At 45.8% G+C, this 555,109-nt stretch overlaps 8 protein-coding genes and 1 long non-coding RNA gene across 39 annotated transcripts in view; 5 read left to right on the top strand and 4 right to left on the bottom strand.

The window, feature by feature from the left end:
• The first annotated feature begins 46,730 nt into the window (after nucleotides 1-46,730).
• Nucleotides 46,731-131,689, top strand: dmtn (dematin actin binding protein). Of its 13 annotated transcripts, XM_059967489.1 has the most exons (17): nucleotides 71,816-71,965; nucleotides 80,283-80,367; nucleotides 80,586-80,622; nucleotides 82,241-82,318; nucleotides 86,036-86,191; nucleotides 87,504-87,548; nucleotides 90,224-90,350; nucleotides 92,582-92,629; nucleotides 98,794-98,943; nucleotides 102,187-102,305; nucleotides 103,582-103,687; nucleotides 105,553-105,617; nucleotides 106,454-106,508; nucleotides 112,433-112,440; nucleotides 115,312-115,377; nucleotides 117,425-117,505; nucleotides 129,280-131,689. In XM_059967489.1, exons 3-17 carry the CDS (start codon nucleotides 80,614-80,616, stop codon nucleotides 129,391-129,393), a joined length of 1,227 nt encoding a protein of 408 aa, XP_059823472.1. In that variant the 5' UTR covers nucleotides 71,816-71,965; nucleotides 80,283-80,367; nucleotides 80,586-80,613; the 3' UTR covers nucleotides 129,394-131,689. The 13 variants fall into 13 exon arrangements, with proteins under 13 accessions (XP_059823403.1, XP_059823407.1, XP_059823419.1 ...); XM_059967429.1 differs by lacking the exons at nucleotides 71,816-71,965; nucleotides 117,425-117,505; nucleotides 129,280-131,689 and adding exons at nucleotides 46,967-47,064; nucleotides 48,583-48,712 and having other exon boundaries at nucleotides 112,433-115,356; XM_059967412.1 differs by lacking the exons at nucleotides 71,816-71,965; nucleotides 117,425-117,505; nucleotides 129,280-131,689 and adding exons at nucleotides 47,126-47,233; nucleotides 48,583-48,712 and having other exon boundaries at nucleotides 112,433-115,356.
• Nucleotides 131,690-142,980: 11,291 nt separating this feature from the next.
• On the top strand, nucleotides 142,981-269,274 carry LOC132392917 (actin filament-associated protein 1-like 2). 2 transcript variants are annotated; one of them, XM_059967513.1, is made up of 17 exons: nucleotides 142,981-143,205; nucleotides 190,340-190,489; nucleotides 195,158-195,241; nucleotides 195,507-195,595; nucleotides 211,525-211,630; nucleotides 216,175-216,371; nucleotides 217,461-217,640; nucleotides 220,304-220,399; nucleotides 237,498-237,582; nucleotides 242,816-243,027; nucleotides 246,039-246,181; nucleotides 250,854-250,941; nucleotides 251,347-251,458; nucleotides 253,297-253,422; nucleotides 256,894-257,081; nucleotides 266,348-266,458; nucleotides 268,139-269,274. In XM_059967513.1, exons 1-17 carry the CDS (start codon nucleotides 143,010-143,012, stop codon nucleotides 268,163-268,165), a joined length of 2,190 nt encoding a protein of 729 aa, XP_059823496.1. In that variant the 5' UTR covers nucleotides 142,981-143,009; the 3' UTR covers nucleotides 268,166-269,274. The 2 variants fall into 2 exon arrangements, with proteins under 2 accessions (XP_059823496.1, XP_059823489.1); XM_059967506.1 differs by having other exon boundaries at nucleotides 142,995-143,205; nucleotides 250,836-250,941.
• A 20,258-nt stretch (nucleotides 269,275-289,532) lies between these two features.
• On the top strand, nucleotides 289,533-358,490 carry LOC132392931 (FHF complex subunit HOOK interacting protein 2A-like). Of its 4 annotated transcripts, XM_059967531.1 has the most exons (18): nucleotides 289,533-289,897; nucleotides 298,178-298,399; nucleotides 300,377-300,455; nucleotides 303,542-303,711; nucleotides 304,097-304,201; nucleotides 314,643-314,765; nucleotides 318,186-318,428; nucleotides 321,768-321,964; nucleotides 324,671-324,788; nucleotides 325,979-326,055; nucleotides 329,845-330,037; nucleotides 330,723-330,886; nucleotides 340,857-340,997; nucleotides 346,410-346,500; nucleotides 348,444-348,584; nucleotides 350,528-350,668; nucleotides 351,271-351,371; nucleotides 356,369-358,490. In XM_059967531.1, exons 4-18 carry the CDS (start codon nucleotides 303,592-303,594, stop codon nucleotides 356,469-356,471), a joined length of 2,058 nt encoding a protein of 685 aa, XP_059823514.1. In that variant the 5' UTR covers nucleotides 289,533-289,897; nucleotides 298,178-298,399; nucleotides 300,377-300,455; nucleotides 303,542-303,591; the 3' UTR covers nucleotides 356,472-358,490. The 4 variants fall into 4 exon arrangements, with proteins under 4 accessions (XP_059823514.1, XP_059823507.1, XP_059823523.1 ...); XM_059967524.1 differs by lacking the exon at nucleotides 298,178-298,399; XM_059967540.1 differs by lacking the exons at nucleotides 289,533-289,897; nucleotides 298,178-298,399 and adding an exon at nucleotides 293,082-293,296.
• LOC132392949 (transcription factor IIIB 50 kDa subunit-like) lies at nucleotides 343,366-392,349 on the bottom strand. 7 transcript variants are annotated; one of them, XM_059967615.1, is made up of 5 exons: nucleotides 381,476-381,707; nucleotides 379,912-380,072; nucleotides 378,814-378,873; nucleotides 369,203-369,524; nucleotides 343,366-346,182 (listed from the first exon to the last, which is right to left on the bottom strand). In XM_059967615.1, exons 1-5 carry the CDS (start codon nucleotides 381,565-381,567, stop codon nucleotides 345,591-345,593), a joined length of 1,227 nt encoding a protein of 408 aa, XP_059823598.1. In that variant the 5' UTR covers nucleotides 381,568-381,707; the 3' UTR covers nucleotides 343,366-345,590. The 7 variants fall into 7 exon arrangements, with proteins under 7 accessions (XP_059823598.1, XP_059823583.1, XP_059823565.1 ...); XM_059967600.1 differs by lacking the exons at nucleotides 343,366-346,182; nucleotides 381,476-381,707 and adding exons at nucleotides 358,630-360,357; nucleotides 392,168-392,349; XM_059967582.1 differs by lacking the exon at nucleotides 343,366-346,182 and adding an exon at nucleotides 358,630-360,357 and having other exon boundaries at nucleotides 381,408-381,524.
• Nucleotides 392,350-392,539: 190 nt separating this feature from the next.
• Nucleotides 392,540-424,894, top strand: LOC132392977 (RNA/RNP complex-1-interacting phosphatase-like). Its single transcript, XM_059967624.1, has 9 exons — nucleotides 392,540-392,804; nucleotides 393,140-393,215; nucleotides 393,317-393,448; nucleotides 394,591-394,714; nucleotides 402,486-402,546; nucleotides 404,326-404,372; nucleotides 404,461-404,536; nucleotides 406,918-407,001; nucleotides 421,251-424,894. Exons 1-9 carry the CDS (start codon nucleotides 392,563-392,565, stop codon nucleotides 421,618-421,620), a joined length of 1,212 nt encoding a protein of 403 aa, XP_059823607.1. The 5' UTR covers nucleotides 392,540-392,562; the 3' UTR covers nucleotides 421,621-424,894.
• A 1,528-nt stretch (nucleotides 424,895-426,422) lies between these two features.
• On the bottom strand, nucleotides 426,423-430,785 carry LOC132392998 (uncharacterized). 2 transcript variants are annotated; one of them, XR_009511711.1, is made up of 2 exons: nucleotides 430,423-430,785; nucleotides 426,423-428,129 (listed from the first exon to the last, which is right to left on the bottom strand). It is a non-coding gene; the product is annotated as an uncharacterized LOC132392998 (long non-coding RNA). The 2 variants fall into 2 exon arrangements; XR_009511709.1 differs by having other exon boundaries at nucleotides 430,407-430,785.
• Nucleotides 430,786-430,904: 119 nt separating this feature from the next.
• LOC132392983 (STAM-binding protein-like) lies at nucleotides 430,905-483,445 on the top strand. Of its 4 annotated transcripts, XR_009511705.1 has the most exons (11): nucleotides 430,905-431,045; nucleotides 433,869-434,086; nucleotides 442,343-442,418; nucleotides 449,922-450,017; nucleotides 456,659-457,007; nucleotides 460,997-461,121; nucleotides 469,554-469,691; nucleotides 470,377-470,489; nucleotides 476,414-476,513; nucleotides 480,779-480,903; nucleotides 481,199-483,445. XR_009511705.1 is itself a non-coding variant. In XM_059967637.1 (10 exons), the coding sequence occupies exons 2-10, from the start codon at nucleotides 433,884-433,886 to the stop codon at nucleotides 480,833-480,835; spliced, it is 1,257 nt and encodes a 418-aa protein (XP_059823620.1). In that variant the 5' UTR covers nucleotides 430,905-431,045; nucleotides 433,869-433,883; the 3' UTR covers nucleotides 480,836-481,150. The 4 variants fall into 4 exon arrangements, 3 of the variants coding, with proteins under 3 accessions (XP_059823620.1, XP_059823630.1, XP_059823641.1); XM_059967637.1 differs by lacking the exon at nucleotides 481,199-483,445 and having other exon boundaries at nucleotides 480,779-481,150; XM_059967647.1 differs by lacking the exon at nucleotides 481,199-483,445 and having other exon boundaries at nucleotides 430,938-431,045; nucleotides 433,866-434,086; nucleotides 480,779-481,150.
• A 24,951-nt stretch (nucleotides 483,446-508,396) lies between these two features.
• ikbkb (inhibitor of nuclear factor kappa B kinase subunit beta) overlaps nucleotides 508,397-555,109 on the bottom strand; it is a 146,028-nt gene continuing 99,315 nt past the window's right edge. For 4 of the 5 annotated variants that reach the window (XM_059967681.1, XM_059967690.1, XM_059967699.1 and 1 more), the window contains 16 exons: nucleotides 550,107-550,196; nucleotides 548,626-548,750; nucleotides 540,702-540,809; nucleotides 539,859-539,988; nucleotides 537,901-538,095; nucleotides 537,126-537,243; nucleotides 534,631-534,754; nucleotides 533,822-533,973; nucleotides 528,395-528,456; nucleotides 526,639-526,748; nucleotides 524,928-524,977; nucleotides 523,955-524,054; nucleotides 519,026-519,173; nucleotides 517,499-517,620; nucleotides 512,022-512,121; nucleotides 508,397-509,687 (listed from right to left, as the gene is read on the bottom strand). In XM_059967681.1, coding sequence (XP_059823664.1) covers nucleotides 509,655-509,687; nucleotides 512,022-512,121; nucleotides 517,499-517,620; nucleotides 519,026-519,173; nucleotides 523,955-524,054; nucleotides 524,928-524,977; nucleotides 526,639-526,748; nucleotides 528,395-528,456; nucleotides 533,822-533,973; nucleotides 534,631-534,754; nucleotides 537,126-537,243; nucleotides 537,901-538,095; nucleotides 539,859-539,988; nucleotides 540,702-540,809; nucleotides 548,626-548,750; nucleotides 550,107-550,196 — 1,767 coding nt within the window. In that variant the 3' untranslated portion in view covers nucleotides 508,397-509,654. The remainder of the gene's footprint in view (nucleotides 509,688-512,021; nucleotides 512,122-517,498; nucleotides 517,621-519,025; nucleotides 519,174-523,954; nucleotides 524,055-524,927; nucleotides 524,978-526,638; nucleotides 526,749-528,394; nucleotides 528,457-533,821; nucleotides 533,974-534,630; nucleotides 534,755-537,125; nucleotides 537,244-537,900; nucleotides 538,096-539,858; nucleotides 539,989-540,701; nucleotides 540,810-548,625; nucleotides 548,751-550,106; nucleotides 550,197-555,109) is intronic. The other variant, XM_059967707.1, reaches the window with a different exon arrangement.
• On the bottom strand, nucleotides 543,703-548,273 carry LOC132395510 (uncharacterized; the record flags this gene model as incomplete). The annotated part of the gene is made up of 3 exons (XM_059976053.1): nucleotides 548,186-548,273; nucleotides 545,616-546,158; nucleotides 543,703-544,241 (listed from the first exon to the last, which is right to left on the bottom strand). Coding segments are annotated over exons 1-3 (1,170 nt in total), but the record flags the coding sequence as incomplete, so codon positions are not given.

A 555,109-nucleotide genomic window follows, 5' to 3' on the forward strand; every position in this document is an offset into this window, starting at 1 on the left:
CCTCTCACAGTGGGTGACCACTGACGGTGGGTGACCTCTGACGGTGGGTGACCTCTGACAGTGGGTGACCTCTCACAGTGGGTGACCACTGACGGTGGGTGACCTCTGACAGTGAGTGACCTCTCACAGTGGGTGACCACTGACGGTGGGTGACCACTGACAGTGAGTGACCTCTGACAGTGGGTGACCTCTCACAGTGGGTGACCACTGACAGTGGGTGACCACTGACGGTGGGTGACCTCTGACGGTGGGTGACCTCTGACAGTGAGTGACCTCTGACAGTGGGTGACCTCTCACAGTGGGTGACCACTGACAGTGGGTGACCTCTGACGGTGGGTGACCTCTGACGGTGGGTGACCACTGACGGTGGGTGACCTCTGACAGTGAGTGACCACTGACGGTGGGTGACCACTGACGGTGGGTGACCTCTGACAGTGAGTGACCTCTCACAGTGGGTGACCACTGACGGTGGGTGACCTCTGACAGTGGGTGACCTCTGACAGTGGGTGACCTCTGACAGTGAGTGACCTCTCACAGTGGGTGACCTCTGACAGTGGGTGACCTCTGACAGTGGGTGACCTCTGACAGTGAGTGACCTCTCACAGTGGGTGACCTCTCAACCTACATAATAGGCAGCAGATGCCATTTCTCACAATGTGCCCAATGGGCCTAGCTTAGGTGGGCACCAGTTGGGTCTCGGCCCGAAACATCGACTGTAGTTTACGGATGCTGCCTGGCCTGCTGAGCTCCTCCGGCATTTTGTGCGAGTTGCTTTGATTTCCAGCATCTGCAGATTTTCTCTCGTTTCTATGTTGCATCATTCTAGGACATTCACTACATTGAAAACAAGGTTCTACCAATATGAATTCATTCATAAAGTTATCAGATGCACAGAGGTCTTTTTCCACAAGAGTCTCGGCGTTCAGTACTGGATCCATTTCTATTTGTCATCTATATCAATGATTAGAATGAAAATGCTCAAGGTATGTTAGTAATTTTGTAGATGACAGTTACACGTGTGGTGTGGTTGATAAGTTTATAAGACAAACCAGGTAGGACTTTCAGAGTGAATGGTAGAGCCGTGGGGAGTGTTGTAGAACAGTGACCAAGGAGTTTGAGTACATGACTGCATGAAAGCGGCATTGCAGGTCAACAGGGTGTATTGAGGCCCTCACCTCCCATCGCATTCATATTACAAAAAGAACAGAAGTATCTACCTTTAACACAGTGTACAAACAACACATACACATCCTCATTACTAAAGAAATGGAATATTCCACCAATGCATGGTGGGAAGGGCACCATAAAGCCAACCCAAATGCATCAGCTCAGCTTAGGGCCCACTATGAGAACGCACATTGAATTGCATACACTCGGAGCAGTGAGGCAGAGTGACAGGGCAGTGTTTGTGAGTGTGTAAATGCATTCCCCATCACAGGCATCAAATACAAGAGGGCATGGGTTCAGGTTGCAAGGATGGAGTTTAAAAGGGGATTTGAGGGGCAAGTTTTTTATTGACACAGGACGGGTGCTGGATATCTGGACTGAAGAATCTCAGGAATAATATTCCTCTCCATAGATGCCGCCTGACTTGCTAAGTTCCTCCAGTGTTGCCCAATGAAGGAACGTCCTATGACCAGATCTGAGAGCCACAAAGATTCTGAGAACCAACCCGAGGTCCTGACGGAAAGTCACCACCCAGAAATGTTAAGTTAAATAAAACGGAAAATGCTGGAACTGCTCTGCACCTGTGAAAAGAGAAGCAGATTTCACATTTCTGCACTCTGCTTTTGAACTAAAGTATTTTGCACCTGTGATTACAATTACAATTTCTATTCTAACAAATTTGAACCAAGTTAGCTGTTAGGAAACAGCTTCTACCCCCAGGCCATGAGACTACTGAACACCCTGCCACCACCCAGTCTCATCATGTATGAAGCACCAGTACTATTTACTTTTTAACTTGCGTCATAAATGCACTTCATTATTTAAGTTGTTTGTGGTAATATTACTTTATGTGTTGTTATATGTACTGTGCTGGGTACCTTTGTCCAGAGAAACGTTCTGTTTGGTGGTGAATATGGTTGATTGATAATAAACTTGAACTTGTTTATACAGGAAATGTTGCAGTTAGTTTGAACAAAGATCGTTCTTGCAAATAGGAACTAGTTGAGAGGAAAATATTGGTAGAGGAAAAGAAGAAAAAGTTAATCTAGTTTTTGATGCATTGGAGCACTGCTGGCCCAAGGAGAACCTGGAGAAGAGGTACCTGTCCTTTAACCGATCCGAAAACTCCTTCCGACAGAAACCGGGTAGTCCACCATTGAAAAGGAGTGTCTGGCCATTAAGTACTGCCTCTGGTACTGCCTCCTTGGCAGGGAGTTTGACCTTTCCACAGAGCATTGACGTTGATGGAGTACTGTCCTATAATGCCAGAGTGTCATGGTGGGACCTGGAACTCCAACCCTTCAAATCCTGTGTCCATCATAAAGCAGGGAAAGGAGACATTACTGCAGACTACCTGCCTCGTCTGCCAAGCATCATTGCCACAGGAGAGGACGGTGGTCATGTGAAGGAGACTGCTCGGAAAACACACACACACACAAACATTGCCCTGTCACTGCGCTGAGTGCACACACTTCAATGTCTTTTGTACCTATCAAGTGCATTGATGGAGCCGATGGGGGCTTTGACATGGTCGGATGTGGACTCCGGTCCAAAAACTAAGATGGGGTCCAAGGCAAACAGGCAAATTAAGTTGGATTAACATTTCTGGCTGAAGGCTTTCCATCAGGACCTCCGGTTGGTTCTCAGATTGCTGATGGGAAACAGAAGGTGACAGTGGTAGGTTGTAAGTGGGAGCCTGTGACTATTAGTGTACCATGGGTTCGGTGGTGGGACCTGGCTGTTTATCATTTTTACTAATGATTTGGATAGAACTGTAAGATATTTGATGAGTAAGTTTACAGATGTGAAAACTCAAGGTGATGAGGGAGAATTCAACTCAAGATGAAAATGATGGGATTTAATTTAATTATGATTCATGTGAGGTGTTGCATTCAGGGAATACTAATAAGGACACGTCCAAGGGAGTGGCAGGGAATCTTGGTGTACAAGTCCACGGAACCTGGATGTGTGCTGTTCCTGTTCTTGTCTGCTTTATCTACACGAGTACTTCATTTTCTTCTCTCTGCTATCTTGCCTTCACTAGCTGGATCATAGAAAGTAAGATCAGGAAGGCTGTGGTGCAGTTTTGTTAACTCTGGTTTGGCCACAACTGGAGTACTGTACGGCTCGACATAGTGTTAGTCTCAACAGCAAAGGATGGAAGTTGGAGAGGGTTGAGGGGAGATTCACCAGGACGTTGCCTGGGAGGGAGTGTTTCAGTTACGAGGAGAGACTGCTTAGGTTGGATTTGCCTTCTTTGGATTGGAAGCAGCTGAGGAGTGACTTAATTAAGACATACAAAAAAGGAATGTAATTGTCTGAGAGGGAAGACTCTTGCAATATTTAAGATGTATCTAGACAAGTATTTGACTCAAAGTGCATCATGCTATGGGCTACATTTTACAAATAGATAATTAGTAAAGAAGCTTTTGACATATACAATAGTTATGGGTGCTGCAGGACCCTACTCCCTCCCCCTTCTCATTACTACCAACAGGGAGGAAGTACGGGAACTTGAAGACCTCAGAATAAAAGGCTTCTTCTCCAACATCAGGTTTCTAAACGGCGTATGAACACTACCTTGGTTTTTCTGCCATACTTACTTATTTTGTAATTTATAGTAATTATATATTTGCACTGTACTGCCGTCAAAAAAAAACAAGAAATGTCATGACAGGAGAGATGGCCTCTCCTCTCTTGCTAAGATGGCGACAATAAACCTGATTCTGATTCTATGCTGTCTGGCTTTGTGATGATTCTATGTCTGGGAAAACCTGTTTGGTGCTTGTACACTGACAATTGGAATGTCCATGTTCCAAATAAAGAAAATCCCACTTTTAAAATAACACTGACATATAAGATAAAATTCAACACTTATGTGTAATGACTGTCATTGAAGCATCAATTCATCATATGGTGATGACCTGGTGCATCACCTGGTGCAAGGATCAAGGATGTCTCTGAGTGGCTGCAGGACATTCTGGAATGGGAGGGTGAACAGCCAGTGGTTGTGGTGCACATAGGTACCAACGATATAGGTAAAAAACCGGATGAGGTCCTGCAAGGTGAATTTAGGGAGTTAGGAGATAAACTAAAAAGTAGGATCACAAAGGTAATAATCTCTGGATTACTGCCAGTGCCACGTGCTAGTCAGAGTAGAAACAGGAGGATATTTCAGATGAATACGTGGCCTGAAAAATGGTGCAAGGGGGAGGGATTCAAATTTCTGGGGCATTGGAATCAGTTCTGGGGGAGGTGGGACCGGTATAAACAGAACGGTCTGCACCTGGGCTGGACTGGAACCAATGTCCTAGGGGGAGCATTTGCTACTGCTGTTCAGGAGGCTTTAAACTAATGTGGCAGGGGGATGGGAACAAGTGCAGAGAGACAGAGGGGTGTAAAATGAGGGTAGAAGCAAAAAGTAGTAAGGTGAAAAGTAAAAGTGGCAGGCAGGCAAATCCAGGGCAAAAAGCAAAAAGAGCCACTTTTCAACATAATTGTATAAGGGCTAAGAGTGTTGTAAAAACAAACCTGAAGGCTTTGTGCGTCAATGCGAGGAGCATTCGTAACAAGGTGGATGAATTGAATGTGCAGATAGTTATTAATGAATATGAGATAGTTGCGATCACAGAGACATGGCTCCAGGGTGACCAAGGATGGGAGCTCAACATCCAGGGATATTCAATATTCAGGAGGGATAGACAGGAAAGAAAAGGACGTGGGGTAGCATTGTTGGTTAGAGAGGAGATTAACGCAATAGAAAGGAAGGATATTAGACTGGAGTATGTGGAATCGATATGGGTAGAGCTGCATAACACTAAGGGACAGAAAACTCTGGTGGGAGTTGTGTACAGGCCACCTAACAGTAGTAGTGAGGATGGGGATGGCATTAAACAGGAAATTAGAAATGCGTGCAATAAAGGAACAATAGTTATAATGGGTGACTTCAATCTATATAGATTGGGTGAACCAAATTGGTAAGGGTGCTGAGGAAGAGGATTTCTTGGAATGTATGCGAGATGGTTTTCTGAACCAACATGTCGAGGAACCAACTAGAGAGCAGGCCATTCTAGACTGGGTTCTGAGCAATGAGGAAGGGTTAGTTAGCAATCTTGTCATGCGAGGCCCCTTGGGTAAGAGTGACCATAATATGGTGGAATTCTTCATTAAGATGGAGAGTGACATAGTTAATTCAGAAACAAAGGTTCTGAACTTAAAGAAGGGTAACTTTGAAGGTATGAGACATGAATTAGCTAAGATAGACTGGCAAATGATACTTAAAGGGTTGACAGTGAATATGCAATGGCAAGCATTTAAAGGTTGCATGGATGAACTACAACAATTGTTCATCCCAGTTTGGCAAAAGAATAAACCAGGGAAGGTAGTGCACCCATGGCTGACAAGGGAAATTAGGGATAGTATTAAGTCCAAAGAAGAAACATATAAATCAGCAAAAAAAAAGCGGCACACCTGAGGACTGGGAGAAATTCAGAGACCAGCAGAGGAGGACAAAGGGCTTAATTAGGAAAGGGAAAAAAGATTATGAGAGAAAGCTGGCAGGGAACATAAAAACTGACAGTAAAAGCTTTTGTAGACACGTGAAAAGAAAAAGATTGGTCCAGACAAATGTAGGTCCTTTACAGTCAGAAACAGGTGAATTGATCATAGGGAACAAAGACATGGCAGACCAATTGAATAACTACTTTGGTTCTGTCTTCACTAAGGAGGACATAAATAATCTTCCGGAAATAGTAAGGGACCGAGGGTCTAGTCAGATGGAGGAACTGAGGGAAATACATGTTAGTAGGGAAGTGGTGTTAGGTAAATTGAAGGGATTAAAGGCAGATAAATCCCCAGGGCCAGATGGTCTGCATCCCAGAGTGCTTAAGGAAGTATCCCAAGAAACAGTGGATGTATTAGTGATAATTTTTCAAAACTCCTTAGATTCTGGATTAGTTTCTGGGATTGGAGGGTGGCTAATGTAACCCCACTTTTTAAAAAAGGAGGGAGAGAGAAACCGGGGAATTATAGACCGGTTAGTCTGACATCGGTGGTGGGGAAAATGCTAGAGTCGGTTATCAAAGATATGATAACAGCACATTTGGAAAGAGGTGAAATCATCGGACAAAGTCAGCATGGATTTGTGAAAGGAAAATCATGTCTGAAGAATCTAATAGAATTTTTTGAAGATGTAACTAGTAGAGTGGATAGGGGAGAGCCAGTGGATGTGGTATATTTAGATTTTCAAAAGGCTTTTGACAAGATCCCACACAGGAAATTAGTGTGCAAACTTAAAGCACACGGTATTGGGGGTATGGTATTGATGTGGATAGAGAATTGGTTGGCAGACAGGAAGCAAAGAGTGGGAGTAAACGGGACCTTTTCAGAGTGGCAGGGTATTGGGGTACCGCAAGGCTCAGTGCTTACCCCAGTTGTTTACAAAATATATTAATGATTTAGATGAGGGAATTAAATGCAGCATCTCCAAGTTTGCGGATGACATGAAGCTGGGCGGCAGTGTTAGCTGTGAGGAGGATGCTAAGAGGATGCAGGGTGATTTGGATAGGTTAGGTGAGTGGGCAAATTCATGGCAGATGCAATTTAATGTGGATAAATGTGAGGTTATCCACTTTGGCTGCAAGAACAGGAAAACAGATTATTATCTGAACGGTGGCTGATTAGGAAAAGGGGAGATGCAACAAGACCTGGGTGTCATTGTACACCAGTCATTGAAGGTGGGCATGCAGGTACAGCAGGCAGTGAAAAAGGTAAATGGTATGTTGGCATTCATAGCAAAAGGATTTGAGTACAGGAGCAGGGAGGTTCTACTGCAGTTATATAAGGCCTTGGTGAGACTGCAGCCTAGAATATCGTGTGCAGTTTTGGTCCCCTAATCTGAGGAAAGATATTCTTGCCATAAAGGGAGTACAGAGAAGGTTCACCAGATTGATTCCTGGGATGGCAGGACTTTCATATGAAGAAAGACTGGATCGACTAGGCTTATACTCACTGGAATTTAGAAGATTGAGGGGGTATCTTATTGAAACATATAAAATTCTAAAGGGATTGGACAGGCTAGATGCAGGAAGATTGTTTCCGATGTTGGGGAAGTCCGGAATGAGGGGGTCACAGTTTAAGGAAAAAGGGGAAGCCTTTTAGGATCGAGATGAGGAAAAACTTCTTCACACAGAGAGTGGTGAATCTGTGGAATTCTCTGCCACAGGAAGCAGTTGAGGCCGGTTCATTGGCTATATTTAAGAGGAAGTTAGATATGGCCCTTGTGGCTAAAGGGATCAGTGGGTATGGAGAGGAAGCAGGTACAGGGTTCTGAGTTGGATGATCAGCCATGATCATACTGAATGGCGGTGCAGGCTCGAAGGACTGAATGGCCTACTCCTGCACCTATTTTCTATGTTTCTATATTACTTGCTTGGTGTACAAACTGCCAAAAGTGTAAATGAGCCATTTGTTCTCAGATGACTATGGATACTACTGCACATTAAAACTGGCCGAAGTCTGTTCGTTGTTCACACATTCCCTGGTGAATTACAGTGACGTCGAAACAAAATGGCAGCTCCCTTACCCAGACTGCCCTGCGGCAGTGAATCTCCCCTACTCAGTCGCCCTTTACAGCGCATGCATATTTCCTGCCTGGACAGATCCCCGAGCAGGGGGAAGGAAACTGTTAAACCAGTCGGTTACCAGAGGAGTCGTTTACTGACTGGGAACTGTTACTGGGGGCTCGGTTTGACCGCCTGACGCGGTCGCGATGACAACAGGTCACGTGGGAGAGCTTGGTTACTTCCGGAAATGTGCGTCATAGGCAAGTGCTGTCACTCACGGCCAGCGTGATGCTCAAGCCAGGCCTGGGAGTCACGTCCGAGCTGTCACTGACCCGGGGGCAGTGTGTACCTGCAGACATGTTTATGGTCACTGTGGCTCTCCTCTGGGTTGTGTGGCCTCTGTGAGCAGGAACTGTAACGCAGAGTACAACACGGCCCTCTAATCCTTGCCAAACAGAAAAGGTAATTATAGAATTGGATAGAATCAGCATGAATTTGTGAAATTAAAACTATAATAGGGGCCTGCTCTGTTGAGCACCTCCACTCCATCCAGCAAAAGTGGAATTTTCCAGTGGCCAGCCATTTAAAGTCCTATCCCCATTCCCATTCCAACATGTCCTCCACGGCCTCCTCTTTTGCCATGACAAGGTCATTCTCAGGGTGCAGGAGTAATGCCTCATATTCCTTCTGGGTAGCCTCTAACCCAACAGCATGAACATCAATTTCTCCTTTCCAGTTATTTTCCCCTCCCCCTTCTTATATTCCTCACTCTAGCCTCTTCTCCTCACCTGCCTATCGCTACCCCCTGGTGCCCCTCCTTCTAACCTTCCTCTCCTCTCTTATCAGATTCCTTCTTCTCTAGTCCATTCCCACCCACCTGGCTTCACCCATCACCTAGCTAGTTCCCCTTCCCCACCGCCACATTTTCATTCTGCCATCTTCACCCTTCCCGAAGAAGTGTCTCAGCCCAGAACGATGACTGTTTATTCATTTCCATAGATGCTGCCTGACCTGTTGAATTCATCCACTATTTTGTGTGTGTGGCTCCGGATTTCCAGCATCTACAGAATCTCTTTGTTATATTGGAAAAAAATCAGTTCTTGATGTTTGAAGTTGTGGCAAGCAGAACAAACTAGGGTGGTATGTTTGGAGTTCTGGAAGAGTTTTGATGAGTAATTAGGAAGGTTGACTTTTCTTGCAAGGTGATGAAAGTTGGGGAGTTTTGATGAAAATTTAAATGGCCTCGGTGACACCACTCCTCCCTGTGTCCATACACAAGGCAGAATGTTTTTGCACAGGGATGGTTCCCTAAACTGAACGAGCTGACATATCAGGAAAAGTTGATTTGTTTGGATCTATATTTGCTAGAGAGGACTTACAGGAGAATGAGAGGTGCTCATGTGGAAACATAACATTCTAAAGGGCAACAAACAATAAGGCCATTCAGCCCTTCGAGTCCACTCCGCTATTTCATCATTGCTGATCCTGGATCCGACTCAACCCCATACACCTTTCCTCTCACCATGTCCTTCGATACCCTGACCAATCAGGAATCTATCAGCTTCCGCTTTGAACATACCCACGGACTTGGCCTCCACCGCAGTCTGTGGCAGAGCTTTCCACAGATTCCCCACTCTTTGGTTAAAAAAATTCCTCCTTACTTTTGTTCTAAAAGGTTGACCCTCAATTCTGAGGCTGTGCCCTCTAGTTCTGGATACCCCCACCCGAAGAAACATCCTCTCCCAACCACCTTATCTGATCCTATCAACGTTTGGTAGGTTTCAACAAGATCCCCACATATTCTTCTAAATTCCAGTGAGTACAGCCTCCTCATATGTTAACCCCTTCATTCCCAGAATCATGAACCTCCTCTGTACTGTCTCCAATGACAACGCATCCTTTCCAAGCTACGGGGCCCAAAACTGTTGACAATACTCCACACGCAGCCTGACTGGTGGCTTACAAAGGCTCAGCATTATCTCCTTGCTTTAATATTCTAATCCCTTGAAATAAATACCAATATTGCATTTGCCTCTTTACCTCAGACTCAACCTGTGAATTAATCTTCTGGGAGTCTCGCATGAGGACTCCCAAATCTCTTTGCACCTCTGATGTGTGAATTTTTCTCCGCTTTTAGATAATATTCCACACTATTGCTCCTTTTACCAAAATGCATTATCATACATTTCCCAACACTGTAGTCCATCTGCCACTTTTTTGCCCATTCTATCAATTTGTCTAAGCCCTGTTGCAATCACATTGCTTCCTCAGCACCACCTACCCCCCACCTATCTTCATATCACCTGCAAACTTTGCCACAAAGACATCAATTCCATTATCTAAATCATTGACAAACAATGTGAAAATAGCAGTCCCAATACTGACCCCTGAGGAACACCACTAGTCACTGACAGCCAATCAGAAAAGGCCTCTTTTATTCCCACCACTCCTGCTTGTCAGCTAATCCGCTATCGATGACAGTATATTTCCTGTAACACCATAGGATTGTATCTTGTTAAGCAGCCTCATGTGAGGCACCTTATCAAGCACTTTCTGGAAATCTAAGCAAAAAACATCCACTGTCTCTCCTTTGTCCATCCTGCTTGTTAATTCCTCGAAGAATTCTAACGGATTTGTCAGGCAAGATTTCCCTTTGCAGAAACCGTGCTGACTTTGATTTGTTTCTATATTAGTCCCCAAGTACCCTGAAACCTTGTCCTTAATAATGGAGTAACACTTTCCCAACAAGTGAGTTTAGGCTATCTGTCCTATAATTTCCTCTCTTTTGTCTTCCTTCTCTCTTAAAGAGTAGAGTGCCATTTGCAATTTTCCAGTACTCCGGGACCATGCCAGAATCAAGTGATTCTTGAAAGATCATGACTAATGCACCCATTATCTCTTCAGCAACCTCTTTCAGGACTCTGGGATGTAGTCCATCTGGTAAAGGTGACATTCACCTTAAGACCTTTCAGTTTGCCTACCGTTTTTCCCCTTTGTAATAGCAATGGCACTCACACCTGCTCCCTGACACTCATGGACCTCCAGAATACAGATGGAAGCAAAGTACTTATTAAGTTCATCTGCCATTTCTTTGTCCCCTATTACTACCTCACCAGCATCACTTTCCAATATCAACACTCGCCTCCCTTTTACTCTTTATATAACTGAAAAAGCTTTTTGTATCCTGCTTTATATTATTGGCAAGTTTGCCCTCATATTTCATCTTTTCCCTTCTTATAACTTTCTTAGTTGCCTTTTGTTGGATTTTAAAAACTTCCTAATCATCCAACCTCCCACGCATTTTTGCTACCTTATATGCCCTGTCCTTGGCTTTTATGCAGTCTTTAACTTCCCTTGTCAGCCACGGTTGCCTCACCCTGCCATTTGAGAACAACTTCTTCTGTGGGACATATCTATCCTGCAGCTTGAAGCCACTCCCAGAAACTTCAGCTGCCTCTGCTCTGCTGTCATCCCTGCTAGTATTTTCCTCCAATCCACCTGGGCAAGTTCTTTTCTCCTGCCTCTGTAATTCCCTTTATTCCGTTGTGATACTGATACATGTGACTTGTGCTTCTCCCTCTCAAGTTGCAGTATGAATACAATCATATTATGATTACTTCCTCCTAAGGGTTCCTTTACATTAAGCTCCCTAATAAGATCTTGGTTATTACACAACACTCTATCAAAGATAGCCTTTCCCTAGTAGGCTCAAACACAAGCTGCTCTAAAAAGTCATCTCGTAGGCATTGAACAAATTCTCTCTCTTGCGATCTGACACCAACCTGTTTTTCCCAATTCCCTTGCATATTGAAGTCCCGCTTTACCATCGTGACATTACCCTTACTTTGCTCCCTTTGCAATCTCAACCCCACATCTTGGCTTCTATTTGGAGGCCTATAGATATGTTTCCCATAATGGTTTTTTCTCCCTTGCATTTTCTTAACTCCACCCACAAAGTTTCGACATTCTTTGACCCTACGTAACCTCTTTCTAAAGATGTAATTCCATCTCTTACCAACAGAGCAACACAACCGCCTATGGCTTCCTGCCTGTCCTTTCTGTACAAAGTATATCCTTTGATGTTAAGCTCCCAACTACAGCCTCTTTTCACCATGACTCAGTGATGCCCACAACGACAGACCAGCCAATTTCCAATTGTGCCACAAGTTCGTCCACCTTATTCTGAATGCTGCGTGCATTTAAATTCAGCACCTTCAGTCCTGCATTCTTCACCCTTATGAATTTTGCCTCTGTGGTACAACTTAACTCTTTGCTCTGTCTGCAGTTGTATCCAATCATTGGCTTGTGCTTCCTTACATTCATGTTGCACCTACTTGTAAACCTGCTGGCTCATCCTCAGCTCTTTCATACTATTTCCCACTCCCCTACCAATAAACCACTCCCAACAGCTCTGGCAAACCTGCCCGCAAGGTTATCGGTCCCCCTCGGATTCAAGTGCAACCCGTCCCTTTTATACAGGTCACACCTGCCCCAGAAGGGGTCCCAACGATCCAGAAATCTGAAACCCTGACCTCTGCTCCAATTCTTCAGCCTTGTAATTATCTGCCGCCTCATTCTATTCCTCTCCTTGCTGTTGCATGGCATAGATAGTAATCCCAAGATTACCACCCTTGAGGTCCTGCTTCTCAGCTTCCTTCCTAACCCCCTGTAGTCTGTTTTCAGGACCCCCTCCCTTTTTCTACCTATGCCATTGGTACATACCGCTGCAGAAACAAACCGCCGGACAAACTCAGTGTGTCAGGCAGCATTGATAGAGGGAAATGGATAGTCGGTGTTACAGTTCGAGACTCTTCATTTGGACTGAGAACATTGCTTAATGAACAGGAAGCACAAGTTAGGTACACAAATCTGGTATGAATGCGTCCTGATGTTTATCAGAGATATAGAAGAAAAGTTGGGAAAATAATTAGGAGGACAAAAGATGACCTTGGGAAGTTGAGAAAGGAGGATCTTGAATAAGTGTATGAGAAGAAAAGGTGGTAAAGGAAGAACCAGAGGTGTAATTTCTACCTGGAACCAGGGAATATATGAGATTCCAAATGAGTATTTCTCATTGCCACATTAGAATTAAGGAATGGATATGTTGATATTCCAGAGCACATCTACTTCAGGAAGGGGAAATGCAAGAAATATTGGAGCATATCTGGTTGGGTAAATCCCTGGGTCAGAGGAAACCTATCCCAGGGTGCTAAGGGAAGCCACTGAGGGGGATTCAGGGCGCCGGACAGAAATTGCTGGATCTTCATTAGCCATGGGTGAGGTGCCAGAAGGCTGATGGTAGCTTTCTAGAGGGCAGTAGAGATAAGCCCAGAACCTGCAGGCTTGTGAGCCGGACCCCAGTGGTTGGGGAGTTGTTGAGTCATAGAGTCACACCGGCTCTTTAGCTCAGCCGGTGGGTATGCCGACCAAGATCCCTACCTAAGCTCGTCTTACTTGCCCACATTTGGCATAAATCCCTCTAAACCATGGACCAATACCAAGGAGTCTGTGGACCCCAGGTTATGAATACTTGCTCTAAACCTTACCTGTCAAAGCTTTTGGGAGGCAATTCTGAGGGACAGGATTTATGTTCACTTAGACAGGTGGGACTGATTAGAAATCAGCATAGTTTTGTGCATGGGAGACCACGTCTCATAAATCTTACTGAATCCTTGGAGAGGCAATAAATTAATTATGACAGTGGCTAGGCTTTTTTACAAGGTCCTGCATGGTAGACTGGCCCAGATAGGAGCACTGATGTTGAGAGACCTTGGGATACAAGCCTATAGCTCCCTGAAAATGGTGACACATGTGGATTGAGTAATGAAAAATGGAATTTGGTATGCTTGCCTTCCTAAGCTGAGGTACTGAGCTTAGGAGTTGGGGAGTCATGTTGCAGTTGTCTAAGATGTTGGCTAGACCACACACTTGGAGAATCCTGTACAGTCTGGTTCCCACACTGCAGGAAGGAGATGCCAGGGCAGAAGGGGTTCACCGGGATGTTGCCCGGACCGGGAGGGCTGCAATTGTAATAAGAGATTGGGTTTATTCTCACTGGAACGCAGGAGGCATGATGAGCAATGACTTTATGGCATGCTATAAAGATAGGGTAGTGTAGATAGGATAGAGAGTCTGGAGAGAGGAGTCTGAAACTACAGAGCATGGGTTTAAGGTGAGAGGAGAAAGATTTAAAAGGGATTTGAGGGACAATATTTTTCACACCAGAGGGTGGTGGGTGTATGGAACAAGCTGCCAGAGGAAGTGGCTGATGTGAGTACAATTACAACATTTAAAAGACACGTAGACACGAACTAGGATAGGAAAGGTCTAGAGGGCAAATGTGGGCAAATGGGACTTCCTCGGGTAGGCACTGTGGTCCGTGATGTATAAATCATTGAATCTAACCATTATCTTGCAGAGTCTTTCAATGCAGTCTTCACTTGAGACTGTTATGTTTTGTAACTCCAAAACATAAAGCTAATTAGAAGAAAAACAGGGAAGTTTGAAATGCGAGTCTAAATTAAGTCATTTTTACTTTAAGCGCATGTGGTGGCATGATGACATATACCATTCATATACTTTGTATATATAGCCATAATGATTTATATAAACAACAAAGTGTAGTGGTGTGCTACACGCAGCGCTAAAATAACAACACGGAGTCGGTAAACCGCAGTTAAAGAAGATTTTATTCAAACTTCACAGCCTTGCTTTAAAGCCTCCCTGATCCCACCCTCCCCGGGCGCGGATGCTGTAGGGGGCACGTACTCACAATCCCCCGCAGGCTTTTCCCTTTGCTGGTGAAGCAGACCTGGCACCCTTTTGGGACTGGCGCTGGCTATTTGTGAGCCGGTTCGAGTGCGCTAGGAAGTGGGTCGCCACATAACCCCCCCCCCCACAGGACCGGCGATACACCCCCAATGTCCACAGTCTGGGCCGGACCCTGTTTGGGAGGTCGGCCTCTGCGCCGCGGTGCCAGAAACTCGACCGGTCGCGCCAAGTCCACATGTGCCGGTTTGAGTCGGTCCACCGTGAAAACCTCCTCTCTCCCCCCAAAGTCCAGCATGAACATGGACCCATTGTTCCTGAGCACCGTGAACAGCCCCTCGTAGGGCCGTTGCAGCGGTGGCCGATGCCCGCCCCTTTGTACAAACACAAACTTACAGTTCTGCAGGTCTCGGGGTACGCAGGTCGGGTTCTGCCCATGCTGCGAAGTGGGTATGGGGGCCAGGTCACCGAGCCTCTCGCGTAGTCTGCTCAGGACTGCTGCGGGTTCTTCCTCTTGCCCCCTTGGGGCTGGTATGAACTCCCCGGAAACGACCAGGGGTGCGCCGTACACCACCTCGGCCGACGAGGCGTGCAGATCGTCTTTGGGCACCATGCGGATGCCGAGTAGGACCCAGGGAAGCTCGTCCACCCAGTTAGCTCCTCGCAGGCGGGCCATGAGAGCCGACTTTAGGTGACGGTGGAAACGCTCCACCAGGCCGTTTGACTGTGGGTGGTAGGCAGTGGTGTGGTGCAGCTGTGTCCCCAAAAGGCTGGCCATAGCTGACCACAGGCTGGAGGTGAACTGGGCGCCTCTGTCGGAAAACCATAGGTGAGGTCGCAGCATCCAGAAGCTTGGCAGTTTCAACGAAACCACATGAACAGATGCGGCGTCGTTCATCTCCGTTCCAAAAATCATTTGGACCGTCGGGGTCACCAATTGTAGCGGTGTGCTACACGCAGCGTTGAAATAACAACACGGAGTTGGTAAACTGCAGTTAAAGAAAGATTTTATTCAAACTTCACAGCCTTGCTTTAAAGCCTCCCTGATCCCGCCCTCCCCGGGCGCGGATGCTGTAGGGGGCACGTACTCACAATCCCCCGCGGGCTTTTCCCTTTGCTGGTGAAGCAGACCTGGCGCCCTTTTGGGTCTGGCCTTTGTGCCGGCGCGCTGGCTATTTGTGAGCCGGTTCGAGTGTGCTAGGAAGTGGGTCGCCACAAAAGAATGCTTAATTGAACAACGTACTTACAAGATTACTCAAATATTAAATACACAACATTAAATATAATGTTAAATATATTAAATACACAACACTCCTCTCTGCTTAGCTGTAAACTCCCCTCAGTGGAGAATGCACCTCAACTGTATGCACTGTATATCATATATATAGACATCTACAGCACAGTAAATGTTATGTTGTCCCATTCAGGTCTAAAAATTTAATTGCTGTGGAGGCTTTCTTACTCTTGTAGGTTTATGTCTTTCCCGTTAAGCGGTTCATTCTGCTGGGCAGATGAGGCTTGTAGCTGTGAAAGGTGCAGGATAGATATATCCCACAGAAGATACTGTTCTCAGATGGCGGGGTGAGGCAACCATGGCTGACAAGCAAAGTTAAGTTAAGGAAATTAAGAATAAAGGCGAGGGGAGTGTTGATATTGGACTACTGAAAAATTATGTTGGTGAGGTAGTAATGGAGGATGAAGAAATGGCAGATGAATTTAGTAAGCACTGTACTTTGCTTCAGTAAGGTGCTGTACTACTTTACTGTGGAAGCTACTAGCTATATGCCAGAGGTTGTGAGTGTCAGGGAGTAGGAATGAGTGTGACTGCTGTGGTGAACTACATATACCTGTCTGGACACCCCCCCCCCCCCCCGGCTGACTGCTCTTGTGGCTCCTCCCACAGACCGTGGCTCCTCCCACGGACCCCGGTATAAAGGCGATTGGAGACACCGCCCCGGCTCAGTCTCCAGGATGCAGTGTGGTGGTCAGTTGCTGCTTGTTCTTTCTTCCAGCCAATAAAAGCCTGCATCTCGCCTCACGTCTCCGAGAGTTATTGATGGTGCATCAGCTGCTACTACAAAGGAAAAAGTGCTACTCAAACTGAAAGTCCTTAAGGTGGGTAAGTCACCTGGGCCAGATGGACTATATCTTTCAGAGTCCTGAAAGAGGACACTGAAGAGATAATGAATGCATTGGTCATGATCTTTCAAGAATCACTTGATTCTGGCATTGTTCGGGAGGACAAGAAAATTGCAAATGTCACTCCACTCTTTAGGAAGGGAAGAAGACAAAGGAGAGGAAATTGTGGGCCGGTTAGCCTAATCTCAATGGATGGGAAAGTGTTGGAGTCCATTATGAAGGATAAGTCAAACTCTTCATGGTTTCTGTCAAGGGGAATCTTGCCTGACAATTTTGTTCACGCTCACTTCCATTCCTGACTGCAACTCCATTGTGTCTCTGTTTGTATTTCCATCGATATGGCAATTTCAACTCCTCTTTTAAATGTTAGTTTGCTTCTGTTAGGAGGTATTTTTCAATGCTTTCATGTAAATTTCACAAGCTAAACAGTCTCTCAGTGCATCATTAAGCCCATTAATGAACAGACAATGCTCAGACAACTTCTTCAATTTGGCTGTGGATGCTGAAATGGACTCCCCTTCCTTTTGATCTTACTTATGAAACCTAAACTCTACTGCAATCAACAATAGTGTTGGTTCTAAATGTTCCTACATTACTTTCATGACAGCAACAAGGGTCATTTTTGCTGGTTTGGTTGGAGCAGTCAAACTCCTAGGCAAACTGTATGCTTTTACACACAAAGCACTCAGCAGAATTGGTACTTGTTTCTCACTGGCTATTTTATTTGCTTTAACATACTCCTCAATCCATTCAGTATACAACATTCAGTTATCCGTTGTGTAATCAAACTTGTCAGTCTTTCCGAAGTAGCCTGCCATTTCTTTCCAGTGCTCGCTGTTTATGAACCTGTGAATTCTTCTGTTTTCTGCTTTTAAAAAAATACAATCATCTTTCCTTTTGCGAAGCAAACGTGCTGTATTTTTTTTTAACTTGACCATTGCTAGCTGCACTTGTTAAAAAACTAGAATGTCTTGCTGTACATCAACAGATAGGTAGTTGCTCGGCTTCATTTAAAACTTACTCGTTGCCACCGTTATGTTTTGTAATTCTAAAACATAAGAAAAACTAATTGGAAAAAAAAGGGAGTCTGAAATGCGAGTCCAACTTAGTTTGATTTTATTTTAAGCAAGATGCTCATGGTGGCATGATGACATACTTGATACATATAACCATAATGAATTTTATAAACAACAAAGAATGCTTAAATAAGATTATGCAAATATTTTGGAAATATTAAATGCATAACGGGGATTTTGGGATCTCTCGCTGTTCACTTTTGGTTTGCACAGAACTCACAAGGAAAGTGTCCACATGATCCGCTGTCACCCTTGGCTCCATGTTCTTTCTCAGTTGTCATCGCTGGAATGGAAGGTGACTGCATTTCCGTGGTATTTCCTGGCCTTAGAAACAATGGTCTGTATGCTGCTGAGGTCAAAGCATTTCTTCTGACCCCACAAGGAAACCATCTGAGGCATTGTTTTATTTCACAGAACAGGAAAACTTTGTGACCTGTGTAAATGGCGAAATGACTTCCATAATTGTTCTTGCGTGGTGGTTGCTTCCCAGAACTGACAGAGAGTGTTTTCCCCCGGCTGCTGTTAGTGTTAGAGTGTCTCAGCCTTTCAGAAAACCCTTCCACCTGGTGGGCCAACACACCCTATGGTTACACATCACAAGACAGCACTAACTGCAGTGCACAAGCACATCAAGGGCCTGCAGAATCTGGGTACAGGTCAATGGGACTAGGCAAAATAACAGTTTAGTGTGGACTAAATGGGCCGGAGGGCCCATTTCTGTGCTATGGAGTTCTATAATGTTGAAAGGCATGGACAGAGTGGATGTGGCAAAGTTGTTTCCCATAGTGGGGAGTCTAGTACGAGAGGACATGTCTTGAGGATTGCAGGGCACCCATTCAGAACAGAGATGCAAAAAATTTTTTTAGCCAGAGGGTGGTGAATCTATGGAATTTGTTGCCACAGGAGGCAGTGGAGGTCAAGCCATTGGGTGTATTTAAAGCAGAGATTGATAGGTATCTGAGTAGTCAGGGCATCAAAGGTTATGGCGAGAAGGCAGGGTAATGGGACTAGAGGGGAGATTGGATCAGCTCATCATGCAGTGGAGGAGCAGACTCAATGGGCCGATTGGCCAACTTCTGCTCCTTTGTCTTCTGGTCTTATGGTCTAAGAGAGGAGGTTGCTAGGCTTTAATCAAGATTTTTGTATCCTATTTAGCCTTGGGTAAGTTACAGGAGTAACTTTGTTCCCTTTCCCAAGCTTTACCCCAGCTCCACTTCACATCTTTTTGTAGAACATGAAAGCACAGCCCAGGAGCAGGCACTTGGGCCCAACATGTCTGTACTAGCCATGATGGCAAAGTGAACTAATGCCATTTGACTGCATATGATCTATATCCACCCCCCCCAGTCCTCCCCATTCCCTGTCAGCACATGTGTCTGCTGGTGTTGCTATTCTCTGCAAAGCCTCCACATCCCTCCTGTAATGTAACCAGAATTGCACACAGTACCCCAAATATGGTCTAACCAAATTCTACAGAGCAGCAACATGACTTCTCAATGACCTGATCAATAAAGGCAGATTCACCTTATTTATCTTATCACCTTGCTTGATTACATTCAGGAAACTATGGACCTGCATCTCATGGTCCTTCTGCATATCAACACTCCTATGGGTTATTGTTTACTTTCCAATTGAGCTTGGTGCCACCCCCCCGCACCAAAAAGTGGAAAACTTTATCCTTGTCCAGATTAAACTCCACCTGAAAATGCTCTGCCTATATTTCCAACGGCTTTACATCCTTTGATAACCTTCCTCAAAAACAACAGAGGTCATGACACTCTTGTCTGGTCACAAACCTCTAATCAGAATATTAGCCCCCGCCACTACTCTCCGACTTCCATGACCAAGTCAACTTTCGATCCAATCTATCAACTCACATGGATCCCATGAGCCTTGATTTTCTCATCAGCCTACCAAAGGAGGGCTTGTTGAAAGCTTTATTAAATTCCACTGCCCTACCCTCATCAATCACCTTCATCATCTTCTCAAAATTCTCAGTCAGGTTCGTAAGATGTGACCTGCCCCACACAAAGTCTTATTGACTATTCCCAGTAGGCCCATGCTTTTCTTTCTTTTTTTTTATTAGTTTTTTAAATACATTTTACAGATTAAAAAACCCCAAATCACAATGAGGAACATTAATACAGTGCAAAATTAAGCATACAATGACAATATGATACAGAGAAAGAGAATTTTTTAAAAAAAGCACCTAAATTGAAGACAAGTAAACTTAGTGTCCTCCCCAAGCCCCACAACACAAGAAAAAACAACAGCAACTCCAGACCAACCACAACACAATATAGAGAATATAAATCAGGACAATCAAACCCCCAGACTGTGAATACACTTAGCAACAGAGGATAGTGATGCCTACTACCAGAGAAAAAAAAAGGAGCTGAAAGCAAGGGACCGAAAAGAAAAAAAAACCCTAGTCAAGAGGAAGGTTATGAAAGTACTCGATAAAAGGTCCCCAGACCTTATGGAACTTTAGGTCTGAATTAAGAACTGAATAATGAATTTTTTCAAGGTCCAAGCAGGCCATAATGTCGTTAAGCCATTGAGCATGAGTGGGCGGGGCAACATCTCTCCATCTGAGGAGGATCAAGCGTCTAGCCAGGAGAGAGGCAAAGGATAATATTCGGCACTTGGTCGGACTCAGACGTAAATCTGTCTCGCCCCAGAAACCGAACAAAGCAATTAAGGGGTTTGGATCTAGGTGCTGATTCAGAATATACGATAACATAGTGAAGACATCTTTCCAAAATTTCTCCAAGCTAGGACAGAACCAGTACATATGGATGAGAGAGGCCTCGCCCCTCTTGCATTTATCACAGAGCGGACTAATGTCAGGGTAGAATCGAGATAGTTTAGATTTAGACATATGGGCTCTATGAACAATCTTAAACTGTAAAAGACAATGGCGAGCACAGAAAGGTTGAGTTAACCGATTTGAGAATCGAGTCCCAGCTCTCATCAGATAAGGAGGTATTTAAATCATGCTCCCAGGCCATTTTAATTTTATCCACAGGGGCCCGTCGTAAGGCTGCTAATTTATCTTGGATAATTGATATTAAACCTTTACCTAGTGGATTAATGGAAAGGAATAGGTCCATAGCATTTTTCTCAGGCATTTCATGAAAGTTAGGAGTTAAAGGAGCAATAAAGTGTCTAATTTGGAGATATCTAAAAAAAATGAGCATTGGGCAGATTGAACTTAACAGAGAGCTGCTGAAAAGAAGCGAAGCGATTATCAATGAAGAGATCTTCAAAACGTCTAATGCCCTTCCTATACCAAACCTGGAATGCTGAATCGTACATGGTAGGTAAAAAAAGGTGATTATGTACGACAGGGCTGGAAATGGAAAAACCATGGAAACCATAGCATTTCCTAAACTGAGCCCATATACGCAAAGTGTGTCTAACAAGAGGATTAGCTATTAATCTGGACAGACTGCTAGGGAGTGCAGAGCCAAGAAGTGCAGAGATAGATAATTCTTTAGTGGAGCTCAACTCCATTGCCACCCAATTAGAACACTTGGGTTGGCCATGGAAGAAAGACCAAAAGGTAGCACAACATATATTAGCTGCCCAATAATATAGACAAAAGTTAGGTAAAGCCATGCCACCCTCTTTTTTAGATTTTTGGAGATGGATTTTATTAATTCTAGAGCGCTTATTCTTCCACAGATATGACAAAATAATAGAGTCTAAGGAATCAAAAAAAGATTTAGGAATAAAAATTGGGATAGATTGAAATAAGTATAAAAATTTGGGGAGAACATACATTTTAACAACATTAATACGACCTACCAAAGACATAGACAGAGGTGACCATTGTGCCAGACTGTTTTATAGTATATGAAAGATTGGCAAAGTTTTCACGAAAGAGATCTTTAAACTTCCTTGTGACTGTAATTCCAAGATAAGTAAATTGATTATGGACTACTTTAAAAGGGAGATCACAAAATGTTAATTCTTGTGCTTCTTTATTAATTGGGAAAAGTTCACTCTTATGTAAATTAAGTTTATAGCCAGAGATCTGGCTAAACTGGTCAAGAAGTGAAAACATTGGAGGTAAGGATGTAGATGGATTTGAGAGAAAGAGTAATAAGTCATCTGCATAAAGAGAAACTTTATGCTCAACACAGCCTCTCCAAATCCCGGTCAATTCAGGACAATTTCAAAATGCTATCGCCAAAGGTTCTATAGCCAAATCAAAGAGAAAGGGACTTAAGGGGCATCCCTGACGGGTGCCACGTTTGAGATTAAATACCTGGGATTTCTGAAAATTAGTTAAAACAGAAGCAGTAGGACACAGGTACAGCAATTTGATCCAAGAGATGAAACTTTGACCGAGGTCAAATTTTTCTAAGACTGCAAAAAGGTAGTTCCACTCTATACGATCAAATGCTTTCTCCGCATCGAGGGAAATAACACATTCAGGAATCCTAGTTGGAGGTGAGTATAAGATATTAAATAAACGCTGAATGTTAAAAAAAGGGAGACGGTTTTTAATAAAACCTGATTGGTCATCAGAGATAATGGAGGGAATAACGGTTTCTAATCTATGAGCCAAAACTTTAGCTAAGATCTTTACATCAACATTGAGCAAAGAAATCGGCCTATATGAGGAACACTCTGTTGGGTCTTTGCCCTTTTTTAATAGAAGAATAATAGATGCCTCATTGAAAGAGGGTGGCAATTTGCCGTAATTAAACAAATCAGATAATACTGAAAGTAACTGAGGAGAAAGAAGTGAAGAGAATGATTTATAAAATTCTACAGGGAACCCATCAGGTCCAGGAGATTTCCCTGAGGACAGTGCAGAAATTGCGAAAGATATTTCTTCTGATGATATAGGCGCATTAAGTTTGGCTTTAGAATCAGATGAAAGTGAGGGAATATTCAGATTCTTTAAAAATTGATCAGCAGAGATATTGTCATTCGAAGATTCAGAGGAATAAAGCCGAGAATAAAAATTTTTAAATGCGTCATTAATTTCTAAATGTTCCGATGTAAAGTCTCCATTCTCCTTCCGGATCTTTGTAATATATTGTTTGGCTTTGGAACACCTCAGCTGATTGGCTAGAAATTTACCAGACTTATCCCCATGAATGTAAAAGCGACTCTTGCTTTTGAGAAGTTGGCGTTCGACAGGTTGAGTAGACAGAAGATTAAATTTAGTTTGGAGTTCAACACGCTTCTTGTATAGTTCAGGGTTCTTAGTTTGAGCATATAGTTGATCCAATTCTTTAATCTGGTTAATGAGGTCTAATCGATCTGCACAGGATCTTCTGTTGAGATTTGCTGTGTAAGAGACTATTTGACCCCTCAGATATGCTTTCATGGCATCCCAGACAATCTGGGATGACACTTCAGGTGATGTATTAGTGTTAAAATAAAAGGTTATCTGATCCTTAATAAATTTTTAAAAATCATCATCCGATAATAAAGTTGAATCAAACCGCTAGTGTTTATTCCTCTGAGGGAAACCAGGAAAGTTCAGCGAGAGAGTAATTGGGGCATGGTCAGAAATCAGTATACTCTGATAGTCACAAGAGTAGGCCAATGGAATAAGTTGGTTATCGAGTAAGAAATAGTCAATTCTAGTGAAGGTATGGTGAACATGTGAAAAAAAAGAATAATCTCTCTCAGTAGGATGAAGGAAACGCCATATATCAGAGATACCAAAATTAGAGAGAAACGATTGGATAGCTAAGGCAGATTTAGTAGGTGATCTGGTAACAGAGGATGATCGATCCAGATTAGGATCTAACCAACAGTTGAAGTCACCACCCAGTATAAGAGAGTATGAGTTTAAGTCTGGTAGTGAGAAAAAAAAACGTTCAAAAAAGTTAACATCATCAAAGTTGGGGACATACAGGTTTGCTAGTACAACTTTAGTGTTGTATAGTTTACCAGAAACAATAATAAAACGGCCATTTGTATCAGATATTTTATTATGGAGTTCAAAAGGAATATTTGAGTTAATAAGAATGGAGACTCCCCTAGCTTTAGCGGCAAAGGATGAATGAAAATGCTGACCTGCCCACTTTGACAGAAGCCGGGAATTATTAAAACAACGAATATGAGTTTCTTGAAGGAAAGCAATGTCAGCTTTGAGTTGTTTAATATGTGAAAATACCTTCTTCCTTTTAACAGGGTGATTCAATCCCTTTACATTCCAGCTCACGAATTTAAGTGCACTAGCCATTATCAATTACTAATGCATAAAAGGCAGCAGGCATATAAAAAGTCAAGCAATACAATAACAGTCTGGGAGTAGAAATGTAAACATAGATTTGTGAAATCAAAACATAAACATCTCCTGAGCAATAAAGACAAACAATAAATACAGTGAGTGATGTTGGAACTGGAAAACGCACCCCACCCACACAACCCAAAACTAGACGGCTACCAAAAAAAAGCAGCTAGCTCTACCAAAAAATTAACCCAAATATAACTTCCAGATCTGTGTCATTAACAGCAGTTCCGTATAAATACTATAGCAAATAGTAACTAGTTTATGCACTAGAAAACATAACTACAGATTGGAACATCTTCTGCAGAAATATAAAACTTAATACAGAGAAAATCGGAAGGAAACCAAAACTAACCTACCCGCGAAAAATTATAGAAGAATAAAGTAAGAGAAAGGGGAAAAAAAAGGGAGGAAGGGGAAAATTATAGATTCAAGAAGAGTACTTATCAACCATTTACAGAGAGGAAAAAAAATCAAAGATTAAAAGAAAAGGTGAAAAAAAATAAAAAATAAAAAAATAAAAAATAATCAGCAGTTAAACTGTGAACCAACAAACAGGGAGGCCTTCAATAAAGACTTCAAACTTCCAAAACAAGTTAGAGTCAATTGTAGAACTCTATAGATAAAGTTATACAAGAATAAAATAGATTACACAAGTACTATTTAAACGTCCATAGGGAAACATTAAGCACAGAATGTCTATTTAAAAAAGATACACCAAATCCAGGGAGAGATTGTCAACAGCCCTTAGAGTTTCAATAAATAGTGTCTGAGTGATTCAAGTAAAGTCTGAGTCCGGGAAAAGTAATTTTACTACGAGAAGTACTTATCCACCACTTTAGGAGGTCCGATCGGGTTCCGAAGATGGCTGGATAGCCGGAAGACTTGCAACAAATGCCCCAGCCTCCTTCACTGACTTAAACCACTTATATTTTCCAGTATTAAGCGTGATTCATAAATCGGCAGGAGTGCGAAGAGAGGGTTTAAAACCACAATCAAAAAGCACTTTCATTACGCCTTTAAACTCAGCACGCATCTTTAAGGTCTGGGGTGCAAAATCTTCCACAAAGCGAATGATTGTATTTTAGAAAGTAAAAGTACCTCTGCAATGTGCCTCTATAATCAGACGGTGTTTTACCTGGTATTGATGGAAGCACAAAATTACCGGTCGCGGGCGGGAGCCCAGAATTCCGGGGGGAATGTAGACCCGGTGTGCCCTTTCGAGCTCGGGCAGATTCGGAAGCAAATCTTTCCCAAATATCTCACAGAGAAACTCGGCGAAAAACTTCACGTTGATCCCTGTACGGTGGCCTCTGGCAACCCAAGAATTCGAAGGTTACAACGTCTGCTCCGATTTTCGAGATCGACCATTTTAGAAAGGAGTTTATTATTTTTTTCTTCTAGGCTGGAACAGAGAGTCTCCAAGTATCGAACACGACTTTCTAAATTTTCAGAAGTCGAATCGATGCGAGATAAGTGTTCAGCATGTTCGTCCACTCTATCGTTGATCCGATCCAGTTTGGCTTCCAGCTGTTTGAAAGTGGTTCTAAATTCCTTTAAAATATCGTCTCGATGCTGTTCCAGCGCAGCGAGGGTCTCAGAACGCAGAGCTGGAACTTCCTTTCTCCCGGTTTTAGAACTCTTGCTAGACATTGTAAGGTAGATGTGTTCACAGGCAAGTAAAAGAAACCAAATAAAGTTCCTAATTAAGGTTTAAAAAATGGAGACATTTAGTGCAAAGATAGCGACAGTAACGGAACAAAAGTTCGGAGCAGCTAAGCAATCGCCATCTTACCGGAAGTCCGGCCCATGCTTTTCTAAGTACAAGTAAATCTGATGTCCAAAAAGCTTCTTCAGTAAATTTTCCTTAACACTAATGTAAGACTCACTGGCCTAAGAATTATTGGATTTATCCCTGTCATTCTTGGCTATTCCTCACTCTTCTGTTACTCCCATAACTTACCCGAGGCTAAAGAGGATACAAAGATCTTGGTTAAGGCCTCAGCAACCTCCTCTCTTAGAGTTATACAACTCAATAGTCCAAGGCAAACTGTTATTTTGCCTAGTCCCATCGACCTGCACTCAGATCATGGCCCTCCATACCCCTCCTGTTCACATACTTATCCAAACTTCTCTTAAGTATTGCAAATGAACCCACATCCACCACTTCCACAGGCAACTCGTTCCACACTTGCACCACTTTCTGAGTGAAAGACTTACCCCTCAGGCTCCCCTTAAATATTTAAAGTTTCACCCTTAACATATGACCTCTAGTAGTCTCACCCAGCCTCAGTGGAAAAAGCCTGTTTGCATTTACCCTAACTATACCCCTCATAATTTTGTATATCTCTATCAAATCTCCTCTCATTCTCCTACGCTCGAGGGAATAAAGTGCTAACCTATTCAACCTTTCCCTGTAACTCAGGTCCTCAAGTCCCAGCAAAATCCTTATAATTTTCAGTCTTATTGACTCTTCTCCTGTAGGTAGGTGACTGGAACAGCACACTGCACACTATGCTCCAAATTTGGCATCACCAATGACACATACAACTTCAGCATAACATCCCAACTCCTGTGGTCAATCCTCTGATTTATGAAGGTCAATGTGTGATGCACCATCAATAACTCTTGGAGACGGGAGGTGAACGATAGGCTTTTATTAGCAGCAAAAGGGAGCACAACATCTTGGAGACTGAGGGAGGAGCAGTGCCTCCAATCGCCTTTATACCGAGGTCTGTGGGAGGAGCCACAGGAGCAGTCAGCAGAGGGGCGTGTCCAGACAGGTATATGTAGTTCTCCACATTCACCACCTCTTTATTTTAAAAGAGAGTCCCCATGGGGCGAAGTTTCTTACAAGTATATTTACAGGTCAAGTCGATCAGGCGGTCGAGTCTGTCGCTGCGATTTACGTAGCACCGGTGGTGATTGCACCGGAGACGGTGGTTGTGCTGGCTCCAGTCTGACTTGAGGTGTCAGCCCATTAGGTGTCAGTAATCCCTCATGCGTGTGCGTGGCGCCCGGTATGGGAGTGTCATGAGGAGTCTGTGTAGGGCTTGGTGTGCGCAGTGTCTCATGGGTATATACATCGGTGGGTACGGGGTTCAGAGTCACCGTGGAGTGTTCAGGGTAGTGGTCTGCTGCTCCTGCGGGCGCCAGGTCACGGACAGAGACCGTGTCCTCCCGCCCATCAGGTAAGACCACGTAGACATACTGGGGGTTTGCATGAAGTAGGTGAACCCTCTCGACCATCAGGGAGTATTTATTGCTCCTCGCATGTTTCCGGAGTAGCACTGGCCCTGGGGACGTCAGCCAAGCCGGTAGGGTGGTCCCAGTGGCAGACTTCCTGGGAAAAGAAAAGAGTCACTCATGAGGGGTGGCATTGGTGGACGTACATAACAGGGAGTGGATGGAGTGGAGCGCCTCGGGGAGAACCTCCTGCCAGCGAGAGACCGGCAATCCCTTTGACCTAAGGGCTAAAAGAGTGGCCTTCCACACAGTGGCATTCTCCCTCTCCACCTGTCCATTTCCCCGGGGATTATAACTCGTGGTCCTACTAGTAACAATACCCCTAGCTAGCAGGCACTGGCACAGCTCATCACTCATAGACGAGGACCCTCTATCACCGTGGATATCCAAACAGAGTGAAGAGCTGGCGCAGGGCTTTTATGACGGACATGGCAGTGGTATTGGGGCAGGGGATGGCAAAGGGGAATCGCGAGTACTCGTCGATTATGTTGAGAAAGTAGACATTGCGGTTGGTGGAGGGAAGGGGGCCCTTAAAGTCGACACTCAGTCGCTCAAAGGGGCGGGTGGCCTTGACAAGTTGCGCCTTTTCAGGATGGTAGAAGTGCGGTTTGCACTCAGCGCAGACTTGACAGTCCCTGGTCATCATCCTGATTTTCTCAAGGGAGGAAGGCAGGTACCGGGCTTTCACAAAATGGTAAAGTCGGGTGACCCCAGGGTGGCAAAGATCTGCATGGAGGGCGTATAGCTGGTCGAGCTGCGCGCTGGCACACACTCCCCGGGATAGGGCATCAGGGGGCTCATTGAGCCTTCCAGGCCGGTACAGGATGTCATAGTTGTAGTTGGAGAGTTCTATTCTCCTCCTCAAAATTTTATCATTTTTGATTTTGCCCCGATGTTGGTTGCTGAACATGAACGCAGCTGAGCGCTGGTTGGTCAGCAAAGTGAACCTTTTGCCGGCGAGATAGTGCCTCCAGTGCCTAATAGCTTTCACTATGGCCTGGGCTTCTTTCTCCACCGCGGAGTGCCGAATTTCAGGGTCTTGAAGGGTGCGAGAGAAGAATGCTACCGGCCTTCCTGCCTGATTGAGGGTAGCAGCCAGCGTGAAGTCGGAGGCGTCACTCTCTACTTGGAAGGGAATGGTCTCGTCCACCGCATGCATTGTTGCTTTGGCAATGTCCCCTTTAATGCGGCTGAAGGCCGCACGGGCCTCGGCTGAGAGGGGAAATGTGGTGGACTTGACCAGGGGGTGGGCCTTGTCTGCGTAATGAGGGACCCATTGGGCGTAATAGGAAAAGAAGCCCAGGCACCGTCTGAGGGCTCTGAGGGTGGTGGGAGGAGGGAGTTCCAACAGGGGGCAACAGGGGACCTGGACAGGGTCAGTGGTGCTGTGAGGATTATATTCCTGGACTTCTCTAGTGCCTTTAACACCATCCAGCCCAGGATCTTAAGGCACAAACTAACGGAGATGGGAGTAGACTCACACATGGTGTCTTGGATAACAGACTACTTGACAGACAGACCTCAGTATGTACGGTTGGGAGACTGTAGGTCTGACACGGTAGTCAGCGACACGGTGGTCAGCAGCACAGGAGCGCCGCAGGGGACCGTGCTCTCTCCGGTCCTGTTCACCCTGTACACATCAGACTTCCAATATAACTCGGAGTCCTGCCATGTGCAGAAGTTTGCTGATGACACGGCCATAGTGGGGTGTGTCAGGAATGGTCAGGAGGAAGAGTATAGGAAACTGATACAGGACTTTGTGATATGGTGCAACTCAAACTACCTGCGTCTCAATATCACCAAGACCAAGGAGATGGTGGTGGACTTTAGGAGACCTCGGCCTCATATGGAGCCAGTGATCATTAATGGAGAATGTGTGGAGCAGGTTAAGACCTACAAGTATCTGGGAGTGCAGTTAGACGAGAAGCTAGACTGGACTGCCAACACAGATGCCCTATGCAGGAAAGCACAGATGCGACTGTACTTCCTCAGAAGGCTGGCGTCATTCAATGTTTGTAGTGAGATGCTGAAGATGTTCTATCGGTCAGTTGTGGAGAGCGCCCTCTTCTTTGTGGTGGCGTGCTGGGGAGGCAGCATTAAGAAGAGGGACGCCTCACGTCTTAATAAGCTGGTAAGGAAGGCGGGCTCTGTCGTGGGCACAGAACTGGAGAGTATGACATTGGTGGCAGAGCGGAGGGCGCTGAGTAGGCTACGGTCAATCACGGAAAACCCTGAACATCCTCTGCACAGCACCATCCAGAGACAGAGAAGCAGCTTCAGCGGCAGGTTGCTGTCAATGCAATGCTCCTCAGACAGGATGAAGAGATCATTACTCCCCAACGCCATTCGGCTCTACAATTCAACCACCAGGGGCAAGACATGTTAAAGTGCCGGGTTAGGACTGAGCTTAAGTTACCACTCAATGTACTTTTGTAAACTATTTAAGAACTTTTTAAAAGCTATTTATTAATGCTTTTTGGGAGGGTGATTTTAGATGCATATCATATTTATACTGAGTTAAATACTGTATGTAATTAGTTTTGCTACAATAAGTGTATGGGACACTGGAAAAATGTTGAATTTCCCCTTGGAGATGAATAAAGTATCTATCTATCTATCTATCATACGGTCGGGGTCAGGGCCAATGATCCCGTTCTCCACGACATACCCAAGGATAGCGAGTCGGTTGGTTCCGAACACACACTTGTCCCTGTTATAGGTGAGGTTAAGAGCTTTGGCCGTTTGGAAAAGTCATTGGAGGTTGGCTTTGTGATCCTGCCAGTCATGACCGCAGATGGTGATGTTATCCAGATATGGGAATGTGGTCTTCAGTTGGCACTGGTCCACCATCCGGTCCATTTCCCTCTGGAAGACAGAGACACCATTCGTGACACCAAAGGGGACGCGCAGGAAGTGATAGAGCCTGCCGCCCGCCTCGAAGGCGGTGTAGGGGCGGTCCTCCGGGTGGATGGGGAGCTGGTGATAAGCGGATTTCAGATCTATGGTTGGGTACACCTTGTACTGAGCTATCTGATTGACCATATCCGTGATGCGGGGTAGAGGATACGCGCCAAGCTGCGTGAACCTATTGATGGTCTGGCTATAGTCCACAACCATGTTATTTTTCTGCCCTGTCCGAACAACGACCACCTGGGCCCTCCAAGGACTTGTGCTTGGCTCAATGATCCCCTCCCTGAGCAGCTGCTGCACCTCTGACTGAATGAAGGCCCTGTCCCCCGTGCTGTACCTCCTGCTTTTAGTTGCCACAGGTTTACAGTCGGGGGTCAGGTTGGCGAACAGCGGTGGGGGAGGGATCTTGAGGGTGGAGAGGCTGCAAGTGGTGTCAGTAGCGTGGCTGTTGGCATGGTGCTGGGTTGGATGTGCGGGTCGGTGTGTGTGTGTGTGGTCAGTAGTGGGGTATATGATGAAGTCCCACAAAACTGAGGATTCCTGACAGTGAGTGGTGGGAGGGGCCCGTCATATGCCATAGTCACACTTTCGAGATGGCTCTGGAAGTCTAGCCCCAATAGCACAGGGGCACACAGTTGAGGCATGACTAGTAACGCAAAGTTCATATTCTGTGCCCTGCACCACCAATGTCGCTTCACAACCCACCCGGATGTCTGTGGAATGTGACCCAGAAGCCATGGTGACCCTCTGGCTTACCGGCCATGTCACGAGTCCACAGCGTTGCACCATGTCTGGGTGAATAAAACTCTCAGTGCTGCCCGTGTCAAACAGGCAGCTAGTCCTGTGCCCCTCCACCAGGATGTCCATCATTAACCTTGTAAGCCGGTGTGGAGTGCTTTGGTCAAGGGTCACAGAGGCCAGAGCTGAATCGCCATCTTGGTGCCCAGTAAGCACCCATGGGTCGGAGGCGGGGCGAGGTGGCGCCAACAAAGATGGTGACCCCCATGCCTCGCACGAGGCGGGCAGACAAGATGGCAGCGACCAAGATGGTGACCCCCATGCCTCGCACACGGCGCTGCTTGACCCCGCTCGTGGTTTGGAATTACAGGCCTTGGCGAAGTGGCCCTTCTTTCCGCAGCTGGAGCAGCTAGCTTCTCGGGCCGGGCAGCATTTTCGGGGGTGCTTTTCGAGTCCGCAGAAGTAACACTGCACGGACTTGTGACTGGCAGCAGCTGAGGTTGATTCGCCAGCGGATTGCGGGGTCCTCATGGACTCGCGACTGGCAGCAGCCGAGGTCAATTCGCTGGCGGGTTGTGGGGTCTGCAGCGTCCATGGGGCTGGTGGGAGATCGCGTGCCTGGACAGCATCAGCGTTGTGCAGAGCGGCCTCTAGCATATCGGCCAGCTCGATTGCTGAATGTAAGGTAAGATTGGCGTGTTCCAGCAGCCGCTGGTGCATGTACACTGACTCCGCATGTTGTTCCGCTGTCAGTCCCCTGCAGTCGCAGGCCCGCACAAGTGTCTGTAGGGCCCGGACAAACTCACTGCTCAAATCTCTGGCCCACAGCCGCCTTGTCGCTAAGCGATGTCTTGCATAGACGGTGTTCACCGGCCGCTGGTATTGTCTTTTGAAGGCATCCATCGCACCCTGGTAGTCCGTTTGGTCCCTGATCATGGAGTAGACCCTTGCACTGACTCTGGAGAGGAGAACCCTGCGCATCGTGGCAGGATCGGTCACATGAATCTCCTCCAGGAACGATTCGAAGCATGCTAGCCAGAGTTCGAAAGCATTGCCGGCTTCCTGGGATTGAGGGTCGAGATCCAACCTGTCGGGTCGTAAAATGCTCTCCATGTTTTAAAATTGCTGCTAATAAAATTGATGCACCATCAATAACTCTCGGAGACGGGAGGTGAACGATAGGCTTTTATTAGCAGCAAAAGGGACATCCTGGAGACTGAGGGAGGAGCAGTGCCTCCAATCGCCTTTATACAGGGGTCTGTGGGAGGAGCCACAGGAGCAGTCAGCTGGAGGGCATATCCAGACAGGTATACATAATTTACCACAATGTGTCAAAAGTTCCCTGCGCATCTTCACATCCCTTTGCCTCTCTCAGTATCTGGGATATATCCCAACAGGCCTGGGGAGTTAACCACCTTAATGCTCTTCAATATCCTTCTTGATATCAACATGCCTTGAAAATCAGTCTACCACTCCTTGATCCTTCCATCCTCCATGTTCTTCTTGGTGAATACTGATGCAAAATACTCATCTAGGTCCTCACCCCATTCCTCTGGCTCCAAGTTTAAATTCCTTCCTTTATCCTTGAAAGGTCCTACCCTCACTCTAACCACTCTCTTGTCCCTAATATATGTATGAATTTTCTTAGGAATCTTGTTAATCCTGCTTGTCAAGGACATTTCACTACAATTTTACACTTCCTAATTTCCTGTTTAACATCTCTCCTAGTTCTCAGATATTCTCAGAGGGCCCTGTCTGATTTCAGCTTCCTATACCTTACATATGCTTCCTGTTGCTTTTTGACCAAACTAGCAACATCTCTCATCATTTGGAATTCAACACCATCATCCCTTAAATACTAATCAACAAGCTTGGGCCTTATGCAACTTGACTTCCTTATCGGGAAACCACGGTCAATATGGATTGGTAATAACAAATCAAGGATGCATGCTTGACCTACTGTGCTCTACTCTTTACATTCACAATTGTGTGGCTAGGCACAGCTCAAATACCAGCTATAAATTTGCCGAACAACAACACACACAAAACGCTGGTGGAACACAGCAGGCCAGGCAGCATCTATAAGGAGAAGCACTGTCGACGTTTCGGGCCGAGACCCTTCGTCAGGAAATTGCCGATGTCGGTTGGCAGAACTTCAGACGGTGATGAGGAGGCAAACGGGAATGAGATAGGTCAGCTGGTTGAAGTGTGTTGTAACAAAGTCAATGTAAGCAACATCGAGGAATTGATTGTGGAAGTTGGGAGAACACACGCTAGTCCTCATTGAGTGGTCAGGAGTGGAAAAGGCAGCTCCAAGTCCCTTGGCATCAGCATCGCAGAAAATCCATCCTGAGCCAACACGTTAATGTAATCACAAAGCAGGCACACCAACAGTTCTACTTCATTAGGAGCTTGAGAAGATTTGGTATCCCACCAAAGACCCTTGCAAATTTCTGACTGGTTGTATCACAGCCTGGTATGGAGCCTCAACTGTGGAGGACAGCGGAGGCTTGTAGAATCAGTCAGCTGCATCAGAGGCACAACCCCCCCCCCCCCACCGACACTGAGGGCATCTTCAAGAGCTGGTGCCTCGAGAAAGAAACACCCATCATTAAAGACTCTCTCCATCTGGGACATGCCCTCTTCATGTTACTATCACTGGGGAGGAGGTACAGGAGCCCGAAGGTTCACACCCAATGTTTTAAAAAAAGCTTCTTCTCCTCCACCAGCAAATTTCTGAATGGTCCACGAAACTTAATACTCACCTTGTATACCATTTATTTATTTTTGTAATGTATAGTAATTTTATGTCTTTCCTATACTGTTGCCACAAAACAGCAAATTTCATGATGTATGTCAGTGATAGTAAATCTGATTCTGATTCGAGTTTCTCAAACCTTGCTATTCTCGTCACTGGAACAGGTTTGACCTAATTCTGACCAGTCGGGCCTTTAAACACCTCTTGCATATCAGATGAACTTACCCAATAACAACTTCTCCAAATCTACTCTCCTCAGCTACTGACTAATTTGTTGGAATTACCCTCACCCAGCTGAGCACTTCCCCCAAGGACCAGTCTTACCCTTATCCATAAGAATATTAAAACTTCCCATTAAAACTTCAGATGATGCAAAGGAGCTTAGAAATTGCCAGGTTTCACAAGAATTTCTTACAAAATTTCAGCAATCCAAGATTTGCCTTCAATCCATTTACATTCATTAGCTCGGGAGCATCAGTAGTGGATTGCCCTTCTTTCATAGTGGGTATGGTTTCCAGTGTCCAGCGGTGTCCCTGTACTGTACTGCAATCTTCTTAAAGGTGTGCATGTCTTTCCCCCTCTGCTCCAGCCTTTCCCAGACTCCAGGGGTTTTTGCTTTTGGAGTTTCCTGTAACTTGGTTGTAGGACAAATTGACCTTGGGTGCATCCTACAGAAATCCCTCCACCCCTCTCTGAAAGACAGCAAGTGCAGACCAAATTCCCAAGGACGTTGTGATGAGCACATCAACAGGTCCTCCCTTGCTACCTGTTACCATCACAAACCCAACGGTGAACAACTGTGCTCCAGGCCAATTGCAAATGAGTCTTCCATGAATGGGTTAATGTTCTAGGGAAAAGATTCTTGAGGGCAGAACAGCAACGGCCTGAGTTTCTGGGAGGAATTCTGAAGGTGCAGAATCACAAAGAAGCAACATTCTAAAGGGAGGGTGAGGCAACTGTGGCTGACAAGGGAAATCAAAGACAGCATAAAAGCAAAAGAGAGGGCATATAATATAGCAAAAATTAGTGGGAAGGCAGAATGCAGTGAAGCACTCAAAACCAACAAAAAGGCAACTAAAAATGTAATAAGGAGAGAAAAGCTGGAATATGAAGGTAAGCGAACCAATTGTATCACAGAGGATAGCAACAATTCTTTCAGATATATAAAGAGTAAAAGAGGGGCAAGACTGGATATTGGACTGGTGGAAAATGACACTGGAGAAGTAACGACTAAAGACTAATTTCTAAAGGACTAAGAAATGACAGACAGACAATAAATATTTTGCAACAGTTTTCTCTGTGGAAGACAGCAGGAGTATGCTCGACATTTGAGAGTGTCGGTGGGGGGAAGTGAGTGTAGTTGCTGTTACTAAGGAGGAGGTGCCTGGGAAGCTGGAAGATCTGAAGGTAGATCAGTCAGATGGACTACACGCCAGGGTTCTTGAGGAGGTAGCTGAAGACATTTGTGGAGACTAGATTCTTCCCTTCACCCCACCCACTCTCCCAGTTTCATCTATCACCCACCACCTTGTACTTCTTTCACCTCTCCCCCCACATTCTTGTTCTGACTTCTCATCCCTTTTTCTAGTCCTGATGAAGGGTCTCAGCCAGAAACGTCGACTGTTTACACTTATCCATAGATACTGCCCGGCCTCCTGAGTTCCTCCAGCATTTTGTGTGTGTTGCTAGCATGGATAGAAGACTGGCTGACTGGCAGGGGGCAAAGGCCGGGGAAAAGGGGGAGCTTTTCTGGTTGGCTGCTGGTAACTAGTGGTTCTGTAGGGGTAGGTATTGGGACTGCTTCTTTTTACATTATATGTCAATGATTTGTGTGATGGAATTGATGGCTTTGTGGCCAAGTTTGTAGATGATAAAAAGATAGGTGAAGGTCATGTAGTGTCGAGGAAGTAGGGGGTCTACAGAAGGACTAGCAGGATGGGCAAAGAAGTGGCAGATAGAATATAATGTTGGAAAGTGTAAGGTCATGCACTTTGGTGGAAGAAATAAACGGGCAGACTATTATTTAGATGGGGAGAGAATTCAAAATGCAGAGCTACAAAGGGACTTGGGAGACCTTGTACAAGATACCCTAAAGATTAACCTCCAGGTGGAATCAGTTGTGAAGCAGGTGAATGCAGTGTTGGCATTCATTTCTAGAGATATAGAATATAAGAGCAGGGATGTGACGTTGAGGCTCTATAAGGCACTCGTGAAACCACACGGAGTATTGTGTGCAGTTTTGGGCTCCTTATTTTAGAAAGGATATACTGACATTGGAGAGGGTTCAGAGAAGATTCACAAGAATGATTCCAGGAATGAAAGGGTTACCCTATAAGGAACATCTTGGGCTATATTCCCTGGAGTTCAGGAGAATGAGGCGGGATCTCATAGAAACATTCATAATGTTAAAAAGTCTGAACAGATTAGATATGGCAAAGTTATTTCACATGGTAGGGGAGTCTAGGACAAGAGGGCACAACTTCAGGTTTGAAGGACGTCCTTTTAGAACTGAGATGTGGAGAAATTACTTTAATCACACAGTGGTAGATCTGTGGAATCTGTTGCCACGAGCAGCTGTGGAAGCCAAGTCTTTGGGTGTATTTAAGGCAGAGATAGATAGGTTCTTGATTAGTCAGGGTATCAAAGGGTATGGGGTGAAGGCAGGGGAGTGGGAATGACTGGAAGAATTGAATCAGCCCATGATTGAATGGCAGAGCAGACTTGATGGGCTGAATGGCCTACTTCTGCTCCTATATCTTATGGTCTTATAATGTCGGGAAGTGTATGGTCATGCACTGGAATAAAAGCATAGACTATTTCATAAATGGGGAAAAATGTGAGGTGCAAAGGGACTCTCGGCCAGGATTCCTTAACTTGCAGGTTGAGTTGGTGGTAAGGAAGGCAAATGCAATATTAGCACTCATTTTGAGAGGAGTGGAGAATATTTATGTAACGCTGAGGCTTTATAAGGCTTTGGTCAGACTACACCTGAAGTATTGTGAATAGTTTTAGGACCTTATCTAAGAAAGAATGTGCTGTCATTGGAGACGGTCCAGATTAGTTTCAGAAAGTTTCCGTGAACGAAAGGATTTACATATGAGGGGTGTTTGATAGCTCTGGGCCTGTACCCGTTGGAGTTTAGAAGAATAAGGGGGGAATCTTATTAAAACCTGTTGACTATTTAAGGGTCTAGAGAAAGTGAATGTGGAGAGGGTACGTCCAATATTCGGAGAGTCTAGGCCCAGAGGGTACAACCTCAGAATTTTAAGGGCATTCCCTTAGAACAGAGATGAGGAGGAATTTCTTTAGCCTGAATCTGTGGAATTCATTGCCACAGACGGCTGTGGAGGCTAAGTCACTGGGAATATTTAAAGAGAAGTTCATTAGTTTCTTGATTAGTAAGGGTGTCAAAAGTTATGGGGAGAAGGCAGGATAATGGGATTATGAGGGAAAATAAACAAGCCAACATGGAATGATGGACCAGACTCGAGTGGCTGAATGGCATAATTCTGCTCCTAAGTCTTATGGTCTCACTGATAGCCAGCTTACTGTCTCTACAAACCCTGATGAACCCACCAGCACTGTGGATAGTAACACTACAGGTTCACTTATTTCCCCTCTGAGATGTAGGTTGTTTGCAGAAAGCAACACAAAGAAAACTTTGTCTTGAAGGTACGTCAGTCAGAAGTTTGGCCTGGATCAAGGATCCTTCAATGTGCCATCACTTCGATGGCTCTGGGCTGGTACCCGTTGGAATTTAGAAGAGTAAGGGGGGATCTTATTGAAACCTATTGAACATTGAAAGGCCTAGAGAGAGTGAATGTGGAGAGGATATGTCCAATATTTGGGGAGTCTAGGACCAGACGTTGCAACCTCAGATAAGTTCATCACTTTCCCCGGTGATTTCTATAATATTCCACCCTCGTCATCTTAGCATAATAGATATCCCTCCAATGCAGGTTGATCTCCTCCAGCCAGCCAGTAACCCCAACTGCTCTGGGGCTGTCACTCGGTGGGTTTGTCAGACTTAGCTGTGCTGTTCTGAGACTTCTCATCCAGCCGCGTTCAATCTGACTGGTTGGTGTACTGCTCATCCCCGTCGCACTCTGAGCTGACAGGGGTCAGTAGTTCTATGTTAATGCAGCACTCTATCATCGGTATTACAGCAGGCACTTCCACTTCAACGAGCAAAGAGTGGAAACTCTTAAGAGTTTTTGTTTATTTATTTTCTTGTGTTGAACTATATGGCTTATTTCATTAGCTATGCTGATGTGACCTTTAAAACCACTTTCTGTCTGAACCAACACCAGATAATACATAGAATATTACAGCACAGTAGAGCCCTTCAGCCCATGATATTGTGCCAGCCCTTTAACCTACTCTGATCAATCTAATCCTTCCCTCCCACATATCCCTCCTTTTTTCTATCATCCATGTGTCTATCTCAGTCTCTTAAATGTTCTGAATGTATCTGTCTCTGCCACCACCCCAGCAGTGTGTTCCTTCCTCTGTGTAAAAAAACTTACCTCTGACATCCCTCAATCACTCTAAAATTATGCCCCCCTCATATTAAACATTTTTTGCCTTGGGGGAAAAAAAGTCCCTTGCTGTCAACTCGATCTACTCCTTGTTAACTTTTGCATCTCTATCAAATCAGATCTCATTCTCCATGTCTCCAAAGAGAAAAGTCCTAATTCAGTCAACCTATCCTCATAAGACATGCTCTCCAATCCAGGCAGCATCCTGGTAAACCTCCTCTGAACCCTCTCTAACGCATGCACATCCTCCCTATAATGAGGCGACCAGAACTAGACACAATATTCCATAGACCTTCAACATTACCTCGCAGCTCTTGAACTCAATCCTCAAGCCAATACAACATATGCCTTTTTAACAACCCTATTAACTTGCACGTTAACTTTGAGTGATCTTTGAATGTGTACTCTGTTCCTCTCTGTTAAGAATCTGTCATTAACTCTGTATCCCGGCTTCACATTCGACCACCCAAAGCGAATCACTTCACTCTTTTCTGGATTGAACTCCATTTACCACTTCACAGCCCAGCTCTGAATCCTGTCAATGTTACGTTATAATCTATGACAATTTCCTACACTATCCACAACATCGTCAACCTTCATGTCTTCTGCGCCTTTGTGTCATATTTTCTGAAGTAAATGACCCGGTGCGTCAGACCTAGAGATCCATAGTCAGAGGGAGGGTGAGACCCAGGTTCAGAGAGAGGGAGGGATCACAGGAGGCTTCAGATTCTGCAATCAGGCACACAAGATGCTGGAGGAACTCAGCAGGTCAGGCAGCATCAGAAAGGGAAAATGGACAGTCAAGGTTTTGCATTATGACTCTCCATCTGGACTTCTGTGGAAGTGGGTATCTCATGTCACAGACTACACAGGAACCCAACCCTGAGGGCTGTCAGAGGGAGGGCGGGATATAGAGTGCTGGGGCTCAGCACCCAATGAGGTGAGCCATCCAGGATTTCTAAAACATCAGAGAGCAAATTCTTGGAGATTTACTATACATGTCATCACAGACTGTGAGCATGTCGAATTTCTGGTTGAACAAGTAGTCTTTGGGGTACTGCAAGTCTGTGTCTTTATTGATGCTTTGCTGCATGCTTGAGTGCTCGGTGGAGGGCACCGAGGTTTTTCCATTGGTGGGGCCGGGGTTGGGGTCGTTGGCTTGCTGCCACTTGTGCGTGGGAGGGGGGAGCTGGGGAGGAGTCTTTGGGGTTCTAATGTTTAACTGTCATTCATTCTTTGGGACAGTCCTCTGTATTTGTGGATGTTTGCGAAGAAAAAGAATTTCAGGATGTACATTGTATATATTCCTCTGACATTAAATGCACCCATTGAAACACTGGAAGCAGGAGCAAAAGGAGTTGATGTAATGGAAATAGAGTATTACAGCAGAGTACAAGCCCTTTGGCCCAACATGTTGTGTTGACCAATATAAACATTCTCTGTGATCAATCTAAGCATTCCCTCCTACACAGCCCAAAACCCTCCATTTTCCTTATCTCCATCTGCCTATTTAAGAGTCTCTAAAATGTCCCTATTGTATCAACCCTATCAGCATCCCCAGCAATGCATTTCACCCAGCACTCTCTGTGTAAAGATCAACCTCTGTCATCTCCCCTACATTTTCCTCCACTCATCTTAAACAGATATTTTCTGATACTGGCCTCTGCAGCCCTGGGGAAAGGGTGCTGGCTGTCCATTCTATCTATGCCTCTCGTAATCTTTTCCACTTCTATCAAGTCGCTTCTCATCCTCCATCGCTCCAGAATGAAAAGCCCTGGCTCACTCACCCTTTCCTCGTAAAACTAGGAATGCAAGAGAATAACTTTGGAGGGTGACAGGTAAACTGGGAAGGAGGAATGGGACTGAAGGAATTTCTCTGTTGGCAACAACCAGTGAAAACATTCAATCTTTGAAAATATTTTGTATATTCATGAACTCATTCTTCTTCTTCTTGTTTTATGGCAGTTTGCACCCAGCTTAATAGTTTATTACTGTAACCTTCTGCTCTGGAGAGCGGATCAGGCGATAGCGTTACATTCTTTCTTTCTTTTTCAATCTTTTTATTGAATTTTTCAAGAACAGATACATAACAGTCATAATAGTACAAAGAGAGTGAGATTACATTGTTGGCAATTAACACACGAGTAAAAACTATAGGTAGCAGCATATAATAGACTGCCCAAACCCTTGACATAAACAAGATACAAAAAAAAGTGAAAAAAAACCCAAATTTAAAATCAAAAACAAAATAAACCAAACACAATTAAACCTAAACTATAAAAAAAGCAAGCAAGCTGGGTTATTCTATTACATCAAAAAATATTAGTGTCGTCAACTCCACTCCTCTACTCAAATTAATGAATGATATAAAGGAATCAGAAAAGGTCAAATTACATTCTGTGAAAGTATTGAATAAAAGGTCTTCAAGTTTCTTCAAATTTAACTGAGGGATCAAAGGTACCACTTCTAATTTTTTCTAATTTAAACAGGATATGGTTTGAGAAAACCATTGAGATGTTGTTGGAGGATTTATCTCTTTCCAATTCAATAAAATAGATCTTCCAGCCATTAAAGTATCAAATTCAATCATCCGCTGAGCTGCAGTGGGCAGATCAATCATCGGTAAGCCAAAAATTGCAGTGATAGGGTGAGGTTGTAAATCAATGTGCAAAACTGTAGAAAACATATCAAAAATATTTTTCCAAAATATTCCAAAAGACCAAAACATATCTGTCAGAGAGGCTACCTCAGAGTGACATCTATCACAAATCAGATTAATATGTGAGTAAAAACCAGCTAATTTATCTTTAGACATATGAGCCCTATGTCCTACTTTAAATTGTGTCAATGTATGTCTAGAACACATAGAAGAAAAATTAACTAATTGTAAAATGTTTTCCCATTTCTCTAAGTCTAAGAGAAATAGACTTACATTCTAAATCCTTTCAGCCCTTCACACACACACACCCTAATCTAGACTTTATCCTTCCATCTTTGGCCATCCTTGTACCCTCTTCCTGCTTATCCATCGTATCCTATAAAAAACTCCTGTATCCCTTAATCCCTAAAGCTAAAAGCACCCTGATCAATGCTCTGTCACCCATGCCCAGTAACCCTTTTAATGTGAATTCCTGCACCCCCAATACCCTTAGATTAATTCTCATCTCTCTCTGTATCCCATACTTCCTGCAACTCAGAATTACATGTTCTACTGACTCCTCTTCCTGACATTCCTCACACAAACCTGTCTGGTGTTTCCCTATCATTTTCATGAACTCTGTCAGCATTGAAACAGGCCATTTGGCCCACCATGTCTTTACTATCCCATGGACACCCACCTACACTAACCCCATCCCCCAGCACTTGGTCTTCAGTGCCTGGGTGATTCAAGTGCTCAAATTCTGTCAGTAATTCTACTTCCACCACTCTCTCGGGCAGTGTGTGTCAGATTCCCACCAGCCACTTGGCGAAAAGCTTTCTCTCAGATCCTTTCTAGATAGTTTTCCCTTCCCCTTAGTTGGGCAGGAGATTACATCTATTTAAAATGTCTCCTGTCTGATAGAGTCACACAGCACCGAATCAGGCTCTGTGACTCATTGTGTCCATGACGATGGCCTTCTCTTTTGTTGATCCTGCATTGGTCCCCACCTCTACAACAGATTTCAGTTCCTGGGGGGAAGCAGTCGGTGTTCCCCATGCATTATCCGGTGGGAATGTCGTGCAAGTGTGGGGACTGGGTGAGAACATGGCAGTCCAGGACTAAAAAATCGTTTTTGCTGGGAAGATTTCAGGCAAGGACATTGGCCAACAGGAGACGAGGTTTTGTAGGAGATGTAACTGGGACATGAGAGGTAAGTTTTTGTACACAGAGAGTGGTTCATATCTGGAACACGCTGCCAAATTAGGAGGTAGAATTAGATTTAAGTCCATGTTTAAGGAACAATCAGGTGGACAGTTAAACAGACAAGGCAGAGAATGTTTCAATTCCAAAATTGGGATTAGTGCAGATGGACAAAAAAGGTTGTGATGGGCCAAAGGGCTAATTTCTGTGTTAACTCGTACTCAGTCTATGACATAGATTTTGAAATCCTCAGTGGCCTGCATTAGGGATGTCCTCCAATTTATAAAAAAAAAGTCTTGTTTTGCCCCTCAGTTTATGAGCTACATTGGGATTTTTCTCCCAATTACATATTCCTGAGATGGGTGCAACAGCCCTAGTCTGGGAAAGGTCCATTGAATCATCTGAACTACAGAAAGACAGGCTATATTCTGGAGCTTGCACAGTGGGAGTTATTAAGAAGTCAGATTTTAATCTGTGCTATTTGCTCTAAAACAAAGGAGTACTTTGAATTATATATTACTACCTAGAGTAAACGCAGGATTGATTAATTGAGCAAAAATGCTGTTACTCCCAGGTCATTTAGTTGAAGCAGTGACGAAGACTGTTCTCTGTCATCATCTAGCCAACAGATGCATTTACACACACTGTACCCCATTTAACAACAATCCCGCCTCTATTCCTGAATGCCATGTGGAACTGCAGAGAGACTGAAATGGAAATGTCATGTCCTGCCTTCTGGGTCTCCCATTGGTTTCAAGCCTCAATATTAGTGGAAGGTCAGTGTGTTGAAATAGTAAATTGAAATTCCATTCCAGCAACCTCATTGCTCTCCGTCCTGACCTGTATAATGATGCACAAAAACAGTCCTATTCACACAGACTGTCACTCCTTGTCGAACAGAAACCAGCCCCTATCTCTTCCTCCAGATGTTGACAGTCGACATATGCTTATCCTCCCAATAGTCCCAGGCTCCATAACCAGTGCAAGTAGTAAGCTTATGTAAGAAACTTGTCAATTATTCCGGAATCTTCAAAGTTCTGGGGAACATGTTGCTACTACACGAGAACTCTTGTTTTATAATTTAACCCTGGATTCAGTTATCATTCTGATTTACAATGTCTTCCATCCCCTCCAGTGCCAGGCTATTCTTCCAAGGTTTGGTGCCCAGAACTTGTCCCACTGGGCCAAGATTTTGTACAGCTGTGGCATAAAATATATCCATATATGCCAGTCTCCAAGCAACTAAGGCCATCACCATATTAATCAACTTGGTAATTTTTTTTTAGTACACAGACTGCCTAGTTTCTGGTTTCTATTCATATTCTCACTGTTTAGGAAGTGCGTTGTTATGCGCCGGTAACTAAGAGAGGAATCCAAAGTGGATTTGTCTCACATTTGCTGACCTTCAGTGAACAGACCTTTAGATTTCCATCTATTAATATCTTACTGCGACCCCAAGCTTCATCTCACGTCACCTTTTTGTTGTCAAAAAATTAGCAGATGTGTCCATCACTATCGAACATTTTGAATGGTGCCAGCCCCTCTACAGGATCCATGAGGGATGTGGTATCAGTGTAAATCCGTGGCCATCATTATTCCTCCTCCTCACCACCATGTCAATCATTGGCTCCTTGTGTTTTAAATTCAGCTAAAAGTTTCTCAGGACCATCAGAAACATTACCCTGAAACCCAGTAGATTTACTCAATAGACAGTGTGGGGAAGAGACTGAGAGGGGTAGGGACAGGAAGTTCAGACTGAGGAGTGAGGGATGAGGAACAGGGAAAGGGAACTGAGGGGTGAGAGGGTAGGGACAGTGAGTTCAGTGAGGGAGGAGGAACAGGGAAAGGGGACTGAGGGGTGAGGGGTAAGGACAGTGAGTTCAGTGAGGTGTGAGGGAGGAGGAACAGGGAAAGGGAACTGAGGGGTGAGAGGGGTAGGGACAGAGAGTTCAGTGAGGTGTGAGGGAGGAGGAACAGGGAAAGGGGACTGAGGGGTGAGAGGGGTAGGGACAGAGAGTTCAGACTGAGGAGTGAGGGAGGAGGAACAGGGAAAGGGAACTGAGGGGTGAAAGGGGTAAGGACAGTGAGTTCAGTGAGGTGTGAGGGAGGAGGAACAGGGAAAGGGAACTGAGGGGTGAGAGGGGTAGGGACAGAGAGTTCAGACTGAGGAGTGAGGGATGAGGAACAGGGAAAGGGAACTGAGGGGTGAGAGGGTAGGGACAGGGAGTTCAGACTGAGGTGTGAGGGAGGAGGAACAGGGAAAGGGAACTGAGGGGTGAGAGGGGTTAGGGACAGTGAGTTCAGTGAGGTGTGAGGGAGGAGGAACAGGGAAAGGGAACTGAGGGGTGAGAGGGGTAGGGACAGGGAGTTCAGACTGAGGAGTGAGGGATGAGGAACAGGGAAAGGGAACTGAGGGGTGAGGGGGTAGGGACAGTAAGTTCAGTGAGGGAGGAGGAACAGGGAAAGGGGACTGAGGGGTGAGAGGGGTAGGGACAGAGAGTTCAGACTGAGGAGTGAGGGATGAGGAACAGGGAAAGGGAACTGAGGGGTGAGAGGGTAGGGACAGGGAGTTCAGACTGAGGTGTGAGGGAGGAGGAACAGGGAAAGGGAACTGAGGGGTGTGAGGGGTAGGGACAGGGAGTTCAGTGAGGTGTGAGGGATGAGGAACAGGGAAAGGGAACTGAGGGGTGAGAGGGGTAGGGACAGAGAGTTCAGTGAGGTGTGAGGGAGGAGGAACAGGGAAAGGGAACTGAGGGGTGAGAGGGGTAGGGACAGTGAGTTCAGTGAGGGAGGAGGAACAGGGAAAGGGGACTGAGGGGTGAGAGGGGTAGGGACAGTGAGTTCAGTGAGGGAGGAGGAACAGGGAAAGGGAACTGAGGGGTGAGAGGGGTAGGGACAGAGAGTTCAGTGAGGTGTGAGGGAGGAGGAACAGGGAAAGGGAACTGAGGGGTGTGAGGGGTAGGGACAGAGAGTTCAGACTGAGGAGTGAGGGATGAGGAACAAGGAAAGGGAACTGAGGGGTGAGAGGGGTAGGGACAGTGAGTTCAGTGAGGTGTGAGGGATGAGGAACAAGGAAAGGGAACTGAGGGGTGTGAGGGGGTAGGGACAGTGAGTTCAGTGAGGGAGGAGGAACAGGGAAAGGGGACTGAGGGGTGAGAGGGTAGGGACAGTAAGTTCAGTGAGGGAGGAGGAACAGGGAAAGGGAACTGAGGGGTGAGAGGGGTAGGGACAGTGAGTTCAGTGAGGTGTGAGGGAGGAGGAACAGGGAAAGGGGACTGAGGGGTGAGAGGGGTAGGGACAGAGAGTTCAGACTGAGGAGTGAGGGATGAGGAACAGGGAAAGGGGACTGAGGGATGAGGGGGTAGGGACAGAGAGTTCAGACTGAGGAGTGAGGGATGAGGAACAGGGAAAGGGAACTGAGGGGTGAGGGGGTAGGGACAGTAAGTTCAGTGAGGGAGGAGGTACAGGGAAAGGGAACTGAGGGGTGAGGGGGTAGGGACAGTGTTCAGTGAGGGAGGAGGAACAGGGAAAGGGAACTGAGGGGTGTGAGGGGTAGGGACAGGGAGTTCAGACTGAGGAGTGAGGGATGAGGAACAGGGAAAGGGAACTGAGGGGTGAGAGGGGTAGGGACAGTGAGTTCAGTGAGGGAGGAGGAACAGGGAAAGGGGACTGAGGGGTGAGGGGTAAGGACAGTGAGTTCAGTGAGGTGTGAGGGAGGAGGAACAGGGAAAGGGAACTGAGGGGTGAGAGGGGTAGGGACAGGGAGTTCAGTGAGGTGTGAGGGAGGAGGAACAGGGAAAGGGAACTGAGGGGTGAGAGGGGTAGGGACAGTGAGTTCAGTGAGGTGTGAGGAGGAGGAACAGGGAAAGGGGACTGAGGGGTGAGAGGGTAGGGACAGGGAGTTCAGTGAGGTGTGAGGGAGGAGGAACAGGGAAAGGGAACTGAGGGGTGAGAGGGTAGGGACAGGGAGTTCAGTGAGGTGTGAGGGATGAGGAACAGGGAAAGGGAACTGAGGGGTGAGAGGGGTAGGGACAGTGAGTTCAGTGAGGTGTGAGGGAGGAGGAACAGGGAAAGGGGACTGAGGGGTGAGAGGGGTAGGGAAAGGGGACTGAGGGGTGAGAGGGGTAGGGAAAGGGGACTGAGGGGTGAGAGGGGTAGGGAAAGGGGACTGAGGGGTGAGAGCGGTAGGGAAAGGGGACTGAGGGGTGAGAGGGGTAGGGACAGGGAGTTCAGACTGAGGAGTGAGGGGTGAGGACAATGAAAGGGTGGTGAAGGGTAAGGAACAGTGAACTTCCGCTGCATTCTGTTTCACGGCAGCTTGCTGTTTCGTGAGGACACACAGATTGACCCCCTTGCGCAGAGTTTCCCGGGCAGGAAATGGAGGCTGTCCCCGTGGTGATCCGGAGATGTTGGGAGGCTCTTTCCCCATCGGGCAGGAGCACGAACACCCGACCCGAATATTAACCCTTGATCTGCCGGCCGTGGCTTTTGCACTTCGTTTAAGTGAACTGCCTTTCCTCTAAACGGCAACGCAATATGTTGTGCTTTGTTTTATTTTAACTACCTTACGTATCGAATGTGGCAAAGGGCTAATTCAGTACAGGTGCCAATTTTAAACCAACATCAATTGGGGCGGAAGAAAACCCCTTTCCCCCCTGCAAATTTACCTCAATCCGCTACTCTTTCCCTAAAGAGAGTTAACTGTGTTGCTTTCAGTAGCCCTGGGTGAGGTGACACAGAAATGCCTTAAGGTTTGCCAAGACTGGGGTGGTCGCCATAGCAACAGGTTGTGCCGGGGTGGCCCTCACCACGGACCCGGGCCCGGTGGTCTCCTCGCCCGGGTTCCACCCACTGGGGTACGCCGGGGAGGGGAGGGGAGGAGGGGTGTACCCTGGCCGGGCGCTCTGCCGCAGATGCTCCGTCACGTTGGCGGCCACAGCCTCCCGCCGGCCCGGTAGGTGCGGCTGCAAGGAGCCATCCACAGAGCCGGCAGCGAGCTGGGGCTGCAGCCCGCCCACCCGCTCTCGTTCTCTCTCTCCTTGACGGTTCCCAGCCACCGTGAGTCTCCGACCGTCGCCACACTTACCTCTGCGCCAGACCGGGGTGGGGTGGGGTGGGCTGGGGGGCACAAAAGGATGTGTCCGCTGCTTTACTCAACTCTCAAAGCTGCTGATAACGAACCGCTTAGGCGCTGACGGGCAGGCGGAGGCTGTGCAGCGGACGGTAGGTGAGTGGAAGCGAGCCGGAGCCGGAGCCGGAGCTAGGGGCAGCCCGTTGTGTAGCAGAGCGGCGTGGGTCTGCGGTCCCGGCAGGGTGAGGCTTCTCCCTTACTCCTCCAGAAAGGAATACAGCCGGATCAGTACCCCGCTCCCCCACCCCCACCCCCACACACCTATGCACCAAGAGCCACCACCCGGACACAGCTAGATCCGTTTCTATCTCCCTCCCCGGACAAATCCGGATCACTCTTCCCTCCCCTCACACCCCAAACACAGGCTCACCTCGATACATATGGAGACGTTTCTGCTCTTCCCCCCCCCCCCCCCCCCCCGGTCGTCAGGCACTTCTCTCCTCCCCAGACTCGCCTAGATCCATTCCCCACCTCACCCCCTCCACATGCACCTGGATTTACAGCCACACGGAGAGTAAGGGACTTGTGGCACTGATTTGTGAATGAAGAAGACAGCATTCCAGCTGATCAGGGCTGGTTCTCAGTTGATTTTTGCCAGTTTCTGCAGAGTGGTTGGAGGCCTTGTGAGCCCATGGCAGAGATGGGGGTTAATTAGTGAAGGGAGAGACCACAGAGCTGTCTGAGAAGCTGCTAGGCCAGTGGATCTGTGGGGATTGGAAGGGAGAGGGACCTTGTGAGATTTAGTTGGACATTGTCTTCAATGGAAGCACTGTAGGACTGAGGGCCAGTTCCTGTGAGGCACTATTGTAGGTAGTGTGGAGATTGGACAGTATTGTCCATTGCCCGGACCATGGGGAGATACAGAAGGGTGGGGGGTGGTGGGGGAGGAAAGGTTGCTGCCCAGCTACAGCATAGTTGCTGTGACTGATGCAGGCAAGTGATTCCACTGAGCTTCTGTCTGCAACCCTGGGCCCGAAACGTCAACTGTTTCCATAGGTGCTGCCTGATTGCTGAGTTCCTGCAGCATGTGTGAGTTGCATCTGTGAGTGTTCAGGAGCACTGAAATTATTCCTGCTCTTTAGAAAAGAACAGGGAGAGAAAACAAGGCAGAGCAGGTGGGGGGAATAGTGGAGCGAAGGATATAATAAAATGTCATGAAGAATCATTGAACTGAGTGGAGTCAGCTGAGATCTGTGAAATCTTATTTGACTAACTTATTCAGGTTTTTTAGAGGGCCATGGGAGAAGTTAAGTCAGAAGAGAACTCAAGGAATGAATTAGAGTCAAGAGGGGCCATGAAATGTCCTTGGCAAGTGGGATTAAAGAGAATCTATACATAAGGAAATAACTAGGAAGAGGGTAGGACCTCAGGATAAAGGAGGGAACATGTTAAAGTAAATATTGAACTATGTGCAGTTATGTTATATCAGATTCATTTTCTTGCAGGCATTTACAGGAAAATAAAGAAATACAATTGAATTGAAGAAAACTGTACATAAACAAAGACTGACAAACAAGCAAAGTGCCAAAGAAGATAAATTCTGTAAAAAAAAACATGGTTGTAGAGACCTTGAAAGTGAGTCTGTAGATTGTGGAATCAGTTCAGAGTTGAGTTTGGTGAAGTTAACCATGTTGGTTCAAGAGCCTCATGGTTCTGAGCTGAATTGACTTTATTTCTTAGATCCTTCACATACATGAGGAGTAAAAATCTTTACATTACGTCTCCGTCTAAATGTGCAATGTGCAATCATAGTAATTTATAATAAATAGAACAGTCAATGTAATATGGAGTATACTCAAATCAGCATGAGTACATCAGTCTGATGGCCTGGTGGAAGAAGCTGCCCCAGAGCCTGTTGATCCTGGCTTTTATACTGTGGTACCGTTTCCCGGATGGTAGCAGCTGGAATAGATTGTGGCTGGGATGACTTGGGACCCCAATGATCCTTTGGGCCCTTTTTACATTCCTGTCCTTGGAAATATCCTGAATCATGGGAAGTTCACAATTACAGATATACTGGGTTGTCCGCTTCATTCTCCAGAGTCCTACAATTAAGGGAGGTACAGTTCCCATACCAGGCAGTGATGCAGCCAGTCAGGATGCTCAGTTATGCCCCTGTAGAAAGTTCTTAGGATTTGGGGGCCCATACCAAACTTCCTCATCCATCTGAGGTGAAAGAGGCGCTGTTGTGCTTTTTTCACCACACAATTGGTGTGTGCAGACCACGAGGTCCTCGGTGAAGTGGATGCCAAAGAACTTGAAAGCTGTTTACCCTCTCAAACCCAGATCCATTGATGTCAGTAGGGGTTAGCCTGTCTCCATTCCTCCTGTAATCCACAACCAGCTCCTTTGTTTTTACGACATTGAGGGAGAGGTTGTTTTCTTGACATAAGTGTGTCAGAGAGATGACTTCCTCCCTGTAGGCCACCTCGTTACTGTTTGAGATAAGGCCAATTAATGGAGTGTTTTCGGCAAATTTAATTAGCGGATTGGAGCTATGGGTGGCGATACAGTCATGGGTGTACAGGGAGTAAAGGAGGGGACAGTACACAGCCCTGAGGGGCTCCTGTGTTGAGAATCTGAAGGGTGGAGGAGAGGGAGCCCACTCTTACCACCTGCTGGCGATCTGACAGGAAGTCCAGGATCCAGCTGCACAAGGCAGGGTCAAGGCTGAGGTCTCTGAGGTAATAAATGTTCCTGAAACTGATGGTGTGAGGCCCAAGGCTCCTGAACCTCCTGCCTGATGGTAGTTTCAAGAAGGTTGCATGGCCTGGTTGGTGGGGGTACTTGTCAATGGATGTTGCTTTCTTGATTGTTGTAAAGGTACTCAATGGTGGGCTTTGCCTACGATGGACTGGGCTGTATCCACCAGTTTCTATTCCTGGGCATTGGTGTTTCCATATCAGGCTGTGATGCCACCATTTGGGATACTATCTGTCTACAAAAATTTGACAAAGTTTTAAATGACATGCCAAATCTACACTAACTTTTAAGAAAATAGAGCTGTTATCATTCTTTTGTGATGGTACTTGTGTGCTGGTCCCAGGACAGATCCTCTGATTTGATAACACAGAGGAATTTGACATTACTGACCCTCTCCACACCTCATCTCCTAATGAGGACCTCCAGTTTCCTACTCCTGTAGTCAGCTCTATGGTTTTGCTGATGTTGAGTGAGAGATTGTTGTGGCACCATTCAACTATTTTTTCCAAGCCTCCTATATGCCAGTGGTCTCTACCAAAAAGCCAGAAACAAGTCGTGTCATCAGCTAGCTTAAATATGGCAAAGAAGCTGTAATTAGCCACACAATCAGAGGCATAAAGTGAGTAGAACAGGGGATTAAGCACACAGCCTTGTGGTACATCTGTACTCATAGTGATTGTGGAGGAGGTGTTGTTGCCATTCCATACTGACTGGAGTCTGCAAGTGAGGAAATCGTGGATTCAGATGAACAGAGAGGTATTGAGGCCTAGGTCTTGGAGCTTGGTTAGTTTTGAGGGGATGATAGTGTTGAATGCTGAGCTGTGGTCATCTGTATCTTAATTGTCCCGATGTTGTAGAGCTGAGTGAAGGTGTAATGAAATGGCATCTGATGTTGACCTGCCATGATGGTAAGCAGATTGGTGTGGCTCCAGGTCACTCCTCAGGCAGAGGTTGATGTGCTTCATGACCAGCTTCTCAAAGCACTTCATCAGAATGGATGTAAGTGCTACTGGACGATAGTCATTGAGTCAGGGCTACCACGTTCTTCTTGAGTGCCGGTACGATTGAAGCCTGCTTGAAGGAAATGGGTACCTCAGACAGCCGAAGAACGAGGTTGAAGCTGTCCACACATACTCCAGACAGTTCTTCAATATGCCATCTGTGGATTTACTGTCGTGGAGGATACTCTCGAGTGGGCTTCAGAGACTGAAGCCACAGGGTCGTTGGGGGCCATGGGGTTCATGAAGGCGCCTCTGTTTTCTGTTGGTGAAAGTGGGCTTAAAAGGCATTAAGCTCATCTGGGAGCGAAACCTTGTTGTTTATATTGCTGGGGTTAAAGGATAGGGGTGAGATTATAAATGAGTAGTTTGTATTGAAAAGAGTAAGGTGGTGTTGGCGCTCCTAAAGGAACGGTAAGGTGGATAAGTCCCCAGAGTCAGATGGAATCAGACCCCAGCCTGCTGACGGAGGCAAAAGATGAGATTACTGAGGACTTGATCAAGATTTTTATTTCCACTGTAGCCACAAGTGAGTCCCGGAGGATTGGTGAGCAGCTAATATTATTCCTTTCTTCAAGAACAGGCCCTTTGGCCCTTCATACTTGTGTCATATTGTGGCACGATGCCAAATTAAACTAATCCTGCCTGCCTGCATTCTCTGAGCATTTTCTCTGCACCATGGGTGCCATGCATCTTAATCCTCTGGATAAGCCCCCATGAAAGACCTTGTCAGCTGCCTTAATAAAATCCATGTCGACAACATCCACAGCTTTACCTTCATTACCTCTGTCACCTCCTCCAAAAAATTCAGTCAAGTTAGCAAGCCATGACATGCCCCACAGAAAGCCGTGCTGACTGTCCCAAGTAAAGCTGTGGCACTCCAAATGCTCATAAGTCCAATCCTGAAGAATTCTTTCCCATGGCTTCATTACCACTGACTTAAGACTCAGTGGTATACAATTTCCAGGACTATCCCTTGTTCGCTCTTGAACAAAGGAACAACATTAGCTACTTGCCAGTCCTCTGGAACCTCCCCTGTGGCTAGTGAGGACATGAAGTTCTTGTTCAATCCCCCAGCAATCCAAGATTTGTCTTTCTCAGTAACCAGTGAAATATTAAATCAGACCCCGGGGACATCCACTTTAATGTTCTTCAAGCAACCTAACACTATCTTTTTTTTAATATCATGCTCCACATTGATCCCATTAACATCCATGCCCTTGGTGAATACCAACACAAAGTATTCATTTAAGACCTCGCCCATGCCTTTGGCCTCTTAGCAGATGTTCCTTGCTTTATTCTTGAGAGGTCTACCCTCGCCCTTGTTATCCTCTTGATATTGATGTATGTATAGAATGCCTTGGGATTCTCTTTAATTCTGCTTGCCAAAGACATTTCATGGCCTTTCTTGGCTCTCCTAATTCTTTTCTTTTTTGTTCTGGTTTCTTTATAATCCTCAAGGGCTCTGTATAACTTTGGCTGTCTAAACCTTACATGCTCTTCCTTTTAAATCTTGACTAAATTCACAATATTTCTCGTCACCCAAGGTTTCCTTACCTTACCGTGCCTGCCCTTCCTTCTTACCGTACTCCGTGCAGTTGGTCTTTAAACACCCTCTACATGTGGACTTGGTCAAAAACAGCTGTTCCCGATTAACTCTCCCTAATCCCTGCCTAATATTCTCATAATTTGCTCTCCTGTATTTTAATACTTTCCCACAAGGTTATTCTCATTGATAGCTGTCTTAAACGTAGAAAGTTGTAGAAAGCAGGTAAAGGGCCACCTGACAAGTTCCCAGACACCAGTAGGTGGCTAATGTTGTTCCATTGCTTAAGAAGGGTAGCAAGGAACTACAGGGCTAACATGAGTGGTGGGAAGTTAATGAAAGGGATTTTGAGGGACAGCATTTAGATGGAGTGTCTTTAGAACACAATAATACAGTGGAGTACAGGCCCTTCAGCCCACAGGGGTGTGCTGACCTTTTACACAACTCTAAGATCAATCTAACTCTTCCCTCTGACATGGGAGGAGTCAGCGTGGTTTTGTCAGTGTGAAGTCTTGCTTTATAAACCTTAGAGAGTTTTTGAAGAGGTAACCAAATGGTTAGATGAGTGTAGGGCAGTGAATGTTGACTGTTTGGACACTAGCAAGGCTTTTGACAAGGTCCTGCATGGTAGGCTGGTCTGGAAGGTTAGTTCCAGTCAAATCCAGGGAGAGCTTGTTGGGTGGATTCAAAATTGGCTCTGGGGTAGGAAGCAGAAGGTGGTGATTGGAGATTGGAGCTCCATCCTGAAGAAGGCCCAGCAGCTGATGTACTTCCTGCGGCTCTTGTGGAAATATGGTCTGCCTCAGGAATTGCTGCTGCAGTTCTATACTGCAGTCATTGAGTCTGTCCTTTGCACCTCCATCACTGTGTGGTTTGGAGCTGCCACCAAGCAGGATAGAACCAGACTACAGCGCACAGTGAGGACTGCCGAGCGCATTATTGGAGCCTCCCTGCCCTCTATTGTGGACCTTTACTCTTCCAGGTTGAGGAAGAGGGCGGGGAACGTCATAAAGGACTCCTTCCATCCTGCGCACGGACTGTTTGAACTGCTTCCGTCTGGTAGGTGCTTCAGATCCCTCCAGACTAAGACTAATAGGCACTGGAGAAGTTTTTTCCCTACTGCGGTCACTTTGCTGAACAGTTAACTACCGGTTAACTGTTGGCTTACTATTACTTGGATTGCACTACTTGTATGTATAATCTATATTTTCATTTATATTTATCATTATTATTGTTATGAGCAGAGAGACAACATCTGCCGGAAGTAAATTCCTTGTATGTGCACAGGTACTTGGCGATTAAAGTCTGATTCTGATTCTTGGAATGGAGATGGTGTCTGATGGCGTGTCACAGGGATGGGTGTTGGGACCCTTGTTTGTTATTCAGATGTGAATGCACAAGGCTTGATCAGTAAGTTTGTGGATGGCACACAAGTAGGAGATTTTGTTGATGATGAAGAAGTTTATCGTAGATTACAGGGGGATCTTGATCAGTTAGAGAAATGGGCTGAGGAGTAGCAAATGGATTTCAATACAGATAAATGTGAGGTGAAATATTTTGGAAAAGCAAACCAGCATAGGATCGAAATGAAGGAGACTGGGGAGTGACTTGAGAGGTCAGGGCACCATGGTCACGTAGTGGTCAGCACAACACTATTACAGCTTGGGCCGTCAGAGTTCGGAGTTGAATCTCTGGGTCCTCTGTAAGGAGTCTTTGTACGTCCTCTCTGTGGAATGAAAAGGCTTCCTTCAGGTGCTCCGGTTTCCTGCCACAGTCCAAAGCCATACTGGGTAGGTTAATTGGTCATTGTAAATTGTCTTGTGATTATGTTAGGATTCAATCGGGGCAGTGCGGCTCGAAGAGCCAAGTGAGCCTATGTTGCACCATATCTCTGGATAAAATAAAATTAAAATAAAATTAATAAATTATTGAGGAATATAGATAAGGTAGATAGTCTTCACATGTATAAAACGAGAAGAGCATAGGTTTAAGCTGAGAGGAGAAAGATTTAAAGGGAACCTGAGGGGTAAGTTTGTCCACACAACGTGTGTTATGTGGATAAAGTGGCCAGAGGAAGTGGTAGAGGTGGGTACAGTTACAGTATTTTAAGAAAAAATGTTGGACAGGAAGGTGAATAGGGAAAGTCTTAGAAGGATACAGGCCAAATGCAAGCAAATGGGACTGATCAGGGATCATTTGGTCAGCATCGATGAGTTGGGCCAAAGGGCTTGTTGCTGTGCAGTATGATTAATGTTAGAAGGCAGTGGAGTTGTATGTGGTGTCTAAAAGGTGAATGAGGTGTTGGGGGAGTAGTGGGGGGACGATGGTGAGAAGGGTCTTGAGTATTCATTAAGAAATGTTTATTGTCTATGACCTGACAGGTGAAGAACTTCAATTCCTTGAACTTCGGCAAATCATTGAAAAATGTTTCAGTTTAAATATTTCCACCTTGCGCAACGCTAAGGCTTTTGTATGTGTGTTTGTGAACCTTGTTGTTGATTATTTTCTCCATTTGTGTCTGTTTTGTACATTGTCCTGGCTTTGGCAGTGTACAGCAGGAGTTTGTGCAATGTGGAGTTCTTCACATGTTGAAGTCAATATTAAATCTCAGAAAATCTCAGAAATTCCCACCTCTCAAAGGGCAGCTCTGGTAGTCATACACAACAACAGAAGAAATTGGAAGATGCAAACAACAGCTGCTCCACTATTCAGCCAGACTGTGTTCGCCCCTCCTTCTTTCCCTTTTGACTCTCCTGTGATGCAGGGATCTGCTTGTCTCATTGACTCATCATCTCCATTGACTCTGCCTCGAATGTTCTCTGAAACAAAGAATTCCAAATGACCTTCTGAGAGAGGAGCTTCCTCCTCCTTTCCACCTTATTCGGGGATAATGCCTCCTAGTGCAAGATTCCCGGAGGAACTCATCCTCTTCGTGTCCATATTGTTAGTACCCCTCGGAACCTGATGTTCCAATAAGGTCACTCCTCATTTTCCTGAACTCCATCCTGCCAATCCTTCTTCCAAAGTTCTCTCCACCTTTCCAGGAACTAACTTTGGAAACTTTCTCTACACTGCATTAAGTGTCAATTGGGATCAACTAGAATTTCAGAACTAGTTTACTTAGTGAACCAATTATTTTCCTATTCTCCATTTCATCTTTCAGTAAAGCTCCTGCGGATGTACTTGAAATATGGAAACCAGTATTTAGAGGCACCTTTATTCTGAGTTTTCATGCTAATGTCTTCACCCACTTTCTCCTAGCAGAGATCCTGATGCAACAGTCACTAAATTGGGAACAAAGTCACAGCACAGAGGCAGATACTGATTAAACCCACCCTGATATCAGTCACCACCAAGTCATCCGGACCATTGGAAATGGAGATAGCAGGACCTACAGATCCTTGCACTGCAGTTCTGTGGAGTTCAAACCTGATACACCCCAATCCTCTGGAACCGAAGAGTGTGCCAGAAATGTCAAGGGCTCAGAAAAGATCATCTCCTCAAAGTCACAGCCTCAGTATCCTCATCAATCAAAATACCCGCTCCCTCCATCGCTGGTCCTCACGGCTGAGTGTTCACAATCTGCAGGATGCACCGTCATTATCTGCTCAGCCCAGGCTATTATAAAACCATAATACATAAGAGCAGAATTAGGCCATTCAGCCCATTGAGTCTGCTCCGCCATTCTATTATGGCTGATTCCAGATCCCACTCAACTCCATACACCTGCCTTCACACCGTATACTTTGATGCCCTGACCAATCAACTTCTGCCTTAAATATACCCACAGACTTGGCCTCCACTGCAGACTGTGACAGAGCATTCCACAGATTCACTACTCTCTGGCTGAAAAAACTCCTCCTTACCTCTGTCCTAAAGGGTTGCCCCTCAATTTTGGGGCTGTGCTCTTTAGTTCTGGATACCCCCACCAGAGGAAACATCCTTGCCACATTCACCCTATCTAGTCCTTTCAACATTTGGTAGGTTTCAATGAGATCCCCACACTTTTTTCAAAATTCCAGTGAATACAGGCCCAAAGTTGCCAACTGCTCCTAATATGTTAACCCCTTCATTCCCAGAATCATCCTCGTGAACTTTGTCTGGACTCTTTCCAATGACAACACATCCTTTCTGAGATATGGGGCCCAAAACTGTTGAAAATACTCCCAAGTACAGCCTGACCAGTGTCTTATAAAGCCGCAGAATTATCTGTTCTATTCTCCTTGAAACAAATTGCATTTGCCTTCTTTACCACAGACTCAATCTATAAATTAACCTGGGACTCTTGCATGAGGACTCCCAAGTCCCTTTGCACCTCTGATGTTTGTAGGTTCTCCTCATTTAGATAATAGTCCGCACTGTTGTTCCTTTTACCAAAATGCATTATGACAGCATCCCCCAAACTCAACCTGTCTGACCTAGCAGGGCAGGGGCAGCTGGTAGTGCGAACACCTCGGTCTGCTGGGTTCTTGTCCTGAATTGGAATTACAGGTTGAAACGCAGCACATCCATGGGACCTGATGATGCAGGGAACAGAGACTACAGGAAATCAGGACCTCGATCATCTTCCTCTGGGCAGGAGAATTATTCTTTTCAAGCACAGTCACTGCCCAGGTCACGTAAAGGTTCAGAGAACCATTGGTAGACGGACCTTTCCACAAGTCGGAAACAGTGTTGGGTGCGATCATAAAAATATGCACTAGCAGGTTAATCAGCTACAGATGAATAAGGATTATAGATCTTAGAATTAGTTAATAAGTACAGATTTTACTATATATTTAAAACCACAGGAGTCAACAACCAGGACCTCAGACTGTCTAATTGTTACTGCTGAGTCGAAATCCTGGAGCTCTTTAACCAACAGTGCTACAAGAGCAATGACATCAGAATGACTGCAACCATAAAAGCTGATAGCTCACCCCACCTTCTCATTGCAGCCTGATCAGCAACGAATAAAAAATGCGGGCCTGCGGGAATATGTGCAGGGGACGGTCATTTGGAGTGGAGCAGTTCAGGTTGAACTGGAGCTACCGTGGTCCAGTCGTGCAGGACCAGCATTGACCTGGATGTTGAGAGTCACCTAGGAAGCAGGAGATTTGAGGGTAGGAAAGGGAAGAGTGTCAATATTGTTCAAGCATGACCTAAATGCACATGAAGCAGCAAAATATGCCCAAACCCCAGCATAAGGGCAGTTCTAGCAAAAGTGTTCAAAATCATGAATGGTTCTAGTAGAGGAAGGAAAAATGGCTTCAAGTGGAAACTGTTAGGATCCATTGAAGACAATCTTATATAAGTTTTGGGTTAGGTTATACTTCGAGTATTTTGTGTGTGTGTCTAATGGGACAACCAGAACAGAAAGGATGTTGAGGCTTTGGAGAGGGTGCAGAGGAGGTTCACCAGGAGGCTGGCTGGATCTGAGGGTATGAGGTATTAACAGAGGCCTCAGAGGCTCAGGGGAGACCTCATAGGTGTTTATAGAATTATAAAAATGTAGATAGGGTAGTCTGTCATAATCTTTAAACCAGGATAGAAATATTACATTTGAGAAGATAGGATTTGAGGTGAGAGGGGAAACATTTGAAGGAGATGTACAGGGCAAGTTTGTTTTATAACATGGAGAGTGGTAAGTGTCTGAAACATGCTGCCAGTTGGCAGAATCAGAATGACCATTACTGACGTATAGGATGTGAAAATCACATTATCATGGTGGCATTTAAGAGGCTGTTTGATAAACACACAAATATACACGAACAAGGGAAAATCTGCAGATGCTGGAAACCTAAGCAACACACACAAAATGCTGGAGGAACTCAGAAGGCCAGGCAGTATCTATGGAAAAAAGTACAGTCGACACTACAGTTGTGCCCCATATATGTGTCCCTTGACAGGACGTGTATATGGGGCACAACTGTAGTGTAGCGGTTAGCACAATGCTATTACAGCTCAGGATATCAGAATTTGGAGTTTAATTCCAGTGTCATCTGTAAGGAATTCCTATGTTCTCCCCATGACCAGGAGGGTTTCCTCCCATGGTCCAAAAACATACTGGTTAGTAGGTTAATTGGTCATGGGGGGTCTTTGATTGGGGATCCTTGATTAGGCTAGGACTAAACTGGGTTGCTGGGAGCTTGGCTCATTGAGCTGGAAGGGCCTGTTTAGTGCTGTATCTCTACATACAGCAAATAAATAAATAATGCAGAGAATGAAGGAATATGGGTCATGTACAGGCAAAAGCGAACTAATTAGGCATTGTGTTTGGTGCAGATGTTTTGGGCTGTGCTGTTCTGAGATCTGTGTCTAAGGAATTGTATAGCACAGAACACACCCTTCAGCTCACCTTGTCCACACCAACCATGATGCCTGTCCAACGCTAATCTCATTTGCCTATCCCTCCACAGCTTTCCTACCCAAGCCCTTGCAAAAAGCACCTTTTAAAAAAACTTGTACAGGTATCTGTCTTTACCACCTCCTCTGGAAGCTCATTCCAGATATTCACTACCCTCTGTGTGCAAAAACTAACACCTCAGACCTCCTTTAAGTTTTTCTCCTCTTACCTTAAACCTGTGCCCCCAAGTTCTGCTCCAGGAAACGGACTCTGACTACTTATCCTATCTATGCTCCTCATAGTTTTAGAAACTTCTAAGATCACCCCTCAGTCACCTACATTCCCAACCTATCCAAAAACCTACATTCCCATGAAAATAAACACAACCTATCCGATCGCCTACATTCCCATGGGGATAAAACCAATCTGTCCAATCACCTGCATTCTCATGAGGATAAACACACCTATCCAATCACCTGCATTCTCATGAGGATAAACACACCTACATCCCCATGAGGATAAACACACCTATCCAATCACCTGCATTCTCATGAGGATAAACACAACCTATCCAATCACCCACATTCCCATGAGGATAAACACAACCTATCCAATCACCCACACTCCCATGAGGATAAACGCAACCTATCCGATTGTCCACATTCCCATGGGGATAAAACCAATCTGTCCAATCACCCACATTCCCATGAGGATAAATACACCTATCCAATCACCCACATTCTCATGAGGATAAACCCAATCTGTCCGATGAACCTACATTCCCATGAGGATTAACACAACTTATCCAATCACCCACATTCCCATGAGGATAAACACAACCTATCCGATCGCCCACATTCCCATGAGGATAAACCCAGCCTATCTAATATTTCCTTAAACTCTATTCCCAGTGACATCCTGCTGAGATTCTGCACTCTCTCTCATCCTCCCCATAATGTGACAACAAGAACTGTACATAGTACTCCATGTGTGCTATACAGCTGCAGCACGATTCTTGTATTGAATACCCCAGCCTATGAAGGCCAGCATTCCAAGTGCTGCCCTCGCCACCATATCCACCTGAGCCTTCATTTCCAGAAAGGAAAGATAGGCACCCCAGTGGCGCCTGTACCTTCTTAACGTGGCTGAGAAGAATCAGATTGCTCACGAGAATTCCTCAAACTTCTACTGTGGCAGACTTGTCATTTCCTCCCTCACTTTGTTGTTTAGTGCTGTTTATCATTGTATTTTTATGACCATGTGCACTGTTTACTCTGTGAGTGTCACATGAATTTCATTGCACCCTAGTGTATACGACAATAAATTAATTTGAATCTCTGTATGTCACACCCTGACGTTCCCTGCCATTTACTCTGTATCCTGCCAGAATTTGATGTCCCAAAGTGCATTACCTCACACTTGGTTGGATTGAAATCCATCTGCCAAATTTTTCAGCTGATCTGTGTCCCAATGTATCCAAAGGCAATTTCTTCAATGTTTATGAGTCAATTTTTGTGTTGTCTGCAAACTTGATTATTAGACTACTAAATTCTCATCCAAATCTGAATATATTGTACAGTATGTTCAGTATATTGTAAAGAACAGTGGTCTCAGTACTGATCCCTGTAGTATACCACTGGTTACAAATTTCCAATTGCAGAAACACCCTATCCACACCAATACCCTCTGTCTCCTATTACAAAACCAATATTGGATTCAGTTTGCCAATGTTCCTTGGATCCCGTGTACTTTTACCTTCTGATCAACCTACCATGTGGGACTTGATAAGAAGCCTCACTCAAGTCCAAGGAAGCCATGTCTACCACACCACCTTCTTTGTAGAGTCATTGAACACTACTGTACTGAAATAGGCAGTTTGGCCCATCTAGTCCCATTGACTTGCATTCAAAGGATAGTCCTCATACCTCTCTCATCCAAATTCCTCTTAAATGTTGATATCAAACCTGTATCCGCCACTTCTGTTGGCAGCCGGTTCCAGACCCTCACCTTCCTGTGAATGAAGAAATCCCCCCCATGTTTCCCTCAAGCATTTCATCTTTCATCATTAACCCATGACCTCTATTTCTTGTCTCACCCAGCCTCAGTGGAAAAAGCCTGCTTGTATCTACTCTGTACTCCTCCTAATTTTGTATTCTTCTATCAAATTTCCTCTCATTCTCCTACACTCTAGGGAATAAAGTCCTAACCTATTTAACCTTTCCCTATAACTCAAGTCCTCAAGTCCCTGCAACATCTTTGTATATTTTTTCTGCACTCTTTTAATCTTATTGCCATATTTTCTGTAGATAGGTGACCATAACTGCACACACTACTCCAAATTAGGCTTCACCAATGCCTTATACAACTTCAACATAACATCGCAATTCCTGCACACAGTAATTGATGGATGAAGGCCAATGTGCCGAAAGGTCTTCTTTATGACCCCCTCTACCGCTTATGAGGAATTATGGATCTGTATTCCTGGATCCTTCTGTTCTACTTCATTCCCCAATGGCCTACTGCTCACTGTGCAAGTCCTACCCTGGTTGGTCCTCCCAAAGTGTAACACCTCACACTTGTCTGTAATAAATTCCATCTGCCCATTTTCAACTCATTTTCCCAGCTAGTCCAGACCCTTCTACAAGCTTAGATAGCCTTCCTCACTGTCCACTGCACCTGAAATCTTGGTGTCATCCACAGATTTGCTGATCCAGATCATTGATGTAGGTGACAAACAACAATGGATCCAGCACCGATCCCTGTGGCACTCCACTAGTCATAGGCCTCCAGTCAACAGTCTACTGCCACTCTAGCTTCTCCTGCAAAGCCAATATCTAATCCGATATACCATCTCATCCTGAATGATAAGTGGCGGAAACCTCTTGACCAACCTCCCATGTCACCTCCCTTGTTAAAGGCCTTGCTAAAGTCCATGTAGACATCAATCCACTGCCTTTCCTTCATCAACTTTTCTGGTAACTTACTCAAAAAATTTTATAAGATTGGTGAGATGTGACCTACCAGACATGTTCACTAATGCTATCAGCTCCTGTCTGTCTAAAGACTTGTATATTTAGCCCCTTAGAATACTTTACAATAACTTATGTCGGACTCCCCGGCCTATAATTTCTTGGCTTATTCTTAGAGACTACGTTAAACAATGGAACATCATCAGCTATTCTCCAATTCTGCGGTGCTCACACATGGCTAAGGACATTTTAAATATCTCTGCTGGCTACCCTGCCATTTCTGCGCTAGCCTCCCACAAAGTCCGAGTCCCTGGGGATTTATCCACTCTAATTTGCCTCAAGTCAGGAGCTTTTCTCTTTAAAACAAACCTATCTGATCTATGAGACATGATCTCAAAACCATGCTGACTCCTAGTGAGACCTTACCTTTCTAAGTGAACATAGGTTCTTACATGAGAAACTCATCCAGAAGATTAAGATGCATGGGGTCTACAGTGACTTGACAGTTTGGATTCAGAATTAGCACCCTCATGGATGACAGAGGGTAATGAAGAAGAGTCTCAGCCCAAAACGGCAATTATTTATTTCCATAGATGCTGTCTGACCTGCTGAGTTCCTCAAGCATTCTGTGTGCATTGCAGAGGTAATGATTGATAGGACTTGTTCTGGCAGGAGATCACACCAGTGCTATTCTTCAGGGATCTATCGAGAACCTCTGTGTGTGTATATGTATTAAAAACTGATGGAAATGTATGTGAATAGATCATTAATTATGCAGATAATACAAAGACGGCACTGTTGATGAATATGAGTGGAGAAAAATGGCAGATGGACTTTAATTTGGCCAAATGTGAGGTGTTGCCCTTTGGGAGATAAAACTTAAATGGAAAATACACAATTAATGATAGGACCCTTACAGAATTAGGACACTCAGCCCATAGAGTCTGCTCCACTATTCTATCATTGCTGATTTATTATTCTCTCAACCCCATTCTCCTGCCTTCTCCCCATAAGCTATGATGCCCTGATTAATCAAGAACCTATAAACCCCCACTTTAAATATATCCAATAACTTGGCCTCCTTATCTCTTTTCTAAATGGATGTCCCTCTATTCTGATGCTGCGGCCTCTGGTCCTAGACTCACCCACTGGAGGATACATCCACTCTGTCGTCCTTTCAATATTTGATGAGATCCACCCTTCCATTCTTCAAAACTCCAGCGAGTACAGGCTCAGAGCCAGCTCCTCAAATGCTTACCCTTTCATTTCAAGAGTAATTCTCATGAACCTCCTCTAGACCCTTTCCAATGCCAGCACCTTTTCTTAGAGCTGGGGTCCAAAACTGCTCACAGTACTCTAATTGCCATCTGACCGGTGCCTTGTACAGCTTCAGCTTTACATCCTGCTTTTATATTCTAGTTTTCTTGAAATGAATGCTAATATTGCATTTGCCTTTCTTACCACCAACTCTGCTTGCAAGTTAACCTTTAGGCAATCTTGCAAAAGGTCTCCCAAGTCCATTTGCATCTCTGTTTTTTGAATTTTCTCCCCATTTAGAAAATAGCCTAAACATTTATTCTTTCTATGGAAGTGCATGACCATACACCTCCTTACCACTTCGCCCATTCTCCCAATCTGTCTAAGTCCTTCTGAAGACTTCCTGCCTTCTCAGCATACCTGCCCCTCCGCCTATCTTCTTTTATCTGCCTCATACCTGGCCACAAAGCTATCAATTCCATCATTCAAACCTTTGACATATAAAGTGAAAAAAAAGTGGTCCCAACACCAACCTTTGCAGAACACCACGTCACTAGCAGCCAACCAGAATAGGCCACCTTTATTTACACTCTTTGCCTCTTGCCAGTCAGCCAATCTTCCATCCATTCTATTATTGTTCCTGTAACACCACGGGCTCTGCTCTTATTTAGAAGCCTCATGTATGGCACCTTGTCAAAGGCATCTGACAATCCAGATTTACAACATCTACTGACTCTCTTTTGTCTATCCTGCTTGTTATTTCCTCAAAGAATTCTAACAGATATGTCAGACAAAATTTCCCCTTAAGGAAACCATGCTGACTTTGGACTATTGCCTCCAAGTACCCCGAAACTACATTCTTAACAATCAACTCCGACAGCTTCCCAATCACTGAGAACAGACTAACAGGCCTATAGTTTCCTTTCTTCTGCCTCCCTCGCTTCTTAAAGAGTGGAGTGACATTTGGATTTTTCCGGTCCTCTAGACTCATTCCAGAATCTGGTGATTCTTGAAAGATCATTCACAATCCACAATCTTTTCAGCTACCTGTTTCAGAACTCTGGGCTGTAGTCCATCTGGTGAATGTGACTTATCCACCTTCAGACCTTTCAGCTTCCCAAGCACCTTCTCTTTAGTAATAGCAACTTCACTCATTTCTGTCCCCCTGACACTCTTGAATTTCTGCTAGTATCTCCCACAGTGAAGACTGATGCAAAATACTTTTTATATTCATCTGCCATTTCTTTGTGCCCCATTACTACTTTTCCAGCGGTCCATTATCCACTCTTGCCCCTATATAGAGGATAGGAAAAAAGTTTTGATATCTTCTTTTATATTATTGGCTAGCTTAGCTTCGCATTTCATCTTTACTCTCCTTATGGCTTTTTAGTTGCCTTCTGTTGTTTTTTAAAAGCTTAACAATTCTCTAACTTACCACAAATTTTTTGCCCTCTCTTTTGCTTTTATGCTGTCTTTGACTTCCCTCGTCAGCCACAGTTGCTTCATCCTCTCTTTAGACTGTTTCTTCATCTCTGGGACGTATCTATCCTGCATCTTTTGAATTGCTCCCAGAAACTCTAACCATTGAAGGTGTCTGCATAAGGTGATGGGTCACTCTATTACAGGAAGGATGTGGAAGCTTTGGAGAGGGTGCAGGTGGTTTACCAAGATGCTGCCATAAGGGAAGGTTAGACAAACTTGAGTTTGAGTTTGACTACGCTCTGTCTGCCAGAGAAAGCAGGATCTCCCAGTGGCCACACATTTTAATTCCACGTCCCATTCCCATTCTGATATGTCTATCCATGGCCTCCTTTACTGTCAAGATGAAGCCACACTCAGGTTGGAGGAACAACACCTTATATACCGGCTGGGTAGCCTCCAACCTGATGGCATGAACATTGACTTCTCTAACTTCCGTTAATGCCCCTCCTCCCCTTCTTACCCCATCCCTGATATATTTAGTTATTTTCCACCCTCCTTTTTTTTTCTCTCTTTCTGCCCATCACTCTGTCTGTTCTCCATCTCCCTCTGGTGCTCACCCCTCCCCCTTTCTTTCTCCAGAGGCCTCCCGTCCCATGATCCTTTCCCTTCTCCAGCTCTGTATCCCTTTTGCCTATCACCTTTCTGGCTCTCAGCTTCACCCCACCCCCTCCGGTCTTCTCCTATCATTTCGCATTTCCCCTCCCCCTCCTACTTTCAAATCTCTTGTTACCTCTCCTTTCAGTTAATCCTGATGAAGCATCTTGGCCCGAAACGTCGATAGTGTTTCGCCCTAAGGATGCTGCCTGGCCTGCTGTGTTCCACCAGCTTTTTGTGTGTGTTGCTTGAGTTCTCTTGAGTAGCAGAGGCCTTTGGGAGACCCAACAGGTTTATAGAATTATGAGGGGCATGGATACGGTTGAGAGCTGGTATCTTTTGCCCAGGGTCAAATTGCCTGATATTAGAGGGCATGCATGTGACATGAGAGAGGGAAAATTGAAAGGATATGTATAGGCCAAGTTTCTTTGCAAGAGAATGACGGGTTCCTGGAATTCGCTGCCGGGGATGGTGGTGGAGACAGACACAAAGGAAGCATTTTAAAAGCTCTGAGGCAGGTGCATGCTTGTGCAGAGAATGGAGGAATATGGACCATCTGCAGGCAGAAGTGCTGAGGTGTCAATAGTGTTACTAGTTTGGCATAATGTGGGTTGAACAGTCTGTTCCTGTTCTATATTGATTGGAAGCAGTTTGTAGAAGCATTGTTTAGAGGTGCCTGCCATAGGCTACCCAGCCCCTAAAGCACACGGGTGTGACTGCCAACTGGTAGACAGTAAATGTGGTGTTTGAGATTTTGGTCTTTTACTATGGCCTATTACTATGAGATGGGTACTTTATCATCAATATCTACTTCTGCTGGGAGCTGGCTTCCTAGAAATGGAAAATGATCACTGTCGATGTGTGTCAGTGTGAAGCTTGATTGTTATATTATGGGGTTGTCATTGGGGGCTGGTTTGCTGTAAGGCACAACAGGCACTACACCACAGAGAAGCAGTCAGCAGGAGTGAGTGAGTGTGCGTGTGTGTGTGGAGTCCACTGTAATTCAGTGACTGAGAATGGGGTGATCTTGACTCTGCAAAACTGTTGACAAAAGATGAGCATGTTACTGCTTCTCCTCTGCGTTATTCCTTTCAACTGGAAGCTTATGGGTGTGAAATTCCATTTTGCAGAAGAGAAGATGCCGCTGCCTTTCTTAATCCTATCTGTACGGGGTCTGGATTTCCAGTGTGCCCGTTGGTTACGTCTATCAATAATGTGCAATGTTCCATCTAATTTGTAATGACTAGCATGCGCAAAAATCTTGTGCTGTGCAACTTTTTGCTCAATGATGACAGCATTTGCACACTGAATAACTTCTTCAATAAAAATAGTATAAATAAGACAGCTGTAAAATCTGCAGACAAATCATCACAAACTCCGCGTTGTCAACACCGTTCGCATCAGAAACCGGAAAAGGAATCAGTCCTCAGTACAATCATGAAATATACTTTACGTGCCAATGACGTAGAGGATGACAAACTCCTGTGCATAGTTTAAATTCCTTTGTGTGCTAGTAGCAAAAGATGTGCATGTGCCAATACCTTAGAGGGTACATTGGTAATGTGTCAATGAGTACATTTGAAGGAGAAGCTCCACGGTCAGCTGATAAGTCAGTTTTGTGAGTCGACGAGGCTGTTGCTGAGGGTGGAGTTGCTGAGCTACCACGGAGATTTGTTGTGCTGTGAAGGTCATATCCACTTGGTCTTCAGTGCACAACAATTCCTTGGACAATGAGAAGAGGGCAACAACCCTCTCAGTGGCAGACTGCAGGGAGGTCCCTCTCATAGTTGAGCCTTTCTAGAAGACATTCCCAATTACAGTGTTCCTGAGCTGCCCTGAGATCACGAATCTGTCAGAGAAGTACTGTCCCACCATGTTTTAGCATTTCATAGAGATTTCAGCATCAAAGAGATGTGGAAGCAAATTCAAAATATTTTCAAAACTAGTTGGATAAATATGTGCAAAGGAAAAATAATTACCAAGGGAAGAATGGGCCATTGTCTGAATGGACATAGTTAGAGTGGTGATCTTGAGGCATTAGCTCTTCGAGGCTTCACTCAGAGAGAGCAAAGGAAAGAAAAGCTCAAGTTTGTTCCTTCTGTTCTTTATATCTGCTCATCTAGGTAGAGGTGACAAGCGGGATAGTGCAATACTCCTCTTGTGGGATGTGGGAAGGCAGGGAGGCCTCCAGCATCCCTGACAACGACAGCCGGTTGTAGCTTCTAATACTCCACATTAAGGACTTGGAGCTGGAACTGGATGAACTCTGGATCATTTAGGAGGCTGAAGAGATAGGACATAGAGAGAGGTAGTTACACCCACGGTGCAGTTCAAAGGAAACTGGGTGACAGTCAAGAAGGGGAACGGTGTTAAGGAACTAGTGCAGAGTACCCCTATGGCTATCCCCCTCAACAGCAGGTAACAGCACTTTGGATACTGTCAGGGTTGAAGGAGGTTGACCTATCAAAGGAAAGTCACAGTGGTCAGTTCTCTGGCACTGGGTCTGCCTCTGTGACTCAGAAGCGATGGGTGAAGAAGAGGCACGCTGTGGTAATGGGATTCATTAGTTAGGGGTATTCTGTGGGCGAGAATAAGATTCCCGGATGGTATGTTGCCTTTCAGGTGCCAGGGTCCGAGACATCATTCTTAAGTGGGAGGGTGAACAGCCAGAGTTCATGGTCCATGTAGGTACCAATGACATGGGTAGGATGAGTGACGAGGTTCTGCAGAGGCAGTTCAGGGAGGTAGATGCTAAGTTAAAGGGCAGGACCTCTAGGGTTGTGATCTTGGGTTTGCTGTGCTAGTGAGGCCAGAAATAGGAAGATTATACAGTTTAATACATGGCTAAGGAGTTGGTGTAGGAGGGAGGGTGGGCATGAGATTTTTGGATCATTAGGCTCTCTTCCAGGGAAGGTGGGACCTGTACAGAAGGGATAGTTGAACTTGAACTGAGGGAGACTAGTATCCTAGTGGGAAGATTTGTTAATGCTGCATGGTGGGGCTCCAACTGGAGCTGCAGGGGGATGGGAACCAGAGTGCCAGAACAATTAGTGGAGAGGCTGTGGAGGCAGATGTTGGTAAGACACCAGACAAAGTTAGGAATCAAAAGGTTGAGCGACAAAATCAAAAAGGTGAATACAGGACTGAAATTGTTGTATCTGAATGGGCACGGTGCACAGAATAAGGTAGATTATCTTCAACACAGTTGCAGATTGGCAGGTATGATGTCGTGGGCATCACTGAATCATGGCTGGGACCTTAATGTCCAATGATATACTTGTATTGAAAGGACAGGCAGGAAGGCGGGGGGGGGGGCACTGCTCTGTTGGTTAAAAAATGAAATCAAATCATTAGAAAGAAGTGACACAGGGTCAGAAGGTGTTGAATCATTGTGGATAGAGCGAAGGAACTACAGGGTAAAAAGAAAAACCTGATGGGAGTTGTAAACAGACCCCCAAACAGTAATAAGAACGTGGCCTACAGAGATAGAACAGGAGATAGAAAATGCATGCCAAAAAGGCAATGTTACAATAGTCATGAGGGACTTCAATATGCAGGTAGATTGGAAAAATCGGGTTGGTGCTGGATTCCAGGAGGGGGAATTTTTAGAGTGTCTATGAGGTGGCTTTTTAGAGCAGCTCATGGTTGAGCCCACTAGGAGATCAGCTATTCTGGATTTGGTGTTGTGCAGTGAACCAGAATTGATTAGAGAGCTGAAGGTTAAAGAACCCTCAGGGGAAAGTGATCATAATAGGATCGAATTCACCCTGAAATGTGAGAAGGAGAAACTAAGGTCAGATAGATCAGTATTACAGTGGAGTGAAGGGAATTACAGATGCATGAGAGAGGAGTTGGCCAGAATTGATTGGAAAAGTACACTGGCAGGGGTGATGGCAGAACAGCAATAGCTGGAATTTCTGGAAGCAATTCAGAAGGCACAAGATATAAACATCCCAAAGAGGAAGAAGTATTCAAAAGCAGTGGTCCCCAACCACTGGGCCGCGGACTGGTGGTTGGGGACCACTGTTCTAAAGGAAAGCTGGATGCAACCATGACTAACAAGAGAAGTGAAGGTCAAAATAAAAGCCAAAGAGAGGGTGTATAATAGAGCAAAGATTAGTGGGAAGTTAGAGGATTGGGAAGCTTTTAAAAACAAAAAGAAAGCAACTAAAGTCATTAAGATGGTAAAGATGGAATACGAAAGTAAGGTAGCCAATGATATTAAAGAGGAAACCAAAAGTTTCTTTCGATCCTAAAATGTAATAGAGAGGTAGGACTGGATATCAGACTGCTGGAAAATGATGCTGGAGAGGTAGTAATGAGGGACAACAAAACAGCAGGTAAATTGAATATGGTAAGTAGGCTGGGAATAAGTATCAAGGGAAAATATGCCTGACAAATCTATTGGAATTCTTTGAAGTAGTAACAAGCAGGATAGACAACGGAGAATTGGTAGATGTTGTGTACTTTGATTTTACGGAGGCCTTTGACAAGGTGCCATACATGAGGAGACTTAACAAGCTACGAGCCCATGGTATTACAGGAAAGATTCTAGCATGGATAGAGTAGTGGCTGATTGGCAAGAGGCAAAGAGTGGGAATAAAGAGAGCCTTTTCTATCTGGCTGCCAGTGACTAGTGGTGTTCCACAGGGATCCGTGTGGGACTGATTCTTTTTGCATTATATGTCAATGATTTCAATGATGGAATTGATTACTTTGTTTCAAAGTTTGCAGATGATAATGGGTGGAGGGACAAGTAGTTTTGAGTAAGTAGGGGCTACAGAAGGATTTAGACTAGAAGAATGGGCAAAGAAATAGGATGTGGAATACAGTACTGGGAAGTTTATGGTCATGAACTTTGTTAGAAGAAATGAAAGGGTTGACTGTTTTCTAAATGGAGAGGAAGTACCAAAAAAACTGAAGTGCAAAGGGACTTGAGAGTCCTTGTGTAGGATTCCTTGAAGGTTAATTTAAAGGTTGAGTCTGTGGTGAAATGGCAATGTTAACATTCATTTCAAGAGGACTAAAATATAAAAGCAAGAATGTAACAGTGAAGCTTTTTAAAGCACTATTGAGGCCTCACTTGGAGTACTTTGAGCAGTTTTGGGCCTTTTATCTTAGAAAGGATGTGCTGACATTGGAGAGGATTCAAAGGAGGTTCACGAGAATGATTCCAGCATTGAATGGCTTGTCATATGAACAGCGTTTGATGGCTCTGGGCCTGTATTCACTAGAATTCAGAAGAATGAGGGGTCATCCCATTGAAACCTATCAAATGGTGAAAGGTCTTGATAGAGTGGATGTGAAGAGGATATTTCCTATGGTGGGAATGTCAAAGACCAGAGGACACAGCCTCAGAATGGAGGGGCATCCTTTTGGAATGGAGATGGGGAGGAATTTCTTTTGCCACAGGCAGCTGGGGAGGCCAAGCCTTTATGTACATTTAAGGTAGAAGTTGGTAGATTCTTGATTGGTCAGGACAGGAAGGGATATGGGGTGAAGGCAGCAGATTGGGGCTGAGAGGAAACCTGCATCAGCCATGGTGAAATGGCGGAGCAAACTCGACAGGCTCATTCTGCCCCTATATCTTACGGTCTGATGGAATGTTGGGTAAGACCCCCCCACCCCCAAGAGCCTCGTCTGTTTGGATCAAATATTATTGTTTTGTGCCTTCTGACTCAGTGTTGGACAACCTGCTGCCCCATATAACCTGTGCCTATCTGTCTACATTATCTCTTGGGTAACTGATCTGCACTGTGTCCTGAGTAAATCCCCATCACTGGGAAATTTCCTCCAGTTCTGCAAACATTCAAGACCCCAGATTTAATTGCTGCAAAGGTACCAATGCCCTACAATTCTGATCTTTGATCCTTTAAAAGAAATGCCTTTGAATGAGCATTTTGACATTCACCCCTGGTAACTTCCTTTTCACCTTTCCATAGAAGGATATGGAAATTTGTGCTGGGACATCTTATGCAGCAATTAAAGATCAGCCAGACCACAGAGGCTGTCAGTGGGTTCTCAAATCACTTAAGATGCTGCTTTAAACAAATTAATAAATTAATAATGAAGTGATTGAATTTAAATTCCACAGCTACAGTGGAGAAGTTTGAATCTGCACCTCGGCCTAGAGCAGATCTTGGAATTAATCTTCCAGTTATGTGACCGCTGTAGGCTGGGAAGTGTTAACTGACTGGCTTGTAGATTTTGTCATCAAGCTGCTAACAAAAGCACGCTCCACCTGTCAGCACTGGAGATCAAAACTGAAAGTGCTGGAGGCTTTGAGCTGCCAGGAATGCACAGCTGTTTCAGTGCACGCCTAGGGAGGCCTCCAGCCATCCCACCTTGCTCCGTCGGGCACTGCGCACTTGCAGTTCGAGGCAGCTGAAGTAGAAACCAGCCAGTTGCAGCAGACAGCTGTGTCTGGATGGGGGAAAAGTGGTCCCGCTAGCCTGTGCCGCTGGATGTGAGGTTTGGTCACAGCTCCTGGGATGCACGCAGTGATACAGGTTCTGATTGACGCTGTTTTGTCTGTTTAGCAATCACACATGCTTTCAGCTGATTTGGGTGAACTGTTTGTGGCGAGAGGAGAGGTTCCTACTGATTGCAGGTCCCTCAGGAAGCTGCAGGCTGTGAGCGAGATCCTCGTGCAGATGCAGGTCTCTGAGAGTGCTGTTGCTATGGTGATGGGAGCAGCAGGCCCAGGGTGGAGGCAGACTTGTTTTTCTCAGATAAGGCCCTTCATAAGGGTGGGGATTCCTCGTACAAGTTACTAACAGAATAATTTTAATGCAGTAACCTTTTTTTTTCCCATGGATTGACGTCTGTAACATACGTGACTTCTCAATGTCACTTATTTGCGTATTTGAGATGACGAGCCAGTATTGCAAGGAGGTCAGTACTGTTGGTGTATAAAGTTAGCAACAAATCAATCTAAAGAAGGGGACGTAAACTGTAAGTATCTGTAAACTATGCATGTTTCTGATTATTGAATGGTTATTAAAAACTGTCTAGGAACCCCATGTTTGGCTGTCCTGCTGACCTCGAGACTGGGCCTCAGAATGATCACAGCCATTTACAGCACAGTTCTTTGAAAGAGTAGGCTAATTAATACCATTCCCATCCCTGTTTTTTCTCTTCAGCATCATTTGGTCAGTTGTGGTTTAGACAGACCCAAAAGGGAAAGAATTTACAGTTCCTTTTCCTTAGTCCATACCTCCCTGCATGGTAAAGAAGGGGTATAGAGTGCTTGCCAATGCAGCTATATAAAACTGGGAGTACTATATGCAGTTACATTACAGGTAAGATGTGGGGGCTAAGGAGAGAATACTGCCTGGTTTAGAGAGCATGTGCTGTAAATGGGTTGTTTTCTCTGGAGACTGAAAGGAGACCCTAATAAAAGTTTAAATGATTATGAGATGCATAGATAGAGTAAACATCCAATATTTTCCTCCCAGGGGTTGAATACCAGAGGGCATTAAGGTGAGAAGGGGAAAGTTTATGCAGGAGTGGGGTGAGTTTTTAACACAGAAAGTGGTAGGTGTCTGAAATTTGCTGCCTGGGGCGATAATGGAAGCACTCCAGATTGTGATGTCCAAGATGCTTTTATTTAGGGGCACGAATATGAAGGGGATGGAGGAATATGGATTCTGCGTGTTTGAGAAATGCGAGGTGACTTTGAGTGATTTGACAGAGTTGCTGGAGCTGTAATTTGACATTCTAAGTGAAGATATTTCTGCTCAGAATTTTGCTCAGACTCAAATTTCAGTCCCGAATGACTGGCCCTTATTCTCAAACTGTGACCTCTGGTTATAGACTGCTTAGTCAAGAGAAACATCCTGACTGGAGGCTGTACGAATTTTGTGTTGACGAGGTTCCTAAGCTTCAAAGAGCAGAGACCCAGCTGACTGAATCTTGCCCCACTTTGCCGCTTACTCTACCATGCCCTCATTCACTCCCTCCTTTGCATGAATATCATTTAGTTAGGGAGACAAGTTTTGCATATGATGATGCAGGACTAATCTTGCCAAGGCCTTGTGTTATTGCAGTAAAACATATTTACTCACAGTCGGGCAGATGAAGTGCTGAAATGGACCCTTCAACTAACTGAGTCTCCACTGACCATCGGGCCACCATTTTTACACCAAACTTATTCCTAATCCATTTTTTCTCCTCGTGCACCCATTAACTCTGCTGGATTCCACCACCTGTCTGCACACTAGTGACAACTAGTAGCCATTTAATGTACCAATTCACACTTCCATGGGCTGTTTGAGGAAGCCATAGTCCCTTGAGAAAACACCATGTGGTCACCATGAGGAACCCCCCCCCCCCCACAAACACACACTTGAGCACCTGAGGTCAGGACTGAACCCAAGTCATTGAGTTGTCCACCCATTGCATTCCTCCACTATGATCCTCAATGCAAGAATGCCTGATGGTTACACTTTGTGCTGCAAAGCCATTGACCCGTTTGGGAATGTGCCTTCAAAGGTGGCTAAGAAGGCATATGTGTCTTGGCCTTTGTTAGACAGGGGATTGAGTTCAAGAGCCATGACGTAATGCTGCAGCTCTGTAAAACCCTGGTTAGACGACACTTGTGTTGCATTCTGGTTGCCTCAGGTTGCAGAAGCTTCGTAGAAGGTACAGAGGAGATTCACCGGGATGCTGCCTGTTCAGAGATCACGTCTTATGAGGATAGGTTGAGCGATCTAGGGCTTTTCTCTCTGGAGCAAAGGAGGTGACTTGATACAGGTGTACAGTTCGATAAGAAGCATAGGTCAGAGATTTTATTTCCCCAGAGTGGAAATGGCTAGTATGAAGGGGCATCATTTGAAGGAGATTGGAAGGAAGTATAGGGGAGATGTCCGCGGTACATTTCTTACGCAGAGAGTGGTATGTGTGGAATGCACTGTCATGGGCTGGTGGCAGATGCATTAGGAGACACAGGAGTCTTGGATAGGCACATGGGTGATAGGAGAAAGGAGGGAAGGGTTAGATTCATCTTAGGTCAGCGAGTGTTGGAGGGCCTGTACTGTGCTGTAGTTTTCTATGTTCTGTGTTCTAAGTCATGAAGATACGTTTTGTTATACTGACTACTGAGCCACACCCCTGTGTGTGGGAATTCTCTGCACTGAAAGAGCTGGAATGTAGTTGCAGAGATACTTCAATTTCAAAGTTTCACTGAGCAACTATTTTCCAGGAAAACCCCTCCGTCATAAATCAAGCAATGATTGCACTCAAATCCTCTGGTAATAGAGACAATTTACAGTTTAGCTTCCTGAACTTGTGCACCTGCATGTTCTGTGAGTTGTGACCAAGGTCTCGCTGAACATTGGAATTCCTGAATCTGTCATCATTTAAGAATTAACCTGCAATACCATCTTGTTTACCATTGTAGGCGACCTCACATTCTTCCACATATTGACTTGCCCACTCATTTAGATTTTCCATATCCCCTTTTTCCATTCTCCTTCCCGTAATCCCACCTAGTTTTGTATCGACAGTATTGGTGCCCTCAGATCATTGATATAGAGTGGGGATCAAGCTGACTGAGGACTTCCTTGAGTGGCGACTCATGTGGCAGCATTAAGCTTGTTGACTAATCTGTGTAGATTCATGTCAAAAGCCTTTTCTAAACACATCCCATCCACTGGTTCCCTTTGTTTACCTTCCAGTCACTCTTGGGTTTGTTGACTGCAGTTGAACAGGATTTTCCTTCCATCACTGCATGCTCGGCCTTTGTTCTGTATTCTAGGTGTTTAATAACAATAAATTATTGTTCCCTAACATTCTGCAACGCTGGTTTTGAACTGTTGAGATGTGGAAAGAAAGTATTTCTACTGGTTTAGGTTGAGAATTAACGAGAGAGCGTGTCAGCAAAAATTAACTGATGTCAGCAAAATACCCCCAGCCAAAGAGAGGGACGAACAATGGGCTATCAAACCCTGTGTTAGAGTCCAGTCAGTCAGCACAATACAGTGTGACTGGCACACACAACTGGGGGCCCCAGGCTGCTGTTTTCTAAGTGTGTTTAATAATTAAAGCGTGTTGCAAAGCTATAACCAAAGGGCAGTATTTATCTGTCACGTGAATCATTCCCAAAGCAGCTCTCGGCATAGTGAGGTACTTTCAGACAGGTTAGTTCTCAATACAGAGGCCCCTCACTCCAGGCTCTTTGGCCGTGCTCCATATTGATGGTTGTGCAGGATGGCTTTACCTTCAGCTCTCCTTTCCCCGCCTCTGTGTCTCCCCTTTGTCCGGCCTCATCTAGCGCTTCAGCTACTTCTGTTTCTTCCGGCAGAGCACCACGTCTCGGTCATGGCTGGCAGCTGCTGAGTTAGCTAGTGGTCTTTACCTACTCGTAAGTGGGATGCGTCCATCACCTCTGTGACTTTGCGATTTGAACCCCACAGCACCGAGGTGTGGCCGGGCGACTGTCACGGCTGATGAGTGTGAGAGGTCACCGCACAGGTTGTGAGGACACGCAGTAAAGAAACAATCCATCAGAGACCATCAGCTGCCCACCTGTCTACTCATCCCATCTCCTGGCACGTGGTCTGTAGCCCTGTCTATCACGGCCATTCATATACTCAACGAGATGCTTCCTATTTAATGTGAGAGTCTTCAGGCAGTGTGTTCCAGATTGTAACCCAAAAAAAAATCTGTCAGATCCTCTCTAAACCTTTCTCTTCCCCCTAAACCTATGTTCTCAAGTATTAGATACCTCTGCCATAGGAAAAAGGTCTCTCATAACTTTCTGTTCCTCTGTCAGATCCCACTCAGCCTTTCCAGTCCCAGGCAACATCCTGGTGAATCACATTGTTCTTATTAACTCCATCAGTACCACCCCTCCCACGGTGTGATGCTCCCTCAGACCCAGCCCTCCCTTAGTGCGACTCTCCCTCACTGCCACCCCTCCCACAGTGTGACACTCTCTGTACTGCCCCCCCACAGTGCAATGCTCCCTCAGTATCTTCCCTCCCACAGTGTGAGGCTCCCTCAGAACTATTCCTCCCACTGTGACTCTCCCTCAATAAAACCACTGCCCCAGTGCGGCACTTCCTCAATATCACCCATCCCTCAGTCTGGCTCAGTGCAAAGCTCCCTCAACACAGGCCAACCCACTGCACGACACAGCCCTCCCTCAGTACTGGCCCTCCCCCAGTGCAACGTTCCCTCAGTACCGCCCCTCCCTCGATACTGCCCCTCCCGTAATGTAACACTCTCTGTCCGGACTAGCTGGTGCTTCTGGTGTAGTAGCGGCTCCTTACCTGGGTGTGATTGCTGCCTCTGGGTCGTGATTGACAACTCAAGGTATTTTTGTCATTTGTATAAGATACAGTGAAAGTCTTGCACCTTGTTCAGTTCGTTACACGGTGTATTGAACAAGGTAAAACAATTTACCAATGCTGAATCAAGTGTAAAAGCCACTGGAAAAAGTGCAGTGCAGGGAGATTGATATAGTGGAAGGTGAGAATGTAGATTGTGAGGCCAGGAGTCCATCTTATTGTACAACGAGTCCAGTCAAGTGTTGGATAATAGTGGGATAGAAGTTGTCCTTGAGCCTGGCTTTTTTATCTTCTGCCTAATGGGAGAGGGGAGAAGACAAGGTCCCCAGAGTGGGTGGGGGGGGGGGGTCTTTGATTGTGCTGGTTACGTTAACGAGGAAGTGAGAAGTATAGGTAGAGTCCCTAAAGTGGGGGCTGATGCCTGCAATCTGCTGAGCTGCGTCCACAATTCGTCGTTTCTTGTGGTCACATGCAGAGCGGTTGCCATACCAAGTAGTTAAGCATTCAGTTAGGATGCTTTCTGTGGTGAATTGGTAAGGATTGATGGGGACATGCCACATACCTTTAGTCAGCTGAGGAAGAAGAGATGTTAGTGAGCTTTCTTGACCACAGCATCCGATGTAGGTGTCTTTACTGGCCAGATGCTCCAGAGATGAATGCAGGGCCAGGGAGATGGTGTCCACTGTAGACCTATTTTGGAAAAAGGCGAATTGGAGTGTGTTGTGGTTGTCTGGAAGGCTAGAATTAAAGTGCGTCATGATCAAAGCACTTCATGATAGTACATGTCAGAGCCACTGGGCGGTAGTCATTAAAGCACGTTATCTGATTTTTCTCGGGTACCGAGTTAATAATGATCTTTTTAAAGCAAGAGGGAAATGAAACCTGAAATAAGGAGGCTAGCAAATTGGATTAGTATAAAAAATAGAGAAATACAAAGTTATGATAGGTAGGATAGATAGGAATAATCCTTTTGCTGCAGAGTGGGTGTCTTGGACAAGAGGGCAGAGGTTGAAGGTGTAAGGTTGAGAGTGTTTGGACTGGGATGCCTTGGGTGGTGAAGGCAGCGTGGATGGAGTGTCTGTACAAATAACTCATTTGCCAAGGCAGAGGAGGCTAAGCATCTAATGGTGGGCAGGTGGGCTGAAGGGCCTGTTTCTCTGCCTAAGACAAAATGACCTTCCACAGCCCTTTGGCCCATCCGCTCCATACTGACTGAGCTAGTCCCATTAGCCTGTATATGGCCCATATACCTCTAAACCTTTCCCATCTATAATTCCTCTCTCCTCTCCTTAAGCCCATCACTCCTACTGGGGTGTAGGCCACCGACAGCTGACCAGCCCTGTGACTTCCATTATTACCACCTGACCTCACACGTTTTCTAGGAGAAGATCCTTCCTCTTTGGACCCTCTGCTAGTATTCCTGTAACACTCAGTTTCTATGAGATGGGGTAACTAGCACCATGCCCGACCCTCCCCCTTTTGCAGCTGGGCTTGGGGCTGTCCATGTGCAGTTTTTCCCATTCGTGAACATGATTAAAGATGTTGTTCTTGTATGTGGCTGTATGTGCCTCTGGTAGCTCAGTCCTTCTGTCCTCTTTGTCAAAAACTTACCCCCTAGGTCCCTTTTAAATCTTTCCCTTCTCATGTTAAACCTATGCCCTCGGGTCTTGTACGCTGCCACGCTGGGAAAAAGACTATTACTATCTACTATGTCCACCATAATTTTAGAAACTCAGTTAGTCACCCCTCAGCCTCCTAAACTCCAGTGAGAATAAACCCAGTGAGAATAAACATTTTTGTGAGTCCTCTATAACTCAACGTCATCCTACTGTAGGACGACCAGACATCCTGTACAGCTGTAACATGGTGTCCCAACACAACATGCCGAATGCTTTCTTTGAAAGTTCAAAGTACATTTATTAACGAAGTGGGTATGCAGCGTACAACCCAGAGATTTGTCTTCCCACAGACAGACAAGGAACAAAGAACCATGGAACCAACCCGATCAAAGAAAAACATCAACCAACCCCCACATGCGTTTAAAAAAAATCCATGCAAACGGCAACAAAAAAAAATCAAAAACACAGAATCTAAAACCCAAAAGGCATATTTCAGTACAGTTCAGCTCAGTGTTCATTACCTGCGGGCCACCTGACTCAAAAATTGCCCCCCAGTAGTAGTAACAATAAAAGAGCAAACAGAACTGGAACTAGAAATAGAACACATCGTCACATCTAGAAATCACACCACCCTGTCGCCAATTTCAAGGAATTATATACCTTTATGCTCAAGTCTTTCTGTTCTACAACACTCCCCAGGTCCACCATTCACTGCGCTTGTCCTCCCCTACTTTATCTTTCACACTTGTCTGAGTTGAATTCCATCTGCTATCACTTTTCCCACTTTCCCTATTCATCTAGATCTTGTTGTGGCCTCAGACAACATTCTTTGCTGCCCACCACACCATTTTTGGTGTCATCCACAAACTTACTAAACATGCCAAGTAATTTTTATCCAAATCCTTTAAATAGATGACACACAGCAGGGTCCTCAACAGTGATCCCTGAGGTACATCATTGGTCACAGGCCTCCAATCTGAAAAAAACTCTCTTCTCCCATCATCCTCTGACTCCATCCACCAAACCAATTGAACGAAATATAAATATTTATATTTACTTAGCAAGCTCACCCTAGAATGTGACCTCACCTTCTAGACCAGTCCAGCATGTGGGATCTCGTTAAAGAGCTTGCACAAGTCCATGTAGACAACAGCTACCATCCTGCCCTCATCAATTCTTTTGGTCACCTCTTCAAAAAAACTCTTGAGATTCAATGTGAGAAATATTCCTGAGACACTAATTCCCGTTGACAAAGTCATTGGCTATCCTGCTAGCCTTCCCAAATACAGGTGGACCCTGTCTCTTAGAATCTTTCCCATTACTGATGTTACGCTCACTGGCCTGTAGTTCCTTGGCAAAACTTCTTAAATAAAGGCACAACATTAGCAACCCCCCCCCCCCCACAGTCTTCTGATATCTCACCCATGGCCAAGGAAGATACAAAAACCTCTCACAGGGAGGCAGCCATTTCTTTCTTTGCACCCTACAGTGTCCTAGGATACACTTGGGTCAGACCTTGGGGATTTATCCACCTGAGTACTGCCAATGTCACCAGTTTCATAAAGTTGATGAGTTTAAGGACACCCCTGCTCTCTGCCCTGAGTCCCCTAGCTTCCATGACTTTCTCCATGGTAAGTACAGACAAGAAGTATTCACTTAAGACCCTGCCCACTTCATTTGGCTGCACACCTAAATGCCCAAACTGTTCCTTAAGAGGATAATTCTCCTCTTATTTACCCTTTTGCTCTTAATAGACTTATAGAAACTCATAATTTTCCTTTACCTTATCTGCAAACAAGGCTGCTTCTAGTTTGTAATGACTAGTGTGTGCAAAAAATCTTGCGCTGCACCATTTTTTGCCCAGTGACAACAACGTGTGTGCACTGCGTAGTTTCTTCAATAAAGACAGTATAAAAAAGCTAGTTCTAAAATCTGCAGACAATTCATTGCAAACTCCACATTGTAAAGGAAATGAGATTATGTATGATCATGAAATATACTTAACATGCCAACGAAGCAGAGGGTGACAACCTTTTGTGCATGGTTTAAATTCTTTTGTGCGATAGTAGATGTGTGTGCACAAGCATACTTTAGGGGGAACGTTGCCAGCAATATTCCAATATTCTCTTTTTGGCCTCCTGATTTCCTTCTAAAATGCACTTCATCCCTTCTACTCCCCGAGGGATTGTCTTGGTCCCGGCTGCCTGTACCTGATCCTTTTCTCTTCCCTTACCCTGAGGATCAATAGTCATCATCCAAGGCACCCTACTCCTGCCAGCATCACCCTTAGAAGAGCACGTGGGTGAATGTGGTCAGATATTGACAAGAAAGTGGAGGTTAAAGCTGTGTTTGCACCCACAGGGAGGAAGGAATTGTTGAGCGCAGAATGAAGCAGGAAGATGGGGCTATGAGAATGCACTGATTTTGATCATCTAACCTGACACTGGTATGTGCAGAATTTTCAATGTTAATACTTTCTCCCTTGACACTGACACTGGCAACAGCTTTTTTCAATATTTTAATTTTATCTTTAAGTCACAATAATTCTGGTGGTTTGAAAAGGAGTGGCAGAGCCCAGTGCAGAGAGGTGACTCAGCAGACACAAGCGGATGTGTCATAATCTGTGAAAGTATCATTCCTGATTATCCCATTCTCTCTCTGCAGGCTCGACAGACAACCTGTTACAGGCAACATGCAAAAGGTATGTTTCTGCAAACCTTGTGGGCTTGCGGTTGTGAAATACTCAGGACAGGGAGTTTAGATTCTTCTGCCTTGTTTTACTCTGTGCTTTTGTGAAACCTCGGCTGAGGAGGTAGGCTCTTTTCATCCAACCATCCTCACACAGCTCAGTATCTCCAGAAGCAATTTGTTACTCGGCTGGTTGAAACCCACTGAGTACGTAAGTGACAGTTTAACACTGTGCTGGGGTGTCGTCCTTTGAAGGGGGTAGGCCCAGTGTAAATGCAGATGCATGCCAGGGACCCACATGAAACAGTGCACGCACTGGGGGAGACCTGTGTAAACACAGGAATATCCCATGGGGACCTGTGTAAATACTGACACACCAGCGGGAAACTGTGTAACCAGATGCACACTGACTGGGACCTGAATTTTTTTTAAAAACTAACAGATACTAGCCTGGACCCGTATGAACAAGGACACGTGTCAGGAGGGACCCATGTGAAAACTAACGCACACCAGCCTAGATCCATTGAACATGGACATTTGTTGGCAGGGATACATGTCTGGAGTGACCCATGTTAAAACTAACACACATCAGCCTGGACCTGTATGAACATGGACACAAGCCAGCAGGGGCACACACCTACAGGGACCCACGTTAAAACTAATACATGCTGGTCTGGGTCCATGTAAACATAGCCGCCCACCAGCAGGGTCTATTTAAACACTGAGACACTTGCATGAATCGCAAAGTCAAGTTCATTGTCATATGCACAAGTGCTTGCACGCACAGGTGCAATGAAAAGCTTACTTGCTGCAGTTTTGCAGGCACGTTGCATCATGTAAGCAGCATTTATAAAGAAAACAAAAAGTAAACAAAAATCATACACTTTCTTCATCCCAAAAAAAACTTTTTTAAAAAAAAGGAAGTCCATTTTAGTATAAAATGATCGAAGTGCTGTGAAATTGCAGTGATTAGGATTGTGCCAGTTGGTTAAAGAGCTGAACGGTTAAAGGGATGCTTGAATTTCCAGCAACTGCAGATTTCCTCATGTTTGCGGTTAAAGGAAAGTTCCTTTATGAATGTTCATCATATCAGGGACCCAGGCTGATATAATGTTTATCACTTCTCTGTCTAGTCATCAGTAGGTGCTGGTTTTGACAATACTTATTGGAAGGGTAGGGTCCTGGTCAAAGGGCATAGGTTTGGCATGGACTAGATGGGCCAAAGGGCCTGTTTCTGTGGTGTACTTTTCTATGACTCTATCTCCATCAATACCAAACAGTGGGACTTGGCAAGAGGGGTAAGGGACACAGAGGACCTGTTAACTGCAGTTCATGCTCTTTCTTTGTCCTTTCCCTATGTTACGGTCAGTGGGATAAGGACTACGTTGCTCAGGGTCCTGGGGACTGCTAATTAAGTTTTCTGGTCCTGGGCCCACAATGATACTGCGTATAGGCTGATACTCAGCGGCAAAGCAGAATAAATCTGTAAAAAAACCTAAATGAGGAGAAGTACATCTCGTCTGTTTTTAAAAAGGCTAAAAGTAAGGTCAGTTCAGTTTTGTTGGAATACTGACTGTGTGCTGCTGCCTCACTCTGTCCTCACAATGCTCTCCCTGCACTCACACCCACAGCAGCTCCAGGCTTCGATGGGGACCGTCTCCTCCAAGCAGACAGGCAGTGCTCCAGGATCACCGGCTTCGGCCATCCGTGTGAGTACTGAGAGCATTCCTGGGACCTTTCCCATAAATGCAGGTAGAATTGTAACAGCAGGTGGGCCTCGGGTCAGCTGCTGTCTCCCATTGTTTCTGATGTCTCAGCACCTGCTATCCTCCTGTGTCGACTCAGGCAGCTTCTGAGCATTTGTCTTGATCCCTGGTGCTCAGCATCTCACGTATTCTGCACTCAGGGTGCATCCCATGCACGTGCAGCGGGGCCGACCGCAGCATCGGGGCAGGGAGACTGGTAGTGTGGGGTCAGTGAGCGGGGTGAAGTCCGTGAGGGGGTGCGGAAGCAATAGTGAGGGGAGTGGGTTGGGGCAGTGAGGTGTGCAGGAGAGGCAGAGTGATTTAAAGTGGAAAAGCATAACTTACTTTGAGAATTGAGGCATGTATGGAAGATGGAGGGAAGCTGCCCCTGTTGGTGTTCGACCATGGTAGTTAATGTGTGAAGATGACACTGTCAGGAAGACTTGACCTTGGCTCTCCCACCAGATGAAGGAGAGCTTGTGCCCACTCAGGTTGTGTGGGTTCTGAGGCCAGTATGGGAGCTGTAGACATGGCAGGAGGTGAAGGATAGGTGGTTGGAGTGGGGGTGGAGTTAGTGAGCTGGTTCAGCCCCTGAAACATTTCCATCTCAACACCATTCTGGTCTGATCTGTGGTGGATCAGTGGGCTGAGGTGAGACTGCTCCTGGATATTGTATATGGAACTGTTCACCCTGACTGGTGAAGAGTGTGGGGTCAGTAGGGGTAAAGAGAATTACAGGGGCATGAGAAAGGAGCCTGCCAAAATTGATTGGAAAGGAACACTAGTAGGGATAACGGCAGAGCAGCAATTTCTGGAAGCAATTCGGAAGGTGCAGATACATACGTCCCAAAGAGGAAGAAGTATTCTAAAGGCAGAATGTTACAGCTTTAGCTGACACTAGAAGCCAGCATAAAAGTCAAAGAGAATGAAAATTAGTGGGAAGTTAGAGGATTGGGAAGCTTTTCAAAATGAACTGAAGGCAACTAAAAATGTAATAAAGAAGGAAAAGATGGAAGACAAACGTAAGAGAGGTGAGAGTAGATATTGGACCACTGGAAAGTGATGCTGGAGAGTTCATAATGGGGGACAAGGAGATGGAGGATGAACTGAATAAGTATTTTGCATCAGACTTCACCTTGGAAGACACTAGCATTATGCCAGAAGTTCAATAATGTCAGGGTGCAGAAGTGAATGCAGTTGCTATTACGAGGGAGAAGGTTCTTGGGAAAATGTAAGGTCTGAAGGTAGGTAAGTCACCTGGACCAGATGGTCTACACCCCTGGATTCTGAAAGAGGTGGCTGAAGAGGTTGTGGAAGCATTAGTAATGATCTTTTTGGAATCAATTGCTTCTGGCATTGTACCGGAGGACTGGAAAATTGCAAATGTCACTGCACTCTTCAAGAGGGGAGAGAGGCAGAAGAAAGGAAATTATAGGCCAGTTAGTCTGACCTCAGTGGCTGGGAAGATGTTGGAGTCAATTGTTAAGGATGTAGTTTGGGGTACTTGGAGGCTCAGGATAAAATAGGCCAAAGTAAGTATGGTTTCCATAAGGGAAAATTTTGCCTGATGTATCTGTTGAAATCCTTTGAAGAAATAACAAGCAGGAGAGACAAAGGAGAATCAGTTGATGTTGTGTACTTGAATTTGCAGAAGGCCTTTGAGAAGGTGCCACACATGAGGCTGCTTAACAAGTTAAGATCCCATGGTATTAAAAGAAAGATACTAGCATGGATAAAGCAGTAGGCAAAGAGTGGGAATAAAGGGAGCCTTTTCTGATTGGCTGTCGGCAACTAGTGGTGTTCCTCAGGGCACTGTGTTGGGATAACTTCTTTTTACATTTCATGTCAATGATTTAGATGATGGAAGAGATGGCTTTAGGCCAAATTTGCGGACGATACAAAGGTAGGTGGAGGGGCAGGTAGTTTTGAGGAAGTGGAGAGGGTACAAAAGTACTTAGACAGATTAGAAGAATGAGTGACAGATGAAATGCAATGTTGGGACGTGCATGGCCATACGCTTTGGTAGAAGAAATATAAGCACAGAGTATTTTCTAAACAGGGAGAAAATTCAAAAATCTCTGGTGCAAAGGGAATTGGGAATCCCTGTGCCGGATTCCTTAAAGGTTCATTTTGCAAGTTGAATCTGTGGTGAGGAAGGCAAATGTGATGTCAAGATTAATTTCTAGAGAACTAGAATATTAAAGCAAGGATGTGCTGTTGAGGCTTTATAAAGCACTGGTGAGGCCTCACTTGGAGTATTGTGAGCAGTTTTTGGACTCCTTATCTAAGAAGGGATGTGCTGACATTGGAAAGGGTTTGAAGGAGATTCACGAAAATGATTTTGTGATTGAAAGGCTTGTCATATGAAGAATATTTGATGGCTCTGGGCTTCTACTTGAATTCGGAAGAAAGAGGGGTGACTCATTGAAATCTATCCAATTTTGAAAGGCCCCAATAGAGTGGATGTAGAGAGGATGTTTCCTCTGATGGGGGAGTCTAAGACCAGAGGACACAACCTCAGAATAGAGGGGTGTCCTTTTAGAATGGTGAGGAGGAATTTCAGTCGCCAGAGAGTGGTGAATCTGTGGAATTCATTGTCACAGGCAGCTGTGGGGGCCGCAGGCAGAGGTTGATAGATTCTTGATTAGTCAGGGCCTGAAGGGATACGGGGAGAAGGCAGGAGAATAGGGCTGAGAGGGAAAATGGATCAGCCATGATGAAATGGCAGAGCGGATTTGATGGGCAAATGACCTAATTCTGGTCCTATATCTTATAGTCTTACGGTATTTCAGGGAAGGCTTACCAGCCTGATCCCAGAGAAAGCTGGTTTCTCACAGGAGAAGAGGTTCAGCAGACTCGACCTGTTCTCTCTGGTTTAGAAGGATCAGAGGCGAACTCATTGAGACATCAAAGATAAGGTAGTGAAGGAGACCCGTTGGATACTTGCCTCCACCTTTTGAGACACAGAATCAAAGAGCAGGAATTTAGTCCAACCTTGGTTCACAGTACTGAGTGCATTTCTGATCAGTGCACTATAAGAAGGGCCTGCTTCTGTGCTGTGCTTCTCTATGACTCTGTAATGTGATTACAGTGGAGAGGGTGCAGTGTCTTAGTTGTGAGGAGAGACTGGAGTGGTAGAGACCGAAGGCAGACTTGACAGCGGTGAATATCACCGTGATGAATCGATATCAACAAAACTTTCTCCGTGATAGGGTTATCTAACACTGGAATTCATAAACTTAGGGTGAAGGGTGAGAAGTTTAGAAGGGGTCTAAGGAAGGACCTTTTGACTTGGGAGAGGGGAGGATTGTTGGAATCTGAAAGGCACTACTTGAGGGAGAGATGGAGGCAGGCACCCTTACAACACTTAAGAAATATCTGAATAAGCACTTGGGTCACTAAGGTGTGGAAGGCTAGAGACCGCTTGCTGGTAAATGGAATTGGTATAGATGGGTACAATAGTCTGCATGGCCTTAGTGGTCTGGAGGGTCTGTTTCAGTGTTGTATAAGTGGATGACATTACTTCCTTGCCGTCCTCCTGGTCCGTTATCCTGTGGATACAGCTGGGAGCGAGTGGTGGTGAGGAACCTGAAGGCATGCGCTGAGCGGCCGAAGGACGACGTAATTTCAGTTAAACCAGCTGGAGAAGTGCTGTAATTGTCATGTCCTTTTGATCTTCAGGCTAAATTGGACAAGCAGGCGCTGCCCTACAAGGAGCTGGCTGCAATTCCCAAAGACAAGGCGATTCTGGAGATTGAGCGCCCAGATCTGATGATCTTTGAGCCGCATTACAGCTACATGTATGCAGACAGGCCAGAAGTCCAGGGCTCTGCGGAGGTACTCCTTCAACCTCTCTATTTGGTAGAGCAGAATGAACTGGTTATTAGTTCCCCTGCTGTGTGAAGCTCAGGTTATTGGACTGGGGGTGGGGGGGGTCTGGTTCATGAGTCATTCTGTCCTAACACCAACAACAGCATGTGTTCCACCAGCCTCAAGCACAGGAAATTCTCAGAGCAGGAGTTCATTAATGAGTGGGATTACAGGTGGGAGAGACAAGTGTATGGGGGTTCTCACAAACAAATAGCAGGGAAAAATGAAACAGCGTATTGAAGTTGTGTAAGATATTGGTGAGGTCTAATTTGGAGTATTGTGTGCAGTTTTGGTCACCTACCTACAGGAAAGATGTTAACAAGGTTGAAAGAGTGCAGAGAAAGTTTACAAGGATGTTGCCGGGTCTGGAGGACCTGAGTTATAAGGAAAGATTGAATAGGTTAGGATTTTATCCCTTGGAATGCAGACAATTGAGAGGAGATTTGATGAAGGTATACAAAATTATGAGGGGTATAGTTACGGTAAATGCAAGCAGACTTTTTCCACTGAGGTTGGGTGGGACTACAACTAAAGATCATGGGTTAATGGTGAAAGGTGAAAAGTTTAAGGGGAACACGAGGGGAAACTTCTTCACTCGGGGTTGTGGGAGTGTGGAATGAGCTGCCAACACAAGTGGTGCATGCAAGCTTGATTTTGACATTTAAGAGAAGTTTGGATAGGTACATGGATGGTAGAGGTATGGAGGGCTATGGGCCCGGTGCAGGTCAATGGGAGTAGGCAGTTTAAATGGCTTGGCACGGACTAGATGGGCCGAAGGGTGTGTTTCTGTGCTGTTCTTTTCTATAAACAGCATAAATGTAAGCCGACACATAGAAGGTGTGAAGCAGAGGCCATTTGGCCCACAATATTGCGCTGATCTTGATGCCAATTTTTACTAAGTGTCCTTCTCCATATCCCTCCATTCATGTGTCTGTCTAGGAGCCTCTTAAACTCAACTAAACTGCCTGGTCCCATTACCATCCTAGTAACCCTTTAGGACTAATTCCTGATGTGAGACAGTGCTTCTGGCTTCAGACTTCCAGCCAGGGAAGCGTCCTCCTTGCATCCAGCCCGGCGAGCCAGTCGGAGAAGCGTAAAGGTAGAGTTAAGTCTCCAGGGGACAAGTGACTGGGGTCATCATTGCAAAAATTATATAATGTAGCCGCCTTTGAAACATCACTTTGCCCCATTCAAGTGTTAGTAGTGATTTAGGGCCTTTGTTCCATGTGAGTTGTTTTATTTGTATGCATCTTAATATTTTAATCATTTCTTTTGGCAGCGCCAACATTCTCCGCGACCAATGTCACCTCTCACCTACCCTGAGGTAAGATGATGAGTAGAGCGATTGACTGTGATGGAACTAATCAGCTTTCACAAGCATGAGGGATGGAATCTAGATTACATCATTGCTCCCTTGAACCAGAGCCACAGGCCTTTAACGGTCATTGTCTTAACCGTTGGTGAGGCTACTTTGGAGTGTCGTGTGCAGTTCTGGCGACTTGCCTACAGGAAAGATATTAGTTAGTTTGAAAGAGTGCAGAGAAAATTTCTAAGTGTGTTGCCGGGGCTTGAGGGCCTGAGTTATATGCCACCATATGACTCATTTTCTTGCGGGCATTCACAGAAAATACAAGGGAATGCAACAGATAAACTGCACGCAACAAAGACGAACAACCAATGTGCAAAAGGCAACAATCTGTGCAAATATGAAAAAGTTAATAAATAATATTGAGAACATGAGTTGTAGAGTCCTTGAAAGTGAGTCCATGTTGGGGTGAGTGGGGTTATCTGCTCTGGTTCAAGAACTTGATGGTTGAGGGGTAATAACTATAGACAGAGTGGTGAGGGGATTTTTGGCACACTGGCCTTCATCAGTCAGGGCATTGAGTGTAGAAGTTGGGATGTTGAGTTGCCATTGTACAAGATATTGGTGAGTTTGCGTTTGGAATATTGTCTTCAGTTTTGGTCTTCCTGCTGTAGGAAAGGAATGTGGAGGAGACTTACAAGGATGTTGCTGGGGCAGAGTTATGGAGAGAAGTTGAACAGATTGAGACTGTTCTCATTGGGGCATCAGAGAATGAGGGGTGACCTTATATGGTATGCAAAATCAAGAGGGTGAAGATGGGGTGAATGCACACAAGTCTGTTTCTCAGGGTTATGGGAATCAGGCATAGTTGTAAGTTGAGAGACTGGAGAGATTTAATAGGAAACTTATTCAGAAAGGGAGTGGTCTGTGTTTGGAATGAGCTACCAGTGGAAATTGTTGGGAATGAGTTGCCAGTGGAATTGTTGGGAACGAGCTGCCGGTGGAGTTGTTGGGAACGAGGTGCCGGTGGAATCGTTGGGAACGAGCTGCCGGTGGAGTTGTTGGGAACGAGTTGCTGGTGGAATTGTTGGGAACGAGCTGCCGGTGGAGTTGTTGGGAACGAGTTGCCAGTGGAATTGTTGGGAACGAGCTGCTGGTGGAGTTGTTGGGAACGAGCTGCTGGTGGAGTTGTTGGGAACGAGCTGCTGGTGGAGTTGTTGGGAACGAGCTGCCGGTGGAATTGTTGGGAACGAGTTGCCGGTGGAAATTGTTGGGAACGAGTTGCCAGTGGAGTTGTTGGGAATGAGCTGCTGGTGGAGTTGTTGGGAACGAGCTGCTGGTGGAGTTGTTGGGAACGAGCTGCTGGTGGAGTTGTTGGGAATGAGGTGCCGGTGGAGTTGTTGGGAACGAGTTGCCGGTGGAGTTGTTGGGAACGAGTTGCCAGTGGAAATTGTTGGGAACGAGCTGCCGGTGGAGTTGTTGGGAATGAGTTGCCAGTGGAATTGTTGGGAACGAGCTGCCGGTGGAAATTGTTGGGAACGAGCTGCTGGTGGAGTTGTTGGGAACGAGCTGCTGGTGGAGTTGTTGGGAACGAGCTGCTGGTGGAGTTGTTGGGAACGAGCTGCTGGTGGAGTTGTTGGGAACGAGGTGCCGGTGGAGTTGTTGGGAACGAGGTGCCGGTGGAGTTGTTGGGAACGAGCTGCCGGTGGAGTTGTTGGGAACGAGCTGCTGGTGGAGTTGTTGGGAATGAGCTGCTGGTGGAAATTGTTGGGAACGAGCTGCTGGTGGAAATTGTTGGGAACGAGCTGCTGGTGGAGTTGTTGGGAACGAGCTGCTGGTGGAGTTGTTGGGAACGAGCTGCCGGTGGAGTTGTTGGGAACGAGGTGCCGGTGGAGTTGTTGGGAACGAGCTGCCGGTGGAGTTGTTGGGAACGAGCTGCCGGTGGAGTTGTTGGGAACGAGCTGCCGGTGGAGTTGTTGGGAACGAGTTGCCGGTGGAATTGTTGGGAACGAGCTGCTGGTGGAATTGTTGGGAAAGAGTTGCTGGTGAAATTGTTGGGAATGAGCTGCTGGTGAAATTGTTGGGAATGAGCTGCTGGTGGAGTTGTTGGGAACGAGCTGCTGGTGGAGTTGTTGGGAATGAGCTGCCGGTGGAAGTGTTTGAGCCAGGTACATTAACAGCGTTTTATTCATTTAGAGATGCAGTGTGGAACAGGCCATTCAGTCGCAATGAGCCGCACCACCAGCAACCCACTAGTATTTAACGCTAGCCTAATCACAGGACAATATACAATAATTAATTAACCTAGTTACTGGTACATCTCTGAACTGTGGGAGGAAACGAGGGCACCCGGAAGAAATCCACATGGTCATGGGGAGAACATAAAAATGAGCTCCAACATCCTAAGCTGTAATAGTATTGCACTACCTGCTAATCTCTCCTGGCGCCCTTAAAGGTACTTGGGCAGGTAAGTGGATAGAAAAGGTTTTGGGGGTGGGATATGAGGTAAGTGCAGACACGTGGGCATCTTGGTTGGCATGGATCAGTTTTACCATTTCTGTACTGTCTTACTCTGTGACTCTGTGGTCAGTTGCCATGGATTGACCTGCAGTGTGTCCACCGGCACAGCTTTATCTCCAACAGTGCAGCAGAAAGTAAAGGTGCCCCTCTAACTCCACTCTCTTACCTTTCAGTATGCGATGTACAAGGAGTGTCGAGACTGGGCAGACTTCTCATCTCCGGCGTCTTCGATGGGATCAGCATGCAGTCGCCGCAGTTACACGTCCACTGGGAGCCTACCACATCACTTCCACAGACCTGGTAGGGTCCTCACATTATCCACACCCTCATCTCACTACTTCATCATCAGCTTTTTACTGAGCTGTTGGGTTATATTTATCAATAAATCCAATGTACTTGATTTGCAATAAGTAAAGAATAATCAAGTATTGGAAAAAAGTATGTTACTGTGAGCTACAGTCTGGAAATCTGCTCCAATGAGGATTTTTTCTGTGTGTTTTTCGCTTTCCCACTCTTCTTCTGTTTTCCTCTCTTCAGTATTTTGTACTTTATTTAGAGGAGCCCTGGTGTTTCAGAAGTATATCTGACGTACAGTGGACAATGAGGAGGAGAAGGTTAAACAACTCAGTGCTCCAGCTTGCATTCCACAGCATATTTTCAAGCTGAGGAATGAATACTCATAGAAGGACATCAAGTGCATTGTGACTTTCATATTTTTGGCAAAGACACAAAACACTGCGTAACAATGACTTGTATCTCTATAGCACCATCACAGTCTCAGTACAATCTGATGTGCTTTAGCATTCAGTGAAAAGCTATACCTCACCAGTATCGTTTCCTGATTTAAGAGAAGATCTTCTCACACAAGAAAGCACCGCAAAGAGTCGCCAAACTCATTCGTGGGTTGGTAATGTAACAGTGAACACATGGGAACAGGCCATTCAGCCCATACTGTCTGTTCTGTGATGCTGAATGAGGAGAGATTGAGCAGACTGATGCTCTACCCAGCATGGATGGAAAGCACGCAAAGAACCGGCCGGATTCGAACCCGGTAACACTCGCCTCGAAGCGTGGTGCAGACGCCACTACAGCACCGGCTGGCAAACTTAGAATTAGTCCCATCATATTTTCTGCAGAGTAAAGTAATACTCTGGCCCATTATCCAAGTATTTGGAAATCCAGATGTTTCTGCATCTGGCTCTGCTGTAAGAGAGGAATGAAATAAAAGTTGTAGCTGCCCAGAATGATGCATTCTAAAAGACTCACTCCACTGATTGTGGCTGATATCCCTGAGTTCATCATCCACTTAGTGTGGACCTGGTTCCCGTGCTTCCTTTAAACTAAGAATTCACTGAAAAGGTTAATAACATACTGTGCAACTCTTAAAGAAAAAAAAATTAAATATATGATAGGTCATTCATGGAATTCCATCCAATACTTCAGAATATCTAATAATCCATCACCAAATTCCCAAATGCATTTTACCATGCTTGTCTCATTTGCAATTGTTGGCATTCATTACCATTCCTTCAATTGGCCAAGAGATGGTGATGGTGAGCTGATGCAGTTGGCACTCCTGTGAAGACCAGAAGACTCTGGAGCAGATTTGGGCCATTTGGCCCATCAAGTCTGCTCCATCATTCAATCATGACTGATTAATTTTTGCTCCCAATCCCATTTTCTTGTCTTCTCCCTGTAACTTTTGACACCCTTTTTAATCAAGAACCTAGCAACGTCTGTATTAAATAAACCCAATGACTTAGCCATCACACCACTCTATGCAGTGAATTCCACAGAGTCACCATGTCATATACTATCTTGAGATTCAATGGCTTGCAGGCATATACAGGGAAAAAAAGAAATACAACAGAATTTTACAGAAATCTGTATGTAAACAAAGACTAAGAAGCAACTGTGCAAAAGACAAACTTTGCAAATAAAAACAACACTGAGAATGAATTGAAGCAATTCCTTGAAATTGAGTCTGTGGGTTGTAGAGTTAGCTCGGAGTTGTGGTGAGTAAAATCATCCACGCTGGTTCAGGAGCCTGATGCTTGTAGGGTAAAACTGTTGCTGAACCTGATGGTGTGAAATCTAAGGCTTCTGTGCCTTCTACCCATGGGCATGGCATGGCCAGTGGGGGTCCTTGGTGATGGATGGATGGTGCTTTCCATGTCAATGTACTCAATGGCAGTGAGGGCTTTGCCGGTGATGGACTGGATGATCACTTCCTGTGGTCTTTTCCATTCCTGACCATCGGTGTTTCCATTCCATGCTAGTTGGGATACTCTCCACTGTGCCTCTATAGAAGTTTGTCAGAGATTTTGGTGGCATGCCAAAGCTATGCAAAACTTCTAAAAAAAAAAGTAGTTTGCCTTTTTCACCGTTATCCTCATCAGTTGTGCTGAAGATTCCTGCGCGATTTATATAACTAGGGGAACTGATGGAATGTGTGACTGAGCAGAGGGAGCGAACGAGCTTCTAGCAGCAAGTTTGATGCCTTCACTTGTGTTTGCTCTGATTTGTTCCAGATATCGGCACCAACATGTACAGAAAGCGGCCGATCTACAAACAGAACGGTAATCTCCCTTTTGTTTCACACCAACTTCTCATTTGCTGTTTGTGTTGCTATTGTGCCCCATGTCCTCACCATCCAGTGCAACCACGTCGAACTCTCCCCCTTGCTGGAGCCTTACTACCCAGAGCTCTCGGCAAGGCTGGGCTGCAAAGCTGCAGTGAACTGGGTTCGAAATCACGTCAGGTTGGCGCCCACAATCCTCCTCCACAGGTTTACCGTAACTGCCTTCGCTCTGGGACACTGGGTCCAGAGCTACAACACATTTTTTCCCCACTCTAGCACCATCAAATCACAGTCTGTCCCTTTGACCCAGAGAAATCTCCAGACAACCTGTCTTATGACAGCATGTATATGAATTGTTCAAAACCCAGTTAGTCTTGTACTTGGAATATTGGCTCTTGCTGTCAGTGCTGAACACCTTGCACATATTTTCTACCAGAGCATCCCTTTGTGTCCTCTTTGGTGCAATGACATGGGTAATTGTGGTGGGTTCCACATGGCATCAAGTGTATCATCAGAGGAACCTTGAGAGAGAGAGAGTGAGATCCTGAACGTATCTGATCAGTTCAGGAGGTGAGGGTTTCAATCCCTTGAGCCTGTTGCCACCTGCCGTGTGGTCGTGGCTGATCCGTGTCTCATTTATACACAAGCACCCTTCACACCTTTCAGTAAACCTAATTTAAATTAAGTACCACACCCAACCTCAACTTAGTGAGTTAAAACATTCCCTACCCCCCTTTTCCTGATACAATTGTTTTGAAACCTTACTGTAAAATGCCTTTCATGGTCATTTCCCCCTATTTCTGAGACCTCCCAAATTCAGCCAACAAAGACAATTTCTCTCTGCCATCCCAGTGTGCTCTGTTTATATCATTGGGCTTTTTAGTTAAGTGATGTTCTAAGCTTACCAGACTTAGAACCATAGAACCATAGAAAATAGGTGCAGGAGTAGGCCATTCAGTCCTTTGAGCCTGCACCGTCATTCAGTATGATTATGGCTGATCATCCAACTCAAGACCCTGTACCTGCTTTCTCTCCATACCCCCGATCCCTTTAGCCAGAAGGGCCATATCTAACTTCCTCTTAAATATAGCCAATGAACCGGCCTCAACTGTTTCCTGTGGCAGAGAATTCCACAGATTCACCACTCTCTGTGTGAAGAATTTTTTCCTCATCTCGGTCCTAAAAGGCTTCCCCTTTATCCTTAAACTGTGATCCCTCGTTCCGGACTTCTCCAACATCGGAAACAATCTTCCTGCATCTAGCCTGTCCAATCCCTTTAGAATTTTATACATTTCAATAAGATCCCCCCTCAATCTTCTAAGTTCCAGTGAGTAATTTCACTTGTTACCTCTCTCCCTCAATGAGCCCAGATGTTATTCCAGTCAGTAAGTACCATAACCTTTCCAAGATTTAAGGTCTTGTATCAGAGGCGCAGTGTCCAGAAGTGAGCACAACAATCCACATGTGGACTAACCAGACTCTGATCATGTGTGTGGACACATGCACATGGATCCCTCACTGAATGGCCATTTCCCATGGATCTGACCCTCTAACCATAATCTGTTTGTATCTGTGGAAATTTATCTAACAAGTTTCAGTGGCTCACCATTGTCATTCATCGCCTCTTGGCTCGGAGATTGCATGTGCTTCATTTTTAACCAAACATCTCCCACAAGGGGCATTATCAAATGTTTGTGGAAGTGTACATTATTATATCTGTTCACTGGATTGATCATGTTGTCCTTCTTCCGTGGAGACCACACAGTCATAGAGTGATTACAGCATGGGAGTAGGCCATTTGGCCCATCAAGACTGTACCAGATTTGTGCAAGTCAATCCAGCTAGTTCCATTGCCCTGAAAATTCTTTTCTTCCAATGATGTTCCAGTGTATCTGCCTCCACCACTACTCTTGGCAGAAATTTAAATCCCATCTCCTTAAGGAATCCAGTAAATTGGCCAAATATAACCTTCCCTTAACAAATATATACATGCAGATCCTTAATCTGTTCCTTACTAAATTATGTTCTCTTGGAAAGGATTCAAGGTATTGGCTTATCATCGTCATGTAACGAACCAGCTAGTAATTAATTTGTATGTCCCTGCCTTCCATTTTACACACGGTGACACATTACCCAGTCCTCTTATCCTCTGACATTCAAAAACTGGGCAGAGCTTCTCCAATTTTTTCCCCTAGATCCCAGATGTATTTTATCTAGTCTGATGATATGAATATTGATTTCTCTTACTTGCAAAAAAAATTCTTCCCCTTCTTCTGTTTCCCACACTGGCCTCTTACCTCTTCTCTCCTGTCCTTGGGTCCTGTCCTCCCACCCTTTCTCCACTCTCCTCCCCTTCCAGATTCCTTCCTCTCCGGCCCTTTACTTTTTCTACCCACCCTGTTCCACCTAACAACTTCCAGCTCATTCCCCCTTCCCCTCCCCCCACCTCTTTATTCTGGGATCTTCCCAGTCCTGAACAAAGGCCCGAAACGTGGACTGCTTATTCATTTCCATAGGTGCTGCCTAACCTGCTGGATTTCTCCAGCATGTTGTATGTGTTGCTGGGGATTTATTCTTTATTTTTCTCTGAAGTTCATAAACCAAAGATCATTGCTTTAATCTGCTGCCTTTACTGCCACGGCTTCTTTTACGAAAACTCACAGAACTTCATTTGGAACGTCTGCACACCTCACCATTCTGTCCCTGTTAGCCCCAGCTCCTCTGTTGCCCTTTTTGTACATAAAACATTTTTGGATTTTTAAAACATTTTCTTTGCTAATATCTTTTCATACCCTCATTGTTTTCCTAATTTTTCTATTTCTATACTGAGATCTCTGCTGTATGTGGTCTGATGTGTGATTCTGTTTTTTTTTCCCTTGCCTCCTATACACTTGCAATCCAGGGCTCCATATTTGGCAGTTTTACCCCTTTACTTTGAGGAAACTCCTCGAATCTCCTTGTAGAATTGCCTGGTGTAACCTACTCCACAACGACGCATATTGCAATAGATCAAGTTGTTTACTCACTCCTTAATACCATAAGGTAAAACAGCAGTATAAGGCGACTTAATTCAATCATAGGTGATATTTTTAAACCTCATTCCCTCACCTCTTCCATGTAACCTGCTTATCAGTCAAGAACCTATTAATCTATACCTTTAATGCACCCAATAGCTTAGCTCCCACAACATTCTGTGGCAACAGATTCCACAGATTCACCAGCCTGTGACTGAAGAAATTCCTCCTCAGCTCAGTTCTATAGGGGCATCCCTTTATTCTGAGGCTGTGCCCTTTGATTCTAGACTGTCCTACTGTTGGAAGTTCTGTCCTTAACAATTAATTCTCATTTAACAAGAAATTCTTACCAAGTAAGCTATTATTCCTTGTATTCCTTCTTTCCCTTTTCTTAATTTGCAGTTACTTTTAATGTTTCACTTGAAAGGAACCTTTCCTGAATTAGGTTGCCTTCATAAAGGCCAATAGGGCATTTGCAATAATTGCTTGAACACCTGGGCTGGAAACAGTTTGGTCCTCTGAGGGTCTCTTTCCTGGATGTTAAATTATTGAGGATGAACAAGAAATTCTGCAGGTGCTGGAAATCTTGAGCAACACACACACACACACACACACACACACATTCACACTCACACTCACACACACACAAACACTCTCACACACACACACACACAGACAAACACACACAAACACACACACACATTCACACTCACACTCACACACACACACTCTCACACACACATTCACACTCACACACACACAAACACTCTCACACACACACACAAACACACACAAACACACACTTACACACACTTACACACACTCACACTCACACACACACACACACTCACACACACACACACACTCACACACACACACACACACACACTCACACACACACACACACACTCACACACACACACACTCACACACACACACACACACTCACACACACACTCACACACACACAGTCACACACACACACACACACACACTCACACATACACACACACACTCACACACACTCACACACACACACACACACACACACACTCACACACACTCACACACTCTCACACACACACACACACAGACACACTCACACTCTCTGCTAGCGGAGCTCAGCAGGTTGGGTAGCACCTCTGGAGGGGAAGTGAGCATTTTTGGGCTGAGACCCTTCATCAGCGCTGGAAAGTAATGGGGGCAAAATCCATAGTAAAAAGGTGGAGGTAGGGGATAAACCATTCCTGTTCAAAAATATGTTTAATTGGCTTAACCAGTCAGCTGTCCTTTCTCCGCACTGTAACCAGAGGTGCAAAGTAATGATTTAAAAGACCCATTTTTCCCCTCAATTCCTTTTGTACTGTAATTTTATTTTGTGTCTGTCTACATGGAAGAACCCGCTAGGTCTAGAGTGAAAGTGGAGCTAAAACAATTTGCATTCGGTGAATGACAGTATTGGAGGAGTTAATGTTCCTGACAGGTGAAGACTTGGCGAACTTTATCCCAAGGCCTTGAATGAGCTGCAGGTGAAGATGGTGGATTCACCTTCCAGAGTTCTGCAGGATGGAAGGTGACTAGCATAGCCCATGCCAGTAAGCCTCTGATGACATATTTCAGACATTGACATTGTTCAGAAATCCCAATCGCTCAGGGTCAAGTATTGGTAAAAATGGTTAGCATGGGTGGGTGTGCTGAGCTGAAGGGCCCGTTTCTCTCCAGTGTGGAATGGTGTGGAACTATCAGTTTGGTAGAAAATAAAAGAAGCGAAGTCATTTTCTAACTGGTGAGTAATCAGAAATATTTGGTACTCAGAGGCGTCTGGGTGGCCTTGTATAGGCTCAACAGGAAGATAGAGCAAACAACCAGGACTTCACTGTCTGAGGTTTTGTATTGCCCCGGTGATACTGCATCAGGAGTATCATGTACAGTTCTGGTCCACCAGGATAGTTAATGAGGGATCAGGTTGTACCTCATTTGAAAATTGATAATGAGGCAGTTAAATGGCCACAGATAAATGACCACCTACCTGGGTGGTAGTGATCATAGGAAGGTGGAATTCTGAGTTGATTTTGAGAGAGAGAAATTTGGTTCAAAAACTCTGTGTTTATCTTAAATAAAGGGAATTGCAATGTAATGAGGAAAGAGTGGGTGGGGCAGACAGATTAGAGGGAGTGGCAATTGGCAAGCAGTGACAGACTTTGGAGGTACTTAACCACACAGCATGATGGGCGTGAGTGGAGGAAACCTTCTTTGGGGGTTGGATATGAGGGGTGGGATGAGGCAACCATGACTGACCAAGGAACTCACTTGAAAGGAACAGGAGTCAGCATTGGAGCCAAAGTTTGGGGTCGCTTCGGAATCCAGTGACGGAGGACAAAAGGGAGGAAGTAAGCTCGGGGGCAAGCTATCACAAACATAAAAGCAGACATTTAGAATTCCTGTTAAGTATATGAAAACGAAGGTTGAGGTCTAAGTGAACATAGACCAGTAGGAGATGAACTGAGGGGATAGTTCTGGGGAAGGATGGGCAAGAGAAATGATGGAGGGGTTACACTGAGGATAGACAACAAACAGCCCTTTAATACTGAGAATGCCGCTGAAGAATTACAGTAAGTACTGTGGCTGGCGTGGACTGGTTGAGCTGAAGGGCTTGTGTCCCTGCTGTCTTGCTCTCTGACTCTCACACCAGGTGCCACCACCACTGCTAGAGCTACGGATACCAGTGCAGCCAACGTTGATAAGTCCTCCTGCTCAGATAGCTTTCAGCCTAGAATTCTACTGAGATGGTGGATGCGTTGAGTACGATGTAGGACTTTGTGACATGCGAGAGCCACGGCCCTTCCATTACGACGTAAATGCGTCACATCATCCCTTAAATTGAACACACCAATTCAATGACTGTGTTTGTGAATTATGTAGAACAATTTCTACTGTGAACAATGTGTGTCATCTGTCACCCATTACAATAACCTTTCAAAAGTAACACAAAGTTCCTTTCACTTTCCTTCACCCACCTTCATTCCGTTTGGGAGTTCACTGGAGTCTTATCCGATACCTCTCTCCTCCTGTTGTCAGCGGCCTGTTCCACCAGTGTAGTGCGTGCTGTAGGACTCATTCCATCGGCTGTTTTGTTCTCTTCTTGCAGAGCCGTTAACTGCACTTCCACAGAGCAAATATATTGAGGACATCATCATTGAATCGTCGAAGTTCCCAGCAGCTCAGCCTCCTGATCCCAACGCTCCAGCCAAGATCGAGACAGAGTACTGGCCGTGCCCTCCGTCGCTCGCTGTCGTGGGTAAGGCCGTCACTGCACTCACCAGTCTCCTTCACTGAGCTTCCACTTCGGCCTCCCCACAGCCCCTGCCGACGGCGTTCTGCGCAGATGCTGCTACGGAGGCAGATTTCATCCCGGCATCTTTGCGAGGGGTTTCTCACGTTTCTGTCACACGCAGGCACACCCCAGCACATACACATGCACGCACACCTGCACACTCATACAGCAGTCGTTGGTGTTTTATGAGGAAATTTCCTCCCATCTTGTCCACCCCACATCTTGTACACCCTCAGTTACTGAAACCAAGTGTAGTCTTTCACTTAGGGATGGTCCTCACTGCCCTATTGCTTCTCTCAGTCATTTTACTATGAGGTTGTTCAGGCAGGTTACTCCTTCTGCCTAGGTCAGAGAGAGGGGTACTACCCTTATCTCTCCACCAACTATTAAGGTGGAGTTTCCATGGATACAATCAAAGGCCAAAGAAAGATGCCACCTCCCCTCCCCCCAGCACACAGAGCTAGACCAGGAGCTGGATGGCTGAACATTACCAGAATGGTCAAGGAGTTAGATGCACTCAGGAACATTTGGGAGGCTGAAGATATTATAGACGAGACTTTTGAAGAGGTGGTCATGACCAGGAGAGGCAAGTACGGGTTCCCTTGTGACCTTACCCCTCAGCAACAATTATACCCCTTTGGACAGTCCAACGAGAGGAGGATTTAGTCAAGAAGGAAAGGGAAAAGTATTTAAAGCTTCAGAAGTCAGGATCAAACAAAGCACATGAGGAGGATAAAGAAATTAGAAAAGACCTAAAGAAGGGAATTAGCAAAACCAAGAAGTGCCATGAAAAGTCCTTGGCAGATAAGATTAAGCTGAATTCCAAGGCATTCTACACATACATCAAAAGCAAGAGGATAACCGGGAGAGGGTAGGACCACTCAGGGATAAGGGGGGGAACACTTGCTTGGATGCAGAGAACATGAGTGAGGTACATAATGAGTACTTTGCTTCATTATTTACCAAGGAAAGGACATGGAGGACCAGGGATCAGTGCTGAGTGTGTAGGGCATTTAGAGGACAAGGAGGAGAAAGTGTTGGATTCCTAAGGAGTATTAAGGTGGATGTCACCAGGGCTCGAGGGATTTTACTCCAGATTATCGAAGGAGGCAAGAGTCCAGATTGCTGGGCCCTTGACCAGTACCTTTGTGTCCTCCCTAGCCACAAGCATGGTCCCGGAGGACTGACAGAGTGACTAATGCTGTACCTCTGTTTAAGAAGGGAACAAGGAATAATCTTAGGAACTATAGACTGGGTGAGTCTCACATCAGTTGTAGGAAAGTTGTTGGAGAAAATCCTTAGGGATAGGATAGATGAGCATTTGGAAACCCATGGCCTGTTGGGGAGAGCCAGTGTGGCTTTGTGCGTGGCAAGAGGTGCCTTATAAGGTTGATTGAGTTTTTTGACAAGGTGACGAGAGATTGATGAGGGTAGGGCAGTGGATGTTGTCTGTATGGATTTTAGTAAGGTGTTTGACAAAGTCCCTCATTGGAGGCTAATCTAGAAGATTAAGATGCACGGGATCCATGGCAAATTGGATGTTTGGATTCAGAGCTGGCTTGTGTGCAGAAGACAGGGTAGTGGTTGAAGGGACTTATTCGAGCTGGAGGACTGTAACTAGTGGAGTTCCGCGCCGATCTCTGCTGTGGCCCCTGCTGTTTGTAATGTATATAAATGACCTGGATGAAAATGTAGATGGGTGGGTTAGAAAGTTTGCAGATGATACCAAGATTGGTGGAGTTGTGGACAGTGTAGAAGACTGGCAAAGAATACAGCACGATATAGTTCATTTATAGATGTGGGCAGAAGAATGACAGATGGAGTTTAACCCAGATAAATATGAGGTGTTGCACCTCGGTAGGGCAAATGCAAGGAGACAATACACTGTTAAGGGCAAGATCCTTAGCAGTGTTGCTGAGCTGAGGGAGCCAAGTTCATATCTCCTTGAAAGTGGCTACACAGGTCGATAAGGTGGTCAAGAAGTCAGGAGGTGATGTTGCAACTTTATAAAACTCTGGTCAGACCACATCTGGAGTATTGCATATAGTTCTGGTCTGCAGTTCAACTCTTTGAGTGATTATGCAGAAAGTTTGACGTTAATAACTCATCTCCTTCTACCTTAGGCCACAAACTTATCAATCACCCGGATGAGTTATTAATGTCAAACTTTATGCATAATCACTCAAAGAGTTGAATTGCATGTGCATGTAATGAGAGCTTTATAACTCATCTCCTTCTACCCTAGGCCACAAACTTATCAATGACCCCTGCTGTAGACACTTTCTGGAAGTCCAAGATCCTTACTCTCCACAACCGTTGGACTAAGTGTGTGTAAACATAGGAGGGGACTATGTTAAAAACTAAATCTGCTAAGTTTTCTAAAAATTGACTCCTTCTACCTTAGGCCACAAACTTATCAATCACCCCTTGTGCAAGAAAGGCTTTTGAGTCGTTTGGATAGGCACGTTGAAGTGAATTGACTTTATTACTTATATATTTCACATACACAAAGAGTAAAAAATCTTTACGTTACATCTCCGTCGAAATGTGCAATTTATAGTAATTTGATTAGCACGTGGATGTAAGGGAGGATCTGGCCTGGAGGGATATGGACACTGTATAGATAGGAAGGATTAGTGTTTGGGTGTTTTTGATTTGCTTTTTAGCTGGTTCAGCACAACATTGTGGGCCGAATGGCCTGTTCCTGTGCTGCACTGTTCTAGTTCAAACTTCCATTAGTGTTCATGAGGAATCTGTTAGAGGGCTGTGGAGCATTGTAACCGCAAAGAAAGCAAATGCCCTTCTCTCTCAGAGCTCTAGTACAGACCTGTCAATATGGGCAGAATGTACTTCCTAGGCTCCTTACCTAGGACAGAAGTTCACACATTCAGACCTTGTACTAAGTGATAGACCTGCATTTCATTCCTCTCCCCCCTACCCTTGTAAGAACCTTCCTGCAGACAACTTCCACACAGAAGTAACTGTAATCCCACGGTCAGCATGCATATTCCTCATGCCCATAATTTCAAACAAAATAGAAACAGAAACTGATGGAAATGCTCAATGAGTCAATTAGCAGCCGTGGAGCAACGTTCGGGGTTGATCATAAGTTTCAGAGAAGGCAGTTGAGTGGGGAACCGGGGAGCTGTGTGAGGCGTCTGACTGAGGACTCCAGATAGTTAGTGGCATCGATGTCATTCCTTCCAGAGAAAGAATGGAGGAGAAGGATTGCGTCAAAAGCTGATGAAGAGGATGACGAGGAGGAAGATGATGAAACTGATGAAATGAAAAAACTGCGGGAGATTCAGAGGAAGGAGCTGAACAAGGTGAGCAAGTGTTTGGAACCAGCCAGTGTTACACGTTTAAGAAGAATGTTCTTTAGAATCAAAGTAAGTGTCTGATAAAGAGGGAGGCCTTTTTTTCAGCTCGTCATGGCTTGCTGGGGGGAAAAGACCTTCTCACTCGAGCTCTGGTATTGGGGTTCACAAGGAAAACCAGGGTTAGAGAATGCCTCTCGGCCCTCAAGGCTGCCACACTATTCCATTTGTTAGTGGCTGAACTGCCCCAGCCCTTGTCTCCACTCTGTGCCATTTTCGATAGCAGTCAATCCCCTGAGATCTCAAGTAGTTATCTCCTCTACTCTGAGTACCTTCAATGATCCAACTCCACCACCTTGCAGAGTAAAATGTTCCACAGCTTCACTACCTTCCGTGAGAAGAGATTCTTACATGATTCAGTTGTCACTGATTTCTCCTTGTAAATGTGACTCCACATTCAATACTCGCTATCTTATGGAAACATCTTAACATCTCCCCATCATTCCTGCTTCATGGTTCATTACCATTGATCTTTCAAGCTCTTAGGGAGACAGATGGAACATTTTTAGCTTTCTGTTGTAGGATAGTCCTCTAACCTGTACTGCCTCTCTTCAGTTCTTAAATCAGGGATCCAAAACTGTACACCATACTCCAAAGTACTAAAGCTGCTCAATGTCAAAGTCGTTTTTTATTTCTTAATTCCCAACTCTCTTGCAGCAAAGGCCAATGTGCTGTCTGCTTTCCCAGTGAATTGCTGCCCCTGCCTTCTAACTTGCTGTTTCATCCCAGAAAATCCTGCCACCACACTGTACTCAGCTCATTTGCAGTTCTTCATTTTGATTTGCCTTTTGATTGCTTTGATTAAATTCCATCTGCCGTTTCTGTGCCCAGAGCTGTCACTAATCTGTATCCAGCTGTATAATTTGACAAACTTCTTCACTCTCCACAACTTCAGCAAATTTTGTTAAGTTACAAACAAGACCAACTTCCAACTTGCATATCGGTGTCTGTTTTGAATGCAGAGCTGAGGACCGACTGAGCAGTCAGAAGCAGCTGAGAACACATACATACGGCTATATTAAAACACTTATTCCCATGCAACACACCCAAATTCATGCATCTAACATACAGCTCTACACACTCACTCACTCACTCAGCACCTCACATGTGCAAACCCCATGCATAAATATCCCTTGACGATGGCTGTTAATGAACAGACACACCCTTTAAACTCCTGCTTGTTGAAGCGTCTGTGCACTGAGCCGCCGTATTGACTATGTTCTAGATCCAGTCTGGCCTTGGGAAGTTGATACTGAAAGAGGAGCTGGAGAAGTCAAAGCCCCGGGGAAGGAAATCTCGATCATTACCAGACAGAACCACCAGGAGTTTCTGTAAGTCTCCAAACTCAAAACGCTGTTTAATTTGCCTTTGTGGTTTCTCGGGATTTGGGAACAAAAATGCTGCTGGGTGTAGCATGAGTCACCGCTGTGCTGTGCAGTCCAGGACAGCATCTGCAGCCTGCAGTGGGTGGGATATCCCTTCGGACACGGTGCACAGCTGGGAAACTGGTAAGCAGGGAAAGCAGAACTGTTGGAGGTGCAGGGGGGGCCTCCAGTGGAAGGGGCTGAAAGGGAATGGAAATTCAGTCCCACCAGAGCACACTGATAGGTTGTGTCTCCAATGAGAGATGGTTCATCGAAGGATGATCTCTGTTGTTAGACAGCATCAGCTTTGCCTAATGGTAATGAGTACATGCCAACTTTTGAATAACATTTTAAAAAGTCAATACGTGGCACGGAACAGTACCTCTAAATGTTTCTAAAGATGCGGCAGTAAACCAGTGTTGTGCGTGACCTCTAAGAGAATGGCTGAGTGGTGTCGTGGTAGCATAGCAGTTAGCATGATGTTTATTGAGGAGTGGGGTATCAGCCTTATGATGAACTTATTTATGGTAATAGTTTGGATTATGTGCTGTGTGTGATATATGTTTTGCAGGTGCAGCGTGGTCTGGGGGAAATGCTGGTTTGTTTGTTTGTTAGTGTATATGTACAGCCAGATGCCAATAAACTTGAATTTGAGCTCAGAGTTCAGTTCCGACTCCCTCTGTAAGCAAGTTCCTTCCTGTGTGTGTGAGTTTCCTCCGAGTGCCCCAGTTTCCTCCCACAATCCAAAGACGTACCAGTTAGTAGATTAATTGGTTGTTGTAAATTGTCCCTTGATTAGGTTAGGGTTAAGTTGCTGGGTTGCTGAACGGCTCGGCTCAAAGGGACAGGAGGGCCTCTTTTGCGCTGTATCTCTAAAGTTAGGGGGACACCTGTCTTTCCCTTTATTAGGAGAGAGATCCTGAGGCATGTCGAATTGTCGGGTGAACAAATAGTTTCTGTTGGACTGCAGGTCCTGGCCTTTCTTGGGGACTTTGCTGTTGCTCGTTTGGTGGGTGGAGGGTGCTTTCGTTTTTGTAGAAGTGGGTGGGGAAGGGTCGGTACTTTGCTGCTTGTGAGTGGGCAGGAGGAGTGGGGGGCTTTGGGGTGTTAACGTTTTTACTGTCACTCATTCTTTGGGGTACTGTTCTGTTTTTATGGATGTCTGTGAAGAACAAGAATATTGGGATGTATATCGTATACATTTCTCTGATATTAAATGCAACTATTGAAATGAAATAAAAATAAAATTCCCAAGCCTGTGGTTCTGCAGCAGAAAGGAGTCAGGCTTCGTCAGTCTGGTAGCCCTCAGGGTGAGGAAGGAGATTTCAAGGTAATGATGCAGTTTGTTATTTCGGAAACAATTTACATCCTACAAACTAGCCCTGAGAGCAGTGAGGTAATGATCACATGATCCGGATTTGATCTTGTGACCAGTTTCCAAAGGAATATCCCAGCACAAACTGTGCTCACTTCAAGCTCAAACCAAGCCTTAATTTTAAATCAAAGGTTTCTAATGACACCTCCACATTCTTGCCCCCCCCACCCCAAGCTCTACCCCAGGTGAATGAGAGTGAGAATTCCAGGGGTGGATGGGACAAGGCAAGAGAATGCCAACCTTGGATAAGGGTTGGGTTGAAAGATCCTGTTCCTATCCTGTATGTTTGCCTGCCTTGGGTTAGCCACTGAGGTATTATAATAAAATGTTTGCAAGAAGTGATGAATGAAGTGTTTAGATATGTTTCCGTACTGAGAGGCAGAAACTTTATCCACCTTAATCTGTCATTTTCACTAAATCATATGAATTACAGATCTAATGTTTTTTGTTTCCACAGCCCCACAGGAATCAGCTCCCAAGTCGCCCTCACTTCCCACCCATGGCAGGAACGGGCTCAACAGGGTGAGCAATGCTCTATCTCTAAATAATGTACAAATGAAGTTTTACCGCCCTGTTGTTTCAGGCCTGCATCAGGTCAAAGCATTGTGCAGGGGGTCAGTTGAATGTTCCAGACTGCAGAATTGATCAGGCTGAGTGTTGACATGAAGTTTGGACTGAAGCTAGTGTTGGAATTGCTCAGGTTGTTGAAATTGCCTCCAACATTCTGCAGAGTTTGACATCTTTTCAGAGGAGATTGGTGTCAAAAGAGAGAGGTAGAAGCCAGGGAAGTGATCTGTAGTGGAATATGCTTGTGAGCTTCAGGCAAAACTTAAATTCTAAGAAAACTGGGGGGGGGGGGGGGGGGTCGAGTAATAGGAAGAGGATATTCCCTGATGAACTGGTATCGTCCTGAGCCACTGTTGGCACACCAGCTGATGGGCTTGAGAAGTGGCTAAGAATAAACTGGTTCAGATACAACTAGCGCCAGTAATCGAGTTTAGTGCCACTGACACAGTACCCGTTTGCTCAACCCCGATTCCTACTACGTATTTCATTGTAGAGGGTTCTCCAACTCCTCAGTGTCTTCAGTTGCTCTCAGGTTTTGGAATTGCCCTCCAGATCTCTCTGCCTCTTTCCCTGGAGAGATGCTCCCTAAACCCACCTCTTTGAAGAAGAAACTCAGCTGTCTTAATATTGTATATTTCAGACTCTATCTGAAACCACTCCTGTGGTTGTCAGGTCTCAGCATGGGGGCTCGGTAATGTGGCGCCCTCTAAAAGCCGTGTGTGGTACTGCTGTAATTGCTGCAATAATTTCTAGAAGTTGGTGAATATTGATGGAAGTGTTCTCCCTTGTAGCTGCAGTCTGCGGAATTTGCCACGCCTCATCGACCATACAAGAGGAGCAGTGCAGGTAAGAAGCATCACTAATGTGGGCAGAACAGAACCCATTTCACAACCCAACAACCCAAGGACTGGTGTCTGTGCACGCTGCCCTTTCCCCATTTGCTTTCTACTCAGTACCACATGGGTGTCAGTCAGGAAAACTGCAGACAAATCACCGCAGTTCTTTGCCTGATAGTTTCATCGGTGGCTGAAACACTTTATACTTGAGACGCTTAACGTTTTTACTTGTGAAGGCTGATATACTGGACACTCTTTCCTGCAGGGTGGAGGAGGGAGGTCTCCTGGTGTGCATTTGGACAGAATAAATAGTAGACCGGGGATCTCAACAATGCTGGAATTTGGGGAGGCGTTTGGTCAAGAAAGGGTTGTTGATATTATGTAAGAGGTTTAAGCACAAAATGATCAGCAGTAGAAGCAGAGATCACTCTCTGAGCTACAGGCAGAATGAGGAACAGCTACATCCCAACAGAATATTGTTTGCTCCCAGAGGTTTGTAGTACCCCCAACTCGACGTCACCACCACCCCCCTCCCCTCCCAGCTATGTCACCACCTCCCACCCTCCCCACCCAACTCTACATCACCACCATCACACTTCCCACCCAGCTCAACATCTATCCCTCTGCCACTCCATATTTGTCCAATCTCTCGTTATATCTCATGTACTCTCATCCAGTTAACATCCTGGTAAACACAATCTGCACCCTCTCCAAAGCCTCTTCCGTCCTTCCTATAATGTGGCGGCCAGCAGTTTGTACAGTTCTTCAGGTGCACCCTAAGCCGAGTTTTATAAAGCTGCAACATAACTTCCTTTCTTTTGATCTCAATGTCTCGACTAATAAGGGCAAGCATATGCCATATGCCTTCTAAATCACCCTATCAGCCTGCTTAGCCACTTTCAGGGCGTTATAAATTTGGACTCCATTTCCTCTGCACACCCACACTGTTAACGGTCTTGCCCTTAACTGTGTACGGTGTCTTTACGTTTAACCTATCAAGGTGTAACCCTTCATATTTGGCAGTTTTAAATTCCATCTGCCGTTCCTTCGCCTATATCTGCAACTGATCTGTAACCCGTTATAATCTTTGCCACTCTTCTGTGCTATCCACTGTATAACCAATTTCATTTCCTCTACATTTTCATCCAGGTCATTGATATACACCACAGACTGCAGAGGTCTCAGTATAGGTCCCTGCGGAACACCACTATTTGCAGACCTCCAGCTAAATAAGTCCCTTCGACTGCGACCTTCTGTTTTCCATGGGCATGCCAGCTTTGAATCGAAGCGACCTAGTCATGGATCCCATATATCTTAATTTTCTTGATGAGCCTTCCGTGAGCGAGCTTGTCAAGCACCTTACTGAAATCCACGTAGACACAGCTCTGCCTATGTCAATCACCCTTGTCACCTCATTAAAAACTCAATCAATTTAGTAAGACATAACTTGCTCTTCATGCTGGTTTCCTCCTAATTAGGTTTTCCAAATGCTCATATATCCTATCCCTAAGAATTCTCTCCAGTAACTTTCCTCCACTGACATGAGGTTTACTAGTCTATCATTTCCAGAATTATTCCTGGTTCCCTCCGTGAATAATGGAACAACATTAGCTACTCGCCAGTCCTCTGGAACATTGCCTGTGGCTAAGGAGGAGATGAGGAGATTGGTCAAGTCCCCAGCCATCTCTTGTCTTTCTCAATTAGCTGGAGTACATTGCATTTGGCCCTGAAATCCACCCAACACTAGCTCCTCCTTTTCCTCAAAATGCTGATCCCCCTCTCCTCCATATCTTTCTCCTTTGTAAATACTGATGTAAAGTATTCATTAAAGACCTCACCCACATCCTCCACATCCAAGCAAACGTTTCCTCCTTATCCTTGAGTGGTCCTACCCTTTCTCTAGTTCTCCTCTTGCTCTTGATGTATGTATAGAATTCCTTGGGTTTCTCTTTAATCCTACTTGCCAAGGACTTCTCATGGCTCCTCCTGATTTTCCTAATTCCTTTCCTGAATTCTTTTCAGGTTTTGTTATAATCCTCAATGACTCTGTTTGATTCTAATTTCCTAAGCTTTGGGAGGTTCCAGTTTACACTAGGAAAGTCCCCCATGGCAAAGACCCTATTGTTTTTACACCTTTTCTTAATCTGCCTGCATATCTGTTCCTCAATGTCCCGGTGACTGTTGGGGGTCTGTAGTACAATAACATCAGAGTGATTGTACCTTCCTATTGTGAGTTCTACCCATGTAGACTCGGTGAAAGAGCCTTTCATTATGTTTCATCAAAGTGCAGCTGTGATATTGCCCTTGATTAGCAGAGCAACCCCCCCACCTCTTTTAACTCCCGCTCTATGTGAAAATTCCAGGTGATTATCAGTTTCTGAGATACTCAAACCACCCCATCTGGCACCAGCAATCATTCCACAATTAAAGCCACTTGGATCACATTCCTTCCACATTCTGATGTTTGGCCTGAACAACAACTGAACCCTTTGACCATGTCTTTATGCATTGAGTTGCTGTCACATGCTTGGCTAATTAGATATTTGCATTAACAAGCAGATGTACCTACTAGAGTGGCAACTGCATGTATTCTGCCTTATCACAGACACCTTTCCGATACTTCCTCTTCCCTACAACTTAAAATATGTTAAATTTATGATTAAAGGCTATTAACTGTTTCTCTCTCCACAGTGGCTGCATGAATTTTATTCATAGTTTAATCATCCTGCTTTCATGTAATAAGGCCTTTAGTTCTGAAATTCACTAAAAAAGAATTTTGCCCGTTGTTCTTCCTTTAAGCTGTTACCAATATTCCCTCTAATTTGTAATGACCAATGTGCACAAAAATCTTGCGCTGTTCAATTTATTTGCCCAATTACAACAACATGTACACACTGAATAATTTCTTCAATTAAAAACAATATAAATAAGCCAGTTCTAAAACCTACAGGCAACTCATCGCAAACTCCACGTTGTCAGCACCATCCGCATCAGAAACTGAAAAAGGAAATGAGATTGTGTACAATTGTGAAATATACATAAAATATCAACAGGGTAGGGGGTGACAACCTTCTGTACAGAGGCTAAATTCCTTTGCACCATAGATGTGTGTGTGCACATATGCACAATCTTAGAGGGAACATGACTTAAAACCTCCCTCTATGACCATCTCCTCTGATGTTGTCAAATTTCTCTCTGTTTTCTGTGTTTGATTGAAAATGTTTCTGCAGGATGCCTTAGAGCATTGCATGGTGCATAAGACGATGTGATTTTATTGAAAACATTTGCAGTAAAGTTATTCATTCCACTGAGTGGATAAGTATTGTACAATAGCAAGTTCTTCCATTTGTTAAAAATGTACAGTGAATACTGCACCTGGGTTTATCTTCCCTTTATCCTTAAGTTTAACCTTTTAATAGTTAGCTAATTTTCTAACCACATTAATTGCCTTCCTTTCTTACTGAATTTAGCTAGAAAGTTTATCACAATTTTCTAAGAGGTCATACAAGTAACATTGCCGGCACTTTAGCGCCCTCTACCAGCTTGTCAGCAAAACTTCAACTTTATTAAGTTCATGCTGGTTCCTTCTGAACGGAGCAAAGTGGTGAATTGTTCAGTCACTGTTACAGAGTCTTGTAATTCCCCAACAGCATTAGGCTAACTGTCCTATAACTGCTTGCTTTCTTCTCTCATCTTTCTTAAATAACAGGCAAGTGCAAATTTGTGATCTAAGGAAACAGCTCTCAAATTAAAAGGACTTCGGAAAGCTACAGCTAACTTGTCTATAATGTCATCTTAGTTCTTTTAAAACATTGGGTTTGAAGGTTTGAAGTTCTGGCAGAATACCTCTCTATCATACCAGTATTTTAATTACTACTGATACATACATTAATATGGGGCACCATGATAGCTTATCGGTTAGCACAATGCTATTACAAATTGGAATTTGGAAATCAGTTCTGGGGTATTGTCCGTAAGGACGTTATCTCTGTGACCATGTGGGTTTCCTCCGGTGCTGTGGTTTCCTCCCACAGTCCAAAGACATAAGGGTCAGTAGGTTAATTGGTCATTGTAAATTGACCTGCGACTAGGCTAGGGTAATATTCGGAGGGTTGCTGGGCGGTGAGACTCACTGGGCTGGAAGGGCCTGTTCAACGCCCTATCTCTAAATAAATAGAAACATGTAAATATTGCAGTCACTGTGTCACATAGCACTAAAACAGGCCCAGTGCCACCACCCCACGTCCAAACCAACCATTGCACGTCCATCAGCACTGAACCCATTTCCCTGCACTTGCTGCATGACTTCCTCTGCTTTTGCAATTCAAGTACTCCTACAGATACTTCCCTAAACGTTATAGATTCACAGAGTTGTGCAGCGTAGAGACAAGCCCTCCAACTCACTATATCTATACCTTTTTGCCTGTCTACACCAATCAGAGGTGCCTCCACTAGGTATCCTTCTATGCATTACATATTTAACAGCCTGTCTAAATGCTTCTTAAATGTAGTAATCGTATCTGATTCACTATGCCTCTGGCACTGTGCTCCACTCTTTAAATAAAATAAACTTTCTCCTTCCTATTACTCTGAATGTTTCCCTCTTAACAGGGTAATAATGAAGCCATGATGGAATGGCAGAGGAGATTCAGTGGGCCAAATTACCTAATTCTGCTCCTATCCCTTTTTGTCTCTTGTTTTTGATAGCCTTATCATTGGTGAAGATTCTGGTCCTCTTCCCCACCCCCCCCCAATCTATGCTTTTTATAATCTCATACACTTCTCTCAGGTCACCCCTCAGCAACCTTCACTCCAGGGAAGCCAAGCCTAGATAATCCAGTCTCAACATAAGACATAGGAGCAGAATTAGGTCATTTGGCCCATCGAGTCTGTTCCGCCATTTCATCATGGCTGATCCAGTTTTCCTCTTGGCCCCAATCTCTTGCCTTCTCCCCGTATCCCTTTCATGCCCTGACCAATCAAGAATAAATCTCTGCCTTAAATATACATAAAGACTTGGCCTCCACAGCCACCTGTGGCAAAGAATTCCACAGATTCACCACTCTCCAGCTAAAGAAATTTATCCTCATCTCCATTCTAAAAGGACACAACTCTATTCTGAGGCTGTGTCCTCTGGTCTTAGACTCTCCCACCATAGGAAACATCTTCTCCACATCCACTCTATCAAGGCCTTTCACCGTTCGATAGGTTTCAATGAGGTATCCTCTCATTCTTCTGAATTCAAGTGAATACAGACACAGAACCATCAAACGTTCTTCATATGACAAGCCATTCAATCCTAGAATCATTTTTGTGAACCTCCTTTGAACCCTCTCCAGTTTCAGCACATCCTTTCTCAGATACGGGGCCCAGAACTGCTGACAATAATGCATAATCAACATTCTCCAACCTCTTCTGCACTTCCTCCAGTGCACCACTTAATATCACTCTGACATGGGAAAGTTTCCTACTATTTACTCTATCAATGGTCCTTAATTTTAAATACTGCTATTAGGTCCCTCTATTAGCCTCCTCCACTGCAAGGAAAACTAACATGTACTTTGGACAAATTATTGCTTCCATTTCTTGGTATTGGTTCCAACGTAAGCAATGATATACTGGTGGAAAAGTGAACTTTTGCTCATTTGTGGCTATAAAGGCCAAAGTTTTGGCATAACCAGATCTGGATAATTTGGGTTCGTTCAAGATCCTTCCACCCTTCAAAGGTTCAATTCTCAGATTGTCTAGTCTTTTCTCTTCTTCTTCTTCATGAACAAATTCAATGAAGTGTCTTTTCTGTAACATGCACATTTGTCTCTCAAATTTTGGCCTCCTGCAGAGAGGGTGATTTTTATTGGGAATGTTCAGACTGAGAATAAAATCTCAGTATTTTTGAAACCACCTGTTCTTATCATTCTTCTCCTGTTCTTACAGATATTCAGGTAAGTGCTCGATACATGCTCTGGAATGTGTCCTGTACAAGAGGTGAGAATTAACATTTAATGTCCAATGTCAAAGGTAGGAACTCTGCTGGAAGCAAAGAAGGTGATAGAAATACACAGCATATAGGTGCCCAAGCACTGTATTTGTCAATGTGGAGCGGAGAGCAAGTTTGTAAATCTGGCAGGAGCAAAGGATGTTGGGAATGGCAAGGGTCGAGCACCGTGGGAGGGGTGTGAGACAGGTAGGTGGCAGAGGAGGATTGGTTGGCAGGGGCAGGGCAGTTGGCATGGGTGCAGGCACACCCAGCCCTGAGACACCAGTCAAGGTCATTTGATTCCAAACAATTGGTTTATTGGTTATTACAGAACATCTCCCTGGTGCTTCCTGCATTCTCCCTTCCCCAACCATGATTCACTTCTTCCTGACCCCTTCCCACACTTGGTCCACAATAGAGACCCATATCAGAAACAGGTTTTCATCACTCACATATGGCTTGAAATTGTTTTTTTCTTGTGCTAGCAGTGCAGTACATAAAGTAACGATGGTACTATGCAAAAGTCGTAGGCACTCCAGTATATATACGTGCCTAAGACTTCTGCACAGTACTGTGTCTTGCACCTTGAGCCCCAAGGAACACTGTTTTGTTTAGCTGTATACATGGGTATAGTTGATCGATAATAAACGGAACATGAACTGGAAATTAAGAGAGTTGATGACAGAGAGTAAAAATCCGGGGTGATGCCCACGGATTTATTTTCAGCACTTCTTGTCATTACTCTGAAACGTGGCTTACATATAGCAAAGCACTTGGTGCAAGACAGTCTTAATTAATATCATTGTGAAGACAGGTGATAGGGCAATATTGCAGTCAGTGGGATGAGTAGCAGTGGAAAAGGGGGACAAAACTGAAAAGGATGACAAATATAGGCTGGAGGTGTTATACTTGAATGCATGCAATATACAAAATGAGGTCGATGATCTTGTAGCGCAGTTAGAGATTGGCAGACATGACGTTCTGGGTATCACAGAATTATGGCTGAAAGACGATTGTAGTTGGGAGCTTAATATCCAAGGATGCGCAATCTGTCGAAGGAACAGGCAGGTGGGCAGAAAAGGAGGAGTGGCTCTGCTGGTAAAAAATGAAACAAAATCTTTAGCTAGAGTGACGTAGGATCGGAAGATGTAGAATCCTTGTGGGTAGAGTTAAGAAACTGCAATGATAAGAGGACCCTGATGGGAGTTATTTACAGGCCTTCAAACGTTAGCTAGCATGTGGTTTACAATTTACAGCAGGAGATTGAAAAAAATCATTTCAAAAAGGTGTTGTTATATTAGTCATGGGGGACTTCAATATCCAGATAGATTGAGAAATCAAATTAATGCTGGATCACAAAAAAGAAAATTTCCAGAATGCATCCAAGATGGATTTATGGAGCAGCTTGATGTTGAGCCCACTAGGGGATTGGCAATTCTGGACTGGGTGTTGTGTATTGAACTGATATGATTATGGAGCTTAAGGTAAAGGAACCCTTAGGAGACAGTGATCATAATACGATAGAATTCACCTTGTAACTTGAGAGGATGAAACTAAAGTCAGATGTAGTGGCATTACAGTGGAGTAAATGGAATTACAGAGGCATGAGAGAGGAGCTGGCCAGAGTTCAATGGAAGGGGACAGTAGTGTGGATGACAGCAGTGCAGACATGACTGGAGTTTCTGGGAGCAATTCAGGAGGTGCAGGATAGATTCATCCCAAAGTATTCTAAAGAAAAGACAACACTATTCCAGCTGCTACCATCCGGGAAGCGGTACTGCAGCATAAAAGCCAGGACCAACAGACTTTTCCACCAGGCCATCAGACTGATTAATTACACTGATTTGAGTGTATTTCTATGTTACATTGACTGTTCTATTTATTATAAATTACTATGATTGCACACGGCACATTTAGACGGAGACGTAACATAAAGATTTTTACTCCTCATGTATGTGAAGGATGTGAGTAATAAAGTCGATTCAATTCAAAATTCACAACCGTGGCTGACAAGGGAAGACAAAGCCAATATAAAAGCAAAAGAGAGCGTGTGTAATAGAGCAAAGCTTATCGGGTCATTAGAGGATTGGAAAACTTTTAAAAACAACAGAAGGCAATTTTAAAAACCATAAGGAGGGGGAGCTGTAATATGAAGGTAATCTAGTGCCCTGAGCGTTCCAAGCTCGCTCCCAGAGCTTTGGAACTACACTTGTATCAATTCATCCCCCAAGCTCAGCTCGCCAGCTTCACTGTTTACATGGGTAATTTACCTCAGGAAAGGTATTTTTTAGGAATGTTTTTACTCGGATGACACCAGGAGCTGTCACACACGTTTGGTAGTCCCATTTTAACAGGACCGGAGAATGAGTGGATGCAGACTACCCACAGCTAGAGCACCTGGCACTGATCACCACACTGCGTGATGGACAGTGACTGTTCTCTTCACTCCCTGGTATCACCCCACATCCCCCTGTCCAAAATTCCTGGGAGTTGCCCATCCCTTCGGTGTCTTTAGTGTGTCCTTTGTGTAGTGGGTAAGGGGAGTTGGGGTATAAGTGGTAGTAAGGAGGGTAGTTGGGTAAGAGGTTTAGGAGGTATAAGGGGTGTAGCGGGTGTGGGGTCCGTGGTGGTGTAAGGTGGATGCGGGTGCGCGGCGCTGGGGCAGAAGGTGGGTGCAGTGGCGTGGTGGTGTAAGGTATGGGGACAAGAGCATTGGGGGCGGGTTTAGGTGGGTAAGGGGTGAGGCCTGTCTCCGTGGGGCCGAGCTGCTTACACCAGTGATGTTGGGACCCTGTGCTGCAGTGTGGATTTGTTGCCTCTGAATTTATCGTTACAGAATGGGGTGACCCTGACGGCCAGGATGGACCGAGGTTCCTCCCTACCCACTATGTTGGAACAGAAGGTCAGACTTTGCCTTGCGCCTTGGGGTTCGGCTCCTTGGAGTCATTACAGTCACAGAGTGGAAAGGCAGAGAAACACGCCCTTTGGCCCATCTCCTTCATGCTGCTAAATTTGCCCGTCTGCACTAATCCCAGTAGGATCATATCCTTTTGTGCTTTGCTCATTCAAGTGTCTGAGCAAATGCCTCTGAAACGTACTGACTGTTTCCAATCCCCTCACCTTTTCTGGCAACACATTCCGAATATCAGACCCTCTTCATGCATAATTATTTCCCCAAAAGTCCCATTTATAATTCCTTACTTTCACTTTGCACATATTTCGTACTATTTTTGCTATCACCTAACCATTGGGAAAAGATTCATCCTATATTCATCCTTCTCATAATTTTATATATCTTTATTAAGTTGTCCCTCAGCCTCCTTCATTCCAGGGAAAGCAAGCCTATCCAGTGTCTCCCCCATAACTGCAGTCCAGACAACATCCTGGCGAATATCCTCTGCACTCTCTCTAGTGTAATCACACCCTTCTCACAGTCTGGCGACCAAAACTACCCAAAGTGCTCCCAAGGGGCTGTCCAACAGGCATTTTATAAATTGGGTCATAATATTCCAACCCTTGTGTTCTATTCCCCAACCTATGAATTGTGAATGCCTTCTACACTACTTCATGCCTTTGTTACTACGGTCCTGAAGCGATAGAATCAGGCCAATGGTTCGTTCTGTTTGGTGACCTTTCTTAGTGCCTTACCAGTCTACTTGACTTCCTGAAGTGTGTTGCCTCACACTTCTTGCATTCAATTCCATCTGCCAAAGCCCTGCCCATCCTCCCATCTGACCCTCCTCACTATCCAGAGCACCACCAGCATTCCTGTCATCCACAAACACACTTCTACGTTCACATTTAAATTGACATATAGCACAGCCAGCAAGGGTCCCTGGGACGCCAGTAGTCACAGACTTCCAATCGTAAAGATATCCCTCCACCATTGCCCTCTGCTTCCTAGCCAATTCTGCATCCAATTAGCCAGCTTGCTTTGGATCCCATGTTCTGTGATTTTCTACCATGCAAGACCTTTTTAAAGTCCACGTAGACTTACCTGAAGACCTTGTCTTCATCACTCTCCCTGGTTACCTCCTCAAAAGAATTGTATCAACTTTGTGAGGCAGGATTACCTGTATAGAAAGCCACACGGACATTTCCTGAGCAGACCCTGCCTTTCCAAGTGTACATAGATCCTATCTGTGTTGGCGTGTGGCCAAGTGGTTCAGGCGTTCGCCTAGTGATCTGAAGGTCGCTAGTTCGAGCCTCAGCTGAGGCAGCGGGTTGTGTCCTTGAGCGAGGCATCTAACCACACGTTTCTCTGCAACGACACTGGTGGGTCCTAATGCCCCTCCCTTGGACAACATCGGCGGTGTGGAGAGGGGAGACTCGCAGCTTGGGCAACTGCCTGTCTTCCATTAAAAAAAAACCCCGTCCAGGCTTGCACCCTGGAAACTTTCTGAGGCGCAAATCCATAGTCTATCGAGACTAACGGAGGCCTGCACTACACATCCTATCTCTTTAGATTTTCTCCTATGATTTCCCACCACTGTCATTTTTGATTGAGCTGCTTCTCAAAATAAATCATGTTTCACAAGTACGTTCCTGCTTGCTAGTGTTTACTTTGAGGATGTAGGTTTTTCCTCCTGCAAAGAGGAGAGTTAATGGGAGTGAGTCGTGGGCTTGGCTTCTGTTTCCCTGCACTGTCCCCCCACAGTAGGTGGTTCTGGAGTTCACCGATCGGGCTGCTGTTTGTACTGTCCTGTCGCAAACAGGTAGTACTGGAGTTAATTGAACAGGCTGCAAGGGAGCAGGCAGAGGGACAACCCAGCCTCTGCAGTCTTTACAGCAGGGAAAGGACAGGCTCTGCCCCTTGACCTGGAGGGGTGGGGAGGGTAAAGTTCATTGTGGCAGAGAATGCCTGTCTTGTTAGTAGAGAGTGCACCAGTGTAAGTCAGGAGTGGATACTTGAATTGCAATGAATTTTGTTCCATGCACTACCTACACAGATTTACCCCTATGAGTTACTGAAGGCTTGCAGCAGCAGGAGCATCAACCTGCCTCAGGGGATGGACAGGCCACGGCTGGAGGTAAGGATGAACTGCGCTCAGTAAGACCACCAAAGTACTGGGATTAAGGAGCAGTGGCCCAAAGACAGGAGGTTCTGGGTTTTAATGAAGAGAGCTGTCCAGAACTGACAGGAGATGTGTGACAGGTGTTTACTGTCTAACAATGATGTTACATAAAGCAGCAGTTCAAGTTGCAGTCCGTTTGAAGGGTCTCAGCCCGAAACTTTGACTCTTTACTCAGAGGTTGACAGATTCTTGATTGGCCAGGGCATGGAGGGACACGGGGAGAAGGCAGGAGATTGGGGCTGAGAGGAAAATTGGATCAGCCATGGTGAACTGTCAGAGGAAACGCTGTGAACCAAATGGCTTAATTCTGCTCCTAGATCTTCCAGTCTTATGGTCTTTTCCATAGATGCTGCCTGGCCTGCTGAGTTCCTCCAGCACTTTGAGTGTGTTGCTTGGATTTCCAGCATTTGCAGACTTTCTGTTGTTTGGAGTTCAGTTTACAAAACAAATGGGGAATGGTAGGAAGGAGACTGAGAGTAATGGGTGGCTGACAGTAGTGCTGATTCCCTTTGGTAGCAAGGTTAAGAAAAAATAACATAAACTTAATTTTAAAAAAGAATGTAGGAAGAGTTACTTAATATAAGACTGTAAAGGTGGCTGACAAGTGGAGAAGGCTGTTAAAGTAGAATCCTTGCTTAATAGATGAGTATTGAATAAACAAGTGTGGAAGTTGTTCTTTTTCAATCATTGGTTTGGCCTTGAGTGTGGAACAGTGTGTTTGTCTCTGGCTGTAAGTGTGTTAGTGGCTTGGGAAGGTCAGGAGGAGAAGGGACAAGGAGCAAGGGAGCAGTTATATGAAGGACAACACAAGCTATGGTGTTCTCCTTTGGGCAGAGAAGATTTAGCCATGTTTGACGAGGCCTTAGTTATCAGGGAGAAACTGCCCAGTGGCAGAAGCGCTGACCATCAGTGGACTAAGGATGTTGGAGGAATCCAGTGGGTCAAACAGCGTCTAGGGAGACAAATGGGCAGTTAATGTTTTGGATTGAGATACTTCAGCGAGAGGTGGACCCTACATCTGGGACAAATTAAGATGGCTGATGAAAAACCTAGAAGTGATGTGTAGTAACTAGTGAGTTTGTGGCCTACAGTGCTCAGCCACCTAAAAATGGAAATCAGATTCAACATTAACTTTCAACGGTGAATTGTGAAATGTAAATTTTAAGAGCATGGGAAGGCTGTCTGAATTTTTCCAAATGAAATCTCTCATCTTAAGGATGATGATGTAGATTTAAATACTGCTACATATGCAATTCTCAGTGAAAACAATGGTGCCTGCTGGTCCAGCCATGCTGATGCCATGATCAAGAAAGCTCACTAGTGCCTCTACTTCCTCAGGAGGCTACAGAAATTTGGCATGTCCCCAATGACTCATACCGATTTTTATCACAGTACCACTAAACACGTCCTATCTGGACACACCTTTGCTTGGCATGGCAACTGCTCTGCCCGTGACCGCAAGAAGCTGCAGAGATTTGTGGACACAGCTCAGCACGTTATGGAAACCAGACTCTCCTCTATAACCTCCTTTCATTTCTTGCTGCCTCAGTTTAGCAGCCAGAATAATCCTCCCCGCCCACTTCGGACATCCTCTCTCTCCCCTCTTCCATTAGGCAGAAGATACAAAAGCCTGAAAGCACTCATCCCTTGGCTCAAAATCAGCTTCTATCTCACTGTTATAAGACTATTGAATGGTTCTTTAGTACGACAAAATGAATTCTTGACCCCACACTCTGCTGTACCTTGCTATGATCTTTCCACCCATATGTTTTCTGCTGTTGCCTGCAATCTGCTGTTGTCTTATCTTGTTCTGCCCCAATACACTGTGTAATGAATTGATATCAATTTGTCAATCCTTGTGTGTAGTTTTTCATTGGTTCTCGTTATATTTCTTTGTTTTGCTGTGAATGGTTACAAGAAAATGAATCTTAAGGTAGCATATGGAGACATAAATTTAATTTGTACTTTGAATGTAGGAACAGTGTGCAAGATGAGCTTCCCACTGTACCCCAATACATGTCACAATAATAACTAATTCCAATTCCAAACCTCAAACAAAACTGCTTTCAGATAAACTCAGCAGGTCAGCTCGTAATTGTGGAAAGAGAATCTTTGTAAGTCTGTGCCTCTTTACCAAAATTGGGAAAGCAAGAGATAGAAGCAGGCACTTCAGCCAACTGGTCCATGGCAACCAAGCATTCAACCCATATTCCTCTAAACCTTTCCTATTCTATTCTCAACCTGTAAGTGTCCTTTAGATGTGGTTAATGTATCCGCCTCAACCATACATGGACCGCCCTCTGGGTGAAGAAGTTGTCCGTCGGGTTCCTATTATACCTCTTCCCTCTCACTTTGAAACGATGCCTTCCAGTTCTTGATTCTCTAAACCTGGGAAAAGGACCATGCACATTGACCCTGTCGATGTCCCTCAAGATATAATGCACTTCTGAATGACCACCCCATATTCTCGTATACTCCACTGAATCAAGAACCAACCTGCTGAACTTTGAGAACTGGCAATAGCTTTGTAAAGCTCCTCTGCACTCTACCCAGCTCAATGGCATTTTCCAATAACAGTGACCAAACTAATACAATATTCAAAGTGCAGCCTCTTCAAACTCTTGTACGACTGCAACATAACATCCCAACTTCTATATTCAGTGTCCTATATTCAGCCAGCATTCCAAAAGCCTTCTTCACCACACATGTACAAGGAGCCGTGTACCTGTAATCCTAGGTACCTCTGTTCTACAACATTCCCCAGGACCCTACATTTTACTCTGATTGTCTTATCCCTGTATGTCTTCCCAAAGTCAACACCTCACACTTTTCTGAATTTATCTTCATTTTTCCAATCCTTAGGCCCACTTACCCAGCTGGCCAAGGGCTCTCTGTAAATCTTGATAACCATTTTCATCGTCTATGACTAGAAAGTTTGCAGATGAAACCAAATAAGATCTAGTTTGGTATAATCCGCAAACTTTCCCATCCAAATCATTGATTCAGATGGCAAATAGCAATGGGCTCAGTACTGATTCCCAAGGAACACCATTAGTTAAGGGCCTCCACTTTAAAAAAGAACAACCTTCCACCATTGTCCCCTGCTTCCTACCATCAAGACAATTAGTTCTTCATGGATTCCATGTGATCTAACCTTCCATGGCAGCCTAACATATGGAACCTTATTAAAGGTCTTACTGAAGTCCATCTTCACTATGTCTACTACTCTGACCTCACTGACCTTCCTGGTTATTTCTTCAAAATCTCAATCTAATCCTCATATCCATTTGCGGCATAGCAGTGGAAACCATGAGCAATTTCTAACTCCTGGGATGACACAACCTCTCATGGTCCCAGAACACATACAATCAAGAAAGCTCACGAACGCTCTACTTTCTGAGGAGGCTAAAGAAAGCTTGACTATGCACATCAATATACATGACCTTCTACAGAGGACATCCTCCAAGCATACTAGCTTCACTACATAGTATGGAAAGTTCACTGTGGCGGGCAGAAAGATACAAAGGGCAGTCGAAATTGCCCAACGCATCACTTGCACCAGCCTACCCACCAATATATACAGAAAGGTGCTGAAAAAGGCCATCAATATCATGAAGGATCCCACCCACCCTGCTCATGGACTGCTTGTCCCACTCCCGTCAGAGAGGAGGCTACGTAGCATCCACATCAGGACCACCAGACTCAAAAATAGTTACTTTCCCCAAGCAGTAAGGCTGTTCGAAACTTCCACTACTACTTTCTCATTTCCTGCCTCTCATCTTATGTACAGACTTCCTGGACCTAGCATCACTTTATGTATATACAATCAAGCTATGCATATAAGCTAACCCATGTATTTATATTTATAGTTTTTTTATTAGTGTAGCGTTCTCGCTTGGGTGTAACTGAAACGCCGAATTAAACGCCGAGATAAACCGTAGTCAATGAGAACAAGGTCGCAGTAAGATTAACCATTTACTGTTCACTCTTCACATTAACATTTGGTGAAAACTGTTGATAAAACAATACAAGATTGATACAGTATTTGTTCCCTTCTTGATATCACATTTCTATTGTAAATACTTGCAAAAGTGACTATAACTACATTGCGTTAAGGTGCAGTATACGGGCAGAATTTACCTACGCCATTGACTACTTTAAATACACTTCAATGCAAACTATCCGCAACTCTTTAACTAACGAAAACATAAACATTATCGACTGTCGTTACTTTTAACAGGATCGGCGTTAACATCTTAGTTCAACATATTGATTATCTATTAACTTACAGCGTTGCTCTCACTGTGATTTCTAATGCTTGCAAAACAACTTCTGCTCGGGTCTGCCTCGTGGTGAGCCCCCACCCTCGTGTTGATCTCAAACCGGTATTTTCCCCACAAATCGCTGCGAAACCGGATGTGACGTCAACGCATGCCGATATATTTTACAGGCAATGAATATACTTTAAACACTTCTAATTCTAACTAGAAAATACTAACAAATGAATTACTAAGCGAAAATATTATAAACTAAATAACTGCCATAAGGGCAACACACTCCCCGCTTGACCTTCATAAGGTCACAATGAACAGAATACAAAACTTAGTCTCTTAATCAGTCATTAGGTAGAAGTAGAATAACTTCTGTAACTGGCCTTTGGTAAATTTTCACATCGCCTTGGTCGGTAGTCTTCAACTCGATCTTCCTGACATGTCCATCCCCACTAGGGAATGTAGTAGTGATTCTGGCCATTGGCCAGCTGTTGCGGGCGATTCGCTTGTCCCTGAGCAGGACTAAGTCTCCAACTTGAAGATTCCTGCGGGGTTCTGTCCACTTTTGTCTCTGTTGCAACAAAGGTAGATATTCATGTCTCCAGCAAGACCAGAACCGATTTGTCAGAGCTTGGACTTGTCTCCATTGCTTTGTGTACAAATCCTTGTCTGAGAAGTCTCCTGGTGGAGGGGGAGCTCCTACCTTCTGCATAAGGAGCATTGATGGCGAGAGTATGAAGGGGTTTTCCGGGTCAGAAGACACGGGTAGGAGTGGTCGTGCGTTTATAATGGCTGTGACCTCTGTCATTAGGGTGCACAGTACCTCATGGGTCAATCGGGTGCGTTGCTGCATCTTAGGTTTCCTTTTCAGGGTTTTTGGTAAGGACGTGAACCGCTTGACTACCTGCTCTTTGTTATTTGGCAAGCACTGGCATGGTTCTCTGAAAGGCAGTGGGGCGACCCCATTATTTGCTTCATCTCTGAAGACCTTGGTGTCCTTTGTTTTTAAGAAAATGGCATCTTGAGCTAATTGAGCAAGTTTATTACCGTGCTCAGTTTGAACGAAGACCGACTGGCCCAGCGTCTCGTCGGTTACCTTGCGCTTGTTAACGTCTTGTTGTGCTTCCTTAATGCACGGGACACTTGTGCAGGGTTGAAAAATTGAATGGCGGCCACTCTCTAGCACATTGGTCTTGAGTGTGCTAACCGTTGGTTTGTGTTCATTGCCAGGGCACACCTCTCCTATCATCACCCAGCCTAGATCCAGGCGTTGCGCAAAGGGGGCGTTGTGTGGTCCATTGACCTGCTGCCTAACCTTGTGCACCCGGATAACATCTCTTCCTAATAGCAGGAGTATTTCCGCTTTTGGGTCCAGTTCTGGGATGTGTTTTGCGATGTGGTGGAGATGTGGCTGGTGTAGCACCACACTTGGCGTTGGAATCTCAGTGCGGTTATTCATGATTTCATTGCACTCTAAGAGCGGAGGGAGACAGATGACGACTTTACCATCCAGGGACTCGATCTGGACTCCTTCTGCCTTCCTTCCTTGGGTTTCCATGTTGCCTGAGCAAGTTCTAAGGTAGTATGGGAACTGCTCACTCTCAATGTTGAACAATTTAAAGAACTCTGGACTGACTAGTGAGCGATTGCTCTGATCATCCAGAATCACATAGGCATTGATGGCCTTGTCTTTGGCTCCTTTAGGGTACACCTTAGTGAGGCAGATCTTTGAACAAGAACGGCTTGACTGAGCTTGACCGCAAACTTCTGTACGGCTCGAGCTGACAACTGTTGTCCCGGAGTGAGCCTCTCCCTCCCCGCCGTCCTGTTGTGGGGGTGAAGGAGCGTTGTCGGTTTGCAGTGACAGGCCGGGATGCATGGCCCCAACGTGATTAGTGCTATCACATTCCGGACACTTCATGGCGATAGTACACTCTCTGGCGAGGTGAGAGGTTGAGGAACAGCATTTAAAACATATTCTTTTCTCCTTGAGAAGGGCCATCCTCTCTTCAAGGGGTTTTTCCCTAAACGTTCTGCATCCCTTGAGGGGGTGAAGTTTGTTATGCAATGGACAATACTTGCTAGGGTCGTTGTTAGTTGTAAAGACTTCAGTCTTGAGCACTGAGACGGGTTTATCAATGTTGAAAGTATTCGAAGAGGATCTACCTGGCTTGGTGTAAATCGTACTGCTTCCTGGACCCGTGAGGCTAGGGTCGTTTCGTTTCTTCACCTCCTTGCACACAAACCTAGTGAGGTGCCTAAAGAGAGGAAATCGACCATCGTGGTCTTCCTTGTACTCTGAGGCAACAGACAGCCACCTGTCCTGCAGCCCAAATGGAAGTTTGTCCATGATTTCTCTAATCCCAGATGGAGTATCTAGGTATACTAGACCAGCTGAATAGCCATCTTCTTTGGCACCTTGGATCTCCATGAGTAAATCTCTGAGTTCTCTTAACTTAATGTGATCTTTGGCTGACACCTTAGGAAAGTTTTCCAGACGTCGATATAGCGCCGCTTCAATAATTTCAGGGGCCCCATAGCCCTCCCGAAGTCTCTCCCATGCTTTGCTTAAGGCTAGCTCGGGTTCGTTGATGTACACTGAACATATGCGTCTCACCTGTTCGCATGATTCTTTTCCCAGCCATTTCGCCATAAGATCCAACTCTTCGGTTGCTCTGAGCTGGACTCCGTCGATAGCGTTGGTGAATGTGGAGTACCATGCACGGTAATTTTCAGGTTTATCATCAAACCGGTACAGTCCCGAAGTGACGAGATCCCGTCGTGCTAAATACTGCATCGTGGGATCAACTGTAAGTGGCATGCAGGCTGGGGAAATATGTTGATGCGTATATGACTGAGGGCGTACATTTCTTATGGAATTTGCTGTCCTGAATTCGACCTCTGCATCTCATCTTCCCAAATCTTGTAAGTTTGGTGTCGAGAAGTATTGGTTGTCAGCTCTTTCATTCTCGACTTCATCACGGAGTTGCAAGGGTAAATTGTCTTCCTCGTATGGATGTGATGAAATTGGGCCTCCCTGAGGTTCCTCATGACATGGGATATTATCGAATACGTATGGAGGGGAAGGACAAGCCTGCCTGTCTATTTGAGATCGGAAATAGTCGATTGTGTGTTCCAATCTGGTCCTTTCTGAAGTAGATCTTACTTCGGCCAGATCATGCGTTCCTTCAGCTTCTTCTATGTACTCTGCTTCTGCCTTGGCAGCTTCTTCTTCTCCTTCTAGCTGCAGCACTTGCAACTTTGTCGATATCCTTGCCATTTCCAACTGGATTTCGGCTTCTCTGGTGGCCGCTTCCATTTCTCTGGCAGCCTTTCCCTTCTGGATTTCGGCTTCTTTGTCTGGCGTAGCGCAGTCGCACCCTGGCGGCTTCTGCCTTGGCTCTTGCATGGGTGGACTTACATGATGTCGCTCTACTGCCCTTGTCGCTGGGCAGCATCGACTTGATGCTGGATCGAGATGACATTGCAGCACTTGAAACACCTGATAATGCCGGTTTTTCACTTTAGCGTTCTCGCTCGGGTGTAACTGAAACGCTGAATTAAACGCCGAGATAAACCATAGTCAATGAGAACAAGATCGCAGTAAGATTAACCATTTACTGTTCACTCTTCACATTAACATTTGGTGAAAACTGTTGATAAAACAATACAAGATTGATACAGTATTTGTTGATATCACATTTCTATTGTAAATACTTGCAAAAGTGACTATAACTACATTACGTTAAGGTGCAGTATACAGGCAGAATTTACCTACACCATTGACTAAATACACTTCAATGCAAACAATTCGCAACTCTTTAACTAACGAAAACATAAACATTATCGACCGTCGTTACTTTTAACAGGATCGGCGTTAACATCTTAGTTCAATATATCGATTATCTATTAACTTACAGCGTTGCTCTCACTGTGATTTCTAATGCTTGCAAAATAACTTCTGCTCGGGTCTGCCTCGTGGTGAGCCCCCGCCCTCATGTTGATCTCAAACCGGTATTTTCCCACAAGACGCGGCGAAACCGGATGTGACATCATCACATGCCGATATATTTTACAGGCAATGAATATACTTTAAACACTTCTAATTCTAACTAGAAAATACTAACAAATGATTTACTAAGCAAAAATATTATAAACTAAATAACTGCCATAAGGGCAACACAATTAGTGTGTTCTTCATCTTATTGTAATTTTCTGTGCTGCATAAGATCTGGTGTAACATTATATACTGGAAATTACATTAAACAATTTTGAATCTTGAATCAAATTCATGAGACATTATCTCCCATGCACAAAGTTCTGACAATTCCTAATCAACCTCTCCTTGCAAATTTGTTTTTCTGGTTCTCTTTGGCTATGAGAGGGCCTATAGTAGAAACCCATCAAGGTGACCATCCTTTGCAAGAGGGCTTTCAGTAAAGTGAGGGGGTGGTTGTACAGAATAGATGTGTTTGAACAGTTGAGCTGTACCTTCCACCCTGTGGTTTGTATAATGCTCAGTACTTGGCCTTGGGTTGCCTTGTCAATAGTGATGTCAGACTGATGTTTATTGACTGCAGCTCAGTGTTCAACACAATCAAACCCTCAGTTCTAGTCAAAAAGCTCCAAAGCCTGGGTCACTGTACCTCCCTCTGCAACTGGATCCTTGGCTTCCCCAGCTTGAGTCGGCAGTCTGAGCGGATCGGAAATAACACCTCCTCGCTGACGACTAATACTGGTGCACCTCAAGGATGCATGTTTAGCCCACTGCTCAACTCTCTACACTCATGACTGTGAGGCCTGGCACAGCCCAAACGCTATTGATAAACTTGCTGACGACACCACTATTGTTGGTAGAATTTCATGGTGATGAAGTTTACAGGAGTGAGAGATCAGCTGATTGAGCGATGTTGCGGCAACAACTTTGCACAATATCAGTAAGACTCAGGCATTGATTGTGGACTTCAGCAAGGGGAAATTGAGAGAACACACACCAGTCCTCAACAAGAGATCAGAAGTGGAAGGGTGAGCACTTTCAAGTTCCTGGGTGTTAACATCTCTGAGGATCTCTTCTGGGCCCAACATGTTGATGCAACTACAAAGAAGGCTCAACAGCAACTGCATTTCATTAGAAGTTTGAGGAGAACTGATATGTCACCAAAGACACTTGCGAGTTTCTACAGATGTACCGTGGAGAGCATTCTAACTGGTTGCATCACCGTCTGGTATGGAGGGGCCACCGCACAGGATTGGAAAAACCTTCGGGGAGTTGTAAACTCAGCCAGCCCATCATGAGCACTAGCCCCCCCCCCCAGCATCCAGGCCAACCTCAAAAGGCAATGCCTCAAAAACGTGGCATTCATCATTAAGGACCCCAGTCACCCAAGACGTGCCCTTTTCTAATTGATACCATCAGAGAGAAGAAACAGGAACCTCAAATGTTTCAGAAACAGCTTCTTCCTCTCTGTCATCTGATTTCTGAATGGACAATGGACCCACAAACAGTTCCTCAGTATTTTCCCCTCCTTCTTGCACTACTTATTTATCTTTTATACTTACTGTAATTTATAGTTTTTATTGTCCTGTGTTACAATGTATTGCTGCCGTAAAACAACAAATTCCACAACATCAGCTGGCTATCTTAGTTCTGATTGTGAGGTGAAGAACCTTTGCCAGCACTGAGAGAGAGAGAAGTGTAGCAGTGAAATGTGAATGAAAACAGGAAATTTCCATGGAGAATGAAGACATGGCTGGTAGTATAAGATTACTGTTATATATTAATAAGATTGTTGTGTTGACTCCAGCAAACACAGCCTTGCCCAGCCAGGTTGATTGTACATAGAGACGCACAGAGAAAGGATGACAGGCAGAACTTGTTCCATTTTGTCTCTTCCATCCACACTGCTCTCCATTTCTTTCTTCCCACCCACCCTGCCACAACTTATCCTCTCCCCCCCCCCCCCCCATCCCTTCAGCAAGTGGTTTATCTTCTCTAGGCCCTCCTTGAGTGGTGGGGAGAGCAGTGACAATATGTGGACATGAAGAGGGAGAGGAATGGTATATGCATGGTTCTTGCTCCCATGTGCGAAGCAGGAGATGGCTGAGGTAGAAGAAGGTAAAGTAATAAAATAAAGTGTGAAAATTACAGAGACAATGTAGTTCAGGTAGATAATAAAGTGCAGGGTAGATAGTGAGGTCAAGAGTCCATCTTGTTGTGCAAGAGACCTGTCCAAGGGTCTGATTACTGTTGGACAGAAGCTGTCCTTGAGCCTGTTGGTGTAAGCTTTCACGCTTTTGTATCTTCTGGCTAATACGAGAAGAAAGAAGAGAGAACGCCTGAGATGGGTGAGGTCTTTGATCGTGCTAGCTGCTTTGCTGAGGCAGCGAGAAGTGTAGGCATAGTTCTTGGAGGATGGTTTCTGTTATGTGTTGAGCTGCATCCACAAGTCTGTGTAGTTTCTTGCAGTCATACAGTATGTAAAGAAATTACCATACCAATATCCTGCACTCAATCTCAGTAAGACCAAATGGTTGATTACGGACTTCAGGAAGGGGTGTCAAGAGAACACCAATTCCCATCGAGAGGTCAGCAGTGGAAAGGGTGAGTGGTTTAAAATTCCTGCATGTCAAGATCTCTGAAATCTGTCTTGAGCCAGACGTATTGATGCAATTACAAAGAAGGCATGCCAGTGGATATATTTCATTAGGGATTTGAGATGATTGATACGTCACCAAGGACTTTAGCGAAAGTCTACAGGTATAGAGAACATTCAAATTTGTTGCATCACCATCTGGTATGGTGGGGGGAAGCACAGAGGGGTTGTAAACTCGGTCAGCTCCATCATGGGCACTAGCTTGCCCAACATCGTGGGCATCCTGAGAAGGCGATGCCTCAAGATGACAACATCCATCGTTAAGAACCCCAACTACCCAGGACAATACCCTTTTTTCATTACCTCCATCAGGGAGGAGGTGCAGGAGCCTGAAGACACATGCTCAGTGTTTTAGAGGGAAAGAAGCTATTCCTGTCAGCAGACTTCTGAGCGGTCCATTAACATACCTCACTATTTTCTCTCTTTTTCCACTACATATTTATTTCTTATTGTAACTTATATTTTATGTATTGCACTGTACTGCTGCCACAAAACAAGAAGATTCACGCCTACGCCGGTGATAATTAACCTGGTGTGACTCTGACTCCAAGCCGTGGTGCATCTGGGTAGAATGCTTTCCATGGTGTGTTGATAAAAATTGGTAAAGGTCAATGGGGACATGTCAAGTTTCTTTATCCTCCTGAGGAAGTAAAAGTGTTGTGAGCTTCTTTGGCCATGAGGAGCTCCTTGAAATGAAACAGAGAAATAAGCCAACTGCTTGGGGTAAATCAGTTGGGGCATTGACCTGATGATGGATTTGTTATTTCCGGAGCTTGATCAGTGTTTATTCCTTTTTTTTTAACAGAGGCATCTGTCTCCCGAGGAGTTCCAAGAGGTTTTTGGGATGACGATAAAGGAATTTGATAAGCTACCCCAGTGGAGGAGGACTGAGCTCAAGAAAAAGGCTTGCCTCTTTTAATGTGAGAGGGGAATCCTTCCAGGAACTCTCCTGATGAGACGCTTTCTCTTTACAGGTGGCTGACTTCCTCTCTGCTGGATGTCATTCCTACAACGTATCATTAGTGTCAGTGATTGCCTAACTTTTAATTTTTTTCCCTTCTGTTTTATGAAATCCATTCTTTATACCCTGGAGTGGAACACAGGTGATCTTATGGTTTAAGCTGAGTGTGCTCACTGCTCCCACCGAATCACAGGCAGAAACACTGCCACTTCAACAGCTGACAGGCCTGCTTGTAGTTCTGGAGCCTCTTCATACATAGACAATGCCAAATAGTTTATTATCCCAGATGTTGCTCTGTGGTTGCAGAGTAGTTTCATATGTGATCAGCACAGCATTCTTTGTGGCCTTTCTGGTGAGGCCAGCTAAATAATCAGCTTTTGTTCCAATGCTTTGTCAGTAGCATTTTCCCTTAATAAAAAAGAACAGGGCATGAGATCCCACTGGGTGCCCTGCACATTCCCTTGGCTTACCATCCACCATTCGTCCACAGATCTAGAATAAATCCGTTTCTTCTTCCTGAGAACGTTCTCTGTATTCTTCATTAAAATTTCTGGGATAAGATTGCTTAAAAAAACATTAAACCTGAGGCAACAATCTTTCAATGCAGTGGCTAACACAAAACAATAAGGCACCGTGCTGAGTGACTACTGGTAGATGCAAGTTGGCCCAAGTCCTGACCTAATCTATATTCTCTGTGCTGTCAGAACCCGGCATGCAGTTAGCTGTATGTAAATGGAAGAGCGCGGTATATACTCTGTACAGGGTGACTGAAATCTCTCTGTTACTGGCACTGGAAGGCAAAATAATATGTATTCTGCAAACACTAAGAAGGCAGATGCTAGACTGGAGTGAAAAGATGCTAGAGGAACTCAGTAAGTTAGGCAACGAAGTGAAATGAACGTTGACATTTCGAGCCGAGACTCTTCATCAGGACTGGAAAGGAAGAGGGCAGAATCCAAGGGTGGGGGTGTGGGGAACTAGTGGGTGATAAGTGAGGAGGAGAAAGTGGGTAGGTAGGTGTAGGGTTGGGTGGGAGAGGAGGGGTGAGAGAGAGGGGAAGAAGCAGTAATGATGTGGGAAGAGGATAAGTGGAGGAGGCAATGGACTGAAAAAGATGAGTCCAATAGGAGAGGACATAGACCATGGAATAAAGGGAAAAAGGTGGGGTACCCGAAGGGGGAAGGTGTGGGTCATGGGCACGTTGTGAAGGTGTTGGAGTGGGAAGAGAAAGGATCATTGGACCCGAGGGATAAGGGAAAACAAAGTGGGGGGAGGCAGAGGGCAGTGGTTATCGGACATTAGGGAAATCAATGCTGACACTGTCAGGTTGGAGACTACCAAGACAGAATATGGGGTGTTGCTTCTTTAATCTGTGTCTGGCCTCAATGTGGCAGGAGAAGAGACGATGTCACTGTGGCAATACAAAGTTTAATTAAACTGGGCTGCCTCTGAGAGGTCCTGGTAGTTACAACGGAAAGAACAAAGATACTCAATGAAGTTGCCCCCCCTCAATCTGCATCTGATTCATCAATGTGGAGGGGGCAGCACCAGAGACAATAAATAACACTGGTGGATTCACCTGTGAAGTACTGTTTACGGCCCTGAGTGATGTTGAGGGTAGGGCAGGGCTTACATTTGGGATGGTTGCAAGATGGGGATGGATGAGTGGACAGTCTCATTTTCACAGTAAGACTTCACAGCAAGGGCCAGATCTTAAAGTTCCTGCCCCGCTTTCCTCTGCAGTTCCACTGGCACCGAGTGCTGCCTGATCAACCTTCTTGTGATTCTCTGACAATTTTGTATTTGGTGCTACACCAAACAATCGGTTGTATGTAAAAGTCTGCTTCAGATTCCACAGCTTGTTGGGCTCCATTGCTCTAGTTGAAGAACTAGTTCTCAAGATAATGGTGTTTGAGCTCAAAGAAGCTTATGGATGACCTAAGGAACAGACGGATTAAAACCAACCATGGGCGTTCCTGCCTCCTACATCCACACAAATGATAACGTTACTTTGCTATCGTTCCAGTGAGCATCCGTTATATTTTTGTCCATAGAATAAACCAATGCTTTACAATATGGCTTCTTTCACATCTGGCATTGATCGGAGACATTCTGATCTGCTGGTGTCCAGTCCTCTGGAATTTGGTTCTGTGGGGCTGCAATAAGTGTTTTGCCATTAGGTCGGAATTCAGAGGTTTATTAAAAACTGAGGTGGGAATATTGGAATCTGTACTGAAGAATAAATACTAGTGCTGTGAAATTATTCTATGAAAATGTATTTCTTTGCGTTATATTAATTATATATATATATATTGCTCTAGATCAGGGGCCCCCAACCTTTTTTTAGGCCATGGATCCCTAGCATTAACCGAGGGGTCCGTGGACCCCAGGCTGGGAACCCCTGCACAGTGATGTTCAAACCTGAAATAAGGTTTTCAGCAACCACAAGCTGATCAGCTCCACGCCACCGGATGTGAGGGCTGTGGCATCTGAACGGGCTAACACAACACAGAGTAAATCTACCTGCTGTAAGCGACCCTGTCCTTATTGTGCCAGCCAGTTACCATGGTAACAGTACAGTGACTGCACAAACATGTAATCCAGGGATTTAATCGACTAGCTGCTGGAATTTGTAGATGTGTTATTAATTTATAGCGAAGCAAAACTCCCAAAGGGAAATGAATCTTGGTTTAACCTACATCTAAGTGTGAAATAGAGATGTGGAGAGGAGATCTATCCATGGGGTCATCACCTATTCTCTGGCTTTGGATTGAGCTTCCTCCAACCCCACTTTCCCTCTCTCTCTCTCTCATTCCTCTCGCCTCTCTCTGTCTAATGCTCTCCCTTTCTCAGCTCACCTCTCATCCTCTCTTCAATGTCCCTCTTTCTGTCATTCTCTCATTCTCTTTCACTTTGTTTACTGTCCTTCTTGCCCGATGTTTTTGTTTAATTTTATTTATTGAGCTACAGCATGGAGAAGCCCCTTACAGCCCTTCGACCCGCATATCCCCTGATTTAATCCTAGCCTAATCACACAACCATTTACAATCACCACCAGCCAGTATATCTTTGGACTGTGGGAGGAAACCAGAGCACCCAGAGGAAAGCCACACAGTTGTGGGGAGAACGTACAAACTCCTTACAAACAGTGACAGGAATTGAACCCAGGTCACCTGCACTGTAAAGCTTTGTGCTAACCATTACACTACTGTGCCAGCCCAACGTTCTGTTACTCCATTCATACTCCCCCATTCTCCAAATCAATCAATCTCTCTCTCTCTCTCTCTCTCTCTCTCTCTCTCTCTCTCTCTCTCTCTCTCTCATTCTCTCTCTCTCCCCCATCTCTCTCCCTCCCTCCTCTATCCCTTCTCCCTCTCTCTCCTCTCTCTCTCTTAACCCCTCCCTCTCCTCTCTCTGGCCCATTCTCCCAGTCCCTCTCTCATTTCATCTTTAACCCTCCCATCTCCTCTCCATTGACATCTTTCCTTTTCCTCATGTTCACTCTGTCTCTATCTAATTCTTGTAATTTTTCTCATGTTATAACAGTTCAGAGAATCTGGTGTAGGGTAAATCGGGCCACCCTGAAAGTTGTGTGTAAGCACCACATCCTCTGCTCATCCTCCTCCTGTCTCTGTAGCTTCTGTCCCATCATGGCCTCTGTCCTGTGCCGACAGTCCAGCAGGCTGAGTTTTTGTTTGATGTATTTTTTTGTCCTTAGGAGTTTTCAGATTTCTTTTAGCCCATTCTGTTGTGCAGATCAACAAACTGAAAGGAGTTAAACACAGGAGATGGGTTTAGTGCTTTTGGGTGTGTTTCTGTGTTAATGGGTGAACTTGGTGAACTGTCATCCTTAAGCAATTTTACACCTTTAACGTTCTAGTGTGCAAAGCCCCTAACGTTGATAAGGCTAAATTAGGAGACTATGATCAACTAAACATATGGCCCAGTAACCTAGGACCTTTGGCCCACAATGTTGTCCCAAACTAACTAATCTAGTAGTTGAATGCCTAACCAAACTAATTCCTTCTGTTGACGCAATATCCATATCCCCCCATTCTCTACACATTCATGTGCCTGTCTAAGAGTCCTTTAAATGCCCCTGTTCTGTTTGCCTCCACCACTGCCTCTGGCAATTCATTCTGTAAAACATCTCCTTTGAGCTTACCCCCTCTCACAATAAATGCATGCCCTAAACGTATTAGACATTTTGAGGCTGGGGAAAATATAATAACTCTGCACTCTCCCTGTGCTACTCAACATCCACAAACCTCTCCTCAGCCTCTTCTGCTCCAGACTCAATAACCCAAGTTTGGCCAATCACTCTTCATAACACATGCTCTCTAATCCATTCTGGTCGCCCACTTCTGCGTCCTTTCCAAAGCCTCCACATCCTTCCTCTAATGGGGTGACCAAAACTAAATACAATGCAGCCTGATGTTTTAATGCAGGTTGGGTAATCAGATCAAGTTCAACAGAGTCATAGAATAGCACAGCACAGAAATGGGCCCTTTGGCCCAGTTGTCCATTCTGAACCATTTAAACTACCTACTCCCAGCAGCCTACACCGGGACCATAGCCCTCCATACCTCTATCATCCGTGTACCTATCCAAACTTCTCTTAAATATTGAAATTGAGCTCGCATGCACCACTTGAGCTGGGAGCTCAGTCCACACTCTCATGACCCTCTGAGTGAAGAAGTTTCCCCTCATGTTCCCCTTAAACTTTTCACCTTTCACCCTTAACCAATGGCCTTTGGTTGTAGTCCCACCCAACCTCAGTGGAAAAAGTCAGCTTGCATTTACCCTAACTGTACCACTCATAATTTTGTATATCTCTATCAAATCTCCCCTAAATCAAGGAATAAAGTCCTAACCTATTCAACCTTTCCCTATAACTCAGGTCCTATAGACCTGGCAACATTCTTGTAGATTTTCTCTGGACTCTTTCAACCTTACTTACATCTTTCCTGTAGGTAGGTGACCAAAACTGCACACAACACTCCAAATTAGGCCTCACCAGTGTCTTATACAACTTCAACGTGACATCCCATCTCCTGTACTCAATATTTTGATTTATGAAGGCCAATGTGCCAGAAGCTTTCTTTATGACCCTATCAACCAGGGATGCCACTCTCAATGAATTATGAACCTGCATACCCAGCTCCCTTGGTTCTACCACTCTTTGACCCCGGGTGCTCCTACCAAAGTGCAACACCTCACACTTGTCTGCATTAACTTTCATCTGCTATTTTTCAGCTGATCTAGATCGCACTGCAAACCATGATAGCCTTCCTCGCCGTCCACTACACCCCAAATCTTGATGTCATCCACAAATTTGCTGATTCAGTTAGCCACATTGTTATCCAGATCACTGATACAGATGGCCAAAAAAAAAACAAAGGACCCAGCACCGATCCCTATGGCACTCCAATAGTCTCAGGCCACCAGTCAGAGAGGCAACCATATACTACCACTCACTGGCTTCTCTCACAAAGCCAATGTCTAATCCAATTTCCTACCTCATCTTGAATGCCGAGCGACTGAACCTTCTTGACCAGTCTCCCATGCAAAGTCAGTCCACGTAGACAACATCCAATGCCTTGCCTTCATCCACTTTCCTGGTAACTTCCTTGGAAAAACTCTATAAGATTGGTTAAACACGACCATCCATGCATGAGTCCAAGCTGACTATCGTCAATCAGTCCATGTCTATCCAAACACTTACATATCTGGCCGCTTAGAAATACCTTCCCACTACTGACATCGTGCTCACCAGCCTATAATTTCCTGCAGCATCTACTGCCTGGTCTGCTGTGTTCCACCAGCATTTTGTGTGTGTTGTTTGAATTTCCAACATCTGCAGATTTCCACGAATTTGCTCTATAATTTCCTGGTTTGTTTTTAGAACCTTTCTTAAACAGTGGAACAACATTGGCTCTCCTCCAATTCTCCGGTACCTCATCTTTCCCTGAGGATGATTTAAATACTTCAGCTAGGACCCGACAATTCCTGCAGGATCTGAGGGAGCACTTTGCCAGGCCCTGGGGATTTATCCACCCTGATTTGCCTCATGACAAAAACACCTCCTCCTCTGTAATCTGTACAGGGTCCACGAAGGGACCGTGAAGGGTCTTGGCCCGAAACGTTGGTTACTCTTTTCTCACGGATGCTGCCTGACCTGCTGTGTTCTTCCAGCGTTGTGTATGTACTCCACGAAGTTGATGCTGCTTTGCCTCACTTCTATTGCATCTGTATTTACACAGAGTTTAAAAAATCATTTAAGATCTTCCCCCATCTCTTTTGGCTCCACACGTGGATTACCATTCTGATCTTCCCAAAGACCAATTTTGCTCTTAATGTATCTGTAGAACCCCTTAGGATTCTCCTTCATCTCATCTGCCAGGGCAACCTCATGCTTTCTTTTAGCCCTCCTGATTTCTTTCTTAAGTGTTCTCCCGTATTTCTTATACTCCATAGACACCTCTTTTGTTCCTACTTGCCTAAATTTGCTATGTTCTTCCTTTTTTCTCTTAATCAGGGCCTCAATATCTCTTGAACACCAAGGTTCCCTGCACCTGTTATCCTTTAGACATAGAAATCTATAGCCCACAATATCGCGCCAACCATGTAACCAACTCCAGAAATTGCCTAGAATTTCCCTAGCGCATTGCCCTCTATTTTTCTGAACTCCATGTACCTATCTAAGAGTCTCTTAAAAGGCCCTATTGTATCTGCCTCCACCACCGTCGCTGGCAGTGCATTCCATGCACCCACCACTTAAAACTATGTCCCCTTGTGTTAGCCATCTCAGCCCTGGGGAAAGCCTCTGACTATCCACATGATCAATGCCCCTCATCATCTTATACACCTCTATCAGGTCACCTGTCATCCTCCATAGCTCCAGGGAGAAAAAGCCGAGTTCACTCAACCTATTCTCATAAGACATGCTCCCCAATCCAGGCAACATCCCTGTAAATCTCCTCTGCACTCTCTCTCTGTAGTATCCACATCCTTCCTGAGGTGACCGGAATTGAACACAGTACTCCACCTGGGGTCTAACTAAGGTCTTACCTCATGACTCTTGAACTCAGTCCCATGGTTGATGAATGCCAACATGCCATACGCCTTCTTAACAACATTGTCAACCTGTGCAGCAGCTCTGAATATCCTCTGGACACCGACCCCAAGATCTCGCCAGTCCTCCACACTGCCAAGAATCTTTCAATTAATATTATATTCTGTCTTCAAGTTCGACCTACTGAATCGAACCACCTCACACTTACCTGGGTTGAACTCCATCTGCTACTTCTCAGCCCAGTTCTGCATCCTATCAATGTCCCACTGTAACCTCTGACAACCCTCCACACTTTCCACAACACTCCCAACTTTTGTGTTGTCAGCAGACTTACTAACCCACTCTTCTACTTCCTCATCCAGGTCATTTATAAAAATCACAAAGAGGAGGCGTCCCAGAATAGATCCCTGTGGAACACCACTGGTCACTGACCTCCATACAGAATGCGAACCATCCACAACCACCCTTGGCATTCTGTGGGCAAGCCAATTCTGGATCCACAAAGCAAGGTCACCTTGGATCCCATGCTTCATTACTTTCTGAATGAGCCTCGCATGGGGAACCTTATCAAATGCCTTACTGAAATCCATATAAACTACATCCACTGCTCTACCTTCCTCAATGTGTTTTGTTACAACCTCAAAAAATTCAATCAGGCTCATAAGGTGTGACCTACTCTTGACAAAGCCATGCTGGCTATCCCTAATCAGATTATAAATGCTCATAAATCCTGTCTCTCAGGATCTTCCCCAACAACTTGCCCACCAATGAAGTAAGACTCAGTGGTCTATAATTTCCTGGGTTATCTCTACTCCCTTTCTTGAACAAGGGAACAACATTTGCAACCCTCCAATCCTCTGGTACTTCTCCCGTTCCTATTGATGATGCAAAGGTCATCGGCAGAGGCTCAGAAATCTCCCCCCTCTCTTCCCACAGTAGCCTGGAGTATAGTTCATCCAGTCCCGGCAACTTATCTAACTTAATATCTTTCAAAAGTTCCAGCACATCCTCTTTCTTAATGTCTATAACTCAAGCGTTGCAGTTCACTGTAAGTCATTCCCACAATTGCCAAGGTCTTTTTCGTTAGTGAATACTGAAGCAAAGTATTCATTGAGTACCTCTGCCACCTCGTTTAGCTCCTTGCATACGTTTCCACTCTCGCTCCTGATTGGTCCTGTTCTCACACGGCTTATCCTCTTGCTCTTCACATAATTATAGAATGCCTTGGGGTTTTCCTTAATCCTGCTCACCAAGGCCTTCTCATGGCCCCTTCTAGCTTTCCTAATTTCATTAAGTTCCTTCCTAGCACCCTTGTAATTTTCTAGAGCTCTAACAGCATGTTATGGACTCCTCATTCCAGTTATTTCCTTCTCCCCCTGTTCAGTTGGGCACCTGATCTTCATTTCAAACCGGCAGCATAAAAGACTCCAGGTTACAGCTACTCGGTGCTGGACTGTCACCGATAACCAGTCACCGGAAGCCAGTCATCTCAGCAAGGCAGCTATGCTTGTCTCGGGGCCGTCGGGAATCGTGGACTCTAGTTGCTTCAGTGCCGTGGCCGCTTAGTGAATTCAGTACTTTCCGTGACCAGCTGGGTTGCCGGCCGTTTTGCCGCTACTCCAAGTAAGATCCGAATCCTGTCACTTTCATGGCCAGATTAGACTGGGTCGAGTCGAGAGCTTGCTGTCCTAATCCTCCCAGCTGAGTAGGTCCGGTCGTTGGCTGCTACTCCAAATTGGGTAATCTGTCTCCTTGTTGTCCTTGTCCTTCAAGTCCAAGCTCCAAGCTGTGTTCCAGTTCCAGGCTCTGAGTCCAGGCTGAGTCCCAGTTAAGTTCCGAGTCCATGTCAAGATCCAAGTTCTGGGTCCGAGTCCAAGTCCTTGTCCAGGTTTTACCAGTTTGTTATCCAACGTTTACGTCCATGTTGACGTTTTTGTCCTCGCTCCCTGGCCTTCCTAGTAACTATCAATAAACTGTGATCAGTTTATACTACCCTGTGTCTGTGTCTTGCAATTGGGTCTGCTCCCAATGCCCCCAGTGTAACACTGTACCTAGTTTTTTGAACCTTTCATAAGCTTTTCTTCTTAATTAGATTTTCTACATCCTTTGTACATCATGGTTCTTTTACCCTACATCAATGTTGAATCAAAATTCAATCAGGCTCGTAAGGCACGACTTACCTTTGACAAAGCCATGCTGACTATTCCTAATCATATTATGCCTCTCCAAAAGTTCATAAATCCTGCCTCTCAGGAACTTCTCCATCAACTTACTAACCACTGAATTAAGACTCACTGGTTTATAATTTCCTGGGCAATCTCTACTCCCTTTCTTGAATAAGGGAACAACATCTGCAACCTTCCAATCCTCCAGAACCTCCTCTGTCCCTACTGATGATGCTAAGATCATTGCCAGAGGCTCAGCAATCTCCTCCCTTGCTTCCCACAGTAGCCTGGGGTATATCTTGTCCAGTCCCAGCGACCTATCCAACTTGATGCTTTCCAAAAGCTCCAGCACATCCTCTTTCTTAATGTCTATTTGCTCAAGCTTTTCAGTCTGTTGTAAGTCATCGCCAAGGTCCTTTTTCATAGTGAATACTGAAGCAAAGTATTCATTAAGTACCCCTGCTATTTCCTGCAGTTCCATACACATTTTTCCACTGTCACATTTGATTGGTCATATTCTTGCATGTCTTATCCTCTTGTTCTTCATGTACTTGTAAAATGCCTTGGGGTTTCCCTTAATCCTGTTCACCAAGCCCTTCTCATGGCCCCTTCTGGCTCTCCTAATTTCATTCTTAAACTCCTTCCTGCTAGCCTCAATTTTCTAGATCTCTATCATTACCTAGTTTTTTGAACCTTTTGTAAGCTTTTCTTTTCTTCTTGACTAGATTTTCAACTGCCTTTGTACACACTGTTCCTGTACCCTCCCATCCTTTCCCTGTCTCATTGGAACGTACCTGTGCAGAACACCACACAAATATCTCCTGAACATTTGCCACATTTTTGCTGTATGTTTCCCTGAGAACATCTGCTCCCGATTTATGCTTTCAAGTTCCTGCCTGGTAGCTACATATTTTCCCTTACTCCTGTTAAACACTTTCCCAACTTGTCTGTTCCTATCCCTCTCCAATGCCATGGTAAAGGAGATAGAATTGTGATCACTATCTCCAAAATGCACTCCCACTGAGAGACCTGACACCTGACCAGTTTAATTTCCCAATACCAGATCAAGTACAGCCTCTCCTCTTGTAGGCTTATCTACATATTGTGTCACCTTCCTGTACACAACAAACTCCACCCCATCTAAACCCTTTTCTCTAGGGAGATGCCAATAAATATTGGGGAAATTAAAATCCCCCATCATGACAACCCTGTTATTACTGCACCATTCCAGAATCTGACTCTCTATCTGCTCCTTGATGTCTCTGTTACTATTGGGTGGTCAATAAAAAACATCCAGTTGAGTTTTGACCCCTTCCTGTTTCTAACTTTCACCCACAGAGACACCACCTCCTTTTCAGCAGCCGTGACACTATCTCTGATCAGCTGTGCCATGCCCCCACCTCTTTTGCCTCCCTCCCTGTCCTTTCTGAAACATCTAAAGCCTGGCAGTCTCAGTAGCCATTCCTGTCTCTGAGCCATCCAAGTGTCTGTAATGGCCACAACATCATAGCTCCAAGTACTGATCCATGCTCTAAGCTCATCTGCTTTGTTCATGACGCTTCTTACATTAAAATAGACTCATCTGAAACTATCGGTCTGAGTGTATCCCTTCTCTATCTCCTGCCTATCCTCCCTCTCACACTGCCTACAAGCTTCCTCTATTTGTGAGCCAACCACCCTTTCCTCCATCTCTTCAGTTCGGTTCCCATTTCTAGTTTTAACTCTCCGCAATAGCCTTAGCAAACCTCCCTGCCAGGATATTGATTCCCCTCGGATTCAAGTGAGTCCTTTCTGTACAGATCACAACTGGTCCCAATGATCCAGAAATCTAAATTTCTGCCCCCTGCTCCAATCCTTCACCCATGCATTTATCCTCCACCTCACTCTATTCCTATACTCTCTGTCGCATCCCGAGATTACTACCTTCGAGGTCCTGCTTCTCAGCTTCTTTTCTAACTCCCTGTAATCTGTTTTCAGGACCTCCTCCCTTTCCTTACCTATGTTGTTGTTACCAATATGTACCATGACCTCTGGCTGTAGGGTTAATCAATAGGATTTGTCCTGCAAGCGCTTGAGAGAGAGTGTGGGAAAAAGAACAGGGAGCCATTTTTTTAAGGAGAGGCTGGGATCGAAGAAGGAGAATTGAAACAGACAATGAACATAATGTGGTGAAAGGCTCACAGAGCCCACCTAGAAGGACAGATAACCGCAGTCAGAAAATCCACATGCAGACAATGGTATCACGGAAAATGTGCAGATTACCCTTAGTTAGCTAGCTAGCACACAGCATTGGAGAAAGTTCGACGCCTCTTTCCTTGGACGTGGCTTGATTGTTTATGTTTCACTTGGACTGGGTTTTCAGGCAAAGCCGTTTCAGTACTGTGAGTAAATGGAGTGAGGCAAACTGGATTGATTATGCAACAATGAGCTCCAGTGATTATGGTTGTGTTTATACACACACACACACACACACACACACACACACACACACACACACACACGGCTATATATATATATATATATATATATATATGTGTGTGTGTGTGTGTATAAACACAACCATAAAAGTTTGAATGAACCTTCTAAAGGAAAACAAAAGGAATTACTTGTATGAATACTGACACACCCATGTAAATTTACCGTTCGCATCAACTTATATTTGTGTATAAACCTCATATAAAATGGGCTTTTTCTTTATTTTGTATTATATAGTATTATTATGTTTCTTATAGTTTAGAATATTTTGCCAATACATTTTCCATCTAAGTTTATACGGGTGTGAGTTAAGTTGACGCTTCCGGTGAACGGTAAATTTACATGGGTGTGTCAGTGTTCATACAAGTAATTCCTTTTGTTTTCCTTTAGAAGGTTCATTCAAACTTTTATGGTTGTGTTTACCCGAATCATATTTACCCTGGACATGTTTATTTAATAAAAAATAACCCCTCTCTTTCACTATTTTATCATTACATTTATTCTTTGTAATTTTCTAAAAATTTAATAAATAAATAAAAATAAAAATAAAAATGACCTTATTCCTGAGCACTGTTGAGGTACCCTGCTGTTAGCAGTGATCATTAACTCTTTATGTGCCTATGGTGAGAGGGTTAAGTGAATAATGTCTCAGAGAATCTCCTTCCATGGGTTATGAAGAGCAAGAAGGCAGTGGTCAAGGTGAGCTGAGATTCTGTTGGGATTGTACAGAGCCATTGAGAGAGAGGGAAACTGGGTTTTGATGCTCCAGTGAACGACAACGTCAGTCTCTTTATGATCTCGCAGAGTTGTGCCTTCTGCAAGCTGACAGATCAGCGTTCCGACATTCCCCTCCACATTGCTGATATACGCCACAAACAGTACTGACCCATCTCTGTGGTACAAGCATCCAATCTCCCAGCGGGAACATTAGCTCTGTTCCTCTTCCTACGGAGGCAGCCCGTGGTATTGCCAGCGGTTTCTGCTTGTATCCCGCGAGCCGCCTCCTTCTTTGTGAGTCCGAATTTGGCAGGCTAGGCTGGGCTGAATGGCCTGTTCGTGTCAAAAACTTCCTAACGTTCTATCACCCAGCCAATGAACCGGTGCCTCAACCTCTGGGGCAACCTAACCTGCGGCTCAAATGTCTCACTGAAGTTCACCGAGACGATGTCGACAGCCCAGCCACTGGATCTGGGCTGCGCCAAGGGTGACGGTTACCAAGATTTAGACCCAGTGGTTACATGGAGTGCCAGAGGTTAAGTCTCCAGGTGCCTCCCTGGCAACGAAGGCTGAGGATTTGGGAGGCTCTGGCAGTGTACAATATGTTCTGATGATTGGTGTTTAATTTATTCATTGACCTGGCTGGTTATTTGTCAAGGTGGGTCAGCAACAAGGGTGACGGTGCTCTGCTCTGGTTAGGGTCTGGGACCCAGACTCAGTCCTGAGCAGATTGATCATCCAGTCTGCCTGCCAACAGTTTTAATGACACTTTAACCTCTTTTGAGAGAAACAGAAAATTACTGGAAATACTCAGCAGGTCGGGCAGCTTCTGCCCAACCCACTGAGTTTCTAGCATCCTTGTTTTTATCTCAGGTTTGGGGCATCTGCCTTAGTTGCTTTAGTTCTGTGAATCGTTATTTCGTTTAGCTGAAACGCACCAATCACTCTGTTGACATCTCTCCACGTGTTTTACCCGTCCTGCGTGTTCTTTTCTCATCTTTGGGAAAGCTTCCCCGAGTTTGTGTTTTTTTTCCCCCCGAGAGAATACTCCACTTGCATTGTCGGCGAGAAAGACGGTGAAAACTGGACGACTCCTGCCCCTGACCAGCGCCGAGACCAGTGACAGCCTCCCAGGGCAGTAGATGGTGCTCTGTTGGGAGTTGGACCGCGGCCGAATCCTTGTTTCCTTTAATAACCGCTGTAGCTGCTGGAGACAGAAGACCGGGATTGTATCTGAGCAGAGGAGCGGCTCGGCGCCGAGACAAAGGGATCGGTGGCAGCGATGGGAGGCTGCTTACGCCGGTAACATCCGATCGCCCGCGATGGACCTGGACAAAGGTAAAAGATGCTTTTTCGCTGCCACCTCCCCCTTTAAGTCGCCGCACAATGTTTACAGTGTTTTCAGCGGGATGCAAACTTTGCTAAAACTTTTTAAATGAGATTGCAGTCATTGGGGCTGGCAGTTCTCTTTCGCACTGCCCCAACCACAGAGAGTATCGTCACTTTGTCCCGTTTTAGCCAGTCGGAAGTAATTCAGAAACCGTGGAAAATTCGGACACTGAGAAATAATAATAATAATAATAATAATAATAAAAATCACTACACCCCCTCCTTCCTTCACCCCAGGCTTCCTTCGTCAGAGCAGTTGACGAAACCAATGTTGCGGACGATGATGGACAACACTTGGAATCAGGAACATGTTACCGGCGGTCTGGTTATTCTGCAGGCTGCCGGTGTTCTGGTGAATTAGGGTGAAGAGGCAGAAAGCTGGAAACACCCGGCTGGTCGGGCAGCGTCTGCGGGGGTGGGGGTTACAGACGGAGATGGGCAATGTTTCAGGCCGGAGACTCCTCGCCTCTCAGAGCGGGACGCAGGTTTGCAGCGCCAACCTTTCCCATTTCAGTCCCTGTCCACCGGCGCCTCGCAGCGCGGGGGGAGTGAGGGAGTGACTGAGGGGGGTAGAGAGATCGCAGGTCAGACGAGGTTCCACTTACTCGCGATGAACGTTGTATTCGTTGTGGGGCCACGGCAGTTGGCCTTGAGTTTGGTCCCTGAGTGTGTGGGGGTGGGCGGTGCCTCAGGGTTTAGTTTGAATTGCCTTTATACGATCTGGCTAATTACCCCTGGAAACTGAGAGGCTTGCAAGGCCATTTCACAGGGCGTTTATGAGTCAATCACAGTGGGGTTTCGGAGTCACTAGACTAATGAGGACTGATTCCTTCCCTCAGTGAAAGAGATGGGTTACTGGGTGTTCTTCTAATTTCCTGGTCATCTGTACAGATTATCGGATGTTGCAATTCCAGATGAGCGATCTGAATTTGGTGACGAGATTTTAATGACCACAGTATTATTATCTCAAGCTTCAGAGTGACTCCAGCCAACCCAACTGTTGCCAGCACCATCATATCGGTGTGTGTGTGCCTGTCACTGTGTCTGTCTGTCTGTCACTCTGTGTGTGTGTGTGTGTGTGTGTGTGTGTGTGTGTGTGTCTGTCACTGTGTGAGTGTGTGTGTGTGCGTGTGTGCCTGTCACTGTGTCTGTCTGTCTGTCACTCTGTGTGTGTGTGTGTGTCTGTCACTGTGTGAGTGTGTGTGTGTGTGTGTGTGTCTGTCACTGTGTGAGTGTGTGTGTGTGTGTGTGTGTGTGTGTCTGTCACTCTGTGTGTGTGTGTGTGTGTGTGTGTGTGTCTGTCACTGTGTGTGTGTGTGTCTGTCTGTCTGTCACTGTGTGTGTGTGTGTGTGTGTGTGTGTGTGTGCGTGTGCCTGTCACTGTATGAGTGTGTATGTCTGTTTGTCTGTCACTGTGTGAGTGTGTGTGTGTGTGTGTGTGTGTGTGTGTGTGTGTGTGAGTGTGTGTGTGTGTGTGTGTGTGTGTGTGTGTGTGTGTGTGTGTGTGTGTGTGCGCGCGCATGTGTGACTAGGTGTCTGAGGGGAAAGGGGAAAGAGGCTGTGTTTAACTCTACTCATCCTCTTCCCCCTCCCTTTCTTTTGTTTCTTCCCCTCCTACTCCCCCTCCCTCTCACTCGGCCTCCCTTCCCCACGCTGTGTCCCTGCTGATCCTCCTAACTCCCCCTCCCTCACCTCACCCTGGACAGTACATAATGGTTCAGTGGTCGGAAATGTTGTGCCATCTCCCATTCCCCGGGGAGCGGTGCAGTCTGTTTATTGAAGATCTGAGGAATGAATAGCCTGATAACGATCTCTGAAACACCCAGAGCTGGAACTGGAGAGGAATAAATTACTTTTAGTGACCCAAAACCCCATGGTCTGGGCCTCTCCCCCCTCACAATCTGTAGCAATGAAGCTGAGACCCTCTATTAGTCACTGCAGTCAGCACGCCCCGGTGTAACGCTGAGAGAGCTACAGAGCCATGGGTTATTTTAACAATATTTCCCCAGCACTACTGAACAGCTAGATTAGCAAATCGAGAGTTCACTACACAGTTCAGAGCAGCTGGGAAACCCAGGAGACTGCAGATGCAGAAATCCGGAGCAATCGAGAGGTCAGACAGCAGCACGTGTCGGTTTGTTAGGCCGTGGAGCCAAATGTTCGAATGGAAGTGCAAGTCTGAAGGAGCACTTTAAAAGACAAGGGAGCAGTAATGGGGTGGTAGGGTAAGAACATGCGGCATAGGAGCAGCAGTCGGCCATCCGGCCCGTCAAGCCGGTCAGTAAGATCATGGCTGATCTGGCCATAGACTCATCTCCACCTACCTTCCTGTTCTCCATAACCCTCAATCGTGGGAGTGAGGGAATTCATCCCACAGCCGGGGCCTTCTCTGTTAACTGCCACTGGTTGAGCAACTACAGTGGGGAGTGGAGGCTGACAGGGAGTAACAGACGGAGACTGTGGGATGTTTGATGCTGGTGTTGGCAGAGCCCGGACAAAGACAAACCAGGTAATAGTAGCAATCCCAGGGTCTCATTTCCCTTCATTCACTGATCGGCAGAGCCATTCCGGAAACTAACTGCAGCAAATAATGGAAAACTGAAATTAAACCACGCGCCCCCCTCCCAGAACACCTTACAGTGGGCGTTCCTGCATCACCCAGTCAGGAGCCAGTACCGGCGCACTTCCACATCAGCATGGACTGCGTGAGAGCGGAGGGCGAGGGTCCGCGTGGGAGAGTGGAGAGTAAGGGTCCGCGTGAGAGGAGAGAGCGAGGGTCCGCGCGGAAGGAGGGAGCGAGGGTCCGCGTGAGAGGAGAGAGCAGGCAGCGAGGGTCCGCGTGGGAGAGCAGAGAGCGAGGGTCCGCGTGGGAGAGCAGAGAGCGAGGGTCCACGTGAGAGGAGAGCGCGAGGGTCCGCGTGGGAGAGCAGAGAGCGAGGGTCCGCGTGGGAGAGCAGAGAGCGAGGGTCCACGTGAGAGGAGAGAGCGAGGGTCCGCGTGGGAGAGCAGAGAGAGAGGGTCCGCGCGGAAGGAGAGAGCGAGTGTCCGCGTCGGAGAGCAGGCAGCGAGGGTCCGCGCGGGAGAGCAGGCAGCGAGGGTCCGCGCGGGAGAGCAGGCAGCGAGGGTCCGCGCGGGAGAGCAGAGAGCGAGGGTCCGCGCGGGAGAGCAGAGAGCGAGGGTCCGCGCGGGAGAGCAGAGAGCGAGGGTCCGCGCGGGAGAGCAGAAAGCGAGGGTCCGCGTGGAAGGAGAGAGCAAGGGTCCGCGTCGGAGAGCAGGTAGCGATGGTCCGCGTGGGAGAGCAGAGAGCGAGGGTCCGCGTGGGAGAGCAGAGAGCGAGGGTCCACGTGAGAGGAGAGCGCGAGGGTCCGCGTGGGAGAGCAGAGAGCGAGGGTCCGCGTGGGAGAGCAGAGAGCGAGGGTCCACGTGAGAGGAGAGAGCGAGGGTCCGCGTGGGAGAGCAGAGAGAGAGGGTCCGCGCGGAAGGAGAGAGCGAGTGTCCGCGTCGGAGAGCAGGCAGCGAGGGTCCGCGCGGGAGAGCAGGCAGCGAGGGTCCGCGCGGGAGAGCAGAGAGCGAGGGTCCGCGCGGGAGAGCAGAGAGCGAGGGTCCGCGCGGGAGAGCAGAAAGCGAGGGTCCGCGTGGAAGGAGAGAGCAAGGGTCCGCGTCGGAGAGCAGGTAGCGAGGGTCCGCGTGGGAGAGCAGAGAGCGAGGGTCCGCGTGGGAGAGCAGAGAGCGAGGGTCCGCGTGGGAGAGCAGAGAGCGAGGGTCCGCACGAGAGCAGGCAGCGAGGGTCCAAGTGGGAGAGCAGAGAGCGAGTGTCCGCGTGGGAGAGCAGGCAGCAAGGGTCCACGTGGGAGAGCAGAAAGCGGGGGTCCGCGTCGGAGAGCAGGCAGCGAGGGTCCGCGTGGGAGAGCAGAGAGCGAGGGTCCGCGTGGGAGAGCAGAAAGCGGGGGTCCGCGTCGGAGAGCAGGCAGCGAGGGTCCGAGTGGGAGAGCAGGCAGCGAGGGTCCGCGTCGGAGAGCAGAGAGCGAGGGTCCGCACGAGAGCAGGCAGCGAGGGTCCGTGTGGGAGAGCAGGCAGCGAGGGTCCGCGTCGGAGAGCAGGCAGCGAGGGTCCGCGTGGGACAGCAGAGAGCGAAGGTCCGCGTGGGAGAGCAGAAAGCGAGGGTCCGCGCGGAAGGAGAGAGCGAGGGTCCGCGTCGGAGAGCAGGCAGCGAGGGTCCGCGTGGGAGAGCAGAGAGCGAGGGTCCGCGTGGGAGAGCAGAGAGCGAGGGTCCGCACGAGAGCAGGCAGCGAGGGTCCGCGTGGGAGAGCAGAGAGCGAGGGTCCGCGTGGGAGAGCAGAAAGCGGGGGTCCGCGTCGGAGAGCAGGCAGCGAGGGTCCGTGTGGAAGGAGAGCAGGCAGTGATACTGTGGGTGGGGTTTCAGTAACAGTATGAATCGGGTTTCAGTAACTGTGGATGGGATCTTTAGTGAATATGTGGACAGGGATTCAGAGAAACTATGGGTGGTGGCAGGGTTTGTGTGAATAGGTGAAAGAGTTTTAACTGGGCAGGGACGTGGTTTCAGTAACAGTGAGGATGGGGTGCAGTATCACTGCAAATTTGGTTCATTAACAGTGAGGATAGGGTTCAGTATCTCTGAAGGTGGGGTTCAGTATCAGTGAGGAAGGTGTTCAGTAACAGTGAGGATGGGTTTCATTATCAGTGAGGAAGGTGTTCAGTAACAGTGAGGATGGGGTTCAGTAACAGTGAGGATGGGGTTCAGTAACAGTGAGGATGAGGTTCAGTAACAGTGAGGAAGGGGTTCAGTAACAATGAGGATAGGGTTCAGTAACAGTGAGGATGGGGTTCAGCAACAGTGAGGATGGGGTTCAGTAACAGTCAGGATGGGGTTCAGTAACAGTGAGGATGGGGTTCATTAACAGTAAGGATGGGGTTCATTAACAGTGAGGATGGGGTTCAGTATCAGTGAGGATGAGGTTCAGTAACAGTGAGGATGGGGTTCAGTATCAGTGAGGATGGGGTTCATTAACAGTGAGGATGGGGTTCAGTATCAGTGAGGATGGGGTTCAGTAACAGTGAGGATGGGGTTCAGTAACAGTGAGGATGGGGTTCAGTATCAGTGAGGAAGGTGTTCAGTAACAGTGAGGAAGCTGTTCAGTATCAGTGAGGGTGGGGTACAGCAACAGTGAGGATGGGGTTCAGTAACAGTGAGGATGGGGTTCAGTAACAGTGAGGATGGGGTTCAGTAACAGTGAGGATGAGGTTCAGTAACAGTGAGGAAGGGGTTCAGTAACAATGAGGATAGGGTTCAGTAACAGTGAGGATGGGGTTCAGCAACAGTGAGGATGGGGTTCAGTAACAGTCAGGATGGGGTTCAGTAACAGTGAGGATGGGGTTCATTAACAGTAAGGATGGGGTTCATTAACAGTGAGGATGGGGTTCAGTATCAGTGAGGATGAGGTTCAGTAACAGTGAGGATGGGGTTCAGTATCAGTGAGGATGGGGTTCATTAACAGTGAGGATGGGGTTCAGTATCAGTGAGGATGGGGTTCAGTAACAGTGAGGATGGGGTTCAGTAACAGTGAGGATGGGGTTCAGTATCAGTGAGGAAGGTGTTCAGTAACAGTGAGGAAGCTGTTCAGTATCAGTGAGGGTGGGGTACAGCAACAGTGAGGATGGGGTTCAGTAACAGTGATGATGGGGTTCAGTAACAATGAGGATAGGGTTCAGTAATAGTGAGGATGGGGTTCAGTAACAGTGAGGATGGGGTTCAGTAACAGTGAGGATGGGGTTCAGTATCAGTGAGGATGGGGTTCAGTAACAGTGAGGATGAGGTTCAGTAACAGTGAGGATGGGGTTCAGTAACAATGAGGATGGGGTTCAGTATCAGTGATGATGGGGTTCAGTAACAGTGAGGATGGGGTTCAGTAACAGTGAGGATGGGGTTCAGTATCAGTGAGGATGGGATTCAGTATCAGTGATGATGGGGTTCAGTATCAGTGAGGATAGGGTTCAGTAACAGTGAGGATGGGGTTCAGTATCAGTGTGGATGGGGTTCAGTAACAGTGAAGATGGGGTTCAGTATCAGTGAGGATGGGGTTCAGTAATAGTGAGGATGGGGTTCAGTATCAGTGAGGATGGGGTTCAGTATCAGTGTGGATGGGGTTCAGTATCAGTGAGGATGGGGTCAGTAACGGTGAGGATGGTTTCAGTATCAGTGAGGATGGGGTTCAGTATCAGTGTGGATGGGGTATAGTATCAGTGAGGATGGGGTTCAGTAATAGTGAGGATGGGGTTCAGTATCAGTGAGGATGGTTTCAGTATCAGTGTGGATGGGGTTCAGTAACAGTGAGGATGGGGTTCAGTATCAGTGAGGATGGGGTCAGTAACGGTGAGGATGGTTTCAGTATCAGTGAGGATGGGGTTCAGTATCAGTGTGGATGGGGTATAGTATCAGTGAGGATGGGGTTCAGTAATAGTGAGGATGGGGTTCAGTATCAGTGTGGATGGGGTTCAGTATCAGTGAGGATGGGGTTCAGTAACAGTGAGGATGGGGTTCAGTATCAGTGAGGATGGGGTTCAGTATCAGTGAGGATGGGGTTCAGTAACAGTGAGGATGGGGTTCAGTAACAGTGAGGATAGGGTTCAGTAACAGTGAGGATGGGGTTCAGTAACAGTGAGGATGGGGTTCAGTATCTGTGAGGATGGGGTTCAGTAACAGTGAGGATGGGGTTCAGTAACAGTGAGGGTGGGGTTCAGTAACAGTGAGGATAGGGTTCATTAACAGTAAGGATGGGGTTCAGGAACAGTGAGGGTGGGGTTCAGTAATAGTGAGGATGGGGTTCAGTATCCCTGAAGGTGGGGTTCAGTAACAGTGAGGATGAGGTTCAGTAACAGTGAGGATGCGGTCCAGTAACAGTGTGGATGGGGTTCAGTATCAGTAAGGATGGGGTTCATTAACAGTGAGGATGGGGTTCAGTAACAGTGAGGATGGGGTTCAGTATCAGTAAGGATGGGGTTCAGTAATAGTGAGGATGGGGTTCAGTATCAGTGAGGATAGGGTTCAGTAACAGTGAGGATGGGGTTCATTAACAGTGAGGATGGGGTTCAGTAACAGTGTGGATGGGGTTCAGTATCAGTGAGGATGAGGTTCAGTAACAGTGAGGATGGGGTTCACTATAAGTGAGGATGGGGTTCAGTAACAGTGAGGATGGGGTTCAGTATCAGTGAGGATGGGGTTCAGTAACAGTGAGGATGGGGTTCAGTATCAGTGTGGATGGGGTTCAGTAACAGTGAGGATGGGGTTCAGTAACAGTGAGGATTGGGTTCAGTATCAGTGTGGATTGGGGTTCAGTATCAGTGAGGATGGGGTTCAGTAATAGTAAGGATGGGGTTCAGTAACAGTGAGGATGAGGTTCAGTAATAGTAAGGATGGGGTTCGGTATCAGTGAGGATGGGGTTCAGTAACTGAGGATGGGGTTCAGTAATAGTGAGGATGGGGTTCAGTAACAGTGAGGATGGGGTTCAGTATCAGTGAGGATAGGGTTCAGTAACAGTGAGGATGGGGTTCAGTAATAGTGAGGATGGGGTTCAGTAACAGTGAGGATGGGGTTCAGTATCAGTGAGGATAGGGTTCAGTAACAGTGAGGTTGGGGTTCAGTAATAGTGAGGATGGGGTTCAGTAACAGTGAGGATGGGGTTCAGTAACTGTGAGGATGGGGTTCAGTAATAGTGAGGATTGGGTTCAGTATCAGTGTGGATTGGGGTTCAGTATCAGTGTGGATGGGGTTCAGTAACAGTGAGGATGGGGTTCAGTATCAGTGAGGATGGGGTTCAGTGATAGTGAGGATGGGGTTCAGTATCAGTGAGGATGGGGTTCAGTAACAGTGAGGATGGTTTCAGTATCAGTGAGGATGGGGTTCAGTAACAGTGAGGATGGTTTCAGTATCAGTGAGGATGGGGTTCAGTATCAGTGAGGATGGGGTTCAGTAACAGTGAGGATGGGGTTCAGTATCAGTGAGGATGGGGTTCAGTAATAGTGAGGATGGGGTTCAGTAATAGTGAGGATAGGGTTCAGTAACAGTGAGGATGGGGTTCAATAATAGTGAGGATGGGGTCCAGTATCAGTGAGGATGGGGTTCAGTAATAGTGAGGATAGGGCAGTAACAGTGAGGATGGGGTTCATTAACAGTAAGGATGGGGTTCAGTAACAGTGAGGATAGGGTTCAGTAACAGTAAGGATGGGGTTCAGTAACAGTGAGGATAGGGTTCAGTAACAGTGAGGATGGGGTTCAGTGACAGTGAGGATAGGCTTCATTAACAGTAAGGATGGGGTTCAGTAACAGTGAGGGTGGGGTTCAGTAACAGTGAGGATAGGGTTCATTAACAGTAAGGATGGGGTTCAGGAACAGTGAGGGTGGGGTTCAGTAATAGTGAGGATGGGGTTCAGCATCCCTGAAGGTGGGGTTCAGTAACAGTGAGGATGCGGTCCAGTAACAGTGTGGATGGGGTTCAGTATCAGTGTGGATTGGGGTTCAGTATCAGTGTGGATGGGGTTCAGTAACAGTGAGGATGGGGTTCAGTATCAGTGAGGATGGAGTTCAGTAATAGTGAGGATGGGGTTCAGTATCAGTGAGGATGGGGTTCAGTAACAGTGAGGATGGTTTCAGTATCAGTGAGGATGGGGTTCAGTAACAGTGAGGATGGTTTCAGTATCAGTGAGGATGGGGTTCAGTATCAGTGAGGATGGGGTTCAGTAACAGTGAGGATGGGGTTCAGTATCAGTGAGGATGGGGTTCAGTAATAGTGAGGATGGGGTTCAGTAATAGTGAGGATAGGGTTCAGTAACAGTGAGGATGGGGTTCAATAATAGTGAGGATGGGGTCCAGTATCAGTGAGGATGGGGTTCAGTAATAGTGAGGATAGGGCAGTAACAGTGAGGATGGGGTTCATTAACAGTAAGGATGGGGTTCAGTAACAGTGAGGATAGGGTTCAGTAACAGTAAGGATGGGGTTCAGTAACAGTGAGGATAGGGTTCAGTAACAGTGAGGATGGGGTTCAGTGACAGTGAGGATAGGCTTCATTAACAGTAAGGATGGGGTTCAGTAACAGTGAGGGTGGGGTTCAGTATCAGTGAGGATGGGGTTCAATATGAGTGAGGGTAGGGTTCAGTAACAGTGTGGATGGGGTTCAGTATCAGTGAGGATGAGGTTCAGTAACAGTGAGGATGGGGTTCAGTATCAGTGAGGATGGGGTTCAGTAACAGTGAGGGTGGGTTTCAGTAACAGTGAGGGTGGGGTTCAGTATCATTGCAGTTGGGCATTGAGTGAAGGCACTTTCAGGGATTCAGTAGTAGTAATGGCAGGGTTTTCAAAACTCTGTTGATCAGGTTTCTGTGAAGTTCTCGCAGGTTTCATTGATGGTTTGGATGTTGTATCGGTAACTGTGCGCATGCTTTCTTTACACTAGGGTGGGTTTCAGTGAAGTTGTGGCTGGTAAATCGATGTTACATTGTGGGAGGGGTCTCAGTGGAGGTATGGTCAAGGTTTTAGTGGAGATGTGGCCGGGGTTTCAGTGATGGTGTGGGTGGGGTTTCAGTGACGGTGTGGGTGTGGCTTCAGTGATGGTGTTGGAGGGGTCTCTGTGACAATGTGGCTGGGGTCTCATTGTGGGAAGGGTCTGTGGAGGTGTGGGCAGGGTTTTAGTAACAGTGTGGGAGGAGATTTGTGTGAATATCGGGACAGGGTTTCAATGGTGTGCGTGGGCGGGGTTTCAGCAATAGTGTAATTGGGGTTTCTGTGATGGTATGAGCAGGGTTTCAGTGAAATGGTAGTCGTGGGTGTACTTTCATTACGTCAATAAGAAATAGCAGTTGAATTAGGACTATTCCCCCTCTCAGTCCCATTCTTGTGCCGGCCCCCCTTACCCTTTCATGCCCTGACTAATCAAAAACCCGTCGACCTCCGCCTTAAGTACACAGAGCCCCCACAGAGCCTATGGCAACAAATTTCATATTCCTCCCCATCACCATTCTAAATGAATGTCCCTCTATTCTGAGGCTTTGTCCTCTGGTCCTAGACTCCCCCACTATAGGAAACATAATCTCCACATCCACTCTATCTGTGTCCTCTGGTCCTAGACTCCCCCACTATAGGAAACATCATCTCCTCATCCACTCTATCTGTGTCCTCTGGTCCTAGACTCCCCCACTATAGGAAACATCATCTCCACATCCACTCTATCTGTGTCCTCTGGTCCTAGACTCCCCCACTATAGGAAACATCATTTCCACATGCACTCTATCTGTGTCCTCTGGGCCTAGACCCCCACTATAGGAAACATCCTCTCCACATCCACTCTATCTGTGTCCTCTGGTCCTAGTCTCCCCCACTACAGGAAACATCCTCTTCACATCCACTCTATCTGAGTCCTCTGGTCCTAGACTCCCCCACTACAGGAAACATCCTCTCTACATCCACTCTATCTGTGTCCTCTGGTCCTAGACTCCACCACTACAGGAAACATCCTCTCTACATCCACTCTATCTGTGTCCTCTGGTCCTAGACTCCCACACGATAGGAAACACCCTCTCCACATCCACTCTATCGGGGCCTTTCAACACTCAATAGGTTTCTTTTTTGTAATTTATTTTTTATTGAAGTTCATCATCAAACAAACATTTCCGTAAGATGTATTTCAGATATTGCAAGTATATATCATATAATCATATATATCTCACAAATCTCCACAAAGTATTTATCTGAGGTATACACTTATAGAAAAGAGTGGGGAAAAAAACAAGCAAAAGGAAAGAACTATGTACAAGTAGGGAGTGATCTTTTTTTTACAACAGGTTCATTGATTTGTGAGAATAAAATCAGGCCTATGAGGCATTATGTAGTTAAACCATTTTTCCCAGTATGAATCAAATTGTTCCAGCTTATGGTTAACAGATGCTGTTATCTTCTCCATTTTGTAAATGTCCATTGTAATTTCCATCCATGTATTTAAAGTTGGGCTCTCCTGTGATAACCATTTCCTAGTAAGAGTCTTTTTACCAGCCACCAACAGTATATTCATTAAATATTTAGCTCTTTTCAACCATTCTTGAGGTATATATCCAAAATATATGGTCTTACTCTCCAAGGGTATTTCACATTTAAAGATGTCGTGTAGGGCATTGTGTATCCCCCTCCAATAGTTTTTGATAACAAAAAATATGATAATAATTTGCATTTTGATTTCCACAATTTCTCCAGCAAACAGGGAGGTTACTATCATAATGGGATTTCTGAGAAGGTGTAATAAAATATCTTACCAAGTTTTTCCATCCAAACTCCCTCCATTTCTGTGAACTGGTACACTTCCATTGATATCTCCATATTGTTGTCCATTCTTCCTCAGATATAATTATCCCTCCTTCCTTCTCCCATTTTGTTTTAATCTATGAAGTCGAATATGTTTTAAGATTTGACAACCCCTTATCCATGCTTGAAATGATTCTACTACCATTATCAGAATTATATGCTTTTCTAAATAGCTCTATCAAGCATGTACTTGCCTTGGTTACATTTTTAAGTGTCTTATTAACATATTGTTGCATCTGTAAATACCGATAAAAATCTTGTTTTTCTATTAAGTGTTTCTCTTTAAGCATTTCAAAACTGAACAGTGTTCCTTCTTTCATTATGTTGCAAAGAACTGTTATTCCTTTAGCTGTCCAGTCCTTAAATCTAGCATCAAATTTATTTGGTGTAAAATCTGAGTCATATGCACACTATTTAAGAATTGCAATATCTTCCTCTAGATTATATTCTTTTATAGTAGTTTTCCATATTTTAAGAGACAATTTCACCCATGGGTTATCAATAGTATTTATGGACCTTTGCAGGATGTTATCAAAATTGCTTGTATGGGGATGGGGAGTACCCGCTCCTCAATGTTTTTCCCATTGAGCGTCATATGATATGACCAACATATCACAGCTCTCAACTGTGCTGCAAAATAATAATCTCTGAGAAGGTAGGCCCCATCCCCCCTTTTCCTTTGCTAATTGCAAAGTTTTGAGACAAACTCTAGGCCTTTTACCCTGCCAAATATATCTTGATAGCATCTTGTTCCATTCATTGAATTGATTTTGATTCATCTCTATTGGTAGGGTCTGAAAGAGATATAACAGTCTGGGCAGTATATTCATTTTAATAGACTCAATCCTTGAACTGAGACTGAAAAAAGGAATCAGGTTCCATCTTGCTATATTTTCCTTAATTTTTATATATAAAGACTGATAATTACATTCTGATAATTTTGCCAAATCTTTTGGCATAATGATGCTCAAATTACATTAGGAAGGAAACGGTGATGAGTAGACTGATGGGACTGAAGGCTGACAAATCCCCAGGTCCACATGGTCTGCACCCTAGGGTACTAAAGGAGGTGGCCCTGGAAATTGCGGATGCATTGGTAATCATTTTCCAATGTTCCTTAGATTCAGGATCAGTTCTTGAGGATTGGAGAAGGGCTAATGTTATCCCAATTTTTAAGAAAGGAGGGAGGGAGAAAACAGAGAACTATTGACTTGTCAGCCTGACATCAGTGGTGGGGAAGATGCTAGAGTCCATTATTAAGGATGAAATAGTGGCATATCTAGACAACAGTGATAGGATTGGGCCAAGCCAGCATGGATTTACCAAGGATAAATCATGCTTGACTAATCTGCTGGAGTTTTTCGAGAATGTAACCAGGAAGTTAAACGGGGGAGATCCAATGGATGCAGTGTACCTCGATTTTCAGAAGGCATTTGATAAGGTCCCACATAGGAGATTGCTGGGTAAAATCAAAGCTCAGGGCATCGGGGGGAAGATATTGACATGGATAGAAAACTGGTTGGCAGATAGAAAGCAAAGGGTAGCGGTGAATGGGTGTTTCTCGGAATGGCAGGTGGTGACTAGTGGGGTGCCACAGGGCTCGGTATTGGGACCACAGCTGTTTACCATTTACATTAACGATTTAGATGAAGGCATTGATAATAACATCAGCAAATTTGCTGATGATATTAAGCTGGCAGTGTGACATATGATGAGGATGTTAGGAGAATTCAGGGTGACTTGGCTAGGCTGGGTGAGTGGGCAGATACTTGGCAGATGACGTTTAATGTGAATAAGTGTGAGGTTATCCACTTTGGAAGTAAGAACAGGAAGGCAGATTATTATCTGAACGGTGTGGAGCTAGGTAAGGGAGAAATACAAAAGAGATCTAGGAGTCCTTGTTCATCAGTCACCGAAGGTGAATGAGCAAGTGCAGCAGGCAGTGAAGAAGGCTAATGGAATGTTGGCCTTTATTACAAAGGGAATTGAGTACAAGAGCAAGGAAATCCTTTTGCATTTGTACAGAGCCCTGGTGAGACCACACCTGGAGTATTGTGTACAGTTTTGGTCTCCAGGGTTAAGGAAGGACATCCTGGCTGTAGAGGAAGTGCAGCGTAGATTCACGAGGTTAATTCCTGGGATGTCCGGACTGTCTTACGCAGAGACATTAGAGAGACTGGGCTTGTACACGCTGGAATTAAGGAGATTGAGAAGGGATCTGATTGAAACATATAAGATTATTAAGGGATTGGACAAGATAGAAGCAGGAAATATGTTCCAGATGCTGGGAGAGTCCAGTACCAGAGGGCATGGTTTGAGAATAAGGGGTAGGTCATTTAGGACAGAGTTAAGGAAAAGCTTCTTCTCCCAGAGAGTTGTGGGGGTCTGGAATGCACTGCCTCGGAAGGTAGTGGAGGCCAATTCTCTGGATGCTTTCAAGAAGGAGCTAGATAGGTATCTTATGGATATGGGGACAAGGCAGGAACTGGGTATTGATAGTAGATGATCAGCCATGATCTCAGAATGGTGGTGCAGGCTCGAAGGGCCGAATGGTCTACTTTTGCACCTACTGTCTATTGTCTATTTGAAAGACTCTGTGTGCCATGCCCAGGGGTATCGAATTTCTCTGGGTGGGCTATAGTAATATGAAAGTAATTGGGTTTTATCTATGTTGATGTTGTATCCTGATAATTGACCATATTGTTCAAAGGATTGCATCAATTTAGGTAAAGAGTATGTTGGTTGCCCTAGATAGATCAAAATGTCATCCGCATAACAAGACAATTTATGCTCCCTTTAGTAGTAATTCCCCTGATATCTTCATTTTGTCTGATGTATTGAGCTAATGGTTCCAGATATAATACGAAGAGTAGTGGTGACCATGCACAACCCTGTCTCGTGCCCCTTTCTAGGGTGAGACTATTTGATAAATATCCATTGATTTTAATCCTGGCAGTAGGATTGTCATATAATGTCTATATGGTTTTAATAATTGAGTCTTAGAAACCAAATCTATGTAAGACTCTGTAAAGAAAATTTCAATTAACCGAATCAAATGCCTGTTCAGCATCCAAGCTTATCACTATTGCTTAAATTTTATTTTTTTGTATATGATCCATAATGTGAAGTGTCCTTCGTATATTGTCTTGTGTCTGGCGTTATCGTATAAAACCTGTCTGATCGTTACATATCAGTATGGGTAGAAACTCCTCTAATTGTTTGGCCATGATGGAGATAAATAATCTATCATCTACATTAAGAGCGGATATTGGTCTAAATGACCCACATTCCATTTTATCCTTGCCTTCTTTCGGTATAGCTGAAATTATCGCTTCCTTCCAACTGGGTGGCATTTGCGCCTTTTTTAGAGCCCAGTTCAGTGTGGGGAGTAAAACAGGAATTAACTCACTTTTAATTTCTGTGTACCAGTCTGCTGTATACCCATCTGATCCTGGTGACTTGCTTAATTTAAGCCTACTAATTGCAGCTTTTAGTTCAATGTCAGTTATGTCAGCAGTCATCATTCTATTTCATTCTTCCCTTAAAGTGGGTAACTCCAGAGAATTCAAGAAGGTGTCAATTTGGGTTATGCTTCCCCCTGGAACTTTGGAATATAGAGTTTTGTAAAACACTTCAAAAACTTCATGAATTTCACTTAGCTTATTTTTTTATCATTTTCGTTCTTGGGCCCCTAATTCTATGAATTATATTTTCTGCTATCTTTTTTTTTCAGTGTCCATGCCAGTATTTTCATAGATTTTGATCCACTTTCATAATGTCTCTGTTTCAGAAACATTAAGTTTTTCCTGATTTCTTGCATAGCCAAACTATTAATTTCATTCCTAATTCTTTTAATTTCCCCTAATGTATCCTGTGCCAAATTCAATTTGTGTTTTTTCTGTAGTTCCTTCAGCCTATTTTGTAATTCCTCTAATGTTTTATTCCTTATTTTTTTCTTATATGAAGATATCGCTATAAATTTCCCTCTTAAGACCGCCTTCAGAGCATCCCATAAAATGGGAGGTGAAATTTCTCCATTATCATTAAATTCTAAGTAGAGACCAATTTCTTTTTAAATCCTTAAATTACGGACCATTGAGTAAACTTGAATTTAGTTTCCAAATAGTATTCTTTGGTTGTAGGTCAAAATCAACAGATAAATATATAGGTGCATGGTCACTTACATCTATTATCCCAATTCCACAGGTGTTTATTTTGTCTTTGTCTTTTCAAATGTTATGAAATAGTCTATTCTTGTATATACAGAATGGGGAGCAGAATAATGAGTGTAATCCCTTCTGTCGGGGAAAAGGTCCCTCCATATACCAATTAAACCAACATCCTCAAAAAGTGTATTAACTTTCTTATGTAAAGATTTTGTTTCATAGGTTTTTCTATTGGAAGAGTCTAAGTTTGGTTGTAATTGTAAATTTAAGTCTCTCCCACATATCAGGAGGCCTTCTGTTTCCGTTACCATAATATCAGTAATTTTCTGAAAGAAACCATTATCACTCCCCAGGGGTGCGTATATATTCAATAGAGTAACTGAATTGCTGTCTATATTCCCCCTTACCAGAATATATCTCCCCTCTTTATCTCCCACTTAGAATACTTTTTCAAAATTTAGCTTACTTGAGATAAGAATAGCAACTCCTCTCCTATGTCCTGGTTTATATGAGGAGAAAAACAGATTAGTGGAGCCCATTCACTTTAGTTTTTTTATGCTCATTATCACTTAAATGAGTTTCCTGTAAATATACTACATGGGCTTGTTCTTTTTTCATTTTGGATAAAATTCTATTACTTTGATTTGATTTAATAGCCCATTGACATTAAAAGAAATGAATTTTACGTTGTCCTTAGCCATCTGTATTTATCTGTCAATGTATCATTGAAATTAGAGTAAAACTTAATCGATCTACTCCCTGAACAAATAAGAACCAAGAAACGCAAATAATAACAAAAATGGCAACGAACGTGTGATCCCAAGGCTGAGGTCTCTAGTAGATGACCCTGCGTTGAGCTAGAGGAAATGTCTAGCTGTGGGAGATAACCCCTCCTCCTCGTGAGTTGAGGGCACCCATTGCAGTATTCATAAAAGTCAGTGAACAATTCCATTACACAGAAAAGATTTCCCTGACACCCACACACATATATATACACACACACATTACACACATACACATATATGCACATATATATATATTCCTATTTTGGTGGGGAAAAAGGAGTAAGTGAGCAAATAAAGAATAACAGCTAAGTAATATAAAATCCATATTATAATAAGTATTTCTCGAGATAGGTATATCACCGTCTACTTTTGCTTCCGTTTAGCTTCTCAACATTTTTAAAGTTAGCCAAACCTTATGGCTGTTCTGGAGGGGGTGAGGACTGTCTGGAAAACTCCTGGTCTCTTTCTGATATACTTCTCTCGACCTCCTCCTGTCTCCTGCCTTCTCGATTTTCGCACTATTTCCCAAGCCGAGTGGGATAATTCCTCTGCCAGGCTTTCCCTCGGTTTGATCACGCTGATGGGCAACCCTCTGGCCTTCATGTCTGTAGTCGCCTCTTCCACTGTCTGGTACAACCGTGTCCCGTCTTCATAAAACGCTCGAAGTTTAGCAGGGTATGGAGTTTGAAATGTAATCCTTTCTTGCTTTAATATTCACTTTACTTCAGAGTATTCTTTACATTTCTGCAGGACCGCAGGGGGGTAATCTTGGTCGAAATATATTAATTTATCGCCTAAAAACACCCTCTTCTTACACCAGGCCCTTCGTAGAATCTCCGCCTTGGTACTGTACCGAAGGAATTTAATTATTATTGAGCGTGGCTTATCTCGGGTAGGCTTCGGGATGAGCGCGCGATGCGTTCTCTCGATTTCCAGTTCCATATTTGAGGGAAGCACCAGCATCTCCCGCAGCAACGTTCCGACAAACTCCGTCACAGACAAGCCCTCCAATCCTTCGGGAACGTTGTAGGTTCTGATATTTTTACGCCGTGATCTTCCCTCCAAGTCAAGCAGTTTACCTTCTTGGTGATTTAATATTTTTATCGTCTTACTCAGTATTCGTTCCACATTTTGAACGCGATCTTCCACCTTCTCAATTCGAGTCTCTGCCACCGCTATTTTTTGATTGACGTTGGCGAGCTCTGACTTAATATCATGTAGCTGCTGCTTTATATCTTTGAAGAACTCCCTTATCTCTTTCAGAATTTCGATCATATTCGCCGCTTCGCCTGAATGACCTCGCTAGCACGCGGTCGGGTAGGAGAGCCACTTGCTGCACTCCTCTCGGCCGCAGGCTCTGCAGAGTTGCTTTTTTATATTTCCATTCCTTTTCCCCATTCTTGCCCCTCTTTTCAGTTCAAATATTTTTCAAAAAATACTGTATTTGATGGGTTAACGGTTAATACTATATTTGATGCGTTTTTCCGGAGGAGCTAGCGACTTAAGCTGCCATTCTCGACGATGACATCACTGGAAACCTCAACACTCAATAGGTTTCAATGAGATTCCCCTCCCCATTCTTCGTAATTCCAGCGAGTACAGGCCCGGAGCCTCACTTGATAACCCTTCCTCTGAACTCTCTCCAATTCTCACATTTCTTCTTTGATAAGGAGCTCAGAATTACTTGCAATACTCCAAATGAGGCCTCACCAGTTCTTTATAAAGCCTCAACATTACATCCTTGCTTTTATATGCCAGTCCCCTCAAACCAAATGCCAACATTGCATTTGCCTTCCTTATCACTGACTCAACTCACAAGTTAACCTTCAGGGAATCCTGCATGAGGACTCCCAAGGCCCTTTGTACTTCAGAGTTTTGAATCTTTCTACCTGTTTAGAAAATAGTCTGTGATTTTGTTTCTTCCACTAAAATGTGTGATCGTACACTTCCTGACATTTTATTTCATCTGTCTCTTCTTTGCCCATTCTGCTAATCCGTCTAAATCTTTCTGCAGCCCATCTCTGCCAGCCCTAGGGATTCCCCCCTCCCCCCGGGGATCGCCCTTCTCCCCGGACACTCCCTTCCCTCCCCTCCTCGTGGGCTGCACATCTCTCTCCGAAGTTGCTATATCCCTGCCAAGGGGGCCTTGTTGTGCCCAGATCCCGTGAATTCCCCTGGAGTCTGGTGAAGTCACCACCGCTCTGGGCCTGTGAATGGACAGCACTCTGCTGAGACAGTTCTCTGGGTGGGGACTCCTTCGGTAGGAGGACCCTTGCTGCACTGTAGATTGAGAGGACAAGAGTCTGTACTGAGGAATCACTCCGTAGTCAGTGAGGTCGAAGCAGCTGATTTCTTGCATCGGGCTGAAGATACAACAGCCCGAAATCAGCACATCCACCAAGCTCAAAGGCTCTCAATGATCCTTCAGGCTCTTCTTACACAGAAGTCTTTGTAAATGTAAATGTCTTGAGTAGTGGGAGGTTCACAACTACAGATATGCTGGGTTGTTACGTCTCCGTCTAAATGTGCAATGTACACTTTATAGTCATTTGCAATAAATAATATACACAGTAAGATATGAACAGTCAATATAGTTTAGAAATCAATGGCATCAGCATTAATCAATCAGTCTGATGGCCTGGTGGAAGAAGCTGTCCCGAAGACTGTTGGTCCTGGCTTTAATGATGTGGTACTGTCTCCTGGAAGGTAGCAGTTGGAACAGTTTGTGGTTGGGGTGACTCGGGTCCCCAATGATCCTGTCTTTGTAAATACACCTGTCTTTGTAAATGCCCTGAATAGTGGGAAGTTCACATCTACAGATGCACTGGGCTGTCCACACCACACCACTCTCTGCAGAGCCCTGTGATTGAGGGAGGTACAGTTCCCATACCAGGCAGTGATGCAGCCAGTCAGGATGCTCTCAATTGTGCCCCTGCAGAAAGTCGTTAGGATCTGGGGGCCCGTACCAAACTTCCTCAACCGACTGAGTTGAAAGAGGTGCTGTTGTGCCTTTTTCACCACACAGCTGGTGTGTACAGACTACATGAGGTCCTCGGTGATGTTTATGCTGAGGAAATTAAAGCTGTTCACCCTCTCAACCCCAGATCCATTGATCTCAATAGGGGTTAGCCTGTCTCCGTTCCTCCTGTAATCCACAACCAGCTCCTTTGTTTTTGTGACATTGAGGGAGAGGTTGTTTTCTTGACACCACTGTGTCAGGGTGACGACTTCCTCCCTGTAGGTCACCTCGTTATTGTTCAATGTAGTGTCATCGGCAAATTTAATTAGCAGATTGGCGACTCAGTTGTGTGTATACAGGGACTAAAGGAGGGGACTTAGTACACAGCCCCGAGGGGCTCCTGTGTTGAGACTCAGAGGGCTGGAGAACTCTGGCAGTTTGTCTTGTCCATAAGAAGCAGGCCATGTCCAACCAACCCTGTTCTACATCAGCAGCAAAGTGGTGGATGAGTTCATCTCAGCTCCTGACTTTACCATGGGCCAAGTGCTAACCTCCAGGGATGAAGTAAACACCAAGGCTGCATTTGGTGGAGCCTGGACCCTGAGGTGGGTGAGGGAGAGGACACTCTGCTGGATGGAGTTATACCTCGCAGAATGGGAGATGTATGCAGTGTCCCTGGCCGAGCCATGAGAAACAAAAGAGCATATTTTCATTTAAACGGTAAAAAAGATTGCAGCATGCAGCTGTGCAGAGGGACTTGGGAGTGCTCGTGCATGAATCACAAAAGGTCGGTTTGCAGGTGCAGCAGGCTGTCAAGAAGGCAAATGGAATGTTGGCTTTCATTGCTAGAGGGATTGAGTTTAAGAGCAGGGAGGTTATGATGAAACCATACAGGGTATCGGTGAGGCCGCACCTGGAGTACTGTGTGCAGTTATGCTCTCCAGACTTGAGGAAGGATATACTGGCTTTGGAGGCGGTGCAGAGGAGGTTCACCAGGTTGATTCCAGAGATGAGGGGGTGAGGCTATGAGGAGAGATTGAGTCACCTGGGATTGTACTCACTGGAATTCAGAAGGATGAGAGGAGATCTTATAGAAACATAAAATTATGAAACGGATGGATAAGATAGAGGCAGGAAAGTTGTTTATGCTGGTAGGGGAGGCTAGAACTAGGGGACATAGCCTCAAGATTTGGGGGAGTAGATTTAGGATGAAGTTGAGGAGGAACTGATTGTCCCAGAGGGTGGTAAATCTGTGGAATTCTCTGCCCAATGAAGCAGTGGAGGCTACCTCAGTAAATATATTTAAGACAAGGTTGGATAGATTTTTGCATAGTAGGGCAATTAAAGGGTTATTGGGAAAAGGCGGAGATGAGTAGGTGGAGATGAGTCCATGGCCAGATCAGCCATGATCTTATTGACTGGCGGAGCAGGCTCGAAGGGCCACGTGGCCGACTCCTGCTCCTAGTTCTTAGGTTCTTATGAGCCATCCTCAGCTGTTTCATCATTCCACTGTAGGTCAGGAGTGGGGATGTTTGCTGCTGACTGCACAACCTTCAGCACTGTTCGTGAAAAACAAGTGCTGGACAAATGCAGCAAGTTCTGGGCAGTATCCAGGCCTGGGCTGGCATGTGACAGGTAACCCTGGCACTGCACAAATGCCAGGCAACGCCAACGTCCAACAAGAGAGAATCCAGCTGCCAGCCCCTGGCATTCGGCACTACCGTGGCCTGGCACTGGAGCTGCCACGTGCACAAGTGTGGCCACAAGGATAGGTTAGTGGCTGGACACCCTGCAGCTAGTAACCATGTACACCGTCCACAACTCAGGAGAAACGTGTGGGTATTACCCCATGCAAGTTGACTTCTGAGCTGTACACCACGAGACCATAACACATAGGAGCAGAATTAGGCCTTTCCCCCATTGATTCAGCTCCATATTATCCCTCTCAACCCCATTCTCCTGCCTTTTCCCCATACCCCTTGTCACCCTGACAAATCAAGAAACTAGTAATCTCCGTTTTAAACGTACTCAGTGATTAGGGTTCCTCAGCCGTCTGGGGCAATGAATTCCACGGGTTCTCCACCCGCTGGCTAAAAAACTTCAATCGCATTTCTATTCAAAATTGAGGTTCCTCTATTCTGAGTCTGTGCCCTCTGGTCCTAGCCTCACCCACTATAGGAAACACCCACTCTTTCTAGACTTTTTAACATTCGATGAGATCCCAACCACCCCCAACCCCAATCTTCTAAACTCCAACAAGTTCAGGCCCAAAGCCATCAAACACCACTCATAGTTAACCCTTTCGTTCCTGGGATCATTCTTGCAAACCTCTTCTGGACTCTCTCCAATGCCAGCACATCTTTTGATAAGGGGCCCAAAACTGCCACAATACTCCACGTGTGGGCTGACCAATGCCTTATAAAGCCTCAGTATTATGTGTTTGCTTTTATATTCTAGTCCTCTCGAAATGAATGCCAACGTTGTATTTGCCTGATTCAACCTGCAAGTTAATCTTTAGAGAATTCTGCACAAGGACTCCTAAATCCCCCTGTACCTTTGATTTTGAATTTTCTCCCCACTTAGAAAATCGTCTATGCTTTTATTCTTTCTACTGAAGTGCACGACTGTACACTCCCCGACACTATATATTCCATCTGTCACTTCTCCACCCATTCTTCTACTCTATCTAAGTCCTTCCGCAGACTCTGTGCTTCATCAACACACCTACCCCTCCACCTATCTTTGTATCGTCCACAAACTTGGCCACAAGGCCATCACTGCTGTCATCCAGATCATTGATGTATAACAGGGAAACAGTTGGTCTGAATACAGACCCCCAGTGAAACAGCACTAGTCACCGGCAGCCAACCAGAATATGCCCCCTTTATTCCCACTCTTTGCCTCCATGCTAGTATCTTTCCTGTAATACCATGGGCTTCTATCTTGTTAAGCAGCCTCATGTGCAGAACCTTCTGAAAAACCAAGTCAACAACTTCCATTGCCTCGCTTTTGTCTATCCTGCTAGTTATTTCCTCACAGAATTCCAACAGATCTGTCACGCAAGATTTCCCCTTAAGGAAACCCATGCCTTTGTGAAATCACAAAGGAGAGCAGGCCTTTATCACCTGCTTCCAGATGCCCCAAAACTTCATACTTAATAATGAACTTCAATATTTTTCCAGGTACTGAGGTCTAATTTCCTTTCTCCTGACTTCCTCCCTTTTTAAAGAGTGCAGTGACATTTGCAATTTTCCAGTCCTCCAGAACCATTCCAGAATCTAATGATTCTTGAAGCATCATAACTAATGCCTCCACAATCTCTTCAGCTACCTCTTTCGGAATCCTGTGGTATAACTGGTGCTAGAAAAATTGTGAACCATGTAGAATTTTCTCTATCTGCATAAATTGGCCTAAAATGTGATTAGGTCTTCACGTAAATCCTAAAGCTAGATAAAGAGAACCCAATTAAATAAATAACACAAAGAAGTTATAATTTGCTCACTTATTTATTGAGAAAAATGATCCAACATTACATGTATTTGTTGGAAAAAGTTTGTGAACCTCTGGGGTAATGCCTTCTACAAAAGCTATTTGAGTCAGGAATTCCAATTAATGAAATGAGATGGGAGGTGTGGGTGGTTGAGGTGCCTTGCCCTATAAAAAAGACACACAAAGTCCTGAAGAAGGTCCTCGGCTCGAAACGTTGACTGCTTGTTTCAACGGATGCTGCCCGACCTGCTGAGTTTGTACGTGTTGATTTGACCATATCATCTGCAGTGTACTTTGTGTTTACACAAAGTCAGGTTACTGACAGAGCCAGCTCTTCTCAAAAAAGATCTGTTAATGTGCATCATGACTTGATCAAAATAACTTTCAGAGGTACTTAGAAGAAGAATTGTAGAGATGCATGAAGATGGAAAAGGCTACAAAACACTTGTAGATACCTGAGTGTTCATCAGTCCACAGTAAGAGAAATTGTCCACAAATGGAGGAAACTCAGTTCACTTGCTACTCACCCTAGGAATGGGCATTCTGCATTAATCACACTAAGAGTACAACTTGGTGTGAAGGAGATGATAAAAAATCCAAAGGTAACAGCAAAAGACCTGCAGAAGTCTCTAGAATGTGCTGAAGTCTCTGTTCATGCATCCACTATAAGAAAAACACTGATCAAGAATGATGTTCATGGAAGGACACTACAGAGGAAACCACTGCTCTCCAAAAAGAACACACATTGCTGCACATCTGAAGTTTGCAAAAGATCACCAGGATGTTCCACAACACCTCTGGGACAATGTTCTGCGAACAGATGAGGCAGAAGTTGAACTTTTTGGTAGAAATGCTTATTGCTATATTGGGAGTTAAAAGGGCACTGCATGCTAACACCAAGACCTCACCCCAATTGTGAAGCATGGTTTGGGGCTGTTTTGATGCCTCAGGGCTGGGATAGCTTGCAATCGTTGAGGGAACAATGAATTCATAATTTTATCAAGACGTTTTACAGGAGAATGTCAGGGTCACAGTCTGTCACCTGAAACTGAATAGAAGTTGGATAATGCAATGAGACAATGATCTGAAGCACAAGAGTGAGTGAATCAACGGAATGGTTTAAAAAGAAGAAAATAAGTGTTAATGGAATGGCCAAGTCAAAGTCCTGACCTTATTCCTATAGAAATGTTGTGGAAGGACCTGAAGCAAGGATGCAAGGAATCCCACCAACATCCCAGAATTGAAGCAGTTTTGTAAGGAGGAATGGTCTAAAATTCCTCCAAGCTGGTGTTCAGGACTGATCAACAGTTACCGGAAATGTTTGATTGAAGTTATTGCTGCACAAAGAGTCACACCAGTTACTGAAAGCAAAGATTCGCATACTTTTTCCAACAAGTACATGTAACATTAGATCATTTTCTCAATAAATAAATGAACGAGTATAACATTTTTTGTGTTATTATTTAATTGGGTTCTCTTTATCTAGTTTTAGGACTTATGTGAAGAGCTGATCACATTTTAGGTCATATATATGCAGACATGGAGAAAATTCTACAGGGTTCACAAACTTTCTAGCTCCACTGTATTTCATCTGCCCTAGGTGACTTATCTACCTTCAGACCCTTCATCTTTCCAAACACCTTCTCCTTCGTTATAGCACCTATACTCACTTCTGCCCCCTGACACTCTGGCAGACTGTCTTTCACAGTGAATACTGATGCAAGTTCCTATTAAGTTTGTCTGCCATTTGTTAATCTCCCATTATTACCTCTTCAGCATCATTTTCTAACAGTCCAATATCCACTCTCTTTTAACTCTATGTATCTGGGGAAAAAGTACTTTTGGTACCCTCTTTTATATTATTGTCTACCTTACCTTCATATTTCATCTTTTCTCTTCTTACTGCTTTTTTAGTTGCCTCCTGTTGGTTATGAAAAGCTTCCCAGTTCACTAACTTCCCACTAAGTTTTGCTATACTGTATGCCTCCTCTTTGCTTTTATTCTCTTGTCAGTCAGTGTTGCATCATCCTCCCTTTACAATGCTTTCTCATCTTTCCTGCACTTTCTGAATTCCCCCAGAAACTCCAACTGTTCCTGTTATCCCTGCTAGTGTAGTGACCCCTTCCAACCAACTTTGGCCAGCATCTCCCTCGTGCCCCTGTAATTCCCTTTCTTCGACCGTAATCTGACTTTACCTGCTCCCTCTCAAACCACAAGGTGAGTTCTATCATATTATGATCACTGTCTTCTAAAAGGGCTCCTTTACCTTAAGCTCCCTAATCAAATCTAGTTCATTGCACAACACCCTTGGTGGGCTCAAACACAAGCCATCTCGTAGGCATTCTACAAATTCCCTCTCTTGGGATCCAGCAGCAATGCGATTTTCCTAATCAAACGGCATATTGAGATCCCCCATGACTATCGTAACATTGCCCTTATTACTTGCCTTTTCTATTTCCCGTTGTAATTTATGTCCCACATCCTGTCTACTGTTCGGAGGCCCTTGCAATTTATTAACTCTGCCCACTAAAATTCTACATCTTCTGATACTTCATCTCTTCTTCAGGATTTGATTTCATTTTTTAACCAACAGAGCCACCCCATCCCCTCTGCCTACCTGCCTATGCTTTTGATACAATGTGTGCCCTTGGTTAAGCTCCCCAATATAATCTTTCAGCCACGACTCTGATGCCCATGACATCATACCGGCCAATTTCTAACAGCGCTACAAGATAATCTATTTTATTCCACCTTCTCCAGGGCAACCAGGGGCAGACAACAAGATACTGATTCATTCAAATATAACATCTTCATTCCTGAATCCATCACCCTTTTCCACAAGTTACACCCCAACTCATCCCACTGACTGCAATGTTGCCCGGTCCTCTGCCTGTCCTTCCTCCCAGTCTCGCTACACAATGCATCGGCTCATAAACCAGCTGCCCCATCCTCAGCCCTATCAGTCCGATTCCCATTGCCCCTGCCAAATTAGTTTAAACCCTTCTCAAAAACTCTAACAAACCTGCCTGCAAGGATATTGGTCCCTCTGAGGTACATGTTTAACCCAGGACATTCCTTCCTTGGAATGTCTGGGTCCCGATGATCCAGAAATCTGAAACCCTGCCCCCTGCACCAATCCCTCTGCCACTGGTTCCTGCCCTGACTAGCACGCGGTAGTGGGAGTAATCCAGGGATTGGTGTCCTGCTCCTCAGCCTCTTCCAGAACTACCTAGGACCTCTCCTCCCTTTGTCATTGATGCCAATGGACATCGCGCCCTCTGGCAGAGGATCTTGCTGCGGGCGCTCTGGGACGCCCTGGACCCGAACGTTCGGGAGGCAACACACCATCCTGTTGTCTGTTTCAGGGCCACGGAATCTCCTGTCTGTTCCTCCAACTATCGAGTCTCCTATCACGATCGCTCTGCCTGACTCAGAAGCCCTGGCACCGGCCTGGCCCTGCTGCACCCATCACCGCCAGCGGTATCCAGACGGGTATGTTTGTTGCTGAGGGCAAAGGCCGCAGCAGAACCCTGGACTGACTGCTGACTCCTTTTACTTCTGAATTCTATCACTGTCACTGGGCCACAATCCTGGACAGCAGTAGCTCCAGCTCACCTTCTCCAGGGCAACCAGGGACAGACAACAAAATACCGGCTCAGCCAACACCCCTTCAGTGAATATAAAATGCTGGCAGATTCGGGCTGGGCAAGGAGAGGAGCTCACAGCAGGAACAGGGTCACTGCCGAGGAGGTCTGAAACGCTCCATCCGGTGGGTTCTGATCAGAGTCATTTAACGGTACAGCTCAGGAAGAGGCCGGGGTCCTGGGTCAGGATGGTACAGCGCAGGAACAGGCCCCTCAGTTCAGCAATTAAACCAGTAATTCAACTAATTCCTTCTGCCTACACAATGTCTAAATCCCTCCATTCTCTGACATCCATGTGTCTAGCTAAGAGTCTCTTAAATACAGCTTCTGTAAATGCTTCCACCACCATTGCTGGCTCTATATTCCAGGCAAAAGCTTGCCTGCACCTCTCCTTTGAACCCTGGGACACACAAAGGGTGTGTGTGTGTGTGTGTGTGTGTGTGTGTGTGTGAGTGTGTGTGTTTGTGTGTGCGCGTGTGTGGGTGTGGGTGTATGTGTGTGTGTGTGTGAGTGTGTGTGAGTGAGTATGCGTGTGTGAGAGTGTATGTGTGGTGTGAGTGTGTGTGTTTGTGTGTGCGCGTGTGTGGGTGTGGGTGTATGTGTGTGTGTGTGAGTGTGTGTGAGTGAGTATGTGTGTGTGAGAGTGTATGTGTGGTGTGAGTGTGTGTGTTTGTGTGTGCGCGTGTGAGTGTGTGTGTTTGTGTGTGCGCGTGTGTGGGTGTGGGTGGGTGTGTGTGTGTGAGTGAGAGTGTGTGTTTGTGTGTGGGTGTGTGAGTGTGTGTGTGTGTGTGTGTGTGTGTGTGTGAGTGTGTGTGTGGCCTCTGCCTCCCGCACCCACACTCTGCCCTCCAGCTCCCAAGGTTTTCTGCAGCTGTTCACCCCCTCAGAGACACGAGACGGGCCAGTTATTCAGGGGCAGTGACCCGGGGCCATAGGTAGGGCAGAGTGTGGGGGAGAATGTGGCTAAATCCCTGATGTGTGAGGGGGTAGAGGGTTACCTAGACCAGAGTGAGGACTACCTGCCTCATGGTCTGCTGTCTGCCTCCACCACAGAAATAACCAACACCTTCCCCCGATAAAAGATCTTTTACTCTTTAAAAATACAGAAAAATTACGTGTATGAATAGACAGTAATTACCAGCAAAGTCTGTATACTTTCCTATGTTGATTAGACTCAGCAGCTTCTCACTTAGGTGTCAAAATCTGACATGAAACTCAACTGTTGACTGAGCTCCCAGGGTTTATTATTTACGTTTTTTGTAAATTTGAACATTTTTAATTGTTTAAGTTGGTGCCTCATCAGTCCCTCACACTTCCTTTCACTGAGCTGCCAATAGATTTGCTGCCGTTTGAGAGCGCAGCTCCCATCATCACACACTGGGCCACTGACAGACAAACGTCTCACCCTCCCCCCTCTGACTGTAAATCAGTCCCCGTATCAGCAAGGTGAAAGGCTTCACGTTTGCAGTCCTGGGAAAGATTTATTCATTTTTGAACCACAGAAGATTCAGTTTCGGGACTGTTCTTGGGAAGGGAACCAGAGATCTCCCTGTCCTGTCCACCTGCGTGCTCCTACAGCGGTCAAAATGCTGAACCAGCCCTCCCTGTCTTCCATTACTCAGTAACTGCGGTCGGTACTGTCCAGCACACCATACACTTTGCTAAGAAGACTGCACGATGTTCTGCACCATTCGTGACTCCTCAGATAGTGAAGCTGTTCATACCCAAATGCAGCAGGACCTGGAGAATATTCAGGCTGGGGCTGACAAGTGGCCAGTAACATTCGAGCCAGGCGAGTGCCAGGCAATGACCATCTCCAACAAGAGAGGCTCTAACCATCATCCCTTGACATTCAGCGGTATCACCATCACTGAATCCCTGGGGGTTACCATTGACAGGAAACTGAACTGGTCGAGCCATATAAACACTACGGCTCCTACAGCAGGTCAAAGGCTGGGAATCCTGTGGTGTGTAACTCACCTCCTGACTCCTGTCCACCATTGACAAGGCCCAGGTCAGGAGTGTGATGGAATGCTCGCCACTCTCCTGGATGAATGCAGCTCCATCAACACTCAAGAAGTTTGACAGCATCCAGTACGAGGCAGCCCACTTGACTCGTGCCCCTTCCCCAAGCATCCAATCCCTCCACCATCGGCGAACGGTTACAACAGTGTGTACTACCTACACTGCAACAACACACCAAAGTTCCTAAGGCAGCACCTTCCAGACCCACGACCACTACCATCTAGAAGGACAAGAACAGCAGATACCTGGCAACACTCCCACTTGGAAATCCCCCCCAATTCAGTCACTATCCTGACTTGGAGACATATCACTGTGCCTTCATTGTCTCTGGGTCAAAATCATGGAATTCCCTCCCTAACAGCCCTGCGGGTGAACCTACAGCTCAGGGACTGCAGCGGTTCAAGGAGGCAGCTCATCACCACCTTCTCGAGGGCAACTAGGGCAACTAAATGCTGGCTTCGCTGGCGATGCCGCAGCTGAATTTGAAAAGAGCTGCTCAACAGCACCTTCCGGATTGGTGAAGTGTCACCAAGGGCAGTAAGCGCAAAGGGCAGGGTCCACCTGCAGCTTCTCTGACTTGGACCGACATCACTGGGGCTCTCTCCAAGTCAGAGATGTCAAAATGATGTTGCTTCTCCGCCTTTGTCACTGGGCCTAAATCCTGGAACCACCTTCGCAGCAGCGTCTTCACCACATCGACTACAGTAGTTAAAGGGCAGCTCACCCCCTGCCTAGGGGCAGTAAAATATGGTCTTGTTGGCCAATCCTGAAAGGCAGGGTAAAATCTCCCCACCCCATTGTTTCCAGCCCACTCTATTCCCTCCCTCCAGTTCCCATCTCCATACCTCTCCTACTCCCAACTCTACTCTTCCAGCCCTTTCACCTCCTGTCCCCAACCCTAACTCCTGCCCCTCCCTCCATCATCACTACTGCTGACTTCCACTGCCCACACCTCTCTATCGACTCCTTCACAATCATTCCTCCACCACCCTCAGTCCCCTCCCCGTGGCTATGTCTGTGCTCATCCCCACCCCATCACATTCTTCTCCCTCCCCTCTCTCCACTGCCCCCCCAGTTCCTCTGTTACCTGTTCTTCCTCTCCACCTTCCCTCCTCTCCCTGCCTGTCTGAAGAATGCAAATTGGAATTGATTCGATGAAGAGCGATCGCAATGATTAGCTCTATTTGTCACATGGAAATGTATGGTGAACTGTATCGACCGTATCCACGACCGACGCAGTACGAGTATGTGTGTGCTGGGGGGGGGGGGGGGGAAGCCCTCCATTGTAACTGTGCTTCTGCCCACAACCCACGACCCTCACCCTGTACGTCTGTGGAAAGCAGACTCATATGGTCATAGGAGAAGCATGCAAACTCCTTCTAGACAGCGGCAGGAACTGTCTATGTCCACCATGTCACTGCTGGCCATTGTGCCTGGCCCATAGCCCTCCAATCAGTGCAGCAGAGGGGCCAGTGAGAGACGGACAGACCAGCTAACCAATTGGGGGGCTGGCAGAGGGAGCAGGCTGACCAATGGAGAGCTGACCGAGGGAACCTCATGGCAAAATGCTGGAGGAACCAGCAGGTCGAGCAGCATCTGTGGAGGGGAATAAACAGTCGACATTTCAGGCCGGGGCCCTTCATCAGCTCCTGACCTGCAGAGTTCTGCCGGCATTTTGTGCATTGCTCTGCTTTCCAGCATCTGCAAAGTCTTTGTGTTTACGACAGACAGAGCAGGCTGACCAACTGGGGAAGACAAATAACTTCATTCACAAAAGTAGAAAGATTATAAACAATGACCATGCATTTAACAGCATTAGAGGCTTTGTGGACTGGAGTTAGTGATGAAGTGAGAGCTTTTCTGAGCTGTGATTGATGACTCGCTCTGCTTGCCTTATGGGAAGGAGTTGTCGAAGTTCAGTCCAGAACTGATGCTTCACAACTTGAGCTCTTCAGTGTCGCTCTCTCGACATGGAGTTGGGAGTGGGTCTGGGGCCAGTGATGAACTCCGTCGAAGGGGTTCTGAACCACAGCGGCAAACGATGGAGGCCTCCCGTGCCCAGTAGTGTTGTACCGGTGTTACGTACTGAAAACTTGCACAGATTTAACCCGTCGCGTTCCAGAAACCAGAACAGAGACCATTGACCAGGCTCAATACTGAAGTTCAAGTTCAGTTTATTGTCGTTCGACTGTACACGTTTATAGTGCCAACAAAGCAATGTTCCTCCGGACCAAGGTGCACAACACAGTACATATAACTCACACACAACACATAAAGTATACCGTCAAACGAAACAATGTTCCTCCGGACCAAGGTGCACAACACAGTACATATAACTCACACACACACAACACATAAAGTATACTGTCAAACGGAACAACGTTCCTCCGGACCAAGGTGCACAACACAGTACCTGTAACTCACACACAACACATGAAGTAATATTACCAGAAATAAATTAGCAGAATACAAACCACACCACAAATAAAAAGGTAAAGAGTATTACGCTACTGGCAGACGGGATGAGACCTGGGTGGTGGGAGAGAGTTCAGTAGTGTTACGGCCTGCGGGGGGGGAGGGGGTAAAAGCTGTATCCCTTCCTCTGTTAGGGTGAGATACAGCTCTGATTACTGACGAAGGGTCTCGGCCCGAAACGTCGACAGCGCTTCTCCCTGGAGATGCTGCCTGGCCTGCTGTGTTCCATCAGCATTTTGTGTGTGTTGTCTGATAACTGTTATATTGGCCTCATGCTCTGGGACCTCCCGCCTGATGGTAGGGGGTCAGGGAGATTGTGGGATGGGTGAGGAGGATCAGAGTTCCTGGTAAGTATCTCTGATGGGTGGAAGACCCCGACAACCCTCTCAGTCGTCCTCGCAATCCTTTGTCGGCCAGATGACCTGTGATGCTTGACGTCAGTACAGACGGCTGAAGCCCTAAGGACTTTCTACAGAGGCACAATTGAGAGCATCCTGCCTGGTGCGGGAACTGTACCTCCCTCAGTCGCAGGACTCTGCAGAGAGTGGTGCCGACAGCCCAGCGCATCTGTAGATGTGAACTTCCCACTATTCAGGACGTTTACAGGTGTGTAAAAAGGGCGGGAAGGATCATTGGGGACCCGAGTCACCCCAACCACAAACTGTTCCAGCTGCTACCTTCTGGGAAACGGTACCACATTATTAAAGCCAGGACCAACAGGCTCCGGGACAGCTTCTTCCACCAGGCCATCAGACTGATTGATTAATGCTGATGCCATTGATTTCTAAACTATATTGACTGTTCCGTTGTATATCTTACAGTGAATACTATTTCTTGCAAATGACCATAATGTGTACATTGCACATTTAGATGGAGACATAACACAGATTTTTATTCCTTGTGTATGTGAAGGATGTAAGAAATAAAGTCAATTCGATATAAGTGGAGGAGAGTGGCATAAACCATAATGAACTCAAGAGATTCTGCAGATGCTGGAAATCTTGAGCAACACACACACACACAACATGCTGCAGGGACTCGGCAGATCAGGCAGCATCTATGGAGGGAGTGCTGAATCGTAAGTGGTGTAACCTGCGCTCATGGAGTTAAATGATGGCTTTGTTACTGACTATCCGGAGGCTGCGTCTCCCTGAAGTGATGCCCACACTGGCACAGCAAGGAGATCCAGCAAAGGGAGTGTGTGGGGTCAATACCGGGGGCCGGCTGTAGTTTTACTCTCTTTACTTCCTTGAATATTTTGTGTGACTGCTTTGAGTTTCTGCCTCTTGGTTCCCGCAGCGCTCAGCAGAAACCCTCCGCCCACTTCGCCACTTCATAGCCCCGGTAAAACCTGGCTTCGCTTCCCGCTGTGCTCCCACGGGCGCAGGTGGGCATCTGTGTTTGAAGCAGCTGGTACAAGCAAAGGAGTGGGAACACCTTGACCGTAGTGTTCCCTGGACTGCGAACAGCCCCCTACCCGCCCCTGTGCGGCTGTGGAGCGGGGGGGTGGCCGAGATTCCAGGAGGGAAGACTCTGCCCCACACCTCCCCTCCCCGCGTGGGTGCCTCATGCTTACACCCCCACCCTCTCTCCACCCTCCCCTACCACCAGAGTTTTCAGAAGGACCCCCCCCCAACCTTCACCAATCTCTCCCCGTGAGAGGTCCCTTCCTAACCCCACCAGCTCCCCACCATCCCACCCCGCACCCTTGTGACTACCCTTGACACGATGACTCCCCCTCACGACCCATCCCTCATACCCACACTCGGAGGAACATCCTCTGCCATGGGCATCGTCCCTCCGCCACCCACACACTGTGACACCACTTCCCCTCCCACCAGCTCTTCCTGCCCTACCCACGCTGACCTTGCATTCGCTTCAGACTGACGGCCGGTATTTGTGTGTGGGTTGAGAAGAGGCCGAGCGCAAACCGTCGCGAGCTTTCGGGGACGACCGCCAGGTTGGGTTGAGCTCACTGCCGGTGCATTGTAGACAGCAAGATCATTCAGAGTCTGGGAATTTTATTCTCTTCCCATCAGACTTGAAAGGCGTAAGAACAAACATTTGGGGGGAAGGGGGCTGTATGGATAGAATGCCAGTCAAGAGGCTGCCGTGTGCACAATGGTGTCAACCTTCACGTGAGTTATTGCCTCTGCCCCACCCTCCCCGAGGCGCACTGCGATTATTCTGCCATACTGCGGAGGTGTCAGGAGGGGAGTCACTCACCACAGCAACATGACCACTTGGCCTGGGTCAAGGAGGCACTCTGGTCCGGCAGACCAGAGTGGGCCTTCCTCACCGCTAAAACGCCAGTAGCCTGCATTTATTGGTCTGAGCCTCTGGTTGGTAGTGAGGGTGAAGGTCGTACCTCGAGTGTACGTCGAGGGTCAGCGGACCCCAGTTAGAGGTGGGGACTGTTGTAGCTCTGTTGTTCTTTGCTATTTCCTAGTCTGGGTCTGAAACTGCTTCAGAACACTGCCAACACTACTACAGTACAATAAAACTGAGTATTAGGCTACGTCCACACTAGACCGGATAATTTTGAAAACGCCGGTTTTGCGTAAGAACAATAGGCGTCCACACTATGTGTTTTTGAAAATATCTCTGTCCACACTGAAACAGAGATTTCGGTGAATCTCCTCTACTGCGCATGCACAGGACACATCTACTGAAAACAAGCGACATGTTTGGTGTTGAATCTCACTGTGAAAGATGGTGCGTATTTGTTCAGTTACAGACTAGAAAAGCTTAAAACAATGGGCAGCTTAAAACAATTGGCTGTCACGTAGGAGGATTTAAAAGTTAAAAATAACAAATACTGGAGTGTATGGAGGCAACCGACAGGGAGTTCACGGACAGATTGACCCAGCTGACGACGAATGTTGAAAAACTGACTAACGCTGTTGCATTAATAAAGCCCCTTGTTAAATGTATAAAACATGTCTGCATCAGTGTTATCTTGTGTTTCCATACAATGTTACATTAGGCTGTTACACATCTTGCATAAATAGGTAAACCACCTTCTTATGAGCAAGGGCAGAAAGCAGGGCAAAGTGAGTATACTTATTTATTCAGTAAGCTAAGGGTCAAAGTATTTGGTGAGTACATTTCTAACTCTTCTGGCTTCAGTCTCGTTGCCGTCTGTTCTGAAATTGTTAGGTTGCGTTCAGGAAAACAATGAAATGGCGCGCTGCCATCTGACAGCGTTTTCAGAAGTCTCTGGTTACCCCGTCCACACTGATCTGCCCAAGCGACATTTTCAAAAATACCCACCCTGGAAAGTGTTTCTGAAAAGCTCTGGTTTTGGGGGACAAAAACGCCGTTTCATTGTGGACGGAGGGTAAAAACGAAGAGAAAAAGCTTCGGTACAGATGTATCTGGTGTAGTGTGGATGTAGCCTTAGTTCCTAGTAGTTATCAGCAGAGGAATTCCTCCAGTGTATGCTGCTGTGCGCTCTTGATTGCCAGTAAATGAACAGAATCGTTGCGGATAATGGACTGCCTTCATATAATAAACACGAGGAAATCTGCAGATACAGGAACTCCAAAGCAACACACACAGAATGCTGGAGGAACTCAGCAGGCCAGGCAGCAGCCATGGAAGTGAGTAGACAGTCAATGTTTCAGGCCGAGAGCCTTCTTCGTATAATAATGTTTGACGATTGCATCCTCTAAATCATCGTTTTCATTGTAGCATCGAAAATCATTGTTGATACCTTCAAATTCTTCATAGTTTCCAATTGCTGGAGTAGTGAAATTGTTTCATTTTCACTCCTGGCTGTTTCTGGCACCTGCAAGTTAAATGCTTGAAACCACAATGAGCAAAACAGTTCTGAATCGTCTTACTGCTTACTATCAGTGGCAATAATCGCTGCTTTTTAAAGACAAACACATGCAACTGACACTATTTAAAAACCATTTGCTCTCAACACAGAGTAATGTCTTAACGACCACGCGAGTGCACACGATCAGTGCTGGTTAGAAACTGTCTGGCAGTAGTCTCTTGTCCCAGTTAAGCGGCATAGTGTCCCAAATAAACAAGGGGAGTCTCAGCTATTTTCTCGATGAGCTTATGTTCTTTAAAACTTGCCCCAAATAAGCGGGACCAATGGCCTAATTAACTGGAACCACTGTACGTGTAAATGTGTTTGGGGAATAAAGTTGATATCTGACCATTTAAGGTGGGAGGGGAGAGATTTAAGAGGGAACCTGAGGGATGTCCTTCGCCCAGAGGATGGTCTGAGTACGGAATGAGCTGCCAGGCTGAAGCAGGCACATTAACATTTAAAAGATGTTTGGACAGGTGGATAGAAAAGATTTAGAGGGGTGGGGGCTACATGAGCAAATGGGACTAGCTCGGATGGAATGTTTTTGCTGGCATGGACTAGATGGGCTGAAGGATCTGCTTCTGTGGTGTGTGTCTCTATAGTTTAAATTTACTGTCACGATGAGATTGACTGAGATTCTCGGCCCACATGCGCCATTGCAGTGCAGCCAGCCCTGGTCAGTAGGGGGAGTGACCGAGTTAGAGAACGAGGAGGCAAATCCGGCCTGTAAGTGGGGGAGGAAATGTGGAGGATGGGGATGTTTAAAGAGAAAAGCGTTTCAGAGCACAGGGGATTGAGGCGCCTTGTACAGAGGGCATGCTGGGGGCAGGCTCACGCAAGTTAACCTGCAGGGTACCCTGCACGAAGACTCCTAAGTCATTTTGCACGTCTGATTTCTGAATTGTCTCCCCATTTAGAAGATAGTCTACACCTTTATTCCTTCTGCCAAAGCGCATGACCATAGACTTCCCTGCACTGTATCCATCTGCCACCTCTTTGTCCATTCTCCTAATCTGTCCAAGTCCTGCAGACTCCCAGCTTCCTCAACACTACCTAACCCTCCACCTATATTTGTATCATCCGCAAACTTGGCCATAAGTCTTTTGAAGGAGTGCTGGGAGAATGGGAACTTTCAGAGGGATAACTTCAGTTGGGTAGGGAATGATAATTGCTAAAGAATGTGGAGAGTTTGATCCAAGGATAAGTCCTTCAGTAGTTTATCCGGTTGTAGCTCCGTGGCAGATTGTATGGCCTGACATAGAGGTATAGAGGTAAAAAGGAAAGGAAAATATAAAACTGACTTGGTTACTGTCATGTGATGGAAAAGTATAGTGATTACACTCAGATTTATACGGATGGTGCTAAGGAACCTGAAACAGGAGTGACAGGGTTTGGAGTGGCTACACCAGCAAAAGCAATTGCAATCAGCAGAAGAACATCTGATGAGTGAGGAGTGTATACAGTGGAGATGGTGGCAGTGTTGGTTGCGTTGCGATGGGTGGAGAAAGCTAGACTAGTCAAAGTGTTGATTTGCTCAGATTCGTCCTCATTTCTAGCAAGTTTAAGGTCTTTTCACTCGAACAGCCGGCAAATGTGCTTTATGAAGTCGGCCACAAAGCCATCAATTCTGTCATCCAGATCGTCGGTATGTAATGCAAAAAGAAGCAGTTCCAATCTCGACCCCCGCTTAACACAACTAGTCCCCAGCAACCAACCAGAAAGGTGATCCCCGCCCCACCTTTCCCCTCCCACTCTTTGCCTCCTGTCAATCTCCTTTTATTTATGTGTGTGTTTTTTGAGCCACAGCATGGCACGGGTTCTTCGAGCTGTACCACCCAGCTGCCCCCGGTTTAACCCTGGCCTCATCACAGGGCAGGTTATAATGACCACTAAATCTACCAACTACGTTCTTTGGTCTGTGGGAGGAAACTGGAGCACCTGGAGGAAACCCACGAGGTCATGGCACAAAAACACTAATTTCTTACAGACAGCAGCGGGAATTGAACCCGGGTCGCTGGTACTGCAAGGAGTTGTGCTAACCATGACATGACTGCTGCCCTGCCCATACTAGTATCTTTCCTGTGATACCTGGGGCTCTTATCTTGATTAGCAGCCTCATGTGCATCACCTTGTCAAGGGCCTTCTGAAAATCCAAGTACACAACATCCACTGACTCTGTTATTCACAATATCCTGCCTGTTATTTCCTCAAAGAACTCCAACAGATTTGTCAAGCAAGATTTCCCCTGAAGGAAACCAAAGCCTGTTTTAGCCTTTCAGCCTGTGCATTAAAGTCCTCTGGTGGAACCAGTCATTCTTGAAAGATCACTAATAATGCCTTAAAGTCAAGTCAGGTCACTTTTATTGTCATTTCCACCATAACTGCTGGTACTGTGCATAGTAAATATGATTCAACGTTTTTCGGGACCATGGTGTTACATGACGCAGTACAAAAACTAGACTGAACTACGTAAAAAAATAAACACAGAGAAAGCTACATAAGACTACAGACCTACACTGGACTGTATAAAGTGCACAAAAACAGTGCAGGCATTACAATAAATAATAAACAGGACAGTAGGGCAAGGTGTCAGTCCAGGCTTCGGGTATTGAGGAGTCTGATAGCTTGGGGGAAGAAACTGTTACATAGTCTGGTCGTGAGAGCCTGAATGCTTCGGAGCCTTTTCCCAGACGGCAGGAGGGAGAAGAGATTGTATGAGGGGTGTGTGGGGTCCTTCATAATGCTGTTTCCTTTGCGGATGCAGCGTGTGGTGTAAATGTCCGTGATGGCAGGAAGAGAGACCCCGATGATCTTCTCAGCTGACCTCACTATCCGCTGCAGGGTCTTGCGATCCGAGATGGTGCAATTTCCAAACCAGGCAGTAATGCAGCTGCTCAGGATGCTCTCAATACAACCCCTGTAGAATGTGATAAGGATGGGGGGTGGGAGATGGACTTTCCTCGGCTAATCTCTTCAGCTACCGCTTACTCTGGGGTGTAATCCGTCTGGTCCAGGTGACTTATCTGCCTTCAGACCTACCAGCTTCCTGCACACCTTCTCCTTAGTAATAGTGATTATACTCACTTCTGTCCCTGACACTCTCAAATTTCTGGCATTCTGCTGGTTGTCTTACACAGTGATGATAGATACTCATTGAGTTCATCTGCTGTTATTTTTTGACCCCAGCACTACCTCTCCACAATCATTTTCCAGCAGTCTGATATCTCCTCTCGTCTTTCATTTACTGTTTATGTATCTGAAAAAAAACTTATGGTATCCATTTTTCTGTCATTGGCTAGCTTACTTTCATATTTCATCTTTTCTCTCCTTATTACTTTTCTAGTTGCCTTCTGTTGGTTTTTAAAAGCTGCCCAATCCTCTAACTTCCTACTATTTTTGCTATATTGTATGCCTCCTCTTTTGCTTTTATGCTGTTTTGATTTCCCTTGTCCACCACGGTTTTCCCATTCTCCCTTTAGGATGCTTGTTCTTATTTGGGATTAAATGATCCTGTGTCTTCTAAATTACTCCCAGAAATTCCAGACCTCGCTGTTCTGCTGTCACCCCTGCTCGTGTCGCCTTGCAATCAATTTCGGCCAGCTCCTCTCTCGTGTCTTTGTAATTGCCTTTACTCCACAGATACATCTCATTTTAGTTTCAACCTCTCGAACTGCAGAAGCAGAGCAAATTGTGACCACTGCCAGTGACCAGTGGATGTGGTGTATTTGGACTTCCAAAAGGCATTTGACAAGGTGCCACACCAAAGATTATTACTTAAAGTAAAAAATCATGGGATTGGGGATAATATTCTGGCGTGGGTGGAGGATTGGCTTTCTAACAGAAAACAGAGAGTTGGGATAAATGGTTTATTCTTAGACTGGCAGTTGGTAACTAGTGGTGTTCCGCAGGGGTCGGTGTTGGGATCCCAACTCTTTACAATCTATATTAATGATTTGGAGAAAGGGACTAAGTGCAACGTATCGAAGTTTGCTGATGACACAAAGATGGGAGGGAGTGTAATGAGTGCGGAGGACATTGAAACCCTGCAGGGGGACATAGATAGGCTGAGTGATTGGGCAGACATTTGGCAGATGAAATATAATACTGACAAGTGTGAGGTCTTGCACTTTGGCAGGAAAAATAATAGAGCAAGTTATTATCTAAATGGAGAGAAACTGGAAAGTGCTTCTGTGCAAAGGGATCTGGGGGTCCTGGTGCAGGAAACACAAAAAGTTAGTATGCAAGTGCAGCAGGTGGTCAAGAAGGCCAATGGAATGCTGGCTTTTATTGCTAGGGAGATGGAGTATAAGAACAGGGAGGTCTTACTGCAGTTGTACCGGGTATTGGTGAGACCACACCTGGGGTACTGCATGCAGTTCTGGTGTCCAAATTTAAGAAAGGACATACTGGCTCTCGAGGCAGTGCAGAGAAGGTTCACTAGGTTAATTCCGGGGATGGGTGGGTTGATGTATGATGAGAGGTTGAGTAGATTGGGACTCTACTCATTGGAGTTGCGAAGAATGAGAGGCGATCTTATTGAAACATATAAGATTGTGAAGGGGCTTGATCGGGTGGATGCGGGGAGTATGTTCCCAATGATGGGTGAAACTAGGACTGGGGGCATAATCTTAAAATAAGGGGATGCCGTTCCAGGACTGAGATGAGGAGAAATTTCTTCACTCAGAGGGTAGTGGGGCTGTGGAATTTACTGCCCCAGAGAGCTGTGGAAGCTACTACACTCAATAAATTCAAAACGGAGATAGACATTTTCCTGGATAAAAATGGCATTAGGGGATACGGTGAGCGAGCAGGTAAGTGGACATGAGGCTAGGTTTAGATCAGCCATGTGATCCCCTGGGCCAGTTTTCGATAGCCTGGTTGGGTCGGAGAGGAATTTTCCAGATTTTTTCTCCTCAACTGGCAAATCGTTTTTTTTTTCCCTGGGTGATCACATGGGTTTGAGCGGGATGAATAATAAAATAAAATGGGCGGCATGGTGCCCTGTTGGTTGGCACTGTTGCCTTGTGGGATTCGGTGAAAACTAGAGTTAAGATTGGACCAGCCATGATCTTGTTGAATGACGGAGCAGGCTTGAGGGGCCGATTGGCCTACTCCTGCTCCTATCTCTTATGTTCTTATGTTATGTTCTTATGCCTCCGAAGGGTTCCTTTACCTTAAGCTCCCTAAGCAAATCTGGTTCATTACACAGCACCCAATCCGGAATTTCCTTTCCAGCTCTAAAAAGCCATCTCACAGGCATTCCTTAAATTCCTTCTCTTGAGATCCAGCACCAACCTAATTTTCCCAATCTACCTCGATATTGAAATCCCCCATGATTATCGTAACTCTGCCCGTTTTACTTGTCTTTCGTATCTCCCATTGTAATTTGCATCCCACATCTTGACTACTACTTAGAAGACTGTATATAACTCCCAACAGGGTATTTTTACCCCTAACTCTACCAACAAGGGTTCTTTTAACCATATGCTACCGCTTTCTAAGGATTTGATACTGTTCTTCACCAATAGAGACACCACAACCCTTCGGCCACCTGCTTGACACGGTGGGTATCCTTGGATGTTAAACTCCCAACTGTGATCTTCTTTCAGCCACGACTCAGTGATGCCCTCATCATATGTATCAAATTCTCTCTTTTTAAATATTTTTATTAATTTCTTGCATAAAAGAATACAGGGTACAGTAAGATATATAATATATATTGATTAAAATATATTGAAATCACAGATGAAGTGTAATTACCCCATATCCATACAGATTAAATTTAAACATAAAATTGGAAAGAAATAAAAGAAATAAATCTGGTAGTGGGTTTAGATTTTTGTATAATAAAATTATGTATCAATTTCTAATAGCATTACAAAATCATTTACCTTCTTGCATATACATTCAAGTATAACATATTCAGTCCTATTTTCTTCATACTTTTCAGTTTTGTCTCCATGTTAACAGAAATTAAATTCTTATCTCTTTCTAATTTTTTGTCTGAAACTCTGGAGACCTTTGCGCTCTCCTTCCCTTTTACTTTATCCTCATTATTTCAACCTGTTAACCCCCCCCCCCTTCCCACCACCACTATTTAGCTTAAAGCCCTATCCACAGCCCTAGTTACGGGATTTGCCAGGACTTTGGCCCCATTGGAATATCCTCCAAGATTGGAGCTGGTTTACTTGGTCCCTGTGACACTGCAGGCCCCCCCCCACCCCCGGCCCTGAAGCAGGAGGTTAGCGGCCAGTCAGGTGTTTGGATTTGATCAGAAAGTCTTTCCTTGTTTTTTTGGTTTTCACTCTCAGTTTGAGCTGCCCAGTTCTTTTACTTTTTTTGTTTTTTTTTGTGTTTGGGGTTTTTTTTCTTTCTGTTTATGTCAATTATAAAAGATTCTTTATCTTTCTTTTCTTTTTATGGATAAGAGGAGAATCAATTATCCTTCTCTTTATTATATACTATTAGATTAATCTTGATAATGTTATTTTTCCTTTTATTCGAACTGTTATTGATGTGGATATTTGTGATAATTCTCTTCTTGTTTATATATGTACTTTTTTATTTAACTAATAAAAAGGTTGATAAAGAAGATGTTTGGGTGGGACTTTCTGGGGTGGGGGGGAGCGGGTTATGTCCCTCAGCAGGCTTGTTGTGGTGAGGGAGGGAGGATCTCCCTCCGACACAGGAGCTTCTGCTCAGTGGAGAGAGACAGTCAGAGGCTCACACACACACTCACACACAGTCACACACACACACACTCACACACACACACACACACTCACACACAAACACTCACACACACACACACTCACACACACACACTCACACACACTCACACATACACACACTCACACACACTCTCACACACACACTCACACTCACACACACACACTCACACTCACACACTCACACACACACACACAAACACACACACACTCACACACAAACACACACACACTCACTCACACACACTCACACACACTCACTCACACACTCACTCACACACACGCTCACTCACACACACACTCACTCACACACACACTCACTCACACACACAAACACTCACACACACACACACTCACTCACACACACACTCACACACACCCATCCCTTGGGGACAAGGTAGGAGATCCAGTTGCCTGTGGATAGTCAGTGACTGACCATCAAAGCAAAGATGAGGCTGGCATTCAGGGTCGGGATTCGCCATCAGGACTGTGAAGGACGACAAAGGCTTGCTCAGGGAGCTCACAGACTGCAATCTGAAAAATACCTGTTGCAAAGGGCTCCCTCAGTGAATTTGCCATCCCCAACCCCCCCAGGTGCCGAGCATTGCCTTGACTCCTACTGAAAGGTCACACTCGGAGTGAGTAGGTCTGCCTATGCTTTAGTTCTGATGTATATTTGGGGAGGCCTGCTGTTGTCTGGCAAAGAAATATTATCTTCTTCAAACACAGTGCCTCAGGCAGGACGGGAGGGAGCATAATGTTTACAGAATTTAGTGGCAGAAGTTGTGAAATGTGCAAGTGATTCCAGCTGGTAGCCGGACGTCAACTTGGCTTGATTGTACAACCTAGCCGTGGTTTTCAAGTACCAGCGGAAACTATTGCTACAGATTAGCTGGAGCAGTAGTTTCAGATGAGGAATGTGTGGGAATGAGATCTTTGAACGATTGGACAGGGCAGCTGAGGAAATGTGGTGTCCCCTGCAAGCGGAGGAATCACTCCGGCGAGAAGCGTCCCTTTCGGTGACGGTGGAGTGTCACTGGCTGTCACGGAGGGGTCATGGCGCAGGATCGCAAAACGCTGCAGCAAGTTACCAACTCAGCCAGCTCGATCGTAGGCACCAGCCTCCCCAGCATCAAGGACGTCCTCGAAAGGAGATGCCTCAAAAAAGGCAGCATCGTTGTTAAGGACCTCCATAGTCCCGTATATTCCCTCTCTGCTTTACTGCCATCGAGGAGGAGGACGTACAAGAGCCTGAAGACCCACACACAGCGTTTTAGGAACAGCTTCTTCCTCTGCACCACCATGGCCCACAGTCCCACAAACACCTCAGCTCCTCTGTTGTACCCCATCTATTTCTTCTTGTAACTTATTAGCATTTTTTACACATTGCATTGTATGGCTGCTGTAGAATATCAAATTACATGTTAATGATAATAATCCTGGTTCTGAACTCACTTTGATAAAAAGCTGCAAATTCAACACAAGCAGGAGAGACTCACAACCTCGTGACATCCCAGTAACACCGACAACGCTCAAAGTTCAAAGTTGATGTGCTGTTTGTCTTGACCTTGGAAACCTGAAGCCAGTTGTGCAGAGCAGGTTCTCACAGTCAGTGACCAGAGCATCAGGTCTGTCACGTTGTTTGAATGTGAAGGGGATGTCCTTTCCTGGGACCTGTTCCACTCAGCTGACGGGGTCTGACATTGTACTGGACTTCTGCCAGGTCACCCAGTACTGCCCCTCCAACAGTCTGGTATTCCATCCACACTGTCCACCCCACCCTCATCCCACACACTCACACTCACTCACTGTCACACAGACACACACTCACGCTCACTCACACACACAGACACACACTCACTCACTCTCACACACACACACACTCACGCTCATTCACACACACTCACTCACACACTCACGCTCACTCACACACACACACACACACACACTCACGCTCACTCACACACACAGACACACACACACTCACTCACACACTCATGCTCACTCACACACACACACACTCACGCTCATTCACACACACACACTCACACACACTCACAATCACTCACACACACAGACACACACTCACTCACTCTCACACACACACACGCTCATTCACACACACTCACTCACACACTCACGCTCACTCACACAAACACACACACACACACACACACACACACACTCACGCTCATTCACACACACACACTCCCCTCTCCCTTTCCCATCCTTCAGTACTGCATTCCAGCTCAACCCTATACTTTATGTTTAAAATAACTTGACTGTTTTACAAACTAATTAGTCCACTGTGCGGATGGAGAAAGCCAGCTGCACGTCTTTCCCAAAAGTGACCCTTCGAAAGTTTAACCTCTGTTCATGCCAGCACTTTGCTTCGGAGAACCCAGTGGGAAGTTTTGCAGCATATTTGTTGAATTTATCATCAGGTCTCTCCTTAATGGAAGTAACCTCTACCGTTACAAAACCCGGAAAACAAAGCTGGAAAGGCTGCATGAGAAAGCCTTGCAGGTTGGATTAAGGGAAACTCCAAGGCGTTCTACATGTTCATGAGGAACAGCTAGAGTGAGGGTAGGACCAATCAGAGATGGTAGAGGAAACTTGCCTGGAGTTGGAGGCGGTAGGGAGGGTCCTCAGTGATTGCTTTGCTTCAGTATTCGCCAGTGAAAGGGACCTTGACATTCATGAGGACATGCTAGATTTTGACGTTAATGCGGACTTGTTGGGACTCTTGAAAAACATTGTGACAGGTGAGTGTGGGGGTTGGAAGGGATATGCTGCAGGTTCCTACAGGAAGCAAGGGCAGAGATTGCTGTGCCTTTGGCGAAGATCTTTGTAAACTCACTGACCAGTACCAGATAATTGGAGGGTGACAGCTGCGATTTCTTTGTTCAAGAAGGGAGTAGGGAGGTAGGGAGCTGGACTGAGAAGAGGCAGGTGGAGCTCGTCGTGAAAAAAGCGTAAAGTGACCCATTTTGTAAGGCAAAATATAGGGTTAATGGCAGGATTCTTAACAGTGTGGAGCATCAGAGGGACTCAGGTTCCTCATACTTCCCTCAAAGTTGTAGTGCAAGTTGATAAAGCTGTTAGGGATCCATACGTTATATTGACCTTCATTAGATAGGGGCTTGAGTTCAGGAGCTGTGAGGGAATGTTGCAGCTCGATGAAGCCCTGGTTAGACCACACTTGTTCAGTTCTGGCCGCCGCATTATAGAAGCTTGAGAGGAGATCTACCAGGACACTACCTGGATTAGAGGGCAAGACTTATGCAGGTAGGTTGAGCTGGGGCTTTTCTCTTGGAGTGAAGGAGGATAGAAGTGTACAAGATGGCAAGAGGGGTAGCTCGAGTGGACAGGCTGAGACTTTCTCCCAGGACGGAAGTGGCTAATGTGAGGGGAGCATAACTTTAAGGTGATTGGAGGAAAGTGTAGGGGAGGTCAGAGGTAAGGCCTTTACCCTGAGAGTGGTAGGTGTGTGGAGTGCCCTGCCAGCAGAATTGGTAGAGGGGGACACATTAGGGGCTTTTAAGGAACTCTCAGAGTAGAAAAAGGTGGAGGGCTACGAGGGAAGGGTTAGATTGATCTCAGAGTAGTTTAAAAGGTTGGCACAACATCGTGACCCGAGGGGTCCGTACTGCGCTGTTATGTTCTGTGAAAATAGGGAGTGATGTCCCCGAACACAGGGAGATTCAGATCTGGTGGATAGTAACAAGGAGCAGCTTTGTGACAGGCACCAAGAGATAAAGTGTTTATAGACTGCTTCATTCAGCCAGAGGCTGTGCTCTGAACCGACCATTCAGTCTCGCAGCAAGCAAAGCACATTCACTTTCACAACATAGCCATCTCTTCGGGCTGTGAATGAATGGGACAAGACCCTCACTGTGATGTGCCACAATCGGGGGATCTCACATGCCTCGTCAGAAGGACAGTGCTCTTGTGTGCAGATCCACCTGCACGTTGCTCCTATCCTGTGACTTGTTTTCCTTCCTCCTGATGTCTCCCCCCCCCCCCCGAGCTGGGGAACTCTAGCAGTTCCACTCAGAGTAATTTTGCACCGTGACTCTTGCAAGAATTATTCTCTTCAACCTGCCCCCTGCCTCACGCTCGAGACCTGGGTTCGATCTCAGCCTTGCCCAATATCTACATGGAGTTTGCACAGTTTCCCCGTGACTGCGTGAACCCCTCGGCAATGTTCCCTCTAATTTGTAATGACCAGTGTGTGCAAACATCTTGCGCTGTGCAATTTTTTTGCCCAGTGACAACAACATGTGCGCACTGAATTTCATAGTGATGCTCATTATAACAGCTCCCAAAACCCTGCCAATAAGAACTTTGTTCTCCGCCAGGTTTGATCGTTCTCGCTCTCGTTCGTCTGCACTCTCGCAAAACGTACGTAGCGGGTGATGGAGGCTTTTGCACACTGACCATATGTGATTTGTTTGCTAAATGATGTTTTAAAAAGTCAAGTTTCTGAATATCACTCCATCTCTTCCCACTTGCAAGTTCTCCAGCAGCCCTTGCATCGTGACAGTACACACAGCTAACACCAGTTTCTGTATCATACATAAATATCTCTCATAGCTGCATGCTCCTGGCCTCATGAGCTTTCCGTGTAGCGATCTCTACTGTTTAATTAAGCCTTTCTGCTTTAAATGAACGGGCAGTTCTTTTGTGCTTCACCACCCTTTGCTTCTTTGGAATTCCACATCGTGAATCAATAATTTCTTCAGTAAAATCAGTATAAATAAGTCATTTCTAAAATCTGCAGATAAATCATCGCAAAGTCCACGTTGTCAACAGCGGCCACGTCAAAAATCAGAATAGGAGACGTGGTTATGTACGATCGTGAACTATACTTAGCATGCCAATGAGGTAGGGAGTGACAATCTTTCGTGCGCGGTTTAAATTCCTTCGTGCAAGGATGTGTGCGTGTACCTTAGGGGGAACATTGTCCCTCAGGTGCTCTCGATTCCTCCCGCGTCCCAGGTACGTGCATGTTGGTGAGTTAATTAACCAGATGCGTAGGTGAGGGGATGGCTGGAGAGAGCTGACGAGAACAGGCGGGAAATCAGAAGGAGATGAGACTGATGTAAGATCGGCACAGAGACTGAATGGAGGCCTGTTTCCATCCTCTATATTCCTAACTCCAGATTACACCGAGCTGCTCAACAGCATGTGTCAAGGTGGCACCTGAACGGATTTTAGCATCCGTGGCCGATGTGGTAAATCTGAAGCAGGAGAGAGGGGTGGGGAAGTTTAGGTGAGGCTTCTGAAGCTCGGTAAGGCCCACCATCATTAGGGGTTTGACGTATCGAAGAGAAGGTACCGCTGATAGCTGAAAGGTAAGGCAGGTGGCAGACTGTTACGATGAAGATCAGGCAGTTGCTTCAGGGATCTGGTCCATAGGGCAATAAAGAATGAAAGGTTTGAGGAGGATTGTGCCCTGTAGGGCCCCATTATGGTCTGTAATTGTACTTTGAAATGAATGAGTGCTTGAGGACTTTTATGTCCTTCCCAACACAACTCCAGTAAAGCAGTAACTCTACCAAGTGATGAAGAGTTCGATCTCTCTCTCTCTCTCTCTCTCTCTCTCTCTCTCCACAGATCTGTCCCGGCTTTTCTCAGAGCTGCACTCGTTCCTCAAAGTGCTGGAGACGGAAAGCCTGAGTTGTGTCGCGGAGTCGAAGAAGGAGGCTGTGGCTGAGTTGCTCCAGGAGCTGAACAGAAGTCCGTGCACAGAACACTCCAGCTCCGGTGAGTGTTGTCCCTGGGTGATTGAGTGGTCAGGAGACTCCAGCTCCTGGTCCCTTTGTTTTCATGGTATTCCGGGGGCCTCGGGTCTGAGTTGGTTCTGGGTGGGACTTTGGTTTAGCACGTTAACCGCCGAATGGTGGGACCCTGCAGGTGGAGTGTGCTCGCTGGGGTCCTGACCTCAGTGCAGGAGCTGCAGTTACGCAAAGAGACATTACAAATGAACCAGGAGCCCCCATATTTGCTGCTAACACCTTCATAAAACTCCAGATCCCCCCCCCAACCCAATTGGCGGAACAACACACATTCAAAGTATGTCCGGGCCTTCCAGTTTGCCCTGACTGCTCCAGCCTTCAAATGAGCTGTCATCTCCGCCCCATTCCCTTACTCCATTAATTCTCAAAATAACCTCTGTGTAAACTGTCTGGGGTTGGTGATCCCAAAACCCAGGTCCTCTATGTGAGTTCGTTTCTTCTCACCTCAGCCCTGATTGGCTGGCCCCTCACCTCTGAACTTTGACCCCAGCCAGTGGAAATGACAGTCTCATATATATACTGCTAAACTCTTAAAGAATTTTTAAAAAGCCTGATGCTGGAAGTGGAAATGACAGTCTCATATATATACTGCTAAACTCTTAAAGAATTTTTAAAAAGCCTGATGCTGGAAATATAAAATATTAGGGAAAAAATGCTGCAAATGTCAGGCAGTATCTGTGGAGAGAGGAAGATAATTAAAGTTTCAGGTCAAAGACTTGATCATCGGTCTTGAGGACTTCAGTAAGTCAAACAGAATCATCCCTCATTTTCTCCAGACTGCAGGGTGTCTCAGCCTAGTCGGATTAATGTCCCATCTTTGGCACGTTCCCAGTCCTCGGAATTGATCTGTATTGAGAGAATTGCATAAGCGGGGCCTGAGCTGTTCACAACCCCCATCGTGTTCTGGAAGCCACCAGGCGGTAAAACAGTTGAAGCGGAATTTGTGAGCAGGGGAGATGGAGAGCCACAGGGATAGGAGAGAGGGGAATGGGAATGAATGGGATTTCCCCATGCACTGATGGGCTGAATGACTTCTGGTATCGGGATAAGTAAGCTGCCACACTCGGGGTGTGATGTCCCCAGGGCCCTTCGCAATAATGGTAAAGGTGCTCATCTTGTACGATAGTACTTCATTTTTAGGCAATTTCTCCATTTACCTTCTAACCACAGACATTCAGTGCTTCACATCCGGAACTCAGGCCTCACCCAGCACCGGTATATCCTTGGCATTAAAAAAAATTCCGACTCTGCTTTTGACATTGAAGCGGACGGTCTGGCGTTTCTTCCCGCGTTACTGCCCATCCTCCTGCAGTGAACACCAGTGCGCTGTGAAAAGCATCCTGCCCATGCTCACAGGAAACGGCAGGGCAGATCTCAGCAGCCAATCTGCTTTTCTATTGCAGTGCCTCAGTGAAGCCGCCAACGTAACCAAAGACCGCAACCACCCCCAGACCACCCGACTGCTCTCCTCCCCCACTGCGCTGAAGACCACAAGCCTGAAAGCATCTATCACAAAGCTCAAGGACAATTTCTATGCCACTGCTACCAGACTCTTGAACGGCTTTCTTGTACAATAAAATGGACTCTTAACCTCACAATCTACCTCGTTATGATCTTCCATGTTATCATTTATCTGCATTGCACTTTTTAGGTAGTTGTACACTTTATTCAGCATTGTTATTAAGGATGTAGAACAGTACAGCACAGTCAACCCTCAATCTTTTTCCAACCATCTAACCTACTCTAAGATCACTCTAACCCTTCTTACCTACATAACCCTCCAATTTTTTATCATCTATGTGCTTATCTAACAGTTTCTAAATGTCCCTAATGCAATATATCAGCATCTATCACCCCTCGTGGCCGGGCATTCTATGCATCACACTCTCTGTGTATAAAAACTCACCTCTGACATCCTCTCCCCACCCCCCCCACCCCATACTTTCCTCTAGTCATCTTAAAATTATACCACCTGATATTAGCCACTTAGAATCATAGAATTATTGAAAATTACAGCTCAGAAACAGGCCCTTTGGCCCATCTAGTATGTGCTGAGCTATTTAAGTTGCCTACTCCCATTGACCATAATCCTCCATGTCCCTATCCAAATTTCTCTTAAACATTGAAATCGAGCTTGCATGTAGCCCCTGTGCTGGCAGCTCATTCCACCCTCTCACGGCCCTCTGAGTTACCCCTTGAAGTTACCCCTTGTCCTGGAAAAATATCTCTGGCTATACAGTCGATCTACGCCTCTTTACACCTTGTACACCTCCATCAAGTCGCTTCTTATCTTCCACCGCTCCGCAGAAAAAACGCCCCAGCTCACTCAACCTGTCCTCATAAGGCCCACTCTCTAATCCTCGTAAATCTCCTCTTCACCCTCACTAAAACATCTACATCCTTTAATGAGGCGACCAAGATGGAATACACTACCTGAAGCTGAAAGGACAGGTTCTACCCCTCCGTTCAGACTCTCGAGTGGACCTCCTGTACAGTAAGATTGATTCTTAACCTTGGTATTGATATAGAACTGCAACATTACCTCACAGCTCTTGAATTCAATTCCCAGACATACCATACACCTTCTAACCACTCTGACATATTACATGGCAGCTTTTGGGGATGTGTCGATATAGACCCCAAGACCCCTCTGTTCCACCACGCTGTTAAGGATCATGCCACCGACCCTGTATTACTCTTTCAAATTCAGCCTTCCAAAGTGGATCGCTTGTGACCTCTCCGGGCTGGACTCCATCTGAAACTCACTCTGCGTCCTGTCGCTGTCCTGTTGTTATCTACAACGAACACCTACACTGCCCACCTCTCCACCAACTTTCATGTCATCTGCCAACTTACTAACCCACCCTTCCATTTCCTCATTCGAGTCATTTATAAAATTCACAAAGAGCAGGGCTCCCAGGACAGATTCCTGTGGGACATCGCTGGTCGCCAACCTCCAGGCTGAATGTGCTCCATCTGCTGCCAATCCTAAAACCACGCAGCCAGGTTTCCCTAGATCCCACACCTCTTGACTTTCTGAATGAACCTATCATGGGAAACCTAATGGAATGCTTTAGTAAAATTCATATTCACGACATCCACTGTTCTACCTTCATCTATGTGCTTTGTGGTATCCTCAAAGAATTCAGTCAGGCTTATGAGGCATAACTTTGCATAACAAAGCCCTAATCAGATTACGATTCTCCAAATGCTTAGATCCTATGACTAAGAATCCTCTCCAATAATTTGCCCACCACTGAAGTAAGATACACTGATCTGTAATTCCCAGGATTATCCCTACTCCCTTTCTTCAACAAAGGAATAACGTTTGCCACCTTCCAATCATCTTGTACTACCGTAGCGAGCGAGGACGCAAAAGTCATCGCCAAAGGCACAGAAATGGCTTCCTGCAGTAACCTGGGGTGTATCCTGAGGACTTATCAATCTCAAGCAGCAGGCACAAAATGCTGGAGGAACTCCATGGAAACGGACCAAGGGTCTCGACTCAAAACGTCGACTGTCTGTTCCTCTCTGTAGATGCTGCCTGACCTGCTGAGTTCCTCCAGCATTTTGTGTGTATTGCTTTAGAAAGCTTTGGGATTTTCCTTAATCATCCTTGCTAAGGCCTTCTCATGCCCTCTTCTGGCACGTGCTGTTGTTTTACTGTTTTCTGTCTCAGTACACTGTGTAATGATTTGATGTGTATGAACAATGTTCAGGGCGCTTGACTAACAAACTGCACGTAATGAAATTGTCGATGTAGAAAGTAAGCTCTGGGCTGAGAACCAGCTCCAGCACACCCTCACAGACCGAAAATGGTCCTTTCTTCCCCACTCTGTCTGCTCTCCAGTCAGCAACTGAACTTGATTAATAACCTCTCATGTTGGCTTTCTAGAAGTCCAAATACACCACTTTAATTTATTCTTCCTTAATTTTGTGCTAGTACCGCCCTCAAAACTCTTAACAGAATCGTCAAACTTTTCTTCCACAAGCCATTACTGACTGCCCAATCCCACGGTGGTCGGCTCAGCCTACGTCAGTATTTCTCTGCGGGCAAATCCTCACGCCAGCCGTCGACTGGACTGTGATTCCCTGTAGCCTGTCTCCCTCCTGGTCCGAACGTGTTTCCCCTCTACTCTAGGATCTGTGAAATTTTGGAAGTTACCAACAGTGCATCTGGCATCTCCAGGGCCACCTCCTCCCACCCCCGGGGTGGTCATCATGGGTCCTGTCAGAGCCTTCGAGAGGCTGGAGGAGCCCACCTGCATCATGTACAGCCACTAATTCCAAACTTTTAGAACATAGAGTGGCACAGGACCAGGCCTTTTGTCTCCCTTCGTGCTAACCATGATGTGAAATTAATCTAATCCCGTCTGCATGCGATCTGTATCCCTGTCTAAATGCCCCTCAGACACCACCACTGTGTCTGTCTCCACTCCCGCCTCGGCAACGTCTTCTAGGCACCACCACTCTCTGTATGAAATAAAGCCGCCTATTAAATCTCCCCTCCCGCCTTAGAAGCGATGCCCTCTGAGGTACTTGGAAGGGGAAACTTTGAGGAGGAGGTTGTTTACGAGTGCCCCTTAAAAAGCCGCCCAACCGCGAAAACAGACTAACGAGACCTGTGCCAATTTAGTTGCAGCTGAGGATGCCGACTACATGTTCATGAGCTGTGTCACACCGACTGAGAATCACTGGGAAACGCAGCTTCAGGAGAATGGTGAGTGATATTCCCATTCAGTAGAGACTGTTCGTTAAACCCGCTGAGACCCAGGGTTGGTCCCACGAGACAGTGAGCAGTCCTTGGCCCCTGACGATGCATGTTGTGTTTCAAAAGCAGGAAGCCTGCCCTGCTCTCAAGTAGGAATGAGTTACTTCCTCGCCCCCTTCCGATCTGTCCCCGCAACCCCCTCATTCGCCCTCCCCCACGTTTGGTGGTGTTGGTTAGGCCCTCGATGGTCCTTAACGATCCTGTCGTCCCACAGCAAAGGTCCGGAACGTGTTGGAAATCATCGAGGATCTGGAAGAAGTCCCGTCCAGCTACCTGGCGACGGATGAGTTTCAGATGAAAGTGGTAAGGTCAAAGTCCAGTGTGAGATTTGATTGCAGGCTGGGCATGAGGGCCGAGTCGCTGAATCCCGCGCAGACAAGAGGTGGGCTGCGAGCGAGGGAGGGAGGGGAAGCAGAAAATGTACCATGAGAGGTCCATCTCCTCGGTGTGGGGGGGCGTCTGCCGAGAAAGGCAGAAGCTTCGAAGCGGGTTTCTTCGGCACTGAAAGGGATGGTGTATTACGAGTCGGCCCTGATACCTGGCGTCTCGTGCATAGGCTGGGGAGCTGCAAGCCCCAGGCCCGGTGACCAACCCTTCTCTGAACTCATTGTGTGACGGGGTTCTGCTTGGGTATGCGGAGGTCTGACTCCTTGCTCTTCCCGGCCGGTGGGGGGGGTTGCCTTTGCCCTGCCCCAAGGGTCACCTCTGGCGAGGAACCGTGGACATGTCCAGCAGCGAGGACAGGTCTTCTCCTTCTCCGTCGGCTGGACGAAGCACCAAGAAGGTACTAGCTTCTTCCAGCTGGCATTTCTGGAGGAGGAAGTCGCCCTGAATTCAACAACAGGGGAAGATCGAAATCTGCAGCTGCTGGGACCCCGGGCTACAGACAGAGACTATAAAGATCGAGCAGCCTGGCCTGATGCCCTGGGGTACTCCTGGTGGGGGCGCCTGCTGATGACCATGAAGGGTGTCAGCACTTCTGAGGGCTACAGATGAGAAGAATACAAACAGGCTTTGCCCCTCAGGTTGGGTGAGGCTAGGACATAGCTTAAGGGTGAAAGATGAAAGATTTAAGCGGAACCTGAAGGGGACGTCTTCACTCTGAGGGTGGAATGAGCCGCCAGAGGAAGTAGTAGATGCAGGTACATGGATGGGGGGGGGGATGGGGCTAGGCCGAAGATCAGGTCAGCATGGACTAGATGGGCCAAAGGGCCTGTTTCTATGTTGTTACACAACTTTCAGCTCTGCGGCTCCTCACCAAGTGTAACAGCTCGTGACTGGACATTCACAGCACCAAAGGGCCAGGCAACGGCCATCTCCAGCAAGAGACAAGCTGAGCCCCTCACCAAATCCTCCACCATCAACACCACCACCGGCCAAAAAAACCAAACGCACCCGGCGCAAAGCACATGGAGTCCTGTGTTAAGGAGCTCAACTCCTGACTCGCAGGGGCCTTTCTCCAGAGGAGGGCAGCGGTCACTATCCCGAAGCTGCACCTGACTCAGCCACTGTTCTCTCTGACTCCCAAGAGCTGGCATGCAGTCAGAGAGTCAACCTATTTCCTTCTGCGTCAGATAGGTAACGGATAAAAGTAACATCTTCAGTAATACGGCTTGGGTGTTGCCTGCTTGCAGTGGCTATGGAACCGGGAAGCACCCTGGCGGTAACTGAAGAACTGCGCTCCAGACCCAGCCAAGCTGACGAAGGGTCTCGGCCCGAAACGTTGACTGCTCGTTTCCACGGATGCTGCCCGACCTGCTGAGTTCCTCCAGCGTGTTGCTTTGACCTCAGCATCTGCAGTGTACTTTGCGTTTACCAGCCGAGCTGGTTGTGTCCTCTTGTACAATATCCATTCTCTGACTGGCCAGTTGACGGGAGGTGTCACCAGCAGCACTGATTCTTCGAACAATTCGGGATTGGCAGGATTTAATGTGCTGCTGATCTGCTGAAGGCCTGGTGCAGAGCCGAGTGAGAGAAACTATCCGGCTGTGACTGAGCCTGCAATCAAACACCCAGGCCTTTAGTTTCCGCACACTGACTGTCTGGTAGGAGCTCATCTCCAGATAGAACGTCGACCACAGAACGATACAGCACGAGATCAGGCCCTCCAGCCAGAAATGTCTGTACTGACCATGGTAGCAGTTTAAACTATTTTCTTCTGCCTGCGCATGATCCATATCCCTCCAGGCCCCAGGGGCACAAGGGAGTACAGATGCCACAATCTGGAGCAACAAAGCAATTTGCTGGAGGAGCTCAGTGGGTCAAGCAGGGGGTTTGCTAGCTGGGAAGGAACTGGACAGGGGGATACAGGGTATGATGCGAAAGCAGGTGAAATCAATAGGTCCACCTGTTTGTGGATCGAGGTGAGAAATAGAAGTGAGAAGTGTGGCATTGGGGGTGCTGTCTAGTTGATGCTGTGGAGGGGAGGTCTCCTGGTGTTCTGAGATCTGGGGAGGGTGGCCTGCTCTTCACTGGAAGGGCCAGGGTCTGGGGGTGGTAGGAGGAAGTGCTGAGAGAGTTTTAGCCTGCCCTCTGCAAGGTAGAGGTTAGTCTGCCAGACTACAGCGATAATCCTTGTCTGATAACCTGCCCTTTCAAAATTCATATATGTTCTCTTTCTATTATATATGGAGATACCGTTAGATAGCTTATAGAATTATGCCCTCATATATAAAGTCATAGAAAAGTACAGCACAGAAACAGCCCATCTACCCTATGTGGAACCATTTAAACTGCCGACTCCCATTGACCTGCACTGGGACCCACAGCCCCTCCACACCCCTACTATCCATGTACATATCCAAACTCCCCTTACATGTTGAAATTGAACTCACATGTACCACTTGTGCTGACAGCTCGTTCTACACTCTTATGACCATCTGAGTGGAGAAGTTTCCCCTCATGTTCCCTTAAACTTTTAGCCTTTCACCCTTAACTCATGACCTCTGGTTGTAATCCCACCCAATCTCAGTGGAAAATGCCTGCTTGCATTTACCCTGTCTATACCCCTCATAATTTTGTATACCTAAGTCAAATCTCCTCTCAATCTTATACGTTCTAAGGAATAAAGTCCTAACATTTTCAACCTTTCCTTATAACTCGGATCTTGCAGTCTCGGCAACAGCCTTGTAAATTTTCTCTGCACTCTTTCAACCTTGTTTACATCTTTCCTGTAGGTTGGTAACCAAAGCAGCACACTATACTCCAAATTAGGCCTCACCAATGTCTTATACAACTTCAACATAACATCCCATCTCCTGTACTCAGTACATTGATTTATGAAGGCCAATGTGTCAAAAACTTTTCTTACAACCTTATCAACCTGCGACACCAACTTCAGTTAATGATGGGCCTGTATTCCCAGATGCCTTTGTTCTGCCACACTCCTCAGTGCCCTACCGTTCACTGTGTAAGACCAACCCCGGTTGGTCTACCAAAGTCCAACTCCTTGCATTTGTCTACAGTAAATTTCATCTGCTATTTTTCATCCCATTTTTCCAGCTGGTCCAGATCCCACTGCAAGTCCTGATACCCTCCTCACTGCCCACTACTCTCCCAATCTTGGTGTCAACTGCAAATTTACTGATCCAGTTAACCACATTATCATCCAGATCTTTGATATAGACGACAAACAGCAACGGACCCAGCACTGATCCCTGTGGCTTTCCACTAGTCACAGGCCTCCAGTTAGAGAGACATCCTTCAATTACCATCTCTGGCTTCTCCCGCAAAGCCAATGACTAATGCATTTTCCAACCTTATATTGAATGCCAAGTGAATGAATCTTCTTGACCAACTTCCAAGTGTGGGAACTTAGCCTTACTAAAGTCCATGTAGACAACATCCATTGCCTTGCCTTCATCCACCCTCCTGGCAACTTCCTTGAAAAGCTCTAAAAGACTAGTTAGACATGACCTACCACGCACAAAGCTATGCTGACTATCCAAATACTCATATATCCGGTCTCTCAGAATACCTACCAGTATCTTTCCCACTGCGATGTTAGGCTCACCGGTCTATAACTTCCTGATTTATTTATTTTTATTTATTGGGATTAAATGCAGAGTGGGTCCTTCTAACCCTTCGAGCCCTGCTGCCCAGCAAACCCCCGATTCAATACCAGCCTAAACACTGGACAAGTTCACAATTACCGATTAGCCTACCAACCGACACATCTTTGGAGTCTGGGAGGAAACTGGAGGAGCCAGAGCAGCCCCGCACGGTCACGGAGAGAATGCGCGAATAGGCGGCGGTGGGAAATGAACCCGACCGCTGTACTGACCACTGTGCTGCCCCGCAGCAGAACAGCATCAGCAATCCTCCGTACCTCTCCGGTCGCCTCGGATGATTTAAATATCTCTGGCAATTTCTGCCTCTCACAGTGTCCAAGGGAACACCTTGTCAGGTGCTGGGATTTATTCACCCTGAATCAACACCTCCTCCTGTCTAGGGTCCATGAAGTTGATGCCGCTTTGCCTCACCTTTATAGACTCTGTGTCCATCTCCCGAGTAAATACCAATGTAAAAAAATTATTTAAGATCTCTCCCATCTGCTTTGGTTCTACACATGAATTATCATTCTGATCTTCCAAAGGACCAACTTTGTCCCTTGCAATCCTTTTGCTCTGAACACATCTGCAGAATCCCTTAGGATTCTCCTTCACCCTGTCTTCCAGAGCAACCTCCTTTTAGCCCTCCTGATTTCTCTTTTAAGTATTCTCTTGGATTTCTTGTACTCCATTAGTACCCCATTTGTTCATACATGCCTATACTTGAAAAGCAATTTCTCTCTATTTTAATTTCTCATATCTCTTGAAAACCAAAAGTCCCAAATCCTGTTATCTTTACCTTTTATTCTGACAGCTACATACAAGCTTGGTATTCTCAAAATTTTATTTTGAGAGTTATAGATACATCTAATGTATATCTATAACTATCTACCTGTCTATCTTTGTATGAATATATATGAAATTCCAACAAGATTTATTTATATATAAAGCTTGTGTATTTTATTTATATATACTATACAGTACATTAGTGGTCACCAACCTTTTTAAGCCCAAGATCCCCTACCTCGGCCTTAGTGAGAGGCGAGATCGACCCCAGATCGATTAGTTACGTGCATGGACACCGGGACAGAAAAGACCGGAAGTAAAACCCCGCAACCCGGAAGTAGAAATAATGTATAAACACCAGGAGTACCCACCCTCTTTTGCACCGCGGACCGGCTGACGGGGGAGAGGGGTGTTAAACATGACAGGAATACAGCGATACTCGAAGTAATTTCGTTTTTGCGGCTTTCGGCATTTAGCTGCTGTCCCGCGCTGCTCACATTTTTCCGCTGAAAAACTCAGCCGGTTCGTCTTTAAGTGCAGGGTGCGTGGACTCAGGGTACTGAAGCAGTTTTCAGGGTTTCATTGCCTCATTAGACAGCCTCCCGGCCCAAACTCCAGCCTCTGCCCGCCTGCCACCAGACGCCTTGGCCAGGTGCGGCTGGTCGTGGGTGGGGTGAGAGGACAAGGTCAGGGCCGGAGGTCCCCGTGCTGGGGCCGCGGCGGTCGCAGTCCAGAGAGAGTGACAGGCCCACACCCACCCCTCTTGTAGGATCTATCGGCCAACAAAAGTTTGTTTCAGTAGATCGCAGCGAGGTAGCTGCTCTGCTACTTACGAAACCCTCAGCCCAAATTAGGTCGTCTGCGAATATTTTAGCCCTTGGTTCCCCACGAACATTCGGTGTGGAGAACAGGTTTAGAGGCGGCGCCCATCTGTCTGCGCTCCAGGCCAGTACCAACTGCACTTCCCGCCGGCCGCACTCCGGGCCAGTAACATCAGCGGTTCCCGCCGGCCGCACTCCGGGCCAGTAACATCGGCGGTTCCCGCCGGCCGCACTCCGGGCCAGTAACATCGGCGGTTCCCGCCGGCCGCACTCCGGGCCAGTAACATCGGCACTTCCCGCCGGCCGCACTCCGGGCCAGTAACATCGGTGGTTCCCGCCGGCCGCACTCCGGGCCAGTAACATCGGTGGTTCCCGCCGGCCGCACTCCGAGCCAGTAACATCGGCACTTCCCGCCGGCCGCACTCCGGGCCAGTAACATCGGTGGTTCTCGCCGGCCGCACTCCGGGCCAGTAACATCGGTGGTTCTCGCCGGCTGCACTCCGGGCCAGTAACATCGGCGGTTCTCGCCGGCCGCACTCCGGGCCAGTAACATCGGTGGTTCCCTCCGGCCGCACTCCGGGCCAGTAACATCGGCGGTTCTCGCCGGCCGCACTCCGGGCCAGTAACATCGGTGGTTCTCTCCGGCCGCACTACGGGCCAGTAACATCGGTGGTTCCCGCCGGCCGCACTCCGGGCCAGTAACATCGGTGGTTCTCGCCGGCTGCACTCCGGGCCAGTAACATCGATGGTTCCTGCCGGCCGCACTCCGGGCCAGTAACATCGGTGGTTCCCGCCAGCCGCACTCCGGGCCAGTAACATCGGTGGTTCCCGCCGGCTGCACTCCGGGCCAGTAGCATCGGTGGTTCCCGCCGGCCGCACTCCGGGCCAGTAACATCGGCGGTTCTCGCCGGCCGCACTCCGGGCCAGTAACATCGGTGGTTCCCGCCGGCCGCACTCCGGGCCAGTAACATCAGCGGTTCCCGCCGGCCGCACTCCGGGCCAGTATCATTGGTGGTTCCCGCCGGCCGCACTCCGGGCCAGTAACATCGGCGGTTCCCGCCGGCCGCACTCCGGGCCAGTAACATCAGCGGTTCCCGCCGGCCGCACTCCGGGCCAGTATCATTGGTGGTTCCCGCCGGCCGCACTCCGGGCCAGTATCATTGGTGGTTCCCGCCGGCCGCACTCCGGGCCAGTATCATTGGTGGTTCTCGCCGGCCGCACTCCGGGCCAGTAACATCAGCGGTTCCCGCCGGCCGCACTCCGGGCCAGTATCATTGGTGGTTCCCGCCGGCCGCACTCCGGGCCAGTATCATTGGTGGTTCTCGCCGGCCGCACTCCGGGCCAGTAACATCAGCGGTTCCCGCCGGCCGCACTCCGGGCCAGTATCATTGGTGGTTCTCGCCGGCCGCACTACGGGCCAGTAACATCGGTGGTTCTCGCCGGCCGCACTCCGGGCCAGTAACATCGGTGGTTCTCGCCGGCCGCACTCCGGGCCAGTAACATCGGTGGTTCTCGCCGGCCGCACTCCGGGCCAGTAACATCGGTGGTTCTCGCCGGCCGCACTCCGGGCCAGTAACATCGGCGGTTCTCGCCGGCCGCACTCCGGGCCAGTAACATCGGCGGTTCCCGCCGGCCGCACTCCGGGCCAGTAACGTTGGCGGTTCTCGCCGGCCGCACTCCGGGCCAGTAGCATCGGTGGTTCCCGCCGGCCGCACTCCAGGCCAGTAACGTTGGCGGTTCTCGCCGGCCGCGCGAGGTGAACTCTGGCGCGAGGGTGTTACTGCGTTTAGGCGATTGATGACCTTGTGTAGGTTCAAGTTCAACAGTGGGCGTGACAGGGAATAAGGGAAGGTGCAGCTGACTCCTATCGTTTCCTTGCGGCCCGGTGGTTGGGGACCACTGAAGTACACTGTGTAGTGTGTGACGAGGGAGCTACACACATGCGCACTGAGCAGAAAGAACGGAACTAAGACCCCGCAACCCGGAAACAATCTCTCAAAATTATTTGTGTATTTATTTTTCTTTTTTTTTTCGGGATCTACTGGGAAAGTCTCAAAGATCAACCAGTTGATTGCGATCGACGGGTTGGCAATCATTACAGTACATGCTTGAATATTATATGTGAACATGCAAACAATTGCAAAATAAATTTTCATTAAAGGAAACTGTTGACCAGGTGATGCATCAGCATTGGCTGCATTCTGGTTCAAGGACAGTCTACAGTCTTTATATGTTCACGTATTGGCCCTTCTCCATTTCTCTTTTCCCCTTTCCCCTCTCCCCTCTCCTCTCTCCCCCTCGTCTCTCTGCTCTCTCCCTCCCCTTTTTCCCTCTTTCCTTTTCCCCGCTTCCCACTTCCCCTCTTCCCTTTCCCCCGTTCCCTGTCCCCCTCCCATTCCCCTTCCCCTGCGGGTGCAGTAGAAAGCCCCTGTGGTTCTGGCCCGGACCGATGATGGAGCTGATGCAGAAACTCAGCTTTCTGTCTGTATCCCACGGGGCCACTGCATCCAACAACCAGCGAGTAGAGTAGGTCACAGCCTGTGCCGCCCTGTTCAAATCCACTCCACTCTGTGTCCTCTCCAATGAGGCTTTGGGAGGGTGTAAACATGTGTTTCTGTTATCAGCCTTTGTGTGTTGGAATTACGGCAGGGATGATGAACTCAGTCTGCAGATTATTGAAACACAGAAACACAGTGCCCTTCTATCTTTCTGTGTCAATGAAGCCTTTCTGTCATTAAACACAGAGGAGACCTTTGTTTATCTGGGAGGATGAGGTCCCCATTCAGGAAGGATGAGGTCACTGCAACTCATTTCCCAGTCTCATTTGTTAAACGGCGCAGAAACAGGCCATTTGGCCCACCTCCTCCATGCTAACCTACTGCACTCATCTTCCTTATCAAACACTGGGTCTGAAGCTTCCTGTGCCTTGATGATTCCCAGTAGCCAGCTGGCTGCAGAGCCTTTCCGAGAATCAAAATGTCGCGTTGAAGCCGAGACGAACCTCTACATCTGAAATCCCAGTGAGATTTCAAGGCCTATGGGGTAACCAGGCATTCAAAAGTTATCCAAATTAGCACCGTCTTATATGATGTGAAAGTTTTTGTTTAGTGGCAGCGGTACAGTGCACAGACGTATAAATTACTGTCAATTACTGAGTAAATAAATAGTCTGATAATGAACGGGTAATGAGGTAGTGTTTGCGGATCTGTTGGGTGGAGGGGAAGAAGCACAGGCTGCGCATGTGTATTCTCTCTCTCTCACTCACACTCAAACACACACACGCAGAGTCACAATAACCTCACGCCCAGCGCACACACCACACTGCACACGCAGACCCCGCGTGCAAACTGTGCACATACACATTGCAAGCCTACACACCACAACTATGTACAGTATATGCACACACATGCATGCTAAATGTTCAGAGGAGATGTGTGGGGCAAGCTTTTTATACGGAGAGTGGAGTGGGCCTGGATATGCTGTCGAGGGGGGTATTGGAGGCAGATAAGATAGGGATGATGAAGATTTTTTTAGGCACGTGAATGTGTAGGGAATGGAGGGGATACAGATATTGTGTCAGCAGAAGGGATTCACTTAGTTGGGCATTTAATTGATAATTACCGTTCATAGTTCAGCACCACATCGTGGCCCAAAGGGCTTGTCCCTGTACTGTTCTCGTCTGCGTTCTACGTTGAGAAGGCAATCATTTTGTGAAAGGTTCTGTGACCCGTGAACTGAAGGGCTGCCGCTCAAAAGCACAGCTCAAAAAATTTTGGAAAGATAGCTTTATAGTGAATTTTATAAAGAAATTTGATTAGAGATGGTTTCCATTGGGGATCAGCCAAAGTTAGGGGTCTAATTTTGATGTAATTAATCCAATAGATACGTGTTTTAACCATGATCTGCTCAGGATGTGAAGCTGCCTTCTACCTCATGGAATATTTGAAGTAAACAGAAAATGCTTAAGGGAAAAAATTGTAATTGGGTGGTGTCGATGTGAGAAGAAATATTACTCCTAGGTTTCTCATCTAAGCAGGAAACCCTTGTTAGTTTTTTTATAACCTTGAATGTTCTAAATTGTATAGGTCTTCATTCCCAAGCATAGTGCCATGTTACTATCATTTCAAAGCCTTGATAATAAAGTCTATTGAGTGTTTATTAAATTTTTTTTTCAAGCACAGCTCAAAATGGGCCGAGGAGCCTCAGCGGATGATCCGTGTGGTTCCCTATCCAAAGTGCGGCATTCCCAAAGGAAGTGCCTTCCAGCAGTCCTTGGGATGCCACCTTTCTGAACGCTGAGCCGTACTGTCTATCGTGACCACAGACGTACACACGTAGCTGGAAACCTTCCTCTATAAAGAGGCTTCTGAAAATTGGGAAGCATAGGTTTCGGGGAGGGGGCTTGGAGGCGGGACCGCAGAGGAATTCTTTCATCCAGATCACACTGCCTGTGGCGGCACTTACTCTCATAACAGTTAGGGAGTGTCCAGATGTGTATTTGAATTGTCCGTGGAATTGGAATTGGTTTATCACATGATACAGTGGCTCTTTGACCAGCTATGTTGCAACCAGACTAATTAAACTAGTAACTAAATGCCTAACTAAACGAATTCCTTCTGCCTATACTATATCAGTATCTCTCCATTTGTTGCTCATTCATGTGCCCGTACAAGAGCCTCTTGAACGCAGCTATTGTGTTTGCCTCCACTTCCACCCCAGGCAGCACGTTCCAGATACCCACATGCCCCACAAATCTCATTTGAACTTACCCCCACCTTCACCTTAAATGTATTCCCTCTGGAATAAGACATTTCGACCCTGGTAGAAAGATACCGACTGTCTATTCTGTGGCCTTCCGTCATCTTATAAACTTTTATCAGAACTCCTTCAGCCTCTGTCGCTCCAGGGGAAACAACTCAAGTTTGTTCAACCTCTCCTTAATCCAGGCGGCACCCTGGTAACCCTCTCTGTACCCTCTCCGATAATGGGGCAACCATATTTCAATGCTGCGCTTCAGGTGAAACTTACAAGCTGCAACTCTTGAACTAAGTGCCTCAACAAATAAAAGCAAGCATGCTATACACATTATTATTACCATGTCAGGCTGCTCCCCCCGTGCAGTCGGGAGAGTTACATCGATGGCGAAGGAAGCTGCAGCCTGAGCAGTGATCGGTAACCCTGAGGAGCTGTTGCTGAAAGCTCTACTGTCTCTAACCAGTTGTCAACCACAGTATTTGCTTTTCCAGATGAAAGCGTTTAATCTTCAAAAGGGGCTCGGAAACTCTCAAGAGAAGGCGAACGCCCTGTTTATAAACACTGCCTGCTTCCTCAGCCTGGGTTCTGATGCTGCACTGATGCTATCAGGCGCAGGAAATCAATAATACTTAATGTCTGGACAACTTGCAGCCAAACAAGGAACACCCACATAAACAGAGAACATATCAAAGGCCATTAGAGCCACCAAACGTTAATCACTCTGACCCCGTAATGACTAGAAGCTTCGCATTCCACATCCCGACTGCTCTGTGATAGGGGGCAGATTGTTGGTGATAAAGGTTCAAAAGACTGAGAGAACATCCCAGCAACTGGCTGGTCCACTGGAGGTCTATCACACTGTCCCAGGCATCGCACTGGGTGACCCTGCACTGTCCCAGGCATCGCACTGGGTGACCCTGCACTGTCCCAGGGATCGCACTGGGTGACCCAGCACTGTCCCAGGCATCGCACTGGGTGACCCAGCACTGTCCCAGGCATCGCACTGGGTGACCCAGCACTGTCCCAGGCATCGCACTGGGTGACCCAGCACTGTCCCAGGCATCGCACTGGGTGACCCTGCACTGTCCCAGGCATCGCACTGGGTGACCCTGCACTGTCCCAGGGATCGCACTGGGTGACCCTGCACTGTCCCAGGGATCGCACTGGGTGACCCTGCACTGTCCCAGGGATCGCACTGGGTGACCCTGCACTGTCCCAGGCATCGCACTGGGTGACCCAGCACTGTCCCAGGCATCGCACTGGGGGGCTCTACCCTGCCCCAGGGATCGCACTGGGTGACCCAGCACTGTCCCAGGCATCGCACTGGGTGACCCTGCACTGTCCCAGGCATCGCACTGGGTGACCCTGCACTGTCCCAGGGATCGCACTGGGTGACCCTGCACTGTCCCAGGGATCGCACTGGGTGACCCTGCACTGTCCCAGGGATCGCACTGGGTGACCCTGCACTGTCCCAGGCATCGCACTGGGTGACCCTGCACTGTCCCAGGGATTGCACTGGGTGATCCTGCACTGTCCCAGGCATCGCACTAGGTGACCCTGCACTGTCCCAGGCATCGCACTGGGTGACCCAGCACTGTCCCAGGCATCGCACTGGGGGGCTCTACCCTGCCCCAGGGATCGCACTGGGTGACCCAGCACTGTCCCAGGGATCGCACTGGGGGGCTCTACCCTGCCCCAGGGATCGCACTGGGTGATCCTGCACTGTCCCAGGCATCGCACTGGGTGACCCTGCACTGTCCCAGGGATCGCACTGGGTGACCCTGCACTGTCCCAGGCATCGCACTGGGTGACCCAGCACTGTCCCAGGCATCGCACTGGGTGACCCAGCACTGTCCCAGGCATCGCACTGGGTGACCCAGCACTGTCCCAGGCCTGCCCCAGGGATCGCACTGGGTGACCCTGCACTGTCCCAAGCATGGCACTGGGTGACCCTGCACTGTCCCAGGGATCGCACTGGGTGACCCTGCACTGTCCCAGGCATCGCACTGGGTGACCCAGCACTGTCCCAGGCCTGCCCCAGGGATCGCACTGGGTGACCCTGCACTGTCCCAGGCATGGCACTGGGTGACCCTGCACTGTCCCAGGGATCGCACTGGGGGGCTCTACCCTGCCCCAGGATTTGCATTGACGGCCCGACATCTCGGAGGGAGGCAGTGAGGGACGGTTGTAGAAGTTCGGGGGTTGTAGTACTGAGGCCGGGCCACAGTGTCGGCGGTGCTGGGGGGGGTGGTGGGCACAGTTGTTGAGGTGGGGGAGGTACTGAGTGAGGAGCAAAGCCAGGGCTGTGTGACTGAGACGTAAAGAACTGCATCGTACCACGCACACAAGTTTACGAGTACTCTTATCAGCCACCTCTCCAGGACTTCTTCATGGCCCAACATCACTATCTGAACTTGCTGCTGCTGTGTTTCCCAGTAGCTTCGGAATAAACAAACCCTCACTTCATTTAGTTCCAGGGGAACATTAGTCAGCTTCTTCCCCCGATAATTCTCTCACCTGAGCACACTATTACTTCAGCCTTGGCGTATGATCTTCCCACAAGTTCTTTATCTGTAGAATGCTACAAACTGAAGTAATGGGAATTGAATTGACTTATTACTTACATCCTTCATAAACACGAGGAGTAAAAATCTCTACGTCTCTGTCTAAGTGTGCAATGTACAATTTATAGTAATTTACAGCATGTACAACAGGACAGCCAATGTAACATAGAGATAGCAGCGTGAGTGAGTCACTCTGCTGTCCCGGTGCCCGTTGGTCCTGGCTGTTAAGCTGCGGTACCGTTCCCCGGACGGCAGCAGCTGGAATCTCCGGTTGCCTGAGTCTGATCGCATTATTTCCTGAGCAATAATGGAGGGACTCAGCAAGTCAGACCGCGTCCATAAACAGGCATGAAGCCGTGCGAGGCTCCCCAACCCCGCGCGAACAACTTCCTGCAGGAGAACTGAGACTGTCCTGTCTGACTCCATCAGTGTGTGGTCCGGAAGCTGCAAGGGATCAGATCACGAGACCCCAGAGAGGACAGTGAAAACCGCCCAGAGCATCGCCGGAGTCTCCCCCACCCCCCAGCTATTTGTGACGCTTAGAGCAGGAAGATAGGCAGGTGGGGGAGTGAAACGTCTTGGCCTGAAAGATGGACCGTTCATTCCACTCCATGGACGCTACCTGACTCACTGACTTCCTTCAGCATTTTACGTGGGTTGCTCAAGATCTCTTGCATCTGCAGAATCTGCTTTGTTTATAGTTTCCACTTCTTATTAAACTATATTTTAGAGATACAGCACGGTGACAGGCCCTTTTGATCCAAGCCCACGCCGTCCAGTCTTAGCCAGATAACTTGCTAACCATACATCTTTAGAAACTAGAGCACCCAGAGGAAACGCAGGCAGATATCGGGAGTATGCATAAACTCCGTACAGACAACAGTGGCATTGAGCCCGAGTCACACTACCAGTGCCGCCATTATTTCCTTTAGTTTGCTCATTTCTGAGGAACTGGCCCCACGAGCTGCATTACCCCCCCAGGTGCTGAGTTTTTCTGCTGAGCTGGAGGGAGCATGTGCTCTCACCTCTGGCCTTGTGACAGCTCGTCTCCGGTTGGAGCAGTTCTGCGGAGTTTGCTGGTCACTTGATGCTGCCGGGCAGGCCACAGAAAGACGAAGTCTGTGGAGTTATACAGCAGGAAAACAGGCCCTTCGGCCCATTGACTCTGTGCTGGCCATCATCCACCCCATTGGCACTAATCCAGCATTAATCCCATTTCACTCCCCACAGATTCTAGCCCTTGCCCACGCACCAGAGACCAGGTCTGACACCCACCTCGTCTGGGATGTGGGAGGAAACCGAAGCAGGCAGGGTGACCTACACGGTCACAGGGAGGGCGTGCAAATTCCACACAAACCAGAGGTCAGGATTGTACCTGGCTCACTGAGACCGTGCTGTGCTGGTTTCGTGAGAGTGAAGGTGTTGATCTGAGGAGGGTTTTGAGACGCAGACCACACTTAGTGGTGCTCCCTCTATAACCTTTCCGCTGCTGTCAGTGGCTCCCAGACACGTTACCTTTGGCTTTGGTGTAACTCTCTTCATTCTCCGAATTTTACCGACCAAATATCGATAGAATGGACGGGAGAAGATGTTTGCAATAGTGAGAGTCTAGACCAGAGGGCACACCCTCAGAATAGAAGGATGGAGAATTTCTTTAGCCAAAAGGTATATTTAAACCAGAGCTGTACTGATTAAATGGGACACATCAGGACAAGTTCATTTGGACTAATTAAGCAGCTGCCCCATTTAGCTGAAGTTTCATGGAAACAATTAAAAAGCTATAATAAAAACTAACTACCATTTAACTGAGTAACCAATTATGTACAGTGGATTCTGGTTAATTGGGCCAGCCACTTATTTGGGACAAGTCTTAAAGAACAAAATCAAATTGTGAAAATTGCCGGGATTCTCTCTGTTTATTCGGGACACTCTGCTGCTTAATTGGGGCAGGAGGCTTGCCAAACGGGCTCTAACTAGCTTCAGTCGTGTGCACTTGTGTGGCTGTTAGTTGCTGCACCGTGCTTACAGCAAGCAGTTCTTAAGTAGTTACACACATGTTTGTATTGAAAAAGCAGTGATTTTTGCCACTGATCGTTAGCGAGGAAATAAGTAGTAAGACAATTCAAAACCTCTTTGCTCACTGTGGTCCTAAGCATTCAGGCTTGGAGGTGCCAGAAACGGTTTCATTACTTCAACAGGTTAGGAACTATGAAGAATTTGAAGGGATCGACAGTTGTCTTGAATGTTATCTTTGGTCCTCATCAGATACTCAGCTCTCACCTGTGGCTTCAGTAGGTTTCAACAGGTATGTTTAATGTCAGAGAAATGCATACAATATACGTCCTGAAATTCTTTTTCTTCAGTAACTCTTTGATGTGACACCAATTAACTGGAATCTACTGTATTTAAATGAAATACAGAACAACTTAGAACACTACCAACGCTATTACAGTACTATAAATCTGTGTATTAATTCCTAATAGTTATCAACAGAGGATTCGTCCAGTGCTTGCTACTGTGTTCTTTTGATTGAGTGAAAATGAACAAAACCAGCCTTGACCCCTTGTGCAGATAATGGACTGCCTTCCACACAGTGATTTTAGCGATCGCATCCTACGAATCTTTGTTCCCATTGCAACATTCAAGATGACTGTTGATACTTCAAATTCTCCACAATTCGTTCGTTGGTGAAGTAATGAAACCGTTTCATTTTCACTCCCGGCCATTTCTGGCGTCTGCAAGCCTGAACGTTTAGAACTGGAGTGGGCAAGACAGTTCTGAACTGTCTAACTGCTAATTTCTCACTAACTATCCGTGACAAAAATCACTGCTTTTTAAACAGAAACACACGCAACTGACACCTACTGAAAAACTTTGCTCCAAGCACTCAGTGTCTAACAGCCATCTAAGTATATGCGACTGAAAATAGTTAGAAATTGCTCGGCAACAGTCTCCTGTCTCAGTTAAGCAACATGGGGTCTCAAATAAACAAAGGGAATCACGGCTATTTTCTTTATTGATTTTTTGTTTTTTTTTTAAGAGTTTTGTCCCAAATAAACAACTGTCTCAATTAACCAATGGCCCAATTTACCAGAATCCACTCAATTTAAAGTGGAGGTTGATAGGTCCTTGATTAGAAAGTATATCAAAGGTTACGGGGAGAATGGGGTTGAGAGGGGAAGTTGATTCCATGCTCGATGAGCCAATGGCCTAAATCTGCTCTTTTGTCTTATGGTCTCATGGTCTTCTCCTCACAGGGCCTGGCTGCCACTCCTTCCATTCCGGCTCATCTGCACCAGGTCCACGCTGACGACTCGTACGAGGAAACAGACCCACTCTGCTTCGTTGCCCACTGCCCAACAGGTGCGTTGGCAGGAGAGGGAAGCCTCTTCTGGAGGCGTGGATGATATCCGTCCTCTGAATCTTGGGGGTAATCCAGAAAATGGCTGGTAAATTGCTGAGCTGTTGCGGAAGACCTGGTCTTTCTGCGTGTCCGTGAGCCTCTGTTGTCAGTGGAGGTCTTGCAGTAAGTTGGTGTAGGGAGAAAGTCTTGAATTACAGCTCTTCAGCTGTAATCGGCTCTGCTCCATCCAACAATCTCTTCTCCCAAGACCTCAAACTTTTCCCCAACACGTATTGGTCCAGTTCCCTGCTGAAGGTGATAATGGAGTCTGCCTCCATCACATCTACACACTGAGTGCCCCAGGTTCCAACTAGATGGTACATGACAAGTTTAATTCATTCCCTTTTGACACCCGTGACCTTAAGTTTTCAGTCCTCCTCACAAGGGAACAGACTTAATACATATTTTATCAAAGCTCCCCTCAGCCATCTCCTCCAGAGAACAGACTCCGTAATCTTCGCAAGCAGCCAGATCCCTCATCCCGAGAACCATCCTTGTTCCCGGATCCCTGCCCTTTTCCGCCCTGTCTCCATTGGTAAACCCCAGAATGGTCTTTGCCTTTCAAAGCTGCTTTCTCCTGCCCTGCCACTTCACCACTAGTGGCCCCAGTCCAACAATCCAAACTGATTTGATAGCTTTGTGGCCAGGTCTGCAGATGATCCAAAGGCAGGCAGAGGGACAGGAGAGACTGCAGGAGGTCTTGGACAGATTGGGAGAATGGGCAAAGTGGCAGGTGCAAGATAGCGTAAGGATGGTCATATAACAGGATAATGCTGGAGCAGAGGGCTCATTCTCAGAGTAGAATGATGTACATTTAAGGTTGAAAGGTTCTTGATTAGTAAGAACATCAAAGATTACAGGGAGAAGAAAGGAAAATGGGGTTGAGAGGGAAAATAACTCAGGTGTGATTGAATGGCAGAGCAGACTCGATGGGCTAAATGGCCTCATTCTGCTTCTATGTCTTATGGTCCTACAGAGTGTGTTGGTATTTTCAGGGGGTCCCTGGGGCTGTGTCAATATTTACAGGGGTTCTCAGGGAGGACACCAGTATTTGTGGAGGGGGAGGTTCCAGGGAGTGTGTTGGTATTTAAAGAGTGGCCCGGGTGTGGGTGGGGGTTTGGGGTTCCCTGGGGAGTGTGTCAGTATTTACACGGGGATTCAATTCCTGGCAGTAGGTCTGTTTGTACAGAGCCGGGAGGTGCCTCAAATGGATGAATTTACATGGACCATCCAGTGATGTTCCACTATTTCATAGGGGTATTGTTTTTGGAAGTCCCCAGGGGAGGTGGGGGGTGACCTCGTTTACCAGGTATCTTTGGTAATGTTTAAGTATTGACTGGATTCTTCCAGTATTTACAAGGTTCCTTTGGTATTGTGGTTTATTAGAATCAGGTGACATAGGGTTGAATCGTTGTGGGTAGAGCTAAGGAACTACAACGGTAAAAAGATATAGACCCCGTTATATATAGACTCCGCCACTAAACATTAATAAGGATGTGGTTTACAAATTACAAAGGGAAATAGGAAACGCAAGCCATAAGGCCATGTTACAATAGTCGTGGGGGCTTTCAATGTGCAGGTAGGTTGGGAAAATCACGTTATTGCTGGATCCCAAGAGGGGAAATACTTAGAATGCCTATGAGACAGCTTTTTAGAGCAGCTCATGGTTCAACCCACTAGGGAATCAGCTATTCTGGATTGTGTTTTGTGCAAAGAACTGGAATGGATTAGAGAGCTTAAAGTGAAGGAACCCTTCAGAACAAGTGATCATAATATGATAGTATTCACCCTGCAATTTGAGAAGGAGAAGCCAAAGCTCGATGTATCAGTGGAGTAAAGGGAATTACTGAGTGCTGAGAGAGGAGCTGGGCATATAGATTGGAAAAGAACACTGGCAGGGATGACGGCAGAGCAGCAATGGCTGGAATTTCTAGAAGCAATTCAGAAGGCATTGGATATATACATCCCAAAGGGGAAGATGCATTCTAAAGGCAGGATGTCACAACCATAGCTAACAACAAAAGTCAAAGCCAACATAAAAGCCAAAGAGAGGGCACAAAACAGAGCAAAAATTAGTGGGAAGTGAGAGGATTGGGAAGCTTTTAAAAACCAACAGAAAACAACTGAAAGTCATAAAGAAGGAAAAGTTGTAAGATAAAGGTAAGCTCGTCAATAATATTAAAGAGGATGCCGAAGGTTTCTTCAGATACATGAAGTGTAAAAGGCAGGCGAGAGTAGATATTGATAAGATGGAAAATGATGCTGAAGCATTAGTAATGGGGGACAAGGAAATAGTGGATGAACTGAATAAGTATTTTGACTCACTGTGGAAGACACAAGCAGTGTGCCATCAGGGGGCAGAAGTGTGGAAAGTTGCCATTACTAGGGAGAAGGTTCTTGGGAAAATGAAAGGTCTGAATGTGGATAAGTCACCTGGACCAGATGGATTACACCAAGGTTCTGAAGGAGGTGGCTGAAGAGATTGTGGAGGCATTAGTAATGACCTTTCAGGAATCAAATGACTTTGAAATAGTTCCAGAGGAATGTTAAATTTCAAATGTCACTCCACTCCAAGAAGGGAGAGAGGCAGAAGGAAGGAAACTATAGGCCAATTAGTCTGACCTCAGTGGTTGGGAAGATGTTGAAGTCAATTGTTAAGGATGTGGTTTCGGGGTACTTGGAGGCATATGATAAAATAAGCCTTAGTCAGAGTGAATGGGAAAATCTTGCCTGACAAATCTGTTGGAATTCTTTAAAGAAATAATGAGCAGGATAGACAAAGCTGAATCAGTGGATGTTGTGTACTTGGATTTTCAGAAGGCTTTTGATGAGGTGCAACACATGAGGCTGCTTCACAAGCTAAGAGCCTGTTAATACAGGAAAGATACTAGCATGGATAAAGCAGTGGCTGAACAGCAGGAGGCAAAGAGTGGGAATAAACGGAGCCTTTGCTGGCTGGTTGCCAGTGGCTAGTGGTGTTCCACAGGGTCTGTGTTGAGACCATTTTTTACATTATATGTCAATGACAGAATTGATGGGTTTGTGGCCAAGTTTGCAGATGATACAAAAGCAGGTGGGGGGCAGGTAGTTTGAGGAAGTAGAGAAGCTACAGAAGGACTTGGACAGATTAGGAGAATGGTCAAAGAAGTTGCAAATGGAATATAGTGTATGGTCATGAACTTTGGTAGAAGATATAAAAAGGTCGACTATTTTCTAAATGGAGAGAAAATTCAAAACTCTAAGTTGCAAGGGGACTTGGGAGTCCTTGTACAGAATTCCCTAAAAGTTCATTTCCAGGTTGAGTCAGTGGTGAGGAAGGCAAATGCAATGTTAGCATTCATTTCAAGAGAGCTAGAATAAAAGAGCAAGGATGTAATGTTGAGGCTTTATAAAGCACTGCTGAGGCCTAATTGGAGTATTGTGAATAGTTCTGGGCCCCTTATCTAAGAAAGGATGTGTTAACGTTGGAGAGTGTTCAAAGGAGGTTCACAGAAATGATTTTGGGATTGAAAGGTTTGTCATATGTCATAAGGCTCTGGGCTTCTTCTCACCGGGTTTCAGAAGATGAGGGGTGATGTTGAATGTTGAAAGGCCTTGATAGAATGGATGTGGAGAGGATGTTTTCTATGGTGGGAGAGTCTAAGACCAGAGGACACAGCCTCATAATAGAGGGGTGTCCTTTTGGATTGGAGATTAGGAGGAATTTCTTTAGCTAAAGTGTGGTGAATCTGTGGAATTCATTGCCACAGGTGGCTGTGGAGGCAAAGTCATTGGGTATGTTTAAGGCAGAGGTTGATAGGTTCTTGATTGGTCAGGGCATGAAGGGAATTGAGGAGAAGGCAGGAGATTGGGGCTGAGAGGGAAAATGGATCAGCCTAAACGAAATGGCAGAACAGACTCGATGGGTTGTGGCCTAATTCTGCTCCTATATCTTATGGTCTTTTTATTGTCACATGTACCAAGATATATCAAATACTTACCTACATACTATTCATATCATTAAACAGCGTTTTGAAGTAGAACAAGGTAAAACAATAATAACCCAGCCTGGGTACAGCCAATCTGAGTCCAGCGTTGTAAAATTTGTTAAAAACTTTACAGTTTTTAAATTGTAAAAGCTACGGAGGAAGTGCAGATAAACAATAAATTGCAAGATCACAGTGAGGTGGATTTTGAGATCGAGAGTGCATTTTATTGTTCGATGGTCTTATAATAGTGGGATGGAGGCTGTTTTTGAGCCTGGAGATAGGTGCTTTCAGGCATGATGGGAGAGACGAGAAGCAACAATGTCCAGGGCAGGTGAAGTCTTTCATTACATAGGCTCCTTTACTGAGGCAGTGAGAAGAACAGACAGACTCTAAAGAGAGGAACTAGTTCTGTGATGGAGTGAGCTGAGTCCACAACTCCCTTGTGGTCACGTGTGGGCCGCGGGAGACTGCCCCTTGCTCTGTGCCTTTTCCCCGAGTTGGTTTACTGACAGCATGTCGTTGCCCTGTGATTTCAGACGGTGTGGATTCAGACAGCAGCCACTACGAATCTTACGGGGAAGAGGATCTGTGCGGCACCAAGTGTGCAGCCTCCCTGCAGAGGATTCCCAAGCACTCTCTGAGCGGCACCCGGATTTGCGGCCTGCTGTGGCGGAAGCAGTGGCTGGGCCGATGGACCAAGCAGCTGTTCCTCATCAAAGATCAAGTTCTAATGGTTCGTCTCTGCACACCGACAGGTCGAGAATCCTGCTGCCCCTTCTCCGAACCGGTGAACGTCCTCCATCCAACCCTGACCCAGTCTGTGATAACCATTCGCCCTACATTCCCAGCATCTCCCCTCGGATTGTGACCCTCACCCCGAGGTGAGGGTCAACATACAGCAGCCAACTCACTCCTCTTTGGCGGAGAGAAGGCAGGGCTTCAGTGCCCTGAGATAGTGCCAGCTGGATTTGGGCACATGCCCCCTCGCACGCTGTGGTGTTCAGACTGGGCTCGGTTATCTGGGATGGGATTTAACCGGCCACAGCCCACCCAAACCCAACCTGACCCAGCCAATCTGAGCTCAGCATAGTCATGGTCAATTGGAGACACTCCCTGGCTGCAGCCAATCCGAACCCAACCTGACACAGCCAATCTGAATCCAGCTTGGCTACAACCAATCTGTGTCCAGCATAGTCATGGTCAATTGGGGACACTTCCTGGCTGCAGCCAATCCGAACCCAACCTGACCCAGCCAATCTGAGTCCAGCTTGGCTACAACCAGTCAGAATCCAGCGTAGTCATGGTCAATTGGAGACACACCCTGGCCACAGCCAATCTGAGCCCTACCCAAAAATGGAATTGTTTTTGCAATCTGGAAATTTGAACCTAAAGCAGAAAAGTGCTGGAATTTTCTGAGGTTCCAGCCATGAGCCGCATCGCCTGAGCAGGGGAAATGGAGCCAGGGTTTCAGGTCGGAGGCGAAGTCAGGCAGATCCTGTCTCCACAGGCACCGCCTGACCTGCTGAGTGTTTCCTTGACTCTGGCGCACAGAAGGATCCCACAACTCCAGTTACCATCTATGTTTCCAACTCTTACAAGAGGGCAGATGATGGGTTTTGCAGGCAGGTGTAAGGGGCACTCGGTGGCAGGGGTAAGGGGCAAGTAGTGAAGTCTGCAGTCCACGGAAAGGGATAAAGGGCAGGCGGTGTGGTATAAGGGTATACGCAGCTGACCCTGCCAGGAATGGGAGGAGCTGTGATGAGACCTGGGGGCACCTCCTGTCCACAGTTGGGTAACCGCGCCCGGTTCCTCTTTCCCGCAGTGTTACAAATGCATGAAGGACCAGCAGCCGCTGATGGAGCTCAGCCTCCACGGATCCCGCGTAACGTACAAGTTCAAGCGCAGTAAGAAGGTTCAGCACGAGCTGAAGGTGACGACGGCGAGTAATGAGACGGTGGTGCTGGGGCTGGAGAGCCGTGAGCAGACTGAGGACTGGCGGAAGGTTTGGAGGTGTTAGCACCAGAAACTTTCACTTAGCTAGCCAGCAGCGGTTAACCAGTCTAACAACTTTGCATGAATGGCTTACCAGCAGGTTAAATTTGATTATGGGTGATTAATTAATATGACTTGTTATAGAGGATTGACAATTGGTATCAATTGACAAAGATAATTGGTGTGAATAACTAATACATGGTGAACCCTTTATTGTGAGGGATTAATCAACAGCCTAGCCGTCTAGAATGAAGGTTGTCCAGAGAATATTAACAGCATGGAAACAGACCTTTCAATCCAATTGGTGCATGCTGACTACAGCATCCTCTCTGCTAATCGCAGTTACCCACGTTCAGCCCATTGCCCTCCAAGCCCCTCTCCCCCACATACCTATCAAACTGCTTCTGAACTATTGAATTGCACCCGCCTTGACCACTTCCTCTAGCAGCTCATTCCAGATATTCAATGCCCTTTGCGTAAAGAAGTTGCCTCTCAATCTGCTCTTTTGTCTTGTAACTTCCCCTCTAGTTTTGGACTCCCTGCCCCTGAGGAATAGACTTTGAACATCCACCTTAGCCATTCCCCTCATGATGTTATTAACTTAAACTCCCTGCACGGTCACCTGTCATTCTGAGTTAAATGTTATTGTGGCCACCCCTCCCTATAGGTCAGGCCCTCCAGTCCAGGCACCATTCTTGTAAATCTCTCCTGCACCCTCTTCAGCTGTACAGCAGCTCTGTGTGAGGGCTAATTTCCAAAGTTACCAGGCTGACATGCGACTGTCTGCTACTGCGGACCCTTAATCCTTGTTATCGTGGATCTAACATGTTGCCTCCAGTTTGGCCACAGAATATTGCTGAAAAGCCCGTTTAGCTCATGACTAGGATATACATCCTTATCTTCAGTGAATCAGAGGTCAGTCAAATCTACGTGCAGGAGCCGATACACAATGAGGGGTTAATTCCATTAATCCAAAGAGCAGCAATGACAATTTCTGAAGGAGTCTTCCCTTTCGGGTCCAGTCTGTGATACCAGGCTCCATCGTTCGAGGTGTTTCCTTATCAACAAGGTCACTCGATCCTTTCCAATCACGATGATACCAGGGAGTCAGCCCAACACTCTTTGGCTCAAGGTGGGAACCTCAGAGTTTGGGCTGGATGTCTCCGGGCCGAGAGCCACATGTCTGTGCACTGCCTTCTCCAGCAAGTCCTAGGGAGGGCGACTGTCTTGACCGCACTTTGCTGGGCTCTACCCTCGCCGTCCGGTGTATATCGGGATGGGGCGACCCATGGTGTGTTCTTCAGAGCCGAAGCATCATTTCAGCATTTCACCTGCTGTGGCTGGAGGAGAGGTTTCATAGAGGGAGAGAGTTATTTATCATCCATCTTTAGGGCCTGTGGGTCATCTGTCCCCAGGTTCCAGTAAAAGCTGGTCCTGGAGGGCTTTTTCCATAGGGCTTGGGACATCTTCAGGTTGTTGACTCGAGCGCCCAGGGCAATTGCTGGGAGGGTGTGAGAGCCCTGGGTCTTTGCTTCTGCTGTGGGAGCAGGGAGAGGGAGTGAGAAGATCCTGGTGGCTGGTCTGGAGCAGAGCGGGGCCGGGTCCTTGTCAGAGAGGCTGGGGTAAGTGAGGAGTGACCAAGATGGGGGACAGCTTGGAAGAATGGGGAGCTGTGTAGCGCCATGTTGCAGAAGGGTTTGTGAGGCGAGTGAGGGAATGGGTGTGTCGTGGAGGATTGTGCTCGGAGGGTTTGTATGCAGAGTATGGGGAGAGACCGTGGGCAATATTGGGGGGGATGAAAGGGGAAGCCAGAAAGAGGTGGGATTATAGTTGGGTGATGAGGTAGGAACAAGGATGGAGGATGTGGGGGAGGCGGGGTTTGACTTGGGCCCCGTTTCCTGCTCCTGTCATGTATGTGGCAAGCAAGATGAGTACGGGAATCTCTCTGGACAAGGGTAAAGGGGCCCTGGAGCATCCCGTTGTCCCGATGGGACTGTCCTTTACATTGGCTGTCCAATCTGTGTGTCACCTTGAGTCTGGTGTGCACATGAGGCCGTAGACCATGAGCAGAAGAAGCCTGCGCCTTACTCATCCTTCATAAACAGGGCCCTTGGAGCTCAAGGTTAACACAGCATGGAAACAGGCCCTGGAGCCTTGCTGGTCCTTACTTCAGAGCCAGGAGACAGGAAACAGGGTTCAGTGGACCCCACTGACTTGTCCTTGACGTTTTTCCCACCATTCCTAAAATGGTGTTGCCAAGATTGATTTGTGGAGTCATAGACTCACTCAGCATGGAAACAAGCCCCATAGGACCCTTTATAATCTCTCACCGCTCACCTTAAACCTGCGCCCTCAAGTTTTTAGTTCCTTTCCCTTGAGAAAAAAACGACCTTGTCTATGCCCCTCAGGATTTTTTTCAACCTCAGTATCCTATGTTCCAAGGAATACAGACCTAGCCTGCTCATCCTCTCCCTATAACTCATGCCCTCAAGTCCTAGTGACATTTTCATACACCTTCTCTGCTCTCCCTCCAGTTTAATGATGGCTTGGCTGAGGTATTGAAGGGCTTCTGTGAACTGACTGGGCCGGGGCAGGGAAAGACAGTGAATATGTCAAGCTAGTGATAACGGGGTTTGTATTGTGACTATTCTGTTTTGAATGCGCTGCCTTTAGATCATTGAAGAGGTGAGCAGCTCCGTACACTACAGATCTACACCCTGGGATTCACCAAAGGTGGCAGGCAGGAACCAAAAATCTGCCAGCCACAAGGTAAGTCCATATCTGAATAACTCGCCCCCTCCTCGGTGAAAGCTCCCCACAACGCTAATTCCTTCATCCTTCAGGTATTTGCCTCCACCTCGAATAAATTCGCTGGTCTGGCTTCGACCACCCACTGAGGCAGACAATTCCAGAGGTTCACCACACTCTGAGAGAAGATATTGCTAAGAACTTCTATTTTGTAATTAGGTCCTGCTAATGTACAACTATAGCCAAATCTCCCTACTCTTTAATTCCGATCCTGTATGATCAAGGCCTACATGTCAGTAGCCTTTTCGACTACTTGTTGTGATTGTGGCTGCACTGGAACACAGAACTCCCTCTGAATTTTGCTCATTTTTAGTCCCTTCATTCAGAGAATAATCTGCCCTCTTACCAAAGTGCATGATCTCACATTTCCCCATAATAAACTGGTTTTGCCTCATTTTCACCCAGTAGCTCAATCTATCAGTATCTGGTTGCAGAGTCACTATGTCCTCAGCACAACAGACCTTTCCACTTATCTTGACCTGGAAACCTTGCACTTTGTTCCTTCTATAAGACCATAAGAAGAAACAGGTGCAGAGTTAGACTATCTGGCCTACGGGGTCTGCTCCACAATTTCATCACGGCTGGTCCATTCTCCCTCTCAGCCCTGATCTCCTGCCTTCTCTTCATGCCCAGACTATCAACCTCTGCCTTTAATATACTCAGTGACTTGGCCTCCACAGCTATCTGGGGCAATGAATTCCCTCAGAATTTTGCTCATTTTTTTGTCTCTTCATTCTGAGAATAATCTGCCCTCTTACCAAAGTGAGTAATCTCACACTTGCCCACAATAAACTGAACAATCCTCGTAGAGGCATCTGAAGCATTTCAGGTTCCTGGGTGTCAAGATCTTTGAGGATCGAACCTGGTCCCAACATATCAATGCAGCTATAAAGAAGGCAAGACAGTGGCTATAATTCATCAGGACTTTGAAAAGATTTGGTTTGTCAACTAAAACACTCAAACTTCTGTAGATGTACCTCGGAGAGCACTCTGACAGGCTGCATCACTGTCTGGTGTGGGTGGGGGCGGGGGGGCTACTGCACAAGACCAAAAGAAGGTGCGGAATTCGTAAAATTAGTCAGCTCTATCTTGTGTACTAGCCTCTGTAGTACCCAAGACATCTTCAAAGACTGATGCCTCAGAAAGGCGATGTCCATTATTAAGGACCCCCATCACCCAGGACATGTCCTCTTCTCATTGCTACCACCAGGGAGGAGGGACAGAAGCCTGAAGACACACACTCAGCGATTCAGGAACAGCTTCTTCCCCTCTGCCATCCGATTCCTAAATGGACATTGAACTCTTGGACACTACCTCACTTTTTTAAAGTATATATTACTTTTGTTTTTTGCACTATTTTTAATCTATTCAATATATTTACTGTAATTGATTTAATTATTTTTTTAATCCATCTTTTTATTCCTTCTTTCTATATTATCACGTTTTCACTAAACCGCTACTGCTAAGTTAACAAATTTCACAATTCATGCCGGCAATAATAAACCTCATTCTGATTCTGATTTCACAGATTCACCACTCTTTGGCTGAAGAAATCCCTCCTCATCTCCATTCTAAAAACATCCCCCTCTATTCTGAGGCAGTGTCCTCTGGTCTTAGACTCCCCCACCATAGGAAACATCTTCTCCACATCCACTATCAAAGCCTTTCAACGTTCGATAGGTTTTGAAGAGGTCACCCCTCAGTTTTCTGAATTCCAGTGAGTAGAGGCCCAGAGCCATCAAACGTACTTCAAATGACCAGCCTTTTCACCTTGGGATCATTTTTGTGGACCTGCGTTGAATGCTGTCCAATGTCAGCACATCCTTTCTTTGATAAGGGGCCCAAAGCTGCTCACAATACCCCAAGTGAGGCCTCTCCAGTGCTTAATAAAGCCTCAACATTTCATCCTTGCTTTTATGCTCTAGTTCTCTTGAAATGAATGCTAACATTGCATTTGCCTTCCTCAGCACTGACTCAACCTGAAAATGAAACTTTAGGGAATCCTGTACGAGGACTCCCAAGTCCCTTTGCTCCTCAGATTTTTGAATTTTGTCTCCATTTAGAAAATGGAGTCTACCCTTTTATTCCTGACACTATATTCTATCTCTCACTTCCTTGCCCATTCTTCTGATCTGTCCAAGTCCTTCTGTAGCCTCTCTACTTCCTCAGCATTATCTGCCCCTCCACCTGTCTTCATATTGTTTGCAAATTTGACCACAAAACCATCAATTCTGTTAATCAAGTCATTGACATATAACATAAAAGGAAGTAGTCTCAACACAGATACTTGTGGAGCACCGTTAGTTGCCGGCCAGTCAATCAGTAAAAGTTCCCTTTATTCCCACTCTTTGCTTCTTGCCAATCAGCCAATGCTTTGTCCATGCTAGTAGCTTTTCTGGAATGCGATGGGCTGTTAATTTGTTAAGCAATCTCATGTGTGGCATCTTGTCAAAGGCCTTCTGAAAATCCAAGTACATAACGTCCACTGATTCTCCTTTGTTTATTCTGCTTGTTGTTTCTTCAACAAATCCCAACAGATTTATCAGGCACAGTTTTCCCTTAAGGAAACCATGCTGACTACAGTCCATTGTATCAGCCACACTATCAGTGTCTTCATCCAAGTGTGAAAAATATTATCAGTGATGCAATCAGCAATATAATTAATATTTTGATCCCTGTAGCACAGCCCCCTCATTACAACTTAGCAACTAGTAACCCACTGATGCCCACTCTCTTGTTTCCTGGTTGTCAGCAAATCTTCTATCCGTGCTGTGAAATTCTGGGAGGTACTTTACCAAAGCCTTTTAGAAATTCCTTATCATGGAAGGAAGGAATCACAGTGGTAGAGGGAATGAGGAAAAAAGCTGAAAAGCAGAATTTATGAATTACTCCAGGTGCCACATGCTAGTCTTTTCAGAAATAGAAAGATAGAACAGATCATTGTATGGCTGAGGAATTGGCATAAGAGCATGGTTTCAGGTTTTTGGATCATTGGAACCTCTTCTGGGACAAGGGCAATCTGTACAAGAGGGATAGATTGCACCTTAACTTGAGGAGAATCAGTGTCCTGGTGGGGAAGTTTGTTACCTGGGAGGATTTAAGCTCATTTGTCAGGGGGATGAGAACCAAATCACCAGGTTCGTTTCCTGTGGAGAGACTGAGAGAATACAGGACCGGTACGTCCAGTAAGAAGGAAGGACAAGGATGTCACAAGAGTTGCAAATTTAGTTACGAAGGAATAATCAGTGAAATGTAAGGTGTAGGAAGTTAAAACTGATCAGTCTCCTTGAAGCCTGAGGGATAAAAAACCTCAGGAATGGAATTAGGAGAACCAGAAAGAGCCTTTGGCAAGTAGGAGTAAGGGAGTCCCAAGGTATTTTATAAATCACGAGGGTAACAAGGAGGAGGGTAGGACCACTCAAGGGTAAAAGTTAGAGAACATGGGCGAGGTACTAAATGAGTCGGTGCTTACCGACATGAAGGGCATGCAGGTTTTTGCGGATTGTGTGCTGAGATAATGAAAGGACAGGGAACGGTACAGCACAGGGAACAAGCTCTTCAGCCTACAATGTCGTTCTGAACTAGTTAAATTAGAAATTATATGGCCAACTCAACTAACCCATTCTGCCTACACAATGTCCATATCCCTCCATTTCCTGCACATTAAGAGACTCTTAAATGTCTTTATCATACTGTCCTCCCAGGCAGTACATTCAAGGTACCCACCACTGTGTATGAGGCACTTTTCCTGCATGTCTCCACTGACCGTAACCCCTCTCACCTTAACTGCATGCTTTCTGTTATCAGACATTTCAAACCTTGGATAAATATACCAGTTATCAGAATTAGATCGAACGTCACTGGCATATGTCATGAAATTTGTTCACTTTGCCGCAGCAGGACGATACATAATAATAGAGGAAAAAATATTGAATGACAGTGAATGTAAGTGCTACTGGACGGTAGGCTTAAGGCAGCTCACCCTGCTGTTCCTGGGCACTGGTGTGATTGTTGCCCTTTTGAAGCAGGTGGGAACTTCCAGCGGAGAGATTGAAAATGTCTTTGGGCATCCCTGCCATTTGGTTGGCACAGGTTTCCAGAGCTTTACCGGGTATTCCATCGGAACCTGTCACCTGTGAGGGTTCGCCCTCTTCAAAGACAGCCCGACCTCGGCCTCCAAGATCCTGGGTGCTGCAGGGATCGTCCTAGCTGTGGTCTTATTCTCCCTTTCAAAGCGAGCATGAAAGGAGCTGAGCTCGTCTGGGAGAAAAGCATCCCTGCCATTCCACGGTGGAGTAAAGAATGGCCTGCAAACCCTGCCAGAGTTGGCGTGCATCCAGTTTCATCTGCAGCCTCATTTGGAATTGTCCCTTAGCTCTTGAAGTAGCTCTCTGCCAGTCATACCTGGTTTTCCTGTACAGACCCGGCTATGTCTCTCGTAATCTCATAAACCTCTGTCAGATTTATGAAAACTACCCTCCTTATAGCACATGGCTTCTAATTCAGACAGCATCGTGATAAACATTTCTTCACCCTCTCCCAAGCCTCCGGATCAGTCCTATAATGAGGTGACCAAAAATGACGGCAATACTCCAGCTATGAACCAGATGGGGATTGGAACCACAGCAGCAGGCCAGATAATGGAGGGGTTGTAGAGAAAGATGTGGTGGAGCCCGAGAGAAGACCTGATGGAATTATGAGAGGCATAGGAAGAGTAGATGGCTGGTATCATTTCCCAGGGTTGAAATGGCTAATATTGGAGGGCATGCATTTAAGGTAGGAGGGGAAAGTTCGAAGAAGGTGTGTGGGGCAGCTTTTTTACGGGGAGAGTAGTGGGTTGTGTTGTCAGTGTTGGTTTGGGAGGCAGATGGGTTAGAGGTGGTGATAAGGCTCTTAGAAAGGAACATGAAGGTGCTGAGGGTGGGGGAGTTCCCACTCTGTACAGCTCCATTTTAAATGATGGGGTTACATTAACCACCCTCCGATCTGTGGGAATTACTACATGATCTGGTGTATTTTGCAAATCGATAACCTATTTTCCAAGCTACTGTATTTGTTTAATTGCTCTTGTCATTTTCTTGTTCGAAGAGGGACAAACACTTTGGCCCTTTTTTGGTAAAGCGTAAACTCTCTTGATAATTTTACTGCCAACTTTACTGCACTGCTCTGTGGATCTAACATTGTCTGGAACTTCGTTAGCAGTGCTTGGAGAAACTTCCCTTCAGTGATTTTCTTCAACTTGTTGGCCAAGAAAACCACCCCATGTGCAGTATGCCTTGCGAATTTCGCCTCAGACCTCTATTACAGCTAATTTATCTTCTCTATTTCCTTTGATTTCTGTGTTCCCTGTGATCACCTCCAGTTTCTCACAACTTTTCCTTCTACAGGTGCTGCCTGACCCATTGAGTCTCCCAGCATTTTTTTTTGTTTTACTATTTGGTAATCTATCAGTATCCCTAACAGTGCAGTAACACCACTCTACCACACTTTCATTTTAATCCAGCTCCCAGATTGCTAAATAGAAACAGACTCATTTTCCATAAACAAGAGCGATATTTACTCCTACCTACTTCTATCTGTTGTAGATAGGAATAAATATCCTTTACTGCTTCACTGCTACCTTTACTGTTCCTGATCTACCTCATTGCAAATGCAACAAATATTCATAAGAACATAAAATATAGGAGCAGAATCAGGCCATTTGGCCCATTGAGTCTGTTCTGCCATTTCACCATGGCTGATCCAATTTTCCTCTCAGCCCCAATCTCCTGCCTTCCCCCATATCCATTCATGCCCCAACCAACCAAGAATCCATCAACCTCTGCCTTAAATATACATAAAGTCTTGGCCTCCACAGCTGCCTGTGGTAACAAATTCCACAGATTCACCATTCTCTGGCTAAAGAAATTCCTCGTCATCTCTGTTCTAAAAGGATGCCCCTCTATCCTGAGACTGTGTTCTGGTACTAGACTCCCCCACCATAGGAAACGTTCTCTCCACTTCCACTCTATCAAGGCCTTCAACCATTCAATAGGTTTCAATGAGGTCACCCCTCTTTCGTTTGAACTCCAGTGAATACAGGCCCAGAGCCAGCAAACAATCTTCATATGACAAGCCATTCAATCCTGGAATCGTTTTCGTGAATCTCCTTTGAACCCTCTCCAGTTTCAGCACGACCTTTCTAAGATAAGGGGCCCAAAACTGTTCATAATACTCCAAGTGAGGCCTCACCAGTGATTTATAAAGTCTCAACATTACATCCTCGCTTTTATATTCTAGTCCTCTCGAATGAATGCTAACGTTGCATTTGCCTTCCTCACCACAGATTCAACCTGCAAATTAACCCTTAAGGAATCCCTTTACACCTAAATTCTTTATATTTTGTCTTAGTTACACCTATCACACAGTGGGTGTTGGGTGTATGGAATGAGCTGCCAGCTGAGGTGGTGGAGGCGGGTACAATTTCAGTGTTTGAAAAGTCGTTTGGACAGGAATGTGGATAGACAAGGTTGAGAGGGATGTGGGCCAAATGCAGGCAAGCAGGGTAAGCTTAAATGTCTGTCTTGGCCAGCATGAAGCAGTTGGGCCAAAGGGCTCTAAATTTGTCATTTTAAATTTTGTTCCAATTTTAAAACTATCTACTGTACTGCCTACCATTGTTTCTCTTCTGCCTTTTCTAATCCACTTACAGTTCAGTTTCTCTCCTTGCTGAATCTTATTTGAGGTTCCCAACATCCCGTGTCTCCTGGGGCTGGGATGAATCTTGGGAAAAAGTATCTGTCCTTCTTTGGACAAGAAAATGGCCCAGTAATTAAACAAATACTTTGCTTCTGTTTTCACAGGAAAAAAAAGCACAAAAATAACTTGGCAGAACTGCTGGGGGCCAAAGGTCTATGAGAAATAGGAATTCAAAGAAATTTGTATCATTTTAACAAGTAATATTGGAGAAATTGATGAAATGTGTCTGGGAATAAGTTGTCAGAATTGCAGGCTGTGGTAAGACTTAGCGTGGAAATAGTGCATATATTGATTAATGATTTGCAAAATACTCCAGATCATAGAGTGATCCCCACAAATCGGAGAGTAGCTAATGTAACCTCATCATTTAAAATGGAATTATACGGAGTGGCAGGAAGACTGCTGGGACCAATTATACAATGTAGGAGATTATAACACAGGAACAGATCCTTCAGTCACAATATTGTGCCAAACTAATCCCTTCTGCCTGCAAGTAGAGTCATAGGATGCTACAGCACAGAAGTTGGCCCTTCAGCCCATCTAGTGCATGCCAAAATATTCTGCTTAGTCCATTCTCTGCACATTCATGTAGCTAGCTAAGAGCCTCTTAAACATCTTTATAGTATCTCCCTCCTCTGGCAGTACATGGCAGCACACACCACTCTCTGTGTAAATAATTTACCTCCCACATCTCCTTTGAAGTTACCCTCTTAACTAATAAAGGCAAACGTGCCATACTCTTTCTTTACCCCCCTTAGCCACTTGTGCATGGACTTTTGGGCGGGGGGGTGGGGTGTGATTCTAACCAGGCACAGGAAGTGTCGATAGGATTAGACAAAGGAAGCAAAGATTTCTGAAAGGTTTAGTCCTGCTGGAGAGGATGAGGATGAAGCTGGTCAAGTAAATGAGGGAGATCCAATGATGTGTTCGAAGTCAAAGCGGTGCAGCAAAGTGGTCACTTTTACTGGTTTACCTGTACGATGCGGTAGCAGGCCCCTGTGGCGCAGTGAGCCCACGCCACGCACTTACGCCAATGTGCCCAACTGACCTACTCATCCTGTCCATCTTTGGAAGGCAGCAGGAAATCAGAGCACCCAAAGAAAACCCACATGGCCACGGGGAGAACGTAGGAACTCCTTACAGACAGCGGCGGTAATGAACCCGGATCACTGGTGCTGTGACAGTGCTATGCGGTGCACAGGTTTCCTGCCTCTTTGCTCCAGCAACCCAATTCCAGTTCCCTGTCAGTGTGGAGCTTGCGTGCTGTCCTGTGAGTACGTGGGTTTCCCTGGTTCCCAAAGACTCGACTGGTTGGTGACTTACTTGGCTATTGTAAATAGGTGTGTGTGTGTGTGTGTGTGTGTGTGTGTGTGTGTGTGTGTGTGTGTGTGTGAGAGTGTGTGTGTGTGAGAGTGTGTGTGTGTGAGAGTGTGTGTGTGTGTGTGAGTGTGTGTGAGAGTGTGTGTGTGTGTGTGTGAGTGTGTGTGTGTGAGTGAGTGTGTGTGTGAGTGAGTGAGTGTGTGTGTGTGTGTGTGAGTGTGTGTGTGTGAGTGAGTGTGTGTGTGTGAGTGAGTGAGTGTGTGTGTGAGTGAGTGAGAGTGTGTGTGTGTGAGTGTGAGTGAGTGAGTGTGTGTGAGTGTGTGTGGTGGTGGCAGCAGACTCCATGGGCCAGGTAACTTCTGTGCTGTGCACTGACGGAAGTTTAGTCCAGGGGTCACCAACCTTTTTTGCACCATGGACCGGTTTAATATTGACAATATTCTTGCGGACCGGCCAATGGGGTGGGGGGAGATGGAGGTGTTAATCGCGACGGGAATACAGCGATACTCGAAGGGGTCGTCCTTACGTCCCGTCTATTCCGCAATCTAGTTTTCGTGGCTCTCAGTGCTTAGCTTCTGTCCCGCTTGCTCACGGTTTTTTCACTCAGAAAACTCAGCGGGTTTGTCTTTAGGTGCAGGGTGCTTGGACTCAGGGTGCCGAAGCAGTTTTGAAGGCTTCATTGTCTCATTAGACAGCCTCTGGGTCTGAACTCCAGCTTCCTGCCCGCCTGCCACCAGACGCCATTGGCCAGGTGTGGCTGGTCGTGGGTGGGGTGAGAGGACAAGGTCAGGGCCGGAGGTCCCCGTACCGGGGCCGCGGCGGTTGCAGTCCGGAGAGAGCGAGCGACTGAGCGAGGAGTGCGACAGGGCGCCCACCCCCCCTCCCCCCCGTAGGATCTATCGGCCGACAAAAGTTTGGCTCGGGGGATGACTTTCAGTACATCGCAGCGAGGTAGCTGCTCTGCTACTTACAAAACCGAGCCCAAATTAGGTCATCTGCGAATATTTTAGCACCGGGTTCCCCACGAACATTCGGTGTGGTGAACAGGTTTAGAGGCGGCGCCCATCTGTCCGCACTCCGGGCCGGTAGCATCGGCAGTTCTCACCGGCCGCACGAGGCCAAGCACTGATCCCTGGCACGAGGGTATCACTGCGATTAGGCGATTGATGACTTCACGTGCGTTCAGTTCAACAGTGGGCTGGAGAGGAACGTTTCATATCACTAAATCATATCGTTTCCTCGCGGCCCGGTAGCACATGCTTTGCGGCCACCGGTTTAGTCAACCAAAAGAAATAGCATTAGGAGTGAACGGATGTTTTTCAGGGTGGCAAGTGCTGGGTGCTGGGTCCTAGCCCATCAGTGCCTGGGCACGTCTCTTCACAATACACATCAGTGAAGCCAACTGCTCCCAGCTTGGTGGAATTGTGAGTACTTGCAATGACGTCAAGAGGCTTCAAAGTGATTTCGGAAAGTTGAGTGAGAGTGTGACAGGTACGAGCAACTTGGATCTTCAGCAACTCACCAAGGAACTAAACCGGCCAAGTAGTGTCTGTGGCGGGAAATAGAGGGTTAATATTTCAGATCGAGGCGCTTTCTCTGGACTGGAGCTTAGGTGGAGAAACAGAAAGGCTGCATTTTATATTTTCTGTGTGTCGAACGTGACAGTGCAGCAAGCAGGTCAGGAGACAAGGAGAGACTGAAGAGGGTGGCGCAGGGGGGCTGGGAGGCCCCTTGTAGAGCTTTATGAAATCGCGAGTGGTGGGGGAGGTATATGTAAAGGAGACCTCAGGCGAAGGTTTTTCACACAGGAGGGTGGTGGGTTCATGAAACAAGTTGTCAGTGATGGAGGGGGTTACAATTACTATGTTTAAAATGCATTTGGACAGGTACGTTGTGGGGAAAAGTCTATGGAATACGGGCCGAACACGTACAAAAGTGATTCATGCTTCTCAGAGGGGGCAAAGGGCCATTTTTTCTGGTGTAGGATTCTAAATAAAATGTTGGGCCTTTGTGTAAAAGGCTTTGAGTCCAGGGAAAAAGGGGCTTGGAATGGGCCAATTGTACAGGGTGTGCTGTCACTACTCCTGAACAACAAGTGGCATTTTGGTCCCGTTAGTGGTTTGGCATAACCCCTGCTTTAGAGTCATAGCACAGAAACCAACCCTTCAGCCTATCTAGTCCATGCAGCCTGGTCTTCTACCTAACCCTTTCTACCTGCACCCAAACCATATCCCTCCAAGCCTCTCTCACCCATGTACCTATCCAAATTTCTCTTAAGTGTTACAATTGAACCTGCATCCACATTCCTGCTGGCAGTTAGTTCCACACTCACACCACCTTCTGAGTGAAGAAGATCTCCCCTCAGGTAGGTGAATAGAACTTCATACAATACTCCACATTTAACCTCATACAACTTCAGCCCAGCATCGCCCCAAGTCCTGTACTCAGTGCCCTGGTTTATTTAGGACAATGTGCCAATATTTCTCTTTAAGACCCTATGGCCTGTGATGCTACTTTCAAGGAATTATCAAGTCAAGTCAAGTCACTTTTATTGTAATTTCGACCATAACTGCTGGTAGAGTACATAGTAAAAATGCGTCAACTTTTTCTCAGGACCATGGCGTTACATGACACAGCACAAAAACTGGACTGAACTACGTAAAAAACAACACAGAAAAAAAAAACTACACTAGACTACAGACCAACCCAGGACTGCATAAAGAGCACAAAACAGTGCAGGTATTGCATTAAATAATAAACAAGACAAGGTGTCAGTCCAGGCTCTGGGTATTGAGGAGTCTGATAGCTTGGGGGAAGAAACTGTTACATAGTCTGGTCGTGAGAGCCCGAATGCCTCGGAGCCTTTTCCCAGACGGCAGGAGGAAGAAGAGATTGTATGAGGGGTGCATGGGGTCCTTCATAATGCTGTTTGCTTTGCGGATGCAGCGTGTAGTGTAAATGTCCGTGATGGCGGGAAGAGAGACCCTGATGATCTCAGCTGACCTCACTATCCGCTGCAGGGTCTTGATCTGTATTCCCAGATCCCTTTGTTCTACTGCACACAGTGCTCAACCATTTACTTTGTAAATTCTACCTTGGTTTGTCCTCCCAAAGTGCAACACCTCACGCTCGTCTGCATTACATTCCCTCTGTCATTTTAAAGCGCGCTTTCCCAGTTGGCACAGGCTTTGATAGCCTTCCTTGCTGACCCCAGTCCTGGTGTCGTCAGAAAATTTGAAGATCTGAATCATTAACACTGATAAACAACAGCGGACCTAGCACAGGGGAGAGGACCAACCTTCCACGCGGCAGTGGTTCACCAGGGCGATTCCCGGGAAGTAGGAGAGGTTACCTCGACGAGGCCTGCACTCGTGAGAGAAAGTTTGGAGGGGGGTTGATAGGCTGGATGCAGGGAGATGCAGGAAACTGCTGGAGGGGCTCAGTGGGTCGGGCAGTATCTGTGGCAGTGGAGGAAGCGATACAGGGAGGAGTCTACCTTAGTTGGGAAGGGATCTAGAAATATAAAGTCATGGAGTGCAGAAACAGGCCCTTCAGCCCATCTAGCCCATACTGAACTATTATTCTGCCTGCACTGGGACCATAGCCCTCCACACCCTTCCCATCTATGTTCTCTGAAATGTTTACGAACAATCAGTCTGAGGATGTGGGGTAAGACTGAGATAAAACAGAGTAATGTAGCACAGTCCAGGCCCCTGTTGTCCCATCTTTTTACTGACTCTAATCTAATTCTGTCCTACATAGCTCTCCGTTTTTCTAGCATCCATGTGTGTACCCAAGATATCCTTCAATGCCCTTAATGTGTCTGCCTCTACTCCCAACTCTAGCAGGGCATTCCACGCACCCATCACTCTCTGTGTAAAGAACTTACCTCAATACTTTTCTGCAATCACCTTAAAATTACGCCCCCTTGTATTAGCTATTTCCACCCTGGGGAAAGGTCTCTGGTGTTCCAGTCTGTCTACGCTTTTACCTCTTGTATTCCTCTATCAAGTCACCTCTCATCTTCCTTTGCTCCAAAGAGAAAAGCCCTGACTTGCTCAACCTATCTTCATAAGTCGTGCCATCTGGTAAAACACAAGATCTTGGTAGATCTCTGCATCCTCTCTAAAGCTTCCACATCCTTCCTATAATGAGGCGGCCAGAAATGAACACAATATTCCAAGTGAGATTTTACCAGGGTATAATAGTTAGAAAGGGTGTATATCAGGGTGAAATACAATGTTGTAAAGTGCATGGTCATGTACTTTGGAAGCAGAAATAAACATGTGAACTAACTTCTAAACAGGGAGAAAATCCAGGATTCTGAGATGCAGAGGGACTTGGGAGTTAACTTGCAGGTTGAGTTGGTGGTGAGGGAGGCAAATGCTGTGTTAGCATTCATTTCTAGAGGTCTAGAATATAACAGCAAGGATGTGATGCTGAGGCTTTATAAGGCACTGGTGAGGCCTCACCTTGAGTATTGTGAAAGGTTTTGGGCCCCTCATCTTAGAAAAGATGTGCTGGCATTGGAGAGGGTCCAGAGGAGGTTCACAAAGATGATTCCAGGAATGAAAGGGTTATCATACGAGGAATGTTTGAGGCTTTGGGTCAGTACTCTCTGGAATACAGAAGAATGAGGGGGGATATCAAATGTTGAAAGGCCTGGAGAGTAGATGTGGAAAGTTTTTTTCCATGGTGGGAGAGTCTAGGACAAGAGGACACAGCCTCAGGTTAGAGGGGCGCCCTTTCAAAACAGATGTGGAGAAACTTCTTTAGCCAAAAGGTAGTGAAATTGTGGAATTTGTTGCCACATGCAGCTGTGGAGGCCAAGTTATGGCATACTTAAAGGCAGAGATTGATAGGTTCTTGATTGGACATGGCATCAAAGGTTACAGGGAGAAGGCCGGGGAGCGGGGTTGAGGAGAAGGTAGGAGAAAAGGATCAGCCATGATCGAATGGCAGAGCAGACTCAATGGCCTAATTCTGCTCCCATGTCTTATGGTCTAATGCAACATTTTCTCCTGGCTCTTGAACTCAATTCCCTGACTAATGAAGGGCTACATACGACACACATTTATAGCCTCCCCTTTCACCTTGTGTGGCAAATTTGAGGGATCTATGAACTTGGACCCGGTGATCCCTTTGTTCCTCCACTCTGCCAAAACCCTTGCCAATATCCCTGCCTTCTGCCTTCAAATTCAACCTTCCAATATAAATCACTTTGCTGAGTTGTGCTGTCTGCCACTTCTCTGCCCAGCTCTGCATCCCCCCACTGCAACCTAAAACAACCCTCCAGATGACCCACAGCTCCACCAACCTTCTGTAGTGGCCGTACCATCGTAGTCCCATGCACTGCTGACCCACGCCACTAGCTAATCATCCTTACAGCGGATTGGTCCCAACTTCACGGCCAAGGTCAGCGAGAAGAAGGACAAAGGGTCCTGCACCAGGTGACGTGGCCTCCACCAAGCCTGATCTCAACATCATCAGGTCTGTCTGGGATTACCTGGAGAGACAGAAGCAAGCGAGTTGGTCAAAGTCTGCTGAAGGATTGTGGCAGATTCTTGGAACAACCTACCAGCTGATTTTCTTACAAAACTGCACAGCTGAGTAAGAGAATTGATGCAGTTTTAAAGGCTAAGGGTGGTCACACCAAATATCGTTTTAGCTTTTTACTGTTTACTGCTCTTTATAATAATTATTTTAATATTTATATGCTTCTCATTTCTTTACATAGAGCTTAGAAGTATAGAGGGCTAGGCCCTAGGTCATTTCTAAAGTAAGTACATGTTCGGTACGGCATTGTGACCAAAGGGCCTGGATTGTGCTGTAGGTTTTCAATGTTTATTCCTGATACTACCTGCATTAAAGTAGACACACTTCAACCCATCCCACTTTGCCCTATCCTTTCCCATTGACTCCCTACACACTGCATCGATCGGCACACCCATCTACCGTCCCCCGCCAAACTAGTTTCAACCCATCCCACATCTCCAGCAAACCGCCCCACAAGGATATTTCAAGGCCAAGTTCAGGTGGAACTCATTATTTCTGTACATCATACTTTCTCCACAAAAAGTCCCCATTGAAGTGCAAATCTGAAACCGTGACAACTCGTCCCATTCTTACCCTCACTGACACGTGCGATTACTACCCTTGAGATTTTTCAGCTTCCCACCTAGCTCCCTATATTAGCTCTTCAGAACCTCATCTCTTTTCCTGCCCACATCGTCGGCTCCAATATGTGCCACGACTTCTGGCTGCTCACCCTTCTCCTTTGGAATGCTTTGGATCTGATCCGAGACATCCCAGACCCTGGCACCTGCGAGGCAACACTTCATCCTGCGTCTCTTTCACATCCACAGCATCTCACGTCTGCTCCCCTAGCTGTTGGTGGGGGGAGATTTCTTCATCCAGATGTTACTCCTGAGGTGCCCAGTCACTGAAGGTGAGGAACCAGGAGCATGAGTGAACTCCCCAGCACCTTAAACTGTCCTACCATCCATTATGATCACACAGGCCTCAACACTTCTATGCCAGTTCCACACAACCCTCACTTCACTGATTTTTCATCAATTTATCCACCACTTAAAATCTATAAGAACATGAGATGGGGATTGGGCCATTCAGCCCAGTGAGTCTGACCCACTATTCCATCATGGTTGACCCATTTCCCTCTCAATTCTCCCATTCTCCTGCCTTTTTCCATAAGGTTTCATGCTCTGACTAATCAAGAACCTGTCAATGCTCACCTTAAATAAGTCAATGACCTCTACAGCCGCCACTGACAATGAAATTCCACAGATCCACCACCCTCAGGCTGAAGAAATCCCTCCTCATCTCTGTTCTGGGCGGACATCCCTCTATTCTCAGGCTGTGCCCCCTCGTCCTAGACTCCACCACCATAGGAAACATCCACTCCACCTAGGCCTTTCAACATTGGATAGGATTCAATGAGATTCCCCCCACCACCGCCCCTCGTCCCAGTGGGTACAGGGCCTGAGCCATCGGAGCTTTTCATTCCTGGAATCGTTCTCACGAACCTCCTCTGAAATGTCAGCACATCCTTTCTTAAATAAGTGGCCCAAAACGCCTCAGAATGCTTTAAGTGAGGGCTCACCAGTGCCTTATAAAGCCTCAGCATTACATCCTTACTTTTATATTCTAGTCCTCTTGAAATGAATACTAACGTTGCATTTGCCTTCCTCGCCGACTCAACCTGCAAATTAACCTTCAGGGGATCCTGCACGAGAACTCCGAAGTCCTTTTGCACCTTGCTTACTTTGATTTTTCTCCCGGATTAGAAAATAATCTTTGCTTTTATGCCTTCTACCAAAGTGCACGACCACACACTTCCTGATGCACCATCAATAACTCACACTGAGACGTAAGGCGAGATATCGGCTTTTATTGACTGGAAGAAGGAACCAGGAGTGAGTGTCCATCATACTATGACCTGGAGACTGAGGCCGAGCGTCAGGCCTCAGATCGCCTTTATACAGGGGCCTGTGGGAGGAGCCACAGGAGCAGTCAGCAGGGGACGTGTCCCGACAGGCACATAGTTCACCACAATTCCATCTGCCACTTTGCTCATTCTCCTGATCTAAGTCCTCCTGCAGACTCCCTGCTTCTTCAACATTACCTCCCTCTCCACCTGTCTTTGTATCGTCTGAAGACTTAGCCACAAAGCCATCGATTCCATCATCCAAATCACTGACACAACATAAAAAGAAACTGTCCCAACACCGACCCCTGTGGAACACCCCTGGTCACTGGCAGCCAATCAGAAATGCTCCCTTTATTTTCTCTTTGCATTTTCTCTTTGCCTCCTGCCAATCAGAAAATGCTCTATCCATGCTAGTGTCTTACCTGGAATACCATGGGCTCATAACTTGTTAAGCAGCTTCATGTGTGGCATATTGTCAAGACCTTCTAAAAATCCAAGTATACAATATCCACCAATTCTCCTTTTCTATGCTGCTTGTTGTTTCTTCAAAGAATACCAACAGATTTGTCAGGGAGGATTTCCCCATCTGACTTTGGCCTATTTTATCATGTGCCCCAAGTACCCTGAAACCACATCCTTAACTGGTCTATAATTTCCTTTCTTTTGCCTCCCTCCTTTTTTGAAGAGTGGAGGGACATTTCAAATTTTCCAGTCCTCCGGAACCATTCCAGAATCTAGTGATTCTTGAAAGATCATTACTAATTCCTCCACAATCTCTTCAGCCACCTCTTTCAGAACCCTGGGGTGTAGACTATCTGGTCCAGGTGACTTATCCACCTTCAGACCTTTCAGTTTCCACAATCACAACCCTGCAGGGCAGCTCTGTGAGAAGAAATCAACACGTATCTCAGTATTAATTGACTACCCTATACTTTGAAACTAAGTCCCAGCGAAATTCTTCCACTGGTGGAAACATCTCAACATCTGTGCTGTCGTGTCCTATGAGGATCTATTGTGCTTCCATTAGCCCATGGTCTCAACTCCTTTGAATACAGATCCAACTTTTCTCGCATCTATGTTAGGACAACCCAGGAATCGAGCCGGTGAACAAAATCAAACGCCTGGAGGAACTCAGTGGGTCTGGATATGAACAGATCGATGATGTTTTAAGAATCTTGATGGAAGTTCTCAACCCTAAATATTGACCATTTTTCTCCCACCACAGAGTTGTCAACAGATTGGTTGTGGCTCCATCTTACTTCACTTGCAGTCTCTTGTGCCACCAGTTAACTTTTTGAGTTGCCTCTATTACAGTATAGCCTTCCCTAAATAAGATGATCTAAACCATGCCCAGAACTCTGGGGGTGTCTCGTTAACATCCTGTGCATCTCCCTGTTTGTACACTTCAGACACCTTGTGGTAAAAGGCCAAGATGCTACTTGCCTTGCTAACCACCTGATGCACTAACTTTGGGAATAGTTATCACTATCATTTTCTTCAGCTCCTCCTTCTTATCCAAGCCCTAACTGACATATGTGCTATATTTCTCTGCAGATACCGCTGAGGGCTACGCAAAGCTTGGAGTCAGACAGATTTACGGGTGAGATGGTGACTGTAAGGGCAGCGACCCACAACACAGGTGAGGCCCGCGCTACTTCAAAGGTTCGATTCAATGTCAGGGAAATGTATACAATATACATCCTGAAGTGCTTTTTCTTTGTAAAACATCCACGAAAACAGAGAAGTGCCCCAAAGAACGAACGACAGTTAAACATGAGAATCCCAAAGACCCCCTCCCGCGTGTGAGTGGCGACGAGCAACAATCCCCCCTTCCCCACCGGCAAAACAAAAAGCGCACCCGCTACTGAGCGCAAGCGTGAGCTAAGTGATAGCAAAGACACAGACCTTGCAGTCACCCCAAAGACCCCATTTCATCCGGCATTCAGCAACCCACAGGTTTTCTCTCTCTCCCTAATAAGGGAGAGGGAGGGGCCCCCCATTTACACAGCGAGCAGGAGGCATAACAACCCACTGGTTTACGATATTAAAAAGTCCGTTTGGTTGCTTTTTACGAGCTCTGTGCCCAAAGATCACGAAGATCTCGGGTCTTCGTGCCCACAGCAAAAGATTTTCCGGCCTCCCCAACGACACACAAGTTTCCTGCCCTGACACCGACCCCGATCCGCCCGTCTCCAGAGCCCTGAGATCTTAGGCTTCCGAACACTAGGCCACCCCTCGAGCCTACCCCTTGGGGTAGAACAACAGCCAGTCCTGAAACCCCGAGAGCGGGTCCCATTCCCACAAAGAACCGTAGTCAGCGTGTAATTCCAGGTCAGGGTCTTCAAAAGAACCCTGAAAGGGAAAAATAGAGATACAAGAAATAAGATTACACTTCAGCGTTCAAAGATGTGTCTGTCTACCAGCATTCGACAATGAAACTCTGCACGCCGGCTCTCTAAATGTGATGCCCTGTCCTCTGGCAAAAAGAAGTGGCTCTTTGTCACCATGTACAACAGTACAGGAACACAATCCCAGTCTCACTTGAGGATTCACTGGATCACCTTAAGGTGCTGAAGGTTCTAAAGGTGACCACCAAAACACACTTCACTGATGTCGTGGTAGTTAATAATGTTATTCTTCGGCTACTCAGTTAGCCACACCCACACAGAAGGAGTTCACATACTATACAAGCAGGGTTATCAATAAAGTTGAATTGGAATCCCTGCATGCTGGCGTGCTCTGCCCCATCCCTCAATGACAAACACAACATCTGCGGGTTGCGGGAACTTGCAATTGTGGTTTTTCTGTTCTGATAATATCCTGGCATGATTCTTTGGCGGTAGGGCGCCCTAACAAGACGGAAGGCATTCTTTGTCACAGAGTCACACAGCTTGGAAACAGGTCCTTCAGTCCATCTCATCCCTGCTGACCAAAATGTCTAGTGGAGCAACTCTGATTGTCCTGCATTTGACTCATATCCCTCTAAACCTTTCCTATCCGTCAACTTGGCCAAATGTCTTATAAACATAATTGTACCCACATCTAGAGCTTCCCCTGCCAGCTCATTCCATGTACCTGCCACCCTCTGAGTGAAAAACTTGGCCCTCAGGTCCTTTTCACTCATTCCCCTCTCACCTGAATTCTACATAGAAGAAATGATTGTCACCTTTATCTGTACCACTCATGATTTTGCAAACCTTTAAATCACCCTTCAGCTTCCTACACTCCAGCCTCACAGCCTCTCCTCGTCCCAATTCTGGTAACACTTTCTTTCCGGCACCATTTCCAGCTCAAGAACACCCTTCCTACAACCAGGGAAGCCAAGCTGCACACAATAGGCCTCACTAACTCTTGTACTCAGTGCCCTGATAGATGAAGGCCAGGTGTGTCACCACTCTAATTACCCGTGTCTCCACTTTCAGAGAAAAATGCACATTTACCCACAGGTCTGTCTGTAATATAGGGCCCTAACCATTTCCTAACCAGTCCTGCCCTAGTTTAATTGCCCAAGGTACTACACCTTATTCTTATCCAATTTCAATTCTATCCATCACACTTTGGCCCACTTCCCTGTTTGACTGAGATCCTGTTATAATCTTGAATAATCATCTTTTCAGGTCCACTGTATCACCAATCTTCTTGTCACACACAGGCTCAATAATTATGCTAACTACTATGTACAAGTGTAGGCCAAACTACTTATAAAAAAAGTAACTTTGATCATTTAATGGGCATCAATGAAGTTGGAGGTCATTGTAAGCAGCCCCAGCACACTCTTGTAGGACAACCACAAAACACATCTTTTACTCCCCCATCTCCCCCTCCACCCTGCCCCCGCTTTCTGCGGGAATCACTTTCTCTGTGACTACACGCACACAGCAGCCCTGCCTCCATGCAACACCACCTATATGATATTCAGATGGGGGCTGATAAACATCATTCTCACCGCAGCAATCACCTCCTACTGCTGCCAAGTCCACATCAACAATAACCCAGGGGCCACCGCTGAGAGAACACAAGGACAGGCAGAGGCTGTGTTCCTGTAGGGAGCAGCTCAGCTCCTAATGCTGTAATCTGTCCAACGTCTGCAAGGCATTAATCAGACATGTGATGGAATGTCTGCATCTACGGGCTATTCCCGGATAATGAATGGGTTCCATGCTCACAGATGTCTGTTAGTTAATTCTGTCCATATGTTGGAAAGTACATAATAATGCCATTTTACGGCATTCTAGTGAAGTGGCTTCAGGAGAGAGAGAGAGAGAGAGAGAGGGAACTAGTGCTGCTTTTCATGACAACACATGCACATACGTTGAACTTCAGAGTTTGATAATATTTTGTTTCCACAAGTTGGGTCGAGGTGTCTGTAAATGAAATGTTTGTAACCCTGGACGGCCTGTGCCAAAATTAGAAACAAGAGAAGATCTGCAGGTGCTGGAAATCCAAGCAGCGCACACACACCCACACACACACACAAACACACACTCACACACTCACACACACACACACTCACACTCTCTCTCACACACACACACACACACTCACACACACACTCACACTCACACAAACACACTCACACACGCACTCTCTCACACACACTCACACTCACACACGCACTCTCACACTCACACACGCACTCTCTCACACACACTCACACACACACACACTCACTCTCTCACACACACACTCTCTCACACATACACTCTCACACACACACACACTCACACACGCACTCTCACACACACACACACTCTCACACGCACTCTCTCACACACACACACTCACACACGCACTCTCTCACACACACACACTCACACACGCACTCACACACACACTCTCACACGCACTCTCTCACACACACACACTCTCACACGCACTCTCTCACACACACACACTCTCACACGCACTCTCTCACACACACACACTCACACACGCACTCACACACACACACTCTCACACGCACTCTCTCACACACACACACTCTCACACACACACACACTCACACACGCACTCTCACACACACACACACTCTCACACGCACTCTCTCACACACACACACTCACACACGCACTCACACACACACACTCTCACACGCACTCTCTCACACACACACACTCTCACACGCACTCTCTCACACACACACACTCACACACGCACTCTCACACACACACTCTCACACACACACACTCACACACGCACTCTCTCACACACACACACTCACACACGCACTCTCTCACACACACACACTCTCACACGCACTCTCTCACACACACACACTCTCACACGCACTCTCTCACACGCACACACTCACACACGCACTCACACACACACACTCTCACACGCACTCTCTCACACACACACACTCTCACACGCACTCTCTCACACACACACACTCACACACGCACTCTCACACACACACTCTCACACACACACACTCACACACGCACTCTCTCACACACACACACTCACACACGCACTCTCTCACACACACACACTCTCACACGCACTCTCTCACACACACACACTCACACACGCACTCTCACACACACACTCTCTCACACACACACACACTCACACTCACACACACACATACACACACTCACACTCTCACACACACACTCACACTCTCTCACACACTCACACTCTCACACACACACACACACACACACACACACACACACACACACACACACACACACACACACACACACACACACACACACACACACCTGGAGGAACTCAGCAGGCCAGGCAGCATCTATGGAAAAAAAAAGTCCAGTTGACGTTTTGGGCCGAGACCCTTCGGCAGGACATACGGTAGACGTCTCAGCCCGAAAATTCAACTGTATGTTTTTCCGTAGATGCCGCCAGGCTTGCTGAGTTCCTCCAGCACTTTTGTGTGTGCCAAAATTAGTGCAGCTCCAGGAACTCTAAAACACTTTTACAGCAAAGTGGCTTTGGCAGTTATGTAAAGATCAACTCAAGAAAACTAGCTTTCACTCAAGCAGTGTCATTAACTCACCAATTTTAAATTGCCAGGCTATCGTAGTAGGATAAGGACATACTTCCATAATGCATGTGGGATGTCCTGCTCCCTTAATGTAACCCCAACACTGTAGGCAGTGCCTCTAATCAGCTCATTGTCACATACTCTCGGCTGTAATGAAATCCCTTGCTTAAGCGAATTTCACAGAGTGAACGTACACCTGGTAATAATAAACACAACAGTAAATAGTCGCTAAAGAGGCAATAATGAGCGAGGAAGGGGAGTTCAGAGTCTGAGAATGTAGAATAGAGAAGGGGAAGTTAGAATCAGAATCAGGTTTGTTATCACTCAGCAGCAGCTGTTCAATGCAATGCATAATACAGAGAAAAAGACAAAATTAAATAATAATAACAATAAATAGGTAAAAAGAGACTGGTACAGGAGTCTGGTAGCAGTGGGGGAGAAGCTGATCTAAGTCTGGAGAGAAAAGGGGGTGGTAGAGCGTTGAGGTGTCAGTTTTGAGTTTTTCCTTCAAGTAGCTGGAACGCCAACCTCAAACTGAAGAAGAAGTCTGGTCCAACAGAGTAACAGTTCACCTTTTGGTCGATACCTTGACTAATGCCATTGCACAAGGGCTACTAAATTTCCTGACGAAGGGTCTCGGCCCGAAACGTTGGCTACTCTTTGCTCACGGATGCTGCCTGACCTGCTGAGTTCTTCCAGCGTCGTGTACATATTCTTTGATCCACAGCATCTGCAGTTGTATTTTTGTGTTTAAGTTTCCTCCTTGTGTGTTTGATTTTTGTTTAGTATGTTTGAGTGAGGGGACTGGAGTGGTGTGTGGAGGTGGGCCTGCTTGTTGATGTTGCTCTGTCTGGCGTGCCAGGTTATCTGAAGGTGCTGGTGAAGGACCGCTGGCAGACTCTCTGGTGTTGCGTCCGGGACCAGGTGCTCTTCATGTACAAGGACAGCAGCATGGCTGGCAAGTTGCACTTCTCCATGGATCTGCAGGGCTGTGAAGTTAGAGCACAGGCAGACAAGACTCACAGTCGCAGACTTACCATTTCCCATCAGAACAAGGATCTGGCAGTGCTGCAGGTAGGATCTGTAATCGAACTGTGTTTGGCCACCGAGGTTTAACCCCTCTCCGGTGTGAGGCTCACGATTGAAGGGTTTACCCCATAGATCCATGAGTACCCTCCCCACCGCACCCCCAGAGACACCCCCCGATACACAGCCATTAATGAGACTGGAGATGAAAGATGCACAACGAGGCAGCGTATAGTGTAGGAGGGGGTGTGTACTGTGTACAACGAGACAGTGTATGGGTGGGGGTTGTGTGTACTGTGTACAACGAGACAGTGTATGGGTGGGGGTTGTGTGTACTGTGTACAACGAGACAGTGTATGGGTGGGGGTTGTGTGTACTGTGTACAACGGGGCAGTGTATGGGTGGGGGTTGTGTGTACTGTGTACAACGAGGCAGTGTATGGTGTAGGAGGGGGTGTGTACTGTGTACAACGAGACAGTGTATGGGTGGGGGTTGTGTGTACTGTGTACAACGAGGCAGTGTATGGGTGGGGGTTGTGTGTACTGTGTACAACGAGGCAGTGTATGGTGTAGGAGGGGGTGTGTACTGTGTACAACGAGACAGTGTATGGGTGGGGGTTGTGTGTACTGTGTACAACGAGGCAGTGTATGGGTGGGGGTTGTGTGTACTGTGTACAACGAGGCAGTGTATGGTGTAGGAGGGGGTGTGTACTGTGTACAACGAGGCAGTGTATGGGTGGGGGTTGTGTGTACTGTGTACAATGGGGCAGTGTATGGGTGGGGGTTGTGTGTACTGTGTACAATGAAGCAGCGTATGGTGTAAGAGGGGGGTGTACTGTGTACAATGAGGCAGTGTATGGTGTAGGAGGGGGTGTGTACTGTGTACAACGAGGCAGTGTATGGTGTAGGAGGGGGTGTGTACTGTGTACAACGAGGCAGTGTATGGGTGGGGGTTGTGTGTACTGTGTACAACGAGGCAGTGTATGGTGTAGGAGGGGGTGTGTACTGTGTACAACGAGGCAGTGTATGGTGTAGGAGGGGGTGTGTATTGTGTACAACGAGGCAGTGTATGGGTGGGGGTTGTGTGTACTGTGTACAATGGGGCAGTGTATGGGTGGGGGTTGTGTGTACTGTGTACAACGAGGCAGTGTATGGTGTAGGAGGGGGTGTGTACTGTGTACAACGAGGCAGTGTATGGGTGGGGGTTGTGTGTACTGTGTACAACGAGGCAGTGTATGGTGTAGGAGGGGGTGTGTACTGTGTACAACGAGGCAGTGTATGGTGTAGGAGGGGGTGTGTATTGTGTACAACGAGGCAGTGTATGGTGTAGGAGGGGGTGTGTACTGTGTACAACGAGGCAGTGTATGGTGTAGGAGGGGGTGTGTACTGTGTACAACGAGGCAGTGTATGGTGTAGGAGGGGGTGTGTACTGTGTACAACGAGGCAGTATATGATGTAGGAGGGGGTGTGTACTGTGTACAATGAGGCAGTGTATGGGTGGGGGTTGTGTGTATTGTGTACAACGAAGCAGTGTATGGGTGGGGGTTGTGTGTACTGTGTACAATGAGGCAGCGTATGGTGTAAGAGGGGGGTGTACTGTGTACAACGAGGCAGTATATGATGTAGGAAGGGGTGTGTACTGTGTACAATGAGGCAGTGTATGATATGGGTGTGTACTGTGTACAATGAGGCAGCGTATGGTGTAAGAGGGGGGTGTGTACTGTGTACAACGAGGCAGTATATGATGTAGGAGGGGGTGTGTACTGTGTACAATGAGGCAGTGTATGGGTGGGGGTTGTGTGTACTGTGTACAATGAGGCAGCGTATGGTGTAAGAGGGGGGTGTGTACTGTGTACAACGAGGCAGTATATGATGTAGGAGGGGGGGTGTACTGTGTATAATGGGGAATGTACCTCAGGATGAAATTGCCTGCAGTTTGTAATAGGTTTGTATAGAGTGTATAACAAGGCAAATACTGAACAACTGGTGGTGAACACTGGGAGTAGGGTGGGGATAGAAACATGGAATCACTGAGATCCCACTGCACACAGTCCCATCACACACTCTACACAGTCCTGTTACATACCGTACTCCGCCCCATTATACACCGTACACAGCCCTATCCTAAACTGTACACTGCCCCATTACAAACTGCGCACTCTCAGACGTTGTAGCCGGCTCTGTTCTGTGCTGTGCAGAGCCCCTTCCCCATAACCTGCAGCTTGTCGAACTGGCCACCACAACACAAACCAGAAAGAGAAGACGGTGAAAACACTCTACGGCACCTGGTGCACTTGCCTTCATGGGCGAGGACGTTGAATATAAAAGTTGGGATATCATGTGCAGAGCTTTGTTAGACCCCACTTGGAATACTGTGTAGAGTTCTGGAAGAGATTCACCAGGGTGTTGCCCAGGTTGGAGGGCAGAAGTTACAAGGAAATATTGGAGAGGCTGGGATTGTTCACGTTGGAATGTCGGAAGCTGGGGGGTGACCTTAAAGAGGTTTATAAAATCATGAGGGGCATAGGTAGGGTAGAGAGTCTTATTCCCAGGGCAGGGGAGTCTAAACCAGTTCAAGTTGAGAGTGGAGAAACTCAAAGGAGTAGTTTTCATCCAGAGGGTGATGGTTATCTGCTCTGGGGTGGTAGAGGCAGATATAATTGCGATGTTTAAAAGTTGTTTGGATGTGTACAGACAGGAAAGGTGGAGAGGGAGAGGGGCCTAACGTGGGCAAATGGGATCATAGATAGGCTTCACAGTAAGGTGGGGGTAGGTACCTGTGTGTGTGCTGTACCATTCTCTGATTCCATAAGGCGTTAGTGTTTCCCTCTCCACAGGCGCTGCCTGAGGGGCTGAGTGTTTCCAGCATACTTCAAACTTTCTGTATCAGTAGGGAAGAAAGATGCCTGCCCATCAGTCCCGTCTCCCCTCCCCGCCCGGGCTCGGAACACTGGCGTCACCGGTCAATGCCTGCCTGACCGGTGGGCGGGGATCTGGGTGGGTTAGGACTGGGATCTTGTTTTGGACTGGATTATGCAGCCCACACTGTGTTGCCAACAGACCAGCTCGTTGGAGGAGAAGGACCGGTGGCTCAGCCTTCTGCAGACAGTGTGTGAGGCAGATTCACAGTCAACTCATCTATACGAAGAGGCTCCACCAGCAACCAGAGCACAGAACACTCTGAGCAACGGGAACCTTATCAGGTCAGAGAGAGCTCACTACCCTCTGTGGTAATGCCCACAATGGTATTATTCTTGAGATTGGTCCAGAAATTCCAGCTGGCTTTGTCTGGAGACCAGACGATGGAGTGACAGAGAATGAACTGTCTGACTTGCTCCATCTCACTGACGTACTGCCTATGGTACAACAGCAATCAGATAGCCAAAGGTTGTCAAAGATTAAAATATTTGCATCTCTCTCTTTTGGAAGTAGTGATCTGATTGGGTCTGCCTCTGCCTTGGAGTGAGAGGCCTTCCTGCTTTTTGTGTTCTGTTGGCCCCAGTGCTCTCTGCAGTGTCTGATAGTGCGTGGATAAGGTGCTGAGATTAAATAGGTTGGTTACTAAGCAGTGGGGTGGGGGAATCTAGTATCGAATAGAATAGAATAGGCATCCGTTAGTCTCGTGAGACCATGGATTTGCGCCTTGGAAGGTTTCTAGGGCACAGGCCTGGGCAGGGAGACCAGCAGTTGCCCATGCTGCAAATCTCCCCTCTCCACGCCACCGATGTTGTCCAAGGGAAGGGCACTAGAACCCAAGCAGCTTGGCACCGGTGTCGTCGCAGAGCAATGTGTTGTTAAGCGCCTCGCTCAAGGACACAACACGCAGCCTCAGCTGAGGCTCGAACCAGTGACCTTCAGATCACTAGACCGAAGCCTTATCCACTAGGCCATGCGCCAACACATAATCCAGTATTGGACCGCTCATCATTCAACAGCAGTTTGAGGAATGAGAACAGAAAATGCTGTGGGTTCTCTGCAAGTTGGGCCATGTTGGTGGACAGGAAGACAGAGTTAATATTCCAGGTCGGAGAGCTGTCCTTGTGACAAAGTTGCTTCAACCCTGATTTACCTTCCACACCTCTGCCCAGCCTGAAGAGAGTCTCCTGAACTCTCTTCCAGCATCTGCAGATTTTTCTTGACTTTCATTTACTGAGGATGTTGGTAGTTAGTTTAGTTAGCTGGTTCCTTGTGGCACATCGGGGGGGCAACCTTGCCATTTCTTTAGCATTTGGTCTGTCTTTTTATGAGGCCGAGTTGCTTGCTCGACATTCCGCCCAGCACAGATGGAAAGCGTGCCAGGAGCCAGCAGGGTTCGAACCCAGGGCCACTCGTCTCGAAGTCTGGTGCAGATGCCACTACACCACCAGCCAGTATTACTCCATGCCCGTGCTGTCCTGTACTGAGCTCTGGGATCGGGGATGTAGATCACCAGAGGGTAGCAATGTCAAATAGTAGAGGGCACAGCTTCAAGGTGTACACAGAAAGCGGTGAGTACAGTCGGCCCTCCTTATCCACGAGGGTTTGTTTCTGGGACCCCTCGCGGATACCAAAATTCGCGGATGCTCAAGTCCCTTATTCAACCTGTCTCAATGCGGTGGACATTAGGACCCAGGGGCAGAGATCTGAATCCGCAGTGTTTCTGTTCACGAAAGTAATCATGATCACGATTGAAAATAAAGTGGAAATAATAAAGCAATTGGAAAGAGGGGAAACGCCATCGGTCATTGGAAAAGTGTTAGGCTACGTCAGTCAACGATCAGAACGATTTTAAAGGATAAAGTGAGAAAGGCCCTGACCCGATGAAAGCTACAATTATTACGAAGCAACGCAGTGGTTTAATTATTGGGTTTTGGGATTTTGGGTTTTTGATCCTCCACATCAACCCGGCACGGTGGAGAGCGCGCAGGAGCGATCTGCCACTAGATTGAACTCGGGAACTTCCCGAGCCCGGCGCTGAAACATACGTTCTAAAGTGTTTTATATGCATAGAAAGGTAAAATATATACTATATATGAATGCAAACATTTGACTAACTGACACCAAATAATACCAGATGTACCTGGTCCGACTTACTTAGTAAGAGAACATCCAATTTTTTTCGATCCCAATCCACGATAAGCTACACACATCCTCCCTTATACTTTAAATCATCTCTTGATTACTTGTAATACCTAATACAATGTAAGTGCTATGTAAAATAGTTGTTATACTGCATTGTTTAGGGAATAATGATAAGAAAAAAAGACTGTACTTGCTCGAACAACAAGTGCTGGGAGAGCACTTCCGGGTTTTCGCGATTCGCGGTTGGTGGAATTCGCGGATGCGGAGGGCCGACTGTATCTGGAATGTACTGTTCGGAGTGGAGTGGAGGAAGCAAACACAATAGGGGCATTTAGACAGAGGCGTGAACATTGCAGAGATACAGACCACATACAGGGAGATGGGATTAGTTTCATTTGGCATCATGGTCAGCACAAATCCTGTGGGCTGAAGGGCCTGTCCCTGCGTGGTATGGTCTACCCCTTGGGTTAGAGCTAAACACTCCAAAAGTTCAAAGTAATTGTCAATGTACACCATATACAACCCTGAGATTCATTTCATTGTGAGCATGCTCAGTAAATCCAAGAAACACGATAGAATCAATAAAAGACCACACCCATCAGGACAAACAACCAAAAATAAAAGAAATAATAAATAAATAAATAACTAGATAAATAAATAATATCAAGGATATTAGATGATGGCTTCTTGAAAGTGAATCCATAGGTGTGGGGACAGCTCAGTGATAGAAAATAGACAATTTTACCCACCAATCTCCTATGTGGGACCTTATCCTATGGGGCAATTGCAGTGAAGATGGTACCTTCTTCCTCATGGAGCAGTGAGAAGAGAGCATGGCCTGGGTGGTGGGGGTCCCTGATGATGGACGCTGCTTTCCTGCGACAACGCTCCATGTGGATGTGCTCAGTGGTGGGGAGGGCTTTACCCACGGTGGTCTGGGCCGTATCCACTGGTGTTTGTAGGATTTTCCATTCAAAGGTGTTGGTGTTTCCATACCAGGCTATGATGCAATCAGTCAGTATATAATGCACCATACATCTATGGAAGTTTGTCAAAGTTTTAGATATGCCGAATCTTTGTAAACTTCTAAGAAAGTAGAGGTGTTGCTGTGCTTCCTTTGTAATTGCACTTATGTGCTGGGCCCGGGACAGATCCTCTGAAATGATTACACTGAGGAATTTAATGTTGCTGGTCTTCTCCACCTCTGGTTTCGTCTTCCTGAAGTCAATAAAAAATTAATATCATGCTGATATTGAGTGAGAGGTTGTTGTTATGACACCATTCAACCAGATTTTCAGTTTCCCTCTTACTAGCTGATCAGTGATGTCATCAGAAAACTTGAATATGGTATTGGAACTGTGCTTAGCCACACAGTCATAAGTGTAAAGCAAGTAGAGCAGGTGCTAGGCACACAGGCTTGTGATGCACCAGTGCTGATGGAGATCGTGGAGGAGATGCTGTTGCCAATCCCAACTGACTGGGGTCTGACTGAGGAAACTGACTGACTGAGGGAATTGAGGGTCCAATTGCACAAGGAGGTATTGAGACTAAGGTCTTGTAGCTCATTGATTAGTTTTGAGGGGGTGATGGTAGTGAATACTCTGCAGCGCTTGTTACTGAAATCGAGTGTGGGAGTAGCACACTGCTGATGAAGCAGGTAGATGCAGAGGAGGCTGAATTGTGACAGAAATGAGGCGCCCAAGGCATAGAGTGGGGCTGAAACAGCAAGGAACTGTTCCCACATATATGCTAAACCTCTTGGTTAATCATCTTGCAGTCACCAAAAAAGTCAGAATATTAATTTTTTAATTAGAAGTCAAACACAACACTGACCTTCATCAAGTATGTCTTTGAATACAAGTCCAGGGAGTTTACTCTCTAACTTTACGAAACATTGACCAGGCCTCAGTTGGAGTACTACATGTAGTTCTGGTCAGTGCACTCTGGGAAGGATGTGAGTGCTTGAGAGAGTGCAGGGGGAATTCGCCAGGATGGAGTATTTCAGTTGTGAGGAGAGACTGAAGGGGCTGGGTCTGTTCTCCCTGAAGCAGGGCGGGTTAAAAGGGGACAGTGCTGAGGTGTATAAACTTTGGGTCGACAGGAAACTGTTCCCCATATCAGAGGCAAGTAAAACTAGAGGACGCAGGTTTATGGGAAGGAGGAAGAAATCTAGAGAGTTTCTGAGGGACCCTTTTCACCCAGTCATGGTGAGTACAGAGAACATACTGCCTGAAAGTGGCGTGGAAGCCGAGTCAGTGACAGCACTGAAGAAGTATCCAGGTGAAGACTTGTATCTTTAGTTATAGAAGGCCACGTGGCCAAGTGGTTAAGGCATTGGTCTAGTGATCGGAAGGTTGCTAGTTCGAGCCTTAGCTGAGGCAGCGTGTTTGTGTCCTTGAGCAAGGCACTTAACTACACATTGCCCTGCGATGACACCGATGCCAAGTTCTATGGGTCCTAATGCCCTTCCCTTGGACAACATTAGTGCCGTGCAGACGGGAGACTTGCAGCATGGGCAACTGCCGGTCTCCCCTACAACTGTGCCCAGGCCTCAGTCAACATTGAAATCAATGGACAGCCGAAGAGAGATATAGAAGGCCGGGGACCAAGTACTGGGAGATGGGGTCACTACTGGTCAGCTTGAAGCTATTTTCTGACTAACATTCCGCTGTAGTGCATGGTTAAAAAGTGGAGATGCATGGCTCCCCTTGCCCTTCCCTCTGTCCTGGCTCCCTGTGGGCCTGCCCTGTTGACGTCCGCTACCTTTTCTCGAGATGAAATGTTGACTGTTTCCAGTGGCCTGCTGCTGCGAAGAGTTACAACTCCCAACGCGTACATGGATGACCCGTTCGGCCAAGTGTCCGCCCCAGAGGACAGCGAGAGCGTCTTGTCACACCAACTGGTAGGTCAGGAGAGAACTTTGAAGCTTTTTAAAGAGGACTCTTAAATATCATAAAAACAATTTTGCTGACTCAAGGACAAGTAACAGTGTCAAATAATTGTTGACCTCACTAGCGATCTTCATGTCCTGAATATGTTAAAAAATAAATGGGAAGTTTGTGACATTGATCTGTGACTAAGGTGCCTGAATGTCTTCACTTGTTATGAAGACATAAAATCCCGAACGGTGTTGTGGTTTTGCAGAATGCGTAAAGGACAAATAATTTCTCAGAATGTTTCACAGTTGCTCTGACTGCCCTGAGTTTCAGGGGGTGGAGATCTCACCTCTCCTTGGCCCGTGGTGGTCAGTTGGCTACAAGCACTCAGTGAAGTCCATGACACACTCCCTGTCCTTTGTTTCCCACAGAGAGTCAGTCCACCAAGCCAGGAGCCAGGAAACAGAGGAGGTGCAGGGTTTGCAGAGAATTACCAAAGCAGTAAAAAGACCAACACAACAAGATACAACACCCTGCCGAGTGGTAAGTGTTGTTCAGACCTGCTGCTCAAACCTAAAACTCCTTCTTTCCTTTCTTCACCTTTAAACGAACGCTGCTACCCAGGACAATCATGAACGGTCCATTAAATTCCAAGGAGACCCTTTACATAGGAAGTGACTATTCCTTGATGTGGACTACAGGATGGGAGCCCCAGTGCGGGTCTGCACTGGTTCAGATCCAGATTCAGAATTAAACATCCAGTGGAATCTGTCATTTGCGTTAACAACTAACACCCCAAGGTTGTGCTGCCAGGGGTGCCGCGCATTCCAGGGCCAACATTGCATGACCACAGCAAAACAAACAAAAACAGCAACAACAATAATAACAGTACAAATCTAGACAACACCAGCAAAACGAGTCCCTTTCCCAGCCTCCCACCTACCCACCCAGTTACACACAGACAGGCCACCCTCGGGCCTCTAGTCCATGACCCCGTACTCTCATTTTGGCGGACATTGGACTCCAACTTTGGATTTGACCTCAGGACTTAGTGGGTTTGACCTTAAGGCCTCGACCCTAGGACTCGTCAATTACAGGTTTGACTTTCGGGCCTCGACTTCTGGACTCGCGTAGACCCCTGACTCCAGTGACCCGGGCCCTCGTGACGCCTTCCAGTCTTTGATATTCCCGCTTCGACCTGAGTTTCACCATGCCCCGGACATTTTACACTCTCAAATGGTGGAACCCGACAAATGCAGGGACTGAAGGGAAGATAGGGAAAGGCAGAATCTGGATAACTCCGTGAAGGCTTTTCATCGCAGAAAATGCCAGAAATACTCAAGCAGGTCAGGCAGCAGCTGTGAGGAGAAAAACAGAACTAGTATCTCAAGTCAATGCTAGTTCTGAACTGATCAGTGAGCAGAGTCTTTGAGCTGCACTGGACAGTCTTCAGAGGGGATTGGAAGAGAGGAGCTGCAAAGCTCTGGATGGAATTCTCTGCTGAATGAAGCAGTGGAGGCTACCTCAGTAAATATATTTCAGACAAGATTGGATAGATTTTTGCCTAATAGGAGAATTAAGGGTTATGGGGAAAACCAGGTAGGTGGAGATGAGTCCATGGCCAGATCAGCCACGATCTTATTGACCGGCAGAGTCGGCTCGACGGACCAGGTGGCCGACTGCTGCTCCTATTTCTTATGTTCTTATGGTCCAAGTAAAGTTTATTGTGATTTACACTAGTGCATGTATGGACAGGTGCAATGAATAACTTACTTTCAGCAGCCTCACAAGCATATGTCACATAACATGCCCAAGAAAGCAGATCAAGTATATTGTACAAAATTACACGAGCACGAACATTACTAGGAGAAAGGAAACAAAGTCCGTTGTCGTGAAAAGTGATCATGGTGTTTCTGTAGGTTAGGGTTAGGGTTCAAGGGCAATTTGGTTGGAAGGTAGTAGCTCTTCATGTTCCTGCGATGTGTTGGGTTGAGTCCGCCGGTCTCTGCAGCTTTTTATGTTGCTGAGTGTTCGAGTGGTTAGACCAGACCACGATGCAACCAGTCAGGGTAATTTCAACGCTACGTCTATAGAAGTTTGTTAAGGAGTTTGGTGAGACTGCCAAACCTCCTTAACCTTTTGGCGTAGGTTGATCGTGGGAATTAGGCTAGCAAACACTTTATTAACTCAGATTATGGGATCTATAGCTTTTCTTGCATTGTAAATTTTTGGTGATTAGCTATTATGTTTCCACAGTTTGCTGACTGACCTGTTAAGATTTTTAACTTTGTATCATTAGTATCCATTCTGTCAGTAATATTTTGCATTTTTATTTAGTACTTTTAATTGATGCATTACTTTCCCAACTGCATTTCCTGAAGCCAGATTTTTAAAAACTTGGAGTGAATTTGACATTAGAATGCCCGGAGATGAGAAGGAACCTGTCAGGAACCAGTCAACTCAGACAGACAAGAAAGATTTCAAAGAAGCAATGGATTCCTTGCCTGGTAAGCACGTGTTTCACAGCAACGTTGTCAAACAAAATTTAACACCTGATACCACATAACAACATAAAACAGTACAGCACTGGACAGGACATGTGGTCCTCAATGTTGTGCTGATCTCGAGGCCAATTCATACTAAATTCCACCCTCATCCACATCCCTTCATTGCCTTCATATTCACACCTCTGTCTAAAAACTGCTTAAACTCCATCCAACTCCCTGATTCTCTGGTAATCTATGCCAGGCACAACCCTCTGTCTAACAACACTTGCCCCTCATATTACCTTTAAACTTCTCCCCTCTAACCCCAAAAGCATGTCCTCTAGCCTTTGACATTTCTACCTTGGGGAAAAGAATTGCCTCTCATAATTTTAAAAATATCTATCAAGTGTCCCGTTAGCCTCCAACGCTCTAAGGAGAGGAACCCAAGTTTAAACAAACTTTCCTTACAGCTCCTTCCCTCTAATCCGGGCTCCATTCTGTATACGTCTTGTGCACCCTTTCCAGAGTGTCCACATCCTTCCTATAATGGGACGACACGATGCTCCAGTCCGGTCTGACTGAAGTTTTATGTAGCTGCATCATGATTTTCTCACTCTTATACTCAACCCTACCAATGAAGGCAAGCATCCCATACACCTTCTTCACCAAGTCAGTGGACGATGGACCTGGACCCCAAGTTTCCTCCATGCCTCAATACTATTAAGGGGGCTACCATTAATTGTATACTATCTCTTTTCATTTGATACCCTCAAAAATAAATGCTATACCTCAAACTTGTCTGGATTAAACTCTATTTGCCACTTCTCTGCCCACACTTACAACTGACTTGCATCCCACTGTATTCTCTGATACTCCTTTAAACTGCCTACAAAACCACCAATCTAGGTGTCACCTGCAAATTTGCTAATCCGCCCAGCTAAATCATTGATATACACCCAGTGGCTACTTTATTTGGTATACCTGTACACCTGCTGGTTTATGGAATTATCTAAATTGTGGCAAGGCATAATGCAATCTGCTCTCTGTCTTATGGGGTTGACTGGGATCTGGGATCAGCCATGATGGAAAAGCAGAGAAGACTTGGTGGGCTGAATGGCCTCATTCTGCTTCAATGTCTTATGGTTTTATGGACCAGTGCATAAAAGCATTCAGATTGTCCAGAAGTCCATTGGTTGTTCAGACCAGACATGAATGGGGAAGAAAGGGGATCTAAGTAATGATTGTTGGTGCCAGACAGGGTGGTTTGAGTATCTCAGAAGCTGTTGATCTCCTGGGATTTTCACGCACAACAGTCTCTAGGGTTTGCAAGAGGATGGTGTGAAAAACAATAAAACAACCAATGAGCGGCATTTCAGTGGGCAAAAATGCCTTGTTAGTGAGAGAGGTCAGAGGAGATTGGCAAGACGGGTTCAAGGTGACAGAAAGGCAGTAGTAACTCAAATAACCGCGCGTTATAACAGTGGTGTGCAGAAGAGCATCTTGTTGAACCTTGAAGTGGAAGGGCTACTGCAGCAGAAGATCATAACAACTTTATCAGGTACAGGAGGCTCTTAATAAAGTGGCCACTGAGCACAAATGACACAGGTTTCAGCACAGATCCTTTGGCCTCCAGCCAAAATAACAGTCTTCTACCCCTCTCCTCTGCCTATAGTGGCAAGCCTGGTGTAAATGCCAATTTGCAATTCACGCTGCATCCTTATCTTCTGAGTCATCCTGCCTTATCAAAGGCCTTACTAAAGTCCATGTAGATAACATCCACTGCTTTACCCTCATCAAGCTCCATCATCACCCCCGCAAAAACTCAATTAAGACTACATCCACACTAAAACGGTGTTTTTGTCCCCCGAAACCAGAGCTTTTCAGAAACGCTTTCCAGGGTGGGTATTTTTGAAAACGCTGCTCGGGCAAATCAGTGTGGACAGGGTAACCGGAAACTTCTGAAAACGCTGTCAGATGGCAGCACGCCATTTCATTGCTTTCTTGAACGCAACCTAACAATTTCAGAACAGACGGCAACGAGACTGAAGCCAGAAGAGTTAGAAATGTACTCTCCAAATACTTTGACCCATAACTTACTGAATACAGTAAATAAGTATACTGTATTCACTTGGCTGTTTTCTGTCCTTGCTCGTATGAAGGTGGTTTACCTATTTATGCAAGTACGTCTCTGACAATAGATGTGTAACAGCCTAATGTAACATTGTATGGAAATACAAGATAACACTGATGCAGACATGTTTTATACATTTAACAAGGTACTTTATTAATGCAACAGAGTTGGTCAGTTTTTCAATGTTCGTCGTCAGCCGGGTCAATCTGTTGCTGTCGGTTGCCTTCGTACGCTTCAGTATCTGTTTCTTTTATAGTTTTAAGTTCTCCTGCGCAAGAGCCAACAGCTGTCTGTCGTTTTAAGTTTTTCTAGTCTGTAACTACACAAACGCACACTTTTACCGCGAGATTCGACACCAAACATGTCGCTTGTTTTTGGTAGATGTGTCCTGCGCATGCGCAGCAGGAGGAGATTCGACAAGATCTCTGTTTCAATGTGGACAGAAATATTTTTTAAAATGGGAAAAGGGAAGAAGGGAATTTTTAAAAAAGGGAAGACACTCCCCTTCATCCTGTTCAAACCCCTGCCTAGCTCCCCCATCTCTGTAAACCCTGCACTCCCCGTACTCCCATTCAAACCCCAACCCCATCACTGTAACCCCTACGCTCCCCATCCTCCTGTTCAGCCCCCTCCCTCGGGAACAACTGCCGATCTGAAGGAGCACATAGCAACAGTGCCTTGATTGCTTGAAGGATTTATAAACAGGGATGGACATTTTGAAACTAAAATGTAGCCTGTTTGGAAGTTAGTGAGAATTCAGTGTAACGCAGAGTGTGGTGTGTGAACAGGAGCTGGTCCCGATGAAAGTATGGACAGCAGCGTCTTGGGCCAGTCCAAATTCAAGGACAGTGGAAGCTAGCTACCTAGGCAGCCATTACATGTTGTCAGGGTCAAATCCAGAAGTAGCATGATTGAAAGTGGAGCCACGGCAGAGTGGGACCTAGTTAAGGAGCTAAGAGAATTGGTGGGATATTATAATCAGTGAATAATCACTACTGACCTGTGTTCTCTGTCACTTCTTTGACATTTTGCTCTTCTGGGTGTTACAGAAGTTACAGAGTTGGTATCAACAGGTTTTCACCTGATTTGATCTGCCATATTGTGAATGTTGCTTCAAGTTAAACTTGCATCCAATTATCATAGGAAGCATTTGTCACACTTCAGTTCAAAGTTCAAAGTATGTATACATTATACAGCCAAATCTCAAGGTGATATAATGTATGCAATGTATACAATTCAATGGTTTCTTTTTAAGACAGTCTCTTCTGTAGCAGCTTTGCTCCCTTGCATTGTCCAAGTGCTTAGGACCAAGGTAGTTTGTCTAGCTCAGTAATTCATGCTCTGTTTCTTCCTGGCTGCAGAAAAGAAGACCTTGCCAAGGCTGGAAGAGAAGATCCGCCGGCTGGAACAGGCTGTGTACCGGGCGAAGGAAAGGGTGAAGTCAGGCTCCGAGCTCAACCTGCTGTCTCTCAGCAAGACCTTCAAACGAGCCTCCTGTGGACACACGCTTGCACTGTTTTCATCAAGCTCGGAGACTACAAATTCTGAGGTTCGTCTGAGCCGTGCAGAGCGAGCTGCGGGTCCTGTCAGTCCAGTCTGCTGCGCGTTCTGCCACACTGGAGCACCAGTCCCAAGTGCCTGTTGGCCTTGCATACTGCCTCGGTGCCACTTCCCTGAGCTTCCTTGATAGTCACCTCCATGCAATCTTGAATATGCTCAGTGCTGAACCTACTCACCTCATTGGGGTGGGCAATTCCAAAGTTTCACCGTGCTGCTGGTGAAGAAATATTTTCCTCGTCTCTAAGCTGAATCACGAGTCCCTTATTTTCTGTCCATAAATCATGGGAAATATCAGCTTCGTGTTTACCCCAGGCAGTGCTTTAAGAATTTTATTTGCTTCAGCAAGGACTCTTCTTGGTCTTCTCAATTCATCACACTGGTGAACCTTCTGTGCCTGGAACCAATCTGCTGAATTATTGCTGCACTTTCTTTATTGCAAGTATTTTATTTTGCACGGGGTAGAGATCGCACGTTCAGAGACAATATTCCAAGTGTGGTCTCAACAGGATTCTATATACTTGATATAAGGCTCAAACCCTCTTGCCATACAGGCTGATGTGTCACTTGCCCTCCTAATTGCCAGTGTACATATAGGAACAGCCAGGTCCCTCTGGACATTTCAGTCTCTTACGATCCCTCTTCAGGTGGATGACCCCGCGCTTTTCCATTCTGAATTTCATCTGCCAACTTCTAGTCATCTCCTCAGTCTGTCTGCACCCCTTCCAGTAGCCTCACAGCCCGCATAGTAACCAGACTGGCGTCATCAGCAAGATAGATATACGCCACCAGATCAGTTCATCCTGATCATTGCCGCAGACCGTGAAGAGCTGGGAGGTTCAACTCTGATCCCTGTGGCCCATCCTGAACATGGTCTGTCTATTACTGATCCTTTTTCCCTTCCCCAATCCATCGCTCGCGATATCACGTGCTAGAACTTCATTTAGTATCTCCGATATGGCTCTCTTTATCATTTAATCGTGTAATGGGTAAAAGCATCAGGGCCTTGAACAGAGGGGATGAGAGCTTCATTCAGCCTCACACGTCCCAACACCAAACAGTTCCCATAACCTGCAGTATCACTTTCAAGGACTCCTCATCTCATATTCTCCATATTTATTGTTTATTCATGATATGATGGTTATTATTTAGTTCCTTTGTACTTACTGTGAATGCCCACAAGAAAATGAATCCCAGGGTTGTATATGCAGACACATATGTACGTTGAAGATACACTTACTTTGAACTTTGAATGCACTGTGAAGGGTGACCTAAGCTAGGATCTTAATATCCAGGAAAATTCAGGCAACAAAGAAAAGAGATGGGAAGGTGTTGATAGTCAAGGAGGAAATCTGAGCAATATTGGGAGAGCTATAGACTTGGTAAATTGGGAGGTGAAGCAACATTGTTTAAAGCTGAAAATCATCAAGGAGCAGGAAACATTGATGGGAGCTGACTACAGGCCTTAAATTAGGTTCCCAATGTTTTTTAAAATTTTCATTTACAGTAACATCCTGATGCTCACGGATATGTGCCATGTGAAAAGATCACTAGGAAGAGCTGGCTGAGACAAACGTCTTTCATTTTGAGCTTTGTCGTCTGGGATGCTGATTACGGTCACTGATAGCTTAGCCCAGCTGCTTACAACCACTTTTGGAGTCTTGGACCAAACGACAAGACCTGGTCTTGGCTCCTGTCAGGGACCATGTAACAGACCATCTGTGGCTCGAAACATTAGTTCTGATTCTGTCCCCACAGAGGCTGTCCAACATACTGAATGTTTTCAGTCATTTCTGTTTTCAGATTTCCAGTTATCTGCAGTGCTTTTTCATCATCTGTTCATCTTAGATTGGGTAGCGTGCAGTTAGAATAGATTAATACCTCATTGTGCAGGGTGCTTTGGTGAATAGTATTTAGAAAGAGGTTGTCTTGAGGTCAAAGTGCAGGTCGTGGTGAATGTGGGGTTTCAGTGACTAGAGTAAGAATAGGGTAACATGTCACTGTGATGTGCCTAAACAAGCAACTTAACTACCTAAGCATGGAAGGCAATGGGTCAAATGCTGAGAAACGAGTTTAATACAGAAGGGTGCTATTAGTCAGTGTAGAGGAGATGGGCCAAATGAGATTTTATGACTCATTCTCAAAGGAAGATGAAAAGTGAAGTTATTCAATCTAAAGCCAAGATAGTAAATCTAAATGAAGAAAACTGAAAATATTAGGAGTCAGCTGATAGGTTAATGCAAGGAACTTTGTGGAAGAGTGATGGTGGATAGGCGAAAGGCGACATTTAAGGAATGAGTGGAGGAACTACAATTGTCATCCACTCATTTTTTGGTATAAAAACACAAAGGAAAGATTGAACAAGCTGGAGCTTTTGTCTTTGGAGTGAAGGAGGATGGGAGAGGTTGACGGAGGAGTTCAAGATGAACAGGGGCATAGATGGAGAGCACAGCCAGTGCCTTTTTCTTGGGGTGGAAACAGTTAATACAAGAGTGTTAAGTGTTAAGCTGTGTAACTTAGAAACATTACACTAACTTGAAGACAAGAGAGTCTAAAATGCAGGTGTAACTTTGACATTACTTTTAGCGAGGCATGCGTGTGTCACTTGGTAGCATCATGCAATTAATGCAATTTTACATCAGAACCAGGATCAGGTCTGTTTTCACCAGCAAGTGTTGTGAAATTTGTTAACTCCGCAGCAGCAGTTCAATGCAATATATAATAAACAAGAAGAAAAATAATAGTAATAATAAATAGGTGAATCAATTATATATATTGAATAGATTAAAAATCTGCAAAAAACAGAAATAATATATATTTAAAGAGTGAGGTATTGTTCAAAGGTTCAATGTCCATTTAGGAATTGGATGGTAGAGGGGAAGAACCCGTATAACTCGTAATTAAATATTTAAAGGAAGAAGGATGCTTAATCAGACAATGTATATATTAAATACACAACGCTCTTCCCTGATTTGCTATAAACTCCAACTCAACCAGATACACAACTTCTACATACAGATATCCACAGCATAGTAAAATTTAAATTGTCCCATTCCTGCCTAAAGATTTAATCATTGTGGAGGATTTCCTTCTCTTGTGGGATAATGTCTTTTCCTGACCAGGGGGATCACACTGCTTGGCCGGTGAGACTTGTGGCTGTGAAACAATCTCAGGTTCTGGGGCCTGGCGCATGGTGGTGCTAGGAGCTTGCAGGAAGCCACATTTCTTCTTCTTCCTCTAGTGCATCGTCTTCATGGGAAGGTACATTTAGTTCACTGGAGTATTCTCTTATTAATCCTTCCATTGCTCCCTTTACGATCTGATCTCTCCTCTTAGTGTTCCTAGCCACAACATTATCTGATGAATCCTCTGTTTTTATATCTCCTTTCCTTTTTGGCCTTCCATTCAACCAGCTGGGCTTTGGTCTTCGCATCTCCTTTTACAAGCAGCTTCTTGTCTCCCACTTGAAGTTCATGCAATAACCTTAATGCACGCAGATTCTTTAGACTCAAAATCTTGCAACTTTCCTGAAGCTCCTTGAGCTCTCTTCCTGCTAAAAAGCTAGCCACGTTTCACAAGTAACTGCCCAATTAACTTATCAGAAGCTTTCTCCGATATGTTGCCTACAAAACAACTGTTATAGTTGGACGACTGTTTTCATCACATTCCTCTGAGCGGAATGGTTCTTTTTTGGCCCAATATCCTTTCCAACCGGAGTCAAAGAGTTTGGTATCAGCACCTGTTTGTCCTCTGTTGGGGGACAGTTCTTGGTGTTGGACATGGAGACAGTTGTGGCATCATCCAGTACCTTTCTTAATTTGCTTCATTACAGGGGACGTGGCATGCAAATGGTGGATGGATCTCCAATCAAGTTGGAGTTGTCTCAGGTCCCCACAATGCTAGTCCTACTGATGTTACCACATACAAACCCAATGTGGCTTGTTGGTTGTTGTATTTCACTGTCATAGATGTCATTCCCATAGGAGTTATCTTTTCTCCGGTACAAGTTCTTGGACTGGATACCTGCAGGCTTCAGTTTAGTATGTTTAAAATGTATTTTGTGCAATGACTGAAACTGCTGAGCCAGTATCCAGCTCCGTTGTTATTAATTAGCCTTTCTCGTCTGACGTAAGCCAAAATGCTTGTCTGTTAAGTTTCGTACTGTAAATCTCAAGGGCCCTTCGGCCCATCTAATCCATGCTGAGCCATTAACTTGCTTGGCCCATTGACCGGCACACGGACCACAACCTTTCAGGTTCCTCTGTCCATGTACCTATCCAAATTTCTCTTAACTGATGAAATCAAACCTGCAACCAACACTTGCGCTGGCAGCTCGTTCCACACTCTCACCACCCTCTAGGTGAAGGAGTCCCCCCTCAAGTTGCCCTTCAATATTTCACCTTTCACCTCACCTCAGCCCATGACCTCTAGCAGTAGTCTCACCCAACCTCAGTGCAAAAAAACCCTGTTTGCATTTACCCTGTCTATACCCCTCATAATTTTGTATACCTCTATCAAATCTCCTCTCAGTCTTCTATGTTCTAGGTAATAAAGTCCCAACCTATTCAACCTTACCTTATAACTCAGGTCTTCAAGTCCGGGCAACATCCTTGTAAATTTTCTCTGCACTCTTTTAATATTACTTATATCTTTCGTGTAGGTAGGTGAGTGAAATTGCAGACGATACTCCACCATTGGGCCTCACAACATCTTATACAATTTAAGAGTATAAGAAACAGGAGGAGGAGGTAGGCCATCTGGCCCATCGAGCCTGTTCTGCCAATCAATACGATAATGGCTGATCTGATCTCCAACTACCTGCCTTTTCCCCATAACCCGTAATTCCCCTACTATGCCTTCATCAAATTTCCTGGTAACTTCCTTGAAAAACTGTATAAGATTGGTTAAACATGACTTACCATGCACAAAGCCATGCTGACTATCCTTAATCAGTCCCTGTCTATCCAAATACTTGTATATACAGTCTATTAGAATACCTTCCAATAACTTTCCCACTACTGATGTCAGGCTCAGTGGCTCTAATTTCCTGGCTTATTATTAGAGCCTTTCTTAAATAATGGAAGAACATAAACCATCCTCCAATATTCCAGCACCTTACCCATGGATAAGGATGATTATGATCCCTGCCAGAGCCCCTGCAATATCTGCACTTGCCTCCCTCGAGGGAACACCTTGCCTGACCCGATTTATCCACCCTAATTTGCCTCAGGATAGCACACACCTCCTCTGTAATCTGTACAGGGTCCATTCCATCGTGGCTGCATTGCCTCACATCTATGGACTCTGTGTCTGTCTCCAAGACCAGATGCAAAAGAATCCTCTTATGATCTCCTGCATCTCTTTGACTCCACAAATAGATCACCACTCTAATCTTCCAGGAGACCAATTTTGTCCCTTGCTATCCTTTTGCTCTTAATATATCTGAAGAAGTCCTTAGGATTCTTCTTTACCTTGTCTGCTATGTCATGTCTTCTTTCAGCCCTCTTGTATTTTCTTATATTCCTCAAGTACCTCATTTGTTCCTACCTGCTTTGTACCTCCTTTTTCATAACCAGGCACTCAATGTCTCTCAAAAATTAAGGTTCCCTCAATCTGTTATCCTTGCCTTTTATTCTGACAGGAACATACAAACTCTGTACTCTCAAAATTTCACTCTTGAAGGCCTCCCACCTACCAAGAACACCTTTGCCAGCAAACAACGTGTCCCAATCCTTAATGATGCCATCAAAATTAGAAACATAGAGACATAGAAAATCTACAGCACAATACAGGCCCTTCAGCCCACAATGCTGTGCCGAACATGTCCTTACTTTAGAAATTACCTAAGGTTACCCATAGCCCTCTATTTTTCTAAGTTCCATGTACCTATCCAGGAGTCTCTTAAAAGACCCTATCGTATCTGTGTCCACCACTGTCACTGGCAGCCCATTCCACACACTCATCACTCTCTACGTAAAAAACTTACCCCTGACATCGCCTCTTTACCTACTTCCAAGCACCTTAAAACTGCCCTCTCATGCTAGCCATTCCAGACCTGGGAAAAAGCTTCTGACTATCCACATGATCAGTGCCTCTCATCCTCCATCACTCCAAGGAGAAAAGGGCGAGTTAATTTAACCTATTCTTATAGGCATACTCTCCAATCTAGTCAACATCCTTGTAAATTTCCTCTGCACCCTTTCTATAGTTTCCACATCCTTCTTCTATTGAGGCGACCAGAACTGAGCACAGTACTCCAAGTGGGGTCTGACCAGGGTCCAATATCACTGCAACATTACCTCTCGGCTCTTAAACTCAATCCCATGGTTGATGAAGGCCAATGCACCATATGCCTTCCTAACCACAGAGTCAACCTGCGCAGTAGCTTTGAGTGTCCTATGGACTCGGACCCCAAGATCCCTCTGATCCTCCACACTGCCAAGAGTCTTACCATTAATACTATATTCTGCCATCCTATTGGCCCTTCTCCACTTTAGAATCTCAACCCAAGGACCAGACTTATCTTTTTCCATAATTACCTTGAAATTATTGGCATTATGATCAATAGATACAAAGTATTCGCCTATACAAAGTTCTGTCACCTGTCCTGTCTCATTTCCTAATAGATCTTGTATCACACTCTCTCTAGTTTGGACTTCTCTGTACTGATTAAGGAAACTTTCCTGAACACACTTGACAAACTCTTTCCCATCCAGCCCTTTTACAGTATGGGAATCCCAGTCAGTATGTGGAAAGTTAAAATCACCTACCGTCACAACCTTATGTTTCTCGCAACAGTCTGCGATCTCTCTACAAACTTCATCCTCTAAATCCCATGAACTGTTGGGTGGTCTATTATATAATCTCTTTGACATGGTCATATCTTTCTTATGCCTCAGTTCCACAAATAAAGCTTCACTCAACAAGCTCTCCAGTCTGTCTTGACTGAGCCATGACATTTTCCCTGACTAGTAATTGCACCCATCCCGTTCTATCATGTCTAAAACAATGGAAACCTGGAACATTGAGCCACCAGTCCTGCCCCTCCTGCAATTATCTCACTAATGGATACAATGTCGTAATTCCATGTGCTGATCCATACCTTGAGCTCATCCACCTTTCCTACATTACCCTTTGCAGTAAACAATAAACTATGTACGTTCATCCTGCAATGCTGCACTTTTTGATTCCTGACTTTGTATGTAGGCTTAACAACATCTTTCAGCACAACCACGCTACTATCTGTTCTGGCACTGGTTCCCATCCCCTGCAACTCCAGTTTAAACCCAACCACCTCCCCCTACCATCTCCCGCTCCCATGCAACACGAGCAGACCTTCCCGCTAGGATATTAGTCCCGCTCCAGTTCAGGGGCAAGCAGTCCTATCTGTACAAGTCCCATTTTCCTTGGAAAAGGGTCCAATGATCTAAAAACCTGAAGCCCTCCCTCCTGCATCATCTCCTTAGTCACGTGTTAAACTGTTATGATCTTCCTGTTTCTGGCCTCACTAGCATGTGGCATGGGTGGTAATCCTGAGATCACAACCCTAGAGGTCGTGGCCTTTAACTTAGCTCCTAACTCCATGAACTCACTTTGTAGAACCTCATTACCTTTCCTACCCATGTCAATGGTACCAACGTGGACCACAACCTCTGGCTTCTCACCCTCCCACTTAAGAATGCTGTGGACTCGATCTGAGATGTCCCTGACCCTGGCACCCAGGAGGCAACAAATCATCTGGAAATCTCGTTCTCATCCACCGAACCTCCTTTCTGTTCCCCTGACCAATGAGCCCTCGATGACCATAGCCCGCTTCTTCTCCCAACTTCCCTTCTCAAAGTTCAAACATTTATTATCAAAGTAGTACAAACGATACAACCTTGAGATTTGTCTTCTGACAGCCACAAACAAACCAAAAAAAGACCGTCAAACAACCAGTGTGCAGAGAAACAAAAAATCATGCAAATAATAAACACAAGCAAGTAGCGTTCTGAACTGAGGGCCACAAAACCCTTAGTTCAGAGCAGTGAGCTGGACCAGCCCATCCCTCACCTCGGGCCCTGACACCTGACCTTTCCATTCTGGCCCGTCCCCTAAATTGTTGGCCAAACGTCGGGTTCGGTTGCTTTGATTTGCTCTGGGGGCCGGACCGCACTGCCTTGGGCCTATACCTGACATCTCCGATTCAGCACAGCGCTTAGATCTTATCCACAAATGAAGAAAATAATTTAGAACATAGAATAGTACAGCACAGTACAGGCCCTTCGGCCCACAATGTTATGCCGACCCTCAAACCCTGCTTCCCATATAAACCCCACCTTAAATTCCTCCATATACCTGTCTAGTAGTCTCTTAAACTTCACTAATGTATCTGCCTCCACCATTGACTCAGGCAGTGCATTCCAGGCACCAACCACTCTCTGAGTACAAAACCTTCCTCTAATATCCCCCTTGAACTTCCCTCCCCTTACCTTAAAGCCATGTCCTCTTGTTCTGAGCAGTGGTGCCCTGGGGAAGAGGCGCTGGCTGTCCACTCTGTCTATTCCTCTTAATATCTTGTATACCTCTATCATGTCTCCTCTCACCCTCCTTCTCTCCAAAGAGTAAAGCCCTAGCTCCCTTAATCTCTGATCATAATCCATACTCTCTAAACCAGGCAGCATCCTGGTAAATCTCCTCTGTACCCTTTCCAATGCTTCCACATCCTTCCTATAGTGAAGCAACCAAAACTGGACACAGTACTCCAAGTGTGGTCTAACCAGAGTTTTATAGAGCTGCGTCATTTTTGTATATATATTGTCCATCTTCCTTTATTGTTCAGTCCAGATGAAGGAAAAGTCAACTGTCCATTTTCCTTCACAGATACTGCCTGTCCCACTGGGTTCCTCCAGCATCTTGTAACGTGACAGCTATTGTTCTGTGAATCCTTTTATTACCCGACCTTCAGTCCACCATTTATCATTACCTAGTACTAGATAGTCACAATTATAAAGTAATATAGCATGGAAACAGACTATTTGGCCCATGCCTACCAATATGCCCACCTCAGTTCAGCCTATTTGACTGCATTTGTCCCATATTCCTATAAATTCCTCCTATCTGTATTTTAAACATCATTATTTTTCCTTTAAGTTTTCTATGCCAGATTCAAAGTCACCGTTGTTGGAATGTGATCATCTTACAAAATGGCGGGCAACACGGGCGCCAATCTTTCCGGTTTAAGTTGCAGGAATTGATTAGCTCTGATTCAATTTTCAGGTTGCAGTTGTGAGCCCACTGCTGAGACGCACAGCCTCAGCCAAAAGCAGTCTGAGGCGAACGCCGAGTGTCCTCGGCGTCCAGAAGGGCAGAGTGCTGCAGAAAACGAAGGTACGTCTGATCGGTTCGGGGAGCTGCTGAAAGGCAACAGTACGAGCTGCAGGGCGGGGAGGGAAACAGTCAGCAAGAACCAGTCAATGTTGGAGACGGAAAAGACTGGAAGCACTTGACAGGTCATGCAACAGGTGCGGAGAGAGGAACAAACTCGATTGCTCCTCATCAGTGCTTTTCCAGTTCCGATGGAGGACCTTTGATCCGAGCGTCCTTTCCTTTCTGCCACATGAACGTTTTCAGCAATTTCTGCTCAGCGAGATTCCGGCAGTAAACAAACAGAGAAGAATTGTAGCTTTTCTGAGATCACGACCCACATCACTTTCAGTTTCTGAAAGCTGGATCTTTCAACTGTAACACCCTACCGTCCCTGCATTTTGTTCAGAAGGCCATGGGATCGTCTCACTCCGGGGGTTTAAGGATATGATGAGGGCTGTCACTCCAGCACAGTACCAAGTGCATCTGACTTGTTGCAAGGACGACATTGCGGGACCACTGAACTTTCAGAGGGTTTGTCGAGTAAAGTCTGCACTCTCCAAGGGCAGCATTGAGCGAGCCTGCGCTGTGGGAACGTCATTAGCAGAAGGGGCTTTGTTGGAGGTTGCAGTCTGACAGAGGGCTGACGTGGAGCGGTACTGGAAGAACCATTGGGTCGGTGGGAGAGGACTATCAGAGGTGCAGCTCCGACAGTGCAAAGGTCGACAGGTTGGACAGATCTGGGTGGGACACTAATCTGAGGCCCCTCCTGTCCCTTTAATAAAATACATCGACATATGATAGGATAGGATGGTAGGCACCAGAGGGGTTTGCCCATTGTGAAAATGCAAAGGATTGGAGGGTGATTTAAGGTGAGTGAGGGAAAGATTCAGGTGAGAGGAAGAAACATGCCTTATGAAGACAGGTTGAGCAAGCTAGGGCTTTTCTCTGGACCAAAGGAAGATGAGAGGTGATGATAGAGGTTTATAAGGTGATAAGAAACCTTAGGATAGGGGTGTATAAGGTGATAGATCGAGTGCCTTTTTCCCAGGGCACCAATGGCTAATACAAGCAGACATACTTTTAAGAAGATTGGCAGGAACTATAGAGGGTTCTTTACGCAGAGGTTAGTGGGTGCATGGAATGTACTGCCAAGGATGGTGATAGGCAGATACAGTAGTGGCAGTTTAGAGATTCTTAGACGGGCACATGGATGAAAGAAAACTGGAGGGTCATGTAGGAGGGAAGTGTCAGATTGGTCTTGGAGTAGGTTAAACGGCCAGCACAACACCGTGTTCTGAGCTCTAACGTTTAAGGGAGATATGCAGGGCAACTCTCTTTGTTACAGAGAATGGTAGACACCTAGAGCACACAGACACACAAACATGCAGGGAATGGAGGTCCCTATGAAGACAGATGGGATTAGTTAGATTGGCATCAAAGTTGGTTCAAACACTGGTGCTGTTCCTGTGCTGAACTCTCGTATGTCCTATGATCTTTCTTGCTGCTACCGTACATTATAAACAGTGGTCCTTTAACTGGCTTTCACAATTCAGAATGTACAAGAGTTAGTAACTGCTGAATACTTCAGATAATTCCCGTGGGTTTAAGCTTATCCTATCTTAATTATCCGACCCACATTTCCTCTCGGCAGATCAAGGGCGTCCCGACTCCTCTGTCTGATGAGCTTCTTTTATTTTACAGGAATGGGAAATGAAGTCTTCAATTTAATCAGATGAAAGAGACATCTATTTCTTCACCAAAGGATAACCTCCATGTGAAGATGCCCTGCTTTCTAGGACTCAGCACTACAAATATTGGAATTCTCTTGTGGAACAAGCGTCAAAACGGATCCCTTCCTACCTTCCAGTTCTCAAAGGAGGGCAATTCCTGTACTACACCTGGTTTTCTGTTAGAATCTGAGATCTGAGCCAAATGTGCAGGAACTAAGATCTGACTAGATTGGTGGAACCTCTAAACCCCTTGTGTTACAAAACATCGGTTGTATTTTTAACTCGTTAATCTCGTGTTGACTAAAAATGAGAGGGAATAGAGAGAATACTTGCTATATCAATTCCTTGAAATTCGCACCCCTCCCTCCCCACCAGCGCATTCCTCACCCCTCACCTTTCCACCTGGAAGCAAAAACACAAATGAATTCTCGGAACTCTAATTTTCTAGTCAATACGTTGTCTTTTGTGACAGACGTGATGTGGGACATAAATCATTTATTCTTTAGAACAGAGTTGCAAAATTGCCTGCACAGAGTGGGGATGCCTTACTGAGGAAAGGTAATATTCCTTTCTAACTTGGACATCCTTTGCCAGCAGAAGTTATTAATCAATCCTAACTTTCTTTGGGATAACATAAGCAACAGAAGTTTCCCCAAAACAGGAAATTGGTGATCAAATCTGATAATAACTTGCCAGGTAAATATGCAACATCTGCTGTTTGGCAATCTGAAATTCTCCTTTAAATATCTACCAAGCTGCTGGTTTTTGATTACAGCAGTAGTGATGTTTACAGTTAAATCTCTGGGTTTGGGATACAAACCCATTCTTGACTATAACTGTAGTAAGGAATTGTCTGGACATGGGCAAGCTAGCTCAATTGCAGAGAAATTCCAATCTAAATGCCTCACTGCTTTGATGGCTACACGCAGTGAAGATGGAGATAACTTGTTTAAACTAGGAATAAAAAAAAACTTTCTGAAGCACTTATTAATCACACTGGAGCAAAATAACACAGCATGCAAGTGTCACGGAGCATCACATCAAGTATCAGATTTTGAGCACCACGTTTTATGGAATGTTATTTCTGTATTTCACTTGTTTATAAAATGTAAATGTTTTCTTTCTTAAAACGATTCGTGCCTTATGTTGGGTCGGGAAAATTCGGGCAGTTTCATCCGCAATACCAAGGTGCGTGTTTGGTCTGCCTCTGTGGAGGGGGCAGTACTTCAGGGATGAATGAGTAGAGCTGCAAGGTTGGAGAGACCTTCCAGAAGGGCGTCACACTGCTGGGCGATCAGTACTGAAGGAATGCTGCATTGTCAGAGGGGTTTTACTGAGGAACCATTACATTGCTTAGGGTCTGGGTACCGAAGGAGCCGCTACACTACCTGAGGGAACACTTCACTGTTGCGGTCACGACTGAGGGACTACTGTGCTGTTGGGGGGGGCGGGGGCAGTACTGGGCACTGCGTTGCTGGAAGAGCAGGAATAAGGGTATATGGTTGGTCATTCAGGAATGAGGAAGTGTTGCGTTGTTGGTGAGGCAGTAATGAAAGATCATTACATTGTCAGAGGGTCGTTACTGAGGATCAAGTGCACTGAGAAGAGGAAACTATTAAAGGAAGATCATCTACCTATCATCAACTGGGTACTGCCCAAAGCTAAATACCAAATACTTAAGCCAAGTTTGGATAGATTTTGGCATTGTAGGGGAATTAAGGTTCATGGGAGAAAGACAGGTAGGTGGAGATGAGTCTATGGCCAGATCAGCCATGATCTTATTGACTAGCGGAGCAGGCTCGACGGGCCAGATGGCCTACTCCTGCTCCTATTTCTCATGTTCTTAAATATCTCAAGCTTCTATCTCAGAGCAGGGTGCTAACCCAGTACTGACCAACATCAATCCTTCAACCAACATTAGGAACACATTGAGCTCGCTGTAGGCAAATCAGCTGACATATTTCAAAGCTTGTGATAAGACTGTAAGTCATAGGAGCAGAATTAGGCCATTCAGCCCATTGAGTCTGCTCCACCATTCCATCCCTCTTAACCCCATTCTTCTGCCTTCTCCCCATTTCTTTTGATGCCCTGACTAACCGAGAACAATCAATCTCTGCTTTAAATATACTCAGTGACTTGGCGTCCACAGCCAACTGTGGCAATGAATTCCACAGATTCACCACCTTCTGGCTAAAAAAAAATTCCTTCTCATCTCTGTTCTAAATGGACATCCCTTTATTGAGAGGCTGTGCTCTCTGCTCCTAGACTCAACCACTATAGAAAACATCCTCTCTATTTCTATTCTATCGAGGCTCTTCAATATTGGTTAGGTTTTAATGAGATCCTCCTTCATTCTTTTAAAGTCCAACGAGAATAGGCCCAGAACTATCAAATTTTCCTCATACGTTAACTCTTTCATGACCTGAATTATTTTCATGAACCTCCTCTGGACCCTGTTCAAGGCTAACACATCTTTTCTTAGATACAAGGCCCAAAACTACTCACAGTACTCCCAAGTGCCATCTAACCAATGCCTCATAGTGCCTCAGCATCACTTCCTGGCTCTTAAATTCTAGTGCTCTTTCACTGAGTGCTAACATTGCGTTTGCCTTCCTTACCTCGCACCCCCCCCCCCCCACCACTCAACCTGCAAGTTAACCTTTAAGGAATCCTGCACAAGGACTCCCAAGTCCCTTTACACTTATGATTTTTGAATTTTCTCCCTGTTTAGAAAATAGTTTATGCCCTTACTTCTTCTAATAAATTGCATGGCCGTACATTTTCCGGCACTATATTCTATCTTCCATCTCTTTGACCATTCTGCCAATCTGTTCAAGTCCTTCTTTGGACTCCCTGCATTCTCAACACTACCTGTCCCTTCACCTATCGTTGTGTAACCTGCAAACTTGGCCATCAATTCCATCATCCAGATTGTTGACGTATAACATGAAACGAAGTGGTCCCAATACTGACCCCTGTGGAACACCACTCGTCACCAGCACCAACCAGAATAGCCCTCTTTATTTTCACTCTTTGCCCTCTAGCAGTCAGCCAATCTTCTACCCATGCTAGTGACTTTCCGGTTAAACATACACTTACTTGCACTGTATTCCATCTGCCACTTCTTGGCCCATTTTACCAATCTGACCAAGCCCTTCTGCAGACTCCCTGCTTTCTCAACACCGCCTGGCCCTCTTTGTATCATCTGCAATCTTGGCCATATTCTGAAAGAACTGGATTATGCAGTGATGGGAAGAGCATGGATGAATGCTTTAGAGATCAGAATGAAATGGGTGAGATGGTGAAGGCACTGGCATCACACTTGTGTAGGGGTCCTTTGGGACTGTGAGGCACTGCCAGCAGTAGGCATTTAGGGAGGTGGCAAGATTTAGAATTATTTATTACATGTACATCAAAACATACAGTGAAATGAGTCATTTGTGTTAACGACCAACACACACATGAAGATGTGCTGGCTGAGGCCTGCAGGTGTCGCCACACATTCCAGTGCCAACTCTATCATGCCCATGAAGATCTGTGAACTATGCAGAATACAAAAATAACAGAATATACCAATCAACAAAGTAACAACAGCAAACAAGCCATGTTCCTCTCTTCCTCCCATACACACACACACACACACACACACACACACACACACACACACACACACACACACACACTCACACACACACACACAGACACACAGACACACACACACACTCACACACACACACACACACACACAAACACACACACACACACACACACACACACAGTCCTCTAACCCCAGGATGGGGCATCTTGTGGATTTGCAGACACAGGGCCTGACTTCTCCGGTGGACCTACAGAGATTTGCAGACCTGGGCTCCTGCCATTGGGCCTTAACCTCCGGATCTTTGACTGACCTTTGGGCTTCAATCTACAGTAATGAGCCAGGACTTGCAGATGATGATGAATGAGGGCCCAAACTCTAGGCCTCAAGTGCTGGACTTGTCAATGACAGAACCCCGAAAAGTAGGCCTCAAACTCTGATCTTGGCAACGACAGATCTCTGACCATCCTGGCTGGTTCGTGGGTCTTTGAACATGGAGTGGAGGCTTAGTCTCCAACTTTCCCTCTAATTCCCCACCTCCCTGCCCCTAAACCCTAATAAGACCATAAGCAACAAGAGCAGAATTAGGCCATTTGGCCCATCGAGTCTGCTCCACCATTTCATCATGGCTGAGCCAATTGTCCTCTCATCCTCCATCTCCTGTCTTCTCCCCATATCCCTTCATGCCTTGACAATCATGAATCTATCAGCCTCTGCCTTAAATATACATAAATACATAGCTGCCTGTAGCAAGAATTCCACAGATTCACCACAATTTAGACCCCTAGCTCCCCTCACTGTCCCCAAAACCATCTCTATGAACCACAAACCTAAAAAAAATTTAAGAAGTTGTGTCTGAGCTGCAAACACAAAGAAGATCACAGCTTGGCACCATCTTGAACCATTTGAATTGAAGAGTAATCATTTAACTCTTCCAGTAGCTGGTTTGATCTGAGGTTGTATGGATGAGGTATAAATACTGTGGACAAATATCTGAACCTTCAGGAACTGCACAATGTGAACAAATCCTATACCCCCACCACCTGCTCCCTTGGGTTAAGGAAAAAGTAGGCAAATTTTCCTCTTATTAAGTGCAGAATCTAAGTGAATCCCCTCACATAGCAGTAAGATGTGGCGGAGATTGGAATTATCCCAGGGACTCAAAGGCGGAAAGTGACTTTGTGTAAAATACCCCCGACATACACATTATAGAACCTTAGAGGCAACCTAGTCCATGCTAACCAAGATACTTAACTGAGCTTCTCCCACATTCCTCTGTTTGGTCCATATCCCTCTAAAATGTCTCCTATCCCTGAACCTGTCCTAATATCTACAGCTTCCTTTGACAGGTTGTTCCATATAACCATTAGCCTCCATGGGAAAAACTTTCCACTCAGGTCCCCTCCACCTTAAATCTCCTCACCATAAATCTCACGTTAGCTTCCTGTGCTTCAGTCCTAAGCTCTCCCTAAAATACAAGCTCTACAGTCCAGTAACGTCCTTGTGAATCTCGTCTGCACCCCTTTCTGCACAAGGCATTGCAGGAGCCGAGGACAAATTATCCAATTTAATTGTTGGACCACTGAAAAGAGTGGCCTAAAGGGAAATCGGACAGGAAAAAGACGCTTGTCATACTACTTATGTAAATAAGAACTGTCCTTTTTCAAACCCATGAGGTTGAAAATCATACAGAAATCGGTTTTGAGCGTTGCAGAATTGTTGGTATTGTTCGGAGAAATTTTACTGCAAAAGAAAGGAAGCTAATCCAAGCGAATGTCTTCCTGATAAATCGGGAATAAAACTTTCAGATGGAAGTTAGACAGTAAATGGAAGAACTGTGCTCAGACTTGCCGTCCTTGGGATGGAGCTAATACTCAAAATGATGACTCTTTATTCCTCTCCATAGATGCTGCCTGACCTGCTGAGTTCATTCAGCATTTTGTATGCATTACTCTGATTTCCAGCATCTGCAGAATCTGCTGTGTTTATGAACTCCTGCTCCACAGCACAGTGCAATACTGTTTTGCAGCTAGGCTATGGAAATTCTAGGCCTTATTATCCATCAGATCAATGCAAATAATGTTGGTAAATATGAGCAATATGTCATATTATCAAATCATAGGGAACACAGTTAATCAAACCCTAAGATATCTTGGCTCCATTTATCAAGCTCCCCTGAAACTCAACAAAATTATTGACCTCAGCCTTGAAAACATCATTTTTGAAAGAGAGGGGATTTTCATCTCCCTTTGTAATTAGCAATTGTTTCATGACAGAAAGTGGAAATGAACAAATGGAAAACTGCTTTATCTTGATCAGCAAATGCAGAAACTCTAGAACTTGTCACTATTGACTAACGCTTAGCGTAAATCCACTGGGTTTTAAACAGTTACTCATTCTGTTCAGACCCCAGCCAGCTGCCATCATCAATGGTGGAAGCAGTCTTCAACTCCAGGAGTAGGTTTGCACATCGTATTTAAAATACATCCTACATATGCCCCTTTCAAGAAGAGTTAAAGGGATCCAACTTAGTCACAGAAAACATCGACAGCCAGTATCATTTCCCAGCATTGAAATGTCTAATACTGGAGAGCACGAACTGAAGGTGAGAGCGGTACGTTCAAAGGAGAAGTATGGGGCAAGTTTATTTTTATACTCAGAGAGTGGTGCCTGCCTGGAATGCTCTGTCAAGGTGGCTGTAGAGGCAAATATGACGGAGGTGTTTAAGGGATTCTTAGATAAGCACATGGATGAGCAGAAACTGGATATGGACATCAAGTAGGCAGAAGGGATTATTTTTAGTGAGGTGTTTAGTTGCTAGTTCTGCAAAACAACATGTGCTGTACTGTTCCATCTTCCTACTTAACTACCAAAACTATTAGATAAGACTTTGAAATGACGGGAGCTGTGTTGGTTGTTGGTGGGCAGTAATGTAGAATTCATTTGGGTTGAAAGCATAGAACATGGAAGCAAGCCCTTTGGCCCAACTCATCCGTGTTGGTCAAAGTGCCTGTCTAAACTTCTCCCTTTTGTGTACACTTGGCCCATATCTCTCTATATCTTTCTACATGTCTGTTAAAAATGCCTTTACCTCCTCTTCTGGCAGCTTGTCCCATAATCCACCATGCTCTGTAAAAAAAAACATTTGTTCTTAGGTCTACTCTAAACCTTTCCCTTCTCACCTTAAACCTACACACCCTCTGGATTTGCGCCCCCCTATCCTGGAGGTAAAAAACTGAGACCATCATTTTACATCCCTCATGACATCAGATACCTCCATAGATCCAGCCCCTGCCACCTAAAGCAGCCCCGGCCTCTCCAGTCTCCAGCCCCAGTCGCACCCTCTCCAGCTGAATGGCATCATGTAGTGTGGAAAGCAGAACTGTGCACAATACTCCAAGTGTGGTCTCGACAACTATCCTATACAATTGTCATATGACATACTGACCCAGTGCCCTGACTGATGAAAGCAAGCAAGTCAACATCTTCACCGTCCTATCTATCTCTGTCACCATGTACAATGGATTTGTGTATTTGTACCCTCTGGTATGCTATTCAGGGCCTTTACATTTACTGTGCAGGTCCTCCCCTGGTCTATCTTCTCAAAATAGATCACTGCTCGAATCTATTTCCATCTGCCAGTTCTTCGTCTGGAAAAGAAGACAATGGTGGGAATGGTCTTTAGCTCCTCAAAAATGTAGCCTCTCACTGGGGTGGAGCACAGCTGGGTAAGTATCTAAGGCATGTGTGTTGGGAACTACAATTGTCATGGAAGATTTCAGTCTAATCACTCATGTGCCCTGTTGTATGACAATCATGGTCCATGACTATGGTTGTACTTGGTTCTACAGAAGTAGTTTGTCTTTGCCTTCTTTACAATCTATATTGCTTCTTAAAACAGTATGTTACAGAACCCTTCCAAGTGCAGCCTATTTCATATTTGGCCATGAGTAACAAGGATAGATCAATCAGAATCAGTTTTAATATCACCACATTGTCATGAAATTTGTTAACCTAACGGCAGCAGGTAAATAGAGAAAATAAATAAGTAAATCAATTATAGCAAATATATATATTCAGGCTTCTTTACCTCTTTCATGATGGTAACAATCAGAAGAGGGCATGTCCTGGGTGATGGGGGTCCTAAATAATGGACACCGCCTTCCTAAGGCACTGCTCATTGAAGATGTCTTGGACACTGGTACCTATGATGGAGCTGACTAATTTTACAAGTTTCTGCAACTTATTTTGATCTTGTGCAGTAGCCCCCCCCCCCCCCCACCACACCAGACAGTGATGCAGCCAGTCAGAATGCTCTCCACAGTCGAAGTTTTCCAGCGTTTTAGTTGACAAACCAAATATCCTCTAACTCCTGGTGAAATATAGCCGCTGTCTGCGTCCGGGTTAGGTACTCAGAGATATTCACACCCAGGCACTTGAAATTGCTCACTCTCTCCACTTCTGATCCTTCTATGAGGATTGTTTTTTGTTCCCTCGTCCTACCCTTCCTGAAGTCCACAATCACCTCTTTGGTTTTGCTGACAATTGAGTGCAAGGTTGTTGCTGCAACACCACTCGACTGGTGTATCTCCCTTCTGTAGTGCCTCTCATCACCATCAGTGATTTTGCCAACAAGGGTTGTATCATCAGCAAATTTATAAATGCTGTTTGAGCTATGCCTTTCCACACGGTCAAAGAGAGGAGAGCAGTGGGTTAAGCCCACATCCCTGTGGAGCGCCGGTGTTAATTATCAGCAAGTTGGAGATGTTTTTTCCAGTCTGCACAGATGAGGCCCAGGTTCTGTAGCTTTTCGATCAGGATTGTGGGAATTATGGTTTTAAACACTGAGCTATAGTCAACCAACACCATCCTGACATAGTCATTTGTATTGTCCAGGTGATCCAAGGTTGCATGAAGAGCCAATGAGACTTGCATCTGTTGTAGACCTATTGTGGCGATAGGCAGTGGATCGCAGTGGGTCCAGGTCCTTCCTGAGACAGGTGTTGATCCTAGCCTTGACCAACCTCTCAAAGCATTTCACCCTCGTAGATGTGAGTGCTACTGGACGACAGTTGTTCAGGCAGCTCACCCTGCTCTTCTTGGGCAGTGGTATAATCGTTACCCTTTTGAAGCAGGTGCGGACTTCTGACTGTAACAGTGAGAGGTTGAAAATATCTTTGAATACTCCCAGCAGTTGGTTGGCACAGGTTTTCAGAGCTTTACCAGGTAATCCATCGAGATCTGCTGCCCTGAGAGGGTTCACCTTCTTGAAAGACAGCCTGACATCAGCCTCCGAGACAGAGATCACAGGGTCATCAGAAGCTTCGGTGATCTTCATAGTTATGGATTTATCCTCCCTATCAAAGCAGACATAGAAGGCGTTGAGATCATCTGGTAGTGAAGCATCGCTGCCATTCATTGTCTTGGATTTTGGTTTGTAGGAAGTAGTGTCCTGCAAACCCTGCCAGAGTTGACGTGCATCCAAAGTCACTTCCAACCTCTCCTGGAATTATTTTTTAGCTCTTGAAATATCCCCTTGCAAGTCGTACCTAGTTTTCTTACACAGACCTGGATCACCAGACTTAAATGCCACAGATCTCACCCTCAGCAGGCTACAAACCCCTTGGTTCATCCACAGTTTTTGGTTTGGGAGTGTACGGTGAGTTTTCATAGGCACACAATCACCCACCTAGGTTTTAGTGGAGTTGTTGACTGCTGTGGCATACTCATCCAGGCTCAATGGTGACTCCCTAATCACATTCCAGTCCACCGGTTCAAAGCAGGCCTGTAAACACTCCAGTGCCTCCCTGATCCATATCTTCTTGGTCCTCACTACTGGTGCTGCAGACTTCAGTCTCTGCCTATGCTCAGGGAGTAGAAGTACAGCCAGGTGATCAGACTTTCCAAAGTGAGGGCGTGGTAGGCCATCTTGAACTAGGTGTAACCGTGATCCAGTGTGTTATTTCCTCTAGTACCACAGGTGACATGTTGGTAATAATCATTTAGGGGCTTTATCAAGCTGGCTTGGTTAAAATCCCCCAAAATGATGGGAAAGGCATCAAGATGTGTTGTTTCATGCCTGTTCATCACAGCCTGTTTGACATTAGCCTGGGCTGGCATGTACACCACTACCAAAAAGATCACTGAAAATTCTCGCGACAGGTAAGGCGGCTGACACTTAATAGCAAAGTATTTGCGGTCTGGTGAGCAATATTAGTACACCCTAAGGAATTGATTGTGAGGCATACACCTCCACCTCTACTGTTGAGTCACTTGACCGACCTATCTAGACGATCGTGCTGCTGCTTGTGTTGGTGAGGCTGCATAGGAGTCATGCATGAAAGGGGCGTGCAGTCTAATGGTGAGTAACTATCTTGGTCGTTTTTCTTGTGAGTGTAGGACCCTTTCAGACATTGTTAACGTGGAGTGCTGCAAGCCCGATTCACTGATTTATTAGCAGATGGCAGTGGCGTGTGTTGGAGGAGCTGCGTGGCCTCGGCTATGTCGAGGACTGGGCCTCAAGCTGTGGATGAACCAGGAGGTTCGTAGACTGCTAAAGGCTGGATCTGTGGCACTTAAGTCTGTTTATCGCTGCCAGGAGAGAGAGGCGTTGGAGCCGGTGCACTCCACTGGGGACGCTGCGGCACAGTATCCAGGCTGAAGTCAGTGCTGCCCCCCAGTGTTTGCTCAGCAGAAGACAAGCTGCATTGTGATCAACTGCAGGTTTCTTGGCATTCATGAACTCGCTCTGGACTTAATTTGCTGTGCCTGTATTTTACTGATATCTTACATGTGCTTGCTATCTTGTGTGTGCTTTGCGTGCTTTGTGATGTGTGTGACTATCTGTACTGTGTTTTGCACCTTGGCCCCAGAGTAAAATTTCCTTGTTTGCCTGTATTCATGGGAATTCATATATGGCTGAATGAAAATTAAACTTGAATCAAAAAATTAGGGCATATAAAGTGACAGGGGCTGGAAGTAGCCAGAAGACTGGGAATACTTTACGATCCTGCAACAAAAGACTGAATTAGAAGGGAGAAAATTGATTTTGAAAGAAACCTTGCTTATAATATTAAAAACAAATGTTAAGAGTTTCTAATGATATACTTACAGAAAAAAGTTACCTAATGTAAATACAAGAGCAAGCAAATGAAGCTGGTGAATTCCTAACAGGAAACCAGGAAATGACAAGTGTAACAAATACATTTCTGCAGTATTCGCCATGGGGAGGGGTGCACTGCAAATATCCCAAGAATATCACACGGGCAAATTTTAATCACAAATCTCAAGGAATAAAGTTCAGAGAAAGTCACGAGACTATAGGCAGACAAACGATCCCAACAGACCAAGTGCTGGGATCTGATACTCTTGGTTGAACATTTTCAAAACTCCAGGCAAGTAACTAGAAGATAAGATAACACACAACATTCAAAAGGAAGACAGAAGGCAAGAAAATATAGGGCAATTATTATGGGCAAACCCTTAGTGTCAATAATTAAAGAGGAAATATCTAATCATTTGTGAAAGGCAATGAGAATTAAACCTGGTTAACATGGTTTTATAAAATTTTAGAACATGGAACATAGAAATCTATGACACATTACAGGCCCTTCAACCCACAATGTTGTGCCAACCACGTAGCCTACTCTAGGAACTGCCTAGAATATCCCTAGTGCATAGCCCTCAATTTTTCTAAGCTCCATGTACCTATCTAAGAGTCTCTTAAAAAAACCTATTGTATCTGCCTCCACCACTGCCACTGGCAGTGCATTCCACGCACCCACCTCTCTCTGTGTGAATTTTAAATTAAGTATGACAACTTTACTCAAATACCTTGAAACTGCGACAGGGAAAGTTGATCAAGGAGAACTCATAGATGAATATAGAACAAAGAATATTAAAGTTCTGGACAGGCCATTAAGCCCACAATATTGCACTGATCTTGCTACCAATTTATGTTAAATGTCTTCCTCCTGTGTACCATCCATCTCCCTCCACTCACTTCATATTCATGCGTCTATCTAAAAGCCCCAAACTTCACCAATTACCTACTTCCACCTCTACCCCGGTAACTCATTTGAGGCACCTACCACTTTGGTGTAGAAAAAACATATCCTCTGGTGTTTGACATTTCTACCCTTGAGAAAAGATTCTGAATGCCTACCCAAATTATATCTCTCATAATTTAAAAAAAAAACTTTTGTAGGTCTCCCTTCAGCTTCTGGTGCTCTAGGAAGAACAACCAAAGTTTGTCTAACCGTTCCTTACAGTTCATACCCTCCAAGCAGCATCTTGGTAAACATCTACTGCAGCCTCTCCAAAGACTCCACTTCCTTTCTAGTTCAAAGTAAATTTATTATCAAAGTACTTATGTGTCACTATAAAGTACGTAGCCCGCAGAATGTCACCGTGGTTCACCAGCACCATGTATAATGGGGTGATTCGAATGGCACACAATACTTCAAATGTGGTCTAACTGAAGTTTGATATAGCTGCAGAATGATCTCCATATCCCTACCAATAAAGGCAACCATTCCATATCCTTCTTTGCCACCTTACCCACGTGCCTAGTCACTTTCTGTGAGCAATGGATCTGGACCCAACATGCCTCCATACCTCTATGGTATTAAGGGGCCTACCATTAACTCTATACTCTTTCCTTTAACTTGACCTCCCAAAGTCACTTGCCCAGATTAAACTGCATCTGCCACTCCTTGGCCCATATTGGTAACTTATCTATATCTTCTATATTTAATAGCTCTTTACACTGTCCCCCCCAAGTTCACCAATTTTGGTGACATCTGCATACTTGCTAATCCACCCATTTAGATTTTCATCCAAGTCATTGATAAAATTAGAAGTAGTAGTTCCCAGGTCTAACCCTGGTAGAACACCACTGGTTACAGACTTCTAGTCAGAATAACAACCTCCCACCCCCATTTTCCATCCTCTATGAGCAAGCCAGTTCGAAACCCAACTTTGCAATTCACCCTGCATCTCATGAATCTTTACATTTTGAATCAACCTACCACTACAGACCTTATAAAATGTTTTACTGAAGTCCACTGCCTTATGATCAAGGTTATAGGGCCTGACTAGCCCTGCAAAAAGCCAGACTTGCTTTCCCTCAGTAGGCCATTCCTTTCCTCCAATAGTTTCCCTACCAGTGACGTGAGAATCACTGCCCTATAGTATAATTACCTTGAACAAAGACACATTTGCCACATTCTAATCCTTGGGACTTCGCCTGTTGCTAGTGAAGACACAAAGTTCAATGTCAAAGCCCCAGCAATTTCTTTACTTGCTATTTTTAATAATGGATGGTGAGGAAGACTATCATGGTCGATGGGAATGGGCAGTCTAAATAGGTCAGCATAAACTAGATGGGCTGAAAGGTCTGTACTGCGCTGTACTTTTCTCTGACTCCATGGGTAAATACCATTTGTCCTCCTGAAGAGCCCTGGCCAAAACGTCGACTGTACACTTTTCCTGGCCTGCTAAGTTCCTCCAGCAGATTGTGCACGTTGCTACTATTAGATCTTGTTGCCTTATCCCCCCCTAATACTTTTCAGAAGATGCAACAGTACCTGCTTCTTACTCTCAAAATATCCCAAAACATTCACATTACCATGCCCCATTCTGTCTTCACTACCCTACAAATCCTTTTCCTCAGTAAATACAGAGGCAACGTACTCATTTGGTTCCTCAGCCCCTTACTCTGACTCCAAACACAAATTCTTACCTTTATCCTTGAGTGGACCTACCTTCTTAGTTATCCTTATTTGATAGAAATATAATTGCCTTGGGCTGATCCTTGCTCCTGCCTACTAAGGAGTTTCATGGGCTCTTTTGGACTCGCTAACATCACTGCTTGAGCATTTTCCTCCTATCTTTATATCCACCAAGGGCCCAATTTGATTTTAGCTTCCTAAACCTAACTTACCTATGTTTCTTTTGTTCTTCCTGACTAAATTTAGAACCTCTGGAGTCATCGAAGGTTCTTTTAACATAAACTGATATTAAAACTGAGCCTACTGGGCCTGAACACCTCCCTCTGCAACTGGATCCTAGACTTCCTGACTGGGAGACCTCAGTGAGTCCGGATCGGGAGCAGCATCTCCAACACCATCACACTGAGCACGGGGGCTCCCCAGGGCTGCGTGCTCAGTCCACTGCTGTTCACTCTGCTGACCCATGACTGTGCTGCAACTCACAGCTCGAACCACATCATCAAGTTTGTTGATGACACGACCGTGGTGGGTCTCATCTGCAAGAATGACGAGTCAGCTTAAAGAGAGGAGGTGCAACGGCTAACGGACTGGTGCAGAGCCAACAACCTGTCTCTTAATGTGAATAAAGCAAAAGAAATGGTTGTTGACTTCAGGAGGGCATGGAGCGACCACTCCCCGCAGAACATCAACGGCTCCTCGGTGGAGATCATAAACAGCACCAAATTTCTTGGTGTTCACCTTACGGAGAATCTCATCTGGTCCCTTAACACCAGCTCCATAGCAAAGAAAGCCCAGCAGCGTATCTACTTTCTGCGAAAGCAGAGGAAAGTCCATCTCTCACCCCTCCCATCCTCATCACATTCTACAGGGGTTGTATTGAGAGCATCCTGAGCAGCTGCATTACTGCTTGGTTTGGAAATTGCACCATCTTGGATTGCAAGACCCTGCAGCGGATAGTGAGGTCAGCTGAGAAGAACATCGGGGGTCTCTCTTCCCGCCAACACGGACATTTACACTACACGCTGCATCCGCAAAGGAAACAGCATTATGAAGGACCCCACGCACCCCTCATACAATCTCTTCTTCCTCCTGCCGTCTGGGAAAAGGCTCCAAAGCATTCGGGCTCTCACAACCAGACTATGTAACAGTTTCTTCCCCCAGGCTATCAGACTCCTCACTATCCGAAGCCTGGACTGACACCTTGCCCTACTGTCCTGTTTATTATTTATTGTAATGCCTTCACTGTTTTTGTGCACTTTATGCAATCCTGTGTAGGTCTGTAGTCTAGTGTAGCTTTCTTTTTTTTTATTACGTAGTTCAGTCTAGTTTTTGTACTGTGTTATGTAACACCATGGTCCTGAAAAACCTTGTCTCGTTTTTATTGTGTACTGTACCAACAGTTATGGTCGAAATGACAATAAAAGTGACTTGACTTGACCATCCTTGTCCTTACAGGAACATGCCAATCCTGGACTCCGCTCATTTGGTCTTTAAACAAATCCATGTCTGACAACTACTCCCAATCGATACCCCTCCTATCTAAATAAACAAATCAGTCAAAGTTTCGTGCCAAGACACTTCTTCAGGTTGTCTCGGCCCAAACGTCGACTGTTCATTTCTATGGATGCTGCCTGACCTGCTGATTTCCTCTGGAATTTTGAGTGTGTTTTGCTGTGGACTTCCAGTATCTGCAGGACCTGTTGTGTTTATTACTTACCCCTCCTATCTGTTGTAATTTACTCTCTCCCAATTTAGTACCTTTCTAGAAGATCCAAATATCCTTACCTATAATTATCTTCATTACTTTCAAGGTCTCAACAACTCATGTTTTCAGTATTATTTATTTATTATTTTTTAAATTTGTATTTGCACATTGATTGTCTGTGTCCGTATGGTTTTCTCATTGATCATATTGTTCTACTGTGAATGCCTGCAAGAAAATGAAATATAGTATACGGTGATATTTATGTACTTTGATTTAAAAAATATTTTGAACTTTCAATGTAAAACATAACAAGTGTGATCACTGTTTCCAAAATTTTCACCCACTGTCAGATCAGTCACCCGGCCTGGCTCAATTCTGAAAGCCAGGTTCGGTATGTTCTCTCCTCTATTTGGACTACAGTATATGTTTCAAGAATCCCTCTTGGATGCACTGAAAAAATCCTTCCCCATCTATGCCTCTTGTATTAAGGAAGTTCCAAACAATACAGGGTTAAGGTCCTCAAATACGCTTCTGATTCCTTTCATAATTTGACTACATATCTTTTCCTCCATGTCTCGGAGACTGCTGGATGGGGACTTTAGTGAATTTGCACCCGTCCTGTTTCTGAGCTCCACCCACCCTGCCACTGTACCGACCTCCACAACGCTTTACAGCTGAGCCCACCCTGGTTCAATTCCCGCTGCTGTCTGTAAGGTCACATTCTCCCCGTGACCGCTTGGGTTGCCTCCCTTGGTCCCAAGGCGTACCGGTAGGTAGGTTCATTGGTCATTGATTAAGCTGGCGTTAAATCGGGAGTTGCTGGGTGCTGCAGCTTGGCCAGAAGGGCCTACTCCACGCTGTATCCCAATAAAATTTGTTTTAAATGTACTATGAGTGACATTATCAGCAGAGCAGCCTCTCTACATCTTTTACGCATCCCCTCCCTCTCAATCACGTGTAAAACAATGAAATTCAGTAATGTTTTGTTGGCAGTCCTGTCCCTCACACAACTCTTTAATAACAACATCATAACTCCGTGGACTGGTCCAGGGTCTTAGTTCACCCCCCTTACGCAGAATACTCCTAGCACTGAAGTAACACATTTCATCCCAGCACTCCCACCATGATTATCAACCTGTCTCTTGCTGTCCTTCCTTTCAATCTTACTCGGTATTCCCTTTTTCTTGCCTTCAACCCTACCACCTGTTGCCCTGTTGTCATGATTTCCATCCCACTGCTACTCTAAACCTCCCTGAGTAGCAGACCTCCCAGTGAGGACATCCATTGCCCTCCAGTTCCAATGCAAACCATCAGGACCCGCCTGCCCTGGAAGACAGCCCAATGATCCAAAATCCTGAAGCTACTCCCTCCTGCACCAACTCATTAGCCACATGTTGAACTGCATTATGTATCTATTTCTCACTTCACTCACATGTGGCACAGGTAGTAATCCCGAGATTAGTATTTCGCAAGTCCCACTTTTTACCTTTCTGTCTCTTTAAAATTTCTTTGCAAGACATCATCTCTGTTTCTGTCTATGTCACGTATGTACCATGATGTCTGGCTGCACACCCTCCCCTCTCAGAATGTCCCGCACTTGTTGTGAGACATCCGTGACAACACACCATCCTGGAGTCTCAACTGCGGCCACAGAATTAACTGTCTACTCCCCTTACTATCTAGACACCAGTCACGAATCACTCTGCCTCACTCCCTTCTGTTGCCTCAGAGCCAGGCGTGGTGTCAGTGACCCAGCTACTGGTTCTGGCCTCAGAAAGGTCATTCCCCCCCCAAACAGTATCCAAGGAGATATACTTACCTGTTAGTGAAGGGAATTGTCACAGAAGAACCCTGCACCATCTGCCTTTTTCCCTTTCTTCTTCTGGTAGTCACCTGTTGATCTGTAACTTGCACTTTCGATGTGACCAGCTCTCATTCAGATTCAGATTCAGTTTATTGTCATTTAGAAACCACAGATGCAATGCAGTTTAAAAATGAGACAATGTTCCTCCAGAATGATATCACAAAAGCACATGACAAAACAGACTACACCAGAAAATCCACATAACATTTGGCAATCCCCAATCCAGAGTCCGGAGAGGCTGCTGCGTATTAATATCACGTTACCATCTTAGCACGTTCCCCAGAAAGGAGCTCCAAATCCACCAGACAAAACAAGACCAAAAACTAAAGCTACAGGACCTGCACAAAACCACATAGTTACAACAGTGTAAACAATAGCATAATTGATAAAAAACAGACCATGGGCACAGTAAAAATAGTCCAAAGATGTTAAAAGACTATAAGCTTGAAAGAAACCACCACACAGATTCCACAAGTCCTCAGGGCCCTGATTTGACTCATCATACCACACTGGCGGCAGAAGGGAATACCCCCTATATGGGCTTCCACAGCACCGCCTGACTCAGCCTCGCAGATGCAGCACACAGTGAAAGCGACCTGACCGCAGCGGACTCCGAGTCTATCGAACCTCCGAGCCTCCGACCATCCCCTCCGGCACAGCTTCTCTGAGCACTATCCTCCGTCGAGCGTATTAAGGCGCCCCCGCCAACAGCCATCGGCAACGCGACCCCGAGGATTGGGGGCCTGTTCTTCCCAGAAGAGACCCGGACCTCACAGCAGCAGCAGCAGCAAGGAAGAAGGTCTTCCTGGAGATTTCCAAATGTTCCTCTGTGCTTCCACGTCCGTTTTCAACCGATTATGATTGCACACACCCTCAACATCCTGGGTGATCCTGAGTACAGCTGGCTGCACCTCCAGTCCCTCGACCTGGTCTATCAGAAGTTGCACGTCCCACAGACCATGAGGTTCCCCAACTTCCCCCATCTTGCAGGAGGAGCATTCCACTGCCCTGACTGCTACGTTGTACTAGGTCCAAATGTCACTGATTAACAGGAATTGAGAAACCTTAATTAAATTTTACTTGCTCCTCACCAAAACCTCTTGAACTAAGGTGTCTGCTCTCCTCTCCTACACTGGTCTCTTCTCACAATAGCTGCTCTGCTTGACCCTACCTTCCTTTTATTGCCCAAGTTACTGCACAACTAGTCAACCAGAAAGAGAAACTTTAAAAAAATATCTGTCCTGCTGCTCTCTTCTACCACCCCCACCCCCATCTATGACTTTAGATTTACAACAGTCATTTGACAAGATGCCGCACAAGAGGCTGGTACATAAATTAGAAGTTTGTATAAGTGGACAAAGTGTACATGGAACAGTAGAGCACAGTACGGACCCTTTAGCCACGATGTTGTGATGACCTAACCTACACTACGATCAATCTAGTCTTTCCCTCCATTTTTTTTTACAACCAGGCACCCACCACCCTAAGAAAAAAGAAAAGAAAAAAACCCTTGACATCTCACCTAAATTTTCCTCCTCTCACCTCAAAAGGATGTCCTTTGGTATTAACCATTGCCTCCCTGGGAAAAAGGTGCTGGCTGTCCTCTCCATCTACACCTCTGGTAATTTAGTAGGTGTACTAGCATAGATTGAAAAATGGCTGTCATGTAGAAAACAAAGTTGGAACAGGTGGGTCCATTTTAGGCTGAAGGGATGTAACTACTAAGTACCCCATAGATTGCTCAATAGCGTAGCAGATTTGGGGTTCAATACTTACTGCTATCTGTAAGGAGTTTGCATATACAGGTACTGTGTGGGCTTCCTTTCGGTGTTCTGACATTCCAAAGTCATACTAGTTAGGGTTAATAAGTGTAGGCAAGTTATTTTGGCACCAGAAACACTGTGACGCTTGTGGGCTCTGTTGGTTGTCAATCCAAACAACACGTTTTACTGTATGTTTCAAAGCACAAGTAATAAATAGGACTAATCTTCCAATTATTTTCTATTTACCTCAGTAAGCTGGAAAAGGGAACGAAACGCGAGCTTTCCAAGTTGGTCGATGATCGGAAAATGGGCGGAAAGGTGTGTTGCGCTGATTCTGCTACAGTTAGACTGAACGACTGGGTGAAAACCTGGCAAAGCCAGCTTAATGTGGGGAAGTGCAAGGTCACGGACCTCAGTAACTGGAATCAAAAGCCAGGTTATTTTCTGAATGGAGAGACTGAAATTGAGCGCAGTTCAGCGGGATCTCATAAATTGGGAGGCTGAAGCGACAAGTAGTCAAGAAGGCAAATGGCATGTAGATCTTTATTGCAAAGGGATTTTAATATAAGAACAGGGAGGCTGCCCCTCAAAGAGGGGTTGGACCATTTGGGTCTTTTGAGGAATGAAGGAAATCTTATTCAAGTATTTGAGATCCCATATGGGAACTTCACTGGGTATACGTTGAGTGGTTTTCATAGGCTGGGGAAGTCACAAACAAGGGGATATAACTACAACGTTCCTGAAGTTTGTAGGAATGTTGGCCTTGGTAGTAAATCTCTTGAAGGTGATGGAGGCCAATAATTAGACATATTCAAGGTGGAGATAATATTTGAAAGATTGAGGAATTGAGGGTTCGAGGCTACCGGCACAGCTGAGTAGTTAAGGCTGGACTAATGGTAGAACAGGCTTGAAGCCCCATGGCCAACTCCCTCTCGTTTTTTTTTTTGCATTGTTGACATACTTCAAGATTTAAGTACAACGTCTGCCACAACAAGTCCACTGCAGACTCGATCCCATTGGCTCTCCACTCTATTTTGGAGTACCCCAATGGCAAAAGAAAATTAAGACTGCTGTTTCTGATTACAGTTCAATTTCATCATCCTCTTAGTATTAATCACCAAGCTTCAAAGTCTGGCCATAACTCCCTCTACCAATGGATCCTCGACCACAATCAGTCCCGATCAACAATAACATCTCCTCCTTGCTAACAGTCAGCACAGGGACCCTTCTAGCCCACTGCTTTAGTCCTCCTACAGTCATGAGCGTGTGGCTCGGTACAGCTCAAACACCATCTGTAAATTAAACAAAATCTCAGAAGCTGATGAGGAGGTGTCCAGGAGTGAAATAAATCAGCTGGTTGAATGGTGTCACAACAATCTCACTCTCAACATCAGCAAGACCAAAGAATTGATTGTGAATTTCAGGAGGGGAAGACAGAACTCATTGAGCAGTGGAAAGGGTGAGCAGCTTCAAGTTCTTGGACGTCAGCATCTCAAAGGATCGGTCCTGGGCCAAGTCATTGAAGCAATCACTAAGATAGCTCACCAACGGCTCTACTTCATTAAGAGTTTGAGATTTGGTACGTCACCAAAGCCTATAGATATAGTGTGGAGAGCAACCTGACTGATTGAATCTCAGGTTGATATGTAAACGCTAATTCACAGGATTACAAGAAGCTGCAGTGGGTTGCAGACTCAGTCATCTCCATCTTGGGTAAAACCCTCCCCACCATCAAAGACAGATTCAATAAGCAGTGCCCCTAGAAGGCAGCATCCGTCATGAAGGATCTTCACTACCTGGGACATGTCCCCTTTGCATTACTACTATTGGGGAGAGGGTACAGTAGCCTGAAGATTCAAATTAAATGATTCAGGAACAGCTCCTTCCCCTCTGCCATCAGATTGGTGAACAGTTCATAAACACTACCTTGCTATTGCTTATTACCCTGCATTATTGATTTATTTACATAATTTATAATAATGTAATGTTTTTGCATTGTACTGCTGCTGAAAAACAATTGATTTCACACCATATAAATCAGCGATAATAAATCTGACTCTGTTCTGGTACACGGAATGAAATGCCAAGGAAGTAGCTGAGGGAAGCACATGAATGACATTGAAAAGACAGGTACATAGATGGGAAGGGAAAGGTTTTCAGGGATTTGGGCCAAACACAGGCAAACGGGACCTACTGAAGCAGGAATCTGGTCAGCATGGACCAATTGGTCCAAAGGGCCTGTCACCAAGATATGATTCTGTAAATATACTGAGTCCATGAGTCACCCTCAAAGCACCAACTTTCATGCTGAAATGACAAATGGACTGCTTTATTGTCAGCAATGTATTCAGGCACTGTCCTGAATACATGTCAAATGAATCTAAAGTAATCAATACAGAGCATGATTGTAGGGAAAGAGCAGTGAAGAGCGTCAGTTGAATAGTCAGTAAAGGAGCGATAGGGAAACGGGTCTCCTGGGCAGTTAAATAACAAAAATACTCAGAATGGTAAAATAAAAGACCAAATTACCAATACTTGATGCTATCTTGTACCTGGACCAAGAGTGAAATGCAGTCCCAAATCCTTTCTATTCTCAATTATTCTTCATCTCCATTTTTTCCCTCCCCCCATCCCATTCCCTACTCACCCTCACCTCACTCTCCACCTCCCACTCACATTCTCCTCCCCTATTTCCCTTACCCCTCCCCTTCCTTCACGACCTTTTCCTCCCCAACTCACTTCCCACTCCCTCACTCTTTACCATCTTCACCCTCATCTCACTCATTCCCCCTCCCCTCAACCCCTCCCTATTCTTCCACATTACCCCTTCCATCATTTCTATTCTTCTCTCCCCCCCTCCAACTCACCAAGCAAACTCTCCCATCTCCTCCTCTCTTCCCCTCCCCGTTTCCCGGGTAACCGCAGGTTCCGAGGTCAGGCCCAGTCCTCGGGTTCTCCCGTCGCCTCCTCCGCTCCGCCGCTTCCCGCCCCGGACGGACTCCGGGGAAGGAGTCGCCCGCCCCCGAGATGTTGAGCAGACTGAGTGCCCTACTGCAGCAGGCCGTGGAGACGGTGAGGTGCTGGGGCCGAGGCCGGGGCTCGGCGAGCAGCGGGCGGCCCGGTCCTCACCTCCGTCCAGCCGGGCCTCCGCAGCTCACCCGGGGGGTTGGAGAGGGGTTGATCCGCGTAGAGCGGCCCGTGTGGCGAGCTGAACTCGGCAAAGGGACAGGGAGGCGGGGGACTGCAGAGTCTCCCTTTCCTTGTAGATGAACGGAAGGGGGAGAAAGCACGGGTGACCGGGGTAGTGGGATAGCAGGGCTCTGTTGTTGGATCGGTAATGATTAGACCACAAAACCATAATTAAATAAAATGTGATTATTATGACCGAGACTTTAAGGAAGGAGAATAGGAAACACTGAAAATAAAGGACTGTGTGTGTTGGGGGGGGGGGGGGTGTTAGAGAGAGAATGTGTTAAAAGACCAACCAACTTTAAACGTGGAAAAACTATAAGGAAAACGTACAGGTTCCAGCAATTATTCAGGGGACTGGAAGATTACTAATGTGAGATTGTTGTTTAATAGCGTTAGGTAAAGGAACTACATCCTAGTTAACAATCCAAGAATATAAATTAAGATCTAGGAGGCTATTTATCCCCTTGTTCCCGCTCAGGAAGAACAACTTTCCTTTTACCTCAACACTACTCTCTTGCACAAGCCCCACATCCCTTAGCTCTCTTGAAGTATGAGAATTATTTAGTCCTTGTCGTGAATAGACATTGTGGCTGAGTTCCACTGTTCTCTTGCAAAACAGATCAGGGCATACTGCCCCTGAATAATAAGTAAAGTACATTGGATAATTCGGGGGGAAGGACGGCCTACTGGGGGAAGCTCCAGCAGCTGGATCTCTGGCTCAGAAAGGGAGAAAAGAGGAGTGCATTAGTGATAGGGGATTTTGTGCATGTGAGATACCTGGATGGTATGTTACCCTTGGGTGCCAAGGTCAGGAATATCTCGAATTGGGTCCACAAAGTTCTAAAGGGGAAGGGTGAGCAGCCAGAAGCCCTGGTACATATTGGTACCAAAGAGAATATAAAGGGTTAGGTAGAAAGCTGAAGAGCAGGACCTCAATGATAGCAATCTCTGAATTGCTGCCTGTGCCACGCACCAGTGAGGGTAAGAATAAGATGATTTGGCAAATGAAAGTGTGGCTGAGGAATTGGTGCAGAAAGCAGGTTTTCAGCTTTCTGGATTATTGGGATCTCTTCTAGGGAAGGTAAGACCTGTGCAGAAAGGATGGGGTACATCTGAATTTGAGAGAGACCAATAAATTACAGGTAGGTTTCCTAGAGCTGTAGAGAGGATTTAAACTAATTTGGCAGGAGGATTGGACCCAGAATGATGGGACTGAGGATAAGGCAGTTGTTAGGCAAATAGACACAGTGAAGGGTGGGCAGATGATAGGGCAAAATTGCAGTCAATGGGATGAGTTGAAGTGTAACGTGAGCAAAATCAAAAAAGGGTTATGAATACAGGAATGAAGACGATGTATTTGAATGCACACAGTATATGGAATAAGGTAGATGGTCGTAGCACAGATAGAGATAGGCAGGTATGGTGTTATGGGCATCACTGAGTCGTAGCTGAAAGAAGTTCATAGTTGGGAGCTTAACATTTAAGTATACACATTGTCTTGAAAGGGCAGGCAGGGGTGGGGTGGCTCTGTTGGTTAAAAAATGAAATCAAATCCTTAATGGTGACATAGGATTGGAAGATGTAGAATCTTTGTGGACAGATTTCAAAACTGCAAGGGTAAAAGGACTCTGGTCGAAGTTGTATACAGGCCTTTGAACAGTAGCCAAGATGTGGGGTACAATGTATGATAGTCAAGGGTGATTTGAATAGGAAGGTAGATTGGAAAATCAGGTTGGCGTTGGAAAAAGGAGAGGGAATTTGTAGAATGCCTACAAGATGACTTTCTAGAGCAGCTTGTAATTGAACCTAACAGAGAAAAGGCAATTCTGGATTGGGTGTTGTGTAATGAACCAGATTTGATTAGCAAGTTTAAGTTAGAGGAACCCAGGATCATATTATGATAGAATTCACCTTGTAGTTTAAGATGGAGAAAATACTATCAGATGTATCAATATTACAGTGGAATAAAGGGGATTACAGAGGCAATGAGAGGGGAGCTGGTCAAAGTTGATTGGAAGGGAAAACTAGCAGGGATGACGGCAGTACAGCAATGACGAGTTCTGGGGCAATTCAGAAAGCTGAGGGTAGATACAACTCAAAGAAGAAGTGTTCTAAAGGGAGAATCTGACAAGGAAGTCAAAGACTGCATAAAAGCAAAGAGAGGGCATATACAGTAGTTTTTTTTCCAGATATATAAAGAATAATAGGGAGGTCAGAGTGGATATCAGACCACTGGAAAATGATGTTGGAAAGGTAGTAATGGGGGACACTGGAAGACACCAGCAGAATGCCAGAAATTCGAGTGACAAGGCAGAAGAAAGTATAGTTGATATTACAAAGGAATAGTACATGGGAACTTAAAAGGTCTGAATGTAGATAAGTCACCTGGAGCAGATAGACTACACCCAAGGGTTTGAAAGAGGTTGCTGAAGGGATTGTGTGGAGGCATTAGTAGTAATCTGTCAAGAATCGGAATCAGGTTTAATATCACTGGCATATGTCGTGAAATTTGTTGTTTTGCAACAGCAGTACATTGTAATACATAATAAAAACTATAAAGAAGTATATGGCAAAAAAGTAGTGCAAAAAGAGAAGAAAAAATACTGAAGAAGTGTTCATGGGTTCATTGTTGATTCAGAAATATGATGGCCAAGGGGAAGAAACTGTTACTGAAACATTGAGTGTGCATCTTCAGGCACACTCTGAGGTACCTCTGCCTTGATGGGAAGAGGGCATGTCCTGGGTGATGGGGGTCCTCAATGACAGAACTTGCCATTTTGAGGTATCGCCTTTTGAGGGTGTGGATGCTGGAGAGGCTAGTGCTCATCATGGACCTGGCTGAGTGTACAATTTTCTGCAGTTTTTTCTGATCCCGTGCAGTGGCCCCTCCATACCAGACAGTGATGCAACCAGTTAGAATATTCTCCAAGGTACATCTATAGGAATTTGTGAATGTCTTTGGTGACATACCAATTCCCCTCAAACCCTAAATGAAATATAGTTGCTATCATGCCTTTTGTAATTGTATCAATATGTTGGGCTGAGATAGATCCTCAGAGATGTTGACACCCGGGAACCTGAAACTGCTCACCCTTTCCATTTATGATCCCTCAATGAGGACTGGAGTGTGATCCCTTGATTTGCCCTTCCTGAAGTCCACAATCAATTTCTTGGTCTTACTGACGTTAAGTGGTAGGTCATTGATGCGACATCACTCAACCAGCTGATCTGTCTTGCTCCTGTACACCTCCTTGTCACAGTCTGAATTACTGTGTCACAGTAAGTTTATAGATAGCATTTGAGCTGTGCCTAGCCAAACATTTGTGGGTTAGAGAGTAAAGCAGTAGGCTAAGCACGTTCCCTTAAGGTTATATAACATGGAAAGAAGTGGTCCCAACACCGACCCCTGCAGAACATCACTAGTCATCGAAACCAACTCAAAAAAATGTCTTTTATTTCTGCTCTTTGCCTTCTGCCAGTCAGATAATCTCTTATACATGCTAGATTCTGGAATTCATGCTACATAGATCACTAGAGGACTGGAAAATTGCAAATGTCACTCCACTCTTTGAGAAGGAAGCAAGACAAAAGAAATGGAAATACAGACCAGTTAGCCTCACTTCAGTGATGGGGAAGATGTTGAGGATCATTATTAAGGATGAGCATTTGCAGTAATTGGAGAAGTTGATAAAATAGGCCAAAGCCAGCCTGTTTTTCTTAAGGGGAAACCTTGCCCGACAAATCTTCTGGAGTTCCTTGCGGAAATAGCAGGCAAGGTAGACAAAGAAAAGTCAATGGATGTTGCTTGCTTGTATTTTCAGGAGGCCTTTGACATGGTGCTGCACATGAGGGTGCTTAACAAGATAAGAGCCCCTGGTATTACAGGAAAGATTCTAGCATGGATAGAAGAATGGCAGACTGGCAGGAGGGTTGGTTGGTTGCTGTTCTACAGGGCACCGTTTTGAGACTGCTTCTTTCCATGTTATGTGTATATCAGTGATTTGCAGTATGGAATTGATGACTTTGTGGTCATATTTGCAGATGATATGAAGATATGTGGAAGGGCAGGTGGTGTTGAGTCTACAAGAGGACTTAAACTTGAGAGTCCCTTTGCATCGTGCAGCTTAGCTTGCAGGTTGAGTGGGTGGTAAGGAAGGCAAATGCATTTGTTTCAAGAAGACTAAAATATAATGGCTTGGATGTAATGCTGTAGCTTTATAAGACATTGGTCAAACTGCATGGAATATTGTAAGCAGTTTTAGGGCCCTTATTTAAGAAAAGATGAGCTGGCATTGGGGAGGGTCCATAGGAGGTAAAATGAGAATGATTCTGGGAACTAAAGGTTTAATATATGAGGAGCATTTGATGCTCCGGACATATATGCTGGAGTTTAGTAGAACATGAGAAGATCTCACTGAAACCTGTCAAGTATTGAAAGGCCTAGACAGAGTGAATGTGGAGAGGATGGTCTCTTTTGTGGGTGAGCTTAGGACCAGAGGGCACAGATTCAGAATACAGGGACATTGCTTTAGAACAGAGATAATGAGGAATGTCTTTAGCAGAGGGTGGTGAATCTGTGGAATTCATTGCCACACATGCCTATGAAGGCTATGTCACGATGTACTTAAAGAGGAGGTTTACAGGTTCTTGATTAGTCAGGGTGTCAAAGGTTACAGGGAGAAGGTAGGAGAATTGGGTGGAGAGGGAAAATAGATCAGTATGATGGAATGGCAGAGCAGACTCAATGGGCAGAATGGCCTAATTCTGTTCCTATGTTTTATGGTCTTATAGTACAACACAGGAACATGCCCTTCTCTCAGGCTGTGAGACTAATGAATACCCTGCTGCCACTGGGCTATAAACATGCAGCAGCAGTGTGTGGTTAAATGCCTTGCTCAGAACACACACGCTGCCACGGCTGAGGCTTGAACTAATGACCTTCAGATCACTAGCCCAAAGCCTTAACCACTTGGCCACGCATGGTATTGTGGGTGCACCGTGGGCCAGAGGAACTTTGTTTTGTTTGGTTGTATATATGAATAGTCAGATGATAATGAACTTGAACTTGAATGTGATGTTATTGTAAACTTATGATGCCTAATTAAACTGATTTTCTTCGACACGCATATGGTCCCATATCCTTTCATCTTCTGCATATAGAGTCATAGAGCACTACAGCACAAAAACAGGCCCTTTGGCCAATCTAGTCCTTGCCAAACTATTATTTTGCCCAGTCTATTGACTTGCACCTTGACAATAACCTTCCATACCCCTCTCATCCAGGTACTTATTCAAACTTCTCTTAAATGTTGAAATCGAACTGGTATGCACTAAATACCACCAACAAATACCCTGGAAGCACATTCCAGACACCTAGCATTCTCTGTGTTTACAACCTGCCCTGCACATCTCCTTTTACTGTCCCCCTCTCTGAGTAAATGCCTGAGCACTAATATTAGACGTTTTGACTCTAGTGGGGAAAATAGACACTGGCTTTCTAAATCTATGCATCTCATAATCCTATAAACCTTTGTCAGGTCTCCCCTCAGCACCCACCATTTTAGAGAAAACAGTCCAAGTAGTTTGAGCCTAACCTTATAGCACACGTTCTCTCATCCAGAACTGAATGCTATACTCCAGTTGTGCTGAAGCAGTTTTTTGGAGATCTCTGTCCAAATCTTTTGGATAGCCAGTTTCCCAAGATTTATGACCAAGAAATCTCTTCTCACCTCAGTCTTGAAACTGTGACCTCTGGTTCTAGACCTCCCAGCCAGCAAAAACACAGACCTGTCAAGCTCCTTAAGAATTTTGTAGTTTTCAAAGATTGAGTTTCATTCTTGTAAACTGAAGAGATAATAGGCGCAATTGTCTATATTTCTTCTGGTATAACTAACCCGCACCCCAAGAATCAGTCTGAGAAATCTTCATTGTATTCTGTCAAAAGTCTTGGTGGTGAGCAAATTACTGCAACAATATGAGGGGGAACAGAATTTAGAGGCACAGTTTAATGAAGCTCAAGCAGCAGGGGTTGTGGAGGGTTGTCTGGGGTTTATGTCCAGGACTGTTTGAGGTTGGTTCCTGAGGTGATTATCTGTGAATGGAAGGGCATCTTACCAAAGTAGGGTTTTTGAATGGGTTTGGGGAACAGTGCTTGTCGAGTAATGTGTGGGACCAGCTGACTGGACATCTGGAAATGCTAAATGATCTGAGGTTGATGTCTAGGAGTGCAGGACAGGATGGTTTGAGGTGACTGCAATCATCCTGGGAGTAGAATATGTCAGGGCTTATCCTTGGGAGGATGCCTTTCCTGGATTTCTGTTGGGTTGATGTCAACATTGAGGGAGGTGAATGGGTGTGGAGGACGGGAATGTGAGGAGATGGGATGGTAGTCAGGAGTGGGAAGGAGGTCAAGGGGATAGGGGAATTGAGGAGGGGAGATGATGAGAACCGGCTCAGTGGTGTCAAGAAAATAACCTGTCTCTCAATGTTGCAAAAACAAAGGAGCTGGTTGTGGGTTACAGGAGAAATGGAGACAGGCTAGCCACTATTTACATCAATGGATCTGGGATTGAGAGGGTGAGCAGCTTTAAGTTCCTCAGCATAAACATCACTGAGGATCTCATGTGGTGTGCACTTACCGGCTGTGTGGTGAAAAAAGTACAACAGCACCTCTTTCACCTCAGACGGTTGAAGAAGTTTGGTATGGGCTCCCAAATCCTAAGAACTTTCTGCAGGGGCACTTTTGAGAGCATCATGACTAGCTGTATCACTGCCTGGAATGGGAACTATACTTCCCTCAATCACAGGACTCTGTAGAGAGTGGTGCAGACAACCCAGTGCATCTGTAGATGTGAGCTTCCCACTATTCAGGATGTTTACAAAAACAGGAGTGTAAAAAGAAGAATCATTGGGGACCTCAGTCACCCCCAACCATAAACTGTTCCAGATGCTATCATCCGGGAAACGGTACCACAGCATAAAAGCCAGGACCAACAGGCTCTAGGACAGCTTCTTCCATCAGGCCATCAGACTACCTAATTCATGCTGACAAATCTTTATTTCTATGTTATATTGACTATCCTGTTGTACATAGTATTTATTATAAATTGCATATTGCACATTTAGATGGAGATGTAACCTAAAGATTTTTACTCCTCATGTATATAAAGGATGTAAGTAATAAGTCCGTTCAATTCAATTTGGCCCAACTCCTCTATGGAGACCAAGATTCCCATTTAAGCTAGTCCCACTTGCCTGCGTTTGGTCCATATCCCTCTAAACCAGGGGTTCCCAACTTTTTTTATGCCACGGACCCTTACCATTAACTGAGGGGTCCTTGGATCCCATGTTGGGAAGCTTTGCTCTGAGCCTTTCCTGTCCACATACCTGTCCAAGTACCTTTAAATGTGAATGTACCTGCTTCAACCACTCCCTCATTCCATATACTGATCAGTCCAAGATGAGAAAGTTGCCTTTCAGGTTTCTTCTCACCTTAAGCTTATGCCAACCGGTTCTTGATTTCTCAATGCTGTGAAAAAGACTGTGCTTTTTCTGTGCCTCTGGTGCTCCCGTCCCCCTTTCTTTCTCCCTGGGCCACATGTCCCATGATCCTCTCCCTTCTCCAGCTCTGTATCCCTTTTGCCAATCAACTTTCCAGCTCTTAGTTTCATCCCTCCCACTTTCAAATCTCTTACTGTGGCGACCCACTTCCCAGCGCACCCAAACCGGCTCACAAAGTGGCGCGCGCCGGCATAGAGGCCAGTCCCAAAAAGGGCGCCAAGCCTTCACCAGCAAGGGGAAAAGCCCGTGCGCGGGACGGGACAGTGAATACCCGCCCTCTACAGCATTCCCGCCCAGGGAGGGCGGGATCAGGAAGGCGTTAAAGCGAGGCCGCGAAGTTTGAATAAACCTCTTTTGCAACTGCAGCTCATCGACTCCATGTCGTTTATTGCAGCGCTGCGAGGCCACACCGCTACAGTACTATCTTTTCTTTCAGTTAGTCCTGACGAAGGGTCTCGGCCCGAAACGTCAACTGTTCTTCTTCCTATAGATGCTGCCTGGCCTGCTGCGTTCCACCAGCATTTTGTGTGTGTTGCTTATGTGCATTCACCCTTATAATTTTATACATTCTGTAAGATCATCCCTCATTCTATCTTACAGTGAGAAAAGTCCCAACCTACTCAACCTCTCTCCATAACTCTGTGCTTAGAGTTCCGGCAACATCCTCATAAATCTCCTCTGCACTTCCAACATAATGGCATCTTTCCTACACCAGGATGACTAAAACCGAACGCAATATTCCAAATGCAGACTCACCAAAGGCTTTTATAATAACATAACGTAATATCCCAACTTCTGTACTCAGTCTCCTGACCAGTGAAGGTGAGCATGCCAACAGCCTTCTTCACCACGCTGTGATGTCACTCTCAGGAAACTGTACTTGTATTCCTAGGTGTGTTTGTTCTTCAGTTCCCCAGGGCTGCTACCGTTCACTGCCTTACCCTCATTCATCTTCCCAAAATGCAATATCTCACTCATCAAAGTTGACCTCAATTTACCATTCCTCAGCTCTCTTTCCCAACTAATCAAGTTCCTTCTGTAAATTCTGAAAACCATCTTCTCTGTTACTGGCACCACCTTGTTTTAGTGTCATCTGTAAATATGCCTTGTACATTCTTATTTAAATCATTACTTTAGATGACAAACAACAATCCTGGGGAACGTTACAAGTTGAAAGCCTTCAATCTAGGAAACAACTCTTTGATTATTATCCTCTGCATCCTGCTATCAAGTCATCTGATAACCTATCAATGACTTATCTTGTTAGCCTATCTTGTTAGCTCTACCTGAATCCCATGCAATCTGACTTTCTGTATCAAACTACCACCATGAACCTTATCAAAGGCCTTAATGAACTCCATATAGATCAATCTGCTACAATACCCTTAGTTACTTCAAAAAACTCAATCAGATTTCTGAGTCATGGATCTCCCATGCACAAAGTTGTGCTGATTATTCTGAATCAACTGCTGTTTTTTCAAATGCATGTATCCCTCAAAATCTCCTCCAGTAATGTACCTACCAGAGGTGTTAGATTTACTTATCAGTAGCCAGGTTTTTCTTTGCAGCCCTTCTTCAATAAATACACAATAGAGGTGCATAGGGTGTCAGGATGCTTGGGGATGCATGTGGGTTTCATGATGTGAGAGGCTAAATTGGCTCACAGGATTATCTAGGGAGGCATATTATCTAAACATGAGAGTATGGGGTCAAGTGTGTTGGTGATGGACACAATGGAAGTTTAGGATCCGGATTGTATGGGTTAACTTTGGGGAGGTAGAACTGGGAAGGTGGTGTGTTGGGGGCAGGGCTGTCTAAGCCTTTCGGTCAGGGCTAGGCCTCTGCAGAGATGGTGAGCAGGATTGTCAGGATAGTGTTTAGCTGTAGCATTGTTCAGGAGTACTGCCAAGGGCTATGCCGTGGAACGGGGTGGGATTATCTGAAAACGAGAGAACTCAGCTGCTGTCTGAGGTTGTAGAAAAGACAATCTTAGTGTGTTGTATGGGGGTTGGTAGACAGGCTTCATGTTCCTTAGTGGTTGCTGAACAGGACAGTCATTGTATTGGGGCAGGACCATCAGGGAATATTGTCTGGGGATAAGCAATTGTTCATCTGCCGATTGACTTGAAGTGGATGTCTTAGTCTGGTTTTGATGAATGACGTTGAAGGTTCAGGGTGATCAGGAGGTGTGGACAGCACTGTCCAGGTGAAGTATGGAATTCTTTAAGGTACTCTTAGGGTAACGTGTGGATGAGCCTTTGGTCAACTTTGAGGTAGAGAACAGGAGCGTCCAGAAATCCCATCAGTCAGAAGGGGAAGGGATTGTGTGGGAGTTGGACAATGATATCTAAGGATGGTTCTGGAGCTGCTGGATGTGGTTTGGTAGTCCATAAGTCTGTTATATTTCATGTTGTCTTTAAGCATATTTCCTTTGAGTTGCAGTTCCTGGTTGCCTTTGCCTGGCTTCTGATTAGGATTTTCCAGCTGCCACTCACTTCTGACTCGAACTGAGGGGTTGGCAGTCCTTGCATCAAGTAATCTAGTTCCCTGGGAGTTATGCTCAACTGGAGTGCAGGGAGTGGAAAGCTGATCCTTCAGTTGTCACAGCCCTGCTTTACTGAACCAATCCCCTAAAGTTATGACAGGGTACTGCATACATCCTGTCTGTAATCTTTCCGAGTATTTCTGTGCAGTATTATTTTACTGTGCAATATGTTTTACCTTGAAAAAGGTATTGCTTGATAACTCTTTCCAAAGCAATGTAGCATGCAATATTTAACTTCCTTTCTTCTGTTAAAGGAGGAAGAGCCTATTCAGCTGCTAGAGTCCTTCATCGGTCACTGGAAAGGAATCACCAATTATTACATTGTGACCACAGGTTTGGCTGCATGATTATATTCAAAAGTCTTTGATGAATTAAAGTGGAATGGCTTATTTTGCAATGTACTGTATGGAACAATCCTTCAGGAGAGCAGGGCTTCAGTGGGACAATCAGGGATTTGAGGAGCAGAATGTTTGAAATATTAAGCCTGAGGTGGGCATTGTTGAGAGAATTAGGGGTCTAAAGGGGTGGGCTTTACCGAGAAAGTTGAGTGCCTAGAATGGGGGGGAGAGAGGTGGTTGATGGAAGAATTGGGAAAATAGGGGGTAGCTTTCCATGTGATTTAGGAGAGAAGAGATGGGCTTCAATGGACCTGATAGACTTGACCTTGATTTTTTCCATACTCTTGCCAAGTTTATAGAGTCATACAGCTTAGAAGTAGGTCCTTCAGCTCAATTGGTCCATGCCGTTTGTGCTGCCCACCAAGTTAGTTCTATTTGTTCACATCTGACTCATGTAACACTAAATCCCTCCACGTACTTGTCCAAAAGTCTTTTAAATGTTGTTATTGTAGCTTTAAGATTGTTCCATGCACTGCATTTTGTCAATATTGATCTTGTTGGAGAAGGCTCAAGGGGCTAATTAGCCTACTCATTCTTACATTTATTGTGCTCTTTACACAATGTGAAGCTTTGTTGCTACCTTAGTTTCTAGGACTATGCTGTTTTAAATAAAAGTTTTTTTTCAGCACTTTACTCTGATCGTCATATCAAAGAATTGTTCAGCACCCTACATGGGCCCTTTACCCTACTTTGTTCATGTTGACTGTGATGCACTTATTCTATATACCTGCATGAGCTCCCAGTTACTCTGTGCACTTCCTTTCTAAGCATCTGCCCCAATGCTTTTAAACTCTACTTCCTCTGACAGTTTGTTCCAGATGACTACCTCCTGTGAAAAATTACCCTCCCATTTCTTTTAAAATTTCCCCCTCTCACCTTAAGCCTGTGCCCTCTTGTTTGTGACTTGTCTGCCCTGGAGAAAGGGCTGTGACTATCTTTCCTACCTCGTGTCCCTCATAAACTTCCACAAGGTCACCCGCTCAGTCTCCTAGACTCTAGTGAAAATAATCCCACTCTGACCAAACTGTCTTTATAACTACAGCTCTCTGTTCCAGGTAACATTCTGATGATTCTCTCCTGCATTCTCTGTCCTGCTACTGCATCATTCCTGCAGTGAGGCGACCAGAACTGCACATTATACTCTAAGCTCGGTCTAACCAGTGTTTTTTACAGCTATGTCATGATGTTCTCTGATGCGCAATGCCTCAGTCTCTGAAGGCAAGCATAGCAAATGCCTTCTTCACCCCATGTCCACCTGTGTCACCATTTTCAGCCAGCTATGGACTTGTTCTCCGTGGTCTCTGTACATCAACGCCCTTGAAGTCCCTGCCATTTATTTATTTGTTTATGATTTAGAGATGCAACACGGTAACAGACTCTTCCAGACCAATGAACCCGCACTGTCCAGTTACACCCAATTAACTTGCTAACCCCGTACATCTTTGGAAACTCATGTGGTCACAGGGAGAACGCACAGACAGTGGCAAGAATTGAACCCAGATCGTTGGTGCTTTACAGCATAAAGCTAATCTCCACACTAGCATGCTGCTCTGTATTCTATACGTCCTACCAGAATTTAACTTTCCATTGGAATACGGTCCATCAATTCCTTCCAATTTTCCAGCTGATCTATGAAACTACCATGTCCTTTGACAGACTTTCCTGTGATCTACCAGGTTTTGTTGTATGCAAACTTGCTAATTGGACCACCTGGATTCATCTGCAGCAACTCAGTAGGCCAGGCAGCAAAAGCACAGGCAAAGAGATAGTCAACTTTTTGAGTTGAGTCTCTGCTTTAGGACTGAGATTATGGAGGAGAGATAGTTTGTATTCAGAGGTGAAAGGGAGGGTTATGAAATGTCAAAGTTCAGCCTTTATCAACCTTGCCATCTCTCACCCTAACCCTAATTGATTTTCCTAATCAATCCCTACTTAATCCTGCTCATTGGACTTGTTTCCAATAACTTACTTACCAGTGATGGTTAAACTAACTGCCTACAATGATTTATCTTATCATTACAGCTCTTCTTGAATAATTGTACCACATTTGTATTCTTCTAAACATTTGTCACATCATCAGTGGTTAACAAAGGTTTAAGCATTTCTGTCAGGATCTCAGCAATTTGCTCCATTTCCTCCTAAAGTGTCCTGAGATACATCTCATCAGGCCCTGGTCCTTATGTCTGCAGATAACAGGTAGAGTCAAGTGAGGAGGGGGATGAAAAGCAGATGGATCCCAATGGGGAGAGATGAGTATGGAGGTAGAAACGGGCTTGGGGAGTGGTAAATGGTGTCACAAGAAGCAGCAGATGCTAGTATCTGATAATAAGAAAGGTGATAAGTGGAATCAGATAAGGGAGTGATGTTGGGTGATGGAACCAGTTGAGTGAAATTGGGTGAGGGAAAGAGACAGAAGGTACGTGAAATATCAGTGTATCTCTCCCTTGTTTCTCTGACCTCCACATCCTCTCTGGTACCAATACCATTGAGAAGTATTCATTTAGGCTCCACTCATATTCCATGGCAACTAGCAGAGATTACTCCTTTGCTCTCTTCACCTAGTCCCTCACTTCTACTATACGTAAAAGACTTTAGGATTCTCCTTAATCTTCCCTCTTTTTCCTGATCAAATTCAAACCTTTGAGTCCAGGTTTTGCTTAACCTAACATCTTTGATTTTAACTCTTACAGAGACGTGCTGATTCTTAATCTTTCCACATCTTTCCACAGACACTTCTATTACTCACCCATCCTCATTCCCTAAGGTTGGGTACAGCGCTTTTCTTAGTAGGGCTCTCTACATACTGTTTCAAAAATACCTCAGAAGGTGAATAATATCCTGAAACAATGACTGGTTCCGCCAAGCTTGGCTCAGCACTGTGTGTGTTGTTTGCAGTACATGCTAATGACTTCAGTGCCTACTGTGTACCAGCGTCATGGTAAGATCAGTCACTGGAAGTGAACGAGTAGTTCCTGGTTATATGTAGCACTGAGACAAATTCAGCATTATCTTGTTTTCCAGATGAAAACCTCCCAGTGAGACAAACAGACATCCCATGGCACCTAAAGCAGATGGTGGATATACTTATTTACGAGGAGAAGCAGAGTGGATCAGGAGAGACAGGACCATGTATGGAATATTTCTTACAGCATAAGATACTGGAGACACTCTGTACTCTAGCCAAGGCTGGGGTAAGCAAAATTGGTAGCGAAGGAGAGATACAGACTATAAACGGGAGGAGGGAGGAATAGATGGTGCAGTGTTGGTGAGGACGTTTGGAGAATTAGAGGGAGCAACTGGTGTGAATGGGTAGGGCTGATGAGGTTCAGGTGGGATGAGGTGTGACTGGGAAGGTATGAGGTGACGAAAGAGAAGAGATGGATAGCAACGCTCAATAGTAGGTGCGAGGGAGAAAATTCTGCTGGTGGGGGAAAAGATGGGGTGGTGGGGCTGGTTGGACTGTGGGTGCAGGGAGTCATATTCCTGAGCAAGGGTTGGAGCTGGCAGAATATGTTAGGAGTTGGTTCAGCATGATCATCGTAGAATCCAAGATGAGCTATGTTTTCTTGTTCACAGTATCCCCCTGGCATGAAACAGCAGGTTTTGGTCCTTGCCACCAAACTGCTAGGGCAAATTCAGCAGCCATTACTGCCTCATATCAATGTGCACCGACCTGTCCAGGTGAGTCCTATGCAATCCCCCACTAACCAAGCACTTAATATTGACTTCTGTTTAGTATTTAGCCATTTTCTCTCACTCTTTGACGTACTGATCATTGAGCCTGTGCGCGCTTGGGCAACGTGTGTCTGAAAGCTATTGCATTGCATCTGCTTTGACATTTGATCCTTGTCTAGCTGTGTCAGACCCAGAGCAGCACACGATGGAGTAAGCCACAGGGAAACAGTAGTCCAAGGAAGAGGAGGCAAGATACTCGTCGTGATGCTGGGAAATGCACAGCAGGTCATGCATAGATGATAACAGTTCAAAAAACAGAAAGCATTCACATGAGATCGGACCAGAGGAGTTAATATTCCAATGACAACAAGGTTTCGCTGTCAGATGAACTCAATTCCTTTTACGCTTGCTTTGACCAACAGAACGTGGAGGCACCTTCATGAACCCCCACAGCTCCCAATGACCCTGTGATTTTAGACTCTGGTCTGAGAGCAGCTTTTGGGAGAGTGAATCCATAAAAAGCATCTGGCTCGATGGCGTTCCCAGCTGAGTACTGAAGACCCTGTGCTAATCAACTGGCTGAGGTGTTTAATCACATCTTCAGCCACTTGCTTCAGCATTCCAAGGTACCCAGCTGCTTCAAGCTTCCATTGTATCAGTGCCCAAGAAGAATATGGTAACCCACCTTAATAGCTATCATCCAGTAGCACCGACATTGGTCATGAAGCATATTGATTCCTGCCTGTAGAGGGACCAGGATCCACTCCAATTTGCCTATCAGCACTAAAGATCAACAGCAGATGTCATTTCATTAGCCCATCATTTGGCACTGGAGCATATGTCACGATGCTCGTTACTGGCTACAGTTCAGCATTCAACACTATCATCCCCTGAAACCCCATCACCAAGCTCCAAAACCTGGGCCTTGATACTTTCCTGTGCAACTTGATCCTCACTGACAGATCTCAGTGAGAGTGGATTGGCAATACCTTTTCCTCCACACTCACCATCAGCCCAGGTGCACTACAAGACTGTGTGCTTAGAGGAATCAAAGACAAACCAGCATATAGGTGGGCGATTTTGAATCTGCTTGTGTTCAATATTGAAAGTAAATTTATTATCAAAGTTCATATATGTCACCATATATTTCCCTGAGCTTCATTTTCTTGTGAGCATTTACAGTAAGTACAAAGAAACACAATAGAATCAATGAAACTGCATACATAGATGGACAAACAACAAATGTGCAGAAGAAATTGAGAAAACACAAAAAAAGAAAAATAATAACTAAGTAAATTGTGTGCGTGCGTGTGTGTGTGTTTATTATATATATCGAGAACATGAGTTATAAACTCCTTGAAAGTGAGTCCATAGTTTATGGAATCAGTTCAGTGTTGGTTGGGTGAAGTTATCCTGCTTCAGGAGCCTGATGGTTGAGGGGTAATAACTGTTCTTGAACCTGGTATAGTGGGACCTAAGGCTCCTGTATTTTCCTCCCTTCTGGCAGCAGCAAAAGAGAGCATGGCCTGGATGGAGGGATTTCAGATGTCATGCCGAATCTTCACAAACTTCGAAGGAAGTGGAGGTGCTTTCTTCTTAATTGCACCTGTGTGCTGAGTCCTCTGAAGTGATACCACTGAAGAATTTAAACATTCTGATCCTCTAAACCTCTGATCCCCCAATGAGGACTGGCTCATGGACCTCCGACCTCCTTCCTCCTTCAATAATCAGCTCCTTGGTTTGCTGACATTGAGTGAGAGGTTGGCATTGACACCTCACTCAGCCACATCTTCAACGTCTCTCCCATATACTGATTCATCACCACCTTTGATTTGGCCAACAACAGTGTTGTCTTCAGCAAATTTAAGTATGACATTGGAGCTGTGTTTAACCTCAGTTTGGATCCCATAACCTGCCTATGGGTCGTAGAGGTGCCATCATCTGTCTTGGACTGGTGAGGCCCGGCTGTGTTCATCCCTCTCCAGACCAGACCAAAGCTGAAGACCTCCAACTCGGTGCCTCACCCTGGTCTCGAACACATGGCTGTTGTTCTACGGGGAACTCATCCGCCCTGGCCGGTGACTTTGCCGACAAGGTCCTTCGCCCAGTGGTGCCATGTTAACACCATCTCCTCACGTCGTTTAGCCTGCCAGCTGAAGCAGTGTACCAGTATGTGCCACTTGGAGGCAGACATGAGAAATTTGCCCTCAACGGCATCTTTTCCATTTCACACACGTCTGCTCTTACCCCATCCTCCCACCACCCGACCAGGGATAGGGTTCCTTTTGTCCTCCCCTACCACCAGCACATAATTCTCCGAAACTTCCGCCAACTCCAATGGGATCCCACCACAAAGCACAGTTTTCCCTCCCCCACCTCCACTTTCTGCTTTCTGTAACACCCTTGTCCATTCGTCCCTCCCCACTGATCTCCCTCCTAGCACTTATCCTTGCAAGCGGAACAAATGCTACACCTGCTCCCTCACTACCATCCAGGGCCCTAAACATTCCTTCCAGGTGAAGCAACACTTCACCTGTGAGTCTATTGGGGTCGTCTACTGTGTTCGGTGCTCCCGGTGTGGCCTCCTGTACATCGTGAGGCCAACGTAGACTGAGAGACCACTTCACCGAGCATCTATGCTCTGTCTGCCAGTGGCCACTCATTTTAATTCCACTTCCCTTTCTCATTCCAATATGTCCATCCATGGCCTCCTCCACTGTTGTGATGAGGCCACACTTAGGTTGGAGGAACATCACCTTATATTCCGTTTGGGTAGCCTCCAACCTGATGGCATGAACATCGATTTCTCAAACTTCCAGTAATGCCCCTCAAACTCCCCCCTCCTTCTCCATTTCCCATCCCCTTTTCCTTCTCTTACCTCCTCATCAATTAGCTTACCAGTTCTTTACTTCATCCCTCACTACCCCCGATGAGGCATATTTCTCGAGGTCTGTGTCTGCTCCATTTGTGGCGTCCAGTTGGTCCATTCAAAGCAGTCTTGAAGCATATAGATTACCGCATTAGGCCATACAGTGATGGTCCTCCTGACTGGTTTCTCCATTTTCAGCAGTGGTGTGTATGCTGCAATTAAACTTATGGAGATGAGTGAACTCAGCCTTTTCTCCTTGGAGCAACGGAGGATGAGAGGTGACCTGATAGAGGTGTATAAGATGATGGGAGGTATTGACTGTGTGGATAACCAGAGGCTTTTTCCCAGGGCTGAAATGGCTAACACGAGGGGCATAGTTTTAAGGTGCTTGGAAGTAGGTACAGGGGGGATGTCAGGGGTAAGTTTTTCGCACAGAGAGTGGTAGGTGTATGGAATACATTTCCATTGACAGTGGTGGAGGCAGATACAATTGGGTCTTTTAAGAGACTCTTAGATAGGTACGTGGAACTTAGGAAAATAGAAGGCTATGCAGCAGGGTAATTCTAGGAAGATTCTAGAGTAGGTTACATGGTTGGCACAATATTGTGGACCGAAGAGCCTGTAATATGCTGTAGATCTCTATGTTCTATGTGTCAAGATAAGGGTGTGGGATGACTTTGTAAGTACCGCATCTGTTTTTTTCCCTAGTGGCTGTGGTGCCATGTTAATAGAATTTGGGTAAAATCTCCAGCAAGTTAACATGATTGAAATCTTCTGTAGTTATGAAGAAATTGTGTGGATGCTTGTTTTGAAGAAGGCTCTCCCAGTGCATCCTTGGCATTTGCACTCGGGGAGGGGGGGCGTGGTTGTAGGCAGCAGTGGTACAAACAACAGCAAACTCCCTGAGCAGGTAATGGGGCCGACATTTAATTGTAAGATGCTTAATTTCCTCAGAGCAGTGACTGCTAATGACGCGCAAGGACTCCTTACAACTCATGTTCTCAGTATTATTTTATTTGCAGAATTTGTCTTATTTTGCACATTGGTTGTTTGTCAGTCTTTATTTATTACAGTTTTTCATGAATTCTGTTGTATTTCTTTTCCTATAAATATTTGAAAGAAAAGTAAATCTCTAAGTAGTATATAGTAGCATATGCGTACTTTGATACTAAATTTTATTCTGAACTTTGAACGACTGAATCGTCACTGATACCTGATATCCAAAGGCATGGATAGGTGACTTGCAATTCTGGAACTCAGATCTGAGATGAGGAGCCATGGTAGTAGGTGTTTCTTGAGTTTCTGGTACATTTAAGGTGCTGAGGTCTGAGAGAGAATGCAGTGGGAGTGGAACAGAAAATGAAAGTGGTTGCAGCAGGACAAGACAAGTGGAAAGAATATCTGGCAGTGAAAAGACTTCCATGGTTTAGGTGTATGGTGGAAAGAGGTACAAGACCTAGGGATTGTGGATCATCACTGAAGGCATGCACCAAAGGCTGAACCAAATATGCTTTCCCACTTGCCGCACTGACCACCTCAGTTCCAGCCTACAGACCATGGTGTTGTATTGCACTCCAATACCCTTCTGCAGTGTCAGTCGGGGTAGTGGATGAGAGCTTGGTTAGAAGTGTGGGGGTTATTCTGTTTAGCCTCCTTCCACTGCCTCGGTGATACACTTTTACTTTGTTTCTTTCCGCAATATCATTGTGCTGCTCTGTTATCTCCTTCTGCTCCATTGGGAAGTCCTTTGCCAACAGCATTGGGGAGCTTCGTGATTGTCCATGGTCGTCACAGTCAGTTGTTTAGCAGTTTCAGTGAACAGGTGCATTAACTCCTTCCACAGTCTTCCACACCTTCACATTCAAAAACCCTATTCACATTTATATTGTTCATATGGGTGTTAGGGATTTTAGGAAAGCAATGGACAAGTCACTCATGGTAGATTCATTAAAAAGATTAAGATGCATGGGATCCAGGGTGGTCCGATGTTTTGGCTTCAGAATCAGCTTTAATGTTCATATGTTGTGAATATATATATGTATATAAAGTTGAAATAAAGAAATAGTGCAAAAAGAGGAGGAAAAGTGGGCAAGATATTGTTCGTGGGTTCATTGTCCATTTAGAAATCTGATGGCAGAGGGGAAGAAGCTATTCCTGAATTGTTGAACATGTGCCTTCAGGTTCCTGTAACTCAGAGGATACAGCATTATATCGATCCTTTGCAGAAATGGGTGGAGAAATGGCAGAGCTTAATCCAGCCAAGAGTGAAGTGTTGCATATCAGGAGATCAAATGTAAAGGGGCAGTTAATGGCAAGACTCGTAACTTTGTTAATATAAAGTTGTATCTTGGTAACCAAGTTCCTGAAAGTGGCCGCACAAGATGAGAGAATGATAAGTAAGCATATGGTATGCTTTGCTTTGATAGCATTGGACAATTTTTTTCCCAAAGTATTGCTTCCTCAGGAATTTTAATCGTTTATGATAGACTACCTGAAGCTGAACACATATACAAATTTAGACTACTTGTATCATGTAGGAATTGGGAGAAACAAGTAACTTTATTGAAAATGATGCATTTAATTGCATATTGGTACTGACACTGCAATAGTTCAACTAAGGTAGAAAATGTTTCGTTAATGATTTTCATTTGTACTCAGTGACATCTTGCTGAAGTATCCAACAATAATCAGCCAGCATCGATGCATTCCAGTTGCCTTTATATCGTTTTTCCATGACTGCAATGTCCTAGTGAAACCTCTCACCGTGCTTGTCACTGACAGCCCAGTATTTGCAGGGAAGAAGTCTAAATGGGAATGCAGAAAATGAACCTTTAGTGACATGTTGCACTTGATGGTTTTGTGCGCTTGCAGCATGTTGTCAACCAGCTGCACGTAATTTTGTGCTCTGTAATTGCCAAGAAAATTCTCTACAACATCCTTCAATCCCTTCCGTGCAGTTTTCTCTGGTCCCACTAGTAGTTTTTCGATTTGCCTGTCATTAATGACCTTTTTGATTTGTGGACCGACAAAAATGCCTTGATTTATCTTGGCATCAGTAATGCTGACTTGAATTATGAATTGAAATAACAAATATAGGCAATTTCAAAAAATAATGAAATAGGAAATTTCATGGTGATTATCATGATCAGCAGCCCAAAATCCGTAAGATACACCCAAAAGTATTCGGGAAGCAAGACCTTTGTTGTCCAGTGTAGTCTGGGGGTTGTGTTGCAGTTTAGAACACTTCAGGTTAGGCTACATCTGGAGTAATGCATTCATTTCAGATTACCCCTTTATCAGAAGGATATGGAGGTTTTGGAGACAGTGCCGAAGACGTTTAATGGGATGCTGACTAGATTAGAGGGTATGTGCGATAAGGAGAGGTTGGAAAATTTTTGTTTTGTCTTTAGTGGGGGAGGCTCAGAGGAGACCTGATAGAAGTTTATAAAATGATGTAAGGCATGGATAGAGTAAAGAGTTGACATGTTTTCCTGGACTCAAAATGGGTAATACTAGAGGGCATGTGCTTAAGGTGAGAGTTTGTAAATTTAAGGGAGAGGTATTGGGCAGGGCAGTTCTTTTTTGCATACAATTGTGGGTGCCTGAAATGCGCTGCCAGGAATGGTGGTGGAGACAAATATGTTAGAGCATTTAAGAAGCTCTTTGAAAGGAATTTGACTATTCAGAGAAAGGAGGGATCTGGCCCATGCGCAGGCAGAAAAGTTAGTGTAATCACACATCGTTAGCTTAGGACAACATCATAGACCGACAATTTGGGATGTTACTAAATTTCATAGAACATAGAAGAATACAGGACAGGAACGTGCCCTTCAGCCCACAGAGTTGTGCCAAACTATTGAAAAGTAAATTAAAAAAAAAACTAATCTCTCCTATCCCATATCCCTTAACTTTCCTTACATCCATGTCCTTTAAAAGCTTCTAATGTATTTGCATCTACCACTATACCAGGCATCCATCACTCTGTAAAAAAACCTACCCCTCACTTCCCCTTTGAACCTACCTCCTCTCACCTTCATTGCATGTATTCAAGGACATTTTTAACCTCTTACTGCTATAGTTGGAAGTCCTCACCTTTAAAAGGGCAACAATTATATCAATGCCCAAGAAGATTGGTGTGAGCTGCATTAACGCCTATCACCCAGTAGCACTCACAACTATGGTGATGAAATGCTTTGAGAAGTTGGTCATGGCTAGAATAAACTCCTGCCTCAGCAAGGACCTGGACCCACTGCAATTTGCCTATCACTATAATAGGTCTATGGTAGATGCAGTCTAAGTGGCTATTGACACAGCTTTAGACCACCTGGACAATACAGGATGCTGTTTATTGACTATAGTTCAACATTTAATGCCATCATTCTTACATTGCTGATTGATAACCTACAGAACCTGGACCTCTGCAATTGGATCCTCGACTTCCTATCCGGAAGACCACAATCTGTGTGGGTTGGTAATAATATCCCTTCCTCACTGACGATCAACACTGGCACATCTCAGGGACGTGTGCTGAGTCCACTGCTCTACTCTCTCTATACCCATGATTATGTGGCTAGGCATAGCTCAAATGTCATCTATAAATTTGCTGATGATACCACCATTGTTGGCAGAACTTCAAATGGTGACAAGAGAGTGTACAGGAGCAAGATATACCAGATAGTTGAGTGGTGTCACAGCAACAATCTTGCACTCAATGTTAGTAAGACCAAAGAGCTGATTGTGGACTTCAGAAAGGGTAGGATGGGGGAACACAAATCAATCCTTGTAAAGGGATCAGAAGTGGAGAGAGTGAGTGATTACAAATCTCTGAAAATCTAGCCTGGACACAACATATCAATGCAGCTATAAAGAAGGCATGAGGATAGCTATATTTCATTAGGGTGCTGTGGAGAGCGTTCTAACAGGCTGCAACACTGTCTGGTATGGTGGAGTAGAGGGGTTGTGCTACTGCACAGGGTCAAAAGAAGCTACAGAAAGTTGTAAAATTAGATACAAGCCTCCATGGTTTCCAAGACATCCTCAAGGAGTGGTACTTCGGAAAAGGTGGCATCCATCATTAAGGATCCCCACCACCCAGGACATACCCTCTTCTCACTGTTACCGTACAGAAGCCTGAAGGCACACACTCAGCTATTCAGAAACAGCTTCTTCCCCTCTGTGATCTGATTCCTAAATGGACATTGAATCCATGAACACTACCTCATTTTTTAAAATTATTTTTGTTTTTGCATTATTTTTAATTCAACTATTTAATATACGTGTGTGTATAAATATATATATATACATACATACATACACACACACATATATTAAATAGTTGAATTACTACAATTAATTAATTATAATATTATAATTAATTATATTATCACATATTGCATTGCACTCCTTTCGCTAAGTTAACAAATTTCACAACATATGCCGGTGATATTAAACCTGATTCTGATGCCCACTGGTATTAGACATTTACTCCCCTGAGAAAAAGATATTCCCTGTCTACTCTATCTATGCCTCTCATAATCTTATAAACCTCTATCAGATTTCCCCTCAGTCTCTGATGCTCCAGAGAAGAAAACCCAAGTTTGTCCACCCTCTCATGATAGCTCATCCCCTCTCAACCGAGCAGTATCCTGGTAAAAATCTTTTGCACAATTTCCAAAGCCTCAACATTCTTCCTATAGTGGAGCGACAACTGTACGCAATACTGTAGATGTGGCAATAACCAGAGTTCTATGAAGTATCAACATAACCTCTTGACTTCTGAACTCAATGCTTCGACTAATAAAAACAAGCATTGCATAAGCTTTCTAACTACCTTATTGACCTGTGTAGCCACTTTCAAGGAGATGTGAACTTGGATCCCAAGATCTCTCTGCTCAGCAACACTGATAAGGACCTTGCCCTTAATGGTGTACTGTCACTTTGTATTTACCCTATCAAGGTGCAACACCTCACATTTATCTGGGTTAATCTCCATCTGCCATTTCTCTGCCCATATCTGCATTTGATCTATATCATGCTGTATTCTTTGTCAGTCTCTTACAGTATCCACAACTGCACCAGTCTTGATATCGTCTGCATACTTACAAACCCACACATCGACATTTTCATCCATGTTATTCATATACATCACAAACAGCAGAGGTCCCAGCAAGATCCCTATGGAACACCACTAATCACAGACCTCCAGCTCGAATAAGCCTCTTTGTTCACTACCCTCTATCTTCTACATATAAGCTAGTTCTGAAGCTGCGGACCCTATGCATCCTAATCTTCTGGATTAGCCTCCCATAAGGGATTTTGTCAAACACCTTACTAAAATCCATGTAGACAACATCCACTGTTCTTCCTCCATCAATCTCTTTCCTCACCTTGTCAAAAAACTCAAGCATGTTGGTAAGACATGACTTGCCCCGCACAAAGCCATACCCACTCTCCCTAATTAGGCCATGGGTTTCCAAACTCTTATATATCCTATCTCTAAGATAGCTGTGATATAGTCCCTGATCAATAGTGCAACTGCCCCCTCCCTCCCTTTTACCTCCACCTTAATCTGTTCTAAAACTTCAAAAACCTGGTTCATTAATCATTCATTCTTGCCCCTCTTTCAACCAAGTCTCAGTAATGGTCACAGCATCGTAGTTACATGCGCTGCTCTTAAATTCATCTCCCATACCCATAATACGCCTGGCATTAAGATCTACACACTTCAAGCAGTCCATCCCATCATACCTGTTATTTTGATTTTGCTTATCATCATGCCCTGACATCTACCTTCCTGTCTAATATTTCACTTACTGACCTGGTGTTCCAATAAGACAGACATATTTTATTGACCACGAGGGAAACTGGGTTTTGTTACAGTCGCACCAACCAAGAATAGTGTAGAAATAAAGCAATATAAAACCATAAATAATTAAATAATAATAAGTAAATAATGCCAAGTGGAAATTAGTCCAGGTCCAGCCTATTGGCTCAAAATGTCTGACACTCTGAGGGAGGAGTTGTAAAGTTTGATGGCCACAGGCAGGAATGACTTCCTATGACGCTCAGTGTTGCATCTCGGTGGAATGAGTCTCTGGCTGAATGTACTCCTGTGCCGAACCAGTACATTATGGAGTGGATGGGAGACATGCAACTTGGACAGCATCCTCTTTTCAGACACCACCGTCAGAGAGTCCAGTTCCACCCCCACAACATCACTGGCCTTACGAATGAGTTTGTTGATTCTGTTGGTGTCTGCTACCCTCAGCCTGCTGCCCCAGCACACTACAGCAAACATGGTAGCACTGGCCACCACAGACTCGTAGAACATCCTCAGCATCGTCCGGCAGATGTTAAAGGACCTCAGTCTCCTCAGGAAATAGAGACGGTTCTGACCCTTCTTGTAGACAGCCTCAGTTTTGCAACCAGTCACTTGCAAAACTAGTCTCAACCTTACCGACTAGCATTAGCAAAGCTCCCGGCCAGGATATTTCCATAAATGTAAAGTTTTAAAGTGGTGATTGCTTAGGAACAACTTTCCGTGTAGCTAATCTGCATGTTTGATGTCCGTTCTGATAGAAATTGATCTGCTTGTGTGGTGTGGACTCTGCATCCAGAACAGAAAAAGAGGAAGTATACTTCCTAACCATGGTCTGTGCAAAACTAAAGCAGCATCCTTACCTGATCAACTTCTTCATTGAGGTAGGCTGAGTTCCACCTATGTGCAGCTCCTTTTGCAGTTCGTGTATAGTAAACCGGAATCGGTAATTGTTTTAGTATTGTCACGCATAAAACACATGAGAACCATTGTTTTGTGTGCCATCATATAGATCATTTCACATCAGTACATTAATGAAGTACAAGTGAAAAAGACTAACAGAATACAGAATACACTTTACGATTACAGAGAAAATACAGTCCAGGTAGATGATAAGGTGCAAAGCCATGACAAGATAGATTGTGAGGTTAAGAGTTGACATTTACATCGCTTTTGGTATTGCAAAGGTATCTGAGGCCTAAGTCAGGAAGGCTGTCTTTTACTGTTTAACGGATTTAACCGTAAGCCTGATTGAAGCTGTAGCTATCAAGGGCTCTGTTATCAAGAGTATAGGCGTGCTTCTACTTACAGAGTCTTGCAACGTTGGGGGATGTAAGTTAACTGAAATATCCTATCTATCAAGTGTCGGACAAAAATCTGCAGGTGGCAGCATAGACTCACATTCTTCTACCCTTCTGTGCATCAAAGGTCCTTTAAGATTTTGGAAAACTTTTGTTTTGCGAGGTTAAAAACATTGTGTGCCAAGTGGGTAAATGGCACTTTTACTGTACTGACATGCAGAGTCGAGGGCTAGAGAGGGAACCACCTCAGTCAGATCTACCCAAGATTGAGCATTACCTTGCTGATCCGCTCAGAGCTTTTATATCCTCTCAACCTGTTGTTCAGTTATAATATGTGAACACAAGAAGCATATTAAATCAGCTGGAGAGCTTCAACCACAACTTACCACTATGATCTCTTGTCACTAATAGAGATAGGGAAGAGAGGGAGTGGTCACATTGATTATGGAAAATATTGCATTGCAGGAACCCTGAACAATCAAGTACAGTATCTAACTGTTTAAAGTTCAGTGGAAGTACAACTACATTACAGGGATAATTTATTGGACTGCCTCCTGGTGGAAAAAATATTAAAGAGTAAGTTTGTACAGATATTGCTGCAAAATTTTCAGAGATTTCACTGTCTAAAAATAGATTGGAATCAGAGTTGCAAAACAGGCAGAGAAAGTGAGTGTGTTGTTTGCATCTGTAGTTTCTTGTTTTTTTCATCTCTCTCCTGGAGAGAATGGCGGCATTGTCTTTGGAATACAGAGTTAGGAGGTAAAAGGGTATCAACAAAGTAGAAAGAGAAAAACTGTTTCCTTTGACTAAGGGTTAAGAATTAGAGAATGTAGAATACTAAAAGAGCAGAAGTGACATTCACAGTAATCTTTGAATGTTTGGGTTCTGGATTGTGCAGTTGTAACAGTGAAGATAAATTCAATTCACTAAGTAGCTAAATGACTCTGGAAACAAGGAGTTTGAAGGGTTATGGGAAGAGGACGAGGGAGTATGGCTAATTGGATTTATTTTACAGTAGAACTAGTATGGACCTGATGGACTGAACAGGCTCCTTTGGAGCTGTAAGCATTCTGTTATTCTCTTCATTCCTAAATCTTTTCCTATTCTCACTTAGAGATCTTCTTGGCCCTCTCCTCCCCTGCCCTTTTCATGCCCTGCTTTCTCATTCCATTAATGTTATCAGTGAAATGAAAGAGCTAACATTTCTTTCCTTGTGAGATGTGGGATTTCTACCCAACTATGGCTAGAATCTGCAGGTTAGGTTAGGAGCCTGAATCAAAGGCTGAAATTTTTTTTTAAGATCTGAAGATTCTGGAAATCTGAAATAAAACAAAGCATTCTAAAAATAAGTCAGGAATCAGTTTATGTTTCAGGTCCAGAGCATTGACCCAGAATTGGGAAAGAGAGAATAAGTTAGTGAAAATAGGGGAAATGGGTAGGACTAAACAGGTATCTCTGGGTTAAGAACAAATGAGTAAGTATGGCAGTTAGGTTCAGATTATGCTTCTATACCTGTGTAATATGTTGCTATTAGTAAGAGCATAGATCAAGCCTAGCAGGGCATGGCTAGTAGGCATATGCCCAAGTGGGACATGCTCAACAGGCCAAGTAGTACAAATAGAAAGAGAAAAACCAGGCAGAAGCAGCCAGTTCTGAAATAAATGAAAAGTAAGTCATCTAAACTGGGAGAATTCAATACTGACCATGGCATTACAGCAGAGTTAGGCCGTTCAACCCATTGAGTCTGCTCTACCATTCATTGCTAATTTATTTTCGATCTCAGTGCCAGTCTCCTGACTTCTCCCCGTAACATTTGATTCCCTTACTAATCAAGAACCTATCAACCTCCCCCTTAAATATACCCAGTCATTCAGCCTCCACAGCTATTTGTGGTAATGAATTCCTCCTCCACTAAAGAAATTTCTTCTCATTTCTTTTCTAAAGGGATGTTCTTGTATTTTGACACTGTGTCCTCTGGTCCTAAACTCCCCCAACATTGGAAGCATCCTCTCCATGTTCACTCTGCTTAGGTCTTTCAATATTCCATAGGTTTCAATTAGATTCCTCCCACCCCAGGGTGCAGTGCAGATCTTGAGTCATCAAACTTTCCTTGTATATTAACCCTTTCATTTCTGGCATCATTCTGGTGAACTTCCTCTGGAATCTCCAATCCTAGCATATCCTTTCTTAAATAAGAACCCAAAACTGCTCACAGTACTCCAAATGCAATCTGAACCAGTGCCTTATAAGATCATATTCTTACTTTTATATTTTAGTCCTCTTGAAATGAATGCTAATATTGCATTTGTCTTATTTTCTGTCTATTCAACCTGCAAGTTAACCTTTTGGGAATCCTGCATTAGGAGTCCAAATTTCCTTAGTATCTCTGTTTCTGAATTTGCTCCCCATTTAGAAAATAGTCTATATCTTTATTCCTTCTACCAATATACATGACCATGCACTCTCCTACACTGTATTCCATCCGCCACTTATTTGCCCATTCTCCTAATCTGTCCAGGTTCCTCTACAGACTTCCTGCTTTCCCTCCAACTTTGTATCATCCAGGAACTTGGCCACAATGCCATCAATTCCGTAATCCAGGTATATAACATGAAAAGAAATGCTGAGGACAAAAACTTACCCAGAGAGAAGATGAGTAGCTTTTCCTTTCATTGGGCTTCATTGTAACATGGCAGACAAATCAGAATGGGGATGGGACAGTGATTTAAATGACAAGCAGCAGGAAGTTTGAGGTCACTCGCTGAATGTGGTGCTCTGCAAAGCCATCGTCCAATTTGCACTGGTTTCTCCATTGTAGAGAAGACCACATTGTGAATACAGACTGCAGTAGATTACAGAAGGCTCTTGGTGAATGGAGAGAGTTGGAAGTTTGGAGGGTGGGCGTGGAATTAAAGACATTTGTCACTGTGACTTCATTGGGTGATTTCAGTTTAGATATGCTGATGCTTCTTCCTGCTTCCTTTTTATGTAATGCTTTTTCAGAAGAAGAAATTTGCTAATTCCAGAAGATCATTGTCATGTTCCTCCAAGAAGACTGAAATTAAGCAACAGGGCACTGATTCTGCTGTAGAATCAGAATCAAGTTTGACTCCAGAGGCTAGCTCATCGCATGCTGACCAACCTCCTGTGGCATGTAAAAGTCCTGTCTGCCTCAGTACTGAGCATAGAGGCACTCAGCTGGAAAAGAACCTGCTTCATGCTATACTAACTGTGACCTCAAGTCAGGTACGTTTGAAATAACTTGTAGTTAAGAGGATTGAAAATAGAGGATAATGATCAGGGTTGTCGGGAGGCAAGGGATGTAGAGCATGAGGGATTGAGAGCCAGTGATCCATACAATAGGGTCTTTTAAGAGACTCCTGGATACGTACATGGAGCTTAGAAAAATAGAGGTAATTTCTAGAGTAAGTACATGTTCGGCAGAGCATTGTGGGCCAAAGGGCCTGTATTGCGCTGTAGGTTTTCTATGTTTCTATTAAGACTTAATTTTAGTTCTTAATTTCTGCTGGAAAATGAGTTTCACATTTGAGTTTCTCAGAAGATATGCTGAAATTAATAATCAAAAACATCTTTATTCTTGTACAGTGTTTTAAAAATGGAGCTATTTGGAATCTTGCAGTTCACTTTTGTACTAATTCAGATCAAACTATCCATTAATTTTTGAAGAATTCTGGTGAAGATTTAGTTCCTTTATTTTTAATTAATTTTTTGGCCAGCATTTTTTGTTCACCTCCCACACTCCCCCCCCCCCCCAAAATATGCTGGAACTGAATGACTGATCACTTAATTCCAGGACATATAGCAGTCTGTGATCACAGAAAGCCAGACAGAATTAAAGTGTCAGATTTTGTTCCCTGAAGGACACTTGTGAATGAGAAAAATCTAGCTCTTTTATGGTCGTCATTTTTAATTATTAATTCTTGTTTAATTCCAATAATTAACTGAATTGATATTTTACAGCTGCCTTTAGTGGAATTTTTAAAAAGATCTCTGATTTGTAAGTCTCAGTCACCAGTCTGGTGAATTAACCAGTCTATTAAAAATGAGGAAAAAAGCAAATATATTGCTTACATAGTGGCCCAAGAACATGTTGATCTCCCACAATCAAAATCCAGTGACAGAGTGCTATTGATTTTAAGCAATAGTTTACCCATAATTTTACTATATGGAATCCAGAAGTATAGATAGCATAAGCAAAGAATGGAAATAGCAGGAGTAATCCAATATCCAGAAATTATGTTGACTCTTATGCAGGATTTTTCTATTTCCATAGCCTGAAAGTGTTTAGTGGCTTTAGTTGAGTAAAAATTGAGTAATTTATTGCTTTGACTGGAAACAGAATGATGATGACAAATGAAACAGAAGCAGGCCTAGGTCTTCCAATCCTTCAAATCAACTCTTCCATTCATCTCCTCATCCTCATTTCCCATCACTATCACAGTCCCCTGAATCAAAAATCCATCAGTCCCTTAGGTATCACAGTGGCATAAGCCTGGGTTCATTCCCATCATGGGATGGTGTTAGTGCAATGTTTGCACGTTCTCCCTGAGATAACGAGCTTCCTTGTTGTGCTCTCAGATCCCAAAGATGTCCAGGGTGGTAAGTCAATTAGTTGCTGTAGCTTGTCCCTAATGCTTTGGTGAGTGAAAGAAAAGGAGAAAATGTGATTAATGTGGGATTAATGTAAATCATCAGTGCAGACTTGGTGGACCAAAGGGACTGTGTATTGTAACTCAGCAATGGTGACGTTCCCATCCTAATAGTACTTGTCCAAATGTTACGGTACCTCCTGCCTGATTGTAGGGGCCAAAGAGGTTGTGGGACGGATTAGAGAGGTCCTTGACAATGTGATAAGGGCCCTGTGTATGCGGTGCTTCTGACAGATATCTTGGATTGGTGGAAGACAGACCCCAATGATCCTCTCGGCAATGCTCACAATCCTTTGTAGACCCTTGCGGTCAGATGTCTTGCAACTCCCATACCAGACGGTGAGGCAGCGTCTCTCAATAGTCTCCTGTAAAAATTGGTTAGAATGGGTGGAAGCCTCACTTGCTTCAATCTCCTCAGGAAGAGAAGATGCTGCTGTGTTTTCTTGACTGAAGAGGTGTTGTTGAGGGACCAGGTGTTGTTGAGGTGTTGTTTGCATGCCAGAAATTGAGCTCTCCTAATTCTCCCCATGGAGGAGCCATCCATATGCAGTGAGGTGTGATCAAGCCTGCACTTTCCTAACGTCCACAAATTGCCTTTTTCACTCATCTAAACTGATAAATTTGTTTTTCACTGTACTGAGGTACAGTGGAGCATTTTGTCTGGCAGAGTGCAATGCAGATAGATAGTAAGATGCAAAGTCATAACTAAGTAGATTATGAAATCAAAAGTACCTTTTATCATATTAGGGAACTGTTCAGCAGGATAGATGCTATCCTTGAGGCTAGTGGCACATGCTTTCAGGCTTTTGTGTCTTCTGCCTGGTAGGAGGAGGAAAACAGAAAGTATGTCTAGAGTGGGTGGGCTGGCTGCTTTCCTAGGCAACAAGAAGTATAGACCAAGTCCATGAAGGGGTGGCTGATTTCTGTGATGTACTGAGCTATTCCCAGGCGTGATGCATCTGGATAGGCTGCTTTCTATGGTGCATTGATAAAACAAAAGTGAGGGTCAAAGACCACTAAATATCTTTAGTTTCTTGTAGAAATAGCAATGATGGTTAGTTTTATTGGTTGTGTTGTCTATGTGTTCGAAGCAGGACAAGCTATTGAGGATGTAACCTTGAGGGGCCCCAGTGTTGAGAATGATTGCAGCACTGGTGTTGTCACCTATCTTTAGTCAGGAAGTCAGGAAGTCAAGGATCCAGTTGTAAAGGGAAGTTTTGAGCCCCAGGTCTGTGAATTTGTTTGGTGTTACAATATTGAAGACCAAATGTTAGTCAATAAACGATAGACTGATGTAGGTGTCAGAGTGGCATGGTAGCATAGTGGCTAGCACAAAGCTTTACAGTGACAGCTCTAAGATTTGGGTTTATTTTCTGCCACTTTCTATAAGGTTTTGTACATTCTCCCTGTGACCAAGTGGGTTTTCTTCAGGTGCTCTAGTTTCCTCCCACTTACCAAAGTCATACAGTTAGGGCTAGTGAGTTGTGGGCATGCTGTGTTGGTGCTGGAAGGGTGGTGACACTTGCAGGCGTCCCATCACAATCCTCACTGATTTGCCTTGATGCAAATAATGCAATTGAGTACATGTTTCGATGTACATGGGATAAATAAAAGTAATCAATTTTCATCTTTCCTGTCAAGATGCTTCAGGGATGAGTGTAGCACCAGGGAGACGGCATCTGCTGTAGCCCTGGTTTGGCAGTAGGCAAATTGCAGTGGGCCATGGTTGTCTACAAGGGTGGAATTAATATGTGCCTTGGCTAGCCTCTCAAAGCACTTAATGCTGGTGGATATCAGATCCTCGGGGTGGTAGTCATTAAGGCATTTTCTTAGGTACTGGCATGATTCATTTAGACAAGGAATTTCATTGCTCCCTGGTGTATATGACCGTAGACTCAACTTTCTTTCTTTCTAGGAGAAGCGATATGCATTGAAGGCCTGTGAAAGCTTGCTCTTGTTGGTCACGTTACCAGAGGAAGTGGCAGCAAGATACATGATTGAAGGCACAGCGTTATGTAGCACGCTGGCTAACAGGCTGTCTGATCTGTACAAGCTAATACCGGAATCCATTGACCCAGGACAAATTGAGTCGCTGGAAAGAGTTAACTGGCGGTACATAAACTTACTGGAGTTCACGAAATGGAAAATGAAGAACATTTATATGAATCAGATCATTACAATTTTTCCGGTGTCCACACGATAAATTCCTTACAGCAGGATGTTTTACCAAGTGCAAGTTCATCAATATAAGAAGGCAATCTCATTAAGTTTTAGTATAAAAATGCTGCTTGCATTCTAGAATTCAATCTCTCAGTGAATAACAACTTAACAATATATCAGCACAAGTATCTGAAATAATGTAATATCATTGCATTAATTAGTAAATATTAAATTAAGTTAATAAGTGGACACAGAATGGGTGATCCAGTGGGACTTTGAGAGGACAGACACACACTCTCATAGAGAAGGGTCACTATCTCAGAAAATGAAGTCACCCATTTCAACCCTGTTGGAACAAAAAGCCTGGTTCTATGCTGCATGGCTCTATAAATAAGGGATAATAGACTGGTGCAACACAGAAACAGGCCTTTTGGTCCATCATCTACATCCTGACCCTTTTGCCTACCTAACTGACTGGCTATTCCTTGCCCCCTGTCTAAATGCCTCTTAAACATAACAATTATATCTGAGGCCAGCACATTCCAGGTATCAACTACCTTCTGACCCCCATTAAAGCTCCGTCCTTTCATCTTTGATCCATGCCCTTTTACTTTTAGTGCCCTCAACGTGGGGGATAAAGATTGTGACTGTCTACCCTATCTGTGCTTCTCATAATTTTACATACTTCAGTCAATCTTAACTTCCAGGGTGAACAAGTCCCACCTATCCAGTGTCTCTCCATAACTAAATTCCTCCAGTCTGGACAACATCCTTGTGAGTCTCCTGTGTTCTGTCCAATGCAACCATATCTTTTCTATAGTTTGTGTTCCAGCAGTATGCCACGGGCAGGCTAACCAGTTTTTGTAAAGTTGTCAAATAAAGTGGTATCTTTCATATTACGTGCCATGATCTGTGAATACAAAAGTTCTGCATGTCTCCTTCATCACCCTACCCACCTATGATGTCACTTTGAGAAAAATGTCACCTTGAACTTCTAGATCTCTGTCAAAATTTCTTACTACCCTTCATTTACTGTACATGTCAAACCCCCTATTTGATTTCCCAAAATCCATCATCTACAGTTGTCAGAATTAAATAGATTGGAAAGACAGCGCTTTCACCCCTCTCTCCACGCCCCTGAGGCTATGAAGACTGCCCCAGATGCTGTGCCCTTGTCCGCTACTATGATGGACTGATACTGAGGCTGTGGGCTTACTCTGGGATGCTGTGGGGTTCAGATCTAAGGACTTGTTTTGATTCAGAATGTTGTTGATTGCTTCTCCTGTTTGCATTATTTGTGTCTTTATTTACCTTTCTCTGCTGTTGGTCTTTATGTTATTTTTAAATTGGGTTCTTTCGGGTTTCTTGCTTTGTGGCTGCTTATAAACAAACAAATCCCTTTGATATTATATGCACTTTGAATCTTAAATCCGCCAACTTTCTGCTCAACTTGGGTGTAATGGACAGCAAGGACTCATTGGGCTGGAAGGGCCTGTTACCGTGCTGTATCTCTAAACTAAAAGAATAAAATAAGTCCAATATATATTAGTAGAGATCAATATTTTAAAACTACTGAGGAAATATTACAAAAAAGAATGAGTTAATCCTCAAAGATGATTTTAAAAAGCTGTTACAGAGTGAGAGTAGCAAGGGTACTCTGCTGAAAAGACTTGCAAACATGATTGATAGAAAGATCCCTCAAATGATGAGAAGATTGGATCAATGATGGAAAAATTACAAAATATGATCCAAAAGGCTGTTGGCAACAGTTCCCAAAGGTGTTACTGCAACAGGAACAGGCTATGTACTGATGCAAATTATTACACAGGAGAACTGTTGAACAAATCAGTACTGTCAAGGTGGAGTGTGATTTGTCAGGATAATTGTTTTACAGCATCACAGAACATAGAGCACTATAGCACAGGTCAGGCTTCTTAGCCCAAAATGTGCCAACCTTTTGTCCTACTCAAAGATCAACCTAACCCTTCCTTCCGACATAGCCCTTCATTTTCTGTCATGCATGTGCTTAGCTTCTTAAATGCCTGTAATGTATTGCCTCTAGCACCACCCCTGCCATTCAGTGCACCCACTACTATCCATGTACAAAACTTACCTCTGATATTCCCCTTAAACTTTCCCCTAATCACCTTAAAATTAAAGTGCTCATATTAGCCATTTCTGCCCTGGAAAAAAGTCTGCCAATCCACTCAATTTATGCTTCTTAATATCTTTGACACCTTTATCAAGTCAACTCTCATCTTCCTTCGCTCCAAAGAGAAGACCCCGGCTTGCTCAACCTACCCTCATACGACATGCTTTCTAATCTAGACAGCATCCTGATAAATTTCCTCTGCATCTCTGAAACTTCCAGAATAGAACTCAGTACTCTTAAATGTGGTCTAACCAGTGTTTTCTAAAGCTACAACATTGTCTCACGATTCTTGAACTCAGTCCCCAGAGGAATGAAGTCCAACACACCATATGCCTTCTTTACCCTATCAACTTGCGTGACAGCTTTGAGGAATCTATGGACGTGAATCCCAAGATCCCTCAGATCTGGAGAAAGTAATGTGTTGAGAACAGATTTCCAGATATTGAATGTACAAGCCTAATGCTATTGAATGCTGACTGATACTCTGCTCTGTATTCATGACCAAGGTCACAAGACAGTACCTCTAAAGGCGAGGATGCAGAATCATTTCCAGGGAAAGAGGCGGTGGTTGCTTTCTTTGCGTGGCTGGACTATTGTGATCAGCTGGTGAGAGAAGCCCATAAGGTAGGATGTTGTCATTCTATATACCTGCAATAGTTCATGAGGGAGTGAATAGGTTTCTACAGGCTTCTGAGATGCTCTGCAAGTGCTGTTCCACAGTTTTCATTATTCTGTTGCTGTGGGATTGCTGAGTAGAAACCATGTGCTGTTCTTGTATATAAAAAATGTTGTTGTTCGTCCTTCGGAGTCGAAGACGACCGCGACTTCTGTCAGGTGGAAGGTCTGTGACTGGTGAGGCCAATCTGGGCCCTGAAAGCTTGCCCACATGTGGGACACATGAGGGTAGGTGCTGCAGTGGAAGTGAGGTATAAAAAATAATTTATCTTACTCAGCAGCCGAAGGGAAACTGATAGATATATGGTAGAAGTGATGGTAACGAGGTAGCCCCTCTACTTGAGCAGAATTCCCTTCTTCTCTTATCTCTTGTATGCAGCAATTTAAAGGATTTGAGAGTGAATTTGCATTTGTGGTAGATCCTGAAGATGAAAAGGTAATGCTTTGGAACTTCCCACCGCAATGTTCATTGACATTATCATAATGAATACATTACATGGTGTAATACACCTGTATTACCAGCCAAGAGGGACTCTTCCCATCCACTCCTACAGTATCACCACAAAGTACATAGCTGTAAGTTGCTGCTTTACAGACTAGAATATTGTTGCAAGATTTTAGTTCCAGTTCAGAACAGAGCTGCCTGAGTTTGTGTCAAATTTCTGAAAAGTCTTGGCCAATATTCCAGACTCATCCCTTCCAAACAAATTGCAAACATAAGATAAAATTGAGAATTTAAAGATGCTAGACTCTCTCTGGGGCTTGGAACGAAACTGGTTGATATGAGACTTCTCAGGGAGATGGCTTTCTTACCATGTATTGTGTGGGTCTGTCAATTCTATATCGAGGCCCTGCTGAAATTGTTACTTGTGGCAGTGGGATCCAGAGACTTCTCAGTGGGTACAACTTTATACTTGCCTTACTTTTGGAATAAACTTGCGTCACAACTTGGTGATTAACAGTGTGAACCTGATGCCTGACAATGCGTGCTCAAACATCTCACCAAATACCAGCTGGGAGTTGGCGGCCGGCGGTATTTTGTGATACTCGCAAGTTCACAGCAATGATTTATGTTGCGGTTTGTTCTGTGGCTCTCAGTGTCTGGCCAGGTGATATTTACACTTTGTTTCTTTACATAGGTAACAGCTGTTGCTGTAGCCCATGAGATCAGGAAACACTTCTTCTCCGAAGTCCTAGAACCACAACTGTTGCAGGTGTAAGCCAACTTTTCTTTTGTTGCTGTGTGATGAAAAATGTGATCTCAATCCCATGTTAACTTCCCAAAAGGTGGGATTCAAAGATAAAGGGGTGTTTCGTGGACTGGATGCCTGTGACTAGTGGTGGTGTTCCTCAGGGATTGGTGCTGAGAACTTTGCTCTTTGTAATATACATGAATGTGGGAAGCTTCATGAGAAAGTTCTTAGATGACACAGAGATCAGTGGAGTTGTAGACAGTATGGAGAATGGTCTGTCAGCGTGATATTCATTTGTAGGTGAAATTGGCTAAGAAATGAGAGATGGAGTTTAATCTTGAAGTATGAGGTGATACATTTTCTGAGTGCTGTTGTGGGGATCTAGGGAGTACTGAGGAATAGGGAGAGTTTGGTGTGCAAGTCCAAAAATCCTTGAAGGTGACCATGTGGGTAGACATCATGGCTAAGAAGGCTTTCATTAGTCAGAGCATTGAGGACAAGAGCAGGGAGCAATGGTCTATATTGGTAAAACATTGGCCAGATCACATCTGGAGTAGTGGCTGAGGATCTGGTCATCACACTACAGGTGGACTGTGAATTCACCAGTTTGCTGCCTATGATGGTTGGGTGTTTTAGTAATGAGCAAGAATGGAGAGTCTGGGCCTGAGAGACTAATCACTGAGGAGGTTAATATGGAACATGATTGAAGGGTATAGATGGGGTAGATTTCAGGACACTGTACCCCATATGACTAAATGAGAGGTAGATACGACTAGAGGAGACAGATGTAGGGTAAGAGGAAATATGAATAGAACCGTTTTTCACCCGGCGAGTTGTGAAGCAGAGTTGTACAGCACAGAACAATGCCTTTTGGTTCGTCATTATTCAGGCTAACCAAGATACATTTTCAAGCTAATCCCATTTCTCAGTCACAGATAGAATCACTGACATCATTTAAGCAATGTCTAGGCAAACACTTGAATCACCAGGTCACAGAAGGCATAATAGGCTGCATAATGCTGCATTAATACAGATGGGTGTCCAATGGGTAAAATGATGTGATGGGATGAATGGCCTTTCTCCTTGCTATATGACATCAAGTTTGACAAATGAGACATCCAATCAGGTGTTGGATGTGTGGTGCTCCATCCTTGGATCAGCCTTCGCCTAGAATCACACTCTGCTCTGTAAACTTTAACCTTTACAAGTTCTGGGCCTGAACTCGCTGAAGTTTAGAACAAGGGGGATCCAATTGAAACCTATTGGATATTGAAAGGCCTAGATGGAGTGAAGTGAAAAAGATGTTTCCAATGGTGGAGTAGTGTAGGACCAAAGGACACAGCCTTACAATACAGGGACATCCCTTAAAACAAAGATGAGGAGGAATTTCTTTAGCCAGAAGGTGGTGAATCTGTGGAATTAATTGCCCAATAGCTGTGGCGTTCAAGTCATTGGGTGTATTTAAAGCAGAATTTGATAGGTTTTTGATTAGTAAGGGATCAGGTGTTATGGGAAGAACGTTTCGGGCCATAATCCTTCGGCAGGACTAATTTAGATATTAATCAAATGTCCAATTAAACTAATCCCTTACACATTTGTAGAATCATGGAGCACTATGGCTCAGAAACATTCTTCTAAAATCCAGCAAATAAAGGCCCAGAGACATCATTCACTGCTCATACGATAAGCTTTTCATTCTCATGATCTTCCTCTGACTCCCTCCAATGTCAGCACATCCTTTCTTAAATAAAGGGCCCAAAATTGCTCTCAGTACCTCAAGTGAGTCCTCACTAGTGCCTTATAAAGGCTCAGCATTACGTCCTTGTTTTTATACTCTAGTCCTCTCGAAATTGATACTATCATTGCATGTGCCTTCCTTACCACTGAGTCAACCAGCAAGTTAACCTATAGGGAATCCTGCATGAGGCCATTCAAGTCTCTTTTCAGCTTGGATTTTTGAAAATAGTCTATGCTTTTATTCCTTCTACCAAAGTACATGATCACACACTTCCTGACACAATATTCCATTGGCCATTTCTTTGTCCATTCTCATAATCTGTTCAAGTCCTTCTGCAGTCTCTCTGCTCCCTTAACACTACCTGCCCCTCCACCTATCTTCATATTGTTTGCAAACTTGGCCACAAAGCCATCAATTCCATCATCTAAACCATTGACGTACAATGTAAAAACCAATCCCAGCACTGACACCCTGTGGAACGCCACTCGTCATCAGCATCCAATCAGAAATAGCTCCCTTTCTTCTCACTCTTTGCCTCCTGCCAATCAGCTACTGCTCTATCCATGGTAATATCTTTGGCTGTAATACCATGAGCTCTTGTTAAACAGCCTCATGTGCAGCACCTTGTCAAAGGCCTTCTGAAAATCCAAGTACACTACATCAACTGATTCTCCATTGTCTATCTGGCTTGCCATTTCCACAAAGAATTCCAACAGATTTGTCAGGCAAGATCTCCCCTTAAGGAAACCATGTTAACTTTGGCCTATTTTATCATGTCTCCAAGTATCCTGAAACCACATACTTAACAATCGACATCAACATCTTCCCAACCACTGAGGCTTACAGTTTCCTTTCCTCTGCCTCCCTCCCTTCTTGAGAGTGCAGAGACATTTGCTATTTTCCAGGCTTCTAGAACCATTCCAGAATCTAGTGATTCTTGAAAGATCATTACTAATGCCTCCACAAACTCATCAGCTACCTCTTTCAGAACCCTGGGATGTTGTCCATCTGGCCTGGATGACCTATCTACCGTAAGACTTTTCAGTTTCCCAAGCATCATCTCCACAGAAGTAACACCTGCAGCACACTCAAAACTTCTAGCATTTTGCTAGTGTCTTCCACGGTGAAGACTGAAGCAAAATACTTATTCCATTCATCTGCCATTTTCTTGTCCCTCACTACTACCTCTCCAGCATCATTTTCCAGTGGTCCAATGTCTGCTCTCGCCTCTCTTACTCTATATATTTGAAAAAAACTTTTGGTATCCTCTGATATTGTCAGCTAGTTAACCTTCATATTTCATGGGAATGGGAAGCCATGGACTGACATGTTGGAATGGAAATGGGAGGTAGAATTGAAATAGCTTGCATCTCTTCTATTTTATGCACATCTGCCCTCACCCCATCCTCCTGCCACCCCACCAACCTCCGCATTCAGCACTTAATTCTCCGTAACTTCCACCATCTCCAACGGGATCCTATCACGAAGCACATCTTTCAATGCCCCGCACTTTCCACTTTCTGCAGAGGTCGCTCCCTACACAACTCCCTTGTCCATTCATCCCTCCCCACTGATCTCCCTCCTGGTACTTACCATTGCAAGTGAACAAGTGCCGCACCTGCCCCTATACCACTTCCCTCATTACCATTCAGGGCCCCGAACAGTCCTTCCAGGTGAGGTGCCACTTTGTTTGTGAAGGGGTCATCTACTCATGGATAGGAAGGTTTCGAGGGATGTGTGCCAAACGCAGGCAAAGGGATCAGCTGAGGAAGATACCGTGGTTAGCATTGACAGGTTGGTCTACGGGCCTGTTTCCATGCTGTAAAACTACAAACTTATGAATAGGAGCATGGTGAACTTGTGAAATTCTCTACCACAGAAAGCCAAATCATTATCATTAAGTATTTGAAGAAGGAGATATTGTTCTCAGGCCAGAAAGATTGAATAGGAGATTGCATTTGGATGATCGTATTGAATGGCAGATCGGGTTTGAAGGGCCATATGGTCTAACCCCCTCCTGTTTTTCATGTTTCTATGCTTATGATTGAATGTCACCCATCTTTACTGTGTCCAGATCTGAGATCGGAATCCTCTCCTCCACTGCACTGCTAACGGGAATCCTCACACACGTCACCTCTCCTCAGTTACTGGATGAGCTGGTTCATTTTCTGTTGGGGGATGAACGACAACCGGAGATTCCAGTGGATTCAGGCTGTCACCCGCTGCGTTCCCAGCTGATTAAGCGTTGCAACCACTTGTCGGATGAGGTGAGTTTCAGTGCAGCACGGTGAGGTCACGGTTCGGAGCACCATGGCCGTGCGGTGATGTCTGACGAGCTGCTGCAGGAGCCAGGTGGGCAGGCGGCATCTGTGGAGGCAGATGAACAGTTGATGTTTTAGAGGGAGACTTTTCATCTGGGCTGAAGGAGTAGGGGGGAGATGTTTGGAGGTGAGGGGAAGGGGTGGGACAAGAGCTGATGGGCTACAGGTGGATCCAGGCAAGGGAGGAGTGACAGAGGCTGGGAGGTGATTGGAGTGGGTGACAAGGGCTAAAACTGACAGAATTGATTGGAAAGGAAGGTGGAGCACGAAAACAAATGAGTGAGGTGGGGAGGAAGCATGGAGTGGATGGGGGAGGAGAGATTGTGGGGCTGGGAGGGATGTGGGAAGGACTGGGTAGATCTGGAGGAGAGAGAAAAAGGACAGAGAGGGAGCAGAAAACAAAGTGGAGAATTCAGTGTTCACACTGTTGGGTTGCAGACTATCCAGGTTCTATTCCTCTAGTTTGCGATAGTTTGACAATACGCTTCCCTGTGGGTTAGATGGATGTATGTTGGAGTGTGAGTTTGTAATCTAGGTTGACACTGACAAGAACTTCAACTGTTATCATGTTAATCCTGCAAAGCTCACCTTTGCTGCTGTGAGATGTATGTCTATTTCTGCATTCTTGTAGATCAGTATGGCCAGTCTCAGATTCTTCGAACAGTTCCTGCAAAAATCGCACGAACACATAATTTATAATCTGGTACTCCGGAACTTCTGTGACCGTAGATACATCGTGCACAACACTGGACATGAGGAGGGAACTGCAGACAACGAACATGTGGATGAGCCAGAGTAAGGAATTAAAGAAATTGTCAGTAGTTCCAATAGAGGTGTGAAGGCTTAGCTATGGTTTAATTTTTCTTGCGAAACCTTCAATGTCCATTTAAGAGTATGATGTCTCCTTGGGCCTCTGATTAAGCATTATGCAATTAGCCTCATAGATGTATGCACATGTTACATCCAAGTTTACCACGAGACTGCTGGTTCCTCTGCTTCTGCTTTGTCTCATTGTACTGCTTTGTGTGAAACTCAGCCGAGATTTGAGAAGAGTTGCTCTTAGAATATTTAAACACAAGAGTATCTCCGGAGTAACACACACAAATTGTTGGAGGAACTCAGCAGGCCTGGAGAGGAATAAACAGTTCATGTTTAGGGCCAAGGTGCTTCTTCAAGACTGGATAGTAGAGGGAAGAAGCCAGAATAAAAAGATGGGGAGGGGAAGAAGGACTGGCTGGAAGATGATAGGTGAAGCCAGGTGGGTGGGAAAGGTAAATGGCTGAAGCAGGAGGAATCTGATAAGAGAGGAGAGTGGACCATGGAAGAAAGGGGAAATTGGAGGGGCATCAGGGGAAGGTAATAAGCAGGTGAGGAGGAGAGTTAAGAGGCCAGAGTGGGAAGGGAAGGAGAAATTGATGTTCCTGCCATCAGGTTGGAGGCTACTCAGATGGAATATGAGGTCTTGCTCCTCCACCCTGAAAGTGACTCATCATGGCAAAAGAGGAGGCCATGGACTGACATGTCAGAACGGGAATGGGGATAGGATCTAAAATGGTTGGCTGCTGGGAAGTTCTGCTTTTGGCCAATGGAGTGAAGGTGCTCAACAAAGCAGTCCTCCAATTTACACTGGATTTCACCACTGTCGAGGAGGCCGCATTGGGAGCACTTTATACAATAGACGACCCCAACAAATTCTCAGGGGAAGTGTTGCCTCACTTGAAAGGACTGGTTGGAGCCCCCCCCCCCCCCCCCATGTAGCTAGGAGGAGGTAAACAGGCAAGTGTAGCATTTTGATCACTTGCGTGGTTTTGTGCCAGGAGGGAGATTAGTCAGGAGGGATGTATGTTCAAGGGACTCACAGAGGGAGTGATCCTGCAGAAAGTGGAGAGTTGGGGGGAGGTAAAGATGTATTTTAGTAGTAAATCCCATTGAAAATGGCGGAAGTTGTGGAGAACGATGTGTTGAATGCGGTGTTAGGTGAGGCAAGAGCAACTATGTCCTTGTTAAAGTGGCGGGTAGGTGGGGTGAGAGTAGATTTCTAGAAGACAGAGGAGAGGCAAATGAGGGCAGCATCAATGGTGGAAGAAGGGGAACCCTGTTTGAATAAAGAGGACATCTCATGTCCTGGCAAGGAAAGCCTCATCCTGGGGATAGATGAGGCGGAGACAAAGGAGCTGAGAAGAGAGAATTTTTTTTTTAATAGGAAATGGGGCGGGAAGAGGTATAGATGGGATAGCCATGGGAATCAGTAGGTTTATAAAAGATGTTGGTTGGCAATTTGTCTTCAGAGATGGGAAAAGAGGATGGAGGTGTCTTGAGGACAGTGAGGACAATATGAGTGAGGTTGATGTTCTGAAACATGTTGATATTAAGAGAGAGAAGGTGTTGGAGTTGTTAAAATACATTAGGATGGACAAGTCCCTGGGGCCTGACAGAGTATTCCCCAGGCTGCTCCATGAGGCGAGGGAAGAGATTGCTGAGCCTCTGACTAGGACCTTTATGTCCTCATTGTCCATGGGAATGGTACCGGAGGATTGGAGGGAGGCGAATGTTGTCCCCTTGTTCAAAAAAGGTAGTAGGGATAGTCAGGTAATTATAAACCAGTGAACCTTATGTCTGTGGTGGGAAAGCTGTTGGAAAAGATTCTTAGAGATAGGAACTATGGGCATTTAGAGAATCATGGTCTGATCAGAAAGTCAGAAGGCATGGGATCCAGGGAAGTTCGGCCTGGTGGATTCAGAAGTGGCTTGCCTGCAGGAGGCAGAGGGTCGTGGTGGAGGGAGTACATTCAGATTGGAGGGTTGTGACTAGTGGTGTCCCACAAGGATCTGTTCTGGAATCTCTACTTGTGATTTTCATTAACGACCTGGATGTTGGGGTAGAAGGGTGGGTTGGCAAGTTTGCAGACGACACGAAGGTTGTTTGTGTTGTAGATAATGTAGAGGATTGTCAAAGATTGCAGAAGGATGCAGAAGTGGGCTGAGAAGTGGCAGATGGAGATCAACCTAGAAAAGTGTGATGTGGTACACTTTGGAAGAACAAACTCCAAGGCAGAGTACAAGGGAAATGGCAGGATACTTGGTAGTGTGAGGAGCAGAGGGATCTGGGGGTACATGACCGCAGAAACCTGAAAGTTGTCTCACAGGTAGATAGGGTAGTTAAGAAAGCTTATGGGGTGTTAGCTTTCATAAGTCGAGGGATAGAGTTTAAGAGACGCGACGTAATGATGCAGCTGTATAAAACTCTAGTTAGGCCACACTTGGAGTGCTGCGTCGAGTTCTAGTCGCCTCACTATAGGAAGGATGTGGAAGCATTGGAAAGGGTACAGAGGAGATTTACCAGGATGCTGCCTGGTTTAGAGAGTATGGATTATGATCAGAGATTAAGGGAGCTAGGGCTTTACTCTTTGGAGAGAAGAAGGATAAGAGGAGACATGATAGAGATGTACAAGATATTAAGAGGAATAGACAGAGTGGACAGCCAGCGCCTGTTCCCCAGGGCACCACTGCTCAGAACAAGAGGACATGGCTTTAAGGTAAGGGGAGGGAAGTTCAAGGGGGATATTAGAGGAAGGTTTTTTACTCAGAGAGTGGTTGGTGCCTGGAATGCACTGCCTGAGTCAATGGTGGAGGCAGATACATTAGTGAAGTTTAAGAGACTACTAGACAGGTATATGGAAGAATTTAAGGTGGGGTTTATATGGGAAGCAGGGTTTGAGGGTCGGCATAACATTGTGGGCCGAAGGGCCTGTACTGTGCTGTACTATTCTATGTTCTAGATTATTTTCTTCATTTGTGGATAAGATCTATCAAAACACAATGATGGTAGGAGATGAAAATTAACAGAAAAATTAATTTCCTTTATACTTTAGGTAGCATTTTAAAACGTGGCTTCATACCAGATCCATTTTGGATTGTCGCTAATAGAGATCTATTATTTCTCTGTTTCTGATTGTCAATGAGTTATTTTTGGAGGCCAAACTGTTCAACAAGCCATTACTGTTATAATAATAAAACACTAGAAAACAGTCTGGTTTCAGTGGCAGAGAAAGGTTGGGGGATGGATGAGTAAAACCAAAGGAGTATCTTAATAACGTGGAGCCCAAATAAGACAATCTGGCAGTTTGAGGCAGGTTATGCTTCTTTGCCGGGATTTAGTGTAGCTAACAGCAGGGATGGAAGACATGTACAGCAGGGCTGCTATATTAGTTGACAGAGAAAATAAAGCTAAAACCACATGTCCGACAGACAGTAATGATCTCTGGCAAAAAGAGTGGGATATCTACTAGAACAGCTCAGTACAGGCCTTTTGGCCCACAAAGTTCTACCTGTCCTTTAACCTATAACAAGATCAATTTAACTCTTCCTTCCCATGTAACCCTCATTTTTCTTTCACCCATGTGCCTATTTAAGAGTCTCTGAAATGTCCCTGGTGTATTGGCCTCACACATCAATCCTGGCATTGCATTTCATGCACCTACCAAACTATGTAAATAAAAACCTGCCTTTGACATTACCCTCTATACTTTCCACCCAACACTTGAAAGTTCTGCCGCCTTGGATAAGCCAATTCTGCCCTGGGATAAAGTATCTAGCTGTCCACTCTATCTACGCCTCTTATCATCTCGTAGACTTTCTCAGGTCCCATCTCTCCAAACAAAACAGCAATAGCTTGCTCAACCTATCATCAGAAGACATGCTATCTGTTCCGGGAGGCATCCTGGTAAATCTCCTAGAATAACTTAGTATTCTACCTTCAAGTGTGACCTTCCAAAGTAAATAATAGACAATAGACAATAGGTGCCCCTCGAGTCTGCACCGCCATTCTGAGATCATGGCTGATCATTCACTATCAAAACCCAGTCCCTGCCTTGTCCATACCCAGTCCCTGCCTTGTCCAACAATGTTACAACTTTCCAGGTTGAACACCATCTGGCACTTCTCAGCCCAGCTCTGCAGTGTCCTGTTGTAACCTATGGCAACCTTCTATACAATCCACAATGCCACTAACCTCTGTGTTATATGCAAACTTAGCTACACGCCCTTCCACCTCCTCATCCAAGTTATTTATAAAAATCACAACGAACAGGGTGACTCTGGACGATCCTAGAATAGATCCCTGTAGAACATGAATGGTCATTGGTCTCCAGGCAGAATACCTCAATCTTCTACCATCCTCTGCCAATTTTGAATTCACAAAGCGATGTTCCCTTCGATCCTATATCACCTCACTTTCTGAATGAACCTTGTCAAATGTCTTACTAAGATCTATATGCACAACATCCACTGCTCTGCCCTCAATGATCTATTTGTTTACTTCCTCAAAGAATTCAGTCAGATTCGTGAGGCATGACTTGCCTCTCCCAGAGCCATGTTGACTATCCCTAATCAGCCTATGCTTTTAAATCCTATCTCTGAGAATCTGCCCAACACTAATGTAAGACTTTCTGGTCTATAACTCCCAGTATCATCCCTATTACTTTTCTTGAACAAAGGAAGAATAATTGCCATCCTTAAATCCTCTGGCACTGTTCCTCTGGCCAGTGACCACAAGAACACAAGACATAGCAGAATTAAGCCATTCGGCCCATAAAGTATACTCTGCAATTCCATTGTGGCTGATTTATTATCTTTCTCAACCCTTTCTCCTGCAACCTTTAATGCCCTGACTAATCAAGAATCTATCAACCTTAAACATACCCAATGACTTGGCATCCACATTCCTCTATGGCAATAAATTTCACAGACTCACCACCCTTTGGCTAAGAAATTCCTCCTCATTTCTGTTCTAAAGAGATGCCCCGTTGTCCTAGACTTCCCCACTATAGGAAACATCCTCTCCACATCCACTATATCTAGGCCTTTCAGTATTCAATAGGTTTCAATGACATCTACCCTCATTCTTCTGAACATCAGTGAGTTCACAAAGAACATCCAGCTCCAGGGACTTATCTATCCTAATGCTTTTCAAAAGTTCCAGTACATCTTCATTCTGAATGTCGACACGTTCCAGCATATCATGCTGTTCTACGCTGACCTCATATTTCTCAAGGTCCATCTCTCTGGTGAATAATGAAGCAAAGTAATCATTAAGGGCCCCCCCACTCCCTCAAACTCCAGGAACAGGTTTCCTATTTAATCCCTGATCTGTCCTCCTCTCATTCTAGTTATCCTGTTCTTCACATATTGTAGTATGCCTTGAGGTTATCCTTAATTCTACTCACAAGACCTTCTAGCTCTCCTAGGTCTATTCTTAAGCTCCATCCTGGCTACCTTGTAACTCTCAAGAGTCCTGTTTGATCCTTGTAATTCTCAAGAGCCCTCTCTGATCCTTTCCCTGCCTCAATGGGACAAACATATCCAGAACCCCATGCAAGAGCTCCCTAAACAACTCCACATTCCGGTCGTGCATTTACTTGAGTATTCATTTTCCCTTTTTTTTCTCCTTGCACCCTTAACTCCTGGTGGAGTTGTCGGGGCGCTGTCATGACAAACTTTGCACCAGTCTTCCATCTGTCGGGGTTTGTGCCAGAGCCTGGATCAGTGCAAATGTTTTCCCTGTCCATTCTTTAATGTTGTCCGTCCATCTTTTCCTCCGTCTACCTCTCCTTCTTTTCCCCTCTACAGTTCCTTGTAGAACGGTCTTTGCAAGGCCACTGGATCTTGTTACGTGGCCGTACCATCTCAGCTTTCTTTTCTTCACCGTTGTGAGAAGCTCTTCATGGGGGCCAATGTGGTCTTGCAGATCTGCTCGTTTGTGATGTGGTCCAAGTATGAGATGCCCAAGGTGTTGCGATAGCATCTCATTTCCAAAACCTGTATCTTCCTCTGTAGCTCTGCTGTGAGGGTCCATGTCTTGCATGTGTACAGGAAAATGGAGAATAGCAATGCAAGCAGGAATCTGATCTTGTACTTCATGGTGATGTTGCTGTCCCTCCATATTGTCTTGAGTTTGGTTAGTGCAGTCATTGTCTGTGCTGTTCTTGCCAGGACTTCTGGTCTTGATCCTTCATCACTGATGATTGCCCCCAAGTATTTGAAATGCTGCACTGTCTCAAGTTTCTGACCATGGACTGAGATGTCTGTTGTGATGGCTTGGTTTTCTCGGCCCTTGTTTCCATTCCAAACTTTGTGGAGGCTCTGTCAAGATGGCTGACCAGGTTGGTCAGTTTGTCCTCTTTTCATGCAAGTCCATCAATGTCGTCAGTAAATCTTAGGTTTGTGACGTTCCTCCCTCCGATGCTGACTGTGCCCACATGATCTTCAAGAGCATCACTCATGATCCATTCCAGGAAGTCATTGAAGAGAGTGGGGAGTATACCTGAGTATATTCATTCTCAATTTACACTTGCCCAATAGCATCTTAATTTGTCCTTCCCCACATACTCTCCCATACCATCTGGCCCTATCCCTGTCTAAAGCTATGGTAAAGGTCAGGGAGTTGTGGTCATTGTCTCTGAAATGTTCACTCACTGAGAAATCAGTCACCTGACCAGGTTCATGGACTAGTACCAGACCAGTATGGTCTCTCCTGCTGTTGGATACACCTAACAAATTCCACCCCATGTAAACTTTTTGTGCTGAGGAGGTGCTAATCAATATTAGGAAAGTTGAAGTCATCATAACAACAACCGGCACAGTAGTGTAGTGGTTAGCACAGTGATTTACAGTACAAGTGATCCTAGTTCAATTCCCACTGCTACCTGTAAGGAGTTTGTACGGTCTCCCCATGACCATATAGGTTTTCTGTAGGTGCTACAGTTTCCTCTCACAGTCCAAAAACGTACCATTTGGTAGGTTAATTGGTCATTTCTCACAGTTTCTTTACACACCGCATTTACCTTTTCACCAACTGCCCCATCCACTCATCACTGTGCCAGACTAGTTTGAACCCTCCCTAACAGCTCTAGCAAACTACCTGGAACTACATTGGTTCCTTTCAAGTTTAGGTGTTAGGTGTTAACTTCCCCAGAAGAGGTCCCAATGATCCAAAACCTGAAACTCTGCCTTAAACCAATTCTTAAGTCACACATTCATATGCCAAATCATTCTGTTCTTACCTTCACTCGTGCTTGGCACAGGCAGCAATCCAGATTACTACCCATGAGGTCCTGCCTTTCAGCTTCCTATCTAGTTCCCTATATTGACTGTTCAGGACCTCATCCTTTTTCCTAACTACATCATTGGTACCAATATGATAACATTGGGCTGCTCACCCTCCCCCTTAAGAATGCTATGGAGCTGATGAGAGATGTCCCCAACCTGGGCACTTGGAAGGCAATGTACCATTGAGTCAAGATTCAAAACGAATAGCACACGTGACTTGTGGTGAGGGCTGCATACCATCGCAGACTTCAGAGCCAAACATTGTGGTGCCGTCAACATCGTGGCCTCTCTCCCAGACGAGTTTAATCGCTTTTACACTCAGTTCGATGTCACTAACTCTGAGCCTCCAAGGAAAGCCACCGCTACAACCTGCATCCTGGTCATCTCTGAGGCTGAGGTATGCAGATCTTTCCGAGTGAATAGTCGCAAGGCTGCGGGACTGGACAGCGTCCCAGGGGACTACTCAGCATGTGTGCAGCACAAATGGCATGTGGGTTTACTGGTATTTTTAATCTCTCCCTGTCCCAGTGTGGAGTGCACTCCTGCTTCAAATTATCCACCATTGTCCCTGTACCAAAAAAGACCTAGGGTGGGGAGGAAGAATGGTGTTACATTTTGTAACTTCAAAACATTAAACTAATTCGAAGGAGGACATGGGAGTCCAAAATGTGAGTCTAACTTTGTGCTTACTTTAAGCAAGGCATGCACATATCACATGGTCTTTTAAAGGACTCCTGAATAGGTACATGGAGCTTAGAAAAATAGAGAGCTATGGGTAACCCTAGGTAATTTCTAAAGTAAGGACACATTTGGCAAATCATTGTGGGCAGAAGGGCCTGTAGTGTGGTTTATGTTTTCTATGTTTCTGTGGTAGCATGATGACGTATACAGTTCACGTATACTTATACACATAATGCATTATTTAAGCGAATGAGAATGCTTAATCAACCTATGTATATATGAATACTCAAATATTAAATGCAGAACACTCCTCCCTGCTTAGCTATAAACTCCACTCAATATAGAATGCATCTCAACTATATACACATATACACAGTGCATTATACAAAGTAACTACTATATACAGACATCTACAGCATAGTACATTTTTAAAAGTCCCATTCAGGCTTGAAGATTCAATCACTGTGGGGGATTTCTTACTCTTGTGGGATACTGTCTTTCCAGAAGAGGGGATCACTGCTAGGCAGGTGAGATTGTGGCTCAATCTCAGGTTCTCGGCCCTTCTCCGTGGTGGTTGTAGGAGTTGATTCTGAGACAGCAGGAAGTGGTTCTCCCTTTTCTTCTTCTAGTTTATGCATCTTGATCTTGGGAAGGTGCATTTAGCTCACGGGAGTATTCTTTTATTAATCCTCCTATTGCTCTCATTATGACCTGACCTCTTCTCTTGGTTGCCTCATCCACAACATTACCTGATGAATCGTCTGTTTTCATATCTCCATTGATTCCTGTGTAGTCCATTTATTTTTGTCTGCCCGACGTGCTCTTTGTATGTGCCCTACTTCGTTGCATTTTCTGCAAGTTTCACACTTAAATCTGCATTGGTCTGGTGTACGTGAGCCCCTGTCAAAATGGTAACACAGTTTGTTTGACCATGCAGCCTCCGTTTAATGCTGCAATTTTGTTCACAATCACATTCATTCTTGACTGCAACTCAATTGCATCTCTGTCTGCAGTTTCCATTCAAACAGTGATTTCAACTGCTCTTTAAAATATGATCTGTGCTTTAGTTAGGAACTGTTTTTGAATGCTTTCTTGTAAGGTTTGACAAATAAATTATCTCTCAGTGCATCATTAAGCTGATCACTGGACTGATAATGCTCGGACAACTTCTTCAATTCAGTTGCGTATGCTGAAATTGACCCTCCTTTTTGATTCTGCTTATGAAACCAAAAGCATTCAGCAATCAACAGTGGCTTCAGTCCTAAATGTTCCTGCATTACTTTGACAATATCAGCAAAGCTCATTTCTGCTGGTTTGGAACAGTAAAACTTTGAAGCAGACTGTCTGCTTTTAAACCCAATGCACTGAGCAAAGTTGGTACTTGTTTCTCATTGACCATTTAATATGCTTCAAAATACTATTCAAGTTGCTTTGTATATAAAATCCAGTCTGACATCAGCAGTGGGAAAGTTATTGGAAGGTATTCTAAGGGAACAGATATATGAGTACTTGGATAGACAGGGTCTGATTAGGGATAGTCAGCATGGCTTTGTGTGTGGTCAGTCACATCTAACCAATCTTTGTCATATGCCCTGTAAGCCTATTGCTGCCCACCTTACATCTATACCCTTTAGTTTTAAATAAACAGTTTGTGTAGCTTTGGAACTCTCTTCTTTGAAGGACAACGGAAGCAAAGTTTGTGGTGAGGGAGATGAAGTTTTAAAAAGGTGGTTCATCACAATCTTCTCCAAAGTATCTTGAGATGCCATTACATTAACCATAAGGCCCGCAGCTCACATACTAATACATGAAATAGTATAAAATCTGGAGAGTAATACTGGACTGGGCAGTTGTTTTTACAATTAGCTATGAACCCATTGAATTGCTAACTTCTGTGCCACAACTTCCTACGATGTACCACAGATGGGATACATAGCATACAACAGACTGACCTGACCTCTTTCCTTTTGTATTTTCAGAGAACTGGAAGATGATCCTTTCTTCACAGATATCTACCTAGGGAGCAGATACCCAGCGTCAGACTGGCTTGTTGCACCAGCAGCGTCACAAGCAGCTGCAAAGGCTAATGGAAAACCAGAGGTCAACAGGATAGTACACAGGTGAGCATTGTATCTCATCTTGCTGCTTTCAATTTGTTAACGTTTTCAGCAGGGAAACACCCTGTCACAGTTTCCTGCTCTCAAGCTGAGTTCCGATGGACTGGAAAATTGTAAATGTCACTTCGCTCTTTAAGATGGAAGGGAGGCAGAGAAGGGAAATTATAGACCAGTTAGGCTGACTTCATTGGTTGGAAAATGCTGGAGTCTATTGTTAAGGATGAAGTTTTGGGGTACTTGGAGACTCATAGGCCAAAGTCAGCATGGTTTCCTAAAGGGGAAATCTTACCTGACTGATCTGTTGGAATTCTTTGAGATACTGCTAACAGGCAAGATTAACAAAGGAAAATCAGTGGGTGTTGTTTACTTGGATTTTCAGAAGGCTTTTAACAAGATAAGAGTCCATGGTATTACAGGAAAGCAAGGATAGAAGTTTGGCTGACTAGCAGGAGATGAGGAGTGAAAACAAAGGAGGCCTTTTCGGGTTGGCTGCCAGTGACTAGTGGTGTCTTGCAGGAGTCAGTCTTGGGGCTGCTGCTTTTGTTATATGTCAGTGATTTAGAAGACGAATTTGACGGCTTTGTGGCCAAGTTTGTGAATTGGTGGAAGGGCAGGTAATGTTGAGGAAGCAGGGAGTCTGCAGTGGGGCTTATACGGATTGGAAGAATGGGCAAAAAGTGGCAAATGAAATATAGTGTAGGGTCATTGTAATGAAAAATTATTTTAAACTTCGTTTTGTGTTCTTTTCTTATTCAACTCAGGGTATCTGCATATGCATCCACAAATGAAAGTCATTTCACACCTATTAAACCATAAGAAAACACTTTATTACAGGTACAGAAAGTAAAACAATTGTCTATGGTAGTTGCAAGTATTGAAATCAAAATAAAAATATTTGTCATTCACTAGTCAAGCTGATCTCTGGAAAGCAACACACACAACATGCTGGAGGAACTCAGATTTCCAGCATCTGCAGACTTTCTCATGTTTGTGATTTCTGCATTCTCGAAGCAGAGCCACAGATCCAACAATCTTTCTTGCAGCCTGATCTCTCTCTCTCTCCCGAACTCTAACTCTGGATTGATGTACTGTTTTGAGTCCAGTTTAACATGGCACTGGTGAAGCACAGCGCCTACTTGCTGGTAGCAGACAAAACAGAAAAAAGCTGTAGGTTACTGTATTAATTACACTTTTTCTCTGATACGTTCATTGCAATCAGTAGCCTGTAACTTCCCTTTCAGAGATGAGCTTTGAACTGTCTGTACAACTTGGCATTTTTGACACGTGAACTGAGGTTCCGAAGGTGCTGGACAGTTGCGGCAGTGTGACCCGGGCCCAGAAGTGAGGATAGACTTGAGGTTTGATCGATGCAAGTGTGGGCTGAATTGAAGTGACTGGGCCAGGGCCCGAGCCCGAGGTCATATTGAAATGGCAGAGCCCAGGTCCAAAAGCAAGGGAGAACCGGAGGTTTGGATGATTTAAGCACTGTTCCAGATTTAAAAGGTCATGGAGACGAGGCACGAGCTTGTTCACCTTGCTGCTCTGTGAGGTTTTCTCACTGAGATTGTATCTTACAACTAGTGGGCTCCTGAATTGACTGCAGTGAACACTGGCTTTGTGACTGTGGACTCACCTTCACGAGTTCCAGTTCTGAATGCTATTTGCTTACTTTTATTGTTTGCACAATTTTTTTTACTGCACACTGGGTGTTTGTCAAAGCCTTGGATAAAGTGGATGTGGAGAGGATGTTTCCTGGAGTGGGTGAGTCTAGGACCAGGGGGCACAGTTTCAGAATAGAAGGACAGTGTTTTAAAACAAAGATACCAGAGGTTTGTGAACCTGCGTAATTCATTGCCACAGATGGCGGTGGAGGCTAAATCATTGGGTATATTTAAAGCAGAGGTTGATGGGTTCATGATTACTCAGAGTACTAAAGGTTATAGGGAAAAAGCAGGAGAATGGGGTTGAGAGGGATAATAAATCAGCCATGATGAAATGGTGAAGCAGACTCAATGGGTCAAATGACCTAATACTGCTCCTATGTCTTATGGTCTTATATGGGATGGGATTCTCATTGTTTAGTCATTCACATTGTTTATTGCACTGGCTGTACATTCTCTGTGTGTTTGTGTCTCATTTTAGCTGTCATACAACAAACTCCTCTGCACTAAACTATGAGGAATAGCACTTTCTTTGCCTATTTTGAGATATGTTGATAAGTTTTATGATGCAATTATATTTTAAAAGATTTTGACATAATGTGTATATCATAACTATTTTCCCTCCCATGTTTACTTATAATTATTTGTATTTTGACTTTATAGTGTATCTGCTTATTTTGAGAGTTTAAAACAGATGATATTAGAAAAAGTTCAAAGTTGAAAGTCAATTTATTGTCAAAGTCCATATAAGCCATATAAGAAACCCGGAGATTCATTTTCTTGTGGGCATATTCAATAAATCATCGGCAAACTTGAATATGGCCTCACAGTCATAAGTAAAAAGTGAGTAGAGCAGGAGACTAAGCACACAGCCTCGTGGTATACCTGTGCTGATGGAGATTGTGGAGGAGATGGTGTTGGCAATCCGAACTGACTAGCGTCTGCTAGTGAGGAAACCTAGGATCCAATTGTATAAGGAGGTATTGAGGCCAAGGTATTTGAGCTTATGGATTAGTTTTGAGGGGATGATGGTATTGAATGCTGAGTTGTAGTTGATAAAGAGCATCCTAATGTATGTATGTATGTATGTATGTAATGTATGTATCTTTGTATGTCCAGATGTTCCAGGGTTGAGTGAAGAACCAATGAGATGGCATCTGCTGTGGACTTGTTGCTCTGGTAGGCAAATTGGAGCAGATCCAAGTCGCTTCTCAGGCAGCAGTTCATATGATAAAGAGCATCCTAATGTATGTATGTATGTAATGTATGTATCTTTGTATGTCCAGATGTTCCAGGGTTGAGTGAAGAACCAATGAGATGGCATCTGCTGTGGACTTGTTGCTCTGGTAGGCAAATTGGAGCAGATCCAAGTCGCTTCTCAGGCAGCAGTTCATATGTTTCATCACCAGCCTTTCAAAACAGTTCATCTCTGTGGATGTATCTGCTACTGGGCAATAGTCATTGAGACTGGTTACTACATTCTTCTAAGCACCAATGTATTTGAAGTTTGCTTGAAGCAGGTGGGTACCTCAGACTACTGAAGTGAGAAGCTGAAGATCTCAGTGAACACTCCAGCCAGTTGATCAGTACAGGTTTTTAGTACTTGGCCAGGTACCTCATCTGGTCCACTTGCTTTTTGTGGATTCACCCTCCTGAAGGCTGCCAGCACATTGGCCTCAAGATTGAAATCACCGGATCATCAGGGGCTACGGGAGTTCAAGATGGCTCCTCCATGTTTTAACGGTCAAAAGGAGCATAGAAGACATTGAGCGCATCTGGAAGTGAATTGGTTGATTGGAGTTTAGTTTGGGATTGCCACTTCGCCCGTGAGAAGGCTTTCCAGACATCGTACCTGAACCTCTTTTAACTTGCTTGGTCCCCAGACCTAAGTGCTTCTGATCTGGCCGTCAGCAGATTGTGAGTCTCATGATTCATCAAGGGCTCCTGGTTGGGGAAGACTCAATGATTGTGTGGGGACGCACTCATCTACAACTGTGTCAATAAATTCTGTGACAATCAGAGTCAGATTTGATATCACTGGCATATGTCATGAAATTTGTTAACTTTATGGCAACAGTACAATGAAATACATGATAAAAATAGAGAAAAATCTGTTACATTGAGTGTGTGTGTGTGTATGTATATGTATGTATATATATCTCAAATAGTTAAAATAAGTAATGCGGAAAAAAACTAGTAAAAAAAGTAGTGAGGTAGTGTCCATAGGTACAATGTCCATTTAGAAATTGGATGGCAGAAGGGATGAAGCTGTTCCTAAATTACTGAGTGTGTGCCTTCAGAATTCTGTACCTCCTTCCCGATGGTATCAATGAGAAGAGGCCATGTCCTGGGTGATGGGGGTCCTTAATGATGGACGCTGCCTTCCTGAGGCATTGCTCCTTGGGATGTCTTGGATGCTACAGAGGCGAGTACCCATCATGGACCTGACCAATCTTACAAGTTCCTGCAATGCATTTTGATCTTGTTTAGTACCCCCCCCCCCCCCCATACCAGGTGGGCATAATGCTCCTCATGGTACATTTTGAGTTTTTGAGTGTTATTGTTGACAAACCAAATCTCCCCAAACTCCTAATGAAATATAGGCACTGTCTTTCCTTCATAGTGTATTCATTCAGATCCACAGTTGAGTCCTTGAACATGGCCTGGTTCACCAACTGGAAGCAATCCCATCGCAGCTCCTCTGCCTCACATGACCATCTCCTTGTTGTCGTAACCTCTGGAACTTTGCAGATAGGAGAAGGACAGTCAAGTGATCCAATTTACCGAAAAGCGGTCATGGAACAGTAGGCATTCCTTATCTTAGTCTAACAATGTGTTGAAATTTCTGGTGTTACAGGTTATATGCTGATGGTAATTGGGCAGGGTTTTCTTCAACCAAGTTTGTTTGAAATCCCCAACTATGATTTGAAGTGCATCAAGATGGACCTTGTCTGGAGACGGTATCATGTAATATCTCGAGCACTTGATTATAGTCAGCCACTGGTGATGTGTAAACTGCTGTCAGGATTATGGAGGAAAACTCCTTAGGTAAATAGAACGGATAGGATTTGACCATTAGGTGTTCAAGGTCGGGGGACACAAGTTCGCCAAAACTACCATGTTGGAGCATCACTGAGAGTTTTATCATGAAACACACACCTCCACCTTTTGCCTTTTCCAAATCGGCAGTTTGGTCCATTCTGTAAATTGAGAAGCCTTCAGGTCTAATCGCTGTGTCTAGAGTGCTGGGAGAAAGCCACGCCTCATTCAGACATAGAACACAACAATCTCTCATTTCCCTCTGATGCATCAATCTTGTCCTCAGGTTCTCAATTTTGTTCTCCAGCAACTGCATGTTTGCTAACAAGATGCCGGGTAGTGACAGCCTCATCCCTCTGCGTTTCAGCCTGGCTTCGAATTTCCCCCCCCCCCCACCCCACCTTCTGCCTCGCTTCCACCAGGGTGGTAATCCTCTTAGAGACAAAGTTCCTGCTTGGTCCACCAGGTCCTTCGTAAGGTCATGAAATCTATGGATCATTAAACACATTACTTAAAGGGAAATAGCATGCTGCAAATTGCAGTGAGAGTAATTTAATGTCATTATAATTGAGCCATGATGTGTACAAACTGGATGCTGTATTTCTAATATTGTATAGTGTAAGTGTACTTCAGTGGCTGTGGAGTGTTCTGTGTTCCTGAAAAATAAGTGGAAAATGCTGAGTAACTACAAATCTCATTTTCATTTGTGTTCCAGCTTTCTTTGTCTTGTTCCTGATGCAGTAAAAACATCACATCTTGTGACAGGATCTGGCTATGAAACTTATCTTGTGGATGCTCATCAACTGGTAAGACAACTGTTGTATTCCTGACATCACACATTGAAAAAGGCGCCCACATGACAGATGCTTCTTTCTCTGCAAACACCCAACCTCTGCAAGATCTCGCTTAAATGTTCCAAAATTTGCGTCTACCCCAGTTCAGGACCAGTTGTATCCCTTCCCATAACCGTTTTAAAATTAATTGAGTTATAGACAGTAAACCCAACATGCTTGCTAATAGACACTTGCTGTAGCTCATTTCTCAGGAGAAGATCCAACTTTGCACCATCTCTAGTAGTTCCATCTATGTATTGATAAAGGAATCTTTCTTGGACACATTTAATAATAATTCACACTCCATCCAAGCCTTTTGTACTATTGCTAACTTGGTCATGTTAGGGAAGTTAAAATCTCCCTTTTTATACTGTCCTGGTATGTTTGTAATCTGCCTACATATCTTCTGCTCCAGTTCCAGTGACTTCTGCAGGGTGTATAATGAGTCCCATCAGAGTGACAACCTTCTTTCTTTTTCTAAGTTGCACCAATATGATCTCAGTGGATGATCCCCCAAGAATATCCTCTCTGTTTGTATCTTCTTCCATCAAAAATGCCACTCCCCCTCCTATTTTAGCTGCCCCCTGCCCCCCCCCCCCGTAGAACCTTTACCTGGAATCTGCCTCCATTACTGCCCTTGGTAACACATTCTGAGTTTTGACAAAGAGCCAGCAACACAAAGTGTTGACCATTTCTCTCCCCACAGATGCTGCCCAGCTTGCTGTGTTTTTCTAGCATTCTCTTCACTCCTTGTGCTTAAAGAAAAGTTTTTCTGAGCTTAATATCCGGATGCCAGAATCACAGTTAATTATTGATCTCTTGGAGTCAGCCTAAGAACATACTGTATATCAATCAGTATACGGAGGCAGACTGAACCCCGCACTAACCCTGTGCAATGTCCAACTGACCCAGCCTGTAAAAGTGCTGTTATCCCCATGACTCCACCAGGGACTGGTACCCCTTCTCCAGCTGTGCCATGACCAGCAGACCAGGCTGGGGTCTTGATGTGCCACACAGATCAGGCTCCAGCAGTGTCCTGTTGCTCAGATCAAAGCTCCACTGTTTGTGCCTTGTCCCTGGTTCCACCTCTGTTCAACCCCTGATTCAGCCTCACCTCACCGTGGGCCCAGGCTTTCCTGACACTGCCATTCAGACTCATGCCAGAGCCACATCCCCTCGTTTGAGGTCTGTGGTCCTTGGACCAGGCAGCTGGAGGGAACACTGCAGCCCAGTCCCACCTATCTGCTTCCACTGTGCCCTTCCTGTACTTCCACTGAACTTCTTGCTGTTCTGTCTACCCTTCCCAATCACACACCCTCACTGCCTCCTCCCATTATCCCTACCTTCTCCCCTCGTCGCACGCATCCCCCACTGTCCTTCAGCCCTCCATCATCCCAATCACCATTGTACACCCTCTCCCTCATCCAACATTCCCCCACCATGCTAGAACCACCAGCCACGACCTAACACCTTCTCCCCTATTCCACACACCCCCATTGTGTCAGAACACCCACAACCCCTGTGCCTCGACCCCAAATACCGTTCCACAATCTCCCTATCCCACACTCACCCCTACCATGCCCTCTCTCTCACCCTCCCATACCACACACTCCTCCTCACCCCCTCCCACAGACCCCCATTGTGCCACACACTCCCCGCCATAGTATACCCTTACCCCATACCCCAGTGTCCCATGTTTCCCCAGTCCCACACCACACACTCTCAGTTTCACACCCTTTACCCCCATTCCACACCCACTCACTGTGGGTTTTCCTCACTGTTCTACACCCTCCCTCTACCCCACTCACCACCATCCCACATTTACCCCCAATACTGTGCCACCCCCTCTCCCCTCCCTCCCCCACTGTGGCCCACTGCCCAGGGCAACCTGGGCTACACTGATGTGTGCTCTGCAGTTCCAGGGGTGCTGGGCCAATGTCAGAGGCTGGAAGTGGCCAGCTGACTGCCATTCCTTGACAAGCCATCCACCGGTGCTATTCTATGAAGGAGACTTCCTGAAGATGCTGTTTGACAGGATGACACAGATCTTGCACCAGGTAATTTACAACCGCATGGCACTGGTTGTCATTTCTTCCTGGAGAGAGGGAGCACAATGCAGGAGTTCTCCCAACTCTGAATCACACGCCCATGGATCCAGGTCCCATTCTGAGACTTCAGCTGAGGTAGTGCTAGACTTCCAGGGCATGGGGTCTGAGGCCTGTAGTACCTTTGGAGGACAGTACTGCAGAGTTATTAAACTGATAGAGTTGGGTTCCATGCTATTAGAATTGGGAATGCTGCATCTCAAGTAGACATTTTCCATCAGACTCCATTTTCCTTCAGTGGGTGTCAGAAACCCTCCAGCATCATTTAGGTGGAGTGCCCTGCAGTGTCCTGGCCAATGTCTACTTAACCAGGCCATCGTCTTATCGCTGTCCTTGGGCAACTTGGCTGCGGCTTTTTCTACGGTTATAACAGTGCTAACTGTTCACGGGCAATGTATTAGCACTGACTGCTAATGAGAGTGAGTGAGTGAATGAGTCAGGGTTGACCATGGATGTTGCATCCTAGCTGTCTAGATACACAAGTCTTGGCAGTATGACATGGAAAGCAAGCTGTGCCCAAGTAGCAACCCCCTCCACACCTAAAGGAAAGGCAAAGACCGATACAGTTTGGCACCAGCAGAGTTACAGGAGTTCCCAGTCAGCGTTGAGCTCAATGTAGGACTGCCTTAGGGACTCCAGCTCCAGATTTTACCCTCAGGGTTTACTCCCAAAGCCTTCCCCATCAGCAGGTATAGGGCAAGGCAGTGGAGGTTTTAGATCAGAGTTTTCCTTCTCCTAGATGAGCCTCTGACAACCAAGTCCAGCTCCTGGCCTTCACTTGTGGCTTACTTACTCAGTCCAGTGAAACCGTTTCTACTGACAGGAGAAGGGGAAAAGGCAGTCACTTTCAGCAGATGGGGACTTATTAGCCATGGTTGGCTCATGAGAAAGAGGAGTAAATGGGTCACTCATGGAGTGCTGTCGTGGGCAGTAGCGATTTACAATCAATATCAATGATTGAAGGTAACGTGTTTATATTTTGCTAACGTTACAAAATTGATGAGAATGAAAACAGATATAAATCAGGAGCACAAGTAAGTATTCTCCATGCATCTGTTTTGAGTACAGTGTACCAAAAGGAAGTTGCTTGCCACAATCCAGGGTAAAGCAGCCCACTTGATTGGTATTCATACACCCAATAGTCCTTGCAGTAAAGGTCAATAGTTTCCACTTGTGCTGATGTGTTAGACATTATGTAGTCCCAATTCATTTAAATGTTCTTTGCACTTTTATTCTCCTTTCCAAAGTTTTTCTCCTTCCTTTGAGCATAAAAGAGCATAGCACAATATACCTCAGGAACAGGTGCATTCTCGCATTCTCCTCTCAATTCGGTGTCATCTGCAAATTTGAAAATGTAATATCGCATTTTGTGAATAACTGGGCTGGGCACTGATGCTGTGGCACTTGGGAAAGATCCATTCAATCCCACTGCTTCCTGTCTGTCAAACAATTCCAAAACCATGTCATTCTTGAGGACGTCCATTAACTTAAGTGGGTTCTTATCAAAAGGGATGGGTAAAACATTCTGATCTGACCAGTGATGCTGACGTCTCATAAATAAAAATACTTAATGGATTAGGGAAGTTGACAGATGGACCATGTTGGAGGGAAATGGGATTCATGGACAGATAACATGTTGTACATACAGTGAGCTCTAGGATGTTCTAGTTTTGACTGGGGAGGTAAATTATAAGCAGGGTTCAAGAGCTTGAGATTGAGGAAGACAGAGAGGTTGTGGAAAGCATTGGATGGAGCCTTAAAGGTAGTGACTAGTAAATAATCCTGAACTGAGGGTGAAATGCTTAGCTAGCTTGTACTGAATGCTTTTTGCTTTTGTACTTAAATAGGAATTCTTCATTGTATTGAAGATTACAGCCTAATAATTTTTATTTCAGCCGTATGACCTGAATTTGCAGATAACATCTGTGATTTCAAAAGTTGCACTCTTCCCTCATCCGCACCTCCATGAGTATTTGCTGGATCCGTTTATTAACCTGGTTCCCGGCTGCAGGTCTCTCTTCTCTATCATTGTCCGAGTGAGTATTCGCATTACATAAATTGAATGAAAGGTCAATATCAGGAAGAGCTAAGTGGGTGGACTACAGAACAGGGATAGCTGTGAGTGAGTGGATAGAGGATTAATGAAAATATTCTGATAGGTTGAACGTTGAATCAGTTTTAATGCTGCAGTGGAAACAAGAGCCAGGGCCTTCTAAATATGGCAATAAGTAGCTTCTGAACTTGGCTTCAGTTTATAAGGAATGAAGGAGAGCTGTAATAATTTGCAAAGTCTTTATGCATGAACGGGCAGCCTGTTGCCTCTAGTACCAGGCCGATAATGGAAGCAAACTGGCAATGTCAGAACTTGCTTTATTCCAGTTGTCAAAACAAACATTATTGTAAAAATGCCTCTGGAAATCTTGTCCTAACACTGCTTCTGGGTCTGGCCCATGAGAGTCTGGTCCCAACCAGCAGTGCTGATTTTTCATAGCCTTTGAAGTGATTTGACTGGCCTATCATTGCAGTAGATGCTCACTGTGGAGTGGTCATGGCCTGAGAATGACCTGGTGTAAGCACTCAAGGAGAGTGTATTAAACTCTTTCCTTAATCAGTCTCGTATTCACTCTTCACTTCTCAGGTAATTGGTGATCTCATGCAGAGGATACAGAGAATCCCACAGTTTGATAACAAGTTACTTCTCCTCAGAAGGCAGCTGATGGGATTGGAACCTGAAGACATGTAAGTTGACTAGTCATTCAGTGTTTAGTTATATTAAGCCAATCCTGTTCTGTTAAAGCAGGATTACTGTTCTTTCTTTGTAGAACAGTAAGATGGTGGAGGAGTTATTGGAACAACAATTTCAGACAGATCAAATTTTAACACTGAAGTTGGAATTTAAGTTCAGTATCAAAATGAAACTACTTAATGTTTCAAAAAGTTAATTCCTCTGGGGAATGCAGTTTGCTCCCTTATATCACTGCAGACTCACTGACACGAGTGATTTCAGATTTTTGAAGTACCCAGGATGTATATCAGATCATGCTAGGCAATAACTGCTGGGTTTGAGGGTGACATCAGATCCATTCACTGTAGGAGATTCAGTCTTCTTCAGCTGCCCTATGGCACCTCCCTTCCATTATAAATAAGGATGGTCACATAATATTCAATTCCATTTTAGTTCAAAGTACATTTATTATCAAAATATGTATATTTTATACAGCCTTGACTGCTTACAGGCAGCCACACCGCTCGTCCCTTCATTGTTTGGGGTGTTAGTTTACCACAGAAAAGGGGTTATTTATAAAGTATTTAGTTGTATTTCTTTCTTTTTATGAGTCACCAGTAAGTACCCATCTTCAGTAGCACCATCGTAAACCAGAAGTTTAAACCTTAAATCTTAAACCACAAAAGAGTCAGGCCATGATTATGTGCAAATGTTAGTCAAGAACTGATAGATGGTGAGTACAGTTTGTGCTGTCTGACAATTTGTGCAACCATCTAACTTTACTGTTCAATGCCATTGCTCTTGCTGAGCCCTCTTTCCCCGTCCACTGATGCACCATGAAACAGGCCCTACAACTCAGCCTTCCATGCCGATCAAGTTGCCTCTATGGGCTAATCTGTTTGCTTGTGTTTAGCACACATCCCCCTAAATATTTTTGATTCAAGTATCTGTCCAAATGTCTTTTAGGCATTGTAATTGTACCCACCTCTATCACTTCCACTGACAGCTCATTCCACATATCCACCAGCCTCTCAGACCCCTTTAAATCTTTCCCTCTCACCTTAAACCTATGCCCTCTAGTAACCCTCACCCTTGGAAAAATACTGTGACCATTCACACCATTAACACCCCTCACATGTCTTTATATACCTGTAAAAGGTCACCCCCTCAGCCTCTTAGCTCCTGGGAAAAAAAACAGCTTATCCAATCTCTCCTTATTACGCAAGTCCCCAAATCACAGCAACATCCTTGTGAATGTTCTACACCCTTTCTGTCATAATGACTTCCTTCCTGTAGTAGGTAACCAAGACTGCACACAATGTTCCGAGCGTGGTTCCACCATTGTCTTGTAACATAATGCTACAATATTTGCCCTGACCAATGAAGGCAAGCATGCCAAATGCCTTCTTCACCAGCCAGTCTGCCTGTGTCAGTATTTTCAGGGAACCATTCCTGCAGGGACTTGCCGCTTACTGTACAAGTTGTGCCCTGGTTTAACTAACCAAAAGGCATCACCTCAGAATTGGAGTCGGAGTTATGTCATGTGAAACTTGTTGCATTACAGCAGCAGTACAGCGCAGATTTTAAAAAATGCAATAAATTACTTACTAAATAAATAAATAATGCGATAAAAATGAACACTAAAGTAGATCTCCCTGGATTCAAGGACTGTTCAGAAATCTGATGGCAGAAGGGAAGAAGTGTTCCCAAATCATTAAGTGTGGGTGCTACACCCCCAACTGGTGGTAGTAAGAGGAAAGCATGTCCAGATAGTGAGGGCCCTTGGTGATAAATGCTGCCTTCTTGAGGCACTGCATCGTGAAGGTGTTCTCGGCAGGGAGGGTTGTGCCCATGATGGAACTGGCTGAGTCTACAACCTTCTGCAGCCTCTGAACCTGTGCAATGGAGTGTCTGTACCAAGTGGTGATGCAGTCAATTAGAATGCTCTCCACCACGTATGTAGAAATTTGTAAGAGTCACTGGTGACTCTCTTAAAGGATTAGAGACACTCCTTTAATGAAGCAGGTTTGCCTTCATTATCATTGCATCAATACATTGGGTCCAGGAACCTGAAGCTGCCCATCCTGTCCACAGTGACGAATGATGAGTGTTCTCCCAACTTCTGCAATCAATTCCTTGGTCTTGCAGACATTGAATGAGGTTGTTGTTGCAACATCATCCAACTAGTCAGTCAACCCCACTCCTGCAGGTCTCCATGCTGCCGCCTGAAATTCTACCAACCACAGTGGTGTCATTGGTCACACAGTCATGCGTATAGAGAGTGGAACAGTGGGGATGCGACTTTCAGGTGCACCTTTGTTGTCTGTCAGCAAGGAGATAATGTTGTTACTGATCTGTACCGATTATGGTCTCCCAATAAGTTATTTGAAGGTACAAAGGGTTGTAAAGAGGATCACTTTTTGAAGCTTGGTGATTACTACTTAGGAACGATGCTGTTGAACACCAGGGTGTAATCAATAAACAGCAGCTTGGGTTTGTGGACCGTTTTGTAGTTGTTTAGATGCTCCAGAATAGACAGCCAGAAAAACTGCATCCCCTGTAGACCAGTTGGGGCAGTAGGCAAATCGCAATAGCTTGCTCAAACAGGAGTTAATTCTGTCAAAACCAATCTCTCGAAGTACATCATTACAGTAGATATGAGTGCTACCAGGCAGTATTAGAAGCAGATCACCCTTCACAGACTTTGTATTCATACAAGTTAAATTCCATTTGCCATTCCTTGGCCCACTTGATCTCTGCAATTTCCTTATGTTCATTGCTCTGAGTCCCTTAGAAAAGTCCAGCACAGGAACAGGCCCTTCAGCCCATCTAATCCATGCTGAAACCATTTAAACTGCCTACTCTCTTCAACCTGCACCAGGACCATAGCTCTCCATACCCCTACTCGCCATGTACCTATCATAACTTCACTTAAACGTTGAAATCAAGCTTGCATGAACCACTTGTGCAGGCAGCACGTTCCACACTTTCACGACCCTCTGAGTGAAGAAGTTTCCCCTCATGTTCCCCTTAAACTTTTCACCTTTCATCCATAACCTTTGGTTATAATCCCACACAACCTCAGTAGAAAAAGCCTGCTTGCATTTACCCTATCTATACTCTTCATAAGTTTGTATATCTTTATCAAATTTCCTCTCAGTCTTCTATGTTCTAAGGAATAAAGTACTAACTGATTAATTTTTTCCTTATAACTCTGGTCCTCTAGTCCCAGCAACATCCTTGTTAAATTTCTCTGTACTCTTTCAACCTTATTTACATCTTCCCTGTAGGTAGGTGACACAAACTGCACACAATACTCCAAATTTTGATAGGCAGCATTTGTAACCTTAAAATAGGAGCACAGGAATTTGAAACTATACTTGATTTTAAATTCAGGCTAGACAATGGGGTGACCCGTTGAGGCACCCTTTGAGAGAAAGGTAGTGCACTCTGATATGACCAGAATGAACATTAAATTTTCCTTAGTGCTATTGGTATTGCTTTGCTTTGGAAATTGAAGAATGAAAACCAGTTTATTAAAGAAGAAAGACGCATAGCAAGGCAAATATAGCTCCTCCTCGTTTAACGAAGGTCACTTCTGATGGCAACATTTCTGGCTGATCTGCCACCCTTGTGCCTCTCGTTGTCATTCTGGAGACGTGCAGTCCTTTCATGCGCCGTCTATTCATCTCTTCCGCTGTTTGTTCTTTGTCTCTGATCCTGGAGATGTGCATTTCTCAGCTCTTTTGTCTCTTCCTCTCCTCCTTCTGTGCCTATTGTTGTCATTCTGGAGACGTGCATGCCTCTCCTTCTCTGTCTCTTCGTCCCTCATCTTTTTATCCTGACTCTTTGATCCTGGAGTTGTGTGGCCCTGACCTCATTCGATCCTTGTGCTCTCCCTCTCCTTGCTGCTTCCCGACATTTGGTGTCATCTCTTGACCATATTGTCCCCCTTCTCCTTCCACGCAGCATAATTAGGCTGACCATAGTTTTTTTTTATCCTAATGCTGTATGGAAGATATGAAGCAGTAATACCAAAGGAAGCTAATTATTCTTGATGATGTGGTTGGCGCTTTCCTAAATGGACGTGATATCGTCACCGCTGTCCTTTGACTGCAGCAAAGGGTTTTATGGGTGTCTCGAAGTTTGTCATTATGGGTTACGGGATGTTATGTCATGCTAAATTTAGAGACGATCCGATGTTCAGTTTTTGAATCTAGTCAAGACTTTTATACATTGTGGGGACTATTTTTGAGTTATTTTCAAAACCTTTGATTTGTTGTAAAAGTACAGATGGTGGCTAATAATATATTTTATTATATGATAAGGTTTTTCCCCCTTTTTTTCTTGCTTTTCCTAACAGCTCTGACCTTGGTAGTGGGTTTAGATTTTTTTTCTGTATACCAAACTTTTTTATATTTCAATATTATGATTTATTTTTTATGAATACAAGGTTTTATGATTGTAACTGTATTTTAATACAATGTATTTGGTACTTTTTTTGATTTATATCTTCTTGTACCCTGTATTCCTTTATGCAGAAACTGATAAAAAATATTGAAAGAGAAGTATGTCATTACAGTAAGATTTAATGATCGCTTATTGATGGGTGGCAGTTAGATCTGTCCCAATCCTGCACATGCTGATGGTGATATGTCACCACTTGAAGTAGAGTTGACTTGCCCTTTTGCTCCGGTTGGTGTCGCTGCTGAAGCTGGCCGTGCGCGTGCGTCATGGTGTCGCATCCCTATTTCCATGATGGCAGATCAGCTCTTGGGTGAAAGCGGGGCTGTTGATCTTGGCGAATGAGCAATTTTATACAAATATATAGCCCTGAATGAACTTTGCCTGCATTCTGTAAGTTAGCGCATTTTGTCGATTTAGCCAAAAAAAGTGCCACTGTAATGCACCTTTTGCGCTAACTGGAGGTCACATACAGACAAACAGAGCATGAGAGTTTTAGTAGTATATAAATATTAACTCAATATTTGTTTCTGTGAACATTTTGCAGGGTGGATCATGCGATATTACTGAAAGGAGTGATTGTCCTGGAGGAATTCTGCAAGGAGCTGGCTGCAATATCATTTGTCAAATCGTCAACTGAACCCAATTAAACCAGGATAGTTGGGATTGTGGACACGATTGAACTACGTTACTGAATGAAGTCCATCTGTCTCCTCTTCTCCACAGTATGGAACTTCCGTCCACTAGGATTTGCATTTAGCAGTTGGACTTCTTGTCACTGTGCTTTTTAAAAAATCTATTCCTCTTTGCCCTGAGATAAACATCCTGAATTTAGCTTGCACCTATGAGTGGGTGAGCTGTATTGTGCTGGGAATAAGGACTTGTTACTCAACTTTAATCAGCGGAACTCAATTTGCACCAAGACCAAATGTTGGTCTCCTGAGTGATGCTCATCGCAACACTCGCTCCCTAAACATCTCCTCTCAGTTTTTCCCATCCTTTCTTTGCTCCCCTTCCCTTTCTGAATTTTAATCTTACATTGTTATTAACTGACAATGTTTCCTGACTCAGAACGCACGTTATAAGATTATATAAAATAATCTGAGTGAAATGTTTCAACATTTCAGAGTTGTCTGAGAGTATATAAATGCAAGTCTTATTCTTTAAAGATGAATTAATTACACTGGACAGCAAATTCTTTCCGAAGTGTTGGTTCTTCAGATTTTTTTTTGTGGTTACGTGGCTTCAAGCTGAGCTCAGATATGATTTCAGACTACTTGTATCATGTAGGAATTTGGAGAAACAAGAAATTAATTTTTATTGAATATAATATGTTCAATTGCTGAAGCTTTGCAATAGGTCAACTAAGCTAAAAATGTTTTGATGATGATTTTCATCTTTACTCAGTGGCTTCTTGCTTGTATGTCCAACAAAAATTATCCAGCAATGGTGGGTTCCAGTTGCCCTGATACTGTTTCTCCATGACCATAATGTCCTTTCACCTTGCTCTTCACTGACAGTGCCAAGATTTGCAGGGAAGTTGTCTAAATGGGAATGTAGAAGATGAGTCTTTAGTGACATGTTGCACTTCATGGTTTTATAGTTTGAAGTATGTTGACAATAGTTTGGTGCTCTGTAGTTGCCAAGAAACTTTTCAACATACCTGAATGCCTTCCATTGAATTTTCTCCAGTCACACTAGAAGTTCATCAACTTGCCTGTTGTTGATGACCATTTTGATTGGTAGTACAACAAAAATGCCTTTCCAACTCTCGGCATTGGTTATTCTGGAAAACATCCATCTCAAGTATTGAAATCTTTTTCCTTCACCTTTCATCGCTGTCACAAAATTTTTAATAAGCCCCAATTTTATATGGAGAGGAGGCAAAAATAGCTTTGTAGTCTACAAGTGGCTTATGTGTCACACTTTTCTGCCCTGCTTACAAAGTGGCCAGTACTTTTAAATGTACTGAGATTTTTTAGCATAGCTGTCTTATTTGCAAATGAAGCAACAGTAGTTGGTGTATCTGAGCAACATTCCCAGAATCAGCACCACTGCTTTCAGATCACCAGTTGTATTTGCTGTATTGTATGTGTTTCAACAAGACTTCTAAATTTCGGTAGTTTTCTTTCACGCGTACTGCATAGCCAATTGGTGTTGAAGGGTGCACACTGCCATCATGTAGTCGCTCAGTTTTCAGGCTTAACACTGAAGAATCAATAACAAGATACCATTGTTGTGGGTCTTGCTGGCAACCCTAAACGTACCCAGGCTTGCCTGGACAAGATAGAAAACTTTTAAGCTTAACATTGTGGGCAACATTTTACTGGACTTGAATAACAAATTGAAATAACAAATTTAGACGATTCCAAAAAAGTGGTGTGTGTTGGGGAAGTTTCATGGTGATTTTCTTGATCAGCAGTCTACAATAAGATATACCCAAAAGTATTCAGGGAACACAACCTTTGTTGTCCTGTGTTATAAGGCTCTCAAGTTATTTGGAAATGTTGTCTGGTACAAGCAGCATTTTAATGAGGATTCCCTATTATTTAAAAACAATGTTTCCCACAATTTGAGATTGGTGGCATGGTCTTCTTAAGAATCTAGAACAGTACCTGCAAGAGAATGAAATCTTCACCTAATTGAATAAACATTTGTGTTCTTTGGTGGTTGATGTTAAGCATGAAATCACTCGCTGCTCTGGGGTTGTCATGTTCTGCTCATGTTCTGAGGGTTCCTCCAAGACTCAAGTAGATAAATAGTAGTCTTAACTTGTTGGAGGTCTGAAATTCAAATCTGCAAATGTCGAGGCCCACCTCACTGAGTTGCAGAGTGACATGTTGGCAAATACTTAAAAATAGAGAAGGTAGTTCCCTAAACTATAGATGGACTGCAAAGAATGACTTTATCAAACACCCACCGATCAGGCCGTCAGCTGGTGAGTCCAGGAGTTAGATGATCCCAGTGCTTGCAAGAGTATGGGTACAAAACCAGACCTGTTTTACAAAAGGGAGGCATTCCTGGACAAATGTTTAATCAAGTTAAATTTCATAAATGAAAAACCTAACATTCAGTGTTAGTGGATTTTATTACTGTGCATTCCTGTGATAAAAGTGGTATATTCTTCATAGATTTGATTTGTGAATCAGACACATAACCAAAGCATCAAAAGGTTTCACCTGGTCTCATTCTGTGGCCATCACTGGCTTTTCATTTTCAACAAGTGCTGATTTTGTCCTTTGAGAGTGTTCAACTGACTCTGGTTCAATTCACTTCCTCAACACACACTTTCTCACGTTACCTTTCCCAACATCTTATGGTCGTGAGATGAAGTGTTGTCAGGTAACAACTTTTTAAGTTTACTTTTCACCAATGCCTGTTCTGACTTAAACTTTTCACTTCAGAATGGCAGATATAAACCATGGCCATGCTTCAAAACACCTGTGGGACTTGCACACAACCACTCTTTGTCAGACACACTTTGTTTCATGGAGGCAAATTTCCCAAGAACCTTAAACCATGAAGATATCATTCAAGTTCACTGACTGCAGCTAGGGCATGCAAATAAGGCCCAGGAGAGGGATAACAGTGGTCTTGTAATTTTCAGAAGACTCACAGACAGAATCAACTCTTGGGCTACACATGCACTAGCTCATTCAATTTATTAAAAACTAGTCAAAGTACTGACAGAATGATCATATTGTTCTCAGTAAAATGGATTTATCTTCAGCTGGAATGTGTCTATTTCCTCACATTGCTTCTAATGGTCTAGTGATGAATCTTGGACTGACGACCACAGACACCAGCAACACTGGGTGAGTATACAACAGCTAGAGAATGGAACTTGCTGCTTGGAATGTTGCAACTTCTTCGGGAGTCCTTAGGTATTCCTCGATTTCACTGTCTGATATCTCCTCCTCCCCAGTGGTTGGATTACTGCAGCTTCCCTCCGGCTCCAGGTTCAGATTTTTCCTCTTTGTTTGCGTGAGGCACGGAGGGAGGAAAACCGGTGCGGAGCGTTTCCGACTCGACCCTGCCTCCTGTGCCTGGTGACAGCTACTGTTCTCGCCAGCGGCTGACATACGTTCTTCCTGCGAATCTGTCTGTGCATTTGCGCTTTCTGTCCAAACACAGTCAAGTGTCTGCCTCAATAATAAGGTGCGATGGCGGAGAATATCACCGGTATATTTCACCACAGTTTTGGCATCGACTTGCTGACCTCTCAGCCAGGGCAGCTGCGATGCTAGTCTGATTAAAACACCAGTGATCTCTTTCAGCCGCTGAGAGGTGGGTGGTGGCAATGAAATTCCAGCCAGCTTGCAGAACCTTCCCATGCTACACTTCAGGCGCTGCGCAGGGAGCAAGGACTGCCAAGCCAGGTAAGCTGCTGCTGTGATGATGGGGACAGGGTGTCTCCCTGTCACCAGCCACGTTTCACTGGCCAGTTCCACCAACTGCACTGCAAGATCCACCACCTTGTCTTTATCCTCTAAAAACTGGGGCGGAATCAACCTGGAATTCTGGAGCAAATTAAACCTTGAAAGAGAATAGAAATGTGTCAGAGGGGTCAGTATGATCAAAAGCACATGTGCCCTGTCTAAGAGTTATGTCGATATCTTCAGGCTAGCACAGGCAATCTGTTGAAGGGCAGTACAAATAAGCCAGGTAACTACACATCAGTGAAGCTTACATCAATTGGTATGGAAACTATTGAAAAACAATCAGGATTTATCAACACTTAGGATTTATCAACACTTAGGATTATCTATGATCAGGATTCACCTACACTTGGAAAGATAGGTTTGATTAGGGATAGCATGGCTTTATCTGTGGGAAATCATGTGTTATTAATTTTTTTGAGATAACTAAGCAATGACATATTGATTACATTGTCTACAGTAACCTTAAGGCCTTTAACAAGATCCCATATGACAGGCTGATCAGAGTCACACTGCATTCATCCCAACTGGCCCATACCAACGAAGATGTCCATCTTAAGACAATTCTATTTAGCTCATATCCTATGCCTTTACCATCTATGTACCTGCCAAGTACCTTTTAAATATTCTTAAGTGTATCTACTTTAACCTCTTCCTCTGGCAGACTGTTACAAGAAAAATAAGGTTATTCTAGTAGGTGATTTTAACGTTCCATATACTAATTGAGAGTCCCATACTGTAAAAAGGCTAGAGGGGATAGAGTTTGTCAAATGTGTTCAGGAACGTTTCCTCCAGTACATAGAAGTTCCAAACATAGAGGGTGCGATACTTGATCTGCTATTAGGGACTGACAGGGCAGGTGACAGAGGTTTGTGTAGGGTAGTGGTCACCAACCTTTTTAAGCCCAAGATCCCCTACCTCGACCTTAGTGAAAGGCGAGATCGACCCCAGATTGATTAGTTACACGCATGCACACTGTGGCAGAAAAGACCGGAAGTAAAACCCCGCAACCAGAAGTAGAAATAATGCACCACCCTTTTTTTGCACTGCGGACCGGTTTAATATTGGCAATATTCTTGTGGACCGGTCGACGGGGGAGGGGGTTAAATACGGTGGGAATACAGTGATACTCGAAGCAGGTTCCTTATGTCCAGTCTATTCTGCAATTTAGTTTTTGCGGCTCTCAGCACTTAGCTACTGTCCCGTGCTGTTCATGTTTTTTTCGCTGAAAAAACTCAGCGGGTTTGTCTTTAAGTGCAGGGTGCTTGGACTCAAGGTGCCAAAGCAGCTCATTGCTTCATTAGACAGCCTCCCGCCCATCTGCAGCCAGACGCGCTGGTCGTGGGTGGGGTGAGAGGATAAGGTCAGGGCCGGAGGTCTCCGTGCCGGGGCCGCGGCGGTCGCAGTCCAGAGTGAGTGACTGACCGAGCGAGGAGTGCGACAGGTCCACCCCCCTTATAGGATCTATCGGCCGACCAAAGTTTGTCTCGAGGGATAACTAAGTATATCGCAGCGAAGTAGCTGCTCTGCTACTTACAAAACCTTGAGCCCAAATTAGGACGTCTGTGAATATTTTAGCACCAGGTTCCTCACGAGCATTCGGTGTGGTAAACAGGTTTAGAGGCGGCACCCATTTGTCCGTGTTCCAGGCCAGTAGCATCGGCGGTACTGAAGTATCCTGTGTAGTGTGGGGGAGCTATGCGCGTGCGCACTGTGCAGAAAGAATGGAACTAAAACCCCACAACCCGGAAATAATCTCTCAACAGTATTTGTGTATTTATTTTTCATTTTTTTTGGGATCTACTGGGAAAGTCTCAAAGGTCGACCAGTCGGTCGCAATCGACGGGTTGGCGACCACTAGTGTAGGGGAACATTTTGTATCTATTGGTCATGATACCATTAACCTCAAAATAATAATACTGACACGTGTGACTTTAGCTTCTCCCTCTCAAACCGCAGAAATTGAAATTGCTATTGAAACTCCTCCATCAACTCCTGCCTGAGAAGCGACTTGGATCTGATCTAATTTGCTGACAAGTCCACAGCAGATGCCATTTCACTGGCTCTTCACTCAATGCTGGAACATCTGGACAGCAAAGATGCATACATCAGGCTGCTCCTTATCAGCTACAACTCAACATTAAATACCAGCATCCCCTCAAAACTAATCAGTAAGCTTCAAGACCTTGGCCTCAATACCTCCTAATGCAATTGAATCCTTTATTTCCTTATTTGCAGATGCCAGTCAATGTTTAGCTCCCTGTTCTACACACTTTGCACTTATTGCTGTGTCGCTAAGCACAGCTCCAATGCCATTTTCAAGTTTGCTGACGACACCACTGTCATTGGCCAAATTAAAGGTAGTGACAAATAAGAATATGTGGAGAGGTTGAAACTCTGGCTGTGTGGTGCTACAACAACAACCTCTCACTCAATGTCAACAAGACCAAGGAGCTGATTATTGACTTAAGGAGGAAACCAGAAGTCCATGTGCCAGTTCACATCGGGGGATCAGAGGTGGAGAAGGGCAGCAACTTTGAATTCCTCTGTGTTATAATTTTGGGGAACCTGTCCTGGGCCCAGAAATTATGAAGAAAGCATGACAAAGACTACTTACTTCCGAGTTTGTAAAGATTCAGCATGAAATCTAAAGCTTTGACATGTGTTATGGAGTATATTGACTCATTGCATCACAGCCTGGTATGGAAGTACCAATGCCCTTGAACGGAAAATCCTACAAAAGGCAGAGGACACAGCCCAGTCCATCGCAGGTAAAGCCTTCCCCTCCATTCAACACATCTACAGGAAATGTTGCCACAGGAAAGCAGCATCCATCATCAGGGACCCCCATCACCCAAGTCATGCTCTCTCCTCACAGCCACCATCAATAAGAAGGTGTGAGCCTTAGGACTCTCACCTGTCAGTTCAGGAACAGTTATTACCCCTCAACCATCAGGCTCTTAAGCCAAAGGAGATAACTTCACTCAATTTCAATTGAGACATTGAAATGTTCCCACAGCCTATGGATTCACTTTCAAGGTCTCTTCGTCTCATGTTCTGAATGTTTAATGCATACTTACTCATTTTTATTATTTAGTTCTTTATCTACTTGCACAGTTTGTAGTCTTTTACATATTGGTTGAATGCTGAAGTTGGTGCAATGTTCTAAAGTCATCTCATGGGCATTCTAAAAATTCCCTCTTGGGATTTTCCTCATTGGGAACCTCATTTTCCCCATTACCTGCAAATTGAAATTCTCCCACGACAATCATAACATTGCCCCCTTGACATACCTTTTCTATCTCTCGTTGTAATTTGTAGCCCACATCCTGCTACTGTTTGGAGGCCTGTAAATAACTCCCATCAGAATCTTTTTACCCTTATCTTTACCTACAAGGACTCTACATCTTCAAATCCTATGTTACCTCTTTCTATAGATTTGATTTCATTTTTTACCAACAGAGCCACTCCACCCCCTCTGCCTACCTGCCTGTCCTATCAATAGGATGTGGATTTTTATCTCCCAAATATAATCTTCATTCAGCCATAACTCAGTGATGCCCAAAACATCATACCCACTAATCTGTAACTGCACTATAAAATCATCTACCTTATTCAGTATATCGTGTGCATTCAAATATAATACGAAGTCATGTATCCATCACCCTTTTTGATTTTGTCCCTTTTTAAAAAAAACACTGAAAATCAGCAATTATGCCCTATCATTGCCTGTCCTCCCTGACAGTCTCACTACACACTGCCTTTGCTTGAAAACCAACTGTCCCATCCTCAGCCCTATCACTCCGGTTCCCATCCTCCTGCCAAATTAGCTGAAATCCTCCCCAGCAGCTCCAGCAAACCTGCCAGCAAGGATATCAGATCCCCCTTGGGTTCAGGTATGACCTGTCCTTTTTCTACAGGTCATACCTTCCCCAGAAGAGATCCCAGTGATCCAAAAATATGACACCCAGCCCCGTACACCAGTTTCTAAACCACTCATTTGTCTGACAACTCATTCTATTCTTACCCCCACCAGTCCAGAAATAGCTACCCTGAAGGTCCTGCTTTTCAGTTTTCTACCTAGCCCCCGACCTCCTCACTTTTCATACCTATGTCATTTAGGAGTCACCCACGGAACTTCTGCCTCCAAGGAAATGTCCCCCCCCCCCCCCCCAAACTTCAAAGTAAATTTATTACCTAAGTACATATATATGACACCATATACAACCCTGAGATCCATTTTGCTGGGCCTGGTGCAGGTCCTCTGAAATGATAACAGTGTGGGGGCTGGTGCAGAGTAAAGGGGATTGATGTTCTTGTTGCCATTTGCACGATTTGGTTCTTTTGCATGGGGGTGGAGGGGGTTGACGTTTTCCTTTGAATTTGAAAATAAATGTACTTTGAATCCTTTGAATTTATAACTGCTGACCATCTCCAATCTGATCCCCTGATGAGGACTGGCTCATGGACCTCTGGTTTCCTCCTCCTGAACTCAATAATCAGCCCCTTGGTCTTGCTGACATTGAACAAGAGGTGGTGGTTGTGGCACCACTCAGCCAGAATTTCAATCTCCCTCCTGTATGCTGATCTGTCACTACTTTGGGCCCTTGGCATTCGCAAAGGCGAGGGTGAGCAGCCAGAAGTATATTGGCACCAATGACATGCAGACGAGGTCCTGAAGAGAAATTTTAGGGAGCTAGGTAGAAAGCTGGAAAACAGAACCTCCAGGGTAGTAACACACACAAAATGCTAGTGAAACACAACAGGCCAGGCAGCATCTATAGGAAGAAGTACAGTCGACATTTAGGGCTGAGACCCTTCGTAAGGACTAACTGAAAGAAGAGATAGTAAGAGATTTGAAAGTGGGGGGGGGGGATGCGAAAGGATAGGAGAAGACAGGAGGTGAAGCTAAAAGCTGGAAAGGTGATGGCAAAAGGGAGACAGAGCTGGAGAAGGGAAAGAATCATGGGGCAGGAGGCCTAGGGTGAAAGAAAGGGGGAGGAGAGCACCAGGGGCAGATGGAGAACAGGCAGAGTGATGGGCAGAGAGAGAGAGAAAAGAAGAGGAAAAAAGGGAGAAATAATAAATAAATCCAGGATGGGGTAAGAAGGGGAGGAGGGGCATTAACGGAATTTAGAGATATCAATGTTCATGCCAACAGGTTGACACCACCCAGACAGAATACAAGGTGGTGTTCCTCCAACCTGAATGTAGCCTCATTGCAACAGTAGAAGAGGCCATGGATAGACATATCAGAATGGGAATGGGATGTGGAATTAAAATGTGTGGCCACTGGGAGATCCTGCTTTCTCTGGTGGACCGAGCGTAGGTGTTCAGCGAAACGGTCTCCCAGTCTGCGTCGGGTCTCACCAATATATAAAAGGCCACACTGGGAGCACCAGACACAGTATACCACACCAGCCGACTCACAGGTGAAGTGTCGCCTCACCTGGAAGGACCGTCTGGGGCCCTGAATGGTGGTGAGGGAGGAAGTGTAAGGGCAGGTGTAGCACTTGTTCCGCTTACAAGGAAAAGTGCCAGGAACGAGATCGGTGGGAAGGGATGGGGGGGGATGAATGGACAAGTAGGGAGCCATCCCTGCGGAAAGCAGAAGGTGGGGAGGGAAAGATGTGCTTGGTAGCGGGATCCTATTGGAAGTGGCGGAAGTTACAGAGAATTCTATGTTGGACCCGAAGGCTGGTGGGGTGGTAGGTGAGGACAAGGGGAACCCTATCCCGAGTGGGGTGGCAGGAGGATGGGGTGAGAGCAGATGTGCGTGAAATGGGAGAGAAGCGTTTGAGAGCAGAGTTGATGGAGGAGGAAGGGAAGCCCCTTTCTTTAAAAAAGGAAGACATCTCCTTCGTCCGGGAATGAAAAGCCTCATCCTGAGAGCAGATGCGGTAGGGTAGTAATCTCTGGATCGCTGCCTGTGCCACGCTCCAGTGTGGATAAGAATAGGATGATTTAGCAGGTAAATGTGTGGCTGAATAACTAATGCAGAGGTCGATGGATCATTGAGATCACTTCTGGGGAAGGTATGACCTGGACAAAAGGGATGGGTTACACCTGAACCCAAGGGGGTCCAATATCCTTGCAGGCCATTTTCATAGAGCTGTTCAGGAGGGTTTAAACTAATTTGGCAGGGGTTTGGAAACTGGAGTGATAGTGCTGAGTATGAAGAAGTTGGTTTACAAACAGAGGCAGTGTGTAGTGAGACTCCTAGCAAGGAGAGGCTGAGGATAGGGCAAAACTGCAGTCAACAGCTTGAGTTGCAATGTAAAAGGTGAACAAAGTTGAAAAGGGTGAATACAGGAATGAAGGTGTTACATTTGAATACACATGTAGAAAACAGGAAAAGGTAGATGATCTTGTTACAGATTGGTATGTATGGTGTTGTGGGCATCACCGAATCATGGCTGAAAGAAGATTATAGCTGGGAGGTTAATGTATCGAAAGGAAAGGCAGGCAAGCAAAGAGGGTGATGTGGCTCTGTTGGTAAAAAAAAAATCAAATCCTTAAAAAGAGGTGACATAGGGTTGGAAGATGTTGATTTGTTGTGGGTAGAGCTAACAAACTGCATAGATAAAAAGACCCTGTTTGGAGTTATATACCAGACCCCAAAACAGTAGTAAGAATGTGGTCTACAAATTACAACGGGAGACAGAAAATGCATGACAAAAGGACAATGTTACAGTAATCATGGGGGATTTCAATATGCGGGTAGATTGGGAAAATCAGGTTGGTGCTGGATCCCAAGAGGGGGAATTTGTAGCATGCCTGTGAGATGGCTTTTTAGAGCAGCTCATGGTTGAGCCCACTAGGGGATCAGCTATTCTGGATTCGATGCTGTGCAATGAACCAGAATTGATTGGAGTGCTTAAGGTAAAAGGACCCTCAGAGGCAAGTGTTCAGAATATGACTGAATTCACCATGAAGTTTGAGAAGGGGAAGCTAAAGTCAGATGTGTCAGTATTATGGTGGAGTAAAGGGAATTACAAAGCCATGAGAGAGGAGCTGGCCAAAAATTAATTGGAAGAGAACACTGGCAGGGATGACGGCAGAGCAGTAATGGCTGGAATTTCTGGAAGCAATTCAGATGCACAGGATATATAAATCCCAAAGGGGAAGAAGTATTCTGAAGGCAAGATGAAACAACCATGACTAACAAGAGAAGTCAAAGCCAACATAAAAGCAAAAAAGCAAAAAATATGATAAAGCAAAAATTAGTGGGAAGTTAGAGGATGTGAAGCTTTTAAAAAACCAACAGAAGGCAACTAAAAGAGTCGTTAAGGAAAAGATGGAATACAAAAGTAAACTAGCCAATAATAGAGGATATCAAAAGTTTCTTCGGATACATAAGGTGTAAAAGAAAGGTGAGAGTGGATATCGGACTCTTGGAAAACAATGCTGGAGAGGCAGTAATGGGGGACAAGGAAATGGTGGACAATCTGAATAGGTATTTTGCATCATTCTTCACTGTGGAAGGCACTGGCCGGATGGTGAAGATGTCAGAGTGTCGGGGGTCAGACAAGTGTGAAGTTGCATAGCTAGGGAGATGGTTCAGGGTCTGAAAGAGGTGGCTGAAGAGATTGTGGAGGCATTAGTATTCCTGGAATGGTTCTGGGAGACTGGAAAATTGCAAATGCCACTCCATTCTTCAAGAAGGGAGAGAGGGAGAAAAAAAAGGAAATTGTAGGCCAGTTAGTCTAAACTCAGTGGTTTAGAAGGTGTTGGAGTCGCTTGTTAAGGATGTAGTTTTGGGGTACTTGGAGGCAAATGATAAAACAGGCCATAGTCAGCATGGTTTCCTCAATGGAAGATCTTGCCTGACAAGTCTGGTGGAGTTCTTTGAAGAAATAGCAATCAAAGGAGAATCGGTTGATGTCGTGTACTTGGGATTTTCAGAAAGCCTTTGACAAGGTGCCACACATGAGGCTACTAAACTAGTTAAGAGCCCATGGTATTACAGGAAAGATACTTGCATGGATGAAGATGGACAAGTAATAGTCAAAGCCTTTGTAGTTCACTCCATTATGCTTTTAATCAACTGGGATGTTAAATTAGTCCTGGGAATTTATCTACTTTTAGAGATACTTGACTTGAAAATCACTTTGTCTATCCTATTCCCATACGCTTTCTGTTTAACCACAAAATTGTTGGTGTTTGCCTCTATTATAAAGACACTTTCAGGGTACTCATTAATGATGGTTCAGTAATGCAGCCGGGAGAGCTGCTGCCTCCCAGCTTCGGCCCTCAATCCCAGCCTCAGGTGCTCTGTCTGTGGAGTTTAAACGTTTTGGATAAGGGTAGGATTAATGTGAACAACAGGTGTTTGATGGTGAGAACAGACCCCATGCTCCCTATGACTCTAACAACCCAAACACACATCCTCCGCTCCCACATAGCTTTTTTTGACCCAGCTAGTCTCTGTTCCTTCCCTATTTACAATGCTCTAATGTAGTCCTCTAAGAAATTATTGGCCTGTGCAATCTTGAAATAAATCCAATAGTTTGGCATTGGGTAAACTATGGTGGGAAAGAATTTCCTCCCCTTCCCACAACACCACCATTCAGTTGGCCTGGACTTTCATCCAGATTTTCATGACCCCTGTAAAGACAGGTTGAGTGCCAACTAGAGCACAACAATTGGATGAGAGTTGAGGGGTCTAGACCGACCATTTGAAATTTTCATGTTATATCACCTCAATTGCGGGTCCAGAGCAACCAAAGTTGGTAATGAGCTGAAAAGGATTCATTTCTGAATGACTGTATTTTACACACAGTGCAGTATACGGTGGCTCTGACTTCACTATTCTGTGTGCCAATGAGCCTGCTCTGAATGCAGAGCACAAAACCAGTGAATCTGTACCCATCCACATGTAGGTTAATTCACACTGTAAGTGGGAGTTCAGATGGGATGACAGAGTGAGAGGATTTACTAACCCATTGCAGTGAGTCGTCACCAAATCCTTCAGACTGAGAGTGGGAATATCCAGCTGCAGTTCCTTCACCAACTGCAGGTAGACAGTCGAGAAGAGGGTGGCTTCCACATGGAGGAGAGAATACAGGGTGCCCATGGTCAGAGGCCAGTTATGCTGTCGACAAGCGATGTGAATACAGCAGCCCACCAAAGCCTCTTTCTTCTCCAGAGTGACATGCAGGAACTCATCGTGGTCATAGGCTCGGACATAAAGCTCCATGGCTGTGTCCTGTACAACTGGACGCAGACGGAGAATTTGGCACAGGTCACGGACCCGCCTCATACCTAAAGACAAACACGGCCCAAGACAATCACAGCGGAAGATAAATGCTTCAAGTGCTAACAACAATGCCCAGACTCAATACATTAACCCAAAAACTGAGATAGTCACTTCTCAGGCCAATAAAACATAATACGTGTTTCTGTGTACGCATGTGTGCAGTGGGAAGATGTGGTGTGCAGGGCTAGAGCAGTTAATAGAGTGATACAGCCATTTTGCCCAATTCGTCTATGTCACCCTGAGCTAGTTCCATTGGTCTGTTTCCCTCTAAACTTCACCTATCTATGTATCTGTCCAAATATCTTTTAAACGTTGTAGAAGCAGGTACAATTACCTCTTCTACGGCAGCTCTTTCCCCATACTGATGTACAATGTCCTGTGTATGTTACTCAAAATGGCCTCTTTGGTTTGTTACAAGTAGGAATGCTTCTTTGTCGGATAAGTGTTTCTCTCGCCGTTGTTTCAGTTTAGAATGGCTGATATGGTAATTGTATTCATTTGTTAATCAATGGGGAATGTTATTGTGTCTTGTGATGCTGGGAACTTGGGGGAGGGGTTTTCGCAGGTTTTTTGGTGGGAGGAGAGTGCGGGAGGAAAACGTCGAGGAAGGTGGACGTGTGCTGCACTGCTCGGAAGACCCCCCCGGGCGTGGTCCTAGGTGCGAAGACGAAGAGGTCGGAGGCAAGCGACGAGGGGTCGAATGGTTCGTTGATTGAGCTCCACGAGTGCACCAAACAGACTGAACTTTGATAAGTTGGAGCCTTTTGTTTTTTTCCTTATATATATATATATATTGTATTGCCTACTACTCTTTTAATTTTAGTAAACTCTTTAAAGTGTATGTCATAACGGTGTTTGTTGTGGGTTTGATACTGTTGGCGGGCGCGAGGCATAAAACTCGATTCTCACAGCACCTGCGTGAACGGGAGGTGGGTTGGTGAGTGGCTGGATCTCCTTATTCCCCTAGACATATACCAGCCTATTGGGTAAGGGTTACATTTGTGGGGTGCTTGTCCCGGTCTGGATTGTCAGGGGCTGTGGAATCGCGCAGGCAGCAGAGCGGAGATGGACAGAGATAAGTTTGTTTGTTGGTGCCAGTTTGAAGATGTACCAGTACAGTACACATGCGTAGTGAGCGGAGTGGATTTTTGAGTTTCGGGAGACGCGATAGTGAGGGGTTTAAGTTCAGTGAAGGGTATTGGGCAGGTAGAATTTGTAGCTAGACGGTGTGGTAAAGAGGTAGAGTCTAACTGGGTGTTGGTTCGTACGAGTGCTGAAGTCAGGACGGTGGAACTGCCGGCGACGGTCAGTGTACCAGGGGAGGAGGGGCCGTGGGGGCTCCACTTCTACAAGGATGAGGCTGAGGAGACATCAGAGGAGGAATCAGAGCTAGAGGTGGACCCCAGAGAGGTGCCCGGTACTAGTAAAGGGAGGTGGGAGGAGGGAGTCGTGACTAAGCCCCGCTCCCCAGATAGGGTGGAAGCCTCGGAGCTGGCAGCCGCACTTAATTCCCTGGTGGGAGTGGCCGAGAGGCCACGGCTGAAGCTGGGGGTGTTCTCCGGAGCCAAGCCTACTCCGGATGGGGAGGTGGACTATGAGACCTGGATCGAGCATACGTCTTTGATGTTAGAGGAGGGGCCAGGCTCAGAGGAGGAGAAGAGGCAGCGATTGGTGGGAAGTTTGAGGGGTTTAGCAGCCAAAACCGTCCGGGAGTTGAAAGCTGAGAAGCCTGGAGCCTCAGTGGAGGAATGCCTAGTTTTGGAGGGAGCGTTTGGGTTGTCAGGGGAACCCTGGCTACTTTTGGCAGAGTTCCAATGCCTGGAACAACGGAGAGGGGAAAAGCTCTCCGAGTACATATTTCGGATGGAGGGGATGCTCTCGGGGCTGCGGCGCCGGGGGGTAGTGAAGGCGACTGACGTGGCTAGCGTGAAGATGAGTCAGCTATTCAGTGGCTCTCTGGAGGAGGACAAGGTGGCGTGGACTATCCGGCAGGCTTATAGGAAACGTCCCCCTCCATCCTTCGGGCAACTGATTAGAGAGGTGCGAGAGGAAGAGAGAGTGTTGGGGCGGAAAAGGGGCACGGGCCTACGGGAGCGATACAGGAAGTGGTGGCTGGGTGGAGGAATGACAGTCCTCCGGGGAGTAGGGAACCCCCTTTGGAGGGGAGGGTCAGGGGAGGTACCTACTCTCAGGGGCAATCAGTGCAGTGGATTGGGAGCAGGAGCCGTCCTGGGAGAGGAGGGGTGGCAGGCAGCGTGTGCTTTAACTGTGGGAAAGAGGGGCATTTCAGGCGGGACTGTGGAAGGTCAAGGGTGTGCTATAGCTGTGGAGAGGAGGGACACTTTAGGTGGGATTGTGAGAGACAAGGAGTCCCGCGGAGGACAAGCCCCCCTATGACTAAAAAGGGAGAGGTGTCGGGAAACTTAGGAGAGGCTCAGTGAGGGAACGGACTGGAGCCTCTGGAGGAACACGTTCCCAGAGATCAGCTGGAAGACCACCGGGTGCCCACGCCTCTATTCCGGATGGGCTGGTAGGACCCCGTGCCAGTGTGGGTCTACGGATAGAGGGAATTTACGCAGAAGCCGTTCTTAATACGGGATCGCAGGTGACCTTATTGTAACGGTCTTTCTACAATCAATATCTAAAGCATTTGCCCGTAACCCCATTTGACGCCCTGCAGATTTGGGGTGTGAGCGAGGGTGACTACCCATATGATGGGTACCTATCGGTGAGATTGGAGTTCTCAGAGGCCGATGTGGGAGTGTCGGAAGCTATTGAGACGTTGGTGTTGGTGTGTCCTGACCCGGTGGAAACCGGTGGTGCTGCCCTTCTGGTGGGGACTAACTCCCCAGTTGTGCGACGGCTCCTGGGAGCTTGTAAGGAGAAAGGTGGGGAAGACTTTCTGGAGACCCTCTCGGTGCATCCAATGTTTCGAGCAGTGTTCGCAGAAGGGATTGCCTCCCAAGGGCTGGACCTGGAGTGTAAACGAGGGACGGTGTGGTGTACACAGGCGAGGCCCAAGGTGATCCGACCAGGGGAGGTAGCACCAGTGATGGAGACCCCCAGATTCCCAGGAGTGCCGACGGGAGAAGCCCTGTTAGTAGACACCCCAGACAATCTTGAAGGGGAGACACGATTTCCGGCGGGGGCGCTGGTGAGGCCCGAAGTGCAGAGACCAGGGGTGGTACATGCAAGGCGTATAGCTGTAAGTGTCAGGAACACCATGGCAAGAGAAATCACCTTTAAGAGGGGAATGCCGTTGGCACATCTGTTCCCGGTGACGGTTATGTCTAGCGCACCAGTGAGGACCCCTAACGGGGAGGGATCAGAGCATCGAAGGGAGCTGACTGCTGAAGCCTTTAACTTCAGGGATTCCCCTGTGTTGCCGGAGTGGAAACACCGGCTAGTGGAGAAGATGCTGAAGATGGAAACTGTTTTTTCTTGGGGCGAGTTTGATGTTGGCTGCGCCAAAAGCACTCGCCACACCATCCGGGTGACGGAGGACACCCCGTTCCGAGAGAGATCCCGGCGGCTGGCTCCAGCAGATGTTGAGGACGTGCGACAGCACTTGTGCAAGTTGAAGGAGGCCGGAATCATAGCTGAGTCTCGAAGTCCTTATGCGTCCCCAATAATGGTGGCACGGAAGAAGAATGGGCGAGTGCGCATGTGTGTTGACTACAGGACGTTGAATCGGCGAACTGTCCCTGATCAATATACTGTCCCAAGGGTCGTGGTCCCCAGCCACCTTCCAGAGGCTCATGGAGAGAACTGTGGGGGATATGAATCTGTTGGAGGTGCTGGTGTACCTGGACGATTTGATAGTGTTTGGATCGACTTTGGAGGAACATGAGGAGAGGCTGTTGAAGGTGTTGGGCCGGCTTAATGAAGAAGGGTTGAAGCTTTCCCTGGACAAATGCCAGTTCTGCAAGTCATCGGTTAACTACATTGGCCATATCATTTCGCGAGAGGGAATGGCTACTGATCCAACAAAGACAGAGGCCGTGACCACCTGGCCGAGACCCCAGAAAGTGGGTGCTCTGCGCTCATTTTTGGGGTTCTGTGGGTATTACCGGCGATTTGTGAAAGGATACACCAAAGTGTGTCACCCGTTGACTCAGCTGTTGTGTGGCTATCCCCCGGTGGGAAAGAAGAGGATGGAGGACCAGAGGCAGGACGATGGAGGATACTGGAACCCGGCGGAACCTTTTGGCTCGAGATGGGATGATCAATGTGAAGAGGCGTTCCGATCTTTGAAAAGGGCACTGACCCAGGCCCCGGTGTTGGCTTTTGCCGATCCCCAGAAGCCATTTGTGCTGCACACGGATGCCAGCCGAGAGGGTCTCGGGGCTGTTCTGTACCAGGAGCATGGCAAAGCATTGAGGCCGGTAGCCTTTGTCAGCCGAAGCTTGTCGCCATCGGAGAGAAACTATCCCACTCACAAGTTGGAGTTCCTGGCGCTGAAGTGGGCGGTGGTGGACAAGCTGGGCGATTACCTGTACGGAGCCAAGTTTGAGGTGAGAACGGATAACAATCCTCTCACTTATATTTTGACTTCGGCGAAGCTGGATGCCACAGGACATCTGTGGCTGGCGGCCTTGTCAGTATATGATTTCAGCCTGAGGTACCGCCCCAGAAGCAAGAATGTCGATGCGGATGCATTGTCTCGTTGGGAGCCGGGGGAGGAGGAGAGGGACAAGGAGTGGGAGAGTGTCCCTGCCCCTGGAGTGAAGGCGATGTGTCAGTTTGCTATCACCGTGAAGGCCGCGGGAAGAGGGAGGCTGGAACGAGCCGTGGACCATTTGGGGGTTTTTGACGACGCTATACCCCTAGTTTACTGTGACCTGACCGCACTGGGGACTAAACAGTTGCCGGAACTGAGTCCGGGGGAAGTGGCAACTGCTCAGCAAAATGACCCGGGCATTGGCAGAGTGTGGAGAGCGGTCGAGAAGGGGGATGGGGCGTTGGCTGAGAAGGCGAAACACCCATGCGTGCCTCTGTTGTTGAAGGAGTGGTCTCGGTTGAAGTTAAAGAACAAAATCTTGTACCAAGTAACGACGCCTCCGGACCAAACCCGCTGTTGGCAACTGGTCCTGCCCAAGGAGTATCGGCAGGCTGTACTCCAGGCCTTACATGATGATTCTGGACACTTGGGGGTGGAAAAGACCTATGGATTACTCAAAGGCCAGTTCTACTGGCCCCGGATGAGGGGGGACGTCGAAGAATACTGTAGGGGATGCCGTCGTTGCATCCAGAGGAAGACCCTGCCAGCGTTGGCGGCTCCACTGTCGCACTTGCAGAGTGCGGAACCTCTGGACCTGGTATGTATGGATTTCCTGTCGATTGAGCCTGACACCAGCAACACCGCGAATGTCTTAGTCATCACCGATCATTACACTCGCTATGCTCAGGCATTTCCCACCAAGGATCAGAAGGCAACGAAAGTGGCGAAGGTGTTATGGGAGAAGTATTTTGTGCATTACGGCCTTCCCAGGCGAATCCATAGTGATCAGGGGCGGGACTTGGAGAGCCGCCTTATCCAGGAATTACTGACTATGCTTGGGGTTGAGAAATCCAGGACTACCCCTTACCACCCACAGGGAGATCCTCAGCCAGAGAGATTCAACCGGACCCTGTTGGATATGCTCGGGACGCTGGAGATTGGGCAGAAAAGCAGGTGGAGTCGTCATATTGGACAATTGGTTCACTGTTACAATTGTACTCGCAATGATGCTACAGGGTATTAGCCCTATTATCTGATGTTCGGGCGGGAAGCGAGGTTGCCCATTGACGTGTGTTTTGGAGGTGGAGTGGGTGAATTTCCTGGGAAGTCCCATCTAAAGTACGTGTCCAACATGAAGAGGGAGTTACAGCGGGCGTACGAGTTGGCCGAGGCGGCGGCTACCAAACAAAATCAGAAGAATAAGATGCGGTATGATCGAAAGGTGAAGTTTGTACAATTATTACCGGGCGACCGGGTCCTTTTACGGAATTTGGGACTCCCTGGTAAGCACAAGTTGGCAGATTGATGGGCGGCCAGCCCCTATGTAATAGAGAGCCAGATGCCGAACCTGCCCGTTTACCAGGTGAAACCTGAGGATGGAAAAGGGCCTATCAAGGTACTCCATAGGAATCACCTGCTGCCACTGGGTCAAGCGGTGCAGGTGGATAAGGAGCCCGAGTGGGAGGTTACGCCCAGTACAAGGACTCTGCGAGGGCACGGAGAACGGGTAGAGCCCGCTGCTGAAGAGCGGGGACGGGTCCCTCACCCAGGAATGGCTACCGATTCAGAGGAGGACGACTGAGATGAGTGGGCCCTGTTCCCATTCGCTGGTGCTCCAGTACCAGGAGAGGAGGCTCCTGGCCCTTCCCATACTGAATTGGGTGAGAGGAGGGAAGGTCTTGAGGGTCAGATGGAGAGGCAGCCTACATTGGTGGGAGAGAGGGTGGAACCCGAGCGTGAGCCGGAGAGATCTCAGGTGAGGGAGGACCCCTGTGAGGAAGGGGGTGCGGGTCTGTCAGGTAGACCTGGGGTGTCCGACACAGTGGGTTCGCAGGTGACGAGGGAGCCCAGTGGGGCAGAAGGGGTATGGAGATCTCAGAGGATTAGGCGCCCCACGGAGCGGTTGATATATGTGGTACCGGGAGAACCGAGTGTGATTTCTACTGCTCTGGGTAGTTATGTCACTGCTTTCTGCACCTGGGTTGGGTTTTGTGTGTTGCAAGAAGCTTTGGGGAACTCTAGTAATGCCATTAGGGCATGACATTTGCTGGTGGGGAGAGAATGTACAATGTCCTGTGTATGTTACTCAAAATGGCCTCTTTGGTTTGTTACAAGTAGGAATGCTTCTTTGTCAGATAAGTGTTTCTCTCGCCGTTGTTTCACTTTAGAATGGCTGATATGGTAATTGTATTCATTTGTTAATCAATGGGGAATGTTATTGTGTCTTGTGATGCTGGGAACTTGGGGGAGGGGTTTTCGCAGGTTTTTTGGTGGGAGGAGAGTGCGGGAGGAAGACGTCGAGGAAGGTGGACGTGCGCTGCACTGCTCGGAAGACCCCCCCGGGCGTGGTCCTAGGTGCGAAGACGTGGAGGTCGGAGGCAAGCGACGAGGGGTCGAATGGTTCGGTGATTGAGCTCCAACGAGTGCACTAAACAGACTGATAAGTTGGCGCCTTTTGTTTTTTTCCTTTTATATATATATATTGTATTGCCTACTACTCTTTTAATTTTAGTAAACTCTTTAAAGTGTATGTCATAATGGTATTTGTTGTGGGTCTGATACTGTTGGCAGGCGTGAGGTATAAAACTCGATTCTCACAGCACCTGCGTGTACGGAAGGTGGGTTGGTGAGTGGCTGGATCTCCTTATTCCCCTAGACATATACCAGCCTGTTGGGTAACAGTTACACTGATACTAGCATGGATAAAGCATTGGCTGGTTGGCAGGATGGAAAGAGTGAGAATAAAGGGATCCTTTTCTGGTTGGCTGATGGTGATCAGTGGTGTTCCACAAGGGTCTCTGTTGGGACTGCTTCTTTTCACATTGTATGTCAATGACTTGTATGACAGATTTGACGGCTTTGTGGCCAAGTTAGCGGACAATAGGCAGAGGGGAAGGTAGTTATGAGGAAGTAGAGAAGCTATGGATGGACTTTAGACAGATTAGGAGAATGGGCAAAGAAGTGGCAGATGGAATACAGTGTTGGGAAGTGTATGGCCATGCACTTTGGTGGAAGAAATAAAAAGGTTGACTATTTTCTAAATGGAGAGGAAATTTAAAAATCTGAGGTGCAGAGGGACTTGGGAGTCCTTGTGCAGGATTCCTTAAAGGTTAAATTGCAGGCTGAGCCAGAGATGAGGAAGGCAAATGCAATGTTAGCATTCAATTCATGAGGACTAGAATATAAAAGCAAGGATGTAATATTGAGGCTTTACAAAGCACTAGTGACGGTTCACTTGAAGTATAATGAGCAGTTTTGGGCCGCTTATCTGAGAAAGGATGTGCTGACATTAGAGAGGGTTAAAAGGAGGTTCATGAAAATGATTCCAGAATTGAAAAGCTTGTCATATGGAAGCATTTGAACCTGTATTCACTGAAATTCAGAAGAATGAGGGGTGACCTCATTGAAACCTATCGAATGTTGAAAGGCTTCGATAGAGTGGATGTGGAGGATGTTACCTATTTTGGGAGTTGAAGATCAGAGGACACAACCTCAGAATAGAGGGCTGTCCTTTAGGACAGAGATGAGGAGGAATTTCTTTAGCAAGAGTGATGAAACTGTGGAATTCATTGCCAAGGAAGGCTGTGGAGGCCAAGTCATTCAGCACATTTAAGACAGAGGTTGATAGATTCTTGATTAGTCAGGGCATGAAAGGATACAGGGAGAAGGCAGGAGATTGGAGCTGGGAGGGAAAATTGGATCAGCCATGATGAAATGGTGGAGGAAACTCTATGGGGCAAATGGCCTAATTCTGCTCCTATATCCTACGGTTCACTGGTCTTCATCACATTTTAAAAGTACTTGAACAAGACATAAGCCTGCTGGAATGTGAGATAGGACTGAAGAGCTTTCTCTGGACATAGTGCACCAAATAGCCATTTATTCAAGTCCTTCCAGCAGCCAGATAGTACTGCTGGAGCATCTCCGCTCAATTCCCTGACCTAGGCAGTAACTATAGGCTTTTCTTAAGAATTATACAAGTAGCTTTTCTAATCATTGAACAGGCATGCAGCTAATTGAAAAGCACATTGGGACATAAATATACACAATACCTAGGGCAGTAACAGTGACAGAGACAGATGTTGATGGCATTCCCTGCCTGGCATGCTGAGAGCTAACTGCATTTCTTCACTTTCTCATTCCTTTATCTCATTGCAGCAGATAGTGAGGTCAGCTGAGAAGATCATCTGGGTCTCTCTTCCCACCATTACGGCCATTTACACTACACGCTGCATCCGCAAAGCAAACACCATTATGAAGGACCCCATGCACCCGTCATACAAACTCTTCTCCCTCCTGCCATCTGGGAAAAGGCACCGAAGCTTTCCGGCTCTCACGACCAGACTGTGTAACAGTATCTTCCCTCAAGCTATCAGACTCCTCAATACCCAGAGCCTGCAACCTTGCCATTTCTTTAGCATTTGTGTTTTTTACGAGGTTCAGTGGCTAGCTGGGCACTCAACCCAGCACAGATGGAAAGTGTGCAAGGAGCTGGCCGGATTCGGACCCTGGATCAATTGCGCCAGTCCAGTGTGGATGCCACTACCCCACCGGCTGGATATTCCACATCTTACCTTGTACTTTATTCCGACAAGGCATCTTCGCTGCAGCTGTGCTCTGGGTGTAGTTCACTGCTGTGGATTGAAAGAAGTAAACTCAACAACAGAGATCGAATAGGGAGCGTCTCCTGTTCAGAACACTTGATCGATAAACTGTGACAAGGCACGGGGTCCTGGCTGATAGTCTTTACCCTCAATACCCCACAAATCTCTTCACTGTGATCAGGTACAGGAGCCCAGGGAGTTTAGGTCTGCTCTAATTCAGGGATTCCCAGCTAGTAACAACAGAAAGCATGTTTAATTTCCTTCTCTCTAATCCAGACATTACTGGGTCAAGGAATATAAAAGAGAAAATCTGCAGATGCTGGAAATCCAAGCAACACACACAAAATGCTAGAGGACCTCAGCAGGCCAGGCAAAGACCTTCCAGGCTTGGCGACTCTTCACCTGTAAATCTGTTGGGGTCATATACTGTGTTCGGTGCTCCCGGCGTGGCCTCCTATATATCGGTGAGACTGATGTAGACTGGAAGAACACTTCGTCTGCCAGAACAAGCAGGATCTCCCAGTGGCCGCCCATTTTAATTCCACTTCCCATTCCACTATGTCCATCCATGGCCTCCTCCACTGTTGTGATGAGGCCACACTTAGGTTGGAGGAACAACACCTTATATTCTGTCTGGGTAGCCTCCAACCTGATGGAAGAACATCGTTTTCTCAAACTTCCGGTAATGCCCCCCCCCCCCCCCCACCTTCACCATTCCCCATCCCCTTTTCCCTCTCTCACCTCATCTCCTTCCCTGCCCATTGCCTCCCCCTTTTCTTTCTTCCATGGCCTTATGTTTCTTTCACCAGCTCTTTACTTCATCTTTCCCCCTCCAGGTTTCTCCTATCACCTGGAGTTTCTCTCTCCCCTCCCCCTCCCCCTTTTAAATCTACTTCTCTTCTCCAATCCTGCCAAAAGCTTTCAGCCCAAAAGGCCTTAGACTCCAAGACTGGTCTGACGTTCATGATGCAAAGGGTCCCCACCGTTAACTGTACACTTGATGCCCCGAAATGCACACTGAAAGCAGATCAACTCCTGGAGTAACCAGCTCCAAGCCAAGCCTCTTACCTTGGAGGAAAGTTTCTTCGGTGCGTGTCGTAGTGAGCAGCCCCTCAGTCAACAGGAAACCACATTCGGTACACACCATGTGGCTCTGGCTGTAATGTGTGTCTTCTTCCACTGCATTGGATCCACACTCAGGGCACCTGGTCTGCCCAGCCATCTTTACACTGAAACAAGACAGAGTGGTTGAGAGACTACTATGTCCACAAAGATCAGACAGCGAGTTTCAGCACTCTCTCAGAGAGAGGACCTAGGGAACAGAAGCCCTGGGAGCACTGTCCAAACTTCAGCACATCAGTTTGCTATAAAACGTTTGCAAGAAGTTTCAGGAAAGTTGGAACTCTTGAGCCACAAAGTTGATTGTTTATTCCCCTACATAGACGCTGTCTGACTTGCGGAGTTCCCTCAACATGTTCCCTGTCCTATCACCACTGTGACACTACTACAGTTCGGAGTTCAACTCCAGCATCGTCTGGAAGGAGTTTACATCCTCCCCGTGAACACCCGAGTTTCCTCCCACAGTCCAAAGTCGAAACGGTCAGGAGGTCAAGTGGTCATTGTAAATGGTCCAGTGATTGGGTTCGTGTTAACTAGGAGGGTTGCTTGGTAGTGTACCTCCGTGGCCCAGAAGGGCCTGTCCTGCACTCTAAATAAATAAAATTAAATATCTATTTTGAATGTGATCGATGAAAGCATCTTCTTTGCCTTGCTGCAAACCAAAATGCCAGAAGTTCACCCTTCCACCAAAGTTCCTGCTCCCCGAAGGATAAGAATGGTACCTGCTAGCTAGCTGCTTGCCCTGATACAGCAAAGGCATCCCTCCCAGAACTGCACAGTCCCCAGGGTGGCTCTCACCAAGCTGCCATATAGTTGTAACAAGACATCGTTATAACGTACTCAGAGCCTCTCACAATGAACGCTACCAAATTTGACTGGGGAGGGTGGAGTGATGAGCAGAGAACACTGCCTGACTCCACACGGTGGATGGGTGAGCTGGATACACAGCAAGTTTGGTCACAAGGGGCAAACCGTGTAGTGGAGGGGGATTATATACATAAACACACAGGTTCCACTTCTGAGCCTTGTGGAAGACCAACTGGAGAGGTGGTGGGAGACGGGTTGAAGGGGTGAGCGGAAAGGGGGGGTAGGAGGACAAAGGAGGAGAGGAGGGTGCGAGAATCCACGAATTTCGGACTGACCGTGTAATGGGGTCCGGTCCACGGAAATTCTAACACCTTTGCTTCCTGTCTGCCCGTCACAAAAATGGCTCCGGGCCCAGAAACGTACTGTTCTAGCGTGCCCGTCAAAAAGATGGCGGTGGCGCCCCCATGTGATCTGCTAGCAACGAATAGCGAGCCGGCAGCGTCTTTTTAAACGTCAACATAAATTATATTCGTAAGAAAATATACAAAAAAAATAGAAAAACAACGCACGGCTTCCCTTGCATGCAGGGTCTTTAAACTGGTGCATTTGACAACTTTCGCACATTGTACTATCACTACCTGCAGAGGAGAACCACCGCCGCCCGAAGTGTTAAAGACCCAGCGCCCGGTCTCTCACGCACGAGTACCTTGGACTGCAGGCCTTCTGCACGCAGCCTCGGTAGTGGCTGCACCGAACTTCAGGGTGACCCTCACCTCTACATAGGCTGCAGCCTGGCATTGCCAAACAGTTGTACTCGTTGTAAAAAGTATGAGATTGTGATAGTAGGTGATTTTAAGTTTTTGCATATTGACTGGGAATCCCATACTGTAAAAGGACTCGATGGGATAGAGTTTGTCAAATGTGTTCTGGAAGGTTTCCTTCATCAGAATGTAGAAGTCCCAATGAGAGAGGGTGTGTCGCTGGATCTGCTATTGCAGAATGAGACAGGGTAGGTGACTGAGGTTTGTGCAGGGAAACACTTTGCATCCAGTGACCACAAGGCCATTAGTCTCAAAGTACTGTAAATATGCAAATAGGTGAGTCTGGTCTGCAGGTTGAGATTCTAAATTGGAGCAAGGCAACGTTGATGGTATCAGAAAGGATCTGGCAAGTGTGGATTGGGATAGGGTGTTTTCTGGCACTTGGTAAGTGAGAGGCCTTCAGAGGTGAAATTTTGAGAGTACAAAGCTTGTATGTGCCTCTAACAGGTTTAGGGAACCTTGGTTTTCAAGAGATACTGAGGCCCTAGTTAATGAAAAAATGGTTTGTAGCAGATATAGGAGGGGAGGAACAAATGAGGTACTTATGGAGTATAAGAAATGCAAGAGAACACTTGGGAAAGAAATCAAGAGGGCTACAGGAAGGTGTGAATTTGCCCTAGCAGAGATTCTACAGATATGTTAAAAACATAGAAAACCTACAGCATAATACAGGCCCACAAAGCTGTGCCAAACATGTCCTTACCTTAGAAATTACCTAGGGTCACCCATAGCCCTCTATTTTTCTGAGCTCCATGTACCTGTCCAGGAGTCTCTTAAAAGACCCTATCATATCCGCCTCAACCACCGTCGCCAGCAGCCCATTCCACGCACTCACCACTCTCTGAGTAAAAAACTTACCCTGACATCTCCTCTGTACCTACTTCCAAGCACCTTAAAACTGTGCCCTCTCATGCCAGCCATCTCAGCCCTGGGGAAAAGCCTCCGACTATCTACATGATCAATGCCTCTCATCATCTTATACACCTTAATCAGGTCACCTCTCATCTTTTGTCGCTCCAAGGAGAAAAGACCCGAGTTCATTCAATCTTTTCTCATAAGGCATGCTCCCCATTCCAGGCAACATCCTTGTAAATCTCTTCTGCACCCTTTCTATGGCTTCCACATTCTTCCTGTAGTGAGGTGACCAGAACTGAGCACAGTACTCCAAGTGGGGTCTGACCAGGGTCCTATATAGCTGCACCATTACCTCTTGGCTCTTAAACTCAATCCCACGATTGATGGCCAATACACCATACGCCTTCTTAACCACAGAATCAACCTGCGCAGCAGCTTTGAGTGTCCTATGGACTCAGACCCCAAGAACCCTCTGATCCTCCACACTGCCAAGAGTCTTACCATTTATACTATATTCTGCCATCATATTTGACCTACCAAAATGAACCACCTCACACTTATCTGGGTTGAACTCCATCTACCACTTCTCAACCGTTTTGCATCCTATCCACACTATCCACAACACCCCCAACCTTTGTGTCATCAGCAAATTTACTAACCTATCCTCTACTTCGTCAACACACATAAAATGCTGGTGGAACACAGCAGGCCAGGCAGCATCTATAGACGTGCAGTAGACGTTTTGGGCCGAGACCTTTCGTCAGGACTAACTGAAAGAAAAGATAGAGATTTGAAAGTGGGAGGGGAGGGGGAAATCTGAAATGATAGGAGAAGACAGGAGGGGAAGGGATGAAGCTAAGAGCTGGAAAGTTGATTGGCAAAAGGGATTCAGAGCTGGAGAAGGGAAAGGATCATGGGATGGGAGGTCTAGGGAGGAAAAAAAGGAGGAGGGGAGCACCAGAGGGAGATGGAGAACAGGCAAAGAGAGAAAAATGGGGGAATAATAAATAAGGGATGGGGTAAGAAGGGGAGGAGGGGCATTAACAGAAGTTAGAGAAATCAATGTTCATGCCATCAGGTTGGAGGCTACCCAGACGGAATATAAGGTGTTCCTACAACCTGAGTGTGGCTTCATCTTGACAGTAGAGGAGGCCATGGATAAACATATCAGAATGGGAATGGGATGTGGAATTAAAATGTGTGGCCACTGGGAGATACTGCATTCTCTGGTGGACAGAGCATAGGTGTTCAGCGGACAGATCATCCTCATCCAGGTTATTTATAAAAATCGCGAAAAGTAGGGGTCCCAGAATGGATCCCTGAGACACATCACTGGTAACCAACTTCCATGCAGAATATGACCTGTCAACAACCACTCTTTGCCTTCTGTGGGCAAGCCAGTTCTGGATCCACAAAGCAATGTCCCCTTCGATCCCATGCCTCCTTACTTTCCCGATAATCCTTGTATGGGGTACCTTGTCAAATGCCATATACACTGCATGTACTGCTCTACCTTCATCAATGTGTTTAGTCACATCCTCAAAAAATTAAATCAGGCTTGTAAGGCACAACCTGCCCTTGACAAAGCCATGCTGACTATTCCTGATCATATCATGCCTCTCCAAATGTTCATAAATCCTGCCTCTCAGACCCTTCTCCATCAACTTACCAACCATTGAAGTAAGACTCACTGGTCTATAGTTCTACTCCCTTTCTTGAATAATGGAACAACATCCGCAACCCTCCAATCCTCCCAAACCTCTCCCTTATTAATCATTGCCAGAGGCTTAACAATCTCCTCCCTCGCCTCTCACAGTAGCCTGGGGTACATCTCATCCAGTCCCGGTGACTCATCCAACTTGATGCTTTCCAAAACCTCCAGCACATCCTCCTTCTTAATATCTACATGCTCAAGCTTTTCAGTCTGCTGTAAGTCATCCCTACAATCACTAAGATCCTTTTCTATTGTGAATACTGACGCAAAGTACTCATTATGTACCTCTACCATCTCCTCCGGTTCCATACACACTTTCCCTCTGTCACATTTGAAGGTCCTATTCTCTGACGTCTTATCCTCTTGCTCTTCACATACTTGTGGAATGCCTTGGGGTTTTCCTTAACCCTGTCTGCCAAGCCCTCTTCATGGCCCCTTCTGGCTCTCTTAATTTCATTCTTAAGCTCCTTCCTGCTAGCCTTATAAACTTCTAGATTTCTATCATGACCAAGTTTTTTGAACCTTCCGTAAGCAAAAGGACTGCAAGGGGCAAAATTGGTCCTCTGGAAGACCAGAATTGTAATCCATGTGTGGAGCTGAAAGAGACGGGGGAAGATCCTTAATGAATTTTATGAATTTTTTTACATTGGTATTTAATCAGGAGACATAGAGTCCACAGAAGTGAGGCAAAGCGGTATCAGCTTCATGAACCCTGTACAGATGACAGAGGAGGAACTGTTTGCTACCCTTAGGGTGGATAAATCCCCAGGGCCTGACAAGGAGTTCCCTCAGATCCTACAAGAGGTAAATGCAGAGATTGCTGGGGTCCTAGAAGAGATATTTAAATCATCTTTAATGACGGGGAGGTAGCAGAGGATTGGAGGATAGCCAATATTGTTCCAATGTTTTAAAAAGGCTCTGAACAGAAACCAGGAAATTATAGGCTGGTGAGTGTGACATCAATTGTGGGAAAGTTATTGGAAGGTATTCTAAGGGACTGGATATATAAGTATTCGGACATGTAGACTGATTAAGGATAGTCAGCATGGTTTCAAAGGTTCATTTTATTATCAAAGTACATACGCAGAATACAACTCTGAAATTTATCTTCTCCAGCTAGCCATGAAATATAGAAAATCCACGGAAACTGTTGAGAGAAAAGACATCAACCACCCCCCTCCCTGCACAACAGCAAAACTCAAACCCCTCGCCCTCTCCCTTGCACAAAAACTGACAGCTCTCCCACCCGGGAAACATCAAACCCCTAACACCCAACCCCCTCCCATGCAAAAAAAAATCTGTGACAATAGCATCAAACCTCCAATCCTCTCTCATACACAAAAATTGAAGTTTGCCCACATGGGAAAACACCAACAAGAACATCAGATCCCTAATCCCCAACCCCTTCCTCGCTCAAAAAGTAACACCTGCCAATCGGCAACAAGAAAGAAAGCTCAAGAAACTGACAGAGACCAATATAAACTACAGTCCACACCAATGATCATGACCTGGAATTCCAAAAACATCCTCGTCAGCCTTGAGGAGTGTGACAGTTTGAACTCAGTCCTTCCGTGGGGAGTGACTGCTGAACCATGGCCTTCCTCTGCCACCCCGCGGCCTCCCGTCCTCCAGCCCGCGACCTAGAGGATGTGTTGTTATTGGAGAGAGACCAGAGATTCATGAGGATAATTCTGGGAATGAAGCGGTTAACATATGAGGCGCATTTGGCAGCTTTGGGCCTGTACTCACTGGACTTTAGAATAATGTGGGTGGGGGGGGGGGATCTCATTGAAACCTACTGAATGTTGAAAGGATTGGATGTGCAGAGGATGTTTCCTGTGGTGGGGTTATCCAGAACTAGAGGGCACAGCCTCAAAGCTGAAGTGTGACCTTTTAGAACAGAGGTTTTTCAGGAGGAAATGTTTTAGTCACAGAGTAGTGAATCTGTGGACTGCCCTGCCACAAACTGCAGCAGAGGCCAAGTTGGTGCGTATATTTAAGGTGGATGTTGACTGTATCCTGATCGGTCAGGCATCAAAGGATATGGCAAGAAGGCAGGTATATGGGGTTGAATGGGATCTGGGATCAGCCATGATGGAATGGCAGAGCAGACTTGATGGGCCAAATCTGCTCCTATGTCTTATGGCCACGTGAGCTTTGTGCATTGTAGGCCATGTCTAACCAATCTTATAGAGTTTTTTTGAGGAAGTTACCAAGAAAGTGGATGAAGGGAAGGCAGTAGATGTTGTCTACATAGACTTTAGCAAGGCATATGACAAGGTCCTACTTGGGAGGCTGGTGAATAAGGTCCAGTTGCTCGGCATTCAGGACGAGGTAGTAAATTGGATTAGACATTGACTTTGTGGGTGAAGCTAGAATGGTAGCAGAGGGTTGCCTCTTTATCAATGATCTGGAGATAATGTGGTTAACTGGATCAGCAAATTTGCGGATGACACCAAGATTGGGGGTGCAGTGAAAATAAATAAGCAATAAGTATTGAGAACATGAGGTGAAGAGTCCTTGGAAGTGAGTCCGTTAGTTGTGAGAACGTTTTAATGATGAGGCAAGTGAAGTTATCCCCTTTAGGTCAGAAGCCTGATGATTGAGGGGTAGTAACTGTTCCTGAACCAGTGGTGTGAGTCCCAAGACTTCAGTACCACGTTCCTCATGGCAGCAGAGAAGACAGCATGTCCTGATTGGTGAAGATTCCTGATGATGGATGCAGCCTTACTGCGACAGTGCTGCTTGTAGATGAGACCAATTGTGGGGAGGGCTTTACACGTGATTCAAGGGCACACCCGGCTGTGATGCAGCCAGTCAATATACTCCCCACGGCACATCTATAGAAATTTGTCAAAGTTTTAGATATCATGCCAAATCTCCACAGACTCCTAAGGAAGTAGAGGCACTCCCTTGTTTTCTTCATGATTACATAGATATGCTGGGCCCAGGACAGGTCCTCTGAAATAATAACATTGAGGAATTTAACATTGCTAACCCTCTCCACCTCTGATGAGGACTGCCTCATGGATCTCTGGTTTCCTTCTCCTGAACTAAATAATCAGCTCCTTGGTCTTATTGACATTGAATGAAAGGTTGTTACGGCACCATTCAGCCAGATTTTCAATCTCCCTCCTAAATTTTGATTCATCACCGACTTTGATTCAGCCCACATCAGCAAACATGAATATGACATTGGAGCTGTGCTTAGCCACACAGTCTTAAGTATAAAGTGAGTAGAGCAGGGGACTTAGCACACAGCCTTGTAGAGCACCTGTGCTGATGGAGATCATGGAGCAGATTTTGTTGCCAATCCGAACTGACCAGGGTCTACAAGTGAGGAAATCCAGATTCCAATTGTAAGGAGGTATTGAGGCCAAGATCTTGGAGCTTATTGATTAGTTTTGACAGGATGGTGGTATTGAATGTTGAGCTTAGTCAATAAAGGGCATTCTGATGCATGCATCTTTGCTGTCCAGAGATGGACATGTTGTTGCAGTAGGCAAATTAGAGCAGATCCAAGTCGCTTCTCAGGCAGGAGTTGATGTTTCATCACCAACCTCTCAAGACACTTCATCACTGTGGATGTAAGTGCTACTGGATGATAGTCATAGAGACAGGTCACCACATTCTTCTTAGGCACCAATATATTCGAAGTCTGCTTGAAGCAGGTGGGTACCTCAGACTGCTGAGGTGAAAGGTTAAAGACTCAGTGAACACTCCAGCCAGTTGATCAGCATAGGTCATTAATACTTGGCTAGGTAATCCATTTGGGCCGGTTGCTTTTCATGGGTTCACCCTTCTGATGGCTGCTCGTACTCTGGCCTCAGAGATTGAAATCACAGGATTGTCGGGGGCTGTGGGTGTTTGTGATAGTCCCTCCATCTTTTAACGGTGGAAGGGAGCATGGAATGCATTGAGCTCATCTGGAAGTGAAGCCATGTTGTTTGATTTACCTTTAAAAGTGGTGATAATATTCAAGCCACCCCCCCCCCCCAACTGCCAAGCATCCTTCGTTGATTCAAGTTTGGTCTGAAATTGTTGCTTCGCCCATATATTCCAGGCACCTAGCATTCCAATTAAAAATCATGCCCCACAGCTTTCCTTTAAAGTTCCCCCCTCTCACCTCAAAGCTTGGCATTTCTACCCTGGGAAAGAGACTCTATCCAGAATTCTTTATAAACTTCTAACAGGTTTCCCCTCAGCCTTTACTGCTCCAGATATCTGGTGTATTACGTGCAGTTCTGGTCACTGCATTATACAAATACTTTATTGTCACCAAACAATTGATACTAGAGCGTACAATCATCACAGTAATATTTGTCTTTGCGCTTCGCGCTCCCTTAAGTACAAATCGAAGTAAATATAATGATAATTTATATTATAAATCGTAATTAGAAAATAGAAAATGGAAAGTACGATAGCGCAAGTCAGGTCCGGATATTTGGAAGGTACGGCCCAGATCCAGGTCAGGATCTGTTCAGCAGTCTTATCACAGTTGGAAAGAAGCTGTTCCCAAGTCTGGCCGTACGTATCTTTATGCTCCTGAACCTTCTCCCTGAGGGAAGTGGGACAAAAAGTGTGTTGGCTGGGTGGGACTTATCCTTGACTATCCTGGCAGCACTGCTCTGACAGCATGTGGTGTAAAGTAAGTCCAAGGATGGAAGATTGGTTTGTGTGATGTGCTGGGCTAGGTTCACAATCTTCTGCAGCTTCTTCCGGTCTTGGACAGGACAATTTCCATACCAGGTTGTGATGCACCCTAGAAGAATGCTTTCTACGGTGCACCTATAAAAATTAGTGAGGGTTTTGGGGGACAGGCCAAATTTCTTCAGCTTTCTCAGGAAGTAATGGCACTGGTGGGTCTTCTTGGCAATGGACTCTGCTTGGTTAGACCAAGTCAGGTCATTGTGATATTCACCCTGAGGAACTTAAAGCTTTTTACTGGAAACATGTAGAGGCTAGGAACAGTAGATGATCACAAGGACATTGCCTGGATTGGACAGTGTTAGCTTTAAAAAGAGGTTGGATAAATGTTTTTGCTGGAGTGTTGGATGCTGATGGAGAGACTTGACCAAAGTTTATAATGCTATGAGCGGCATAAATGGGGTGGACAATCAAAGATCAGAATGGGAATATCAGACAGAGCACAGGTCAGTCATCCAATCTGCATCTGGTCTTACTGATGTAGAAGAGGCCTATACAGAAAATGAAGTTGGATGACATGCACATGAATCTCTGGAAGAGTTGTTTAGATCCCTGGAATGTGGTGAGGGTATCACCAATATACCTGGCAGGGTGAAGGCATGCATCTCCATTGCTTCACACACCCATGCTGAGTTCGTCGACCGCATTGGTGCTACTGCATGCACCCATGCTGAGCTTGTCAACTGCATTAGAGCTGCTTCTTGCACCCATACTGAGCTGACTAATTTCATCAACTTTGCCTCCAACTTCCACCTTACCCTTAAATTCACTTGGTCCATTTTCAACATTTCCTTTCTCTTTCCTGATCTCTGTCTCCATTTCTGCAGACAGACTGTCTATTGATGTCTTTTATAAATCTACCGATTCCTACGACTGTCTAGACTATACCTCTTCCCACTCTGTCTCCTGTAAAAATGCTATTTCTTTTTCTCAGTTCCTTCATCCAAGCCGCATTCATTCCAGGTTGATGCTTTCCTTTCTAGGACATCAGAGATGTCCGCATCCTTCAAAGAACAGAGTTTCCCTTTGTCCCACCATTGATAATGCCCTCACCAGTATCTCCTCTGTTTCCTGGACATCCACACTCACCCTATTTTCCTATCACCTTATCAGGGAGAGAGTTTCTCTTGTCCTCTCCTACCACCCCTGAACCTGCACATTAAAAACATCATTCTCAAAAACTTTTGCCATTTTCAAACATAGCTTTACATTCCCCCTCCATTTTCCATAGTTATCACTCCTTCCGTGATTCCCTTGTCCATCCCCATTAATCTCCCTTGTGACACAAACCACTGCAAGTGACCAAAATGCTTCAACCACCCATTTACTTCCTGCCTTACCTCCATTCAGGTGTCCGAATAGTCCTTCCAGGTGAGCCAATACTCAATGCAGCCTCCTCTACCTTGGTGAAACCCAACATACTGTAAGTCGGGGGGACCACTTATCGAGCACCTGCACCTATGCTCCATTGCCAAAAATGGAATTTCCTGATGGCCAACCATTTGAATCCCTATCTCCATTCCTGTTCCCATTCTGACTCTTGGGGTGGAGGAGCAACACCTCATATTCCTTCTGGGTAGCCTCCAGCTTGACAGCATGAGCATTGATTTCTCCTTCCTTGTTCTTCCACTCCACACTCTGGCCTTTTATCTCTTCCCATCTGCCTATCACCTCCCCTAAAAAAAACTACAGGAGTTTTTAAAAGTATGGTTAATTGCTATCACCCCTTCATTCTACGAACTGCAGAACTTATGCTTCCCCTGTATAGTGCACTTAAAGCCAATACCCCTAATCACGTGCTTGACTGGGCAGTGGACATGACAAGGGCATTTAATGACACCAAATAAGCTCTTTCCACTAGTGGTGCACCCACATGCCAACACACCCATAGCCATTACTACTGATGTTTAAGACTAAGTTGTGGGTGCATGAACAGTTAGTCATTGGTGTGTGGCAACCACTCACGTTCTTCAGCCACTAGTTCCGTCCCCTGAAACGACAGACAGCACATTTGACTGTGAGCTTCTTGGTCTCTACGTGGCTGCCCACCATTTTTGTTTTCTTCTAGAGGGTCACCATTTCATAGCGTTTGTTGACCACAAACCCCTCGTATGCATGATGGCCAAAATATCAGACCCTTGGTCTGCACGGCAGCAACGCCATCTGGCCTAAATATCAGAGTTCACAACTGATATATAAAGGGAAAAGTAACGCTGTGGCTGATTGCCTCTCACAGCCAGCCATCGAAGCCATACAGACAGGGGTTGCCTATGCTGACACAGCAGCTGGCCAAGCTGCTGACCCAGAGGCCCAGGTTTACTGAGCAACATTCACGGGCCTGTGGTTGGCTGACATTAAGTACGGGGAAGCTGGAGTTTCTCTCCTGTACGATGTCTCAACCAGTCACCCTCACCCCATCATTCCTGCAAACTGAAGATGGATTATTTTCAACTCCCTACATGAGCTCTTGCATCCAGACCGGAAGGCCCCACAGAAACCGATTGCACTGAAGTTTGTGCGGCGCGGTCTTTGAAATGATGTGCGTGATTGGACTGCAGCCTGTGTGGAGTGCCAGTGGGAAAAAATTAACCGTCATGTTCAGGCGTCATTGGCATCTTTTGAGGTCCCTGAGCAACGGTTTGACCATGTTGGCCTTGTTGGTCCTCATCCCCCCCTCCTGCGGCTCCACACACCTCCTTACTGTGGACCATTCCACCATGTGGCCAGAGGTTGTCCCCCTATCATCGACGATAGATACAGACGTGGCTCGGACATTCATCAGTACTAGGTTGCTCGGTTTGGCACCCTATCTGATATTTCCTCTGACCGCAGTCTCCAATTCATATCAGACCTCTGGACTATGATGGCCCACAACCTGCAGGTACATCACACCATGGTGTATCACCTGCAGCCCAATGGCTTATGAGTGCTGGCATGATCATCTCCCGTGGATTCTGCTGGGGCTCAGAACTGCTCCAAAAGGGCCCTATAGTCGTCTGCGGTTGAGTTGGTATACGGGCAGCCGTTACGAGTGCCAGGAGATTTCATTCCTGACTGCCTTGCCTTCCTCTCAACAGCGTTTCACCCTCCTCAGTAAATTCAATTCCTTTTTACCCACTTCCACCTCCCAACAAGGTATACAGCACCCTTGGGCTCCTGTGGACCTATATTCCCCCTCGATTGTTTTCATCCACCATGACACACGCCAACATCCCCCGAGGCCCTCTCAAGATGGCCCATTCTGCGTTTTTGGAACAGAGAGAGAAGACTTTTATCATATATAAGAGGGGTAAACCCGTACATCTTTCCGTAGATCTCCTTAAACCGGCCCACCTGACGATGAAGGAGTCAGAGGCCTTCACCCAGGAACACAGGACCCGAGCCGGGCGACAGGCTCGCAATGCCGGTTTCAGTGAATGCTGTGGGGGCTTGTGCAGGGTAATGCAAATCGGTGGAAACGTACAAACTTCACATCCGCCGCCATCGAGCCGGGAGTCACTTCAGAGGCTGGGCTGACGTGATGACGTAATTACGTAAAGGCTTTCAAGTCACTTTGACCCCAGTTTTGTTTGTATTCGGTTAATGGATTACTGCGGCTTTTCAGAGTGAAACGTCTCTTCCGTTTTATTTGTGAAAATTAACACCTCCGACCACAAGTGTCCTGGCGCCGTCGGAACCTAACTGCCTGTCACAAAGATGGCGTCGGGCTTCCCGTTAAGGAAGCTCGGGCGCTTCCTCTGGGCGGGTAGCGGCGGGCGCGCCTGCGCGATGAGGCTCGGAGGCCTTGTCGCGGTGGTTGTTCGAATGGAGCGAGAGTGGTTCCGGAGTGGAGGGAAAGTGAGAGGGAGATATGGGGCGAGGGGGCTATCCGGGAGGAAAGCAGAGTCCTGGGCTGGAGGGAATGGAGCCGGATCGGGCAAGAACCGCATTCCTGATAGGTGAGGCCACCATCCGCGGACCTCGGGGATCACCTCCCTTCATCATCCCCCCCAACCACCTGACATCCCTCCCCATATCTCCCAAACCCCTTATTTACCCCTTCTGTTTTACCCTTCCCCGTCTCCCACTCCATCTTCCACCTGTTTACCCCTCCTCCTCCCTATCTCCAGCTCCTGCCCTCCCCATCTCCCCCTCTCCCAATACTTGTTCCTTCTCCTTCACCCTCCCTATTTCATTCCCCTGCCCTCATCATCAGTACTTTCCTTCACCCATTCCTAAAAGAAAGTCACTGACATTTGATTCCCCCCCCCCCCCCCCCCCCACTCGGCTCTAGGTGGCAGGAATACTCTGCAGTTGGCCAAAGGCTCCCAGGGACCAGGTTCATCGCCTTCAAAGTTCCACTGAAGAAGGTAAGAGGCTGTGTGTCACTGTATGTGTGTGTGTGAGACAGAGATCCTGAGAGTGACCAGGGTCTACAGTGGGCCACTCAATTCTGGATTTCATATTTCAGGTATTTGAAAGCCGCCTGATGCCCCATGAAATCTTCTCGCCGACTGATCTTTTGAAACAACTTAGTGAGCAGCATCAAGAGTTGGGCAAGATTATTGACCTCACCTTTACAAAGCGATATTATGACTCTACGGTAAGAACAAACAGATTTCTACTCAAAATTTTTGGCCAGAAATAGAGGAAACTGTTGAAGTTCTCTGAGGCAGGACAGAATGACTGATGTCTGCTGATGGTGGCCAAAATGCCTGCTTATGGAGGGACCTTAAGGCTGATTTATACTTGTGCGTTGCATCAACGCTATGGGTAACGTGTACCCTACGCCGTAGGGTGATGTGCACCTCTCCAGAAAAGTTACTCACACGTTGTGGCGATGCAGACCGCAACAACTGATTGGTTCACTTGGTAGCATCGCATTTCCTCCACATTTCCGGTTGCTTCTTCTCCGCCACGTCTGTACACCTATGCGAAACAGATGAACCAAATCGTCAAGTCTACCTGCCGACATGCGAAAATGTTTGAATTGCATATCCTCGTCCATGTCTCTCACGAAGAAACTCAACACAGTGGCATAGAAACCCCACCGCCAACTAGCGTTTTGGTGCACACCAACACAAGCTCGCTACAGCATAGAGCGATGCAGCAGTGAAAATCAGGGTTACACCATCGCCCGTATGCACAAGTATAAATCAGCCTTTGCTGTAAACCAGAATTGTAAAGGTGGCCAATTTATCTTGATGCAGTCCTGTTCTAATTAATTTCTTTCTTTTCCATTACTCATTAACAAAGAAGCTTAGTAATTATCTCCAGAAATAATAATCTTGGCTTGTTTTTTCACAGAAAGGGGTGAGAAATTTCACTCAAAGTTCAAAGTAAAATCTATTATCAGAGTGCACAAATGTCAACACGTGCAGCCCTGAGGTTCATTTCCCACTATCTAATGGGCAGAATCCACTACCTTTTGTAGGATTTTCCACTTGGGCATTGAATTGATTGGCTTACCTCCTCAGTCCTCACTGACACCCATCATTGGGACGAGGGTTGCCCTGAAGTATTTGTGGGACGTTCAGGTGGTGAAAAGCAGCCAGTTGTACAACAGACATTTTGTGTATGGGTGATGGTGTGGTCAGTAGTGGACTATAAGGTGGGGGGAATGCAGGCCCTGACTTGTGATTCTATAACCGATTGAATACCAGTATAGGTTCATGATGAAAAATTTCTACGTGGCAGGCCCCTGGTCTTGTGTTGTACAAGTGTGTTTTACGTTTTCTACTGTAGGAGCTGCCAGAGGATTTGCAGTACGAGAAGATTTTCACTGCTGGCCATGAGGTACCAAGTGCAAAAAACATCTTAAGCTTCAAACAAGCCGTGAAAACGTTCCTACTGGAGAATATGGACAATGGTGAGTACGGTTTTGGGGAGGTGTGGAAAATGGGTTGTGGGGAGGGAAGGACAGGTTCGAGGAGGGCTTCAGTAGCTTATCTAGACGGGAACTCTGCCAGTGCTTTTTCCCGCCGTGTGGCCATTGATGAAGTTGTGTTGAGCCACTGCTGTCCTGGTGTAGGTTCTCCTGCAACAGTGTTGGCCAGGAACTTCCAGCGTGTAGGCCCAGAGACACTGAGGGGGTACGCAGAACAGTACAGCACGGGAACAGGCCCTTCTGCCCACAATGTTTTGCTGAGCCAGCGAAAAAGTAAATGAATAAAACACCAAAAACTCTTTGTTTCCTTACCCCACAGTGCTTGCTTTGACCTCCTACCCAAGATCCACAAACAGGACTGTCCGGGTGGGCTTATTGTTTCTGTCTGATCCTGCCCCACTGGACTCATGTCCTCTTACCTCAATTCCATTCTGTTCTTCTTGGTTCAGTCCCTTCCCACCACATCCGCGACACTTTCTCATGCCCTCAAATCTCAGTAACTTTCAATTCCCTGACCATCTTATCTTGTATCTTATTTAATCTTATCATGTATGTTCAGTCCCTATGTACTTAAACCTACTATTTCCACAGTTATCTCAACTATACCTCTATCCACCCTACCTCCTGTTTTAAAAAAAGAAGCTATCTTCTTTTCTCCGTTTCTTTGCCTCCGCCACAGCTGTTCCCAGGAAGCAACTTTCCGTTCCAGTAGTCCTCCACCTCTAAGGAACTGGGTTTCCCTCCATTCACTACTGACGCTGCCCTCACCTGCATCTCCTCTGTTTCCCAGACATCCGCACTGACCCCATCTTACTGCTGCCATAACAGCGATACAGTTCCTCTTGTCCTCAGCTACCATCCCATTGGCCTCACATCCAACACATTAATCCTCTGCAACTTCCACCAATGCCATAGAGATTCTACCATTAAACGTATCCTTACCCCCCCCCACCTTATATGCTATTCCCTTGTCTGCTCATCCCTCCTCACTAATCTCCCTCCTGTCACATATTCCTGCATGTGCCCTAAGTGCTACACCTGCCCATACACCACCTCCTTCACCTCCAGTCAGGGCCCCAAATAGTCCCTCCAGGTGAGACAACACTTCACCTGCGAATCTGCTGGGGTTGCCTATTCACCCGTCATAAACTGGGGAACTGCTTCATCGAGCACCATCTGCTACAAGTGGGACTTCCCAGTGGCCAAACATTTTAATTTCGATTCCCATTCCTACATGTTGATCCATGGCCACCTCATGTGCCGAATTGAGGCCACTCTCAGCGTGGAGGAGTAACCTTGTATCTGAGTAGCCTCCAACCTGATGGCACAACTATCAATTTTTTCCTTCCAGTAAAAAAAAATTTCCCCACCCTGACCTTTTACTACTTCTCACTCGCCTGTTGCTCCCCCCCCCCCCCCCGGGTCTCCTCTTTTCTCCCATGGTCCACTCTCCTGTCCTATCAGATTCCTTCTACCCCTTGACCTTTCCCACCTACCTGGTTGGCCTATCTCCTTCCACCGAGCCACTTTCCCCTGCCCCCGCATTGTTATTCGGGTATCTTCCCCCTTCTTTCTCAGTCCTGAAGAAGACTTGGCCCAAAACTATTTATTTATTTCCATAGATGCTGCCTGACCTGCTGAGTTCCTCCGTCATTTTCTGTGTGTTGCCCAAAAACTAACCCTTCCTACCTACATGATGTCCATATACTTCCATCTTCCTCACATTCATGTGCCTATCCAAACATCTTTTTAAAAACTCTAATGTATTTGCCTCTACCACTGTACCAGGCATCCACCACTGTGACTAAAAAAACTTACCCCTCACATCCCCTCTGGTATTAGACATTTCTACCCTGGGAAACAGATACTCCCTGTCTACCTCTTTCACATCTCCCCTCAGCCTCCAGGGAAAGCAATCCAAGGTTGTCCATCCTCATGTCCTCTAAACCAGGCAGCACCCTGTTACTACTCCAGATGTGGCCTAACTAGAGTTCCATAAAGTTGCAGCATAACCTCTGGACTTTTGAACCCACTATCTCAACTAATAATAACAAGTATTCCGTAAGCCGCCTTAACCACCTTACTGACCTGTGTAACCACTTTCAAGGAGCTGTGAACTTGGACTCCAAGACCTCTCTGTTCAGCAACAGTGATAACAGCATTCTGCCTCCTTGCATTGGCTCTAGCAAGGTGCAACACTTCATATTTATCTGGGTTAATCTGCATCTGCCATTTCTCTGCCCATATCTGCAACTGATCTATATGGTGCTGTATCCTTTGCCTATCTTCTAACTACCCACAACTGCACCAATCTTGGTATCATCTGCAAACTTACTAACCCACCCATCTACATTTTCATCCAGGCCTTTTAAATATGTCACAAACAGCGGAGGTTCCAGCACAGATCCCTGTGGAATATCACAAATTACAGACCTCCAGCTCAACTATGTCCCTTCGATCGCTAGCTTCTAGGCTCAAGCCAATTCTGAATCAAAACAGCCAATTTGCTGTGGATCTGGATTAGCCTCCCGTCAGGGACTTTGCCAAACACCTTTCTAAAATCCATGTAGACAACATCCACTGCTCTACCTTCAATTTCATCACCTTATCAAAAAACTTAATCAAGTTGGTAAGATACGACTTGCCCCACACAGAGCCATGTTGGCTCTCCCTAATTAGGCCATGGGTTCCCAAAAACACTCATATATCCTATCCCTAAGAATTTTCCCTACAACTGACATGAGACTTACCGGTCTACAGTTCCCAGGATTTCCCCTTAAATAGAGGTAATGTTAAGGAGTTGTGGTCACTGTTCCCTAACCGCTCACCCACTGAAAGGTCAGTCACCTGGCCAGGCTTATTACCCAACACCAGGTCCAATATAGCCCCCTCCTCTCATTGGAGCATCTACATGTTGATTTAAGAAATCTTCCTGGATATGCTTAACAAATTCAGCCCCATCTGAACCCCTTGCACTAAGAAAGTCACGGTTTATATTAGGGATGTTGAAATCCCCCCATGACAATAACCCTACAATTTTTGCACACTTCCTTAATCTGCTTGTGTATCTGTTCCTCGGTGTCCTCGCGGCTGTTGGGAGATCGTAGTACAAACCCATCAGAGTGATTGCACTTTTCCTACTCCTGAGTTCCACCCAAATGGACCCCTCCGTTATGTCTCCCAAGTGCAGCTGTGATATTGTCCCTGATTAGTAGTGCAACTCCACCCCCTCTTTTACCACCCCCTGCTCTATCTTTTCTAAAGCCTTGAAAACCTGTTTCATTAATCACTCATTCCTACTCCTCTCTCAACCAGTCTCTGTAATGACCACAACATCGTAGTTACATGTACTGAAGTTAATCACCTTTATCTATAATACACCTAGCATTAAAATACACACAATTCAAATATCTGACCCATCATACCTGTTATTTTGATTTTTGCCTTTCAATACTTTCCCTACCTTCCTGACTGATCCTTCGCTTACTGACTTGGTTATCTGGTTCCCAGCCCCCTGCAAAACTAGTTTCAACCCTCCAGAGTGGCATTTGCAAACCTCTTGGCCAGGATATTGGTTCCCTTCTAGTTCAGGTGCAACCCGTCCGTCCCTCCTGTACAGGTCACCGGTTCTGATGATGCAAGATCTTGAAACCTTGCCGCCTGCACCATCTCCTCAGTCACTTATTAATCTGTGCTATCATCCCATCCCTACCTACACTAGCCTGAGGCACTGGGGGTAATCCGGGAGTAGCTGTGTACTTCCACATCAGCACAGCATGTGACTTGGATTAGAACCTGCAGATCATGGGCAGATAGTCACTGAGAAAAAAAACAGGCCCCTCTGCCTACCATGTCTATTCCAACCTTCTACTCCCATTTTGCCCTTCTGGGATCCAGGTGTTCCAGTGCAGGAATCGCAAAATATGGTTTATTGCAAAGAGGTTAGAATTTTAAAAATAGTGAAGTTTAGTAACATTTGTAAAAGGTATTGACAGAGCCCCACTGAGAATACTGTGGATGGTTTTGATTCTGTCACCAAATATTTAGTAAAATTGGAGGCAGTGTCAGGGCAGTTGTGAAACATTCACATTACACTAGAGGAGGTGCTTATAGTTGGTGTGCCAGTGTAACAGTTGGCATAACGCTTTACAGTGCCAGCGATCGGGGTTCAGTTCCCACCACTGCCTGTAATGTGTGTACAGAATGTTCTCCCTGGGACTGTGGGTTCTCTCCTGCATTCTGAACACTATGAGCTCACGTGCTGTGGATGTACACTTGCTGACTGCCCCCAGTACATCCTCGGACTGTGTTGGTTGATAGCACAAACAACACACTTCACCATATATTTTGATGTACATGTGACAAATAAAACTAATCTTTATCATTAATGAAGCTAATCTCAGCGTGCATAAAGGTAAATCCTTGGGACTGATGAAATACATTCCAGAGCATTGTGGGAAGCTAGGGAGGAAATTCTATGGCCCTGATAGGGACCACATATCGTCGTTAGGCAGGGGTGAGGTGACAGAAATCTAATGGGTGACTGATGTTGTGCCTCTGTTTAAGAGGGGCTGCAAAGACACCCTTGGGAACTCCAGGCGGAGAGCCTAACATCAGTGGTTGGGAAGTCAGTGGAAGGGATTCTGAGAGTGGTTGGGAAGTCAGTGGAAGGGATTCTGAGAGACACGATCCACCAGCCTTTGTTGGTAGTGTGGCTTTGTGGGGAACTGGGTATCATATATTGCGATGTTTTGAAGAGATATAGAACACAATGTTGTACCGACCCTTAAACCCTGCCTCCCACATAACCCTCCACCTTAAATTTCTCTATATACCTGTCTAGTCTCTTAAATTTCACTAGTGTATCTGCCTCCACCACTGACTCAGGCAGTGCATTCCACGCACCAACCACTCTGAGTGAAAAACCTTCCTCTAATATCCCCCTTGAACTTTCCTTCCCTTACCTTAAAGCCATGTCCTCTTGTACTGAGCAGTGGTGCCCTGGAGAAGAGGCGCTGGCTGTCCACTCTGTCTATTCCTCTTAATATCTTGTATACCTCTATCATGTCTCCTCTCATCCTCCTCCTCTCCAAAGAGTAAAGACCTAGCTCCCTTAATCTCTGATCATAATGCATACTCTCTAAACCAGGCAGCATCCTGGTAAATCTCTTCTGTACCCTTTCCAATGCTTCCACAACCTTCCTATAGTGAGGATATAAATCCTATATCAAAAGGGTTGATGAGGGCTTCAACCAGGTTTTTGACAAGGTCCTACGCGGTAGCTGATCTTGAAGGTTAGTACACAAGCTTCAGGGTGAGGTAGCCGATTGGGTATAAAATTAGCTAAGTGGCTTGGTTAGGTTGGTAGTGGAGGTTGGTAGGATATGAAAATTTGAGAAACTTTCATATCCTCTAATTTGAACTCGTGGTGAGCTGGAGGGACGCCTGCCGGGTCCTCTGTTGTTTGTCCTCTGCATTAACAACTTGAATGAGAATATAGGTAGCAGGTAGTAGTACTAAATTTGATGGTGTGGTGGGAAATGAAGAAAGTTGTCTAGGTTGTAACAGGATCAAGATCAGCTGGGGAGGGAACTGGAAGGAAACGGCCAATGGAATTTATTGCAGACGAGAGTGAAGTGATGTATTTTAGGGAAGTTCAACCAAGCAATACTCTCAGTGCGTGACAGGGTCCTGGGAAGTGTCGCAAGACAGAGTCGTAGGAGTACAAGTACAGAGTTTCCTGAAAGTGGCAGCACAAGTAGACGGGACGGTGAAGAAAGAATATGGTGCACTTGTCTGCATTTGTCAGGGCATTGAACACAGGGGTTAAGGGTGTCACGATTTTGCTGTAGGGGGAATTGGTAAGACTACATCTGAAGTTCTATTCATTGATTTAATTATTGGGATGCAGTGTGAGACAGGCCCTTTCAGCCCTTCGAGTTATGCTGCCTGGCAGTCCCTTGACTTAATACTAGTCTATGCATGGACAATCTACAATGACTAATTAACCTACCAGTTATTTACCCAGCTATAGGAAAGAAATAAATTTAAACAGGAAAGGATGCTGAAGAAATTCACAGGAATATTAGAGGGACTGAAAAGCTTGAGTTAGAAGGAGAGTCTAGATATGCTGGGACATTTTTCATACAGTGTAGGAGGCTAAGCGGTGACTTTACAGAGGTTTATAAAATCATAAGGGGAATAAATAAGGGTTGCAGTCTTTCTCCCAGTTATGGGTGTCTAAAGCTAGAGGAATGGGGGGGAAGTTGAACACGTGCAGGTAGATGGGATTAATTTGGATTGATATCTTTGGCAGAGACCTAGCAGCAAAAGGACATGATTCTGTCAACAAATATGAGACCTGTGAGATCTTACCTGGAATATTGTGTCCAGTTTTGCTCCGTGCCTAGAAAGTAATATAGCGAGTTCAGAAACACAAAATATTCCACAGATGCTGGAAATCCAGAGTAGCCCATACAACATGCTGGAGGAACTCAGCAGACCAGGCAACATCGATGGAAAGGAATAAACAGTTGATGTTTTGTGCCGAGATCCTTCATCAGCACTGATGAAGAGTCTCAGCCCAAAATGTCATCTGTGTTCCTCTCCATTGATGCTGCCCGACTTGCTGAGTTCCTCCAGCATGTTATATGTGCTACATAGGGAGTTCAGAAAAGGTTCCTGAAATGGTAGGTTGGTTCTACAAAGGGAGGCTCGGCTTTGGTCTTTTGTACAGTTTGGAAGATTGTGAATGATTTTACTGAAATGTGTAAAATTATTTGTAGAATTGACAGGGTAGTTAAAACAAGGTGGTCACTGTGTCGCAATATGGAATCTTCCCTTTAGGACTGAGATGGGAGAAATGCTATCACTAGGGAGTTGAATTTTCAGAAGACTCGTGTTTTTTTATAATTTCTGAATGTCTGGGAAACCTTTAAATGCAGTGAAGTTTGTAATTAATAGCCAGTTATCATGTGCAAATAGTGGCAGGTATCTTGCACCAAGCTCCCACACAGACCCATCTGATAGTAACCTGATTATCCCTTTCCAGTGATGTTGACTGAAGCATAAATGTTAGTCGGTCATGGAGAAAGCTCCAGTGTACCCCTCAATGAGAGCTTTTCCATCCCGTGCCTCATCTCCAAGAATTCGCTTCCAGTATAGTGCAGCCTCTGCTAGGAAGGTACTTTCTTTTTCCTTCCTCCTTCCTTTGTCGTAGACTCTGGGTTGATAAACATATAGAATCACTCCTAATCCAGCTTCTAGGCTGCTGTCTGCTTGGGGCCCTTACCTGGAATTCAGACCACCCATCCCATCAGATTTCTGAGATACCACATCACTTTAGAGTGTAACAGTACTGAGTCCATGCCAGCCATCAAACACCCAGCTACTCTATAAACTAATTCCATTTGATTCATCCCGTCAGCTTTTGCTCTCCCCAGATTCTACCACCCATTTACACAAGGGAAGGGTAGAATGTCCAAACTGCAACTAGGTGTTGGAGGAAACGAGAGCACCCAGAGGAAACTTGCATAGCAATTGGGAGAACCTGCAAGCTAGACTGATTCAGAGATCGGTCTGTGAGGCACCAAGCCCTGACCACAATGTCATAGATTCAGAGTTGTAAAGCATGCAACTGGGCCATTCAGCCCAGCTGATCCAGTGGACACTCTTCCATATGAAACTCATCCTGTTCATTAGGTGCGGGGGTCCAATCTGGCGTGCTCACTGTTCTGTACTTGTCTGCCTTTAGATAAACTGGTTGGAGTTCATTGCACTCACGGCGTTAACAGGACTGGCTATCTCATTTGCAGGTAGGTTGATGAAGAGTTTTTAATGACTGTAAATCAGAATCATGAAAAGAGCGCAGGAAGTTCTGTACCTAATTTGGAGTCGTATGGCATTGAAAGAGTCCCTTTGGCCTAACTGGTCCCATTTGCCTGCATTTGGCCTATAACCTCTAAACATTTCCCATCTATGTACCTGTCCAAGAGCCTTTGAAATATTGTTAATGTACTTGCCTTAAGCACTTCTGGCAGCTGGTTCCATACACGGACCACCATCTAGGTTTAAAAAAAAAATGTTTTCCCTTGGGTCCCTAATAAATTTCCCCCTTCCCACCTTAAACTTATGTTCTCCATTTCTTGATTCCCAACCCCTGGAAAAATTCACCCTCTCTGCCTGTCATGATTTTATACATCTCTGTAAGATCACTCCCCATTTTATGCTCTGATGAATACAGTCTCAGTTGGTTCATCCTATCTCCATAACTCAGCCCGTCCAGTGCCTGCACCATCCCTGTAAGCCTTTGCACTCCTGTTTTAAATGGCATCTTTCCTACAGCTGAGTGACCAAAGCTAAATGCGGTAATCCAAATGTCGCTAAATGCAATACTCCAAATGTTGTACAACTGTCCCCGAGCTGTCCAGTAAGGATATCGTCTCTCAGTACAAGCATTGTCACAGTTATGTACATTTTTGAATAACAAAAAGCAAATTAAACACCAGAGCTTATTTTGAAAGGGATTGGATTGAAGAATATGGATGTCTTGCTAAACCTGTATTGAACATTGGTTGGGAGTATTGTATTCAATTCCACTTACAACAGAGTGTATGTGGGAGCACTGGAGAGATTTAATGCATAAAACCAGAAAGGAGGAATTGTATATTTAGGTAAGAATGAGCAAAGGCTAAAAAGTAACCTGAAAGATGTCCTGAAATTAGGTAGGGTTTCCATTTTGGACACAAACATGATGTTTCCACCTCTGGCTATTACTGGAGGCTATTAATCTAATATTCACCAAGAAGTCCAGTTGGGAATCCAGAAGGAACGGTCTGCCTGAAGACTGAGAGTATAACAGTACAGATGACTCAAAGGTTGGTGGTCTGGCATGTATTGAGCACTTACAATTTCAGGCAGAGTCGTGGCAGAGGGAGTTCAATTTGAGCAAGTGTGAGGAGTTGAATATTAGGAGATCACGTTGTCAGTGTTGAGGGATGTGCAGAGGGATCTTGTGGATAGCTCCCAGAAAGTGGCTGCACAAGTTGATAAGGTGGTAAAGTGGCTGTGTGGTCTGCTTGCCTTTATTGGTCATGACATCAGGTTCAAGAGTTGGGACGTTGTGTTGCAGACTTATAAAACTCTGCACTACATTCAATTCTGCTTGCTCCATTTTAGGAGGGATGTTGAGGCAGATGCAGAAGTTGTTCACCAACATGCTGCCTGGATTTGCTTTGAGGAGAGATTGGACAAATTTATTTCCCTTTTATCACAAAGAATCTTGTTATAAGAATGTTGGACACTCCCCTAGTTTAAGATAAAGTTGAGCTCATTGTGATCTTGCACATTACTAATCATCTGCCCTGCACTTTCTCTGTAATTGACCACCTGAGAATGAAATCATGAGGGACATAGATTTGGTGGACAACATTTTCCCCAAAGTAGGGGAATCCAAAACTGTGGAGCATAGATTTAGGGATGAGAGGGAAAATATTTCTGAGGAACTTGAGGGACAAGCTTTGAGTGGTATTGAGTAGGTACGTAGAGCAATAGGACTTGGAAGGACATTGGCTGATGCTGTATGTTTCTTTCAGGTATCTGGTTGATGTGGATGGAATGGACCCTCATGAAGCGATTGACCGTAAGTTTTAGGATTTCACCACCTGGACTTGTTCTTTTGTTGTCCATCAAAATCTAAAATCTCTTCATCCCTGGTTCTTTTTGTCAAGTGTTCAATAGATCCCGTGGACATCCAATTGAGAGGCAGAATTACATTCAGGATTTGTTACAGGGGCCTCATCGAAGGTAAGATCAACAACGCACTCAGCTGCTGTGTTATCCTGATGTGTCAGCCTGTTTCTGTGTGTCATAGCTGTTACAGCTCGGAAGCGGCATAGGCGCCAACATCAATACCAGCCAAGGTGCCTTCCTGAGCTATTCCCATTGGCCCATATCTGTCCATGAACCTGTCCAAATGTCTTTGTAAACGTTATATTCGTACCCACCTGTATTATTTCCTCTGTGTATGAAAGAATGTGTCCCTTAGCCCCTCTTTGTATTTTTCCCTTTCTCCATAAACACTCTGCTTTCCTAGGGGCAAAATCTGTGACCTTATCTATGCTCCTCATGATATTACAAGGTCATCCTTTAGCCTGCAATGCTCTCAGGGAAACAGTTCCAGCCTATCTGGTCCTTAGAATTCCTTATCCTTATTTTTCACACCCTCCAGTCCAGTCCAGACAGCATCACTGCGAATCCCTTCTCACTCTAGTTTCATCACATCTTTCCTGTAGTGTGGTGATCAGAACTGCACGAATACTGCAGGTGTGGTCTCACCAATGTCTTGCACAGTTGTAACGTGACACTTGTTGCACTGTCTAATGAAGGCAAGTGTGCGAAACATCGGTTATGATTTCAGAAAAAATGTACAGACACAAAGAAAAGTCATGTCCCTGTGTGGCATGACTAGACTGATGGGAAGTTGTTCTGGTCTAGCTTGTTTTCCCACCGAGTGGAGAGCAGCTCTGCCTTGACATCTCATAGCCACAACTGAGGCAATATGCCTCCCCTGCAATCAGTCTCGCCTGTGAACCAGACTTTGTTACTAATGTCTAGCGGGGTCTTGTGATCACTATCATCTGGACTAGTCTACCATGGTAGACTTTATCTAAGACCCCACCAAAGTTGATGAAAGTAACATCCACTGCCCTGCCCTTGTCACTTCCCCCAGAAAAACGGATCAGATTTTGGAGACACAATTTCCGAAGCCATAATGGAGACATAAACTTTTCAAGTGTTGGAAACGTCTCGGCTGATCAGATGATTCCAGGTCACAGATGGGAAGTAGTCTGAGGAGCCAGATCTTGCAGTTTCCCTGTTGACTTTAGAACACAGCGCAATACAGCCACCATGCCTTAACCTACTCTAAGATCAATCTAACCCTTCTACATAGCCCTCAATTTTTCTATCATTCACGTGCCTACTTAAGAGTGTCTAAAGTGCCTGTAATATATCCTCTACCACAACCCCTGGTAAGGTGTTTCATGTACCTACCATTCTCTGTGTAAAGATCTTCAATATTTATCTCCATTTCTGCCCTGGAAAAGTACTCTGGCTATTCACTCACTCTATGCCTCATTATCTTGAGTGCCTCTATTAAGCCATCTCTCATTCTCCTTCACTCCAAAGAGAAAAGTCTTAGCTCAGTTAACCTATCTTCATAAGACGTGCCCTCTAATCCAGGCAATATCCTGGAAAATCTCCTCTGCACCCTCTTTAAACCTTCCTGTAATGAAATAACCAGAACTGAACAATATTCCTAGTATGGTCTAACCAGGGTTTTATTGAGCTGCAACGTTACCTTGCAGCTGTTGAACTCCGTTCCCAACTAATGATGCCCAATACACCATACACCTTCTTAACAACCCTATCAATTTGTGCGGCTACTTTGAGAGATCTACGGATGTGAACTGCAAGATCCCTCTGTTCCTCCACATACCCCAGAATCCTGCCATTAATCTAGTATTTTAACTTTGACTCAGAAAAATTATTCATTTTGGAAAGCGGAATTTGAGTTCCACCTGCCAGCTCTGCATCCTGCCAGTGTCTCATTGCAGCCTACAAAATCCCTTCACACTATCCACAACTCCACCAACTGTCATCTGCAAACTTATTAACCCATCTTTCCTCTTCCTCATTCAAGTTATTTGTATAAAAAAAAACCACAGAGCAGGGAATCTCAAAACCGATCCCTGTGAAATACCAATGGCTCCCCCACCCCTGACCGAATACTGTCCATCGGCTACTACTACCCTCTGCCTTGAGCAAGCCAATTCTGACTCGACACAGCTAAGTTTCCCTGGATCCCATGCCTCTTGATTCTGCAAGTCTACCATGGGGAACTTTATCATATGCCTTACTAAAATCTATACACATCACATCCATCTTTGTCAATGTGCTTTGTTCAATTTCAAAGAATTCAGTCAGGCTTTGATCTGGTTTTGATAAGAAGTAGAAGTTTCTGCTGAAGAAGAGTAGGGTTTATTTGCACCAAGTGCAAAGTGACATAAGGAAATTGGATTTAAAATTATCCCCTTTTAATGTTTCTTTTCTTCACAGCTACTGTATTTGGCAAAAGGAGGTCATGTTCCCCCTGCAATCTCATGTATGATTTTTCTGTTTCATAGCAATAAAGGAATTGATATCCCGACTATTTGCACAAAGCAGATGGGACAATTCAGCCTGCAGTCTATGTCTGCACCACAAGACAGGTGAGTAATGGCCTGTGGCATGTCCAGCGGGTGCTGGTATAACGGTTTGCACCCTCTCTTTGTGCTTGTTCTGTTGCAGGTAATTCAGTGTCCATTGGATGTGAGATCTTTAGCTGACACTAGTAACGTGGGTGGGGGGGTGGGGTGGAGCAGGCACAGGCAAGCATGGTAATTTGTGCAAGTTTTAACTAATTCAAGCATTAAATATGATGAGATTCACTCAGGTGGATGAGTTGGATTGAAGTGTCAGTGGATAAGCATAACTAATAATTTTTAAAATTCTTAGTTATGCTGAAGTCATTGGGTGAATGTTATATATTGAGGGAAGGTCGATGACAACAATATTGAGTAGGATCTGGGGAAAATGAACTGAGTGTTGCTGTTTGGGGACAGATTAAAGGCCAGCTGGTTAGAGTTCAGAACCTGCACATTCTCATGAGGATAGCAAGGTTTGGGAACTTTGCATGACAAGATACCGTCAGGTTAATAATTTAAAAAAGAAGAAGAAAGCCAGTGGATAGTCAGAGGCTTTTTCCCAGGGCTGAAATGGCTAGCATGAGAGAACACAGGTTTAAGGTGCTTGGAAGTAGGTACAGTGGAGATGTTAAGGGTAAGTTTTTTACGCAGAGAATGGTGACTGCGTGGAATGGGCTGCTGGCGACGGCGGTGGAGGTGGATACGATAGGGTCTTTTAAGAGGCTGCTGGACAGGTACATGGAGCTCAGAAAAATTGAGGGCTATGGGTAACCCTAGGTAATTTCTAAGATAAGGACATGTTCGGCACAGCTTTTTGGGCTGAAGGCTCTGCATTGTACCGTAGGTTTTCTATGTTTCTGTAAATAGTCATCCACATGGGTTTACCAGAGTGCAGTGGAATATGTTTGCAGATAGTATCCGTGAACCCAGACTGTTTGGGTGAAGATCATTGGGTTTGAAAAGTGTGGCACATTCCCAGAATAGATTAAAGTTGTCAATGAAACCAAAGTTCCGTGCTTTACGTTGCATCTGAAGCCAATCATGCAGACTGAGGAGCTGTTAAAACGCCCAGATCCATAACCCAGCATAGGAATTGGTCCAGAGATAAAAAGTCCTTGCCACTGATTTTTAGAAATCATTATTGTACGTTCGTGCAGCTTAGATAGTTGTTGAACAACACCATTTGTGACAATGTGGACAACGATCCATTTTACAGACGGGTGGTCAGTTAACAGGCAAGGGAGTTCGGTGCTGGGAAAACAGTTACACTTAGCTATGTCTTGATGTTCCTGATAATGGAGTTGCCAGTTATCAGTGTTGTTAGGAGTGTAGAAGAACATAAGAGATAGTAGCAAAAGCAGGCCATCTGGCCCATTTAGCCTGCTCCGCCATTCAATAAGATCATGACTGACCTGGCCATGGACTCATCGTGTACCTGCCTTTTCACCATAACCCTTAGTAACCCTGCTATGCAAAAATCTGTCCAACCTTGTCTTAAATATATTTATTGCCCACTGCTTCATTGGGCAGAGAATTCCACAGGTTCACCACTCTCTGGGAAAGACAGTTCCTCCTCATCTCCATCCTAAGTCTACTCCTCTGAATCTTGAAGGTATGTCTGTGAACCTGTAAGACTGTGGAATTTGCGATGGTGTTGCAGCCCGGGAGGTAGCCAGAAGGGTACCCCTCTTGGGGCACAGTGGAGGTGTGGAGGTGTCTACTGGTGGTCCGAGTGGTGTGTAGCTGGTGGCGGAGAGTGTCTCACCACTTACAGTGGAGTGTCTGGTTCCCTGTGCAATGGAGGATGAGACAAGCCAGTCAACAGGGAAAATTGCCCGACCAAAACATTGAATCTATTTTGTAGTTGGATTACTTGTGTAGTTGGAGGGGTGGAGTGTTTATTCCTTCCTACAACTAACCAAGGTCCCACTAAGTAGGGAGTTACATCCTGATTGATGCTTTAGACTTGGCTCCCAGTTGATTCCAGTGCTCGTTATGCTCGGTTAGAGCGGCCTCCAAACAAGGAGTGGTGGAACTGGGCCTTGTCCAATCCAGGGTTCAGTGGAGTCTAGCTCTTCGGCGATGATGGTGGCGCCCATAATGATTACAGAATTGAGGAATGATGAGGTTGGGATATTCTCCTGTCTTGTACAGTGATTTTCCAGTCTCGTACAGTGATTTTCCAGTCTCGTACAGTGATTTTCCAGTCGTGGCAAAGACAGCTCTTGCGAGGCAGTGAAAGGTGGTATGATCTCAGTCTCTGTGCTGCTGAGCAAAGCAGGAAGTAATCTTTTGCCAGATATGCCACGAAATTTGATTTGCGCCAGAACAGTGCCAGGCAGCAGGGAGGGTTGTGCCTGTGGTGGAGCTGGCTGAGTCTACAACTCTACAGCCTCTCATGTTCCTGTGTATTGGAGTCAGTGATGCAACTAGTCAGAATGGTCTCCCATCATGCGCCTGTAGAAATTGGCAAAAGGCTTTGGTGACCTACCGAACTCAAACTCCTAATAAGCAGAGCCGCTGGCGTGCCTTCGTCACTCTCAGGGAACTATGTACTTGTACCCTAGGTTTCTCTGTTGTACAACGTTCTCCAGGGCCCTACTATTTACAGAGCAATCCTGTCCTAATTTCGGTGTAATCTGCAAGTTTAATAATCTTGCTGTCTTCATTCTAATCCAGAATTGTCTTCATTGCCTATATTAACAATTGACCCAGTCCTCCCATCTGAAAAACAAGCCTCCACTACCATCCTCTGACTCTGTCCACCAAACCAACTTTGTATCCAATGAATTAGCTCTGGATCCCATGTGATCTCACCTCTAGACCAGCCTGCCCTGCAGGATCTTGTCAAAAGTGTTAGTTCGTCCATGTTGACAATATCTATCATCCTGTCCTTGTCAATCTTCTTTGTCACCTCTTCAAAGAGCTCAGTCAAATCTGAGTTTCAATCTCCTACGCACAAAGCCATGCTGACTATTCATAACCAATGCCCTGCTTTTCCATATGCGGTTGGATCTTCTTTCAGAATCCCCACCAATAACTTGCTCACCACTGATATTAGGCTCACTGGCCTGCAGTTTGTTGTTACGGTCCTTTAATAACTCTACAGTCAGTTTTCCAGACTGTTGTAAGTTAGACGCTCGATGGTCATTGCGGACCAGTAGTCAGAAGGAATTGTCTCCGTACTGCGTGACTCTGAAACCACAGATCTGCTAATAGCTGATGCTCTCACTTGTGTGTTGTAATCATATGGGACAGGGCAATAGTGTAGAGGTTAACATAACACTATTACAGTGCCAGTGACCCAGGTTTCATTGCGGCTGCTGTCTGTAAGGAGTTTGTAAGTTGTCCCCACGATTGTGTGAGTTTACTCCAGGTGTTCCTGTTTGCTCCCACATTTCAGAGACATGGGTTAATCGGTCATGTGTGTAATTGGGCAGTGCTGGCTCATGGGCCTGGAAAGGCTTGTTACCATGCTGTATCTGTAAATGAATAATTACCTGCTTCCACTGTCTCCCCGGCAGCATGTTCCAGGCACCCATCACTGTTTTAAAAAAAACTTATACCATAAATCTCCTTTAAATTTTCCCTTTCAATTTAAGGCAGTGCCCTCTAGCATTTGGTATTTCTACTCTCAGAAAAGACCGTCTTTTCTGCAGCTCTCATAATTTTACGAACTTCTCGCCAATCTTCCCACTGCCTCTGCACTCCTCCTGTAATGCTGTGACCATGACTTCGTGTAGTACTCCAGATGTGGTCGAACCAGAGTTTTATACAGCTGCAATGTGTTTTACTCCTTTTTACAACTTCTGTACTCAATTCCCAGCCGGTAAAGGCAAGCATGCTGTACCCTGTCTTTACCACCTTACCAGCATGTGTTGCCACTGTTACAAACCCCGTAACTTGGTGTCTTACCAGCAAAGATAGGAGTATCTTTTGGAGTCTGATGATACTATTTTTAACAGTATTTATTCGTAAAAATACACAAAAATAATACCAATGCAAATATACAGATAATATACGTCATCAATATTAAACCTAAAAGTGCGGGTATAATAATAATCAATAAGAAATAAGCTCTATCGTTGTCTAGGGGATAATGAATTGTCCGATGGAAATATAAAGTTCAGTTCAGTTCAAGCAGGCTGCGGTATTGCAATTGTTGGAGAGAGAGAGAGTAACAGCTAATGACTTGCCAACGTTCCTTTACGATCTCGATCCATCGATGCGTTGTGTTGTAGCCATTCACGGATGACCCCTCCGTCCTTTAGCTAGACCGTTCTTCCGTGGCGGACTCGTCACCCAGGCAAGGGTGGACAGAAGCCCCCACCGGTCTCGTAGCGTCTCTCCTGGTGCATCTGAGGGGTGTTCCCCAGAACTTACTTTTATCCCCACTCACGGGGTCTCATGTGTCAATCAGTTTGGGATGATGCAACCCATCAACCAGACCACTCTGGTTACCCCCTGAGGGGTTTCAATGAATAGAACAGTACTCAATACACAATCCTTCTCCAAGAGACAATTGCAGTAATCAGTGGTTCCGTTCCGCTTTTGTTAGGAGGAGACATTCCACTTTTGTGTATGTCTGCATTGTCTCTCTCTCATTTCCTTGGTATCAGACCCAAAATAGTAGCGATTTTGCGATTCTCAAAAGTGGGGGGGGGGGCGACCTTGCACCCTTCTGCCCATCAGAGTTGCTCCTTATTCATATCACCCCCATCCTTCTAAGAATTTTCACCAAAAGGGGAAAATTAACTAATACAGTCTTACCGAATTTCAGAATCTTAACACAATACAAAAACAGTAATACAGTTATACATTCAATTTAGCATCTAAAAAGTTAGCGATTACATTGACACTTCCTTTAGTATCTTAATATCTTGTACCTTAATAAATTCCTGTAGCATCAGACTCCAATTTAATAACCACTTATTTTTTTATTCCTTTTCTTCAGCAAAAACTAAACTAAAGGGTTGTGATCTTAAGTATATAATACAAAATGTGAACCAATACATGTGTGATTATTCTGTAGTACATTACAAAAGTTTATGCAAATACTAATCTTTATTTTACTTTTAAACTCAACAGTCAATCTTCCATGGTGTTGTCTTTATTATTTACATGCTTTGTCGAAATCCCTCAAAACCAGATCCTGTTATTTAAAGTGGCATTTTGTCAACCTTTACCTCTTTTCCATTTAACTCTCACATGGTTAGCTTGCTCACCAGTGTAGAATAGGCTTTTGCATACTCCTTTCATAGGAGTCATTTTATCAACAATGTTTTCCAAACTTAGCCCATCTTCTGAACTTCCGCACAATTCTTTATTTTTAAGCAAGTCATTAGTTTTATCTTCAGGACCCTTCATTCTATTAGTTTTCAGTTTAACATCTGCAAGTGATCCCTCTTTGTCCAAACAACATTTCAAATTCTGCCTCTTGACAGCACACCCTTGAATAACATTAGCGAGTGGGGCACCTTTACATTCCAAACCAAACTGAAATTGATTCACAGGCACCTTGTTAACAAGCCATTGTTCCTTCAGCCTGGTTACTGCTTCTGAAACCAATCCAGACTTTAAATTTTTTTTATTCAATTTAGGAACTACACTTTTCCCTTCCCCTTCAATAATAATATTCACATGACCAGCTTCCATCTCCTCACTAACTTTTAACACACCTTTGAACACAAACAACTGGGAATTCTCACTTCCCTCTAGTACCAAGGTTAACCCTTTCTTCACTGAACCAAGTCCATCTGACCCAAAAGGACTGCATTCCTTTTCAACTAAATCAGATACCTCAGACTTTTCCTGAGTTTCTTTACTAGGTTCAGTACCATGTGCATCCACATCTTGAACACACTCAGATGGGACATCAGCCTCTTCCAGGCTGTCAATACCCGTCCCCTTTTCAAATTCTGAGTTCCCCTGATCCACCCAGTTACTCTCTGGGCATCTCCCTTCCGGAGTAAACTCAACCCTGCGGGTTCAAACAACCTCATCTACTAACCCAGCAGACTCCTTCAAGGTAATGGCACCCTTTTCATCTAGGACTGCCCTTATATCATTATCGGGAACACATTTAAATTCTTCAACTTCTTCAAACAGTTCTGTCAAGCCAGACAGATCATCCATGTCCAACCCTGGACCTCCTAACTGCCTTATCTGTTTCTCATCTTTACTCCGTGCCTCTATACATTCCCTCCTGGCTAAGGGTAGGTCTACCTCCTCTCCTTTACACTCTTTCACCTTCCTATTCTCTGTTTTACCATCCCCTAACCCCTCTTGGTACAGGGTCGATAAAAACGTCTCAACCAGATCGACACTGGACCAGTTCCAGTGCGGATCTGGAGAGATACTGGAGCTGAGCAGTCATTGATTCTCAGTAAGGTACTAGATTTTGGAACTGGTGTTTCTCCCTATTTCACAGACACGGTCCCTTCTGAAATAAATTTCTCATGCCCCTCTTGTATTTTATCTACCTGGGGCTTTCTCGTCGATTTGCTGATCGACTCAATACAGCCTGTAGGGACTGCTGCTTTCCCTTTTCCTGTCTCCTTCCTCGGAGCAAAGCACTTAGATGCAATATGACCCACCTTTCCACAATTAAAACAGATCATGCTGCCTCTGTTTCTCCTTCTTATACTCCTTCTGTTTTTCAGCTCTTTCCTTCTCCTTTTCAGCTGCTTCCAGCTGTTTTAACCTAATTTCATGCTCCCTCTTCGCCTCTAACTCCTTTAGCTGGAGCTCATACTCCCTTTTCTTCTGTTCCAACCTTCATTTTTCCAACTCTAACTGAGCCGTCCCAATAGCTGGTACCTTTTCAGGTATCTGTTCCAATACCTCAGCTGAAAACACATCCTTCTCAATATAATACTGAGTTATGGCCCTCCGCATCTCCCACTTTTTCATTGACGACCTCACCTCTGCGAGATTTAGTCCTTTCGCAATGTTTACCAAGTCCGTCTTTGTGGCAGCCTCTAGCGCCTTCAAAGTCGGGTTTTGTGTAAATTCGTCTACGTCCATCTTTGCTGGTTTCCCGTCTGGTTACCCGCGCAACCAGATCCAAGTCTGGACTTAAAAGCCCGATTAACTGGCCCTCCAATTTGGTATCAAATCTCGAGACGAGGCCCCAAGTTGTTACGAACCCCGTAACTGGGTGTCTTACCAGCAAAGATAGGAGTATCCATTGAAGTCTGATGATACTATTTTTAACAGTATTTATTAGTAAAAATACACAAAAATAATATCAATGCAAATATACAGATAATATACATCATCAATATTAAACCTAAAAGTGCAGGTATAATAATAATCAATAAGAAATAAGCTCTATCGTTGTCTAGGGGATAATGAATTGTCAGATGGAAATATAAAGTTCAGTTCAGTTCATGCAGGCTGCGGTAGTTGTTGGTCGCGGTGTTGCAATTGTTGGAGAGAGAGAGAAACAGCTATTGACTTGCCGACTTTCCTTTACGCTCTCGATCCGTCGATGCATTGTTGTAGCCATTCACGGATGACCCCTCCGTCCTTTAGCTAGACTGTTCTTCCGTGGCGGACTCGTCACCCAGTCAAGGGTGGACACACACACAAGCCCCCACTGGTCTCGTAGCGTCTCTCCTGGTGCGTCTGAGGGGTGTTTCCCCAGACCCGACTTTTATCCCCACTCACGGGGTCTCAGATGTCAATCAGTTTGGGATGATGCAACCCATCAACCAGACCACTATGGTTGTCCCCGAGGGGTTTCAATGAATAGAACAGTACTCAATACACAATCCTTCTCCAAGAGACAATTGCAGTAATCAGTGGTTCCGTTCCGCTTTTGTTAGGAGGAGACATTCCACTTCTGTGTATCTCTGCGTTGTCTCTCTCTCATTTCCTTGGTATCAGACCCGAAATAGTAGCGATTTTGCGATTCTCAAAAGGGGGGGGAGCGGCCTTGCACCCTTCTGCCCATCAGAGTTGCTTCTCATTCGTAACACCACTTTCAAGATGCTGTGCACTTGCAGTCCAGGTTCCCACTGTTATACAGGCGTTCATTTGGGTGAGGGTAATAATTACCTGAGCCAGCCATTCCTATGCTTCATGACTAGTCTATGGTGAGTTTGCTGAGTGCATAATTCTTCCTCTTCTCATTGCAAAGTGTTTTCTTTGTTAATCTGATGGCAAAATTACAATTATTTTGTTGTCAGTGTCATAAGGAAAATAATTGGGCCATTCTGCCCATTAAGTCTCTTACGTCATTTCATCATGGCTGATAGAGACCCTTTCTAATAAAGAGCCTATCAACTTCCACTTTAAGTATACCAGTGATTTGCCCTCTACAGCCATCTGTGGCAATGAATTCCAGATTCACCATCATCTGGCTCAAGACCTCTTCACCTCTGTTCTAAAAGGACCTCCTTCTACTTTGAGGCTACGGCTTCTGGTCCTAGAATTCCCCGCTAAGGGAAGCATCCTCTAGGGCAGGGGTCGGCAACCTTTACCACTGAAAGAGCCAATTGGACCCGTTTCACACAGAAAAGAAAACACTGGGAGCCACAAAGCCCGTTTGACATTTAAAATGAAATAACACTGCATACAACGTTTTTTTTTTGCCTTTCTGCTATGTATAAACAAACTATAATGTGTTGCATTTATGAAATCAATGAACTCCTGCAGAGAAAACGAAATTACATTTCTGCATGCAGCAAAAACATTTTGAACTCCGAAAAAAAGATGTTGGGTTGAAGATTACTTTTAAGTAAAATACTCAGTGTCCGTCTTGTATTTATGAAAAACGCCGAACTTAAATTGTCCGCCAGCAGCAAACCAAAAATAACGTCAGCCAGCTGTCAGCCTGAAAAATAAAAGGACTATTTCACTGAACAATGAAAACATTTGAATATACGTAAAATAATAGGCAATTAAAATATTTATCACAGTTGGTTAATGGGATTTCTGCTCCTGGACCTCAGCGCACAGCGTCTGCACATCAGGGCTGTATGACGTCACCTTCATCTTTACACAGGATCGCAAGCTGTCATCTTTGAGGCGTGCGCGATGTTCATGTTGGAGATAATAAAGTTCATGTTGGAGAACACCTGCTCACATACATTTGTGGATCCAAAGATCGACAGGACTCCAAGCGCATACTTTTTAATGGTTACATAAATGTCGGGGATAGCATTCCATGTTACGAACACAAGTTTTTCTGGTTTGAGGAGGTTTTCAATATCACTCCATTTGTGATTCTGAGCAAGAACGGCCTTCTGACGGGCAATATCTTCAAGGTCTGCTGTCAAGCGTCTAAACTTGGACACCCATATGTCTTTGTCGGCTATGTCGGCCAGTTCCATCTCAAGATCAGGTTGACTCACACCTGCCAATGCAGTCGTATTCAGTAGGGATGGATCGATGCTTAGGGGAGTGACCGGGAAGGATAATGTGTTTTTTTTTTTTCCCTCTCTGAACTCACCGAAGCGTTTCCCAAATGATGTTTGCATTGCGATGATTGCAAAATGTCAGTACTCCGAATATCTCATGTTGTGAGCTTGCTTGAACTCTCTCAAATTGGGGAAGTGAGACAATGGGCCTTTCTGTAAATCTCTGGCAAGCAGTGTCAACATGCGCTCGAATGCCAAAACATCCTCCAACATGTGCAGGGCTGTGCGTCCTTTCCCCTGAAGAGCTGTGTTCAGCATGTTCAGGTGCGCTGTCATGTCTACCAAGAAGTGTAGCTTTTCCAGCCACTCTGGCTGTTCCAGCTCAGGAAAGGTGAGCCCTTTGCTGCCCAGGAAAGCTTTCACTTCTTCCAGACACGCGACAAAGCGTTTCAGCACCTCCCCTCTGGACAGCCACCGGACTTTGTTGTGCAGCAGGAGATCAGAATATGCGCTTTCCAGCTCATCCAGTAACAAACGGAATTGACGGTGATTTAAACTTTTTGCCATTATTTTATTGACAATCTGAATGACAACATCCATTACTTCTGTGCATTCCAGAGGAAATGTTTGAGCGCACAGTGCCTCTTGGTGCAAGATGCAGTGAAAAGTCAGCAGCTTTCTGTCCAGCGACTTCTGCAGTAAAGCCACAAATCCCTTGTGAGCTCCTGTCATACTTGGTGCCCCATCAGTAGCTACTGACACCAGGTGGGTGGTCTTTATTCCTTTGGCTCTTAAACAATTCAAGACATCCTCACAGATGTCTTCCCCTCGTGTTTGGCCTTTTAGAGGTATCAACTCAATCATTTCTTCCTGTGGCCCGGCAGAGTTTACATACCGGCAGAACAGCGCTATTTGTTCAATATCACCTTTGTCTTTAGACTCGTCACAGGCAATCGAGTAGGCCACAGCTGAATTGATGTCTTTAATTTGCTGTCTTGTGATGTCTTCTGCCATTTTTATGGTTCTGTCTTTGACAGTCTTTGCAGAGAGGTGCATATCCCTGATTTTCTGCACAATTTCACTCTTGTTTTTAAAGTCCGTGAATAGATGTTCTGAAATCTTAATGAAAGATTCTTTTATATATTCACCATCTGTAAACTGCTTCCCGTGCCTATTTCCTGAGCGGCAACAAAACTAGCATATGTAGTTGATTTTCCAGACTTCATCCACTTCTTGAAGTTATTTTTGCTCAGATCAACCTTCCGCATCAGTTCCGAAACGCTTTTGTCTCTCATCTCCATCCGGATACTTTTGAGCAAAGGCTGCGTGTTTATCCTGGAAATGTCTTGCGACATTTGACTTTTTGTTGTTTGTTAGTTTCTCATTGCATATTAAGCATACCGGTAAACCAGTCTCGTCAGCACTGAAAGCAAATGGATCTGCCCATCTATCATTAAACGTTTTGTTTTCTTCAGTCACTCTTCTTTTTTTTAGAATTATCCATAGTTAGCCTAACTCGGATTGAAAAATTAAAGAAATCGCGCACTGGCGGGTGTCAGGCATTGGCAGTAGTGACGTATATTAATAGTGACAAAAAACATGTTTTATTTAGATTGTACAAGATCACTATAATCTTCAAATTTAGAATTACATTTCAAAAACTAACAAACTAACATGAAATACATTTTAATTAATTACTCGTCATTTATTTTCCAAAGCCACAGGGAGCTGCAGCACAGAGATGAAAGAGACGCATGCTGCTCCGGAGCCACAGGTTGCCGACCCCTGCTCTAGGGTAATTAATTATTCCTATCATGGAATTCCAGACTGAGTCCCACTTGACTCCAGCACGTGCAATTCCAGCAACCTAACGCTTTCTTTATGTTTCTTATCTCAGCCGCCTTTATCAGTTTCATTTCCCCAGACAATATGTAGATTGGAATTACCTGTGATTACGGTTATACCCTTTTGACAAGCTGACATACAGGCACCGTTTCCTGCAGAAGGCATTTGCCACGCTGGCCTTTATCAGTCTGAGTACGAGAGTACAGTTTTGTTATTGAACCAGAAAGGCTTTGCAAACAATTTAGCAGTGTGTTGCCTGGACTTGGGACCCGAGTTACAAGGAGAGGCTGTGTAAGCTAGGACGGCATTCCATGTAATGTAGAAGATTGAGGGGTGGTTGTGACTGTAATCTAAGTCACCAGAGAGACACTGAAACTAGTGATATAAAGGTCTTTAATCATCACGACAAGCAGGCACACTCTGTTGAGACCCTCTTGATAGAGACTTTAAAACACAAAGTTCATCATGTTTTATGCTGTTAAGATGAAAGGTGATTCAATGCTATTTCAATAGTTACAATGACTTGTTTACTTCAATACTTTGGGTTGACAGAGACTCCTTTGAATTACACTTCTACAATGCCAGACTCCGAAAGTTCAAACACCCTTGCTGGAACAAAGTAATTCATACAGAGGGTCTAAAAGCTTTTGGGTACAGAGATCCCAGGCTCCCAAAGTTAAGGCTGTTACTGCGGTTGTTGAATACACAAATATTTCAACTATTGATTGAGCAGCTATACGTGACCATATGCTAAGTGGTAAAATCAGTCTTGTCTGCCAGCTTGAACTCAGTCACAATGGTGCAAATAACTTAGCCATGGTGCCTGGTTTGCAGGCCAGTTAGCATAACCCCATTGTCTTAACTTTGGCTGATACAGTTGAGAATATCTCATGGTCACTTTGCTTTGCAAACTTTTATCTTTTGAGCAGCCAGCCCCTTACTGTGGGCCAGCAGTCCATACTCTGTCAACGGTGCTGTTTGAAAAGCTGCCCTTTTAACTAAAAACTGATTACTGCTTGCAATTTAAATTTAGAAATGAAGACTAGTTCTTGCGTGAATTAAAATCTGCTATATTCACACAATTTCATAATTCCTGAATAGGGTGATCTCATAAGGGGTATACAAGATCATGATGGATTTAGCTAAACATCCCAGGGAGAGTGTGCTAAAAACAAGAGGGCATAGGTTTAAGATCAAAGCAAGAGGTGGAATCAGGGACAGATTCTTCACACAGAGGGTGGTGCATATTTGGAATGAGCTGCCAGAAATGGTGGTTGAGATGGGCGCCTTAGCGACTTTTAAAAGACATCTATGTGGCAACCCACTTCCTAGCGCACTCGAACCGGCTCACAAATAGCCAGCGCGCCGGCATAAAGGCCAGTCCCAAAAGGGCGCCAGGTCTGCTTCACCAACAAAGGGAAAAGCCCGCGTGGGACTGTGAGTACGTGCCCCCTACAGCATCCGCGCCCAGGGAGGGCGGGATCAGGGAGGCTTTAAAGCGAGGCCGCAAAGTTCGAATAAAATCCTTTTTTAACTGCAGTTTACCGACTCTGTGTCGTTATTTCAGCGCTGCGTGTAGCACACTGCTACATCTAGATAATTACATGCAGAGGGGAGATTTGGAGGGTTATAGGCCAAATTCAGCCAGATGGGACTTGTTCACTGGGCAACGATCAGCCTGGATGAGCTGGGCACAAGTGCCTGCTTCCATGCTATATGAAGTTGGGAGGTCGTGGTGCAGGTGTACTGGAGATTGGTGAGGCCACACTGGTGTGTTCATTTTTGGTCATTTTGCTGTAGGAAATGTATTGCTAAACTGGAAAGAGTGCAAAAGGTGCTGAAACATGTAGTCAGGACTTGAAGGACTAAGTTATAGGGCAAGGTTGAACTGATTAGAATCTTGTTTCTTGGAGCTTTGATAATAAAGGATGATTTTATAGTGGTGCACATGGTGAAAGGCATGGATAGGGCCATTCAGCCCATCGAGTTTGCCCTGCCATTTCACCGTGCCTGATTCATTACCCCTCTCAGTATACTCCTGCCTTCTCTCCATAAACTATTAATGCCCTGACTAATCAAAAATCCATCAACCTCTACTTTAATATACCCAATGACTTTGGTCTCTAAAGTAGTTTGTGGCAATGAATTCCACAGGCTAAAGAAATTTGTCATCATCTCTGTTCTAAATAGTTGTCCCTCTGTTCTGAAGCTGTGCCCTCTGGTCCTAGTCTTCCCACAGTAGGAAACATCATCTCCACATCCACCCTGTTTAAGCCTTTCAATATTTGATGGGTTCTAAATTCCTCCGAGTACAAGCCTAGAGCCATCAAACGTTGTTCATAAATTAACCCTTTCACTCCCAGACTCATTCTCATGAACCTCCTCTGGACCCTCGCCACTGCATCTTTTCTTCGACGAGGGGATCAAAACTGCTCACAATACTCCAAGTGCAGTCAGATCAGTGCCTTATAAAGCTTCAGTGTTACATCCTTGTTTTTATGTTCTTGTCTTATTGAAACGTTGCATTTGCACTCCTTACCACTGACTTGACCTGCAAGTTAACACTTAAGGAATCCTGTATGAGAACTCCCAAGGTTCTTTGCATCTCTGATTTTTGAATTTTCTCCCCGTTTAGAAAATGATCTGTGCTTTTATTCCTTCTACCAAATTGCATGACCATACACTATATTCCATCTGCCCCATCTTTGCCCACTCTCCCAAACTTGTCTTGCAAGTCCTCCTTAGCTGAATGTATTCAGTCTTTTCTCCAGGATTGGGGAATAAAGAATTTGAGGGGTTTAGGTGATATTTAATAGGAGCCTAAGGGGCAACTTTTTTACAGAGGTAGTATGTGTGTGGAATGAGTTGCTAGAAAATGAGTCTTTCGTTATGGCAAAAGCTGCCCATCCTCCCTCTATACTCCCAAGGTCTTAATCCGAAACACTGACTACCCGTTACCTCCACACAGGTGCTGCCTGATCTGAAGACTTTCACCAGCTGTTCCAGCATCTGCAGTTGCTCGTGACTTGAGTTGTAAATAATATTCTGGTCGTTCTCTTACAGGGCAAAGCAAGCTAAATACCCTGCGAGGAATGACTGTCGTGAATTCAGTCACTTTGTCTACCCACCCGATCAGTCCGCTAATTCCTACTTGCCTATGCGCCATTCCAGGGGAAACAGCGCTGTTCATCAACCAGTGCTAAGTAATGGACAATATGGTGCATCTTCAGACCATACTGGCAGGTGGCAGCAGTCATCCTGGAGGAATCACCAGGCCCATTCTTCATGGCAGCATTACCCGATGGAGTCTCCCTGGGGCAAAGATCAGCCGCTGCATCCCTGGGCTGGTTACCAACAACGTGCTGCAAGGAGAAAGAACTTGATCTCTCAAGGTCAGGTTGGAGTAAACACCCATCTGCGATGGGACGATTGAAATGTGGATGGGAAATATTTTAGTCACTTTGATTAAGAGGAACTGAAACAATGTGCAAGATAAAACTGCAGCTGGGGGACTAGTTCAGTTAACAGCTACTGTCTCAGGGCATCACTGCATTGTCTAGTGTGTTGGTACATAGAACCCATAGGGAAATCTCACACCATGCACCACAGTATTGTGTTCAACTCCCAATCTTTAATTCATTTGCTGACATCACTGTTTCCCCGTCAGCTTTACTTAATTCACAGAACAGCCCCAACAACCTTCTGCAGTTCATATGCTCTCCATCTAACGGGTCTGGAGGACTTGGAATTGATCGGCACTCTGGATATTCGGTCTGAGGGGACAGAATGCAGATTTCGTTCAGCCAGGTGGATGTCAATACACTGCACAGATAATGTGTAACTGTTAAAAGGGTCCTGTTCCATTGAGGACACTTGGTACCTGTAGAGTCATGAAGAACTACAGCACAGAAACGAGGATTTTTTCTACTTGGTCTTGTTTTAAAATTCAACTATTTTGGATAAATCTAAGACTTTTATTGGAACAAATTACTGGAGTACATCTCCCACATAGTCCAGTATTATTTTTATTAGGAGACATTGAAGGGACAATACCGAAACTTAAATTGAATAAGTATCAGAAAAAAATTATTAAAATTGCATTGGCAGTAGCCAAAAAAGTTATCGCAGTTACTTGGAAATATGATTTATATTTAACTATGGATCGTTGGAATAATGAAATACATAGTTGTATTCCACTTGAAAAAAATTACATACAATCTAAGAAATGAATATGATATATTTTTGAAAATTTGGCTCCCATACTTACAAAAGATAGGATTAAGTACATAGGTCCTTTGAAGATAAAATTATAAAGTAATTGGGGAAAGTAAAAATAAATATTTAAATTATTTTGAATTCCATGGAGCATGTGGGGATCCTCTGATATCCAGGCAATCTTTCTGTTTTTTCTTTCTTTAGATAAGGGGAGGGGGGAGGGTCAATATTATTTTTCTCATTTTTTTTATCATCACATTTATTCTTCGTAATTTTCTAAAATTTAATAAATAAATATATTTTTAAAAAAAGGAAACGAGGATTTTGGACCATTTAGCCTATGCTGAACTAGACTCATTTTACATTGAGTTGGGATCAATTTTTAATCTTTCCACAGGCAACAAATGGATACCCAAATTTTAGTCAGTCAGAGTGCATTGGTAAATGTTACATTTGAAACTTGAATGTGATAGGTTTGTGTTTGATAGTCTGACTTTGACTGCTGTGTCACCCAATTCTTCTCCCTATTGTTTTTTCTTGCCTCATTTCCATGGGAATATCAGAAGAATCATCAGGATCATTTCTGGATTAATGTACCTTATCTGGTAATGAGTGTGGTGCCGATTTGAGAGCAGAGGTTAACTCAGTTGCCAATTAAGTTCCACAGGCCCCTAATCAGCATTCTCTTCTTCTCGTGGAGAATGGGCAGGGGTCTCTGGAGGGTGGTTGCGGCTTTTAAACTGAGGACCCTCTGTGTTCTAGGTTGTACATCTTATTGGTTTTTGCAGTGATATCTTGTGCCTCACCTTTCTACCAGATCCTCCTAAAATTCACAGCATCGATGTTTGAGGAAGGCATGAAACAAGAATTTCTGTGCTCATTATTAAATGTAATGCAGAATCAAAATTAATCAATTTTGGCCATTTGTATAATTTTATCTTTCTGCAGTATTCTGAACGGTAGAAATAATTTTGAGGGTTGTGAGTGTGCTAGGTCTAAGTCTTGACCTCCCTTATACAGAGGGCCTGTGCTTCCTATATCTAACAGCGAATGGTGTCAACAATCATTTACTACTTCTGCTGCCACTTGACACAGATCGAATGAAACCAAAGGATTTCCCATAAGTGGTGGGATCGATTAGACAATTTGTTCACTCTTTGCTGTTTGTTTTCACTTTCCTCATGCTTTCATTGAGGAGACTCTGTGCCTTTCCACATGCTTAGAGTCATAGAGAACTACAGCACAGAAACAGGCCCTTCGGGCCATCTAATCCATGCAGAGCTGTTATTCTACCTAGTCCCATCAACTTGCACATGGACCATAGTCCTCCATGACCCCTCCCATCCATATACTTATCCAAACCCATGTTCACCACTTCCACTGGCAGCTCGTTCTGCACTCTTACTTCACTTTGAGTGAAGAAGTTTCACCAATGTTCCCTTCAAACATTTCACCTTTAACCCATGACTTCTAGTGATGCTTGCACCCAGCTTCTGTGGGGTGGTGGCAGGGAGTCTGCTTGCATTTATCCCTGTCTTTTCCCCACATATTTGGGGTTGAGATGGTGAACAGCTTTAAGTTCCTCAGCATAAACATCACTGAAGATCTCACATGGTCTGTACATACTGGCTGTGTGGTGAAAAAGGCACAACAACGCCTCTTTCAAATCAGACAGTTGAAGAAGTTTGGTATGGGCCCCTAAATCCTAAGAACTTTCTAAAGGTGCACTATTGAGAGCATCATGACTAGCTGTATCACTGTCTGGTATGGGACTACCTCCCTCAATCACAGGGCTCTGCAGAGAGTGGTGTGGTGTGGACAGCCCAGTGCACCTGTAGATGTGAACTTCCCACTATTCAGGATATTTACAAAGACAGGTGTGTAAAAAGGACCAGAAAGATTATTGGGGAACCAAGTCACTCCAACCACAAACTGTTCCAGCTGCTATCATCCGGAAAATGGTACCACAGCATAAAAGCCAGGACTAGCAGGCTCCGGGACAGCTTCTTCCACCAGGCCATCAGACTACTTAATTCATGCTGACACAACTGTATTTTTATGAACTGTCTAGGCTATATTATAAATTACTATACATTGCACATTTAGATGGAGATGTAAAGATTTTTACTTCTCATGTATATGAAGGATGTAAGTAATAAAGTAAATTCAATTCAATTCGAATCTTCCTTCATCCTCCTACACTCCAGGGAATAGGTCGTAACCTATTCAACCTTTCCCTATAATTCAGGTCCTCAAGTGCTGGCAACATCCTTATAAACGTTCTCCACAGTCTTTCAATCTTATTGATATCTTTCCTATAGTTAGGTGACCAGATCAGCATACAATACTCCAAATTTGACGTCACCAATATTTTGTACAATTTCAATGTAATATCCCAATTCCTGTACTCAGTACTTTGATTTGCGAAAGCCAATATGCCAAAGATCTCTTTATGGTACACTATCGGCATGACACTGATTTCAATAAATTATGCATCTGTTTTCCCAGATCTGTCTGTACTATTCAGTGTCCTATGTAAACCTACCCTGGTTTGTCCTCCCATAAGTACAACACCTTCTCTGCTGGTTTGCAATCACGAACCACAGATTCCCACCATTTCAAGGAGTTCATAAGAACACAGCTCACTCAACTGTTAGACCCATTCTACAATTCAACAAGATTGTAATTAATCTAACTCCAGTGCTTCCCCCCACACTGGGTAGTTTCTCCTTAATTCAGTACTATATAAGAATATTTTGATGCTAGTTCCTAGAGGATATCATGCCTTCTGAGAATTTGTTTTAGTGAAGACGTCAGTGGTGGTTCAAAACTTTATGAGAAGAGGCCTAACCCATTCAGTATCTCCTTGTATGACAACTCATCATCTCAACAACTAGTTTGGTGAACCTTCACCTCACTTCCTCCAGAAGTACGTCTTTTTATGCAAGTTGTACGCTATAGAATGATCAAGGCCATCTTTGGCCTTTTATTACTATCCTCTTGGATAAAGGTGAACATACCATTTGACTTGATTGTTTGCTACATTTGCATGTTAACAACATGTCTCAGGGCACATAAGTCCTTTTGTATGTTGCCTCCATTCATAAGGCATTGCAGTATCCTTGCTGTTGGATCTGGAGGTGATATTGTCCAGAAAGATCTTCAGAAATCATGAATGAGGTGCAAATCCTGTGGTTACAGCTGGTTTATTAGGTGTGCATAACTGTCACAAAGTTCAATGTAAAATTTATCAGAGTACATGTCACCGCATACAACTGTCACATACAACCAAATGTCATTTAATTATTCTTATTTAAGTTAACTAAGTAAGAAAACAAAGGAATCATGGTCATACTGAAAACCAGCTCAAACCAGACAGATAAGAAAATACCTTGATAAGAACAGCCAATGACAAAGTTTGATTTGTGGCATGGTACAGGTGGGCTGCTACCAAGGAGCTACAGAACCAGCTAAACTACAAATCGTTAAAAATCCATTGAATATTTATTTTTAAAAAGTTGCTGATTATGTAAACATATAATCAAGCATAAGGAAAGTTAAACCACACACAAAAATACAATTTAGACTCTAGTCCAACATTACCAACTTGTGAAAAATTGCTTCTATCTAATTATTTTCTATATGTCACCGGCTGCCTCTGTCCTGGAAATTGTTTGTCTTGATGATGCTCAGGGCTTAGCAGTTCCTCAGGCATTGAGCATATGGACAGTGTGGCCCCACCCATCAAAGCTGGATGAGTGTGATCAGAGCCCAGACGTTGGTGCTGGGTGGGACACTGAATTTGCTTTACCTGCTCTGCCAGTAGATCCGCCTTAACAGGAGGGAACGGATATCCCGGCTGCAAGATTCATGTGTGTGTAACCCCCTGGGTCGCCTCAGGCTCGCTCAGCTCGTTCTCGTCTAGGGGGAGCAGCCTTCGGCCCCGCCAAACTGGGTAATCAGCTGGTGTGGATGCTGTGTGATGTCCCCGCCTCACCCAAAAACAGACAGTACACCATATGCGATTAAATGAGTACAATTTATAAAGGTTACTATAACTAAGTGATTAATAACAATACAGTATATATGAAGGAAAAAACAATAAAGAAAAGGCGCCAAACTTATCAAAGTCCAAACCACTTCGTGCACAACCGTTGGAGCTCAATTACTGAAGTCTTCTGGCCACCATTCGATCCCCTCCGAACTCCTCGACTCGCAGCTCAGGACCACCCGGTGGTCAACCAAGTACATCTATCGTCCTCTCCTCTCCTCAGGGTACCTCCTGGCCTTGGACCCCCCCCCCTTGGGGTCCGTTCCTTGCCCAGCTTACAGCATCGCGTCCTCTCTCTCTCACCCCCTCACGCCGATCTGCCCAAAAGCCCGCCAACAATAGCTTACAGACTCAGAAGAAAGAACAACATTAATCCCAATTGGTTTACAAAGGAATACAATTCTCATTATCAGTAAATTTTAACCCAAACAAGCTTCCAGCACTCTCTCGCAACAAAGAAGCATTCCTACTTTTAACAAAACAAAGAAGCCATTTTGATTACATACACAGTAACAAAGAAAAAGAAGAAATCCCCTTTACATTAGCAAGGCCTTGGATAAGATCCTGAATGGGAGTTTGGCATTCAGGATAAGGTAGTAAATTGGATTGGATATTGGCTTCACAGGAGAGGGTACTAGATGGTTGCAACTGTGACTGGAGGCCCGAGAATAGTGGTGTGCTGCCGGGATCAGTGTTGGATCTATTACTAGTCATCTATATCAATGATCTGAATGATAACGTGGTAAACTGGATCAGCAAATTTGTAGATGACACCAAGGTTAGGGGTGCAGTGGACAAAGAGGAAGTTTACAGCAGGATCTGCACCAGCTGGAAATTAGGCTGAATAATGGCAGATGGAATCTAATACAGATGAGTGAGGTGTTTCACTTTGGGAGGACAGAGCAGGGTAGGACTTGCACGGTGAATGGTAGGGCACTGAGGAGTGTGGTAGAACAGAGGGATTTGGCAATACAGAAATTCTTTGGAAGTGATATCACAGGCAGATAGGGTTGAGAACAGCTTTTGGCACATTGGCCTTCATAAATCAAACTATTGAGGACAGCAGTTGGGATGTTATAGGCTAACGGTGAAGGGTAAACTGTTTAAGCGGAACGTTAGGAGAACTTCGAAGTGGTGAGACCGGAATAAGCTGTCAGCGGAAGTGGATGCAGGTTTGATTTCAACATTTAAGGAAAACTTGAATAGGTACCTGGATGGAGGGCAGAGCTCTTGAGTGTAGGACAATAGGATTAGACAGCATTAATAGTTTGGCACAGACTAGATGGGCTGTCTGGGGCTGTAATATATCTGTGCTGTAATGTTCTATGACTAAGTATGAGCCTTGAGGGGGAGTATTTGGACGTAACAAAGTATGAGAGCATTGGGAAGGAACTAGGGAGTGTGGTGAACTACATGTGCCTGTCTGGACACGCCCTTTGCTGACTGCTCCTGTGGCTCCTCCCACAGGCCCCTGTATAAAGGCGATCAGAGCCTGGGCCCTGCTCTCAGTCTCCAGGATGTAGTATGGTGGTCACTCACTGCTGGTTCCTTCTTCCAGTCAATAAAAGCCGATATCTCGCCTTTACATCTCAAAGTGAGTTATTGATGGTGCATCAGGGAGATTTCATTGGGAGCAGCTGTTCACATCTGACATGCGGAGGGTGTTTAAAAACCACCTGAAAAAAATACAAGACTGGTAAGCTCCAGTAAGATGGATGGCAAGATAAGGGAGCCTTAGCATAAGAAAGGTGATGAATTTAGTCAAAAAGAAAAAGGAAGCATATGTAAGGTTTAGGAAGCTTAAAATAAAATGAAGGTCTTTGGGATTATAAAGAAGCTTGAAAAATACTCAAGAAGAGAATTGGGAGAACTTGGAAGGGCTCATGAAAAGTTCTTAGCAAGTAGGATTAAAGAGAATCACAATGCTTTCTTATAGATGCATCAGGAGGAAGAGAATAACTAGGGAGTATGTCAGACAGTTCAAGGATAGAGGAGGGAATCTTCGGTTGCAGGGAGAAAACGTGAGCATGGTCCTAAAGTCCTTTGTATCAGTGTTTACAAAGAAGAAGGACATGGAGGAGAGCAGTGGAGCACACTTGTAAGCTCAGGCATTTTGAGATGAAGAACTAGTGTTGAGTCTCTTGAAGAATGTTACAGTGGATAAGTCCACAGGCTATTGAGATGGGCAAGAGGTGAGATTGTGGGGGCCTTGACTAGATCTCTATGTCCCATCCGGCCACACACAATGTCCCAAAGGATTCATGGGTAGCAAATAATGTTTAAGAATGGAAATAAGGATACTCCTGGAACCACAGACTGGTGACTCGGGGACCAGTGGTAGAAAAGCAATTGGAGAGGAATCTTTGGGATAGGACTTATGAGCATTTGGAAATCCATGGCCTAATGACGGACAATCAGCAATGGTCTGGTACGGTGCAAGACGCCTTACTCACTTGATTGGGTTTTATGAGGAGGTGATGAAGCCAATTAATTAAGTTGAGTTGATCAGTATCGTTTATCATTAGTGACAGTTGTGAAATTTGTTGCTTTGTGGCAGCAGCAGCAGCAGTCTAAGACATAATCACTATTAGTTACAAAAATAAATGAAATGTGCAAAAGATGAAAAAGGAGGTAGAGTTCATGGGTTTCTGGACCACAAGAAGATCTGATGGCAAAGGGAAAAAAAACCTTCCTAAAGCACTAAGTGTGAGTCTTCAGGCTCCTGTCCCACCTGCCCAGTGGGAATAACCCTGGCTGAGGACAGTCCATCTCCCACCCCCCATCCTCATCACATTCTACGGGGGTTGTATTGAGAGCATCCTGAGCAGCTGCATCACTGCTTGGCTCGGAAATTGCACCATCTCAGATCGCAAGACCCTGCAGCGGTTAGTGGAGGTCAGCTGAGATCATCAGGGTCTCTCTTTCCGCCATTACAGAAATTTACACCACACGCAGCATCCTCAAATCAAACAGCATTATGAAGGACCCCACGCACCCCTCATACAAACTCTTCTCCCTCCTGCCGTCTGGGAAAAGGCACCGAAGAATTCGGGCTCTCATGACCAGACTATATAACATTATCTTCCCCCAAGCTATCAGATTCCTCAATACCCAGAGCCTGGACTGACACCTTACTGCCCTATTGTCATGTTTATTATTTATTGTAATGCCTGCGCTGTTTTGTGCACTTTATGCAGTCCTGAGTAGGTCTATAGTCTAGTGTAATTTTTTTCTGTGTTGTTTTTTACATAGTTCAGTCTAGTTTTTGTACTGTGTCATGTAACACCATGGTCCTGAAAAAACATTGTCTCATTTTTACTATGTACTGTACCAGCAGTTATGGTCAAAACGACAATAAAAAGTGACTTGACTTGACTTGAAATAAGATTGAAAGAGTGCAGAGAAAATTTACAAGGATGTTGCCGGGTCTGGAGGACCCGAGTTATAAGAAAAGATTGAATAGGTTAGGACTTTATTCCTCGGAAAGTAGAAGACTGAGAGAAGATTTGACTGAGGTATACAAAATTATTAGGTATAGATAGGGTAAATATAAGCAGGCTTTTTTCCCCCACAGAGATTGTGTGGGACTGCAACTAGAGGTCATGGGTTAAGGGTAAAAGGTGAAAAGTGTAAGCAGAACATGAGGGGAAACTTCCTCAGTCAGAGGGTCGTGAGTGTGGAACAACGAGCTGCCAGTGCAAGTTGTGCGTGTAAGCTCGATTTCAACGTTTAAGAGAAGTTTGGATGGGTATATGGATGGTAGGGGTGTGGTCCTGGTGCAGGCCTATGTGAGTAGGCAGTTTATTGTCCGGCATGGACTAGAAGGGCCGAATGGCGTGTTTCTGTGCTGTATTTTTCTTTGACTCTAATAACAAATTCGGTACAGGAGCTGGTTGCCCCTCTCTTTGACGCAGCCATCGATTCCATGGCCATTACTCATTGCCACCTCTTACATTGCCTTACAGTTACCGTGTCAGATCATGTTTCAACCAGTCAGGGTTACTTCCAATAGAGATCTGTAGATGTTTGTAAGTCTTTGGTAGCAAGCTGAACCTCCCGAGAAAGCGAAGACGCGCTTGTGCATTGATGTAATAGTATCTGTGCGACAGGTCATCTCGTATGTTAAGGGCCAAGAATTTAAAAGTCAACACAGCCCACCCCTCGGTGTAGATGGGTGTTCGCTCTCCTTCTCGTCACTGAGGTGCTTCAGAAGGCCTCATCGTCGGAACAGTTGTGACCGACCAAGACAGTAACTGCAGAGAACGGACTGAGAGAGGCCGGGCTTGCGGGTGTTGGGCCCTACAGCCGCACTGAGCCGGAGATAAACCCGGGACCGCCGGCACTCTGAGTGGAAGAAGCCGATTGGCTGCCTTTGTCTTGGTGGGAGGATTCCTCGAGGAGTGATTGGTCAACGGCCGATAGCATGCGCTGATTAGTCAGGGATGAGGAAACTGCGGGTTCGGGGTTCTGATTGGGCGTGGAAAGAGCCGGGGAAGGTTGTGATTGGTGGAGAGATGTGGAATTGAGTGGCGGAGGTTGCGGCCTAGTTGGATCCTCATCCCCGCAGTCGGCAGTGAAGCGCCGGGTGGGCGGTAAGTTAGAATAGCCTGGGTGTTTGTCTTCGGGCCTCGGCTGGTGGCGAGCGGCGTGGGCGCATTGATCGGCCTCCCTCAGGGGTGTTGTCCCGGGCACGAGCCCCGCTCTCGGGCCCGCTCACATCACCCGGCGATGGTCGCTAGGCCCCGCTGTCTGCTCCCAGCACGGTCAGGGGACAGAAGAAGGCTGGGCCCGGTGTGTCGGTGCTGGCTCTGTGCCGGAAGGGGGGGGGGCCTTGCTGATCGGTCTGTGCCGTTCATCCACAACCTGTGTCTGCAGGCACTGACCGAATCCTACTTCTCAGCAGTGTTTCCTAGTGTCATTCCTGTTTCTGATCCCCTTTCTCTCATCACACCCTCATCGTATCGTATTTTACAGGATCTTGTAACTCTGCCCCCTGATCCTTGTACCAGTCTCACATCTTTTCTCTACTTTGCCTTGTGCCTTCACAATCTTCCCTCATATTGAGGTGGCCTGAATTGGTTGCATTGCTGCAGCTGGGATTTGGCCATGATTAGTACAGCTTCAGTGTGGCTTCCTTGCTTTTTATAGTGCATTCCTGTGTTGATCACATCTTGTCAATCTAACTCGCCCTTTTTAGTGATTTGTATGCTGGAACTCCAGGTTCCGCTCTCACACCTTTCCAGAGAAGTATCTTGGATCATGTAGCTTCTGCTCATTCTTCTAACCATCCTGCTCATTCTTTACATAGCATAATCTTACCACAAAGTCTATACATTCTCCCAAGCTATTGGTATCCTTTTACAGTCGCATCACTATTCTCTATGAAGTCCATGGCTTTATCCCTTCTGCAAATTTAGAAATTGTGGCTTGTACCCTAAGTCTGGGCTGTTAATATAGATGCTTGCAATAGTGATAGCATTACTATTCAAATAACTTCATTCCAATACAGTTATTGATCATAACTATGGATTGAACATGGAGCAGTATAATGAGGTACTATGTTGTGCCAACCTTTTAACCTACTCCAAAATCAGTATAACCCTTTCCTTCCACAATGCCCTCCATTTTGCTTTCATCTAAGAGTCTCTTAAATCTGCCTAAAGTACCCTGGGAATGCATTCCATGTACCTGCCACTCTTTAAATATCCTACCGGAGACATCCTGCCCTCCCTGACATGCCCCCTAGAATTTCCACCAGTCACCTTGTAGTGCTGTCCTTTCATATTAGTCATTTACATCCGGGGGAGAAAAGATGCTGGCTGGCCACTCTTGTTTGCTTCTTTTTCTTGTACACCTCTGTCAAGGCACCTTCACTGCGAAGAGAAAAGCCCTAGAATTGGACTAACTTTGTACACGTGCGATCAGTAAACCTGTACGCCATTTTAAGTCGGGGTAGGTCCCACTCAAACTCTGAAAACCCTGCGTGGTGGTTGTTCCAGTCGTGGTTATTAAAGGTTTTAAAGTTAGATAGATTCAAAACGCGCGTGTGATTGCATAAAAATGGGTGGCCAGGCAGAAGATGAGACAGAATGTAAAGAAAGACCAAAAAAGAGATGTTAAAAGAATAAGGGTACAAAGATTAGAGGAGATAAAGCTAGCTGCAAATCTAGAAACAAATGGTAAGAGTTTCTATCAATGCTTTTAGGATTAAGAGGTTACTCATTCCAAGTAGTCCAGGCCAGTGGCCAGTAATGGATAGCGGTATTATATGTGGATTCCCAGAGGAAATTTGATGAGGTGCCACATCAAAAGTAAATGTGGAAGATAAAAGCTCGTGGTGTTGGTAGTGAGGTATTGGTGTGGGTGGACAATTGGCTGATGCACAGACAACTGAGTGCTGTCTTTCTCCAGTTTGGAGGATGTAGCCTGATCTTTTCAATTTGCATAAATTATTTGGAGGTCTGGTTATCAATTTAGTTGATGACAAAAATATAGATAAGAAAGCAAGCTGTGGACTAAGCAGTAAAGGCATATGGAAAGGTTAGGTAAGTTGCAAAGATCTGGCAGGTGGAGCGAGGAAAATATGAAATTATTTCATTTTGGCCATAGTATTTTTTTTAAATTGCAAACCTTGAGTTACAGAGTGATTTGGACTAGCAAAAGGCTACATTGAAAAAGGGTGATAAGGAAAGATAACAATGTTATTGTTCAATTTAATATCAGAGAATGTACACAATACACAACCTAAAGTTCAAATACAAATTCAATATGTGTTTAGTTTTGGGGAATAAAATACAACAGTAAGAGAGCTAAGTTTCATTTTTAAGAGCTATTGTCCTTACTAACGAAGAAGAATGTTGATAGACGCAGGTTTATCGGATCTGGAGTGATACTTGTGACATACGTGTTGGATTTGAACTTTCTGATGTGAAGATTCTGAGGGGCCTTGAATGTGGATGCACAGATAGATATTTACAGGAGAATCTGGAATTTTCTCTGGTCTTTTTGTGTCTCCTTCCTGGTTTTTGACCCTTCCACAAAGGGAAACCATATCTATCCATCTACTCTCTCTATCCACCCGGTGATTTCAGATCTCCTTTGGCCCAAGAGTAGTATCTTCAGCCTAACCCTGTAATTTTAGTCCTTCGAACTTTAGAAACGCAGTTCTGTATGCTTTTTGAAGTTCTGACATCTGTCTAACGTGCATTGAGCAGGTCAACAGGTTGTGGCTGAAGAGATCAGAAGCCCTGGTTCCAGATGGTAGGAAGATGCAGAAGATAGGTGACCTACGTCATTTTCTTTTTCTCTCCAGATGAATCCAAGTGCTTCCTTCAAAAGACCAAAAAGATAGAGTTGACTTTTCCAGGTCTTATGTGCTAATTACTTTGTGATTTGATGCTCTTTCTCTCCAGCAGACTGGGTCGCTTGCGATGCCAGAACACTCTGATGTAAGCTTATGTCCTGAGGATCGTGTGCGGGCCCTCACCAAGAAAGGGAGTTTTGTGGATATAAACGATGACGTGCCTTTGCGGAGGTACTTCCGTTCTGGGGTTGAAATGATTCGCATGGCTTCAGTTTACGTGGACGAAGGCAACTTGGAAAGTGCGTTCGTGCTTTACAACAAATACATCACGTAAGTTCAACAATCACTTTGCTGTTCCATTGTTGTGCACGAGTTTTTGGAGATGCCGTCAGAAGTTCATTGAATCAGAATCTAATCTCAGAACAGGTCATGGATTCAAGGTATCTTGTGTTATTAGAAGGACTGATAAAGTCAGAAAGGCATCGCTAAAAGGGCAGCACTGTTTCATTGGGAGAATACCTGGCAAGTGGTGTTAGTGCCCATTTGTTTTGATTATTTTTGGGTGATATCACTGATATCTGAAGCATTAATACCTGAATAGATTCTGTTTGTTACCTAAAACGCTCAAAAACTTCAATAGATGTACTGTGGAGAGCATTCTGACAGGCTGCATCACTGTCTGGTGTTCGGGAGCTGGTGGGGAGGGGGGGCCTACTGCACTGCACCAAAAGAAGCTGCGGGAAGTTGTAAAATTAGTCAGCTCCATCGTGGGCACTAGCGGCTGTAGTATCCAAGTCACCTTCATGAAATAGTGCCTCAGACAGGACCCAGGGTATGTTCTCTTCTCATTCTCATTGTTTCTCAGGTAGGAGGTACAGAAGCCTGAAGGCACACACTCAGTGATTCAGGAACAGCTTCTTCCCCTCTGCCATCTGATTCCTAAATGGACATTGAACTTTTGAACACGACCTCACTTTTTTCTTTTTAATATATATTTCTGTTTTTGAACTATTTTTACTCTGTTCAAAATACATATACTTACTGTAATTAATTTACTTGGTTATTTATTTATTTTCTATCTGTATTATCATGTATTGCACTGAACTGCTGCTAAATTAACAAATTTCACGACACCTGCTGGTGATAATAAACCTGATTCTGATTCTGGAAACATCTCATCTCTGGCTGCCTTCTTGTACATCGTGTCATTGACTAAACTTTAAAAAATATCTTGGTTCCTCTTGACTCTGGGAATTGAATCACTGTCTTGAAGTAAAAACGCCAGGTGGGATTGAAGATGATTTTTAGATCTCTACACAATGCAATATTTGTTGTGGTTCAGACTTTGAAGAATCTGTAAAAGGTGAGTGTTGGGGTTTGGCAGCTGTACACGGGTAGACAGTGAATGTGTGTCTTACGTTTAGAATTACTTATCCTCAGTCCAGATATTTGCTGGTGGCTGCACTGTAATCAGTTAGGTGCATTGGACAGGCTTGGATTATTTTTCTTCAAGCATAGATACTGATCTAACAGAGGTGTATAAGATCTCTTTTTTTCATTTGGAAGGTGGTCAGTATTGCTACAGGAAGTGGTTAAGTTGGGCAGGTACATGGATAGGAAAAGTTTAGAATGATACGGGCCAAATGCTTACAAGTGGGACTAGCTTGATTGGACATATATCCTGCGATGTATACGAATGACGGATGGGAACGTGGATGGGTTGGTTTGTATGTCTGCAGAAGACACTCGACACTCGAGTGGCATTGTGGGTAAATTGGCCTGTTCTTGAAACATGTACAGAGTACATGTAAAACTTGTTTCTGCATGCGATCTGTAGAGATTATTTCATTACAACTGTGCATCGAGATAGTTTGAGGGAAAAGCAACAACAGAAGACAGAGTAAAGTGAGGCAGTTACAGAGAAAGTGCGGAACAGGCAGATGATAAGGGGCAAAGCCTAGGTAGTTTGTGAAGTCAAGCAAAAGTCCATCTTGGTCACCAGTGATCAAAAGGCTCTTCACAACCACAAAAAGAAAACCTTTAGAATGGAGAGACGGGATGGGGGCTGGAATTCAAACATGTGCCGAGGGAGCTAAAGTTGAAGATCAAGGTGGCTAATACAGGAGAGAGCTGGAGAACAAGCTTGGGCAGAGAAGGAAACGGGAGGTGTGGAGAGGCATGAGGAACATCACCTGGCTGTAGAGCCTCGGAATGCAGCTGTAAATGGACTAATGTGTTAAACCAATTCTTCAATAGGTTTGACTACTGCCCTCCTATTCACACCCCCCCCCCCCCCAGCACACCTGTCCAGGTACAGAGGCACCAATGCTCCTTCAGCTCCAATGCCTCCCCTCCTCCCCCTCCAATTCACCACATGGATGAGCAACACACTGTCTGTAGTCCCTCCTCACCCTGCACCTACCATCCACACCTCCATATACCAACTGCTGTTGGCCCGATCTTCACCTCCCCCTGCCCCTACTTTCCACCAACTCCCCAGTCATCATGGACTCATCTTCACTACTGGGCAGGTGAGAAAGACTCTGGGCAAAGCCTTGGGACCGGATGACCAGGGTCCTGAAGGAGTGTGCTGAGCAGCTGTGTGGAGTTCTCCAGAGCATTTTCAATCTGAGTCTCAGCCTGGAAAGGGTCCCGTCTGTGGAAAACATCATGTGTGGTCCCAGTACCCACTGACTGAAAGTCTTGAATGAATACCGTCCCGTGGCCCTGACTTCACACATCACGAAGACCCTAGAGGCTGTTCCTGGATCATCGCCAACCCCTGGTCAGATCAGCCCTCGATCCCCAGCAGTTTGCCTTCCAGGAGCACGATGGAGTTGATGATTCTGTCACCTAACTGCTGCACAGAGCCGACTCCCATTTGGATAAGCGGGACAGCACTGTGAGGATCATGTTCTTTGATTTCTCAAGGCCCTTCAATACCGTACAGTCCTCATTGCTGGGGAGAAGCTCTATTCAATGTTCAGCACTTCTGTTGTATCCTGGATAATGGACTACCTGACTGGCAGACCATACGTTTGTACAGCTTCAGAGCTGTGTGTCAGATATGGCTATAAGCAGCACTGGGGCCCCACGGGGAACTGTATTGGCTCTCTTCCTGTTACCCTGTGTATCTTGGACTTTTGATACAACACCGATTCATGTCATCTACAGAAATTCTCTGATAACTCAGCAATAGTTGGTGTATAAAGGGAGGATGAATACTGGAGGACTTTGTCAAATAGTGCAAGTTGAATCATCTGCAGTTCAACATCGGTAAGACAAAGGAGATGGTGGTGGACTTTAGGAAAACTAAGCCTGGATTGCTCCCAGTTACTATTGATGGTGAGGATGTGGATGTGGTGAGGTCCTACAAGCACCAGGGGTGCACCGGGATCACAGACTCGAGTGGAGCACCAACATAGAGGCTGCGTACAAAAAGGGCCAGAGTCACCTCTACTTCCTGAGGAGACTGAGGTCCTTTGGAATGTGCAGACCTCACCCTCACATGTTCTACCAGTCAGTTGTCACCAGTACAATCTTCTTTGCGTTGGTGTGTTGGGGAAATGACATCAACACAGGTGATGCCAACAGGCTCAATGAAACTGATTAGAAAGGCTGGCTCTATTACAGGAGTCAAACTGGACACGCTGGAGGCTGTGGTAGAACAAAGGGCCCTATGAAAAATCCTGGCAATTCTGGACGATGTCTCTCACCCTGTGCATGCCACCTTGGCTGAACAGAGGAGCATTTTTAGTAATAGATTAAGACAACTGTGCTGCTCCAAAGAGTGCTAAATGATGTCATTCTTACCCTTGGCCATTAGGTTCCATAATAAATCAACCTGTAACCCCTTCTGTTAGATTGTGGTAACAATTTTTATTCTTTCTTCTCTTCTAATATTTGTGCACTTGTAATGCTACTGTGACACTGTAATTTCCTTTAGGATCAATAAATCTCTATCCATTGTGCTAAGGGACCATTCGAGCATCTTATAGCAGTGAGATAGGAGCTGTCCGTGAGCCTGGTGTTGTGCACTTGCAGGTTTTTGAGTCGTAGAGTCATAGAACACTGCAGTGTAAACCGAGGCCCTTCAGCCCATCTAATGCCAGGATCAGGGGTGCTTGGATTGGGTCCATGGCATTCTCAAGGGTGAGAGAGAGCAGTCTGAAGTCCTGGTACATATTAGCACCGATGACATAGGTAGGCAAGGTGAGGAGGTCCTGAAGACAGATTTTAGCAAGCTGAGAAACAGGACCTCCAAGGTAGTAATCTCTGGATTGCTGCCTGTGCCACGTGCCAGTGCGGGTAAGACTAGGATGATTTGGCAGGTGAGTGCTGAGGAACTGGTGCAGGGAGCAGGAGTTCATTAGGATCTCTTTTCCGGAAGATATGACCTGTTTAAGAGGGATGGGTTACACCTGAACCTGAGGGGGTCCAATATCCTTGCAGGCAAGTTGGCTACAGTTGTCTGGGAGGGTTTAAACTAGTTTGGCAGGGGGCGTGGGAACCGGGATTATAGTGCTGAAGATGAGGTAGTTGGTTTACAAACAGAGGCAATGTGTAGTGAGGAGAGGCTGTAAAAAGGGGATAAAATCAAGAAGGGTGATGGGAACAGGACTGAAGGTGTTATATTTGAATGGGTGCAGTATATGGAATAAGGTCAATGAACTTGTATCACAGTTACAGTTTGGCATGTATGATGTAGGCATCACTGAGTCATGGCTGAAAGAAGATTATATCTGGGGGCTTAATGTCCAGGGATACACATCGTATCAAAAGGACAGACAGGAAGGCAGAGGGGGCGGTGTTGCGCTGTTGGTAAAAAATGAAATGAAATCATTAGAAAGAAATGAGTGACATAGGGTCGGAAGGTGTTGAAACTTTATAAAATACTGGTGAAGCCTCACTTGGAGTATTGTGAGCAGGTTAGGGCCCCTTATCGTAGAAAGGATGTGCTGAAATAGAAGGTTAACAGAGATTCACAAAAATGATTCTGGGATTGAATGGCTTGTCATATGAAAAGCATTTGATGGCTCTGGGCCTGTATTCACTAGAATTCAGAAGAATGAGGGGTGATCTCATTGAAACCTATCAAATGATGAAAGACCTTGATAGAGCGGATGTGGAGAGGAGGTTTCCTATGGCAGGAGAGTGTAAGACAGAGGACACAGCTTCAGATTATGGTCCTGTTGTTTTAGAACGGAGATCAGGAATTTCTTTAGCCAGCAAGTGGTGAATCTGTGGAATTCTTTGCCACAGGCAACTGTGAAGGCCAAGTCATTGAGTATATTTAAGGCAGAGGTTGATTGGTCAGGGCAAGAGAGGATATGGAGATTGGGACTGAGGAAAAAAATTGGATCAGCCATGATGAAATGGCGGAGCAGGCTCGATGAGCCTAATGGCCTATTGTGGTGAACTACATATACCTGTCTGGACATGCCCTGACTGCTCCTGTTGCTCCTCTCACAGACCCCTGTATAAAGGCGATGGGAGGCATTGCTCCTTCCTCAGTCTCCAGGATGTTGTGTGGTGGTCGCTTGCTGCTTGTGCTTTCTTCCTGCCAATAAAAGCTTACCTTAACTCACGTCTCTGAGAGTTATTGATGGTGCATCACCTATATCTTATGGTATTATAGCCTGTGCCAAACCGTTAATCTGCCTAGTCCCATCGATCTGCACCCGAAGCGTCACCCTTCATACACCTCGTGTCCATGCACTTACCTAAATTTCTCTTAAGCATTGAAATCTACCCGCATTCACTACTTGCACAGGCAGCATGTTCCATGTACTCGCCATGCTCTGGGTGAAGTAGTTTCCCTTCTTGTTCCCTTTAAACTTTTCACCTTTCACTCTTACCCATGACCTCTAGTTGTAGCCTCACCCAAGCTCAGTGGAGGAAAAAGCCTGTTTGCATTTACCCTATCTAAACCAAATCTCCATGAAATCTCCCCTCAGTCTTCTATGTTTTAGGGAATAAGCTCCTAACCTATCTAACTTTTCCCTATAACTTGCATCCTCAAATCCTGGCAACATCCTTGTAAATTCTCTATGCATTCTTTCAATACTATTTACATCTTTCCTGCAGGTAGGTGACCAAATTGGATATAATACTTCAAATTAGGCCTCATCAACATCTTATACAACTTTAACATCCCATCTTCTGGACTCAATACATTGATTTATGAAGCCCAATGTGCCAAAAGCTTTATTTATAACCCTCTCAGATGGTTGACACCACTTTCAATGAATTATGAATCTGTATTCCCAGATCCCTCTTTTCTGTTGCACACCTCGGTGCCCCACCACTCACCATGTAAGACACACCCTGGTTGGTCCTTAAATTCTGCCTGCCATTTTTCAGCTCATTTTTCCAACTCCTCTAGATCCAGCTGCAAGCTTTGATAGTCTTCCTTACTGTCCACTACACTCCCAATCTTGATGTCTTCTGCAAATTTGCTGATCCAGGTTGCCACGTTATCATCCAGATCGCTGATATAGATGACAGACTGCAAAGCACCCATCACCAATCCGTGCCAATCCACTTTCCCTCATCAATCTTCTGCCAGAATTGGGGGGTGGAGTTGGTGAAGAGAGAATGTTGGGGTGGGTCGGGCCTTTGATTATGTTGACCCCAGCTTTACTGGTCTGTTTTTGCCCCATGTAGGAAGGTACATGTAAAACTAGGTTTTACATGAGATCCATAGAGATTATTTCATTACAACTGTGTGTTGAGCTAATGCAATGGGAAAGCAATGACAGAAGACAGAATAAAGTGATACAGTTACAGAGAATGTGCAGAACAGGCAGACAATAAGTTGCAAGGCCGTCGCAGGGTATCTTGTCAGGTCAAGCAAGAGGTCATCTTATTGTAGTGAGGGACCATTCAATCGTCATATGATTAGGATGGAAGCTGTCCTTGAGTCTGATAGTGTGTGCTTTCAGGCTTTTGAATCTTCTACCAGACTGGTTGGGAGGGGAAGAGAATGGTGGGTATGCCTTACTGTCACAATGGGAAGTGTAGGCAGAGCCCATGGATGGGAGGTTAGTATCCGTGATATGCTGAGATGTCTCCATGGCTTTTTGATCTTGGGCAGAGCAGTTACCGTACCAAACATTGATGAACTGAGATAGGATGCTTTCTATGATGCATTGATAAAAATTGTTCAGGGTCAAAGGGGACATTCCGAATTTCTTTAGTTTCCTGAGGGAGTCGAATTCCCGGTGAGCTTACTTGGCCATGGCCTCAGTGTGATTGGACCCGTACAGGCTAATAGTGGTGTTCACTTCTTGGGAAATGAAGCTCTCAACCCTTTAAATTTCAGCAGCAAAGGTGATAGTGAAATACTGTACATAGATCAGTTGTTGATATGGGCAGAGAAATGGCAAATGGAGTTTAATCCAGCTCAGTGTGAGGGTTTTCACTTTGGCACATTAAACGTAAAGGAAGTAGACAGTGGCAGGTCATTGTTGATGTGCAGGGGATCTTGGGGTCTAACTCCATAACTCCATGAAAAGGTAAAAAAGTTTGTGTGTGTGATTTGCATTTATTAGTTAAGGCATTGAGTTCAAGAGTGAGGAAGTTATATTGCAGTTTTAGAGTCTTAACAGGCGATGTCTAGAGTATTGCATTCATTTCTGTTCACCCCATTATAGGAAAGTTGTGGAGACTTTGGAGAGGGTGCAGAAGAAGTTTACAGGAATGTTACCTGGATTGGAAAACACTCACTATAAGGTGAGGTTGGACAAGCTGGGATTAATTTCTCTGGAGTGATGGAGGCACAGGGGAGTCCTGATAGGATTTTGTAATTATGAGAGGTAAAGATAGGTTGGATATCCAGTAACTTCTTTGCTAATACTATAGCTATATTTTTAACACAGAGAGTGATGGCTGTCAGTAATATGCTGCCGAGAGTGGTGGTGAATCGGATGAGACTCTCGAATAGGCACATATAGGGTTAGGGACCATGTGTAGCGAGGGGATCAATTTGATTGAGTATCATCACCTTAATTAGTTCAGCATGGCTTTGTTGGCTGAAGGGCTAGCTCCTGTGATGTACTGTTCTATGCTCATTGGGTCAGCCTGGAACAGTTGGGCCGAGTGACCTTTCTCCGTACTATACAGCTCTCTCTGATACTCCAGAGAAAATAACTCAAGACCGACACTCTCAGATGAAATCCCAAGGCACTATTTTAGGAGGAGCAGTTTGGTTCTAGGAAAATCAGCTCTTTTGCTTCAACGCTGACTACATTCCACAGAGTCTTAAATTGCCTGTTCATGTCTGTCTAAATGCATCTTAAATGGTGCTACTGTATCTGCTTCTGCCACCTCCTCGCAGCGCGTTCCAGCCACCCACTGTAACTCGGGCAGCAAGGGAAGCATGCAGCCAGTTCAGCCATAGCATACTGAGAGGTTATTGTGCAAATCTGGACACGGGTTCTTTAGGCATCACAAACGCACTGGTTTTATTGTGCTTGTAGGTGTAGTTTAAATGAAACGTGGTCACTATTTAATGTGTGAGCTATGTGTGTACTTCTCTGTCTCTCCTGCACAGACTGTCATTATTGCTTTACACTCATTGTACAGGCTGTTCTTGGAAAAGTTGCCCAAACACCGGGATTATAAAACCACTGTAATACCAGAGAAGAAGGATACAATTAAAGTAAGTGTGAATCACTTCCTCTGGGGCTGTTGTATTGCGACCATGAACTGTAGCGCTGTCACTGTGCAAGTGCCGATGGTTTCCGTTCAAAGTGACCCAGTTGAACTGGATTGGAGCTGGTTACAGGGAAGGTATGGCACGTGTGTCCTCTGTGAATGAAGCCACTTCCTGTTGTGGTTTTGGTAAGCCCTTGGTACTGTGGGATTTTTTATCCCATCACAGTACAGGTCGAAGTCATAGAAAAGTACAGGGCAAAAGCAGGCCCTTTGGCCCATCTAGTCAGTGCTCAGCCATTTAAACTGCCTACTCCCATCGACCTGCAGTGAGACCAGAGCTCTCCATACCCCCACTATCCATGCACCTATCCAAACTACTCTTAAATGTTCAAATCGAGCTTGCATGGACCACTTGTGTTGGCAGCTCTTTTCACACACACACAGCCTTCTGAGCGAAGAAGTTTCCCATCACGTTCTCCTTAAACTTTTCACCTTTCACCCTTAGCCCATGACCTCTGGTTGTAGTCACCCACAGCCTCAGTGGAAAAAGCCAGCCTGCATTTATCCCTCATAATCTCATCTCAGTCTCAAAGTGGGTCGAGTCATCAGCAAAAAGAAAAAAAATCCAGGTCAAGGTAGGTGGCCTGGGCCTAATTTCAGTTCAGCAGCAGGGAGGACCTTTCTTTCTGGACTAATGTTTTGTGTTTCCTAATATTAAAAATATATTGAAAAACGTTCTTTTCGACGCACAAACAGCCTGCTTTACTATTTCTCCTTGCTGCAGGTAAAGTCCCTGTTGAACGGGGCATGAAGTATTCTTGGCAGAGGAGGAGAATAGGGTCAGTGTGTGGAGCCACGGACAATGAACAGGGTCTTAAATGAATGCCCTTCTGTATTTAGATGAGGGTGATGGAAGCTAGGGAATTTGGGAAAGAGAACAGTGATGCTCTAAAGCATTATGAAAGAGGAGGTGCTGGCAGTGTTAAGGGCTGTAAAGGCAGATGAGTTCCTGCAGCCTGACCAAGTCTGTCTTAGGGCATCGAGGGAAGCAATTGCAGGGGCCCCGGCAGAAATTAGCCACAGGTGAAGTACCAGAAGACTGGAGTGTGGCTAATGCTGTGCCTTTGATCAAGAAGGGCTGCAGGAACAAGCCAGGGAATTGGCCAGTTAGCCATAGAACAGCACAGGAAGACCATTGACCATAAGATCGTAAGATATAGGAGCAGAATTAGGCAACTTGGCCCATCGAGTCTTCTCCGCCATTTCACCATGGTTGATCCAATTTTCCTCTCAGCCCCAATCTCCTGCCTTCTCCCCATATCCCTTCATGCCCTGACCACTCAAGAATCATTATCAACCTCTGCCTTAAATGTACATAAAGACTTGGCCTCCACAGCTGCCTGTGGCAAAGAATTCCACAGATTCACCATTCTCTGGCTAAAGAAATTTCTTCTCATCTCTTCTACAAGGAGTCCCCTCTATTCTGAGGCTGTGTCCTCTTGTCTTAGACTCTCCCACCACAGGAAACATCCTCATTACATTCAATCTGTTAAGGCCTTTCAACATTGAATAGGCCCAGAGCCATCAAACACTCTTCATATGAGAAGCTATTCAGTCCTGGAGTCATTTTTGTGAATCTCCTTTGAACCCTCCACTGGTTTCAGCACGTCCTTTCTAAGATAGGAGGCCCAAACCAGTATGTATATGTACACACTGTGCCTTCCAAATTGCATCCAGAAAGTCCAACCATTGTTGCTCTGTTGTCATCCCTGCCAGTGATCTTTTCCAATTAATTCTGGCCAACTCCTCTCATACCTCTGTGATTCTCTTTACTCCACTGTAACGCTAAAACGTCTGTCTAGCTTCTCAAATTTCAGGGTGAATTCGATCTTATGATGAAAATTTTCCCCTAAGGGTTCTTTAACCTTAAGCTTTCTAATCAATTCCAGGTCATTGCACAACACACAATCTAGAATAGCTGATCTTCCAGTGGACTCAACCATGAGCTGCTCTAAAAGCTATCTTGTAGGTACTCTTGAAATACCCCCTCCTGGAATCCAGCACCAACCTGATTTTCCCAATCTACCTACATATTGAAATCCTCCACGACTATTGTAGCGTTGCCCTTTTGGCATGCATTTTCTATCTCCCATTGTAATTTGTAGACCACATCCTTACTACTGTTTGGCGGTCTGTATACAACTCCTATCAGGGTCTTTTTACCCTTGCAGTTCCTTGACTCTATCCAAAATGAATCAACACTTTCTGACCCTATGTCACCTCTCTCTAATGATCTGATTTCATCTTTTAACCAACAGAGCAACACTGCCCCCTCTGCTTTCCTGCCTGTCCTTTCAATATAATGTGTATGCCTGGATGTTAAGCTCCCAGCTATAATCTTTCAGCCACGATTCAATGTCGCCTACAACAGCATAGATGCCAATTTGTAACTGTGCTATAAGTTCATCAACTTTATTCCATATACCACATGCATTCAAATATAACACCTTCAGTCCTGTACTCAACCTTTTCGATTTTGTCCGCCTTTTACATTGCAACTCATCCCATTGATTGTAATTTTACCATCACAGCTGCCTCTCGTCACTACACACTGCCTGTTTGTAAACCAGCTTCTTCATCATACACCTTTCCTATGATGCTTCTTGCATTGAAATATAGACAGCTCAGGACATGAGTTGTACTATGCTCAACCTTTTGAATCAGTCAACATCTGCCTCCACAATCCCTCCATTAACAGTTCTGGCATTCTGATTCCCATCCCACTGCAACTCTAGGATATTTGTCACTCTGTAGTTCAGGTACAAACCGTCCCTTCTGTACAGATCCCATCTTCCGTGAAAGAGAGCCTGATGATCCAAAAATCCTATGCCCACCCTCCGTCCTACACCAACTCCTTAGCCACGTATTAAATTGTATAATCTTCCTAGCTCTAGCCTCACTTGCATGTGGCATAGGTAGCAATCCCAAGATCCCAACCCTGGAGGTCCTGCTCTTTAACTTGGCACCTAACTCCTTGAACTCCCTATGCAGAACTTCATCACTCGTCCTCCCCATGTTTTTGGTACCTACGTGGTCCACAACTTCTGGCTACTCACCCTCCCGCGCAAGAGTGCTGAGGACTTGATCTGTGATACCCTGGACCCTGGCAGCTGAGAATCTTGTTCTTGCCCACAGAACCTCCTAGCTAACAAATCCCTGTCCCCACAGCTTGCCTCTTTTTCCCCTTCCCTTCTAAGTCATAGAGGCAGGCTCAGTGCCAGAGACCCAACCACTGAGATTTTCCTCAGTAAGGTTATCTTTCCATCCTTCAGCAGTATGCAAAGTGATATACCTGTTGTTGAGGGGGATGGCCACAGGGATACTTTGCACTGGCTCCTTAACTCCTTTCCCCTACCTGACGGTTACCCAGTTTCCTGTGTCCTTGGGTGTAATTGCCTCTCTAAATGTCCTGTCTGCCACCTCCCGAAAGATCTGGAGCTCATTCAGGTCCAGCTCCAAATCCTTAACGCGGTTTGTTAGAAGCTGCAGCTAGATGTACTTCTCGTAGTTGTTGTCATCAGGGACACCCGAGAAGTGCCTTCCCACATCCTGCAAGGGAGCATTAAACCATCCTGCCTAGTATCTCTAGTGCCCCTAGCTAAACAGATATAAAGAAGAGAAAAAAAGAACTTGAGCTTTTCTTTTCTTTTTGCTTTCTCTGACTGAAGCCTCTTTGCGGAAGCCTCGAAGACCTAAACCTTCAAGATCACCACTCAGACTATATCCACTCAGATGACGACTGCTGCACTTACCCTGTCTTCCTTTAATTTGCTCTTACTAATCAATCCCAGGCACCGACTGGTTGCTGGTCAAAGCTCTGTTACACTGCCATGACCTGTTGCTGCCTTTTATCCTTGGGGAGTGACCTGATTGAAGTCCCGCCCTCTCCAAACTTCCAATGATCAGATTGGCCGTTGGTCAAAGCTCAAAGGAACAAACCCTTTGACCCACAGTGGGTGTGGCAAACTAGATTAGTAATCAAGTACCTTCTAATCTAATCCCATTTATCCAATGTCAATATCCTTCAGTTTCATACACATTCATGTGCCTAAGAGCCTCTTGAATGACCCTTTCATCTCTGCTTTCACCACCACCCCATGCAGTGAATTCTGCACATGCACTGCTCTGTGTGTTAAAGAAAACTTGCCTCTCCTGCCTCTTTTCACTTTACCCCCTTGCACCTTGAATTCACGCCCTCTGGTATTAGACATTTCAACCCTTTGGAAAAGATACTCTCCTTCTGCACCTGTGTCTCTCATAGTCTTATCTACCTCTATCAGGTCTCCACTAAGTCTTCACGTTCTTCAGAAAATAACCCAAGCTTGTCCAACCTCTCCTTATTGCACGTTCCCTGTAATCCAAGAAGCATTCTTTTAAACCTCTTCTAAACTCTCTTCCAAGCGTCCACATCCTTCCTATAATGGGACAAGAAATTTCACAATGCACTGTTATCAGTGATAATAAGCCTGTTTCTGATTCTGACCAGAACAAAGTGCAGTAATCCACATGCAGCCTAACTAGAATTTTATAACACTGCCACATAACTTCCTGACTCATTGACTAATAAAGGCGAACAAGCCATATGCCACCTTTATCAACCTGTGTAGCCACTTTTAGGGAGCTCTGAACTCGGATCTTTAGATGCCTCTGTTCCTCAATGCTGTTAAGGGTCTTGCCATTAACAATCTAATGTTTCTTTACATATGACCTCCCAAAGTACAACACTTCACAAGTAAGCCAGGTTAAACTCCATTTGCCATCTCTCTGCCCATATCTGCAACTGATTTGTTTTCTGCTGTACCCTTGCCAGTCTTTTTCACTATCCACAACATCACAAAACTTTCTAACATCCATGAACAGATTACCCACCCATCTATGTGTGGGCAAGTTACTGATTGGGATTCTTAGAGACAGGACCTATCTGCATTTGAAAAGACGAGGATTAGGATAGTTAGTTTGGTTTTGTGCATGGAAAATTGTGCCCTGTGAATTTAATAGAGTTTTTTGAAAAGATGATCAAGAGGATTGACAAGGTCAAATGGTAGATGTTGTCTATGTAGATTTGAGCAAAGCTTTTGACAGGATCTCAATAACTAGGTTGATCCAGAAGGTGAGATCACATTGGATCCAGGGTGAGGTAGACTGTTGGATACAAAGCTTGGTGAGAAGAGCAGAGGGTGGTAGTGGAGAGGTTTTCAAATTGAAGGCCTGTGACCAGTGGTATATCATGAGGATCAGTGTTGTTCACTGTTTTTTGTTAACTATTTCTGTAACTTAGGAGGCAGTGATCATAATATGATAGAATTCACCTTGCAGTCTGAGAAGGAGAAGCTGAAATCGGATGACAAAGAAGAGAAAAACTGCAGATGCTGGAAATCTGTGCAATGCACACAAAATGCTGGAGGATCTCAATAGGCCAGGCAGCATCTACGGATGCCGAAGGGTTTCGGCCCAAAGTTTCGACTGGTCTCTTTTCCATAGATGATGCCTGGTCTGCTGAATTCCTCCAGCATTTTGTGTGTGTGTGTGTGTGTTCGTCTAAAATCAGATGTATCAGCATTACAGTGGAGTAAAGGGAATTACAGAGGAATGAGTGAGTAGCTGGCCAAAGTTGATTGGAAGGGGACACCCACAGGGATGACAACAGGGAGCAGTAATGGCTGAAGTTTCTGGGACCAATTTGAAAGGAGCAGGATAGATTCGTCCCAAGGAAGTAGTATTCTAAAGAGCAAATGAGGCAACTGTGGCTAAAAGGGGAGGTCAAAGACAGTACAAAAGCTGAAGAGGGCAAAACATAGCAAAAATTAGTGGAAAGCTAGGAGAATGGGAAGCTTTTTAAAAAAACAGAAGGCACCAAAAAAAAGGAAAGAACAGATGAAATATGAAGGTAAGCTAGTCAATAATATAAAAGACAATTTCAAAAAGTTTTTTCAGATGTACTGTAAAGAGTAAAAGAGAAGAGTGCTGGAGAATGACACTGCAGAGATAGCAACGGGGATAAAGAAATGGCAGATGTCATCAGTCTTCACTGGAAGACACCAGCAGAATGCCAGAAATATGAGAGTGAATGTAGTTGCTATTACTAAGGAAAGGCGCTTGGGAAACTGAAAGTTCTGAAGGTAGGTAAGTCATTCCTGGGTTCTGAAGGAGGTAGCTGAAGAGCTTGTGGAGTCATTAGTAGTGATACCCCAAGATTCACTAGAACCTGGAATAGTTCCGGAGGACTGGAAAATTGCAGATGTTACTCCAGCCTTTAAGAAGGGAGGGAGGCAAAATACAGGAAATTATAGGCCAGTTAGCCTGAATTCAGTGGTTGGCAAGATGACCGAGTCCATTATTAAGGATGAGGTTTCTGGATACATAGAGGCACAAGATAAAATAGTCTGAAGACAGCATAGTTTTCTTAATCATGACAAATGGTTACTTGCCTGACAGGTCTGTTGGAGTTCTTTGAGGAAATAACAGGCAGGGTAGACAAAGAACTGTCACAAGATGTTGATACTTAAATTTACAGAATTCTTTGACGAGGTGAGGCACATGAGGCTGTTCAATAAATGAAGAGCATGTGGTATTACAGAAACGATGCCAGCATGGATAGAAGAATGGCTGACTGGCAGGAGGCAAAGAAAGGGCCTTTTCTGGCTGGCTGTCAGTGACTAGTAGTGATGAGAAATACTCACTGTGGCCATATTCAGGTAGCCATCTCCTGTGGCTCCACCCATAGATGGCTAATTTGATCTTTAAGGGGACCTATTCTCATTCTAACCACCCTTTTACTTTAGTATACCTGTACAGTCTCTTGGAATTTTCCTTAATCTTGCCTGCCAAATCTATCTCACTCCGTTTTGCTTTCCTAATCTCCCTCTTAAAGTGGTAGAAGCCCTGATCAGATTTGAAGAATATTTGAATGTGCTCCTGATGAGCCATGATCTGCATGGCTACAGGCGAGAGCTGGAAAAGAACAATCTGGATGAGAGGGGTATGGAGGGATATGGTCCAGGTGCAGGTCAGTGGGACTAGGCAGAAAAATGGTTCGGCATAGCCAAGAAGGGCCAAATGGCCTGTTTCTGTGCTGTAATGTCCTGTGGTTCTATGGATAACCTTTTTCCATGCTGTCTGATTTCAGCATGATCAGAATGGACCAGATAGCTGTTGTTTTTTAATTATTCAGAATCTTTTGGCCTGTGGTTGTCCATGATTTTTTTTCCTGCTTGTGTCTCCATTTACACTCACAGATTAAACAAGGAATTGATTGCTCTGAGAATTCTTAGCCTAAACTTGATATAGATCTTGTGTTCAAATATGCTGATCATAACAGAAATTGTTAGTGCTGTGTTAGATTATGATTGATTTTTGAATAGCATCGTGCTAAATCTCTTTGCAATTGATGGAGTCATGTCAAATTGTGCTACATCAGAATCTTCCTTTTCCTTTCTGTACCTGGTAGAAACTAAAAGAGATTGCATTTCCAAAGGCTGAGCAGTTGAAGAGTGAGCTTCTGAAGAGATATGGGATCGAATACGCAGAGTTCCAGGAGCAGAAGGTACGTGTGGCTCAGTGCAAGCAGCTGCTTTGTCACAAGCAACGGACGTCTGTTTAACCTTTAATTCGGTCAGTGTAGTTGCCCTTGTCATGTCAGGAGGCATTAGGTGTCTTATAAAATATTAAGGTGACTTAATTCCCCAAGAACTGATGGAATCTATCCCAGGATGCTGAAGGAAACAAGGGCATACCTTTTTTTTAAGCCACAGGCAAGGTCCCAGAAGACTGGAAAATAGTTAATGTTGTTCCTTTGTTTAAGGAGTGCAACGGGGACAAACCAGGAAATTATATCAGTGGTAGGGAAATTATTGGAGAAGATTCTTAAGGACAGGATTTATTGTTATTTATAAAAACACATTTTTATTAGGGGAAAATCAGCGTGAATTTGTCATGCAATTTTGAGTTTTACTTTCAGAAAGTAATGAAGAAGTTTGAGGGTAGGGCAGTAGGCGCTGTCTGCAGTTGACAAAGTCCTTCATGGTAGGTTCTTCCAGAAGACTAAAGCATGTAGGCTTCATGGCGAGTTGGTATATAAATAAATAAAAGAAGAAAAATGATCTAAATGACTTTAACTGTGGAACGGCTGTTGGCGCCAGACTGGGTGGTTTGAGTATCTCAGAAACTTTTATCTCCTGGGAGTTTCACACACAACGATCTCTAGATTTACAGAGAATGGTGCAGAAAGGTAATGGGAAAGGTCAGGACAATGGCCAGGGTGGTTCAAGCTGACAGGAAGATGACCATAATTCAAATAACAATGCATTAGAACAGTGATGCAGAAGAGCATCTGTGAACACACAACACTTCGAACTTTGAAGCAGATGGCCTACAGCAGCAGCAGACCATGCATGTACACTCAGTGACCACCTTATTAGGTACAGCAATAACGTGGCCACTGAGTTTGTGTTCGTGTGTTACAGTGACATGTGTGGTGTGTATCAGTGTTACAGTGACCGGTGAGGGGTGTATCAGTGTTATAGTGACCTGTGTGGGGTGTATCAGTATTACACTGACTGGTGGGTGTATCAGTGTTACAGTGACTGGTGAGGGGTGTATCAGTGTTTCAGTGACCTGTGTGAGGTGTATCAGTGTTACACTGACTGGTGGGGGGTGTATCAGTGTTACAGTGACCGGTGTGGGGTGTATCAGTGACTGGTGAGGGGTGTATGAGTGTCACAGTAACTGGTGAGGGGTGTATCATTGTTTCAGCTCTTTGGAGGTCAAACGCAGGGGAAAGTAAACAGGAAATGGCAGCACCTTCTAGAGCTTTGATGTATGGAAGAATATTGGGCTGCAAGTCCATAGCTCGCTGAAAGTGGCAACACAAATAGATACATGATAAAGAAAGTGTATGGTATGCTGCCTGCATTGGTCATGTGATTACAAAAGCTGGAATGTCTTATAACTATACAAAGCTTTGAGCTACATTTGGAGTATCGTGTGTGCTTCTGATCACCACAATATAGGAGTGACGTGGAGGCTAGGAAGAGTATGCAGAAGAGAATGAAGAGAAGATGCTGCTTGAACTGGAATGTATTTACCATAAACCATAAGGAGCATTTGAACAAACTTGGAATATTTTCTTTGGAGCCACAGAGGCTGCAGGGCAAGCTGATAGAAGTAAAATTATGAAGGCATAGAAAGGGTAAAGAGATACTTTTTTCCAAATGTAAATATCAAATACTAAAGGGAATAGCTTTAAGGTTAGACGGGAAAAACTTAAAGGTGATTTTCAAGGCAATTTTTTTCTTTTACACAGCTGGTTGGTGACCAGAATTTGTTACCAGGAGAGGTGGTGAAAGCAGATATGATCACAGTATGCAAGAGGCATGAATATTGGCACATTAACAAGGAGGGAATGGAGGGATATGGACCCTGTTTAGGCAGATAGATCAGTTCAGATTGACGTAGAGTGCCAAAGTGCCTGTTCCTGTGCTGGACGGTACAGCACAGAATCGGGCCGTTCTTGGAGGTTTTATGCTTTTCAAACGCAAAGATAACAGTAAGTACAGTTTTAATGTTATAATTACCTACTTAAGTCAGGTAACTTTGTAGAATTACGTACTTACAATCCCAACTAACACAATCCCGTTGAATATTCAAGAATTAGCAGCAGTTCTAAGGGGTTCTGAGTACAAAATTCCTAACACCCAAAATGTGCACTTTTATGTTATCGTTGAGGGACGGCTCTCTGGATATACCAACAGCCAGAAAGTTAATTGACAAAACAGAAATGTCCTGAACTGTGTTCCGACACTGCCTGTAAGGAGTTTATACTTAAGTGGATTTCCTCTGGGTGCTCTGGTTTCCTCCCACAGTCCAAAGGCATGCCAGTTGATGGGTTACTTGGTCATTGTAAATTGTCCTGTGATTAGGCTAAAGTTAAACTGGGAATTGCTGGGTGGCATGGCTCGAAGGGCCATGAGGAACTGTTCTGCTTGGTGTCCCAGTAAGTGAGGAATATGTCTTTAACAAAGCATCAATACTGGAAACGGCCACTTAATTCAGGGAAGGCGTTCATTGTGGTGGCTACACTGAGGGCCAATTAGTGTGAACATTTATTTATTGTCTTCTCCCTGCCTAGTTACAGTGGTACAGAATCCAGCTGTCCCATGCTCAAGCCTGGTCTCCATGCTGTTGTAATGGATGTTACTTTGTTTAATAATTTTAACTGTTAAGCATGCACAATATCAATTGCCTTTTCAATTTACAAAGTATGTCTTTTAAGTGGTCTTCTGCAGTTAACTTGACAACTTGTGTTCTTGAGAGACAGTGTATCTGATTATTGCAGGGCGGTTGCATGTGAGCGGTATTTTTTAAATGGTTCTCTCAAATAACTTAGCTGCTTCTTCCTGAAAATATCCAACACTTAATAATCCCTAACAAATGGCATCAAAACCAATGAAATCCCATTTTGTGAAGTTTTGATCATTAAGACCATAAGACATAGAAGCAGAAGTAGGCTGTTTGGCCCTTCAAGTCTGCTCTGCCATTTCATCATGGCCGATCCATTTTCCCTCTCAGCCCCAATCTCCTGCTTCTCCCCATATCCCTTCATGCCCTGACGACCTCTGCCTTAAATATAGCCAATGACTTGGCCTCCACAGCTACCTCTGGCAAAGAGTTCCACAGATTCACCTCTCGCTGGCAAAAGAAATTCTTCCTCATCTCCATTCTAAATGAACGTCCCTGTAATCTGAGGCTGTGTCATCTGATCTTAGACTCCCTCACTATAGGAAACATTTTCTTCACATCCACTATTGAGGCCTTTCAGCATTTGATAGGTTTCAATGAGGTCACCACTCATTCTTCTGAATTCCAGTGTATAGAGGCCCAGGGCCATCAAACGCTCCTCATATGATAGGCTTTTCAATCCTGGAATCATATTTGTGAATCTCCTTTGAACCCTCTCCAATGTCAGCATATTCTTTCTTAGATGAGTAATTCCTCCTCTTCTCTGTTCTAATTGGAGGTCCCTCTAGCCTGATGCTATGCATTCCGGACTGTGGTCCTAGACTCACCAACTATAGGAAACATCTTGTCTGGGTAGAGTGGATATAGACCCTTCATTATCCGATAGATAGATTTAAATGAGATCCCCTCATTCTCATAAACTCCAGTGAGTACAAGCCCGGAGCTGTAAAATGTTTCATTTCCAGAATATTTCTTGTGTACCTCCTCTGGGCCAGTGCATCTTTTGTCCGGTAAGGAGCCCAAAACTGTGGTGTGACCAGTGTTTTAAAACCTCAGCATTACATTCTTGCTCAGAGATTCTAGTCCACTGGAAATGAAAGCATTGCACTTGCCTTCCTTACCACTGACTTAACCTGCAAGTTGATCTTTAGGGAATCCTACATGAGGACTCCCGAGTCCCTTTGCAGCTCTGATTTTTGAATTTCCTCCCCCATTTAGGAAATAGTCTAAGCCTTTATACCTTCTGTGAAAGACCATGACCATGCACTTCTCTACACTATATTCCATCTGGCTCTTTTTTGCCATTTATCTCAGTCCATCTAAATCCTTCTGCCAACTTCCCTAATACTACTTGCCCCTCCACCTATCTCCGTATGGCCCACAAACCTGACCCCAGAGCCATCAATTCTGTCATCCACATCATTGACATATAACACCAAAAGAAGTGGTCTCAACGCCAACCTCTGTGGAACACCACTAGTCACTGGCAGCCAACCAGCAAAGGCCCTCCTTTGCCTCCTGCCGATCTTCTAACTTTCCTTCAATACTATTGGCTCTTGCTAAGCAGATTTGTGTGTGGCACCTTGTCAACGGCCGTTTAGAAATCCAAGAAAATAACATCCGCTGATTCTCCTTTGTCTATCCTGCCTGTTATTTCCTCAAAGAATTCCAACAAATTTGCTAGGCAAGGTTTCCCCATAAGGCCTCCAAGAACCCTGAACACCACATCCTTAATAATGGACTCCAGCATCTTCCCAATCATTGAAGTCTGGCTAACTGGCCTATAATTTCCTTTCTTCTGTCTTCCTTCCTTCCTTAAGGAGTGGAGTGACATTTGCAGTTTTCTTGTCCTCTGGGACCATTCCAGAATCTAGTGATTCTCGAAAGATCATTACTGATCCCTCCACAATCTCTTCAGCCACTTCTCAGAACCCTGGGATGCAGTCCATCTGGTCCAGGTGATTTATCTACTTTCAGACCTTTCATCTTCCCAAGCACTTCCTTCTTTGTAATAGCACCAGCACTCACTTCTGCCCCCTGACACTCTCAAATTTCTGATGTACTGTTCATGCAGGCCAGAGAATGGTGAATCTATCAAATTTATTGCCACAGGAAGTTGTGGAGGTCAAGTCACTGGGTATATTTAAGGCAGAGGTTGATAGATTCTTGATTACTCAAGGCAAGAAGGATATGGGGAGAAGGCAGGAGGTTGGTGCTGGGAGGGAAATGTGTCAGCATGATGAAATGGTGGAGCTCAGTCGATGAGCCAAATGGCCTAATTCTGTTCCTATATCTTATGTTCGTGAACACTGATGCAAAATACGTATTAAGTTCCCCTGCCAATTCTTTGTCTCTCCACTACTACCTCTCATGTCTTTTTCCGGTAGTCTGATATCCATTCTCCCCTCTCTTTTACTCTTTTTTTATATATATATATATATATATATATATATATGAAAAAATAATCTTTTGGTATGCTCTTTAATATTATTGGCTATCTTCTGTTCATATTTCATCTTTGCTCTCCTTATGGATTTTTAGTTTTTTTCTGTTGGATTTTAAAAGCTTCCCAATCCTCTAACTTCACACTAATTTTAACAACTTCCCTTGTCAGTCACGGTTGCCTTGGCCTCCTTTTAGAATGCTACTTCATCTTTGGGAAGTATCTATCCTGTGTCTTTTGAATTGTCCCCAGAAACTCCAGCCGTTATTTTTCTGGCTTATCACTGCTAGTGTCCCCTTCCAATCAACTTTGGCTAGCACCACTCTCAGGCCTCTGTAATTCCCTTTACTCCACTTATCTTCCAAGTGCTGGGTGAATTCTATCATGTTATGATCACTGCTTCCTAAGGGTTCCTTTACCTTAAGCTGCCTAATTAAATTTGTTTCATGACACAACACCCATCCAGAATTGCCTTACCTTTACAGAATTGCTCAACCACAGGCTGCTCTAAAAAACCATCACATAAGCATTCTCCAAAATCACTCTCTTGGAATCCAACACCAACCTCAGTTTCCCAATCTACCTGCATACTGATATTCCCCATTACATTGCCCTTTTTACATGCCTTTTCTATCTCCCATTGTAATTTGTATCCCACATCTATTTTGAGGCATGTATATAACTTTTGATCCTATGTCAACTCTTTCTAAGGATTTGATTTCATTTCTTATCAACAGATCCTCTGCCTACCTGTCTGTCCTTTTGATGCAAGCTGTATTGTTGGATGTAAAGCTCCCAGCTGTGATCTTTCAGCCCCAGTGATATCCCACAGTGTTATACCTGCCAATCTCTAATTGAGCTACAACATCATTGACCTTATTCCATATACTGCATGCATTCAAATATAACACATTCAGTCTTATATTCATCACCCTTTTTGATTTTGCTGCCATGTTACACATCAACTCATCCCACTGACTGAAATTCTGCCCTGTCTTCTGACTTTGCTTCCTCACAGTCTCGTTGCACACACTACATCTACCAATTACCCCGTCCTCAGCCAAATTAGTTTAAACCCTACCCAGCAAACCTGCCCATAAAGATAGTGTTCCACCTCGAGTTCTGGTGTAACCTGTCCTTTTTGGACAGGTCATACCTTCCCTGGAAGAGATCCCGATGATCCAGAAATCTGAAACCTTTTATACAGAACAGGCCCTTCTGGCCCTTCGATCAGCACCCCACCAATTTAACCCTACCCTAATCACAGGACAATTAACCTACTAATTGGGCTGTGGGAGGAAGCCAGATCACCCAGAGGAATCCCGTCTGCACCTGGGAAGGAGCATACAAACTTGCTTACAGAGGGCGCCAGAATTGAACTCTGAACTAAGTTGTTTCGTGCTAACCCCTATGCTACCATGACGCCCTACGGTAAGATAGTTCTTGCTATAAGGTGGATGGGCATGACAGTGTACTATAGGTAACATTTTGCTTGCATTTTACAGCAGAGGGAAGCTGAGGGGTTTGCGCACCAGCTGGCCCGGCAGCAGCAGCTCGAAGATGAAAAGCAGAGGGTGGCAAGAATGCGACAGCAGCAAGCTGAACAGGAGGAGTTCCGTGCCTTTGAGGAGATGATTCGGAAGAAGCAGCTGGAGAAGGAGCGACTAGAAGTGCTGGAGGAATTCGCAAAACCAGAAAGCCCTCCCGCATCGAAGGACTACCCCCTTATCCCTGGCGTTACGAGACCACCGAGTGCTAGTAGCCCATCATGGCCTGCTTCAAGTGTTCCCAATGCTGGTCCGCCTGTCATAGATCGTTCAACAAAGCCCACAACCTTTGGAACCAACTGGAACAGTGAGGCCTGGCTTTTATTCACATCTATATCTAAGACCTTTAACAGTGGACTTCTTGGTTTATTCAGTAATTAATGGAGAGGCTGAACAGGTTGAGGCATTTCTCTCTCTTCAAAAGTGTCAGTCCAGTAGATACCTTTGATGGGAAGGGCAGCGTGGTAGCTCACTTTCTTACACGGAGCAGAGCGTCTTGTTGACCGTAGGCCCTGCAGTGAAGCCGATCCTGAAGTGTCTTCCTTGGGCTTCGGGGGTGCTCAATGGTTAAGATGGAGACCATTAGATTTTTGGACACACGGAGGATTATATGGGCAGGAGAGGGAAGTGATAGATCATCCAAGAACATTCTGAATGGTGGAGCAGGGTTCAACTTTGTCATTCAGCCATACACATGTATACAACTAAACAAAACATCGTTCTTCTGGGGCCAAGGTACATACACAGCACATATAGTTACAAATAATATTAGCACGTCCCCAAGTGGCATGGACAGGTTGACTTAAATTGCAAGACGCTGATTTATGTGAGACAGTATAATGTTACTTGTACCATTATAATTAAAAACAAGCGGTGTGAAACAGTAGCAAGGGAAGATGAAAACTGACCAGTGCAGGACGAGGGCAAGTCCTTGAGTTGTAGACGTGGGGGTGGAAGGGTGGGGGGAGGTGTCGGCAGGGCATTCAGACAGGGTTTTGCTGGTGGGCTGGGTGACTGTACGGTGTAGAGAAGTCTGACAGTCCTGGGAGAAGGGTGTTACCCAGCCTGACAGTTCTGGTCCTTGTGCTGCCGTACCTTCTGCCTGATGGCAGGCAGTCAAAGAGATTGTGGGGAGGATAGGAGGGGTCTTTTGACAACTATAGCGATGCTGAGTCTTTTGTGAGGCAAACTATTCCGTCCTAGTTATTAGAACTTTTGATCTGTATCTGACACAGCAACATCCTTTATTAAATAGGAGCCAAATGAAGTACTCCATGAGTATATAGTACTCCAGATGAAGTTTCACCTGGGCCCTTTGTAACCAAAGCAAGATATTTTTGAATTTAGCAATAAACAATAGCATTAATAATTTTCTTAATTAGTTACTGTGCTTGCATATTAGTTCATTGACACATCCTAAGCCCTCTGTATCTCACAACTCTCTTTCAATTTTTTATTTTTGCTGTTAGAGTGAACAGTTTTCACATTTTCCCTTGTTATAATCTCTAGCCATCATCCAGCCTCTCAGAATCCCTGCTGTAGTTTGCTTTATGGCTTCTTCACCACCTGCTTTCTTTCCTAGCTGTCTTACGTAGGGTTAGGGGGAGTGGTGAGATGCATGAGTGCCAAGAAAGTGGAATATCCTGTATGAGGTGGGAGGAGGCTTGTGTCAAGTTATAAACATCAGTAGCGACAGACAGAGCAGAATAGCCCATTTCCTTCCCGTGTATTCGAAGCTGCAGATTTCTTATAATTATATGAAAATGAAGTAATTTCAGTTTATTTAACTTTCTGTTTTATGGTGTTGATGTTCATGGAAGAAACTGGCTAAGACCAATTTTTATTTGACTTGTACAGTCTTGCTTTCTGAGCAACGTGAGGAGTTGGGACTTGGGAACGAATGTACAGCCAATGCCAGCAGCTATTGTTGAGATTATTCTTTGAATACAGGACATGGGAAACTGACTTTGGCTACCTAAGCTCTCAGAATTTCTTTATCATGAGAGGCGTGGTCAGGGCAGATGGTCAGAGTCTTTCTCCCAAGGTAGGCGAGCCTAACTCCAGAGGACGTGGGTTTAAGTTGAGAGCAGGAAGACTGGAAGAGGACCTGAACAGTAATTTTATCACACGGGGATGGTGGATACGTGGAGCAAGTTGCCAGAGGAGGTAGTAAAGACAGGTACATACTTTCAGTGGCCACTTTATTAGGTACACTTGTACACCTGACTGATGATGGAAATATCTAATCAGCCAAAGGTGTGGCAGCAAATTAAAACATAAAAGCATACAGATGTGATCAAGAGGTTCAGTTGTTGTTCAGACCAACCGTCAGATTGGGGATGTGTAGTCTTGTACAAGAAACATCCAGTGAATGGGAGTTCTGCGGGTGAAAATGCCGCCTTAATGAGAGAGATCAGTGGAGAATGGCCAGACTGGTTCAAGCTGATAGGAAGGTGACCATAACTCAATTAACCACGTATTACAGCAGTGGTGTGCAGAAGACGATCTCTGAATGCAGATGTTGAACTTTGAAGTTGATGGGCTACAGCAGCAGCAGATCACACTGGGTTCCACGGGGTATCTGGTAAGTGGTCTCTGAATGTAGATGAGAAGGCTTTAGAAGAATATAGGCCATCATGGTCAGCAGGGATGAGAGGGCTGAATGGTCCGGGTTCCCCCGCTATCCGAAGGTAGAGCGTTCCTATGAAACTGTTTGTAAGCCGAAATGTCGTAAAGCCAAGTAGTTACCCGTTAATTCATATAGGAAAAATTTTTGAGCTTTCCCAGACCCAAAAAATAACCTACCAAATCATACAAAATAACACATAAAACTTAAAGTAACAGGAACATATAGTAAAAGCAGGAATGATATGATAAATATATAGCTTAATAAAGTAGAAATATTGTATATATGGTGTAGTTTCACTTTTCAGAATTGGAAAGATAGTGAGCCAAAAATCAATTTGGAGAAAAAAAATCAGCACGTACACACATGCGCACAACTGCCCGCACAAGGCTTCACGGTCACGGTAGTCTTTCTCGGGGTAAACACACGTATAAGGCGGGTGTCTTTTTTTCATAAAAGTGGAAATCCTATTTGGTTAGCGAAAACAGGAACTAATGTAGGTCTTTTGTAACAGCAAACGTTTGAAAAGCAGGGGCCATCTGTATAACATTTTGTATATAAATTCATTGTTATCAAGCCAAATGAGACAATGTTCCTCCAGATCACAATCTACTCACACATGTATCACACATAGCACAAAAAACAAAATATTATACTATCAGTATATAATTCAAAATGACTGTAGTAAAGTGTAGCATGGTAACCAGTATAGTAAACAGCTCGCTGTCCTGGTAATGAGACCTCAGTGATGGCAGGGTTTTTATTACTCTCACAGTCTAAGGGAGCAAGTTGTTACCCAGTCTGGCAGTCCAAGTCCTAATGCCTTTGTACCTCCGTCCTGATGGTAGAGGGTTAAAGAGCTTGTGGGATGGGTGGGAAGGACCCTAACAATGTTCATCAGCAACGCTCCGGGTAAGTGTCACAAATAGGGGTGAGGGAAACTGATGATCCTCTCGGCAAATTTTATTACCCTCTGTAGGGTCTTACAGTCTGATGCCTTATAGATTCCAGCTTCCTTACCACACGGTGATCCTGAGAAACAGGACACTCTCGATGGTGCTCCTGTAGAAAGTTGTTAGAAGGGGAGGGGGGAGGGGAGGAGCCTTGCATGCCTCATTCTCCTCAAAGTGTAGACACTGCTGTTCCTTCTTGACTAGTGAGGAGGAGTTGTATGTCCAGGTTAGATCGTACGCCATGTGCACACCAAGGAACCTGGTGCTCTTCACTCTCCGTGGCAGAGCCATTGATATGCAATGGAGAGGTTGACCTGGGCCTTCCTGAAGTCCACAATCATCTTCTTTATCTTATCCATGTTGAAGCTCAAGTTGTTGTTCTTGCTCCATTTGACAAGCCTTTCTTTCTTCTCTCTATGCTGATCATCATAGTTGTGGATGGGGCCAACCACTGGTGCAGTTTGAGCTGAATCTGACAGTGCAGTTGTGACTGAGGGGGCAATAGCGCTCAACGTGATGCAACTTGAGATGTTGCTGCCAATTCAGATTGCCTGGGGTGGTCTCAGCAAGAAGCCCAAGATCTAATTACAGAAAGGGGTATTGAGTCCCAATGAGGACAGTTTACTCACTAGACTGAGGGATGATCATGTTAAATGCCAAGCTGAAAAATGAACAACATCCTGGCTGTATGAGTAACTTGGATACTTTCTGTTCCAGATTTTTCTGCAGACAAACTCCGTAATGTGGCAATTCCCAACGGCCTGTGTCAGCAGTTTCTCCAGCTCGCTGAGGCCAATACAGCCCAAGGAGTGGAAACCTGTGGGATACTCTGTGGAAAATTGGTAAGCACAAACTTTGAGTCACCAACAGGATGTGTTCTCATTTTGTAGTTGAGGAGCAAGCAAGAGGTGTTCAATGTGACAACCTAACCACTCTCCATTGCACAGCCACGTATCATGTCAGCGAGTTACTGTCGACTTACATAGTTACTGATTAAGCTTTATATTTTGAAATTCCCTATTTAGGAGTGACTATTTTAGACTCCTCCCTGTTCACTGCTATCTTTTCATTAGATCGCATCAGCACTATCTTGGTGTGCCAGCTTTCTCTAAACTTTTGCCAGTGTTGGGAAGGTGTTGGAACAGTCCTTGGAAATCTAACACCACTTCCCACCCACGTCTTCCGTCACCACCCCAGTTAACACATTCACTAATGGTCATCTGGTCACTTGAGTTCACTTACCAGCCTTCCACCAGAGATCAAGCTAAACACAGCCTGCTTCCTGCATCCTCAACTTCCTTTGGAAGGGTCCTCAGCCCAGACTTCCCACTCACGGCCACTGCATTTGCCATTATTGACCGTTGTGAGAAGGACAGTAAATCAACTGGGATAGAATAACAGAACAGACTTGATGGGTCAAATGGTCTATTTCTTCTATACCTTATGGTCTCATGCAGTTCTGCCCATTGGGAACTAGAGCTTTCCTCCCATCAGCAAGGCTTAGCTCCGGAGCTTGATGAGGCTATTCGTAATGGTTTATTGTTGTAACATGTACCAAGATGCACGTAAATTGAACTTCCTTGGACTTGGGCTGAACTACAGAGGATGGGGAGGAGGTCTGGCACCTGCATACGTAGCACGCAGGCCCGCCATTGTGGACACGCCCCGGTGCTTGTGAACCAGATCCCCAGCTATGGGTAAATAGCCCCACTGCCTTGTGGGCAGCCTCGGGAGAGACAAAGGCTACGGGAGCAAACCCAGACAGCAAATCCGGATGTACTCCAAAACCCTTCTGTTCCATTGCTGTCCATAATGTACCACCGTTCACAGTACAAGTCTGTCACTGGTCATCACCTCACACTTCTCTGTATTGAGGTCTATTGGCCCATGACCCTAAATCTGCAATAACCTTCTTCACTATCAACAACACATAGTTTCATGTTATCAGGGAACTTGTTGATCAAGACACATCCAGACCTTTAGGGAATCCTGCATGAGGTCTCCCCAAGTCTCTTTGCACCTCAGATTTTTGAGTTTTCTATCCATTTTGAAAGTAGTCTGTTTTTATTTCTTCTATCAAAGTGCTTGGCCATACACTTCCTGACACTGTATTCTGTATGCCACTCATTTGCCCATTCTCCTAATCTAAGTCTTTCTGTAGCCCCTCGGCTTCTACAACACTAATCTGCCCTGCCACCAATCTTCATATCATCTGCAAACTTTGCAACAAAACCATCAATTCCATCATCCAAATCATTCATGTATAATGTAAAAAGAATTGGTCCCGACACAGAGCTCTGTAGAACACCACAAGTCATCAGCAGCCAATCAGAAAAGGATCCCTTTAATCCCACTCTTGGCCTCCTGAAAATTAGTGAGTGCTCTGTCCATGCTAGTATCTTTCCTGTAATACCATGGACTCTTAATTTGTTAAGCAGCCTCCCATGTGACACCTTGATAAAGGATTTCTGAAAATCCAAATAAACAACAGCCACTGATTTTTCCTTGTCTATCCTGCTTCATTGTTTCTTCAAAGAATTCCAGCAGCTTGACAGGCAAGATTTTCCCTTGAGGAGATCCTGCTGACTATGGCTTATTTTATCATTTATCTCCAAGTACCCCGAAACCAGGTCCTTAACAGTCAACTCCAACATCCCCAATACTGAGACCAGACTAACTGGCCTGTAATTTCATTTCTTCTGCCTCTCTCCCTTCTTGAAGAATGGAGTGACATTTGCAATTTTTCATTCCTCCAGAACAATACCAGAATTAAATGTTTCTTGAAAGATCATTACTAATAACTCCACAATCTCTTCAGCCACCTCCTTCAGAACCCTGGGGTGTAGACCTTTTGGTTCGAGTGACTTGTCTAGTTTCAGACCTTTCAGTTTCTTGAGCACCTTTTCCCTAGTAACGGCAACTTCACTCACTTCTGCGCCCCTGACACTCTTGAACCTCTTGCATACTGTTAGTGTCTTCCACAGTGAAGACTAATGCAAAATACTTACTTAGTTTGCCCATTACAACCTCTCCAGCATCATTTTCCAGTAGTCTAATCTCTACTCTCGCCTCACTTTTACTCTCTGTACGCCCAAAGAAAGTTTTGGTATCTTCTTTAATATTATTGGCTAACTTACATTTGTAATTCATCTTTTCCTTTTTTAGTTTTCTGTTTTTAAAAGCTTCCCGGTACTACAACTTTCCACTAACTAATTTTTGCTCTATTTTATGGCTTCTCTTTGACTTTTATGTTGACTTTGACTTCTCTTGTCGGCCACAGTTGAGTCATCCTGCCATTAGAATAGTCCTTTGGGATATATCTATCCTGCACCTTCCAAGTTGCTCCCAGAAATTCCAACCATTGCTGTTCCATTGTCGTTCCTGCTAATGTTCTCTTCCAATCAACTTCTCTCTCATGCCTCTGTAATTCCCTCATCTCTACTGTCATACCGATACACCTGACTTTAGCTTCTCCTTCTCATTTATCTTAAGCTCTCTAAATCAATTCCAGTTCACTGCACAACACCCAATCCGGAATGGCTGAACCCCTAGTGGGCTCAACCATGAACGGCTCTAAAAAGCCATCTAGTCGGCACTCTAGAAACTCCCCCTCTTGGGATCCCGCACCAGCCTGATTTTTTTTCAATCTACCTGCATATTGAAATCCTCCATGACTATTGTAACGTTGCTTGTTTGGTATGCATTTTTTTATCTCCCGTTGTAATTTGTCGACCACATCCTTACTACTGTTTGGGAGTCTATATACAATGCCCATCACAATCTTTTCATCCTTGCAGTTTCTTAGCTAGACCCACAAAGATTATTCATCTTCTGACCCTATGTTACCTTCTTATGATTTCATTTAACTTTTTTTTACCAGCAGAGCCACCCCACCCCCTCTGCTTACATACCTGCCCTTTCGATACAACTTCTATCCTTGTATGTTAGCTCCCAGGTGTAATCTTTTTTCAGCTACGACTCAGTGATGCCCACGTCATACATGCCAATCTACAACTGTGCATCTATCTTATTTTGTATACTGACTGCATTCATATACAACACCTGCAGTCCTGCATTCACCACCCTTTCAATTTTGTCCCCCTTTTACATTGTAGCTCATCCTGTTGACTGCAGTTTTGCCTTATCATCGGCCTGTCTTTGCGAGCAGTCTCACTATATACCGCCTCTGTTTATAAACCAACTGCCCCATCCTGAGCCCTATAACTCTGGACCCCATCCCCTGCCAAAGTAGTTTAAAACCTGCCCGCAAGTATATTGGTCCCCCGTGGGTTCAGGTGCAACCCATCCTTTTGTACAGGTTGTACCTCCCCCAGGTGAGATCCCAATGATCTATAAATCTGAATCCCAGCCACGCATTCATCTGCCAGATCTTCCTATTCTTACCCTTACTGGCGCATGGCACCAGGGAGCAATCCAGAGATTATTATTCTGGGAGGTCCTACCTTTCAGCTTACTACCTGGCCTTCTATAATCTCTCTTCAGGACCTCCTCACCTTTCCTACCTAATGTCATTGGTGCTGATATGTACCAAGGCTTGCCCTCCCCCGTAGAATGCCGTAGACCCGATCTGAGATATATATACCCATGACAATAACTTGAACTTGAGAGAGTGCAGAGAAGTTACCTGGACTAGAGTGTGTTATCTTTAAGGGGGAGGATGAGCATGTGGGTTATATTCACAGAAGCATGAGAGGCTGAGGGGGTGACCTGATGAAAGAGCACAGGATTATGACAGGCATAGATAGTCTCTTTCTTAGCGTGGAAAAATAAAATAATAGAGGGCATAACATTAAGGTGAGAGGGGAATGTTAAAGGAGCTTTGCCAACAAGTATGAGGCATTGCATTTTGGCAGGTCAAATCGGGCTAAGACTTGATGTTGAACGGGCCCTGAGGAGTGTGGTAGAATAAAGGAACCCAGGAATACAGATCCGTAAATCCTGGAAAGTTGCACCACAAATAGGAGAGCTTTTAGGTTCACTGAACCTGCAGGATGTCGTACACAGCCTGGATCATCAACTTGACGTGCTGGGGTTCTGCTTGTCAGATATAGGACCAGGAGATTTTCCTCTTCAGCTTATCCTCCCACCTTGTCGAAGCTCCCTGCTGCCTCATTCCTACCATCCTGGTGGTACACACTTCCTCTTTCTGGACAAGTATGCGTCTAATCCTGCCCTGGGCCCTGTCGGAGTGGGTTGAATAGAAGCTTCCCAGACCAGGCACCGCAGTCCCTACCAGGTCCCTGTGCCTCAGATGTGACTCAGCCATCTCCTCTGCATCCTTGCTGATGAGACTTCAGGGTCACTGGAATCTCTGTACAGCAGCACTTCTCTCATACAGGAAAAAAAGAAACCCTTGTTCAAACTGCTGGAGAGAAGCTGCAGTTTATTTCTTGTTCCACACAAAACAGTGCTGCTCTGGTTATGTGGGAGGCCCAGCCATCTTCAAAGGTAGCCATTGATCTTTCTTTGAAGAGCCTCAACTGGCGAGATGGTCCAGATGATTTGGGAGAGGATGCCATTCTGTTAGATCTGGGTGTTGAACTTGCCAGGCAAGCTTGACCTGCCCACATTGCTGAGTCAGACTTCTAACTCCTTGGTGGCTTTCCAGATGGCAGTTGCATCTCTTGGACTGCAGTCGAAGACTTTCTTGACTGGTTTTTCGGAGGTGTTGCTGTCCCATCCATCTCAAGGAGAAACGGAACTTTCTTTAACACCAGAGACCTGAATTTCTCTGGTTTAAAGCTTATCCTTCTCCTTGGCCCTGGAGGATCCATCTAGAGCCTGGGACTGATGTCATTGTCACTGAGGGGTCATTCATGAAGGCTCTGATTGGGGGTTGTCACATGCCAGTCTTAGTCAGAGGGCCTCTACTCTCCACTTCAGCTGCCTGAACCAGCATGTTCACAGTTTGGGAGAAGAGAATCGACAAGGTTGTACATCCGGTTATAATAGCCTGCTTGAACCAGACACAGCTTGATATGGTCGTTCCTGAGCAGACTCTCAGTCTGATGTTCCAGGATGAGGTCCTTTACCTTCCTCGGAACATGATGTCAGTTCAGTACAATCTCCACCAGCTTGTGTAGTAATGACCATATGCATTGGAAAGGTCTGGGAATCCCTCCTTTTTCTATAGATGTATCAATGTCATCATTTTTGAGGAGAATCTCAGTCAGGCGAAGGGAAGTGTTACTGAAAAGTATCTTCCCTTCCACACTGAGCTGCAAGATGGATCTAGACTGCTCAATGGGCTTGGAGGTCTCCTCTTAGGGGATCCAGACTCCCTCTGCACACCTCCACTGATCCTACGCCAGATAACCCAAATGGATTTCCAAAGTAGCTGGAGGAGCTTGTACACCTTGTAGAGAACTCTGCTGGAACTGAACAGAGGCAGAACTGGCTCTGGTTACTCTGATCTCCGAGCTGGGCTCCTTGCGATTGAACTCAACTGCAGGAGGAGGAGGATTTACACTGGAGCTCTGGTTCCCTCGTTCCGCTCCCTCTCTGAGTCACTGAGGGAGTTGTGAAGGTACAGATGCGCCTCCCGTCTGAAGCATACAAGGCGTCCGCTGTCCTGGCAGCTGCTTGGTGAATCCAGAGGGGTTCGCGATAAAGGCAACTCGTTTCTTGGCTGTCTCTTCCCACCATTCTGCCATTCTGTCCTATGATTCATCGTGTTCACTGCCTTTCTTTTCCATTAGGCTGAATCTCTCAGTAGCCAAGCTGACAATGATAGTTGATGTGGTCTGGAGTCATCTATCGACATCTCCCTCGGCTATTGCCTCAATGATTTGAACCATGTCCTCCCTCCAATGATTTGCTGGAGTCCAGTTAACCCACCGGTGTTCCACTACTTTGCCTGGAATGGGAGTTTTTAGAACCTGAAGGTTCTGGGCACTGTGGGGTGACTCTGGGCCGGGATCTTCCTGCTTCTCAACAGGAGTAAATCCTAATTTTCGGTCTGTCCCAGAGATTGACATTCTTAGGTCCGTCCTGGTGGTGTGTTCAACCTCTCCCTACCCCCCCCCCACCCCACCCCACCCCTCGGGCTCTCCTGGGGGTATGTCTCTGTCTGTAGCTCGCGGCGTATCCTCCACTCAGAAGATTGGGTTTGCTAGCCCTTTCTGCCCCAGTTGCCAAATTTCTGAGCTGTCAGCTGTCTGTTCAGTGATCACCAACCTTGCTCTTGGTTGTCACCCACACTAATCCAGGGTGTCACTGATAGAGCCACAGCTTATGATGCTGAGGTATCATAGGATGTGCTGGGACACATCATCAGTGGATCTTTCAGGATCAGATATTCTCATCCAGGTGACCCAGCCAGGCTTGTGTCCCAGCAGCATTGGTCCACTGGCCACACCTCTTGATCTGCTCACTCCTGTGACGGTCCTGATGGCTCTTTCCTTTGCAGCCGCCATAATGCTATGGACAGTGAGCAGCCAGCAAAGCCTCTAAAATCCCACCTCTACAGGCTGGCATCATGCCCTCCACCTGTCCCTGGCGCAGTTCTACCAGCTCCTGGTATTTGGCTTTCTTGAGTTCAAACACCACCTCAATGCACTTCCCCAGGCATTGTCCATGACCATCTACTTCGAGGTTTCTGGCAGAATGACCACGTCGGGGCTCAGGGACAAAGGTGCATTGAAGTCAGGGAGCTTTAATTGCATGCCAAATCTGAACTGAGGCTGTGGTCAGGTAATCACAGAAAAAGATATATAGGTGTGGTTCTTGGGTTGAGATTCTGAATGGGAGAATGGACAATTTGGATGGTATCTGAAAGGATCTGGCAAGTGTGGGTTTGCTCAGGCTGTTTTCTGGCCAAGTGGGAGGCCTTCAGAAGCAAAATTTTAAGTACAAAGTTCATATGTTCCTGTCAGTATAAAAAGCAAGGATAACAGGTTCAGGGAACCTTGGTTTTTGAGAGCGGTATTGAGGCCCTGCTTAAGAAAAAGGAGGAGGTGTATAGCAAATATAGGCAGGTAGGAACAAATGAGGGACGAGTATAAGAAATGCAAGAGTTGTGTCCTGTTTTGGTCACCTACCTACAGGAAAGATGCAAGATTGAAAGAGCGAAGAGAAAATTTACAAAGATGTTGCTGCAGCTTGAGGACCAGAGTTATGGGAAAAGGTTAAGTAGGACTTTAGAATGTAGAAGGTTGAGGGGAATAGATGTATACAAAATTGTGAGGGGGTATAGATGGGTGAAATGCAAACAGGTTTTTTCTACAGAGGTTGGTGGAGACTACAATTGTAGGTTATGGGTGAAAAGTGAAATGTGTAAAGGGAATATGAAGGGGACCCTCTTCACTCAGAGGTGGTGAGAGTGTGGAACGAACTGCCAACACAAGTTGTGGATATGCAGTTGATTTCAACATTTAAGAGAAATTTGGATAGGTACATGGATGGGAGCAGTGCGGAGGGTTGTGATTCGGAGTGCAGGTTGATGGGACTAGGCTGATTAATGCTTCGGAACAGACTAGACGATCACTGTGACATGGATGAGAGAGGTGTGGAGAGTGATGGTCCAGGTTCAGCTGGGACTAGGCAGCAGAATAGGTTGGCATGGACTAGATATAGGCTGAATGGCCCTCTGCTGTGTTGTAATGCTGTATGATTGTATGTCTGAGTTATTTTACACAGTGTGGTGTCTGTTTGGAAAGCTCTTCCAGGTAAAGTGGTGATAACGATACGATAGTAGTCTTTGTGATGTTGGGACAGGCAGACATGCTGTGATCCAGACTATGTGCAGACAGATGGGGATAGTTTGGATTGGCATGGCGGGCTGAGCGCTCTCTTTTGATGTGCTGAGATGTTCCATGTTCTCATTTGTCTGGTGAGATTTGCTTAAGGAGACTGGGCTAATAATCCCAGAGGACTCGATCCTCAGTTACTTAAACAGACTGAGTTCTTATGAGGTGTAAGTGGGTAGACGCAAGGATCCTCGCAGGACACTGGAAGCAGAGGTCACAAATTTGAAATAAATTGGTTGTTTAAGAGTGAGTAGGAATTAGTGAACTTTTGGAATTCTCTTTCTAGAGGACTGTGGAGGTTGAGTTGCTGGGTGTATTCAGGATGGTGGTCAACATACTTTGGGTCTTAAGGACACTGAGGAGCAAATGTCGTGCAGGGAATTGGCAGTGTTTTTTAAACTGAAGTCAACCATGATCTGAATATCTGAGAAGCGCGAGAGGTTAAAACGTCTACTGCTTTGTTTTTGTTCTGTACTTAAATTCTCATCTCTCTGCTCCCCTTCCAGCTGCATAATGAGTTTACTATAACACACGTGATCGTACCCAAACAAAACGCGGGCCCTGATTACTGTAACACAGAGAACGAAGAGGAACTCTTCCTTATTCAAGACCACAATGACCTGATAACGTTGGGCTGGATACATGTAAGTTGGGTTGTTCTGTACTCTGTACCAAGAATGGAATTATCGCTAATTTGTTCTAAGTTACTGAAAAAGAACTTAAAGTGCTGGAAATATTCAGAAGTGAACTCTGGCTTCTGACCACTTCCTTTCCAGGGTCTTGTTGACTGCTTATTCCCCTCCATTGACTGGCCGAGTTGCTCTAGCATTTTATGTGTATTGCTCAAGATTTCCAGCACCTGCATTCTATCCTGAATGGTGCTGGATCTTGAACACCACAGAACTAAACCTCATCAAACTGAATCGTGGTTATTCCAGGGCCTCTAGTTTGGGAATTTGGGAAGCGCTGGTATGTTTGTGAAGGCACACGTGCAGCTTTCAGTGAAGCTGGTGATGGCTGTGGCATATTCACTCAGATATGAAGATAAATCCCTGAATATGGTCCAGTCCACCAATTCAACAGTTGTCTGTCTTCCTGAGTGCCTGGAATATATTGTCAGGGGAAGTGGTGAAATGGGTATAATAGCAAAGTTCCAGAGGCATTTTGATAGGCAAATAACAGGCAGGGAATAGAATTGTGCCATGGTCAGGACAGATGTGGAGGGTGGAAGGGCCTGAACTGTGCTACGTTCTGTGTTCCGTGTCCAAGTACAAATTATGATTTGGAATGGGGATTGTTAATAATTGAATAACTTGTGTGCCATTCTAGACCCATCCAACACAGACTGCGTTCCTGTCCAGCGTGGACCTTCATACCCACTGCTCCTACCAGATCATGCTTCCAGAAGCCATAGCAATCGTTTGTTCACCCAAGTACAGTGAGTGAGTATGTGAAAAGATTAAAATGTGCTTTTGCAAAGGTACAAATGTTCACTTCATTCTGAGTCCAAAATAAAATTTAATTTAATTCTGGTGGTCTGGTGTAGCTTGTATTCCCATAGGATAGTAAGAAGCTCTGTAATCAGGGTGTTTAAGATTAAAAGATTTGGTAGATTTGATGGAGCAGTTGCATTGGGGAATCCCACTTTAAAGCTAAAGTTAAATTAATGCACAAATCATGAAGGAAATTGGCAAATATTTTTTCCTTTTTTGTTAAAAACAAATACTATTTAAAAGGCCCACGTTAATATCAGTGTCAGGGGTGATGAGAGTGAGTTCAGGGAGTTGCGTGTTACATGGAAGTACAGGGCCTCCATGGTTGTGATCTCAGGTTTGTGTCCTGGGCCACGTGCTAGTGACGCCAGAAATAGGAAGATCATACAGTTCAATATGCAGATTGTGTGGGAAGGATTTTGGGTCATTGGGTTCTCTTCCAGGGAATGTGGGTGCTGTACAAAACGTCCCTTCAGTACCTGAACTGGAAGGGGACTAATATCCTAGTTGGGGGGTGGGGGGGGATGTGATTAAATAGAGTTGCAGGGGGATGGAAGCAGAGTGCCATAATATATGGTGGAGTGGAAGAAGATGTTGTTAAGCCTATGAGTCAGGAATTCAAAGGTGAGCAGGTGGGTCTAACGTTCCGAGCTGCTTGTCTTTCAATGAAAGGAATATTGTAGGAAAGGTGGATGACTTCAGGGTATGAATCAGCACAGTGGAATTCTACTTTGCAGCCATTAGTGAGACTTGGTTGCAGGAGGAACAGGACTGGCTGATCAGTAGTCTGGGGTTCTAATGGTTTAGATGTGACACCTGGAGGGATTAAAGAGGGAGGGGTCGTGTGTCGGGACAGACTGGAGAATGAATGGAACTGAGGAATAAGAAAGCTGTGGCCACGTTGATGAGATTATTATTGACCACCCAACAGTAGAGGAATACAGTTCTAAAGAGATCAGACGTGTGAGATTCATAAGATGATTTTAACCTTCCACATATTGACAGGAACTCACATACAGTAAAAAGATTGGCTGGGATAAAGTTTGCCAAATGTGTTCAGGAAAGTTTCCTGAATAAGAACGTGGAAGTCCCAACTAAAATGTGCGCGACACTCGATCGATTAAGAATTGAGTCAGTGCAGGAGACAGGAGTTTGTATAGAGGAGTGCTTTGCATCTAATGATCATAATGTCAGGAGTTTCGAGCTGATTATGGAAAAGGATAGGTCTAGTCCTTGGGTTAAGGTTCTAAATTGGAGAAGGGGCAATTTTGATGGTATCCGAAAGATTCTAGCAAGAAAAAAAATCAGGAGCGTGAAGAGAAGGTATGAGACTGTTTTAGCAGACAGGAGAAAGGAGAATCTCAAGAGCTTCTGTAGATACAGCGCCTATAAAAAAAAGTATTCATCCCCTCAGAAGTTTTCTTGTTTTACAACATTGAATTGCAGTGGATTTAATTTTGGCTTTTTTGACACTAATCAACAGAAAAAAACATTTTTTTTGTCAAAATGAAAATCTGTCAAAGGCACCACCATGCTTCACGGTAGGTATGGTATATTTTTGATGATGTGTGGTGTTCAATTTACGCCAAATATAGCATTTAGTCTGATGGCCAAAAAGCTCAATTTTGGTTTCATTAGATCATACAGCCTTCTTCCAGCTGTTTTCAGAGTCTCCCACACTCCTTCTAGAAAACTCTAGCTGAGATTCCGTGAGTTTATTGAAGCACCCAAACAACAGTTGTTGTATGTGCAGTCTCTCCCATCTCAGCCACTGAAGCTTGTAACTCCTCCAGAGTTGTCATAGGTCTTTTGGTGGCTTCCCTCACTAATCCCCTCGTTGTACGATCACTCAGTTTTTGAAGAAGGTCTGCTCTAGGCAAATTTACAGCTGGGTCATATTCTTTCCATTTCTTGATGATTGACTTAACTGTACTCCAAGGGATATTCAGTGACTTGGAAACTTTCTTGTATCCATCTCCTGACTTGTGCTCTCAAAAAGCTTATCGCAGAGTTGCTTGGAGTGTTCTTTTGCCTTCATGGTGTAGTTTTTTGCCAGGGTACTGATTCATCAGCAGTTGGACCTTCCAGATACAGGTGTATTTTATTACAATCGTTTGAAACACCTTGAGTCTCCATTTGGAGATGTGGGGGTGATCTCCATTTAACTAATTATCTGATTGCATCCATGATATCCTAAAGTGGGAAGGTGAACAGCCAGAGGTCGTGATACATATTGTTACCAACGACATAAGTAGGAAAAGGAAAGAGGTCCTAAAGACAGACTACAGGGAGTTAGGAAGGAAGTTGAGAAGCAGGACCACAAAGGTAGTAATCTCGGGATTACTGCCTGTGCCACGCAACAGTGAGTATAGGAATAGAGTGAGGTGGAGGATAAATGTGTGTCTGGGGGATTGGAGCTGGGGGCAGGGATTCAGACTGCTAGATCATTGGGACCTCTTTGGGGCAGGCGTGACCTGTACAAAAATGATAGGTTGCACTTGAACCTGAGGGGGACCAATATTCTGGCAGGAAGGTTTGTCTGTTAAGGCTATTGGGGAGAGTTTAAACTAGAATTGCTGGGGGGGAGGTGGGAATGAACTGAAAAGACAGAGGAAGGGGCAGTTGGCTCACAAATAGAGAAAGCTTGTAGACGGTGTGAGAGGGAGATAAGCTATCAGGTGGGAACTTGGAAGTACAAATTGGGAACAGATGTTCTCAGGGAAATGTACGGCAGAAATGTGGCAAATATTCAGGGGATATTTACATGACATTCTGTATAAGTACGTTCCAATGAGACCAGGAAAGAATGGTAGGGTACAGGAACTGTGGTGTACAAAGGCTGTTGAAAATCCAGTCAAGAAGAAAAGAAAAGATTTTTGAAAGGTTCAAAAAACTAGGTAATGATAGAGATCTAAAAGATTATGAGGCTAGCAGGGAGGAGCTTAAGAATGAAATTAGAAGAGCCAGAGGGGGCCATGAGAAGGCCTTGGCCGGCAGGATTAAGGAAAACCCCAAGGCATTCTACAAGTATGTGAAGAGCAAGAGGATAAGATATGAGAGAATAGAACCAATCAAGTGTGACAGTGGAAAAGTGTTTATGGAACCAGAGGAGGTACCTAATGAATACTTTACTTCAGTATTCACTATGGAAAAGGATCTTGGCGACTGTAGGGATGACTTACAGCATGCTGCAAAGCTTAAGCAAATAGACATTAAGAAAGGGGATGCGCTGGAGCTTTTAGAAAGCATCAAGTTGGATAAGTCGCTGGAATCGGATGAGATATACCTCAGGCTACTGTGGGAGGTGAGGGAGGAGATTGCTGATCCTCTGGCAATGATCTTTGCATCATCATTGAGGATGGGAGAGGTTTCGGAGGACTGGAGGGCTGTGGATGTTGTTCCCTTATTCAAAAAAGGGTGTAGAGATAGCCCAGGAAATTATAGACCATTGAGTCTTACCTCAGAGGTTGGTAAGTTGGTGGAGAAGATCCTGAGAGGCATAATATGAGTAGGAATAGTCAGCATGGCGTTTGTCAAAGGCAGGTCGTGTCTTACAAGCCTGATTTGAATTTTTTGAGGATGTGACTAAACATTGATGAAGTTAGAGCAGTACATGTAGTGTATATGGATTTCAGCAAGGCATTTGATAAGGTACCCCATGCAAGGCTTATTGGGAAAGTAAGGAGGCATGGGATCCAAGGGGACATTGCTTTGTGGATCCAGAATTGGGTTGCCCTCAGAAGGCAAAGAGTGGTTGTAAATGGGTCATATTTTGCATGGAGGTCGGTGGCCAGTGGTGTGCCTCAGAGATCTGTCTGGGACCCCTTCTCTTCATGATTTTTATAAATGACCTGGATGAGGAAGTGGAGGGATGGGTTAGTAAATTTGTTGATGTTGGGGTTGTTGTGGCTAGTGTGGAGGGCTGTCAGAGATTACAGTGGGACATTGATAGGATGCAAAACTGGGGTGAGAAGTGGCAGATGGAGTTCAATTCAGATAAGTGTGAGGTGGTTCATTTGGTAGGTCAAATATGATGGCAGAATATAGTATTAATGGTAAAACTCTTGACAGTGTGGAGAATCAGAGGAATCTTGGGGTCCGAGTCCATCAGACGCTCAAAGCTGCAGTGCAGGTTGACTCTGTGGTTAAGAAGGCGTATGGTGTATTGGCCTTCATCAATCGTGGCATTGAGTTCAAGAGCAGAGAGGTAATGTTGCAGCTTTATAGGACCCTGGTCAGACCCCACTTGGAGTACTGTGCTCAGTTCTGGTCACCTCACTACAGAAAGCATGTGGAAACTATAGAAAGGGTGCAGATGAGATTTACAAGGATGTTGCCTGGATTGGGGAACATCCCCTAGGAGAAAAGGTTGAGTGAACTTGGCCTTTTCTCCTGGAGCAACAGAGGATGAGAGGTAACCTGATAGAGATGTACAAGATGATGAGGGGCGTTGATTGTGTGGATAATCAGAGGCTTTTTCCCAGGTCTGAAATGGCTAACACGAGAGGGCACAGTTTTGAGGTGCTTGGAAGTAGGTACAGAGGAGATATTGGGCAAATTTTTTTATGCAGACGGTGGTGAGGGCGTGGGATGGACTGCAGGTGGATACAATAGGGTCTTTTAAGAGACTCCTTTTGGGCTACATGGAGCTTAGAGAAATAGAGGACTATGGGTCCTAGGTAATTACGCAAGGTAATTTCTAAATTAGATACATGTTCGGTACAGCATCTTGGGCCGAAGGGCCTGTATTGTGCTGTAGGTTTTCTTTGTTTCTAATTATGTGACTTCTAAAACCAATTGGCTGCACCAGTGATGTCATATTAAAGGGGGTGCAATCAATTCTGCAATCAATTTTTTTATATATCTGTATTTAATTTAGATCACATTGTAGAGATCTATTTTCACTTTGACGTGAAAGAATCTTTTTCTGTTCGTCAATGTCAAAAAAAACCAAATGAAATCCAGTGATTCAATGTTGTAAAACAGTAAATTATGAAAACTTCCAAAGGGGTGAATACTTCTTGTAGGCAATATGTAAACAGCAAAAGGATAGCAAGGGATAAAATTTCTACTGATCTTTCAAGGGACCAATTTTTTGCATCTTTATTTGCATGGGAGATGGACATGCAGAGTCTATAGATGTGAGGCAAAGCAGCAGCCAGGTCATGGACCCTGTACTCATTAGACGAGGAGGTGTTTGCTGCTTTGAGGCAAATTCGGGTGGTTATATTCTCAGGCCCTGACAATATGTTCCCTCAGGCTCTGAGAGGCTAGTCCAGAAATTTCGGGTGCCTGAGCAGAGATATTTAAAACATCCTTGGGCATGGGTGAGGTTCTGGAGAATTGGAGGATAGCTAATGTTGTTACGTTGTTTAAGAAGGGCTCCAAAAATGAACCAGGTATTTATAGGCCAGTGAGCCTGACGTCAGTAATGGGAAAGTTACTGGATTTTTGCGTATTTGGATAGATGGGTCTTATTAAGGATAGTTAACATGGCTTTGTGTGTGGTAAGTCATGTCTAACCAATCTTTTCAATCCAAGTATTTCAGGAAAGTTGTTGAAGGCAAGGTGGTGGAAGTTGTCTACTCGGACTTTAGCAAGGCATTTGACAAGGTCCCGTATGGGAGGTTGGTCAAGACGGTTCACTGGCTTGGAATTCCAGCCGTGAAATCAGTTTTGATGAGAAAAGGCTGAAGATTAATTGACCTCCTTTTACATGGTGAGCTCTAGCTCCTGTCAGTTTTTTTCAACAAATCCTACATGCACAATATTAGATTTGGTTTTATTCTGGAACACCACAGAGGATTTAACTATTAGCAGTTTGTTACCACTCGTGGTCCTGTGTTCTGACTGATTCCTCTTCCTTTGAAAAGGTCAGCATTTTTCAGATTGACTGAGCACGGAATGGATGAGATTTCTTCCTGTAAGCAGAAAGGTTTTCACCCGCATGTTAAGAATCCCCCTCTGTTCAATGTAAGTATGATTTTCTGCCTGTGGCTTTCTGAATGGAAATTAGGAATGTTAATACAGTACCCAGTATTGTGCAAAAGTCTTAGGGACATATAGGGTGCCCATTGCTTGTGAACGGTACTGTATTTGTCAATGTGGAGCGGAGAGTGAGTTTGTAAATCTGGTAAGGAGTGAGGAATGTTGGGAATGGCGAGGGTGAAGTGCCGCAGAGGGGGTGTGGGACGGACACATGGCCGAGGAGAAGTGCCAGGGGCAGGGGTACCTTGGGTGCAGACACACCCAGCTGAGACACTAGGCAAAGTCATTTGATTCTAAACATTTGATCACTACTGAATGTCTGCCTAGTGCTTCCTACTCCCTCCCCTCTTCCCAACCTTGATCTCCCCTCTCCCTGCCCCCTTCCTACCCTCAGTCCACAACAGAGACCCATTATCAGAAGCAGGTTTATTATTACTCTCATATATCATTAAATTTGTGGGGTTTTTTGTGGCAGTCGTACTGTGTAATACATGTGAAACCCCACTGGTTGTGTGAGTCTAGGGAAAACACACTCCGGTCCTGCCGAACTCGTGAGATTGAGATGGCTCTCCCACGCCAAACCCTGGTTTGTGTGGATGCTGTGTGATCCGCTACCCTGTTACAACAGACAGTACACTGCACACGATCAGAGGAATTGTACTTGTGAATCTTACCTAAAGGGTTAGTAAGAAAAGAAAGGAAAAAACAAAAAGGGCCCATTATGATTAAACAGTCAAATGTGCTCCAGTTGGAGCTCGTCACCAATCCTCAGTCGATCTCGCTGCCCAGCTCCATCGAATCGCAATCTTCCCACCGGCTCGAATCCTACAACTGGTTCTCTCCACAATTTCTCTCTCCATCTTACCCCGAACAAAAGACCCAGCTCACATACCAAAGCATCCGTTATCTCTAACCGTAACCCAGTCACTGCTTCTACAGAAAGATCATTATGTTAGCATTGAAACCTTTCCCAGGACGTTACACATAATCTTGCTACGTGACTGTCCTCATTGATGACACTCGATTCAATGCTGTCAACAAGTTTTGCTACCTGGGCAGCATAATAACACCCTCAGCTTTTCTGGATGTAGAGATTGAGTCAAGAACCAGAAAAGCCTGCTTTGTCTTTGGTCAACTGAAAGATCGAGTTTGGTCACAGAACATCAGGTTGGCCACCAAGTGCAAGGTATACAGAGCCTTTGTCCTATCAGACAACATGAGACCATACCAGAGTCACTTACGCCAGCTTGATCAACTGCAGCAGCGTCACCTATGTTCCCTGATGAAGATCACCTGGCGAGACAGGTCTCCAATACCGAGGTCCTCTCTCGAGCCAGAATGCCAGCAGTTCCAACCTTGGTGATGTCGGCCCAACTGTGCTGGGCAGGACATGTTGTCAGAATGCCTGACGGAAGACTGCCCAAGGGCATCTTGTACGGCCAACTGTCCAGTGGTACCCGAAAACGAGGAGGCCAGCGACTACGGTGCAAGGATGTTCTGCACAGGAGCCTCAGGAAAGCTGACATTGCCCCATCAACATGGGAGGATCTGGCTCAAGATCTCTCACAGTGGAGGGACGCCATCAGAAAAGGTGTGGACGCTGCTGAGAACAAGCTCAACGAGGCAACAGAGGAAAGGCACAGGAAGTGCCACAACAGAGCTTTGCCCCTGCTGCCCCTCCAGGCCTCACCTGCCAAGTAAGTGGCAAGTAGTGCCTGTCAAGGATCGGCCTGTACAGCCACTCCACATATCAAACCCCACTAACTGACTGAAAGGAACCATCATCATCCTATGGGATGGATAGCCAGAAGAAGAAGACACATAACATCGCTACGTGACTGTGCAAAGGTCTTAAGCTATATATATGTGCCTATAACTTCTGCACAGTACTATGCATGCAGTTATCCAAAGCAGTAATTGATTATTTGTTGTATGTGTAATCCTCCCTGATTCTGACTTCATAACTGTGACTGTAAGGCTACACATGATGATATAGAGATTGATAGAATAGTTATTTTCCTATGACACAAGAGCTAGAAATAGAGTTTAAGGAGACAGGGAGAAATTTAAAGGAAGTGTAACGTCCACACAGTGGAAGGTGGTTATCTGGAACAAGCTGTCAGAGGAGGTGGTAGAGACAGAGGCAGTTACAATGTTTAAAAGCTCTTTATACAGGTGTTTGGATAGGAGGAGAGTGCGGGGATATGAGCTAATGCAGACAAATGAAGTCAGTATAGATAGACATGAACAAGGTGGACTGAAGGGCTGGTTAACTGCTGTACAATTCTATGATTGACTGTCCTCCTTTTCCCCGCACTAAAGAAGCGTTTAGTTGGAGTTTACTCCTGGTGGCAGAGTTTTGGTGTCTGTCTTCACACCTTGATAACATATGAAGTCTGTGCTTGATGGCAACCAAACAGCATTTAAGCTTGTACTGATAAATGGCAAGTAACCTTTGTGGCTCACAAAGACCAGCTAGTGAATACCTTCAAGAAGATCATTCAATGGCATTACTGTTGCCGTCGCACCCTGAGAATTCTGGGTGCATCGGCATTGACTAGATATGTCACTAGCTAGTCAGATAAGGCTACAGTAGCAAACTTCCCAGGGACTTTCTGCCGTCTGCAGATCAAATGGAACATCTCCACACCATAGCTTCAACAGACTGCAAAGGGCCAACAGCAGTCAGAGCAACATGTCTGCAACACCAGCTCAATGTTCCCTCTGATTCGTAATTGACCAGTGTGTGTAAAAATCTTGTGCTGTGCAACTTCATGCCCAGTGACAACAACATGTGTGCACTGAATAATTTCTTCAATAAAAACACATAAAAATGCCAGTTCTAAAATCTGCAGACAAATCATTGCAAACTCCACATTGTCAACGCTGTCCGCATCAGAAACTGGAAAAGGAAATGTGATTCAGTTACAGTCGTGAAATATACTTAACATGCCGATGAGGTAGAGGGTGTCAACATTCTGTGCGCAGTTTAAATTCCTTTGTGTGCTAGTGGCAGAAGATGTGTGCGCACGCTTTGGAGGGAACCTTGCAACATCTCTTCCATCTTCCATTTTAAAACAGTTGCTTGATTCCCTCCTTGTGCAGTATGGGCTGCAGCAGGGATTACCCACCTTCTAAAGGACAAGGTCAGCAGCAGGCAATTGGGAGCACTCCACCCCCACAGCCCCTCCAAGTAGCTCATCGTTCTGCCTTCCACATTTAAAAAAAAAACTATCAGCTACCAGTCTGTGCTTCGAAGCCGTAAATAGATAACAAAGTTCCAAATATTTGTTGTTTAACCGATGTTAGATGCTTTAAATTCAGCATCGAGTATAGGCCTGTTCACTGTTCTACGAGACTTGCATGTTGTAACCCCATTATTTCAAGAGAACTACAATAAAAACAAGGATGCAATGCTGGTCAGACCACACTTGGAAGTCTTGGGCTCCTTATCTAAGAAAGAATATGCTGGCATTGGAGAGGGTCCAGAGGATGTTTACGAAAATTATCCTAGGAATCAAAGGATCAGTGTGTGAGGAGCAATTAATTGATAGCTCCGGGCCTGTACTCACTCGAGTTTAGAAGAATGAAGGGGGATCTTGTTGAAACTGATCAAAAATTAAAAGGGCCCACTAGATAGAGTGGACATGGAGAGGATGTTTCCAATAATGAGGAGTCTAGGACTAGAAGGCACAGCCTCAGAATACAAGGACGTCCCTTTAGAACAGAGATGAGGAATTACTTTAGCCAGATGATGGTGAATTTGTGGAATTCATTGCCACAGATGGCTGTGGAACCAAGTCATTGGGTATATTTAAAACGTGCGGTTGATAGGTTCTTGATTAGTAAGGGCAGCAAAGTTGTAGGGGGAAGGCAGGAGAATGGAGTTCAGAGGGATAACAAATCCACCAGGATAGAATGTTGGAGTTCTCTTGATGGTCTGAATCGCCTAATTCTGCTTCTACGCCTTATGAAGCAAAAACACAGACCCAGATTGATTTTCGGAGCTTCCCAGTGCCTGAGACCCATGTGTGCCTGCCTTAGAGAAGCGATGGGGAGCTCGCACTGACACAGCCAGGGGCTAGACCCTACAACTTATTAAATCTCAGTATTCACCATTACTGACTGATAGGCTCGTGGGCATTGATTTCCCTCTTAGATAGTATCCAAATTAGTGGGCGGGTTGCTAAAACCAGTGTTCCGACAAGACATGATGTCTATTTTCATGATTGATTCATCTGCTCCTACAGACATGCTCACACGTTTCCGTCATTGAGACCAACGTTACAATCCTGGATCTTCGGTGATTGCTGCCTTTCAAGTGTCTTTGGTTTCCATAGAAACCGTTAACAGTGATGTCACTCTAGTTCTTCAGGTAGAAACTCCTGTAGCTTCAACAGTTACAAATTGAGCTTTTGTTTCAAGTGTTTTAGTCTAAAATACTAAATTCTTGTCAATTCTACCTTGTACAGAATATGTAATTGCCTTTATTTAAATACCTGCACTGCTGCACTTAATCAAACATGATGCCTATTAACTTTTTTTTCAGTATATCGGTCATTTGTTGACTCTTTTTGATCTAACAGTTGTCTCTGTATATCAATAAACCAAGTGTGATCATTCCTTGTGGTTTCTTTCACCCTGCCTATATGCCATTTCTCTTCCATCAGCATCGTCAGTTTTAACCGGATACCTACTGCCACAGTTATTCATTGATGACCGAGGAAATCCAGGAGGGAAGGTTTTAAAAAAAAATCTGTTGGTTTGGTGTGACATTTAAGGAAGAAAATATCCAAAATAGCTGTATAAATTTGTCATTGTCACTTGGTAAATGAAGGAGATCACACAACCGCTGTGCACTGGTCGTCTGTTCTATCCACTTAACTCCACAGGTTGTCTTGGTCCTGTAATGTTTAATGTGGTAATCAGTACTAAACTGCCACCACAGATTGGAAGAATACAGCCTTATTGTTTGGAGATTGCCACACACATGAATGGTTAATAAAAACCAAAAGATGCTGCAAACACAAATGCTGCCATTTTGGTTTTCCAGCATTCTCTGATTTTACTTAAGATTTCCAGCATCTGCAATTGTGAAGTTCACTGCAGGTATTAAGAAACTAATGAAGGAGTCTATAACGATTTAAAAGAATCCATTAATAGACTTAATGATTACAAAATGGGAGAGGATTCTGAGGGACAGCATCCACAACATTTGAAGAGACGGGGTCTGATTCGGGAAAGTTAACATAGTCTGCATGCATTCAAAGTTGGAGTATCCAAGGGTGTAGATGAGATTAGGGTAGTGGATGATGTTGATATGGACTATAACAAGGCCTTTGAAAGGTTGTTCATGACAGGATCTTGGTGGAGATAGTAGATCGGGCTCAATAAACAGAGGGTGATGGGTCCGGTAGTTTTCAGACTGGACATCTGTGTTTGGTGATGTACTATGGGTTGGTGCTGGGACCTTCATTGTTAGTAAATTATACAAAGTACAAGGCATGGTTAATGTTTGAGAATGATACTAAAATAAGTGGTGGTGTCGTAGATTGTGTAGAAGGTTATTCATCTTGATCAGATAAATATATGGGCTGAGGTTTGGGAAGTTGCTTTCAATCTAGATAAATGTTAGGTATTGCATTTTGGGAGATCAGACTGGGAAAGAAATTGTAGGGGAAGCTGGGTAAAAGCATGTATTTGTTTTTTCCAGGAAGGGACTTAAGGCCGTCTGATATAGCAGCAGAATTGGACCAATTAAACCATTGAGTCTGCTTCATCATTTGATCATGATTGATTTCCCTTTCAACCCCAAAACCTTTGATGCCCTTATTAATCAAAAACCTCTCAACCTCTGCCTTAAATATATCCAATGCACAATTCATGGCAACGAATTCCACAGATTCTCCATCTTCTGGCCAAAGTAATTCTTCCTCATCTCGTGCCTTCTGGTCCTGGACTCCCCATTATTGGAAACATCTTCTGAATGTCCACTCTGTCTAGGCGTTTGATATGCAATAGGTGCAGAACCGTGAAAACATTCCTCGTATGTTAACCCTTTCATTCCCAGGATCATTCCTTTGGATCCTCTCCAGTGCCAACACATAAGGAGATTAAAGCTCAAACAAACTGCTCTCAATATTCTAAATGTGGTCTGACCAGTTCCATTACATCCTTGCTTTTATATCCTAGTCCTCTCGAAATGAATGCTGACATTGTACTTGCCTTCCTGACTACTGACTCAACTTGTGAGTTAACCTTTGCTCCTCTGACTTCTGAATTTGCTCATTGTTTAGGAAATAGACTATGTCTTTTTCATTCTACAAAAGTGCATGCACTTATCAGCTGTACTCCATCTGCTGCATCTTTACCCATTCTCCTATTCTGTCCTTCTGCAGAAGGAAACAGCACTATCTTTGTACCTATCTTTCTACCATCAGTTCTATCATCCAGATCATTGACATAAATATGAAAAGAAATTGTTCCAAAACGGATCCCTATGAAAAACCACTAGTCACTGGAAGCCAACTATGAGAGGTCCCTTTTATTGCAACTCTTTGAGTTGACTCAACAAGTTACCACATAGCATTTTTGAGATAACTGGCACTGTATGCTTTTTGCTCTGGAAACACACCATTGTTCAGTATTGTTACACATCTGCATGTAACTTCGAAGCCTTAGGCTGCACTTTCAAATAATGGTTTCCAAAAATTTACATGAGATGCATAAAATGAGACCATTTAAATCAAGTTGCTACTTGGTGTTTTTGAGCATCTTGGAAATTAATGGTTTATGGTCTGAATACACCAGTTTAAAATCCTGTGCACTTTTTGTTATGTAACTGCATGTAACTTCTCAGCTGTAAGTGTCACTGTCAATTACGTGATTGTAGAATAATTAAAACTTTGTAATACAAACATAGAAAAGTTTGTGAACCCTTTGTAATTACTTGGTTTTCTGCATTAATTACTCATAAAATGTGGTCTGATCTCCATCTAAAAGTCATAATGATAGACACATAATTTGCCTAAACTAATAGCACACAAACTTATACTGTTCACGCCTTTATTCAATACATTGTTTAATCATTCACAGTCCAGGCAGGAAAAAGTAAGTGAACCCTTGTATTTAATTACTGGTAGAACCTCCTTGAGCAGCAATAACATCCACTGAACACCTATTGTAGCTGTTGATCAGACTTGCACAATGGTGAGGAGGAATTTTAGACCAATCCTTCATTTTAAAAAAAGCTGTTTCAATTCATCAATATTTCTGGGATACCTTGAATGAACAGCCCCCTTCAGGTCATGTCACAACATCTCAATTGGGTTAAGGTCTGGACTCTGCCATTCCAAAATACAAATTTTCTTCTTTTAAGACCATTCCGTTGATTAACTCTTGTGTTTCGGATCATTGAATTGTTGCATCATCCAACTACTATTAAGCTTCAGGTGACAGACTGCCACCTGGCATTCTCATGTAAAATGACTTCATACAATTTTGAATTCATTGCTTCCTCTATGATTGCAAGCTGTCCAGGCCCCGAGGCAGCAAATCAGCCCCAAACCATGATGCTCCTTCTACCATGCATCACAGTTGGGATGAGGTTTTAGTGTTGATGTGCAGTACCCTTTTGCCTCCAAACAAAGCAGTGCACATTTTTGCTAAAAAAAGATTATTCAACTTCTGTCTCATCTGTCCACAGAACATTGTGGAAAAGAAAGGTGGTCTTTTGCAAACTTGAAATGTGCAGCAATGTATTTTTTTTGTTTTGGAGAGCAGTGGCTTCCCTCTGTGGTGTCCTTCCATGAGCACCATTCCTGTTCAGTGTTTCTCTTATAGTGGACACACGAACAGAGATCTTAGTGAGTTGTAGGGATTTCTGCAGGTCTTCTGCTGTTACCCTTGGGTTCTTTATCGCCTTCTTCAGCATTGAGCGTGGTGCTCTTGATGGGATCTTTGCAGGATGTCACTTCAAGGAAGAGTAGCAACAGTAGTGAGTTTCCTCTATTTTTAGACAATTTATCTTACTGATGAACACCCAGGTCTTTAGAAATGCTTTTGTAACCTTTTCCAGCTTCCTGCATCTCTACAATTCTGAAAGTTGTTTTGATCGAGGCCTGGTGCATATAAACAGATCTTTGTTGAGAAGAGCAGGCTCTGTCAGTAACCTGACTTTGTGTGTCATTTTTTTTATGAGATACTTCCAATCTCATCTCATTGACTGAAACACCTAACTCCAAATAGCTCTTGTAGAAGGCATTACCCCAGAGGATCACATACTTCTTTTTGAACCCAGACTGTGATTGTTTAAATGATGTAGTCAGTATTGACGAGAAGAAGTACAATTATTTGAGTGTTATTAGTTTAGGCAGATTGTGTTTGTCTATTATTGTGACTTAGATGAAGATCAGACTACATTTTGAGTAATTAATGCTGAATAACCTTAGCATTTTTAAGAAAAATTATAATTTGGCTCTGGAAACACTCTTTTGTTATACCACTGAATTTTATTTCCAAGACTTAAGTTGCACACTTAAATCACTGATTCCAAAATGCATGGGATCCATAAAACTACTTAAAAAGTATTGCTACTTTGTGCTATAGAAGAAATTAGGAATGTATGTATTTGTTTTGCTCTGGAAAGAATATTTTAGATTCAGTGCACTTTTTTAAACACAGCTGCATATAATCCCTCAGTCAACTGCCACTACCAGACAAATGGTTGTAGAGTAATCAGAAGTACGGAATACACAAAACAAGTTGATTGCAACGTGACCACATGGCATTTTTGATGGAAGAGGCAATGAGGCTTATTGTTTGGAAACATTGATTTACCTCAAGTGCATTTTGTTATGGAACTTCTACAAGTTGCACATTCAAATATCTGATTCCAAAACACTGCAGCTTGAGATGTATAAATTCTTTAAAAAGCACTACCACAGTCACGAAAAAGTCTGCAGATGCTGGAAATCCAAAGCAACACACACAAGATGCTGGGGGAACCCACCAGGTCACGCACCAGCATCTATGGAATAGAGAAAGCGGTCGACGTTTTGGACCGAGACCCTTCTTCAGGCCTTCAACCATGAGAAAGTCTGCAGATGCTGGAAATCCAAAGCACCACACACGCGGTTTTGAGGAATTTGTAAATGGATGTTTTCTCCCTTCTAGAAACACTATTTTAGATTATATGCACATTTTCTTAAGAATTAGATGTAACTTTTCAGACATCATTAGCACTTCTGATTCTGTGGTAATCAGGAGCATGTGATCTTTAAAGTGAAGTTCTTTACCACAGGTCTCATTGCAACTCACAATTCTCTTACAACTTCTCAAACATAAAAGCCAGATTCAAATTCACGACCACAGAGGCATAAAAAAAAGTTTATAATTAATTGTCACATAGCTTTTTTGAGGAAATTTGCAATGTAATCGTTTTGCTCTGGAAGCATTAATTTAGCTTGTATGCAATTTTACTATTTTACTAATTTTATTAATTTACTAATAACAGACTCCAAAAGACTTTCCAACATGAGATACCCAAAATAAAACTGATTGAAGCAAGTTATCACTTAGTATTTTCGAGCCAATTGGAAATTATGTTTTTATTTTGGCTTTGGAAACACTAAGATTCTGTGCACTTGTTATTGAACTACATATTACTTGTCAGATTTCAGTGCATTATATAAATGCTCATATAGAAATCAGGATTATAGGATACATAAGGCATAATGTTTACAGGTTATAACATTGCATTTTTGAGGAAAGTGGCATTGTATGTTTTTGCTCTAGTCGCACTTTTTAGCTTATGTGGAATTTTCGGGCACTATTGAATGCAGCTTCTAAGGACTTAAATTCTTAGGCTTCGGTCACATTCAAATAATTGATTCCAAAACACTGCAGCAAAACAAACATAAAATAAAATTTCTTAAAACGAGTTCTACAACTGCAGGTATAAATTGTTTAGAACAAGTGTTTTGAAGGTAAGTTTTTAACTCTAGAAACACTTTAGATTCTGTGCACTTTTTGTTATACACTGCATTTAACTTTTCAAACTTAAGTGCCACTATCTGTATAGAAATCAGGTCCAGCGGATTCATAAAGGAAAGTTGTTTACCACACAGCTATTTTGAGAAAAGTGGTGATGTGTGCTTTCTCTTCTGGTAATGTAGAATTTTGCCACACTGCTGGAGGAAACTTCTGGGGCTTAGGTTACATGTCCAAATTAATGATTTGAAAGCACTCACAGCATGGGGTCCATGAAATTCTTTAAAACAAGCCACTGCTCTGTATTTTTGAGAAAAATGAAAATGTAGACTCATTTGCTCTGCAAAAGCTATTCTAAATTTGGGGCACTTTTTTGCTGTACAATTGCATATAGCTTCTGAGGTTTCAGTGCCTCTTTCATATACCTGCTTGTTTAGTAATCAGGGCAGGAGGATGCATAAAGCAAAGTAGTTCACAGCAAGTTGACACATAGCATTTTTGAGAAAAGTAGTAATGTATGATCTCACAAACAAGAGAAAATCTGCAGCAATAAAATGCTGTTCCACAAAATGCTGGTGGAACTCAAAAAGTAGTCAACGTTTGGGGCTGAAACATTGACTGTACTTCTTTCCATAGATGCTGCCCAGCCTGCTGAGTTCCTCCAGCATTGTGTGAATGTATGCTTTCTGCTCTGATAATACTCATTTAGGTTATGTAACTTCGAAGGCTTAATTTGCACATTCAAGTAATTGATTCCAAAACATTCTAAAGCATGGGATCCATAAAATGAAAATATCAAAAACAAGATTCCACTCAGTGTTTTTGAGGAAAATGGAAGCATATGCTCTTTTGCTCTAGAAGCACTTTAGATTTTGTGTTCCTTTTGTTATAGAGCTGCACAGAGTCACAGAAAAGTACAGCATAGAAATAAGCCCCTTGGTTTATCTAGTTTGTGCCAAACCATTTAAACTGCCAAGTCCCATCGACCTGCACCCGGACCAAGCACTCCATACTCCTCCTGTCCATGTCACCTGAAATCAAGCCTGCACGTGCCTCTTGTGCTGGCTGCTCGTAAACAGTGATGTTCTTTACAACAGATTACCAGATACCATTTTTGAGAAAAGTGGCCTTGTGTGTGTTGCTTCCTGCTCTGGTAATACTCGTTCAGCGATGTGGAATTTTGTTACAAAACTTCTAAGGCTGAGGTTGCACATTCCATTAGCTGAATACAAAACATTCTACCAAATGATATACAAGGAATAAAATTGGTTTGAAAATGTTACCACTCTGTATCTTTGACAAAAATAAAAAGATGTGCTTTTGTGCTTTCTCTATTACATTCCGTATGCTTTTTCCTATGTACCTGCATATAAGTTTTCACTCTTGTGTTCCACTATCATATAAAAACTTGGCTAGTAATCAGGACACAAGAACACAGGAAGGAAATTTACTGCAACAAGTTACCACATAGCATTTTTTATAGAAAGGTGACAATGTATGCTTCCTGCTCTGGTAATACTTACTAAGCTTATGTAGAATTTTGTTATACTAGTGAGTGTAGCTTCTAACACTTAGGTTGCACATTCAAATAGCAGATTCCAAAACAGCCTACAGCTTCAGATACATAAAATGAAAATGGAAATATATGCATTTTGCTCTGGGATCACTATTTTAGGTTCGGTTCGCATTTGGTTATAAGTACAACTGCATATAACTTTTCAAACTTAATTGCCACTGTCTTATAGATCTTTGAATAGAAATCAACATTAGTGGATACATAAAGGACAGTTGTTTACAACAGATTACCAGACAGCACTTGTTGAGGATGGTGGCAATTATGCCCTGGTAATACCCCTTTAGCTGGTGTGCAATTTTGTAATTCAACTGAAAATGTAACTTTGCGTCTTCAGTGTGGGATTCACAAAATAGAATTGTTTAAAACAAGATTTTGAGTAAAATGGAAAGCACTACGTTAGATCCTTTGCATATTCTGTTATACAACTGCATGTAAATTTTCAGACTTAAAGTGCCACTATATTATAAATTCAGGACCGTAAGATTCATAACATAAAGTGTGCATTGAAACAGGCTGTTTTTGGCAAAGGTGCATTCCAAAAGGGGGTCGTTCAAAAGTGAAATTTGAGAATGCAAAGCTTGTGTATGCTGTTGTGAGTGTGAACAAACTCACTGGAGGAACACAAACTGGTGGATACAGAAACCTTTATTCAGCAAAATGACCAACAGTCATCATACGTGAGACACACTTGGAAGAAGAGACCTGCCAGACCCAATATTACACGACGTTTTTATGTGCTAAAGATCAAAGGTAATGGCAGGACAATTCTATAGTTACAATATATCTACAATGCTTCCTTTGATTTACATATAATTTTCAAACACCTGTTAAATGGGTTAAAAAGGACCAGCAGAAATGGACACACTGGGTGTCTGAGTCTTCTGTTGTAAACTCTATTTTAAAAATAACTATGTGTTAAAGTAATATAAAACAAGATAAGGCAAAACAAGTTAGAGGAGTATATGCATATATAAGTGAGTAAATAAAGTTTCCAAGCTTCTCCCAGATCAGGTGATAAATGATACAGTCTTACGGTGGTATGGTAAGTAGTCAGTTCAGTTCTGCAATTTGAGTGGAGTCTGAGAGAGAGAGAGAGAGAGTTGTTTTGTTTTCTCAGTGCCGATGCCGATGAATCCTCCTGGTCGAATCTTCCGCAACTTAGTCACCGACTGTGACCACAAAAAGAGGATGCCATTTTCACGTGGTCCCACTATCAATCCAGGCAAGGGTCAAACACACCGACAGCGTTCCATCTGTGTTCACTCCATATGGGAGGCAAGTGCAGAATAGCAGATATTTAAATCATCTTGAACACAAGTGAGTTACTGAGGGATTGAAGGATAGCCATTGTTGTCCCACTGTTTTAAAAAGGCTCTTAGAATAAGCCAGGAAATTTATAGGCCAGTGAACCTCGCATCAGTATTGCAAAAATTACTGGAATTTTGTTGTACGACTGAATGTAACTAATAAAAGCTTAGGTTGCACATTGAAATAACTGATTCTTATACACTCTACAGCATGGGATCCATGATATAAAATTGTTTAAATCAGGCTATCAATCAGTGTTTTCATGGAAATGTGTGCATTTTTCTCTGGAATCACTGCTTTAGATTCTTTGTACATTTTGTTACACAACAGCAAATAAGTTTTCATACTTATGTGCCATTGACTTATAAATCCTTGAATCAAAATCAAGATATGATCCATAAAAGAAAGTTTCCAACAAATTACCACACAACCCTTGTTGAGGATAATGGCAATGCACGCGTTCTCATTCAGCTATGGGAAATTATACTACTGAATGTCATTTCTAAGGCTTAAGTGGCACATTCAGATGACTGATTCCAAAACACTCTACAGCATGCCATCCATAAAATTAAATACTATATAACAAGTTACCATTCTGTGTTTTTGAGAACAATGGAAATACATGTTCTTTCTTTTTGCTCTGGAAGCACTACATCACATTCCAAAAGACCATAAGACCACAAGTTTCCAAGTTTTGTCTCAACCCCAATCACTTGCCTTCTCCCTGTATACCTTCATGCCCTGATCAATCAAGAAGGCATGAGTCTCCATGAAGACTTGGCCTCCACAGCTTGCCACAGATTCACCACACTCTGGCTAAAGAAATTCCTTCTCATCTCTGTTCTAAAAGAACACCCCTCTATCCTGAGGCTGTGTCCTCTGGTTTTAGACTCTCCAACCAGAGAAAGCATCCTCTCCACATCTACTCCATCAAGGCCTTTCACCATTCGATAGGCTTCAGTGAGGTCACCCCTCATCCTTCTGAATTCTAATGAATACAGGCCCAGAGCTATCAAATGCTGTCAAAATGACAAGCCTTCAATCCTGGCATCATTTTCATGAACCTCCTTTGAACCCTCCAATTTTAGCACATCCTTTCTGAGATAAGAGGCCCAAAACCGCTCACAATACTCCATGAGGCCTCATTAGTACTTTGTAAAGTCTCAATATTACATCCTTGCTTTTATATTCTAGTCTTCTTGAATTAAATGCTAACATCACATTTGCCCTCCTCACAGCAGACTCAACCTTCAAATTAACCTTTAGGGAGTGAAAAGAGGAGTGACATTTACAATTTTCCAGCTTTCCAGAACCATTCCAGAATCAAGAGATTGTTGAAACATCATTACTAATGCTTCCAGAATCTCTTCAGCCACCTCTCTGGGGTGTACACCAGCTGGTCCAGGTGACTTCAGACCTTTCAATTTCCCAGGAACCTTCTCTCAAGTTCTGGTAGCTTCACACACTTCATGACCCCTGACACCTGGAGCTTCCACCACACTGCTTGTGTCTTCCACAGTAAAGCTGAGGCAAAATATTTAGTCAGTTCATCCACTATTTCATTGTCCTCCATTTCTAGATCTCCAGCATCATTTTCCAGTGGCCCGATATCCACTCTCGCCTCTTTTTAACACTATCTATCTGAAGAAACTTTTGGAATCCTTTTTAATATTATCGGCTAGATTTCTTTTGTATTCCATTTTTACCTTCTCAATGACTTTTTTAATTGCTTTCTGTTGGCTTTTTAAAAGCTTCCCGAACATCTTTACTACCCACTAACCTTTGCTCTATTATATGCCCCCTCTTTGGCTTTTATGTTGGCTTTGACTTGTTGTGTCATCTTGTCTTTCAAATACTTCTTCCTCTTTGGGATGTATATATTCCATGCCTTCTGAATTGCTTCCTGAAATTCCAGCCAATTCTGCTCTGCCATCATCCATGCCAGTGTTCTTTTCCAATCAATTCTAGCCAAATCCTCTCTCATGCCTCCATAATTACCTTTACTTCACTTTAATACTGATATATCTGACTTTAGCAGCCCCTTCTCAAATTTTGGGTTATTTCAAGCATATAATGATCACTTGCTCCTAGTCCTGATGAAGGGTCTTGGACCAAAACGTCGACAGTGCTTCTCCTTATAGATGCTGGCTGACCTGCTGTGTTCCACCAGCATTTTGTGTGTTGTTTTAATTTCCAGCATCTGCAAATTTCCTCGTGTTTGCACTTGCTCCTAAGGGTTCTTTTACCTTAAGCTCTCTAATCAACCCTGGTTCATTACACAACACCCAATCCAGAATAGCTGATCACCTAGTGGGCTCAACCACAAGTTGCTCTACCAATGTTTTGATAACAAACTCTGCCATCTTTATCAGGGGTGATGCCTGGGCATGTCTAGACTGGTGGTATTTATAACCTGTCATCTGTCCATCCTGATTGGTTAATGCTCATCCAATCAGGATTCTTGGTGGGACAGCATGTACAGTATGTATGTATACATTTAGCTGTAACTTGGTTGAATGACAATAAACTTGATACAGTTTTGTAAATCCTTTATTTTGCTTCCATCCTTGTCTATCTGGGAACAAAGCATTGGTTATGTCTGGAACAGTTCTTCAGGGAATGGTTCCTATACTTGTCCCAGACTGGGAATGGAAACAGGCTCAATGCCAGCAGATAGTCACACTTACACCTGGAATCAAGCCACAAGCCCTTCTTCGGACCTGAATGGGAAGTAAGGAAAAGCCAATCATCCAAAGGTTACAATTCCGATGTTCTCTCCTGACACAGTAAGTCATCTGGCCCATTCAGAGGGCGATCCCGATCAAGATTGTCTTTATTTCTCATGTGTACATTGAAAGATACAGTAAATTGTGCCATTTGTATCAAATCAGATCAGTGAGGATTGTGTTGGGCAGCCCACAAGTGTCAACACATTTCCTGTGTAAGCCGTAGCTGTAAGTCTTTGGAATGTGGGAGAAGGCTGGGGAACCCAAAGGAAACCCGCGGAGTCACAGGGAGAACATACAAACTCCATCCAGACATCAGCACGATTCAAACCCTGACCTTGCAGCCAGTATTGCACTAACCCCTACTTCATGACGCGTCTTGGCCCAAAATATCGATGGTCTATTCCCTTCCGTAGATGCTGCCTGAGCTGCTGAGTTCCTCCAGCATCCTGAGTATGTTCCACTAACCCTGTGTTTGTGCTTCGCAATCCTCCTATTTCCCTGTAACCAATTCTCACTCACACGTCCACCAACGCCTCCTGACGCTTGCTCCAGGGTAGCCGGTAAACCCATCGAGTCCTAGAGCACCACAGCACAGAAACACATCCTTTGACCCATCTAGTATGTGCTGGCCTTACCTTCAGCCTAGTCCCATCTACCTACCCAGACCATAGCCCCACACTCTGCCCTATCCAAACTTCACTTCACCTCACATCTTCCACTTCCACTCACAGCTCGTTCCACACTTGCACCATCCTCTGAGGACCTGTGACTTCCAGTCCTGCTCTAACCTAGTCTGAGGGGAAGAGGCCGCTTGCAGTCACGCTATCTCTGCCCTGCATAATTTTGTATTTCTCTAGAAGATTTCCCTTCATTGTCCTGCAGTCCAGGGAATAAAGTCCTCAATTATTCATCATCATGTTGTATGACATCATCATTATGTGCCGTGTTGTATGACATAGGCAGTCATGGTCTTCATGACCATGATTGTTCTCGGCAAATTTTTCTACAGAAGTGGTTTGCCATTGCCTTCTTCTGGGCAGTGACCTTACAAGACGGGTGACCCCAGATATTATCAATACTCTTCAGAGATTGCCTGCCTGGCTTTAGTGGACTTGTGATATGCCCCAGCTGTTCATACAGCCATCCACCACCTGCTCCCGTGACCCTGATCGGGGGGCTAAGCAGGTGCTGCACCTTATCCAAGGGTGACCTCCAGGCTAGCAGAGGGAAGGAGCACTTTTCACTTCTTCTGGTAGGGACACGTCCCCACTCTGCCACCCCGTTTGTACAACCTTTCCCTGTAACTCACGCCAAGTCCTGGCAACATCCTTGTAAACTTTCTCTGCACTCTTTCAAGCTTACAGACATCTTCCCCTCTGCCACCAGATTTCTTAACAGACGATAAACCCATGAACACTATCTCGCTTTGCACTTCTTATTTACTTTTTAAGTATAATTTATAGTATCTTTTATGTATTGCATTCTACTGCTGTTACAAAAATGAATTCATGACATATGTTAGTGATAATAAACCTGATTCTGATTGTGAGGTAGGTAACCAGAACTGCCCAAATAAACTCCAAATTTGGCCTCACCAACCAGAGTTTTATCTAACCTCAACAACACATCCCAACTCCTGTACTCAGTAACATACACTAAACTCTGGAGAACTCAGCAGGCCAGGCAACACCAATGGAAATGAATAAACAGTCGACACTTGGGGCTGAGACCCTTCTTCAGGACAGTATTCAGTGCCCTGATTTATGATGACCAGTGTTCCAAAACTCTCTTTATGACCCTATCTACCTGACGCCACTTTCAAACAATTCCCAGGTGACTTTGTTTTACTGTGGGATGTGGGAGGAAACCTGGGGAAAATGAGGAGGGGGTAGAGGTCCTCCTGTGAGCCTTGATTCCAACACCACCAGGTTCTGGAACAGTTATTACCCTATGAACATCAGGCTCCTGAGCTGGGGTGGATAACTTCACTCAACTCTGAACTGATTCCACAACCTACAGACTCAAGAATTCTACAATTCATTTTCTCAGTATTATTTACTTCTTATTTGCAAAATTTGTCTTTAGCACATGGGGTGTTCCCAGACTTTGTTTAATGTATTGCTTTTCATAAATTCTATTTTCCTGGAAATTTCTGCAAGAAAACAAACATCAGGGTAGACTGTGGTAACCTATACGTGCTTCGACTTTGAACAGAGACCTCACCTCAACACGATGTTATTGGCTACAAAACCTGAAGTTGTAAAGGGAACTGGATAAATACAAGCTCTTTCTCTCTAGCAGAAAATCTTCCTTTTTCACGGGACTGTAGTGTGGGAGGGTGTGCTGTCCTGTCCTTTTGCTTTAGGCATAATCTCTGAGAATATATAGGGACTTCTCTTTGCATGGACCACTACAGCACAGTACAGGTCCTTTAGCCTATGATGTGCTGACATTTTAAACTTCTCCAAGATCAATCTAACTCTTCCCTCCTACATAGCCCTCCGTATTTCTATCATCCATTTGCCTAAGAGTTTCTAATATATCTGCCTCTATGACCACACATAGCAGTATTCCATGCACCCACCACTCTGTGTAAAATCTTATCTCTGATATCCCCTGTACTTTCCTCCAATCACCTTAAAGTTATGCTCTTCATAATAGTAAGCCCTGCCCTGGGGAAATAGTCTCTGTCGGTTCCACTCTATCATCTTGTACACCTCTGATCCTCCCTCACTCCAGACAGTAAAGCCCTCGCTCACTCAATCTTTCCTCATAAGGCATGCTCTCAAATCCAGGCAGCATCCTGGTAAACCTCCTCTGAAAACCTTCAGGTGAGGTGACCAGAACCAAACACGATGTTCTAGGTGTGATGACCAGGGTTTTACACAACTGCAACATTACCTCACAGCTGCTGAACTCAGCCGCTGATTAATCAAGGCCTATCACACCAGAAGCTGTTTAATTATCACTGACATTTGTCATGAACGTTGTTGTTCTGCAGTACAGAACTATATATAAAATATACTATGCTGTAAATTACAATATTAAAAAAAATAAATGCATGCAAAATGAGAGCAAAAATAGTTAGTGTTCATTGCCCAATCAGAAATCTGATGGTGGTGGGCAAGAGCTGTTCCTACCACATTGACTGTGCATCTTCAGGCTCCTGTAGCGTGGGTTCCTCAACACTTAATGAAATTGAACGCACAGCAGATGAATCTTACCCGGCAGGCAGTGTACGTTCCCAGCAACACAGCTCCACCTGTGGTGGGGCGTCCGGTTGTGGCCATCACCATGCCGTGTCCTGTAACAGCACTGATTCTGCAGGCAGCACCTCAAAGCAAACAACAGTGACCTTCACTCAAATGAAACTGTCGCTACGTTGGAGCGATAAGGGAAAAATGACATTATGCTGGGACATCAGTACACCTAAACACCAGGGGTGAACAGCAGGTTCCACCTACCATAGAGACATGGACATGTCACGTGTACATCAAGACATAGAGTGAAATGAGTTGTTTGTATCGACGACCAAAAGTCTGAGGGTGTGCTGAGAGCAGCCTGCTAATGTTGTCCCACTTCCAGCATGTCTACAACGTACTAATCTGCAAGTCTTTGGGATGTGGGGTGGGGGATGTCCACAAGGCCAGGGGACAGAACGTACAAACTCCTTACAGAGATTGCCAGGAATTGAACCCGGGCTGCTGGTACTGTAAAGTGTGACGATAACTGTTGCGCTATGGCTGGGCAGATGGGACAGGCTCAGTCGGCCAGTTTGGTCAGTGTGGAAAAGATGCTTCTGTGCTGTAGAACTCTCTGACTCCGTCAGTACGTCGGAACTGACTGCAGGTGTACGGAGAGCTTTTAACAGGAAATGAACTCATTCTCACCTACGGCAGGTTAGGAGACACAATCTGGCAAAGAAGCAGTTGGGACGTCCTTGGATGTGGAAAATGCCACAGAATCCAGAACAACCACCATCTATTTTGACAAATAGCCCTTCAGACTTTTATCTTGATAGTGCTGCTGGCTTGAAATTTGAAATTCAGTTGGACCATGTCAGGAGGTTGGGCAGCCATTTTGTGTTTGGTGGAGTTTTTGGGTTGGACTGAGCTATAGAAGCACAATCCTGTGTATACCTTTCTGTTGTTTGTGCCGTCAAAATCATTGTCTGTAAGTGTCTGTCTCAGTGAAATTTTGCATTATTATTACGTAAAAGTGTATTCCTAATTATCAATATAGTGGTTGACCAGCCTTGGTAATTCATGGAATACTAATCTTCTTGCACACTTTAAAACTTCATTTCCTAATGCCATGTATAATTTTTGGATATCCTACATGCAAGGAGGCAGGGTTTAAGGGTTGGCACAACATTGTGGGCCGAAGGGCCTGTACAGTACTGTACTGTTCTATGTTATGTCTAGCTTTATATATCCCTGTGTTTTGTGACTGTGTGACTTAATCGTCATACGTTTGCTGCATTGAATACATACTGGTGTTTTTCTGGTCGCCTTCAGATTTACTTTTACTCAGTTCCCTGTGTGAATGCTGCCCGAGTAAAGCACCCAGTGCTCGGACGCTGTATCCTGGTCCCCTGTTCAGCAGGGCGAAGTCTAGCTCACACACAAGGACAGCAGCGTAACCCAGTCACTCAGCATACTCAAAGCGGAGGTTGACAGGCTCTCGATGAGGAAGAATGTCAAATGTTACGGGGAGAAGGCAGGAGAATGGGGCTGACAAGCCAGCCATGAGGAACGGGGGCCGGATTGATCCTGCTGAAGATGAGCTAGCTGGTTTACAAACAGAGGCAAGATGCAGTGGGGACAGGCTGTCGACAGGGCAACATTGCAGACAACAGGATGAGTAGCAATGTGAAAGGCGGACAAAATCGAAAAGGGTGAATACAGGACTGATTGCACACAGTATACAGAATAAGGTAGATGAACTTGTAGCACAGTTACAGATTGGCTGGTAGGATATTGTAGGCATCACTGAATCGTGGCTGGAAGACTACAGCTGGGAGCTTAATGACCAAGGATACACATTGTATTGAAAGGACAGGCAGGAAGGCAGAGGGAGCGGCATTGCTCTGTTGGTAAACAATAAAATCAAACCATTAGAAAGAGGTGACATCATTGTGGATAGAGCTAAGGAACTGCAAGGGTATAAGACCCTAATGGTTGTTGTATACAAACCCCCAAACAGAGATGAGGATGAGGTCTACAACTTACAGCGGGAGTTAGAAAATGCACGCCAAAAAGGCAATGTCACAGTAGTCACGGGGGACTTCAATATGCAGGTAGATTGGGAATATCAGGTTGGTGCTGGATTACAGGAGGGGGAGTTTCTAGAGTGAATATGAGAGAAGCTCATGGTTGACCCTACCAGAAGATCAACTATCTGGATTAGGTGTTGTGCAAGGACCCAGAATTGATTAAAGAATTAAGGTAAAAGAACCCTTAAGGTTCAGTGATCATAATATGTTTGAATTACTCTGAAATCTGAGAAGGAGAAGCTAAAATCAGATATGTCAGTATTACAGTGGAGTGAAGGGAATTACAGAGCATGCGAGAGGAGTTGGCCGGAATTGATTGGAAAAGAACACTGGCAGGGATGACGGCAGAGCAGCAACGGCTGGAATTTCTGGAAGCAATTCGGAAGGCACAGGATATATACATAGCAAAGAGGAAGAAGTATTCTAAAGATAAGATTGTAGCGGTGTGCTACATGCAGCGCTAAAATTACGACACGGAGTCGGTAACTGCAGTCGAAGGAAAAAACTTTATTCGAAATCCTCAGCCTCACTTTTAAGCCTCCCTCAACCTGCCCCCCGTGGCGCAGAGGCTCCAAAGTTCTGTGCTCGCAAACCTCCGTAGGCTATCTAATTGTGAGCCGGTTCGGATGTGCCAGGAAATGGGTCGCCACATAACCCCCCCCGCCCCCAGAACTGGCGATACACCCCCCAATGTCCACAGTCTGGGCCGGAACCTGCTTGGGAGGTCGGCCTCTGCGCCGAGGTGCCGGAAACTCGGCCGGTTGTGCCAGGTCCACATGGGCCGGTTTGAGGCGGTCCACCTTGAAAACCTCCTCTTTCCCCCCAACGTCCAGCACGAACGTGGACCCGTTGTTCCGGAGCACCATAAACGGCCCCTCGTATGGCCGCTGCAGCGGTGGCCGATGCCCGCCCCTTCGTACAAACACAAACTTACAGTTCTGCAGGTCGGGTCCCGTGCTGTGAAGTGGGTATGTGGGCCAGGTTACCGAGCTTCTCACCTAGTCTGCCCAGGACTGCTGTGGGATCTTCCTCTTGCCCCCGTGGGGCTGGTAAGAACTCCCCGGGGACGACCAGGGGCGCGCCGTATACCAACTCGGCCGACGAGGCGTGCAGGTCGTCCTTGGGCGCTGTGCGGGTGCCGAGTAGGACCCAGGGAAGCTCGTCCGCCCAGTTAGCTCCTCGCAGGCGGGCCATGAGGGCCGACTTCAGGTGACGGTGGAAACGCTCCACTAGCCCGGTCGACTGTGGGTGGTAGGCAGTTGTGTGGTGCAGCTGAGTCCCCAAAAGGCTGGCCATAGCTGACCACAGGCTGGAGGTGAACTGGGCGCCTCTGTCGGAGGTAATGTGGGCCGGTACACCAAAGCAAGATATCCAGGTGGTGATCAGGGCTTGGGGGCAAGATTTGGAGGTGGTGTCGGTGAGCGGGACTGCCATCTGGCCATCTGGCCATCACGATAGTCAGGAGGTGCCGCGCTCCGCGCGACACTGGCAGGGGGCCCACGATATCCACATGAATGTGGATGGAACTGCTGCGGTGGGGCTTTGGTGTGCCGCTGCACCTTGGCCGTCTGGCAGTGCATGCACGCTTTGGCCCATTCACTGACCTGTTTGCGGAGTCCGTGCCAAACGAACCTGCTGGAAACCATCCGGACGGTTGTCCGGATGGAGGGATGCGCCAAGTTATGAATGGAGTCGAAAACACGGCGCCGCCAGGCTGTCGAGACAATGGGACGGGGCTGGCCGGTGGCGACGTCATAGAGTAGGGTCCTCTCACCTGGGCCCACGGGGAGGTCCTGGAGCTGCAAACCGGAGACTGCAGTTCTGTAACTCGGAATCTCCTCATCTGCCTGCTGTGCTCTGCCAGTGCCTCAAAGTCTACCCCTTGGGAAAGGGCATGAACGGTAGGGTGAGAGAGCGCGTCCGCCACAACATTGTCCTTACCCGAGACGTGCCGGACATCCGTCGTGTATTCAGAGATGTAGGACAGGTGGCATTGCTGGTGGGACAACCAGGGGTCGGACGCTTTCGTAAACGCAAAGGTAAGTGGCTTGTGGTCTGTGAACGCGGTGAAGGGCCGACCTTCTAGGAAGTACCTGAAATGCCGGATTGCCAGGTAGAGCACCAACAGTTCCCGGTCAAAAGCACTGTACTTGAGCTCGGGTGGCCGCAGGAGTTTGCTGAAAAATGCCAGGGGTTGCCAGTGACCTGCGATGAGTTGCTCCAGCACCCCACCGACTGCCGTGTTGGATGCGTCCACTGTGAGGGCGGTAGGGGCGTCCATTCTGGGATGTACTAGCATTGCGGTGTTCACCAAAGCTTCCTTCGTTTGAACGAAAGCGGCGGCGGACTCCTCGTCCCAGGTAATGTCCTTGCTCGGACCCGACATCAGGGCGAACAGGGGGCGCATGATCCGGGCAGCTGAAGGGAGGAAGCGGTGGTAGAAATTGACCATACCTACGAATTCCTGAAGGCCTTTGATCGTGGTGGGTCGGGGGAAGTGGCGGACCGCATCTACCTTAGCGGGCAGAGGGGTTGCCCCGTCTTTAGTAATCCTGTGGCCCAGGAAGTCAATGGTATCGAGTCCGAACTGGCATTTGGCAGGGTTGATTGTAAGACCGTACTCACTCAGTCGGGCGCAGAGTTGACGGAGGTGGGACAGATGCCTCTGACGACTGCTGCTGGCTATGAGGATGTCGTCCAAATAGATGAAAGCGAAGTCCAGGTCCCGTCCCACCGCGTCCATTAACCGCTGGAAAGTCTGTGCGGCATTCTTCAGGCCGAATGGCATGCGGAGGAACTCGAAAAGGCCAAATGGGATGATGAGAGCCGTTTTGGGGACGTCGTCAGGATGCATCGGGATTTGATGGTACCCTCGGACGAGGTCTACCTTGGAGAAGATCCATGGGCCGTGCAGGTTTGCTGCAAAGTCCTGAATGTGCGGCACAGGGTAGCGGTCCGGTGTGGTAGCCTCGTTCAGCCTGCGGTAGTCGCCGCATGGTCTCCAGCCTCCCGTCGCTTTGGGCACCATGTGCAGGGGGGAGGCCCATGGGCTGTTGGACCGCCGTATGATCCCCAATTCCTCCATCCTCTGGAACTCCTCCTTCACCAGTCGGAGCTTGTCCGGGGGAAGCCGCCGAGCGCGGGCGTGGAGGGGTGGTCCCTGGGTCGGGATGTGGTGCTGTACGCCGTGTCGGGGCATGGCTGCTGTGAAATGCAGTGCCAGAACCGATGTAAATCCACCAGGACCCTGGTGAAGTCGTTGTCGGACAGCGTGATGGAGCCAAGGTGAGGGGCTGGCAACTGGGCTGCACCCAGGGAGAACGTCTGAAAGGTCTCGGTGTGGACCAGTCTCTTCCTGGGCAGGTCGACCAGCAGGCTGTGAGCCCGCAAAAAATCCGCACCCAGAAGCGGTTGGGCTACGGCGGCCAGTGTGAAGTCCCACGTGAACTGGCTGGAGCCGAACTGTAGCTGCACCTGACGGGTGCCATAGGTCCTTACTGTGCTGCCGTTCACGGCCCTCAGGGGGGGACCCGGTGCCCTGCTGCGGGTGTCGTAACTCGTCGGAGGTAAAATGCTGATCTCGGCACCAATGTCGACCAAAAACTGGCGTCCCGACCTTCTGTCCCACACATACAGGAGGCTATCCCGATGGCCAGCCGCCGTAGCCATCAGCGGCGGCTGGCCCTGGCATTTCCCGGGAACTTGCAGGGCAGGCGACAACAGCGGGCTTCTGCGCCCCACCGCTGGTGGTAGAAGCACCAGTGTTCATTGGGCCGGGGGTTGGCGGGCTCTGCGACCGGGCCTGGACTGGTTTGCTGCTGGGAGATCTCACCTTTTTGGCGTTCCACAGCAAGTCCGCTCGGGCTGCCACCTTCCGGGGGTCACTGAAATCCGCGTCGGACAGCAGCAGGCGTATGTCCTCGGGCAGCTGCTCCAGGAATGCCTGCTCAAACATGAGGCAGGGTGTGTGTTCGTCGGCGAGAGACAACATCTCATTCATTAAAGCCGAAGGAGGTCTGTCGCCCAAGCCATCCAGGTGCAGTAAACGGGCAGCCCGCTCGCGCCGTGAGAGTCCGAAAGTCCTGAGGAGCAGGGCTTTGAATTCCATGTACTTGCCGTCTGCCGGGGGCGACTGTACGAACTCCGCGACCTGGGCCGCTGGTCGAGGGAGCCCACCACGTAGTAGTAGCGGGTGTCTTCTGAGATGATCTGGCGAACGTGGAATTGGGCTTCGGCTTGCTGGAACCATAGGTTCGGTCGCTGTGTCCAGAAACCCGGCAGTTTCAACGAAACCGCATGAACAGAGGTGGCGTCGGTCATTTCTGGTCCAAAAATCGTTTGGACCGTCGGGGTCACCAATTGTAGTGGCGTGCTACATGCAGCGCTAAAATTACGACACGGAGTCGGTAACTGCAGTCGAAGGAAAAAACTTTATTCGAAATCCTCAGCCTCACTTTTAAGCCTCCCTCAACCTGCCCCCCGTGGCGCAGAGGCTCCAAAGCTCTGTGCTCGCAAACCCCCGTAGGCTATCTAATTGTGAGCCGGTTCGGATGTGCCAGGAAATGGGTCGCCACAAGATGACACAAGAACTAACAAGAGAAGTTAAAGGCAACATAAAACCCACAGCGAGGGCATACTACAGAGCAAAATTAGTGAAAAGTTAGGGAAGCTTTTAAAAACCAACAGAAGACAACTAAAGAAGTCAGTAAGAAGGTAAATATGGAATACGAAAGTAAGCTAGCCAATAATATTAAAGAGGATACCAAAAGTTTCTTCAGATACATAAAGTTTAAAAGAGAGGAGAAGGTGAATATTGGACAGCAGGAATACAATGCTGGAGAGATAGTAATGGGGGACAAGGAAATGTGAAGAAAGTGAATAAGTATTTTGCATCAGTCTTCACTGTGTCAGGGGTCATTAAGTGTGTGAAGTTACCATAACTAAAGAGAAGATTCTTGGGAAACTGAAAGGTCTGAAGGTAGATAAGTCACCTGGTCCAGATGGACTGCACCCCAGGGTTCTGAAAGAGCTGACTGAAGAAACTGTGGACGAGTTAATAACGATATTTCAAGAATCACTAGATTCTTCAACGGTTCCAGAAGACTGAAAAATTGCAAATGTACTCCACTCTTGAAGAAGTGGGGGATACAGAAGAGAGGAAACAACAGGCCAGTTAGTCTGACGTCAGTGGTTGGAAAGATGTTGGATTAAATTGTTAAGGATGAGGGTGCTTGAAGGCGCATGATAAATAGGCCGTAGTCAGCATGGTTTCCGTAAGATCTTGCCCGACAAATCTGTTGGAATTCTTTGAAGAATTAACAAGCAGGATAAACAAGAAGAATGGGTTGATGTTGTGTACTTGGATTTTCAGAAGGCCTTTGGCAAGGTGCCACGTGCTAAGCTGTTTAACAAACTGTGAGCCCATGGTATTACAGGAAAGATTCTAGCATGGAGTGGCTGTTTGGGAGGAGGCAAAGAGTGGGAATAAGGGAGCCTTTTCTGATTGGCTGCTGATGACTAGTGGTGTTCCACAGGGGTTTGTGTTGGGACCAATTCTTTCTTATGTTATATGTCAATGACATGGATGATGGAATTGATGGCTTTGTGCAAAGTTTGCAAATAATACAAAGATAGGTGGAGGGGCAGGTAATTTTGAGAAAGTAGAGAAGCTGCAGAAGAACAGATTAGGGAATTGGGCAAAGAGGCAGATGGAATATAGTGTTGGGAAGGGTATTGTCATTCACCTTGCTAGAAGAAATGAAAGGGTTGACAATTCTCTTAATGCAAAAATTGCATTATTGCATTGATGGTTTTGGACCTGTATCCACTAGAATTCAGAAGAACGAGGGGTGACCTTATTGAAACCTATCGAATGGTGAAAAGCCTTGATAGAGTGGATGGGGGGAGAACATTTCCTATGGTGGGAGGGTCTAGGAGCGGAGGACACAAGCCTCAGAATAGAGGAAAGTCCTGTTAGAACTGAGATGAGGAGGAATTTCTTTAGCCAGAGAGTGATGAGTCAGAGAAATTCACAGCTGTGGAGGCCCAGTCATTGTGTATATTTAAGGCAGAGGTAGATAGATCCTTGACTGGTTAGGGCACAAAATAGGGGGGAGGGGGGAGGCAGTATATTGGGTCTGAGGGGGAAATTAGATTAGTCATGATGAAGCTGCAAATTTTGATTCTATGACCCAATGGTCTTGTTCTGGTCAATGGTAAACAGTATCTGATTTTCTCTCCAGTTAGTGTCCACAGCAGGGGTGATTGGTATGTACGCAGCCTAAGTTAGGAGAAGAGTTGAACCGCACGTGCATGTAACGAGAGCTGTATAACTCATCTCCTTCTACATAAGGCCACGAACTTATCAATCGCCCCTGCTGTGGACGCTTTCTGGAGGCCCAAGATCCGTATGCTCCACGACCGCTGGGCTAAGTGTGTAAATGTAGGAGGGGACTATGTTGAAAAATAACTGTGCTAGGTTTTCTAAAATTGACTCCTTTTACTGTAGGCCACGAACTTATCAATCACTCCTGGTACGTATTTACTTCTCTTTAATTTGCAAAATTGGTCTTATTTTGCACTTGGTTTATCGGTCTTTATTCATGAACTGTTTTTCAGAAATTCTACTACATTTCTTTAGTTTCCTGTAATTATCTCCAAGTAAATAAATCTCAATATATTATGACTTCTAAGTACTTTGATCTTACTTTACAGACAAGTACTTTATAATAAATTTCCATTGTGATCGGCCAGAGGGGGATCTCCCCTTTTGGCCCCTGCAGTCTGAATCCTATTGCAAGCTATCTGATTCAGGACCATGCTTGGTGAAAGGATCACCCTCATTGGGATCGCAGACACAAAAGGCTCTGGAAATCTTCGGCAACACACGCACAAAATGCTGGAGGAACTCAGCAGGCCAGGCAGCGACAGCGGAAGGGAATAAGCAGTCCATGTCTCCAGCCGACACCACTCATCAGGACTGACAAAGAAAGGGGGCCGGAGTGGAGCAAGAAAGTAGGGAGAGGAAGTGGGCTCGCTACCACAGACATGCGAGTCGCCTCTAACTACTTCCCCTCCCTCCAGCAGCTTGGAGGAGCAACCACCTCAGCACGGCAGTGTAGTGGTTAGCACAACCCTTTACGGTGCAGCTGACCCGGGTCAGTTCCTGACGCTGCCTGTAGGGAGATTGTACCTTCTCCCCGTAGACGTGCGTAGGTTTCCTCTGGGTGCCCTGGTTTCCTCCCACAGACCAAAGATGTACTGGTTAGAAGGTTAATTGGTCAGTGTAAATTGTCCTAGGGTTAAGTTGGGAATGCTGGGCAGGGACAGAAGGGCCTATTTTCAGCCCTCAGTATCTCAATGAACAATGAATTCCATTTGGGCAGTCTCCAATCTGATGGAATTAACATTAATCTCTAAATTTCATCTACTTTCCCTCCTCCCCCTTCTCTGTTTCCCCCATTGTGGCTCCCCTCTCACCCCTTCCCAACATCTGGATCCCCTCGTCCTTCCCTCTCTCCCATGGTCCACTCTCGTCTCCCATCAGATTCATTCTTTTACCTCTGCCATCTATTCCCTTCTTTTCACTTCATCTCTCCCTCTCCCCCACCATTTGCCAGCTTGTACTAATTTCCTCCCCCCACCTGATCGTGGCTTCTTCCCCTCCCTTCCAGTCCTGAAGTTTATTCCCCTCCATCGAGTTTATTGCCCTCGAAGGATGGGGCCTCATGTGCTGAGTTTGTTGCTCTCATCAGGACATTTGACCCCGGTAGGTTCCCTCCCAGGCAGAGGAGCCGGGACCAACTTACCGCTGAGGGAGCAGGGACCAAAGATGAGGACACACTCCTTAAGCAGCCACGCCATGAATCGGGGGTCCCTAGCAACGGGGAAACAAACTTTCCGGCAACCATGGCAACGGGCAACATGAATCGGATGTGCCACGAAATGTGTTCCTTTGCGGCAATACACTAAATATAAATTACAATGAGGATGATGGCCTCCGACTGTCTCGAAGGAGAGTGGAACAGGCCTGGGCTCAAGGCGTGGAGCTCCTGAGATGCCCAGCTGTCAAGATGCCCCTCTCAGCCTCGCCAGTGTGGTCCAAAGTGTGCTCGGCTGCAGGAGGATGTTCAATGATGTCCGGCCGCCAGACGGGCTCCACTCCGGATTTGTTGTCTGGGTTTACTCCCGAGGCTGCCCGTAGCTGTTTACCCGTAGCTGGGTTCGTGTGGCTGGGCCAGGCCTCCTCCCGTCCTCTAGTTAGTGTGTGTTGCCGGTGAGGAGGCACCTCACGAGGCTGTGTACCGGCGGGGAGAGACTCAGCTCCCCTTCTCCCGAGAGCTGGAAGTGAGAGACAAGCTCTATCCACTATACCACATCGACGCATCGCAGCCACCATCTGACACACTAATTACAATGAGGTGTACAAAGTAAAAATAAGTAAGTAGTGACAGAGAGAAAAATAGTGAGGTCTGTTCATTGTCCATTCAGAAATCTGACAGCGGATCCTAAAACATTTGAATTTCTTCAGGCTCCTGTACTAGTGAAAAGAGGGCCCGTCCCTGCGTGATGGGGTCCTTAACAATGGATGCCTCCTTCTGTAGACATCGACTGCTGAAGATGTCCTTGACTGTGGGGAGGCTGGTGTTGAGACTGAGCTTTACAACCCTCGACAGTATTCTAGACCCCACCAAGACACCATGGCAACGAGGAATGCGAGTATGCCAGGACTGTAGTAACAGGGAACTCCAGCATTCTGTACCCTCGCAGAGGGTCAATGGTGGCACCCTGGATACCCTCGCAGTGGGTCAATGGTGGCACCCTGGTTACCCTCACAGAGGGGCAACGGGCAGTTCCCTGGACACCACAACAGCAAGGAACACAAGCACATTGGTCTATGACAACAGAGAACAGGATCAGTCCTGGCTACAGCAACAAACTGGGTTGGCCATGTACCAGGGGATGGCAGATATGCCCAGTGCCCCGCTGGAGTTTACAAGAACCACACTGTAACAATCTGAGTCACACAGCGAACCCTGCATTCAGCAACCATCCCCACCCCAGGGTCAACAGCAGACGATGTTTCAGAAAGGTGACGTCCATCACCAGCAACCCCCAGTTCCTTCTTTGCTGCTGTCTTTAGGCAGGAGACACAGGGGCCTGAAGACCCAGCAACAGCTTCTGCTGATGGAGGCTCCGATAGGCAGGATTGAAAGAGGTTGTAGACTCGGTCCACTCACGGGCACAACCCTCCTCAACGTTGAGGACATCTCAAAGAGGCGGTGCCTCAATACAGGCCCACACCTCCCGGAACAGGTCCTCTTCTCATCGAAGAGGCCTGAAGACTCAGGCCAATCGATCCAGAAGTAGTTCCTTGCTCAGCACCACAGCTTTCTGAACAGCCCTGAACCCTTTAAACAATACCTCAGTATTCATTTTGGTAACTTACAGTAACTTTATGCCTTTGCGCTGTACTGCTGTCACAGAACAACACATTTCATGTCATATAATAAACCTGGAGGACTGTGTATGTGCGTCAGTGAGCGGGAGCCAGGGTTTCCTGCAGCTCATTTTGTCTCCCAGTGACTCAACGTACATCCTCCCCATCCTCCTAACAAGTTGACGAGTCAGGCTGCTCGATTACACCCAGTGGCCACTGTGCTAACCACGACACTACCATAGCGGTCAGCAAAACGCTTCACAGTACAAGCAACTTTCTGCCACTGCCTGCAAGGAGTTTATACTTTCTCCATGCGTGGGTTAACTCCGGATGCTCCGGTTAACTCCCACATTCCAGTTAATTGATCATTGCAAATTGTGTTAAGCTAGGGTTAAGTCGGCGTTGCTGGGCAGCGCAGCTCGTAGGGCAGGAAGGGCCTACTCCGTGCGGTATCTTAATAATAAACCGCATCTCCTGTAGCTGATAAAGTGGCCACCGTGTGAGTGTTGATGGTCTTTGCTGCTGTAGCCCGTCCCCTTTAAGGTTCAGCACGCTGTACTCTGCTCTTCTGCAGGCTCTAACAATTGCCTATCTGAGTCACTGTCACCTTCCTGTCAGTTTGAACCAGTCTGGCCACCCTCCTCTGACCTCTCTCATTATTGCCCACAGAACTGCCACTCACTGGATGCTTTTTGTACCATTCTCCGTAATCTCTAGAGACCGTTGTGCGTGGAAATCCCAGGGAGATCGGCAGTTTGAGATCCTCAAACCACCCCATCTGGCACCAACAATCATTCCATAGTTAAAATCACTTAGATCACATTCTTTCCCTGTTCTGACATTTGGCCTGAACAACAATCAAATCTCTTGACCATGTCTCAATGCTTTTTAAACACTGAGTTGCCGCCACGTGATTGGGTGATTGGATATTTACTTTAATGAAGGGTACAGGTACAGCTGATGAAGTGGTCGCGGGGTGTATTTTGGTATTAGTCCATTAGGAGCTAGCTGGTCACAGAGTGGGGCAGTGAGGAAACACGCCATGCTGAATCTGTCTGGGCCATCAAACAATTATCCATGTTTCACTCCTTACGGACAGTGCCGGAGGTTGGAATAGAACCTGAAGCTGTGAGGGAGTAGCCACACCCATTGCATCTCTTCTGTCAGCACCCATCGAGCGAGCTCAGTGTGGGTTTAGAATGACCCTCAGCCGAGAGGTACAAATTTATTTATTTAGAAATACAGTGAGGATTCAGGCCTTCCACCCAACAGCCCACCTATTTAACATTAGCCCAAAAACAGGACAATTTACAACCACCAAGTAACCCTTTGCACTTTGGACGGTGGGAGGAAACCCATTCACAGGGTGAATGTACAAACCCTTTACAGACGGTACTGGAATTGAACTCCGACCTCTGGAACAGCCCGAACGGTTTTGCACTAACCGCTGTGCCTTTGTGGTGTCCACAGCAGCGTAGCCAAGTTTAGTCAAGACCTCAGCTCTGATGAACGTTGCTGGGTTATGTCACGTATGTCCATGGACATCAGTACTGAGAATTTCACCACTAAGTCAACATTTATTTTCTGTATACAAATAAAATTACTTACTCTGAATCATAATATGCTGAATCACATTAAGAATAAGGGGTAGGCCATTTAGAACAGAGATGTAGAAAAACTTTTTCACCCAGAGAGTGGTGGATATGTGGAATGCTCTGCCCCAGAAGGCAGTGGAGGCCAATTCTCTGGATGCATTCAAGAGAGAGTCAGATAGAGCTCTTATAGATAGCGGGGTCAAGGGATATGGGGAGAGGGCAGGAACGGGGTACTGATTGTGTATGATCAGCCATGATCACAGTGAATGGCGGTGCTGGCTCGAAGGGCCGAATGGCCTACTCCTGCACCTACTGTCTATTGTCTATATTGGTGAAGGCTTGAATCATCCACTCTCAGTCTCGGTCTCCTATCGACCCCATAAAAGTTAAAATCTTATGTTGGCACATTATCCAAAAGCCAGCAGGACCTCAGTAATCTGTCCCACAATAAGTGTCCAGGTGAGCAAGACACGGCTCTATTTGGTTATAAACACCAGAGATTCTGCAGATACTGGAAATCCAGAGCAACCACACACAAAATGATGGAGGAACTCAGCAGGTCAGACAGCATCGATGGAAGCGAATAAAGAGCCCGAGACCTGATGAAGGGCCTCGGTCCAAAATGTCGACTGTTTATTCACTTCCACAGATGCTGAGTTCCTCCAGCATTTTGTATGTGCTGCACTGTTTAGTCATAACAGCAAAACTTATACAGTTGCACACAGATGATGTCTCTACTTTAATAAGGCACTTTTAAAGGCATTTTATTTATTCAATAACAAGTATGCATAGTATCGATTACGGGCTCCATTTGGCTGCAGTTATTATCATTGGCACCTGGATCATGTTCAAACGAAGCATTTTATTACCAACCCTCCCACAGTATGAGAAATAATCTTGAGTCAGATGTCTTCCCTCCTGTGTAGCGCCCCCACCCCACACAAGACGGTCCACGAAACACACTGTGGCAAACAGAGCAAGTGCAGAAATAGACGGGATTGTTCCTTCCTAATCCTGTGAGCACGGAGGGATTGGGACATCGGACCAGACAGTCGTCCATGAGGCAGCTCGGTGGTACTGGTCACCGACAGAGGAACGGCGGCTGGTTGGAGTTCTTTCCAAAACGAGGGTCGTTGCATCACAATCACTGATGACGGGAATTCTGCAAGATGTTCACAGCTAATCGAAGGTGTGCAAATCCACTGCCCTCTCCCTCAGTGGCTGGACAGCCAACTCCAATCCAGAGACTAAAAGAAGGATTGAAGCGATTGAGTAAATCTGACACTTTTAATTGCTACATCAGTTATGTATCTGCAGGGCAAGAACTACAACGGAGTAATAATAATATTATAATACATTAATACATATCAACAATTTTCTTAAAAATCTTGAAAGAAAGTGTTTGAATTTTTGACAGAAGGCAAAACATACCTCTTACCTAAATCACAAATGACCCATCAAGATGTCATTCTGCTACTTGATTACAAACCATATAAAACGGTAACATCGTGTATCTCGCAATTAATCTCCACTCACTTATAATATCCTTACAGAAGAGCAGTAAGGATGCCGTAAGGGTATGAAAGGATGTAAAGCAGAACTGATGATAGATTCTGTCATTCTAGATCAGGCAGAAATCTTTCATGTTGCTATATTGACTACCAAAAGGCATTTGACTTGGCCCTTCTCTCATGGTTAATAGTTCTTAATATATATACACACACACACTACACCCAATACTTGTAAAATTCCTTCAACTTCTGATGAAACGTTGGTGTACTATAATCACCTGATATATTAACAACCAAAAAGAGCAAACACCGTTATCAAAACCAAGACATTTTCCAAGATGACCCTAAACCCACTATGTCTAGCTTTGAACCGCTCTCTAATTTACTGAATCGAACAAAAATAAAGCATCGAATCAGAAATAACCAAACAAATTACACCTTGACACAACTAAACATGAATTGTATATGCTTGCATGGAGTGCTGAACCTTGTTTTGGTTAATGAAAGTATATCCTTAGAAATTTTATCCGACTGTTGTGTGAATTTTTAATGTCTGATATTCCTCTTCCTTCTTCTGTCCTAGGTCGTGTTAATCTAACATATTCAAGTCTACATAAATTTTTCTAAAATTTGTAATTTCAGTTCTTAATTTTCTTTGAAAATTTTCTAGATTGGTTTCAGACATTGTATCAGGATGAGAGATGACCTGTACAAGATGATGAGAGGCGTTGATCGTGTGGATAGTCAGAGGCTTTTTCCCAGGGCTGAGATAGTTGCCACAAGAGGACACAGGTTTAAGGTGCTGGGGAGTAGGTACGGAGGAGATGTCAGGGGTAAGTTTTTTACTCAGAGAGTGGTGAGAGCATGGAATGGGCTGCCGACAACGGTGGTGGAGGCGGATACGATAGGGTCTTTTAAGAGACTTTTAGTAAAGGAGCTTAGTAAAATAAAGGGCTATATAGGTAATCCTAGTAATTTCTAAGGTAGGGACATGTTCGGCCCAACTTTGTGGGCTGAAGGGCCTGTATTGTGCTGTAGGTTTTCTTTGTTTCTAAGCCAAAAGAATACGTTAACATGGGTATAGTGAAAGTGTTTATTGCCTTTGGTATATTTTTACTGTTGAGCTCTGTTTGGCAGATTTTCTTACCTTGAAGTAAAATCTGCCAAAGGTTTTCCCTTTATCACACTATGATCTATTTTCTTTGCTTGTTGATATCCCAGACACTTGTATGTTTCATATTCGTCCATCGGCTGTACTGTATCCTGCTGCTCGGTTGTGTATTCTACTAGCTCCATTAAACCTTTCTTTATGTTTATCCAGTCCAAAGTCCACGCTTATATCTTTCGAAAATAGATCTACTATTTGAATTAATTGCTTTAGCTTTACTGATGAAGGAGCATATAATTTCAAATGATTCATGGATCATTCAGAAATCTGACAGTGGAGGGAAACTCTTAAAACATTGAGTGGGTGTTTGTTTTTATCATTTCCGTTTTTGCACTATTTTTAATTTAACTAATTAAAACACATATATTTACTGTAATTAATTTTATTTTATATATTTATCATGTACTGTACTTCTGCCGCTAAGTTAACAAATTTCATGACATATGCTGGTGATACTAAACCTGATTCAGGCTCCTACAGGGTCAAAGGGCATGACCTGGGTGGGGAGGGACCTTTAATGATGGGTTCCACCTTCTTGGGGCGTTGTCCCAATTATTGTTTTAACTCCCTCTGAGCTTGCAGTAAAGTTTTGAGCCTGAGTCAAGGTGATGGGATAGCTTTTAGTCATGGTGCCTTGCATGGACGTCAAGCACCTGTTGCTGTAACGCAGGAGAGGTTGGATAGTGAAGGCCGTTCCACACAAAGCCCATTAACGCTCCTTACAAGCACATTGGATGGGGGTTGGTGGGTTAGATTCAGAGTAAAGCTTCCTCGACATTCCCCCATCAATCACAGCAAGGGCAAGTTCAGCATGAGACGCGTGCAGGGAACATTCTCCCTCAGAAGAGGACAAAAATTAACAAGGTTGAAAGTAAATGAAAGCGCATTGAGGCCAGTCTCACCTGTAAGGAATTCTCCCGGTCCTGAATTGTCTCCTGCATAGCATTTAGAAGCTGACTGCGATAGTTCTGACTTTCTTCAATCATCAGAAGCGAGTCCTCGCTGAAAGAAAAAATGAGAACCTGTATTTCACAATCAATAAATCCAGCTGTCCCCAACCGTCAGTCTGACGCTACTATTTATCAACTTTGTGTGTATAACTGTAATCTGGTTGAATCACTGACCCATGCATAAAATTATTGGACAAAAGCCAGAAGGTGATTAACTTGAACTTTCCAGATTAATTAGAATCATAGATCACGGGGCAGACCCTTTGGCCCATCTGCTCCATGCTGAGGGAGGCCCCCAGTGAGCGCTGATCCCACTTCCCTAAGATTTCCAGACACTGGCTTTATTTGTCATATGTACATAGAAACACACGGTGACATGTGTTGTTTGCATCAACGGTTAACACAGTCTGAGGCTGCCTGCAGATATCACCGTGCTCCCAGGCCACAGCTCACTAATCCTAGCCGTACATCTTTGGACTGTGGGAGCAGTCGGAGCACCCGGAGGAAACCCACATGGTCACGGGAGAACGTACAAACTCCTTACAGGCAGAGGCGGCAATCAATCCCCGACCTTACAACTTGCGCTGTAAAACGTTGTGTTAACCGCTACGCCACTGAGTCACCCGCAGTTGGCGCATATCCCTCTGAACCAGGGGTCCCCAACCTTTCTCGTTCCATGGACCCCTACCATTAACCGAGGGGGCAGCCTTTGTGAGCTTTGATATCCATGTACCTATCCTTGCAGGAAGTTAAACCATTTAGTGAGAAGACATTTCTGCACAGGCAGGGCAGGCACTTGTACCTCTTCCTCCTTCCCCCCACTTTCTTGCTCTGACCCCAGTCCTGATGAAGGGTCTCGACCTGAAACGTTGACCGTTTACTCCTTTCCATAGAAGCCTCCTGGCCTGCTGAGTTCCTCCGGCCCTTCGTGTGTGTTGAACAAATAAGCCAATGGAGGTAGCAGAGTCGAGAGGAACAAAGTTCAAAATGAATTTATTACCAAAATACTCTATGTCACCATACACAGCCCTGGGGTTCATTGTCTTGCGGGCATTCACAGTAAACACAGCATCAATGAAAAACCACACACAGCAAAGACAGACTGACTGACAACCATGTTCGAACACTGTAACGACAAATAAGCAATAAAGATTGAGAACATAAATGGGAGGTATCAGCAATGAACGGACTGTGTGTTTATCAGTCAGCAAACAATCTGCTGCAGGAAGCCAACAGCACGTGTTGGGGGAACTGTCAATGTTAAGGATCGACAATCCGCACCAGGACCCCATGTCACGCGTCCTAAAGGAGGATTGTGTCCCAAAATGCCAACCATTCATTCCACCCCACAGAAGCTGCTCAACCCACTGAACTTCGGCAGGCTATTTTCTTGGCCCAGGGTTCAGCCGCCGCAGTCTCTCGCGTCTCCAGTATGCTACGGCCGGCAATTCCTGCAGGAGAATCAATCAGATCTTTGGACAGCACCAGGGGTGATGTTACAGCCACGGGGACTGAGATTGAGCTGACCACTCCAGATGATTTGAGTGCAAAATCTCCACGTGCTGGCAAACAATAATACGAACAGAAAGGCTGGAAACACTCAGCAGGTCGGGCGGCATCCGTGGAGAAAGGCACAGTTCATGTTTCCGGACACCTGAAGCATCAGTTGTGTTAGCTTTGGCAGATGCTGCCTGACCTGCTGAGTTTACAGTTCCTGTTTTGGACGGAGTGCAGACCAACCGGGGATGAACGAGGATTGGGGGAAGGGTGGGGGTCAATTCTACCACATCAGTGACCGAGAGTTCTTGGTAAAGATTTGAAATGTACACAATAGGAGAGGGAGTTTGGTGATACTCAAAGTTAGCTGAGAAGAAAAAAGGTGGTTAGAACAGTTTAGAGTGAGTTACAAAAAGAGAGCAGGTTAGAGAGTGATATTGGCAATGTTATAGCTAACAGCACTGGGCAATTGGTTAACTGTCGTTTCCATCGGTCCTTCCCAAGGAACTGGATCAGCTCAGGCTCTTCCGACCCAGAAACCGTGATGATCACCGTCCGACCACAGACCGTGCCGATCACCGTCCGACCGTCAAAACGTGACGATCACCGTCCGACCACAAACCGTGACGATCACCGTCCGACCACAAACCGTGCCGATCACCGTCCGACCACAGACCGTGCCGATCACCGTCCGACCACAAACCGTGCCGATCACCGTCCGACCACAGACCGTGCCGATCACCGTCCGACCACAGACCGTGCCGATCACCGTCCGACCACAGACCGTGCCGATCACCGTCCGACCACAGACCGTGACGATCACCGTCCGACCACAAACCGTGACGATCACCGTCCGACCACAAACCGTGCCGATCACCGTCCGACCACAAACCGTGACGATCACCGTCCGACCACAGACCGTGCCGATCACCGTCCGACCGTCAAAACGTGACGATCACCGTCCGACCACAGACCGTGCCGATCACCGTCCGACCACAAACCGTGACGATCACCGTCCGACCACAGACCGTGCCGATCACCGTCCGACCGTCAAAACGTGACGATCACCGTCCGACCACAAACCGTGCCGATCACCGTCCGACCACAGACCGTGCCGATCACCGTCCGACCACAAACCATGCCGATCACCGACCGACCACAAACCGTGCCGATCACCGTCCGACCCACAAACCGTGCCGATCACCGTCCGACCCACAAACCGTGCCGATCACCGTCCGACCACAGACCGTGCCGATCACCGTCCGACCACAAACCGTGACGATCACCGTCCGACCACAGACCGTGCCGATCACCGTCCGACCACAGACCGTGCCGATCACTGTCCGACCGTCAAAACGTGACGATCACCGTCCGACCACAAACCGTGCCGATCACCGTCCGACCACAAACCATGCCGATCACCGTCCGACCACAGACCGTGACGATCACCGTCCGACCACAGACCGTGCCGATCACCGTCCGACCACAAACCGTGCCGATCACCGTCCGACCACAAACCGTGACGATCACCGTCCGACCACAGACCGTGCCGATCACCGTCCGACCACAAACCGTGACGATCACCGTCCGACCACAGACCGTGCCGATCACCGTCCGACCACAGACCGTGCCGATCACCGTCCGACCGTCAAAACGTGACGATCACCGTCCGACCACAAACCGTGCCGATCACCGTCCGACCACAGACCGTGCCGATCACCGTCCGACCACAAACCATGCCGATCACCGACCGACCACAAACCGTGCCGATCACCGTCCGACCCACAAACCGTGCCGATCACCGTCCGACCCACAAACCGTGCCGATCACCGTCCGACCACAGACCGTGCCGATCACCGTCCGACCACAAACCGTGACGATCACCGTCCGACCACAGACCGTGCCGATCACCGTCCGACCACAGACCGTGCCGATCACTGTCCGACCGTCAAAACGTGACGATCACCGTCCGACCACAAACCGTGCCGATCACCGTCCGACCACAGACCGTGCCGATCACCGTCCGACCCACAAACCGTGCCGATCACCGACCGACCACAAACCGTGCCGATCACCGTCCGACCCACAAACCGTGCCGATCACCGTCTGACCCACAAACCGTGACGATCACCGACCGACCACAAACCGTGACGATCACCGTCCGACCCACAAACCGTGCCGATCACCGTCCGACCCACAAACCGTGCCGATCACCGTCTGACCCACAAACCGTGACGATCACCGACCGACCACAAACCGTGACGATCACCGTCCGACCCACAAACCGTGACGATCACCGTCTGACCCACAAACCGTGACGATCACCGACCGACCACAGACCGTGACGATCACCGTCCGACCCACAAACCGTGCCGATCACCGTCCGACCACAGACCGTGACGATCACCGTCCGACCCACAAACCGTGCCGATCACCGACTGACCACAAACCGTGACGATCACCGTCCGACCCACAAACCGTGACGATTAAACCTTGTCCGAGAACTCTGGCAGCAGTGAGACAGATGGCGGGCACTGTCTGTTGCATTCTGCAGTCACCTTGATGTTTCAATCTCCCTCGGCGATGGAGTCAATAAGACCATAGCATAGGAGCAGAATAAGACCATTTAGCCCATCAAGTCTGCTCCGCCATTCCATCATGATTCTCGATCCCACTTTGCTCCGCGAGCCGGCTTCTTGGCCTCCAGGCAGCACGCTCCAATCGAAGCTGCCCGGAATGCTCTCTGAGCGAACAAAGTGCCAGATTGGCCCGATAACACGCCTGCAAAATGTACATCACAGAAAGTAGCAGAAGCACATTTGAAAGGAAAAGAAGGCATAAAGAGAGGGAAGGAAGTAGTTTTGTGAACGGTCTGGAGGATGTCGCCTTTGGCGGCCTTGTTCACTGGTGCCATCTCCTCAAATCATGAGAGAGAGAATCTCTCCTGTCCACCCTGTGGCTCACCAGGCAGAGGCAATAATTACAAGCAAATGTGTAGGAGATGAGAATGCAGGGAGATGTGTCTGGGACCAGGGACATTCTGCCTGAGAGGCTGGTGGAAGCTGTTCCTGGTGAGGTGAGGGGGCAGCCAGTACAGGCGAAAACAGGGAGCTTGGAGCAAGAACATCGAAGAGTACAGCACAGTACAGGCCCTTCAGCCCACGATGTTGTGCTGACCCTTTAACCTACCCCAAGATCAATCTAACCCTCCCCTCCCAGATAAACCTCCGTTTTTCTTTCACCCGTTTCTCTTAAACGTCCCAGCAATGATTTCCACACACCCACAACAGACTGCAAACAAAAAACTCTACCTCTGGCATCTCCCTACCCTTCCCTCCAATCACCTTAACATGATGCCCTCTCATACCGGCCATTGCCGCCCTGGGGAAATGTCCTTTGCTTCAAAGAGAAAAAGCCGAGCTTGCTGAACGTGCCTTCAGAAGGTGCACTCTCTGATCCGGGCAGCACGCTGGTAAATCTCTTCTGTGCCTCCCCGAGAGCTACCACCTGCTTGCGATATTAAGGTGAGGAGAGCTGAACAATACTTCGTCTGGTTTAGTACTACAAGTACTAACCACACTCAAAGTACTTCCAGAGTTCTACAGAGCTGCAGCATTACCTCTTGGCCCTTGAACTCAATTTCCTAAATAATGAAGGCTAGCACACCTTAAGCACCCCATTAACTTGATGGAATGCATGGAGGGGCACCACAAGATCCGTTACTCCACACTGCTAAGAATACTGCCATTAACCCTGTACTCCGCCTTCAAGATTGCCACTCCAAAGTTCTCACGATTCTGGGTTGAACTCCCCAGCCCAGCTCTGCATCCTGTCAATGTCCTGTTGTAACCCACGACAAGCTTCTCATCGAGTGAGGGCAGCTTGCGGGCGAAAGCCCTCAGTGTGTGCAGCATGATTATATCACAACATACCCATTTCTTGGCTTCTCCATGCTTGAGATGGCACGTGGAGGGGAGATGGATTGGCTGGGGGCAGACAGGCGGTTGGCGCTGATATTCTCCGGACTCCCACTCACCGGGCCGCGGACTTTACTCTAAAAGGAGCAGAAAGTAAGGTCAGGCTTGGCTGGGACTGTGTGCAATCTGGACAGAGGCTGGAATCAGTTCCTTTCAGCAGAGAGTGTGTGAATACAAAAACAACAACAAAACTACGTGACCGTGAGTCTCTCCCCGGCCGGAGTGACCGTGAGTCTCTCCCCGGCCGGAGTGACCGTGAGTCTCTCCCCGGCCGGAGTGACCGTGAGTCTCTCCCCGGCCGGAGTGACCGTGAGTCTCTCCCCGGTCGGAGTGACCGTGAGTCTCTCCCCGGCCGGAGTGACCGTGAGTCTCTCCCCGGCCGGAGTGACCGTGAGTCTCTCCCCGGCCGGAGTGACCGTGAGTCTCTCCCCGGCCGGAGTGACCGTGAGTCTCACCCCGGCCGGAGTGACCGTGAGTCTCACCCCGGCCGGAGTGACCGTGAGTCTCTCCCCGGCCGGAGTGACCGTGAGTCTCTCCCCGGCCGGAGTGACCGTGAGTCTCACCCCGGCCGGAGTGACCGTGAGTCTCACCCCGGTCGGAGTGGCCGTGAGTCTCTCCCCGGTCGGAGTGGCCGTGAGTCTCTCCCCGGTCGGAGTGGCCGTGAGTCTCTCCCCGGTCGGAGTGGCCGTGAGTCTCTCCCCGGTCGGAGTGGCCGTGAGTCTCTCCCCGGTCGGAGTGGCCGTGAGTCTCTCCCCGGTCGGAGTGACCGTGAGTCTCTCCCCGGTCGGAGTGACCGTGAGTCTCTCCCCGGTCGGAGTGACCGTGAGTCTCTCCCCGATCGGAGTGACCGTGAGTCTCACCCCGGTCGGAGTGGCCGTGAGTCTCTCCCCGGTCGGAGTGGCCGTGAGTCTCTCCCCGGTCGGAGTGGCCGTGAGTCTCTCCCCGGTCGGAGTGGCCGTGAGTCTCTCCCCGGTCGGAGTGGCCGTGAGTCTCTCCCCGGTCGGAGTGGCCGTGAGTCTCTCCCCGGTCGGAGTGGCCGTGAGTCTCACCCCGGTCGGAGTGACCGTGAGTCTCACCCCGGTCGGAGTGACCGTGAGTCTCACCCCGGTCAGAATTCACCCCGTGAATTCTCCGTGGTCGGAGTGACTAAGACACCCTCATGGTCAGTGTAACTATATGAAATAATGTTATTCATGCTGTCAACGTAATTGAGACATGCACTTGGTCCTTGTACTGTAACTGAGGGGTGGGATGCAAGATCAGCGTAATTGAATGAGGGTACTCAGTCAATGTAATTGAGACACTCAGCTGTTCTGTATACTCTAACTGAGGGAAGATACTCACTCATAACTGAGGAACGTCACTCACGTGGTCAGTGTAACTGAGGGGAGGTCACTCCCACGGTCAGTGTCACCGAGGGAAGGTCACTCCCACAGTCAGTGTAACTGAGGAACGTTACTCCCGCAGTCAAACGTTACTCACACAGGCAATCTTCAGCAGGTGCCAGAGCTCTTTCTGCCGTTTCTCCTGAAGTTTCATCACCAGCTTCTCGTCCTCGGTCATCAGCTGCAGGACCCTCTCCAGCTTTGGGAGGAGGTCGATCACCTTCTGCTTACAGGCCAGCGTCTTGCTGTGGTGGAGGGGAAGCACAACGCCTGGTCAGGGGTTACCCAGCGCCCTCCTCCTCAGCCCACCTCGTTCCCACAAGCCTAGCCCACAGAGCACCACTAGCATGTCAGCCCTGCCCCTCCATCAGGTGCCTCCCATTTCCAACGGCCGTGCATGCCTGTGTGATCAGACGTCAGCTTTGGCACCAGTGCCAACTCACCAGCACACTTTCCCAGACAGGGACGTGGGAAAAGGCCCTTCAGCCCATCATCTCCGTGCCAATTTTAACTAATTCCCATCCTCCTCCATAATCAAAAGGTCAAAGGCTTGGATAAATTGGGTGTTTCCAGTTGTGCTGAACTAGGACCAGAGGGCACACCCTCAGGATAGAATGAATCCCTTTAGCGGAATCAGATTTAATATCATTGTCATATGTGGTGAAATTTGTTAACTTTACGGCAGCAGTGCATGAAACACATGATAAATAAATATAGAGAAAAATCTGGGTTACATTGAGTATGTATATGTCTATTACATAGTTAAGTTAAAAAGAAGTATTGCAAAATAACAGGAATAAAAAATGTATATGTCCTGGGCGGTGGAGATCCTTAACGACGCACGCCACCTTTCTGAGGCACTGCTCCTTGGAGATCACTTGGATACTACGGAGGCTGGTATCCATGATGAATCGGTCTAATCTTTCAAGTTCCTGCAACTTATTTCGATCTTGTGCAGGACCCCACCCCGATACCAGACGGTGATGCAGCCAGTCAGAATGCTTGCCACCGTACAGTTGTAAAAGTTTTTGAGTGTTTTAGTTGACAAGTCAAATTTCCTCAAACTCCAAATGAAGTATAACCGTTCTCATGCCTTCTTTCTAGCTGCATCGATATCTTGGGACCAGGTTCGATCCTCGGACATTTCGACACACAGGAACTTGTAATTGCTCACTCTCTCCATTACGGAAAAGGATCTTGGTGATTGCAGGACTGAAAAGCTTGAGCTTGTAGATATTAAGAAAGAGGATATGCTGGAGCTTTTGGAAAGTATCAAGTTGGATAAGTCAGCGGGACTGCACAAGATGTACTCCAGGCTACTATGGAAGATGAGGGAGGAGATTGCTGAGCCTCTGGCGATGATCTTTGCATCATCAATGGGAACAGGAGAGGTTCCAGATGATTGCAGGGTTGCGGATATTGTTCCTTTATTCAAGAAAGGGTGTAGAGATAGCCCAAGAAATTATAGACCAGTGAGACTTACCTCAGTGGTTGGTAAGTTGGTGGAGAAGATCCTGAAAGGCAGGATTTATGAACATTTGGAGAGGTATAATATGATTAGGAATAGTCAGCATGGCTTTGTCAAGGGCAGGTTGTGCCTTATGAGCCTGATTGAATGTTTTGAGGATGTGACTGAACACATTGATGAAGGTAGAGCAGTAGATGTAGTGTATATGGATTTCAGCAAGGGAAGGCATTTGACAAGGTACCCCATGCAAGGAATATTGAGAAAATAAGGAGGCATGGGATCTAAGGGGACATTGCTTTGTGGATCCTGAATTGGCTTGTCCACAGAAGGCAAAGAGTGGTTGTAGACAGGTCATATTCTGCATGGAAGTCAGTGATTTTTATAAATGACCTGGATGAAGAAGTGGAGGGATAGGTTAAATAAGTTGCTGATGACACAAAGGTTGGAGGTGTTGTGGATAGTGTTGAGGGCTGTCAGAGTTTACAGCAGAACATTGATAGGATGTAAAACTGGGCTGAGAAGTGGCAGATGGAGTTCAACCCAGATAAGAGTGAGGCGGTTCATTTTGGTAGGTCAAATATGATGGCAGAATATAGTATTAATGGTAAGACTCTTGGCAGTGTGGAGGAGCAGAGGGATCTTGGGGTCTGAGTCCATAGGACACTCAAAGCTGCTGCACAGGTTGACTCTGTAGTTAAGGAAGCATGCGGTGTATTGGCCTTCATCAATCATGGGATTGAGTTTAGGAGCCGTGAGGCAATGTTGCAGCTATATAGGGCCCTGGTCAGACCCCACTTGGAGCACTGTGCTCAGTTCTGGTCACCTCACTACAGAAAGGATGTGGAAGCAATAGAAAGGGTGCAGAGGAGATTTACAAGGATGTTGCCTGGATTGGAGAGCACGCCTTATGAGAATAGGTTGAGTGAACTCAACCTTTTCTCCTAGGAGAGACGGAGGATGAGAGGTGACCTGATAGAGGTGTACAAGATGATGAGAGGCATTGATGTGTGTGGATAGTCAGAGGCTTTTTCCCAGGGCTGAAATGGTTGCCACAAGAGGACATAGGTTTAAGGTGCTGGGGAATAGGTACAGAGGAAATATCAGGGGTAAGTTTCGTACTCAAAGAGTGGTGAGTGCGTGGAACGGGCTGCCAGCAACGGTGGTGGAGGCGGATACGATCGGGTCTTTTAGGAGACTTTTCGATAGGTACATGGAGCTTAGAAAAATAGAGGGCTATGGGTAACACTGGGTAATTTCTAAGGTAGGGAAGTGTTCGGCACAACTTTGTGGGCCGAAAGGCCTGTATTGTGCTGTAGGCTTTCTAGGTTTCTAAATGCTCCTCATACATTAACCCTTTCATCCCCAGAATAATTCTTGTGAACCTCTGCTAGGCTTTCTTAGTTAAGGGGCCCAGAACTGCTGACAATACTCCAAGTGCAGCTTGACCAGTGCCTCATAAAACCTTAGCACTACGTTCTTGCTTTTATGTCCAAAATGAATGCTAACATTGCATTTTCCTTCATTACCACCAACCCTTTATGCAAGTTAACCCTTGGGGAATCCTGCACAAGTCCCGTTGCAGCTCGGATTTCCAAAATTCCTTCCCCCTTAGAAATCAGTCCATGCCTTTTTTCCTCCTACTGTTCATACTCCAGAACACTGAATCGGATCTTTCTTCCTCCAGAGGTACAGAAATCCAAAGATTTTCCTCAGCCCAATCTCAGTCGACTTCCACCTTTCCTCTGCTCCTGTGACTGGAATCCTTCACTCTTCCTGGGTTTTCAGCTGTAGCATTGAAAAATCCTTCTCCCCTCTCCCCCCATCACCCCCTCGAGCAGCTTTCTGCAGATGTACTGTGGACTGCACGGTAACTGGTCACACCACCGTCTGATATGGAGGTTCACTGCACAGGGCTGGAAAAAGCTGCAGAAGGTTTAGACTCGGTGAAGTCCATCAAGGACACCAGCCTCCCCACCATCAAGGACGCCTCAGAATAGCAGCATGGAACCCCCCCCCCCCCCCAACATGCTCTCTCTTCTCATGACTACCATCAGTGAGGAGGTACAGGAGCCTGAAGACACACTCAATGGCTTAGGAACATCTTATTCCCCTCAGCCATCAGATTCCTGAATAGTCCACCAGCTTGTGAACAGAGTGGTCTTGTCTTCTGCTCCCGCAGCTCACCCACGTCAAGGTCTGACATGTTGTCTGTTCAGACACCACTGTTGTAATGCCTGCCTGTCTGAAGTGGATGGGCTACAGCAGCGGGGGGGGGGGGGGCTACATCGGCTATCAGGGTCCATTCCCAATAAAGAGCTACTGAATAAGAAAGAGTGAGTGAGTGTGTGTGTGTGTGTGTGTGAGTAAGAGTGTGTGAGTGAGTGAGAGTGAGAGTGTGAGTGTGTGTGTGTGTGTGAGTGTGAGTAAGAGTGTGTGTGAGTGTGAGTGAGAGTGTGAGAGTGTGTGTGAGTGTGTGTGTGTGTGTGAGTGAGAGTGAGAGTGTGAGTGTGTGTGTGTGAGTGAATGAGAGTGAGAGTGTGAGTGTGTGTGTGTGAGTGTGTGTGTGTGTGTGTGAGTGTGTGTGTGTGTGAGTGAGAGTGTGAGTGTGTGTGTGAGGGAGTGAGAGTGTGTGAGTGAGTGTGTGAGTGTGTGTGTGTGTGAGTGAGAGTGAGAGTGTGAGTGTGTGTGTGTGAGTGTGTGTGTGTGAGTGAGTGAGTGAGAGTGTGTGAGTGAGTGTGTGAGTGTGTGTGTGTGTGAGTGTATGTGTGTGAGTGTGTGTGTGTGAGTGAGTGAGAGTGTGAGTGGGTGTGTGAGAGTGTGTGAGTGAGAGTGTGTGTGTGTGTGAGTGAGAGTGTGTGAGTGTGAGTGAGAGTGTGTGAGTGTGAGAGTGTGTGTGTGTGTGAGTGAGAGTGTGTGAGTGTGTGTGTGAGTGAGTGAGTGTGTGAGTGAGCGAGAGTGTGTGAGTGAGTGTGTGAGAGTGTGTGTGAGTGAGTGTGTGTGAGTGTGTGTGTGTGAGTGAGAGTGTGTGAGTGTGTGTGTGTGAGTGAGAGTGTGTGAGTGAGTGTGTGAGAGTGTGTGTGAGTGAGTGTGTGTGAGTGTGTGTGAGTGTGTGTGTGAGTGTGAGAGTGTGTGTGTGTGTGTGTGTGTGAGTGAGAGTGTGTGAGTGTGCGTGTGAGTGAATGAGTGAGTGTGTGTGAGTGTGAGTGTGTGTGTGTGAGTATTATGTGTGCAGATGTACACACATACACCCACACACTATAATATACTGTATATGTTCTTATTGTAATTTATAGTGTTTGTATGTATTGCTCTGTACTGCTGTCACAAACAACAAGTTTCACTGCATATACAGTATCAGTGATGATAAACGGATTCTGATTCTGCAAATGGTTTGTTGCTCCAGATCCCAGCAACTGACATCTGTGGAGTCTTCCTGGTCTGTTACATGAGACAGAGTATCACAATTTCTTTCTCCCCTGAGGCTGGCAGGTTTATTGATTACAGTGTGACGAGACGTGGGGTTCGGCTCCCCGATGTACGACGGAGGGGGAGACTCACCTGAGGTGTGAGTAGATGTCCTTCACCTTGCTGTCAAAGCTCTGCAGCGTCTGCTGGAGGATGCGCACCATTGCCTGGCTGTCTCCATTGGTCCGCTGCTCTACGTACCAAACACAGCATTAAACCCCTCAGTCAGCCAGCACTTTCTACCCGGGTGGGGGAATACCTAACACAAGGATAATTTTAAGGTGATTGTAGAGTTACGTCTGAGGTAACTTTTTTTTTACTCACACAAAGGTGATTGCATGGAATGCACTGCTGGGGGTGTGGTGGTAGGGGAAGTGACTTTCTTAAATGGATGATTGGAAAATGGAAGGGAAGAGTTAGATTGTTCACAGAGTAGGTTAATAGGTTGGCACACCATCATGGGCAGAAAGGCCTGTATTGGGCTGTGTTCAAACTGCCACAATCAGCACAGAGCACGGGGACAAGGTCAGGAGAGAGATCGGGCAAAAACGAGGCGCAGAGTTTTGGGAAGGACGGGTCCCTTTAGGGCAGAGGTGAGGAGGAATTTCTTTAGACGGGGGGTGGTGAATCTGCGGAATTCAGTGCCGCAGGTGGCTGTGGATGCCAAGTCACCGGGTTGGTGGGTTCTTGATTAGCAAGGGCGTCAAAGTTTACTGGGAGGAGGAAGGAAAATGAGATTGAGAGGGATAATAAATCAGCCATTAGTGGAACAGAATCAACGGGCCAAGCAACCCAATTCTGTTCCTATGTCTTCTGGTTTTGTGGTCTTAAAACTCCACCGACCAGGGAAACACCCAAGTAGCTCACCCCTAACACCCCCTCGCCCACCCACATCAAAGCAATAGAGGACTCTCAATCCTCGAGGGCTGTTGTAGCTGCACGGATCCAGGCAGGCAGACGGTTCTGTCACACTACGGGCTTGTGCCTTGGAGATGGTGGCTGACTCTGGGCCACTCACCACAGCATCCCAGCCCGGTTTGCTTCGCTGAGGAAGATATATTCATACCTCTTTGCCTTTCCCTGAGTTTGCGATACAGTTCCATGGCCTCTTCCTCTCTGGGAACAAAACATCAGTGCAGATTAGTAGGACGCAACAGGATAGGTTAAAAGAATTCCTGATGGTCCGAAACATCGACTGATTATTCCCCCTCGTTAGATGCCCGGCCTGCTGAGTTCCTTGAGGATGGTGTCAGAGGCGGTGTGGGAGAGAACAAAGGCACGGCAGGCACATTAGAATCCGTGCTGGGTTGGGGGTTGGCCCCTCCTGCCAGACAAGCTGGGTTGCCTTTGTCTTCCACTGACACAGAGTGAGATGAGGAACTGCTGCGAACTTGTCCTTGCGGAAACATGGCTCACAACATCCATGCGCCATCAATCTTCAGGCGTGCCACTCAGGAGCTTGTGCTAATGGTATTTTTTGTGGCTGTATGTGCAATCGGAACGATATGGGCTGTGTGTGAGTGCTCGTACCTGTTTTGCACACTGGCTCCACAGGAACATGGCTTCGTTTTGCTACGCACGTGGATGGCTGAATGACAATTGGACATGAACTTGTGTTACGCTGAATTTCCAGCATCTGCAGAATGTCCTACGACTGCTGCTCCACTGCAAAGTCTCTTCGAGGGATGCCTACCCTGAAGAAGTTTAAATCTTCTCTTCATGGGAGTTCAGTGAGACCCTCACTCACTGCTCCCCCTCTGTAATCTCCTCTGCACTCACCCAGACTCAACTGCTCCTCTACCCCTCCCCCTTTCTCCATCCCCCATTCTGGTCTCCTCTCAACCCTCTTGTTAATCTTAGGAATATTGTAATTTATATTTCATCTGGGTGGCTTCGACTTGACATCGTTCTCCCTGACTTCTGGTGAATTCTCCCCCATCTCTCTTTTTCCATTCGGGTTCTTCTCCTGCTTCTGGTCCTCTCAGCTCTTCTGGTTCTGCCCACCTTCCCTTTCTTCCATGGTCCTCCAGGCTTTCCAATGAGATTCCTTCTTCTTCAGCCCTTTACCTCTTTCACCTATCACCTTCCAGCGTCTTACTTCATCCAGCTTCCCTCTCACCTAGTCCCACCTACCCTCCTCTGGCTTCCCTCCCCCTCACTCTTACTGTGGCTTCCATCTCCAACGCAGAAAACATCCGCACTGAAATGGCGATCTCCTCGTCCCCTAACACCACCCGTGTCAGACACGCACACACACACACAGCCACCATCCCTCACACAGATACACGTTCACACACACAGCCACCATCCCTCACACACACACACACACACACACACACAGATCGCCTCTGACACAGACATACACACTAAATGGTGGAAGCAGCTGCACGCAGACACAGATGTTGATACACAAGAATGGACATGCACATATACAGACATGCTCAGGGACGCATGCACACACACACACACACACACACAACCTGTGTTTAAATATAAAAAGAAACTGCAGATGCTGAAAATCTGAAACAAAACCAGAAACTGCTGGAAACTCTCAGCACGTCAGGCAGCATCTATGGGGAGAAAACCAGTCAGCTCGACCTGTAACTGCTCCTCCTGCCGTAGCCGCTACCTGACCCATCGAGCATTTGCAGCAGTTTCTGTTTTAATAAACACCAGCGCTGTGCTGACTTTGTGGGGTGAATGAAAGCTGGAAACCAAGGAGTTTTCAGTGAAACACTGACAGGCAGCGAGGCGCCGCGATCACGGACAACACTCACAGACCCTCCAGAGGCTCGCCCTGTCGCCGTGCCGACGGGCTCCGCTGTAGATCGACCAGGTCTGTCTGAAGTGCCATCGACTGCTCGTCTAGACTGCTGACGTCATTCATCTGACAGGGAGAACGGAGGGTAGAATTCAGTAGAGAATTGGGGATAAAACATCAGAGTCATCCCAGTGGGGCAGACTGGCAGTGGTGGGGCAGGGGGAGGCTGTGGTGTGTGTGTATAAGACACAGGTGTGCAGGGAGATGTAAAGCTGAGGTTTTGTCAGGCTACATCTGGAGTATTGTGAGCAGCTTCAACCCCTTTGTCTAAGGAAGGATGTGCTGGCATTATAGAGAACGATGCAGGGAATGAAAAGGTTAATGTACAAGGAGAGTTCAAGTCAAAGTATATTTATCATCAAGGAATGCATAAATTATACAACCTTGAGATCTGCCTGCTTACAGGCAGCCACAAAACAAGGAACTCGAAAGGACCCTATTAGAAAAATAAGACAAACCCCGATGTGCACAGAGAAAATGAAATAATACACAAAACAAATCATACAAACACTAGGGTGAGAAACAACGACATTCCGAACCCAACTGAGTCCTTAGATCCAAATCGCCGGAGCAGCCTGGATATAGCAGCTGGGCTAGCATTTAAACAGTCCAAACAGCAGATTGTACCTCGCGTTAGGACTTGGGATCTACCACGGCGAATTGTTCGTGTCTAGATTCACTTCAGGCCTAGATTTTGCTGCTGAGAAAGCCATACTCGATCTCTCCAAATTGGCTCAGCGCTTAGATCCCACATCGCCCGACTCTCAACAACCTGGTGTTTAAATTGTCCAAATTGCAGAACGTGCCTCGCATAAGGACCCGGGCTGTGCTGTGGAGAATCGCTCCAGGCCTAGAACATCCCACCCAGACAGTCGCTTCGGACCTACATTTCGCTGACGAGGAAGCTGTTCTCGACCTCTCCAAATCTATTCGGCACTTAGAACAATCCTAGCTTGCACCTGGGTTAGTTGGACAAGCATCTGTATTCTTCTGCCTCGACTTCTCCTCTCCAAATTGTTCCCTCCGACCAGCACAGCTCCAACTCCAAGGTCGTTGACTTAGCAGCGCAACAGTACAGCACATCTCTGGAATTCGCTTCGCTTCTGCTCACATCTTCATTGCTTGCGGCAACAGTTTACCACAATTTATTTCAAAAGAAGTGTTACTAGTTACGGTTTTAATTGAATTTTGAACTACCAGTAAGCTATTGCACGCCTTTGGTAGCGCCAGCTAAAACCGGACTCTGGGCCTGTACTCTCTAGAATTTAGAAGAATGAGGGAGGATCTCAATGAATAACAAAAGGCCTAGATGGAGAGGAAGTTTCCAATAGCAGGATAGTTTAGGACCAGAGGGTACACCTTCAGAATATAGTTCATCCATTTAGAAGAGGGATGGGGAGGATCTTTTTTTCAGCCAGAGGGTGGTATATCTATGGAATTCACCACCACAGATGGCTGTGGAGGCAAAGCCACCGGGTATATTTGAAGTGGATGCTCTTGTTTGGTAAGGTTTTCAAGGAGGAGAAGGCCGGAGAACGGGGATGAGAGGGATAATGAATCCACTATGACTGAATGGTGCAGCAGACTCGATGGGCCAAATGGCCTAATTGTTCTCCTATGCTTTGTGGTCTTACGGGAGGGGCAGACAGGCAAACAGGGTTGCGGTCAGACGGGCGAGCGGGGTTGTGGTCAAACGGTGGGCAGACACTCACCCTTCCACAACCTTCTGCCTTCATCTGCATTTCATTCCAGGCAGTAATCATTTTCTCGGAGGCTGAAAGAGACACAACCTGGTCAACACACTGAGAACGCGGAGTCAACGATAGAGTCTGACCCTGAGCAACAGGGGACTCTCACCAGAAGCACAGAGTCCTTCAGAATCACAATTAGATCTAATGTCACTGGTATATGTTCTGAAATTTGTTGTTCCTGGCCACAGGACAATGCAATTAAAAAACTATAAATTACAATAAGAAACATACTGTATATACACACTGGATCCGGCTAATCGGGACACATTGGGATTAGTACATTTTGGCCCAATTAAGCAGCTGCCCGAATTATCCGAAGTTTCATGGAATAATTTAAAAAGTATTAAAAAAACAAATTACCATTTAATTGAATAGCAAATTGTGCATTTACATGAATTACATAACTAATTAGAACACTATCAATATTACTACATTACTATAAAATTGTGTACTAGTTGATCACTATTAAGAACGAATACACAATTTTATAGACAGTGAATCTGTCCACAGCTGCGTTCCTTTGATTAACTGTAAACAAAAAATCAGTGCAGATGCCAAATGCAGATAATGGACTGACTTCATACAATGCTGTTGTTCTTTGCAAAATTGTGACAATAAACTGGACAGGTCAAAGAACACTGAGGCTGTCTACAAGAAGGGTCAGAACCGTCTCTATTTCCTGAGGAGACTGAGGTCCTTTAACATCTGCCGGACGATGCTGAGGATGTTCTACGAGGCTGTGGTGGCCAGTGCTATCATGTTTGCTGTTGTGTGCTGGGGCAGTAGGCTGAGGGTAGCAGACACCAACAGAATCAACAAACTCATTCGCAAGGCCAGTGATGTTGTGGGGGTGGAACTGGACTCTCTGACGGTGGTGTCTGAAAAGAGGATGCTGTCCAAGTTGCATGCCATCTTGGACAATGACTCCCATCCACTCCATAATGTACTGGTTAGGCACAGGAGTACATTCAGCCAGAGACTCATTCCACCGAGATGTAACACTGAGCGTCATAGGAAGTCATTCCTATCTGTGGCCATCAAACTTTACAACTCCTCCCTCGGAGTGTCAGACACCCCGAGACAATAGGCTGGTCCTGGACTAATTTCCACTTGGCATGAATAACTTATTATTATTATTATTATTTATTTATGGTTTTATATTGCTATATTTCTACGCTATTCTTGGTTGGCTGTAACGAAACCCAATTTCCCCTCGGGATCAATAAAGTATGTCTGTCTGTCTGTCTGTCCCATGATCGACCATTGCTGATACCTTCAAATTTTTTGTACTTCCTAACTCGCTGAAGTAGTCAGATCATTACATTTTCACTCTTGGCTGTTTCTGGCACCTGAATGCTTGACGCTACAGTGAGCAAAACAGTTCTGAACTGTCTTACTGCTAATTTCTCGCCAACTATCAGTGACAATCATCATTTCTTGAACAAGTGCACACAACTAAAGCTATTTAAATCTTCCTCCACCCCTCCCCCTCCTTCTTATTCTGACTTCTCATCTTTTTTCTCCAGTCCTGGTGAAGGGTCTTGGCCTGAAATGTTGACTGTTTACTCTTTTCCATAGATGCTGCCTGGCCTGCTGAGTTCTTTCAGCACTTAAAAACTGTTTGCTCTAAGCACAGTGTAGTGACTAACAGCCACACAAGTTCACGCATCAGATGCTACTTGGGAGCTGTTCGGCAACAGCCTCCTGTCCCAATTAAGCAGTAGAGGGTCCCAAATAAACAAAAGGAATCCTGGCTATTTTCTTGACTAGTTTTCCTCCTTTAAGAGTTGTCCCAAGATAAGTGGCTACTCCAAAAGATAGATATGTTTATTTTCCATTCAGAACTCTGAATTCAATGGGGAAGAAACGGTTTCTAAAACGTTGAATGTCTACCTTCAGGCTCCTGTACCTCCTCCTTGGTGGCAGCAGAGAAGAGGCCATTGTCCTGGTTGATGGGGTCCTTAACGGCAGACACCACTCTTTTGGGGCATCGTCTTTTGAAGGTGTCCTCAATGCTGGGGAGGCAAATGCCCGTGATGGAGCCGGTTGAGTTTGGAACTTTCTGCGGGTTGTTTCTCTGACCTTGTACAGTGGCTCTTCCATACCAGACGGTGAAGCAACCAGTTAGAATATACCTGTAGAAACTTGCAAGCCTTTGATGACATATAAAGTCTCCTCAAACTCCTAATAGCCGCCGTCGGGCCTGCTTTGTAATTGCATCGATATGCTTGGCTCAGAACAGATCTTCAGAGATGTTGACACCAAGGAACTTAAAACTCATCCTGTCCCATGGCTGATCCATTGATGGGGAGTTCGAGTCCCCTTGACTTACCCTTCCTAAGTCCACAGTCAATTCCTGGTCTTAGTGACGCTGAGTACAAAGCTGTTGTAGCGACACCACTCAACCAGCTATCTATCTCACACCTTGTCACCATCCGGAATTCTGCCAACAGTAGGTGTGTCATTGGCAAATTTATAGACGGTGTTTGAGCTGCACCAGGCCACACAGTCAGAGTAGGGTAGAGAGAGCAGAGCAGTGTGCCAATTACACATCCACGAGGTGTGCCAGTATTGATGCTATTTCTGATCTGCACTCTGGGGTCTCCCGGTGAGGAAGTCAAGGATGCAGATGCAAGTACAGAAGCCCAGGCTTTGGAGCTTGTTGAGGGTACGATGCCGTCGATCGCTGAGCTGTCATCAATTAACAGCAGCCCGATGTAGATATTGCTGCTGCCCAGGCGATCCAAGGCCGAGTGGAGAGCTAGTGAGATTGCATCCGCTGTGGGCCGATTCCGGCAATAGGTAAACTGCACAGGTCCAGGTCCTTGCCTAGGCAGGAGTTGATTCCGTTCCTGACCAACCTCTCAAAGTTCCGACTCATTGAGGCAGATCACCCTGCTCTTGCTGGCCACCGGTTGATGCCCTTTTGAAGCAGGTGAGCTCCAGCTGCAGCAGTGCGATGTTGAATACGTCCTTGAACACTCCTGCCAGTTAGCTAGCACAGGCTTCCAGTGCCCGACTGGGTACACCATCAGGGCCTGGCGCCTTGCGAGGGCTCACCTTTATGGAAGATGTTCCGAAGCAGAGATTAGAGGGTCACCAGGTGCTGCAGGGGTTCGCACAAGGGTCATTTTATTCTCCTTTTCAAAGCGTGTATAAATGGCGTTTAGCTCATTTTGGAGTGAAGTATCACAGCCATTCACGTCTCACCTTGTAGGAAGAAACCGCCTGCAAATCATGCCAGAGCTGACTCCATTTCTAACTTCAATGGGAAATGTTTTTTAAACTCTGAAAACAGCCTCCTGTTACACTTCAGTAGGACCAGCCAGGGTGGTTGGTCCTACACCGTGAACAGTAAGATGCGGCAGAACAAAGGGATCTGGAACACGGGTCCTTCATTCATTGGAAGTGGTGTCACAGGTTGACAGGGTTGTAAAGAAAGTGTTTGGCACACCAGCCTTCATACATCAAAGTATGAGTAAAGGAGGCGTGATGTTATGTTGAAGACATTGGTGATGCCTAATTTGGAGTATTGTGTGCAGTTTTGGTCTCCTAACTACAGGAAAGATATCAATAAGGATTTAAGGAAATAAGGGAAGATTGAATAGGTTTGGACTTTATTCCTCGGAATGCAAAAGATTGAGAGGAGATTTGATAGAAGTATATAAAATTATGACGGGTATAGTTAGAGTTCTATTGAAATTGGGTGGGACTACAGCTACAGGTTGTAGGTAAAGGTGAAATGTTTAAGGGGATTATGGTCCCGGTGCCGGTCGATGGGAGTCGGCAGTTTAAATGGCTCAGCATGGACTAGATGGGCCGAAAAGCCCGTTTCTGTGCTGCACTTCTCTATGACTCCATGAATTGAAACATCAAAGCAAACTTTCTTAGAAGTCTGTGCAAATTTGGCACGTCATCTAAAACTTTGACAGACTTTGATGTGTGGTGAAGAGAGTGTATGTTAGCTGGTATAGAAATAACAATGCCCCTGTACAGCACAGCCTACAAAAAATAGTGGATATGGCCCAGTCCATCACGGATAGAGCCCACCCCTCTATTAAGAACACCTACATGGACCACTGCCTCACAAAAGCAGCATCCAACATCAAGGACCTCCACCATCTAGGCCATGCTCTCTCGTCATGGTTGCCATCAGGAAGGAAGTAGAGAAGCCTCTTCTCCTTGGAGCAGAGGAGGGCAAGAGGGATTTATGATTGAGGGGCAGAGACAGGGAGATAGCAGGAAACTTTTCCCCAGTGTCAGAGGAACATAAAACTAGGGGATATGTTTCACCCAGAGGTCAGGGAGTAGCTGGAACACAGCAGTGGAAACAGTCACTGGCAGTGCCTGGGTATGGAGGGCCATGGACCATGTGCAGGATTAATAGGGAAGGCTGTCTGTTGGTCAGTGTGGATGACCGGTTCCCACGGTGTACAATCCGATGGTGCAGAATTGCTCCTCCAACTGGGAGATGAGAGATTACAGGAGCTCCGTGCTTAAGCAGCAACCATATTTCAAGCAAACAAGCAAAAGACCTGCAGCCAGCTGAACCTGAGATAAGGCAGCCAGCAACTACAACACTTCTTTTCTGACCTGCCAGGGGGTGGAGTTAAAGGCATGGAAACAGACCTTTTGGCAAATCTCAGCCATGTAGACCAAAATGTCTTCCTGAGTGTGCTTGGTCCTCTTCCCATCCAAATGACCTTCACGTTCCAGGTGTCAACATTGCTGGCGATCCATCCTGAGATGCAATTACGAAGAAGGCGTGCCAGCTGCTACATTTCATTCGGAGTTTGAGGTGGTTCGGTATGTCACCAGAGACTCTGGCAGATTTACAGCGGAGGGCATTCTGTCCGGCTGCATCGCCGTCTGGTATGGCGGTGCCAGAGCCCAGGCTGGGAAACGGCTGCCGTGGCTCGTTAACTCAGCCTGCTACGTTACGGGCACTCGCCTTCCGAACACCGAGGACATCTTCGAAAGCCAGTGCCTCAGGAAAACAGCATCCATCATGAAGGGCCCTCACCGGCCACCTTCTCATTGCTACCATCAGGGAGGAGGCACAGGAGCCTGAAGACACACACTTAACTCTTTAAGGATAGCTTCTTCCCCTCCACCATTGGATTTCTGAACAATGAAACTGCTCTCTTTTTGCATTACCTGTTTATATTTCTTTTTGTAATTTATAGTACATTTTATGTATTGCACAGTATTGATGTTTCCATACAAATTTGATGATATATGACAATGATAATCCTGATTCCGAATGCTACGAGTCTCAACCATTTCCTCTGGCCTCTCGGTCCATGTACCAAACCCCAGACTGTCATAACGACGCGCTACGCCTGGTCCTGGACCAACCAGCGGGCACGCGTCTTCCCCAGTACTCACTAATCCCAAAGGCCATCTGCTCGCTGTATTTCTCCAGGTCGATCTGAATGCTGACGCGGAAGAAGTCCAACTTGGCCTTCAGTTGCTGGCACAGGGACATCATGGTGGTCTTCATCTTGGACAGAGTGCTGTTGCATCGCAGCAGGCTCATCCTGGAGAGAGACGAGTGAGGATCACTCCTCGTTCTCGCTGCAGACACCGTGTGCGCAGTACCCGGCCCTCCCAGAGGGTGGCAGCATTATGCAGGGAACCAGCACATCACTGGTTTGCAATCCCCTCCCTCCACTCCACCTCCTAAACCCCTCCCTCCCTCCACCTCCTAAACCCCTCCCTCCCTCCACTCCACCTCCTAATCCCCCTTTCTCCCTCCGCTCCACCTCCTAATCCCCCTCCCTCCACTCCACCTCCTAATCCCCCTTTCTCCCTCCACTCCTCCTAATCCCCCTCCCTCCACTCTACCTCTGACTCCCCCCCCCCTCCTACCACTCCACCTCCATCCAATCCATAACTTACCCTACTTACCTGGGTCCCTCCACCTTCCCCTCACTCAATTCCATCACCTCCCCCTCCTCCATCCCCTTGCCACCTAACTTCAAACACACTCCCTCCTCCCCACGTCCTCCTCCTCCTTCCTCTCTATGTCCCCTCCATGTCCTCCCTCCCACCACTACCATTCCTCCACAGACTCCTTCCTCTCCAGCCTCACTCCTCCTCATCTCACCCAACTTTCTGCTGACCACTCCATCCCCTCGCCATCTCACCCCTCTCCTTCCACCCCCTCCCCCAGCATGAGTAGTGTTGTCACTCACATGGCCGCCCGCTGTCCCTGCTGGAGCCGGACGCAGATCTCTTTCATGTTGCGGATCAGGTCCCAGCTCTGCCCCCAGGCTCGCCGCAGCTGCACGTAGGGGAGCATCCTCTTCGGGTCCTGCACTGTGAACCAGGGCAGAGTGGGCTGACAGGCATGCAATCTGTCCACCCCCACCCCCACATCTACAGGGTGCCCAGTCCACAGCCCTCCTCCATGTCCACCCCCACACCCACCTCTACAGGGTGCCCATCCCACAGCCCTCCTCCATCTCCACCCCCACCCCCACCTCTACAGGGTGACCATCCCACAGCCCTCCTCCATGCCCACCCCCACCTCTACAGGGTGACCATCCCACAGCCCTCCTCCATGCCCACCCCCACCCCCACTTCTACAGGGTGCCCATCCCACAGCCCTCCTCCATGCCCACCCCCACCCCCACTTCTACAGGGTGCCCATCCCACAGCCCTCCTCCATGCCCACCCCCACCCCCACTTCTACAGGGTGCCCATCCCACAGCCCTCCTCCATGCCCACCCCCACCCCCACTTCTACAGGGTGCCCAGTCCACAGCCCTCCTCCATGTCCACCCCCACCCCCACTTCTACAGGGTGCCCAGTCCACAGCCCTCCTCCATGTCCACCCCCACCCCCACCCCCACTTCTACAGGGTGACCATCCCACAGCCCTCCTCCATGCCCACCCCCACCTCTACAGGGTGACCATCCCACAGCCCTCCTCCATGTCCACCCCCACCCCCACTTCTACAGGGTGCCCAGTCCACAGCCCTCCTCCATGCCCACCCCCACCTCTACAGGGTGCCCATCCCACAGCCCTCCTCCATGCCCACCCCATAACACCACCTGCCCCACCCCACAGCACCTCACTCCACCCCCACAGACCTTCTAAATGGTGCCCACCCCAAAGCCATTTTACAGGGTGCCCAACCCCATATCATACCCTCTCCACCCCACACCCCTTCTACAGGGTGCCCACCCCACACCCCTTCTACAGGGTGCCCACCCCACAGCCCTTCTACAAGGTGTCCACCCCGAAGCCCTCCTATATGGTGCCCACCCCATAACACCACCAGACCCACCCCGCAACCCTTAAACAGGGTGCCCTCCCCACAATCCCACTAAAGGGATTTAATAGGATTGCCCACCCAACCCTCCTAAACACGGGGAAATCTGCAGATGCTGGAAATTCAAACAACAACATTCACAAAATGCTGGTGGAACACAGCAGACCAGGCAGCATCTATAAGGAGAAGCACTGTTGACATTTCGGGCTGAGACCCTTCATCAGGACTAACTGAAATGAAAGATAGTAAGAGAGTTGAAAGAAGTGGGGGAGGGGGAAATGCGAAATGATAGGAGAAGACCAGAGGGGATGGGGTGAAGCTGAGAGCTGGAAAGGTGATTGGCGAAAGTGGCCTTTTATATATTGGTGAGATCCGACGCAGACTGGGAGACCATTTCGCTGAACACCAATGCTTGGTCCGCCAGAGAAAGCAGGATCCACACATTTTAATTCCACATCCCATTCCCATTCTGATATGTCTATCCTCTATTGTCAAAATGAATCCAAACTCAGGTTGGAGGAACAACATCTTATATACCAGTTGGGTAGCCTCCAACCTGATGGCATGAACAGTGACTTCTCTAACTTCCGTTAACACCCTTCCTCCCCTTCTTACCCCATCCCTGACATATTTAGTTGTTTGCCTGTTCTCTGGTGCTCCCCCCTCCCCCTTTATTTCTCCTGAGGCCTCCCGTCCCTTCTCCAGCTCTGTATCACTTTCGCCAATCACCTTTCCAGATCTTAGTTTCACCCCACCCCCTCCGGTCTTCTCCTATCATTTCGCATTTCCCCCTCCCCCCACTACTTTCAAATCTCCTACTATCTTTCCTTTCCGTTAGTCCTGCCGAAGGGTCTCGGTCCGAAACGTCGACAGCGCTTCTCCCTATCGATGCTGCCTGACCTGCTACAGGGTGCCCACCCCACAGCCTTCCTACATGGTGCCCCCATAACACCACCTGCCCCACCCGATGGTCCTTCTACAGGGTGCCCACCCCACAACCCTTCTACAGGGTGCCCACCCCACAGCCTTCCTACATGGTGCCCCCATAACACCACCTGCCCCACCCGACAATTCTTCTACAGGGTGCCCACCCAACCCTACTAAAGTGTGCTCACCCCACAGCCCTCCTAAAGGGTGCCCACCCCCATAACAACACCCGCCCCTCTCCACCCCCACAACCTATCTTCGAACCTCTGATTCCCAAACCTATAACCCTAACCTCTCCCCCCGCTCCGCGCAAATAAACCCCGGCCTCCGTCCCACCCCCACTCACGCACTCAACCCCCCCCCCCATAACCTCTACCACGACTGCCGCTCCCCATTACCCTTACCCAGGCCCAAATGCCTGGGGGGAGGGAATCTCCCTCACAATTAAACAAGGCAGTTTAATTCTGCTGAATCAGGCCTCACTTACAAATGAAGCTGACTGCGTCGGGCTGTTTGGGGACCAGGACCGGCCCGTCGTAGGTGCTGGTGCTCTTGTCAAAGAGATAAATGATGGTCGGTTCCGACTTCTTCCCTTCGCACGGCTGCTGGGAACGGGTATGGCAAACGGCAGATTGTAGCTACGGGTGTCTTCAGAACTCTGCCCCCTGACCCCCACCCTGCTGACTCCCTGACCATGCCCTCGGACCCCCACCCTCCAAGCGTGTCACCCAACACCTCACTCACCCTCCTCATACTTTTTGAGTTAAACTAAACCTACAAGTCCCAAATCCCCCTACAATTCCCTGCACGGGTGCACCTAGTCATACCTGCCTCTGGCACCAGCCCCGGCTGCTCTTTCCACGCATCCACCACTCTGCATAAAAAACCCCCCACACATTCTCTTTACACTATTCCCTCTCACCTTAAATGCATGTCCTCTACAGTTTGACATTTTGCCTCCGGAAAGAAAAACATTGTCTACTCTCACAATCTTCATCAATTTATCAGCACATAGAAACTACCCAAGTTTGTCCCTGTAGCTGATACTCTCAAGTTCAGGCCACCCTCTCTCCAGAGCTTCCACATCTATGACAGAACTACTCCAACTGTGGTCTAAGGAAAGTTATCTGCAGCTGCAACTTTTAAACTCATTCCCCCGACCGGCGAAGGTAAGCCGAATGCTTTCTTTGATACCCTGCCCACGTGTTATGATTGCGATACAGTACCCGTCCCTGTGGTAACCTAACCCTCAGGAATCGTACCCTGTTGTCTGGCATACACTGGATCACAGGTTTCCGAGGGTCTATGGCAGTTCCCGTCTCCAACAGCAGCTCCTGGTTATAGGCCGGGATGTTGGCCGTGGTTTCGATCCACTGCTGCAGGCACTGAAGGCTGGCCTCGGGAGTGACTGGGTAGGTGTGGACAACTCCCGATTTCATGTCCAGGATCTGCACGTACTAGAGAAACCAGGAACGCAAGGTCAGGGAGAGTGGAAGCAGGACAGCAAGCTCCTCGAGGGCGGCACAGCGGCAGCGATCGTCACTCGGGATCTCAATCCCCACTCCCGTCTGGAAGAAGTTTGCACCTTCTCCCTGTGACCATGTGGCCTTTCTCTGGGTGCTCCGGTTTCCACAGACGTGTGGGTTAGGATCGGCAGGTTGCGGGCATGCTATGTTGGCACTGGAAGTGTGGCAGCTCCTACGGTTTGCCCCCAGCTCACCCTCTTTGGAACGTGAGAGTAAACCCAAAGCTCATACAGACAGCACTAGGAACTAAACCTTGACTGGTGATCAGTCATTGATGCAAACGACACAATTCACAGTGTGAAAAATGAAGCTAATCTCTCCGACAAAGCTAACTTCTAAACTCCTTAGCACTTCTAACTTCACTACCTTTAACCCATCCAAGATTTCCTTGTTGACTATCTCACAATATCCCTGGTCACACAAGGCTCCTAAGCCCATCGTCCCTGCTGGGGCACAGGCTGCCAACAGCAGCTCGACAGAGTCCTCTGTGCTGGGCCAGTCTCTCACTGAAAGATGCCGATCCTAAAGTCTCAACAACTGGACTTAAGATCCACACGTCAAGGTCGGACTTACTCCCGACCGCTGCTTCCAATCTGCTGGACTCAGCTCCTGCCAAACACTCTTGCAGCTTAGCACCGTTATTTACTGAGATACAGTACAGAGCAGACCCCTCCAGCTGTGCAGCCCAGCGTTCTGTAAAATCTGCCCCATCCAAGCCCCTGGGACCGACTCCCAGTCCATAAAGTCACCCACTACAACGCTGCTGTTTTTAACAAAGATGAGAGGTGTCTTGTGTACGATGAAGCTTACCGCACAGTCAAATGCATTATGTCAACGACCAGCACAGTCCAACGGCGTGCTGGGGCCGCCTGCAAGTGTCAACCTGCTTCCATGCCAATACAGAATGTCCACAATTTACCAAACCGAACGCGTGCGTCTCCGGAGTGTGGGAGAAGACCGGAGGAAACCCACGCAGTCACTGCAAACTCCAGAGGTGGGAATTGAACCCCGTGGGCGTTACGGTAACTGTAGCATTGCCTGTGTTGCCCAGACATCGCTCTCTGATCCTTGTTCCTCTAGAACACACACAAAGGGAACTAGAAGCTGCAAAATGCAGATAGCACTGGGAGCGGAGAGCTCGGAGTTGACTACTGAAAGAACTAGACGGAGTGGACGTGGAGAGGGCGTTTCCAATTGTGGAAGAGTTTGGCACCAGAAGGCACCACCTCAGGATAGAACAATACAGGCCCTTCAGCCCACAATGTTGTGCCAACCCTGAAACCCTGATAGATGCTTTATCTCTGTCCCTTTAGAACAGAAATAAGGAGGAATTTCTTTTGCCAGAGGATGGTGATCTGTGGAATTCATTGCTAGACAGCTGTTGTGACCAAGTCAGTGGTGTATTTAAAACAAAGGCTGATGGGATCTTGATTAGGAAGAGCATCGAAATCTATGGGGGGAATCACGAGAATAGGGTTGAGAGGGAAAAATTAATTGGCCATGAACAAATGGCAGAGCAGACTTGAAAAGGCTGAATGGCTGAAGCTGCCTCACGGCCCTTGTGGACTGGACGCAGTGTGATCACCCAGCGTCAAGGGGACCACAGTGTGAGCGTGGGACGAGTGATTCACCGCTCCCACCACACTCATCCCCTACTCCAGTCCCAGCCCCCCGCCCACTCCCCCCTCACCCACCTTCTTGTTCAGAATGTCGTCCAGCGCCTTGAAGCAGCCGTTGGGCCCGTGCACGGGGTCGGTGCCCCTCTCCTTCGGGTTCCATTTCAGCATCAGTTGCAGCCACTGCTCCATGGGACCCACCAGCTCACTGCGGGAGAGAAGACAGCAGGGTCGGGGCCTGACTCACCCACACAGCTGTGCCTGGGTTACCAGCGCACCCAGCCATTCCGCTCACCCCAAGACAGGAAGAAAACGACACACGCAAAAGGTACATGCTACCATCCGACACGAACTACCGTCGGAACTCGGCACCGCTGCAGAGAGACAAGCAGCGCACGTTTCCAGTCGGGACCGAACAGGGAGAGGACAGAAGCCAGGACAAGATGGCGGGGAGAGCGGGAGGAGTACGTGGCAGCAACTGGCAGCTGAAGCCAGGTGAGAGGGCACGAAGGTAGACGTGATAGGAGAAAGGAAGAAGCTGATAGGAAAGGAGAGTGGACCGTGGGAGAAAGGGAAGGAGGAGGAGGAGATGGGCTGGTGAGGAGAAGAGGAGCAGGTGAGAGAAAAACCAGAAAGTGGAATGGGAAAATATGCTGCCGCGTCCCCATCCCACCTTCCAAAGACATGGATTTGGGTTAGCGGCACCGGAAGCACGGCCACGGTCCAGAGCTGTCCGGTTGCCGATGTGAGCGAAGCACTTCACCGCATGTGCGACAATTAAAGCCGATCGTTCCCCGTCGGAGAGGCTCAGGTTGTGTTACCTAATGAGATGCTAGTGAGGCAGTTAACTCAGGTGGTGTCAGCACCCAGCCCCCAACTTAACCCCCAGGCAGGCCCAGGAGGGTCCAGCACGTCCCCCACCTGTTCAGGTTGTTGGGTTGAGGAAGCTGGTTTGAAAACTTCACTTCCATGCTCATGTCTTCGGCCACCATGATGTCCCGGTCACCCTTGTGTTTCACCTTGCTGTGCCTGCGCAGCAAAGAGAACGAGGGTGAGGAGTGGTCGGACAGGCTGAGGAACGAGGGTGGGGAGTGGTCGGACAGGGTGAGGAACGAGGGTGGGGAGTGGTCGGACAGGGTGAGGAGTGGTCGGACAGGGTGAGGAACGAGGGTGGGGAGTGGTCGGACAGGGTGAGGAACGAGGGTGGGGAGTGGTCGGACAGGGTGAGGAACGAGGGTGAGGAGTGGTCGGACAGGGTGAGGAACGAGGGTGAGGAGTGGTCGGACAGGGTGAGGGATGAGGCTGAGGAGTGGTCGGACAGGGTGAGGAACGAGGGTGGGGAGTGGTCAGACAGGGTGAGGGATGAGGCTGAGGAGGGTGGGGAGTGGTCGGACAGGGTGAGGGATGAGGCTGAGGAGGGTGGGGAGTGGTCGGACAGGGTGAGGAATGAGGCTGAGGAGTGGTCGGACAGGGTGAGGAACGAGGGTGGGGAGTGGTCGGACAGGGTGAGGAATGAGGGTGGGGAGTGGTCGGACAGGGTGAGGGATGAGGGCGGGGAGTGGTCGGACAGGGTGAGGAGTGGTCGGACAGGGTGAGGAACGAGGGTGGGGAGTGGTCAGACAGGGTGAGGAACGAGGGTGAGGAGTGGTCGGACAGGGTGAGGAACGAGGGTGAGGAGTGGTCGGACAGGGTGAGGAACGAGGGTGAGGAGTGGTCGGACAGGGTGAGGAACGAGGGTGGGGAGTGGTCGGACAGGGTGAGGAACGAGGGTGAGGAGTGGTCGGACAGGGTGAGGAACGAGGGTGAGGAGTGGTCGGACAGGGTGAGGGATGAGGCTGAGGAGTGGTCGGACAGGGTGAGGAACGAGGGTGAGGAGTGGTCGGACAGGGTGAGGAACGAGGGTGGGGAGTGGTCAGACAGGGTGAGGGATGAGGCTGAGGAGGGTGGGGAGTGGTCGGACAGGGTGAGGGATGAGGCTGAGGAGGGTGGGGAGTGGTCGGACAGGGTGAGGAATGAGGGTGGGGAGTGGTCGGACAGGGTGAGGGATGAGGGTGGGGAGTGGTCGGACAGGGTGAGGAGTGGTCGGACAGGGTGAGGAACGAGGGTGGGGAGTGGTCAGACAGGGTGAGGAACGAGGGTGAGGAGTGGTCAGACAGGGTGAGGAATGAGGGTGGGGAGTGGTCAGACAGGGTGAGGAACGAGGGTGAGGAGTGGTCGGACAGGGTGAGGAACGAGGGTGAGGAGTGGTCGGACAGGGTGAGGAACGAGGGTGAGGAGTGGTCGGACAGGGTGAGGAACGAGGGTGGGGAGTGGTCGGACAGGGTGAGGAACGAGGGTGAGGAGTGGTCGGACAGGGTGAGGAACGAGGGTGAGGAGTGGTCGGACAGGGTGAGGAACGAGGGTGGGGAGTGGTCGGACAGGGTGAGGAACGAGGGTGGGGAGTGGTCGGACAGGGTGAGGGATGAGGCTGAGGAGTGGTCGGACAGGGTGAGGAACGAGGGTGAGGAGTGGTCGGACAGGGTGAGGAACGAGGGTGGGGAGTGGTCAGACAGGGTGAGGGATGAGGCTGAGGAGGGTGGGGAGTGGTCGGACAGGGTGAGGGATGAGGCTGAGGAGGGTGGGGAGTGGTCGGACAGGGTGAGGAATGAGGCTGAGGAGTGGTCGGACAGGGTGAGGAACGAGGGTGGGGAGTGGTCGGACAGGGTGAGGAACGAGGGTGGGGAGTGGTCGGACAGGGTGAGGAACGAGGGTGGGGAGTGGTCGGACAGGGTGAGGAACGAGGGTGAGGAGTGGTCGGACAGGGTGAGGAATGAGGCTGAGGAGTGGTCAGACAGGGTGAGGAACGAGGGTGGGGAGTGGTCAGACAGGGTGAGGGATGAGGCTGAGGAGGGTGGGGAGTGGTCGGACAGGGTGAGGAGTGGTCGGACAGGGTGAGGAACGAGGGTGGGGAGTGGTCGGACAGGGTGAGGAACGAGGGTGGGGAGTGGTCGGACAGGGTGAGGATCGAGGGTGGGGAGTGGTCGGACAGGGTGAGGAACGAGGGTGGGGAGTGGTCGGACAGGGTGAGGAACGAGGGTGGGGAGTGGTCGGACAGGGTGAGGAACGAGGGTGGGGAGTGGTCAGACAGGGTGAGGAACGAGGGTGAGGAGTGGTTGGACAGGGTGAGGAATGAAGGTGAGGAGTGGTCAGACAGGGTGGGGAGTGGTCGGACAGGGTGAGGAACGAGGGTGGGGAGTGGTCAGACAGGGTGAGGGATGAGGCTGAGGAGGGTGGGGAGTGGTCGGACAGGGTGAGGAACGAGGCTGAGGAGTGGTCGGACAGGGTGAGGAACGAGGGTGAGGAGTGGTCGGACAGGGTGAGGAATGAGGGTGGGGAGTGGTCAGACAGGGTGGGGAGTGGTCGGACAGGGTGAGGAACGAGGGTGGGGAGTGGTCAGACAGGGTGAGGGATGAGGCTGAGGAGGGTGGGGAGTGGTCGGACAGGGTGAGGAACGAGGCTGAGGAGTGGTCGGACAGGGTGAGGAACGAGGGTGGGGAGTGGTCGGACAGGGTGAGGAATGAGGCTGGGGAGTGGTCGGACAGGGTGAGGAACGAGGGTGAGGAGGGTGGGGAGTGGTCGGACAGGGTGAGGAACGAGGGTGGGGAGTGGTCGGACAGGGTGAGGAATGAGGGTGGGGAGTGGTCGGACAGGGTGAGGAACGAGGGTGGGGAGTGGTCGGACAGGGTGAGGAACGAGGTTGGGGAGTGGTCGGACAGGGTGAGGAACGAGGGTGGGGAGTGGTCGGACAGGGTGAGGAATGAGGCTGGGGAGTGGTCGGACAGGGTGAGGAACGAGGGTGAGGAGTGGTCGGACAGGGTGAGGAATGAGGGTGGGGAGTGGTCGGACAGGGTGAGGAATGAGGGTGGGGAGTGGTCAGACAGGGTGAGGAACGAGGGTGGGGAGTGGTCGGACAGGGTGAGGAATGAGGGTGAGGAGTGGTCGGACAGGGTGAGGAATGAAGGTGAGGAGGGTGAGGAGTGGTCGGACAGGCTGAGGAACGAGGGTGGGGAGTGGTCGGACAGGGTGAGGAACGAGGGTGGGGAGTGGTCGGACAGGGTGAGGAATGAAGGTGAGCAGGGTGGGGAGTGGTCAGACAGGGTGAGGAACGAGGGTGGGGAGTGGTCGGACAGGGTGAGGAATGAGGGTGAGGAGTGGTCGGACAGGGTGAGGAATGAAGGTGAGGAGGGTGAGGAGTGGTCGGACAGGCTGAGGAACGAGGGTGGGGAGTGGTCGGACAGGGTGAGGAACGAGGGTGGGGAGTGGTCGGACAGGGTGAGGAATGAAGGTGAGCAGGGTGGGGAGTGGTCAGACAGGGTGAGGAACGAGGGTGAGGAGTGGTCGGACAGGGTGAGGAATGAGGGTGAGGAGTGGTCGGACAGGGTGAGGAATGAAGGTGAGGAGGGTGAGGAGTGGTCGGACAGGCTGAGGAACGAGGGTGGGGAGTGGTCGGACAGGGTGAGGGATGAGGCTGAGTAGAGGTTGGACAGTGTAAGGAACGAGGGTGGGGAGTGGTCGGACAGGGTGAGCAGGGTGGGGAGTGGTCGGACAGGGTGAGGAATGAGGCTGAGGAGTGGTCGGACAGGGTGAGGAACGAGGTTGGGGAGTGGTCGGACAGGGTGAGGAACGAGGGTGGGGAGTGGTCAGACAGGGTGAGGAACGAGGGTGGGGAGTGGTCAGACAGGGTGAGGAACGAGGGTGAGGAGTGGTTGGACAGGGTGAGGAATGAAGGTGAGGAGGGTGGGGAGTGGTCGGACAAGGTGAGAAACGAGGGTGAGGAGTGGTTGGACAGGGTGAGGAATGAAGGTGAGGAGGGTGGGGAGTGGTCGGACAGGGTGAGGGATGAGGCTGAGGAGGGTGGGGAGTGGTCGGACAGGGTGAGGAATGAGGCTGAGGAGTGGTCGGACAGGGTGAGGATCGAGGGTGGGGAGTGGTCGGACAGGGTGAGGAACGAGGGTGGGGAGTGGTCGGACAGGGTGAGGAACGAGGGTGGGGAGTGGTCGGACAGGGTGAGGAACGAGGGTGGGGAGTGGTCAGACAGGGTGAGGAACGAGGGTGAGGAGTGGTTGGACAGGGTGAGGAATGAAGGTGAGGAGTGGTCAGACAGGGTGGGGAGTGGTCGGACAGGGTGAGGAACGAGGGTGGGGAGTGGTCAGACAGGGTGAGGGATGAGGCTGAGGAGGGTGGGGAGTGGTCGGACAGGGTGAGGAACGAGGCTGAGGAGTGGTCGGACAGGGTGAGGAACGAGGGTGAGGAGTGGTCGGACAGGGTGGGGAGTGGTCGGACAGGGTGAGGAACGAGGGTGGGGAGTGGTCAGACAGGGTGAGGGATGAGGCTGAGGAGGGTGGGGAGTGGTCGGACAGGGTGAGGAACGAGGCTGAGGAGTGGTCGGACAGGGTGAGGAACGAGGGTGGGGAGTGGTCGGACAGGGTGAGGAATGAGGCTGGGGAGTGGTCGGACAGGGTGAGGAACGAGGGTGAGGAGGGTGGGGAGTGGTCGGACAGGGTGAGGAACGAGGGTGGGGAGTGGTCGGACAGGGTGAGGAATGAGGGTGGGGAGTGGTCGGACAGGGTGAGGAACGAGGGTGGGGAGTGGTCGGACAGGGTGAGGAACGAGGTTGGGGAGTGGTCGGACAGGGTGAGGAACGAGGGTGGGGAGTGGTCGGACAGGGTGAGGAATGAGGCTGGGGAGTGGTCGGACAGGGTGAGGAACGAGGGTGAGGAGTGGTCGGACAGGGTGAGGAATGAGGGTGGGGAGTGGTCGGACAGGGTGAGGAATGAGGGTGGGGAGTGGTCAGACAGGGTGAGGAACGAGGGTGGGGAGTGGTCGGACAGGGTGAGGAATGAGGGTGAGGAGTGGTCGGACAGGGTGAGGAATGAAGGTGAGGAGGGTGAGGAGTGGTCGGACAGGCTGAGGAACGAGGGTGGGGAGTGGTCGGACAGGGTGAGGAACGAGGGTGGGGAGTGGTCGGACAGGGTGAGGAATGAAGGTGAGCAGGGTGGGGAGTGGTCAGACAGGGTGAGGAACGAGGGTGGGGAGTGGTCGGACAGGGTGAGGAATGAGGGTGAGGAGTGGTCGGACAGGGTGAGGAATGAAGGTGAGGAGGGTGAGGAGTGGTCGGACAGGCTGAGGAACGAGGGTGGGGAGTGGTCGGACAGGGTGAGGAACGAGGGTGGGGAGTGGTCGGACAGGGTGAGGAATGAAGGTGAGCAGGGTGGGGAGTGGTCAGACAGGGTGAGGAACGAGGGTGAGGAGTGGTCGGACAGGGTGAGGAATGAGGGTGAGGAGTGGTCGGACAGGGTGAGGAATGAAGGTGAGGAGGGTGAGGAGTGGTCGGACAGGCTGAGGAACGAGGGTGGGGAGTGGTCGGACAGGGTGAGGGATGAGGCTGAGTAGAGGTTGGACAGTGTAAGGAACGAGGGTGGGGAGTGGTCGGACAGGGTGAGCAGGGTGGGGAGTGGTCGGACAGGGTGAGGAATGAGGCTGAGGAGTGGTCGGACAGGGTGAGGAACGAGGTTGGGGAGTGGTCGGACAGGGTGAGGAACGAGGGTGGGGAGTGGTCAGACAGGGTGAGGAACGAGGGTGGGGAGTGGTCAGACAGGGTGAGGAACGAGGGTGAGGAGTGGTTGGACAGGGTGAGGAATGAAGGTGAGGAGGGTGGGGAGTGGTCGGACAAGGTGAGAAACGAGGGTGAGGAGTGGTTGGACAGGGTGAGGAATGAAGGTGAGGAGGGTGGGGAGTGGTCGGACAAGGTGAGAAACGAGGGTGAGGAGTGGTTGGACAGGGTGAGGAATGAAGGTGAGGAGGGTGGGGAGTGGTCGGACAGGGTGAGGAGTGGTCAGACAGGGTGAGGAACGAGGGTGGGGAGTGGTCGGACAGGGTGAGGAACGAGGGTGAGGAGTGGTCGGACAAGGTGAGAAACGAGGGTGAGGAGTGGTTGGACAGGGTGAGGAACGAGGGTGAGGAGTGGTCGGACAAGGTGAGAAACGAGGGTGAGGAGTGGTTGGACAGGGTGAGGAATGAAGGTGAGGAGGGTGGGGAGTGGTCGGACAGGGTGAGGAGTGGTCAGACAGGGTGAGGAAAGAGGGTGAGGAGTGGTCAGACAGGGTGAGGAATGAGGCTGAGGAAGGTGAGGAGGGTGGGGAGTGGTCAGACAGGGTGAGGAACAAGGGTGAAGAGTGGTCAGTGTGAGAAACGAGGGTGAGGAGGGTGAGGAGTGGTTGGACAGGGTGAAGAATGGTTGGACAATAGACAATAGGTGCAGGAGTAGGCCATTCGGCCCTTCGAGCCAGCACTGCCATTCACTGTGATCATGGCTGATCATCCACAATCAGTACCCCGTTCCTGCCTTCTCCCCATATCCCTTGACTCCGCTATCTTTAAGAGCTCTATCGAACTCTTGAAAGCATCCAGAGAATTGGCCTCCACTGCCTTCTGAGGCAGAGCATTCCACAGATCCACAACTCTCTGGGTGAAAAAGTTCTTCCTGAACTCTGTTCTAAATGGCCTGCCCCTTATTCTTAAACTGTGGCTTCTAGTTCTGGACTCACCCATCAGTGGGAACATGCTTCCTGCCTCCAGCGTGTCCAATCCCTTAATAATCTTATATGTTTCCATCGGATCCCCTCTCATCCTTCTAAATTCCAGTGTTTACAAGTCCAGTCGCTCCAATCTTTCAACATATGACAGTCTTGCCATTCCGAGAATTAACCTTGTGAACCTATGCTGCATTCCCTCAATAGCAAGAATGTCCTTCCTCAAATCTGGAGACCAAAATTGACCACAATACTCCGGGTGTGGCTTCACCAGGGCCCTGTACAACTGCAGAAGGACTTCTTTACTCCTATACTCAACTCCCCTTGTTATGAAGGCCAACATGCCATTAGCTTTCTTCACTGCCTGCTGTACCTGCATGCTTACTTTCAGTGACTGATGAACAAGGACACCTAGATCTCATTGTACTTCCCCTTTTCCTAACTTGACACCATTCAGATAGTAATCTGCCTTCCTGTTCTTGCCACCAAAGTGGATAACCTCACATTTATCCATATTAAACTGCACCTGCCATGCATCTGCCCACTCACCCAACCTGTCCAAGTCACCCTGCATTCTCCTAACATCCTCCTCATATTTCACACTGCCACCCAGCTTTGTGTCATCTGCAAATTTGCTAATGTTACTTTTAATCCCTTCATTTAAATCTAATGAGGAGTGGTCGTACAGGGTGAGGAACAAAGGTGAGGAGTGGTCAGACAGGGTGTGGAACGAGGGTGAGGAGGGTGAGAAATGAGGATGAGGAGCAGTCAGACACGAACAAGCCACTGCTAAAACCCTGGAGCACAAACACACTCAGCTGCCCCAATTCACACAGACGGACATCACGCGGCAACGGCTCGACGTCCGGCAATATCCTGGTTGCAGCTTAGCACCTGGCAATAGCCCAGTGCCCAGCAACATCCTAGCAACAGCTCACAGCCTGGCAATGGGTCAGTGCACAGTTAAAGGCCTTTCAGTCCATCGAGTCCATGCTGTCCATCAACCACCAATTCACACCTATCTACATGAACCTTTATTCTCCTCACCGACTCCCTCAGATTCTTGCACGCACGCACGTGACTGCTTGGTCTCCACCCTCAGATCTTCAAGACCCCTGGAACACCATGGCCCCTATCCCAAAAACTTCCCCATCCCTGAACACCTTGGTTCCCACTCTCAGACCTTCCCCACTTTGGTTCACACCTCAAGACCTTCACCTCAGGACAGCTTTGCCTTCCCCACCTCAGGGCCACCATCGGCCCTTTGTGCTTACCAGGCCACGGGCTGCCAATTAGGAAGGAAGGGCCGGAATCCAGTGATGCACTCGAAGGCCAGCGTCCCCAGGCTCCAGTAGTCCACCGTCACCGTGTACTTCTTCTGTTCCAGGAGCTCTGGTGCCTGCAATTGGTCAGTGCAACCTTTCAACGTCATCAAAAGCAAGCCAAACAAGATTCCCCTTTCTGGTGTTGTGCGCTTCATCAGACCCTGAACCCTCCCCTCACCCCACCACCCCCTGTGCTCCACCTCATCCCCAACACGCAACAAGAAACACGGCAGCAACACACAAAATGCTGGCGGTACTCGGTGAGTCGGGCAGCATCCGTGAAGGGAAATAACAGTTGGCATTTCGGGCCAAGATACAGGTCTCGGCCCAAAGCAATGACAGCTTATTAGCCCTTTCACCTGCTGAGTTCCGCCAGCATCTTGTGTGTGGTTGCTGCAGAATCTCGTGTCACAACAAATCGGCAACTTTACACACTACACTAACACGGCTCGTTCGGCTGTGCGTGGCTTGTCTCCTCAAGTTTCCTTACGGTGCAGAAAGCCATTCAGCCCATTGAGTCTCAGCATTCTCATTCCGACACAGGTTTCTCCTGGTGACGTTCTGCCCACGTTCCCATCAACTCTCGCTATACTCCACGCCTCAGCCACTGACCAGGGGCAATTTACAGCAGCCAATTTATCCACTGACCCACGTGTCACTGGAATGAGGAGAAAAGCTGAAGAGAAGTGTGAAGTGACTCACTTTGGAGAGTGAATAGCGGGGTTCTCAGCACAGTGGAAACAGAATACGGGCGGTTGAGGTGGCGTGTGGTGCCTTCATTAGTTGGAGAACCGAATTTAAGAGCCGCAAGGTAACGTTGCAGCTCTACGCAGCCTGCTCGGACCACACTTGGAGAACTGCGTTCGGTTCCCGTCACCTCATCATAGGAAGGGTGTGGAAGCTTTAGAGAGGGTGCAGAGATTTACCAAGATGCTGCTTAGAGTAGACAGCATGCCTTATGAGGAAAGGTTGAGCAAGCTAGGGCTTTTCTCTTTGAAGGGAAAGAGGACAAAAGATGTACGTGATTATAAGATACAGAGATTGAGTAGATGTCCAGAGACTTTTTCCCATGATGGCAATGGATAAGATGTGAGGACATGGAGGAAAGCGTGTGGGGAGGGAACCTCAGAGGTAGCTTTTTACACAGAGTAGATGCACGTGGCAGGGTCAGAGACTCGACAGGTACATGGCTGAAAGAAAAACGGAGGGCTATGTGGGTGGGAAGGGTTAGATTGGTCTGTCAGTAGGCTAAAAGGTCAGCACAGCACCATGGGCAGAAGGGTGTCCTACTGTTCTATGCTCACTGATTTTCACAAATCAGCAAAATGCTTTCTTTGCAGAAAAATTATTTCCTTTGGGTTAGTGTTAAGCAGCTCAGAACCATCGGCTCCTGCTCAAAGCTGAAAAGAGCAATAGAAAGGGAGGCTTACCAGGTACTGTAACGTTCCAACGAAGGATGTGCACAGGCTGTTCTGATCTAGCTCTTTGGCGTAACCCAGGTCAATAATTTTGTGGATTAACTGGTGTGGAAATGAAACAGAGGAATTACTCCCAACTCACAAAGAAGCGATCAAGAGGTTGTGTTAAACACCAGCTGTCGGCTCCCCACTGGAAGAGGTACAGGCAGAATTGAGTATATGTGACTACAGAAAAGGAATGCCATGTATTTATAGAAATTATTTAGTGCAGTGGACTCTACACACTAGTTGCACTCGTGGCCAATTTATTGGGTGCGTCTTGTAGCTGATAAAGTGGCCACCGAGTGTACGTTCATGGCCTTCTGCCACTCTAACCAATCCACGTCAAGTGCTGCGAGTTCAGATCTTCGTCTGCACACAACTGTTGTCATTTGAGTTACTATTGCTTTCCTGTCAGCTTCTCATTAATAAGGTGCTTTCTCCCACAGAATTGCCACTCACTGGATTATTTTTTAATACATTCTCTGTAAACTGTAGAGAATGTTGTGTGAGAACATCCCATTCCAGCAGTTTCAGATATACTCCAACCACCATCTGGCACCAACAATCATTCTGAGATTGAAGTCACTTAGATTGCATTCCTTCTCCAATCTGATGTTTGGTCTGAACAACAACAGATCCTCCTGACCATGTCTGCATGCTTTAATGCACTGAGTTGCTGCCATGTGATTGGGTGATTAGAAATTTATGTTAACGAGGTGTAGAGGTGACCACTGACTGCAGACCATTTGTTGTGTGACTAGCCTTGGCATTGGTTTACGTGGCAAAAACCTTTATCTTCCACTCTGTTTATACAGATCAAACCCTTAAACGGTGCATTGAGGGCAGGTCCGGGGCAGTAGAGGGAGGTAGAAGGCTGAATACTGAAGAGCTTTGATCAAGTGAGCGTTAGTGTCAGGAAATGCCTGAAAGAACAGAGGCAGAAGACAAAGGAACATTTGAGACTTAAGTTTGTGAAACTTTCGATAAGGATTTGGCGCTAGAGGTTGGACAAAAGGATCAGCAATGTTTAACGAGGATGTGCAACTTCAAGCCAATGATCGTCAAGAGATTATTGGAAGGCACAGTGGAAGATTTTATTTATGACTTAACCCCTGGGAACCGTGCGCTGAAGGAAGCAGATCTTGCTGCTCTGTTAACGGTGCCCACCAAATGATAACACAAAAACGTCAGCTCTGGGCGATAAAGACAAGAAATATAAACCCAGCATCTTCCAAAAAAAAATTCAGCAAAGTCACACAACACTTCCCGACCACACAGAAACATTCTGCTCAGGAGTCTATGGTTTAACCCACTGCCCGCTGGCTGCCAGTACTAGGAAAGTGAGAGAAGGCAGGGTTTAACATGTCATTAACCTCCAGGTTGAGTCAGTGGTGAAGAAGGCAAATGCAACGTTGGCATTCATTTCTAGAGGAATAGAGTATAGGAGCAGGGATATGATGTTGAGGCTCTATAAGACACTGGTAAGACCTCACTTGGAGTACTGTGTGTAGCTTCGGGCTCCTTATTTAAGAAAGGATGTGCTGACATTGGAGAGGATTCAGAGAAGATTCACTAGAATGATTCTGGGAATGAGATGGTTAACATATGAGGACTGAGACCGCTCTTGGACCGTACTCCTTGGAGTTTAGAAGAATGAGGGGGGACCTCAGAAACATTTAGAATGTTGATGTGGCAAAGTTGTTCACCATGGTGGGGGAGTCTAGTACGAGGGGGCATGACTTAAGGATTGAAGGGTACCCATTCAGAACAGAGATGCGAAGAAATTTTTTTAGCCGGAGGGTGGTGAATCTGTGAAATTTGTTGCCACGGGCGGCGGTGGAGGCAAAGTCATTGGGTGTATTTAAGGTAGAGATTGATAGGTATCTGAGTAGCCAGGGCATCAAAGATTATGGTGAGAAGGCCCCCGCCTTCTAGTGGGACTATATGGGAGAATGGATCAGCTCATGATAAAATGATGGGCCAAATGGCCGACTTCTGCCCCTTTGTGTTATGGTCGTTTCTCTTGCCGTTCCATTACTGGAAGGATGAGGAGGCCTTTGAAGAGGCTGCAGAAGAGGTTCACCAGGATGCTGTCTGGATTAGAGAGTATGAGGGCCAAAACACTACTTATCATGTTAACTGCTTTGTATTTCTATTTAACCTTGTGATATGGTATATGCTCATGGATTAGATTTATTTGTCACACGTGCACCAAAAAGTGCCGTTTGCGGCAATGGCCAACACAGTCAGAGGATGCGCTGGGAGGTAGCCCGTGATGGTTGCCATGCTTCTGGTCCTAACATCGCCTGCCCACGACTGACTGTTCATCTCTGGAACGTGGGAGGGAGACAGAGCACCCGCAGGAAACCTACACGGTCACAGGGAGACCATACAGACCGGTAACCACCCTTGCCCTAACTGCTGCTGACAGCTGAATGATCTAATTGGTAGTAAACAGAATATCTTCTTCTTAAGAGTTGGTGTCTCCATGAAAGTAAGACAGAAAGTAGCCAAGAAGTTAGATGGTAAAATGGAGAGAGGGGTTAGAGTCAGAGTCATAGAGAAATACAGCACAGTAACAGACCCTTCAGCCCATCTAGTCTGAGCCAAACCCATTTAAACTGCCGACTCCCATCAATCATCGGGGTCTCTCTTCCTGCCATTACGGACATTTACACCACACACTGCATCCGCAAAGCAAACAGCATTATGAAGGACCCCACGCACCCCTCATACAATCTCTTCTCCCTCCTGCCGTCTGGGAAAAGGCAACGAAGCATTCTGGCTCTCACAACCAGACTATGTAACAGTTTCTTCCCCCAAGCTATCAGACTCCTCAATACCCAGAGACTGGACTGATGCCAACTTACTGCCCTCTACTGCGTCTATTGTCTTGTCCATTATTTATTGTAATGCCTGCACTGTTTTGTACACTTTATGCAGTCCTGGGTAAGTCTGTAGTCTGGTGTAGTTTTTTCTGTGTTGTTTTTACGTAGTTCAGTGTAGTTTTTGTATTGTTTCATGTAGCACCATGGTCCTGAAAAACATTGTCTCGTTTTTACTGTGTGCTGTACCAGCAGTTATGGTTGAAATGACAATAAAAAGTGACCTGACTTGACTTGACTTTAACCTGTACTGGGACCATAGCCCTCCACACCCCTACCATCCATGTACCTATCCAAACTTCTCTTAAATGTTGAAATTGATCTCACATGGACCACTTGTGCTGGCAGCTCATTCCACACTCTGACAACACTCTGAGTGAGGATGTTTCTCCTCAGGTTCCCCTTAAACTTTTTTACCTTGCACCCTTAACCCATGACCTCTAGTTGTAGTCCCACCCAACCTCATGGAAAAAGCCTGCTTGCATTTACTCTATCTATACCCCTCATAATTTTGTATACCTCTATCAAATCTCCTCTCAATCTTCTACATTCTAAAGAAAACAGTCCCAACCTATTCGATCTTTCCTCATAACTCAGGTCCTCCAAACCCGGCAACATCCTTGTAAATTTTCTCTGCACTCTTTCAATCTTTCCTGAGGGCGGTGACCAAAACTGCACATAATACTCACCAACACCTTATACAACTTCAACATAACATCCCATCTCCTGTCCTCAGTACATTGATTTACGAAGGCCAATGTGCCAAAAGCTTTCTTTATGGCCCTGTCTACCTGTGACACCACTTTCAACAAACTATGTCCCTGTGTTCCTGGATCCCTTTGTTCTACCACACTCCTCAGTGCCCTACCTGCTTGCCCTCTGTTAGGAAACTGTTCATATTGTACAGCATGGAGACAGATGTGGTATCATCCAGTACCTTTCTTAATTCAGTGCTCTTAATTCACTCTGTTGTAGGAAATTGTGAATGGATCTCCAATCAATTTGTAGCTGTCTCAGTCACTCATGACTCCACATTACTGGCTCTCCTGTTTTTACCACTTACAAATCCAATATGGCTTGTTGGTTGTTGTATTTCACTGTTACAGATGTCATTCCCATGTGAGTTATCTTTTCTCCAGTATAAGTTCTTAGCTGGATATCTGCAGGCTTCAGTTTATTATCTTTGAAATGGCATTCAAACTCAATTTGGGAATGGCTGAAAAAGCTGTCAGTTGTCCAATTCCATTTTAATTAATTTGCCTTTCACTTCCAATGTCAGCTATATGGCTGCCTTGTTAGTTTTCACATTGTAAATCTCAAGGCTACCCAGATCTGTGTCACTCTCAGATTTTACATCAACAGCATGCAGACTCGTGCTCTTTTTGAAATTGTAATAGATAGATTGACTTCTTTGTCTTTTCTATTCCACTTACTTTAGTCTGCTTGACATGCTCTTTGTATGTGACCGACTGTGTTGCATCTTCTGCAAGTTTTGCCTTTAAACCTGATTGGTCTGGTGTTTGCGATTCCCTAAAACACCGGTAACCTGATTTATTCAGCCAGGTGCGCTTCTGTTTAGGTGCTTCAATTTTATTCACACTCACTTTTATTCCTGACTGCAACTCAATTGCATTTCTGTCTGCTGTCTCCATTGATACAGTTATTGCAACTGCTCTTTTGAATGTAAAGTTGATCTTCAGTTAGGAGTATTTAATGCTTTCTTGTAAGATTCCACAAACTAAACAATGTCTCAGCGTATCATTAAGCCCATTAACTAAACTGACAAGGCTCAAACAACAATTCAGCCATGTACTCGAAAATAGATTTCCCTTTCTTTTGATTCCACTTATGAAACCTAAAGCCTTCTGTAATCAACAGTGGCTTCTGCTTTACTTTCAGGATATCAGTAAAGCTCGTTTCAGCTGGTTTGGTTGGAGCAGTCAAACTCCTAAGTGTGCTTTTCCATCCATTGCACTCAGCAAAACTGCTGCTTGTTTCTCATTGGCCATTTCATCTGCTTCAAATTACTGCTCGATTCATTCAGTATGCAATATCCAGTTCCTGCGGTGTAATCAAACAAGTCAATCT

Source organism: Hypanus sabinus, chromosome 1 (genome assembly GCF_030144855.1).
Source record: "Hypanus sabinus isolate sHypSab1 chromosome 1, sHypSab1.hap1, whole genome shotgun sequence".
Taxonomy (NCBI): Eukaryota; Metazoa; Chordata; class Chondrichthyes; order Myliobatiformes; family Dasyatidae; genus Hypanus; species Hypanus sabinus.

Excerpts from the sequence above, each read along its gene's own strand:
- LOC132392917 (XM_059967506.1), top strand. The coding sequence starts at position 143,010 with ATGGTGCTCTGTTGGGAGTTGGACCGCGGCCGAATCCTTGTTTCCTTT. Across the intron at positions 143,206-190,339 it reads CGCGATGGACCTGGACAAAG|ATCTGTCCCGGCTTTTCTCA; the intron begins GTAAAAGATGCT and ends CTCTCTCCACAG. Across the intron at positions 237,583-242,815 it reads GGCAGCGACCCACAACACAG|GTTATCTGAAGGTGCTGGTG; the intron begins GTGAGGCCCGCG and ends CTGGCGTGCCAG.
- dmtn (XM_059967489.1), top strand. Across the intron at positions 82,319-86,035 it reads CACCGGCTTCGGCCATCCGT|GCTAAATTGGACAAGCAGGC; the intron begins GTGAGTACTGAG and ends TTTGATCTTCAG. Across the intron at positions 103,688-105,552 it reads CAGAACCACCAGGAGTTTCT|CCCCACAGGAATCAGCTCCC; the intron begins GTAAGTCTCCAA and ends TTGTTTCCACAG.
- LOC132392931 (XM_059967524.1), top strand. The coding sequence starts at position 289,853 with ATGTTGAGCAGACTGAGTGCCCTACTGCAGCAGGCCGTGGAGACG. Across the intron at positions 321,965-324,670 it reads CTGGAAAGAGTTAACTGGCG|GTCACAAGACAGTACCTCTA; the intron begins GTACATAAACTT and ends TTCATGACCAAG. Across the intron at positions 330,038-330,722 it reads GCAACCACTTGTCGGATGAG|ATCAGTATGGCCAGTCTCAG; the intron begins GTGAGTTTCAGT and ends GCATTCTTGTAG.
- LOC132392977 (XM_059967624.1), top strand. The coding sequence starts at position 392,563 with ATGGCGTCGGGCTTCCCGTTAAGGAAGCTCGGGCGCTTCCTCTGGGCG. Across the intron at positions 394,715-402,485 it reads ACTGGAGAATATGGACAATG|ATAAACTGGTTGGAGTTCAT; the intron begins GTGAGTACGGTT and ends GTCTGCCTTTAG. Across the intron at positions 402,547-404,325 it reads ACTGGCTATCTCATTTGCAG|GTATCTGGTTGATGTGGATG; the intron begins GTAGGTTGATGA and ends TGTTTCTTTCAG.
- LOC132392983 (XM_059967637.1), top strand. The coding sequence starts at position 433,884 with ATGCCAGAACACTCTGATGTAAGCTTATGTCCTGAGGATCGTGTGCGG. Across the intron at positions 469,692-470,376 it reads TAACGTTGGGCTGGATACAT|ACCCATCCAACACAGACTGC; the intron begins GTAAGTTGGGTT and ends GTGCCATTCTAG. Across the intron at positions 476,514-480,778 it reads AGAATCCCCCTCTGTTCAAT|ACATGCTCACACGTTTCCGT; the intron begins GTAAGTATGATT and ends CTGCTCCTACAG.
- LOC132392949 (XM_059967600.1), bottom strand. The coding sequence starts at position 380,065 with ATGGCTGGGCAGACCAGGTGCCCTGAGTGTGGATCCAATGCAGTGGAA. Across the intron at positions 378,874-379,911 it reads CGAAGAAACTTTCCTCCAAG|CAGTGAACTACACCCAGAGC; the intron begins GTAAGAGGCTTG and ends TTCAATCCACAG. Across the intron at positions 360,358-369,202 it reads GTGACGACTCACTGCAATGG|GTTTAATTTGCTCCAGAATT; the intron begins GTTAGTAAATCC and ends TTCTCTTTCAAG.